The 428,167-nt window shown below is 45.2% G+C and overlaps 4 protein-coding genes, 1 long non-coding RNA gene and 3 pseudogenes across 11 annotated transcripts in view; 1 reads left to right on the plus strand and 7 right to left on the minus strand.

The window, feature by feature from the left end:
• Positions 1-3,907: 3,907 nt before the first annotated feature.
• LOC135057896 (unconventional myosin-XVB-like) lies at positions 3,908-96,150 on the minus strand. The gene is made up of 18 exons (XM_063963615.1): positions 96,012-96,150; positions 95,479-95,590; positions 93,012-93,169; positions 92,741-92,859; positions 90,395-90,458; positions 67,296-67,368; positions 66,998-67,071; positions 66,843-66,919; positions 65,298-65,416; positions 54,549-54,643; positions 54,355-54,432; positions 52,548-52,644; positions 52,276-52,424; positions 51,664-51,788; positions 41,924-42,057; positions 10,831-10,964; positions 9,273-9,413; positions 3,908-5,200 (listed from the first exon to the last, which is right to left on the minus strand). Exons 1-18 carry the CDS (start codon positions 96,126-96,128, stop codon positions 5,138-5,140), a joined length of 1,929 nt encoding a protein of 642 aa, XP_063819685.1. The 5' UTR covers positions 96,129-96,150; the 3' UTR covers positions 3,908-5,137.
• LOC134899774 (U2 spliceosomal RNA) lies at positions 76,246-76,418 on the minus strand (annotated as a pseudogene).
• A 66-nt stretch (positions 96,151-96,216) lies between the features above and the next one.
• On the minus strand, positions 96,217-163,213 carry LOC135057305 (unconventional myosin-XVB-like). Its single transcript, XM_063963195.1, has 26 exons — positions 163,044-163,213; positions 155,784-155,889; positions 154,919-154,954; positions 149,874-149,931; positions 148,191-148,321; positions 147,860-147,955; positions 147,533-147,768; positions 147,281-147,450; positions 142,616-142,688; positions 142,040-142,342; positions 135,965-136,065; positions 135,772-135,839; positions 135,564-135,651; positions 131,281-131,370; positions 128,263-128,423; positions 127,747-128,061; positions 127,212-127,296; positions 126,994-127,122; positions 126,547-126,748; positions 125,999-126,101; positions 125,739-125,877; positions 125,471-125,580; positions 123,173-123,232; positions 121,275-121,350; positions 120,155-120,273; positions 96,217-96,360 (listed from the first exon to the last, which is right to left on the minus strand). The coding sequence occupies exons 2-26, from the start codon at positions 155,814-155,816 to the stop codon at positions 96,217-96,219; spliced, it is 3,126 nt and encodes a 1,041-aa protein (XP_063819265.1). The 5' UTR covers positions 155,817-155,889; positions 163,044-163,213.
• Positions 163,214-164,824: 1,611 nt separating this feature from the next.
• LOC135057897 (uncharacterized) lies at positions 164,825-252,368 on the plus strand. Its single transcript, XR_010244444.1, has 3 exons — positions 164,825-164,976; positions 251,810-251,872; positions 252,164-252,368. It is a non-coding gene; the product is annotated as an uncharacterized LOC135057897 (long non-coding RNA).
• Positions 167,528-167,647, minus strand: LOC134897345 (5S ribosomal RNA; annotated as a pseudogene).
• On the minus strand, positions 167,837-167,957 carry LOC134898152 (5S ribosomal RNA; annotated as a pseudogene).
• Positions 252,369-322,355: 69,987 nt separating the features above from the next.
• Positions 322,356-327,277, minus strand: LOC135057898 (avidin-like). 2 transcript variants are annotated; one of them, XM_063963617.1, is made up of 4 exons: positions 327,166-327,277; positions 325,163-325,373; positions 323,345-323,462; positions 322,356-322,442 (listed from the first exon to the last, which is right to left on the minus strand). In XM_063963617.1, exons 1-4 carry the CDS (start codon positions 327,232-327,234, stop codon positions 322,385-322,387), a joined length of 456 nt encoding a protein of 151 aa, XP_063819687.1. In that variant the 5' UTR covers positions 327,235-327,277; the 3' UTR covers positions 322,356-322,384. The 2 variants fall into 2 exon arrangements, with proteins under 2 accessions (XP_063819687.1, XP_063819686.1); XM_063963616.1 differs by having other exon boundaries at positions 325,163-325,376; positions 327,166-327,276.
• A 77,925-nt stretch (positions 327,278-405,202) lies between these two features.
• LLGL2 (LLGL scribble cell polarity complex component 2) overlaps positions 405,203-428,167 on the minus strand; it is a 153,002-nt gene continuing 130,037 nt past the window's right edge. For 5 of the 6 annotated variants that reach the window (XM_063960613.1, XM_063960612.1, XM_063960609.1 and 2 more), the window contains exons 18-26: positions 427,653-427,769; positions 427,311-427,477; positions 426,973-427,237; positions 426,270-426,423; positions 426,145-426,176; positions 422,537-422,587; positions 420,729-420,771; positions 406,903-406,952; positions 405,203-405,707 (exon numbers count right to left, since the gene is read on the minus strand). In XM_063960613.1, coding sequence (XP_063816683.1) covers positions 405,700-405,707; positions 406,903-406,952; positions 420,729-420,771; positions 422,537-422,587; positions 426,145-426,176; positions 426,270-426,423; positions 426,973-427,237; positions 427,311-427,477; positions 427,653-427,769 — 887 coding nt within the window. In that variant the 3' untranslated portion in view covers positions 405,203-405,699. The remainder of the gene's footprint in view (positions 405,708-406,902; positions 406,953-420,728; positions 420,772-422,536; positions 422,588-426,144; positions 426,177-426,269; positions 426,424-426,972; positions 427,238-427,310; positions 427,478-427,652; positions 427,770-428,167) is intronic. The other variant, XM_063960610.1, reaches the window with a different exon arrangement.

A 428,167-nucleotide genomic window follows, 5' to 3' on the forward strand; every position in this document is an offset into this window, starting at 1 on the left:
TACATATAATTAAATGATATATTAAAAAAATATATATATTTTTCAGCTGAAAATAGCAAGAGATTTTGCACTTTAGCATAATAATTAGCAGCATTGTAAGTCACCAGAACTAATACTCACTAAGATTAATAATGCATTCCAAAAGGCAAAAATGCTCTAAAATACTAAAAGTACTAGGGCACTGGTCAGTGTGTTCTTCCAGTGTGTGGCTTAACGCGTTTCTCCGCCTCTGGTGTAGTCAACGGCTTCCTCAGAAGACAATCTGCTGGGAAACAAGCTGAGGTATAAGGGTGTGTGTGTGTGATTAATGCAGTGAATATGTGCTGGGGTATAAGGGGTGGGGAGGATTACTGTGTGGGGGGAGGGATGAATACTGCAGTGCACATGTGCTGGGGTATGGGGGGTGTGATTAATGCAGTGACTATATGCTGGGGTATAAGAGGAGGGGTGGGGGGGGGTGATTACTGTACGTCTGCCGGGGGGGGTGATTACTGCATATGTGCTGGGCTATAAGGGGAGGGGGGGTGTGTGGGGGGTGATTACTGTGTGTCTGCCGGGGGGAGGTGATATGTGCTGGGGCATAAGGGGAGGGGTGGGGGGGATGATTACTGTGTGTCTGCCGGGGGGGGGGGGTGATTACTGCATATGTGCTGGGGTATAAGTGTGTGTGTGGGGGTGTGATTATTGTGTGTCTGCCAGGGTATAAGGGGAGGGGGGGTATTACTGCATATGTGCTGGGGTATAAGTGTGTGTGTGGGGGTGTGATTACTGTGTGTCTGCCAGGGTATAAGGGGAGGGGGGGTATTACTGCATATGTGCTGGGGTATCAGGGGAAGGTGATTACTGCATCTGTGGTGGGGTATAAGGGCGAGGGGCGATTATTACCGCTGTCTCGATCAACCGGCCTGCAGCTGTAATCCCGCTTCCAGGTAGACCCTTCACTGCTCTCTTTAACCCCGGGCACCTCTGCTGCCCAGGCCCTGGCTGCTGTTACTCCCAAGACTTTGCGTGCATTGGTGGCGGTATCAGACGGGGAATTAGCTGTGGGGGCGGCGACTTTAGCAGGCACTGGCAGCTGGTATGGGCGGCAGTACAGTAGCGGCCATAGCGGCGGTGGTAACGGGCATGCCTCACCAGCCACTGACCTCACCGAACGCCACTGGCATATAGGGTTGGGTGCCCTCGCTATCCCAGGGGTAGCGAGCTGAAATTATTATACCATGCCCATCAGCAGAAACAGAGAGGGTGTGGAAGGGGTGAAAGGAATTGAATTCCGTCCATTGTGTGTAATTGTAATAAGGTTCTGTCATCCATGTGAGAGGTTAGCACATAGTTATTAGCACATTAGTTATTTTTTAATAAACCTTTTTATTAAAGTATCACATTTCATTACACACATCATGTACATTGGTTCGCCATAGAACAGTACATATATAAAAGCAAGTCTATGCCTACATTTGTCAACAGCATTACAACTGGAGATGGTATCAGGATCTTCGTGCTTGGGATGCTGGCAGGCAGAATACCGACAGCGGCATCCTGACGCTCAGGATCTCAATACCTAGGTGGTAAGTATACTACCCCTAATCCCTAACCCTCCTTTTCCCGCAGCCTGACTCTAACCCTTCCTCCCTGCTGCCTAACCCTAACCCTTCGGGATCCTGGCACCAGCATTTCAATCCATGTTGGGATTCCTGCATAGGTAATCCAAATGCCAGGATCATGACCGGATCCCTTACAAATGACCATGTATAATCAGTTGAAATTATGATAGGATCCAACCAATAATCATGCAACTTTCCTAAACTTAGGGGTGGCTCACTGATGTATTATCTTCCCCTGGATGCTGAAAATGATTGTATACTTTTCCTGTCATGCAGGAGTTTGGGGCACTGCAGAATGCAACAGAGCATATCAATAATGTACTGACTGTCTACTATGTCTTCAGAAGGTACAAACTCCCTGTGAGGGAACCTGTAGATGCCTGATCTGATCTGCAATCAGGGCCGGTGCTAGGGTGTTTGGCGCCCCCCTGCAAACTATAAATTTGCGCCCTCCTATACTTTACAATAGGACAGCACATATAACGCCACCCTGTAGCAGTGATGCTTATACACATAATACTCCCTGTAGTAGCGCCGCTTACACATGTAACGCCCCCCTGTACCAGTGACGCTTACACACGTAACGCCCCCTGTAATAGTGACGCTTACACACGTAATGCCCCCTTGACCACCCCCTTCCCCCCGTTCCGACACATCTGGACAGGCACAGCAGTCGGCGGTAGCAGGGACGTTTGCCCAGCACAGGGATACCGAGCAGGAAGAGCGCCTCTCCTTCCTGGCGCCTCCCTGCACTGCATCCCTTTGCAGAGCGGTGAGCGCCGGGTCTGTCTGCAATGGAAAGAAGTGAGCACTTTCAGTGTCTCTCTGACCTGTGAGTCTGTCACCTAGCTTTGTCACTCAGTCCTGACAGTGTTTCTGTCTGACTTGTAATCCTATCTTCTAGGACTCAGAGTTCAGACACAAGCAGGACTGGGAAACAGTCACACTGTCTTTCAGCACTCAGTGCTTTGACCATAACCATGTGCCTTAGCAACGAGAATGTGGAAAAAAACAATATGAACATGTGAACCCTTTGTGATTCCTGTCATATATTGGATTATATATAATCACCCTTTAAAAGGAGATCTTTTCACCACTAAGTTCCCATCAGGGCAGACTTTTGCACATTTCCAATGAAGAGTGTCCTATTCATATATCCACTGTTTGAGTTTTCATAGTTAAAAAAAAAAAAACATCATTCCAACTTCTAATGTATTTAAAGGGTAAATGTATTCTTCGTCATAATGAGGGAAAAGCGGTATCAGTGCATGTTATGTGCGCTCTATCACTTCTCCCCCATGTATGAATGTGCGAGTATGCTATAAGATAGCAGGCCGATATGCGTTGGCAATGTATGAATGGTCAGCAATGCTATAGATTACGACAGCCACAGGTGGCGATGCCCTATCTCCACAGCAGGAATAGAGCTGTCCCTGGTTGTGGTGGGCTCCGGACTGCACAGGAGAACTCACGTGAGTAGCGAGATCCGCACATGCGCATTGGAGTGCCGCTATAATACATTTACCCCTAAAAGAGAAGCCTGTGTCCCCTTTCTTCCTTGCTTAAAGCACTGGGATAGGGAGAATACAATGAGACACAACAATAGTGCAAAGACCTTTGGATAAAAGGATAATTTAATAACACAATGCACTCACATGGTTTAACAAATAACAAGTGTGTCATAAAAACTTCCCATATGTAGCTCAATCTGAGGATATTGTCAACAACGTCATACTCCTGGATGTGGCCACTGACAATATCTTTTGCAAGATTGCAAAGTGTGTACACACTATATCGTTTGTCTAGGAGTTCAAGGGAAATCGTTGGCGACATTGCATTTCTTGCTGGTAGTCGTATGTGTACCAAGCTTTACTGTATGTACACCAGTATCCTCTTTGCTTCAGAGCCCTGGATCTCACATGCTCAGCATATGCAAGGATAAATGAATTCTCATGTGTAGTATTGTCAATTTAATACATGAATTTTACAAAACACACATAGATGTACATAAACAATAACGAAAAGTTCCCACTATGGTTCCATTAAATGTCCCCAGAGGACTGAAACAATTACCAGATGTTGTAGAGAACTGATGAATAAACAGTTCTCAAACAAGCGTTGTTAAATATCCAAAGCGAGTCCACCCGGGTAGGCAACTTCGGAAGAAGTGTACAGGTACCGTTCAGTGCTCTCCAAACAGCTTCTGGAACCAAGGGTTCAGCAACACCATGCAGCCGGCAAATTGACAATACTACACATGAGAATTCATTTATCCTTGCATATGCTGAGCATGTGAGATCCAGGGCTCTGAAGCAAAGAGGATACTGGTGTACATATAAGGAACGTAAATATATTTCAAATATTTCCACCACAGAGTGATGGTTGCACAATTTTGAGGTGGCGCCTTGTCATAGTGTATTCATAACCACATTTTCCTAGATAAATCCACGAGTGTAACTGGAGGGACACTCATTATTTGAATCTGCTGGATAGGGCTGCCTGGTTGTTTTTGCGCAGACTATTTATCACCTTAAGTACTTTCTTTACACGAAGCTTTACTGTATGTCTATTGTTTGTCTCATGCAATTTTTTTTTGATTGCACACGCATGATAGGAGCAGCCACAATGGGTGGAGCTGGTTAATTACTGTACACTGAAGCTGGTTCAACCAAGACAACAGCCCTTTCTGCCCTGCCATATAACCAACCCAGTGTAACCATGTGCCTGACATGGAGTGCGTCAGCAGAATGGCAAGTTATAAAGTGTTTTTTTTACCTGTACATACTATGCAAAGTTGTGATTTGCATTTAATTCGCGTGAATGAGAGCAGATGCATTCCTAGTATAATGACAATAATCGGTAGTACATCTTCTTATTGTGTGGCTTTGTGTTATACTATGATTTCTGTGGCAGTGATATTCAGTAGACAGTGGGGGGGGGGGTTTACATTTAATGTAGTTTATTCATTTACATCATATTTGTGTTGGACGTGGTCAGGATCCTGGCGATTGAAATCCTAGAGGTATGTCGACAGCAGCTTCTCGACGGTAAGTACCAGGGTTAGGCACTAGGGGAGGTTTAGAGTTATGCTGCGGGAGGGGTGGGTTAGGGTTAAGATTCTCACTGGGATACGTCGGTACGCCACTTTCTGCATTCTGTCCGTCGGGATTTCAACCGCCGCAATATCAATGCTATCCCTTTGTATTATAGTGCTGAACTTAGCTTTTATCAAATAATTTTCCCAAACATATTGTCATTAGCAGATGTCATTGTAAGAAACAGTGCATATAACAAGAATCCCTACACATCTTATGGGAATAGCACCGTAGCCTTGTACAGTCTTAGAGTAAGCAGTAGGATTATAACCACAACTGATCCTAGTCCAGTGACCCACATTGAACACTTTCAGGACAACAAGGACATTCCCAGTTGTAGGGTAAATTATGCACACATTTTATAGAAGACTGATCTTTACAGGTAGGCTATTACGATGTAAATAAAGTGTTTATACATTAGATTAGAAGGTCTCAAGCTTATGCAGCTGTAGTCTCTTGATTTTCCATGATTAAGGCTAGTATGTGGTACAGCTCTTTAGCCTGCAAGAAAATAAAAAGCATATCATTTACATGGCAGAAAAATTGGAAGAATCGTTAAGTTTTGTTTATAAAAATCACTGTGTATATATTTTCAGCGTTAAAGGTGTGTACACTTGGCGAGATTCCTCCTTTCGATTTTGAAATATATAGTCAAAATCACAAGAAAAGTTAGTGGAAATCGCAAGGTGTTAGGCAGCTTGCGATCCCGATTCGATCCCGATTCGATCCCGATGCGCGCTCCCACAAGGCTAGATAGACTGTGCAGGTAAGTCAATCTTGACTATCTAGTACAGTGGTTCCCAACCTCTGTCCTCTAGTACCCCCAACAGTTCATGTTTTGCAGGTAACCTAGCAGGTGCACAGGTGTATTCATTTCTCACTAACACATTTTAAAAGACCCGCAGGTGGAGCAAATTATTTCACTTGCAATCCTGTGAGGAGACCTGAAAAATATGAACTGTTGGGGGTACTTGAGGACCGCGGTTGGGAACCACTGATTTAGTACAAAGTATAGTCAAAATTAGTGCTTCTGGGCTGTGGGGGAGTTCAAGGGAAATCGCATAGTCAAAATCGGGGATAGCAAGGATCTCACCGTGTGTATGCACCTTAAGATTCTAAACTCTGACTTCTGAGCTTTTCCTCCCTTCCTGTTTTCCTCTATCTGTGCATGTTTGTCACACTCAAAGACAACATGAGTAAATATAAAATATAGTTTTTTAAAAAATCATTTCACTTATTGAAGGAAAAAAGTTATCCCACACCAACTGGCCCTGTGTGAGAGAGTAGTTGCCTTCTTAGTTATCAATTACATTTTGTTAATTGGTTGAATGAGTGAGTTCAATTAAACTAGACCAGGCATGACCAAACTGCAGCCCTCCAGCTGTTGTGAAACTACATATCCCAGCATGCCCTGACACAGTTTTGCTGTCAGAGAATGCTAAAGCTGTGTCAGGGCATGCTGGGATGTGTAGTTTCTCAACAGCTGGAGAGCCGCAGTTTGGACATGCTTGGACTAGACACAATCAGGCTTGATTACTGCCAGCCATGTTGAATCTAAACAGCCGTCTGTGCCCAAGCATGGGTGTCCTTAAAACCTGGACTGGCTGCCTTGAGGACACAGTTTGGCAACTACTGACTTAAATAGAACCTTTCCAGCAATGTGAGGTTGGTTGAAAGGTCCCAACGATCGGCACAGTATGTCAATCAAAAGAAATTCAAGGAGAAATGAGAAAGAAAGCTGATGAAATATATTGGTCTGGAAAGTGTTATGAAGCCATTTATTTGACTCTGGGGATCCAGCAAACTACAGTGGTGGTCATTCCGAGTTGTTCGCTCGCTAGCTGCTTTTAGCAGCATTGCAAACGCTAGGCCGCCGCCCTCTGGGAGTGTATTTTAGCTTAGCAGAATAGCGAACGAAAGATTAGCAGAACTGCTAATAAATAATTCCTTGCAGTTTCTGCGTAGCTCCAGACCTACTCCTAGATTGCGATCACCTCAGTCCGTTTAGTTCCTGGTTTTATGTCACAAACGCGCCCTGCGTTCGGCCAGCCACTCCCCCGTTTCTCCAGCCACTCCTGCGTTTTTACCTGGCACGCCTGCGTTTTTTAGCACACTCCCTGAAAACGGCCAGTTTCCGCCCAGAAACACCCACTTCCTGTCAATCACACTACGATCACTTGAGCGATGAAAAAACGTCGCTCGAGCTTGTGCAAATCTCCAAAGTTTTGTGTTAAATTAGTGAACGCATGCACGCGCATTTTCCACCTAATCGCTCCGTTGCGAAAAACGGCAACGAGCGAACTCGGAATGACCACCAGTGAGAGCTATTATCTCCAAACGGAGAAACCTGGGAACAATGGTGAATCTTCAGGAGTGACTGGCCTGCCATAATTCTTCCAAAAGCATACTGACGACTCATCCAGGAAATCACAATAAAACCCAGACAATTACCTAAGTCATACTGCTTTCAGATTGCAATGCCAGGTCGCATCCAGAATTTGGAAAAGGGTCCTTCCTGGGTGCAACCCAGCATTGGACCCTTTCACACTGACTTCCCGACCCGGCAATATGCTAGGTCAGGTTGCCATCGCAGGTGGGGGGGCGGAGACGTCACTGATGACATCGGGGGCGGAGGTGTCAACTGGAGTTCAGATCATCTCCAAGTGCCGTCTCCTCTGTAGTGTGAACGGGTCTCGAGTCACATCAACCTGGGTAACCCGTTCACACCGCACCTGACACGGTAATAAGACATGTTAAACCCTTCTTTTAACCTGGGTTGAAATACCAGCTCAGGTGTCTTGAGAAATCGAACCTTACCCCTTTCACACAGCACTTCGACACGCCAATATTCTTGGTCGATACCGGGTTATTTGTGCGATGCGAAAGCGGTATCAGTGGTTCCCAATCTTGGTCCTTGAGACACTTTGACAGTCCAGGTTATAAGGATATACATGCTTAAGCACACGTGACTTAGTAAGTACCTCAGTTGGATTATAACATCTGTGCACAAGCATGGATATCCTTAAAACCTGGTCTATTAGGGTGCCTTTAGGACTGAGTTTGGGAAGGAACTGTAGGCCTCGCTCAACCTGTTGATGTCAGCATTCATGATTCCACCATAAGAAAGACCGGACAAAAATGGTATCCATTAGAGATTTGAAATGCAAAACCACTACTAACCAAGAGGAATACTGAGGTTAATCTCATGTTTAAAAAAAACCCCAAAATACACACATTTATAACCCCCAAGCATTTTGGGTAATGTTTGGTGGACTGTGTAGTCAAAAATGGAACCTTTTGGAAAACATGGCTGTCTTTAAACAACATTACATAATAAGAACATTATACCAGTCAAAAGTGGTGATAGTGTGATGGTGTGGGGATAACTTTGCTACTTCAGGATCTGGGTAACTTGCCATAATTGACAGAATCATGAATTCTCTCTACCAGGAAATTCTCAGGGAAAATGTCCAGTCATCGGTCCATAATTGAGTGCAATGAGGTTATCCAGCAAGACATGATCCGAAGCACAAGAGCAATTCCACCGCTGAATGGCTCACAAGAAACAAAATTATGTATTTGGATTAGCCTAGTCCTGACTTGAATCCAATTGAGATACCGTGGCAGGACCTTAAACAGGCAGTTCATGCTCAAAAACCCTCCAATGTGGCTGAATTAAAGCAATTCTGCAATTCCTCCATGACGATGTGAAATACTGAGCTATTGGAAGCATTTCGTTGCAGTTGTTGCTGCTAAAGTTGACACTCCCAGGTATTAACTTTAGTGGGCCAATCTGTTTTTCACATGGGTGATATAGGTCTTGGTTAACTTTTTCCTTCAATAAATGAAATGTTGATTTAAAAACTGTATTTTCTGTTACACACATTGTCTTTGTCTTATAGTCAATTTTGATTGGTATTTTTCACAATTGTTTTAGATCTTCAAACTAGAACAACAGGGGTACAGTTCTCAGGACATACTTGTCCTGAGACCCGCTTGTTCCTTATCTTATACTTCCTCCCTATATTTTCTAATGGCTGGGAAGGTAAATGTGTCCAGTGGCTGCCTGGGTAAGAAGTAGTGCAGTGCTTACTTAAAATGTCAGGCTATATATGCACGAACATAGGCCAGAACATCTGTTTAACATGTGAAGCAGCAGGCCTAAGCTGGCACTGACCCGTAGTTTCCCCTAGCACCGTAGCTGGGTCCATGGTGGAGCTCTTCAGACAACTAGCTGTTAATAGAGAACAGAGTAGTGACCTAACCTGTCCTGTTACATGGTGACCATCTGAACGGCCATGACTTTCAGGATGTTATAGGGAAAGCAGTGTTCAACACCCTGGCCAAAGCTCAGTCTCTTGTATAGGCTAAACCAATGAAGTTGCATATATGTTAACTTAAGGTATATGACGTTTTTATTATTTGAAGTAGTACACTTCAAAAGTCATAATACTAGTAGTGTAACATTTCTGAATATGCTCTACAAATGCATTTTTTACCTTTGATGGTACGTATTAGCAATTTTTATATTAGCATATTATCCATGTTGCCAGACAGCTGATCATCCGCTTACCTCCTTGAGGTCCATCCACAGAGTGCGAGGATTGGTTGCTGTGCCATAATGTAGCTCCACTCCCGGCAGTGTGTTGACATCCAGAGGACGCATTGTACGCATACCTTGGACTTCTTGTAGGTTAATGCTCATGCTTGGTTGCTATAGACAAAAGATCAAGTTAATCAAAAATATATATTCCTGAATCTATCTATTAACATTACACAAAATGATGGCACTAAGTCAGACCTGATCGCTGTTGTGCAAATTCACACAGCTGCCAATTAACGAATGACTGCGCATGCGTATGCACCGCAATGCGCAGGCGCGATGGCAAACCGTGACAGAATGGTACAAAAATTTTGATTGCTTGGCATATGCAAGGTGATTGACAGGAAGCGGACGTTTGTGGGTGGCAACTGGCCGTTTTCTGGGAGTGTCAGGAAAAAATGTAGGTGTTCCCAAACGTTTTCTGGGAGGGTGTGTGACGTCAGCTCCGGCCCCGAACAGCCTATTTCTATTGCACTGTAGGAGTAAGTCCTGGGCTGTGCAGAGACTGCACAGATTGGAAAAATCATTTGATGGTGAGTGAGTTGCGAATGGATTTGCAGCTGTCCAGTGTCTGGCGAAGTTTTCGCACAGCGTACACATGCATTTGCACACTTGCACAGGGTGGGTTTTCACTCTCTACGGGCAGCGACTATCTGATCTCAGCCCTCTGCAAATTTGCAGAGGAGTGATCAGGTCTGAATTAGGCCCTATATTTGCAGCAATTCACACGTGCACATTGCCTTATATAAGTGGGAACTGTTGAGGATGGGGAATACATCCAGTGTGGAACAGAAAAATCAGGGAATAATCAGGTGTCCTGTACACAGCTTGTGAAGTACAAATAGGATTCAGGATACCTATCATTTGTATTATTATATAGAGAGGCCACATAGCCATCACCTTCACTTTATGGGGTGCATTCAGTTAGCGACTGTGCAGATCACTACTATATAAGGTAACCCAACATCTCTGGTTTTCCTGAGGTGCAAGGCAAAATCTGTGTGCGTAGGTTGCCACAAGGTGCTGGAGAAACGGTCGGAATGCCAGCATCCTGTGACCTCCTAACAGCTTGTCTTCCATTTTGTTGAAGGTTTCTAATCTTACGGAAAAAGCACAGCATAAGAATTGTGTAACCTCTTATGCTTCCATTACTTTCTGTGTTTATATAATCCCTAACAAAGTAAGGGAACATTCCTTTTTGGTTTTAGCAGGCAAGTCTACCTATCATGCTTCAGTGATGTCACTGGTTACTAGGGATTTGATGGGCTGAATTTGCATATGTATAATGTCTTCATCTGCAATTGTCTACCTCCGCCGCATTTAAGTGACACATTCCCTATGCCTGTAGCATGTCCTAGTCAGAAAATAGTTGAAAGTTGACTTTATCGGTTTAATTCTGTAGTAATGTAGTTGCAATTTTGTTTTATCTATAAATGCAACATAGGTTGTGGTTACTAGACGTCTTCCCTTCTGAAAGGGTACCAAAGCGTTTTATATATAGTTGTAGACCATAAAGCAATTTACATACCTCACGGTTGTTTTCTATGATTAGAAGATGTTCATGGTTAACAGCCGCAAAGCACGGGGTGATAATTCCAGGCTCACTGATCCTCTTTACCGTGAATACGTTGTATGCAAACAGAGGTAGTTCAGATACAGTTTCTAAAGAGAACAAGAGGAGGTCATGTGTGCACCAGTAACCCAATTTAGACACATGTTAATCTAGTTTGTTGAATAAGTACAAGTTACATCAGTAATAACGTTTACAACTGTACTTATTTTGTTTTCTATATTTTTATATGACTACCAGTCCATCAGAATGACGGAACAGCATAACAGTACTGTCAGCACCGGCGGCTGTGCGTGCCTGAACAGAGCAACAAGTGAATTGCTCTGTCAGGTGACATCTAGTGGCCACCGGCGTGCAAAGCACTTGAATTCTTCCCATAGAGGTCATGAGCAGCGTTAGCCTTTTATTATATAATATTATAGTTTTCTCTTACGTCCTAGAGGATGCTGGGGTCCACATTAGTACCATGGGGTATAGACAGGTCCACCAGGAGCCATTGGCACAAGAGTTTGAGTGTGTGGGCTGGCTCCTCCCTCTATGCCCCTCCTACCAGACTCAGTTTAGAAAATGTGCCCAGAGGAGATGGTCACAGCTAGGGGAGCTCTCCAGAGTTTCTCTAGTAAAGTTTATTTTTAGAGTTTATTATTTTACAGGGAGGCTGCTGGCAACAGCCTCCCTGCTTTGTGGGACTAAGGGGGGGGAGTAGTGTCCGCCCTGCAGGGTCTGAGCCACCATCTCCGCTGACAGGACACTGAGCTCCTGAGGGGTTAGATCGTTCCTGGCCACAGGGGATCGCTCACCCCAGCAGCATTCACCACCCCATTACAGAGCTGAAGATCAGTGGCGAGTGAGTCACCGACCCCCCTAGCAAGCGGGGGCCGGTGTGAAGATGGCGGCATCAGGGTAGGAGCGCAGTATTAACTGCGCTCCGGAGGCTCAGCGGTACATAGTGTGGCGCTGTGAGGGGCGCCTTGAGCCAGCGCCTACATCCTACACTGGTCACACAGCCTGTCGGGGTCCCGGGATCTCAGCCAGCATAAATCCTCAAGCCAGTATAATCCTTGTGAAGAGCGGGAAGACAGCACTATTTTGGGGGCGGAGCTTCTCAGAGCGGACCCAGCAGCGTTTCAGTGCCATTTTCCTGTCTGCACAGTGCTGTCAAGGAAGAGCAAGCCCCTCCACAGCAACTCCAGCTATCTCTCACGGTACCAGGGGGTTGTAGAAGGGGGGGAGGGAGGCTGCATTATGACTGTGTAACTTATTAAGGTGTACAGTCAGCACTAGTAGGGGTCTTCCTTTACATTAAAAATGCTGTGTGTGGGTTGGCTCCAATCTCTGTCTCTCTCTTGCCATTCTTGGGGGTGAAACTCTGTCCTCCCCTGTGTGTGTGGAGTGTCTGTGGTCTCCATTAAGTAATGTCCAGGGACTCTGTGTCATATGCTGCAGAGGATATGTCCTCTCAGGATGATCCCATTCCATGTAATCAGGGTTGCACTGGTTTAGCACAGATTCCAGCAAGGGGGCCTGAGTGGTTATCCTCTATCAAATCTATGATTTCTGAGATTTCAAATAGGGTTGCACAAACTGAATCTGCAACTCAGGCTTTACAGAACTCTGGCAGTCTGGCCCAGTTCTGGTACCTCAGGGCTCCCCGCTGTATATTCACATAAACGTACTCTTGCTCAGATCATGCAGGATGATACGGATACCGATTCTGACACTGCAGATGGTGACGGGGATGTGTTGCAGAGGGCAGAATCTCTTGCTAAAGGGGTGCAGTTGATGATAGAGGCTATTAGATATGTGTTGTATATTGCTGAAACAACACCTGAGGAGGTTGAGGAGGCTTACTTCACTGTAAATAAAAAAGCCTTGCTAACCTTCCCTACGTCAAAGGAATTAAATGCTATTTTTGAAAAGGCTTGGGAAAACCCGGATAAAAAATTCCAGATACCTAAAAGGGTTCTGGTGGCATTTACTTTCCCGGTAGAGGATAGAAAAAAATAAGATTTTACTTACCGATAAATCTATTTCTCGTAGTCCGTAGTGGATGCTGGGGACTCCGTCAGGACCATGGGGAATAGCGGCTCCGCAGGAGACAGGGCACAAAAGCAAGCTTTTAGGATCACATGGTGTGTACTGGCTCCTCCCCCTATGACCCTCCTCCAAGCCTCAGTTAGGTACTGTGCCCGGACGAGCGTACACAATAAGGAAGGATCTTGAATCCCGGGTAAGACCCAAACCAGCCACACCAATCACACCGTACAACTTGTGATCTGAACCCAGTTAACAGTATGATAACAATGAAGTAGCCTCTAAAAAAGATGGCTCACAACAATAATAACCCGATTTTTGTAACAATAACTATGTACAAGTAATGCAGACAATCCGCACTTGGGATGGGCGCCCAGCATCCACTACGGACTACGAGAAATAGATTTATCGGTAAGTAAAATCTTATTTTCTCTAACGTCCTAGTGGATGCTGGGGACTCCGTCAGGACCATGGGGATTATACCAAAGCTCCCAAACGGGCGGGAGAGTGCGGATGACTCTGCAGCACCGAATGAGAGAACTCCAGGTCCTCCTCAGCCAGGGTATCAAATTTGTAGAATTTTACAAACGTGTTCCCCCCTGACCACGTAGCTGCTCGGCAAAATTTTAAAGCCGAGACCCCCTCGGGCATCCGCCCAAGATGAGCCCACCTTCCTTGTGGAATGGGCATTGACAGATTTTGGCTGTGGCAGGCCTGCCACAGACTGTGCAAGCTGAATTGTACTACAAATCCAACGAGCAATAGTCTGCTTAGAAGCAGGAGCACCCATCTTTTTGGGTGCATACAATATAAACAGCAAGTCAGACTTTCTGACTCCAGCCGTCCTGGAAATATATATATATATATATATATATATATTTTTAGGGCCCCGACAACGTCTAGCAACTTGGAGTCCTCCAAGTCCCTAGTAGCCGCAGGCACCACAATATGTTGTTTCAGGCGAAACGCTGACACCACCTTAGGAAGAAACTGGGGACGAGTCCGCAGTTCTGCCCTGTCCGAATGGAAAAACAAATATGAGCTTTTTTAAGACAAAGCCCCCAATTCTGACAATCGCCTGGCCGAGGCCAGGGCCACAACATGGTCCCTTTCCATGTGAGATATTTCAAATCCACAGATTTGATCGGTTCAAACCAATATGATTTGAGGAATCCCAACACTACGTTGAGATCCCACGGTGCCACTGGAGGCACACAAGGGCTGTATATGCAATACTCCCTTGACAAACGTCTGGACTTCAGGAATTGAAGCCAATTTTTTCTGGAAGAAAATCTACAGGGCCGAAACTTGAACCTTAATGGACCCCAATTTGAGGCACATAGACACTCCTGTTTTCAGGAAGTGCAGAAATCGACCTAGTTGAAATTTTTTCGTGGGGCCTTCCTGGCCTCACCCACGCAACATATTTTCACCACATGTGGTGATAACGTTGTGCGGTCACCTCCTTCCTGGCTTTGACCAGGGTAGGTATGACCTCTTCCGGAATGCCTTTTCCCTTAGGATCCGGCGTTCAACCGCCATGCCGTCAAACGCAGTCGCGGTAAGTCTTGGAACAGACAAGGTCCCTGCTGGAGCAGGTCCTTTCTTAGAGGCAGATGCCACGGTTCCTCTTGGAACAGACATGGTTCTTGCTGAAAGCAAATCCCATCTTAGCTCCCGAGGCCATTAGTCCTCTGTGAGCATCTCTTGAAGTTCCGGGTACCAAGTCCCTCTTGGCCAATCCGGAGCCACGAGTATAGTTCTTACTCCTCTACGTCTTATAATTCTCAATACCTTGGTTATGAGAAGCAGAAGAGGGAACACATACACCGACTGTTACACCCACGGTGTTACCAGGACGTCCACAGCTATCGCCTGAAGGTCTCGTGACCTGGCGCAATACCTGTCCCGTTTTTTGTTCGGGCGGGACGCCATCATTTCCACCTTTGGTCTTTCCCAACGGTTCACAATCATGCGGAACACTTCCCGATGAAGTTCCCACTCTCCCGGGTGGAGGTCGTGCCTGCTGAGGAAGTCTGCTTCCCAGTCGTCCACTCCCGGAATGAACACTGCTGACAGTGCTATCACATGATTTTCCGTCTAGCGAAAAATCCTTGCAGTTTTGACCACTGCCCTCCTGCTTCTTGTGCCGCCCTATCTGTTTACGTGGGCGACTGCCGTGATGTTATCCCACTGGATCAATACCGGCTGACCTTGAAGCAGAGGCCTTGCTAAGCTTATAGCATTACAAATTTGCTCTTAGCTCCAGTATATTTATGTGGAGAGAATTCTCCAGACTTGATCACACTCCCTGGAAATTTTTTCCCTGTGTGACTGCTCCCCAGCCTCTCAGGCTGGCCTCCGTGGTTACCAGCATCCAATCCTGAATGCCGAATCTGCGGCCCTCTAGAAGATGAGCACTCTGTAATCACCACAGGAGAGACACCCTTGTCCTTGGATATAGGGTTATCCGCTGATGCATCTGAAGATGCGATCCGGACCATTTGTCCAGCAGATCCCACTGAAGAGTTCTTGCGTGAAATCTGCCGAATGGAAGCGCTTCGTAATAAGCCACCATTTTTACCAGGACTCTTGTGCAATGATGCACTGACACTTTTCCTGGTTTTAGGAGGATCCCGATTAGCTCGGATAACTCCCTGGCTTTCTCCTCTGGGAGAAACACCCTTTTCCTGGACTGTGTCCAGAATCATCCCTAGGACCAGCAGACGTGTCGTCGGAACAACTGCGGTTTTGGAATATTTAGAATCCACCCGTGCTGTCGTAGAACTACTTGAGATAGTGCTACTCCGACCTCCAACTGTTCTCTGGACCTTGTTCTTATCAGGAGGTCGTCCATTTTCTTTGAAGACGAATCCTCATTTCGGTCATTACCTTGGTAAAGACCCGGGGTGCCTTGGACACTCCAACGGCATCGTCTGAAACTGATAGTGACAGTTCTGTACCACGAACCTGAGGTACCCTTGGTGAGAAAAGCAAATTTTTGGAACATGGAGGTAAGCATCCCTGATGTCCCGGGACACCATATAGTCCCCTTGTTCCCAGTTCGCTATCACTGCTCTGAGTGACTCCATCTGGATTTGAACCCTTGTAAGTGTTCAAATTTTTCAGATTTAGAATCGGTCTCACCTAGCCTTCTGGCTTCAGTACCACCCTATAGTGTGGAACAATACCCCTTTCCTTGTTGTAGGAGGGGTAATTTTATTATCACCTGCTGAGAATACAGCTTGTGAATTGTTTTCAATACTGCCTCCCTGTCGGAGGGAGACATTGGTACAGCAGACTACAGGAACCTGCGAGGGGGGAAACGCCTCGACATTCCAATCTGTGCCCCTTTGATACTACTTGTAGGATCCAGGGGTCCTGTACTGTCCCAGCGTCATGCTGAGAACTTAGTAGAAGCGGTGGAGGGCTTCTGTTACTGGGAATGGGCTGCCTGCTGCAGTCTTCTTCCCTTTCCTCTATCCCTGGGCAGATATCTTATAGGGACGAAAAAACTGAGGCTGAAAAGACGGTGTCTTTTTCTGCAGAGATGTGACTTAGGGTAAAAAACGGTGGATCTTCCAGCAGTTGCCGTGGCCACCAGGTCCCATGGACCGACCCCAAATAACTCCTCCCCTTTTATACGGCAATACATCTTTGTGCCGTTTGGAATCTGCATCCCCTGACCACTGTCGTGTCCATAAACATCTTCTTGCAGATATGGACATCGCATTTACTCTTGATGCCAGAGTGCAAATATCCCTCTGCGCATCTCGCATATATATAAATGCATCCTTTAAATGCTCTATAGTCAATAAAATACTGTCCCTGTCAAGGGTATCAATATTTTTAGTCAGGGAATCCGACCAAGCCACCTCAGCTCTGCACATCCAGGCTGAGGCGATCGCTGGTCACAGTATAACACCAGCATGTGTGTGTATACTTTTTAGGATATTTTTCAGCCTCTTATCAGCTGGCTCCTTAAGTACGGCCCTATCTGTAGATGGTACCGCCACTTGTTCTGATAAGCATGTGAGCGCCTTATCCACCCTGAGGGGTGTTTCCCAACGCGCCTTAACTTCTGGTGGGAAAGGGTATACCGCCAATAATTTTCTATCGGGGAAAACCCACGCATCATCACACACTTCATTTAATTTATCTGATTCAGGAAAAACTACAGGTAGTTTTTTCACCTCACACATAATACCCTCCTTTGTGGTACTTGGAGTATCAGAAATATGTAACACCTCCTTCATTGCCCTTAACGTGTGGCCCTAAAGGAAAATACGTTTGTTTCTTCACCGTCGACACTGAAATCAGTGTCCGTGTCTGGGTCTATGTCGACCGACTGAGGTAAATGGGCGTTTTTACAAGCCCCTGACGGTGTCTGAGACGCCTGGACCGGTACTAATTTGTTCGCCGGCCGTCTCATGTCGTCAACCCACTTGCAGCGTGTTGACATTATCACGTAATTCCATAAGTAAGCCATCCATTCCGGTGTCGACTCCCTAGAGAGTGACATCACCATTACAGGCAATTTGCTCCGCCTCCTCACCAACATTTTCCTCATACATGTCGACACACACGTACCGACATACAGCACACACATAGGGAATGCTCTGATAGAGGACAGGACCCACTAGCCCTTTGGGGAGACAGAGGGAGAGCTTGCCAGCACACACCAAAATGCTATAATTATACAGGGACAACCCTTATATAAGTGTTCCTCCCATATAGCATTTAATATATATGTATATCGCCAAATCAGTGCCCCCCCTCTCTGTTTTAACCCTGTTTCTGTAGTGCAGTGCAGGGGAGAGCCTGGGAGCCTTCCCCTCAGCCTTTCTGTGAGGGAAAATGGCGCTGTGTGCTGAGGAGAATAGGCCCCGCCCCCTTTTCGGCGGGCTTCTTCTCCGGAGATTGTGAAGTCTGGCAGGGGTTAAATACATCCATATAGCCTCAAGGGCTATATGTGATGTATTTTTCGCCATACAGGTATTCTACATTGCTGCCAGGGCGCCCCCCCCCGCGCCCTGCACCCTCCGTGATCGCTGTGTGAAGTGTGCTGACAGACAATGGCGCACAGCTGCAGTGCTGTGCGCTACCTGAGGAAGACTGAAAGTCTTCTGCCGCCTGGTTCCGGACCTCTTCAATCTTCAGCATCTGCAAGGGGGTCGGCGGCGCGGCTCCGGGACGAACCCCAGGGCGAGACCTGTGTTCCGACTCCCTCTGAAGCTAATGGTGTCCAGTAGCCTAAGAATCCAATCCATCCTGCACGCAGGTGAGTTGAAATTCTCTCCCCTAAGTCCCTCGATGCAGTGAGCCTGTTGCCAGCAGGACTCACTGAAAATAAAGAACCTAAAAACTTTTTCTAAGCAACTCTTTAAGAGAGCCACCTAGATTGCACCCTTCTCGGACGGGCACAAAAACCTAACTGAGGCTTGGAGGAGGGTCATAGGGGGAGGAGCCAGTACACACCATGTGATCCTAAAAGCTTGCTTTTGTGCCCTGTCTCCTGCGGAGCCGCTATTCCCCATGGTCCTGACGGAGTCCCCAGCATCCACTAGGACGTTAGAGAAAATGGGAAAACCCGCCTATTGTTGACGTGTCAGTATCCAGACTCTCAAAAAAGGTGGTTTTACCTGTTCCAGGATCTACCGCCTTGAAAGAGCCGGCTGATCGTAAGATTGATAATACACTCAAATCCATGTACACGGCTTCTGGGGCAATACTACGTCCCACTATTGCCAGTGCTTGTATTGCCAAAGCTATAGTAAAGTGGTCAGGCACGTTACTTGAAGACTTGGATACTATGGAGAAATGTGATGTTGAATTGTTTTTACACAACATTCAGGATTCGGCAGGATTTCAGGTAGAATCCATGAAAGACCTGGGTTCCATGGCTGCGGGAATTTCTCCATGTCTGTATCAGCTCGTCGAGCACTGTGGTTGCGCCAGTGGTCTGCCGACGCGGAATCCAAGAGAAGTGTGGAGACCCTACCCTACACGGGTCAGGCTCTCTTTGGGGAAGCATTAGATGCGTGAATCTCCACGGCTACGGCTGGTAAGTCACCTTTTCTTCCCTCAGCTACAACTGCCCCGAAGAAACCCTTTTCTTAAGCTACATCACAGCCCTTTCGGTCTACCAAGCCCAGAAAGGCCAAGCCGTCCAACACCTTCTTTCGGGGAGGTCGGCCCAAGTCCAAGAAACCTGCGGCTACAGGTTCCCAGGAACAGAAACCTGCTTCAGGTACACCAAAGTCCTCCGCATGACGGTGGACTGCACACCTTGGAGGTGGGAGTGAGACTCGGGCATTTCAGTCACGCCTGGGTGTCATTCGGCCTGGACCCCTGGGTGCAAGAGATTGTGTCTCAGGGGTACAAGCTGGAATTTCAAAATCTTCCTCATCGATTTTTCAAATCAGGCTTGCCAGCTCTGCTGGCAGACAGGACTGTCCTGCAAGAAGCCATCCAGAAGTTGGTGGAGTCACAGGTCATTGTGCCAGTACCACCTCATATGCAAAACAAAGGTTACTATTCAAACCTTTTTGTGGTACCGAAACCGGATGGTTCGGTCAGGCCCATTCTGAACTTAAAATCACTAAACCCCTTTCTGAGGGAGTTCAAGTTCAAAATGGAGTCTATAAGGGCAGTGATATCAGGTCTGGAGGAGGAGGAATTTGGTATCCTTGGATATCAAGGATGCGTACCTCCACATTCCGATTTGGCTGCCGCATCAAGCTTATCTTCGATTCGCACTGCTGGACTGTCATTTTCAGTTACAGGCCCTGCCATTCGGCATCTCCACAGCACCGAGGGTATTCACCAAGGTGATGGCGTAAATGATGATTCTCCGCAGACAGGGGGTGAACATAATTCCATATCTGTACGATCTGCTAATAAAAGCATCGTCCAAGGAGAAGCTATTACGGTCCATAGCTCTCATGACACAGCTTCTCAGGGAACATGGTTGGATCCTGAATCTTCCAAAATCACATTTGGAACCAACCAGGAGGTTGTCTTTTCTGGGAATTATTCTCGACACGGAAGTGAAGAGGGTGTTTCTTCCAGAGGAAAAAGCATTGGTGATACAAACAATGGTCCGGGATGTCCTGAAGCCAACCCGGGTGTCGGTTCATCAGTGCATTCGCCGTCTGGGAAAAATGGTGGCCTCTTACGAGGCCCTACAGTACGGGAGGTTTCACGCTCGGTCCTTCCAACTGGATCTCCTGGACAAGTGGAATGGGATCCCATCTACACATGCACCAGAGAATACGTCTGTCACCAAAGGCCAGGATTTCACTCCTCTGGTGGCTACAACTGCCTCACCTTCTGGAGGGCCACAGATTCGGGATTCAGGACTTGGATCCTTCTAACCACGGATGCAAGTCTCCGAGGCTGGGGCGCAGTCACTCAATGTGAAACCTTCCAAGGAAGGTGGTCAAGTCTGGAAGCTGGCCTGCCGATAAACATTCTGGAACTAAGAGCCGTCTACAACGGTCTTCTCCAAGCGGCCCATCTTCTGAGAAATCGGGCCGTTCAAGTGCAGTTGGACAAAGTGACAACAGTGGCTTACATAAACCGACAGGGCGGAACGAAGAGCAGAGCTGCAATGTCAGAGGTAACAAAAATCATCCTTTGGGCAGAAAAACACGCATTGGCACTGTCAGCAATCTTCATTCCGGGAGTAGACAACTGGGAAGCAGACTTCCTCGGCAGACACAATCTCCATCCAGGGGAGTAGGGTCTCCAACCGGAGGTGTTCAAGGAGGTAACAGATCTTTGGGGCGTACCCCAGATTGACATGATGGCCTCTCGTCTCAGCAAGAAGCTTCAGCAGTATTGTTCCAGGTCGAGGGACCCGCAAGCAGTGGCGGTGGACGCCCTAGTGACTCCGTGGGTGTTCCAGTCGGTGTACGTGTTTCCTCCACTTCCACTCACCACAAGAGTTCTAAAGCTCATAAGGAGAACAAGGGTGGTTAAGGAGGCACACCCCAATACCCAGGAGATCAGCACTTAGGAGTGTGGGAATCCGGATGCACTGCACCCCAGGTCTGTTTTTTCATAACTACCTCCCAGTATTTGGACGTGTTCCCCCATTTGTTTGCATGGTGGATTATGTTCTTAAGAAACCATTGTTTGTTTTAAATTGGTTTTAATAATAAATGGACACATCACCCTAAAAACTTCCTTCTTTGTGGGTTCTATACATCTGGTGGCCCCGGGGAAAGTGCAACAGAGAAGAGGCAGGAGAATCACCTTCTAAAGAAACCCTGATGTGTCTTCAGGAATCCTGTAGAACGTGAGTTTGGGGTACGCATCACCCCCATTTTTCTTGAATTGATGAAAGATACCTTTATAGGAGTATTATGTCTTTATCCATGTGAGTTGGGTATGCTCCCAATTACGAATAGGATTTAAAACGTCTTTGGCAGTTCTGTGTATCTGACTCATCACATTGAACGTATTACACTATTGGGGTTTCCCACCCCTTTTTTTCTCTTTCCTTGCTTTTGAGGGGAGTCCACGAAGGAGGAGGATCAAGTCACAGGGGGGAGAAAGATACCGTTATGGATACAGCACGCACATTGTACATGTGAGTATGGTGCGTACCTACACAGAATTTTCATTTATACATACAGATTAGACTTCTGTCAAGTATCGTTATTTGAAGATCCTCGCGCACCATTTACTTATAGTTACCCAGATTGTGGATGACTCCCCTTCATGGACTCTAGAATTTGAGACTGTTTTCTTTTGTCTAAATAATTGTTATCGAAACACCATTTAAGGACTTGCGGATAGCGCAGCGGAAGGTGGACTCTTGTTTTTGTTTAAGGGTTCAAGCGATCCTCATTGCTCCAGACTGGCCAAGAAGGGCTTGGTACATGGACCTTCTGGATCTACTGCAAGGAGAGCCAAGGCCTCTTCCTCTTCGGGAGGACCTGCTGCAGCAGGGGCCGTTCGCCTATCAAGACTTAACGTGGCTACGTTTGACGGCATGGAGGTTGAACTCCTAATACTGGCTCAAAAGGGTATCCCGAACAAGGTTATTCCTACCCTAATACAGGCTAGGAAAGGAGTAACGTCTAAACATTACCATCGAATTTGGAAAAAATATGTATCTTGGTGTGAGTCCAAGAAATTTCCTGCGGTGGAGTTTCAACTGGGACGGTTTCTCCTCTTCCTACAAGCCGGTGTGGATATGGGCCTGAGGTTGGGATCTGTGAAGGCCCATATTTCGGCACTATCCATTTTCTTCCAGAAACAATTGGCTGCCCTCCCTGAGGTTCAGACCTTTTTGAAGGGAGTTCTGCACATCCAACCTCCCTTTGTGCCGCCTACAGCGCCTTGGGACCTTAACGTGGTGTTGCAGTTTCTCCAATCGGACTGGTTCGAGCCTCTACAGGGGGTTGAGGTCAAATTTCTTACATGGAAGGCTGTCACGTTGTTGGCCTTAGCTTCTGCTAGACGTGTGTCGGAGCTGGGGGCTTTATCCTGTAAAAGCCCTTACTTGATCTTCCACGAAGATAGAGCTGAGCTCCGGACACGTCAGCAGTTTCTTCCGAAGGTTGTGTCGGCATTTCATATCAACCAACCTATTGTGGTGCCAGTGGCTACTGACTCCTTAATTTCATTAAAGTCCTTGGATGTTGTAAGGGCTCTGAAAATCTATGTGAAGAGGACTGCTTGTCACAGAAAATCGGACTCTCTGTTTGTCCTTTATGATCCCAAGAAGATTGGGTGTCCTGCTTCTAAGCAGACAATCTCTCGCTGTATCAGGTTCACTATCCAGCATGTGTATTCTGTGGCAGGATTGCCGTGTCCTACGTCTGTCAAGGCCCACTCTACTCGTAAGGTGGGGTCTACCTGGGCGGCTGCTCGGGGCGTCTCGGATTTACAACTTTGTCGAGCTGCAACTTGGTCTGGGTCGAACACGTTTGCAATGTTCTACAAATTCGATACTTTGGCCTCTGATGACCTGAAGTTCAGTCAATCAGTTCTGCAGGAGCCTCCGCGCTCTCCCTCCCGTTCTGGGAGCTTTAGTACATCCCCATGGTACTAATGTGGACCCCAGCATCCTCTAGGAAGTAAGAGAAAATAGGATTTTAGTTACCTACCGGTAAATCCTTTTCTCATAGTCCGTAGAGCAGGCCTGGCCAACCTGTGGCTCTCCAGCTGTTATAAAACTACAAGTCCCATCATGCCTTGCCACAGTTTTGCTATTAGGGAATGCTAAAACTGTGGCAGAGAATGCTGGGATGTGTAGTTTCACAACATCTGGAGAGCCACAGGTTGGCCAGGCCTGCCGTAGAGGATGCTGGGCGCCCGCCCAGCGCTTCGTTTTCCTGCTATCGTAATTTGGTTCAGTACAACTTCGTTTTAGTTGAGTACTGCATTGTTACATGGTAAGTAATGTTTCAGCAGTTGCTGAGTTTTCAAGCTCGGTTAGCTTGATGTGCCGTGTATGTGTGAGCTGGTATGAATCACGCCACTATCTGTGTTAAATCCTTCTCTCGAAGATGTCCGTCTCCTCGGGCACAGTTTCTAGACTGAGTCTGGTAGGAGGGGCATAGAGGGAGGAGCTAGACCACACTCTCAAACTCTTAAAGTGCCAATGGCTCCTGGTGGTCCCGTCTTTACCCCATGGTACTAATGTGGACCCCAGCATCTTCTACGAAAAGGATTTACCGGTAGGTAACCAAAATCCTATTTTCTTTTCCAAAATGTTATCAGTACTTCATTTAAAAAATTTTTTTTAAAAATAGGAAATTATCCTGTCTGAACAGGATAAAGGTTCTATATATCATACTTCCGGCTTGAGCAAACGTGCCGGGGACTCTCTCCCTTACTATCTCCTGGACCCCTATACTGTATTTTACTCAAAGAGACTCCCTGGCACCAGCCCCTGCTCCACTGACTGCCAGGGGTGAGTACCCCACTGAACCCTTCCACCTGGCTCCATACACAGCGCCATCTTGGTGTCCCAGCTGCTGGGTCTCGATCATAGACACGCCGCCACTCTGCTGAACCTGGCCGCAACTTCCATCGCCTAGCCTAGTACTCCCTACCATCTGTACTGCACCACCTGTTGCCACCTATCTGCTTGATCAACTGTGCTTGCGCCTGCTGCTGCAGCTCTGAGACTGAGCGGTCACACCGACTGAGCTCTCTGCAGGCACCCCCTGGAATCGTCTGAGATTGCATGAATGGCCACCCCTCGCTCACCGGCTGCCTGCTCATCCCCGCTGATGCTTTAAATGCCTATCCAGCCACGTTGCTCAGTGGTTCTCCTGTCGCCAGTGGTGATTTCAGCCCTGTGGAGAGCCTACAGTATATGGAGAGAACGCCCAGCAGCCAACCGTGCACCAGCCGGCTGCCCCAACACAGGACTCTACATCATGTCTCTGGGCCCCTCTACTTGGCCCGGACTGCTGGAGCGATGCACACTATCATCACCAACCTGGTATTCTGTCTGTGGCCTGCTGCCTGGCTACACCTTTCCAGTTTCATCGTGCCACTGACGCCTTTCAGGACTGTGCCTGCTTCTGAATCCCTGCGCCTGCCAGCTGCCCTGCGGATTCACTACTGGGTTAGCTCCTGCTGGACCCTCCCAGAGCATGCCGCACTGGTTCCTGGGCAAACACGTTTCCGCAACATCCACAACACAGTCTGGCTTGTATGCAATATTACATGTCTCATTATACATGTCTCAGTTACTCATCTATGCCTTAGTTCCTTGTATGGCTTATCTCACCGTAACCTATGTAACATGACCAAAATGTCTGCCTCACCTGGTACACCCATTGGTGGGATGAAAAATACATGGATCTGATGATTATGTAAGGGCGCTGGTGTCTAGCTTTAGTAAGCTGCAACTTCCCCATTTTGTGTCATCCCTTCTAAGGTTGTCTGTTCCACCAAGGGTAATTTAAGAAGCGCGCCCAAAATGGCTAACCTTGCACCTTGTACCTTTCACGGGTGGGATATGCAGCCTGTGAAAGTTACTACCCAAAATGGCTGCACCAACCCTGCATTGTTTATTGTGCCCATATACAGATGGGTCCTCCGTTATCTTGGCTCTTTCTGCGCCTAGATGGAGGTTTAGTCACGCCTAGGCGATAGCTTAGGTTGCTGAGTTTAATCACAGACAGGCGCGTTGAGGCGCGACTAGATACTCAACATGCAATACACATCTCCACCACTGGGTGGCTAATGCTCCACTAGTCCAGTACTTTAGATCGAAAAGCGGCGGATTAATCTACAAGCTCTGGCAAATGGTCAGTGATGACTGTAATGTTCATATACAGTCCTGTACTGCATACTGTATACACAGATGGTGACCAATGGTCAGACGGAGAGAGTTAAAAAAATAAACAGTTTATACAGATACAAATGAACATGTTAAAACACTTGTGTATGCAGACGCAACTAAAGATTGTGTATGCAGATGCAACTAATGTGTGAAAAGAATAATGTAGCTCATTGACTTTAAAGTATGTACAGTGCACTAAATACCGTGCTTTTGGAATATGAGCGTCCGAGTCCCCTAAGGCATAAACCAACACCAATGGGAAGGAATCGCTCCTTGCAGTACTTTTACACATGAACTTGTGAATCTTCCATGCAGCGTCATGGGCTAGCGATGAAGGCTCCCGCCTCCCAAGCTGAGAGTCCCGGGTTCGATTCCCAAAGTGTCAGTCTTTTTTTTTTTTTGTGTGTTCCCGTGACATTCACTTTATTGTGCACACAGGTTTCACATAAATCAGTAAATTTGCAGGTGTGACTCATTCTGCTATATATAATACACAGCGGTAATGAGCACCCGTAGACATACAGTACCAGTAAATATAAATTAGTGTATTCTGACGCAACTAACTGTTCGAGCAACACAGTACTGTAGATCTAATATGTTCTGTTAGTGTACTAATTAGCATGAACAGCTAATTAGTACCCTAATAGAACATACTGTACAGAGATACTAAGGATGGTGATTTGGCATCCAGGAACTTAGGTAACTTAGGTACAGTATGTTCTATTAGTGTACTAATTAGCACGAACAGCTTGTAACGTACAGCGGCAACTTTAATCTTTCTATTTATAATGGAAAGAGATAAAAGCTCCTCCCTAAGTGCCTAGATGCCAAATCACCATCCTTAGTATCTCTGTACAGTATGTTCTATTAGTGTACTAATTAGCACGAACAGCTTGTAACGTACAGCTGCAAGTTTAATCTTTCTATGTATAATGGAGAGAGAGAAAAGCTCCTCCCTAAGTTCCTGGATGCCAAATCACTGTCCTTAGTATCTCTGTACAGTATGTTCTATTAGTGTACTAATTAGCATGAACAGCTTGTAACGTACAACACAGATTCTCACAACACAAATTCTCTAACGGATATTGTGAGGGCTGCGCTAACACCTTATGTTCAAAGAAGCTGCTATGGAGGATAAGGGATTCCACTAGCCCTATTTGAGAGTGTGTATGTTTGGTACTCCCAGTGCTGTACTTTAAACAAGACAATTGTACACGGAAAGAGATAAAGTTTAAAAGAGTTTATTTTCTTATAAAAAAAGGTATATATGTGTATATATGTCACTGTAACCTACAGATAACCGTAAGAGATATGTGAAAATACAGAATAATTGTGTATTGTACGTACAAAGAATAAGGAATAAAAAGTTATAGAGTATATACTCTCAATATAAATAAAGTATGCTTATATTGGAAAAAAGAATTTCAGAAATTATACATTCCTAATACCGGTATACAACACAAAAAAGATAAAAGAGATAAACAACATATAAATGAAGGAAAAAGATTGAAAAATCTATAAAGAAATAAGATTTTTATAAAGACAAGTGCAGTAGAAACGCAAATGCGTTTTACTCTACTGACTGGTGCGAAGAGAATGCCTGGTAACTTTGTCTCCCTTTCGTAATGAGAAAGAAAGTCCTGTTTGTTAATGTATCAGATTCTGAAAATAAAGTCTTTCCGTTTTGTTATAAGGGAAAAGTTCTCTTTGTCAGATGTATCAGATTTTAGATACAAAGTATTATATCTCCAGCCAGGGTGTGCAGCAGTGTAAGGCAGTAGTAGTCGATAGAAGTGATCTCCACAGTGCACTCACCGCTATCAGAGTCCTGCTGGAAGACCGCTTATGATGTCTCTTGCTGGAGGTTAGAAGCGGGTGTCTGCCGGCAGACAAATGAACTAAGCGACGGTGGTCAGCGTTTAGAAGCGTATATCCCAGTCCGTGGCTCGGCGATCTACGCGTTTCGCCTGTATGCAACAGGCTTCGTCAGGATGCCAGATCGTCCATTTCCCAGTCTTCTTATTCCTGTCCTGTGCCCTTACTTGCGGTCCAAAATTCCACATCACTTCCGCCCTTAATGTGCGCTGCATCTATACAGGTTGAGTATCCCATATCCATATATTCCGAAATACGGAATATTCCGAAATACGGACTTTTTTGAGTGAGAGTGAGATAGTGAAATCTTTGTTTTTTGATGGCTCAGTTTACACAAACTTTGTTTAATACACAAAGTTATGAATAATATTGTATTAAATGACCTTCAGGCTGTGTATACAAGGTGTATATGAAACATAAATGAATTGTGTGTATGTACACACACTTTGTTTAATGCACAAAGTTATAAAAAATATTGGCAAAAATTACCTTCAGGCTGTGTGTATAAGGTGTATATGAAACATAAATGCATTCTGTGCTTAGATTTAGGTCCCATCACCATGATATCTCATTATTGTATCTAATTATTCCAAAATACGGAAAAATCCGTTATCCAAAATACCTCTGGTCCCAAGCATTTTGGATAAGGGATACTCAACCTGTAATATCCTTAAGAGACTTCCCTGTGTGCACCATATTACGGGGCAAGTCTATATGTTATAATGCAACTCTGTGTCATAGTAGAACTTGTTCTTTATATCTAAAGAGATTGCGCTCCGTGTTGTTAAGAATAAATAAATAATTGAATAAAAAGCTGAATAAAAAACTGATAAGACTGATTTTTTTCCCCTATGGTCCGTTTCAATGTAAACAGAAGACGTATCATAGAAGGGTATATAGAAAGAAGGATAGAAAGAACAAACACATTTAATGCTGTTCAAGAGTACATATACAGAGGGGGAGAGATATAGATAAAGAAATGGTGGGTAAATCAATAGATAGATACACACATATGCGTGTATGAGTGGTGTATATAGAATTTTAAACTGTGTTATAATATAGTTATTACGTAAAAAAAACAAAAAAACTATAAATAATATAATAATTCAATAGTTAAATGAATAGTTAAATAGTCAATTTGTAATTTACACCAATATGAGTAGTGTACACACATCTATATGTAGTGATGCGTCACTTCATGCGTAAATCTCAAGGGAGGTTCTATACTCATTGCGTAGATGTAAAATGTATTCCTAGTGTCTTTTTTTAAAAGATAGTTTTATGCAAGGGTAACTGTCAATCCCTAAATCTCTATGTGTATATGCACAATATACAAATCCACATATGCACGTATATTAACATACATGAATACAAAACGGCCTATACACATATATTAACTCATGTCGTATTGGGCGCCGCCAACTGTGGGGTGGTTTACATAAATATTGTTCCAATATGAATGAGGTGAGTATTTACTTAGGAGGACCTCAAAACACAGAGGGGTTTATCTTAATGAGACTCTGAGATGTAATAAGGGTTCACTATAGAATTACTGATTGAATAATTGCTTTTGCTTATATCTTAAGTGAATTATAAATACAGAATAGTAGGTGTTCATGTAATTGTAATTATCTGTGAGGTGATGTGAGGACTCTTCTCATTCAGCATGATTAGAAAGGGTGCAACTCGAAATCTACATTCAATCCTTTTGGAATGAGGGTACCTAATTCAAAAATTAGCCTTGTTTCTTCTCTCAGGAGGTTTGAGTCCCAATCCCCTCCTCTCCATGGTTTCTTGATATGCTTGAGACCTACAAATTCCACAGCTGATGGATCGCTACCGTGCATGAGGTTGAAGTGTCTTGGAACATTATGATTGTCTTTTTTGTTCTTTATATTAAGCAGATGTTCGTTTATTCTTATGCTGAGCTTCCGAATGGTCTTCCCTATATACTGTAGGCCACATGGACAAGTGAGGAGATAGATAACTCCTACTGAATTACATGTAATTCTTTCTTTTTTTTTTTTTTAACGTAGAACAATTTTTTATTAATGCATCACTTCACATTACAATAAAAGTTGTATAAACAGTACATGATTTAAGATGTACACATATAGCATAGGAAGTCTGATGTAAAAACAAGTGTATCAATTAGATATGAGCACACAATTCACAGTAGGTCATTTCAAGGACCAATGCTATACATAAATAATATTGTCGTCTACACATACTGTAGAGATTAGGTATAGTAAATTTTTTACTACAAGAAACCTGCATTTTAAGCGATACGGAGGAGTGGGGGAGGCCGAGGCCCGACGACACCGCCAGCATTCAGTTGTCAAGCACGATGGGAGGGTCCCCCTTCGCCACTCTTGTCTCATACCACTCAGTGGTTTTAAAGGAGTGATTAAGTCTAGCCTGAAAATCTACCGGAAGAGTGGCGATATAGCTCTCCCAGGAGTCGAAAAATCTCCCCACCAATTTGTCTTTCTGTAGTGTGGTTTCTAGCCATTGCATCTGAAACAAATGATGGAGCTTTCCCTTAAACAATGCTAGAGTAGGTGGATCCTTATATATCCAAGATTGCAAAATTGCTTTACGTGCAGCCGCACTAATCGCCAGTAACAATCTTTTATATCCCTTCGTTACCCTTTGTGCAGCCGGAATTATCCCAAAAATTGCCCATTCTGCCGTGAAGGGAATAAAATTTATCAGCTGCTCTGTGACATATTGCCTCACCTGAAGCCAAAAGCGACGGATCATTGGGCACAACCAAAAACAGTGCACGAGATCTGCTTTGGGTGTATGGCATTTCAGACATCTGTCCGAATCTACCATGCCCGCTTTGTATTGTTTATCAGGGGAAAAATATGCCCTATGGACAATATTGTAGAACATCTCATGATATTGTGCCGAGGGTAATAACTTGCAAGAAAGGAGCAGATTGTTTAGCAACATCTCACATGTAAGCTCAGGAAAATCTGTTAACCATTTTATCATTCCCGATTGCGACCTTGAGTGATTCATCGGAGTATTAAGTTTTCTGTAATGTATAGATAAGGCCTTTTTAGTGGCCTGTGGTGTTCTGAGAATGACATCTAGATCATTTACGTAGTCCGCCCTCGAGAGGGTATGAAGTGTCGAGCATGCGTAGTGTTGCATCTGTAAAAATGCTAGCGGGTATCTTAGAAGGAATGGATAGGTCTCCTGAGCTTGTGTAAATGTCAGTGGTTTCCCAGTCCCCACATCGATTATGTGTTTTATATGTTTCAGGCCTTCTTTGTGGAACATCGTAAACGGGAAGCCCGCCTCCCCACGCTGGAAATCGTTGTTACCGAGAAATGTTAAAAATAAATTCCTCGAACGTCTGAGAATGTGCCAGAGGCGATTGACTGACCACAGAAGGGGATTGTCCTTCAACTCTTGGTCAAATTCCGCTTCTACACCATGGAGGAAATTTATCAGATTTTTTGTTTTTACAAATTGTGCTTCCAAATGTGTATTAGCATAAGTATCCTGATCAGTTAACCAGTCTCTTAGAAATCTCATTAAAGAAGCCTGATTATAAAGTTGAGTGTTTGGAAAGTTTATTCCTCCATTAGCCTTTGACTGTTGAAGTTTATGCATAGCTATGCGGGGCCTCTTTCCTTTCCATATAAATTGTCTGAATAGCTTAGTTATATATGTTAGGTCAGATCTACTGATCAGTACTGGTACGGATTGCAAAATATATAAGAGTCTAGGGAATGTGCACATCTTAATCAAGTTGGCCCTCCCTAGATATGAGAGCGTTAAATGTTTCCAGCCTTCCAGTTCTTTTGCTATCGACTCTATCGCCTCCTTTACAATCAGTCTATATAACTCAGCGGGGTATTTTGGGAGTTTAATGCCCAGATAAGTTATATATTTATTTGCCCATGTTATTGGTATCCGTCTTTCCCATTCCGGACTCCTTTTACCCGATTTTAAATATAACCCCACCGATTTGGAAAGATTGACCTGGAAGCCAGATATTTTTCCATAATCGTGTAATAAATCCAAAATGCTTTGGAGTGATTCCCTGGGGTTCCCAATATAAACGAAAACGTCATCCGCGAATGCTGATAGTTTTATTTCTTTTTCTCCCACTAAAATACCACGATATGTGGTTGAGTCTTGCAGGATCCGGAATAGGGGATCTATAGACAAGTTAAAAAGAAGGGGCGACAAGGGACATCCTTGTCTTGTGCCCCTCTGCATAGTTATCTGCGACCCCCGTTTGCCATTAACTAATAGGGAGGTTTGTGGCTTCGTGTATAAATATTTGATGAGCCCCACGAATCTATCGTTAAAGCCTCTACATTCTAACACTTGAAATAGATGATGCCACGCTACTGTGTCAAAAGCCTTGTGGGTATCCAGGCTCAGTAACATATGTTCCGCAGTATGTAAATTTCTAGATGCCACCGTTGCTGCTATTGCTGTACGGATGGCCTTAACTGAGTGACGATCTTGAACGAAACCATATTGGTGATCAGTCAGCAAGTTGGGGAGAATTCATTGTAATCTATTGGCCATAATTTTTGTAAATAATTTAAAGTCAGAATTTAGGAGGGTAATAGGTCGATATGAGTCAGCCAGTAACAGATCTCTGTTTGGTTTAGGAATTAGAGTTGTATATGCTTGAGAAAATGATGGGTATGATGGAGTGTCTCTCTGTAAATTTTATTAAAAAGTTCTAATAGTGTTGGGGTCAGTTCCTGCTTCAATAATTTGTAGTAAGTCCCCGTGAACCCGTCAGGTCCCGGTGACTTATGTGGCTGTAAGGATGCCATAACCTCTGTCACCTCCTCTTCCGTAATGTCCCCATCTAGGAGTTCCCGTTGTGCAGCAGTAAGCTCAGGTAATTTGGCTACAGATAATAAGTCTCTCTGTAATTCTTCCTGTGGGGGAATGGGACAATAAAGATCCGTGTAAAATGTACTCAAGTGTGTTAAGATATCATCAGTTGTAGTGTATGTTTTGTTTTGAGTTTCGTCCCTCAAGGCCGCAATAAAGGAACATTTTGTTCTTGGTCTGGACATTGTGGCCAATAATTTGCCCGACCTATTCCCCCATTTATAGTAGTGAAATTTAGTGTAATCCAAACGCTGTTGCGCTTGAGCTGTCAGAAAGGCATCCAACAGTTTTTTATCTCGTAGGTAAATCTCCAAAAGGTTGTCAGATGGGTTGTTTTTATAAGCGTTGAAGCTATGGGACATTGCTGCATGTAATATATGATATTTCTTCGTACTTTCCTTCCGCAGTTTTGCTACATACCCAATTATGTGTCCTCGCATCACCGCCTTCGACGTCTCCCAGAACAGTATCGTATCATCCCAATGATTGATATTATCATCTACAAAATTATTCCAGGAATAAATCAGAAATTTTTTAAAGTCCTCCGAGTTGGAGAGGTAATCTGGGAAACGCCAAAGGCGATCCACGATTGTCTGGGCACCAGTATATAAGTCCAGTCTCACCGGAGCATGGTCCGAAATAATTATGTCATCTATAGCAGTCTTTTTAGTTTGGTCAAGGAGGTGGTTAGACAATAAAATATAATTTATTCTTTACATAGAGCCATGTACTCTGGAGAGATGACTATATGTCCTGTCAGTTTGATGTAACAGACGCCAAGGGTCACTGAGTTGCAATATGTCTTTCATCTCCTGTATATAACTCCAGCATGGGGAGGACGGTCTATTGACGGGAGACGACTTGTCCAAAGTGGGGTCGTCTACCGTATTAAAATCCCCACCCACCACCAGGGAGTAGTTTACCCTGCTCGCCAAGACTTGTGTGAGCTGGCGAAGAAATTCCCCCGTAGCCACATTAGGGGCATATAGATTCACAAAAGTAAATTTATTATCTTCAATGATTACATCTACTATCAGGTATCGTCCTTCTGGGTCTATTACAGAGTTCAAAATCTCATACCTCAGATGTCTGTGAAATATGATAGCAACCCCTCTAGCCTTGAAAGAGTGAGATGCCTGTAAACATTCCGCTATCCAGGGGGCACGCAGGGTAGACACATCACCCTTCTTCCAATGAGTTTCTTGGAGGAAGACTATCGACGGATGCTTTCGGCGGAGGTGGGTAAGAATTTTTTTCCGCTTAATTGGGGTATTTAAACCTCCCACATTCCATGACATTATGGAGTAATGGGAAATAACCTTAGCCGCAAGGTCGTTATTGTTGCCATCCGCCATCATTGATCTCAGATGCATAACACTCGGGTCGGTTTACGTCTCGACCGATGGTGGAAAGTGAAACCCACCCCCCCCCATCTCAAATGTGGAGTCCTTTTGGATCCCGAAAACAATACGGCATGAGCCCCAGCCCCCCCACCCCACCCCACATCTCCGCACAATCGCAACATAAAGAGAGCAGGTGAATATGTATTGAAACCGAAAGTGAAGCAATGCATTTACAATTTTTTTGTAAGAAAACAAACATGGGTCTTCTAACTGGCCCATGGCATTTAACTGAGGATCCCCATCTCCATTGGAGGGGATGCTCTGTTCATCCAATAACCAGAACATCGCAAACAAGATGTTCCATAATATGCAAAAATGTATGCAAAATAGCATCAATAGAAAACAAAAGAAAATTTAAACAGACAGGGACTAGATGTAGAGGTAATGTCTGTGAGAAAACATAACAAAGGGGCATGGTTGCACAGCAAACCCTCCCGTCAGAGCCATTCCATCCATCACGTCCCAGCGAGAGCAGTATACTAATTCTCACTGTTTAAAATTCTATATACACCACTCATACACGCATATGTGTGTATCTATCTATTGATTTACCCACCATTTCTTTACCTATATCTCTCCCCCTCTGTATATGTACTCTTGAACAGCATTAAATGTGTTTCTTCTTTCTATCCTTCTTTCTATATACCATTCTATGATACGTCTTCTGTTTACATTGAAATGGACCATAGGGGAAAAAAATCAGTCTTTTCAGTTTTTTATTCAGCTTTTTATTCAATTATTTATTTATTCTTAACAACACGGAGCGCAATCTCTTTAGATATAAAGGACAAGTTCTACTATGACACAGAGTTGCATTATAACATATAGACTTGCCCCGTAATATGGTGCACACAGGGAAGTCTCTTAAGGATATTATAGATGCAGCGCACATTAAGGGCGGAAGTGATGTAGAATCTTGGACCGCAAGTAAGGGCACAGGACAGGAATAAGAAGACAGGGAAATGGACGATCTGGCATCCTGACGAAGCCTGTTGCATACAGGCGAAACGCGTAGATCGCCGAGTCACAGACTGGGATATACGCTTCTAAACGCTGACCACCGTCGCTTAGTTCATTTGTCTGCCGGCAGACACCCGCTTCTAACCTCCAGCAAGAGACATCATTAGCGGTCTTCCAGCGGGACTCTGATAGCGGTGAGTGCACTGTGGAGATCACTTCTATCGACTACTACTGCCTTACACTGCTGCACACCCTGGCTGGAGATATAATACTTTGTATCTAAAATCTGAAACATCTGACAAAGAGAACTTTTCCCTTATAACAAAACGGAAAGACTTTATTTTCAGAATCTGATACATTAACAAACAGGACTTTCTTTCTCATTACGATCGGGAGACAAAGTTACCAGGCATTCTCTCCGCACCAGTCAGTAGAGTAAAACGCATTTGCGTTTCTACTGCACTTGTCTTTATAAAAAACTTTTTCTTTATATATTTTCCAATCTTTTTCCTTCATTTATATGTTGTTTATCTCTTTTATCTTTTTTGTGTTGTATACCGGTATTAGGAATGTATAATTTCTGAAATTCTTTTTTCCAATATAAGCATACTTTATTTATATTGAGAGTATATACTCTATAACTTTTTATTCCTTATTCTTTGTACGTACAATACACAATTATTCTGTATTTTTACATATTTCTTACGGTTATCTGTAGGTTACAGTGACATATATACACATATATACCTTTTTTATAAGAAAATAAACTCTTTTAAACTTTATCTCTTTCCGTGTACAATTGTCTTGTTTAAAGTACAGCGCTGGGAGTACCAAACATACACAGATTCTCTAACGCCAACGATCTACAGTACTGTGTTGCTTGAACAGTTAGTTGCGTCAGAATACACTAATTTATAATTACTGGTATGTCTACAGGTGCTCATTACCGCTGTGTATTTTAGATAGCGAATGAGTCGCTCCTGCAGATTTACCCCGATTTGTGTGAAACCTGTGTGCACCCTTCCATTGAATGTTTTACAATGGATTACAGAGAAAAAAATAAATAAGAATTTACTCACCGGTAATTCTATTTCTCGTAGTCCGTAGTGGATGCTGGGTACTCCGTAAGGACCATGGGGTATAGACGGGCTCCGCAGGAGACTGGGCACTCTTAAAAGAAAGATTAGGTACTATATCTGGTATGCACTGGCTCCTCCCTCTATGCCCCTCCTCCAGACCTCAGTTAGGGAAACTGTGCCCGGAAGAGCTGACATTACTAGGAAAGGATTTGGAATCCAGGGTAAGACTCATACCAGCCACACCAATCACACCGTACAACTCGTGATAACTATACCCAGTTAACAGTATGAACAATAACTGAGCCTCTCTCAACAGATGGCTCATACAATAACCCTTTAGTTAAGCAATAACTATATACATGTATTGCAGAGAGTCCGCACTTGGGACGGGCTCCCAGCATCCACTACGGACTACGAGAAATAGAATTACCGGTGAGTAAATTCTTATTTTCTCTGACGTCCTAGTGGATGCTGGGTACTCTGTAAGGACCATGGGGATTATACCAAAGCTCCCAAACGGGCGGGAGAGTGCGGATGACTCTGCAGCACCGAATGAGCAAACTCAAGGTCCTCCTCAGCCAGGGTATCAAACTTGTAGAATTTTGCAAAAGTGTTTGAACCCGACCAAGTAGCAGCTCGGCAAAGTTGTAAAGCCGAGACCCCTCGGGCAGCCGCCCAAGAAGAGCCCACCTTCCTCGTGGAATGGGCTTTTACTAATTTAGGATGCGGCAGTCCAGCCGCAGAATGTGCAAGCTGAATCGTGCTACAGATCCAGCGAGCAATAGTCTGCTTTGAAGCAGGAGCACCCAGCTTGTTGGGTGCATGCAGGATAAATAGCGAATCAGTTTTTCTGACTCTAGCCGTCCTGGAAACATAAAGTTTCAGGGCCCGGACTACGTCCAGCAACTTGGAATCCTCCAAGTCCCTAGTAGCCGCAGGCACCACAATAGGTTGGTTCAAATGAAACGACGATGCCACCTTAGGGAGAAATTGGGGACGAGTCCTCCATTCTGCCCTTTCCATATGGAAGATCAGATATGGGCTTTTACATGACAAAGCCGCCAATTCTGACACACGCCTAGTCCAAGCTAAGGCCAAAAGCATGACCACTTTCCACGTGAGATATTTTAGCTCCACGGTCTTAAGTGGCTCAAACCAGTGGGATTTTAGGAATCCAACACACGTTAAGATCCCAAGGTGCCACTGGAGGCACAAAAGGGGCTGAATATGCAGCACCCCTGTAACAACATCCGAACTTCAGGCAGTGAAGCCAGTTCTTTTTGAGAGAAAAAGGGATAGGGCCGAAATCTTGGCCTTTATGGATCCTAATTTTAGGCCCATAGTCACTCCTGACTGTAGGAAGTGCAGGAATCGACCCCCCTGGAATTCCTCTGTAGGGCCTTCCCGGCCACACACCAAGCAACCTATTTTCGCCATATACAGTGAAAAAGTCTTGCTGTCACGTCTTTCCTAGCCTTTATCAGCGTAGGAATAACTGCATCCGGAATGCCCTTTTCCGCTAGGATCCGGCATTCAACCGCCATGCCGTCCAACGCAGCCGCGGTAAGTCTTGGATCAGACAGGGTCCCTGTTGCAACATGTCCTGACTGAGAGGCAGAGGCCATGGGTCCTCTGAGAGCATTTCTTGCAGTTCCGGGTACCGAGTCCTTCTTGGCCAATCCAGAGCAAAGAATATTGTTCACACTCCTCCGTTTATTACAATTCTCAGCCCTTGGGTCTGAGAGGAAGAGGAGGGAATATATAGACCGACTGGAACACCCACGGTGTTACTAGTGCGACAACAGCTATCGCCTGAGAGTCCCTTGACCCCGCGTAAAACCTTTTTTATCTTTTTATTGAGGTGGGACGCCATGTAGTCCACCTGAGGCAGTTTCCATCAATTTGCAAAACTGCGTGAAGACTTCCTGATGAAGTCACCACTTTCCCGGGTGGAGGTCGTGTCCACTCCCGGAATGAACACTGCTGACAGTGCGCTTACTTGATTCTCCGCCCAGCGAAGAATTCTGGTGGCTTCTACCCTCGCCACCCTGCTCCTTGTGCCGCCCTGGCGGTTTACATGAGCCCCTGCGGTCTGACTGGATCAGAACCGGTTGGTCGCGAAGCAGGAACTCCACTTGACTTAGGGCGTTGTATATGGCCCTTAGTTCCAGGATATTGATGTGAAGGCAAGTCTGTTGGCTTGACCACAAACCTTGGAATTTTCTTCCCTGTGTAACTGCCCCCCACCCTCGGAGGCTTGCATCCGTGGTCACCAGGACCCAGTCCTGAATGCCGAATCTGCGGCCCTCGAGAAGGTGAGCACTCCGCAGCCACCACAGGAGAGACACCCTGGCCCTGGGGGATAGGGTGATTAACCGATGCATCTGAAGATGTGATCCGGACCACTTGTCCAGTAAGTTCCATTGTCCTTGCATGGAACCAGCCGAAGGGGATGGCCTTGTATGATGCCATCATCCTTCCCAGGACTCGAGTGCAGTGATGCACTGACACCTGTTTTGGTTTTCAATGGATTCCTGACCAGTGTCATGAGCTCCTGAGCTCTCTCTATCGGGAGATAAACCCTCTTCTGGTCTGTGTATAGGATCATGCCTAGGCGAGGCAGATGAGCTGTAGGAACCAACTGCGACTTCGGAATATATAGAATCCAGTCGTGTTGCCGTTTCACTTCCAGAGAAGGTGATACGCTGTCCAGCAACTGCTCTCTTGATCTCGCTTTTATGAGGAGATCATCCAAGTATGTGATAATAGTGACACCTTGCTTCCGCAGGAGCACCATCATATCCGCCATTACCTTGGTGAAATTGGTAATGACAATCCCGTACCGCAATTCTGAGGTACGCCTGATGAGGTGGATAAATGGGGACACGAAGGTATGCATCCCTTATGTCCCGATTCATTTCAGGCTTGCAATGACCGCTCTTAGCGATTCCATCTTGAACCTGAACCTTTTCAGGTATATGTTCAGGGATTTTAATACAATATGGGTCTAACCGAACCGTCTGGTTTCGGGATTATAACATGGTCGAATAATAACACCCTCTTGTTGAAGGAGGGGACCCTTGACCACCACCTGTTGAAGATACAATTTACGAATTGCAGTTAACACTGGCTCCCTCTCTTGGGGGGAAGCCCGCCGGGTCCTCGTGAGGGGGCATCTTCTCACAGTCCAGCCTGTATCCCTGCGATACAATTTCTATTGCCCAGGGATCTAACATGGAGTGAACCCACTTGTGGCTGAACTTACGAAGGCGTGTCCCCACCGGGCCTAGCTCCGCCTGTGGAGCCCCAGCGACATGCGGTGGATTTTTGTAGAGGCCGGGGAGGACTTCTGTTCCTGGGGACTAGCTGTGTTGTACAGCTTCTTTCCTCTGCCCCCGGCTCTGACAAGAAAGGACGCACCTCAGACTTTCTTGTTTCTTTATTCGAAAAGCTGCATTTAATAATGTCGTACTTTCCTAGGCTGTGCAGGAATATAAGGCAAAATATCAGAATTACCAGCTATAGCTGTGGAGACCAGGCCCGAGAACCTTTCTCCACACAATCCTCAGCCTTCCATATGCCTCTTAAGTCGGCATCATCTGTCCAATGTATATTCTACAGGACACGTGAAGCAGAAATCGACATAGCTTTTGTCTCTAGGACCCAGTATACTCATGTTCCTTTGGGCATGCTTTATAATTATATATCTATCACTTAAGACAGCATCTTAAAATATTTATATGCATACTAGGGTCTCAATCTCTGCTGATAAGGTACCTGTCCACGGTGCCACAGCGCTATAAACCCATGCCGACACAATCGCCGGTCTGGGTAGTATACTAGAATGTGCACACTATCTGCAGGATCCCTGAGAATAGCTAGTGCAAACAGGACACCCAAGGGGAAGATTCTCAACACATCCTGGCCCTAGTGGGGAAAGGATACAGCCTGAGAATTCTCTTGTGGGAAGCTGCCGTCTCTTGTCTGGAGATTCCCGCTCTTTTTCCTCATGAGGGGAGGGAAATTTACCTCAGCATTCTTCCCCTTAACATGTGTACTCTCGTGTCAGGGACAGATGAGTCATCAGTGATATGCAAATCATCTTTTATTCCAATAATCATATATTGAATATCTTTTAGCCCTCTTGGCTGTAACTTTGCATTATCGTAGTCGACAGTGGAGTTAAACTCCGTGTCGATACTTTGTTATTTTGGATAGTGAACATAGAGAGACTCTGAAGGACTCTGTGACATAGGGACAGACCTGGGTAGATTTCCTTTCTGTTCCCTAACCTTTTGTGCAATAATTTTACCTCAGCACTTACACATATCCAAACAGGTGTCGGCGTTGTCGACTGAGACACCCTCCTACACACATATCCGCTCTATCACCTCCTTAGAGGAGCCTTTTACCTCAGACATGTCGACACACACATACCGACACACCACACACACAGGGGATGCTCTATTTGAAGACAGTTCCCCCACCAGGCCCTTTGGAGAGACAGAGAGAGAGTATGCCAGCGCACACCACAGCGCTATATAATACAGGGATGTACACTATACTGAGTGATTTTTCCCCTATAGCAGCTTATATACACAGTTTTGCGCCTAAATTTATGTGCCCCCCCTCTCTTTTTTACCCTTTGTGCACCAGGATACTGCAGGGAAGAGCCTGGGGAGCTTCCTTCCAGCTGAGCTGTGAAGAGAAAATGGCGCCGGTGTGCTGAGGAAGAAGGCCCGGCCCCCTCAGCGGCGGGCTTCTGTCCTTTTATGTACTTTAATGGCGGGGGTTAATGCACATATACAGTTTATCAGACTGTACTATGTGCTTTTCGCCAAGTAAGGTAATCTAATTGCTGCCCAGGGCGCCCCCCCCCCCCAGCGCCATGCACCCATCAGTGACCGGAGTGTGTGGTGTGCTAAGGGAGCAATGGTGCACAGCTGCAGCTCTGTGCGCTACCTTAATGAAGACCGGAGTCTTCAGCCGCCGATTTTCAACTTCTCTTCGTTCTTCTGGCTCTGCAAGGGGGACGGCGGCGCGGCTCTGGTACCGGACGACCGAGGACTGGGCCTGTGTTCGATCCCTCTGGAGCTAATGGTGTCCAGTAGTCTTAGAAGCCCAAGCTAGCTGCAAGCAGGTAGGTTCGCTTCTCTCCCCTCAGTCCCACGTAGCAGTGAGTCTGTTGCCAGCAGATCTCACTGAAAATAAAAAACCTAACAAATACTTTCTTTTCTAGGAAGCTCAGGAGAGCCCCTAGGGTGCATCCAGCTCTGGCCGGGCACAGATACTAACTGAGGTCTGGAGGAGGGGCATAGAGGGAGGAGCCAGTGCACACCAGATATAGTACCTAATCTTTCTTTTAAGAGTGCCCAGTCTCCTGCGGAGCCCGTCTATACCCCATGGTCCTTACAGAGTACCCAGCATCCACTAGGACGTCAGAGAAATAATAATAAAGGGAATGTCACGGGAACACACACACAATAAAAAAAGGTTGGCACTTTGGGAATCGAACCCGGGACTATCAACGTGGCAGGCGGGAGCCTTCATCGCTAGCCCACGACACTGCATGGAAGATTCACAAGTTCATGTGTAAAAGTACTGCAAAGAGCGATTCCTTCCCATTGGTGATCGTTTATGCCGTTAGTGGACTCGGACGCTTATTTTGTGCACTGTACATACTGTAAAGTCAATGAGCTACATTATTCCTTTCACACATTAGTTGCGTCTACATACACAAGTGTTTTAAGATGTTCATTTGCATCTGTATAAACTATACACACAGTGATTTGGTATCCAGGAACTTAGGGAGGAGCTTTTATCTCTCCCCATTATACTTAATACTACGGGATTTGGACGCTCACATATCCCTAACATCAATAGGCCATACTGTATCTGTAACACGTACGTTTGCATCTGTATATGCTGTACTATTTGCATCTGTACTGTATATACTGTTATATACTGTATGACATACTGTAGCATAATGAGACGCACCAGTAAAGTAGTTCTTACGCTGTAGTTCAGTATTGTATTTTAATGGAGACCACACGCACATGCATTGGTGATTTTAAAAAGCGAAATCTGGTGGATGATCTTAAGTATTACACTCAAAGGTAACGCCAAACGCTCTGTGCGCCTCCCTTAGACTAGGCGCGCCTCCTTGCGCCCAGGCACGCTGCGTATGCCTGATCGCGACTAATGCCTCAGTCAGCCAAGATAACAGAGGATCCATCTGTATTTACTGTAATTTTGTTCTCTTCTTTTCTGTAACACTAAAACTATGTGCTATGTTTTTTTTATTTTAGCACAGACACATCATTTCACTCTTAGTTCCCAGAAAACTACCATTACGACTTTATATAGTATGAAATGTGAAAACTCTCCATAAAAAGCTAAATTAATGTGACATGAGGATTGTGTAGCACATAATTATGCCTGAATATTGGAAAACAGATTTATCACAGTACAATAAGAAAAAAAATATTCTTCTTTATTACACTCACCCAAGAAGCGGATTTTTGCCTGCGGAACATTCAGATTCTCCAAAGCCTTTAGCTCCTGTAGGACATGCTGTTGTACAGTCTGTAGATTCAGGCGATTCTGCACACAGGTAGGGATGTATTCCAACAGTTCCTGTCTGTAGAAGTGGAAATATGAGAGTGGTTCAATAAGTAAGGTAGCAAACCTCATGTGTGTAATGTTCTCTAATTCATTCTAATTTCCCGCCAGGCAAGATCAGGTAGACCACTGATTCCTCTAATGGCCATTAGACTGTGCCTCATATTATTCATACTGTCCCAACATCAGTTGTAAGACGGTGGGGCTGATGGAAACACGGTCAGACATTGAGGTGTATAGTGTCATCAGAGGGCACATCAGCAGCTGAAATTCATCACCAACTTGTCGAGATGTACAGTGATAACGTCATGTCAGGGAAACAGGTTTGGGTTTGGGGCACTGCCTTTGATAATGGCAGGATAGACCTGAGTTGTTACGGCACTACCATTGGGAGGCACCAGACCATCCTCCTTATAGTCCTGACTGGGTGATTTCCATCTCTTTGGACCATTGAAGAAGCACCTGGGAGGAAGGCGATTCGCAACTGACCGTAAGGTTCAGCAAGCCATCATGATCTAACGTCAGGCACGTGACACAGACTACTTCAATGCTGGGATAGATGCCTTGGTGTACAGCTGGTAAAAATGCTTACACAAGTATAGGGACTACTGTATGCGGGAAAATAATCCACTAAGGCCATACTATTGATTATACATATATGTACGAGTTGAATACATTTACACAAGCAGAGGTAATTTTAGCTTATTTCTGCTGCGGGGTACACTGGGCTCCACAAGGATAGACATTGGGGTGTAGAGTAGGATCTTGATCCGAAGCACCAACAGGCTCAAAAGCTTTGACCTTCTTCCCAAGATGCATAGCGCCGCCTCCTATATCACCCCGCCTCCGTGCACAGGAGCTCAGTTTGTAGTTGGTGATTGCAGTGCAAGCATGTAACAGGAAGAGCTGCTCACAGCAGCTCTATAAAAGCTTTTTCTGAGGAAAAAAGAAGACTACAAGGGCTGCAGCAGAGGCCCAGATTGTGCTGGATGTCAGTAGACATTGCCTGCTGCAGCTCCATCTCTCCTCCAGCGGCGCTGTACACTCCCGAGCCCTGGTTGCCGGGTACCTACAGCAGGAGGCTCCGGTGTTCTTCCAAATTAGTCACACACGGCTGGGGCTCTCCAGGATCGCGTGGCCACACTTCGGGAGGAAGTAAGTGGGTCCCGCTCGCGGGACCCGCACTTTATCGTGATCCGGCGCGGCCGGTGGGAGGCGGGCCACACGTGCTGGCGGTGGACACTGTGGCAGTACAGGCGATCCCACTAGATCACCAGGGCATGAGTGCAGGTCAGGTTTTCTCTCTAAACCTTTTTTACAAGTAGCCCGCAGTACCCGGTGGTTTTGCCAGCAGAGGGGATAAGGCTTAGACCTGGAGCCCCTCCCCCAGCCCCAGGGCACCATTTTCTGCAAATGTTCCCGCCCTGGAGCTGCATATCTGTCTCTCCCTCACTCCCTGGCAGTGTCTGCGGCACCATTATCCCTCAGCTCTCTGTTCCTGGGAATGCTTGGGCAAATCCTCCTATGTAAAGCCACCTGGTTGTCAGTGCTGTGACTTTACAAGACACTTACGTATTCTTCCTGCCTTTTTTAGTCAGTGTTAGTTAAGAAAGAGTGCACTTTGTACTAGGAAACCCTGACTATTACCCTGTGATATACATCCAGTTCTTACTGTGTACTGTTATATCTATTGTTATATAGCTGTGTAAGCTAGTCCAGTGCAGTATTATTGTAAGTAATAACCTCTGCATTGTACAGACTGTGGGGTAAATTTACTAAGATTCGTATTTTCCCGTTTCAGGTCAAAGTTCAATCACGAATGACATCGAAAGTGTAAAACTGCAACTTTTTGAATTGATTACGACTAATTTACTAAGCTGTCGTATTCGGGTTTTTCTTTTGTTCCGATGTCGATGTCATTCGTGGTTTTTTTTCTATTTTTACGGCAGTGATTAGCAAAACACTGCCGACTTTTTTTACAATCAATCTCGGCCGGATCTGTGTGATCCGTGCTGGGGTTTATTTTTTTTATTTTTTTTAATTAAACACTGTAAAATAATAAAAAAAAATGCGTGGGGTCCCCCCTCCTAAGCATAACCAGCCTCGGGCTCTTTGAGCCGATCCTGGTTGCAGAAATATGGGGGGAAAAATGACAGGGGTTCCCCCATATTTAAGCAACCAGCATCGGGCTCTGCGCCTGGTCCTGGTCCCAAAAATACGGGGGACAAAAAGAGTAGGGGTCCCCCGTATTTTTAAAACCAGCACCGGGCTCCACTAGCTGGACAGATAATGCCACAGCCGGGGGTCACTTTTATATAGTGCCCTGCGGCCGTGGCATCAAAAATCCAACTAGTCACCCCTGGCCGGGGTACCCTGGGGGAGTGGGGACCCCTTCAATCAAGGGGTCCCCCCCCCCAGCCACCCAAGGGCCAGGGGTGAAGCCCGAGGCTGTCCCCCCCCATCCAATGGGCTGCGGATGGGGAGGCTGATAGCCTTTGTTGTAAAAGAAAAGATATTGTTTTTAGTAGCAGTACTACAAGGCCCAGCAAGCCTCCCCCGCATGCTGGTACTTGGAAAACCACAAGTACCAGCATGCGACGGAAAAACGGGCCCGCTGGTACCTGTAGTACTACTACTAAAAAAATACCCAAAAAAAGACAAGACACACACACCATGAAAGTATAATTTTATTACATACATACACACATACATACATACTTACCTTAAGTTCCCACGCAGGTCGGTCCTCTTCTCCAGTAGAATCCAAGGGGTACCTGTTGAAGAAATTATACTCACGAGATCCAAGGGTCCAGGCTCCTCGGGAAATCCAGGGGTAATCCACGTACTTGCATAAAATAAGAAAACGGAAAGCCGAGCCACGAACTGAAAGGGGCCCCATGTTTTCACATGGGACTCCTTTCCACGAATGCCAGAAACCCACTCTGACTGATGTCTAAGTGGGTTTCTTCAGCCAATCAGGGAGTGCCACGTTGTAGCACTCTCCTGATCGGCTGTGTGCTCCTGTCCTCACTGACAGGCAGCACACGGCAGTGTTACAATGTAGCGCCTATGCGCTACATTGTAACCAATGATGGGAACTTTCTGCCCTGCGGTTGACCTAAAGTGACGTCACCGCTGAGCAGAAAGTTCCCAGCATTGGTTACAATGTAGCGCATAGGCGCTACATTGTAACACTGCCGTGTGCTGCCTGTCACTCAGTACAGGAGCACACAGCCGATCAGGAGAGTGCTACAACGTGGCACTCCCTGATTGGCTGAAGAAACCCACTTAGACATCAGTCAGAGTGGGTTTCTGGCATTCGTGGAAAGGAGTCCCATGTGAAAACATGGGGCCCCTTTCAGTTCGTGGCTCGGCTTTCCGTTTTCTTATTTTATGCAAGTACGTGGATTACCCCTGGATTTCCCGAGGAGCCTGGACCCCTGGATCTCGTGAGTATAATTTCTTCAACAGGTACCCCTTGAATTCTACTGGAGAAGAGGACCGACCTGCGTGGGAACTTAAGGTAAGTATGTATGTATGTGTGTATGTATGTAATAAAATTATACTTTCACGGTGTGTGTGTCTTGTCTTTTTTTGGGTATTTTTTTAGTAGTAGTACTACAGGTACCAGCGGGCCCGTTTTTCCGTCGCATGCTGGTACTTGTGGTTCTCCAAGTACCAGCATGCGGGGGAGGCTTGCTGGGCCTTGTAGTACTGCTACTAAAAACAATATCTTTTCTTTTACAACAAAGGCTATCAGCCTCCCCATCCGCAGCCCATTGGATGGGGGGGGACAGCCTCGGGCTTCACCCCTGGCCCTTGGGTGGCTGGGGGGGGGGGACCCCTTGATTGAAGGGGTCCCCACTCCCCCAGGGTACCCCGGCCAGGAGTGACTAGTTGGATTTTTGATGCCACGGCCGCAGGGCACTATATAAAAGTGACCCCCGGCTGTGGCATTATCTGTCCAGCTAGTGGAGCCCGGAGCTGGTTTTAAAAATACGGGGGACCCCTACTCTTTTTGTCCCCCGTATTTTTGGGACCAGGACCAGGCGCAGAGCCCGATGCTGGTTGCTTAAATATGGGGGAACCCCTGTCATTTTTTTTCCCATATTTCTGCAACCAGGATCGGCTCAAAGAGCCCGAGGCTGGTTATGCTTAGGAGGGGGGACCCCACGCAATTTTTTTTGAAAAAATAAGCACTTTCCCACCCCTTCCCACTGATATACATGCACGGATCTCATGGATCCGTGCATGCCTATCCAATCACGAATAAAAAAAAAAGGTCTGTTTTTTTTTAGCACTTTTTTACGAGTTGTAATTTTTCACGGCAGTGTTTGTTTGTTTTTTGCTTTGCACTTCTTAGTAAATGACCGAGATTCATACTTAAACAGCCGCGTTTTGACCGATGGTGTATTCATTCGTAATTTTTTACTTGGACTTGCAAAAAATTATGAATGCCCTCATCTCTGCCGTGATTAGTGTTTAGTAAATTACCGAGATGACACTTTGATGAAAAAACGGCATCTCGGTCAAAATCGGGAGCTTAGTAAATTTCCCCCTGTGACTATTTGTGTATGCATTTGATAGCTGAGTGGTGTCCATTTCGTGTCTTTCACTCAACCTGCTATCCCTATATTCTATAACCTGAGGGGGCTTGGTGCGTCAGGTTTTATCTAATATAGGATTTTCACAAAGATATACTGTATTACGTATTTTTCTCTGTGATTTAGTCACCATATCTCTCCTTTATCTCTGCGGTGCTGACTACACTGCGCAGGGGTTTGGGCAAGAGGTATTGTGCTGCTGACAAATTGTACTGTGTTACCTGATACTGCAAGTTATATCATGTCTGCTTCTGAGGGTAACGGTTCTGGGGCTGAACACACTCCGGTGTTGCTGAAGCCGCAGATACCTATGAGGAGAATATAGCAGCTTTGGGCTCTGGATCTGGGGGCTCCTTGCCCCCCAGTGGGACGGTGGCAAATAATGACCCGCCGTGGGCCGCTTTTTCCACGCTTCTGCATACGCTAGTTCATAAACTAACACCCCCTATGGGACCCCCAATGCCGGTGCAACCGTTTGTGGTCCCTGCAGCTAACCCGCCGCGGGCAGACGATTTATCTGCTCAAATAAAGAAGTTGAACCAGTCCCTGACTACTAAAAAGTCTGACCGTCGCTCGCCTACGTCCAAGGGGTCCTCTAAGCGAGCACTTGTCTCCTCACAATCCACTGCTGTCACTGACACCTCGTCGGATAAAGACGGTACTTACACTGACCCCACAGGTTCTGACTCAGATACGTCTGATGGGGAGGGTGGTTCACATGTGGATGTGCCTGATCTTTTGGAGGCTATTAAGTTAATTTTACAGATTATGGATGATCCCGAGCCATCCGTTCCTTCTAAGAAACCAGATAGGTTCAAGCGTCAGAAGGTGATTAAACAAGTTTTACCTCACTCTGACCACCTAATTGATATACGTCAGGAACCCTGGGAAAACCTGGGTACGAAGTTTGTGCCTCAAAAGAAGATGCTGGCTCGCTATCCCCTGGCGCCGGAGCTGTCTAAGAATTGGGAAACGCCTCCTCCAGTGGACTCACATGTGGCTAGGATGGTGGTTTCCTCAGCTCTACCGGTCACCACCGTCACGTCTCTAAAAGAGCCTACGGATAAACGTGTGGAGGGTTGCCTGAAAGCGATTTACACCCTCACGGGTGCTGCACAAAGGCCCACTATTGCAGCAACTTGGGCTGCAGAGGCCATTGAAGCATGGGCATTAGATCCTGAAATCTCATCTGACCATGCTAGACAATGCTTGTCTTATATTGGCACAGCTTCTCGTTATATTAAAGAGGCGGCTTCTGATGCCGGTATCCTGGCAGCCAAGGCCTCTACTACGTCAGTCCTGGCTCGCCGGATATTGTGGCTGAGATCCTGGTCTGTGGATCTGGACTCTAGAAAATCCCTGGAGGTACTCCCTTTTAAGTGAGATATTCTGTTTGGGTGGCTCATCAACTGGAAGAAGTCATCCCTGATCCCTGCTCAGAGCATGGTGCATCTGGGAGCACTATTGGACACTCACAACCAGCGGTTGTTCCTGTCTCAGGAGAAAGTCCTGAAACTTCAGGACAGGATTCGTTGCTTCCTATCTCGTCCGCAAGTGTCGATACATTTGGCGATGCAGGTGCTGGGCCTCTTCGTGTCAGCATTCGACATGGTGGAGTACGCTCAATTTCACTCTCGCCCTCTCCAGAGGCTGATTCTAGCCAAATGGGACGGCCTGCCTCACCGGATCAGGTCTCAAATGATCTCATTGACTCCGGAGGTCCGTCTGTTGCTGCTCTGGTGGCACCGGGACCAACAACTGTGCAGGGGCCGTCCGTTCTGGATATCCGACTGGGTCCTGTTGACGACAGATGCCAGTCTAAGAGGTTGGGGCGCGGTGCTGGAGCAACACTCCCTTCAGGGGCGGTGGACCAAGGAGTCCCTCCTCTCGATCAATATTCTGGAGTTGCGGGCGGTCTTCAATGCCTTGAACCTAGCCCAGCATTTAATTCAGAACCGTCCTGTTCAAGTACAGTCGGACAACGCCACTACAGTGGCTTACATAAATCATCAAGGCAGCACTCGAAGCCGCCTAGCAATGAAGAAAGTCTCACGGATTCTACAGTGGGCAGAACGCCATCTACCGGCCATATCGGCAATATTCATTCCGGGAGTCCTGAATTGGGAAGCGGACCTTCTCAGTCGTCAGGACGTGCATGCCGGCGAGTGGGGCCTCCATCCAGAAGTGTTTCAACTCCTAGTGGAAAGCTGGGGCCTTCCAGACGTAGATCTGATGGCGTCTCGACACAATCACAAGGATCCGGTCTTCGGAGCAAGGACAGGGGATCCTCAAGCAGCATTCGTGGATGCGCTGGCGGTACCATGGAGGTTTCGGCTGCCGTACGTGTTCCCTCCGGTGTCACTCCTGCCCAGGGTAATTCGGAAGTTCAAGCAAGAAAAAGGAATTCTGCTTCTCATAGCTCCAGCGTGGCCCAGACGGCACTGGTTCTCAGACCTGCAAGGCCTATCGTCAGAGCATCCAATTCTACTTCCACAACGCCCAGGCCTCCTCGTTCAGGGCCCCTGTGTCTACCAGGACCTAGCCCGGATGTCTTTGACGGCGTGGCTCTTGAAGCTTCCGTCTTAAGGGCTAAAGGGTTTTCTGAGGCGGTCATTCAAACTATGTTGCGGGCTCGGAAACCGGCTTCGGCTCGGATTTAGTATAGGGTCTGGCATTCTTACTTTGTTTGCTGTGCATCTAACGATTATGACGCTTCCAAGTTTAGTATAGCCAAGTTGTTGGCTATTCTTCAGCAGGGCCTGGACTTAGGCCTGCGTCAGGCCTCCCTCAAGGTTCAAATATCTACTTTGTCGGTGTGGTTTCAGAGAAAAATTGCGACCTTACCTGATGTGAATACCTTTACTCAGGGTATGTTGCGTATCCAACCTCCCTATGTCCCGCCTGTGGCTCCTTGGGATTTGCAGGTGGTTTTGGAGGCATTACAAGAGTCTCCGTTTGAAACTCTTTGTTCAGCTGATCTTAAGTGGCTGTTTCTGCTGGCTATTGCTTCAGCTAGAAGAGTGTCGGATTTGGGTGCCTTGTCTTGTAGTTCCCCATATCTGATATTTCACCGTGACCGGGCGGTTCTTAGGACCCGTCCCGTTTATTTGCCTAAGGTGGTTTCTTCGTTCCACCTTACCCAGGAGATTGTGGTTCCGGCACTTGTTTCTCCTGACCTGTCTCCCAAAGAGCGGTCTTTGGATGTGGTACGGGCTCTCCGTATCTATGTGAAGAGAACTGCTTCTGTTAGGAAATCTGATTCTCTCTTTATTCTGTTTGGATTTCACAAACGGGGCTGGCCTGCTCACAAGCAGACTTTGGCCAGATGGATTAGAATGGTGATTGCACATGCTTATGTGAGGGCTGGTCTGTCAGCTCCTGCTCACATAACGGCCCATTCTACTCGGTCTGTTGGACCTTCTTGGGCGGCCCGCCGTGGTGCGAACCCTTGAACAATTGTGCATGGTGGCTACGTGGTCCTCAGTGAACACGTTCATTAGGTTCTATGCCTTCGATACCGCCGCTTCCCAGGATGCTTCCTTTGGACGCCGGGTTCTTGTGCCCGCTACAGTGCATCCCCTCCCATAAGGAACTGCTTTAGGACATCCCCAATGTCTATCCTTGTGGAGCCCAGTGTACACCGCAGCAGAAAACGAGTTTTATGGTAAGAACTTACCTTTGTTAAATCTCTTTCTCCGAGGTACACTGGGCTCCACAAGGCGCCCACCCTGACGCACTTAGCTTCTTTAGGTTGGTATGGCATTAGCCGCTGACACTTCTCCTGTCGTGAGAGTGTGGTGTTTGTGGCAACTGGCAGTTGTCGTCTTTTTTACTTGCTACTGCATTGGGCTGGTTAACAAAACTGAGCTCCTGTGCACGGAGGCGGGGTGATATAGGAGGCGGCGCTATGCATCTTGGGAAGAAGGTCAAAGCTTTTGAGCCTGTTGGTGCTTCGGATCAAGATCCTACTCTACACCCCAATGTCTTTCCTTGTGGAGCCCAGTGTACCTCGCAGAAAGAGTTTTAACAAAGGTAAGTCCTTCCATAAAACTCGTTTTATTGAACCACCCTTGTATATAAGAGGATAATGGCTCACATGTAAGTGGTTAGGTTCAAAATGTAACAAAATATCTCTACTAGATATTTTTGTTCTTAATGCAATCGCTTTCCCATTATAGCAACTGTAGTGGTTATGTTCAGATTCCTAAAAATGACTTCTCTCATTATTATTGGTATCAGCAATATCCGTAAATACTGTATGATATTGTAGTTCAGATAAACTGCAAACCCTATACACCTAAACTACCATAATTACCACTACACTAAAATAATATCATATTGTAGTCTGCACTCTAGGCTATCACTGCCATACCTATACCTGAATGTGGACCCTTCCATTGCGTCATGTTGTGACATCATTCTGCAATTTCCAGCCTATCACTGCCATACCTAATTGGATGTGGTTAATTTACTGGCTCTCGGGATTTAATCTGTTAGGATACAGATGCCGGAATCCTGACTGCTGGGGAGATGCCGGCAGTCAGAATCCCAACCAAAGCCTGTATTCCCACTCGGGTGGTGGTCCACCACCCCTGAGCGGGATTATAATACCGGTCCTGAAGTGTGGCGAGCCAGCAAGGGGACTCGCTACCGGGATACTGGCATCGGTCTCCTGACTGCTGGTATTTCAGACTGAATCCTACCTAATACCAGATATAAGCATCAGCACAGCATTACACTTTATAGCATTATAATGCAGCCTCCAGCTTATAACTGCCATACGTAACACGGAATAAAGCATTAGCACAACATTACACACTATAACACTATACTGCAGCCTCCAGCGTAATTAAGATCAAGTGTAAAATTCAATACGGTTTTATGCTTTATTTTTCTGTACCTTCCACTGCCTATCACCGCCATACTTAGTTGATCCTCAGCTTAGTAGCATGCTTTGAAGTCACACAGCAGCATCCAGTATATCAATTGCAGGCTCACAGTAAGAGTTCAGTTTTACTCACTTGTTTGGGGGAGTGTTATTTCCTTTTATCCGATGCATAATAGCAGCCACTATTCCTGTGTACATCTCCAACTTTTCCCGTGGACTCACTGTCAGAGAGTTTCCCTGCATGTAATCATGACGTGCCTAAAGGATTACAAGTGTCAATTATTGCACATTACAGATTATGTACTTTATAGATCAATGGGGGTAATTCCAAGATGATCGCAGCAGGAATTTTGTTAGTGGTTGGGCAAAACCATGTGCACTGCAGGGGGGGCAGATATAACATGTGCAGAAAGAGTTAGATTTGGGTGGGTTATTTTATTTCTGTGCAGGGTAAATACTGGCTGCTTTATTTTTACACTGCAAATTAGATTGCAGATTGAACACACCACACCCAAATCTAACTCTCTCTGCACATGTTATATCTGCCTCCCCTGCAGTGCACATGGTTTTGCCCAACTGCTAACAAAATTCCTGCTGCGATCAACTTGGAATTACCCCCAATGTTAATTGGAGTAGTCTTGACAGGGTAACCTGTCTCACGTTATGTCCATTGTTGATCTCTGTCTGACTAAAAATGTTAATGTGTTCTGAATTACCAGATGGCAGGAAGGCTGCTTGTGCTAACCTGGTTGTAATGCACTTGCACATACACTTCGCAGCGTCCTCTGAAGGTAGCTTTCCATGTAACTCTTCTGAACTCAAAGGCCACAGAGTTGTCCTGGAGAAGGAAGTCATGAATATAGTCCCCATGGCGAAGGGGCCGCACCACTTCACCTGCAAGAAGCAAAACTATCACTAAATGACATGTTTTTGGTTGTGTATCTATAAAATATAAATCTGATGATTTTAGCTACTGCACCCCTTTATCTCTGCAATGTAAGAAAACCTAACAATTACCTTTGTTCTTGTTGGCAAATATAGCAAACTCTTCCATCTCACTAGGTTCAGAAACCAGCAGCTCTTCACATATCTGTGGAATGACATCAGCTGCCACCTGGTAGAAGGAGAAGTAGATGTTTTCAGTCATGCCTGTGTGTAGTAGTAGTAGTAGTAGTAGGAGACTTTAACATCCCAGCTGATGATCCCATGAACCCTGCTGCCTACAAAATTCTCTGTCTCTTCCTCGATTGGCCACTCTCAATGGACACTTTCCCCTCACTCAACCATGGCTACTCTCTCAACTTGCTTTTCTCTCTGTGCTGTCTCCGACCTTCCCTTTCTCTAACCATCATTTCCTCACCTTCAGCATCCCCTACTCTCCTAAGGGACTCTCACTAATGAAATCTTGATGCTCTTGATCCCTCTAGTTCCTCTTCTGTAGACTCTGTTCCCAGCAGTAATTGTAGTCTGGAATCAAATGTTTGAATATGGAGGAATACATGTCAATTTTGTTTGAACTTTGTAGACGAACGGTAATCGGATAAATTAGCTTAGGGGGGTTAAGTGGGTGGTGTGGGAAATTTAAGTCTGCCTGGAGAGATGAGTTTTGAGGAAATGCTTGAAGGATTGGGGGCTAGAGGAAAGTCGCTGTTTGAGGAAGGACATTACACAGAGTGGATGCAGCCTGGAAAACATCCTGTAGCCAGTAATATAAGCAGAGTGTGGATGAGAAACACAGATCATGTATTGAGCATCATGAGCGAGTTGGGAAATATTTTAAGATTAGAAAAGCTTTACTGTATGTTGTGTTGTTTATGGCACTGTATTTTAGAAGAAGTATTTTATATTGGATTTGATTAGATACAGTCAGCCAGCCAATGTAAAGACTAACATAGGAGAACAGCAGTAGAAATGGCCAGCATTTATATTATCCAGAGAAGCAGAGAGGAAGTCTCCAAAAGGATGGACCCAGGACACAATATTGTAATCACACAAAAGACAGTCCCTTTAGCTATCCAAATGCATTATGTGGGGCTAATGTGAAATGTAGAGCACATCTGGCAGCCTGACCAAACCACCCACCCAACTTCTTCCTCCACAGAGGCACATCATTACCTCATAGCAGATTGATTCTGCCTCCATATAAAAATAGTTACAAAAATCACAAAGTTAATAGGGTATAATTTTTTGGAGGTACTTAGATGAAGATTGTGTTCTTTTTGTTATTGTGCCACTTTTAGGAAACTCATGTACATTCTGGTGCTGGATTATAAGGGAACCAATGCTATTTTCTTTAAATAACCAAAAAACAAAACCCCCAAGGTATGATTTGTGTGCGTTCTGCGCAGAAACAAAATACTGATATTGAATTCAGAATGTGATGAGCTCAAAGGTGGCAAAATAGTTGATACAAGCATAAATTAATAAAATGCCTTAGTGCCAAAGGATTAACACACCTCATTTCTACTTTTTTAGATTTATGATTGTTATGACTTTGTTTATATATTACTTAATGTTGTTATCTATATATTAAACCACAATTTTAAATAAAACCTTTCGGAAGCCATCAGTACTACTAACCAAATTGCTAAATGCAATACTGACCCTCTGCATGTAGTTCATGATTTATGTAAAGGGCCTTTTGGAGAAAAGAGCTATATAGATAAATAATTACCATTAATCATGAATAATATAAAAGAGGTGTTCAAGAAACATTTCAAATGGATGATAGGTGTATCACCAGGCGTGGCACGGGCTTACATGGCTGGTATTGATCCCATAGCAATCTAATATTAATTGGGCATGCAGACCTTCTAATACTCACAGTAAAAGTTTTAATTTTGGTTGTAAATTCAGCACCCCCTGCTAACATTATCACAAGACGTCGAGATACTCTTCCACTCTGTTGAGAGAATAATATAATGTATGTAGCACATGCTGTACTTGCCATAAACACAATATGCTGTACTAGCCCAGTATGCAGCATTAACCCAGCACCCACCCATAAATGATAGTTACCAATAGCGCCTCCAGCTCTTTGCGTGGTGGGAGGTGCCTGCGTCCATGATACAACAAAGAATGACGGAGATGTTCCTGACAACTCATAGAGATTTCTGGATAGAGAAGCAGAAGCTACAAGTATTATAAAGATCAATAACTGTATACTCAAGTATATGAAGGGACTTTTTGTCATTTTTATGACTGTGTAAGTATGACAGTTTACACTCAACAAAATGCCTTATGGTAGTCTATTACAAACAAAGTTCTGGGTGTAGACAATAATGTACTATGTCAATATGTAGCTTGTATTTAAAAACTTTAAAAGCTAATGTTTTGCCTCGAATGCTGAATGCTAGATATATGCAGGACTGCCTTCAGAATTTGTGGGGCCCGGGATTGACAAAAGAGACAGGGCCCCTCTGCCCTCCCAATAAAAGATTCTGCAGCACCGCTCCACCCCTATGTGATGTCATACATTGTGATATTACATATACTGTAGGTGGAGTGTTGCGGACCTACAGAAATGGTTGGCAGAGCTGATGCGCAGTTGAAGGCTTGTTTTAAGAAGTCCTCCCTTTGCATCAGCCCTCTGTTTAACAACCTGGTACAGCTCTCCAGGTATTGGTGCTAGGAGCCAGGGGTGGTCCCCCCTCTCTGTAAGGGCCCGGGACACCACAATCCCCCCCTACCTTATGGCTGCCCTGGATACGTGTACTGAAGAGAAAAGGTTAAGATTTGCATATGTTATTGTAGACTTCTTACTGAGAGCTCTTAAGATAAAGGTTTATTTAGCACATGTGGGGGAAAGATAAAGCCAAACAAAATGTATCCAAAATAGATGAAGCTAAATATACTTTGTGAGGCAGTGACAGGGCGAGGGTCTCCAGATCTGGAAACTGCACTTTCACATAAACAACCCAATCACATCTTGCACAGCAGTATTTGCCTTTGAGCAGTTGATCCAGAAGTACTGAAGTACTTATATATTAAATGATGTACACTGACATTACAAACCATGAAACACATGCTGACTGCAGTTATGTATTTCATGTCATACATAAAGACTGACTGCACTTTTTTTTTTTTTACAGAAATAAAATAAAGTAACTAATTCATATTAGCAGAAGTGAACGTTCCACTGCAGTTTTGGAAATCGTTCATATGCGTCTAAAGAAAGATAAACTGCAGAGTCCTCAGTCCCAGGAAGAGTCCCTTATTAAATTCCATGAACTAAAGAACTGGTGGGTCATGTAATTATTGTCGTACGTAATGCTGCTGCTGTGGTGTCACATGGTCCCAGCTAGTTCATACCTTTTCTCAGTATGGCATAGTGCTACCTAGACTTTCCCAGAAGCAAGTGTTTTTTTTTTTAATTCTCCATTTACTGAGGAAGATCCTGGTGCTGGTCACAGTCCCACTGAGGTGTATAAAGAATTCAAGAGCTTCTTGGTTCCATAGTTGTTGGTATTAAATAATTTGAAAGACAGAGCTGAATTACCACATTAGATGTCAAATCTGGAATCTCATGAGTGCCCAATCTCCCTGTTGACCAGGCCAGAACAGAGCTCTATGCGACCCTGTTCCAGCTCCACCCCTAAACCAGTGATGTCATGACTAGGAGGCGATGCCGTCAACTCTACGAAGCATAGCACTGCGCAGAGTGTCCTTGCAGCAGTGACAATGCCACCACCAGGGCCCTGTGCATTGGGGGATGGCACCACTCGCACACCCCTAGTTATGGCCCTGCTATTGGCATGAGATGCTAACATTGTGGCTACATTTCTCACTATTAAACGCTGTGATCCTGCAATTGGTACACCTTCATCAGATAGGTTTGTGCCTGGAAAGTCAACGACTACTAATTTTAGGCATTTGTTAGGCAGGTTTGTTCTGCTGGGAAGGAGACAGAGGTGGTATTTGTGGCAGGTGCTTCAAAGATTTGGGCTTGTTACTAGTTTTATAAACTGGCTTCAGCTACTGTATTCCACCCGGTGGCTAAGTAGCATAGTGTTTAGCTCCGCTTCCTTCTCTCTTGGCAGGAACCCAAGACAGGGTTGCCCACTTTCACCCATTTTGTTTGCCCTTGCTATAGAACCTTAGCCTGCCTTATTTGCTCATGATCCAAGATCCATGGCCTTTCCATTGGGAGATAAAGCAAAAGCAAGCCCTTTTGGTAGCAAACCTCCTGTGTGGTCCGGCAAAAGGGCATTTAGCAGTTCAACAAATTAACTCCTGTATTCTACACATAAGACCACTTTTTAAGGATGGGCCACTGCTTTGCACGGGTGTGATATATGTGACCAGCAGTTGGGCTGCCGGCGGTCACATGACCGACACCGGCCTTCTGACCTTCAGAATGCGTAACCCCTTCCTCTAGGGCTTTAACCCTAACAGTTACCCCGATACCTTCAGGATGTCGGCAGTCGGTGTTCCGGCAATAGGATTCAGAGTAGTGTCAGGAATCCGGCATTGGTCACATGACCGCCGGCATCTCGACTGCCAGGATGCTAACTGCATCCCATCTGCACTAGTTACAAGGCTAAAATTTTCCAGCTATACCTGTTCCAAGAGTCTGTGGTGTGAAATCAACTACAAACAAGTGGCTTGGATAGCTTTCTAATGGGAGCAATGGAGAGGAAGGTGGCCCCTTAGAAAAAATAAGAATTTACTCACCGGTAATTCTATTTCTCGTAGTCCGTAGTGGATGCTGGGAACTCCGTAAGGACCATGGGGAATAGACAGGCTCCGCAGGAGACTGGGCACTCTAAAAGAAAGATTAGGTACTATCTGGTGTGCACTGGCTCCTCCCTCTATGCCCCTCCTCCAGACCTCAGTTAAGGAAACTGTGCCCGTAAGAGCTGACATTACAAGGAAAGGATTTTGGAATCCAGGGTAAGACTCATGCCAGCCACACCAATCACACCGTACAACTTGTGATAACCTTACCCAGTTAACAGTATGAACAACAACTGAGCCACACAAAACAGATGGCTCATAACAATAACCCTTATTTTTGCAATAACTATATACACGTATTGCAGAGAGTCCGCACTTGGGACGGGCGCCCAGCATCCACTACGGACTACGAGAAATAGAATTACCGGTGAGTAAATTCTTATTTTCTCTGACGTCCTAGTGGATGCTGGGAACTCCGTAAGGACCATGGGGATTGTACCAAAGCTCCCAAACGGGCGGGAAAGTGCGGATGACTCTGCAGCACGAATGAGCAAACTCAAGGTCCTCCTCAGCCAGGGTATCAAACTTGTAGAATTTTGCAAACGTGTTTGAACCCGACCAAGTAGCAGCTCGGCAAAGCTGTAATGCCGAGACCCCTCGGGCAGCCGCCCAAGAAGAACCCACCTTCCTTGTGGAGTGGGCTTTTACTGATTTTGGATGCGGCAATCCTGCCGCAAAATGAGCTTGCTGAATCGTGTTACAGATCCAGCGCGCAATAGTTTGCTTTGAAGCAGGAGCACACAGCTTGTTGGGTGCATGCAGGATAAACAGCGAGTCCGTTTTCCGGACTCCAGCCGTCCTGGCTACATAGATTTTCAAAGCCCTGACTACATCAAGGAACTTGGAGTCCTTCAAGTCCCGAGTAGCCGCAGGCACCACAATAGGTTGGTTCAAATGAAAAGCTGATACCACCTTCGGGAGAAATTGGGGATGAGTCCTCAATTCTGCCCTGTCCATATGGAAGATCAGATATGGGCTTTTACATGACAAAGCCGCCAATTCTGACACACGCCTAGCTGAAGCTAAGGCCAACAACATGACCACCTTCCATGTGAGATACTTTAGCTCCACGGTCTTAAGTGGCTCAAACCAGTGTGATTTCAGGAAATCCAACACAACGTTAAGATCCCAAGGTGCCACTGGAGGCACAAAAGGGGGCTGAATATGCAGCACTCCCTTAACAAACGTCTGAACTTCAGGCAGTGAAGCCAGTTCTTTTTGAAAGAAAATAGATAGGGCCGAAATCTGGACCTTTATGGACCCCAATTTTAGGCCCATAGTCACCCCTGACTGTAGGAAGTGCAGAAATCGACCCAGCTGGAATTCCTCTGTTGGGGCCTTCCTGGCCTCACACCAAGCAACATATTTCTAGCTTTTATCAGCGTAGGAATCACTTCATCTGGAATGCCCTTTTCAGTTAGGATCTGGCGTTCAACCGCCATGCCGTCAAACGCAGCCGCGGTAAGTCTTGGAACAGACAGGGCCCCTGCTGCAACAGGTCCTGTCTGAGAGGCAGAGGCCATGGGTCCTCTGAGATCATTTCTTGTAGTTCTGGGTACCAAGTTCTACTTGGCCAATCTGGAACGATGAGTATTGTTCTTACTCCTCTCTTTCTTACTATCCTCAGTACCTTGGGTATGAGAGGAAGAGGAGGAAACACATAAACCGACTGGTACACCCACGGTGTCACTAGTGCGTCCACAGCTATCGCCTGAGGGTCCCTTGACCTGGCGCAATATCTTTTTAGCTTTTTGTTGAGGCGGGACGCCATCATGTCCACCTGTGGCCGTTCCCAACGATTTGCAATCTGTGTGAAGACTTCTTGATGAAGTCCCCACTCTCCCGGGTGGAGGTCGTGTCTGCTGAGGAAGTCTGCTTCCCAGTTGTCCACTCCCGGAATGAACACTGCTGACAGTGCTAGCACGTGATTCTCCGCCCATCGAAGAATCCTTGTGGCTTCTGCCATTGCCATCCTGCTTCTTGTGCCGCCCTGGCGGTTTACATGGGCGACCGCCGTGATGTTGTCTGACTGAATCAGCACTGGTTGGTTTCGAAGCAGGGGCTCTGCTTGACTCAGGGCATTGTAAATGGCCCTTAGTTCCAGTATATTTATGTGTAGTGAAGTCTCCAGACTTGACCACTGCCCTTGGAAGTTTCTTCCCTGAGTGACTGCCCCCCATCCTCGGAGGCTTGCATCCGTGGTCACCAGGACCCAGTCCTGTATGCCGAACCTGCTTCCTTTGAGAAGATGAGCACTCTGCAGCCACCACAGCAGAGACACCCTGGCCCTCGGGGACAGGGTGATCAGCCGATGCATCTGAAGATGCGATCCGGACCACTTGTCCAACAGATCCCACTGAAAGATCCTTGCATGGAACCTGCCGAAGGGAATTGCTTCGTATGAAGCCACCATCTTTCCCAGGACTCGCGTGCAGTGATGCACCAACACCTGTTTTGGTTTCAGGAGGTCCCTGACCAGAGTCACGAGCTCCTGAGCCTTCTCCTCCGGGAGAAACACCTTCTTCTGGCCTGTATCCAGAATCATGCCCAGGAAGGGCAGACGCGTCGTAGGAATCAGCTGCGACTTTGGGATATTCAGAATCCAGCCGTGCTGTTGCAACACTTCCTGAGAGAGTGCTACGCTGACCAACAACTGCTCTCTGGACCTCGCCTTTATAAGGAGATCGTCCAAGTACGGGATAATTATAACTCCCTTCTTCCGAAGGAGTATCATCATTTCGGCCATTACCTTGGTAAATATCCGCGGTGCCGTGGACAGGCCAAACGGCAACGTCTGGAATTGGTAATGACAGTCCTGTACCACAAACCTGAGGTACTCCTGGTGAGGTGGGTAAATGGGGACATGCAAGTAAGCATCCTTGATGTCCAGCGACACCATAAAATCCCCCTCTTCCAGGCTTGCAATAACCGCTCTGAGCGATTCCATTTTGAACTTGAATTTCTTTATATAAGTGTTCAAGGATTTTAAATTCAGAATGGGTCTCACCGAACCGTCCGGTTTCGGTACCACAAACATTGTGGAATAGTAACCCCTTCCCTGTTGAAGAAGGGGGACCCTGATTATCACCTGCTGGAGGTACAGCTTGTGAATTGCCGCCATTACTACCTCCCTTTCCCTGGGGGAAGCTGGCAAGGCTGATTTGAGGTAACGGCGGGGGGGAGTCGCCTCGAACTTCAGCTTGTATCCCTGAGATACAACTTGTACAGCCCAGAGATCCACCTGTGAGCGAACCCACTGGTTGCTGAAGTCTCGGAGACGCGCCCCCACCGCACCTGGCTCCGCCTGTGGAGCCCCAACGTCATGCGGTGGACTTAGTGGAAGCAGGGGAGGATTTTTGTTCCTGGGAACTGGCTGTCTGGTGCAGCTTATTTCCTCTACCCCTGCCTCTGGCCAGAAAGGATGCGCCTCTGACCCGCTTGCCTTTCTGAGGCCGAAAGGACTGCATTTGATAATACGGTGCTTTCTTAGGCTGTGAGAAAACCTGAGGTAAAAAAGTTGACTTTCCAGCTGTTGCTGTGGATACTAGGTCCGAGAGACCGTCCCCAAACAATTCCTCACCCTTATAAGGCAAAACCTCCATGTGTTTTTTAGAATCAGCATCACCTGTCCACTGCCGAGTCCATAATACTCTCCTGGCAGAAATGGACATTGCATTAATTCTAGATGCCAGCAGGCAAATGTCCCTCTGGGCATCCCGCATATATAAGACAACGTCTTTTATATGTTCTAGGGTTAGCAAAATATTATCCCTGTTGAGGGAATCAATGTTGTCTGACAGAGAATCAGTCCATGCTGCTGCAGCACTACACATCCAGGCTGAAGCAATAGCAGGTCTCAGTAGAGTACCAGAGTGTGTATACACAGACTTCAGGATAGCTTCCTGCTTTCTATCCGCAGGCTCCTTTAGGGCGGCCGTATCCTGAGACGGCAGGGCCACCCTTTTAGATAAGCGTGTGAGCGCCTTGTCCACCCTAGGGGATGTTTCCCAACGTAACCTGTCCGTTGGCGGGAAAGGGTACACCATCAGTAACCTCTTAGAAATCACTAGTTTCTTATCAGGGGAACTCCATGCTTCTTCACACAAACCATTTAATTCATCAGATGGGGGAAAAGTCACTGGCTGCTTTTTCTCCCCAAACATATAAACCCTCTTGGTAGTAACCGGGTTAACATCAGAAATGTGTAGTACATCTTTCATTGCAGTAATCATGCATCGGATGGCCTTTTTAGACTGTACATTGGTCTCATCATCGTCTACACTGGAGTCAGACTCCGTGTCGACATCTGTGTCTACCATCTGAGCCAGAGGGCGTTTATGAGCCCCTGACGGCTACTCAGTCACCTGGGCAGGCGCTGGCTGAGACCCCGGCTGTCCCAAGGCTGCTGCGTCATCGAACCTTTTATGTAAGGAGTTGACACTGTCGGTTAAGACCTTCCACATATCCATCCAATCAGGTGTCGGCCCCCGACGGGGGCGACACCACTCTTATCTGCCCTTGCTCCGCCTCCACGTAACCCTCCTCATCAAACATGTCGACACAGCCGTACCGACACACCGCACACACACACACACAGGGAATGCTCTGACTGTGGACAGGACCCCACAAAGTCCTTTGGGGAGACAGAGAGAGAGTATGCCAGCACACACCACAGCGCTATATAACACAGGGATTTACACTAAAATAAGTGATTTACCCAATAGCTGCTTAATTATCTTATTTGCGCCTAAATTTATGTGCCCCCCCTCTCTTTTTTACCCTTCTTGTATCAGGATACTGCAGGGGAGAGCCTGGGGAGCTGCTTCCAGCGGAGCTGTGAAGGGAAAATGGCGCTGGTGTGCTAAGGAAGAAGGCCCCGCCCCCTCAGCGGCGGGCTTCTGTCCCGCGTTTTATGTAACTTACTGGCGGGGTTTTTTACACATATACAGTTGTCAGACTGTATTATGTGTATATTAAGTGCCAAAAGGTATTATAATTGCTGCCAGGGCGCCCCCCCCCCCAGCGCCCTGCACCCTACAGTGACCGGAGTGTGTGGTGTGCTGTGGGAGCAATGGCGCACAGCTGAGGTGCTGTGCGCTACCTTAATGAAGACAGGAGTCTTCTGCCGCCGATTTCATCGTTTCTCTTCTGGCTCTGCAAGGGGGACGGCGGCGCGGCTCCGGGAACGGACGATCGAGGTCAGGCCCTGTGTTCGAACCCTCTGGAGCTAATGGTGTCCAGTAGCCTAAGAAGCCCAAGCTAGCTGCAAGCAGGTAGGTTTGCTTCTCTCCCCTCTGTCCCACGTAGCAGAGAGTCTGTTGCCAGCAGATCTCACTGAAAATAAAAAACCTAACAAATACTTTCTTTCTAGCAAGCTCAGGAGAGCCCACTAGGAGCACCCAGCTCTGGCCGGGAACAGATTCTAACTGAGGTCTGGAGGAGGGGCATAGAGGGAGGAGCCAGTGCACACCAGATATAGTACCTAATCTTTCTTTTATACCCCTTTTCCACTAGCTCAAAAAACACGGGTAAATGCACGGGGGCGCGCATTTACCCGTGTTTTTGGCAAGTGGAAAAGGGTAAACCCGGATCAAGTGACCCGTGAATCCTACCCGGCTATTTACCTGGGTAGGACACGGGAATGATCCGGGTAGGGTGTAGTGTAAACGGGAGCCGTGTCGATGCGACACGGCTCCCGTTTACACTGTATGGATGGGCGGCGCTGGGAGATCATGTGATCTCCCTGCGCCGCCCCTGCCGTATAGCTAGAAGTGTCACCAACCCGGCATATGCCGGGTTGTGACTGCTAATGGGAAAGGGACCGAGCACGGGTCGCAGCAGGGGGCAGCTCCCGTGTCAGGCTCCCGGCTGCGACCCGTGCTCGTAGGTGTAAAAGGGGTATTAGAGTGCCCAGTCTCCTGCGGAGCCCGTCTATTCCCCATGGTCCTTACGGAGTTCCCAGCATCCACTAGGACGTCAGAGAAAAAAAGCGAACAGCAGGTCACTTTATCAGTTTGCACCTACTGTACTTAGACACTTTGTTTTTGTATGTAGAGATAAAGGACAATGGGCAACCTGTACATGTAACCAGGAAGTCACATTTGCTGTAGCTTTACACATCACAAAGCATAGATGTGGAGACTTTGTGAAACAAATATTAAAATGCTCAAAACAGGAGATGGATGAGAAAACACTGAGGCTTATCCTTTGTGATTTGCTATAGTGCTTTTCAGAGCACAATTAATCTGGATGTTAACACCAATTTACAATGTGCAAACAAAGGAAATAAAGGACAAAGGAAAACATCTAATGAAAACATTAAATAGGCCATCCTATACACACAACCTCAAAAGCAAAAAATCCTCAATAAAGAGGAATAAATCAAGCGCTGACAATTGTACACTGATCCTAAAATAAGCCTGTTAATTAACAATAGCTCCTCTCAAAAGGTGCTCTGAACACCCAATAAAACAAAGCTAATATTGTCTATAATATACAAACAATAAAGAGAGCGCATAAATAAAAGAGATGACAATTTATTATTACACAAACCTATTAAAAGGCAATATTGCTGATCATTAAAAGATGAATGAAACTGCAAAAATGGAGACTACTGAAATCAACAATTATTAACACTGATATTCCCAAATCAATATAGGAAAAGGAGGAAACAGTTCGCAATTAAGCTGAGGAATTAAATTGTTCGATGTCCCACCAAATAGGTGATAAGTGCTTAGTAAAACAATAGAACCGTAGCAGGTCCACTTGATCCTCTCAAAATACTGTTGCGGAGTTCCTTTGAATAATTAGAAAGAATGAAGATGATTCCTCCCACAGCCCGTGGTTAGGCTACAACCCCCCACTGCTATCCGACAGAATAGTTGCTCACCGCTGCAGATGTATATAACCGGCCGCTTCTAGAGCTCCTGGGCAGTGCGGTAATCGCCAATGCGGTGGTCGGATGCAGAAGACGTCCCAGCGGGGGAGAAGGGGGGGAACCACACACCACGGCTGTAAATACCAATCAGTGTATTAAGATAAGTGCTGCGGCTGTACGATGCAGTAGTCAGGGCTCACGATGGTGCGGTTAACGTCCCCTAGCCTTAACGCGTTTCTCCGACATAGGGCAAGTCGGTTTCATCAGCTATAGAGCTTTTCAGAGCACAATTAATCTGGATGTTTACACCTGCTAGGAGTGTGTAAAATACACACAGACTCCTATCAAAAACACCAATTTACAATGTGCAAACAAAGGAAATAAAGGACAAAGGAAAACACCTAATGAAAACATTAAATGGGCCAGCCTATACACACAACCTACTGTATGTGCTTACTCGTAAAAGTTGTACTGTATGAGATGCAATAAGCAGCGATATTGCAGTAACTTGGGTAAATTGCTGTAATGTAAGAGGATCATAGGAACAGATACTGGCTGGATTTTGGGAAAAGCCCAAACATTTGTAAACACTTAACTTCAGTCTCATTAAATAGGGGCAATATTATCAGGATGCAGCATAGCTCACAGCAATTTCCAATTGGAAACCCAACAAAGTAGGCTATGCCCTTGATATACGCTAATCAACCTACAGTATGCCAGGTCTTTTCCAAAGTGCCATGCATTTGTCCTCTAAATATTGGCATAACCTGCAAAAACATGACTTTTTAGGTGTTTGGATGCCATCAGTACTGACACCATGGAGATATACAACAGTGGGGTACAAGGGAAAATAAACATCACATATAAAGTATCATAGGAGAGTGAAACGTAAATCCAGGACCTGGGGAAATGGTGAGTAGTCCTGACTTTGCATCTAAAGACTATGGATAATGCGCAAGTAGGACTTATAAAGTGGTTGCAATCTCATCTTAGTTTCAGCTTTCATTAAGACAGAATTAAGATATTATAAGTATTTCACTATTGCACTAACGTTTCACAAGCCATAGTACAGCAAGGGGAGCATCTATGCAGCAGAACCCTATAGAGGGAAAAATTTGTTATATCTGTGTAAATCCTGAATATTAGTGACGCACCTTGGTAAGTGCCAGTGGCATCCTGAAGGTACTTAGTAACACATGGCAGTAATGTTGGGGTAGGAAGGAAGTATCCAGTCAGCAGGCTCAGGAGAATCCATCCCCGGTTACAACTCTCCCTGTGAGGGTATAGAGACCTGTGTTAGAACTTAGAAGCCAGCAGTATAACAAGTGATTGTGGAGTAAATCATTGTTTGTGATCAACCAGTTTTGTTCTGGAGATTAATACAACAACCTACTTAAAAACATCAGTTAATGGTTTACATACTAACATTTGTTTCTATAAAACAAAGCTGGGATCTGGCAGATGTGGGGGCCAAAGGCAAATGCTGTCTATACCCTACTCTAAATCTATAATGTTACTCTAAGAATTATATAAAAAGTGCAAGTAAATGAGTGCACTACTGACTACTGTATGTTAAGTGTTTCCCAATACTATATTTGTATACAGTATAATGTCCGTGCACTCTTTAGGAGAGAAGACTATAAAAATGGCGATTACCTTGGGCACATAATAGGCCTGATTTGACACCATCGCATCCGTGAGTGCGTATTTTACTGGTTGCACGTCTGCCACTATGTAAATATAAATGCCACTACAAAGCCCTTCCCTGATGTAAAGCCATGCATCTGAATGTTCAGATACTGAGATGCCCACTTTCAGCATCCATATGTGCTAAAATACCGCATGGTGTATTAGCCCGTTGGAGTTTATAAACAACCTGTACCTTTTAAATTGTTACATGTTGTATTGTATGTATTGTTTCTATATTTCGCCTTTTTAAATGAAGAGAGTATAATCTCCAAATAATTTTAATTTTGATCTTTAATAAAAGTTAAGTCTTAATATATTGTCTTTTTTTCTCCCCCCCCCCCCTATTTTTGGTCCTATACCGTTGCACACGCATTATAACACTCTGAGTGCCCCATTCTAGGAGAGTTCTTGTCTACCTTTCTTTGGTATATTTTTGTGAAATAGTTTAACTCAACTCTCAGGGAGCACCCCCCAGTGTCTCTAATTAACATAAAAGCACAAAAGTGCATGATATATGAAATTGGGGTATAAGTGTCATTTATTTAGTGATTGTCTTTTGATTTATAGTTATTTTTGCTTGGGTTCGTTTTTTAGGCTTGTGCGGACAACATCTTTTCTTTCTATAATGTTGTTTATGACAGACAAAAGAAAATGCAGAAGCATACTGCTTATCAGAACAATTATAATAAACTCTGCAACTTAACATGGAATAAAATTTCGGTATCTAGCATAATTTTGGCAAAAACTACGGGCCCACCTACCGAAACCAGGTGACCTCATCAGGTGGGTCCTTAACATTGCTAAGGTTCAGAACGCAGGACCTCCCAGGCCAGCACAACTCAACCGCCTCAAGGCATCACACTAGTAAGAAGTAGCAGTTTATGTTGTTTATATAAGAACTCGGCTCAAGTGATATTCTGTTTGAGGACCTAACATTACCCATAGCCAAGCATGGCTCTTGTATCTGTGATCATTTGTATAACCACAGTAAGAGTGATTGGGGTACTCACTGTTTGGGGTTTTCAGTAATCTGTTTTAGCACCTGACAGTAAACCTCATCTCTCAGAAGTGGCTTTTCCCTGCAGAGCTGCAGGATGAAATAAACATTTAATATATTTTTTAAACCTTTCACTCTCCCACATGATCTATTTGATCAGATTCTCACCAGTAGAATCTCATAGATACATTTCACATCATCCTGCTCTCTATATTGCTGGTCTCCCATGAATCTCATCAGAGCTGGGGGAAAACACAAACATTGAATGCATGAGACCATGAACTATATTCAGAACAAACATTAAATTGGGCTGAAATACACAGTTATATTTTGATAAAAGTATCAAAGATTACAAATATGAGTTTTAGTGATGATCCATGCTTATTTTTTCCACATGCCCACAATTTCTAACTAAAACAGTGGTCAAAACTTATCTGCACACTTGATATTGCAGTGAGGTACATACTCATGAAGTTATTAGTTGATTGATCATTCATCTCTTTGTCGGTGTAATAAATCAAAGACTCTGGAATTGGAATCTAGAACAAATGAAAGATGTGTGAGAATCATTATGAGGATTGAGAAAAGAGATGTGTGAGCTAGTGGTGTGTGCACAAAGGCAGGTCATGAAATCCGGTGTAATGTGTAGGGAGGCAGAATCGGCAAGATGGTGATGGTGTGTAAGAAGTAAAGGGGAGGGTGGTGGGTAGAAGAGGAGGTGTGTGTAAGGAGACTAGGTAGGGAGGATAATGATGTGTGTAAGGAGCCAGAGTGGGCAGGATAATGATGTCTATAAGGAGACGGTGGAGAGGATAATGGTGTGTGTGTGTGTGTGTGTGTGTGTGTGTGTGTGTGTGTGTGTGTGTGTGTGTGTGTGTGTAAGGAAACCGGATGGGGAGGATAATGGTGTGTGTGTGTGTGTAAGGAAACCGGATGGGGAGGATAATGATGTCAGTGGCGGTTTTAGGTGCGGAATAGCAGGGCGGCCACCCGGAGGCGCTGCTGCCTGAGGGTGTCGCTGCAGTCACCCCGACAGCACCTGCCCAAACCTCGCTGTCTGCCTCCCGCTGACTGCTTCCTGCTACTGACTTCTGCCCTGCTTCACGTTGGGCGAAAAGGTATGAAGGGGCTGCAGAGATGGTTGAGAGCCAGGGGACCTACTGCCGTAGCCGGACCTGATGAGTGACAGGACACAGACACACACACACTCACTCACTCACTCACTCACTCACTTTCTCTCTATAGAGGGGCTCTACCTGGCACAATGTGTATAAGGGGCTCTACCTGGTGCAACGTATATAAGGAGCTCTACCTGGCGCAACGTATGTGAGGGGCTCTACCTGGCATAACGTGTATAAGGGGCTCTACCTGATGCAACGTATGTAAAGGGCTATACGTGGCGTAACTTGTGTAAAGGGCTCTACCTGGCGTAACGTGTAAAAGGGACTCTGGAGGAAATTCAGACCTCATCGCTGCTGTGCATTTTCGCACAGTGTGAGATCAGATCTGAAATGCGCATGCGTATGGAATGCTGCTACAAGGATCGGCGCCCTACGGGATGGTGTGAAAAAAACGAACGCACGGGCGATCGCAAGATGATTGACAGGTAGTGGCCACTTGTGGGTGGCAACTGACCGTTTTACAGGAGTGTCTGGAAAAACGCAGGCGGGATCTGGCCTTTTTTAGGGAAGGTGTCTGACGTCAGTTCCGGCCCCGATCAGGTGGATACAATCGCAGCGGCAGAGTAAGTCCTGGGCTGAGCAGAGGCTGCACAAACTGATGTTTGTGCAGCTCTGCTAATGAAGCAAATGTACAACATTATCCCCTCACCCTGTAGGCGGCGACTATCTGATCGCAGGGCAGCTAAAAACAGGCCAGCGATCAGGTCTGAATTACCCCCTCTGTTCTACTGTGGTGTAATGCAAGCAAGGGGCTGTAATATGGCATAATGTGTGGTGTAATGTGACTGATAGACAATACTGTGTGTGGTGTGATGTGAGTTGGTACTATTTTGTGGCCCGTCCTTACCTATGAAGCCACGCCCCTATATTTTTGATGCGTGCCTCTGGCGCTCGCTGTCTGTTTCAAATATGGGGGGGGGGTCACCAAAAGAAATGTTCACCCTGGGCACCAAATGGTCTAGAACCGGCCTTGAATGATGTCTGTAAGGAGACTGGGTGAGGAGGATAATGATGTCTGTAAGGAGACTGGGTGGGGAGGATAATGGTGTGTGAGGAGACTGGGTGGGGAGGATAATGGTGTGTGTGAGGAAATTGTGGTGAGGATAATGGTGTGGGTAAGGAAACCGAGTAGGGAGGATAATGATGTCTGTAAGAAGACCCAATGGGAGGATAATGGTGTGTGTGAGGAGACTGGGTGGGGAGGATAATGGTGTGTGTGAGGAGACCGTGGTGAGAATAATGGTGTGGGTAAGGAAACCGAGTAGGGAGTATAATGATGTCTGTAAGGAATCCCGATGGGAGGATAATAGAAACATAGAAACATAGAATTTGACGGCAGATAAGAACCACTTGGCCCATCTAGTCTGCCCCTTTTTTTTTATCCTTTAGGTAATCTCAACCCTTTTTGAACCTTAATTTTTTGTAAGGATATTCATATGCCTATCCCAAGCATGTTTAAATTGCTCTACAGTCTTAGCCTCTACCACCTCTGATGGGAGGCTATTCCACTTATCCACTACCCTTTCTGTGAAGTAATTTTTCCTTAAATTTCCCCTGAACCTCCCCCTCTCAAGTCTCAGTGTATGTCCTCGAGTTCTAATACTTCTCTTCCTTTGAAGAATGTTTCCCTCCTGAACTTTGTTAAGACCCTTGATATTTTTGAAAGTTTCTATCATGTCCCCCTTTCCCTTCTCTCCTCCAAACTATACATGTTAAGATCTTTTGGCCTTTCCGGGTAAGTTTTGTGATGTAGGCCATGCACCATTTTAGTTGCCCTTCTTTGTACACTCTCTAATGTATTTATATCCTTCTGGAGATATGGTCTCCAGAACTGGACACAGTATTCCAGATGGGGCCGAACCAATGACCTCTACAGTGGCATTATCACTTCTTTTTCCTGCTACTGATTCCTCTCCCTATGCAACCAAGCATCTGACTTGCCTTTCTCATTCCTTTGTTGCATTGCTTTCCTGCCTTCAAGTCACTTGAAATAGTGACTCCTAAATCCATTTCCTCCTCAGTAGTTTCCATTATAGTACCCTTGATACTATATTTAGCCTTTGGGTTTTTGAGACCCAAGTGCATGATTTTGCATTTTTTAGCATTAAACTGTAGTTTCCACGTTCTTGACCATTTCTCAAGCCTACCTAGGTCATCAATCATTTGTTTTACCCCACCCGGTGTGTCTGCCCTGTTGCATATCTTTGTATCATCTGCAAAAAGGCATACCTTCCCTTCAATACCATCTGCAATGTCACCAACAAAGATATTAAAGATAACTGGACCAAGTACAGATCCCTGGTGTACTCCACTGGTAACATTTCCCTCCATAGATTACACTCCATTGACTACAACTGTCTGTTTCCTATCCTGCAACCAGGTTCTCATTCATTTAACTGTTTTATAATCCACCCCCACGCTTTCAAGTTTATTTAGCAGTCTGCGATGTGGGACAGTGTCAGATGCCTTACTAAAGTACTAGATATGCTACATCTACAGCTCCCCCTTGATCTATTATTTTCATAACAATCAAAAAGTAAATAAGATTTGTTTGGCATGATCTCCTACCAGTAAATCCATGCTGTTTTGGATCCTGTAAGTTGTTTGATTTAAGATATTGTACAACTCTTTTCTTTTAATACTTTTTCCATTACTTTCCCTACTACTGATGTAAGGCTTACTGGTCTGTAGTTACTTGCTTCTTCCTTGCTTCCACTTTTGTGCAGTGGAACTACATTTGCTCTTTTCCAGTCCTCTGGAATAGCACCTGTATTTAGTGACTGGTTAAATAATTCTGTTAAAGGTGTAACCAGCACATCTTTTAGCTCTTTGAGTATCCTTGGGTGTATCCCATCTGGTCCCATTGATTTATCCACTTTTAGTTTTGAAAGTTCTGTTAGGATCTTCTCCTCTGTAAATGTACTTTCATCTGACTTATTTTTATGAATGTCCTTGCAACTTAACTGTGGCCCCATCCCTTCTTATGTAGTAAATACTGAGCAAAAATAATTATTTAGGTGATCTGCTATTGCCTTGTCTCCCTCCACCAAATGCTCACTCTCTGTCTTAAGTCTTATTATTCCTCCACTTGATTTTCTCCTTTCACTTATATACTTAAAAAAAGTTTTGCCCCCTTTATCTACTGACTGGGCCATTTTCTCCTCAGCTTCTGCCTTTGCACGTCTGATCACTTTCTTAGCATCCTTCCGTCTGTCAAGATACACCTCTTTGTCGTTATTCTTTTGAGTCTGTTTGTATTTCCTTAAAGCCATCTTTTTTGCATTCACACTAGTTGATACTTCTTTTGTGAACCACACTAGCTTCCTTTTCTTGGTGCTTTTCCTAACCCTTTTGATACAAAGGTCTGTTGCACTTAGTATTGCACTTTTCAGTTTTCCTACCTCTCCTGCACTCCTTCCAAGTTCCTCCAGTCCACCAATTAATCACTTAAACATCTCCCCATTTTTGCAAAGTCAGCATTTCTAAAAGCCAACACCTTTGTTTGTGTGTGACAGGAGTTGGATCCTGTCTTTATACTAAACCATACTGCTTGATGATCACTGGATCCCAGGTGCTCACCCACATATGTGTCGGATATCCTATCAACATTTGTAAGAATTAAATCTAATATTGAGTCTTTGCGAGTGGGCTCCCTCACCAATTGCTTGAGAGATGCTCACTGTAAGGAATGGAGAAATTTGCCACTTGTAGCTGAACTTACAAATGACCCCTCCCAATTTACATCAGGTAAATTAAAGTCTCCCATGATTATGACTTCTCCCTTTAAAGCCATTTTAGTGATGTCCAACAATAGGTTCCTGTCCAAATCCTGCCCCTGGTGGTGTGTGTTTAAGGAGATGAGGATCGGGAGAATAATAGTGTATGTAAGGGGAAGGGGAGAATATTTGTGTGTGTAAGGAGGCCGAGTGTGGAAGATAATGGTTTGTGTAAGTAGAGGATGGGGAGGATAATGATCTGTGTAAGGAGGCCGAGTGTGGAAGATAATGGTTTGTGTAAGTAGAGGATGGGGAGGATAATGATCTGTGTAAGGAGGCCGAGTGTGGAAGATAATGGTTTGTGTAAGTAGAGGATGGGGAGGATAATGATCTGTGTAAGGAGGCCGAGTGTGGAAGATAATGGTTTGTGTAAGTAGAGGATGGGGAGGATAATGATCTGTGTAAGGAGGCCGAGTGTGGAAGATAATGGTGTGTGTAAGTAGAGGATGGGGAGGATAATGATCTGTGTAAGGAAACCGAGTGGGGAGGATAATAGTGTATATAAGGAGACCGATTGGGGAGGATAATGGTGTGTGTAAGGAGAGGGTGGGGAGGATAATGGTGTGTATAAGGAGAGAGTGGGGAGGATAATGCTGTGTATAAGGAGCACAAGGGGGGTGGATAATGATGTGTGTAAGGAGAGCGATTGGTGAGGATAATTGTGTGTGTGAGGAGACTGGGGAGGAAAATGGTTTCAAGGCACGCTGCAGTGATTGTGGGGTTACCTACACTTTGGTGCTGCAGTCAATCTGGGCAAATTCCATATCAGCAGGGAGGACTTAATAACCATCTGGCTCCTTGTATTATGACTTTTCCTAACTCTGGTAAAAGGTGCAATCTGTCTATATGTTTATAATACTTTTGATGTTTTTAAGTGTGATACCTGTATATTAAATAAGTATATACTTTGAGGAATAGATTTACACTAGATTTCTTTTTATTTTCATGGCAATTGCGAGAAAATTACTTTCATGAGTGGTAAAGAAAAAAAGAAGGACCATAAAGATATGCTAATATGCCCAAAATCTTAAAAGTAAAGTAAGGTTACTTAATCCTCATCTGAAAAGGTGCTGTGGGATTATTTTATCTGTGGATTTTATTTGCAAATATTTGGAATAAGGAAATCACTGTTTCTATTTATTTGGACAATAGGGTATTTATTTGCGTTATTTAGTGTAATGTATAATTATTTGTATATGTTTTTACAGTGATTAACATTTGGAAACACAGCGCTGAAACAAGCTAATCACTATATATCGCATTGTATTTTTGTGCAATTGGTGCTTCTTTTTTTGCTTTTTTAGCTGCAACGAGGAGGTGTGCTGATTATATAACTTTATATTTCTTTTACCATAGGGGTATGCATTGAAAATGGTATTACGTGGACAGTGGTGGTAGGTGTAAAAATAGGATTTTGGTTACCTACTGGTAAATCCATTTAACTGCTGGTAACAAAACAGCAACAGCTGAACAGGTAAACTTTTACAGAAGAAAAACCTGCAGAAAAGTCAATGCACTGAGGCATGCACCCAATATCCCTTATGGACTACGAGAAAAGGATTTAACGGTAGGTTACCAAAATCCTATTTTCTCTAGTATCCATAAGGGATACTGGGGTCACTTAGTAGGTGGGGACGTCCCAAAGCTTCCAGAACAGGCGGGAATGTGCGGAGACGTCTGCAGCACCGCATGCTCAAACTGGGTATCCTCTTTGGCCAGGGTATCAAACCTGTAAATTCACAAAGGTGTTCTTCCCCGACCAGGTAGCAGCTTGGTATAGTTGCAAGGCCGAGACTCCACGGGCAGCCACCCAGAAAGACCTGACCGATCTTTTAGAGTGGGCCTTCAGAGACTGAGGAACAGGTAAGGTTGCCGACACATAGTGGATAGTAAGCCTAAGCCAACGCGCAATGGACTGCTTACAAGCAGGGCAACCCTTTTTCTGTGCATCATATAGCACAAACAGGGAATCCGTCTTTCTGATCCGAGCCGTCCTCTTGACATAGATCTTCCAGACTCGCACAGCATCCAAATCCTCTGGAGGAGCAGAAGAGCCAGAACTAGATGGGACCACAATAGGTTGGTTCAAGTGGAATGCAGAGACAACTTTCGTCAGGAACTGCTGCCTAGTCTTGAGCTCTACTCTGTCTTCATAAAAGACCAAGTATGGACTTTTACATGATAAGGCCCCCAATTCTGAGACACGCCTAGCAGAAGCCAGGACCAGCAACATTACCATCTTCCACGTAAGGTACTTGTCTTCTACCGTCATTAAAGGTTCAAACCAGGAGGACTGTAGAAATTCCAAAACCACATTCAAATCCCAGGGTGCCATTGGCAGCACAAAGGGAGGTTGTATGTGAAGTACCCCTTGCAAGAAAGTCTGAACTTCTGCCAACATTGCCAACTTCTTCTGGAAGAAAATAGAGAGGGATGAAATCTGGACCTTGAGGGAGCCCAGACGTAGGCCCATATCCACTTCAGCCTGTAGGAAACGCAAGAAGTGTCCTAAGTGAAAATCCACAGAAGAAAACGTGCGCTCCTCGCACCAAAAGACACATCTCCACCAGATATGATAGTAATGCTTTGACGCTACAGGCTTCCTGGCCTGAACCATGGTTGCAATAACATTTTTGAAAGGCCTTTGAGAGCTAGGATGTTCCGCTCAACTGCCATGCCGCAAATTAAGCTGCTGTAAGTCCGGGTAGACGAACGGTCCTCGTTGAAGAAGTTTTCTTCTCAGTGGCAGGGGCCAAGGGTCTTCGACGGACATGTCCAGAAGATCCACGTACTACACCCTCTGAGGCCAGTCGGTGATCTGCCGAAACACCTGTGGGAGGAGGCCACACTCTCCCGGGTGGAGGTCGTGATGACTCAGGAAGTCAGCTTCCCAGTTGTCCACCCCCTCTTTGTTCCTCCCTGTCGATTGATGCCACTGCCATGTCGTTGTCCGACTGAACTTGAATGGCCCTATCCCGAAGCAGAGAAGAGGCCTGAAGCAGAGCGTTGTAGAGAGTTCCAGAATGTTGATTGGAAGTTGGGGTTTATGGGAGGACCACCTGCCCTGGAACTGAGCCCCTTGGGTGACAGCTCCCCATCCCCGCAGACTCGCATCCATTGTGAGGAGGATCCAATCCTGAAAGCCGAAACTTCGACATTCCAGCAGGTCTGAGGACTGTAGCCACCACGGGAGGGAAACCCTGGCCTGAGGTGAGAGGCATATGATCCGATGCATCTGAAGATGTGATGCGGACCACTTGCTCAGGAAATCCAATTGAAATGTTCTGGCATGGAACCTTCCATACTGTAAGAGGCTACCATCTTTCCCAACAACCGTATGCCTTGATGGATGGATATCCGATTCGGTCTTAGAACCGCTCGGACCATCTCCTGGAGCGTCCTTGCCTTGTCCTCTGGGAGGAATACCTTCTGAGCCACTGTATCCTGAAACATTCCCAGGAACAGGAGCCGCTGAGTTGGCTCCAGGTGAGACTTCTGTAAATTTAGAATCCACCCCTGATATGACAGAAGCTGAATAGTGCGATTGATATTGAGCAATAGAAGCTCCCTGGATCATGCCTTTATCAAGAGATCATCCAGGTAAGGGATGATGTTGACCCCTGGACTCGGAGCTGCAACATCATTTCTGCCATCACCTTCATGAAGACCCTTGGAGCCATGGACAGGCCGAAGGGCAGAGCCTGGAACTAGTAGTGGTCGTTCAACAGGGCAAACCGCAGGTAAGGCTGTTGGGGTGGCCAAATCGGGATATGTAGATAAGCATCCTTTTTACTCAGTGAAACCATGAACTCCTGTTCTTCCAGACCCGCAATCACTGCTCACAGGGATTCCATCTTGAACTTGAAGACCTTTAGGTAAGGGTTCAAGGATTTTAGATTCAAAGTGGGCCTTACCGAACCGTCTGGAGTCGGTACCGCAACAGGTTGGATTAGTATCCCCTGTTTTCTATATGAAGCGGAACAGGAACTATAGCTTCGGTCTGACCCAGTCTTAGTACAGCCTCTTGTACTATCTCCCGCGATTCTTCGGAATGTGGAGTGAATTTAAACACACTCTTCATGCCAGGGTAAACAGATCTTTTACCCATGGATCCTGGCAGGAGCTTTTTCTTAATATGCTGAAATATTTTAGACGGGCCCTTACCCTGGAATCCCTTAGGAGGGTAGGACCACCTTCATTCCGAAGTGTTTATGGAATAGACTTGGTGCTCTGTTTTTGTGTCCCTGTAAAACAGGTCTTTTTCTCCTCTGGTGCCTCTGTTGCATTGAGGCCCCACTGGCACTGCCCCCAACACTTGCAACCCTAAGAAGATGATCTCGGTTAAGCACATCTGGTGGGCATAGCCGCGATGGTAGGTACGTGGACCCACCGGTAGTGATCCGTGAGTTCCTGAACCCAGCGTTCACTAACCACTGACGTAATCATAAGTTCTGCGAGCAGAGAATGTCATAGTAGCACTGTAGTACCCGGTTAATGCGCACAGAGCAAGCTCTTTTCTCCCTGTTCTAAATTTTCATATAATATATGGCTTCCAGATAGGCGGCGCATCAGACATGAAACTAATAAGAACAGATACTACCCTTGATCTTGGCCAGAAGGCCGAGAGGCGATGCACAGGCATTTATAATGTCTAATTTTTTTTTTTAACCGCCTTGCATAGGAAGCTTTTAAACTCCTGCATATGCCGCTTAAGCATCATAAAGCCAGCTGGCGATGCTTTCTTGTTTTAACCCTGCTAAAGGTTACCTGCCTATGTACCAATGGCCTGCGTAATCCAGCAGCCTACAGAGATGGGTCTCTAACCTTGTGGTTATGTATTAGACATCAGTTTTCCATTTCGTGGGAAACCACAGCATACCTCCCAACTGTCCCAATTTTCGCGGGACAGTCCCCTTTTTTTGTGACTGGCCCACCCGCGGGCCACAGTGTCCCACAGTGGTGGTGGTGGTGTGTGTGTGTGTGTGTGAGGGGGGGGGGGGGGGCAGTTGGGAGGCTCCTGCACTCGCTGCTCTGCTTAGCAGATGGTGAATAGAGCGGTGAATAGACACTGTGCGCATGCACACAGCGTCTATTCAGTGGAGACAGAAGGAGAGAGGGCATGCCAGCAGCTCACAGAGTGCTGGGCATGCCCCCTCAGTGACGAAAACGGGGCATGACTCGCGATCGCGGGCTATCTCGTGAATCCATGCCCCCTTTTCCATAGGCCACACCCCCTTTTGGGGTGCCCGCACGCTACGCTCGCGCAGATGTTCCTCCTTGCTAGAGACAGAAGTTGGGAGGTATGGCACAGGGAGAACATACAAACTCCACACCGTCAGGGTCGTGATGGGCACAGAACCCCCCCGACCCCAGTGATGTGAGGCAGTAATGCCAATCTCTGATAGACAACCCACTTTGAACAGGTATTCCTGTTTATTTTTTGATATTGAGTTATCTATCCTCTGGAGGGAAGGTAAGGCTGTATATGAATTTCTTAGTCACATGAATTATCATTTTAGACAGACTCCATGGTCCCCTGAATGAGTTACCAGTTAACTCCTTAATGGAGACTTTTCTGTGTACATAAATATCTGGCATATTTACACAGATCTTAAAGCATAATAATTGTTCTACTCCTAAGGTAGAGAATTTCTATAACCTCTTAAGAAGCACTATCTTAAGTTTTCGCAGCAGATAGCGAGATTACACTTCAAACATAGTACAAAGACACAGGCACACTGTGGTCAATGTAATCATTCCCCTCCTCTGCCTATAGGCAACGTTGTATCCACATTAGGGTGTGGATGATGGCTGCTGAGAATCACGCCACACATAGAGGAAAACCAGTCTGAACTAGTTTTTACTCAGAATAGTATATGTAGGCGGACATACATGGGGGAAACAAGCATGTTTATACAGAGAGAAAGAACCAGCATACCAGCCTCCAGCTAAGTTCTGGGCTACATATAATATATATATTATATAATATATCTGTACTAGGACCTTTAGTTTTTTTAAAAGCTCCTGTAGTATCACTCCACCCTACAATAAAACCCACTGCCATTTGTGGCGTTGGAGTATCCCTGGAGGAGTTGATTTGTCCCCTGCAGCGTCTGTGTAATCAGTGTTGTCAAAGTCGAAAAATATTGTAATACATATGCCTTGTACTAACCCCATGCACATGCCCGCTGCTCGTGCACTCAGTCCTCCGTTCGTGCACATATCCGCAATTTGCGTAGGATCGCTCCGGCGATCATGCGCGTGATATGGGTATTTACGGTGGAGTTTGTGAGCGCGTAGAGGGTTATTAGAACATTACATATTTAACCCAAATAGTGCACATTGTACACATAGCCCCCTGCACCACATCAGAAAGAAATAGCTGTTTAAAATGATAACAGAACAAAGGGATTCACCTTTACAGGATAGGAGGGTACAGAACAAGGTTACAAGGTGGTGTTTGGTATCCAGCTGTAGGGTATTTTAAGGGAAACATTCTGGTGTTGGTTTGAGAAAGATCGCTTGTTCCTGCGTATAGTTATGTGCAAAAGTAGAATATGAACATTAACTGTGTTTACTGTATATTATGTATGCGGGGGGAATCCAGAGGAGACCACCCACAAGAGCAGTTGAGAAAGACATAGCCCACCTTTTCAAATCAACCTATGACCTCTCCCGTAATGAAAAGGTACATCTCTGTGTCCAATAGACAAAGGGATTACAGTGACCATTGTATTGTTTTGGATGAAGTGAATAAAGAGAGCTTGCAGCAGGCTTGGACACACAAGACTCTGAACGCTATCTGTATGACCAACGGAGGACCGGCTCGGGTTGCGCTTGCGAACATTCTCACGTATGTACATTCTCTGTAGCCATTATTCTGTTTAGATTTACTTGTTAGCCTGTAGTGTATGATTTGTACTGTTTTACCTTTTGGAACAAATCCACGGTGGCCTTAGAACCCTGTGGTTGCAACTACAAATCAGTGTTGTGTTTTCACTTTCCTGCATGAGCTTTAGAGTGTATTTATCTGTATAAGGTGTATAAGTATCGATAAGGTGTACGCACTGCGGTTACTTTATACTGTCAGTGCTACTTAAGGTTTAAGGTATAACATCATTGCAGTACTTTGCTATTAAGGGTTTAAAGTGTAAGCAAATCATTACATTGTATCATTAACAAGGTTTAAAGGTTATCAATTGTGTGTGCGTTCGCTGTGTGTACTCTGTACACTCAGCGCGGCGTGTGTCCGCCAAGTGCGTACCTCGTGCAGGACTCTGTACGCAAATAGCGTACAAAGTGCGTAGCACGTGTATTCAGTCTAGCGGCCATATCGGCTCCACGGTAAAAGTGTAATTAGAGGTATAGCTTTACGGTCTAAGATAATATCGACATTATTAATTGAGGGCTCGTCCAGTTTTTCCTCATACCCACAGCCTAGCAGCGTATAGCAGACTTTATCTATCATCAAAGGGCGGACAGGTATCCATGTAAGCCTTCTCCTGGTTGGTGGATACTCTGGTAAACTCTTTCTCAAGTGCTGATAAGATAAGCGTCTGCTCTGCATGGTTTGTTGGGATGCTGGTGGAATCCGGAAGGTAAGAACGCAAAGCTATTTTTAAAGTCTGTGAATTTCTGTTTGGCGCCAAATGCGCACACAATACAAGCATACACCAGTACTCTGCATATCTGATCATATTGTTGCAAAACAAGTTCAAATGAGTCATATTGTGTTTGATTCAGATTGGATTGCTTATCTGTTAAGTAGGGTAAAAGTACATTTAAAAGTTGCTGCAATAGCCTTGATATAGTGTTTTTTTTTAACTCAGGCCTAAAATAACTTCAGGGGCTTGCATGGTGTGTGATTTATTTGTGACAAAGGAAGCCGCATGGTCTGTCCTCCATTTTGTGTAACCCTCATGGATGTGGAAGGGGGAGGAGCAGCGGCCATGTTGGGAAGGTGATTTTCCTAAATGGCTGATTTTCACTGCCCGGAATAATCAGCCATCCTTGGTCAAAAAGAAATCACCATTTATGAGTTACCAATGCATTTATTTAACCCATGCCATAGTCAATTACAAAAAGTTTCAGATGGGGCTTAATGAAAGTTAATAGTAAGATGAATACTTGATGTAAGAAGTACACACAGATAAAAACAAAGTTTTTTTTTCTTCCTTCTACCTCTAGGATTCAGTTAACTCTGCTTGCTGTAAGATAGCCATTGAAATGCAAATTAACCTGTGTAACTGCTTTTTCCTAACAGTGAAAAAAAACCCCACCTTTACAGGCAACCAATAGCACATAGCATTCATATGCAAATTAGAAGCACTTAATGGGTAAATGAGTCTCAGGAGACCAGTGAATGGTACATATATATAATATTATAATTATGTGTATATTTATATCAGTGTATGTTCTGCAAGATAGCTATCCAATCTGAATCATACCATTTGAATTATGGAGGATTATTAGATTCATTTTGACCTGTACTGAAAAAATTTGTTGCTATTTAGTTTAAATATAGAGTTAATATTTAAGAAAAAAGTGTAAGACGCACATGCAGCCTGGCCTAGTTGTAAAGGTTTATACAGAAGAAACTGTGTGTGTGTTAAGTAAGTGATTATAGTTAAATATCGCTTACATTTATAGAAGTGTGAGTTTTGTAGCACTGCGGACGTACGGCCTTTGTACACGTGTCTCGAATAGCGTACGGGACTGCGTACGGGACTGCGTACGCAACGTAAAGGCATACACACGTGGCGCGATCACGCAACGTGCGTAAAAGTACGACCGCTAAATACAAAGCACACAATAGCATTGTTTTAGTTTAGGCACGAGACGGTAGCCACGCGATAATAGCACAAATTGATCAGTGTCCAATATTTAGTTTAAATACCTTTCTTACTGTATCACCTCTGGAATTATTCTGTTTTATCTGAATGAAAGTTAATTTTCTGTACAGAAAAACCAAAGTGTATATGAGTGAACGAGAGTGAGTGTGCAAACAATAAAGGTTTTGTGGACCCAGGGAATTCGGGATCCCGTAGGAGACCACACCAGGTGAGTGGACACTTGGTGGCGTGAGAGTGGCTTGCTCACGTTAACATTGATTAGAGTACAAAGGAGCAATTAGTATAACAGCAGACCAAGAGGTCAGCGAAGTCAGAAAACCGCTGACAAAGTCAAGCGAAGCTCTGAATACCTCGGCCTAAAAGGTCAGCGAGGTTTTGTGTAGAGAGCGCAGCCCAGGGGGTTGGCGTAGTACCCATATAGGCCCGTTCAGATACGCTCCGGCTGAGGTTTCGCAGCCTGAAAAACGATTCCATTGGTCGCACGGCGGATAAGTAAAAGTTACCTATACGCTGGGCGATTGTACTGCGCGTTTGTGAGTGCAATACTTAGCCCACCGCGATACCCTTTTACGAGTTGTGCGTAAAAATCGCGGGACCATTGGCGCTAGGTGTAGTACACGCAACGTGATTTGTGTAACAATTTTTTTTGTTTTAAGGGAGTTTCGCTGGTCACTCAGGAAATCTCCAACGACCAATATTTACTGGTTAGGGTAAGTCACTCCCACACATTTCCAGTAAATAGAGGTTACACAGGGGCCCGAGGTTGGGTACGACCGGCGCTGACGACAGTGTTTAGGTGTATTGGCCAACGTGGGCGTGAGTGGGTGAGAGCGCTCGGAGAACTTTCACCGTTGCCTTATCACTGAGTATTTTGGTTTTTTGTAGGAATTTGCTGAGAAGGCAATACCTGCAAAAGATGGGGGCCAGTTGCTCAAGTAAGGGACGATCAACCAGGGTTCAGGTTGATATTCCGCGGCCCAAAGGGTCGGCGAGGTACATAATGTGTGAGAAATATGGCTCACACACAGAGGTTTTATGCAATGAATGGGAATGTATGACTGCGGAACATAGGGAACCATTCCCTAAAGTAAGCAGTTTTAATCCAGAGGTGTTGCAGAATTTAAGGATTAGGATATGTCTGTTAAAATCCCAAAAAGAAAGGATCAGACACTCAAACTGTTTACATTTATGGCAACGAGCGAGTGATATGCAAAGGGATCTAGCTCACACAGCTGGTTCCAACCCTGGCAGGAAACTGATTGCAACTGCACCACCACCACCGTATATTACAGGGGAGAAAGCGGCTACAGACAATGACATACTGATATATGCTAAGAGTAAAATTGATAAATGTAGTAATGATAATAAGAATGAACTTAATAAATGTATTAATGCTAACCCGTGCAAGTTGTATCCCATCTTAAACTTCCCTCAGGAATACGAACAAGAAGATGAACCCAGCACGATATCGGCACTTTCTCCAGCAGCCACCGTACAGGACACCCAGGTGGGCACGGCCCAACCGGTAAGAGCAGTAGTAAAGCCCCCTAGCGGAGGGATAAGTGAGGTCGTGTCCACAGGTAAGTACGGTACAGTACATTATGCAGAGACAATTGCACCTCACATTGTAGAAGCAACCCAGAACAATGTAATTGAACTAAATCCTGCCAGGGTGATCGCAGTCCCCAATGGGAAGACTGACGCTCAGGGAATCACTCCCGTCAGGAACATTGCTATGCATTGTCCTTGGTCCCGGACAGAATTGAGGACAATTATGTCTGAATTTCCCGATCCCAGAAAAGATCTAGCCGCATGTCAGAGGTTTATTAGAGAACTAGGTAATGCCACCGAACCCACAAACAAAGATTGGCGGACAGTGCTACGGGCATGTTTGCCCTCCAATATTGACCCTGTGAAATTCATTGCTGATTGTAAATTAGATGCAGAGGTACCTCTCACTGATGAATACACTCAGGAGAATGTACGACAGATCAATCTGCAATTAGGAGTATATTTCCCAACTGTTGTCAAGTGGAATAAAATCTTCTCCATTAGACAAAAAGAAGGTGAAGCTGCTTCTGAATATTTCCATCGAGCACTGCAGGAAATGGCTAGATACACTGGGGTCGAGGACATTAAGGAAAATGTATACCATAGAGAGGTAGCTGTGTCCGTATTAATGGACGGCTTGAAAGAAACGTTGAGAACAAGGGTACAAACCACTCAACCTAACTGGAGAGGTATTTCGGTGGCTGCATTAAGAGAGTCCGCTATCGAGCACGATCGGAACATCATTAAACACAGGGAGTCACAGGGGGATAAGCTGATGACCGTACGTATCAATGCCCTGACAATGAAGCCACATCAGCCAAAACCCCAGACCCCTGATGGTAAGTCGTATGTAGTAAAATGTTATAACTGTCAAAGGGATGGACATTACGCACGAAACTGTAATTATAAAAGCAACGTATATAGACCCCCTAGACAAGAACACGAGCAAAGTTATGATACACGTAATTGGGATCAGGGATCACATAGGAAAAATTTTGGGCCACACCTGTAGTCTGCAGCCAGTGAAGTTGATTGCTAGCCTTGGTAGTGAACCTGAGGTCACAGTTGATGTAGTTGGTAGATCATTTTTTGTAGATACAGGGGCGGCCAGGTAAACTCTGTGATTTATCTTTAAAAGTTTCCTCTTCATCTCTGACGTTCACTGACAGATTTACAGCTCAAACGTCACATATCTACTCGGTCTTTTCAGAGGTCTGCCCAACCCCAGTATATCTCACCAGCATCATTGTGCCTGGCCATGCACAGAGGGTGGAGAGTGGAAATACTGGTGAAGGGAGACTGTGCAGAGATACCGATGGACATGTTGGTGTGACAGCCTGATGGTGAACGCAAATCTGACAAATTTTTTTTCTTTTTTTATTACTCTCTCTCTTTTTTTTTCCTCATTTTCCACGGATGGTTTATTTCACACAACAGTTAAACACATTGTAATGCAGGATTTATGTTCCATACAGAAAGGTCGCTGACTTGGAAAGAATATCGTATCACTGGAGCGTCTGTTCCGGGAAGACTGAGAGGCAGCACTGTTGAGACGGTATCTGAGCACGGAGAACTACAAGACCAGAGGCGGTTGTCGTACCAAATTTCTTTTTCCTTTTTATTATTTTCTCCATCTCCCATTACCCTCCTTTCCCCCCCTTCCTTGCTCCTTTTTCTCTCTCCTTAACAAGATGGACTTACCCCAAGAGACTGCATTCCGGGATTTCCTGTTGACCCTGTTGTTGACCAGAGCAGTCTGTTTCGGTGAGAGTACCAGAGAGGTCGAGAAAGGATCTGGAATGGGTTCTGATGACAAGGACGGATTTGTAGAATTCCAAGAGCAACACATCCACCGAGCAAAGGCGAGTATTAGAAAACGATCTGGTAGTCAAGAAACTAGGAGACACTGTGAAGGGTTATTGGCTGAAGAAAATTGTATCTGTAGAAATTGTGAAAACATAGTTGAGGGCGGGTGCATCCAGAGATGTCAGTCCAGCCTTAATATCAACATGGACCGTCATCCATTGAGTGATTATCACTCATTAGTGGGTAAGGTTTTAAACCAAACAGAATGCTGGGTGTGCTCACAAGTACCTCAAGGTCAGAGCAAGTCAGGACTAGTACCATATCCTTTAACAATAGATGAGGTACTTGAATTAAGGGGTGGGAGACCGGTGGACAAGAAATTTAATATTTCTAGGCCCCCTAGTTTGAAGCTCCACCAATATCATGTGGATAGGTCCTTAGTGTGTTTCAACATTTCCAATTCCCGAAAGCCGGGAAATTGGGAAGTGACATGGAATAACCAAACCATGGCATTTTCACACAGGGCTGACAGAATGCCTGTAGACCCTGAACTTATACGCCAAATAGCCGACGGTGGAAGGTATTTTCGGTATAGGTATACTCTAGGAAGTAAGGCCATGCGGGTTGGAGAAGTATCACCAGGGTACTGTGCGCATATCATACATCCTGATACGTGTACTGAACAGATGAGAGAGATAGGGATAGGATTTTTCACTTTGAAAGTTTGCAATATGATAATGTCATATTCTGTCCCATATGTTCTCCCCGATGATGCTTATTTCATATGCGGGAGGAAGGCTTATAAGTGGCTTGCCCCAAACTCAGAGGGATTGTGTTACATTGGAAGAGTGTTGCCAGAAGTAATGACCATAACCCATAATAAGATGAAAGACGTTCACCGCAATGCTCAAGCTCCTTACACTCATACTAACTATGAACACATCGTTAAGAGACACCTTATAGATAGGACAGAGCACGCAGCCTCTGATTTGATCCACGAATCCACCGGGATTCAATTCCTACTCGCGTTAGATATCACCCGTACCGCCAGAGGAATTATAAATTATAGGTATATTCATGCGCTAGCGAACCTGATAGATAATATCACCGAGATGTATGATGACACCTTCAGGTATACAGGGAGGGAGTTGCAAGGTTACAAAACGGAACTGATCCAGCACAGGATGGTTCTAAATTATATCACAGCGGTGACAGGCGGGTATTGTGTCACCTTGGCAACTCAGTATGGTGTGAAGTGTTGCACGTACATTACAAACAGCACTGACGACCCAACCGAGGTCATAGATCAAAAGATGGACGATATCTTGCAGTTGAAGTGGGAGTTCCGAAGGAGACACAACCTAACCCTTACTGCTGTGAGTAATGAACTGACCGGCTGGGTCTCATGGTTGAACCCACGCAATTGGTTCTCAGGTTTAGGAGAATGGGCTCAAAATGTTATCGTGAGTGTAGGAAAGTTTCTCCTTTGTATCCTGGGAGTTGTCATAATGATTGGTTTGATATTTAGATGTGTTCGACTTTTAATGCGGTGCAAGCGCGGTACCAAAGTGATGAGTTTGAGGAGCGGGGGCATTGTTACAACAACTGATTTAATTTATGACCCATCAATAGAGACAATGTTGTGATAAGACGTGATTCCACGGTCCATTTCTTTCACCCGTTTCTCCTTTGTTTTCCCTCAAGCAAAAATACATCCATTCGGAAAAGACTTTGATGAACAATACATCCATTCGGAAAAGACTTTTGATGAACAATACATCCATCCAGAAAAGACTTTGATTAACACTTTCAGCAAAGATACACCCACCCGGACAAGACTTCAACCAACACCCAAGAACGATTGCACAAATGTTATGTGAATGTATTTGTGATACGTGTCTTATCTTCATCTCTACAACCTTCAGGTAGTGTCACACATAGTCGATTAGTAATACCCATATATTAGCATTCACAGGTGTTCCCCCCCTCCATGTATCATCAACTAAATGTGCACCCCATTTGTTGGAACAAGAAGCCGAAAAGAGCTCGGTAGTGTTTGTTAGCCCACTTACAGACCCTTAATACGGGATGAGAAGGATTTAATGTATACTTCGCAATACCTTGAAGCTTATCTAGAACATATACGGCACGATGATACATGCCCCTCAGACATGGATTTCATACACACATGCTTTTACTATCCCACTAGGTCATACATTTCCCGCCTACTCCTCTCCTCCTACCATCCAATTATTTTATAGATATTGTATTGTATATATATTTTTCTGTTTAAGGTTTAGATAGTGGCAGTTGTTGTTGACTGCCAAAGGGTAGACTGTCAAAGTCGAAAAATATTGTAATACATATGCCTTGTACTAACCCCATACACATGCCCGCTGCTCGTGCACTTAGTCCTCCGTTCGTGCACATATCCGCAATTTGCGTAGGATCGCTCCGGCGATCATGCGCGTGATATGGGTATTTACGGCGGAGTTTGTGAGCGCGTAGAGGGTTATTAGAACATTACATATTTAACCCAAATAGTGCACATTGTACACATAGCCCCCTGCACCACATCAGAAAGAAATAGCTGTTTAAAATGATAACAGAACAAAGGGATTCACCTTTACAGGATAGGAGGGGACAGAACAAGGTTACAAGGTGGTGTTTGGTATCCAGCTGTAGGGTATTTTAAGGGAAACATTCTGGTGTTGGTTTGAGAAAGATCGCTTGTTCCTGCGTATAGTTATGTGCAAAAGTAGAATATAAACATTAACTGTGTTTACTGTATATTATGTATGCGGGGGGAATCCAGAGGAGACCACCCACAAGAGCAGTTGAGAAAGACATAGCCCACCTTTTCAAATCAACTTATGACCTCTCCCGTAATGAAAAGGTACATCTCTGTGTCCAATAGACAAAGAGATTACAGTGACCATTGTATTGTTTTGGATGAAGTGAATAAAGAGAGCTTGCAGCAGGCTTGGACACACAAGACTCTGAACGCTATCTGTATGACCAACGGAGGACCGGCTCGGGTTGCGCTTGCAAACATTCTCACGTATGTACATTCTCTGTAGCCATTATTCTGTTTAGATTTACTTGTTAGCCTGTAGTGTATGATTTGTACTGTTTTACCTTTTGGAACAAATCCACGGTGGCCTTAGAACCCTGTGGTTGCAACTACAAATCAGTGTTGTGTTTTCACTTTCCTGCATGAACTTTAGAGTGTATTTAGGTGTATAAGTATCGATAAGGTGTACGCACTGCGGTTACTTTATACCGTCAGTGCTACTTAAGGTTTAAGGTATAACATCATTGCAGTACTTTGCTATTAAGGGTTTAAAGTGTAAGCAAATCATTACATTGTATAATTAACAAGGTTTAAAGGTTATCAATTGTGTGTGCGCTCGCTGTGTGTACTCTGTACACTCAGCGCGGCGTGTGTACGCCAAGTGCGTACCTCGTGCAGGACTCTGTATGCAAATAGCGTACAAAGTGCGTAGCACGTGTATTCAGTCTAGCGGCCATAGCGGCTCCACGGTAAAAGTGTAATTAGAGGTATAGCTTTACGGTCTAAGATAATATCGACATTATTAGTGTGCAGTGAAATGGCGCCAGAAAACTGCTGGTCTCGCTCTGAGTTAGCTCCGCCCCCTATAATGGCGCCGAAGCTATGTACTTATTTATACTGACAATGTCTCCCATATGGTGCCAAACAGAGTATGAATACTTGTTTCCACCCAACCGCTGGCCAGATCACGCAGGGGGACTATGGGATCCACCCAGGGGGAATCCGGATGCCATCCCTGCGATCGCGGGGGCCCCGGTGTGTTCTCACCACTCTTCTCACCTTCAGGCATATGTTAGTGGTGTGCGGTGTGCTCGCTAAGGCACCTTGCCCGAGGTAACTCAACCTCTCAGGACAGTGGTCCTGCAGCGGGGAAGCGGCTCTGACACCTTACAGAGGCCAGTAACCGTCCCCCCTCTAACTCCCACGGTGCAGGTATGCTGTTGCCCAAACAGCTTACCTGAAAATAACAAACAAAAACTAAACTGAAGAAAAACTCTCTGGAGCTCCAGAGTGTGCATCCTCTCCTGAGGGCACATTTTTCTAAACTGGTTGTAGGAGGGGGCATAGAGGGGAGGAGCCAGCACACCCAGTTGAAGAAATGTAAAGTGCTCCAGCTCCTTTGGATCCCATCTATACCCCATTGTACTAAGTGACCCCAGTATCCCTTATGGATGCTAGAGAAATAACCATATAGGAAGGATAGGTGTTTGAGCTGGAGGTAGCATTCTGGGAGGAGATGCTGTGTGTTGGAACTGGAAGTGGTATTGTAATGGTATTTATAGTTCTTTATATAGCACATACAGTACATATAACGCAGTGCCTTACAGAGAACATTTAATCATTCTCTTCCCTGCCCCAGTACAACTTACAAACAATATTTCCTACTACATTTAACCCTACTTGGGTTAAATGGGTCAGAAGCCAAGTAATATACCCATTTGTCTTTGCCAAGGTATCCATGGGGAACTTAATCTTATAGGCCTACACACAGTAGCGGATCTTGCCACGGGCAAGCAGGACTTTTGCCCGGGGCGCCGCCTTCCGGAGGGCGCTGGCGCCATCCGGAGTGCGCCGCACCATGGCAAGATCCGCCACTGCTGTGCCCTCCGCTGCCTGCTGTGTCCCCCGGCTGTGAGCTGTGTCCCCTGTGAAGGGAACTAGACGCTACGCGTCTAGTTTCCCTTCGTGGAGAGGACCTTTGCTGAGCGGTGCGCGATGACGTCATCGCGCACCGCTCAGCATTTAAGCGGCGCTACTACTATACAGGGGGCGTAACTGACCACGCCCCCTGTATTAAGCCACACCCCCATTTCCTGCCCGGGGCGCAGAGGGCCCTCGAACCGGCCCTGCCTACACACATGCCGATATCACTGCACGATATGAACGATCTCGTTCATTAATGAACGAGATAACATTCATATCGTGCAGTGTGGAGCCACCAGCGATGAACGATGCGCGGCCCCGCGCTCGTTCATCGCTGGTGACATGTCGGCTGTGCATGCAGGCCAATATGGACGAGATCGTCCATATTTGCCTGCACGTCTATGGAGCCGGGTGACGGGGGGAGTGAAGAAACTTCACTCCCCCCGTCACTGCCCCCCCGCCGCCGGGTCGCCCGTCGGCCGTATCGGCCGTCGGGCACCTCGGCGGCACATCGCCTAATGTGTAGGGCGCCTTACACACAGAGAACATACAACCCCACCAAACCCATGGAGAGGGCATTGTGAGGTGAGTGGTGGTATGTGTTGGAGGCAGCAATGTGGACAGGGCGGTAGTGAGTATTGGAGAGGGCATTGTGAGGTGAGTGGTGGTATGTGTTGGAGGCGGCAATGTGGAAAGGGTGGTAGTGAGTATTGGAGAGGGCATTGTGAGGTGAGTGGTGGTATGTGTTGGAGGTGGCACTGTGGGAAGGGTTGTAGTGCGTATTGGAGAGGGCATTGGCCCTCATCCTGAGTTGATCACTCGCTAGCTGCTTTTAGCAGCAGTGCAAACGCTAAGCCGCTGCCCTCTGGGAGTGTATCTTAGCTTAGCAGAAGTGCGAACGAAAGGATCGCAGAACAGCACCAACATTTTTCAAGCAGTTTCTGAGTAGCTGCAGACCTACTCCTTCCTTGCAATCACTTCAGACTATTTAGTTCCTCTTTTGACGTCACGAACACGCCCTGCGTTCGGACAGCCCCCATTTCTCCAGGCACGTCTGCGTTTGTATCTGACACATCTGCGTTTTTCAGCACACTCCCGGAAAATGGTCAGTTACCTCCCAGAAACGCCCCATTCCTGTCAATCACTCACTGATCAGCAGTGTGACTGAAAAGCTTTGCTAGAGCTTGTGTGAAACTGCATCGGCTTTTGTGAAAGTACTTCACGCATGTGCAGAAGTGCCGATTATTTGCCTGATCGCTGCGCTGCGAACGGCAGCTAGCGATCAACTCGGAATGACCCCCCTTGTGAGGTGAGTGGTGGTATGTGTTGGAGGTGGCAATGTGGGAAGGGCGGTAGCAAGTATCGGAGAGGGAATTGTAAGGTGAGTGGTGGTATGTGTTGGAGGTGGCACTGTGTGAGGGGTGCAGCATGTGTTGGAGGTGGCACTGTAGAAAGCGTGGTAGCGAGTATTGGAGGTGGCATTATGGGGATGATTGTGGCATATGAAAGGCTGTGGCCTTGGGAATGCACTGACCTGTGTGTAATGATTAATGGTAGTTTTGGTAATGGTTGGTAGGACCATGGTGTCTGTTGGAGATAGCAGTATAAGTATTAAGAGTATAAAGTATAAAGAGTAGATATGCTACAACAGTGGAAGTCTTTTGTAGTATATAGTTTATTACCTTTGTGTGTTGCACCAACTCAATCGGTTTCTTTCCTTCTGCAGCCATTCCCTTCCAGCCAAGCCTGCAGAGTAAAAAGTTTACATGACTTAGTCCTTTAGGTCCGAATTTACAGCACAAATTACATATTTAACTAAAATATAAAAAAAAAATCTACATAATAGTCATTAGACTGCACATTTTGGTGTCGTGGGGTGTTTATAGCTTTGTCTAAGGGCATACATTGGTTTGAAACTATTTTTATACAGTACATCTGTTATTTTACCAGAAGGTATCATAAAATGAAAAACAAAAACAAAAAACAACAACAATAATTTGCATATAATCATGTAATCGTTGGAGGATATTGCGATTCTATGTTAAACTTGTTGAACACACACACACACACACACACACACACACACACACACACACACACACACACACTAACTCTACAGTACCATAACACACATAATAATAATAATATTAACAACAACATCACACAAACACATTATATTAATAACACCTACACACGTATTGTATTAATGCCATAACATAAATATTAGATAAACACCATCAAGCAAACACACACACAGGCATATACGAGAGTGTGTGTGTGTGTGTGTGTGTGTGTGTGTGTGTGTGTGTGTGTGTGTGTGTGTGTGTGTGTGTGTGTGTGTGTGTGTGTGTGTGTGTGTGTGTGTGTGTGTGCGTGCGTGTATATAATTTTTTTATTTTTTTTAATAGTATTACAAGCACACACATTGCGAGTTACCATGACACACACTCGCATTATATTAATATCACACATACCATATTAATACAGGGGAGTAGTATTGGTATAGCGGAGTGCCCTACATCCTACATAGTGGATAACAGCCCCTGCACTCACACTGAGACACTTATACCATACAAGTGTGGGAGTTAGCAGCTGAGAATGATGGGAGTAGTAGTACAGGTGTACATAATATGGGGAGTAGAGTTGTGTAACAGAGCAGCATGCTGAGGGTGGACAGTAATCTGTCTTGTCTCAGACCTCCACACCCAGCAGTAATCACTGACCTGACCCTGCTGCTATAGTCACTGTATAACCACCAACCTATCATATCCTCACCCCATATACACATTATCGGAGCCCTTACACTGCACTATACTGTTGGGCGGTGTTGTTTACCATGTATCTGACCCACCACTCCCATACCCTCCAATTGTACCTTTTTGGCAGGTACAGTACATTTTTTTTATGGTCTGTACCGATTTTTGGCTCTCCAAACTTCCATTGAAAGTATAGGAAAAGGGACATGGCCATGTCCCTTTACCTGTGGCCACGCCCCCTTTTAGAATTTGTACCGATTTTTGTGTGTAAAATGTTGGAGGGTATGCACTCCCAGTCTGTAGGCTACTATACAGCAACTGCAAAAGACTCCTCTCTGCCTCCAGGGCACAGAAGTGGAACCACTCCAGGTACAATGGACTATCAGGACACCCAGTGTCAACCGCCTCCACTGTCTCCCACAGTTCTGTAGCTGCCACTGATACAATGAGATTCTGTACATGCACTGAAGCTCCGAACGCTGCCCAATCAGGTCACAGCATACAGTTATGAATAGGCGGGGGCACAGGACCGGCCCAATGGGAACTGTCCCATACTACTGGTAGCCTAGTCTGTTCCTGGTCCCTAACCAAGATGTCCGCCATCTTTACTTTTGCGCATAAGTTGCGCCATCTTGTCACTATGTTAGAGCACCACATTGGGACACACATATTCCACTTAGCTCAATGAGACCCTGTTCTATACAGCATCTATAGTGTTGTTCAGCACTTGCATCCTGCACCGCTGTCCATATACAGTCATTGGCTTGTGTGCTCCGCTCCATGCTGAGAGCTTGTTACATGCATAACTAAGTACGGCTGTACAGTCAAGTGACTGCTAAATAAACCACTCCCCTGTACTGGGCTGTTCAGTGACTTCAGGACATTGCTGGTGTGTACGTTTAGTCTGTCATGCCCAGTGTTGGATTTCCCACTAGGGCCGGCACTTGCAGGGGGGGCGGAAAACCAGGCTGATGAGGCCAGGTGATTCTTTTTCTTTGTCATTACAACCAATTTTTTTTAAATACTTCATTTTGCAACTGACAGGAGTGGAGCAATGAGCAGCAAATTGTGGTCCTGGAGGTGGTAGTGGGGCGAGGTTCGATGCTACTTTAGTGATCTTGAGGCATCCAGGCTGGCCCCAAAAAGAAGAGGGCAATGATGTTATATGGGGGTGCCTGACCCCTAAATCTGCCTCTGGTCATGCCATCTGCAACACATATTCCAACAAAACCGCCTTTAATACTGTATTTTAAGATTTCAGTATATACTCACATTGCTTGTGCTTCCCGAAAATACTTCAGAGCAAACTCTATCATGGTGTAATGTGCTTCATTGCTGGGCTGCGGTGAAGGACTGCTTGTAGGGATGATCTCATCACTCAACTGACCACTCTGTAGGATTAGACACAATATTAGAGGACTAGTCACAAGCAATGAAGGCCGAGATAACGAGAGGGAATAAGCCATATAATATGTTGCATTTTAGCATACAAGCATGTAATCCAGTTATGCTCCAGTTTAACACTAGTTTGCCACACACTTACCTCCTTACTAACGGTTCTCATAACTCTTTGCGGTCGACTCCCATTTTCCCATTTGTCTCTCTTCTCACCCATGCTGTAATAGTCTGGAGCTGCAGCTGGTTGCACATACCGAGAGGGGAAAATACCTGAGCGCCCCCCAATAGAACCAAATTGCCAACCTGCAGAATATTAAATTATTAGCAGATGCAGCATAGATTGTCAGATCAGTGCAGCCTTTACTCCTGTATTCGCTGCACCTGCTATATGTATTGAATGCATGCAGTGCTGCCATCAGAAATTGTGGGGCCCGGGACTGACAAAATAGACAGGGCCCCTACACCCCCCCCCCCCCACCATATAAAAAAACAAACAAACATTCTGCGGCACCGCTCCACCCCTATATGATGTCATACATTGTGATGTTACATATAGGTTTCGCATTGCGGACCTACAGGAACAGTTCACAGAGAGCTGATGCACAGCGAAGACTTGATTTAAGAAGTCCTCCCTGCGCATCAGCATACTGTTGTTTTATAGCCTGGTGCAGCTCTCCAGGTATTGGCAGTAGGAGCCAGGGGTGGGCCCCCCTCTCTGTAAGGGCCCAGGACACCAGTTCCCACAATCCTCCCCCGATGGCTGCGCTGGATGTATGTATTTATGTATTGTTCTTCTGTGTGAGTCGGTATGTGTTCTTGTGCTGCTGAAGAAATACATACAAATATGCATAAAATTAATTTCAACTTAAGGTGTGTACACACGGTGAGATTTATCCTTGCGATTTTGACTATGTAGTCAAAATCGCAAGGAAAGTTAGTGCAAATCACAAGGTGTTAGCCACCTTGTGATCCCGATGCGCGGTCCCGTGGGGTCAGTATCGCAAGGTTAGATAGACTGTGCAGGCAAGTAAATTTTTACTATCTAGTACAAAGTATAGTCAAAATTGGCACTTAGTCAAAATCTCACATAGCCAATATCACAAGCACACATAGGCACTCATTCCGAGTTGTTCGCTCGCTAGCTGCTTTTAGCAGCATTGCACACGCTAAGCCGCCGCCTACTGGGAGTGTATCTTAGCATAGCAGAATTGCGAACGAAAGATTAGGAGAATTGCGAATAGAAAATTCTTAGCAGTTTCTGAGTAGCTCGAGACTTACTCAGCCATTGCGATCAGTTCAGTCAGTTTCGTTCCTGGTTTGACGTCACAAACACACCCAGCATTCGCCCAGGCACTCCCCCATTTCTTCAGACACTCCAGCGTTTTTCCCAGAAACGCCAGCGTTTTTTCGCACACTCCCAGAAAACGGCCAGTTTCCGCCCAGAAACACCCACTTCCTGTCAATCACAGTACGATCACCCGAACGATGAAAAATCCTCGTTATGCCGTGAGTAAAATACCTAACTTTTGTGTAAAATAACTAAGCGCATGCGCTCTGCGAACCTTGCGCATGCGCAGTAAGCGACTAATCGCAATATAGCGAAAATCGCCAACGAGCGAACAACTCGAAATGACCCCCATAGTCAATATCACATAGTCAATATCGCACAGTCAAAATTGAAGATAGCTAAAATCTCACCGTGTGTATGCACCTTTAGAGAAAATAGCTTATATTGTTAAAATGAACAGTTTAATCCATTGCCGCCTCTATTTATTTAGAAATGTTTATGTACAACAAAAATACAAAATAAAGCCACACAAATAATATACAAAAACCCCCCACAAAGAGTAAACCTATGCCTGAGGTAAATATAATGGTATAACTACTGTACATGTACACATGGAATAACACTTGATACAATGCTGTAACATACTGTAACTAATATAATTTCCCTCACTCATTTCTGTATCGCTATATAAAATCTAGATAGTGTAATTGGACAGATATACATTCGGAATGCGGTTATGTGACCGGCGCCGGAATCTTGAACCCTCAATAGCCCGCCAGTCAGCATGCTGAACAACAGAGACTATTCCCACTCCTGGGTGTCCACAACACCCATAGAGTGAGATTAGAACTTCGTTGCGCTCGCTCCCCCACCAGTCATCTCACAGCCGGGATCCCGGCGTCATTATGGCAACCACAACCCATACATTCATGTCCCACTGTTGTGATATTAAAGTGCGATGTGTATCTTAGCGAAGTCAACACCTACTTGATGGATAGGATGTTTGTACATTTCTGAATGCAACAAAAGAATAAAACCAAACATCCCTTGACGCTCCACTACTAGCAATCAGATAAGTACAACAAAGTCAAATGTAAATCATAGTCACGTTCCTTAACAAGTGCTGAAGTCTCGTTCAGATGGAATTGTTTTCATTAGATGGAATGGTATTTGTACTTTTCTATTCTGCATTCAAAGTGTGACTTCCACTGTGTGCAGACATTCCATGCTTTTCAAACATACTGCATATAGAGAAATTAACTATTCTAATGATATGTCCATCATACAAAAACTACCATGCCATTTCTGTGGCTTCTGTAAGTACCTGGTTCTAGTCCTTCCATTGGCAAAACTTTGATGATGTCACCCTTCTTGAAGTTAAGAAGACTCTTGTCATCAGTTATATGGCTACGGAGTGCAACCACATGATTTGAATCCTAAGAGAACAAACAGTTAAACAAGAAGGTATCTAATAAACCTTGAATATTATGCGACGGCAAAAAATGGTGGTTGGGGGGGGGGGGGCGGGGGTTGTGATTGTCAAAACTTTTTTGATAATTTTTTTTCTAAATATCCTCATGTTATGGGGAAAACCCCATGTTTTTGAGCAAAAAAACATAGGGTACACGGAAAGTCAAAGACCTATGTATTTTTGCGTCCGCTGAAAAAAAAAGGCACTTATCGCAGATTTGGTTAAACAAACCCATGATAAGCATCGGCATTGTGGCTAATAGGATTGCCCTTGGCGATGCAATTAGCAGTGGTAAATTACCGTGACTAATTGGATACCCCCCTAACACATGAGCACTGAGAAACAGAATTCCAAATTCAGGAGACCATCATTGTCCTCTTTCTCACCTTTATTAACTCCTGAAGGAAGATTTCCACCAAAGACTTGAGTGCCTTAGCTTTACTAGAGTGCAACAGAAGATCCTCATTACGAAGGAGAAAGCGCAGGTTTCGGGAACCAGACATTTCAATGGAGAGGATGTCTACAAAACTGCAGGATAAAAGGGAACTAGTTATATATTAAGATACCCATTATAAGAGATTTGTCTCCCAATTATTCCCTACATTCTTCACCCCACCTGTAACTGCAAAGTGTCTTCAAATGATTCTGCTGGATACCAGTTGCAGTCACTTCCTTCAAAAGCCGAAAACCTCTGTGAGAAACTCCCAGGAGCAGCGGTTCTACATTTTCATCCAGCTGCATGTAACAGGGATATTATTATTCCAGGCCTACATCATCGACAAAGGTATTCATAACAACAATACACAAATACATAGAAAGAGCAGCATCATATGACCTACATTCAGGTTCCCAATGCAAAGTCAGAGAAGTGGTGCAAGTAGGAAAAAATTCTTAGTGGTACTGTGTGCATGCACCAAAAATTGGGTGTGGCCAATAAAAATAGAAACGTGATACACATATGGGGCCATATGCAATTGCGGTCGAATTGCCACAAATGCCGAAAAACAGGGCATTTTCAACACAAAAAAATGATTCGACAACGCAATACAGTACTTTTCGACAAAAAAACAGCCGTTTCAAATTCAACTTTTTGCAATTCGACAGTTGTCAAATTCGACATGTCTGCAATGGTAAAAATGTGGCTTTTCGACAAAAGTATATTCAATTGAAGAATGTCGATTCGACAACAGTGCTTTTCGACAGTCATTTTGTCAATTTCAGTCCGCCTCATTTTGCTGGTGGGATCTAATAAATTTTTTTTAAAAACGTGGTTTTTTTGTGTTTTTTTTAATTGCTAATAGCATATCTATTTATATTAGAAGGGATTATCTACTTGGTTTGTCTATTAGGAGCCACAAGTATTATTTAATATATTTTTTAAAATATATATATATTTTTTTCCTGACTAAAATAATATGGAGAGATCAGAGCATGTTTTTCAGTGGGAAGGGGTGGGAATGGGTTAAAAATCAAGAAAAAAAATGCGTGGGGTCCCCCCTCCTAAGCATAACCAGCCTTGGGCTCTTTGAGCCGGTCCTGGTTGTAAAAATACGGGGGGAAAAATGACAGGGGATCCCCCATATTTTCACAACCAGCACCGGGCTCTGCATCTGGTCCTGGTGCAAAAAATATGGGGGACAAAAGACGTAGGGGTCACCCGAATTTTTCACACCAGCACCGGGCTCCACTAGCTGGAGAGATAATGCCATAGCCGGGGGACACTTTTATACCAGTCCCTGCGGCCGTGGCATTAAATACCCAACTAGTCACCCCTGGCCGGGGTACCCTGGAGGAGTGGGGACCCCTTAAATCAAGGGGTCCCCCACTCCAGCCACCCAAGGGCCAGGGGTGAAGCCCGAGGCTGTCCCCCCCATCCAAGGGCGGCGGATGGGAGACTGATAGCCAAGTGACAAAATAAAGAATATTGTTTTTGTAGCAGAGCTACAAGTCCCAGCAAGCCTCCCCCGCAAGCTGGTACTTGGAGAACCACAAGTACCAGCATACGGGGGGGGGGAATGGGCCCACTGGTACCTGTAGTACTACTGCAAAAAAATACCCAAATAAAAACAGTACACACACACACACCGTGATAGTAAAACTTTATTACACACATGCACACCGACACACACATACTTACCTATGTTGACACGCCGACTCGGTCCTCTTCTCCAGTAGAATCCATGGGGTACCTGTAAATAAAATTATACTCACAAAAATCCAGTGTAGATCTGTCCTCTTCTTGTTTGTAATTCACGTACTTGGAAAAATAATAAAACGCAAAACCCGATCCACGTACTGAAAGGGGTCCCATGTTTACACATAGGACCCCTTTCCCCGAATGCCGGGACCCCCCGTGACTCCTGTCACAGAGGGTCCCTTCAGCCAATCAGGGAGCGCCACGTCGTGGCACTCTCCTGATTGGCTGTGCGCGTCTTAGCTTTCAGGCGGCGCATAGCACTATGCCACTCCATTATTTTCAATGGTGGGAACTTTGCGGTCAGCGGTTGACCGTGTTGAAGTCGAAAAATATTGTAATGCATATGCCTTGTACTAACCCCATGCACATGCCCGCTGCTCGTGCACTCAGTCCTCCGTGCGTGCACATATCCGCAATTTGCGTAGGATCGCTCCGGCGATCATGCGCGTGATATGGGTATTTACGGCGGAGTTTGTGAGCGCGTAGAGGGTTATTAGAACATTACATATTTAACCCAAATAGTGTACATTTTAGATAAAACTCCCCCTACACCACATCAGCGAGTATTAATAGTTTAAACAGTTCCTGGACTAAGAGATTCGCCTTTGCATGATAGGAAGGGTCAGATAAAGGTTGGAAGGTGATGTCTAGTATCCAGCTGTAGGGTATTTTGAGGGTAACATTCCGGTGTTGGTTAGAGAAAGATCGCATGTTCCTGCATATAGTTATGTGCAAAAGTAGAATATAGATATTAACTGTATTTACTGTATATTATGTATGCGGCGGGAATCCAGAGGATACCACCCACAAGAGCAGTTGGGGAAAGACATCGCCCATCTATTCAAATCCACCTATAACCTCTTCTGTAATGTAAAGACACATCCCTGTGTCCAATGGACAATGAGATTACAGTTACCATTGTATTGTGTATGTAAGTTGTGTATAAAAAGCCCATTGTTGCCTGGCCGGTCAGAAGACTCTGAACGCTTTCTATCTGACTAGCGGAGGACCGGCCGGGTTGCGCTTGCGAACATTCTCACGTATGTACATTCTCTGTAGCCATTATTCTGTTTAGATTTATCTTGTTAGCCTGTAGTGTATGATTTGTACTGTTTTACCTTTTGGAATAATCCACTGTGGCTTTAGAACCCTGTGGTTTCAACTACAAATCAGTGTTGTGTCTTCACTTTCCTGCAAGGGCTTTAAAGTGTATTTATCTGTATAAGGTGTATAAGTATTGATAAGGTGTACGCACTGCGGGTGCTTTATACCGTCAGCGCTACTTAAGGTTTAAGGTATTACATCGTTGCAGTACTTTGCTGCTAAGGGTTAAAGTGTAATCAAATCATTACATTGTATCATTAACAAGGTTTAAAGGTTATCAATTATGTGTGCGCACGCTGTGTGTACTCTGTACACTCAGCGCGGTGTGTGTACGTCAAGTATGTACCACGTGCAGGACTCTGTACGCAAATAGCGTACAAAGTGCGTAGCACCTGTATTCAGTCTAGCGGCCATAGCGGCTCCACGGTAATAGTGTATCTAGAGGTATAGCTTTTCGGTCTAAGATAATATCGACATTATCAATTGGGAGCTCGTCCGGTTCTTCCTCATACCCGCAGCGTAGCAGGTTTACGCAGACTTTATCTATCAGCAAAGGGCGGAAAGGTATCCCCTGTAAGCCTTCTCTTGGTCGGTGGATACACTAGTGCTGATTAGATAAGCGTCTGCCCTGCATGGTTTGAAGGGATGCTGGAGGGATCCGAAAGGTAAGAACGCAAAAGCTATTTTAAAAATCTATGAAATTTCTGTTTGGCGCCAAATGCGCACACAACACACGCATACACCTGTATTTTGTACTTTGCATATCTGCTCGCATTATTGCCGTAAGCATTGATTACTAGATTCATTTTGACCTGTACTGAGAAAATTTGTTGCTATTTAGTTAAAATATAGAGTTAATAGTTAAAGAAGTAAGTGTAAGACGCACACGCAGCCTGGCCTAGTTGTAAAGGTTTATACAGTAGAAACTGTGTGTTGTGTTCAGTAAGCGATTATAGTTAAATATCGCTTACATTTATAGAAGTGTGGGTTTTGTAGTACTGCGGACGTACGGCCTTTGTACACGTGTCTCGGACAGCGTACGGGACTGCGTACGCAACGTAAAGGTATACACACGTGGCGTGTTCACGCAACGTGCGTAAAAGTACGACCGCTAAGTACAAATCACACAATAGCATTGTTTTAGTTTAGGCGCGATATGGTAGCCACGCGATAATAGCACAAATTGATCAGTTTTCCAATATTTAGTTTAAAAACCTTTTTTACTGTATTACCTCTGGAACTAAGACTGTTTTATCTGAATGAAAGTTAATTTTCTGTACAGAAAAAGCAAAGTGTATATGAGTGAACGAGCGTGAGTGTGCAAACAAAAAGGTTTTGTGGACCCAGGGAATTCGGGATCCAGTAGGAGACCACACCAGGTGAGTGGACACTTGGTGGCATGAGAGTGGCTTACTCACGTTAACATTGATTAGAGTACAAAGGAGCAAGTAGTAGATAACAGCAGACCAAGAGGTCAGCCAAGTTAGAAAACCGCTGACAAAGTCAAGCGAAGCTCTGAATACCGCGGCCTAAAAGGTCAGCGAGGTTTTTGTGTAGAGAGCGCAGCCCAGGTGGTTGGCGTAGAACCCATAAAGGCCCGTTCAGATACGCTCCGGCTGAGGTTACGCAGCCTGAAAAACTATTCCATTGGTCACACGGCGGATAAGTAACAGTTACCTATACGCTGGGCGATTGGGCCGCGCGTTCGTGGGTGCAATACTTAGCTCACCGCGATACCCTTTTACGAGTTTTGCGTAAAATCGCGGGATCATTGGCACTAGGTGTAGCACACGCAACGTGATTTGTGTAACAATTTTTTTTGTTTTAAGGGAGTTTCACTGGTCACTCAGGAAATATCCAACAACCAATATTTACTGGGAAGGGTAAGTCACTCCCACACATTTCCAGTAAATAGAGGTTACACAGGGGCCCAAGGTTGGGTACGTACCGGCGCTGACGACAGTGCTTAGGTGTATTGGCCAACGTGGGCGTGAGTGGGTGAGAGCACTCGTTGAACTTTCACCGTTGCCTTATAATTGAGTATTTTGTTTTTTTGTAGGAATTAGCTGAGAAGGCAATACCTGCAAAAGATGGGGGCCAGTTGCTCAAGTAAGGGACGATCAACCAGGGTTCAGGTTGATATTCCGCAGCCCAAGGGGTCGGCGAGGTACATAATGTGTGAGAAATATGGATCACACGCAGAGGTTTTATGCAATGAATGGGAACGTATGACTGCGGAAGATAGGGAACCATTCCCTAAGGTAGGCAGTTTTAATCCAGAGGTGTTGCAGAATTTAAGGATTAGGATATGTCTGTTAAAATCCCGAAAAGAAAGGATCAGACACTCAAACTGTTTACATTTATGGCAACGAGAGAGTGATATGCAAAGGGAACTAGCTCACGCAGCCGGTTCCAACCCTAGCAGGAAACTGATTGCAACTGCACCACCACCACCGTATATTACAGGGGAGAAAGTGGCTACAGACAATGGCATACTAATATATGATAAGAGTGAACTTGATAAATGTATTAATGCTAACCCGTGCAAGTTGTATCCCATCTTAAACTTCCCTCAGGACTGCGAGCAAGAAGATGAGCCCAGCACGATATCGGCACTCTCTCTAGCAGCCACCATACAAGACACACAAGTGGGCACGGCCCAACCAGTAAGAACAGTAGCAAAGGCCCCTAGCAGAGGGACAGGTGAGGTCGTGTCCACAGGTAAGTACGGTACAGTACATTATGCAGAGACAATTGCACCTCACATTGTAGAAGCAATCCAGAATGATGTAATTGAACTAAATCCTCTCAGGGTGATCGCAGTCCCCAATGGGAAGACTGACGCTCAGGGAATCACTCCCGTCAGGAACATTGCTATGCATTGTCCTTGGTCCCGGACAGAATTGAGGACAATTATGTCTGAATTTCCCGATCCCAGAAAGGATCTAGCCGCATGTCAGAGGTTTATTAGAGAACTAGGTAACGCCACCGAACCCACAAACAAAGATTGGCGGACAGTGCTACGGGCATGTTTGCCCTCCAATATTGACCCTGTGAAATTCATTGCTGATTGTAAATTAGACGCAGAAGTACCTCTCACTGATGAATACACTTAGGAGAATGTAAAACAGATCAATATGCAGTTAGGGGTATATTTCCCTACTGTTGTCAAGTGGAATAAAAACTTTTCCATAAGACAAAAAGAAGGTGAAACTGCTTCTGAATATTTCCATCGAGCACTGCAGGAAATGGCTAGATACACTGGGGTTGAGGACATTAAGGAAAATGTACATCATAGAGAGGTAGCTGTGTCCATATTAATGGACGGCTTGAAAGAAACGTTGAGAACAAGGGTACAAACCACTCAACCTAACTGGAGAGGTATTTTGGTGGCTGCATTAAGAGAGTCCGCTATCGAGCACGATCGGAACATCATTAAGCACAGGGAGTCACAGGGGGATAAGCTGATGACCGTAAGTATCAAAGCCCTGACAACGAAGCCACATCAGCCAAAACCCCAGACCCCTGATGGTAAGTCGTATGTAGTGAAATGTTATAATTGCAAGAGGGAAGGACATTACGCACGGAACTGTAATTATAAAAGCACACATAACGTATATCGACCCCCTAGACCAGAACATGACTCACAGCATAACACACGTAATTGGGATCAGGGATCGCACAGGAGGAATTATGAGCCACATGCAGGGGAAACAAGGAGGTACCCATCTAGGAGGGACTGGCAGACCTCTGGAAATTCTCAGCTACCCCCCTCACATATTGTAGCTGCCAGCGCGCTGCGGGAGGGTCACAACATACAATAGAGATTAGGCCACACCTGTAGTTTGCAGCCAGTGAAGTTGATTGCTAGCCTTGGAAATGAACCCGAGGTTACAGTTGATGTAGCTGGTAGATCACTACCTTTCCTTGTAGATACAGGTGCTGCCAGGTCAGTGTTAAATTCAACGGTAGGTATGAAAACCACGGGTAAAACAATTTCAGCAATGGGGGTAACAGGAGTAGTGCAACACTACCCTTTAAGTAGACCAGCGGAGATTACGATAGGGCCTTTGCAGACCAAGCACTCCTTTTTGCTAGCTGCATCGGCTCCGACTAATCTACTTGGGAGAGATTTATTGTGTAAGATGAGGTGTGCCATATATTGTACTCCTGAGGGTGTCTTCTTAGATATACCCGAGAACCACGTTCAAGAAGTGCAGGATATGTTAGACACCCCACAAAGGTTAATGTCACACTCTGCTGTTATAGACAGGTGTCCATCCAAGGTAGAGGAAATGATCTCCCAGATACCGGAATCCCTCTGGACCAAAGATGGACAAGACACTGGATTGATGGCAAATGTAGCTCCTGTAGTAGTGCAAGTAAAAGATGGTAGGATAGCTCCAAAAATCCCACAGTATCCTCTGAAGCCAGAGGTGGAATTAGGAGTGTACCCAGTCATAGAGCGCTTGCTACAACAGGGCATCCTAGTTAGGACGTCCAGCACTGCCAATAGTCCCATCTTCCCTGTGAAAAAGAGTGGGGGGAGGGGTTACAGGCTAGTGCAGGATCTAAGGGGGATAAACAAGATAGTTGAGAGCCAATTCCCCGTAGTGCCAAATCCAGCTGTCATCCTCATGCAAATTCCCCCTACTGCAAAATTTTTCACTGTCATTGACCTCTGTTCTGCTTTCTTTTCGGTCCCTCTGCACCCTGACAGCCAATATTTGTTTGCATTTACATACAGGGGAGTACAGTACACCTGGACTCGCCTACCCCAAGGTTTCATTGACAGCCCAAGTATTTTCTCCCAGGCTTTGCATGACTGTTTACAATCCTTTCAACCTGAGAGCAAATCAGTTTTAATACAGTATGTAGATGACTTACTGCTGTGTTCAGATTCACTTGAGTCGTCCTTGAAAGACACGAAACAACTTCTGTTTCACCGTTCTAATACGGGACACAAGGTTTCAAAGGATAAGTTACAGTTGTGCCAGACCAAGGTAAAATATTTGGGACATTGCTTGACACAAGGACTGAGACACCTCACCGCTGATAGAATACAGGCGATTCGTGACATGACTCTGCCACAAACCCAGCAGCAGATCCGCACTTTCCTTGGAATGTGTGGGTACTGCCGAAACTGGATCCCAGGGTTCTCCATACTGGCTTTACCTTTGCAGGAAATGGTCTCCTCGAACAAACCAGATCGGATCTCTCACACAGATGAGTCCGAACTGGCATTTGAGAGACTTAAAACAATGCCTATCACAGGCACCTGCATTAGGCATTCCAGATTATGGGAAACCTTTTGAGTTGTACGGTACGGAAAGTGCTGGGTGTGCGGCAGGTGTCCTAACCCAGAGACATGTTAATGCCAGCAGGCCAGTAGCTTACTACAGTGCACAGTTGGACACCGTAGCACGGTCTCTCCCCACATGCTTGCGAAGTGTTGCAGCGATAGCCTTGCTAGTGAGTAAAAGTGAAGATGTAGTGTTGGGACACAACCTGACCATCCATACACCTCATGCAGTATCAGCCTTACTGAACTCTGCCCAAACCAGACATGTCTCATCAGCACGGTTTACAAGGTGGGAATTAGCACTAATGGCACCTGTAAACATCACCATAAATAGATGCAGCGCACTAAATCCTGCAACTTATCTCCCAGGTGTGCCTGGACAGGCACAAAGGGTGGAGGATGAGACTGATGGTGAAGGAGGATTTAGTACAGACACTGACACACATGATTGTATGGAATATCTGAACCAAACTTTCACTGCAAGACCCGACATTAGTGACAACCCACTGGAAGGCGTAGATTTTACTTTTTACACTGACGGTAGTTGCCACAGACAGACGGACTCGGGAGACTTGTGTACTGGATACGCAGTCGTAGATGACAAAGGTATCATAGAAGCTGAACCCCTGGGCCCACCGCACTCAGCACAAGTTGCTGAGCTGGTCGCCCTAACCAGAGCGTGTGAATTGGCTAAGGGTAAGTCAGCCAATATATATACAGATTCTAGGTATGCCTTTGGAGTAGTGCATGATTTCGGGGCCCTATGGCGCCTCAGAAATTTCATGACGGCAGCTGGCACACCTGTAGCGCATGCATCCCATATAAAAAGGCTTCTAACAGCAATACAGGAACCTGACAGAGTGGCTGTTATCAAGTGCAAAGCCCACACTTACAGTCAAGACCCAGTGTCACTTGGTAACAGACGGGCAGACGAAGCTGCTAAATCAGCAGCCAGCACCCCCATACAGACAGATATAACACAACTGATGGTATTCAATGCCGTCAACACACAAAAATTAAGTGAAATGCAAAATTTGTGTTCTCCACAGGAAAGGGCAGTCTGGAGGTCAAAAGGATATGGCCAGGAGTCCTCAGGACTCTGGACAGATGGACAGGGTAAGCCAGTAGCCCCCAGAGCATATCTTCCAAGCTTAGCTGAGGCGGCACACGGTCTGACTCATCTGGGCAAAGAGGGTATGTGTAAGCTGGTGAGAGACTACTGGTGTGCGCCAGGATTCTCTTCTCATGCGGGTAAGAGAGCAATGACATGTCGTATCTGCTTGAGGAAAAATATTGGAAAGTCAATACCAACAGAACCATCCCATATCCCGCTGACAGACGGCCCTTTTCAGGTAATACAAATTGATTTCATACAGTTGCCACCCTGCAGAAATTTAAAATATGTGTTAGTTTGTATTGACGTGTTTTCAAATTGGGCAGAAGCGTTCCCCGCTGCCACAAATACTGCTACGTTCACTGCAAAGAAAATTGTGCAGGAATTTGTGTGCAGATATGGTATCCCTAGGATAATTGAAAGCGATAGGGGTACCCATTTTACAGGTGAAGTTTTTCAGGTTATGTGCAAACTGATGGGAATTAATAGTAAGCTGCATACTCCGTACCGCCCACAGGCAAGTGCGAAAGTGGAAAGAGTAAACAGCACTATTAAGAACAAGCTGAGCAAAGTGATGGCTGAAACTGGATTGTTATGGCCAGAAGCTTTGCCACTTGTATTGTACAGCATCAGAACCACTCCCAGGTCCCCCCTTAACCTATCACCCTTTGAGATTCTTTTTGGTCGACAACCCCATGTAATGATTGACCCCCGGGATGATTTGAAATGCAATAATGAGGTGACTGTAAAATATATGGTTAAGATGAGCCAGCAGTTGAGAAATCAAAACAGAAATCTAAAGCTGGTGATTCCTGACCTACCAAACAGTAATTGTCATGACATTAAACCTGGGGATTATGTAATGATTCAAAATTTTCTACGCTCAGGTTGCCTCATTGACAGGTGGGAAGGACCGTACCAAGTCTTACTAACCAGCATGACAGCATTAAAGGTTGCCGAGAGAGAGACTTGGGTCCACTCGTCCCACTGTAAGAAGGTCGCTGACCCAGAGAGAGCCCGTGACAAAGAGCAGAGTGTAGAGGAAATCGTATCACTGGAGTGCCTGTTCCGGGAAGGTTGAGAGGCAGGACTGTTGTCACGGCACCTGAGCACAGAGAACTACAAGACCAGAGGCGGTTGTCGCACCAAATTTCTTTTTCCTTTTTATTATTTTCTCCATCTCCCATTACCCTCCTTTCCCCCCCTTCCTTGCTCCTTTTTCTCTCCCCTTAACAAGATGGACTTACCCCAAGAGACTGCATTCCGGGTTTTCCTGTTGACCCTGTTGTTGACCAGAGCAGTCTGTTTTGGTGAGAGTACCAGAGAGGTCGAGAAAGGATCTGGAATGGGTTCTGATGACAAGGACGGATTGATAGAATTCCAAGAGCAACACATCCACCGAGCAAAGGCGAGTATCAGAAAATTATCTGGTAGTCAAGAAACTAGGAGGCGCTGTGAAGGGTTATTGGCTGAGGAAAATTGTATTTGTAGAAACTGTGAAAACATAGTTGAGGACGGGTGCATCCAGAGATGTCAGTCCAGCCTTAATATCAACATGGACCGTCATCCATTGAGTGATTATCACTCATTAGTGGGTAAGGTTTTAAACCAAACAGAATGCTGGGTGTGCTCACAAGTACCTCAAGGTCAGAGCAAGTCAGGACTAGTACCGTATCCTTTAACAATAGATGAGGTACTTGAATTAAGGGGTGGGAGACCGGTGGACAAGAAATTTAATATTTCTAGGCCCCCTAGTTTGAAGCTCCACCAATATCATGTGGATAGATCCTTAGTATGTTTCAACATTTCCAATTCCCGAAAGCCGGGAAATTGGGAAGTGACATGGAATAACCAAACCATGGCATTTTCACACAGAGCCGACAGAATGCCCGTAGACTCTGAACTTATACGCCAAATAGCCGACGGTGGAAGGTATTTTCGGTACAGGTATACTCTAGGAAGTAGGACCATGCGGGTTGGAGAAGTATCACCAGGGTACTGTGCGCATATCATACAGCCTGATACGTGTACTGAACAGATGAGAGAGTTAGGGATAGGATTTTTCACTTGGAAGGTTTGCAATATGGTAATTTCATATTCTGTCCCATATGTTCTCCCCGATGATGCATATTTCATATGCGGCAGGAAGGCGTATAAGTGGCTTGCCCCAAACTCAGAGGGATTGTGTTACATTGGAAGAGTGTTGCCAGAAGGTATGACCATAACCCATAATAAGATGAAAGACGTTCACCGCAATGCTCAAGCTCCTTACACTCACACTCACTATGAACACATCGTTAAGAGACACCTTATAGATAGGACAGAGCACGAAGCCTCTGATTTGATCCACGAATCCACCGGGATTCAATTCCTACTCGCGTTAGATCACCCGTACCGCCAGAGGAATTATAAATTATAGGTATATTCATGCGCTAGCGAACCTGATAGATAATATCACCGAGATGTATGATGACACCTTCAGGTATACAGGGAGGGAGTTGCAAGCTTACAAAACGGAACTGATCTAGCACAGGATGATTCTAAATTATATCACAGCGGTGACAGGCAGGTACTGTGTCACCTTAACAACTCAGTATGGTGTGAAGTGCTGCACGTACATCACAAACAGCACTGATGACCCAACCGAGGTCATAGATTTAAAGATGGACGATATCTTGCAATTGAAGTGGGAGTTCCGGAGGAGACACAACCTTACCCTTACGGCTGTGAGTAATGAACTGACCGGCTGGGTCTCATGGTTGAACCCACGCAATTGGTTCTCAGGTTTAGGAGAATGGGCTCAAAATGTTATCGTGAGTGTAGGAAAATTTCTCCTTTGTATCCTGGGAGTTGTCATAATGATTGGTTTGATATTTAGGTGTGTTCAAATTTTAACGCGGCGCAAGCGCGGTACCAAAGTGATGAGTTTGAGGAGCGGGGGCATTGTTACAGCAACTGATTTAATTTATGACCCATCAATAGAGACAATGTTGTGATAAAACGTGATTCCACGGTCCGTTTCTTTCACCCGTTATTCCTCTGTTTTTCTCTCAGCAAAAATACACCCATCCAGAAAAGACTTTGATGAACACTCTCAGCAAAAATACACCCATCCAGAAAAGACTCCGATCAACACCCAAGAACGATTGCACAAATGTTATGTGATTGTATTTGTGATACGTGTCTTATCTTCATCTCTACAACCTTCAGGTAGTGACACACATAGCCGACAGGGGATATATATATACATATATTAGCATTCACATGTGTTCCCCCTCCATGTATCATCAACTAAATGTGCACCCCATTTGTTGGAACGAGAAGCCGAAAAGAGCTCGGTAGTGTTTGTTGGCCCACTTACAGACCCTTAATACGGGATGAGAAGGATTTAATGTATACTTCGCAATACCTCGAAGCTTATCTAGAACATATACGGCACGATGATACATGCCTCTCAGACATGGATTTCATACATACATGCTTTTACTATCCCACTAGGTCATACATTTCCCGCCTACTCCTCTCCTCCTACCATCCAATCATTTTATGGATAATGTATTGTATATTTTTATCCAACTATCTGTAGATATTGTATTGTATATTTTTCTGTTTAATGTTTAGATAGTGGCAGTTATTGTTGACTGCCAAAGGGTGGACTGTTAAAGTCGAAAAATATTGTAATGCATATGCCTTGTACTAACCCCATGCACATGCCCGCTGCTCGTGCACTCAGTCCTCCGTGCGTGCACATATCCGCAATTTGCGTAGGATCGCTCCGGCGATCATGCGCGTGATATGGGTATTTACGGCGGAGTTTGTGAGCGCGTAGAGGGTTATTAGAACATTACATATTTAACCCAAATAGTGTACATTTTAGATACAACTCCCCTACACCACATCAGCAATTATTAATAGTTTAAACAGTTCCTGGACTAAGAGATTCGCCTTTGCATGATAGGAAGGGTCAGATAAAGGTTGGAAGGTGATGTCTAGTATCCAGCTGTAGGGTATTTTGAGGGTAACATTCCGGTGTTGGTTAGAGAAAGATTGCATGTTCCTGCGTATAGTTATGTGCAAAAGTAGAATATAGATATTAACTGTATTTACTGTATATTATGTATGCGGCGGGAATCCAGAGGATACCACCCACAAGAGCAGTTGGGGAAAGACATCGCCCATCTATTCAAATCCACCTATGACCTCTTCTGTAATGTATAGACACATCCCTGTGTCCAATGGACAATGAGATTACAGTTACCATTGTATTGTGTATGTAAGTTGCGTATAAAAAGTAGAGATGAGCGGGTTCGGTTTCTCTGAATCCGAACCCGCCAGAACTTCATGTTTTTTTTCACGGGTCCGAGCGACTCGGATCTTCCCGCCTTGCTCGGTTAACCCGAGCGCGCCCGAACGTCATCATGACGCTGTCGGATTCTCGCGAGGCTCGGATTCTATCGCGAGACTCGGATTCTATATAAGGAGCCGCGCCTCGCCGCCATTTTCACACGTGCATTGAGATTGATAGGGAGAGGACGTGGCTGGCGTCCTCTCCGTTTAGAATTAGAATAGATTAGAGAGACACTTGATTTACTAATTTTGGGGAGCATTAGGAGTACTCAGTAGTGTACAGTGCAGAGTTTTGCTGATAGTGACCAGTGACCACCACTTTTATTTATAATCCGTTCTCTGCCTGAAAAAAGCGATACACAGCACACAGTGACTCAGTCACATACCATATCTGTGTGCACTGCTCAGGCTCAGGCCAGTGTGCTGCATCATCTATTATCTATATATAATATTATATATATCTGTCTGACTGCTCAGCTCACACAGCTTATAATTGTGGGGGAGACTGGGGAGCACTACTGCCGTGCCAGTTATAGGTTATAGCAGGAGCCAGGAGTACATAATATATTATATAGTGAGTGACCACCAGACACACAGTGCAGTTTATTTAATATATCCGTTCTCTGCCTGAAAAAAGCGATACACACAGTGACTCAGTCAGTCACATACCATATCTGTGTGCACTGCTCAGGCTCAGGCCAGTGTGCTGCATCATCTATATATATTATATATCTGTCTGACTGCTCAGCTCACACAGCTTATAATTGTGGGGGAGACTGGGGAGCACTACTGCAGTGCCAGTTATAGGTTATAGCAGGAGCCAGGAGTACATAATATTATATTAAAATTAAACAGTGCACACTTTTGCTGCAGGAGTGCCACTGCCAGTGTGACTAGTGACCAGTGACCTGACCACCAGTATATAATATTAGTAGTATACTATCTCTTTATCAACCAGTCTATATTAGCAGCAGACACAGTACAGTGCGGTAGTTCACGGCTGTGGCTACCTCTGTGTCGGCACTCGGCAGCCCGTCCATAATTGTATATACCACCTAACCGTGGTTTTTTTTTCCTTTCTTTATACATACATACTAGTTACGAGTATACTATCTCTTTATCAACCAGTCTATATATTAGCAGCAGACACAGTACAGTGCGGTAGTTCACGGCTGTGGCTACCTCTGTGTCGGCACTCGGCAGCCCGTCCATAATTGTATATACCACCTAACCGTGGTTTTTTTTTCTTTCTTTATACATACATACTAGTTATGAGTATACTATCTCTTTATCAACCAGTCTATATATTAGCAGCAGACACAGTACAGTGCGGTAGTTCACGGCTGTGGCTACCTCTGTGTCGGCACTCGGCAGCCCGTCCATAATTGTATATACCACCTAACCGTGGTTTTTTTTTCTTTCTTTATACATACATACTAGTTACGAGTATACTATCTCTTTATCAACCAGTCTATATTAGCAGCAGACACAGTACAGTGCGGTAGTTCACGGCTGTGGCTACCTCTGTGTCGGCACTCGGCAGCCCGTCCATAATTGTATATACCACCTAACCGTGGTTTTTTTTTCTTTCTTTATACATACATACTAGTTACGAGTATACTATCTCTTTATCAACCAGTCTATATATTAGCAGCAGACACAGTACAGTGCGGTAGTTCACGGCTGTGGCTACCTCTGTGTCGGCACTCGGCAGCCCGTCCATAATTGTATATACCACCTAACCGTGGTTTTTTTTTCTTTCTTTATACATACATACTAGTTACGAGTATACTATCTCTTTATCAACCAGTCTATATATTAGCAGCAGACACAGTACAGTGCGGTAGTTCACGGCTGTGGCTACCTCTGTGTCGGCACTCGGCAGCCCGTCCATAATTGTATATACCACCTAACCGTGGTTTTTTTTTCTTTCTTTATACATACATACTAGTTACGAGTATACTATCTCTTTATCAACCAGTCTATATATTAGCAGCAGACACAGTACAGTGCGGTAGTTCACGGCTGTGGCTACCTCTGTGTCGGCACTCGGCAGCCCGTCCATAATTGTATATACCACCTAACCGTGGTTTTTTTTTCTTTCTTTATACATACATACTAGTTACGAGTATACTATCTCTTTATCAACCAGTCTATATATTAGCAGCAGACACAGTACAGTGCGGTAGTTCACGGCTGTGGCTACCTCTGTGTCGGCACTCGGCAGCCCGTCCATAATTGTATATACCACCTAACCGTGGTTTTTCTTTCTTTCTTTATACATACATACTAGTTACGAGTATACTATCTCTTTATCAACCAGTCTATATATTAGCAGCAGACACAGTACAGTGCGGTAGTTCACGGCTGTGGCTACCTCTGTGTCGGCACTCGGCAGCCCGTCCATAATTGTATATACCACCTAACCGTGGTTTTTTTTTCTTTCTTTATACATACATACTAGTTACGAGTATACTATCTCTTTATCAACCAGTCTATATTAGCAGCAGACACAGTACAGTGCGGTAGTTCACGGCTGTGGCTACCTCTGTGTCGGCACTCGGCAGCCCGTCCATAATTGTATATACCACCTAACCGTGGTTTTTTTTTCTTTCTTTATACATACATACTAGTTACGAGTATACTATCTCTTTATCAACCAGTCTATATATTAGCAGCAGACACAGTACAGTGCGGTAGTTCACGGCTGTGGCTACCTCTGTGTCGGCACTCGGCAGCCCGTCCATAATTGTATATACCACCTAACCGTGGTTTTTTTTTCTTTCTTTATACATACATACTAGTTACGAGTATACTATCTCTTTATCAACCAGTCTATATTAGCAGCAGACACAGTACAGTGCGGTAGTTCACGGCTGTGGCTACCTCTGTGTCGGCACTCGGCAGCCCGTCCATAATTGTATACTAGTATCCAATCCATCCATCTCCATTGTTTACCTGAGGTGCCTTTTAGTTGTGCCTATTAAAATATGGAGAACAAAAATGTTGAGGTTCCAAAATTAGGGAAAGATCAAGATCCACTTCCACCTCGTGCTGAAGCTGCTGCCACTAGTCATGGCCGAGACGATGAAATGCCAGCAACGTCGTCTGCCAAGGCCGATGCCCAATGGCATAGTACAGAGCATGTCAAAACCAAAACACCAAATATCAGTAAAAAAAGGACTCCAAAACCTAAAATAAAATTGTCGGAGGAGAAGCGTAAACTTGCCAATATGCCATTTACCACACGGAGTGGCAAGGAACGGCTGAGGCCCTGGCCTATGTTCATGGCTAGTGGTTCAGCTTCACATGAGGATGGAAGCACTCAGCCTCTCGCTAGAAAACTGAAAAGACTCAAGCTGGCAAAAGCACCGCAAAGAACTGTGCGTTCTTTGAAATCCCAAATCCACAAGGAGAGTCCAATTGTGTCGGTTGCGATGCCTGACCTTCCCAACACTGGACGTGAAGAGCATGCGCCTTCCACCATTTGCACGCCCCCTGCAAGTGCTGGAAGGAGCACCCGCAGTCCAGTTCCTGATAGTCAGATTGAAGATGTCAGTGTTGAAGTACACCAGGATGAGGAGGATATGGGTGTTGCTGGCGCTGGGGAGGAAATTGACCAGGAGGATTCTGATGGTGAGGTGGTTTGTTTAAGTCAGGCACCCGGGGAGACACCTGTTGTCCGTGGGAGGAATATGGCCGTTGACATGCCAGGTGAAAATACCAAAAAAATCAGCTCTTCGGTGTGGAGGTATTTCACCAGAAATGCGGACAACAGGTGTCAAGCCGTGTGTTCCCTTTGTCAAGCTGTAATAAGTAGGGGTAAGGACGTTAACCACCTCGGAACATCCTCCCTTATACGTCACCTGCAGCGCATTCATAATAAGTCAGTGACAAGTTCAAAAACTTTGGGTGACAGCGGAAGCAGTCCACTGACCAGTAAATCCCTTCCTCTTGTAACCAAGCTCACGCAAACCACCCCACCAACTCCCTCAGTGTCAATTTCCTCCTTCCCCAGGAATGCCAATAGTCCTGCAGGCCATGTCACTGGCAATTCTGACGAGTCCTCTCCTGCCTGGGATTCCTCCGATGCATCCTTGCGTGTAACGCCTACTGCTGCTGGCGCTGCTGTTGTTGCCGCTGGGAGTCGATGGTCATCCCAGAGGGGAAGTCGTAAGCCCACTTGTACTACTTCCAGTAAGCAATTGACTGTTCAACAGTCCTTTGCGAGGAAGATGAAATATCACAGCAGTCATCCTACTGCAAAGCGGATAACTGAGGCCTTGGCATCCTGGGTGGTGAGAAACGTGGTTCCGGTATCCATCATTACTGCAGAGCCAACTAGAGACTTGTTGGAGGTACTGTGTCCCCGGTACCAAATACCATCTAGGTTCCATTTCTCTAGGCAGGCGATACCGAAAATGTACACAGACCTCAGAAAAAGAGTCACCAGTGTCCTAAAAAATGCAGCTGTACCCAATGTCCACTTAACCACGGACATGTGGACAAGTGGAGCAGGGCAGGGTCAGGACTATATGACTGTGACAGCCCACTGGGTAGATGTATGGACTCCCGCCGCAAGAACAGCAGCGGCGGCACCAGTAGCAGCATCTCGCAAACGCCAACTCTTTCCTAGGCAGGCTACGCTTTGTATCACCGCTTTCCAGAATACGCACACAGCTGAAAACCTCTTACGGCAACTGAGGAAGATCATCGCGGAATGGCTTACCCCAATTGGACTCTCCTGTGGATTTGTGGCATCGGACAACGCCAGCAATATTGTGTGTGCATTAAATCTGGGCCAATTCCAGCACGTCCCATGTTTTGCACATACCTTGAATTTGGTGGTGCAGAATTTTTTAAAAAACGACAGGGGCGTGCAAGAGATGCTGTCGGTGGCCAGAAGAATTGCGGGACACTTTCGGCGTACAGGCACCACGTACAGAAAACTGGAGCACCACCAAAAACTACTGAACCTGCCCTGCCATCATCTGAAGCAAGAAGTGGTAACGAGGTGGAATTCAACCCTCTATATGCTTCAGAGGTTGGAGGAGCAGCAAAAGGCCATTCAAGCCTATACAATTGAGCACGATATAGTAGGTGGAATGCACCTGTCTCAAGTGCAGTGGAGAATGATTTCAACGTTGTGCAAGGTTCTGATGCCCTTTGAACTTGCCACACGTGAAGTCAGTTCAGACACTGCCAGCCTGAGTCAGGTCATTCCCCTCATCAGGCTTTTGCAGAAGAAGCTGGAGGCATTGAAGAAGGAGCTAAAAGGGAGCGATTCCGCTAGGCATGTGGGACTTGTGGATGCAGCCCTTAATTCGCTTAACAAGGATTCACGGGTGGTCAATCTGTTGAAATCAGAGCACTACATTTTGGCCACCGTGCTCGATCCTAGATTTAAAGCCTACCTTGGATCTCTCTTTCCGGCAGACACAGGTCTGCTGGGGTTGAAAGACCTGCTGGTGACAAAATTGTCAAGTCAAGCGGAACGCGACCTGTCAACATCTCCTCCTTCACATTCTCCCGCAACTGGGGGTGCGAGGAAAAGGCTCAGAATTCCGAGCCCACCCGCTGGCGGTGATGCAGGGCAGTCTGGAGCGACTGCTGATGCTGACATCTGGTCCGGACTGAAGGACCTGACAACGATTACGGACATGTCGTCTACTGTCACTGCATATGATTCTCTCAACATTGATAGAATGGTGGAGGATTATATGAGTGACCGCATCCAAGTAGGCACGTCACACAGTCCGTACTTATACTGGCAGGAAAAAGAGGCAATTTGGAGGCCCTTGCACAAACTGGCTTTATTCTACCTAAGTTGCCCTCCCACAAGTGTGTACTCCGAAAGAGTGTTTAGTGCCGCCGCTCACCTTGTCAGCAATCGGCGTACGAGGTTACATCCAGAAAATGTGGAGAAGATGATGTTCATTAAAATGAATTATAATCAATTCCTCCGCGGAGACATTGACCAGCAGCAATTGCCTCCACAAAGTACACAGGGAGCTGAGATGGTGGATTCCAGTGGGGACGAATTGATAATCTGTGAGGAGGGGGATGTACACGGTGATATATCGGAGGGTGAAGATGAGGTGGACATCTTGCCTCTGTAGAGCCAGTTTGTGCAAGGAGAGATTAATTGCTTCTTTTTTGGGGGGGGTCCAAACCAACCCGTCATATCAGTCACAGTCGTGTGGCAGACCCTGTCACTGAAATGATGGGTTGGTTAAAGTGTGCATGTCCTGTTTTGTTTATACAACATAAGGGTGGGTGGGAGGGCCCAAGGACAATTCCATCTTGCACCTCTTTTTTCTTTTCTTTTTCTTTGCATCATGTGCTGATTGGGGAGGGTTTTTTGGAAGGGACATCCTGCGTGACACTGCAGTGCCACTCCTAGATGGGCCCGGTGTTTGTGTCGGCCACTAGGGTCGCTAATCTTACTCACACAGTCAGCTACCTCATTGCGCCTCTTTTTTTCTTTGCGTCATGTGCTGTTTGGGGAGGGTTTTTTGGAAGGGACATCCTGCGTGACACTGCAGTGCCACTCCTAGATGGGCCCGGTGTTTGTGTCGGCCACTAGGGTCGCTAATCTTACTCACACAGCTACCTCATTGCGCCTCTTTTTTTCTTTGCGTCATGTGCTGTTTGGGGAGGGTTTTTTGGAAGGGCCATCCTGCGTGACACTGCAGTGCCACTCCTAGATGGGCCCGGTGTTTGTGTCGGCCACTAGGGTCGCTAATCTTACTCACACAGCTACCTCATTGCGCCTCTTTTTTTCTTTGCGTCATGTGCTGTTTGGGGAGGGTTTTTTGGAAGGGCCATCCTGCGTGACACTGCAGTGCCACTCCTAGATGGGCCCGGTGTTTGTGTCGGCCACTAGGGTCGCTAATCTTACTCACACAGCTACCTCATTGCGCCTCTTTTTTTCTTTGCGTCATGTGCTGTTTGGGGAGGGTTTTTTGGAAGGGACATCCTGCGTGACACTGCAGTGCCACTCCTAGATGGGCCCGGTGTTTGTGTCGGCCACTAGGGTCGCTTATCTTACTCACACAGCGACCTCGGTGCAAATTTTAGGACTAAAAATAATATTGTGAGGTGTGAGGTATTCAGAATAGACTGAAAATGAGTGTAAATTATGGTTTTTGAGGTTAATAATACTTTGGGATCAAAATGACCCCCAAATTCTATGATTTAAGCTGTTTTTTAGTGTTTTTTGAAAAAAACACCCGAATCCAAAACACACCCGAATCCGACAAAAAAAATTCAGTGAGGTTTTGCCAAAACGCGTTCGAACCCAAAACACGGCCGCGGAACCGAACCCAAAACCAAAACACAAAACCCGAAAAATTTCAGGCGCTCATCTCTAATAAAAAGCCCATTGTTGCCTGGCCGGTCAGAAGACTCTGAACGCTTTCTATCTGACTAGCGGAGGACCGGCCGGGTTGCGTTTGCGAACATTCTCACGTATGTACATTCTCTGTAGCCATTATTCTGTTTAGATTTATCTTGTTAGCCTGTAGTGTATGATTTTTACTGTTTTACCTTTTGGAATAATCCACTGTGGCTTTAGAACCCTGTGGTTTCAACTACAAATCAGTGTTGTGTCTTCACTTTCCTGCAAGGGCTTTAAAGTGTATTTATCTGTATAAGGTGTATAAGTATTGATAAGGTGTACGCACTGCGGGTGCTTTATACCGTCAGCGCTACTTAAGGTTTAAGGTATTACATCGTTGCAGTACTTTGCTGCTAAGGGTTAAAGTGTAATCAAATCATTACATTGTATCATTAACAAGGTTTAAAGGTTATCAATTGTGTGTGCGCATGCTGTGTGTACTCTGTACACTCAGCGCGGCGTGTGTACGTCAAGTACGTACCACGTGCAGGACTCTGTACGCAAATAGCGTACAAAGTGCGTAACACGTGTATTCAGTCTAGCGGCCATAGCGGCTCCACGGTAATAGTGTATCTAGAGGTATAGCTTTTCGGTCTAAGATAATATCGACATTATCAACCGCGAGTAACCTCGGCTGATTGGCTGAAGGGACCCTCTGTGACAGGAGTCACGGGGGGTCCCGGCATTCGGGGAAAGGGGTCCCATGTGTAAACATGGGACCCCTTTCAGTGCGTGGATCGGGTTTTGCGTTTTATTATTTTGCCAAGTACGTGGATTACAAACAAGAAGAAGACAGATCTACACTGGATTTTTGTGAGTATAATTTTATTTACAGGTACCCCATGGATTCTACTGGAGAAGAGAACCGAGTTGGCATGTCAACATAGGTATGTGTGTGTCGGTGTTCATGTATGTAATAAAGTTTTACTATCACGGTGTGTGTGTGTGTGCTGTTTTTATTTGGGTATTTTTTTTGCAGTAGAACTACAGGTACCAGCAGGCTTGTTTCCCCCCGCATTCTGGTACTTGTGGTTCTCCAAGTACCAGCTTGCGGGGAGGCTTGCTGGGACTTGAAGTTCTGCTACAAAAAACAATATTCTTTATTTTGTCACTTGGCTATCAGCCTCCCATCCGCCGCCCTTGGATGGGGTGGGACAGCCTCGGGCTTCACCCCTGGCCTTTGGGTGTCTGGTGGGGGGACCCCTTGATTTAAGGGGTCCCCACTCCTCCAGGGTACCCCGGCCAGGGGTGACTAGTTGGGGATTTAATGCCACGGCTGCAGGGACCGGTATAAATGTGTCCCCCGGTTGTGCCATTATCTCTCCAGCTAGTGGAGCCCGGTGCTGGTGTGAAAAATACGGGGGACCCCTACGTCTTTTGTCCCCCGTATTTTTTGCACCAGGACCGGATGCAGAGCCCGGTGCTGGTTGTGAAAATACGGAGGATCCCCTGTCATTCCCCCCCCCATATATTTTTACAACCAGGACGGCTCAAAGAGCCTGAGGCTGGTTATGCTTAGGAGGGGGGACCCCACGCATTTTTTTTCTTGATTTTTTAAACACTTTTGTGCCGTCCATGAAGTCGAATCCAGGACGCATACTATCGTCACTTGGTCCATTTTTCGAAAGCGGGACTGTCGAATCCGTTTTTTATTGAATATGTCGAATTCGGGTCCCAGCGGGAGGGTGTCTGACTGTCGAATTGTGTTGAATTTAAAAACGGTCGAATTCCAGCCGGAATTCGACCGTAATTGCATATTCCCCATGGGGGGGGCCAGATACACATATGCCCCCAATAGTGCCAGTTACACATATGCCCCCAGTAGTGCAGTGCCAGTTACAAATATGCCCCCACAGTGCCAGATACAAATATGCTCCCACAATGCCAGATGCCCATATGCCCCCACAGTGCCAGATATGTTCCCACAGTGCTAGATACACATATGCACCCACAGTGCCAGATATACATATGCTCCCACAGTGACAGATACACGTATGCCCCCACAGTGCCAGATACACATATGCCCCCACAGTGCCACAGTCTGGTCTCCGGTGGCATGTATCTCAAATCAGGTGCTGGTTTATGAGCCAATCAAAGCTTGCTAATCAGGAGCTAAACCGGCGCCTCATTTGAGATACACGCTGCCGGAGACTGCACTGAGCACTGAGGGGCAGGAGAGGCGCGCGCTGTGCGCTCCTCCCCTTAGACACAGCAGCGGCTGCAAGCAAGGTGGTCAGACAGGCGGTGCTGCGTAACTGCTGTCAATTTCTTTCTGGTATGCAGTACCGGCCCGTACTGCATACTTGCAGCACTGAGCAAGAGCAAAGTATGACCAAGGGGTATATAAGGAAAATAGACATATGTTCATGGTAGCACTGTTCACAGGAGTATAGAATTGGTATTATGCATTTCCATTATAGATTTTTCCTTAAATTTTTTGTTACTTTACAAATTACCTATTTGTTCTCAATATAACAGTGGAGATGGGGTATTGGATGGTAGAAGCCAATCATGTAGGTATTTACATTTAGGGCATCATCATCTCTATATACAGGATGCATTTAGCATCCCGGCAGTTGGGATGCTGGCGGTCATGTGACCGATGCCGGAATCCTGTCACTGACCGCCGATATACCGAGAGTAAGTATCAGGGTTACTGTTAGTGTTAGGGCCGGGGGGAGTTTAGGGTTAGGCACTGGGGTGGGAGGTTAGCCATGAAACTTAGCCCTACCCACCGCGCCCAGAGTCTTAGCCCTAGCTGCCACCCTAGATGGGTTGGGTTTAGGGTAGGGGTAAAATAATTACCCCCTCCCCTGTCGGCATTCTCAATGTCGGGATGCCATTGTCAGTCATGTGACTGCCGGCATCCCGACGGCCGGGATCCCATATTGATCCGTTTTATGTATCCCTAAGAATGACAAAAGGTACAAAAAATATGTAGAGAAGCCTAAGGCAACAATCACACAAGTAACCATAGCAATACCAATGTAAAGCAACAAACTATAACAGTATCACAGGAATAGCGCACCGTTCTAGATCTTCAGTGCTGAATGTATTTTTACTCACAGAGACAGGAAAGAGGCGAGAAAAGTAATTTTCCCAGTTATCCCGAGCAGCCATGACAATACGTTTCTTGATGGACTCCTCCATGATGGAGCTGGCATCACTCCCTACTTGGAAATCATCTGATAAAGAAATGTATCAATATGTACAATGTAGTTATTATGTGCTTCATTAATATGGTTTCTACAGAATTAGCTTAATTAATCTCAATGCTACAAACAGTATTTACTTGTTTCACAGACAAGTCCTGTACAAATTGTCAGGGCCTGCAACAGGAGGGGGTCAAAGGAGACACCTGTACCGAGCCCCAAGGATCAGAGGGGCCCCAAGGATACGCCACTTAGTGCCTGCCAGGGATGTGATCCATCTTGTCCAACTAGGGCAGGGAGCTGTAGGCGATGTGGGCGGAGCTTCAGAGTGACTGTTTGTCGCGAGTGTGCCCTGCACCAGCCTCTTCTTGTGGGGTGTGAGGGCCGCATGGTACCTGCTGTGCGGTGTTCGGGTCTGGATACTGGGGAGTGCAGCACAGGTGTGTTTCTCTCCAGGGTAAAAGTGGATTGGTGAGGGAACACAGGGCTTGGGATTGGGTGGGGGAGCCGGGAATGCAGAATGGAGAGACAGACTGTGGGGTGTGTGGGAGGAAGGAGAGAGGGAGCAACAGACTGGTGTGGAGAGATATACATATTTATATACGTGTATAGATAAAGGAATAAAAATCTATATTTATTTCTTAACAGTTTCTTGTATAGTGCAGTAAATTGTATTGTGCTTCAATATTATAAATATATATATATATATATATATATATATATACATACACATACAGAAATATCACTGTACCGGGCCCCACGATTTCAGCTGCCGGCCCTGCAAATTGTATATGGGGGATGTAGTTATGTGACTGGTACTATACCGCTGCCAGGATACCGCTCACTTAAAAGTCTGACACCCTGGCAGGGACTATTCTCACTTGTGGGTGTGCGTGGCGAGCCCGCAATGGGCTTTGTTGTGCTTGCCCCCCCCCCGTCAATCTAAAGCTCAGTATACCGGCGTCGGTATGGCGACCGGCGGGATCCCAAACGCCGGTCACACGAACCCAACACGTATATGGTACAATACTTACTTAAAAAATCTTTCATCTTCCGCCTCTCCTCCTGTGTCACTTTGATACCAGTCTCTGAGAATGTGTCGCGTATTATCTGGAGTAACCGCAGAGAAAAAAAAAACGTACAACATTCAAAGTATTCACCTACAAGTTATCACCAGTGGAGCATGGATTAGGTAGGTTGGTTGTTTGAGTGTGGTGTCAATCTTTAGTATTGAAAGGACAGCACTTTTGTATTTTAGATGACTTATGTGTACAGAGGTGTGTGCTGAGCGATCTAGCACAGAATGTTCAGCACACATATCTGTCCCGCTCTGCACACAGCGCGATGTGTACTGAGCGATTGGGGGGTGGAGGGGGAACGCTCACTTTACCCAACAGCCAATCTAGAGACAGTGACAGTGCCGCGCATCGCTACCGCTGTGAGGCATACACACGGAGAGATCCGTGCTTAATTTCTAAGCAATCTAGTCAGATTGCTCAGGAATTAAGCATACATCTCTCAGTGGGGATCCGGTCTGAAGATCGACACTGTCTAGGTTGACAATGTTTAGGTCGACAGTCACTAGGTCGACAGGGTTGGAAGGTCGACAGGGTTTCTAGGTCAACATGTGCTAGGTCAACAGGTCAAAAGGTCGACATGAGTTTTTCAAATTTTTTCTCTTTTTTGAACTTTTTCATACTTAACGATCCACGTGGACTACGATTGGAACGGTAATCTGTGCCGAGCAAAGCGGTAGTGGAGCGAAGGCACCATGCCCGAAGCATGGCGAGTGAAGCGAGCCATGCGAGGGGACACAGTGCACTAATTCGGCTTCCTTGTCACTGTACGCAGAAAACTACACCAAAAAAACAAAAAACACCCTCATGTCGACCTTTTGACCTGTCAACCTAGCACATGTCGACTTCCAACCCTGTTGACATAGTTACTGTCGACCTATAGTGGTCGACCTAAGCATTGTTGACCTACACACTGTCGATTTGATGATCCACACCCCTCTCAGTGTGTACCCCCTGCTAGAAAGTTTGCTGTAATTTGTAATCTAGCAATCATTGTCCACCATCATCTTTTTTGACCAGACAACATTATAATGTGAGAGCACCCATCCAATGATTGAAGCTTTGGTGAAAACCTATAACAGAATGAGTGAACAGTAACAAGGATTTGGAATGGAAACATCAAAGTTCAGACTGCAATTTCATTAAGATGTTGTGGTGAAACTTAAAAAAAGGACTTTATGTTTATGGGCCTAATTCAGACCTGATCGTTGTTGTACGAAATCGCAAAGCAGATGATAATCGATCGACTGCGCATGAGTACGGATTGTAATGTACAGGTGTGAAGCCAAACTGCAAAAAAATCCTGTGTCTTTTTTTAATGCTAGGCGTACGCAGATTGATTGACAGGAAGCAGGCATTTGGAGGTGGTAACTGCCCGTTTTCTGGGAGTGTCAGGAAAAACGCAGGCGTTCCCAAGTATTTTCTGGGAGGGTGTGTGACGTCAGCTCCGGCCCGATCAGCCTGTTTTTTTCACACTGTAGGAGTAAGTCCCGAGCTACGCACAGACTGGAAAAAACATTAGATGGTGAGTGAGTTGCAAATGGATTTGTAGCTGACCGGCGTTTGCAAATCTTTTTGCATGGCGTACGCACACTTCCACGGAGCGGATTTTCACTCTGGCTGGGCAGCGACTATCCGATGGCAAACCTCTGCAAATTCACAGAGGTGCGATCAGGTCTGAATTAGGCCCTATATTTCCATTTTTGTCCACAATAGATGTGTTGTCTGTGCAATGTATGTCTATACATTTTATTTAAATAAAGAATAGGTTTGGGGGTTGTTTGTGGTACGAAGGGAATAATGTTACATGCATATATCAAGTTTCAGTAAATTTCAAATCTGTCCGTATCCTTCACCTGTTCACACAGAAGGTTCAAGTAATATGGATGAGAGAATTTTTCCTTTGGATAGAAGATCTATAAAAAAAATAAAAATAAAATATGATATTGCTATAAATCTATGTAGGTATCATATCGGGATGCTGTCAATTTACCTACAATCAAAATCCCAACGGTCAAATACCGACAACCGTTGACAGACGGTCAAAATACAGACATTTAAAATGTCGACAGGTAAAAAAGTCGACATGAGTTTTTCATGATTTTTTCAATGAAACCGAGTTGTTCATACTTTACCATCCCAGTGGATCTGGAGGGGGAATATAATAGTGTGCTGAGTGCGCTCATGCGAGGGGATGTGGTGTCCATATCGACCTATGTCGACATACACACAAAAATAAATGAAAACTTGTGTCGACTGTTTGACCTGTCGACATTTAAATGTCGGTATTTTAATGTCGGTATTTTAAATGTTGGTATTTTGACCGTCGGTCAATTGATGTTGGTATTTTGACCATCAGTATTTTGATTGTAGGTATTTCATACTAAACCCATCATATCCACTGTATTTGTTATGTTGTAAGAGAGGATTATCTATCTCCAATTCCTCATATTCCTCTCCTCTTTTGAACTTTTTAATTCTGGTTTCCCCTCCACTCCACTGAAACTGCCCTCACCAATGTCCTTCTCACTGCCAAAGTAAATGGCCACTTCTTCTAACTCTCTTTAATCTGTCTCCTACATTGACACTTTTGAATACCCGCTTTTCCTTCAATCCCTACATTCCATTGGTCTTCATGAATCGTAGATTTGTGATTCACCTCTTGCCTCATTAACCATTCCTCTTCTGTCTTTACTTCTGACTTCATCTCCCATCTTCCTGTACCTGGGCTCTCTATCTCTTCACACCTCCTCCTTTGGAAATGTAATTGGCTCCATATTAAGCTTATAACACTCAGATATACCTTTCCTCCCCTGACTTTTCTCCCTCCATCTTCGATTATGTCTCTTCCTGCCTCTCCACCATCTCATGCTAGATGCTCCATAGCTTTTTAAAAATAAAGCAGGAACAAAACCGAATTCATTGTTTTTCCACTACTCATTTTCTCTAGATAACATCTACTTACTTGCTGTCTGATTGTCATCCTTCTTGTTTACCCCCACCTCCACAACACCTCTATGATAGGCCCTCTCTCACCCCTGATATCACCAAGACTCTCATCCACACACTCATCTTCCGAATCAACCACTCCTCTTTAGCCTCCCAAGAACTCGCCTTTCCCTCTTCAATCTACCATGAATGCTGCTGCTAGTATCATTTTCCTCTCTCACCGCTTGGCGCCAGCTTGGTTACTAGGTTATTTTCTCCCATTCCCGCCTCCAAGATTTCTCCCTTTCCACTTCCTCCTCAAGTTAGACTTTTTACAAATCTCGCGAGTTTATTAAAGAATTGTAGCACTACTCCTAAATCTTCACATACCTTTGATCCCTTGACCTGCTCTTCTTCTCAGTACACCCTCCAAATGCTCACCCCTACCCTAAGTATGTAAGCTCTCATAAGTAGGGCCCTCTTTCCTCTTGTTCTCCTCTTAGCACTTTCCGTACCACCTGTTCTGGATGCTTTTGTCTCCAAGTCCTGCTCATCTACTCTGAAACCATTGGCATTTCTATAATGGGTGCAATGTGTGTGGGCCCCTGGATCCAGGGGGGCCCACACAACACACGCTTCACCCATATTTTTATATGTACCTTTCTGTAGTCCAGCGTCGGGCGCTGCAGTCGCTGTGAAAATTGCAACCAAAATGGCCACCGCGCATGTGCAGTAGTCAAATTGGTCTCCGGAACATGGCGGTTGCCATGTTTCTGGAGACCTGCTCATGTGCAGTAGACTCTGGCACAATGCCAGAGACTACTGTGCCGTGCAGAGGAGGGGGCCCACCCCGAGGTGCACATAGTCCCCCTCTTCTTTAAAACGCCCCTGTCTGGAACTGCATGTTGGTTACAAGCTCATTGAGTGCTGAACTATCCCTACTTGTGACTCACCAATGCTTGTCCTACAACATAAACCGAGTAGCCCTACCCGTAACACTGTGTTCTCATCCTGCCTAGCCATTTTATTGTTCTGTGTTGTTCCTAGATATGTCAATTTATATTGTAATGCACCTGTATGTCATACTACACTGTTACTAAGTATATTCCTTGTGGATACTTTGTGTCTCCTTAAAAATACTTTGTATTGACTGTTGTTGCTTGTAGACTGAAAATGCTTACTACTTGAGGTACTTATTTAGTCATTAGAAAAGTTTCTTAAATTACCTCCTTCCGCACATAAAGTCTCCAGCTGACATCACTGTATGAGAAGAAGACACTAGCTGTATGCTTGCTGAGGGAAGACTTTGAATTGTGGTCACCTTCAAGAGATCGTCCTTTAAAGCAAGACAGAGCACTTTGGTTGTGAGAAAAACAGGCATGAAGAATGGAAATTGAGGATAACAGCAGATAATGATATCACAGTTTGTAGAAAATAAAAGCAAGGTGCACAAGCCAGACATAATGTAAAGAAACACTGCTTTTCATTTTTCACCTGGAGCCTTGTAAGCCTGTGTTGTTGGGGCAAGTGGGCCTGACTGAAATAACCCTAAAAGTGGCTTCTGCTTCTCTTGAATGGAATTTTTCATCTCATTTGCAGGAGGAGGTGGAGTTGGAGGTGGCTTCAGAGACCCCTTGGAGTAACAGAAGAGGTTATGGTTTTCTGCCTCACATTCTTTTGGATTCAATTTATACCTTGTATAACCCCCCAATTTTATATTAAGCTTATAGAATTAAAATAAAGTTGATGCTTACTGCATTGTTTCTTACTGAGGATGGAGGGGGCACAGTATTCTGGAGTCTCTCTAGCGCTTCTTCTTTGGGGTCTTTCTTCTTTGCAAAGGACTGCATTGTTCTCCTGCAGGGGGAAGAGTTAATAACTGACAATATAATGCCTACACTCAGAAGAACAAAATGTTATTCATCTTAATGACTGCTGCATACACCTGCTTCTCCATTCACCACTGTTTCCTCAAAGTTCCTTAACAATTGCTATTTCTCAGTTATCAGCCCTTGGATCACGTTTCTTGAGAGAAGATTTTGCATTCTTCTTCTGATTATCTCTTCTTTCATTAGTCATTTATTATTCTGTATATTACTAGCTGCTTTCTACGTCTCATAAGAACATATGCATATATAGTATCTGTGTCTATCGGTTCTCTTTCCACCTCTCATCTATATTATTGTACCCCTAAAGAATACTGACATTCTAAATAGTATACATTTTTTGTATTTACCCAAATTAGCTTTTTCATCATCATCTCTGGTTTCCATGTCTCTTGAGCTAATCTAAGATATCTCACCTAACTGGTTCAAATGGCTTGGGCTCTTGTGGAGGACGGTTTTGATACATCTTGACTATTTCTCTTATCTGTTGACTAGGTTCTGGTTTAGGGGCTGCTTTCACCGGTCCCCCTTTCCTTGGCTCTCTCTTTGGAATCTCTTGTTGCATGGGAGGAGAAGGAGGAGGCAGCACAAATTGTGGTGCTCTTGGAGATGATATTTCTGTAAATATGAAGCATACAATCATATGATTATTTGTCACTGTTATGACAAAACATTTTGCCTTGCGATCACAGTGGTCTATTAGTAATATGATGGAAAGTTAGTGTAGATCAATTAATCTAGGCATCTTATGTATCTGGGAGAGGTTTCTCAGCTGCCAATCCTTTTTGGCTTAAGGACTGCATTTTGTTAGAATTTGCAACATATTAGCACATTATTTAATTAGAAAGGGATGAAGACATCACCTGGCTGGGGCTCTGGGTCAGGAGGTTCCAGGGGCTCTTCATCACTGTCATCCTCCGGTGCTGCTGAAGGTGTTGGAAGTAGGATTTTAGTAGGAGGCTTCATCGATTGTGTTGGACTCTCTTGACTAGCTGAGAAATACAAAAACAAAAATGGTTAGTTCTCATCTAAATCTATGTTCATAAGTTCACTTGTAGCTAATCTGTGATCCATGACTAACCCATCCGCTGGAAGAATTGTCTCTTCTGCTGGAATGTTTTTTTTTGATAAGTATACTCAGAGTCGTTCTCTTCATCCCAATATACCTTGAAAAATAAACCGTAAAGTAAGAGTATGCCTTTCCTCTGCGATTTTTAAAATATAACTCTAAATGATGCATTCACATCTCTATCCAGGACTGAGCGGGGGGGGGGGGGGGGGGGGGTGTCAGTTGTGAAGTAACACTAGGGACGGAACATAAGGGCAGATGTACTAAGCTCGGAGAGAAGTGAAAAGGCAGTGATAAGTGCAAGGTGATAAAGCACCAGCCAGTCAGTTCCTATCATTTTTTTATTTCATAATTATTGGCTGGTGCGTTATCAGCTTGTGCTTATCACTGCTTTATCCCTTCTCCAGGTTAATATATCTGCCCCATAGTATTTTGAAATTGAGACAGTGTCTTAATGTAGATTGGTGATAAAAGGACAAATCAACGTGATCTTAATACAATTTTTTTTAAATCAGTTATTAGTCATCTATTTTTGCACAAATATTACCTCTGTTGCTCTTTGTGGCATCTGTGCCTGTGGCATGGGGTCTTGGGCTGATTTAGCAGGAGCAGGAGGCAGAACAGGGTTTGGAGGGGGAGCAGGTGCTGCACTTGGGGAAGGAAGAAAAGGTGGTGCAGAAACAGGGGCTGGTTTCGGTGCAGGGGCAGAGGCTGGTTTAGGTGCAGGGGCAGGAGCAGAGGCTGGTTTAGGTGCTGGGGTAGGAGCAGAGGTTGCTTTAGGTCCAGGCTTAGGAAAAGTTGGAGGAGGATGTGGTTGCTGCTGCTGAGAAAGCATTGTGGCCTGAAGTGTCATCTGTTGTGCCTATAAAAAGCATGATACAGGAGATTATAACTAGCAACATAGAATAACTGTACAGTATACACAATACCAAATGAAGTATACAGAGATCAAGATTATTGGTCTTGTCAGAAACAGGTGGCTGTGTACAATTATGTGATGAGAGAGAGATCAGAGTGCAATAAAAACAAAGAAAAAGGAATACACAGGGATAAGCACACATACCAAAAGCAGGGCCTGTTGCTGAATAAATGCTTGTTGCTGTGCTGCTAATTGTGCAGGGTCCACCGCAGGCACTACTGGCTGGGGCATGGGCATCATTTGTGGCATCATTTGTGGCATCATTTGAGGCATCATTTGTGGCATCATTGCCTGGGACATCATACCTTTAATGAAAGTAATAATTATTCAGAATTGTCTCTAGTCGAGTCTTAGTTTAGATATTAATATCTTAAATAGAAAAGTAGAATATATTTCTCTTTAAATGTATCCTTAATGTCACTTGCATACTTCCGTGCAGGGATAGTGGACTATTAGGCCGCTAACGCTGAAAATTACAGAGGGAAAAAAGAAAAGGTGATGATACCTGTGCACTTCTGGGAATGCTTTGCCATACCAGCTGAAGGCAGCAGCCTAGGTTGCTTGGTGGGTAATTCAGCTTTAGTATTCACACATCATTGTAAGAAATGATACACTCAGATTGTTTTAGTTTATTATTGTGACGTGCAGTGCTCTGTGGCCTTTAGTAGTAGGCTGTGTTCTTATTTAATTTCTGAAAGTCAAGAAAGTGCCTATAGCTGTCCTTATGTGCCTATATTAGTAACTGTAACACCAGTGAGAGCACTGTTACTGCCAGTCCCTCTTTAGGCATTTACATGTTTGGAGTCAAAGGCCTAGCTACAATAGGTGAAAGGGGTGCGGCTGCTATGGGGTCCGAGTTGCACACCTTGACCCTCCCCTCCCTCTGCACCCAGTGCTTACCTCACACACCGCAGAACAGAGGACGGCTCCGCACTGTCTCACGTTTACTACTGCGGATGCGAGGCACCAGGACCTGGAATGGCTGTTGCGGGAAGCGCAACATCTCACTCATGCTTTCCATGCATGCGCAGCTTCTAAGTTTCTCCTCTCTCCATCTGCAGCATCAGAAGTGCCCCTGAGTGTCCCCAGGGGGTGGGTGGGTCCATGAGACCCCATATTCCATTGTACTACCGCCGCGCGATGGGGGTCATTCTGAGTTGATCACATGTAGCAACTTTTTGCTGCCCGTGCGATCAACTCGATGCGGCCTATGGGGGAGGGCTTTTTTGCATAGCAAGGCTGTGAACACTTGTGCAGCCCTGCTGTGCAAAAGAAAAAAAAAAGTTTTGTGTAGAACTAGACCAGGGTAACAATTACTTACCCTGTGCGATCGATCCAGCGATGCAGGTCCCGGAAAGGACGTCAGACATCCGCCCTCCAAACGCATGGACACGCCTGCATTGGACTCACCACTCCCAGAAAACGGTGAGTTGCCGCCCCGGAACACCTTCCTGCTGTCAATCTTCTTGTGATCACTCTAGCAATCGCTTTCTCAATGACGCTCATGCGCATTGCGGCCACCGCGCAGGCGCAGAACCGACCCATTCGCACCACTGTGACAACCAGCGCAGAGTGTGAATGGGTCGGAATGACCCCCAATATATTAATATATTCTACTGCCACCACTACATCTAAGCAGTACAACAACCTAGTGCACCGTAACACCTAGCAAACCCTACAAACTCTAATGGCTGCAACTGAATCCAGATAGCCTGTACCTGGTTAATAAATCTTCACCTGGTAGTCATCTGCCATCTGGACTAAGCTCCATTGCACACCAATGCCACCTATCACTGTAGTGTCTGCCAGTACCCTGCCTGCTGGTAGGGACATTCATATCATACCTCCCAGTTTATGGCCATCTCTCCCTTCACCAAAAGCTGCTGAGCAGTGTTCCCTGCCTGCTGGGATGGATGATTATGTCACACCTCCCAGCGCACTATTGAAGTACTGTGGATGGAAGCTCTGGACTCGAGATTCAGCAAAGAAGTATAGAGAACAGACAGGCAGCTGACAAATGAGGGGGAGATTTAGCAAAGCTTGGAGACAGATAAAGTGGAGAGAGATAAAGTACCAACTAATCAACTCCTAACTGTCATTTTTCAAACACAGCTGTGACATGGCAGTTAGGAGTCGATTGGTTGGTACTTGATCTTTCTAAACTTTACCTGTCTCCAAGATTTTACTAAATCTCCCCCCCAAAGGTAACCTGTGCTTTAAGTCACAGTGCCTGAATAAAAAAAAAAAGCTAAAATGTAAATGAATAAAATGACTAGTAGCAGTAAGCACGCCCCTGGACAGCACGAGGCACGCACACTTTGGTGAAGCACAGCCGAGAGTGAGGTCTAAAGAAGGAGCTATGGGGGATGTCTTCAAAATGTTGCTATGGGGCACACAAAGTTCTAGCTATGCAGCTGTTTGGATCCTTGAATCAATGGAGACTAGTCATAATGTAAATTTATAATTGAATACTATAGAAAAGCAGCAGCCAAAGAAACACTGAATCGAAAGGTAATTATTATATGCATCGAATATAGTAGCCACTGCCAGTAATATACATGACTATTACTAGTTTCTATACAAACCAGTCAAATAGTAAAATTTGTAGATAAATCGCAATATTTCGATAATGGTGAAATGTACCTAGTTTTCAGGTACATCCCACATTTCTATCAAGATATGTCCATAGAAAAGATTTTCCCTAATTTTGTGATCCTTGCCATATGGAACACAATACTCAGCATTACTAAATAAAGAGGCAGATGTATTAAGCCTGGAGAAGTGATAAAGTGGAAGGTGGTAACACACCAGTCAGCTCCTAACTGTCATTTTTCAAACCCAGCCTGTAACATGGCAGGTAGGAGCTGACTGGCTGGTGCGTTATCACCTTCCACTTTATCACTTCTCCAGACTTAATACATCTGCCCCAAAGTGTGTAGAAGCTTTCGCTTTAGACCTAGTATGAGTTGTTGCTGCCAGCTTGGATATTGTAGTCATCCTAAGAACTTCAAACAAATAAAACTACGATGCAGCATTTTTTTTATCAAACAATAGTTTACATTTGTAAAAACAAGCCCTGTATATGTTATATACATATGTTCAGTATATTATACAAAACAGATTAAATCAGTCATGTCTAATAACCAGAGCTGTTAGTCTTACCTGGCATCATTGGCATGTTTCCCATGGCAGGCATCATTCCATTCATCATTGGCATAGAGTACGAGGGCATTGTACCAATTCCAGTAAAACCTAAAAGCAAATTTTAGAATGACTTTTTATATGTTATAAAACAATATAAAATGTACATTTACCTCCTGGAATCCTTAACCTTTTGAGTTCCCTACACACCATCCTACCTTCAATGCACCCAGGAACACCCATGGTAATGTCTGTGCCACAAGCGACTCCATATGCAACAGTGGTGTCTGCATACACTCTGTGTAACACACGCGCCATAGGGGTTACTGGAGTTTTCACACATGCATAGTAGAAAACACTCCCTCAACTATGCACACATCGACATTGCACCCACCTCTGAATTAGGCCCATAGTCACTGACACTAGGCAATCAGCTGGTAGCTTTTTCATTGGAGCATATTGCACTGTAATATATATGCTGAGAGACTCCCTGTAAGATGCATACTGTAAATATTCATTATTGAGGCACACGCTCTGCTTTAGTTTAAATATATATATTTTTTATAAATTAGTTTATTTTTTGCTTTGTGTAATTGTGGTTAAATAAAAGACCACACCAAAGAATAAATAATTGTTTTCCAGACTATGTATAATGTACTGTACTGTACTGTACGTCACCTGTTCTACATTGCCGAATGTTAATTTATAATGCTATGTTTTTTATTTCCTCTAAACATAGTTATTTTATGACAGGATAGAGAACAGGTCACGACGAGCTGGGTTTAAACAACATATTGTTATGAATTATGCTGTAGTGTAAGCCCATAACAGGGGTGGTGTAGTTACAGTTGCCTTATTGCAGTGTGTAACACCTGTTCTTATTTTTATATGACATGTCATTTACCAAAGGTCAGTTTATGTAACTAGTCAGCAGAGCATGCTGGATACAGTATGCTGTATTCTCTATCAAGAGCCCTACTAACTTTAGCCCAGACACTATTTATAAATGCAATATATATTTTGTTGGGGTTGATTTACAAAAAATATGATCTTTTTAAAATTTTAACAAAATTGTGTCAAAATCAATACATGGTATTATTGGTCTACTAGTTTCCAGCCTGTCCAAATGACTGAACTGCTGGTAGACGGGGCTGTCATGCTGAGGTGTGTAGGTGTGTGTGTGTGTTTGTGTAGGGGTGTGTGTGTGCATTAAGTGGTTAGTTTCAAAATGCCACCTAGTGGATGCCGGTGCACCATTGAGGTGAGGAGTAACCTTTTATTATATAGGATAGACAATTGTTCACCAGCAATTGCTATGGGTCAAATGACGGAGAACTGTTGTTTGAATACTTAAACAGGATAGTCAGTGGCGTATCTATAAAAGATGTATGGTATGCAGTGAACACGGGCCCCCACAACGCACACCCTGCACCCGTTATTTTATGCTTACCCTTCTGGTGTCCCACATCGGACGCAGAAGCGCTGCACAAATCACCGGGAAAAATGTTGTGTTGCCATTTTCCCAGTGGAGGGGAATTTGGCATAAGCAGAGAAATAAGAGACCAGATAAAACAATGGAGGGGTATTGGCAAAAAGCAGAGAAAGAAGAGCCCAGAAGAAAGAATAACAATCATTGGGAAGAATTGAGGCCAGGGGGGGACTGCAGATCAGGGACAAACAAGAGCTAGCAGCAGGGAGAACCTTCATGTGGGATATTGGGACAAACAGGTTAATGGTTGCGAGCAGAGCATTTCATGAATGGACATGTACCCTGGGTCTACCATTAGACTGGACAGAAGAGGCCATAAAAGAGCTTGTGCATTATAGGATTGATAGACCTCTCAGTGTAATGAGGGAATATTCTTTCAAATGAGTAGTTTGATCATATATATAAGTATACACATGCAAAAATATGATATATATATATGATATATCGTGTGTGTGTGTATATATATATATATATATATATATATATATATATATATATATACACAGATTAGAGGAAAGTGTTCCAGTTGAACGCTACAACTAGAACACTTTCCTCTAATCTGCTTTTTTAAAACTTGCTAACATTTCTGCTTAGTTAAGCATATGTATTTATATAGTGATATAGGTCCTCCATGCGTGATCAGTGTTGATTGGTCTGTTTCCCTTTGTCACTGTGTTCTATTCTACTTTATTTCACTTTACTTCATGTATGTCGATTCCCATTGTTGTACTTATCTTTGTGTGCATATTTGGGTAGATTCCATTATGGTTTCTTGTATGCAGCTTAGTAACAGCATGTATTATGTGTCTGTCTCCTTTAGCCGCTGTGGGAGGCCGGGGAGACTATGCAGCTGCGGGCGTCTGGTTGCTAGGCAACGCATGACATTTGCCCGGATCACCACCGGCACCAGCGGCTTGACGTCATTGGCAAGCGCCCATAGTGGATGGATGCCACGTGGGACGCTGCCGCAACCCGGCTTCCTACAGCGGCGGGGGGTATTTAGGTAAGCTACATTTGCTTTTTCTGTTTGTTTGTGTTGTTTCTTAGCCAGACAGCATGTGGCTTGAAAACAGTACCTGCGAGTACCGAAACGTTGCCTGATGTAGTGCTGCTATGACATTTTAATCAATACAACTTTTTGCATTTGGAGTGCCGCAGTCCTTTGTTCTTTACTATATATATATATATATATATATCTATCCTATGTAATAAAAGGCTAACGCCGCTCCTTACCTCTTTGGGGGGGGAATTAAAAATGTTTTGCACGCCGGCGGCCACTAAATGATACCCTACGGAGCATTTCAAGTGTTGTTTCATTCGGCCACGCACAGCCGCCAGTGCTGACATTACTGTTATGTTGTTCCATCATTTTGACGGTCTCGTATATTTATTTAAGAAGGTAGAGGTGGGCATTTCAGATGTTCAGATATTCTTTCAAGTACCAGAACAAACAGATGATATATGTGCAGGAAGGAATGGCACTCTGAAAACAATTCAATGCATAAAGCACTTAGTAACGGCATAGGACAGGAAGTGGGATTGGACGGAGAGGAGAGCGGGTGGAGAGCATATGGAGAGTGGGAGAGAGGGAACAGAGAGTAGGCTGGGAAGGGACAGGTGAGATGGGTGCTGTAGCTGGCTGAGGATGACCTGACAGATGCAGGATCCATAACTATAAGTATATATATATAGATAGAGAGAGAGAGAGAGAGAGAGAGAGAGAGAGAGAGAGAGAGTGATAGAAGTACTGGTAAAGTGGTAAACAAGAGGTATGTTTGTCCCAGGTATGTGGCCTATGTATTTTAAAACCATAATATGTATTAAAACCAGGAATAGAATTTTAAAACCAGGAAAATGTTTGTGGTTGCTCTGCTGAGAGCTTTTGGACTTTTGCTAAAAGTCATATAAGGGTTCCTTGGCTGTGGATGAGAGAGAAGGGAGGGCTCCATCTACAATGCCCATTTCAGGTCTTTAGGCCTTCAGCCTGTAGGCACTAATTAGTAGGATAATTAGTGACTGCACCTGTAAGAGGCAGATAAAAGCTGTGTCAGGGCAGGCCTGTTATGAGACACTGTGATTTACTGGCTGTAAGTACTGTGCATATAACTGTTTTGTGGTAGGGCATTAGGTCCTACCACTATTATGATTTGTTGGTGCCTAAATGGGTTGGGATTTATTTTATGTTTTATTTTATGCACTGCACAATAAAATCAGCCACAGTTAGATTGTACGAAAGCCCTGGACTAGTGTGCTGTGTTAATGGATGAACCCTGATCTCCGCACTATGTGTGTGTGTGTGTGTGTATATATATATATATATATATATATATATATATTCATTCACCTATATACCGTACAGAATATGGTCCTCAAAATTAACCTTATGTATAATTACAAATTAGCCCTGATCTTAGATAGAAGGGGACCAAGTCAAGGCTTAAGCTCATGCACAGGTAGCAGCTAAGCCTTCAATGTAAAATTATTGGAGCTCTGATCTTGCTTTCCCAACTTCAAAAAATATCAGAAAGCTTCACATATTTCAAACAACCGACTTTAGGAATACAGTTTTACCTTCTCCCAACCCAAACCACCCTTCTCCCTTTCCATTTTTGTGCTTTGGGCTCAGTAATGTGATCTTTACCCTACACCACTAACTTTTATGTAATTGCTTGGGAGAAAATTGTCTTGCTATTTGACCAGGAATTGTGAAATTTTGTCATGGTGCAGAAATCAAAGTGCAGAATTCTGCATAATCTTTCAGCAATCTGATGAAAGGAAACATAGATGCGAATTCCTGCTTCATCTCTGCACTCACCTGGGGAAGGATATGTATTCTGCTGCGTGGGTCCAATACCTCCACCACCTTTCATGCGCCGGTTAAGGTTTTCAGACGTTTCTAAATACTGCATGGAGCAGACAAGGGATGAGAAGATATACAGTATGCGAGATAGAACATTTTTCAGAATGGAGTTAAAAATTTAGGAAATATCATTGAAATCTGAAACTGAAGATTTACTACTCACTGATGAAGACACCACAGGTTGGAAGAGTTGATCCAAAAAGTTCACTGCACTATGGGAATCGCCACTGCCTGCAAACATAGCGGTTGTTAGTTTGTGTTTTATGGACATAGAAATTATATTCACGAGATGAGTTTAACATAAAAAATGGCTAAAATTCACAATAGCATACCAACTTCAAACATGTTTACATTACCTCTGTCACTGGGGTTGGAATACATTTCATCATGGTCTTGTGCTTGCGGTGGCAGAGAGGGTGCCTGCATGGGTGGGGCTGGCGGAATTGGAATATCTGTTCTGTAACCAGAATAATTCAGGATTAAATCCAACAGAAATTTAAAGCATTTTAAAAGCAGAACCATAAACACCATCCTGAACAGAAGCCACCAAAAACCTTTAGACTCATCCAAACCTCAAATATGCACTGACATCATATGGCATCATGTGCACAAATATACCTAAAAAGATTATCACTATCTTTTTTACATGGTTGCTTCCGTTGGAGCATAGCACCTATCTCATTTGTTCTTCACAACAAGAAACACATCATGTTAACAGAAGTGCAGAGGGAGCAGTGTCGGAATCCCACGCTGGAATCCCAACGCTGGCATCCCACCGCCAGGATCCTGAATGAATGTTTGGCTGCTTGAGAAGTAAGTCACGGTGGTGTTAGGTTTATGTTATGGGGGAGGGTTAGGGTTAGGTAGCCACGGGGAGGATTAGGTTTAGGCTGCAGAAAGGGGGGTTAGGTTTGGGCACCACCGGGGAGGTTTAGGGATAGGGGGGCATTGCGGAAAGGTAAGTATAGTTACCTTGCCCCTGTTGTGATTCTCACCATCGGGATGCTGCGGTCGGTATTCTGTTCCTGTGTCAGTATACATATTTGCCGACTTTGGAACGTATTTGCATGCATCTCAGCCGTAATTACACTCGCACTGTATGAATGAAACTAAATGTGACTGCATCTTCCCTATACATACACTTGGATTAGGGTGGCCAATCCAGGGCCATTTTTTCAGTCCCGGGGATCGGGATTGAAAAATGATCAATCCCGGGATTCCTGAAATACCCGGGATTGGATTCTCTTCAATGTACCCTGCCCTATCCAGTCCACAAAACTCACCATAACCTGGACGGGCAGGAGGGTGGGCCATTTGCTGGAGGAGGTGAGATGCGGGGCAGTGCAGGAGGTGAGGTCCGCCTAGCAGGTGGTGGGCAGCTGGCTGCGAAGCGTGACTTCTGACTTCATATCACGCTGCGCTGTGCACACAGCCGGGGGCAGGGGGAGCAGAGCAAGGTAAGCCGGGCAGCATCTGAGTCTCCTGAGGACGCTCAACGCTGCCCGGCATAGAAAAAGTAAAGTGGTGGCCAATCCCGAAATCCCCGGGATGCAAAACTCCAATCCCGGGATTAAATCCCGCCCAATTTTAGGCCGGAATCCCGGGATCCTGCTGATCCCGATCCTGGGATTGGCCACCATAACTTGGATTAAATAACCATCAGCCTTTTTGGTGCACACTTGTAACAGCCTACAAAAGGTGCAGATGGATCTCTGAGTAGGTACAACTCAGCATAGCACGAAATTATATCTATACATCCACTATATGCTTTAAATTAATAGCCCATGTGAACACCTATTTATCACCCTTGTAGGGCTATTCAGTCACAAGTGGAAAGTGGCTGATATGCATACTGTACACTAATTTGCAGAGCATGCACAGCATTAAAGAAGCAAGATCTTCTACAAAACACCCTTCCATGCTAATCTACTTTAGCCGTCATTGAGGGACTCCCAGGAGATCTTTTAGGAGAAGGTCCCAGGGACATCTGAGACCAGGGACTGTGGTGTCCACTTTGCTGCAGAAGTGGGTGGGATGTGGGAGTGCTGTCTAGTCTCCTGTAATATAGGGGAATACCAACATTTCTGGAAAGTAGCTAAGTATGGTAGCACGTAGCACAAGGAGATGTTTGGTACATAGGACCTAATTAATGTTTGTACGTAAATGCAATTGAGATTGCAATTTTCTAGGCTAAAAGACTGCTAATGTTAGCAAGTGAAGCTGCTGTCCAGCAGTGATAAGAGACGCCAACCGTAGCCATCGTACATGCAATCGCACACGCAAAAATGAGGAACATCGGTGATATGGGTTGCCCAATGGCTAAGCAGACTGGACACAGCAGTAGCGGCAAAGTGCCATATTTTTTTGTATCTACAAGCTCACAGCTGACACCTGAAAACGGGGCGTGTATCTTCATTTTTCCAACTACTTTCAAAAACTCCAAGTTACCACCTCCAAATGGTCACTTCCTGTCAATCACTCTGCGATGGAATCCTCAGTGTGAGCGAGATCACAGCTGCACCTTTGTACATGCGCAGTCTACCGATAATTGTTCTGTTGCATGATAAGCACCATTGCGTGCATGAATTAGGACCATAATGTCACATGTCAAATCTAGTCCTGAGTGGGCACACAACAACTGGTGCAGATCTGATTACTTTCTGCTGTATTTAAATATAAAAAGTCAGTGTAAGAACCCTAATAGAATGTAATGTAATATTTTACTGATCCTGAGTGGTACATTCAGATGGGATGTTGGAATACAGGCTAGGTTTTAAAGTACTCCACTCAGTTTGATTTTCTATTATTAGAAATGAACATCCAACAATTGGCAGAATTACAGTATTATTTTATGAAAACAACACTGGTATATAGCATTATCATAATAATCCCGAGCAGTGGCGGATCCAGGGGGGGGGGGGGGGGGGCACGCGGGCCCGTGCCCCCCCTGTCATGTCTGGCACTTTAAACAAACAATCACTTGTTCACATCTTGGACAGGTTAACGGAGTCCGCCGGCGAAGTTTCCGTACAAGCCGCTATTAGCGCTAAGCAGCACTGTTCGGGATCAATGAAATCTGTGATCTGGGGACGGTTAGGCTGTGATCACAGATCTCATTGATCCCGAACAGTGCCGCTTAGCGCTAATAGCGGCTTGTACAGGAGCTTCGCCGGCGGACTTCGTAAACCTATCCAAGACGTGAACAAGTGATTGTACCACCAGAGCCTGGCAACTGGACCACCTTCAAGGGAGTCAAAGGTACACACCACCACACTGTTGTTTGCGGACACTTTACCCTGAGGAGCAGCGGGGGTTAATATCACAAACTGGCAGGAAAATCCTGTTCACTTAGGATACCAACGGATTCTGGTTGATCTTGATATATACCAGTACTGCCCGGAGCTCAGCCTTAGACAGTGTGAGACTCCGACGTGGCTGCAGCAGCGGCCACCATCCATTTAGAGGCTGGCTGCTGGCAGAGGTAGCGGCTCCTCTCAGGATGTTCTTCTTGCGTGGTGGGGTTGCTTGAGAGGTAGCACATGGTGGTGACAGCGTTTTCACTCCTCAGCGGCATAATGTGAATTTTGGCTCATACCGTGTGCTATAATGTGAATTTCGTCTCATACTGTGTGCTATAATGTGAATTTCGGCTCAAACCGTGTGGTATAATGTGAATCTCGGCTCATATTGTGTGCTATAATGTGAATTTCAGCTCATACCGTATGGTATAATGTGAATTTAGGTTCATACTGTGTGGTATAATGTGAATTTAGGCTCATACTGTGTGGTATAATGTGAATTTCGGCTCATAACGTGTGGTATAATGTGAATTTTGGCTCATACTGTGTGCTATAATGTGAATTTTGTCTCATACTATGTGCTATAATGTGAATTTCGGCTCATACCGTGTGCTATAATGTGAATTTCATCTCATACCGTGTGCTATAATGTGAATTTCGTCTCATACCGTGTGCTATAATGTGAATTTCGGCTCATACCGTGTGCTATAATGTTTGGTTCCCCAGTGAATCTTTCCCTTCATGCCTCTGTAAACCTCACTACAAATGTCTCACTACTCCCTCTTACTCCTACAGAGACCTTAGGTACCCACTGCCTCTCCCTGTCCCCCTCTCCTTGTTACCCACTGCCACCTCCCCCTGGCATCACCCACTTTTTCCTCGTCACCCTTTCCCCGGTGTTACCCACTCTGCCTCTCACTGTCACCCTCTCTCTGTCACCCACTGCCTCTCCGTCTCCCACTATGTTTCCTTCATCCACTGCCTCTCCCCTGCATCACTATAAACCCATCACCCTCTCTCTCGTGTCACCCGCTGCCTCTCCAAAGAGTCACCCTCTTCCCGTCTTACGAATACGATGTTCCCTTTGAGGCTATGACCCTTGTTGCTAGGTCATGCCCTTGTTGTGAGGCCACGCACACCTTCATGGACCGCACGCCTTCGGCATGCACAAGGTGCCCCCCCTGTCATTTTTTCCTGGATCCGCCCCTGATCCCGAGCAAGCAAAATAAACTGCATTTTGATATCAATTTGTATTAATTACATTCAGTTTAGGAAATATAAAGTTTAAGGCCCTCTTACATTGCCGCAATTTCTCGACTGCGCACACAGTGAGATGATTGATAGGCAGAGGTGTTCGTGGGGTGTGTCGGCGACGTTGCATCATCGTCTTCGAGGCTTGGTGCGGACAGCGCAGGCAGAGAGCTACTCTGCAGGTGCGAAAGAATCGCAACTGCGCGATGCCTTCGCTTGTCTGTGTGGGGGGGGGGGAGGACTTGCCCTGTGTGGGGGGACACCCTGTGCTGGGTTTCCCCCCGTATGTCAAAGATTTTGATCTTAGATATGCGTTTTTTGCACATCTACGATCAGGTCTGAATTAGGCCCTATATTTTAAGGCCTGCTCACTATTCAATCCCCTCCCCCACTCCCATGAACTGTCATACAGCAAGTTAACTTAACCTTAAGTGGTGTTGTGCATCTCTTCAAGTCACTTCCTCCAGTCTCCACTGACTGCCACTGGCAGCATTATTGTATCATGTCTGCAACGCTGTGAGGTATTCAGACACTTTGGTGGTAGGTGTCAGTGGTGTGCAAATGGAGTTTAGTCCATAAGGCAGATGACTTAACCAGGGAATTGGATTATTAACCAGGTAGAAACATGTAGTAGGTAACACAGGATTAACAGTAATGCGACAGGTACAGGATGCAGAGATATTCAGGAAGCCGCCAGGGTGTTCTTGGCATTGGTTCGGCCAGTGTATGTGCACACTGTAAGCTGGCTGAAGCACATTGGAGGCAGGGGGTTTATATTATATGCTGTGGTAGTGGCACGGTGGAGTTTGGGGTCTTAGTAGGGCACCCAGACTTGTGGACACTCAGAGGCATGTCTGTATACTGAGGACACTGGAGAGGAAGAGGCACGGCATGGTGTAGCCATGCTTGTGCAGAAGCCACATGTTGTAGGTTGCACCTCTGTGTAGGGCTGCTAGGTCACAGTGCCGGATTGCTAAGGTGCCCTGGTAACAGAGGCAGTGGAAAGCGTGCCTTTAACACCAGGAGCTAGCTGGGTACCCAGTAGCACTGGTGGACTAGGAACATGATCCAGGCTGTGCACTACATTGTTGACCCCTACTCAGTGATTGGGAGCCGGGCACTGCAGTGTGATGTTATCGTGCAGTGCGCTCCTGGCTTCCATCATTTTGGTGTCACCCGATGTATTTTACATCCCCCTAGTGATTCCAATAATATACAGTAGGCTAACTCGTGGGTCAGTGAGTAGCACTACAGCCTCACAGCACTGTGGCTATGATTTTGATTCCAACCAGAGCACCATCTGTGTGCAGCGTTTTATGCTTTCCCCGTGTACGCATGGGTGTAACTCCGGGTATTCCGTATTTCAGAGAGTTTAATAGAACAGTGCCAACAACTGGCCAAGCAAGCTCAGAAAGTATTTTGCGAGGCTACAGCATTTCTAACCTTTCTAATAGCCAAACCTAGAATTGTCTTCTTTTCATATCATTTACCAACATTACCACTTAACAGCACATTACCAGTGTACAACATCAAGGACACACCTAATTGACGAAGGTGAAAAAAATAGAACAAAGGCACTATAGTCGTCATCTACTCATTACAACCTCCTCCTTCTATTGATCATTATTAAAACCCTGCAACCTTATCACCACTCATCAGTATTAATTCATTCATTTAGTATTAATTAATTTTCATCATTCAATCTTAAGCGTTGAGTCATTCTCATTGGGCCTCATAATCATCCTCAATTGTTACTGCTTTGGCCACTAAACTATAATGTACTCTAGATTTTATCCTTTAGACCTATAGCAAGCAGGTAAATTAGCACACAAATACTGTATGTTTCTGTAGCTCACCGTTCCCTCTGTAACAATTCCTCACCTTTCAAATGAAGGAGGAATGGGTGGAGGCGCAGGTGGGAATACTGGTGAGAGGTCCGGAGGGAGTCCAGGTGCAGGGAAAGAGGGATAATCAGTTGGGAGTTGTGGTGCAAAGTCAAATGGAGGTTGAGGGATCCCTCCGTTCTCTCCAAAGGGGAAATCATATGATTCAAAACGATCAGTAGGAGCTCCCTCTTCCACCACAGCAATCACATCCATTAAGAAATCCTCTCCTGAGAGATCATGCCACTGATCACCATCCAGAATGGAGATAGTCCAACCTCTGGTGCTATCCCCAATACCTCTTCATTTAGGAAGTTCGTGAAAGTAAAGAAAAGTAGAAACACAAAAAAAAATGTAATGAGTAATTTCAGAAACTGGACAAACATCACACGGTGATTGCAATTATCAATATAATTATCAGCAAGTCTGAATGTTTCTGGTGTGAGTTTAAGCCAGATACTGTAAATTGCAGAAGACATAACATCAACATTGTTTAGTATTCTGATATTATCTATTACGTACTGCATAAACTTGTACACCCTCACGTGTTGTCATTTGTAAAGCATATACTCACTTGGACTGCAGTAACCAGCCTGGTAATTGTTCTCCTGTTGTCCAAGAATCTACTTCTGCTGTGTATTTCTCCTCTATGATAGAAGAGTAGTAAAAGAATGAGTAAATCATCATCTGCATCCATGGATAGTTATAAGGACACGTATCGGTAGTACACAACAAACTCTAATGAAAATATTAAAGTTATTTCAAAACTCTGCTTATTTATAAAACTTGATGCATGATTTGTACTTTGCAGCTGTTTAATGACAGGGCTAACCTTGAAGCCGGTAGCTTGGGTGTGGATTATTAGATCTACATTATAAAGGTCTACAGTCAATAGGTCTACCACTAATGACAAGCATTGGGTTGACAGGGTCAAAAGGTTGACATAGAATATATAGCCAGTAGGAAAGGTTGACAGGGTCAAAAAGTTGCTGTAAATGGTCAAAACAAAAAAGGTAGACATTTTTTTTTGGGGGGGGGGGTTATCGCTTTTCTGCCACAAACAAGCCCCATTAGTGTACCACGTCCCCATGCATGGATTCGGGCAAGGTGCCTCACTCTGCTACCGCTGCGCTTAGCACAGATTACTATTCCCAATCATAGTCCACATCGATGGTACAGTATGAAAAAGTTGATAAAAAAAAGAGAAAAAAAACTTGTGTTTACCATATGTGTGTCGATGACTGTCATGTCGTGTTGGACTCCTGCACCATATCCAAAATTTGAAAGTACTGTTACACCTCCAAATGTATATTTATTAAGAAATGGAGCCAATGGAGTAGGAGGAGGGGAGTATTTTCGAGTGCTATGTCATTGCTTCAGAGACGGTGGTCTAGGTATCCCAAATTTCCACAAATATAATTTAGCAGCTTACCTTTCCCAAGTGGTCCTTGCTTATGCTAATTTCCACTGTATGAATGGCTAACATTGGCATCTGACTGTTTGTTTCGGTATTATCAGTCCAAAATTTACCAGTCGCTACATAATATTTCATTCTACTACTGCATACCATACACTACCTTGATTGAAGTGTAAATGGGTAGGACATGCACAGACTGCCCCTATAAGCTATCCTACTCAGTAGTTATGTATACATTATTGAAATAAAATTAGATATTATAGTTCATAGCTTTTTTATTATAATACATAATGAGGGCTTACTGTATAAAATGAAAATAATAAAATTGGGCAGAGCGGGGCGGCCATTACTGTTGTGCCTAGGGGCTCCTTGACTCCTAAATCTACCCTTGTGTCTGGGTGATCTGGCCCTGGCTGCTGGTAGCAGAGAGAGAGAGAGAGAGGTCAAGGCTATGAGAAAGCTCTACATAAAGATTGTCCATTCACTTTGCAGTCATTGGGCGTACCTTGGGTGGACAATAATTTAACTAAGGTCTATTAAAGAGTTGCCGTTTTAAAACTTGTGGCAGAATCTAATCAAGGACTAACCACATTCTTTGGGTAAATGTCCTTTAAAGTAGCTGTATACGTTTTACACTAACTCCCTGAACATTATTGTTTGCTGGTGGTATCTGTAATGCTCCATGGTTTTGCCTTGTAAGTGACTGCCCTTTTAAAAAAATGCACAAGTTCGGCCGGCATCCCGCACGGCTGCCGAACTCGGGCGGCATTACATGCCGCCATTGGTGCCAATTTAGGCAAAAAGACACATTGCCTGTAAAAACCACAATAAGGCTTTTAATCAATTGATTGACTTGTCAAGGGGAAACCTAATAACAAACATCCATCTATTCAACAAGCATACTGTGCAGATGTATTAAGGCTCGAGAAGTGATAAAGCAGTGATAAGTGCAAGGTGATAACACGCCAACCAATCAGCTCCAATATGTAAATTTACAGTTAGGAGCTGATTGGCTGGTGCGTTATCACCTTGCACCTATCACTGCTTTTTTACGGCTTTATCACTTCTCCAGGCTTAATACAGTACATCTGCCCCATTGTTTTCTAGATGGCAATAGCAGAAGCAAATCATTGTAAAAAAAAACAAATATCTTTCGAATAAAACATTTTTACAGTGTTTAAAGATTTAGATTTTTTTTTATTTATCTTAACCCTCCATCTAATTTTTAACTTAGCTTTTTTATTTGTATTTTTTTTTATTTAAACTGAAAGCCCAATTCTGAGTTATCATTTGCACTGCATGAGACAACATGTCAGCTCAAACATCGCATATGCCAAGATTGGCCTTGTGAAGTGAAAGTTCATTGTGGCGATAATAAAGAATTTTATCAATGAAGCATGCAGCATTACAGAAATCATCCTTGTTACCACTTTTTCATAAATAGTCCACAATGGTTTGTTACACCTTAAAAGCTAATAAAAACTGACAGATGGAATGTGAGCAATCATCTAATGTGTAATTAAGACAGGGATAGATGGTGCATGCAAGCAATAACAAGTGCCACAGTCTACCTTCTGTGCTGACGCCATCTTTCTGAAGACAACACCAGATATATGGAGCCTCCAGCAGCAGGTACATCAGGAAGATGCTATAAGTACATTCACTAACCCTTCTCATACCCAGGAAGAGCAACTGTATTCAACATGTCTGTCTAACTATGTAAGTACATATTGGTATTCCATAAGATACTGACATCAATTTGATGTGTGTTATTCCGTAGCTGTGACAGCCATTCTGTCTCACAATTCATGCCTCCTCAAGTAAATTATGTTCTCCAGGTTGTCTCCTCATGCCACGTTATGTAAGATTTCCCTGACTCAATTAAATACAGTTAAATACACTCTTTGCCTGAAGAAATAGACGGACTTCCTGAAATGCGTAACAGATTTTAGTAAGACTTAAAAATCTGATTTTTATTTATGCTTTTTTTTTTGCATTTTATGCCATTTATTATTTTCCTACTATCCAATACTGTGATTTTATTTCCATTTATTTGTTAACATTTCTTTTTAGAACTGTTTAGATGCAATATATTGTCTGAAATGGTGAAAAATGTGTATACGGCGATATTTGTACACTTATCTTTATGACACTAATTAATGGGGCAATAGATGTCTGTTTTATGAAATATATCATTCAATTATTTTACCATGCATCATACCACATATAACAATAGTTTAAACTAAAAAAAATATATAATTTTGATTAAAATGAGACATATAAAAAATGGAAATGAAAACCAGAGCAATTTATGAACTGAAAATTGTCCTCCCCACTGCAATCAGCTTATGGGAATAACAACTCAATTGTTTCACAGTAAAACATTGTATTACCAGTTGATATTGGTGTCCCAATAATAGTCTATTGCTTATTTACCACAAGGCTCAACAGGAAAAGCTCATTTAATCCCGGATGAAAATCCTGGTATTAATAGAATATTAAGCAATCGATGTTGGTAAATTCACTCCCATATAAACTGTAACATTGCAGTATTATTAAAGTGTTTGTAACAAACGCTCCATAAGAAGAATTTTGTTCCATCGCATACACTGCACTCATTTAAAATAATTAACACTCTGCTCTCTTTACTGAGGATGCTATAGGCAGTTCTGTGCTAACCAGCACTGGTGGCCCTGCCCCTTCCTCATGACATCATGTGCTTGGGGAGAGTGGCTGGCAGAGGGCACTAGTAAGCCTTGTTATGGTGCTGACCACTCCTATAGATGACTCACATGGGAACTAGGGGTATTAGTCCAAATAGAATTACAGTGTCAGACACGGTCTCTAGCGGATTTTTAAATACAGAGTTCCTATACAGACAACCCCAAGAGTCTAGTTGGGAGACACTATCTGAGATTTGAATACACTTTTGTGATGCTGATACCATTTCTATTTTGCTTATCATTTAAATACACATCAGATGATTTTTCACATTCCCTGAAGTAGAACATCATTGCAGTTCCACCACAGTCTGGAGTATCACAAACAAGCGGCACACATCAAAGGGGAGATTAAAGTTATGCCAAACAGGAGGAGGGTAAGAAAAACAGACAGACACCTGGACATTTAGATTTTGTGTGTCCAGCAAAATTATCTATTTTTAAAGGTTTAGGAGGCGATTCAATTGCGCCCCCTGTTGGGTGTCTATATGAATGGACATCTATCAGAGCTATTCAATTGTTACTCCAATCAGATGCCCATGAGTAGTTTATGCATCTGACAGCTCTAGGTTAAGCCGCGCAAAGCAGCTAGACCCGTCTAAAAATCTAGCACCCAAACTACAGACTTTTTCACACATTTTTTCTAGTACCTCCTGAGACTGCAAGAAAATATGTGACTGCCATGGCTAATGGGCGTCTGATTGGAGCAACAATTGAATAGCTCTGATAGACACCCATTCATATAGATGCCCAGCAGGGAGTGCTTGGCACAATTGCCCCCTTAAAATTTTAAATTCAATTTTAAAATGGATTGCTGATTATAGTGAAATATTTGCAGACAAGCTAAAAGTAATTCATTTCGTGAAACCAAAAATGTGTGCAAAAGCCAGAAACCCTAACTATGCACAAGTGAAAATGGTTATTAAGAAAAATGAGGCTAGCAGAGGAATTTGGAGGAATAGGTAGTGTATCAGCAAAGAGAATATTTAATGCAAGGGATCTGCAGGAGGAATTAAGAGTCATAGAAGGATCCTTATGATTAACAATGAGAAGCTGGTACAGTATGTGCACAGGGTGCATATAGGAGAACTTTCCATCGTACCACTGTATGTAAAGACATCCATGACCATCTTCCCTCTTCTCTCATTGGCTGTCCACTCGAGCAGAGTTAGGGCATGTGAGCGGAATTCATCAAAGTTGGTTTGTTTGGCTCGAAGCAGCTTGCTCTGGCATATAGCCTTGTATCCTTCAGAGGCTTGATCTGAGACATATCTGGACAAGAATGAGATAAAGAGGTATCTTACACAGTAGATGTTGATAAAATTACTGACTGTCAATTAATTGAATTACTTACTTGAGCAGAGGCTTCTCTAAAGTAGGTGAGGGGATGAGGCAGCTGAGTAGGGATGAAAGGAGTAGCCATGCCCGCTGGTTTTGCTCCTCATTGTTGTTCTGCACCGTCAGACTTGCCGCTTGACACAAGACCTCATCTCTAAGTGTTGGCTGGCGCAAGCAACGCTCCACAATGTAATTACCAATAATCCTCTGCTGCCAGGGGGGCATTGTTGTGTTCACCATAAAACGCAAAGCCTAGGATGTGCACAGGAGAGTCTCAGTGGCTAGTATGGCTTACCCAATGTGACATGACACAAAGCATTTCAGTTCAGTTTGTCTCTCTCACCAGTTTGTACAATTCCAGTGCAACTCCATGATCATTCTGTGATACCCGAGTTAATGGATCCTGTAGGGGCTGTCCCAAAGGTGGCAGAACAGCATCCTGAGAAACAACAAAATTGAAAACATGCATTTTTACGAATGATTATTGTATTGGAAATAGGAATCTGTGTATATGTGAATACTTTAACATGATCAACCCATTGTATATGCAGTCCTTCTGTTCCATAGACAATAGTAACTACGTAGCTATATTCAAATAAATGTATGTTGATAGAAATCTGCAAAAGTATAAATTAAAAGTGATTGATCAAGAAAAGGGAGACAAAGGCACGTACCTTAAAATACGAGCGAATGAAGACAGAGAATGGATAGTTGTTGATGTCAGGAGCAAGAGACAATATGCACTGCGCCTTTACTTGTGGTGGAGGCACCTCTGTGATCTGTGTACCTTCAGCATGGGTCTTTGCTATAGGGTAACAGCATATAGAAACTTATTGACCGTTGCTGATCTACACATAAAACCACTAACACAAAGATTATAAAACACATTTTTTAGCAGTGAAACTTTAGTTTAAATCTTTTAGTTTAGTAATTCAGACCTTAGGTCATTTCCAACTAAAACAAGATACTTGGGGTATAAAGTACCTAATTTAAAAAACCCCAAAACATTTAAGGAGGCCCCATATAGGGCTATCTAATGCATTTACGAGGCTGCCTAGTCTAATACTATGTGATTGTTAGGAATGTTGCATGGGATATCTACATCAGACTAACACTCATAGGTGTGCGCAGGGGGGGTGCCTGGTGCGCACAGGCACCCCCTAATGTCTGGCACCCCGATCTCACATGCCTGATGCAGGGATTGCAGGGATCGCCGAGCAGGCTGTGCTGCACCCTGTCAGGACTGCATTACAGACCGGATACCTGGGTTAATCAAGGGTGCCACTGCCACCGGCTTTCAAATTCCCAGCTCCACCACCATGTACAAAAACAGCGTGATGTGACGTGATTACGTCATGCTGCTCACATGCCCACCCGTCACACCCGCTACACGCCCACCTCAATCCTTCTATTCTATGCCAACGCCAGCCACTGATGAGGAGCAGCATGCAGCCAGCGTTCCTCTAAAGGTCCATACACACTTAACGATATAATGAGCGACGTCGCTCATTTTCCCCCTCCTTGAGCGACGTCGCTCATTTTATCGTTAAGTGTGTATGCCGCCAGCAACGACCGATGCGCGGCCCTGCGGGTCGGCAACGATCGTCGCTGTCAGTAGGGCATGCATGAAGGATGTGAACTGTCGTCCACGACCTTCATGCAGGGCTGGCGGGGGCGTGACGTCACTGAGCGATATGAGCGGTCATATCGCTCAGTGCGTAGAGGCGGCCGCCGACCGGCCGGCCCGGGAGGGGGAGACATTAGACGATGTCGCTCACAGAGCGACATTGTCTAATGTGTATGGGCCTTTAGGAAGACAAATTCAATACTGGCAGGCGGCCGGCAGCAGCATTGACAGGTCACTCGTTTTTCCAGCAGCAGCAGTACTAATCTGCGACTGTCAGTGAGTGACTGACTTGTAAGTAAGCTGCTGCAGCTTGCAGGGGAAAGAGAGGGGGAGCCAGACCAGGCTGAGGAGGAGCACTGTAATTGCAGTGAGTGCCATCAGGGGTGTTTGTTTGGTGCACACCACAACATCTGACAATGTATCTGCTTTATTAGGATTGGTACAAATACAAAGGTGGAAATTTTATATGCGTTGACCACCAATAGATGGTGCTAGACATGCCCAAAAGGCGGTGCTAGACACACCCCTCCGACGGTGCACCCCCTAATAAAATGTGCTGCGCACGCCAGTGCTAACACTACAGTAGTACAACTCTTCCATAGTTGCTCACTTGCAGATGTAGGGGGAATTTAGTCAAAGGAACTAAGTACTATTGAGATCTATAAATATATCACCATTTCATTTAAAATACCCCATAGCTACATTATAATTTTCTATATGTAGAGCTCACCTTGCACAGACTTCAACACGGCAGCTAGCTCAGCTGGCACATCCAGAGCTGACAGATCCTATGCCAGAAAAGGAATACAGTTATATAAACAATAGCAGTGAGGTTTCAACATAAAGCATATATACAGTAGATAGAGGTTACAACAACTACTGTATGTGCTCACTGACCAAATATCTAAAAAAACGTGAAATGATAGGTGGGTTCCGGATGGAACGTAAATGATAATGAGATTCCAGGTGGAATAGAAATTATAGGGGGATCCTGGGTGCAATAGAAATGATGAGCGGATCCCGAGTGAAACAGAAATGATAAGGGGATCCCGGGTGAAACACAAATGATAAGTGGATCCCAAGTGGACCAGAAATGATGGGGGAATCCCGGGTGGAACAGAAATGATAAGGTGATCCCGAGTGGAACAGAAATGAAAGGAATCCATGTGGAACAGAAATGAAAGAGGAATCCATGTGGAACAGAAATGAAAGAGGAATCCATGTGGAGCAGAAATGAAAGAGGAATCCATGTGGAACAGAAATGAAGGGGTGATCCTGGGTGGAACAGAAATGAAAGAGGAATCCATGTGGAACAGAAATGAAGGGGTGATCCCGGGTGGAACAGAAACGAGGGAGGGATCCCAAGTGGAAAAGTAATGAGGGGGGGGGGGGATCCCGGGTGGAACAGAATTGATGAGGGGATTCCGGGTGGAACAGAAATAAAGGGGGGATCCTGGGTGGCACGCAAATTTCTAGGCAATTTGCCAAGTACCTTGGATGAGCATAATTGGTAACAAGAACATTTGACACTGTTTGAAAGAAGATATTTAGTATCAGTTATTTATACCAATACAGTGATTCAAATAAGACAGACACAAAAAAGTCGCTCAGCTGTTTTTAAACATTTTTTCTTTTTTCTTCATTATTCACAGTGTTGTCAAATTTTCACATTACTTTCATATATTTTTTTATTATTTCACATAAAGTTTTTCTTCAATATTTGAGGCAATTAAAGTCATCAATAATCTTAATAAATAAAAGTTAAATTTTAAATCTTTAGTGCACCAGAAACAGATCCTTTTTCTATCTTCTTGTTCTTCCTGGAACAGAAATTATGGGGAATTCTGGGTCGAACAGAAATGATGGGATTCCATGTGGAACAGAGGGGGGCGGGGTCAGGGTGGGACAGAAAAGAGGGGGTGGGGGGTTCCGGGTGGAACAGAAATTATATGAGGGGGAATCCCCAGAACAGAAATAAAGGGGGGAGATCCTGGGTGGGACAGAAATGAGGGGGGATTCCGGGTGGAACAGAATTGATAGGAGATCCAGGGTGGAACAGAAATGATGGGGGATTCTGGGTGGAACAGAAAAAAGGTGAATCCATGTGGAACAGAAATGAAGGGGGGTTACTGGGTGGATCAGAAAACATAGGGGAATCCCGGGTGGCACAGAAAAGGTGAACCGTGTGGAACAGAAATGAAGGAGGGGGGGGGGGATCCTGGGTGGAACAGAAATGATAGGGGGATCCCGGGTGGAACAGAAATGATGGGGGGATTCCAGGCGGAACAGAAATGATGGAGGGGGGGGGATACCGGGTGGAACAGAAATGATGGGGGGGGGGATTCCAGGTGGAACAGAAATGATGGGGGGGGGGGGGGGATCCAGGTGGAACAGAAATGATGGGGGGATTCCGGGTGAAACAGAAATTATGGGAGGGATCAGTAGCAAATTTCCCACTAGTCACTTGAGGCACATGCCTAGGGGCGGCATTTGTTTTGGGGCGGCACTTGGATGCTTGTGGTGGTACTGTCAGCCTAAAAACGACCAGTAACTGCAACATATTTCCACTGTACTGTTCCATATGCCATCTTGAATGGAATGTAAATGGGTAGGACATGCACATACTGCCCCTATAAGCTGTCCTACTTAGTAACTATAAAATGTTATAGTTAGTGTTTTTTTATTATTTTTTATTAAATTGGCTATCATCAAATGAGGGTTTATTGCCAATAATTAAATATAATAAAATTAGGCTGGCGGGGGTGGCCTTTACTGTTGTGCCCCCCCCCCCCTCCCCCCCTGGGGAGGATTCCAGGTGGAACAGAAATGATAGGGGGATTCCGGGTTGAACAGAAATTATGGTGGGGGTGGGGGGGAATATAGAGTGGAACAAAAATGCTGGGGGGGGGGTGTATTCCAGGTGAAACAGAAATGATGGAGGGATTCCGAGAGGGACAGAAATGAGGGTGGGGGGATTCCGGGAGGGACAGAAATGAGGGTGGGGCGATTCCGTGTGGAACAGAAATAATGGGAGGGATTCTGGGTGGATCAGAAGTAATGGGGGTAGGGATACCGGGTGGAACAGAAGTGATGGGGGGGAATTCTGGGTGGAACAGAAATGATGGGGGGGGGGGAATTCTGGGTGGAACAGAAATGATGGGGGGGGGGGGATTCTGGGGTGAACAGAAATGATGGGGGGGATCCCCGGTGGAACAGAAATAAAGGGGGAGATCCTGGGTGGAACAAAAATGATAGGGGGATCCCAGGTGGAACAGAAATAATAGGGGGATCCCGGTTTGAACAGAAATTATATGGGGGTCCTGTGTGGAACAGAAATTATAGGGGGATCCCAGCAGTAATATTGAAATTCTGCATTGTACACTGTATGGCACATTGGGGGTAATTCCAAGTTGATCGCAGCAGGAATTTTGTTAGCAGTTGGACAAAACCATGTCCACTGCAGGGGAGGCAGATATAACATGTGCAGAGAGAGTTAGATTTGGGTGTGGTGTGTTCAATCTGCAATCCAATTTGCAGTGTAAAAATAAAGCAGCCAGTATTTACCCTGCACAGAAATAAAATAACCCACCCAAATCTAACTCTCTCTGCACATGTTGTATCTGCCCCCCCTGCAGTGCACATGGTTTTGCCCAACTGCTAACAAAATTCCTGCTGCGAACAACTTGGAATTACCCCCATTATGCCAAAGAAATGGGCAAAACTGTGTGACCAGATGTGGAATTAGAATATTCTGTGAAATACTTTTTACAATTTCGAATAGTAAATACACAGAAAATGATAACTTCTAAGAAAAAAAAAGTATATTTGTGGGGGGGAAAAACAACTTCGGCAAAAAAGTCTTTATTATCTATTGCCTGTTATCAGTTAAAAAGAATATAAATAAATTATTTGTCCATTAGTCTATATCAGGCATTCCCAACCACGGTCCTCAAGGCACACCAACAGTGCAGGTTTTAGTGATATCCAGGCTGCAGCAAAGATGGTTAACTCAAAATAACTGAGCAACTAATTAAGTCACCTGTGCTGAAGCTGGAAATCACTAAAACCTGCACTGTTAGTGTGCCTTGAGGACCGTGGTTGGGAATGCCTGGTCTATATGGTAACCACATCTCTGAAAATACTATTATATTCCAAAGAAATGCAACAAAGTGCAAAGTTCTGTAGATGCATTTTATGGAACCATTGGTTGTATAACAATGTCATAATACTATTACATACACATTGGATCTTATTAAGTGCAAGGAGTAGCAAAACAATCAGTATATAATCCACAGATAAAACATTCCCTGTTATCTCATGTCTGTGATCCTATGGGAAATGTGACATATACATCCACATTAATCTTAACTGTACGTGTTTGTGAAAGGGTGGTAGAGGCATACTTGCCTACCTGACCCTCTCCATGAGGGAGAAAATGCTCTGTTCCTGGACTTTCCTGGTAATGTATGCTTGCCATCACCTGTGGTGAAACACCTTTCTTATCAACTAACTAGCTCACCACAGGTGATGGCAATCATACATTACCAGGAAAGTCCAGGATTAGACCATTTTCTACCTCATGGAGAGGGTCAGGTAGGCAAGTATGGGTAGAGGCTTGAACTGCATACCCTAATTTTAAACCTAATAAGAGGTTCTACCATGCTGAGACTAGCAGTAGCAAGAAAATACAGGTGTAAGTATATATTTGTGGCAGCCATAAAAGTGGGATTGGTCAACAGATACCATAGGTTTCAGATTAGTTTTAAAGCAACCATTACTTTATGTGTCTGGTCTCAGGGGTATAACTAGACACTTCTAGTTATACCCCTAGCAAAAGGTTAAAAGGGTCTCAGTGTCCTGACCATAGGTGAACAAACAGATATATATACACATTGGGCTTTCAGTGGGAGGCTCATGCTACTAGGGTAGTTTTTTCTTTGACTATGTGATGCAGACAAAAATGAGTATAAATTCAATATACATAACAAAAATGTTCAGCTCTTCCTGCCCACTGCTCAACCACAAAATACCTGACTCCAGACTAAGCACTAGGGAGTGATGGAGAGCTGGTGAAGGTGGGAAGTATGGCCCTCATTCCGAGTTGTTCGCTCGCAAGCGGATTTTAGCAGATTTGCTCATGCTAAGCCGCCGCCTACTGGGAGTGAATCTTAGCATCTTAAAAATGCGAACGATGTATTCGCAATATTGCGATTACACACCTCGTAGCAGTTTCTGAGTAGCTCCAGACTTACTCGGCATCTGCGATCAGTTCAGTGCTTGTCGTTCCTGGTTTGACGTCACAAACACACCCAGCGTTCGCCCAGACACTCCTCCGTTTCTCCAGCCACTCCTGCGTTTTTTCCGGAAATGGTAGCGTTATTTCCCACACGCCCATAAAACGGCCTGTTTCCGCCCAGTAACACCCATTTCCTGTCAATCACATTACGATCGCCAGAACGATGAAAAAGCCGTGAGTAAAATTACTAAGTGCATAGCAAATTTACTTGGCGCAGTCGCAGTGCGAACATTGCGCATGTGCATTAAGCGGAAAATCGCTGCGATGCGAATATTTTTACCGAGCGAACAACTCGGAATGAGGGCCCATACACAGAAGACTGACCTAGAAGGAACAGAGCCTATAACCCCTGACATAGATTAATTAGAACACTTTGTTAGTTTTAAATGTTTTTAAATATAAAAAACTCCAAATCCATAACAGAATGTCCTTCCCTGTCAGGTAGCTCCCTACCCTAGCTCTACATTTGTCATACTTACCATACTTGGAAGGGACGCCTCACCTGTGGCTTTCAGCTGTAGGTGATATAAAACGTTCGATAAACCACTGACTGAAACACATACATCGAGAGGCGAACACACATAGATAAATGCAGAAAAGCAGACAAATTGATACAGAGACAGAAGCTAATTTATATGATTTAATAATCATATACTTCATTCACATAAAACATTAAGTAGAAAGACAGAATTACGAACATGTGCAACACACACACACACACACACACACACACACACACACACACACTGGGGTACAGTCTTATATGTACAAATATAAATAATGCCATACTGATAATACTATACAAACAATACTGGCAAACAACGCTCAGTGGCTCATCAACACCTATGTTACCAGACACATGCCATCCTTCAGTCTGCTTCACAAGCTGCATAACACTGAAGACACACAATATTGTTATTAATTTCCATACCCCCAGTATAACAAGGGAGCCCCTCCGAAAGAGTTCTCATGTAGTGCTTGTAGCTGTATGACAGTAAAGTGACAGAGACACACCCAGAGTAAGGAAGGACAAAGTCCAAAAAAAGGAGAGAAAAAAAGAGAGAGAGGGAGAGCGTTTACACAGAGGGATCCAAGAAAACTTCTATTGCTTCAAGACTGTCTCACCGAAACATATGGACTTTGACATTTCATAATCCCAAGGGAAGGGGCGAGAAAATAAAGGTTACAAAAGTAGGTGTATGAGAGAGATACAGAGGATGCAGAGAGAATACAAACTGCCATTATGCTGGAGAGAGAGGGCTATTTTTCTGTATGAGTATATAGGAGAGACTGTATTAGGACACAAGGAAGTTTAAGCACATAGAAATATAAGATGGTGCATACCTCTTGGCTCACCTGACCGATCCGCCTGTGCATGGAAGGAATTCTGGAGATCAGGAGGACAGCCCCAAATTGCACCCTGGTGTGTTTCAGTTTCCTGTAGCGTCTCCTGCATTTGTGGCATCCATACAAATATGCTAATCAACCCAATGGCATAGATTTGTCCTTTTAACTTATTTAAATGTAGAGAGTTTAAGGTTTAAAAATCCAAAGACATGGCTCTGTACCATATAACCAAGTTAAAAACATGCCTATGGTAGCATAGACAGCACAGATGGTGTAATGGCTAGCATTACTGGCTCACAGCACTGGGTTCGTTTCCCACAACAACTCTGTGTGGAGTTACCCCTATCAGAGCCGGCCATAGGCATAGGCAAACTAGGCAATTGCCTAGGGCATTTGATATGCCTAGGGGCATCATCAGCTTCTGCTGATTAAAATGATATGCGGCATGCCTGTATTCTGTATGTAGCATTTCATATGCAGATACAGCCACAGTCTCACACAGTATATTGGCATGCTGCATATCAGTTTAATCAGCAGAAGCTGCTTGTGCATCCTACCCACATAGCAATGCGAATAAGATGCATTTTCATTAAAAAAAGGTGCCCGACGTTAGTATTGATGCAAGATTTGTGAGGACACATCTGTATCCAAGCAGAGGCAGAGGTCACAGTGTTAGTGGCAGTGTGAGTGCTGTGTGCATGTGAGTGGGTTGGTTGTGCAGTAGTGTTCAGAATATGTGTAAGGAGCATTATGTGTGTCATGTAAAAATGCATTAATAATGTGCAACATATGTGTAAAGGGCCACTATGTGTGTCATTGTGTGTATAAGGGCATTAATAATGTGCGGCATATGTGTAACAGGGTACTACTGTATGTGTGTCATTATGTGTATAGGGGCACTAATAATGTGCAGCAAATGTGTAGGGGGCACTATGTGTGTCATTATGTGTATAAGGGCATTAATAATGTGCGGCATATGTGTAAGGGACATTATGTGTAAAAGGGCATTAATAAAGGTTGTCATAATGTGTAAGGTGCATTATGTTTATAAGGACATTAATGTGTCTCATATGTGTAAGGGGCATTACTGTGTGGAATTGTGTATAAATGCATTACTAATGTGTGGCATTATGTGTATAAGGTGCTCTACTATGTGGCGTTGCATATAGAAAGGGCACTACTGTGTCGTCTAATGTGAATAAAGAGCAATAAGGTGTGGTGTAATGTGAATAAGGAGCAATTCAGTGTGATGTAATGTGAATAAGGGGCTCTACTGTGAGGAGTAACGTTTATAAGGTTAAGTGATACTACTGTGGGATGTAATATGAATTATGGACACTATCGCAAGATAAAATGTGAATAAAGTTGCAGTACTGTGTGGCGTAATTGGAATTGGGGTTACTATTGTGTGGCCATGCCCCTTCCCAGCAAGAAGATGCCCCTTTTTGGGCTGTGCATCAAATGTGGTAACTGTTCCTATTTAAAATATAGGGGGTACAAGGACTGCTATGGGTGAGGGCTGATGGTGCTGGGAAAGAGGTGCAAGGTCAGAGGCAGAACCAGTGGTGGTGCTAGGGGGCACCAGCCAAAATCTTGCCTAGGGCATCATATTGGTTAGGGCCGGCTCTGCCCCCTATGTTTGCGTTGGTTTCCTTCGGGTACTCTCTCCCTCAATCCAGAAATATTCTGATTAGAGATGAGCGGGTTCGGTTCTCTGAAAACCGAACCCTACCGAACTTCACGTGTCAAACATGGGTCCGAGCCAGGCTCGGTTGTTCCCGCCTGACTCTGAAAACCCGAACAAGGCAAAACGCCATCATCCTGCTGTCGGATTCTCACGAGATTTGGATTCTATATAAAGAGCCGCGCGTCGCCGCCATTTTCACTCGTGCATTGTAGAGGGTATAGAGAGGATGTGGCTACGTTCTCTCAGTGTCAAATCTCAGTATTAGTGCTCAGTATCAGTGCTTATTACTGCTCAGTAATACTAGTACAGTGTCTCTCTTGTGCTGCATCTTGCTGCTGTAGGGTGCTCTGGTAGTAGTGTCCTGTGACTGCATCGGTCATCATCATTCCAGTCACAGTGGTATCTGGGGGGGGGGTGACAATTCCAGAGTGCTTTTGTGCTGCTCAGTGTCAGTTCTCCATAGTATCATCAGTGCTCAGTATCACTGCTCATTGTCTTGTGGTGCTCAGTAATACTACATTACTAATACTAGTACAGTGTCTTGTGCTAATCGTGCTGCTCAGTGTCAGTTCTCCGTAGTATCATCAGTGCTCAGTATCACTGCTCATTGTCTTGTGGTGCTCAGTAATACTACATTACTAATACTAGTACAGTATCTTGTGCTAATTGTACTGCTCAGTATCAGTTCTCCATAGTATCATCAGTGCTCAGTATCATCAGTGCTCAGTATCACTGCTCATTGCCTTGTGGTGCTCAGTAATACTACATTACTAGTACTAGTACAGTGTCTTGTGCTAATCGTGCTGCTCAGTGTCAGTTCTCCGTAGTATCATCAGTGCTCAGTATCACTGCTCATTGTCTTGTGGTGCTCAGTAATACTACATTACTAATACTAGTACAGTATCTTGTGCTAATCATGCTGCTCAGTGTCAGTTCTCCGTAGTTTCTTCAGTGCTCATTATCATTAGTGCTCAGTATCATCAGTGCTGAGTATCACTGCTCATTGTCTTGTGGTGCTCAGTAATACTACATTACTAATACTAGTACAGTGTCTTGTGCTAATCGTGCTGCTCAGTGTCAGTTCTCCGTAGTATCATCAGTGCTCAGTATCACTGGTCATTGTCTTGTGGTGCTCAGTAATACTACATTACTAATACTAGTACAGTGTCTTGTGCTAATCGTGCTGCTCAGTGTCAGTTCTCCGTAGTATCATCAGTGCTCAGTATCACTGGTCATTGTCTTGTGGTGCTCAGTAATACTACATTACTAATACTAGTACAGTGTCTTGTGCTAATCGTGCTGCTCAGTGTCAGTTCTTCGTAGTATCATCAGTGCTCCGTATCATCAGTGCTCAGTATCACTGCTCATTGTCTTGTGGTGCTCAGTAATACTACATTACTAATACTAGTACAGTGTCTTGTGCTGCATCTTGCTGCTGTAGGGTGCTGTGGTAGTGTCCTGTCACTGTGCATAGCTCATCATCATTCCAGTCACAGTGGTATCTGGTATCTATCTAGTGGTATCTAATTCCAGACATTACTGCCGTCTAATTCCAGATATATTACTGGCATATAATTCCACACATTAAAAAATGGAGAACAAAAATTTGGAGGGTAAAATAGGGAAAGATCAAGATCCACTTCCACCTAGTGCTGAAGCTGCTGCCACTAGCCATGGCCTGCCAACGATTACTGACATGTCTACTTCACTGCATATGATTCTGTCACCATTGAAAGAATGGTGGAGGATTATATGAGTGACAGCATCCAAGTAGGCATGTCAGACAGTCCGTACGTATACTGGCAAGAAAAGGAGGCAATTTGGAGGCCCTTGCACAAACTGGCTTTATTTTACCTAAGTTGCCCCCCCCCCCCATCCAGTGTGTACTCCGAAAGAGTGTTTAGTTCAGCCGGTCACCTTGTCACGGATCAACGTAGGAGGTTACTTCCACAAAATGTGGAGAAGGTGATGTTCATCAAAATGAATTATAAATTCCTCCGTGGAGACATTTAACAGCAATTGCCTCCAGAAAGTACACAGGGACCTGTGATGATGGATTCCAGTGGGGACGAATTAATACTCTGAGGAGGAGGATGTACACAGTGAAAGGGGTGAGGAATCGGAGGATGAGGATGAGGTGGACATCTTGCCTCTGTAGAGCCAGTTTGTGCAAGGAGAGATTGATTGCTTCTTTTTTGGTGGGGGCCCAAACCAACCAGTCATTTCAGCCACAGTCGTGTGGCAGACCCTGTCGCTGAAATGATTGGTTTGTTAAAGTGTGCATGTCCTGTTTATACAACATAAGGGTGGGTGTGAGGGCGCAAGGACAATTCCAACTTGCACCTCTTTTTTTATTTATCTTTGCATCATGTGCTGTTTGGGGACTATTTTTTTAAGTGCTATCCTGTCTGACACTGCAGTGCCACTCCTAGATGGGCCAGGTGTTTGTGCCGCCCACTTGGGTCGCTTAGCTTAGTCATCCAGCGACCTCGGTGCAAATTTTAGGACTAAAAATAATATTGTGAGGTGTTCAGAATAGACTGGAAATGAGTGGAAATTATGGTTATTGAGGTTAATAAAACTATAGGATCAAAATTAACCCCAAATTCTATGATTTTAGCACCCGAATCCAAAACGCATCCGAATCCGACAAAAATCCGAAAGGGTGGTTTTGCCAAAACGCGTCCGAATCCAAAACACGACCGCGGACCCGTATCCAAAACCAAAACACGAAAAATGCCCGCTGCACATCTCTAATTCTGATAGGTTAATTAGATCCAATCAAAAAATGGACCCTAGTGTGTAAGTGTGTGCATGTACATGTGTTTAGGGCAGACTAGATGGACCAAGTGGCTCTTATCTGCTGTCATATACTATGTTGCCGTTAGATATGCTTCCATTAGTTATATTGATGGCATTGATGGATGGAGCGAGACATGATGTCCCAGATGTGCTCAATTGGATTCAGGTCTGGGGAACGGGCGGGCCAGTCCATAGCATCAATGCCTTCGTCTTGCAGGAACTGCTGACACACTCCAGCCACATGAGGTCTAGCATTGTCTTGCATTAGGAGGAACCCAGGGCCAACCGCACCAGCATATGGTCTCACAAGGGGTCTGAGGATCTCATCTCAGTACCTAATGGCAGTCGGGATACCTCTGGTGAGCACATAAAGGGCTGTGCGGCCCCCTAAAGAAATGCCACCCCACACCATTACTGACCCACTGCCAAACCGGTCATGCCGGAGGATGTTGCAGGCAGCAGAACGTTCTCCTTGGCGTCTCCAGACTCTGTCACGTCTGTCACATGTGCTCAGTGAGAACCTGCTTTCATCTGTGAAGAGCACAGGGCGCCAGTGGCGAATTTGCTAATCTTGGTGTTCTCTGGCAAATGCCAAACGTCCTGCACGGTGTTGGGCTGTAAGCACAACCCCCACCTGTGGACGTTGGGCCCTCATACCACCCTCATGGAGTCTGTTTCTGATCATTTGAGTAGACACATGCACATTTGTGGCTTGCTGGAGGTCATTTTGCAGGGCTCTGGCAGTGCTCCTCCTGTTCCTCCTTGCACAAAGGCAGAGGAAGCGGTCCTGCTGCTGGGCTGTTGCCCTCCTACGGCCTCCTCCACGTCTCCTGATGTACTGGCCTGTCTCCTGGTAGCGCCTCCATGCTCTGGACACTACGCTGACACACACAGCAAACCTTCTTGCCACAGCTCGCATTGATGTGCCATCCTGGATGAGCTGCACTACCTGAGCCACTTGTGTGGGTTGTAGACTCCATCTTATGCTACCACTAGAGTGAAAGCACCGCCAGCTTTCAAAAGTGACCAAAACATCAGCCAGAAATCATAGGAGCTGAGAAGTGGTCTGTGGTCACCACCTGCAGAACAACTCCTTTATTGGGGTGTCTTGCTAATTGCCTATAATTCCCACCTGTTGTCTATTCCATTTGCACAACAGCATGTGAAATTGATTGTCAATCAGTGTTGCCTCCTAAGTTGACAGTTTGATTTCACAGAAGTGTGATTGACTTGGAGTTACATTGTGTTGTTTAAGTGTTCCCTTTATTTTTTTGAGCAGTGTATATATACATATATATATATATATATATATATATATATATATATATAGATATATATTACAGACCTAGTTTTTCACAGTAATCAATGTATTAGAGGAGTGTTTTATTGGAGGGGGATAGGCAGTGCCGTAACTAGGTGTGTGCTGAGGGGGCATTGCACACAGCGCAATCGCGCTGTGGGCGCACCATCAGCATCCACACTGATTAGCTGCTGCGCTGCCCGCTGTAGTGTACAGTATATTAGTAGCGCTGCGCCCGGCTCCTTCCCCGCCGGAGGCAGCGCTGCTAATATAGATCACAGGCAGAGCAGGCAGCGCTGGGCAATCTGTGTGTGAGAGTCTCTCCGTCCTCCGTGTGCTGCTGGGCTCTGCTCCGCCCCCCCTCCTCCTGCTCTCCTGCACTATACACTGACTTCCGGGTACAGGAGAGACGACGGCTGCAGCTGCTGCTTATCACAGCAAGTGAAGTCTCTCCCTCCATTCCCTCCCACCCCTCGTGCAAGTGCTCCTTATATTGTAGGTATGTGCTGCTAGTTACTACTTATTCCAGTAAAACAACATAAATACAACAACAAACTACTTTTCTTGTGTTTGGAAATTCTGGACTTTCTCTCAGTGACTTATTAGATAAACTACTGTGTAGTTTATCTATAATAAAGAAAAAAAGATAAACTGCATATACATTTATGTAATGTCCCCTGTAAATTGAATACATAAGATTGTGTGTAAATATTTTTCTGCTATGGTATAAAACTATATATATATATTTGGAGTATTACTGTCTGGTGTAATGTGACTAATGAACGCTGCCGTGCGGTGTAATGTAACTAATGGACGCTAATGTGCGTTGTAATGTGACTGCAGGTGCTACCGTGCTGTGTGATGTAACTGGCGGACGCTACCGTGCGGTGTAATGTAACTAATGGTCGCTAATGTGCGGTGTAATGTGACTGCAGGCGCTACCGTGCGGTGTAATGTAACTGGCGGACGCTACCGTGCGGTGTAATGTGACTGCAGGCGCTACCGTGCGGTGTAATGTAACTGGCGGATGCTACCGTGCGGTGTAATGTAACTGGTGGACGCTACCGTGCTGTGTAATGTAACTGGCGGACGCAACCGTGCTGTGTAATGTAACTGGCGGACGCTACCGTGCTGTGTAATGTGACCATGCAGTGTAATGTGGCTAACGGAGGGGGGGCAATTCTCTTTCTGGCAGAGGGCACCAAAATGTCTAGTTGCCGCTCTGGCAGTGGCGTAACTAGCGGTGTGTGAATTATAGGAAGGGATGGGGAGGGGGGAGAGGTAGCATTCATTTCAAAACATGACAGGGGGGGGGGGCGCAGTTGCGGTTACTTGCACACAGCGCTAAAAAGTCTAGTTACGGCACTGGGGATAGGTAAAGGTATTGGCTGTACACAGTTACTAATTTAAGGTGTAGTCACTCACACTGCATATACAGCATCAGCTATAATCTACTCACGGTACCCACCTGGCCTGGTGTCCTCTTACATGTGCTTGAATAACGGTGATCTTGTGACGGTATGCCTGGAAATTTTTACGGTTCAGGAACCCTCTAAGATTTCTTTGTAGAGTAATAGCTGCCACGCCCTGAACCTCCTCCCATTTTCTCTGCAGTATCTCTCTTCCACGTTCCTTTAGGAAGACCTAAATAATATACAGGTGTGGATCATTAGATCTACACTAAAAAGTCTACATGTCACCATTAGTGGTCGACCTATTGACTGTAGAACTTTTTAGTGTAGATCTATAGACCGGATACTAAAATATACACAATAATAAGATTAGCAAATATATACTGTATATAAGCAGTACTAATAATATACACTTAGATTCTGGCAAATCCTTCTGGTGACTAGTATAAACCTAGTAGTGCAGCATAATTCTGTAATATCTGAATGGTGATACAGTATAATACTAACAGAAGACAATGTCAATGTAGTTCTTTGTTTTTGGAATCCATAGTCTAAGAAATACAAAACATAAGACATATATATATATATATATATATATATATATATATTGTCAAAAATAAGGAGAGCGCACCAATGAATAATAATAAAAAGTAACACTTTACTTGTGTAAATATCCACGTACATGTAAGTTTAGAATAATGCACTTAGCCACTCTCTCCGATAACTGCCGCTACGTTGTGTTCCTTCAGTCAGCGGGGTATTTCTCACGGAGACCTTAGGAGAGACCACCTTAAGTGGTCTCTCCAGAGGCTTCAACGCGTTTCAAGGAGTACCCTCCTCTTTATCAAGAAGTGCTGCTGTGTTCTCTGTCCTGACTATTATTAAATAAGTAATATGCCAAAAATAATGGGAGAAACAGGTGTAACATCGCATCCAGTGACTGCAGCATGGGACATTGCACCACTTGCACTATCCAAGGACTGTGTGTTTCCCACTAACAAGTGGTATACCAGACTGGTATTTTTTTAAATTGACTGTGTGTTTTAAATAAATCTCTTTATAACCTTTACTGGGATGCAAGCCTTGTCTGAAGTGAGGCCGTTCAGCTTGGGTCAAAGATACCTTGATATGAACACGAAAAATAAATTTGCTGTACGTGTAATTTACATTTTTAGTAAAGAAAAGCCTTGTTTGATGTGTGTAAAGTAACTGCTACGTGAACTTGAGGCAGAATTTCAATGTAGGTTCTGGTGGTCATTCCAAGTTGATTGATAGCTGCATTCGTTCGCTGTGCAGTGATGAGGCAAAAAACTGCACTTCTGCGCATGCGGCGCAATGCACACATGCAACGTACTATTACAACGAACAATGTAGTTTCACACAGGGTCTAGTGAAGCTTTTCAGTCGCACTGCTGGCCGCAGAGTGATTAACATGAAGTGGGCGTTTCTGGGTGTCAACTGACCGTTTTCAGGGAGTGTTCAGAAAAATGCAGGCGTGGCTGGGCGAACGCAGGGCGTGTTTGTGACGTCAAAACAGGAACTGAACAGTCTTCGGTGATCGCAAGCGCTGAGTAGGTTTTGAGCTACTCTGAAACTGCACAAAAAAACTTTGTAGCCGCTCTGTGATCCTTTCGTTCGCACTTCTGCTAAGCTAAAATACACTCCCAGTGGGCGGTGGCATAGCGTTTGCTAGCTAAAAACTGCTAGCGAGCGATCAACTCGGAATGACTACCACTGTCCTTAAGAGAGACAGAAATTGTCCAGATTTGAGAATAGAATAATGCATCAGAGAAACATAGAACTGGTTCATCCTTTCTTTTTATTTAAAAGACAGAGCCCTGACTGCTACACTGGGCATTAAACCAGCCCCCTGCACCGCAAGTGACAAGACTACATGGACCGGAGCAGTAGCAGTGCACAGAGCTGCAGACAGCCAGCGGAGGTGAACAGAGATGGAGCCCACAATAGCTACAGTAGGTTGAGGATAGGGTGAGTTTTTTCTAACCTGTACAACTCAATCAGGCACCTGCTACAAATAGGCCTACTGTACATTCACTCTCCCTGAACTTGTTTATAATTTGTCACTCACTGCCTGTAAGTCACCAACTGCCTACCCCTGGCGTCACCCACTATCTCTCCCTGTCACCCACTGCCTCACCATCTCCCCATAATCCTCTCTCTCCTGTCAGCCTCTGCCTCTCCAAGGCATCACCCTCTCCCTATCATACGAATACGGCATTCCCTCTGATGACATAAAAAGAACAACATTTCTGGGCGCTGACAAGAAAAGTCCTGCAGTGTTTAATATACTCGATTTATGACTGCAGCTCTACTAAAAGGTCACTGTTAACCTCAATAAAATCCAAAAATAAATAAACATACATATATATATATATATATATATATATATATATATATATATATATATATAAGCATAGCAAAATGACAACACTCTATGTCCATAACATAAGATTTTGGTGCAGGGTCCTGGCAATTGATATAAACACTCACTTTTTCCCAAAAAGAAAAAAGAAACTGACCAGCACTCACGTTTAGTTGATGAAAGAAAAAAAGGGGTTTTATTCCTGACAAGCCATCTGGATATAACCCGGTACTACAGCCCGCCCGACAACCGTTTCAAAACACAATGGTTTTCATCAGGGGCAGTTGTCACCCTGCCCAGAGTCTCTTTAAATAGCAGAGAAGGCGCCAGAGAGTTTCAAACAGGAAGCCCGTCATCCGGAGGCAGCGCGTCACAGCCGCTGCCTGATTGGCTCTTTCCGACATGTGGGGTGTGTTGCTGCGATAAACAAACCTGGCTCTCTCCTTAGCAACCCGCTCCGGGTAATCCCACAGTGTGCTGCCAGCAGGGAAATTCAACAGCCCATACGTACACAAAACATGAAACATAAAAACCGAGTGAGCAACCTGCATTAACTTGCACTGCAATGGTATCAAACACTCAGGAAACAATAGTATCTTATTTAGAGATGAGCGGGTTCGGTTCCTCGGAATCCGAACCCCCCCGAATTTCACCCATTTTACACGGGTCCGAGGCAGACTCGGATTCTCCCGCCTTGCTCGGTTAACCCGAGCGCGCCCGAACGTCATCATCCCGCTGTCGTATTCTCGCGAGATTCGTATTCTATATAAGGAGCCGCGCGTCGCCGCCATTTTCACTCGTGCATTGGAGATGATAGGGAGAGGACGTGTGCAGCGTTTTCTCAGTTGTGTTCAGTGTGCTGCAAATATCTGTGCTCAGTGTGCTGCAAAAATATCTGTGCTCAGTGTGCTGAAAATATCTACGTTCTCTGCCTGAAAAACGCTCCATATCTGTGCTCAGTGTGCTGCAAATATCTGTGCTCAGTGTGCTTTATTGTGGGGACTGGGGACCACCAGTATTATATAGTAGGAGGACAATGCAGAGTTTTGCTGACCAGTGACCACCAGTATTATACGTTCTCTACCTGAAAAACGCTCCACATCTGTGCTGCATTGTAGTATATAGGAGGACAGTGCAGAATTTTGCTGACTAGTGACCACCAGTATTATATCAGTACGGTACAGTAGTCCACTGCTCTACCTACCTCTGTGTCGTCAAGTATACTATCCATCCATACCTGTGGTGCATTTTAGTTGTTGTGCGCAGTAGTAGGAGGACAGTGCATAATTTTGCTGACCACCAGTATATAATATATAGCAGTACGGTACAGTAGGCCATTGCTATTGATATATTACTGGCATATAATTCCACACATTAAAAAATGGAGAACAAAAATGTCGAGGGTAAAATAGGGAAAGATCAAGATCCACTTCCACCTCGTGCTGAAGCTGCTGCCACTAGTCATGGCCGAGACGATGAAATGCCATCAACATCGTCTGCCAAGGCCGATGCCCAATGTCACAGTAGAGAGCATGTAAAATCTCTTTAAATAGCAGAGAAGGCGCCAGAGAGTTTCAAACAGGAAGCCCGTCATCCGGAAGCAGCGCGTCACAGCCGCTGCCTGATTGGCTCCTTCCGACATGTGGGGTGTGTTGCTGCGATAAACAAACCCGGCTCTCTCCTTAGCAACCCGCTCCGGCAGCGTGACATCCGTGTAGCGCAGGCAGATCTGCATTTCCGTACAGCGTCAGACAGATGAAGTTGCTGCTGTCAGTATCCCCAGCCAGAGGCACACCTGTAGAGTGGTAATCCCACAGTGCCTGCCAGCAGGGAAATTCAACAGCCCATACGTACACAAAACATGAAACATAAAAACCGAGTGAGCAAACTGCATTAACTTGCACTGCAATGGTATCAAACACTCAGGAAACAATAGTATCTTATTACAGTGCACCAACGTTGCACTGATTAAAATAGAATGTAACCGTGGTTGTTAACATCATAAGTGATAAACCACCACACCACCAAAGCTATATATAAAAATATACACAAAAATGTCCAGAACTCAGGACAAGGGTAAGAGGCAAGTCAGAGCGCCGTATGATGTTAGGGACCAAAGGTATAATCAATCTTCACCTATAGGACAAGGCGTGTCCCTTGGTACAATACCCAGTATTCCCATGCCGTCTCCAAGCATGGTACTAGCTGGGCCCAACACTGCTTAATTGCCAAGATCAGACGGGATCGGATGGTTTCCCGTGTGGTATGATTGTATAAATCAGAGGTGTCCATATGATAATATCCCAATGTGTCATTGTCACCCGTCATCTCTCGTTTGCATCACGTCATAATCATATAGGCTTATAGTAATATTCAAGCACAAGAAAAAATAATAATAATAATAACGATAACGGATGAGAGACAAATCAGGGGAAAGAACCTCAAGTGGGGGACACACCGAGTCCCTTGATACAACACCCTAGTATTCCCACACCGTCTCCAAGTGTGGTACTAGCTGGGCCCATCACTGCTTAATTACCAAGATCAGACGGGATCGGATGGATTCCAGTGTGGTGTGGTAGTATCAATCTCCACAGTGACCATAGACTCAAAGTTATATGTGATATTCAAGGCAAGTATAGATACCAGTCTAGAGGCAAACTCAGACCAAAGGTCTAAAGTCACAATAAGGCAAATCGTTAAAGCATATCTAATAATCAAGCTTTTGGTACAAAAGGAGGTACCGTAAGCCAGAAATACATGCTTCTTGGAAAGACTTAAAACATAGTTAGTCATCACTGTGGTCTAAAACAGTCGAGCATCCTAGCATCAGGTGACAAGTGGTCAAACATATCGAGACACCATAATTAATAAGACATGACACACGGCGGTGTCTCAGAAAAGTAAACCAAAATGTTAGACTCTATACAACATTGTACAGGGTCAGAGAAAGCATCCCAAGCGGAATTCTTCATTGAGTCCATTTGGGGCCAATGTTTTTAATCTATCAATCCATTGATGTTCTCTTTGGAGTAAAATTTTGTTGCGATCACCACCCCTTTGTAGTGGTGGGATTTGGTCAAAAATGCAACACTTAAGTTGATTGATAGTATGTTTCGCCTCCCGGAAATGTCTTGCCACAAGTAAATTTGTGAAGTCACTTGAAGCCCCACTTTGGGTGATGCTCTTCTTAATTGTAGAACGATGCTGGCTTAAACGCTCCTTTAGCATCCTACTAGTCTTTCCAACATAAAGTAGATTACATGGACATTTTAGTACATAGACTACAAATTTACTGTTGCAGTCAAGTCTTTGTTTAATAGTATATGCCTTATTGTCCTGAGGGTTAATAAACCGATTGCCAAGTAGCAAGAATGGGCAGTTTGGGCAACCCGTACACTTATATACCCCTGTTTTAGTAGTCAACCAGTTAGAAGGTATGTTCTGTTTTCTCTTGGAAAAATCTGTCACAACAAGCATATCCTTCAAGTTGGGTCCTCGTCTGTAGGCGAATCGAGGTGGTTGCGGAATAGCTTTTGCCAGAATTGGATCTGTGTCAATAAGGTGCCCATGTTCGTAAATCTTATTGCGAATAAATCTAGAGGCAGTGGTATACATGCTGACAAAATTGAACCTATCATTGTCTTTATTAAGAGAAGCGTCTTTAGCATGTAGGAGTTCCTCTCTCCTTATTTGGCCAATTTTAGTGAGTGCCAAATCAATCTCTTCCTTTGAGTATCCACGATTGAGGAAGCGTTGACACATAGATTGTAAAGCAGATGGTATTGCAGAAGGGTTAGAGGTGATCCGTATCACTCTTAAGAGCTGTGAGAACGGTAATCCTCTTTTGAGGGGTGCTGGGTGGAAACTCGTTGAGAGCAAGAGCGTGTTCCTGTCAGAGTCTTTACAGTGAATCTTGGTGGTCAGTTTGTTGTTGGACAAAAGAATGGACACGTCCAGAAAATTGATTTCTGTTTTGCTTAACGTGAGGCTGAATCTAATGGTGCCAGGAAGTGAATTCAGATGGTCAATGAAGGTCAGGAGTGTTTTTTCTCCACCATGCCAGATAAAAAATAGGTCATCGATATACCGGACATATGCTGTCAAAAACCGGCCAAAAACGGGGTGACCTGTGATATGTTCCTGTTCATATGTTGACATAAAAATGTTAGCGTATGCTGGGGCCATGTTAGACCCCATGGCTGTCCCCTGTTTTTGTAGAAAAAAGCAATTTTTAAATAAAAAGTAATTTTTGTTCAGAATAAGGCTGATAAGTAATATCATGTACTCTGACGGAGGTCCAAAATACCCATCACTCTCTGTTATTAACCGTCTACACGACTCAATGCCATGTGCATGTGGAATGTTTGTATATAGACTCGAGACATCGAGTGTAACCAGTAATGCATCATCAGGAATGTGATTGATGCATTCAAGTTTCCTTAAAAAATCTGTTGTATCCTCAATATAACTGGCCGCGCTTTTAGCAAGAGGCTGTAGATAGAAGTCTACAAATTGTGAAAGTGGTTGACATAATGATCCACGTGCCTAAATGATCGGGCGCCCAGGGGGCTGTGTCAATGATTTGTGGATTTTGGGTAACGTATACAAGATTGGGGTTTTTGGATGAGGTGTAGTCAGAAAATCAGCAGCAGTTTGATTAATGTACCTATTATTGACTCCCAAACTGATTATTGAATCAATTTCCTTTTTGTATGTCCATGAGGGGTTGTAAAGGAGTTTCTGATAGCAAGTGGGGTATGACAATTGTCCATTAGCCTCTTGTGCATAATAATCATAGTCAAGGAGGACAATGCCTCCTCCATTGTCTGCAGACCTGATGACCAGGTGGTTGTCATTCTGTAAAGATTTAATGGCAGCTCTTTCTCCCTTCATAATATTAGAATGACTAATTCTTTGCTTCTCTATATAGGGCATCGTGTCCCTTTTAAGTACTCTCATGAAGGTGTGGATTGAAGGATTTAAAGTAGGTGGATCAAATTGACTAGATTTCTTCAAAGGACATTGAGGTATGGGTGGTGAAACCGTCGTGGAAGTGTCTGGTGGCTGGGAATTGGAGTAGTAGTCTTTTAAACTGAGTTGTCTTCCTAATTTATAGAGGTCCACCTGCCTATGATAGGCTCACCATCAACTCCATTTATCTGCCGCATGTTGAGCAAACAAAGAATGGCCTGGGATTTGTGTTCGTGGCAGATGACGCTTTCGCACTGCATGAACACATAATAAAGTCCTACCAGCAAAGAGTCCTGAACCATGATAGGCGCATTTTCAACTACCGCCTTTCTAGGGCCCGTCTGGCTGTTGAGAATGCATTTGGCATTCTCAGCAACCGGTTCAGGGTCTTCCACCCATCAACATGAGGCTGGACAAAATTGACTGTGTAGTAACAGCATCCTGTATACCAGGGACGTGCAGTCAGGGGAGGCAGGGGAGGCAGTGATTAAAATAATACAAAGAAGATACTTATGACACATATTTTGTGCTATAAGTATCAGCTTTATAGTATGGTAATCATTTTAGTACCTTAAATTGATTTGGGAGGCATCGATAGCAGTGCCTCCCGTTGGCAATTAGAATGGGATTAAGCGGGGGGTGGGGCCAAGCACTTGGGCTGTAAAAGCCCATTAAAAACTATGGTGAAAGCGGCACTTCTTTAAGTGCCTCGTTGACAGGGACACCATGCCCATGTCAGCGAGGCAGCTGTGATTGAACAGAGGATCCAGTGCTGGATCCGCTGTCCAATCACCCCTATATGCGGCGGGCGGAAGAGGCGGGACCCGGCGGTGAATGGCGGGTGGAATCGTCGGGATCCGGCAGCGACTGGCGGGCAGAAGCGGCGAGACCGGGCAGTGACTGGCAGTGGTCCTGAAAGCAGTGATGTTGTGCGTGCGGCGGCGACGGCGGACAGCACTCTTCCCTCTCCATGCCAGCCAGCAGCAGCGGCACAGTCCCAGACACCCAGGTGAGACAGGGGGCCGCTGGGCTGGGTATTGAACTGATTATATATATATATATATCAATATCATCAGTGCCTCCCAAGCCTATGACCTCACTGCATGTCACTGCTGTATATTGCACAACATGCACCAACACAAAGCCACGAGGCAAATGCCTTTGCTCCCAGCAGGACTGGAAGACTCCAACCAGCCATTGTTGAAAGTGCCGATTTCCTTGGTGGGACCATCTGCAGTAACCTTACGCGGCACTGCAAGGGCAAAAAAGGTCTGTGAAAAATATAATGCCTTTTCAATGGGGAAGGAGCTGTGGCATGGCAGGAGGAATATATTAGCTAAGAACAATTTAAAAGCAACTTACCCCTTTGGCCTCCTCCACATCCAGACTTCCCTTCTCAGACTCTGCCAACACCACTAGGGATTCTTTAGCTGACCGTTTCTCCAGGATTGATAAATTGATAAATTTAAAACATATTCACATTATTTATACTCCAAACATATATCATAAAACATATAAAAATACACTCGGTCTATATAGCCCCAACTCCGCGAGGGGGGGACAGGTATAACCGTCTATGTACAAGGGAGGCTTTTTGGATATTCTCACTGGGTAACCTTGTGCCTGAGGGTCTCAATGAGAATATCGAATTAAACAATATTGGAGATCGTTAAGGTTTACATATCCAATTATAGTTTTGGGTTGCCTTAGTTATTAGTGCTCCCAATCTATAGGACCTATTTTTCAAGTCCCATATACTAATAAACCTTATCCCCTCTCTTCCATTTGAACATCTTGATGTGGAATGTATTAGCCCACAATCTCGGCAATTTCATCCTAATCTGGATAGCCCCTCCTTCCTCCTGCTTCCCCTCCCCCCCTCCTCCTCCTCCCTTCCCCCTCCCCCTATTATTTAGACTTTGCAGTGGATACTCCTGTTCCTCTTTTCCTCTTATCTCTATTTTTATCATCATCCTTGTTCCACATGTAACATATTTTGCCCCGTAAATAGTCGGAATATTTATAGGATTAATGTTATTATTATAAACTATCCCCATATATATATATATATATATATATATATATATACAGTATATATTTTTTCATATATACCTTAGTACCTTACTGTCACGACCATTATTAGTGGTGTGTTATGAAATAATGGGGCAGATGTATTAACCTGGAGAAGGCATAAGGAAGTGATAAACCAGTGATATGTGCAAGGTGATAAAGGCACCAGCCAGTCAGAGCCTAACTGTTAATTTACATCTTAGAGCTGATTGGCTGGTGCCTTTATCACCTTGCACATATCACTGGTTTATCACTTCCTTATGCCTTCTCCAGGTTAATACATCTGCCCCAATGTTTGATATGTATTGATGCAGACTAATTTAAAAACCTTTACTTATAAGGAATTATATGGTAAAAACTATGTGTCTAATGCAATTTGTCTTAAATTTAAAATCATGTATATTAAAGAAACAAATTAGAAGATAATAGAAGTGGTAGGTGGGATCAGGTTGGTCTAGGGTTTGAACTCAGGACTCTGTGGATGGATGGCTGGCTGCATTTCCCCTGAGCCATCAGAGCCTCATTTGAAATCAATGTATGTTTTTGCTATGTTAAACCTGTAACCAAAATGTTTCAGTATATCTCCTGGTCAGTCTGTTTACACAATAATTTTTACTTTTATTCATTTATTTATATCTTCGATAGATCTTTTTAGTTATATGACGCTATTTTAATGCGTTTTAAAATTATACCACCAAAATTGTTTGAATTGGTTAATATCTTAATTGTTTAAAACTGTGATTTCCTACTCCTTATATGTGGATACAAGCGATGTAAATAACAGCTGTGTTAATTAATGTAATTAGTATTTTGATTGGTCCACTTCGCCTTAAAACCACATCAATGCTGCTGCTAAGAATATCCTCTGACGAAACCGCTTGCCAGTTTAGCGGAGAAACGCGTAAGCAAGGCACCAGCACCTGCAATTTGCTGCCCGTTGGATCTCCACCACTTTCTCTGCCTGCCGGTGTGCCACTCAAACAGGGTAAAGGCTATTACGAGACCTAGCCAAGGAGGTCCGCACCCTGTATATCGGAAACCGCTGTGGCCGTGAGTACTTAGTGACATCCTTTGCGGCTAGTAATCAGGGGTCGTAGTATACCGCTGAGGACACTGTTTAATGCAGCGCACTCCACCTGCCAGCAATAAAACTTCAAGTGGTTTAAATAACAATTGACATTTTCTATATTCTGGCCTAAGAGACACCTAATGCGGCAAGGCAAAACTGGGGTCGTAGCATACCGCTGTGGACATTGACAAACACAGCGCTCTCCCCCTGCCAGCAAAAAGCTTCTCAAGTGGCTTCAATTAGAGACTGTAACTCTATATCCCGGCTTAAAGAGATGTTTGTCCAAAAGTAACAACTTGTTACCAATTGCCCAAGAGTAGCCATATGGACATTTATTATTAGCAGATGTTAAGGGCAATTTACTAAGGAGATATTGCATGTGGATTTATAAAGACCGAGTGTATTTTTATATGTTTTATGATATATATTTGGAGTATAAATAAATTGAATATGTTTTAAATTTATCAAGGTTTCTAGCGCTCCCTTGATAGTATTTACTATCTCTGTGTACAAACTGTATTAGCAGCCTTTAGTAGCAGAGGTAAAGCACAGTATATACTTAACAGTCCAGCGTGGCCACGCTATAATATTCAACCCTGCGTGTCTTCAGACCTGGAGACTTTAGCAAATAAGGTGACGTCTCAACCTTTCATTCGCAGTCCGGTCCTCACACTGTGAACAATGCTGTTAAGAATATTTGAGTTCCCAGCCGCGGGCAGCACTCCTCTACACGTTTCTCCACCTGTGTGCAACTCGGCGGCTTCCTCAGAAAGATAGGCGTCATTTGTCTTTAAATACAGAAATTGTACAAATGGCACCTATCTTTCTGAGGGAGCCTGCAAGTTGCACACAGGCGGAAAAACGCGTAGAGGAGTGCTAACCGCGGCTGGGGAACTCAAATATTCTAAACAGCATTGTTCACAGCATGAGGACCGGACTGCGACTGAAAGGTTGAGACGTCACCTTAATTGCTAAAGTCTCCAGGTCTGGAGACACGCAAGGCTGAATATTATAGCGTGGCCACGCTGGACTGTTAAGTATATACTGTGCTTTATCTCTGTTACTAAAGGCTGCTAATACAGTTAATTGCATGAAAGGAACTGATTGATACTAACAAGCTTTGCATGCTATTAAGACTTATGAATTAAGCATTGAACATCATAAACCGCTTCAAGCTTATGCTGCTTTGCTTGAGTATCTGTGACTAACAACTGTGCACTAAAGAAAATATTTAACTCCGGAGTGGCTGTAAAAATCTGAATAGTCTCTCTAATAGTTTTTAATAGTATATACACCGGCCGTGTGGATTTGTATGTATATAATGTGTTGTTTAATAAATGTTTTGTGTTTTTTAATCATATTCTGATTTAGACAGCGCTTTATATATATATATATATATATAAATAATATTACCTCTGATGACATGCTCCTTGTTGTGAGGCTATGCCCGCTTTTCCAGGCGAGCGCGCGTACATGACTCCCCTCCCCCTCTTCCCCTTTCATGGTGTCCACTCTGTCTTGTTCTGGGTCCGTCCCTGACTCACTGTGTGTGCTGTATTTTGTTTCATTTTTTTTTACAAGTGGACTATAGAGAATGCTGACACTTTGGTTTTGACAAGAGCCAACATAATGCAGGCTTGCTGTACCTTGTAAAGTACTTTTAACAAACAATATTTAACTATTTAATTACTATTACACCCGCAATCGAAGCCCAAGTGCTGCAGAGAAGAGCCCTGTCCCCCTATAAGCATGGGAATGATAGACCTTGGGGAGGGTGGACCCATTTCTTTGGAAGGGGGGGGGGGGGGGGATGTCACCACATCCCTAGGGATTCCAGGTCTGGAGTAAATTGCTTGGGACTGGTTTCCATTATGACAGGGGGACCCCAAGCTGTGTTTCCCCCTGCTATAGTGTCAGTCCCAAGGCTTTTTCAGCCTGGTGCTTGTTAATTGATTATTTTCCAATACCAGCCTAGGCTGGAGACTCGGGGCTGGTTACAGATTGGAGGAAGGAGCGTGACCAGCAGATTTGTTTTTCTAATTTAACTATTTCCTGTATTGAAATTTTACACTAAATATGCGTGCACAGATCATAATGATCTATGCAGTGCTTCACCAAACTCTCCTGTGACAGGCAGGTCTATTGTTTGGACAGGTTTTCTGTAATTTTTGGGTCAGTTTCTGGTAATTTTTTGGGTCGGTTTTGCAACCCAAAAATTAGTAAATCTGTAGCAACTATAATTGTCTATGGAAAAACATTGATAGTTGGTCAATGTGCTAAATTATTCTAAAGCCGGGTTTGTACTTGTTTTGTGGTTGTTTTAAACTTTAGTAAATGGGTGATTTTCAAAACTGATGGAAAGTGTTTAATAAAGATTTTTCCTAATTAGTAAGTAACTTGTATCTAGAAGTCAGCCTCACTCTTGAAGTATTTTTTTCCCCAACCATAAAACATAAGGCCTGATTCAGAGATGTACATAAACCCCATGGCATACTGGAGGATAAATTACAAAGCTCAACAGAATTTGCTGTGCTATGTAAGAAACTGTTAATAGATTAATAATCTGTACTGCACCTATGCAGATATGTCTGTGGCAATGGTTGCATGAACAACCCCCCCCCCCCCCCCCTCCCATTTCAGGGGTGGGGAAGGGACAGCGACAGCCTGGATTTCAGTAAACAGGGGACCCAGATTCTGGGCATGCCGAAGCCAACTCATATGGTAGATATTCACTCAGATGATCCGATGCTGCATTTCCAGCTTGTGGTCATACTGTATTGTAGAATTACTCTACAGTGATTATTAGATTGGGGAAGCAGGGGTGGTGTTGTGTAGCCTTGTCTAGGTCAGCTGGAAACCTCACATCTGCCCTGCTTTCAGGCCCAATTAGTCTTCACCTTCACCCATACTACAAAATATACAGGAATAGAATATTATGCTAACCAGAAAATAGTTAAAGCATTCCACTTACAGTATATTATACTAAATTATATTACATTATTTTATTTTATTTATTAACAGTTATTTATGTAGCGCACACATACTCTGCAGAGCTTTGCAGAGAACATTTGGCTATTCGCATTAGTCCTGCCCAGTGGAGCTAACAATCTACATTCCATACCACATGTACACGTGCACACTTACAAACTAGAGTTAATATTTATGTAAAGCCAAGTAACCTACCAGTATATGTTTGAATTGGGAAGTAAACTGAATTACCCCGAGAAAACCCACGCAAGAGCACAAGAGAATATGAAAATGCCATACAATTAGCGCCCCAAGTGACATCGTTATGGTTTCCTTAAATAAAATCAACTTATGTAAAAACTATTATTTTCGTCATAATTTCAAATCAACCTTTTTTTGTTATCCCCTTTTCCTTAATAAAACGAAAGGAAGCCATTTCCTAATATTCCACAGCTAAATGCCCATTCCCAGATGGCATACACTATTTCTTACGATAAAACCTTTCAAGACAACTGGAGTCCCTCCTCCTTACAGTTTTCGATGAAATTCCTCATAACACCAACTTCTCGGCAATCTGTAGAGCTCCCGTCACTATCTTTCCTCATAAGAGAAGACCATTCCTAAAGCTCCAGTTCTAAACCATTTTATTCCTCAATATAGATTCAAAGCTATTTATGAAACTTGTCACCAATTGTCTTAAAGCTATATTGCCAACCTTAATTCACAGCAGTCGGGTAGGCTTTATGCCAGGCCAAGAGGTGAAGAATAATATCTCTAAAATAACAGACCTGATTCATCATGTATTGCACTGAATACATTACTGTATGTTACATTCTATCAACTGATGCTATGAAAGTCTTTCTGAGATTAGACTGGCACTTCATGGCTGAGTTGCTGACGTATCTGGGTGCCAGGTTACATGTTACCTTGGTTTATTCAGCAACCCTACAGCTAGGATCTAAATTAATGACTAGCTGTTAGAGGCCTGTAATATTAAAAATGGTCCTAAACAAGGCTATCCCATCTTCACTTACTCTTTGTACTATGAATGGAGGCAATGGCTAGCTTTATTAGTAAAATGTAGATGTTACAGGCATGGATGAGCAGCACTAGTTACATTTATTTGTAGATGACTTACAGTGATTACTAATGAAGTGATCTCCATAACCAAATCACAATCTAATTTCAAAACTGGATAAACCTACTTAGGTTTGGGTGTCTTTAAACTATTATTCCCTATTTAACTCCAATTTTGCAGGGGAAATCTTCTTGAAGGCAGGTGTGGGAGGAGATAATCAGGGTGAAGAGAAATCAGTGGAAGAGCGGAGGGGGCATGAGTGAATGTGGACAAAAATGAGGTTGGAGGTGAAGGAGGGGAGTGATTAAGTGTTTTGTATGTGTGAATGAGGAACTTGATTCTGAGGGAAATGGGGAGCTAGCGAAGCAGGCTGCAGAGGGAGAAAGCCAATGCATCGCTGCAGCAAAGGAAATAGACCAACAGCATCATTCAGGATAGACTGAAGAGGAGAAATGCAAGTTAAGGGAAGGCCAGAGATATGGATGTTACAGTAGTCGATATGGCAGATGATGTGTGTGTGGATAAGTTTTGGTGGCATCAGGGAAAAAAGGGTCAGATTCTAGAGATCTTTCAGAGGTGAAAATATCAAGAGCAAGAGATTTAAAATTGGAGGGATGAGGCAACAGGTCCCACAGTCATTAGTACCAACCAGCTTAGTACAGTAGTACACAAAACTTAGTGAATCATTCATTGATAAATGTCACAACAGGCATTTCTTCTAACTCAATTTGTATCAAGTCCAAATTTCCCATCAACACTCCTTCTCACGGATTCAAATGAGGGTTCTCAGAATTGTTCAGCTGGTGGGCTCAAATGGAATTCATTCCTTAGTGAAAATTCAAATTCAAGAGAAGTCTCCTTGCCTGCATCTGGGAATTAGTACTTGCTATTAGTAAGCATTAGTACTTGCTGATAGTATCTGCAAATCAGATTACAGGAAAATCTTAATATATTCATACTGTGGAAGAAGCTGGACCCTCCTCAATGAACACCGTTTATGTGTTGTGGCTCAAGAACCAAAGCTTTCTAATTCTGCAATTTACAAATTAAAAAATTGAGAACCTGAATGATATATTTCCAGGATATATAAGTCTGAGAGGGGTACTTAGATGGACAAATAAGAGGAATCACTTCATTAAGATCAAATTTACACATGCTAGCACTTATAGTAGAGTATGTCTTCTTTAAATACACAATTTTTGATACTTCTTTGATAGTGTAGATGCCCAAGGGAGAGATGCATCAAGCATCATCACACCACTGATCGCAAGCATAGCGGCATTTCATAATGCCGTATGCTTGAACGATTCCAAGTAAAATCTCAAAGGACAGCTCTCCCGCTAGAGCTATACTTTGCCATATAAGGACTTCCAGACTTCTATAGATGACGTTGCCTATTGAGTCCAAGCTCTGGAAAGATTTACCTTTCAAGAGATTCATGCATATGGGGAATGTGGTGAAACCTCAGAAATTTGCATTTTTTGAGGTCTGCTGGGATTTTGCCAGGTTTTGGATATCCAGCTTTCCCCCAACTCTTAAGGTGGGAATTCAATGAAAGCCCCCCTCCCCTTTCCCCGCACGCAAGGAGGGCCCAGTTGTTGTTGCAAGGACCTGTAAATGCTAGCAACAGCGTCAGAACTCACCCCCCTCACGGCTTGAACATGCACCGAATTGCACATTTTTGCTTGCTTCTATGGGGCTGCGAACAAGAATCTGATTCTAACGGCTCCGTAAGCCACACTTACTCGCAGGTGCAAGAACATTGCACCTAAAACAGATTTGCAGGGATTCATTTTTGTAGGTATAGTGAAAAGATCACATTCACAGCAGGAGATCACTAACCGTAATTCACTGCTACTTGGATTAGATGGTTTGAATTTAACTCCTACTTCAACCCATCAGCAAAGTGACTTGAGTACTCAAAGTGACACCTAGGGCAAGGTGGTCGCTCATACCCCTTTCACACCAAGCTTCTGACCGGGGAGATTGTTGGGGCAACTCCTAGCTTGGTGTGAAAGGGTCTACCCGGGTGGTGTGTCCCGAGACTTCGACCTTGGGTACCAGAATAGGCTGCAGTATGAATGGCACGACCCGGGCTATCCACGCTAAAAGGACCAGACAGGCGGATCAGCTGCACTTAGTCATCTCCAGGCACTGGCAGATCAAGCAGATTGCACACTGGTGCATTCTGAAAGGGGCGACCCGGCAATAAACCAGGGTCCAGCCTGCAGTGTGAACACGGTCCAGCAGTTGTGACACAGCTTGAAACAATGTTCAATAACCCAGGTTGAACCTGGATTTTCAGTGTGAAAGGGGTATGAATCCTCTGTTACAACTGTCAACCTGCGTAGCACGCATAGTCTGGTGAATTAACTAGTGAGAAATGTTTTAAGTATATAGTCCACATATATAGTTAAAATATTAAAGTGTATAGAGAATAACTCACATCCCTTTTGGTTTAATTTTCTTCTCTGGGATTTATATATACCTATAGCTGCATTTTGCTAATATATGTTGATGACAATAATGTCTTTCTGCTTGTAAACACAGGCACTTTTTTTTGTTATGTTCATATTCATATTCACTAAAGAAAATTTTTGTACTAAAAACACAAAGAAATACACGGTAGGCCCCTTTTGGAACCTAGGTGATATATACGCAGTCAAGTATTGATAACATGTTCAAGTACACTCTTTTCATATGATGAAATCTTAAGACTTTTTTAGAAAATAAAATGTATAATACACACAAATACATACAGTATATGATAGACTGATTCAGTTAGCAGCCAACACCCCATGTGTTAAGCCCCAGAGGGCATAGGCAAACGCAGAGGGGGTTTCCGGTTGGCTGGAAATCCCCTCCTCTTGGCAAGTGACTCAAATTATGACAACAATAGCAACGGTATATAATACAATTACTAGAGCTGCCACCACGTCATACAGTTTAAGGGACAAAGCAGAGCTGCTGCACATGCCCAGTGATAGCAGCTTCTTCTACCAAGTTTGCTGTGTGTGTGTGTAAATCTGAGTCCTTAATCAGTGCACTGGACCAGACAGTAGCTACCAGGAAGAAGAGACAGGAGCCCTACCATGTGGTGGGAGAATGTGTGCTTAGAAAGTGCAGTACTGGGGGCATGGCCTAGTGGTGGTCCAGAATGGATATGTCCCCTCTAGCCTCCCACATAGCCACCTGCTAAACTCCCCTTTCAGCGCTCACCGCCGCCCGGCTTTGTCCCTCCAGACACCTGAGGCTCCCTTCTGCGTCCAGGTTAGCACTGCAGAGCCGGGAGGCATTTCTTAAGGTGTCTGTGGGATGTGGCCTACCCACGATTGGAAGCTGCAGCCTAAAGTTGTGGCTGCTACCTGCCGGAGGGGCTGCGTGGGCGCGGTTGTGGAGAAAACGGCTTCAAACCACCTGACATGCTGCTAGCCACTCCTGTGATCTTTCCTGAGCCCTCCGCTCCCATGTCTCCTCTCATTCTGCCCTCAAGGAGAATTCTGGAGCAATCAGAGTGCTTCAGAAGTGAGGGCTGCTGGCTACACTCCTGCGCAGTGAGATTTCTAAGCCTGCCTTTTCTCAACCTCTTGCCTGCTTTCAGCCCCCTGGGAGACAAGGAGGGACTCCTGCATTATTATACCCCTCTCTTCAGACCTATTGTTGGGGTTGTTAAATGGCTGTGAGCACTCCATTTTAAGGGCTTCCCCACAGGCTTCAACCCCATAAAACTGTCCTGCATTATTGTGTGTGAGGTTGCTCACTCTTTATTTAGTTGTCCTTGGGAGGTCACATACCAGTACAGGAGTGCTCTACATTGCTCCACCTCCTTACCAGCTCTCTGAGCTTTTCCATTACTTCGGCTGTTATGTAACCAGAACCATTCACCTCCACCACCCATGACCTTTATGCTTACCTGATTGTTGTTATTTGATCTCAAGAGCCTTCTAATTTTCTGTGTTGGCTCATCCTGGGAACCGTGATATATCGAAATGCCTCTGAAAAAGGCTGAGGGTGTACTGCCTTCGAAAGTGACCTTCCCATCCCAGAAAGCTGCACCCCCTGCCAACCCTATGTAAAAGTCTCCCGCCCTTTTTCTCTCCTGCAAGAAAATCCCAGGGTCCTCCCTCTGTTCTTGGATATGACCCTGAGTCTGATGCCCCTCTTACAGTTAAGACTCTGTATCAAGCGCTGTCTGCGTTTAAAACTGAGTTAACGCAGGACCTCACGGCTGCTATATGGGAAGTTAAGACAAAACTTGGCGCTCTTGGAGAGCGCACAGACCATCTGGAAAGGAAAATGGGAGAACTATCACTGCCCATGATCAGCAGCAGAGTGACCTTGCAGCGATTAAAGACAAGATCTCGGAAATGGAGGATCGCTCGAGGCGCAATAATATTAAAATTAGAGGCATACCAGACTCGGTGTCCAACTCCGAGCTAGAGGAGTATGAGCTCTCCCTCTTTCAGAAGCGTCTGCCTGGAGCAGAGTCCAGGGAGCTGCTTATTGATAGAATCCACCGCTTGCCCAGACCACGTTCAGTTCCCTCTTCGCTGCCAAGAGATACACTTTTGAGGGAACATTTTTTTTACTATGAAGGAACATATCCTTAAAGCAGTTAGAATGGCCGGAGTCTCTGGTTCTGACATCCTGGGCGAGTTGCAGCTTTTCCCGGATTTCTCTGCGTTAACCATTGCCAAAAGGAGATTGTTAACCCCCATTACTTCTGGTTAAGTTAATCTCCTACGAAGGCGCTTAATACACAGTCTCTTCCCTCTATGCTGGAGTCAAGTTGCTATTGGAATGGGATATCTCTGTTGCTTTGCCTTCTGGTTCTCAGAAACAGCCTGCCATGCAAGCCGATTGGTCTGCCACCTGAAGGTTGTCTCTCTACATATTTGTTGGACTTTTGACTTTATAATCTGACAGACTCACGGTTGGTACTCAGTGTTGCCCGAACTCTATTGTAGGATCTCAGCACACGAGTACCCTACTGAGATTCTATTGGAAAGGTCCCACTTTCCAAGTTTCTATGTTAACTCAATTTGTTTATTTAGTTTCAGGTCAACATTTCTAACATTGTTATATTTTGTTCTACTGGGTGGTGGCACTAGGCCACATGTTCCCCCTCGATGTAATACTACTGCATTTTTTTCCTTTTCTCTGTAGTAGTTACGCCAGCCCGATATACTGGGCTGTTTTGAGACTCTCCTCTATTACTATCCCGTAGTGGTATATGATGTATAACTTTTTATGTGTTGTGCCTTTCTCTTTTATTTTCCATGGTTCAGGTCCTTTCTATTAATGTTAAGGGGTTAAATTCCCCAAATAAAAGATGGTTAATGCTGAGATACTTTGCCAAACACAATGTTGGTGTAGTGGCTTTATAGGAGACCCACTTCTCCTCCCTTGGCCCTCCCATCCTGAAAGATCATAGATTCCCCCTCGGATACTTTGCTAATGGTCCCTTTAAGAGGTATGGTGTGGCTATCCTGATTAGGAATACGATTTTCACTACATTCGCAAGTGGCTGATATAAATGGCTGTTACCTTATTTTAACTGGCCTCTTAGATGATAAACTAGTCACTTTGGTATCAGCATATGCCCCTAACTCGGATCATGTATCCTTCTCTCGTAAACTATGTCTAGCCGTACAGAAAGTCCATATGGGCTTTCTTCTCATCTTCGGAGACTTTAACCTGGTGTTGGACCCTAAACTAGATAAGTCCCCTCTGCCATTTATGTATCCTCCTCTAATAACCCATCTTTGTCATTCTGAAATCTCGTAGCTGAATTCGACCTTTATGACATATAGCGTGTGCAAAACCCTAGTAGTCGCGAACACACACATTATTCACCAGTACACAACTCATACTCCCACACTGGTTTTATATTTTCGAATAAATGGACCCTCCAATTTGCCAGATGTATAGATTTTATCCCTATAATGTGGTCAGACCATGCCCCAATAATTCTTAAATGGTATGTTACCCATCAGTTTACCCCTCCTCACTTATTAGTTGACCCTGTATCAAGAAAGTCCATTGCAGATTGCATTATATGACATATAAGGAATTTAACCATCCGACAGACACGTCCACTCTGAACTATTGATGTGCACTTAAGGCGGTTGCTAAAGGGGCGGCAATACAAGCTGGGTCAATACTTAAAAAATAAAATCATCAATGGGTAGCTGATCTTGAACTTAAATTAAAGCAGCTAGAAGACAAAAATAAAAGCCAACCTTCAAAAAAAGTTTGTGGAAAGAGTTAGCTGATACCCGATCTAAGCTGCAGAATTTACTTATGGCCGCCATCCAGGCTTCTTTAAATAGATTTCGTCAAAAGTTTTACCTAGCTGATAACAGATCGGGAAGAATGCTTGCTAGTAAACTCCATGCACAACAGGCTAGAAATAGGATCAGACATATCATGCTTCCTTCCGGCGACAAACTTTCTAATCCCCTAGATATGTCAAATAAATTTGCCATCTTTTATTCTCAACTGTACAACCTTTCTTCTGATTCTTCTGTCCCCGAACCAACTCTTTTGTCCATTACTTCATTTCTGGCAGACTTGAAGCTTCCCTCATTATCTGAGGACCAATTAGATTTATTGAATGCTCCTTGGACATCCGAGGAGATATCTAGAGCCATTAGGTCTCTCCCTAAGGGTAAAGCTCCATGCCCTGATGGCTTTATTAATGATTTTTATGTCACCTTTCAGGATCTTTTGGTTCCCTCTTTAGTCACAGTCTATAATGACATAACTGCCCATAGTAATCTTCCAACAGAGATGCTGGAGGCCCAAATTGTCACAATCCCTAAACCTGATAAGGACCCAGCTCTCTGTCAGAACTACCATCCTATTGCGCTATTGAATGGTGATATTAAAATATATGCTGAATTGATGGCAATGTGCTTAAATACTTTTCTCCCTACATTAGTCCATCCGGATCAGGTTGGGTTTGTACCTGGCAGGCAATCGTTCGATAATACACGCATGGTGTTTAATTTAGTAAAATTCTTTACCTCATGATAAGGGCCTTCTTTTGCTATCTTTAGACTCAGAGAAGGCGCTTGATCGTCTTAACTGGCTGTATATGCGTGAAGTCTTAACGAAATTCGGCTTTTGTGACCAAATATTATCATCCATTCTAGCTCTCTATAGCTCCCCGTTGGCTCGAGTTTTCAGTAATGGCTTCCTGTCTGACTCCTTCTCCATTTATAACGGTACTCATCAAGGCTGCCCTCTCTCTCCCCTCATTTTTGTTTTAGCAATCGAGCTACTAGAAGCTAAAATCCACGGCGACTCCTTTTTCCCAGGATTACAGGTTGGACCCATCTCTCACAAATTATGCTTATTTGCAGATGATGTCTTATTATTTGTAACTAATCCCTGCACCACTCTCCCCCATTTGCATAATATTCTAGATAAATTATCTGAAGCGCCTACTATAAATTAAATCCCACCAAAACAGATGCCCTCCCTATCAACCTCTCTCTTTCTATTGCTTCTCTTCGTGCCCTATACCCCTATAACTGCCAGACTGCTTTGATACGCTATTTGGGTGTTCACATTTCCTCATTATATTCTTCTGATTTTGAGGTTAATCTCCCTTCACTTCTTCAATCATTGTCATCATTAACTAAGTCTTCGCTTACATATGATATATCTTGTCTTGGACGCTTAGCTGCCTTTAAGATGTCCCTACTCCCTAAATTAATGTATCTCTTTAGGACTATACCTTACACTTTTCCCAAAAAGTATCTAGATAAATTAAAATCTATATTAACTCAATACGTGTGGTCGTCTCGTCCTCCCTAATTAGCTCCCTTACGAATGTGCCTGCACAAAAGTAAAGGTGGTCTGAACCTGCTTGACTTAATATTGTATCAGGAAGCTTACCTCCTAGCTCAAATTAAAGCTTGTTGCAATGTGCATCTGGGATTGGTGTGGATGTGTCTTGAGGACTTGGCCTGCCCACGTTTCCCCTTAAGAGATCTGTTTTGGTTTCCTAAATCTCTTCGCCCGAAGTCCTTAAATCTCCTCCCTTCCACTCTCGTGACCTTGCAGGCATGGAACGGATTGACCTCTAGATTGTCTCCTACATTTCATAACCTACCTCTGCTCTCCCTATGCACAGTGGCCAACCTGATTCCCAACCTTAATCTTACAAAATGGTACTCCAGGGGGATTTCTTCATTGGGGGACCTGCTAGATGGGTCTTGGATTAGCTCCTTCTCCAAGAGACTTTCTCCTTGCCTAGCTCAGAGAGACAACAGCACTGTCAAATTCAGCATTGGTGGAATAGCCTACACTGCACAACGACTACCTCTTCAAACCCTCTTATAGCCTCTGTTTTAAGGTGACTTTTCGCTAAAGATAGTAGAGGGGACATTTCTTTTTGGCTCAAAATATTTATGGAAATTACTCCTTCTTCCAAATCTAACGCTCAGAAGCGATGGGAATTAGACATTGGTTGTTATTTCAGACTCTCAATGGAAAAAAATATTTCAGTCCACTGTCTAAATGTTTAAATCACTCTGAGATGCATATTAAGTTATTGCACAGGTTATACCTTACACCTGAGAGATTGCACACAATATGGCCCTCTTACTCGAAGTTTTGTTGGCGCCTCTACGGGGAGATTGGACACTTATTCCATATGTGTTTTGTCTTGCCTCCTTCTAAAAGTGTTCTGGGAATCAGTATTTGGGCTAATTAGCAAAGTATTGAATCTGTCCCTAGCCCCTTCTCCCCTTATAGCCCTCCCCACAGTGGGTTCTCATCTACACTATGCCCTGGGCCACATCTGCTTTCCTGCCTGAGCTGCTCTTGCTCAATGTTGGAAGCAACCCTCACGTAAGCCTGAGCGTACCTGGTAAAGTGGTCTGTCATAATCAATATATTACATTTCTTCCCTTCTTCCACTTCAAGGGAAAGAAAGTCCATACAGACTAAATCCATGGGTCCTTTACTTTTAAAGGCTACCAAAGGAGCCACTTGAACTGGTAAGGTCTTCTGCAATACACAGTTTCCGCAATTATGGCAGTATTCTCTTATCTCTTTCCCCATACTCGGCCACTAAAATCTGTCGGCTATTAGGTTCAATGCTTTTTTCAAACCCTAAGTGGCCATGCTCATCGTATGAAGCATGCATTTATTACAGTACGGTGTTTCTTAGGCAATACTAGCTGAAACCTACCTGCCTAGCCTAAACCCACCAACCTGCCTAGTGCTTCGATACAATATTCCTGTTTTCTTTTCTGTACCTCCCCATTTTGATACGCAAAAACTTTCAATAAAAAAAATTGATGTTAAAAAATGAAAGTGCAGTACTGGTTGTATTATGTTTGTGTATTTATTTATTATGGTATGTTTAACCTTTTCCTCGCCACTTATTTATATTATTTCAATATGTTCGATACAGCCTATACTATAGACCATCTATAGTGTTAAACATTAATATTGTATTCCATACAGTATTCAGTGTATAAAAAGACTGTTCTTTACATTAATGTCCAGGGTTGTTACTGGGTTCTTCTACTGCTCCCCCAGACTCCAGCACTTGCTCCAATGTTCCGCAGAGTGGGAGATTGTGGAATGCATTTGGAAACCTCTCTAGAAATTCTGTATTTGCCACTGAGAGGGTGCACTTTTTCACACAGCCTCCGGAGCTGTGAGGAAAAGTCCACGTTAATATACACTCTAAATCCATAAATTCCCACATTTTACATGGAATTTATGGATTCATTTACAATACACTACCCCTGGATTTACCACACAGGGAAAGTGCAGAATAATTGAATAACTCCAGGCGTTAAACACAAAGCTTTTCCCCAAGTGATAAATCTTGTGCCTTACTGGATATGCCCCCCTGTCTCCTCTTCCTCCCAGTTTATTTCTTCTGTTTGTTTAGGAAGCCCTTACCTTTGAGATCCCAATCTGATATAATGCTGAAGAATCACCAAGTAGCTTGGTGAGAACAGCGGCACAGCTCTCTCTGTCATCGGAGAAAGAAATGCCTCTCCCTGCCAGGTGACCATATCTGTAAGATAAGGAAGCCATTAACATTCTCTTGCCTGCCGCTGTCATGTCATATGCTACATGTATGATTCTAAGTTCAAAGTTTACAGCACCTTATATTTACAGATCATATTTATTAATGATGCCTGGGATTCTCACCTGTTCACAAACTCTTCAATGGGGATGCGGATAGGGCATCCATCCCTCATCAGCTGCACAGCTTCCAATATCCCAGAATTCCTTAGCTGGGAGCTAACAAACTCCACATCAAATATTCCAGGGAGCTGTGACACAGCGACATGAAATATATTTGACAAACTGTTAGAATGTTGTTTCAGGCAATGTCAGGAAAAGGAAAAGGTAGAGTTTGTAGAAGATTTAGCTAAGGGGTCTATGTATGAAGCTGTGAAAAGAGTGGACAAGTGAATCAGTGGAGAAATTGCCTATGGCAACCAATCAGAGTTGAGGTAACATGTATAAAGTGCAGTCTATAGAATTATATGTAGCAGCTGATTGGTTGCCATGGATAACAGGGCCTGTTCTAGACCTTGTGGCGCCCAGGGCAAAAGTTTCCTTCGACGTCCCCCCCCAGATCAATCATAGTGCGCGCCGGAGGCGAGCGCCAAAAAATAGGGGCTTGGCTTCATAGGGAAGGGGCATGGCCACAGTTATGCCCCCTGTAGTTATGGCCTCAGTAGTTATGCCCCCTGTAGATGTGCCCTTGTAGATTTGCCCCCAGTAGTTGTGCGGTATCCGGACTCCAGGTCGACAACAAAAAGGTTGACACACCTTAGGTCGACGCCAATTGGTCGACACACCTTAGGTCGACATGGACAAAAGGTCAACAGTAACAAGGTCGACATGGAAAAAGGTCGACATGAGTCTTTCATGATTTTTTTCTTTTTTGGAACCTTTTCATACTTAACGATCCACGTGTACTACGATTGGAACGGTAATCTGTGCCGAGCGAAGCGCAGGCACCATGCCCGAATCATGGCGAGCGAAGCGAGCCATGCGAGGGGACGCGGTGCACTAATTGGGGTTCCCGGTAACTCTACAAAGAAAACGACACCCAAAAAAACATTAAAAACTCATGTCGACCTTTTTCCATGTCGACCTTGTTCCTGTCGACCTTTTGTCCACGTCGACCTTTTGTCCATGGCAACCTAAGGTGTGTCGACCAATTGACGTCGACCTAAGGTGTGTCAACCTTTTTGTTGTCGACCCAGAGTCCCAGACCCAGTTGTGCACCCTGTAGCTGTGCCCCCTGAAGATTTCCCCCCCAGTAGTTGTGCCCGGAGTAGTTGTGCACCCTGTAGCTGTGCCCCCTGTAGATTTGCCCCCAGTAGTTGTGCACCCGGGCTGTGCCCCCTGTAGATTTGCCCTCAGTAGTTATGCCTGGAATAGCTGTGCCCCCTGGTAGTGCCACTAACAAACATTAAAAAACAAAACACAAACAACAAAAAAACAATACTCACCAGCCCCACTCCTGCTTCCCAACTGCTGCTGCTCCATCTCTGCTGACGCTGCTGCTCCGCCCGCTCATCTCTATGGGAGATACGTCATGACGTCTCTCCCATAGCATCGCCGCACAGATACTAGAGGTCAATTATGACCTCTAGTGTCTGATGATGGAGCCGGCTGCAGCGGGAGCCCACTGAGCCCACAGTGCTTGATGCAGCCAGGAAGCGGAAGTGGGATGCAGGGTGCGGATGGCCGGCGGGCACCTGCGGGATGACTGCAGCCGTGCTCACAGGCCGCAGCGCCCTGGGCGCCCGCCCTGCTTGCCCATGCCTAGAACCACTCCTGATGGACAACTTCACCACTGGCTCATTTCTCCACACTTTCCACTGCTTCATGTATAGACCTTAGAAGCCTACTGGGGATAAGGTCAATGCAATTTAAAATGAAAGAAAGTAGAAAGTGAAATGGTAAGGAAAACATAAATGCAGATGAGTGATTAAAAAACAAAAAACAAATGATAAATAATACCAAATGAAAATACAACAGTTTTGGATTAAATACCACAAGTCTTAAAAGCATATTAAGCAGGTGATTGTATCTTATCACCTGGACAAGTCAACCAGCATTTTGGCATGGATTATAGAAAGGATGTAAAATGTAACTAGTGACAGATTTATAAATGCTGCAGTCAGAACACAAAAGGAGACTTGCCTCAGATTGTAAAGTAAATTTTATTTTAATCACATGCCCCAGAATGTAATGGTAAATAGAGATGTTACCATACATACAACTGATTATATACAATTACAAACTACTAAAAAAATGTAGTGATAATTTATGATGAGGATATTTTTTTAATATACCATTTTACTCCAAAACTCCTGCCTTCTCTACCTCAGATGGACTACTTCAGGACAAGTCCTCCCATTTAGTTTACACACGGCTCAGCAGGGACGGATCTAGACTTTTCTTTAAGGGGGGCGGTTTACTGTTTAATCTTGACTCCTCCCTCTACAGTCCCAACTCCTCCCATCTGCAATCCTAACTCTTCCTCTCTCAATCCTGACTGAACTTTTTGAGTGAGATAGATCTTTGTGATTGTTCTATGTACATGTGACTGTGCTATGGGGTAATTGTATTTATTAGCCCTAGTACCCACACACCAGCAAGTGAGTGCAAATGCTTTGTAACCCTTGCTCTCCTGGCTCCTCTGTGCTGCTGTGGTATAAGCTGCAGCACATCGTTCTGCCTCAGGCTCTCCCAGGAGAACTCTCTTCTGCTCAAAAGTGGGCGTGGCTATGACTGTGTTAGGGGGGAGCGGTCGCCCCCTTCGCCCCCCCCCCCCCCTAGATCCGGCCCTGCGGCTCAGGCTACTATCCAACATGGCATGGACAAGCTTTTGTGACCCCATAGTGCCTTCGCCTTGGCTTACTTCAATGATATTGTCATCTATACCCAAGATTGAGAATCTCATCACCCAAATGTCAAAGCTGTAATAGCAATTTTACATGCTAACAGGCTTAACCACTAACCCCATCACATGTACAATGGGTATGCAGGAAGTAAATACTTTGGGTATATAGTGGATCAAGATCAGGTAGAACCACAGCTGGACAAATATTGGCAGTGCAGAACTGGTCAAAGTCACTCAAAAAGTCATCCTGTGGACCTTCTTGGGGCTAATTTGGTATTACAGGCAATTTGTAAGACATTTCCCCACTTGTATGGCTCTATTAACAGAAATGTTTTAGAAGAATTGTCCCAGGAGGCGGAAGCAGCCTGGCTTGATTTACATTAACAGTAGCACTATGCTCCCCTCTTGTGCCCAAAGCACCTGACTTCAACCAAAGGTTCATCCTGCAGACAGATGCCTCTAGTGTAGATCTAAAGGCCATACTACCCCGAATGAGAGAAAAGGAGAAGATGAATCTGTTTTCTATCTCAGTAGAAAACTGTTGCCCAATGAACAAATGTACACCATGGTGGAAAAAGAATACTTGGCCATCAAATGGGCTATTGCACACCCTCCAACATTTTACACATAAAAATTGTTACAAATTAGTAAAGGGGGCGTGGCCACTGGTAAAGGGGGCATGGCCATGTCCCTTTTCCTATACTTTCAATGGAAGTTTGAAGAGCCAAAAATCGGTACAGACCTTAAAAAAAAGGTACTGTACCTGCTAAAAAGGTACAGTTGGAGTGTATGCTATTGAGGCCCCACGTTATTATCTACTTGACTGGATGCACACCAACAGGAAGAACAAAGCTAAATTGGCCCATTGGTTTTTGGCACTTCAGCAATTTTGGATCTCAGTAGAGCATAGACCATGGGTTCTATATAAAAATCTATACGCCCTATCTATAATGTACATGCCCTCCACAAAATCCACGCCTCCTACAGTGTATGGGAGGGGGGTATGCTCTGTTCCCTGTTTTTGGTTTCCTAGTGTTAACGGGCTGAGAACTGTGCATTATAAACACACAGGTGGAGGAATCAGCTGAGTGTTAAGTAATTAGTGCTTGGTGTAAGGTATTTCAGTGTGTGGCATTGTGGAGGTGGGGGTGGCTGGTGTCAGTTAGTGCACGGTGATAGCCAGCTGGTCTATATGTAGTAAGAGACAGGGTCACAGGATTTTGAAATGTTTTGCTGCTAGGAGCTGAACAAGCCATCCTGACTAATAACATAGAGGACTTGGTTCAGCATATTAGTGAGGGATCATCATCTAAAACTACCTTTATCACACATCATATATTATAAATACACAGTTTCATTGTTGCTAAATTTGTTCATTTATTGGTTTATTATATACAGCTTTTCATATGTGTTTACATGCCTTGGTATGTGGAACTAAGGAGGTGTACTACCACATACCCTCCAACATTTTACACATAAAAATCGATACGAATTAGGAAAGGGGCATGGCCATGGGTAACAGGGGTGTCACAAAGTCCCTTTTCCTATACTTTCGATGAAAAATGGAGAGTCAAAAATCGGTATAGACCACAGAAAAAAGGTACTGTACCTGCCAAAGAGGTACACTTGGAGGGTATGCTACCATAGGGATTACTGATCCTGATGCATTTCCTAATTTAAGTGTGCTGTGTAAAACCACAACACTGCATAGTGTATTTACCATCTAGACAGAATAAGGTTGACATGTAACATATAGGGGGCATGGAGTTATTACATATATATTCCAAATGAAGTCGGAAGCGGAAGGGAGGGTGAAAGGTGTTAGAAAAAGCAGAAAGAATAGGGGTGGTTTTGAAAGCAGGTGGGTACGCAATAAAGAGAAGGCATGACAATCTACTAGAAATAAGTTTATTTACAGTCTGACCCTTCTTTAATTCAACCTAATTCTTCTATAATTACTTCCTATTTAAACGACATTCACCTCCCCTGACTTCCGTCTGATGCTCTAGACGCTTTAAATTTAGAATGGACTGGTGAGGAATTAAAAGCAGTTATTGCTTCAGTGCCAATAGGTAAATCCCCGAGGCCTGACAGTTTTACCAATTCGTTTTACAAAAAATTTGCTTTCAACCGGACACCTTCTCTTACTACCCTTTATAGATATGCCACTGAACATGGGTCACTACCCACGGAAAAAATGGCCCGGATCATTACTATACACAAACACAGGAAGGACCCTTCACTGTGCCCAAACTACAGGCCCATAGCACTCCTTAACACGGATTTAAAAATCTTTGCTTATAGCGAATAGACCATCTCCTCTTATTCCCCAGCTTATGCATCCTGATCAAGTGGGTTTTGTAAGGGGCAGACAAGCTTCCGATAATACCAGAAGAGTATTTGGTTTGGCGGAATACCTCATAAAAGTAGGGTGGGAGGCTATTTTTCTCTCCTTAGATGCTGAGAAAGCGTTCGATCGCCTACATTGGGGATTTCTTAAAGAGGTATTATTGAAGGCTGGTTTACAAGGGCCGATTTTATCTTCAATATTAGTATAGTTAGTATAGTTCCCCGTCAGCCTCAGTATTTAGTAATGGTTTCATGTCCTCTCCCTTTTTAATTTCAAATGGTACCAGACAGGGATGCCCCTTATCCTCCCTTATGTATGTTCTTGCCATAGAACCTTTAGCGGACTCATTAAGACAATTTTCTCTCTTTCTGGGAGTTTATGTAGGCTCCACTAATCATAAATTAAGTATTTTTGCAGACAACGTTCTTGTCTTCATTACTGATCCTGAAACTTTCTTCCCTGTTCTTCAAGAGGTGCTTAAACGCTATAGTGAAGCCTCATATTATAAACTCAATACATCTAAAACTGAAGCTTTGCCATCTAATCTGAGCACTGATACACGACCAGATTTAAATCCCAATATAAATATAATTGGAAAAAAAGACTATATTCTTTACCTTGGTATCAATATCCCTGACACGTTGCCCATGACGGCAGATGTTAATTATACCCCTTCACTCTCTCAAATAGATGAGATTTTAAAAAGATGGGGAGGTCTGGAGGTATCGAGGCTCGGCAGGCTGGCAGCTTATAAAATTACTATCCTCCCAAAATTGATGTATCTCTTTCGTTCGATCCCTTATTTGGTTCTGCAGAAGTTTATCAGTCAAGTACATTCAGCGATACTCCGGTATGTCTGGAAGAATAAACCCCGCGTATAGCCTATAGACGCCTAACGAGGGCTAGGAAACTAGGTGGGCTGGAGGTACCTGATTTGAGGTCATACCAAATTGCATGCCTAGTAGCTCAAGTGAGCGATTGGTCATTTTCGGTGGGTATGACACAATGGGTAGATTTGGAGAAAGACTTATATCCCCATTTTTATCTTTTAGACCTTCTTTGGACTCCAGTTCAACAGAGACCCTCTCCACAAAATATTTCAAGTACTATCTTAGACTCTCTCAAAGCATGGGACGTTATGGTACCTTCTTCAAAAGCTCTCTCTGCCCTCCCGTAAATTATCCTTAGGAGCCATTTCCAGATTGATCCAAGATTTAAATGTCTCTAAATGGCTGATCTGTGGTATTACTATCGTTGCCGATCTAGTTGATGAATTTACCATTACCCCCTTTTCCACAATACAAAGCCAATTTAATTTGCCCCCTACTGAGCTATTTACATATAACCGCATTATACATTGGATTTCTAGTTCGATAAAATTCTCAGGACCGCTAATGCTTCCCACTCCTAATATATTGTTGAAAATCTCATCCGGTAACTGTAGAGGTTCCATTAAATTTTGGTATACTATAATTCAGGACGATCTGTCACAAGACAAAACCCAGGCTCAGTTATATTGGGAAAAAGATTTGGGTTGCACGTTTACGCGGCAACAATGGGAGTCAATTTACCTTTCTACACATGTTATGTCTAAATGCAATAACCACAAAGAAATGCATTTCCAACTCATTCATAGATTATATTTTACACCAGCCAAACTGTACAAAATCTGGCCTAGCCACTCAAAGTATTGTTGGAGAAGCTGTACAGAGATTGGAGATATTTTCCATGTATTTTGGACATGCCTTAAGATTTGTCAGCTCTGGAGCGATGTGTTTGCTTTTGCTTCTAACGTACTCAAAGTCACTCTACTAGAGTCTCCCTTATTGGCTCTTTTTCACGTCTTCCCAAAAGACCTCACCCATGCCGATTGCTATGTGTTGGGTCATATACTCATAGCCACTAGGGCTGCAATAGCCCAAAACTGGAAATCCCCATACCCCCATCGCTCCTTAAAATTATCCGTAAAACCCACCAGGCTTTTGTGATGGAGACTCAAGGTTTACTCTACACGTTTAATGCAAAATCCCCCTTTAGTTAAGTGGTATAGCTGGCATAAATACTCAAGTATTCTTTGCTTGAAATAGACGATTAATTTGCTATTAGTAGTCGAGATGTTGGTACCTAATCTTTACCTTTAGTACTGTCTATTATACTATTGTGTAAATTGTTTTATATATTGTAGTTGATCTTTATGTTTGTGTATTTTTTATTGTATGCTATGTGATTACTGCGAATGACTAATTGTTCCCCCCCCCCCCCCCTCCCCCCCCACACACACACACACACACACACACACACACACACACACACACACACACACCCTCTCCCCATTTTTATTTTTGTACCCTTACCCTTTCCGTATACACGGAACAAAATCTTAATGAAAATTATTTATGGAAAAAAAAGAAATAGGTGAAGTTAGGTCGATCCACTCGTTTTGGAAATGTAATCAATATAGGCAGTTGAGCTTTTTTATTCAAGCCAGGGAAGCCAGGTGGCTGTAAACTCAGACAATTTGTCAGTTGATGTTAAAAGAATCTCCTCCATAGTCATATAGTAATCAATTCTAGAAAACCAAAATTTACGTGTAGGTGGGGAAGTCGATCTTCAAAGGATAGGTACTGTCACGCATGCAGCGTTGCTCAGATGACGTACATGACTATTTTACTTTTACATGCTTCTGTTCTGCCTATAGAACATTTCGGGGGATATTCAATTGTTTGAAAAGTCAGTTGGGTGTCTGTTTTTTCCTATCTAATAGACAGGAAAAAAACACACCCAACCGACTTTTCAAACATTTGAATTCCCCCCTTAGAATTTTAGTACTAGAATTCTGCAGTGTATATATTTTTTGTTCGGAGGCCCCCATTATGGACGGCATGCAAGTATATGGGTTTCTCTTCATGTTTTGCCCTGAGAGGGATCCAATAGGATCCCTCCCAACAGCCTCCCACAGCACGTGCGTCACTCAACGCATGTGCAGAAGGACTTCTACCGCAAAGAGCGGCTTTTAGCGGGAGAGCTGTCCTTTGTGATTTTCTTCAAGCATACAGTGTTAAATGAGATACTTGATGCATCCCACCCTACAGCTTATCTGTTCCTGTTCTCTTATTGGTACTCACATCATTTTCCACTGGTTAAATTACCTGTATTTCCGCTGAGGTGCTTTTTCTGTTTTAAGTAGGTGTTTTAATTTAGGTTTTTGTTCAATTTGTTCTTTTCACCTTCATTTCTCTACATATTTGAAATGTTATACATTCGACACAGGGGCTTTTTGTAGGCTCAACAATGGAGATCACCTCTCAAATACCTAAAGAACTACTACTCCGTCCATACCTCAACTACCAACCTGAACACTCCCAAATAATTAATCTACTTATCTTGCTACTGTTCCCCAGGTCAATACTCCCCACATGTAAAATGTATTTTACTCATCTAACAGACCCCTTATGTTGGCAAACATACTTTATCCCAGGTTCGAGGTAGCCAGTAGCCCTAATACTCAAAGCTGCAGTCTCAGTTATTGCACATTTACACCAGGAGAAGGGCTGATACTAGTATTAGTATATAGTCAGACGCCACCATTGCAGATGCTATAGCAGTCGCAGCTGTGTGTAATTCATAATCAGACCCATATTTGTGCTAAAGACGTAGTTCTAGGTGTGGAGAACAAGTTGGATATATGTATGCAGAATTAGGGTCATAACTAGGATAGTACAGCTGGTGCCTTGCACACCACACAGTTTTCATGCGGGCACACTGTCTGCATTTCCCCGAATAACCATCACTGTATATGTTGCGGGTGACAGCTGCTGTCCTCTGTGTATATTACAGCAAGCAGTGCTAGGCAGTTATCTACCATGTGGTGCACTCCCTCAGCCTGCAGAGTGATCAGAAGACTTCTGGGGCCTGGAGCAGATAGTAGAGTACGGAAGCGCTGTGGAGGATTCTGTCAGTGAAATAAATGTGGTGTGGGAAGTGTGTAAGGGGCTCTACCGTGGCTCATTGTGTATAAGGGGCTCTACCATGGGGTAAAATGTATAAGGGGTACTACTGTAATGTGACTAATAGACACTACTCTGTGGTGTAATATAAATTGGTACTATTCCATGGCCACTCCCCTTCCCCATTAAGCCACACCCCCATATTTTTGCCACGCGCTCTGCATGCACTGTCCATATTTTCGGGCACAGGGCAACAAAATGTCTACTTACAGCTCTGTGCTGAATTAAGAGCTATTCTGTAGGTTTTATCCCGAGAAACAGTGCTGTATGTGAGTTTTGCTTACTATTATAGCAGTTCTCACAATGGGGAACATGTATCATACCTTCGAGAGAGTAAGTAGAGAAGTTACCCAAAGCAGTCAATCAAATTCTGTCATTTATTTAGCACAGTCTTTGAAATGATAGACCCTGATTGGTTGATTTGGGCAACTACTCCATTTTATCTCCCTCCAAAGCTTGATACATAGCCTCTAATAAAATATTGAACTTAATTTTTCACCATGTTATTCTCTAGTCTAGAAGGAAGCCTGTATAATGAGATTGAAACTTCAGCAACTAAAACATTATGTGTAAAACATCAGGTCATCGAAGATAGCTGAAAAGCTCACATTTTCAATGCCATATAAAGATAAGTTATACAGGGGTGGTCTTCAGGTTGCCGGCTGTCGGGATCCCGGCGCACAGTATACTGGTGCCGGAATCCCGACAGCCGGCATATCAACACTTTTTCTCCCTCGTGGAGGGAGAATAAACAGCGTGGCGCGCCACCGTGTCCGCAGCGTGGCGAGCACAGCGAGCCCGCAAGGGGCTCATTTGCGTTTGCCACACTGTCGGTATGCCGGCGGTCGGGCTTCCGGCGCCGGTATGCTGGTCGCCGGGAGCCTGGCCGCCGACATACCATACTACACCCCTATACAGTATGTGCCAAACACTTGTAGATAATTGAGAGGCCAGTGCTCTATAGGTCTTCTGAATTCTGTGAATCAAATTATAATAATGATGATCTGGTGGTCAAAAATGTAATAAAACGTAGTGAAAAAATAAACACATGGTGATGTTTTGTAATTCTAATATATACATATTCATATGTGTTTTTCTTCAATAAAAAAAACAGGTACCGATACTACCAAACTTCAGTTACAAGCGGATACAATATTTATAGTAGCTTCTATACTCTGGGCAAGTGTTCAGATGTTTTTCTTTATTTCTAAAATTATTTAACTGTCTAGTTATTACTATTAAGCATTACGGAGATAAAGTATCAAGCAACCAGCTCCTAACTGCCATGTTACAGGCTGTGTTTGAAAAATGATAGGATCTGGTTGGCTGGTACTTTATCTCCGTGCAATTTAGTCACGTGAATGTGGTAAGCTTTACAATCTAAATCCTGACTTGAAGGACGTCTCTGGCTTCCGCTGAGAGATGGTAAGTAGATCAGGTATGATTTTTCTCTGAACATTTCACTGCTATTGACTAATTATACACCCTGACTTTGTGCCAAACAGTAATAAAAAAGAGCAGTCCAATTTAATAATCAGTAAAGTAAAATATATGTCAATTATTAAAAAATGGTCAGTAAAAAATTATTTTATGGACAACCCTGCCATAGAAAGATACATTACTTTATCTTGTTAACATCTTTCTCATGAATCTTTAGCTTGTCAAGTGCAAGAAAGAAATGTAATTTGGTAAGAATCAAAATCATACATATTATAAAATCAACAAAAAGTTACCTTTTTTGAGTTGGGAGATATGCAGCGAACAAATAATGTGTGACTCCTATGAAGAGAGAGATTTGTTACAGTTTACGCTAATATTTTCATTAGGGACAAGAGTTGTGAGATAGGTGTGGTGATCGGAGGCGTTACCTTGCCCCCAAATGGCATGGATGTGCTTCTTTCTTAACATACCAATCACTCATATAATTGGCCACTCATTCTAGTACACAGGCCTGACAAATCACTTAGCTGCCCCGGTTAGGCAAATATACAACCATATATAGTGTACAATTTTTTTCATGTAGGGAAAATACTGGCTGCTTTTGCTTGCAGCCCACAAATTCCGGACAGCTATATTTTCACACTTCAACATAGACTTCAGCTTGGACAAGTCCCTCTCAAGAGTAGATCACTCTGCATGTTACTGTACATCTGCCCCAACCTGCAGTATAACATGGTTTCCCCAAGGTGCAAAGTTACTGGCTCTATTTTGATTTGCTCCTAACTCAGAATCAGCGCTAATATCTGCAAATTAATTACTGTCCCATAAATATGGCTGCTGAGACAGGTCCTAAAGACACAAAAACATAGTTACTGTCCTACGGAGGTAGATTTAGGGGTCAGGCCACCCCTTGGCACAACATTATTGCCCCTACCCCTCCCTCAAAAAATTTCCCCATCCCATAGTATAGAATATAATGTGCCCCCCTCCCTATAGTATTTAATATAATGTGTCTCCCATACCTATAGAGAATAATTTGCCTACCCCTCCCAATAGTATAGAATATAATATGCCCCTCCCCCTACTGCTGAGCCATCCCCAGCAAGTGACACCCCTAGGCACATGCCTAGTGGGAAATTTGACACCGCAAGGATCATAAAAACTTGAAATCATAAAAACACAAAAATATGACAAAAAAGCCATTTGTTATGCTGTAAAAACCCAGTGGTTGGGTCACTGAGTCATGTAAAAGGCATTTCTGTTCTATTTGGAGAAGTTTATTTCAATATTTTTCATAGGTAATGATACCAGAAAATCTCTTTATTGTGACTCAATGCTTTAGGGAGGTCATTGGTGGACCCACATTTTTGGGGCCCTGAAGCTTGAACTGTTATCGGGGCCCCTACTCAAACAGCAGCAATAGGAGGGCAACATCTAGCAAGGCCCAAAGCTGCCCTTGCAAGGACAGTACACACCGTTCACCACCAGCAAAATCACTTTATTAGCCACCTCCTTGTCCCTGGCTACTTCTCACCTTTCATTGCTCCCAGCCACCTTCTTACCTTCCAGCCCTCTCAGGCTCCACCATTCCTGGGAATGTCACAAAGACAAGTTCTGCAGGCTGATGGGAATTGTAGTTTCAAACGGATACACATTTTATGCTATTTACAGAGCACAAATCACAACGCTAGACTACAACTCTCAGCAGCTCGGGCGGTACTAAGCGACGCGCATCCAAGCTGTAATAGCAGCTATGCTGTACTAGAAGCCTGGTTGTCATGGTGTTATCCATTTTGTGTAAAAATTAACGCATTAAAAAAAGTTGCTTGAGGACTCCTCCGAGATTAGGGGCGCTGAATTTAAGTTTTATTAGTTTCACAGTAATCCACCCCTGAGGGAGGCTCACAGAGAGCAAATGTTAGTTTTAAATTAAGTGACACCAGAAAGAGCAGACAATGCGAGAGTCTACAGCAGGGGTGGGCAATTAGGAGGCAACTTCACATGCCTATGCATACTGTTGAGGGCTGCACAGTGGGCTGGTTTGGAAGAATCAAAGTAGTGATGGTATCTTGTGAGCAGGACTGTGCATGCAGCAAATGCTTACCTCTGCTCCTTATCATAATCCCAGCGAAGGAGGTACTCTCCCAAGCCAATCATGTCACATTGAAGGGAGATCCTGGGAAAGGCGGGCCAATAGAGGAAGCCAGGAGGTGGGTCCACACATATGGCTGTAAACTAAATGACCACACAGTGCTACACTATAGCAACAGGCAATATGTGGCCCATGCCCTTTGGCTCCTGCTTATTCAGCCAGATATAACCCGTGGAGGGTCCAAAAGAAAGAATCTGGTAAACAAAGTATCTGTGGGCCAATGTCCTCTTATTCTGGTCTATCATACCTCTTTAAGCGATTGGTCAATTCCTGCAGAGACATCTGAAATTTCCCCAGTAACGTAGACCCTTGGCATGTGCCCTGAGACCTTCCTTCCTCAGGCTGATTTAAGTGGTTAGATGACTTGAAAATGTCAGAGAGTAGCTGGGGGGAAAAAACAGAGGAAGACATGACCAGAGATAGCATGTTCCAGCACTATACTGGATGGCGTGATATGAAGGTGAAGGTATTAGGGAGGCCAGCGATTAAAGGGATAGAAAGAAAATCATGGAAGAAATGATTGAGGGGAAAATGTATCAAGAATTTGAAAGAGCTAAAGTATCAACCAGCATCATTTATCTGGCAAGGTCTAAGCAATCACAGAAGCTGGTTGCTTTGGGCAACTTCTCCACTTTAACTCTCTCCAAGGTATGATAAAGCGGGATCCGGTCTCTAGGTCGACAAGACTTAGGTAGACACTGTCTAGGTCGACCACTATTGGTTGACAGTAAGTAGGTCGACATGTACTAGGTCGACATGACAAATGGTCGACATGAGTTTTTCATATATTTTTTAACGTTTTCATCCTTTCCGATCCAAGTGGACTACAACTGGAAATGGTAACCTGCCCGAAGCATGGCAAGCAAAGCGAGCCATGTGAGCGGACATGGTGCACTAATTGGGGTTCCCGGTCACTCTACGAAGAAAATGAAACAAAAAAAATGTAAAAAACTCATGTCGACCTTTTTTCATGTTGACCTAGAGCCCTGTCGACCTTGAAACCATGTCGACCTACTTACTGTCGACCAATAGTGGTCGACCTAAGTCTATTCTATCTGACATACCACACCCAATACAGCTCCCCTACAATAAGATATAAAAGGGAACAGGCTATGTGAAGGCAATAATTAGGACTATTGCAGAAATGTGGCAACGAGTTGGTGAGAGAAAATAAAAAAAGGTTTTCTTACTTTTAACCGACTCTGGATCAAGACATCTTTGACAACAGTGGGAAGTCTATCTCTATTCTTGCTTAAGAAGTTATGAACCTACAGAATATAGGAATACAGAATATAGTTTGGCTCAGGTTTATTTGACATCCAATAATTCACACACAGCAAAGACACAGGATGGGACAGATCACCTGATACGTGACAGGTCCAGAATAATGATGCAGGGTGAACACAGGTAAAGGCAGTTTGGGCTTGATGTAGCAGCTTTTGTCACCATGGTGATAGTGGCACTTCTGCAAAAAAGTGTGATCTGTAGCCTGTATAAGAAGAGAGCTCATGTAACCAAAGCATATACACATAACCTACTAATAGCTGAGACATCAACATAGGAAGATGGAAATCAGAAAGACTTTTGTGTAAAGTGGGCATGGCTGATCGGGTGTATTTTGACTGATGTGTGAAATATCTAAAATTATTAACAAAAAAAGAAAAGTACAAAAGCAAAAAAAAAACCCAACCTATAAACTCTAAACCAATTTGGTCAGTCCTATTAACCCAGATTTACTCACGGGTGCAAGTACCTGCGACTATATGCTGCACTTACAGTACCCCCGGAGCTGCAAATTTTTGTTCACAGCCTTTTAGGGCTGCATGCAAAAAATCATTAATCTGGGGTGAGATAGGGTTGTAGGAGGACGAGTTCTGAACCCATTTCTGGTGTATACAAACTGTTGCTACAGCAACTGTTTCCCTTCGCATGTGGGGGGATTAACTGGATTGACCCTAAATGTGATATCATAACCCAGCACCACATCCCATCCCGGGTTGGTTCTAAATCGGAGTGGGAGATGGGACCTTCTGACATCACTAGGGGAGAAGACACTTCACCAGGAGGAGGAGCTACGGCCGAACAGGGTACCCAAAAAGTAAGCTCGCCACGCTTTGGGCTCGGTGGCTTGCTCTGCTCCACTTCGCTCGCCACCTGATTACTAAAGGTAATAGTTGGTGGCGTGGATAGTAGAGGAACTACCCCGCTGGCTTAGCTCCTCCCTCTTGTGTCGTGGCTCCTCCCCTGACGTAAAAGGTTCCTTAGGCCACTTAACTCTAGCATCTACCATCCCAGGACCCAGACCCTTATAAACACGGAGAAGCAGCAGCTTTCAGCTCAGCAGCTAACATGCATTTCAGTGACCGATGCCCATAGCGAGAAGCGGAGGTGCTAGAGAAAAGGGTTGGTCTCCATTTCATAAATAAACTTTGTGTTACTCAAACTGTTTTAGGTATGCCAAACACCTTAGTCAACCAAGGCTAATTCAGAATACTTACAGTACTCCTAGGTTTTCTGTGCAGAATAATTCAAGATCACATGTCAATTACAGAGTGCTCAGCACATGCAGTAACATTGTTCATGAGAATGCAGCTTATTGATTCACTAGGGCCCAGTGCCTCTTGAATTTTGGTCATGCCCCATGGAGTACCTCAGTGAGGTCATTGAATTCCAGTTATTGACTCTCAAATATTGTTTTACCACACAAAATGGCTGCTTCCACTTTATTTAACTGACAGAAACTCTAAAAGTTACCATTTAACGAAAGACAAAATTAACCAAAAAATTTTGTTCAAAACAAAACATCATTTTCTTATTTCCTGAACATTATCGCTTCATTTTCATTTGAACATTTATTGAAACACATGACTTTCACTGTACATACATTTGACTATTTTTAGGGAAAAAGAAAACAACTCATTTATATGTATAGATTATGTATTGTAAAGACATTATACATTATAGTATATTTCCGTTTTATGGCATATAGACTGTAGAGAATGTGCATTCTCTGCATATTTTATGCCTTAATGCTTATGACTTATACATTCCTTTTAAACTGACTTCAGTGTCTTAGGGCTTGGGGAGGCAATAAAAAATGTTTTCAAACATTATAAACTAGTTACATTATCACAGGATCAGTACAATAGTTACAAGGCAGCTACCAATAGGAGAATTCCCCTAAGGACAGTTTTTGGTGTTCAAGATAGATTATGGCCCTAAACAGATTTTGTATAATGATTTATGATAGAGAATTTTCAGGAAATAAAGCTTGAGCCCTACTGAAAGAAATTAAGGTCTGTCCTTTAACCTGGGACCTGGTAGTCAGTCTACTTTGAGATTCTCTTGAAATTACATTATTTTCAAAGTAACGTACAAGGTAAAAAGGTGTCCTTTTATGTTTGACTGTATCGCTCTTCTACTCTTTGGTATAGGCTGTATATGTGTATTTGCTGGTTCTTCATACAATTGGCTGTCTTCACTTAAAGGTCTTCTGGACTTACATGTGCATATCTGGATGCAAGCATATTATTAAGGAAGATATAAGTGTGAAGAGATGATGAGGAGGATGACTAGATGCAGGACTAGATTAAGGTTTGTGGACGTCCTAGGGCCACCACAGGGCGTAGCTATAGTTGGTGCGGGGGGTACCACTGCTATGGGTCCTAAAAGTTTAGGGGGCTCCAGAACAGGTCATATAGTTGTCTACCAAGTTCAGAGAACTGCCCAGCCTAAATGGGATGACATTTAAATTTCAGTGAAAGATGAGCATAGTGGTTAGGGGCCTGTAAGGTGGCATAATCTGAACTAGGCACTGTAACGTGGCATAATATGAACTGGATATCATGTTGTATACAGTAGTATAAACGGGGGCACTGTAATATGGCACAGTATGAACTGGAATCACTATAATATTGCATACTATAAATTGGGCACTGTAATGTTGTATAATATGAACTGGGGGCACTATGATGTGGCATAATATAAATTGGGGGCACTGAAATGTTACACTGTATAAACTATGGGCAGAACAGTGTTGCATAATATGAAATAGCACCACAACAATGTGTCCTAATATGAAATGGAGGTAATACACTGTGGCATTATTTACTGAGGACACTTCAATGTGGCATAATATGTACTCTGAACATTGTATAACATAATGTCAATTGTAGGCACTGTGTGGGATAATGTGCACTGGCAGCACTACAATGTGGCATATTGTGAGCTAGGGCACTACTAGTGAGCATACAATAACTAGGGGACTACTAATGGACATAAAATGAGCTAGGGTGCTACCATGGTGCATACAATGAACTAGGACACTACTATGGGGCATAACATTAATTAGCATACTACTATGGGGAATACCATTAACTAGGGCATTACTGTGGGGCATAAAATGAACAACTGCTTCAGGAAAAGGCCTCTCTCTGGAAGCATTACTGTGAAGGCCCTTTCAAAATGTTACTATGGGGTCCGCAAAGTTCTAGCTATGTCCCTGCCCAGGGCAACTAAAAGAAATTGTGAAAGTCTATAAAAATGTCTAACTGATATATTTGCAATGTTATTAAAAAGTGTAATGAGTAAATACACCCAGTACCACAAATGTGTTGAACACACTGTAATGCTCCCAGTTAACATTATACCACATACTGTAGATCCCTCAGCTCACATTATGTACAATTCTACATACAGGCTAAGGGGTATATTCAATAAGAGTCGGATCCATTCCCACATGCAGTTGTCGGAATGCATCCGACAACCCCTATTCAGTGGACGGCCAAATCCGACTGTCGGATTTGGCCATACACAGGGTCCTGTCCTGCCGCTGCTGTCAGAGGCTGCGCTGACAACAGCGGCCAGGGATGCAGATGGCAGCGGGTGTGAGCGGGATGGCGGCGTCTGAGATGGGGGGAGCAGAGATTGGCGGCCAGCGGGAGGAGCTGGCTGCGGGGGGACATGTCTGGGGCGGCGGGGGGAGGCACTGCAAGGAGAGAGGTGCCTGCGGGTGGCGGGGGGGGGGGGGGGAGTAGAGATCGGTGCCCGCCGGAGGAGCTGGCTGCGCGGGGACATGTCTGCGGTGGCGGGGGCAGGCACCGCAGGGAGAGAGGTGTCTGGCCGGGGGGACAGGCAGGCACCTCTCTCCCTGCAGCGCCTCCCCCCACCGCCACAGACATGTCCCCCAGCAGCCAGCTCTCCCCGCCGGCCGTTGATCTCAGCTCCCCCAGCCGCCTGCAGCACCGCTTGTCTCCTCACCTCAATCTGACTTGTTTTCAAGTCGGATTGAGTTTGTCGGAAAGGGGGCCAAAACCTCTCGGATTTGGTGACATTTCCGACAGAAGCACGTGGATCGGCGGCTATTCCGCCGATTCACGTGTTTTCCGACAAGTCGGGAATTCCAGATTTGTCGGAAAAATTCTGCCCCTATTGAATAGGTAGGAACCCCTTCCGACCTATTTCTGTCGGAAGCTGCTGTCTTTCCGACAAGACGGCAGCTTCCGACAGTTATTGAATACACCCCTAAATGTACATCTTTTTCCTGTACACAGTATGGTATCACATGCTTGTTTTACATCCAATTCTACACCAGACTCGTATTGTTTGTTTTATTATAATGTTACAATGCTACTTTCTGATTCTGGTAATAATGAGGATGGGGCTTAAGAAAATTTGAATTTATTTAAATGTGGTAAACCTTAATAAATTTTGGCCTACATATAAAAATTCATCTTTTTCAACAATTTAATGCACCAAGGAAAACTGTCTAGAGAACAAAATAGCATTCCACGTGACTCCAGTTATAAGTGTTCTAGATCAATAACATTTTATTGCAAGTTACAAAGCTAATATAAAAGTATAATTTTCATTGCAACGGTCTGATTAGTTGTGTATAGGTCTCACTGATTTAGAACAAAATCATATGTATCAGAAGTGTAAACCACATACTCCACCTGTGCCAGCTTGCTCTGTTCCTCCAGAATGTGAAGAATGCCATGTGGGCGATCAGTAAGGAGTGCTAAGCAGGAGGCACTGCCCTCCGTAGAGAGCGGAACCCAGCACAGCCCTTCTCTGGCATATTCAGCCTAGAAAGTAGGAATAAAAATATCAGATCAGTATATAAATGAATGCATCAGGTACGCTCTCTATTTCTGGCTGCTCTTGGTAAAGTACCTGCTCCTGAGACACAAGTTTATCTGTGCTGTGATGCTGGATTTGCTCATTGGCAAAGTTCCTACATAGTTGCTCCAAGCTGTTAATCCCAAGGTTCTGTGACACAAGCACAAATCATCAGAAAATAAAGACTTGCACTTCTTAGGAGACCAGAAATAATTTTCCACGTATGTGGGAATGTTAGGAAGATAGATTTCTGCCTATATGGACACACACGGACAGAGCCATCTTAATGTACAGGCACACTGGGCAGCTGCCCAGGTCCCCACAATTCTAAAGTCCTACGAGGATGGGCAGGTGGTGGTGGCCATACAATCAGAGCGACTAACATTAACGTGCGGTGAAGTAAATGGCTAAGGAGGCACTGCCTAGTACCAGAGCCTGATTTACACACAATATATGAGCCAAAGAGTTCATGTGGGCATTATACACAGGTGCAGCAGTATATACGGCTGGAAATTTGATGATTTATGAGCTGAGATGTGTGGAAAAGATAGGCAGAGGAGGCACTGCCTCACCTGCCATAGACTTTTTACTCCAGAGTTTTGACTATAAAAATGACTAGAATAATACAAAGAAGATATTTCTAATAAATTCTTTGTATTTTTCATATACTTTATATAGTCAAAACTCTGGAGTATACATTAGTATGACAGGAAAGGCTTTACCTCACCCCACCGCCAGTGCCGTAACTAGGCATTTTAGCGCTGTGTGCAAGAAACGTCATTGGCGCCCGCCCTAAGCAAGATAGGGGCAGTGTGCGCCACAGGCACGTGAAAAATACATAGGGGTGTGGCTTCATGGGGAAGGGGCGTGACCACAAAATAATACCAATTCATACTAGCACAGCAGTCTCCATTATTCAAATTACGCTGCACAGTAGCGCCACTACACCAGGTAGAGCCCCTGCCAGTCCCCCTTTTTACACATTGCGGCAGACAGCGTCCTCCTTTTTACACATTACGGCAAACAGCGTCCCCCTTTTTACACAGTTCGGCAGACAGCGTCCCCTTTTTACACATTACAGCAGGCAGCGTCCCCTTTTTACACATTACCACAGACAGCGTCCCCCTTTTTACACATTACGGCAGACAGCGTCCCCCTTTTTACACATTACAGCAGGCAGCGCCCCCTTTTTACACATTACGGCAGACAGCGTCCCCCTTATTACACATTACGGCAGACAGCGCCCCCCTTATTACACATTACGGCAGACAGCGTCCCCCTTTTTACACATTATGGCAGACAGCGTCCCCTTTTTACACATTACGGCAGACAGCGTCCCCTTTTTACACATTACAGCAGACAGTCCCCCTTTTTACACATTACAGCAGGCAGCGTCCCCTTTTTACACATTATCACAGACAGCGTCCCCCTTATTACACATTACGGCAGACAGCGTCCCCCTTTTTACACATTACAGCAGGCAGCGTCCCCTTTTTACACATTACGGCAGACAGCATCCCCCTTATTACACATTACGGCAGACAGCGTCCCCCTTATTACACATTACGGCAGACAGCGTCCCCCTTTTTACACATTACGGCAGACAGCATCCCCTATTTACACATTACGGCAGACAGCGTCCCCCTTATTACACATTACGGCAGACAGCGTCCCCCTTTTTACACATTACGGCAGACAGCGTCCCCCTTTTTACACATTACGGCAGACAGCGTCCCCCTTTTTACACATTACGGCAGACATGAGAAGCACGCTCCTTTCACAATTGGTGATAAAATATACATATGTGGCACTGCAGTGCTGCTACTCACAAGTCAAAGGGGATGGAAAACTGCAGCCTGCCCGAGTGCTACTCCTCCTCTCAAAGCTACTGTAGCAGGCCAGTTCCTCGAAGCGCTTGGCGGGGCGCAGGGAGACTGAGTAAGCCGGGACAGGCTCCCGAGTTGCTGGAGGTAGTGATCCGGCATCCAGGGCAGAGAGAGGTGGTTCAGTGTGAAGGGAGAGACCCGGGAGCTGGCCGCTGCGGCTGCACTCCCGAGTCCCCTGCAGAGGCGGCGGCGCAGGCGGGAGACAGGCGCCGGCGGTAATCAGAGACCTGACAGCGTGTTACGCGGGGGGGGGGGGGGGGAGGAGGACAGGGAGATGTGGCGCTCAGGGTTTTCTTCTTGCCTCCCGGCCTGCAGCCAGACAGTGAATGGTTGTCAGCATGCAGATTGTTGGATTGTTATCCACCAATCAGAGTGCTTATAGCCATTCATTGTATGGAAGCATGTGGAAAGATGGCATGGGACTGCCAGAAAGGCATATTATGTTGTTGTTGTTTTTTAATTGGTCCCTGTGAATGGGTGGGTAGGGGTGCCAGTGCATTGCTTTGTCCAGGGCCTACTATGCTGTTAAGATGGCCCTGCACACAAACAGTGTTGATAAGTGCGAGTGCTGGCTTGCATCACAATTATAACAAAATATGATAATAACAGTGTGAAACACACTATTTGCATAAATGCAACCTTAAAATGGTAATGTAATGAAAATGTACTAAAGAGAATGTGTAAAAATTTGACTTCACCATGAAATATCATTTCTCTATCGTCCTAGTGGATGCTGGGGTTCCTGAAAGGACCATGGGGAATAGCGGCTCCGCAGGAGACAGGGCACAAAAAGTAAAGCTTTTCCGATCAGGTGGTGTGCACTGGCTCCTCCCCCTATGACCCTCCTCCAGACTCCAGTTAGATTTTTGTGCCCGGCCGAGAAGGGTGCAATCTAGGTGGCTCTCCTAAAGAGCTGCTTAGAGAAAGTTTAGCTAGGTTTTTTATGTTACAGTGATTCCTGCTGGCAACAGGATCACTGCAGCGAGGGACTGAGGGGAGAAGGAGTCAACTCACCTGCGTGCAGGATGGATTGGCTTCTTGGCTACTGGACATCAAGCTCCAGAGGGACGATCACAGGTACAGCCTGGATGGTCACCGGAGCCGCGCCGCCGGCCCCCTTGCAGATGCTGAAGACAGAAGAGGTCCAGAATCGGCGGCTGAAGACTCCTGCAGTCTTCTAAAGGTAGCGCACAGCACTGCAGCTGTGCGCCATTTTCCTCTCAGCACACTTCACACGGCAGTCACTGAGGGTGCAGGGCGCTGGGAGGGGGGCGCCCTGGGAGGCAAAATGAGTACCTATAAAGGCTAAAAATACCTCACATATAGCCCTAGAGGCTATATGGAGATATTTAACCCCTGCCTGATTTCTCAAAATAGCGGGAGACGAGCCCGCCGGAAAAGGGGCGGGGCCTATCTCCTCAGCACACGGCGCCATTTCCTCTCACAGCTCCGCTGGTCAGGACGGCTCCCAGGTCTCTCCCCTGCACTGCACTACAGAAACAGGGTAAAACAGAGAGGGGGGGCAAATTTATGGCGATATTTTTATATAACAAAGCAGCTATAGGGGAGCACTTATTATAAGGCTATCCCTGATATATATATATAGCGCTTTTGGTGTGTGCTGGCAAACTCTCCCTCTGTCTCCCCAAAGGGCTAGTGGGTCCTGTCTTCATTAGGAGCATTCCCTGTGTGTCTGCTGTGTGTCGGTACGTGTGTGTCGACATGTATGAGGACGATATTGGTGTGGAGGCGGAGCAATTGCCAAATATGGGGATGTCACCTCCTAGGGGGTCGACACCAGAATGGATGCCTTTATTTATGGAACTACGGGATAGTGTCAACACGCTAAAGCAGTCGTTTGACGACATGAGACGGCCGGACAATCAATTAGTGCCTGTCCAGGCGACTCAAACACCGTCAGGGGCTGTGAAACGCCCTTTGCCTCAGTCGGTCAACACAGACCCAGACACAGGCGATGACTCCAGTGGTGACGGTGACGAATCAACCGTATTTTCCAGTAGGGCCACACGTTATATGATTTTGGCAATGAAGGAGGCGTTACATTTAGCTGATACTACAGGTACCACTAAACAGGGTATTATGTGGGGTATGAAAAAACTACCTATAGTTTTTCCTGAATCAGAAGAACTAAATGACGTGTGTAATGAAGCGTGGGTTGCCCCTGATAAAAAGCTGATAATTTCAAAGAAATTATTGGCATTATACCCTTTCCCGCCAGAGGTTAGGGAGCGCTGGGAAACACCTCCTAGGGTGGACAAGGCGCTAACACGCTTATCTAAACAAGTGGCGTTACCCTCTCCTGAGACGGCCGCACTTAAAGATCCATCAGATAGGAGGATGGAAAATATCCAAAAAAGTATATACACACATGCAGGTGTTATACTACGACCAGCTGTAGCAACTGCCTGGATGGGCAGTGCGGGGGTAGTTTGGTCAGAATCCCTGATTGAAAATATTGATACCCTGGACAGGGACAATATTTTACTGTCGTTAGAACAAATAAAGGATGCATTTCTTTATATGCGTGATGCACAGAGGGATATATGCACACTGGCATCACGGGTAAGTGCTATGTCCATTTCGGCCAGAAGAGCTTTATGGACGCGACAGTGGACAGGCGATGCGGATTCAAAACGGCATATGGAAGTTTTGCCGTATAAGGGGGAGGAGTTATTTGGAGTCGGTCTATCAGATTTGGTGGCCACGGCTACAGCCGGGAAATCCACCTTTCTACCTCAAGTCACTCCCCAACAGAAAAAGGCACCGACTTTTCAACCGCAGCCCTTTCGTTCCTTTAAAAATAAGAGAGCAAAGGGCTATTCATATTTGCCACGAGGCAAAGGTCGAGGGAAGAGACAGCAACACGCAGCTCCTTCCCAGGATCAGAAGCCCTCCCCGGCTTCTACAAAAGCCTCAGCATGACGCTGGGGCTTCTCAAGCGGACTCGGGGACGGTGGGCGGTCGTCTCAAAAATTACAGCGCGCAGTGGGCTCACTCGCAAGTAGATCCCTGGATCCTGCAGATAATATCTCAGGGATACAGGTTGGAATTAGAGACAGATCCACCTCGCCGTTTCCTGAGGTCTGCTTTACCAACGTCCCCCTCCGAAAGGGAGACGGTGTTGGAAGCCATTCACAAGCTGTACTCTCAGCAGGTGATAGTCAAGGTACCTCTTCTGCAACAAGGGAAGGGGTATTATTCCACTCTTTTTGTGGTACCGAAGCCGGATGGCTCGGTAAGGCCTATTCTAAATCTGAAGTCCTTGAACCTGTACATAAAGAAGTTCAAGTTCAAAATGGAGTCACTCAGAGCAGTGATAGCGAACCTGGAAGAGGGGGACTTTATGGTATCCTTGGACATCAAGGATGCGTATCTCCACGTTCCAATTTACCCCTCACACCAGGGGTACCTCAGGTTCGTTGTACAAAACTGTCACTATCAGTTTCAGACGCTGCCGTTCGGATTGTCCACGGCACCTCGGATCTTTACAAAGGTAATGGCCGAGATGATGATTCTTCTTCGAAGAAAAGGCGTATTAATTATCCCATACTTGGACGATCTCCTAATAAGGGCGAGGTCCAGAGAACAGCTAGAGATGGGATTAGCACTGTCTCAAGAAGTGCTAAAACAACACGGGTGGATTCTGAATATTCCAAAATCCCAGTTAATGCCGACAACTCGTCTGCTGTTCCTAGGGATGATTCTGGACACGGTTCAGAAAAAGGTTTTTCTCCCGGAGGAAAAAGCCAAGGAGTTATCCGAGCTTGTCAGGAACCTCCTAAAACCAGGAAAGGTGTCTGTACATCAATGCACAAGAGTCCTGGGAAAAATGGTGGCTTCTTACGAAGCGATTCCATTCGGCAGATTCCACGCAAGAATTTTCCAAAGGGATCTGTTGGACAAATGGTCAGGGTCGCATCTTCAGATGCACCTACGGATAACCCTGTCTCCAAGGACAAGGGTGTCTCTTCTGTGGTGGTTGCAGAGTGCTCATCTATTGGAGGGCCGCAGATTCGGCATACAGGATTGGATCCTGGTGACCACGGACGCCAGCCTGAGAGGCTGGGGAGCAGTCACACAAGGAAGAAACTTCCAGGGAGTATGGACGAGCCTGGAAACGTCTCTTCACATAAACATTCTGGAACTAAGAGCAATATACAATGCTCTAAACCAGGCAGAACCTCTGCTTCAGGGAAAACCGGTATTGATCCAGTCGGACAACATCACGGCAGTCGCCCATGTGAACAGACAGGGCGGCACAAGAAGCAGGAGGGCAATGGCAGAAGCTGCAAGGATTCTTCGCTGGGCAGAGAATCATGTGATAGCACTGTCAGCAGTGTTCATCCCGGGAGTGGACAACTGGGAAGCAGACTTCCTCAGCAGACACGATCTTCACCCGGGAGAGTGGGGACTTCATCCAGAAGTCTTCCACATGCTGGTAACCCGTTGGGAAAGACCAATGGTGGACATGATGGCGTCTCGCCTCAACAAAAAACTGGACAGGTATTGCGCCAGGTCAAGAGATCCGCAGGCAATAGCTGTGGACGCGCTGGTAACGCCTTGGGTGTACCAGTCGGTGTATGTGTTTCCTCCTCTGCCTCTCATACCAAAAGTATTGAGAATTATACGGCAAAGAGGCGTAAGAACGATACTAGTGGTTCCGGATTGGCCAAGGAGGACTTGGTACCCGGAACTTCAAGAGATGATCACGGAAGATCCGTGGCCTCTACCTCTAAGGAGGGACTTGCTTCAGCAGGGTCCCTGTCTGTTTCAAGACTTACCGCGGCTGCGTTTGACGGCATGGCGGTTGAACGCCGGATCCTAAAGGAAAGAGGCATGCCGGAAGAAGTCATTCCTACTTTGATTAAAGCAAGGAAGGAAGTAACCGTGCAACATTATCACCGAATTTGGCGAAAATATGTTGCGTGGTGCGAAGATCGGAGTGCTCCGACGGAGGAATTTCAACTGGGTCGATTCCTACATTTCCTGCAATCAGGATTGTCAATGGGTCTCAAATTGGGATCTATTAAGGTTCAAATTTCGGCCCTGTCGATTTTCTTTCAAAAAGAATTGGCTTCAGTCCCTGAAGTCCAGACCTTTGTTAAGGGAGTGCTGCATATACAGCCTCCTGTGGTGCCTCCAGTGGCACCGTGGGATCTAAATGTGGTTTTGGACTTCCTAAAATCTCATTGGTTTGAACCACTAAAAAAGGTGGATTTGAAATATCTCACATGGAAAGTGACCATGCTTCTAGCCCTGGCTTCTGCCAGGAGAGTGTCAGAATTGGCAGCTTTATCTTACAAAAGCCCATATCTGATTTTCCATTCGGACAGGGCAGAACTGCGGACTCGTCCGCATTTTCTCCCTAAGGTGGTGTCAGCATTTCATCTGAACCAGCCTATTGTAGTGCCTGCGGCTACAAGTGACTTGGAGGACTCCAAGTTACTGGACGTTGTCAGAGCATTAAAAATATATATTGCAAGGACAGCTGGAGTCAGAAAATCTGACTCGTTGTTTATATTGTATGCACCCAACAAGATGGGTGCTCCTGCGTCTAAGCAGACGATTGCTCGTTGGATCTGTAGCACAATCCAACTTGCACATTCTGTGGCAGGCTTGCCACAGCCTAAATCTGTAAAGGCCCACTCCACAAGGAAGGTGGGCTCATCTTGGGCGGCTGCCCGAGGGGTCTCGGCATTACAACTTTGCCGAGCAGCTACGTGGTCAGGGGAGAACACGTTTGTAAAATTTTACAAATTTGATACTCTGGCTAAGGAGGACCTGGAGTTCTCTCATTCGGTGCTGCAGAGTCATCCGCACTCTCCCGCCCGTTTGGGAGCTTTGGTATAATCCCCATGGTCCTTTCAGGAACCCCAGCATCCACTAGGACGATAGAGAAAATAAGATTTTACTTACCGATAAATCTATTTCTCGGAGTCCGTAGTGGATGCTGGGCGCCCATCCCAAGTGCGGATTATCTGCATAAGTTGTACATAGTTATTGTTAACTAATTCGGGTTATTGTTGAAGGAAGCCATCTTTCAGAGGCTCCGCTGTTATCATACTGTTAACTGGGTTTAGATCACAAGTTGTACGGTGTGATTGGTGTGGCTGGTATGAGTCTTACCCGGGATTCAAAATCCTCCCTTATTGTGTATGCTCGTCCGGGCACAGTACCTAACTGGAGTCTGGAGGAGGGTCATAGGGGGAGGAGCCAGTGCACACCACCTGATCGGAAAAGCTTTACTTTTTGTGCCCTGTCTCCTGCGGAGCCGCTATTCCCCATGGTCCTTTCAGGAACCCCAGCATCCACTACGGACTCCGAGAAATAGATTTATCGGTAAGTAAAATCTTATTTTTATATACAGCCATACATCATAAACAAACTACATCATACTAACCAATTATTCAAGAATGACCGTATTTAAAAAAATATTTTTATTCGGTTCAGATCTTTTCTTTGCAGATAGAAACTATTTTAGGTCATTACGGCATTACAGAGAATGAGGAGAAGAACACAGCAGGCCTTCCTATTGTGTTAAAACAGAGATAGTTGTTTCCGCTCTGATTTGTGGGCAAAGGTCCATTTGGGTTTAAATGCACCAATGTAAAGGACTCTTGGGCATGCTTTTTTAATGACATGAATAAGTTTTTATATGTTGAAAACAATAAAACATATTCCTTAAACGTAACACAATGGTATACCTCAAATCCACAGATGTCTATAATGCCTAAAGAACAATCTGTGTTCCGGGCACAGAGCCAATCATTGCCCTTGACCACAATCCATTCAAAGAGCAGGCCATAGAGTGACTGGGAGATTGCATCCCTAGGTTGATAGACAAAACAACAAATTAAACATCTTTCTCTCTCTATGGCAGACAATGAGCCATCAAACATACCACTGACCATGATGATATCTAGCTACCTTACAGTGTTTTGCAGAGTTAACAATTAATATATTTACCGAACATCTATGGAGGCCTCCACCGGGAGAGGGGAAAGAACCTGGTCATAGGAAGTCATCTGGGAAGAGAAATAATAAATGCTTTCATGTTAAATTCAGATGTTGTATGCAACCACCTCGAGTCAGATGTTCCCGGTGTCAAAGGGGGTATCCCAAAACTTCTGTTCTATCTGTTGTTTGGTTGAAACTCTGTTGCATGATCATGACACTCAGGGGTGGGGGGCAACGAGGTGGAACCGAGTTCCACAACCTGTAATTGTAGGTGGAACTAGTTCCACCTCCTCCACAGACTTGCACAGTAATTCTTAAAATGTATAAGTGGTATGACTGTGTAGCGAAACATGAATAAAGGGCACTGCTGAGTGACATAACATGAATAAGGGGCATACTATGTGGTGTGATATGAATCAGGGGCACTCCATGTGGTGTAATAGGAATAAGACTGTGCAGTGGCATAACTAGAAATTTTCTCCCCCAAGCCAAAAAATTCTCTGCCGCCACCCCCCCCCCTCCCACAATTGGCACTAGCAAAGCCATGAATCTGCGCACCACAAAAAAGGGGGCGTGACCGTGTGGCTTTGCATAAAGGGGCGTGGTTTTGCAGGATAAGACTACCTTATACCCCAGTTTTGCAACCTGCACGCCCAGACATTGGCCACCACAGGAAAAAAAAAAATCCTGATTCATGCCCCTTACATTATTTGTCATTTTTCCTCCATATAGTAATGCCCAGTATACATTATGCCACATACTGTAATGGCCCTTAGACATTATGCCACACACAATAATGCCCATGACACAATATGCCACACACCATAATGCCCCCGACACATTATGTCACACACCGTAATGCCTGTGACACATTATGACAGGCATCGCAATGCCCGTTATTCATTATGCTACACACTGCAATGCCCTTGATACATTATAGCACATACAATGCCTGTGACACATTATGACACACACCGCAATGTCTGTGATACATTATGCCACACACTGCAATGTCCGGGATACATTATGCCACACACTGCAATGACCCTGAGATATTATACCACATACCACAATGCCAGTGATATAGTATACCACACACCGTAATGCCTGTGACACATACCACAATGCCCGTTATAACCCTATGCCACACACCGCAATGCCCGTTAAACATTATGCCACACACTGCAATGCCCCTGAGACATTATACCACATACCACAATGCCCGTGATATAGTATGCCACATACCATAATACCTGTGACACATTATGACACATACCACAATGTCCGTGATCAGTGCCAGATTAAGGACCACATGGGCCTGGAGCTGAAATTTATGAAGGGCCTATTGTGTACCGCCGCAGGGGTTGTGACCAGCAACAGTGGGTTTGTGACTCATGCAGGGCCCGCCACACATTGGCCCTCATTCCGAGTTGTTAGCTCGCTAGCAGTTTTTAGCAGCCGTGCAAATGCTAAGCCGCCGCCCTCTGGGAGTGTATATTAGCTTAGCAGACGTGCGAACGAAAGGATCGCAGAGCGGCAACAAAAAAAGATTGTGCAGTTTCTGAGCAGCTCCAGACCTACTCAGCGCTTGCGATCACTTCAGACTATTTAGTTCCTGTTTTGACGTCACGAACACGCCCTGCGTATGCCCAGGCACGCCTACGTTTGTATCTGACACGCCTGCGTTTTTCCACACACTCCCCGAAAACAGTCAGTTACCACCCAGAAACACCCACTTCCTGTCAATTACTCTGCGGCCAGCAGTGCGACTGAAAAGCGTCGCTAGACCTTGTGTGAAACTACATCGGCTGTTGTGAAAGTACGTCGCACATGCGCATTGCGGCACTTACACATGAGCAGAAGTGCCGCTTTTTTGACTAAACGCTGCGCTGCGACCGAAAATAGCTAGCAAACAACTCGGAATGACCACCATTGTTCTTTGCCTGAGTCAAAGCCATCCTGGGTCCTAGTGGTTCATTTACTAAAGGTTCTAAAAATGAAAATTGGTGATGTTGCCCATAGTAACCATTCAAATTCTGTCTATCGTTTCTCTAATGCATCCCAGATAAATGATAGTCAGAATCTGATTGGTTGCTATGGGCAACATCACCACTTTTCATTGTTAGAACCTTTAGTAAATGCCCCTAGTGTCTGCGTGCTGTAGCAGGTAAGCAGAGGCGCGGAATCACATTTGCTGATTACAGAGTATGGCACGTTTTAATTTTAAAGGCAACATTTTGGTTGCGACGCATCACTGCAGCTGTGCTGTGTATAATGATTTGTGCACTAAAGTGTGGTATTGTATTTATGGGATGCAGTCAGCATGTCAACAATTCCAATGTCAGAAGTTATGATGTCAACATTTTTGAAATGTCAGCATGGACTATGTCAGCTTCTGCAGAATATTGACATGTTCACAATGTCGGCATCAATGTTTCAGTCCCCTTCCGGACCATTTTCAAGACTGCCGATAATTAGTGCAGCCGATCTCAAGCCGACAAGTAAATGCCGGTACTTTCTGCTTTGTGAGCGGCTTGTGTGATTGTTGGTGGTCTTGAAATTGTTCCAGAACGGCATCAAAGCATTGACACTTTAGGTGAATATATAATTCATAGCCTTCGGTATCCGGTCTGTACGTCAGCCACACTTAGGTTGACAGTAATTAGGTCGACGTGCATTCGGTCGACATGGTCACTAGGTCGACATGGATAAAGGTCGACATGAGGTGTTTTTTTATTATTTTTTAAACTTTTTCATATGTTACGATCCACGTGGACTACAACTGGGAATAGTAACCCGTGCGGTAGCTGAGCGAGGCACCTTGTCAGCCATGCGAGGGGACACGGTGCACTAACTGGGGTTCCCGGTCACTTTACGAAGAAAACGATAGCAATTTGTTAATTAAAACTCATGTCGACCTTTTTCCATGTCGACCTAATGACCGCGTCTACCTATTTCGGGTGTCGACCTAGTCGCTGTCTACTAATAGTGGTCAACCTAAGTGTGGTCGACCCTATGATCCACACCCTAGCCCATGGGTCTTCAACCTGCGGCCCTCCAGCTGCTGTGGAACTATACATCCCAGCATGCCCTGCCTCAGTTTTAGCTTGCCTTAATAGCAAAACTGTGGCAGGGCATGCTGGGATGTGTAGTTTCACAGCACCCGGAGGGCCGCAGGTTGAAAACCCATGCCCTAGCCTTTACTACAGCATGTGATGCAGGTTATGCATTTTTCTGGTGGTAGTACACTTCCATTCTTTCTTCTCTCTCTCTCACTCTATATCTATCTATATCTATCTATAGGGGTCATTCCGAGTTGTTCGCTCGGTACAAATCTTCGCATCGCAGCGATTTTCCGCTTAATGCGCAATGTCCGCACTGCGACTGCGCCAAGTAAATTTGCTATGCAGTTAGGATTTTTACTCACGGCATTTTCATCGTTCTGGCGATCGTAATGTGATTGACAGGAAATGGGTGTTACTGGGCGGAAACAGGCCGTTTTATGGGCGTGTGGGGAAAAACGCTACCGTTTCCGGAAAAAACGCAGGAGTGGCCGGAGAAACGGGGGAGTGTCTGGGCGAACGCTGGGTGTGTTTGTGACGTCAAACCAGGAACGACAAGCAGTGAAATGATCGCAGATGCCGAGTAAGTCTGGAGCTACTCAGAAACTGCTACGAGGTGTGTAATCGCAATATTGCGAATACATCGTTCGCAAATTTAAGATGCTAAGATTCACTCCCAGTAGGCGGCGGCTTAGCATGAGCAAATCTGCTAAAATCCGCTTGCGAGCGAACAACTCGAAATGACCCCCTATATATACACGCTGTCACGCCTGCAGCAAGCCGCTCAGCAGGGTCTGCAAAAGCAGGGAGGCGCCGGATGGGAGAGGCGCTCTCCTTGCTCTGTTTCTGTCGGCTGCCGCTGCGCCTATCACACTATGACAAACAGCAGCGCCAGCACCTTGAAGCGTGGCATCCAACACCCGGCAAAATCAACCCCCCCCCCTCTTCGGCTGAGTGTGAGGGCAGTGACGATGAGGGGGAGTTAGAGGGAGGCTGAGTGCAGGGGCTCTGAATGGGGACTTACAGGGAGGGTGAAGGCAGGAACGCTGAGAGAGAGTTACAAGAGGGTGAGGGCAGGGACGCTGAGGATGAGTTGGAGGGAGGGTGAGTGCAGGGACGCTGAGGGGGAGTTGGAGGGAGGGTGAGGGCAGGGACGCTGAGGGGGAGTTGGAGGGAGGGTGAGGGCAGGGATGCTGAGGGGGAGTTAGAGGGAGGCTGAGGGCAGGGGCTCTGAAGGGGGACTTACAGGGAAGGTGAGGGCAGGGACGCTGAGGGAGAGTTATAGGAAGGGTGAGGGCAGGGACGCTGAGGGGGAGTTGGAGGGAGGGTGAGGGCAGGGACGCTAAGAGGGAGGGACGCTTAGAGGGAGGGTAAATTGAAATGAAAAATTAAACAAGAACAACTATGGGTCTCACATATGCCTTGCAACAAAAGACTGTACACATTAATAACAAAACCCCATATTTGTATAAACATAGTCAACATGGCACCCCACAACTGCTTACACAGTACCAAGTAAACGACTGAGACATACCCCCAGAAGATTTACAGGATTTTCCTCCAGTTTCCCATCCCATAGCAGGAGGTGCAGAGCCGACGGCAGGTAGTAAATGTCCATCTAACGAGAGTGATCAAACAGGGGGACGGGGCCAAATGCCAAAATCTTCCCAGTGAGGAGCCTTGGCCAATCCGCACCTAGGATGTTAACTGGTCCGTGCCTATTCTCCGTCACCTTTGCTCCAGGGCAGTGGGGATTGGGAGCCACATCCGGGAATACAGGCAGCTCCCAGGGCTGTAGTGTGCTGCTGCCGCTGTGCAGTCCGTGCGGTACGGTGCCCTGGGCCTGCAGCCCTGAGCGCCGGCACTGGATGCTCATCATTTTCCGTGGGTGCTACCGGGCCCGAGCATCCACGGAATCGGCACCTATGCCCTACACACACACACACACACACACACACACACACACACACACACACAGCCTGTCCCCCCCCCCCAGTCCCTACACACACACACACACACAGCCTGCCTCCCCCCCAGTCCCTACACACACACACACACAGCCTGCCCGCCCCCCAGTCCCTACACACACACACATACACAGCCTGTTTCCCCCCCATCCCTACATACACAGCCTGTCGTCCCTACACACACATACACAGCCTGTTCCCCCCAGTCCCTACACACACACATACACTGCCTGTTCCTCCCCCCCAGTCCCTACACACACACACACACACACACACACACACACACACACACAGCCTGTTCCCCCAGTCCCTATACACACACAGTCCCCCCCAGTCCCTACACACACACATACACTGCCTGTTCCTCCCCCCCAGTCCCCACACACACACAGCCTGTTCCCCCAGTCCCTACACACACACACACACACACACACACACACACACACACACACACACACACAGCCTGTTCCCCCAGTCCCTACACACACACACACAGCCTGTTCCCCCAGTCCCTACACACACACACACACACACACACACACACACACACACAGTCTGTTCCCCCCCCCCCAGTCCCTACACATACACAGCTTGCCCCCCCCCCCCGTCCCTACACACACACAGCCTGTTCCCCCAGTCCCTACACACACACGCAGCCTGTTCCCCCAGTCCCTACACACACACAGTCTGTTCCCCCCAGTCCCTACACACACTCTGTTCACCCCCCCTCCCAGTCCCTACACATACACAGCCTGTCCTCCTCCCCAGTCCCTACACAGACACATACACAGCTTTCCTCCTCCCTCCTTCTCCCCCCCCCCAGCCTACCCCCTCCAGGCACCATACTACGTATGCTCACACCCACCCCGGCCGTTACTGAGCAAGCGGGACACAGAAGAGGAAAGCAGGGGTGCATAAAGACAGACCAGGCACAGTCGGGGGCGTGGCCTAATCACGGGTCCGTGACCACGCCCCTTTGAGAGGAAAAATCCTAACATTCAGCAAGCAGCAGGAGCCGGCCTCGGCAGAGAAAGTCACCCGACTTCCAGGCAGGCAAGTCCGCTGCTGGCTGCTGCTATCTTGCACGCTGGCCGGCGCTTGTGCCTTATCTCAAGGGGGCGGGACATCAGACGGCTACTTAACAGGAAAACATTTTTTTCCTGTTTCCATCTGCAGGGGATCCTGTGGGCCTATTTTGAAGAGGGGGCCTGGAGCTGCAGCTCCATCCGCCCCATTGTTAATCCGGCCCTGTCCGTGATACATTATGCCACACACCGCAATGCCCATTACACATTAAGTCCTACAGTAAGGCTTCTAATTACTTTAAAATTACCTGCTCGTTGCCAGAGGTTTCATGCTCTTGGTTCCATGCACGGTGCCAGAGGTTTTCATGCTCAGGGTGTCATGCTCGTTGTCAGGGGTTTCATGCGGTAGGTGTTATGCTTGTTAGAGGTATCATGTGCTGGGTTTAAAGCTTGTTGCCAGGTGGTAATATTAATTGCCAGGGGTTTCATGCAGTGGGTGTCATGCTCATTGCTAGGAGGTAATGCTTGTTGCCAGGGATTTCATGTGTTGTGCTTGTAACCAGGGGGTAATGCTTGTTGCGAGGGCTGTGCTCCCAGTGCCACATATGCCCCCAGTGCCAGATATTCCCCCACAGTGCCAGGTACACATATGTCCCCAGTGCCAAATATGCCCCCCCCCCCCCCAGTGCCAAATATGCTCCCCCCAGGACCAAATATGCTCCCCGAGGGCCAAATATGCCCACCCCCAAGTGCCAAATATGCTCCCCCAGTGACAAACATGCCCCCCAAGTGCCAAGTATATTCCCCCAGTGCCAGATATGCTCCCCCCAAGTGCCAAATATGTTCCCCCAGTGCCAAATATGCACCCCCAAGTGCCAAATATGTTTCCCCAGTGCCAAATATGCCCCCTCCAGTGACAAATATTCTCCCCCAGTGCCAGGTACCCCCCCCCCCCGGGCTCCCCCACTGCTTTGTTGTTTTGGGAAGGAGGACACGGAGGGCACAGCGCGCGCCTCTCCTGTGTGTCCCTCCTGGGTCTCCGGCGGCAGCGGCGTATCTGTCAAATGAAGTGCCTGTTCGTGAGCCAATCAGAGCTCACGAACGGGCACTTCATTTAACAGACACGCCGATGCCGCCGGAGACCCAGGAGGGACACACAGGAGAGGCGCGCGCTGTGCCCTCCGTGTCCCTCCTTCCCAAAACATTCAGTGGCGGCGGCTAGGGTGCCCCACAGTCCTGCGCGCCTCCAAGCGATCGCAGGGGCTGCAGGGCCCTAGTTACGCCACTGAGACTGTGCTACTCTGTGGTGTAATTTGAATTGGCGGTACTATTGTGTGGCCACGCCCCTTCCTTTTGAGTCCACTGTCCCTTTATAAAGAATGGGAGGTAATCAGAGGTGTATCTAGGGTTTTTGGCACCCAGGACAATAATGGCGTTCCCCCTCCCCCCCAAAAAATAACCTACAAATGAAAAGTATGTGCGCACGCCACTGGAGCACACTGAAAAAAATGGCCATGGCCACACACCAGAAGGGGGCGTGGACACTGAAAATGGGATGTGCCAACATGACACGCCAGCTGTTTCATGTCATACTGGGAACATTTTTTTCAATTCCACATGCACCTTACCATCATCATCTCCTGCACAAATAGGTGTCACTGTATATAAAGATGTCAGGGTGTGTATGTATAGATGCAGGTGCAGTGGTCGAAGTGGAATTTTTGAAGTGGGGGTATGGAAAAGTGAAGGGTGTAGTTATGTGTTCGTCGAAGGGGCTCACGCTCCGGAAAAGGGGGTGTGGCCACTCAAAAGGGGGGGGGGTGTCCTTCAGTGTAGTAGGACCCCTTATACTATCTAGTACTGGTGCCGCTTTCACATTTTAGCACATAGTATGAGCCGAAATTCACATTATAGCACACGGTATGAGCCGAAATTCACATTATACCACACAGAATGAGCCGAAATTCACATTATAGCACACAGAATGAGCCGAAATTCACATTATACCACAGAGAATGAGCCAAAATTCATATTATAGCACACAGAATGAGCCAAAATTCATATTATAGCACACAGAATGAGCCGAAATTCACATTATAGCACACAGAATGAGCCGAAATTCACATTATAGCATACAGGGGTGTGGTATAAAAGATAGATAGTGTCTAGTTAGACAGTCAATAGATAGACACCATATGTTAGACAGACAGTAGGTCGACATGGTCAAAAGGTCGACAGGGTCAAAGATCGACATGAAAAAGGTAGACAGTACAAAAGGTCGACAGGGTCAAAAGGTCGACAGGGTCAAAAGGTCGACATAAAAAAAGGTAGACACCATGTTTTTTGCATTTTTGTGGTTTGTGTGCATAGTTTTGTCATCTGGGACCCCTAATTGTAGAAAGGCATACCCTCACGGGGCTCGCTTCGCTCGCCACGCTTCGGGGTCGGTGGCTCGCTGCACTTGCCACAAGGTTTATAACCAACTCTGTGCTGACATGAATAGAGAAGGTATGAAATAGTCCAAAAACATGTTAAATTTAAAAAAAAACATTTGTCTATCTTTTTTCTCTTCGGTAAGGTGAAACTTTGACACCAGATAACCAGATCTAGTTCTGAGAACTGCTTTATGTGGAAAAAACTTAGGAAAGGAGACTTACATGACAGAGCTCCTAAATCTGACACTCTTCTAGCTGACGCCATTGCCAGTAGAAAGAGCACTTTAGCCGTTAACCATTTAAGATCTGCTCTCTTAAGTGGTTCAAACGGAGGTCCCTGAAGGAATTTAAGAACCAGATTCAAATCCCAGGGAGCTGCAGGAGGAACAAATGGAGGTTGAATATGTACAACTCCCTGAAAGAAAGTACGCACATCCTGTAAGTCAGCAATCTTTCTCTGAAACCATACAGTTAATGCTGATACTTGAACTCTCAAGGAAGCTACTTTCAATCTCTTATCCAATCCTGCTTGAAGGAAATCCAAAATCCTGGATACTTTAAAATATCTTGGATTCAAACCTTTTTCACTATACAAATGAATATAGGCTTGCCATATTCGATGATAAATACAAGCTGAAGAAGGCTTTCTTGCTCTAAGCATAGTTTGAATTACTTGTTTTGAAAATCCTCTAGCTTCCAGGATAGAGGTTTCAACAGCCACGCCGTCAAAAGACAGACGATCCAGATGGCTGTGACAACAAGGACCCTGCATTAGCAGATCTGGACGTTGAGGGAGCAGTATTGGAGCTTCCACAGACATCCTTAGTAGATCTGTGTACCAATGCCTTCTGGGACAAGCTGGAGCTATTAGAATTATGGCTCCCTTTGCTTGCTTTATTTTTCTCACTACCCTGGGTAACAGGGAGATTGGAGGGAACAGATATGCCAGATGAAATTTCCATTTTACTGACAGTGCGTCTACAAGGACCGCTCCGGGATCCTTTGTTCTTGATCCGTACCTCGGAACTTTGTTGTTTAAACGAGACGCCATGAGGTCTATCTCTGGTAGACCCCATCTGTTCACTGTAGTCTGAAACACTTCTCGGTGTAATGCCCATTTGGTTTCCTGAATGGTGTGTCGACTGAGAAAATCCGCTTCCCAGTTCAGTACACCTGGAACAAACACTGCTGACAATGCTGGAATATGGAGTTCTGCCCACCTTAGTATGGGAGTTACTTCCTCCATCAATCTTCTGCTGTGAGTTCCTCCCTGATGATTGAGGTACGCTACCGCTGCTGCATTGTCTGAGCGGATCTGGACTGGTCTTCCTTGCAGACTGTCCTTTGCGTGAACTAGAGCCATATAAATGGCCCTTATTTCCAACAGATTTATTGGCAGGCGACTTTCCCTTATTGTCCATTTTCCCTGGAACCAAAGGCTTTCAAGTACCGCGCCCCAGCCTTGAAGACTGGCATCTGTTGTCAGGACTTGCCATTCTTTTATCCAAAAGGGTCTCCCCTTGTTTAAATGGTCCCTCTGTAGCCACCAGGCTAGAGACCTTTTTACGTTTACCGGAAACTTGATCATCTGTTTTTTTATTGTCTGATGATTTCCGTTCCATTTGGTCAGAATAAGGTGCTGTAATGGTCTGGAGTGGAATTGTGCATATTCCACCATGTCGAAGGTTGACACCATCAGACCCAACAGTCGCATTGCTGCATGGACTGACATTGTCTGAGTGTGCAACGCCTCCTGAGTCATGACCTGCACCTTGGCTATCTTTTTCTCTGGTAAGAAAATTCTCTGTAGACCTGAATCCAATATGGCCCCCAAATGAACCATCCGCTGTGACGGATTCAGAGACTACTTTTCCCAGTTTATGAGCCACCCGTGTCTCTGAAGACAAACCACTGTCGAAGATGGCTCAAAAGTAATTCCTGTGAATGTGCTAGGATTAACAGGTCATCGAGGTATGGAAATATTCTTATCCCCTGCTTGCGGAGATAAGCTGCCATAACCACCATCATTTTGGTAAATACCCTGGGTGCTGTTGCTAGCCCGAAGGGCAAGGCTTGGATCTGAAAATGTTGCTGGAGGATGGCAAACCTGAGGTAACTTTGATGAGACCTTGCTATAGGCACATGTAGGTAAGCATCCTGTATATCCAGAGATACCATGTAATCTCCCGGTTCCATATCCAACACTATGGAGCGTAACATCTACATGTGGAACCTTGGAATCAAAATGTATTTGTTTAACATTTTGAGATTGAGAATTGGTCGGAATGACCCATTTGGCTTCTGAATCAAAAATAGATTGGAGTAAAAACCTTGTCCCCGTTGTGGTGGGGGTACCGGGATAATCACACCCGACTGAAGCAATTTCTAAACTGCTTCTTGCAGGGCATTGGCCTTCGACTCTATACGAGACGGGCTGGTGCAAAAAAACCTTTGAGGAGGCTGCCTCCTGAATGGGTACCCATAACCGCGAGATACCACCTTCTGCACCCAAGCATCTGTCGTCAACTGTTGCCATATGTGTGCAAAATTAAGGAGTCGGCCCCCAACCCTGGAATCCTCCAGGCGGAGGCCCGTCTCTTCAGGCTGAGGGTTTCTGTTCAGGCTTGGAAGCTGGCTTTCTACTTGCCCATTGCTTCCTACCCCTAGCTGATCTATTGGACTGGGGTTGCTTAGACTCCTCTTTAGCTTTTGCTTTGCCTTGCCATCGAAATGGCCGAAACTTTGAACCCCTAGTCTTAGGGTTATAGCTAGCCGGAAATCTGACCTTTTTGGATTCAGCTTCCGATTCTAGAATATCTGACAATTGTTTCCCAAACAATATATTACCAATGAAAGGCAATGCTTCCAATTCTTTCTTGGATTCTGCATCTGCTTTCCAAGTGCGTAGCCAAACTGCTCTACGAGCGGCTACTGTCAAGGCTGATGCTTTAGAAGCAATCATACCCATATCAATTGCTGCTTCTTCAAAATATTGGGCAGCTTGTCTTAAACGGCCCAGATGATACTCCTGCTCCCTATTAGGAGGGGAGAGACCATTCTCTAGTTCCTCCATCCATTCTACCATTGCCCTTGTCATCCAGGCTGAAGCCATAGCAGGCCTTACCACTGCTCCTGAGAAAGAAAATATATTTTTCAAGAAGCTATCTAGCCTTCTGTCTGTGACATCATTTAGTGAGGTAGATGACGATGGCATACGTGCACGCAGGGGGGGTTTCAGAGTACCTAGAAACCCCCCCTGGCCTCCGATCCATCGTCGCTGCCATCCGATTTTTTTTTTTAACGAGAAGAAGCTTATAAAGCAGCTGTCCGAGTGACAGTGAGAACCAGGCTGCTGCTGCCGCTGCTGGCTGCCTGTAGGGGGAGCTGCAGCGGAAGCACGCAGCTCCTCTCAGGCAGTTCAAGGGGCCATGAGACAGAGCTACGTGAGGCAGTGGCTGCTGTCTTCGGCTCCCACTGTAGTTTGTGAGTAGTATAAGGTGAGGAGGGGGTTCTGTTTACTGTTAATGAGTGTGTGTATTGCTATGTAAATGTATAGTGTGTGTGTAATAATGTATGTGTGCTAAGTACATGTATATTGTGTGTGTGTGTAACTATGTATATATGCTGTATGCATGTGTACTATGTGTGTGTGCATGTATAGTGTGTGTGTGTGTGTGTGTGTATGTATGTACAGTATGCTGTGTGCATGTATAGTGTGTGTGTGTGTGTGTGTGTGTGTATGTATGCTGTGTGCATATATACTATGTATATGTATGTACAGTGTGTGTATGTATAGTATGCTGTGTGCATGTATAGTGTGTGTGTGTGTGTGTGTGTGTGTGTGTGTGCATGCTGTGTGCATATATACTATGTATATGTATGTACAGTGTGTGTATGTATAGTATGATGTGTGCATGCATACTATGTATGTATGTTTGCATGTATACCGTGTTAGTATGTATGTATACTGTGTGCATGTATACTGTGTGTGTATGATGTGTGCATGTAAACTGTGTACGCATGTATGCTGTGTACAGTATGTGTGTGTATGTCTATGTACAGATGTTATGTGTGTGTGTATATGTATGTGTGTATATATATATATACACACACACACACAGCTTGTGCAGTGTGCTGGCTGCTCAATTACAAACACACACACGTACGGAAACCCCCCCATGAAAATCCTGCATTTGCCACTGAATAGTAAAGCAGATTTATGCACGAGTCGCAGTACATGTGCATCTACTTTAGGAGGAACTTCTCTTTTTGAACAATCCGCAGCTGGAAATGGATAATAAGAATCCCATTTGTTCGGAATCTTATATATTTTACTGGGCGTCACCCAGGATTCTTCCATCATTTCCGTCAGATCCTCTGACGCTGGGAATTCAGACTTAATTGTTTTTGTTCGTTTAAACACAGGTGCTTTAGATTTTGACACTGTTTTGGCTGTTTCCTCCAAAGAGAGAATAGCCTTCATTGCATCAATAAGTTTATCTACATCCTCTGAGCTGAAGAAAATCAAACAAAGAATAAGACAGCGCTTCTCACTTTGTATAAGAATATTTTCACTTTATAACATAAAAATATATATACACACACAAATATCACAATAAGATACCGGCCAGTACCAATTAACTAAAATATACAACAATAAAACAATTCCACATTAAGAAATCTAAAAGGAGCACATAATAACTTATAGATAATTAATTATACTTTCAATATCTCATATTTAGCATAGTGCAGTATTAGGTTGTTAGTAAGTCCACAAGCAGGCAACTTTAGATGTTAGTCCAGCAAATTAACCCTGTTTTACAAGATAAACATGTTAAGGATGTAGGAGTGCCTGATAAATTATCCTCGTCACTTTTGCCGCTCACAGACATGGTAATATTTTGTTTATGACTACACAATTTGTAACTGAAAATCACCTATATATAAATACCACAACCGTGCACCTGAATTGAGGTTCAGAACAGGACTGACAACATATAAAAGTCAGCACACATACTAGCAGTCCGTCACATGTTAAAATATTAGACATTGTCATATGAGAATACAATCACCATCATAATAACTTACAAGTAAGTGGGACAATTGTATTTCTGTTTTTAACCAGTTTTTGCAAACATATCATGCAGAAAACAACAGTAATATACAGGTCTCATATGCAATATGTACCAAAAATTAACAATTCAAACTAACAAGTAGAGAAAATTTTTAGTACTGTATAACCCATTCTCCATAGAGTGGGATACAGGGAGACTCATCACACTTCCATATCCATCAATACACTCGCAAGACGCTGAGTGGATTCAGACGCTACTAGTGTACCCAGCTGCTGTTGATGACTGATGAGAGACACAGACGCTCTTTTGGACACAGACGCTCATTGAACGATAAGTGTATGCAGATGCTCCTGTCTGCGACCGGGTCTAAGCGGAAAGTCTAGTGTACACCATCGCAGCGTCTAAGCTGCGACCAAGTACCCTCGTGGTAGCGTCTGAGCCGGAAGTGAGGTCATTTAGTTCATGGACAGGAGATGCGCGGAAACTGGTCATGAACTTGGGGGAGGGGAGTCCCCCTGTTGACTTAAACTCTAAGGATCGCTGCCTGAATGAATTCCACCACCTCTCCAGGAGCACTTTAAACCCTAATGACAATGAGTTTATTCCTACGCAAACAGATGGCTTCCGGTCCATGTGCTACATGAATAGTGAATATTGGGGGTGATTCCGACTTGATTGTAGCTGTGCTAAATTTAGCACTGCTACGATCAGGAACACAGACATGCGGGGGGATGCCCAGCACAGGGCTAGCCCGCCCCGCATGTCAGTCCCTGCCCCGTCGCAGAAGTGCAAAAGCATCGCAGAGCGGCAATGGTTTTGCACTTTCGGCGTAGCTCCCGGACAGCGCAGCTTTTGCGTGCTGCCCGGGTCACACCGGCTTTGTTTCACACAGCCATGTCAGCCATGCACCAGCGTACTGCGCAGTTCTGACCTGATCGCTGCGCTGCGAAGAACTGCAGCGAGCAATCAGGTCAGAATGACCACCATTGTCTTAAGACACGGCGGGCGGGGTGTAATGGAGTCTGATTTCGCACAGCATGTGGGATGCCAGCCGAACTCGGCCAATTTTTATAAAGGGCAATCATTTACAAAGCATGGTTATTCCTTGATAATAACTGCCCCTATTAAAAAAAAAAATAACTGTCAGAGTTCACCTGGCATCCCACATGTTGGGTGAACTTGGACTCCATTACATCCCGCCCTGCCTGTCCAGGAAGGATCAATTCCCCAGAGGTTCCCCGTTGCAGAGATATGTAAGAAAATACTCATTCACATGCTTGCAACGTCTATTCACTGGACAGAGGACTGGGGGCATGCCCATTAGCTCCAGGAACACAGGACATGCCCCAACATGAGGACAATGGGGGAGTGGCTCGCGGTCACATAATTTCACGCAAGGCCCCTTGTCTACACTCCATCACTAAAGTTAGCCTATGTCCAAACGCCCCATTACACCCATTCAGCTGCCTGGAGATGCGTGTGAGATGTAATAGCTCAGCTACAGAGCACAGGCAGCAATAAAAGCTGCAAGATCCGTCTACAGAAGTGACTTGGTTACAATTTTGCATCAGCCTCACAATGCTTCATATATGTAGCAGAGCTGCACAATATGCCATATATACTAGAGATGTGCAGGTTCAGATTTACCCAGATCTCAAAACGGCATCTTACTAGCTATACGGCTGTCACATGTTTTGGATAGTCAATAAAATCCAGATAAATTCAAACTTGTGCTAAATTGGACTTTTTTAACCAAATAAATTCAAACCTGCACATCTCCTACATAATTGCCCAGATCTATCACTCTGTGACTGTGTGGATAATGCTGGGAGTGGCTAGGAGCTCTCATTGGGTTAGCAGCAGGTCTATCACACCCAGTCCACAGCTGATTGGACGAGAAACGCCCTCCCACACAGGTTGCATCCAATGGGAGGATCTGCCCTTTGGCTGCTGTGTGTTCCCAGAGCAGGATTAACAATGGAGCTGATGGAGCTGCAGTTCCAGCTCCACACCCCAAAATAGGCCCACTGCATCTGCAGCAACATACCCTCCAACAATTTACACATAAAAATAGGGACAAATTCGAAAAGGGGGCGTGGCCATGGGCACTGCTAAATTTAGCACAGCTACGATCAGGTCGGAATGACCCCCTATGTCCTGCTGCCAGTCCGCCTGCCCCCTCCGGCATCAACAATCCCCACTCCCTAACCACGGCGCAGGTGGAACAAAAGCTGCTGCGGCCACCGGCATAGATGTGTATGAAAGTGGCGCAGCGGAAAGCTTTCATAGCCCTCCCTCCGCCGCTTACTCTCTGAGACCCAGAGCCTCCTCTGCGCGTGATGTCACAGAAGTGCCTCCCCGTCACAGCCGCGCACAGATCTCCAGAGGCCCTGACTCCGTAACACAGCACCTGGGCTGCCGGCCTGGAAGCCCCGAGATGGCTAATGTAACGGATAGAGTGGGTGATATCGCGGAGGGTAATGTCTGGACGCTGAATCAATGTAAACGGTGACAGTGCTGTGCAGTGCAATGGGTGTGCAGTGTCACTGACAATACACAGCACTCTCACCTTTTACATTGATTCAGCGAGTCAGTCAGTCAGTTCTGCCAGCCAGTCAGTATTGTTAGCGGCGGTGTCCCAACGCATCGGATTACAGGGAAGTAGACGCACTAAATAAACTACAGCTCCCAGCAGCCTTTAGCGCCGAAGGTCTCCGGGAGAGCCACTGCCAAAGGGAGGACAGCAGCTTAGCTGCTTCCAGGAGAAGAAGCAGGAGAAGCATTACCCGCCACCAGCGGTGCAAGTATGCGGGTACGGGTCGGTACGGCGTACCCTTAAGAATTTCGCCGTGGATACGCCGTACCCACACCGACGGGCCGCCGCTTGCTACCACTGATGTGAGGGGAGGAGAGCGCAGCCTGCGCCTCTCCTGCCCCTCAATGTCTTCTTTCAAATCAGCGCTGCCCGTGAGCCAATCAGAGCTCGCTGAGCTTTGATTGGCTCACCGATCGGCGCTGAAGATTGAACTCACCCGCCGGAGACTGAGGGTAAGGAGAGGCGCAGGCTGCGCTCTCCTCCCCTCACACAAGTCAGCAGCAGCGGTGAGCAGGGGAAGGGGAGGGCGGGGGGATTCTGCTGCTTCAGGAATACCTGGCACTGTGGGGGGCAATGTATATCTGGCACTGTGGCGGGCAATGTATATCTGGCACTGTGGCGGGCAATGTATATCTGGCACTGTTGTGGGCAATGTATATCTGGCACTGTGGGGGGGCAATGTTTATCTGGCACTGTGGGGGGCAATGTATATCTGGCACTGTGGCGGGCAATGTATATCTGGCACTGTGGCGGGCAATGTATATCTAGCACTGTGGCGGGCAATGTTTATCTGGCACTGTTGTGGGCAATGTATATCTGGCACTGTTGTGGGCAATGTATACCTGGCACTGTGGGGGGCAATGTATACCTGGCACTGTGGGGGGCAATGTATATCTGGCACTGTTGTGGGCAATGTATATCTGGCACTGTGGGGGCAATGTTTATCCGGCACTGTGGGGCATTCATGTATCTGGCACTGTGGGGCATTCATGTATCTGGCACTGTGGGGCATTCGTGTATCTGGCACTGTGGGGCATTCGTGTATCTGGCACTGTGGGGCATTCGTGTATCTGGCACTGTGGGGCAACGTGTATCTGGCACTGTGGGGGTCATATGTGTATCTGCCCCTCCCCCATATGTGTACCACGCCCACATTTCAATTGGCCACGCCCATATGGAATTTGGTCACGCCCATTTTTTGACGCGCGCGCCTTAGGCGCGCACACACAGTACCTGTAAGACATTTTTTCTACTTGCACCACTGCCCGCCGCTCCCCCACTCGTAGTACTTCCAGGCCCCATCCGCGGCACCCGCTCACCCCCCCCTCCACTACCCACGGTGGCTCCCGACCCCCTCCCCACCTGCAGCACCCACGCACCTGCCCCTCCCCCACCCGACGCACCACTGCACCTGCCCCTCCCCCACCCGTAGCACCCGCGGTGGCTTCGGACCCCTACCTGCGGCACCCGCCCCTCCCCTACCCACACCACCCCCGCAACCACCCCTCCCCCACCCGCGGCACCCCCGGACCCGCCACTCCCCCAACCACAGCACCTACTAGGTGATTTATCAGGCCCTGCTTGTGCTGTTCACGCCATTGCAAGGGGCTACGACCCCTTAATCATTGCATGCCCTTTGTCCGTGCAATATTTAACCACTCACACAATTATTATTGGAGGTAATACTCCATATAATACAAATATTGCACACCACAAGGGCGTGCAAATGTTAAGGGGGCATAGCCCATTACGACGGTGTGAAGAGTGCCCGTAGGGCGTGATGAATCACCTAGTCTCTAATATATTCTGCCTAGAAATGGAGTCAAGCACAATCAGTCAGCTGCACAGAGGTAGCAGAACCAGTGGTGCAAGCAGAAATATTTTCTTAGTGGTACTGAGTGCCAAAAATGGGTGTGGTCATGTGTTGTGAGGGGGCATGGCCATATGGCACAAGTGGGAGTGGCTACATGACACTAGTGGTGTGGCGACACAACAAAGACCCTTTTCTTTGCACTCTGGAGGCAAGGCTAGAAATATATAGAACTACCTCCAGTATAATAGAAATAATACGATTTTAAACCTACCGGTAAATCTTTTTCTCGTAGTCCGTAGAAGATGCTGGGGACTCCGTAAGGACAATGGGGATAAACGGGCTCCGCAGGAGACATGGGCACTCCAAGAAAGACTTTAGGTATGGGTGTGCACTAGAGATGAGCGGGTTCGGTTCCTCGGAATCCGAACCCGCCCGAACTTCATGTTTTTTTTCACGGGTCCGAGCGACTCGGATCTTCCCGCCTTGCTCGGTTAACCCGAGCGCGCCCGAACGTCATCATGACGCTGTCGGATTCTCGCGAGGCTCGGATTCTATCGCGAGACTCGGATTCTATATAAGGAGCCGCGCGTCGCCGCCATTTTCACACGTGCATTGAGATTGATAGGGAGAGGACGTGGCTGGCGTCCTCTCCATATAGATTAGTAGAGAGAGAGTGAGATTGATTTGAGACAGAGACACTTGATTTACTGGAGCTTAGGATTACTGTAGAGAGTGCAGAGTTTAGTAGTGACTGACCACAGTGACCACCAGACAGTGCAGTTTTATTTAATATAATCCGTTCTCTGCCTGAAAAAAACGATACACAGTGACTCAGTCACATACCATATCTGTGTGCACTGCTCAGCCCAGTGTGCTGCATCATCTATGTATATATCTGACTGTGCTCACACAGCTTATAATTGTGGGGGAGACTGGGGAGCAGTGCCAGTTATAGGTTATAGCAGGAGCCAGGAGTACATATTATTAAAATTAAACAGTGCACACTTTTGCTGCAGGAGTGCCACTGCCAGTGTGACTGACCAGTGACCTGACCACACTGACCACCAGTATAGTTAGTAGTATACTATATTGTGATTGCCTGAAAAAGTTAAACACTCGTCGTGTGACTTGTGTGGTGTTTTTTTTTTTATTCTATAAAAAACTAATTCTGCTGACAGACAGTGTCCAGCAGGTCCGTCATTATATAATATATACCTGTCCGGCTGCAGTAGTGATATATATATATTTTTTATATCATTATTTATCATCCAGTCGCAGCAGACACAGTACGGTAGTTCACGGCTGTAGCTACCTCTGTGTCGGCACTCGGCAGTCCATCCATAATTGTATACCACCTACCCGTGGTTTTTTTTTCTTTCTTCTTTATACATACATACTACATCTCATTATCAACCAGTCTATATTAGCAGCAGACACAGTACAGTAGTCCACGGCTGTAGCTACCTCTGTGTCGGCACTCGGCAGTCCGTCCATAATTGTATACCACCTACCCGTGTTTTTTTTTTCTTTCTTCTTTATACATACATACTACATCTCTTTATCAACCAGTCTATATTAGCAGCAGACACAGTACAGTAGTCCACAGCTGTAGCTACCTCTGTGTCGGCACTCGGCAGTCCATCCATAATTGTATACCACCTACCCGTGGTTTTTTTTTCTTTCTTCTTTATACATACATACTACATCTCATTATCAACCAGTCTATATTAGCAGCAGACACAGTACAGTACGGTAGTCCACGGCTGTAGCTACCTCTGTGTCGGCACTCGGCAGTCCGTCCATAATTGTATACCACCTACCCGTGGTTTTTTTTTCTTTCTTCTTTATACATACATACTACATCTCTTTATCAACCAGTCTATATTAGCAGCAGACACAGTACAGTAGTCCACGGCTGTAGCTACCTCTGTGTCGGCACTCGGCAGTCCATCCATAATTGTATACCACCTACCCGTGGTTTTTTTTTCTTTCTTCTTTATACATACATACTACATCTCTTTATCAACCAGTCTATATTAGCAGCAGACACAGTACAGTAGTCCACGGCTGTAGCTACCTCTGTGTCGGCACTTGGCAGTCCATCCATAATTGTATACCACCTACCCGTGGTTTTTTTTTCTTTCTTCTTTATACATACATACTACATCTCTTTATCAACCAGTCTATATTAGCAGCAGACACAGTACAGTAGTCCACGGCTGTAGCTACCTCTGTGTCGGCACTCGGCAGTCCATCCATAATTGTATACCACCTACCCGTGGTTTTTTTTTCTTTCTTCTTTATACATACATACTACATCTCTTTATCAACCAGTCTATATTAGCAGTAGACACAGTACAGTACGGTAGTCCACGGCTGTAGCTACCTCTGTGTCGGCACTCGGCAGTCCGTCCATAATTGTATACCACCTACCCGTGGTTTTTTTTTCTTTCTTCTTTATACATACATACTACATCTCTTTATCAACCAGTCTATATTAGCAGCAGACACAGTACAGTAGTCCACGGCTGTAGCTACCTCTGTGTCGGCACTCGGCAGTCCATCCATAATTGTATACCACCTACCCGTGGTTTTTTTTTTCTTTCTTCTTTATACATACATACTACATCTCTTTATTAACCAGTCTATATTAGCAGCAGACACAGTACAGTAGTCCACGGCTGTAGCTACCTCTGTGTCGGCACTCGGCAGTCCATCCATAATTGTATACTAGTATCCATCCATCTCCATTGTTTACCTGAGGTGCCTTTTAGTTGTGCCTATTAAAATATGGAGAACAAAAATGTTGAGGTTCCAAAATTAGGGAAAGATCAAGATCCACTTCCACCTCGTGCTGAAGCTGCTGCCACTAGTCATGGCCGAGACGATGAAATGCCAGCAACGTCGTCTGCCAAGGCCGATGCCCAATGTCATAGTACAGAGCATGTCAAATCCAAAACACCAAATATCAGTAAAAAAAGGACTCCAAAACCTAAAATAAAATTGTCGGAGGAGAAGCGTAAACTTGCCAATATGCCATTTACCACACGGAGTGGCAAGGAACGGCTGAGGCCCTGGCCTATGTTCATGGCTAGTGGTTCAGCTTCACATGAGGATGGAAGCACTCAGCCTCTCGCTAGAAAAATGAAAAGACTCAAGCTGGCAAAAGCAGTAGCACCGCAAAGAACTGTGCGTTCTTCGAAATCCCAAATCCACAAGGAGAGTCCGACTCCAATTGTGTCGGTTGCGATGCCTGACCTTCCCAACACTGGACGTGAAGAGCATGCGCCTTCCACCATTTGCACGCCCCCTGCAAGTGATGGAAGGAGCACCCGCAGTCCAGTTCCTGATAGTCAGATTGAAGATGTCAGTGTTGAAGTACACCAGGATGAGGAGGATATGGGTGTTGCTGGCGCTGGGGAGGAAATTGACCAGGAGGATTCTGATGGTGAGGTGGTTTGTTTAAGTCAGGCACCCGGGGAGACACCTGTTGTCCGTGGGAGGAATATGGCCGTTGACATGCCTGGTGAAAATACCAAAAAAATCAGCTCTTCGGTGTGGAAGTATTTCACCAGAAATGCGGACAACAGGTGTCAAGCCGTGTGTTCCCTTTGTCAAGCTGTAATAAGTAGGGGTAAGGACGTTAACCACCTCGGAACATCCTCCCTTATACGTCACCTGCAGCGCATTCATAATAAGTCAGTGACAAGTTCAAAAACTTGGGCCGACAGCGGAAGCAGTCCACTGACCAGTAAATCCCTTCCTCTTGTAACCAAGCTCACGCAAACCACCCCACCAACTCCCTCAGTGTCAATTTCCTCCTTCCCCAGGAATGCCAATAGTCCTGCAGGCCATGTCACTGGCAATTCTGATGATTCCTCTCCTGCCTGGGATTCCTCCGATGCATCCTTGCGTGTAACGCCTACTGCTGCTGGCGCTGCTGTTGTTGCTGCTGGGAGTCGATGGTCATCCCAGAGGGGAAGTCGTAAGACCACTTGTACTACTTCCACCAAGCAATTGACTGTCCAACAGTCCTTTGCGAGGAAGATGAAATATCACAGCAGTCATCCTACTGCAAAGCGGATAACTGAGGCCTTGACATCCTGGGTGGTGAGAAACGTGGTTCCGGTATCCATCATTACTGCAGAGCCAACTAGAGACTTGTTGGAGGTACTGTGTCCCCGGTACCAAATACCATCTAGGTTCCATTTCTCTAGGCAGGCGATACCGAAAATGTACACAGACCTCAGAAAAAGAGTCACCAGTGTCCTAAAAAATGCAGCTGTACCCAATGTCCACTTAACCACGGACATGTGGACAAGTGGAGCAGGGCAGGGTCAGGACTATATGACTGTGACAGCCCACTGGGTAGATGTATGGACTCCCGCCGCAACAACAGCAGCGGCGGCACCAGTAGCAGCATCTCGCAAACGCCAACTCTTTCCTAGGCAGGCTACGCTTTGTATCACCGGTTTCCAGAATACGCACACAGCTGAAAACCTCTTACGGCAACTGAGGAAGATCATCGCGGAATGGCTTACCCCAATTGGACTCTCCTGTGGATTTGTGGCATCGGACAACGCCAGCAATATTGTGTGTGCATTAAATCTGGGCAAATTCCAGCACGTCCCATGTTTTGCACATACCTTGAATTTGGTGGTGCAGAATTTTTTAAAAAACGACAGGGGCGTGCAAGAGATGCTGTCGGTGGCCAGAAGAATTGCGGGACACTTTCGGCGTACAGGCACCACGTACAGAAAACTGGAGCACCACCAAAAACTACTGAACCTGCCCTGCCATCATCTGAAGCAAGAAGTGGTAACGAGGTGGAATTCAACCCTCTATATGCTTCAGAGGTTGGAGGAGCAGCAAAAGGCCATTCAAGCCTATACAATTGAGCACGATATAGGAGGTGGAATGCACCTGTCTCAAGCGCAGTGGAGAATGATTTCAACGTTGTGCAAGGTTCTGATGCCCTTTGAACTTGCCACACGTGAAGTCAGTTCAGACACTGCCAGCCTGAGTCAGGTCATTCCCCTCATCAGGCTTTTGCAGAAGAAGCTGGAGACATTGAAGGAGGAGCTAACACTGAGCGATTCCGCTAGGCATGTGGGACTTGTGGATGGAGCCCTTAATTCGCTTAACAAGGATTCACGGGTGGTCAATCTGTTGAAATCAGAGCACTACATTTTGGCCACCGTGCTCGATCCTAGATTTAAAGCCTACCTTGGATCTCTCTTTCCGGCAGACACAAGTCTGCTGGGGTTGAAAGACCTGCTGGTGAGAAAATTGTCAAGTCAAGCGGAACGCGACCTGTCAACAACATCTCCTCCTTCACATTCTCCCGCAACTGGGGGTGCGAGGAAAAGGCTCAGAATTCCGAGCCCACCCGCTGGCGGTGATGCAGGGCAGTCTGGAGCGACTGCTGATGCTGACATCTGGTCCGGACTGAAGGACCTGACAACGATTACGGACATGTCGTCTACTGTCACTGCATATGATTCTCTCACCATTGAAAGAATGGTGGAGGATTATATGAGTGACCGCATCCAAGTAGGCACGTCACACAGTCCGTACTTATACTGGCAGGAAAAAGAGGCAATTTGGAGGCCCTTGCACAAACTGGCTTTATTCTACCTAAGTTGCCCTCCCACAAGTGTGTACTCCGAAAGAGTGTTTAGTGCCGCCGCTCACCTTGTCAGCAATCGGCGTACGAGGTTACATCCAGAAAATGTGGAGAAGATGATGTTCATTAAAATGAATTATAATCAATTCCTCCGTGGAGACATTCACCAGCAGCAATTGCCTCCACAAAGTACACAGGGTGCTGAGATGGTGGATTCCAGTGGGGACGAATTGATAATCTGTGAGGAGGGGGATGTACACGGTGATATATCGGAGGATGATGATGAGGTGGACATCTTGCCTCTGTAGAGCCAGTTTGTGCAAGGAGAGATTAATTGCTTCTTTTTTGGGGGGGGTCCAAACCAACCCGTCATATCAGTCACAGTCGTGTGGCAGACCCTGTCACTGAAATGATGGGTTGGTTAAAGTGTGCATGTCCTGTTTATACAACATAAGGGTGGGTGGGAGGGCCCAAGGACAATTCCATCTTGCACCTCTTTTTTCTTTTCTTTTTCTTTGCGTCATGTGCTGTTTGGGGAGGGTTTTTTGGAAGGGCCATCCTGCGTGACACTGCAGTGCCACTCCTAGATGGGCCCGGTGTTTGTGTCGGCCACTAGGGTCGCTTATCTTACTCACACAGTCAGCTACCTCATTGCGCCTCTTTTTTTCTTTGCGTCATGTGCTGTTTGGGGAGGGTTTTTTGGAAGGGACATCCTGCGTGACACTGCAGTGCCACTCCTAGATGGGCCCGGTGTTTGTGTCGGCCACTAGGGTCGCTTATCTTACTCACACAGTCAGCTACCTCATTGTGCCTCTTTTTTTCTTTGCGTCATGTGCTGTTTGGGGAGGGTTTTTTGGAAGGGACATCCTGCGTGACACTGCAGTGCCACTCCTAGATGGGCCCGGTGTTTGTGTCGGCCACTAGGGTCGCTTATCTTACTCACACAGTCAGCTACCTCATTGCGCCTCTTTTTTTCTTTGCGTCATGTGCTGTTTGGGGAGGGTTTTTTGGAAGGGACATCCTGCGTGACACTGCAGTGCCACTCCTAGATGGGCCCGGTGTTTGTGTCGGCCACTAGGGTCGCTTATCTTACTCACACAGCGACCTCGGTGCAAATTTTAGGACTAAAAATAATATTGTGAGGTGTGAGGTATTCAGAATAGACTGAAAATGAGTGTAAATTATGGTTTTTGAGGTTAATAATACTTTGGGATCAAAATGACCCCCAAATTCTATGATTTAAGCTGTTTTTTAGGGTTTTTTGAAAAAAAAACACCCGAATCCAAAACACACCCGAATCCGACAAAAAAAATTTGGTGAGGTTTTGCCAAAACGCGGTCGAACCCAAAACACGGCCGCGGAACCGAACCCAAAACCAAAACACAAAGCCCGAAAAATTTCAGGCGCTCATCTCTAGTGTGCACTGGCTCCTCCCTCTATGCCCCTCCTCCAGACCTCAGTTAGAGAAACTGTGCCCAGAGGAGACGGACAGTACGAGGAAAGGATTTTGTTAATCCAAGGGCAAGATTCATACCAGCCACACCAATCACACCATATAACTTGGGATATACTAACCAGTTAACAGTATGAAAACAATATAGCATCAGTCCAAGACCGATGAAAACTATAACATAACCCTTATGTAAGCAAAACTATATACAAGTCTTGCAGAAGTAGTCCGCACTTGGGACGGGCGCCCAGCATCCTCTACGGACTACGAGAAAAAGATTTACCGGTAGGTTTAAAATCTTATTTTCTCTTACGTCCTAGAGGATGCTGGGACTCCGTAAGGACCATGGGGATTATACCAAAGCTCCCAAACGGGCGAGAGAGTGCGGATGACTCTGCAGCACCAATTGAGCAAACAGGAGGTCCTCCTCAGCCAGGGTATCAAACTTATAGAACTTTGCAAAGGTGTTTGAACCCGACCAAGTAGCAGCTCAGAACAGCTGTAGTGCCGAGACCCCTCGGGCAGCCGCCCAAGAAGAGCCCACCTTCCTTGTGGAATGGGCCTTGACCGATTTTGGTAACGGCAATCCAGCCGTGGAATGAGCCTGCTGAATTGTGTTACAGATCCAGCGAGCAATAGTCTGCTTTGAAGCAGGGGCGCCAACCTTTTTGGCCGCATATAGGACAAACAGTGCTTCTTTTTTCCTGACTCTAGCCGTTCTGGCCACATAAATTTTCAAACCCCTGACTACATCAAGGGACTCGGAATCCTCCAAGTCGCGCGTAGCCACAGGCACCACAATAGGTTGGTTCATATGAAAAGATGACACCACCAGGGGTTAAAGTGAGCCGGAACGGGGCGGAACTGCGTTCCGTCAGTTCCACCAGGAGACGGAACGCAGTTCCGCCTCCCCCGGCTCACCTAACCCGATGTCCCGGGCGGCGCTGCAGGGAGATGCCGGGCGCCCGCTGAGATCGCGTTACCAGCGGGCGCCCGTCTCCCTCTCCGCAGCGGCAGCCGGAGCTCAGTACTGAGCTCCGGCTTCCGGCTCTGTCAGTGCGCGCTATGGGAGAGACGTCATGACGTCTCTCCCATAGTGCCGAGGAGCGGGCGGCGAGAGAGGACTGCGGCGGGAGCGGGGCTTGGTAAGTATGGTGCTCCCCCCCCCCCTCCCTCCTATATGTGTACCACTAGCGGCGTTTCTACTGGGGGCTAGTTACTGGGGGGCTTTTACTACTGGGGGGCTTTACTACTGGGGCAAACTACAGAGGGGAAAAACTACTGGGGGGCTTTACTACTGGGGTAAAACTACTGGGGGGGCTTTACTACTGGGGCAAACTACTGGGGGGCTTTACTACTGGGGCAAACTACAGAGGGGCAAACTACTGGGGGGCTTTAGTACTGGGGGCAAACTACTGGGGGGCTTTACTGCTGGGGCAAACTACAAGGGGCAAACTACTGGGGGCATTACTACAAGGGGGCAAGCTACAAAGGGGCAAACTACTGGCAGCATTACTACTGGGGGCTAAACTACAAGGGGGCATAATTACAGGAGCTAAACTACTGGGAGTATAACTACAAGGGGGCAAACTACTGGGGACATTACTAACTTTGGCAAACTACATGGGGGCTAAACTACAGGGGCTAAACAACTGGGGGCACAACTGCAGGGGGCATTACCACTGGGGGATAAACTACATGGGGCAAACTACATGAGGGCAAAACTACTGGGGGCATTACCGCTCAGAGGCTAAACTAAAGGGGGGGGGGGGGGAGTAAATTGCTGGGGTCATAACTGCAGGGGCATTACCAGTATGGGCATGACTACTGGGGCTAAACTACAGGGGCTAAACGACTAGGGGCAATACTACACAGGGGCATTACCATTAAGGGCATTACTGATGGGGTGCACAGCTAATGAGGGCATTGTAAAGGGGGCACTTCATAAGGGGCACTACTGTTGGGGGCATTGCATAAGGGGCACTACTACTGTGGGCATTGTATAAGGGGTGCTACTGCTGGGGGCATTACTGTATGGGCCGACAAAGAAGCTGCGTTCCCGGTCTGCCCTCCGTCGCTCCACCCCTACCATCGTCGCCGCACTGGAAGCCCAGGTTCCAGACTCCCAGCTGCAGCGGATCTGGGACCAGGCCGGCTTTATTATCCCTGCCGCTGCATCGAGCTCCTGTGACCGCGGCGCTACTAGTTCAAATCTGTCGCTGATTGGCTGCCGGTCCGCAGCAGTTTTGAAATATTAGCGCCGTGGTCACAGGAGCTCGATGCGGCGGCAGGAATAAAGCCAGCCTGGTTCCAGATCCACTGCAACCGCCCTCAGCCTCTTCTGCCGCCCCGCCCTCGGACCTCTGCGCACCCACAGCCTCCTCCTCCGCACTATCTCCGAGGCCCACAGCCTCCTCCACGTCACGTCTACCACAGCCTACTCATCCACAGCACCGCAGACCACCGCCGCTGCTAAACAGGTAATCTAACCTGCTGCCTTTCTCTCTCCCTAGTCCCTACTGTATTCCCTTGCTGTCACTTTCCATGTCCCTGCTGTCACTTTCCATGTCCCTGCTGTCACTCTCCCTGTCACTCTGTCACTCTATAATGTGAATTTCGGCTCATACCGTGTGCTATAATGTGAATTTCGGCTCATACCGTGTGCTATAATGTGAATTTCGGCTCATACTGTGTGGTGTAATGTGAATTTCGGCTCATACCGTGTGCTATAATGTGAATTTCGGCTCATACTGTGTGGTGTAATGTGAATTTCGGCTCATACCGTGTGGTGTAATGTGAATTTGGCTCATACTGTGTGGTGTAATGTGAATTTGGCTCATACTGTGTGGTGTAATATGAATGTGGCTCATACTGTGTGGTATAAATGTGAATTTCGGCTCATACTGTGAGGTATAATGTGAAAGGGGTCCTACTATTGTGGTGCATAATGTGTATAAGGGGTATATGGTGTGGTAAACTACACTGAAGGGCACGCCCCCTTTTGCGCGGCCACGCCCCCTTGTCAGGAGTGCGCGCGCCTTCGGCGCGCACATAATTGCACCCTTCACTTTTCCATACCCCCACTTCAAAATTTCCACTTGGGTACTACTACTGTGGGCATTATTACTATTGTGTGACCACGCCCCTTTCTTTTTGAGGTCACACCCCCATTTTGCTGCGCGCGCCGTAGGCGCGCGCAATACCTTTATTACATGGGCACCGTGGGGAGGGGGGTGAGTTCCACCACCTCTCTAGGACCACTTTAAGCACTGGACACCACCTTAGGCAAGAATTGAGGGTGAGTCCACAATTCCGCTCTATCCATATGGAAAACTAGATAGGGGCTTTTATGAGACAAAGCCGCCAATTCCAATACTCGCCTAGCCGAAGCCAAGGCTAACAACATGACCACTTTCCAAGTGAGATATTTCAACTCCACCGTTTTAAGTGGTTCAAACCAGTGTGACTTAAGGAAACTCAACACCACGTTAAGGTCCCAAGGTGCCACCGGAGGTACAAAAGGAGGCTGAATATGCAGCACTCCCTTTACACAAGTCTGTACTTCTGGGAGAGAAGCCAATTCCTTTTGAAAGAAAATGGATAAGGCCGAAATCTGAACCTTAATGGAGCCTAATTTTAGGCCCAAATTCACTCCAGTTTGTAGGAAGTGAAGGAAACGGCCCAGATGGAATTCTTCCGTAGGAGCATTCCTGGCCTTACACCAAGCAACATATTTTCGCCATATACGGTGATAATGTTTAGCTGTCACGTCCTTCCTAGCCTTTATCAGAGTAGGAATGACCTCATCTGGAATGCCCTTTTCCGCTAGGATTCAGCGTTCAACCGCCATGCCGTCAAACGCAGTCGCGGTAAGTCTTGGAACAGACAGGGCCCCTGTTGCACAGGTCCTGTCGTAGAGGAAGAGGCCATGGATCTTCTGTGAGCATTTCCAGTAGATCCGGATACCAGGTCCTTCGTGGCCAATCTGGAACAATGAGAATTGTCTGTACTCCTCTTTTCCTTATTATTCTCAACACCTTTGGGATGAGAGGAAGAGGAGGAAACACATAGACCGACTGGAACACCCACGGTGTCACTAGGGCGTCTACAGCTACCGCCTGAGGGTCTTTTGATCTGGCGCAATACCTCTGCAGCTTTTTGTTGAGGCGGGATGCCATCATGTCTATCTGGGGCAGTCTCCACTGACTTGCAATCTGTGTGAAGACTTCCTGATGAAGTCCCCACTCTCCTGGATGCAGGTCGTGTCTGCTGAGAAAGTCTGCTTCCCAGTTGTCCACTCCCGGAATGAACACTGCTGACAGTGCGCTTACATGATTTTCCGCCCAGCGAAGAGTCCTGGCTGCTTCCGCCATTGCCACTCTGCTCCCTGTGCCGCCCTGGCGGTTTACATGAGCCACTGCGGTGATGTTGTCTGACTGGATCAGAACTGGTCGGCCGCGCAGTAAGGTCTCCGCTTGACGTAGGGCGTTGTATATGGCCCTCAGTTCCAGGATGTTGATGTGAAGACAAGTCGCTTGACTTGACCAAAGACCTTGGAAGTTTCTTCCCTGCGTGACTGCTCCCCAACCTCGGAGGCTCGCATCCGTGGTCACCAGGATCCAGTCCTGAATGCCGAACCTGCGGCCATCTAGAAGGTGAGCACTCTGCAGCCACCACATGAGAGATACCCTGGCTCTGGGGGACAGGGTGATCAACCGATGCATATGTAGATGTGACCCGGACCACTTGTCCAATAGGTCCCATTGGAAAGTCCTCGCATGGAACCTGCCGAAGGGAATGGCTTCGTATGATGCCACCATCTTTCCCAGGACTCGAGTGCAGTGGTGCACTGACACCTGTTTTGGCTTCAATAAGTTCCTGACTAGAGTCATTAGTTCCTGAGCTTTTTCTATCGGAAGATAAACCTTTTTCTGGTCTGTATCCAGAATCAAGCCCAAGAAAGTCAGACGAGTCGTAGGAACCAACTGCGACTTCGGGATATTGAGAATCCAGCCGTGTTGCTGTAACACCTTCAATGAAAGTGACACGCTGTTCAGTAACTGCTCTCTTGATCTCGCTTTTATGAGGAGATTGTCCAAGTACGGGATAATTGTGACACCTTGCTTGCGCAGGAGCACCATCATTTCCGCCATTACCTTGGTGAAAATCCTCGGGGCCGTGGAAAGCCCAAACGGCAACATCTGAAATTGGTAATGACAATCCTGTACCGCAAATCTCAGGTACGCCTGATGAGGTGGATAAATGGGAACATGAAGGTATGCATGCTTTATGTCCAGAGATACCATAAAATCCCCCCCTTCCAGACTGGCGATGACCGCTCTGAGCGATTCCATCTTGAACTTGAACCTCTTCAGGTATAGGTTCAGGGATTTTAAATTTAAAATGGGTCTGACCGAACCGTCCAGTTTCGGGACCACAAATAGGGTTGAGTAATATCTCCTCCCTTGTTGAAGCAGGGGAACCTTGACCACCACCTGTTGAAGATACAATTTGTGAATTGCATTTAACACTATCTCCCTTTCCGGGGGAGAAGCTGGTAGGGCCGATTTGACAAAACGGCGAGGAGGCACCTCTTCGAATTCCAGCTTTTACCCCTGGGAAACAATTTCTATTGCCCAGGGATCCACCTGTGAGTGAACCCAGATGTGGCTGAAAACTCGAAGACGTGCCCCCACTGGGGCGGACTCCTGTAGCGGAGCCCCAGCGTCATGCGGTGGATTTTGTAGAGGCCGGGGAGGACTTCTGTTCCTGGGAACTAGCTGTGTTGTGCAGCTTTTTTCCTCTGCCCTTACCTCTGGTAAGAAAGGACGCACCTCGTACTTTCTTGTTTCTTTGTGATCGAAAGGACTGCATTTGATAATGTGGCGCTTTCTTAGGCTGTGAGGGAATATAAGGTAGAAAATTTGATTTACCAGCTGTAGCTGTGGAGATCAGGTCCGAGAGACCTTCCCCAAACAATTCCTCACCCTTGTAAGGTAAAACCTCCATATGCCTCTTTGAGTCGGCATCACCTGTCCATTGCCGGGTCCATAGGACTCGTCTAGCAGAAATGGACATCGCGTTGATTCTAGAACCCAGTAGACTAATGTCTCTTTGAGCATCTCTCATATATAAGACCGCATCTTTTATATGCCCCAGGGTCAATAAAATGGTATCCTTATCTAGGGTCTCAATATCCGCTGATAAGGTATCTGTTCATGCTGCTACCGCGCTACAAACCCAGGCCGACGCAATCGCCGGTCTGAGTAAAGTACCAGAATGTGTGTAAATGGACTTCAAGATAACCTCCTGCTTGCGGTCAGCAGGGTCCTTGAGGGTAGCCGTCTCTTGGGATGGCAGCGCTACCTTTTTGGATAAGCGTGTTAATGCCTTATCCACCTTAGGGGAGGATTCCCACCGTATCCTGTCCGTTGGCGGGAAAGGATACGCCATAAGAATCCTTTTGGGAATCTGCAGTTTTTTGTCTGGAGATTCCCAAGCTTTTTCACATAATTCGTTCAACTCATGTGAGGGGGGAAAAGTTACCTCAGGTTTCTTACCCTTATACATGTGAACCCTCGTGTCAGGGACAGGGGGTTCCTCTGTGATATGCAAAACATATTTTATTGCAATGATCATATATCGAATACATTTAGCCACTTTTGGCTGTAATTTTGCATCATCGTAGTCGACACTGGAGTCAGAATCCGTGTCGGAATCTGTGTCTACAATTTGGGATAGTGGGCGCTTTTGAGACCCCGAAGGTCCCTGCGACATGGGGACAGACATGGGTTGACTCCCTGGCTGTTCCCTAGCTTCAGCTTTGTCTAATCTTTTGTGCAATAAATTTACATTAGCACTTAAAACCTTCCACATATCCATCCAGTCAGGTGTCGGCGTTGTCGATGGAGACACCACACTCATTCTCTCCTCCTCCCCCTGAAAGCCTTCTACCTCAGACATGTCGATACACGCGTACCGACACACCACACACTCAGGGAATCCTCTTATCTGAAGACAGTTCCCCCACAAGGCCCTTTGGAGAGACAGAGAGAGAGTATGCCAGCACACACCCAGCGCTATATGACCCAGGAAAAAACACTATATAAATATGTTTACCCAGTAGCGCTGTTTGTATATGTATAAATGCGCCAAATTATGTGCCCCCCCCCCTTCTTCAAAACCCTCTTTCACCGTGATTAAGCAGGGGAGAGTCCGGGGAGCTTCCTCTCAGCGCTGTGCTGTGGAGAAAATGGCGCTGGTGAGCAGTGGCGGTTCTTGCCACGGGCAAGCAGGACTTTTGCCCGGGGCGCCGCCTTCCGGAGGGCGCTGGCGCCATCCGGAGGGCGCTGGCGCCATCCGGAGGGCGCCGCACCGTGGCAAGATCCGCCACTGCTGCCCGCTGTGTCCCCCGTCCGCCTCCGCTGCCGTCCCCGTCCTCGGCGCCTCCTGTGAAGGGAACTAGACGCTATGCGTCTAGTTTCCCTTCGTGGAGAGTAACTGCTGAGCGGTGCGCGATGACGTCATCGCGCACCGCACAGCAAAGGTCCTCTCCACGAAGGGAACTAGACGCATAGCGTCTAGTTTCTCTTCGTGGAGAGGACCTTTTGCTGTGCGGTGCGCGATGACGTCATCGCGCACCGCTCAGCATTCAAGCGGCGCTTTCAATGTACAGGGGGCGTGACTCACCACGCCCCCTGTATTAGGCCACGCCCCTTTCCTGCCCGGGGCGCTCTGCGCCCTTGAACCGGCCCTGCTGGTGAGTGCTGAGGGAGAAGCCCCGCCCCCTCGGCGGCGGGCTTCTGTCCCGCTCAAATATACTGAAACTGGCGGGGGCTCATTATATATACAGTGCCCAACTGTATATATGTCTATTTTTGCCAGTAAGAGGTTTATATGCTACCCAGGGCGCCCCCCCCCTGCACCCTTACAGTGACTGCCATGTGTGAGGTGTATGGGAGCAATGGCGCACAGCTTCACCGCTGTGCGTTACCTCAGTGAAGATCATGAAGTCTTCTGTCGCCTTTGAAGTCTTCTTTTCTTCTCATACTCACCCGGCTTCTATCTTCCGGCTCTGTGAGATGGACGGCGGCGCGGCTCTGGGACGGACGGCGAGGGTGAGACCTGTGTACCGATCCCTCTGGATCTAATGGTGTCCAGTAGCCTAAGAAGCAGAGCCTTGAAACTCACAGAAGTAGGTCTGCTTCTCTCCCATCAGTCCCTCGATGCAGGGAGTCTGTTGCCAGCAGGCTCCCTGAAAATAAAAAACCTCACAAAATACTTTCTGACAGGAAACTCAGGAGAGCTCCCTGTAATGCACCCAGTCTCCTCTGGGCACCGTACTAAACTGAGGTCTGGAGGAGGGGCATAGAGGGAGGAGCCAGTGCACACCCATACCTAAAGTCTTTCTTGGAGTGCCCATATCTCCTGCGGAGCCCGTCTATCCCCATGGTCCTTACGGAGTCCCCAGCATCCTCTAGGACGTAAGAGAAATATAGTGATACCCTTAGTGTAATAGAAATATATAGTAATGCCCTCCAGTATAATAAATATATATAATAATGCCCCCAATGTAATAACAATATATAATAATGCCTCAATTATAACAGGAATATATAGTGTACTAGTGCCCCTGGTATAATAGAAATATATAGTAGTGTCCACATTACAATAGAAATATGTAGTAATACCCCCATAATGATAGACATATATAGTAGTCTCAACATTATATTAGAAATGAATGCTCCCAGCAAGAGACGCTGCTGGAAAGTGCAATCAGTCTCCTCTCTTCACGCCAGCCACAGCCACCAGAGGAGGAAGTGTGATGTGGCGTCATGACATCACCGTAGCGCTCCCAGTAACCCTGACAAACTGGGAGGCGCTGTCATGCTGCCAAGCACCATGGTCTCGTTACTTTGTGGTGCATTATAATTGTGGTAATGGCGGTCACGGGTGCAAAGTGTGTGGCAGGTGGTACTGAGTACCCGCTGCCATATTCTTAAGGGTACTCCGTACCCGAGCGTACCCGCATACTTGCACCACTGAGCAGAACATATGCAACAAGGTACTAGTGATTAATCTCACAAGCTCTGCTCTGACTCTTGCAGACACAAAGTGACCAAGAGAAGACAAATATGGAGGAAAGAGGGGGAAATGCACCGTTCTTTGTCCCATATTTGCTATTAGTACACAGATTATACAGAATTTAGGGGTCTATTTGCTAAGCTTTGGAGGGTGACAAAGTGGAGAAAGATAAAGTACTGAACCAACCAACCAACCAACCAACCAACCAACCAACCAACCAACCAACCAACCAACCAACTCCTAACTGTTATTTTTCAAACACATTCTGTAAAATGGCAGTTAGTTGCTAATTGGTTGGTACTTTATCTTTCTCCACTTAATCACTTTCCAAGGCTTAGTAAATACATACCTCCCAACTTCTGTGTATCCGAGGTAGGGACACCTGCGCGCACCCAAAAACGGGGCATGGCCTATTGAAAAGGGGGCGTGGCTTCGCGGGAGTACCAGCGATCACGAGCCACGCCCCATTTTCATCACTGAGTGGGCATGCCCAGTGATCTGTGAGCTGCTGGCATGCCCCCTCTCCTCCTGCCTCCACTGAATAGAAGCTGTGCGCATGCGCACAGTGTCTGTTCTCCGCTGTTCTCCAGCGAGTGCAGGAGCCTCCAAACTGCCCCCCCCCACCGCGGGACACCGCGGGTGGGAGAGCAGGACAGTCCCAAAAAGACGGGACTGTTCTGCGAAAATCGGGACAGTTGGGAGGTATGGTAAAAAGACCCCTAAATGTAAACTCTCATGAGCAGGGCCCTCTCCCCTCATGTGCTTTTCCTTCACTTACTTGGACTATCTTCTACTCTATACTACCTACAGCGACACCTAACCCTCAGTTTCTGCCACTCTGATGCTTATGCTAAGCTGGGTAGTCGAGACGATGTGTACCCAGCGTGCCATCGTTAGCGAAGGGACCCAGCGGGGTGATTGCATCGACAAGTGCATACACACTTGCCGATGCCAGCAGCATTGAGCGATGGTGGGGGAGCTGGGCCATGCTGCATTCGGTAGCATGGCATCGCTAGTGACAGCCCCAGATCATCTTGCATGTACAAAAAGATTGAAGGCTGGCTCTAGCAACCCGTGGGTGTGCGCATTGGCATTGTGATAATGTGTACACACGGCAAACAATTTGTTGCTCAGATACTGTAGGTTGAAAACTTGCAAATTGTTTAATATCTCATCCCGTGTGTATGCACCTTTGTGTCATGTCCCCTGATTCAGGAATGTTTATATACTACGGGGTGTATTCTATAAGTGTCGGAAGCTGCCATCTTGTCAGAAAGACGGCAGCTTCCGACAGAGTTAGGTCTGAAGGGGTTCCGACCTATTCATTAGGGCCCCATTTTTTCCAACAAGTCGGGAAATCCGACTTGTCGGAAGCCTGTCGGAATACATGTAGATCGGTGTCTTCAGCCGTCGAGCCAAGTTTACTGTCAGAAGCACGACCAACCCTGACAAGTTTTAGCCCCGTTTCCAACAATGTCAATTCGACTTTAAAAAAAGTCGGATTGGTGGTGTCGGGAACAGGCCAAACCTATCAGGTCTGGCCGCGGCACTGAATACCGACCTATCAGATGCATTCCGTTGGAAAGGATCTGACAGGTATTGATTATACCCCTATGTACTTGTCCTACGTTGTCTTGTTTGTAGATTGCTGTTTTCTTGTTTTGCTCATTTGTTTATGTACTGCACTTTGCGGAACCTTTGTGGCACCATATACATAAATGTAATAATAATAATAATAATAGTAAAAATAATAAATATCAGACAAAAACTGCCATAATAGAACATAGTGTTTTTGTTTGTATGTCAAACAATGCCTTAGGTTGGGTCCCATGGATTTTTAAATGATTCAACTGTTCAAGCCTTCAACGCACCTGTAGAGGAATTAGTCCATGCTGCAGCCCAAAACCCCCCATTATGATCTGCCACCAGCGGACTCCAGGGGACCCCCAGGTCTGGGTCTGCTGTACCTGCCACATTCCCCTCTCAGCACACTTGCCACGGCTACATCCTAAGACTGGTATTGGTGTTCTCTGTTGTATAGTCATTTACTTTGGCGGCATGAATATTACTCACAGTCACCCGCTGAGTTATTGCTTTCTGAAGTCCCTCAGGGGATATCTGTAGAAGACCGGCAATAATTCTGATCTCCGTCATCCTGAAACCAGCTGCTGAGCCAGAGGCATCTCTCTAAAATCACATACAAAACATAATTCCTGACCCCCTCACACAAAAAAGTAATCCAGGCAGCCTATAATCATTCTCTCAAGACTCTTACATGAAATGACGTAAAGCAAATGTTTCCCAATTGCAGGATGGCGCTCAGGATAGCCCAGATGGAAGACAGCAGATTGTCTGCAAGGCCAATCCCACGGAGGTATTTTTGAAGTAGTATGAAGTCCATCTTGTCCTTTTTCAGTGGGAGATCACATGCCCGACCCTCAAAATTCACCAAAGTATCACATGACAATAATACAATTGAAACAGTGGATTCAGTTCAGCTGCACACAACACAAGTCTACACATTCTTAGATACCTCCAATTTTTATTTCCCTCAAAAATGAAAGGTAGTTAGGAAACGTGAAAAGAAAAATGTTCCACCTCACCTGATTAAGATAATAATATGTTTCTGGCTCCTGTAAATACAACCCTTGCTTCTCATTCTCAGGAAGTCCCTCAAGCAGCTCATAAAATACGTGGAAGCCCCTTTCACCTGGAGCCTGAAATAAGAATACGGTAAGAAGAATCGGGTATCAGCTCACTCTCTTCTATGGAGACATTATTAAATGCTTATTGAATTTACACACCTGGAATACAACTCGTGATTTCTCCAGAAGGTAGTGAGACACAGAGCAGCCTACTACAACACCCCTAAAAAACACAGCACCATTAAAAAAAAATACATTTAATTCAAATAACAAAATGCTTGTCTTATGTGTGTACACAGGGGCTGTCCGTACCATCTGTTTCCTAGCTTCTGTTGTGACTTTAGGTTTTGCATTTATGACGTATGAAATGTGAGTAAAGTTGAGAACACGCGGCTACTTCAAATGTCGGGGGCAATTAGTACTAGAAAAGGAGGACATGTATGCAGGGGTGTAGCGAGGGTGGAACGCCAGCTCCAGGCGCCAGCAAAGTAAGAGACACAGAGCAGGAGGATGATACATCGACTCGGCCTCTGAGACTAGGTAGGGAACAGGGCAGGCCCAAGGTGACATCAGGAGATACTGAAAGCAGGCACATGCTGCTGCCCTGCCCGTCGTCTTTATATGGCTCACTGTGTGCTTACAGCTGTGCAGCAGGGTTACATCTGTCCTGCAGCACCACTCCCTGCCTCTGCTGCTGCTGCAACACCTCTCTCTGTCTAGCCCAGCTGTTGCAGCACCTCTCTCTGCTGCTGCATAATTTCTCTCTGCCCCAGCTTTTGAAACATCTCTCTCTTTCCTGGAAGCTGCAGCACATGTCTCTACTTCAGATGCCGCAGCACCTTTCTCTGCCCTAGTTACTGCAGCACCTCTTTCTGACCCAGCAGCTGCAGCACCTCTTCTACATTGATGCTGCAGCACCTCTGTCTGCCCCAGCTGCTTCTGCAGCACCTCAGTCTGCATCTCAGGCAGCTGCAGCACCTGTCTCTACCCCTCAGGCAATTCTGGGACATTAGTTCATTGAGGCATTGGGGGTCATTTCGAGTTGATCGCTAGCTAAAAATGTTCGCTGCACAGCGATGATGAAAAAAATTGCACTTCTGCGCATGTGTATGCGGCGCAGTGCGCATGCGTGACATACTTTCACAACGGGCTAAGTATTTTTACACAAGGTCTAGCGAAGCTTTTAAGTCGCAATGGCAGCCTCAGAGTGATTGACAGGAAAGGGGCGTTTCTGGGTGTCAACTGACCATTTTCAGGGAGTGCTTGAAAAAACGCAGGCGTGCCAGGAAAAACGCAGGCGTGGATGGATGAACGCAGGGCGTGTTTGTTACGTCAAATCCGGAACTGAACAGTCTGAAGTGATCACAAGCTAGGAGTAGGTCTGGAGCTACTCTAAAACTGCACAATTTTTTTTGTAGTCGCTCTGCGATCCTTTCGTTCGCACTTCTGCTAAGCTAAAATACGCTCCCAGAGGGCAGCGGCTTAGCGTTTGCACGACTGCTAAAAACTGCTAGCGAGTGATCAACTTGGAATGACCCCCATAGTCAGGTTTCGGATGGCAGTTTTAGGGAACTATTTTGATTAAGTCAGGGGTGTAGTTTTGGTGCATTATTTTCATTGAGAGTTTGAAGGGAGTGTTCAGGTCTGTGGGGGGTGGTCACATTTGAGGCATTATTTTTATTGAGGCATTGGCAGGTTGTGAGGTTAGGTCAGTTGGGGCATACAAAGCATTTGTAATTTATTTTAATAACAAGCAAATAGTTAAATACAGCTACTTCAATAATGATTCTACTGTGGTGTAACATGTATAGGGGTTCTATCATGGCATAACATGTATAAGGGGTCTACCATGGTGTAACGTGTATAAGGGGCTCTACTGTGGCATAATATGTATAAGGAGTTCTACTGTGTGGAGTAACGTGTATAAGCAGCTCTACTGTGTGGCATAACATGTCTAAAGGGTACTACTCTTTTGGTGTAGTGTGAATAACGGACAATGGGGGTCATTCCGAGTTGTTCGCTCGTTGCCGATTTTCGCAACGGAGCGATTAAGGCAAAAATGCGCATGCGCATGGTACACAGTGCGCATGCGGTTAGTATTTTAGCTCAAAACTTAGTAGATTTACTCACGTCCGAACAAAGATTTTTCATCGTTGAAGTGATCGGAGTGTTATTGACAGGAAGTGGGTGTTCTGGGCGGAAACTGGCCGTTTTCTGGGAGTGTGCGGAAAAACGCAGGCGTGACAGGGAAAAACGCGGGAGTGTCTGGAGAAACGGGGGAGTGGCTGGCCGAACGCAGGGCGTGTTTGTGACGTCAAACCAGGAACGAAACAGCCTGAGCTGATCGCAATCTGTGAGTAGGTCTGGAGCTACTCAGAAACTGCTAAGAAATTTCTATTCGCAATTCTGCTAATCTTTCGTTCGCAATTCTGCTAAGCTAAGATACACTCCCAGAGGGCGGCGGCTTAGCGTGTGCAATGCTGATAAAATCTGCTAGCGAGCGAACAACTCGGAATGACCCCCATTACTGTACGGTGTAATGTGAATTGGTACTATTCTGTGACCACGCCCCTTCCCCATGAAGCCCAATATTTTAGTTACGTGCCTTCGGCGCCCACTCTTCATATTTTAAACCTTGGGGACACCCAAAGGAAACTTTCGCCCTGAGCTCCTCAGGGTCTACAACTGGCTCTGTCACCAATTTAAGATTTTTAAATATTTTTTCTTTTCAATGCCACCACATGTTAGCCAGGACCCCAATTCAGTACAGGGGAGTGGGGCACCCGGGTACCATGGCACCTAGCTACTCCTCTGCATGTATGCATGCCTCGGAGCTTACTGGGAGGTGGAAGCATTTAAACACAGAATGTACGTAAGAAAAGATGCCCTTGTATAAATATATGAGTTCAGTATGATTTACCGGTGGATGGGATGCCGGCCATCAGTACACCAACAGCCGCATCCCTGCCGCCAGTATGCTGGCAGCGGGGCAAGCGCTTGCCTCGCCACAGGTTCTATTCCCACTCTATGGGTGTCGTGGACACCCACGAGTGGGAATAGTCCTGTTGCGCCGGTATACAGGCTGCCGGCATACAGTTGTTGGGATTCCGGCATCGGTATCCTGAACGCCAGGATCCCGACAACCGCCAAATTAAACATATACCAAATATATATTTAGTTATTAGATGTACATTCGACATACAAATGCGTATAGTTACACCCTATGACAGCATTAAGATGTGGAGTGACAGTTTACTGTAGAAAATACTTAAGTTACGTATCTGCATTATCATTTTTGTGAAACTAATATATGAAGCAAATCATGATAATAATCATAATATCATAAAGTGCAGTAAACGAAATAGAAAATAGTGCCTTGGCTTATTAATAAATGTTAATGCTGCATCTTCTATACAAAATCAAACACCCCCACATATGAAGATCTTCACTTTAATATCATATGGGACCTTCTGTTCTGCAGTAGTCCAAATGCATATGTGCTGGACTCTATGCCTGCCAGATCTATTGCGCTGGTGCCGGTACAACAAATGGCAGTGGCTAGCGGTCTCCTCTTCGGGCACGGGTAGCGGCAGTGGCAGCCCCTTTCCTGCAAGAAGGTAGGAGCTGCCGAGGTTGATGACTAATACACATGATGGCTGTCTTCTCAAGCGCATTACACTTCAACCCAGCAGGGCCTCAGTGAAGGCTGGGAAGGCTTATGATGGGTCTCTGTTGCCAGCAATGGCAATCACACCACTAATGCCATCTATAGATGCCATAAGTGGTGTAGTCACAAATAGCAATAAAACAGTTCATAACTCCGAGTGCTAAAGAGGTTGTGGCTCATTCTTAAATAGAGCCCTCAGGGATCTATTCATGATGCAATTATGGCCCTTTCTCTGGCTTTTATGTTGGCAAAAGGGATTTTCATCCTCTCATACAGCATTGCCATCTGTCTATTTCTAATTTTTCTGTATTCCAATTGCTTGCCTTGGGGGCTGCAGTGTCTGTTAAGTTTATCTTGAGATGACAATACCTATACTCAGGGGCACAAGAACAAAACATTTCATGAGGGGGCAAAAGCCAAGGACTACTATAGGGCCTGGAGACCCTTTTTCTTGTGTTTGGTATCTTGTTTTACAACAGTTGTACAGTGACTATAGATATGCAAAGACCACCAATCCTATGTTACTTTTTGTCTGTGTTTCTGGGGTTGGTCAACCCCAGTTTCAGTGTTTATTTTATTATAAAATGCAGAGTCGAACTGGACCACAGGGGACCAGGGGAAACCCCTGGTGGGCCCCACTGCCCACATAGTCTCTGCCCACCCAACAGATATCATGGGGGCACAACTGCTCCCCCGGTTCCTACAACCCTGACTATACTCGCTAATACAAGACTAACAAAGCCAGAGGGGTTTCTTTATGCAATTGGGCTATTACTTTTCAGGATAATTGATGATCTATTGAAACATAACTACATTAATTCTGAGCATACTGACAGTTGTTATGCCTGTACAGTATATCAGCCTTTTATAACACAATACAAAGTATCTGTAAGACCGGAGATATTTCTATGATCTTTACCTTAGAAAGAACACCTGAAGAATCAGGCCAAAACGAGTGGAATTACTGTTCAACACAGTTTTGGCATTTCCAAAACTTTCTAAGACCGTGAGAAAGTCAAGAAGCTGGGAAAAAGATAAAGTTAAAAAAAAAAATTAACCAAACAGCATGATTAAGATAACAGCTAATGTACAGTATGTCTAAGGGACATTCAAACATACTAAATATCTTAAATTGACTTAACAGTTTTCAAACATATTTTTCTCTATTGAAGAATCTATCTTACCTGTAACATCCTGTCCCCTTGTCTCCTTTGGGGTGTTGTTAGGTACTGTGAGATAACTTTAACAGCCTCTGTCTTACCAGAACCTGTATGTCCACTGCAGAAAAATTAACACTTCAATAATAAAATAGAATAATGGTGATAATCAAAAATATAATAATAATAATAATAATAATAAATATTATTATTATTATTATTATTATTATTATTATACAAATAACCTGTAGTACAAGATGACAACAAACACTCTTCTGTCTCTACTGTACGTGTTTTACTTTCATGTATTCAACAACACATTTGCATACCTTCCAAATTCTCTGGTCTTCGCGGGACAGTCAAGTTTTTTGGGGTATCCGGACTCCAGGTCGACTTCAAAAAGGTCAACACACCTTAGGTTGACACCAATTGGTCGACACACCTTAGGTCGACATGAACAAAGTCGACGTGGAAAAAGGTCAACGTGAGTTTTTCCATTTCCCCCCCATTTTTTTAACTTTTTCATACTTTACGATCAACGTGGACTATGATTGGGAATGGTACCCTGTGCCGAGCGAAGCGAGCCATGCGAGGAGACGCAGTGCACTGATTGGGGTTCCAGGTCACTCTACGAAGAAAACGACACCAAAAAAACATTAAAAAACTCATGTCGACCTTTTGTCCATGTCGACCTAAGGTGTGTCGACCAATTGGTGTCGACCTAAGGTGTGTCGACCTTTTTGTCTCGACCTGGAGTCCCAGACCCGTTTTTTGGGCACTGCCCCACTGTCCCACCCGTGGGCAGAAGTGTCCCGCGGTGGTGGTGAGGGGGGAGTTGGGAGGATCCCTATCACTCACTGCTCTGAGCAGTGAATAGATGTATTCATGGAAGACAGAGGGACTGGGGACATTGCCAGCAGCTCACAGAATGCTGGTCATGCCCCCACAGTGACAAAATGGGAGGCGAGGCTCGCGATAATGGTAGCCCACAAAGACACCCACCCTTTTTTTGAGGTCACGCCCCCTTTGTAGGCACGTGCGACTCTGCTGCATGCAGGAGTCCCAATTTAGGAGTCTATTCATGAAGCAGTGAAAAGAGTGGAGAAGTGAGCCTGTGGAGAAGTTGCCCATGGCAACCAATCAGCTGCTCCATACAATTGTATAGTATGCAAATTATAAATGTTACTTCAGTGCTGATTGGTTGCCATTAGCAACTTCTTCACTGGCTCACTTCTCCACACTTTTCACTGCTTCATGAACAGACTTCTTAATCATCATCTTGACTGTTGGGAGGTATGCATTTGTAGTTATATCCCTAGTTGAAATGTTCCATAAAATTTTCAAAAGGCACATTTTTACTTCTTTTAGGAACGCAACAAACATATTACAAAACATACATACAAACAAATGAAACAGAAAAAGTAAATGGAAAAATGAAAAGTACAAAAGATACTAGTAGTAATATCCTCGTACCAACAAGAGGGCGTATATACTTGAAAATCATTCCAGGGGATAAGTAATAGCTAATACCATAGGAGCTGTATACCAGAAGCAAAGTATATAAGCAAAAACCATAAAGCAGATAGGTAAATATGAATGGAATGTACAGTGTAGTGCATGCAGCTACCTCCCCCATGGGTATTCACGTCTCCTCCACTGACACAACCCCATCTCCTCTCCCATACTGGGAGGTTACCACATAGTTTTTCTACTAGTGAACATATTTACAGTATCTTTCATATCATTGACCAGGAATGTTCATCTAGTGAGGTCAGATGGATCCGCTGCAAGCTTTGTCCTTAGCCAATATCATAAATTAAATACATGCGATACATTGGTGCCCCATTTGAAATAAGCCCACATGTATAATAAACCCTGAATATATTCCACATAAAAATGTCTTTGTTGGTAGCAAAGACAAGCCGTGACATTATGAGTGTTACCAATCATCAATGACCAGTGTTCATTTGTGAGAGAACCCAAGTCAGTTTACCTCTTAGCACGTAAGGCAGAAACACATCTGGAGGGGATCAGGATGATATCCCGGCTGTCGGGATCCTGGCGATCAGGAGACATATGTCAGGATCCTGACAGTCGGGATACAGGCGGCGAGCGCATGGCCCCACGCGGGCTCGCTAAGAGAAGCCTTGAAGCTGTTTGGTGACTTTAACATATCTTTGCAAATATATGCCACTAAGATCTTTGCATTTTCTATTATCATGAACAGTAGTGTTAAAGTCTTATTGCTGTAAACTTCTTGGTGTGCTATGGGAAAACTTCTCTTATTCTTATTTATCTACCTTACCATGTGATACTGATTTTATGTGTTGCTCGATCTTCATTGCTATTTGCACTGTACTTCCTATTTTATTTTCCATTTTTCCTCCTGTGTCTCATTCCCTCCTCTCTACATCTTAAGCTGGGTACACACTGGCAGATATTATCTGCTGTTCAATCGATCTGCAGATATATCTGCAGATAGTGGTTGTTCATACACACAGAAAGATGCACCAATATATCTTAAAGATACATCTGCTGTTCAATCGATCTGCAGCTATATATGCAGATGGAGATTGTTCATACACACTGAAAGATGCACTAATATATCTGCAGATATATTGGTCATCTGCTGTGTCGCACAGCAGCTGCAATATATCTGTGAAAGATCAGCAAAAGATATATTGGACAACCAACTGATTGGCCAATATATCTGCCAGTGTGTACCCAGCATTAGGTAGCCATTCAACTTCAACCTCGCTACTATTTTTGTTGCTTTTATAATCTTGCTTTGTTAATTCTCACACTGCTTTCTTATCCCTGCATCCTTGATTCCTTACCTGGCTAATTCATTTATTTGCACCACTGTAAGACATAGAGGGAGTGGGCAGGAAGGAGGCCACCCAGGTACACAGAGGAACCCACGTCAATTGAGTGAAAAGCATCTCTTTCTACATGGAAGCACTTCCTGCATGCCGCTACCCAGAAGACTTCAGCAACATCTAGGCATTGAACCAACATTATACAGTCATCCAGGTAGCCACAGTTAAACCAGAGAGCAAAAAGAGTGGCCATCCCCTCAAGGTAACCACTCATGCATAAGGTGCAAGAATACACTAGACATATCACATCAGAGTCACAAACCCACACACCCTCCCACCCCCCAACCCATCCCGATCTCTCCAACTTCTGCTACCCCCCTAATCCCTATGAAATTGCTCAGGGGAACTACACTGTGCTCCAAGAAGGATTCAGGGTTCATTATGTGACTATTTATTCATGGGCACCTAATGTGGGTGATATCAGTTTGCCAGCATGCTGAGAGATAGCTAGCCTACTAAGACCAGAGTAGAAGCAGCATACGTAAAATAGAACTTTCACTTTGCAGTGGCTACTGATGCAGCATAACTGGATATGGAAAGAGCATAGGGAGGTGGACCCTAACAGGTAAAGGCAATGGGGGTTATTCAGTGATGGACGCAGATCTTGCTTCCATAGCCGGGCGATCCAGCATTTGTGGGGCGCCGAGTCCGGAATTTAATTGTGAACACATTGATTTGAGGTCAACCCCTGAATGCGCAGCCTGGCTGCGCTGGCAGATGGCCGGCGCCATGTGACATCAGGCAGCCACCCAAAAACAGTCTGGACACGTCTGCATTGTCAGGACCACGCCCAGTAAACGCCGAAACTGCATACCCCCCCCCCCCCCTCGACACCCACGGCTGTCAATCATTATGCGTTCACATCCTTCCGGGATGCGATTGCATGGTGTGCGTTGTGCATGCACACTATTGCCAACTCAAGAAAATGTACGAGGAGAATAGCCCACACTACATCAAACTGCAATCCCATACCTTTTCTCACCCCCCGGGTAATGAAGTTACCTCCTGTTTTACCTCAGTAGTGAGGTTAAGTCAGCACAATACAAACTCCTCATGGCGCAAACCCAGGACGGCACATTCGCCATAAAACAAATCTCTTTTATGCCTTTACTCCAAAGCAATATATGATGTAAAAAAAAAAAAATGTGCATAGCATAATACTGTATAATGCTTTATTAAATACATGTACAACACACAAACACTGGTCCCAGTGGGTTGATATGCCTACCAGATGGCTAGTTGGCCTGACAAAACCAGACATGCCAATATATGAGTTCTGGTTACTCCATATGTCCAAGCCTGAAAATGCTCACCAAAGTTAGGGCAGGGTTTATCTGTCTGTGAGTGCTGTAAATTACTTAGGGCCTAATTCAGACCTGATCGCTGCTGTGCATTTTTGCACAACGGGTGATCAGGTCTGAACTGTACATGCACCGGCGCCGCAGTGCGCCGGCGCATGCCAGAGATGTGATCAGCATCTCTGCCCAGCGATCGCCTCTGCCTGATTGACAGGCTGAGGCGGTCGCTGGGCGGGATGGGGCAGGCCGGCGGCCTTGGGCTGCAGTTTTGGGGGCACGATCCAGGCAACGCAGGCGTGCCCGGACCGTGCTGCGTGATGTCACGTGCAGCCGCTGCGACCCGGAGAGTGATGGGTAGCTCCCTGCTATTCTTCAGGTACAAAAGCATCACTGGCGTGCGATGCTTTTGTACCTGTGCGGCAGGGGGGAGGGCCAGACATGCGGGGCGGACTAGTCCTGTGCTGGGCGTCCCCCCGCATGTCAGGGTGGCTGATCGTAGCCATGCAAAATTTGGTCTGAATTAGGCCCTTAGTTCAGAATACGGAAATTGATGCAACAGACTAGTGCTACATTGGTTCTGACTGAGAAGCATATGGTAAAGTCAATTGATCCAAATGATCCTGGAACTGGCAAACATTCACAAAGGTACAAGATACTTGGATGTGACAGTTATGTATATGAGGGATAATGACACTGGGCAAATAACATTTATAGGGTTGTTGCTGAATATATGTACAGATGACCCTAAGTGATAGATGGGTACATGGTGGTTTAGTTCAAAATGGTACATTGCCTAGCCCATTAGCACTACTACATAGAGTGAAAGCCTAAAAAAATTAGCAAAATGATTTCTGAAAAGAGCCCATCATGCCAATATGGACAGTCAGGCACAGGGAACTGGAAAACTACACACTTAGGCCATATGGGGTGGCTTGGGTGCGTTTCTCTCTCAGATATGAGCTTGTATCTGTTCTATAGGGTTGGGAATTAAATCCCAGCAGTTGGGATCCCAAAGATGAGAATACAGATGGTTTCTAGGTAAATATTTTACCCCTAACCAACCTCTCTCGCAGCCTAACCCTCCCCTAGTGCCTAACCGAAACCCTCATACTAACTTTGGAGATCCACCAGCATTCTCAGCTTTAGGATTCCAGTGTCAGGACTTTGACTGACTGCCGGGATCCTGACCGCATCCCCTTCTATATAAACATATGGGAAGCAGTGGAAAAGTCCAATCTACAGAGTGGATTTGCCTCTTTGTGGTGGTTCTAGGGGGGAAGGTAAGGACACTAATGTTTGGCCCTCTTATAAGGTTGCATGGTTACTTTTTCGGGGAACTAGAGGTATTGTCTAAGTTGCATTCCTAAAGGGCTTCCATCAGATGGAAAAATTCCACTGGCAACATTTTGCCGGAGACATTGGGCATGTGCAATAGAGATTTCAGAGAGTGGGCAGGTGCGATATCTTCAAAGAGGGGTGGGAGACTTGGTGATTCCACACAGGTCCCCGCCTCTGCTAAAACACCCCTGACATAGAGTTGAGTAATGGGGAAGGGGGAACGACGACTAAACACATGCGAACCCTGCAGAGGAAACACCAGGAAGGCGGACTCTGCAGAGAAAGCACTAGGAAAGCAGACCCTGCTTAGGAAGCACTAGGAGGGCGGACCCTCCAGAGGAAGCACTAGGAAGGCGGACCCTCCAGAGGAAGCACTATGAAGGCGGACCCTCCAGAGGAAAAACTAGGAAGGCAGATCCTGCAAAGGAAGCACCAGGAAGGCGGACCCTCCAGAGGAAGCACTAAGAAGGCAGATCCTGCAAAAGAAGCACTAGGAAGGCAGATCCGGCAAAAGAAGCACTAGGAAGGCAGATCCTGCAGAGGAAGCACTAGGAAGGCAGACCCTGCAGAGGAAGCACTAGAAAGACAGACCTTGCTTAGGAAACTCTAGGAAAGCAGACCCTGCTTAGGAAGCACTAGGAAGGCGGACCCTGCTTAGGAAGCCCTAGGAAGGCGGACCCTCCAGAGGAAGCACTAGAAAGATGGATTCTCCAGAGGAAGCACTGGGAAGGCAGATCCTGCAGAGGAAGCACTAGGAAGGCAAACCCTGCTTACGAAGCACTAGGAAGACAGACCCTCCAAAGGAAGCACTAGGAAGGTGGACCCTCCAGAGGAAGCACTAGCAAGGCAGACCCTGCAGAGGAAACACTGAGAAAGCAGAGCCTGCAGAGGAAGCACTGGGAAGGCAGAGCCTGCAGAGGAAGCACTAAGAAGGCAGATCCTGCAGAGGAAGCACTGGGAAGGCGGACCCTCCAGAGGAAGCACTAGGAAGACGGATCCTCCAGAGGAAGCGCTAGGAAGATGGACCCTCCAGAGGAAGGACTAGGAAGTCAGATCCTGCAGAGGAAGCACTAGGAAGGCAGACCCTGCAGAGGAAGGACTAGGAAGGCAGACCCTGCAGAGGAAGCACTAGGAAGGCAGACCATGCAGATGAAGCACTAGGAAGGCAGACCCTGCAGACGAAACACCTGGAAGTAGGCTGTCTCTCTTAAGCTGGGTACACACTAGACCAGGGCTGGCCAAACCGGTCCTCGAGATCTACCAACAGTTCATATTTTCTAGGCCTCCTGGAGATCTGTAGAATTGTCAGTTAGGAATGAATGCAGCACATCTTAATTAGTAATGACTACACCTGTGCACCAGCTAGGTGGTCTGGAAAATGTGAACTGTTGGTAGATCTCGAGGACTGGTTTGGCCAGCTCTGCACTAGACGATACAGTCCATGAGCGACATCGTCAGTGTTTCCCCTTGACATCCCGATCAAACAAGGTAGTGCATACACATTGAACGATATTGCTAATGATATCGCTCAGTGACATCATCCTGCCTCCATGCTGTACATGCATTGTCAAAGACATAGTCATAATTGACCTCCATGTACAGACGACATAACAACCTGTGGGAGCGCGCATCATTCATTGCATAGTGCATACAACTGGGCGATATCACAGACGATATCGATCAGAAAAGTGAAAATGAGCGGTATTGTTTAAAATATTGCCTAGTGTGTACCTAGCTTTAGCAATGGTGTATGGGTCCGTGAATTATGGCTGTCCTGCCTAATTGGGGACAGTTAGGAAGTATACAACACTAGGAGAGAAATAATAATACAATATTTAGGGGTCTATGTAGGAAGCCTTTTAGATAGATACATTGACTGGTGATAAAGTACCAGCCAATCAGCTCCTAACTGCCACGTTACAGGCTGTGTTTGAAAAATTACAGGAGCTGATTGGCTGGTACTTTATCACCAGCCAATTTATCTCTCTACAAGGCTTCGTACATAGACCCCTTAGCCCCACTAATATGTAGGGAAAATAGAATGACACCAACATACAGAGATGCTCTCACCTGAGAAGAATGTTCGGTGGGTATTCAGAGATCTTGGAGAGAGTATATGCTTCCTCTACCACGGCAAAAATATGACTGAGGGAAAGTACAAGAACACTCATTTCTTAATTTAGTGCTTATACAGAAATGCCTCATAGTCTTCCTGCAATAGCTGAAATCAGTCCAGTCTATTAGCCAATATCAAGTCAGAGAAATGCATCATGAGGTGCGCTGTAAACCGTTCTGATATCTCCTCACTAACAAACAAGAAGAACTGTATGTAAACAGCTAGGATGCTGCACTTCCATGTAAGTTTTAGAATGACACATACTGTACAATGTAATTCCTAATGACTTTTCTGCTTCTCAATGTTACTTTGAAGAGGAGACAATGGGGTATATGCAATTCTGGACGAATTTTTAAATTCGACACAATTCGACCGTCGAATCCTGGCCGGCGGGTGCCGGAATTCGACATATTCAATTAAATCGGATTCGACAGCCCCGGCATGGATTCTACTTGGAGAAGTGGACAGAGGTCGGCGTGTGAACATAGGTAAGTATGTGTGTGTCAGCATGTATGTAATAAAGTTTTACTTTCACGGTGTGCGTGTCCTGTTTTTATTTGGTTATTTTTGTTGCAGTAGAACTACAGGTACCAGCGGGCCCGTTTTACCCCCGCATGCTGGTACTTGTGGTTCTCCAAGTACCAGCTTGCGGGGGAGGCTTGCTGGGACTTGTAGTTCTGCTGCAAAAAACAATATTCTTTTATTTGTCACAAGGCTATCAGCCCCCCATCCGCAGCCCATGGATGAGGGGGACAGCCTCGGGCTTCACCCCTGGCCCTTGGGTGGCTGGAGGGGGGGGGACCCCTTGATTTAAGGGGTCCCACTCCTCCAGGGTACCCCGGACAGGGGTGACTAGTTGGGGATTTAATGCCACGGCCGCAGGGACCGATATAAAAGTGTCCCCCGGCTGTGGCATTATCTCTCCAGCTAGTGGAGCCCGGTGCTGGTGTTAAAAATCCGGGGGACCCCTACGTCTTTTGTCCCCCGTATTTTTTGCACCAGGACCGGACGCAGAGCCCAGTGCTGGTTCTAAAAATACGGGGGAGCCCCTGTCAATTTCCCCCCTGTATTTTTACAACCAGGACCGTCCCAAAGAGCCCGAGGCTGGTTATGCTAAGGAGGGGGGACCCCACGCATTTTTTTTTCAGGATTTTAACCCATTCCCACTGAAAACCATGCTCTATTAGTCAGTTAAAAAAAAAAAATTTAAAAAAATATATAAATAATACTTGTGTCTCCTAATAGACAAACCAAGTAGATAATCCCTTCTAATATAAATAGATATGCTGTTAGCAATAAAAAAAAACACAAAAAAAACATGTTTTTACATTTTTTTTTATTAGATTCCGCCAGCAAAGTGAGGCGGAATGAAATTGACGAAATTACTGTCGATAAGCACTGTTGTCGAATCGACATTCTTCAATTGAATATACTTTTGCCGAAAAGCCGCATTTTTACCACTGCAGACATGTCGAATTTTAAAAATGTCGAATTGCAAAAAGTCGAATCTGAAACGTCCGTTTTTTTGTCGAAAAGTACTGTATTGCATTGTCGAATCCAATTCGACATGTTTTTTTGTCGAAAATGCCCCGTTTTTCGACTTTTGCGGCAATTCGACCGCAATTGCATATACCCCTATAGAGGGGTGGTATTCATTATGCCAGCTGTTGGGATCCCGGCGCTCAGTAATCCCGACACCCGGCATACCGACAACTATTCTCCCTCTAAGAGGTCCACGACTTTCCCCCCCCCCCTCCCCCCCTGGAGGGAGAATTAATAGCGTGGCGCATGTAGCGTGCCATCGTGCCCGCAGCAAGCCCGCAAGGGGCTCATTTGCGCTCACCCAGCTGTCGGTATGCTGGCGGTCGGGATTCCCTACCCTACTACACCCCTATAGAGTACAAGAGGAGGAGTACACTGGGAAAAAAATTATAATGAAGGTGAACCTATTTGATATGCACTGTGTACTACACACTTCACAATAACATGCAAAGATTATCAAAGGTACAGTACAGTAGGTTTAGATTGTTCTCTTGGCAATAAAGTTGCAAATGAAAATCAATCCATAACTATGCATTTGCTCTCTCTCTCTCTAATGTATATATATATATATATATATATATATATATAGTTACACACACATATATATATATATATATATATATATACAGTATACATATATAAATAAATTGTACTTGCAAAATTAAATGACATTAGGGAATTAATTATTGGGAAAAAAATGCTGGTGTGATATTACAGATTAACATAAATACTGAATTGAAACAAAGGGCCTGACTCACTATTGCCCTTATAGCTGCGATCCCGTACGCATGGTAATATATGCTAATGTCTGGAAATAGATTGAGGCGCCCGACGGCGACCTCGCGAATCTCAGCATCTGTTCACACATACACAGTGTTGGTCATATATGTTTCGATAATTCACTCAGTTTCCAAATGTTTAACTCAAATGTAGGTTTCATACCAATGTATAGAAAGCTCAAGGCAGAAGTTTTCATATCTACTGCTCTAATGCCCGCATTGTAGTCCACCAGTCCCCTAATGCCAGAGGGTACTACTAATGCCATCTTCCAATGCCGTTAGCCCGCTGAGCCTCACTACATCCTATGGGAAGAGTGTACAGATTGTGAAAATAACTCCCTTTGTATTCCTCCTCCAGTCCTTACAGTGTGCATGTTTAACCTAAGCTTGCTCATGTACAGTAACACAGCCAGGATGGAACCTAAAAGCACAAAAGGGCTCATTTGAAAAATTACAGGAGCTGATTGGATGGAGCACCATTTATCATACGGAACGAGTTTTATCATTCACAATGAGTTTATCACTCTTTGATACAGTAAATGGTCCCCAAAGTATTTTGCAAATGCGAAAGTAAATGGCCCTTTTCTTTTTCACAGGTACACCATGTTCTTGCAAGCACCTTCCCTGCTAAACCTGTTTCAAACATAGAAAAGATCAATAAATAAACAACACTAATAAAGGCGCCGACTTGGATGAAAACTAATTGCAGTACCACTGCAATTATAAATGCATAAACCCCTAAATTATAAAAAATTTAAAAATAAAATAAAAAATTAGACAACATAAATACAGAATATCTTTTAGAGCATAAATACCTAAATAAATGTGATTATGAAGCTAGGTTGTTTGTACGTAATGATGCTCTGCGTCTAACATTAACAGACTATAATGTGGCAGGTACTAATATACAATATGATGGAAAAATATCTACAGTATTACGAATATTTTACACTTGGGAACACTCATACTCACGGTGGTCTCTCAACACTTTTGTTATCTTGGTAAATTTTAGCCATTTCTAAGCTGTAAATATTCAGAGGTTTAAAAGGATTCACAGACAGCAGCATGTGACGAATCGATGTCTGGAACATAAAGAAATTAATATAATCATGCTATATAAATAAGTAAATAAGGCAGAAATGAGGCCATATATAGCGGCATTTATCCCGAGTTTATAAATTCTTTTTTTCCAGAACATAGACCATGTACAGTGGATTTTACACATATCATTTCCAAAAGCAGAGATTAAATATACTGCATAAGTGTGTGTAATTAACCCATATACACAGTAAACTGATATCTCAGAAAAATCAGTAATAACTGAACCATATCAAGGGATAGCAAACAAGAACATGTTCATAAAAGATGAGAAAGTGAGATAACATAAGAGTAGAAAAGAGAAGAATAGGAAGAACAAGCTAAACAGAATCCTATGTCGTTGGAGTTAGAGGCACCAGGGCCAAATAAGACGGAGACATCTTAAACTCCAACCAACTATGCCATAGAGTTACATATATACCGGGGGGTAAATTTACTAAGTTGGGAGTCCTATTTAAGATGGGATGTTGCCCATAGCAACCATACCTCCCAACATGACCCTCTCCAGGAGGGACAAAATGCTCTGCTCCTGGACTTTTCTCTTAATGTATGATTGCCAGCACCTGTTTTGAACAGGTAAATGGATAAGAAAGGTGTTTCAGCACAGGTGAGGGCATTCATACATTAAGAGGGAAGTACAGGAACAGAACATTCTGTCCCTCCTGGAGAGGGTCATGTTGGGAGGTATGTAGCAACCAATCAGATTCCAGGTATTATCTTCTAGAAGGTGCTAGATCAGAGGTTCCCAAACGCGGTCCTCAAGGCACCCCAACGGTCCTGGTTTTAAATGTATCCATGGCTTGGCCACGGGGTACTTAATTAGCACCTTAGTCAATTTGATTTAACCATCTGTGCTGAGCCATGGATATACCTAAAACCTGGACTGTTGGGGAGCCTTGAGGATCACATTTGGGAACCTCTGTGCTAGATAAATGAGAAGTAGAATCTGATTGGTTGCTACAGGCAACATCCCATCTTAGAAAAAATTACCCCTGTGTTTCCCAGGTATAGAATAATATATTTTGTCCATACTCCTATAAAAATCCATGCGTTGACACCAGTCCCACAAAGTAGGCGGAGAACAAAGGAAAAATGTGATAACATCTATTACAATTATTATAAACAGCGACCATTAATATCCATGTTTCTGTGTGAACCCCATTAAACATCAAGCCATTAGCCCTCTTTTTGTCCCCCCTTCTTAGGAGGATATATATGGTTTATTTTATGTGTTGTTAGGGTCTAGAATCTTTTAAAGCATTTGACCCCAGTAAGGAGAGAAAGAGAAAAAAAAATATTTCTGTAGTGTACAAAAAAATTTTTTTCCTCCTTATATATTTTATACTAATAATAAATAAAGGTTACGTTTTAATCATATACACCATATCTTTACATTATATTTTCTTACATTTATTAAAAAGAGTGCTCCAAAAAGGAATTCTCTATGGGGCTAGTCCCCAAAAAAGCATATTCATGTGAATTTTTTTCATAATTCCAGGAGCACCTCCAGCCCAAATAAATTATATACAGGATCTTCCTGTAGAACCCTTTTCTAGCTGGTTATAACTTGATATTCTCAATACTCATAGTCTGGTGCAGGAATCAACCTTAGCCTTAGGAGATGGTGAACGCCAGCGTACTGGGAGCAGTGCTCTAGCAGCATTGTTTATATGTCGCAAAAGGGATTTCTTATACTTAGAAATTGGGATATTTGAGTGAGCGAGCAACCAAGTACAGGGAAACTCAGTGGGTGGAATTCAATTGTTTGAAAACTCTATTGGGTGTCTGTTTTTTTTCCTGTCTATTAGATAGGAAAAAACCTACACACAACCGACTTTTCAAACCATTGAATACCCCCTAATATCTCTGCAGCTAGCTTTTGCACTCCATCCAAAAACTGCATAATTGGCAAGCAATCCCACCATATATTTACCCCGACTTTACAAAGACTAGCAGTCCACATTATTATTATTTCACATAATGGGGTCTGGATTGGAGAGGCCCTATGACCTTTTATCTCTGCACCTGGTGGCGATTCAGGTGCGGTGGTAGAAAGCATAGCTGCTGTTTCTTTGGAAATGGTTTTGTGAACCTGAGCACTTCGCTGCCCCCTCCCCGCTCCCAACAGATGCAGATTGTGAAACTATTTATGTCTGCAGGCTTACTGCGTCTGAGGTTGCACGACCCATACTTCACATGCGCAATGTACCCCATCATCAGTAACTGGCAACTTTAACCTTGCAGAGATGGGACCTGAATCTGGCCCCTGGTGTACTATAAAGAAGTCCCCTCTCACAACTGAAGTGGAAGTTCTAAGCTTATAATTATAACACCAAACCTTGCGTTGCTCTATGAGTTTGTGATATATTTTGTCAACATGAGAATGTTGGCATGGTTGTAATGTGCATGGTATAGACCACAGGTTCTCAAACTCTGTCCTCAGGACCCCACACGGTGCATGTTTTGCAGGTCTCCTCACAGAATCACAAGTGACATAATTAGCTCCACCTGCAGACCTTTTAAAATGTGTCAGTGAGTAATTAATACATCTGTGCACTAGCTGGGTTACCTGCAAAACATGCACTGTGTGGGGTCCTGAGGACCGAGTTTGAGAACCACTGGTATAGACATTAACAGTGTCAACACTGATGTAATGTCGACATTGTGTTTAGTCAAATTCTAATCAGGGGCCGGATGTAATGACGCCCGAGATCGCTAGAGGTGTGAGATGCCAGCCGATCTCTGACGTTTTTTTTTTAAAGGTGCAAACACTTACAAAACACGGTTTTGCCTTGTAAGTGATTGCCCCTATAAAAACAAACATCTGAGATCGCCTGGCATCTTGCACCTCATTACATCCGGACCTATATGTCTATTCCTAGCCCTAATGGAAATGTCAATATTATGACAATGTTGACATTTCCAATGTCGACATTCTGTCAATGTTGACATTTTGTAGGTGTTGACATAAATGATGCTGATACTATCAATGTCGACAATATGATGTCAGCATTGACAATGTTCACATTCAGGCTGCATGCCCTCTGTCACATTCGCTATTAGCCCATGTCCTGCTGTAAATACATTGTAGACCTAGGGGGTCTATTTATTAATGGCTGCTATATTGCCTCATTATTTGTGAAAACCTAGAATTGTTATTGTCTGACCCTTGCTAATCTGCTTACACCATGTACTAGACCACAGAACATAATATAACTAAGCCCTATTCAACTCCCTCTGATATTGACCTTTCTGGATGCCAGACCCAGGAAATGGACTTCACTGCTATAGTATCTTATCTATATGTACAGTATAGTTTATGTGATTATCAAGCAGCAGTAATACATAATTACTTAGTTTGCTGCGCCCTCCTCTGGGAGGGGGCAGCGTGATAGGCGCATAGGGGGCGTGGCTGGAGGGAAGGTGGGCTGTCTGGGAGCATCCAGGCCATTCCGGGAGGGTAGTCAAGTATGCAGTAATATGAGGTAATGTAACTTTAAGAATCCATCAGCATAGAAGGACATGTGACTGGCAGGGCTGGCTCCAGGCCTACTAGCAGCGTGAGCGAGAAAATTTAGAAGCCCCCCCATGTGCGCGCCGAAGGTGCACGCTCTCCTGGAAATGTGGGCGAGGCCTTACAACTTTATATTATCAAACTAAAAATAAATACATTTTCACACCCCCTCTATACACACAATTATCAGCCTTACGCATAACGCACACAGTAGCGTTCCTTACAGATATTGTCTCCAGTATAGTGTCAGATACACATACGCCTCCAATAGTGCCAGATACACATACGAGTATGCCTCCAATAGTGCCAGATACGCATACGCCTCCAATAGTGCTAAATACACATACGCCCCCAATAGTGCAGGATACACATATGCCCCCAGCAGTGCAGTGCCAGATACATATTATATGCCCTCTGCAGTGCCAGATACACATTATATGCCCCCAGCAGTGCCAGATACACATTATATGCCCCCCAGCATTGCCAGATACACATTATACGCCTCAGCAGTGCCAGATACACATTATATGCCCCCACAGTGTCAGATACATGTGTTCCCCCACAGTGACAGATACACATAATATGCCCCCACAGTGCCAGATACACGTGCCCCCACAGTGCCAGATACACATACAACCCCTGTAGTGGTGCTCAACACCGCCAGCCTCTCCTGCTGCTGCTGTGTGAGGGGAGGAGAGCAGTCTCCAGTCCAATCTCCAGTGGCCCCCTGCCCTGCATCTGAAATCAGATGCCGGTTCATCAGTCAAAGCTCGCGATACGGTAGCTAATCAAGAGTCGCCGCTGCCAGTCTGTGAGCACTGATTGGCTGATGGACCACTAGCTGATATAAAATTGCGGCCGGCTACCGGCCGCCCTTAGGAGTCGGCTCCCACTACAACACCCAGACACGCCCTGCCCACTACAACGCCCAGACCCCCAATACACTACAATGCCCAGACACATCCCCTCATACACTACAACACCCAGACCCCCCCATTCACTACAATGCCCAAACCCCACTACAACACCCAAACACCCTCCTGATGCACTACAACACCCCCCTCCCTTCATACACTACAACACCTCCCTCCATACACTACAACACACACACCCCTCATACACTACAACACCCAGGCCATCCCCTTCACTACAAGTCACCAGTTGTTGCTGAATATGGAGCAGGCATTCTCTGGCTGCAGTCTGCAGCTCCATACAGTTGGTGCACACCCTGCTCCCGCCATCCAGAGCAGAAAGCACAGGTCCCGCCTTGTGTGTGAGAGGGTTGGTGGGAGGAGGAGCAGATAGAGAAGCTACAACAGGGGGTGTGCTGCAGTCAGTGACAAGTTACCTGCCTCTTTTGAGCATTAGCTCTGCCTGGCACTGGCAGCATGGACCAGGAGGGGAGGAGGAGCTGCAGGATGGGACAGGGTCTGGGTCAGATGGAGCGAGACAGACAGCCCCTGCTGCAGGATCAAACTTAGGAGGGGAGGTGGAGCATGGGATGAACTGGGGGTGGAGTAGTGGAGGGGAGGAAGCTGCATGGCCACAGAGCACACAGCACAGCCACAGACAGAACAGAGTCCTAGCAGTGGCTGTGCCGACGAGGGGGGTGTAGTGTGTGGGCCAAAGCTAAACTATGTGCGCGTCCACAGCACTCCCCTCATCGTCACACAGCCACTGCTAGGAGGCCAGGAGGCTGGCCGCAGGATGGACGCTGCTGCTGTAGGAACCTGGCTCCAGGCTCCAATATGGCGGCGAGAGCTAGTGGTGCCCAATAAGTGTGGCGCCCTGTTCGGCTGCTCTCTTGGAATGTGCTTGGAGCCGGCCCTGGTGACTGGGTAGGAGAGAGAAAGACTCTGGGGTCTATTCATGAAGCAGTGAAAAGAGTGGAGAAAAGGACCAGTGGAGAAGTTGTCCACAGCAACCAATCAGCTTTGAAAGAAGCCTTTATCAAGTACATTCTATAAAATGTAAGGGAGATGCTGATTGGTTGCCATGGGCAACTTCTCCACTGATCTGTTTCTCCACTCTTTTCACTGCTTCATGAATAGACGAGAGAGAGAGAGAGTGAGAGAGAGGGGGGGGGGGGGGAGGGACAGTAATGGAGATATGATGGTGTCTGTATCTACAGTACCTGTAATAATGCAAGTATTGCCACATAGAAATCTAGATATAAAAAACATAATAATCAACATACTAGATGCTTCATTGCTATAAGATAAGATAACAACTATAATATTGCTTAGACCTTGTCTGCCATTACCTAAGCCTGTATGCGTACCAAATCTAGGACTGTATAGACCTCGAGCTAGCTGAGCTCTCTCTCCTGATGAAAATGTCCCTGACGTATACATTCTCATCAGGTAAAGTAACATACTGTATTTTTTAGGTATATAAGTAATTTAAAAAAATTACATCATAGAGCCCGATTCAGACCTGATCGCTGCTGTGTGTTTTCGCACAGCGGGCGATTATCGAACTACTGCGTATGCAACACAATGCGCACACACGTCGCCAAACAGCAACAGGAGGGTGCAAATATTTTGATCGCATGGCTGTTTGCAAGGTGATTGACAGGAAGAGGACATTTATGGGTGGTAACTGGTCATTTTCAGGGAGTGTCTGGAAAAACGCAGGCATTCCCAAACGTTTTCAAGGCGGGTATGTGACATCAGCTGCGGCTCCGACCAGCCTGATTTCTTTGCACTGGAGGAGTAAGTATTGAGCTACAGACAGACTGCACACACTGCGAAAAACATTCAATGGTAAGTGTGTTATGAACGGTTTTGCAGCTGCCCACTGACTGAGGGGAATTTTCGCACAGCGTACACATGCAATCGCACACTTGCACAGGGCGAGTTTTCACACACCCTGGGCAGCGACTATCTGATCGCAGGAGAGTGTAATTTGCGGCACAGCAATCAGGTCTGAATTAGGCTCATAGTCACATAGGTGGTGTACGCATTACTCACATAAATAGCATCACGATGAAACCTCTTCTTCAGACACAATAGGACAGCGCTTTCACAAACGTCTCTAGGAGTAGTATAATTACATATTATACATTCTGGTTTTTTAGCTCACATTTTTTATTACAGTATATACAACAAGACAGATATAAGGGTAGACTTTGACTATCAAGACAGGTTACATTATAGATAAATTGTTGCACTGATCACCCAGCATGCTACATTTTACACATCAACACATTTCATTACTTAAATATTCCATTTCTTTACTACGTATTTGCTGGTTATTTTGCCAACAGGTAGTAATGGCATATTTGACAACTATGTGGGTAATTCCAAGTTGATCGCAGCAGGAATTTTGTTAGCAGTTGGGCAAAACCATGTGCACTGCAGGGGAGGCAGTTATAACATGTGCAGAAAGAGTTAGATTTGGGTGGGTTATTTTATTTCTGTTCAGGGTAATACTGGCTGCTTTATTTTTACACTGCAAATTAGATTGCAGATTGAACACACCACACCCAAATCTAACTCTCTCTGCACATGTTATATCTGCCTCCCCTGCAGTGCACATGGTTTTGCCCAACTGCTAACAAAATTCCTGCTGCGATCAGCTTGGAATTACCCCCTATAGGTGCCCATATAAACCCTTATTCAGCTCAAATCAAGTTACTTAAAGCTTGCTCACATACTTACTCTAATAAGCTTAAGTCAGACAATTCCTCCACCTCTGTGCTCGCCTCCCCATCCCGAATCTGAACCACACAAAGAAAGGTCATAACCAGATTGTACTCTCTGTAAATTACACTTCCATATTGGTGAATGTTGAAATATATGCATTTTATAATGGCTAGACAATGTACATTACAGTATGCACAGTGCTCATTAGAAGCAATAAGTTTCCATCCTTGGTATATGACATGTACTTTTGTGAGTTTGTGAGTTCTCATTGCATCTTTGCACTTCCCACCTCTCTCCTCCTCTTTGTTTTTGTATATATTTTATATTTATTTTCCCTCCCATTCCTTTCACATCAAATATGACATTTCATTATATGACTACGAGTTTACATTTTCTACTCTGCCTGAATTTTATTCCAAACTGTTCTTGTTTCTGTTTTTTTCATATGTACCCCTTTTTATTTCCTGATCCATATTTGCCCTTTTTATTTCCTGATCCATATTTGACAATGTCATGGCATTGTACTCATTTCAAATGTCTTGATAAAACATTATTTTAAAATAAATAAATAAATGAACAAAAAGAGGTGAATCCGCATAAGACAATGGGGTTTATTTGTGAAGCAGTGAAAAGAGTGGAGAAGTGAGCCAATAGAGAAGTTGCCCACAGCAACCAAAACATTTATCAAGTGCATTCTATAAATGTGTATATAGCAGCTGATTGGTTGTCATGGGCAACTTCTCCACTGACACACTTCTCCACTCTTTTCACTGCTTCATGAATAGACCCCATTGTCATAAAAGCAAATCTGCCACCGTGAATTTTAAAACCCCTCTAGATTGATATAGCTAGGCATTTGTTCCCATGTTTTAACTCTGCTTAATTATCTATGAGCAAAATAATGAAAGATAAAAAAAAAAGAAAATCTGTTTGTGACATACCTGAGCTACCAACATTAAGCAAATTTGCAGTAAACTGTAGCAACTAATTACCAGTGTTATACTTAATATATTGTATTACAGTAGCTGTTTTAGTTACTGCACATTTGCGCCTTCTTGGTAAATCTTAAGGTGGGTACACACTAGTAGATATATATCTGCAGATCAATTGATCTGCAGATATATCTATGGACGGATCGGGCAGTGTGCTGTGCATACACACTGCCCGATCCGTCGGGGACTGACGTCATGAACTTGGCGGGCGTGTGTACACGCCCGCCCAGTTCAGCTGTGAATCACCGCCGGCCGCCGCAGCATGTGTACGGGCGGTCGGCCGACCGCCCCGTACACACACAGCGAAGCGCCAATATATCGGTAGATATATTGGCTGTCGGCTGTGCTGCGCGGCCGACGCGATACGTCTGTGAACGACGAAGTTCACAGACGTATCGGCCGTACACACTGGCCGACAGTCCCGTGATATATCGGCCGTTCAAGAGAACGGTCGATATATCAACCAGTGTGTACAGGCCTTTAGTCTTCTCAAATATCCCCAATGAGACGTATTCATATTTATGCCACATAGGAGAACATGTTACACATTGTTCTAAATAAGTACTGAAACCGTTATTTACAATAAATGTTATGACCAACCTCCCTTATTATCAACACCCACTCCGTTAACGGCAGTATCTTTGTTTTGTAAACCCGTAGATCTAGTGGTGGTTGAATAAAGAACAATGATCAGATATTGAAGTTGAGTCTGCAAACTGCTTATTTCCCTGCGGAGTAATGGATGCACCGTATGATGCAGGGTAATGGATGCACCGTATGATGCGGGGTAATGGATGCACCGTATGATGCGGGGTAATGGATGCACCGTATGATGCGGGGTAATGGATGCACCGTATGATGCGGGGTAATGGATGCACCGTATGATGCGGGGTAATGGATGCACCGTATGATGCGGGGTAATGGATGCACTGTATGATGCGAAGTTGGCAGGAGAGCTCCATGGTAACTGTATGCAGTCTACAGACTCTTCACACTCATTACCATACGGTCATGACTGCAGGAAGAGGATGGTGTGAGGTGAAAGTCCCAGGAATAGGTGGGCGCCACCAGCTGAAAGAAAAGGAGGAGCTAGAGGTGTATTATGGTCTTGACCGAGGATTACATGCTTGCATTGCCTTGAGCAGGGATATCTATCTATCTATCTATCTATCTATCTATCTATCTACATATATAGATCAATGCAAAAGTCCTCACTCACTCACTGACTCACTCATCACTAAGGGGGGAGATGTACTAAGCAGTGAAAAGAGTGGAGAAGTGAGCCAGTGGAGAAGTTCCCCATGGTAACCAATCAGCTTCTCTGTATAATGTTATAGTATGCAAATTATAAATGTTACTTCAATGCTGATTGGTTGCCATGGGCAACTTCTCCACTGGCTCACTTCTCCCCTCTTATCACTGCTTAGTACAGCTCCCCCTAATTCTCTTACTTCCCGATATGTTAGGAAGATTAAATTTAACATAGGTATTTTTCAGGTGGGAAATAGGGAAACTACGTAATTAGAGTAAAAAAAAAACTCCCATAAGGGGATGAAAAGGGTGTTGACATAATTACGTCTACACCGATGCGTGGCTTGTGTTGTGGGATCGATAATGCCCATACGGACAATCAGATCTGCACCTCCAGTGTGTAGAATTTAATAAACTACAAAAATATGAAAGCCCTCCTTCACTCTTGGCTTGCGTTGCTGGAACGATAACGCCCAAATGGACATCAGATCAAAATTTGGATTGTACCTCCAGTGTGTAGAATTTATAAACTGCAAAAATGGTTCTGTCACTTTTTACCACATCTGCTACGTGTGCTCCTAATGCCAAGAACCATGGATTAATATTTACTTACATTATGACATCTCAAATTTACAGCTCTATAGATTTACTACATTTTTAACACTCAAATTTATATTTACGTGAAAATCAGAAACTCCCATGCGAATAATGGTTAGAACAGCTAGTTAGTGTGTTTGTAGCATGCAGGTCAATCAGAGTTGGATTACAGAACAGAAATGTTTAAAAATAAAATGCCATAGATAGGGCTAGCACTACTATTATACAAGCCTAGGTGGTTACTGGAGAGCTAATGTCCAAACAATACGATTCCACTTCAGATTTCGTTAGAAATTGAGTTGATGAAAGATAATATATAACATGAGATTATGGCAAGGATTCTTAGGCCAAATGCTTTGAAGCAGGGTAATTAGAGGTTTTTTTCTTATTGTGTACAACTATCTATAATTTTAATGATACCTGTATTATGTTTAACAATCTAATTTACAGTCATTAAAAGAAAATAATGACAGTATATATGCAAATTTTAGTGAACAGTAGAGTTGTTTAAAGTAAACACATTATTTATTCACAGCCATTCAACCATAGATCCTAAAGGCCATAAGTAATCTGGGTTCAATATGAAATAAATGATACACGTCCCTGTGATTGAAAAGAATATAGCCCATTCTCGTATTTAAATACAATTATGTAACAAAAAATACCTGCTTCTTGTTCATTGCCATTTGCAGAAGGTCTTCTGTGGAATCTTCAGCCTCCCACCTGTCCTTGAGGGGTTGGATGGATTGTGAAGCTTTGGTATGAGGTAATGCCTGGTAAATTGTCCATTTACTGAGGTTTTCTATTGTAAGGTGTGGTAGTAGTGTCTCTGAGCTCAACCAACTGATGGGATCACCCCTACCAGATACACTTTGTGCCCAGTGTACCTGTGTTGTAGCTGCATAAGAAGAACTGTGCTCCCCCACATCCTCAACATCTGGTGTAGAATTCAAATAGGAAGAGCCTTCATCACTGTTAGTAAGTGATGTTCCATTCAATGATGGAATTTGAATTTGGTTGCTGCACTGTTCCTGACCTTGATTGCTAGGTTTGACTTCTGAAGAAGCACCTGAACCCCGTGATTCTTCATTAGATTCTAATACCTGTTCAGTGTTGGCTCTACACTCCACCACCTGTAAGGGTCGGTGTCTGTGTGTGTTTTCTGAATGCTTCTGAGTGTCATTCACTACTCCTTCTGAGCTCCTATTGGTTGTGGCAGGTTGTACAGATACAATTAGTCTCTGCCCAGTGCTGACTGAAGACCTCTGGACTGTAGGAGTAATCTTTATAGTCTTTGCAAGGTTGTGTATCCTTGGAAAAACAATAGCATACTTTGCATCTACTATACTATTGGTTTCTTCAGCTTCATGGGCTTCCTTAATACCTACTGGTGAGTCAAGATTTTTATCAACCTTGCTATGTTTCCTATTAATTTTTTTTAGTGTACCTTCATCTACATTTTCTTGTGTAGTATTATCAATACTGGGCCTTCTTACGGGGTATTGATTGAATTGATTCACAAGTCTAGATTTACTCAGTAACCCCATGGCTGTTCTTCTTTTCAGTTCACACTGTCTTCGCTTTTTACAATTTCTGAATGTCTTGAACAGCCAGTCTGTAATGCCAATAGCTCGTGCAACACTAGCCAGACGCTCTTTCAAGTTTGACTTCTTGGGTGGAATTCTTTTTAGCCACTTAGTAACTCTGCGAAAAGCTGTCAGAGAACAGGCTGTTTTGGCATCTTTGCTTATTCCAGGAGATGTCTCTGTTTCCTGATCAACATCTTCATTTTCCTCAGTACTCAAGTCTTTATTTGCAGATGATTCTTGGACATTTTGATACTTTTTCTGTACTAATGTGCCCATAGCTTGCGCTATTTTATGCTCTCCCTGACTTGTGTTACCTTGAGCCTTGGCTCTTGAATTACTAGACAGCGGCTCCTCCAATATATGATCCTCATCTGGGAAACTCTTAACATTAAACTTATCATCTGATGTCAGATGCTGGGCCTCCTTCCCCCTACTCAGTATCTTTTCCTTGGCCTCTCTTTGTCTCCTCCTGAGATTTGTAATTATGTGATACTGTGCAGTTAAATTGTGATTTGCCCTCGTAGATAACTCTGTTTTCAATTCTTCTCTAACGTTCAAATATGAAGGGGACTGCAGACCTTTTTTCCTTACACTTATCTGCTCCTTTACAAATACTGTTTTCTTGGATTCTGCTTTCATTTGGTTGGAATGCTTAATTAGGCTCATAAATCCTCGATCACATTTAGGATTATGTTCCACCTCCTCCAATGGTGTCCCTAGTTTGATGTGTAGAAGTTTGGCTTTCACACCACTTGGAAGTGGTTTTCTCTTGGGCAATGACACCTTTGTGTTTACTATCGTTTCTTCTTCAGACTCTTTGTCTGATTCAGAATCTGGGTAGGTTGCTTCTTTAAGAATTTCTTCTGTTAAATGTTGCTTTGTCTCATGTTCACCTAATCCATTTTCTTGATTTTTTAACGAACTTACATCCTTCAACTCATCATCATCATCACTATCACTGTTTTCTCTTCCCTCCATTCCCATTTCTTCATTTCCTTCAACTTCCTGAGTAAGTACAGCTTCTTTCTCATCATCCACATTTTGCTTCATATCTTCCTCTTCACTTACTAGGTCATTATTTTCTTCATTTGCAGACTGATCCTTAATGCCATCTTTCTTAGATTCATCACTGTCTGAGTCTTCACTGGAAGTCTCACTCTCATCTTCATCACTCCCACCACAAGACATCTGTTCTCTACTGCTTGTACTTTTAATACTCTTCTTCTCCTCAGTTCCACCTGATGCTTTAGAGGAGTCAGATGAGCTGTCCTCCTCTTCACTCTCAAGTCCATCACTTGTTGTGCTCTCACTCTGTACCTGAGGTATAGCTGAGATTTGTCCTTTTATGCTCACTATTTCATCTTCTGAGCTACTTTCTGAAGATGTTTTTTTCTCACTTACAAACTTTACTTGTTGAGTTTCTTCAGTTGAGTCATAATTACTTCTTTGGTTGGAAATATTTTTTCCATTCTCTCTGTCCTGGGTAGTGAACTTGCTTTTTTGTTTTAATATACTACAATTTGTTTTTTCTTTGTATTTGCTTGTTTTTGTACCTCCCACATTTTGTTGATACACAACAGATGACTGCACATTGTTTACTGTATCTTTAATGACTTTTGTTTTTGACAATAAAGTTGGAGCATCTTCTCTTTTGCTGGTGGGTGACCGGGGTTCCATTTTTGTTTTTTTGCTGCATGCAGTAATTGGCTCCACTCTGCCAGAAACATAATATTTTCTCTCATTCTGTAAAGCAGCTGATACTACTTTTACTGTTGTAGATGATGTTTTCTTCCCTGTTTTGGTGGTACACTGGACTTCCTCTCCATCCTTATTATTCAGTGGAGTATCTATTGGAGTGCTGATGGATTGAACTCTGTTATCCCTAATTTTTGGTGATTTTTCTTTTTTTCTCTCCATATTGGCTATTGTTTTCTTTTTATTTGTTGAAACATCTTGATTTATATTCATGCCAATTTCAGTTTCCTCAAAAATCTTGACATTATATGGTTTTCCTTCTTCTGTCTTAAGTATGGATGACGATTTATTGCTGTTTTCTGAAGCAAGTACCATGTCTTTATTTCTGTTGGCATCACATACAATCTCATTAGATAATGAGGTAGATTGCATTTCTCTTTGAGCATTGTAGTTTGATGTTCCTTCCTTAGCCTCAGATCTGTGTGGTGATATCTTTTTTAGTTTGTTAACTTCAGCCTTTGTTTTTGGTTCATTTGACACTTGTGTCCTTACAATTAGATTTGCTGATGTTTCTACCTTTTCTTTCTTTAATTTAGTATTTGATAAAACTTCCACCACTACTTTGGGATTGAGGTGGTTTACTTTCAATGTTTTGCTGTGGGATAGAGAGTCCCGAACAGCTATGGTTCTGAGTTCAGCTTCTCTTTCTATTTTGGTTTTAGATTGATAATAATTTTCTGTACTCATGTTATGTGATATTTCTTGCTCTTCTTTGACATTTTGAGTTTTTATACTTAATTTGATGTTGGATGACTTGCTTCTCTGGGTGCTTGAAGATGATGTTTTGGAAGTGGATGTAATTTTACTATCTGTTTTTAAAATAGGTGACTCTTTATCTGATTTTTTGGCCAATGGAGTTTTACTTTCTGATTTTTTGATTGTTGCAGATTGTTTATTAGATTTGGCAAGTTGGGGTTCTATGTCTATTTTTACATCTATTGGATCTCGTTTTTTTACTTTGGGACTTGATGGAATTACCATGCTAGCTTCACAGTTTATTTTAGCTGGTTCTTCTTTATCAACTGAGGGTGTATCCAAACCACCATTCTTTGAATTCAGTGGCGTCTTAGAGGACTCTTCTTTTCTACTCTTGCTGTTGACTTGAGGGCTTTGATCTCTTTTCTTATGTTTGTTTATGAGTCTATCCCTCTTGTGTCCAGTACTTGGTCCAGGTTGCTCCACATCACAGGTGTTTCGTTTTCTACCAGTGGAATACAATGTATTATCTCTGCCAAGACTTTCTCTGTCCTCGGAGCTTTCACCACATTTCTTTAATGATCTTCCTCTCATCTCCCTATTTCTCTTATTTAAATCTCTCTCAGGTATTTTATCCTCCTGTCCCAATTGCTCATCACTGCTTTGTTCTAGTAGGCTTCCTCTTCTACTGGTGTTGCTATCATTTAGTCTAATTTTTGACTCGTATCTTCTACTTTTCCCATGCGATTGAGGGTGTCTCTTATCTTTCTTAAGATTATTCTCATTAGTTCTGTTCTTCCCTCGATTCTTGGTTTTCTTTTTAAGTCCAGTTTGTGAACGATGCATCGAAACTAAATTTTGGGCTTTTATTATGAATTAACCTGGAAAAGAATTGAAAAATACACTGTAGGGCAGTTTATACTGTAGTCTTAACATTTTTTTAATTCTCTAAGTATTCTCTTTTCCAAACTCCAAAATGTTTAAAAATCAAATGTTTCCCAGCAGTAAAAGTAACTGAGGTTACTAGTTAAATGTTTTTCTGTTAAATTTATTTGTTTGATAGTATAATTATATATATATATATATATATATATACACACACACACACACACACACACACACACACACAGAAAGAGAGAGAGTGTACCAGTCAAAAGTTTGGACACACCTTCTCATTCAATGGTTTTTATTTATTTTTATTATTTTCTATATTGTAGATTAATACTGAAGACATCAAAACTATGAAAGAACACATATGGAGTTATGTTGTAAACAAAAAAAGTGTTAAACAAATCAAAATATGTTTTATATTTTAAATTCCTCTAAGCAGCCCCCTTTTGCTTTTGTGACAGCTTTGCACACTCTTGGCATTCTCTCAGCTTCATGAGGTAGTCTCCTGGAGTGGTTTTGAATTAACAGGTGTGCCTTGTCAGGAGTCAATCTGTGGAATTACTTGCCTTCTTAATGTTTTTGAGACCATCAGTTGTGTTGTGCAGAGGTTGGGCTAGTACATAGTGGACACCCCTATTTGTCTACTGTTGTAATCCATATTATGTGGCACAAATCACTCAACTCAGCAAAGAGAAACGACAGTCCATCATTACTTTAATACATGAAGGTCAAAATTTCAAAAACTTTGAATGTATCCTCAAGTGCAGTTGCAAAAACCATCAAACACTATGATGACACTGGCTCTCATGAGAACCGCCCCAGGAACGGAAGACCAAGAGTAACCTCTGCTGCAGAGGATAAGTTCATTAGAATTACCAGCCTCAGAAACCGCTACTTAACAGCACCTCAGATTAGAGTCCACATAAATTCTTCACAGAGTTCAAGTAGCAGACAAATCTCAACATCAACTGTTCAGAGGAGACTGCGTGAATCAGGCCTTCATGGTGGAATTGCTGCGAAGAAGCCACTAGTGAGGATGAACAACAAGAAGAAGATAATTGTTTGGGCCAAAGAAGAATTGATCTTCAATCTCTCAAGCCATTTGTTTAACATCAGCAGAGATTTCATTGTTGAGCAAAGGCTTAAGTTATGTACCCACTTGTGGCCTTGACCCCTTTGGTTGGTCGGTTGATCACTACAAGTTGGCTAGAAAACAGAGATTGAAAGAATTCTTTGATAATACAGAGAATAATAATACCAAACAGACTGCAGAGGTCTTTAAAGAGACCTGGGAAATTTGACCCTACTTCAAATAACCCAAGTATAAAAACATTCCTGAGGAAGTTTTGAAGGAAAATAATATAGTTGGTTCCAAGTTTGATAACTTGAGTGGTCCAGAAAGACAAGCCTTAAAAGCCCTTCATGAGAATCAATCAATTGTGATAAGAAAAAAAAACAAGGGTGGAGCGGTGGTTCTGCAGGATAAAGAAAAGTATGATCGTGAGGTCAGACACCAGCTCAGTGATGATCTAACCTATAAAAAGATCCCTTTTAGCCCAGTTGTTAGAATAAAGAGGAAAGTTGATCCGTTGATTGACTTAGCAACTGGAAGTGATTGGATTGATGAAATACTGGCTAGATTCCTCAGAGTTGAACATCCACTGTGCCCAACACTATACACACTACCAAAGGTGCAGAAATCTGTCATTATTTCGGCTAAGGGTTCACAGTTGGTGAATTATTACCGGCAACTGTGTGTTAAAAGTATCGACAGCTATGTTAGAGATACTGGAGACTTTCTTGATGGTATAAGAACACTGAGTGATTTGCCAGATGACTATTATCTGGCAACCATGGATGTTAGCTCGCTTTATACTGTGATTCCATACCAAGGAGGTATAGAGTCTATAAGAGTGTCCCTTATTAAGGGCCCCTATGATGGCCCACCTATCAAATTTGTTGTGGCTTTTCTTGAGAAGGTGTTGTTACTGAACCACTTTATGTATCAGGATGATTATTATATGCAGGTGTCAGGGAGAGCTATGTGCTCTAACCTGGCACCTGCATATGCTAATATCTATATGGATCATTATGAAAAGCATCATATCATGGCAAACTATGGGCAGGACATTGCCTACTATCGACGTTTTATTGATGATATATTTATTGTTTGGTAAACAGGTGCTAATACATTTTTGGAGATGGTTGATTCATTAAACACCCTGGATACCCCTATCCATTTTACAGCTTTCATTGACAATGCACAAATTAACTTTTTGGATGTTAGGATCTTTAAAAAGGATGGTAGGCTGGCATATAATCTCTACTGGAAAGATACAGACCGCAATAAATTATTACAGACAACTAGTCATCACCCTTCAAAACAGAAATTGATAACAGCCTTGCGCTTGTTAATTGCTGCTAGTTCTCAGGTAATGGAGGAAACACCCAATACCTCCTGTTTTACACGGATTTGCACAAAAAGAAAAATACCCAGAACTAGCGCTCTATACACATGGAATAAAAGTGACAGGTATTGACACGTAGAAATCCCCTGTGTGGTCTCTCTCCTGGAAAAACACTTACAGATTGTTTCTTTCACGTGTGTCCATAAAGGTATCTTTAAACAGCTTACGGATTTCACCCACTTGGACCACAGTGCTCTTTCACTACTAGCTGACAGTTAAACAACTTACATTGAATTTCTGTCCCGCGTTCCCACAAAGGTATCTTTATCCTCTCTGTGTGTTGATATCCAATAGGAATTCCTGGTAGGACACACTTGCTTCCAAAAGGATTTTATTAAAATACAAAAAGTCATAAAAACAGGTCCGCATACATCAATTGGAACTGGGTATCGGCAGTTGATGGAAAACCCCGTGGAAGAACGCACCGGCTGCAGACAGGTAAGCGCACCACACGGAGTCCGAGTCACCGATCTCCAGGACCTTCCGAATACAGACACAGGACGGCTTCAACGCGTTTCAGGGAGTCCACTCCCCTTTTTCAAGAAGTGCCGTCCCCTTCCTCTAATCCGATATTTATACTCTTAATACTCATACAGCTGACTACAATCATTGACAATTCAAGTAATCATTAAAAAAAAAAAAAAAAAACAGTTTAAAACATTAATAATACATTTAAACATTTTATCTCCTGGGTATTAATATTATTCGCTGTCTGCTGAATTATTGAAATAGGCTGTCCTGTCTCAGTGAGGTCATAGAGCACTTTCAGTTAAACCGGCCCGGTGCCGGTCAATTGATCGGGTCAGAAAGAAAGGCATTTTAAACAGCTTTATAAATCAATTTTTTGGTTGTTGCGTCACCTATGGGGGAGGAATATCTATATCTCCATTTTATATAACTGTAAATAGGTAATGCGGGGAAGCCCGTTTGTGGGATGCCTCCGTATGCATCGTATCTGTTTTAGGCTCCACTGGGTTTTTTCCGTCCGGGCATACACCGATCACGGGGTCGGATGTAATAATTTATGCTGGTCTGCATACGGAGTTAGCTCACATATCAGGGATGTCCTCCCGTTTTTGTGTTTCATTGTGTCTTTTGTTATGCATGTATATTGTATTAAAGAGGGACGTTTTGGTTAGGCCATGGAGTAATTTTACAATACGGGAAAGCCTATTTCAATAATGATTAATCATTTGGATAATGAGTACTTTGGGATGAAGTTTATATAATCACAGTATTTAGCGCTAATACATGTGTAAATTTGGATTCAGCAGACAGCGAATAATATTAATACCCAGGAGATAAAATGTTTAAATGTATTATTAATGTTTTAAACTGTTTTTTTTTTTGTTTTTTTTTTAATGATTACTTGAATTGTTAATGATTGTAGTCAGCTGTATGAGTATTAAGAGTATAAATATCGGATTAGAGGAAGGGGACGGCACTTCTTGAAAAAGGGGAGTGGACTCCCTGAAACGCGTTGAAGCCGTCCTGTGTCTGTATTCGGAAGGTCCTGGAGATCGGTGACTCGGACTCCGTGTGGTGCGCTTACCTGTCTGCAGCCGGTGCGTTCTTCCACGGGGTTTTCCATCAACTGCCGATACCCAGTTCCAATTGATGTATGCGGACCTGTTTTTATGACTTTTTGTATTTTAATAAAATCCTTTTGGAAGCAAGTGTGTCCTACCGGGAATTCCTATTGGATATCAACACACAGAGAGGATAAAGATACCTTTGTGGGAACGCGGGACAGAAATTCAATGTAAGTTGTTTAACTGTCAGCTAGTAGTGAAAGAGCACTGTGGTCCAAGTGGGTGAAATCCGTAAGCTGTTTAAAGATACTTTTATGGACACACGTGAAAGAAACAACCTGTAAGTGTTTTTCCAGGAGAGAGACCACACAGGGGATTTCTACGTGTCAATACCTATCACTTTTATTCCATGTGTATAGAGCGCTAGTTCTGGGTATTTTTCTTTTTGTGCAAGTCATCACCCTTATGAATTAAAAAATGGACTTCCAGTACCTCAGTTTATGCGTGTACTACGAAATAATTCAGAAATCGATCTGAGTCTCAACTGTTGGAGGTCAAGCAAAGATTTTTAGATCGCGGTTATAAAGCTGTCTGTTAATAAGTGCCTCACCAGGGCAAGAAGACTCTTTGAAAAAAGGTAAAAATCTTGCAGGAGCAACTAAGAATGAATGAATGGTGATTAGTGTGAAATGTGACACTAGATTGCGTACAGTGAAAAAATCCATTAAGAAACATTGGCTGCTGTTACATACAGATCCAAAGATGAGTGCTGTGAACTCTAAACCTCTATTTGGGGTCCGGAGAGGGCGGAATCTGAAAGATCTGCTCTACTGCACAAATTCAAGTCTGTCAAGACCAGAAGCAGGTGGCTGGCTGTCAACTCAGAAGGGTTGCTACCGTTGCTTGGGTTGTACGACTTGTACATCAATTATTACGGGACTAACATTCCTACACCCACACAGTGGGGAGAGAATCATCCTAGCATGTACATTAACACATACAATGGACCATGTGGTTTATTTTCTGCAATGCCCTTACGGCCTGACCTATGTAGGCAAAACCACAAGGACTTTCCGTGAATGAATGTCTCAACATCGGTCAGATATCCGGCTAGCTTATGCCAAACAAAGCACAGACAAACCAGTGGCGGCCCACGTTTTGAAAATGGGACATCAAATAGCTTCATTGAAATATATGATGATTGATAAGGTACCACCTTTAAAAAGAGGAGGCAATCGGGGATTGATCCTCCTTAAAAAAGAATCAAGGTGGATCCACAGGTTGGATATGGTGGCCCATAGGGGGTTAAATTAATACAACCATCTCTGTATTTTTTTTATAAAAAGTTTTTTCACTGTGCTTTAAAAGATCATATTTGGTTTTTCTTGTATTAATCTCTGATGCCTCTTTTATGGAAATTGTAAATGTTATTTGTATGTTTGTCTTAGTATTGTATATATGTATTTTATTGTGTACCAGCTCCTCTGGATATACCTGGTGATCTAGTATGACCACTTGGTATCTATTATTGTTAGCTATGTGTAGCGTGGATTATGGACGGACTGAGAATAATATTGATAATGTTCTCGTATAATAAATATTTGTAAACAGGGAGCCAAATAGCGCCGATATCGGTCATTCAGCCGCGTTGAAATGCAATAGGCTGAACTTCTGGCTGCGGTGGAACACAGACCGGAAGTCCGGTCAACAGGGATATTGAAACGTGGCTTTATATGTTGTTTTTGTGGCCTCACTGTTAGCGATATTAACAGCAGTAATGAGGCTGATGTCTTGGTGTCCATGTCTATGTTTCTATTGTAATTGTAAAGCCGTTTTTGATACAGTTTGGTACATTTCCAGCCACAATGAATTGATGTGGAAAGAAATATGTGACCAGAATTTTTTAAATAAGTATATAATCATCCTAAATTATACTAAATCTTCCAAGGATGATATTAGAGTAATATTGTTATGTCTGGTGGTGCTCCCCAAGAGTCATAATATGTCAGAGATAGAGAAAAAGGGAAAGAAGACTTTTTTGTTTGGGGGGCACTCTTAAATTCATATAAAATTTTACTGTTATTAAATCCTTTCATAAAAACCATAATTCATAATACAGTAAATGTACGTTAAAACACAATTCATAAATATTGAGAACTATGGGATAATTCCAAGTGACAAAGATGAGTCCAAATAATGTTTATGACATTTCCAAGTACAAAAATTGAGCTCCTCAGTGCAAAACAGCTGAAAAGGATTTGTAATATATGCTGTTCAGATGTCTCTTAGCACCACATCACTACCCAATAGTCAATAACATATATCAAAGGTAGACAAAATATGTATATCCAAATATAAGCTGTACAGTTCTCTCTTAGCACCACATTACTACCCCATAATCAAAAACAAATATCAAAGGTAGACAGAATATGTAGATCCAAAGAGGCAGCGATTAAACACAGGCTGACAGGGGTTGGTGAAAGATACACAAACAATCCGTGATTCCATGCCCCTTTAAACTGTCAATGTCAAGAGCATGAAATCATGGACAGTAATAACAAGTTGACACTGATGTGCAAAAAATTCATGATAAATATAGGTGTCAATTATTGTACACTCCCATAACTTTCAACATCCGAAACATGAAGTCATAAACAGTTGAACATAAACTGTAACACAAAAACAGCAATTTCTTTAGATGTTGTATAATGAATTGGAAAGAAAGAAAGAAAGAAAGAAAGAAAGAAAGAAAGAAAGAAAGAAAGAAAGAAAGAAAGAAAGAAAGAAAGAAAGAAATCGCTGCCAAAAGGCTAGTAGTAGTGCAGAAAAGCACATGCATTTGAGTCAGAATACAGATCTGCTTTTGACCATGTGCTCGTCAGCAGAGAATGGCCAATGAGAGTCAGTTAAAACCGATGCACCTGATTACAAAGTATCCCCTGCATCTGATGTCAGCCCTAAGAAATAGGGCTGATGAGAGTACAGAAAGCTAGGATAGATAGGAACGTAATACTCTATAGGACTCTAGTATAAAACAAAATATTTTGTATGTCCCTGGTTTAGGGTGATCATTTAATGATAATATATTAGCGTGTAAACAAGTGTATACACACAAAGTAGCAGTTGCTTTTGTCCCTTTATGTAACAGTCTATTTATTATGGTATTAGTATTTTTAATATTCTGCAGCGTTTCTGACCCCTGTAGATAGAAGGTGAAAAGGAAATGGTCTCTGTTCCCAAACATTAATTGCACTTAAAGGGCATGTGCCAAATGCTCTTATGATTGCAAAAATGCTGTATTTAGAGACACTAGATATATACCCCTAAGTGGAGGTAGGGTACAAAGATACCAAATGAGGAAATCCTCACTACCCCTTTGGGGATATAGTGAAGGAAGGAAAAGAGAGTTGTTACCTTTGTGTATGAATGCTGCAAATAGGGCTGCTGCCAAGTATGAGGTAGGGACCCGGTGTCTGCACAACCGGAGTCCCTGACTTCCTACACGTGATTTACACTGTGGGCTTGGTCACGGTCAGTGGGGATATTGAAACGTGGCTTTATATGTTGTTTTTGTTGCCTCACAGTTAGCGATATGAACAGCAGTAATGAGGCTGATGTCTTGGTGTCCATGTCTATGTTTCTATTGTAATTGTAAAGCCGTTTTTGATACAGTTTGGTACATTTCCGGCCATGTTAGGCAGAAATGGGTGGAGCCAAGGGATCACTGATTTCTACGGGTATTTAAGGAGGAACTGGGTGCTTGGTCTTGAGGAAGGTCACGTTTAGTGACCAAAACGTTGACTGCTGCTATGGATTCCACTTTGTGAGTAATAAATTGTTGGTTATTATGCAGCAAAGTCCCTTGTGAGTGTCTTTATTTTTGAAAAATAAAAGAATGGATTCAATTGGAATACACTGAAGATGCGCCCCAGGCAGATGTACTGAGGATTTAGAGAGTGCCAACCTACCAGAAACACACACACATATACAATTATATATATATATATATATATATATATATATATATATACACATATACATATACAGTTGTGCTCATTAATTTACATACCCTAGCAGAATTTGTGATTTTCTGGCCATTTGTCAGAGAATATGAATGATACCTCACAAACTTTTCTTTCACTCATGGTTAGTGGTTGGGTGAAGCCATTTATTGTCAAACAACTGTGTTTACTCTTTTTAAATCATACTGACAACAGAAACTACCCAAATGACCCTGATCAAAAGTTTACATACCCTGGAGATTTTGGCCTGATAACATGCACACAAGTTGACACAAACGGGTTTGAATGGCTACTAAAGGTAACCATCCTCACCTGTGATCTGTTTGCTTGTAATCAGTGTGTGTGTATAAAAGGTCAGTGAGTTTCTGGACTCCTGAAAGACCCTTGCATCTTTCATCCAGTGCTGCACTGACGTGTCTGGATTCTGAGTCATGGGGAAAGCCAAAGAATTGTCAAAGGATCTGTGGGAAAAGGTAATTGAACTGTATAAAACAGGAAAGGGATATAAAAAGATATCCAAGCAATTGAGCATGCCAATCAGCAGTGTTCAAACGCTAATTAAGAAGTGGAAAAATAGGGATTCTGTGGAAACCAAATCACGGTCAGGTAGACCAACAAAAATTTGTGACTATATCATATAGCCTACCGAGAAACTCTGCAATCTGGCTGGACCATTATGTAATAGATAGCGCCTAACCTTGTGTATCAAAATCAATGCCTGTTTTATCACTGTTGTTTCCAATTGTGAAGCGCAATGGAATATTCTGCGCTATATAAGAAACTGTTAATAACAGTAACCACACTATTTTTTTACCAAGTGAACTTGTGTAATAAGCATAGAATTTACTTTTTCTTTCTGAATGCAGCTGTGATATGAGAATAGTAGTAGACTGACAGGGGTGTGGGTTGATAGATAGACAGTGTCTAGTTAGACAGTCAATAGATAGACACCATATGTTAGACAGACATTAGGTCAACAGGGTCAAAAGGTCGACATGAAGATGGTTGACACAAAAAAAGGTAGACATCTTGTTTTTTGCATTTTTGCGATTTGTGTGGATAGTTTTGTCATCTGGGACCCTCAATTGTAGAAAGGCATACCCTCGCGGGGCACGCTTCAGGCTCGGTGTGCTCGCTGCGCTCACCACAAGGTTTTTATCCAATTCTATGCTGACATGGATAGAGATGGTATGAAACATGTAAAAAAAAAGTGTCTATCTTTTATATGTCGACCATTTTCATGTCGACCTTTTGACCCTGTCGACCCAATGTCTGTCTAACATATTGTGTCTATCTATTGAATATCTAGACACTGTCTATCTATCAACCGTATACCACTCAGATGTTCAACCATTACGGCAGGGAATAAGATTATGCTGTTAGAAATATTAGCAAGGATCATCTGCAAATAATAATGCAAGTTTGCGATCTATCTCCCCAACTTAGATTCCATAGATATAATTGTTGACTCTCATTGCTCTTCTTTGGTCCTCCATAGAGAGAACCAAGATAAATGGTAAGAGTGGGCACCGTGCCTGGTTCCATTATAAATGGGGAAAGACTAGTGTGATTATTCATGCGGCAGTGAAAAGAGCATTATCAGTGACAAAAAGACTTTTCACAGCTGCACTCCTTTGAGAGGAGGGGTTACAGTGGAGAATTCTTAGATTCTTCAGCGGTGCCCCTGATTGGTGTAGCTATAAATTCCCCATACACTAGTATGGGGAGAGTGATTCAGAGAAGCATGAAAAGCACTTTCCATTTGCATCTCCCAAAAAAAGAAAATGTTGCCTTCTTGCCGTCTCATAGCCTACAAACATGATGAAGTAAATACATTACTATAATAGCATTTCCTTCACTTATCTACTAAGTACAAAGCCACCTCATCTAGATGACTCAAATCCAGGAGAAAATCATTTTAAAAGTAATTTCAAACTATAAATCTGTGGCTAATTCTTTTGTAGTAATTGTTGACGATACAAAGCATGACTCCAATCATTACACAAGTCAATGCAGATATTAAAGCAGGTCATTGTAAACAGTCAGATCAATATAATAATGTACTGATAAATGGACCCATCTATTCTGATGTGCCAGAGTTAAAAAGTTTACCAAGTTCTATGGCAGATAATATATAATTTATAGGGTAAGCTTAGAATGCTTCCTTAATAAAATAGAAACATCTTCTCCTGTAATATCACTAACATAATGGGGAGTGACTAGTGTTTTGTATTTCTGTACACAAATCACTATAGTGGCTATATAACAATAGTTTGAATAGTGGAATAATAATACACACATGTAATTTGCCAAATGATTAAAACAGTATACTGTGCAGAAGCAAAACTGCCATTGGGGCAGCAGGTGCATTGCACCGGGGCCCCTGAAGTCAAAGGGACCCACTGCCGTCCAGACCAGCAATGAGTTATCTTCCTCACCTTCCCGCAGACCATTTTGAGCAGTGTCCGATCAGGGCCGATTCTAAACCTTGTGGCGCCCAGGGTGAAAGTTTACTTTGGCGCCCCCCCCCCGACAGGTAAAACACAGTTTTAGGGGCATGGCTTCATGGGGAAGGGGCATGGCCACAGTTATGGCCCCAGTAGTTGTGCTATCTGTAGCTGTGCCTCCAGTAGATTTGCCCCCTGTAGATGTGCCCCCAGTAGATTTGCCCCCTGTAGCGCTGCTTACAAACACACAAAAAAAAAAACCAAATACTTACCAGCCCCGCTCCTGCTTCCCGACCGCTGTTGCCGCTGCCCTCCATCTCTGGCCGCCCGCTCTTCTCTATGGTAGAGACGTCATGACATCTCTTTTATTCAATTATGACCTCTAGCATCTGAACGTGGCGCCGGCTGCAGTGCCCACACAGCCCATGGTGCCCGATGCAGCCAGGGAGCGGGATGTGGGTGGGCACCTGCGGGGTGAGTGCGGCCACACCCGCGGGCCACAGCACCCTGGGCGCCCGCCCTGCTTGCCCATGCCTAGAACCGCTCCTGTGTCCGATGAATGGCCCAGTGCAGAAAGTAGGATGGGCCTGCCCCTAACCTTAGGGATGCAGGGCTGAACTTGTGTGTGCCAGACTGATAGAGGAGTCCTGCCACTTATCAACGCTGATGATCACAGCCAGTTACTGTCTCTAATTAACAGACAGCTGTACATTATTTCTCATTCACTGCTGTCTGTGAATTAAAGGCGGACACAACTGGTGTAACTGGCACTGTCAGAGCCTGCCTGGCCAAGTGAGGAAAGCATAAGGGGTGGAGCTCCCCATCACAGACACAGCAAAGGCCGCTGTGTTCCTGCCCCCACCAAGCTACATGCCCCTGATCTCAACTCCGCACAGGACATTATGCTTGTACCCTTGTCTCTGTCACACACTGCTTTCTCTGTCACCCACTGCCTTACCCTGCCCTTCAGGAGGGGGGGGGGGGGGGGGGGGGATTGTGTTGTCTCTACCATCGATGGTGGAGAACCATTGGTTCTCTGCCATTGATGACAAAACTATTTGACATTGGCCATTAACCATTGATGATTTGTAATCATCGATAGTCGATGGCCATCCCTAGTCACTGCAGTGCTGGATGGATCCCAGTGAAGCAGTGGGAATGGAGATGGCGGGTGGAAGAACATACTCCGGAGGCTACCTCCTATTCCATCTATGTTGAAGCCCTGAAGGACAGTCACAGTGCTGCAGGTTGGCTCCTGTCCTGTTGCAATCTGGACTCCTCATGCTGGCTGCGGGACCAGAAGGATAAATCCCCCCACTCTGCCGCTCTCGATATGACAGAAAGGGGTCCTGAATCTGCCACTACTCTGATTGGCTGGGTGGGACTGGGCTGGGGTGACAGACAAATATATGCTGGGCAGCACCAACAAGCCCCCCCCCCCCTCTTTCCGTGCAGTCATGGCCAACATAGCTCCGCCCCATCGCAGAAAGGTGGCCCAGTCCGAGCCTGCCTGGAAGTGATTCATAATTGATAAATGGGCTCCATACAAACAGAACAATGTATTTTATATAAGTGTCTTATCACAGAATTGCTGACAGATATGCTTAAAATAAGACTACACACTTAAAAAATACATTTGTGTTTGTCCCTGCTATCATTTGCTTCTTAAGGGGGTGTGATACTAAATGCCAGTGGCCGGGATGTCGGCAGTCACATGACCGACAGCGGTATCCCGACTTTTAGAATGTCGACAGGAGACGGGGTAATTAATTTACCCTGCACGCCAGGGGTGGCAACTAGGGCTAAGGACACAGGGGGTGTCGGCTACGGATAATCACAGGGAGTAGCAGCTAGGGCTAAGGGCACGGGGTGGCGGCTTGGGCTAACTCCCCCCATGGTGCTTAACCCTAACCCCCTTCCCCAGGCCCTGACCTCACCTCAATACTCACCATCAGGATGCCATCGATCGAGAGTTCCCAGTGCCGGGATTCTGTATGGTGTCAGGATTCTGGGGTCGGTCACTTGACCGCCGCCATCCACCACGCCGGATGCTACCTGCTTCCCTCTTAGGGGTCTATTAACTGACCCTTAAGAGATATGGGGGGAGATGTACTATACTAATAAGTGATAAAAGTGGAGAAGTGAGCCAGTAGACAAGTTGCCCATGGCAACCAATCAGCATTGACGTAACATTTATAATTTGCATACTATAAAAGTATACAGAGCAGCTGATTGGTTGCCATGGGCAACTTCTCCACTGGCCCACTTCTCTACTTTTATCACTGTATAGTACATCTCCTCCAAAGTGAAGAGAGAAAACGTGCCAACCAACCAGCTCCTATCTGTCATTTTTCAAACAACCTATATAACATGGCATTTAGGAACTGACTGTCTGGTACTTTATCTCCCTTTACTTTATCTCCCAATACTTAGTAACGTGAGAAAAACACCCACTCAGTCCTCTGTCCAAGTTGTAAAGTACGGATGTTTCGCCAGAAGGGATTTTCATATTCATAGCAAATAGATTGCACTCACAAATGTTTCTGCATCTCCCACAGTGGATTAGTACTGAAAGCAGTATGATTAATATGCACATGCAATATGAATAAGAAATAAGTTGCAAGTTTACAGTATGTATATACTGTTCATCTGACTTCTGTTACTGTATGAACTATGCAGTCTACTCCATTGAGAACAATTTGGAACCAGCAATTATAGTCAGAATAAAATTAATCTACACACGATATCACATGGACATATTTATGAAAATTAGGCAATAAGAAATATTATCTCAGCAATAGAAATTTTTCTTCCCTCTCCTGGTGATGCTGTCTGTCAGCATAGCAGTAAGATTACTTTACTACTTCACCAGTAAGTCAGGGTCCCCGACCCTCTATATGTGTGACCCAGCTTTGCCAAGTCATACAAGTGTACTACTCTGAAAGCCTGGATGTTGGCTTTACGGTGGTAGAAATTATGCTTTTTTTGGTATGCATTCACAGTATGAGAATACACTAATAAACAGGACATTAGAAATTAATAGCACACACACACACACACACACACACACACACACACACACACACACACACACACACACACACACACACATTAAAACAAGCATTGATAAAGCATATTAAATCAAACACTAATATTGGGCATTCACTCAAGAAAGGATAGTCAATACAATATGCCTTGCAGTTTGCACATAGTAAAATAAGCATTGATAACCAGCTTAAGACCAGTATTAGAACTGCACAGTAACAGTATAGGCTCACATTAATCCTTTCATTTTCAGTGTTCAAAATATATATCAGCAGACACTTTTCACTATCAATCACCTTGCCTACTGTACATTTCTCCTTTTTTCTAAACCACTACATTAATAACCCCTGTGTTTACCATGGCCAGGGCTGCCATCAGAAATTGTGGGGCACAGGACTGACAAAATAGACAGCCCCCCCCCCCCCCCCCCGAAAAAAAAGATTCTGCCGCACTGCTCCACCCCTATGTGATGTCACACATCATGACGTTACATATAGGTGGAACATTGCAGACCTGCAGGAACGATTCACAGAGCTGATGCACAGAAAAGGCTTGTTTTAAGTCCTCCAGCCCACTGTTGTTGTGCAGTTCTCCAGGTTTTGGCAGAAGAAGCCAGGGGTGGGCCCCTCTCTCTATAAGGGCCCGGGACTCCAGTCCCCGCAGTCCCCCCCTGATGGCTGCCCTGAGCATGGCTTTGACATTACCTGCAGTGGAGTAACTCCCAGAGACAACGGAGTCATTTGCCGCTGGGCTCCAGCTGTCAGAGGGGTCCTAAGAAGGAAAGAAAGAAAGAAAGAAAGAAAGACCGAGGGGGCTTCTGAACTAGAAAATCTCTCTCTCCACTCATTTCATAGTGACTTGCTGCAGTCACTGCTGACTGCTGTCCAAGCTCAGAAACATCCTTCGAAGAACCCTTCAGCTGAAAAGGCTGGAATGTGGCTGATAACAGATCAAAGTATGTACAGTGATCTACAGCTCTGCTGCTGTGTCTTATGTGAGGAAAGAAAGGAAAGCAGAAGTTGGTTTTAAGAAAATGCACTAATTATTATAATAAAACTTTTAAGGGTGGTATTTATCAAAGCTTGGAGAGAAATAAAATTGTGAGAGATAAAGTACCAACCAATCAGCTCCTGTTATTTTTTAAACACAGCCTGTAAAATGTAAGGCAGAAGCTGATTGCCTGTTACTTTATCTTTCACAATTTTATCTCTCTCCGAGCTTTGGTAAAATCTCCCATCAGGGCTCTATTATCATTTGCAGGCAGTACATGAAAATAAAGATTCCTTATAACCACAATTAGCTTTAAATAAGGAATCTTTAGTCTCCCAGATGTACCACTGGCAAATCACTGGACGTTAGCACATGTGCAAGCTGGAACCACTGGGAGGACACAACCTTCTATTTCGCCTCCGGGCACCTGGCATGAACTTACACCCCTGAGTACCTGCCACAGGAAGGTGGCACATACCTGTGCAGCAGGCCTCAAGCCTGACTGGCAAAGTGGCAAAGGTCCTTTTACAGATGCCAGCCAGTACAGATGCTCTGCTGTCCTGACAAACTTTTTTTGGTAAATTGGACAGAAAATATTATCTAGAAAATATTTCCTATTGGCCAATATTGATAAATAGGCTAGTTAATGTGGCCATCATTACAGTTCGGCAGAAAGTCTACCGGCAGCAGGCCCGCCGCAGCTTATCCCTCTTTTCTTACAATTTCACTGTAGTAACTATTGTTATTTTATGACATGTGGAACTTTTACTGTTTGACTTAAATAAAGGACACAAAAATGGTCTGTACTTATGAATAAAGTGCCTGAGTCAGAGATGTACACAAAAGCTGTCAATTGTGATTCTGGGGGTCATTCTGACCCGTTCGCACACAGCGGTTCATCGATGCGGTGCGAATGGGTTGAAAATGCGCATGTGCGGTGCTCGCAATGCGCACGCGCATCATTGCCCAGGGACAGCAGTCGCTGGGCAACGACCAGAAGAAAGAAGAAAGTGATCGCTAGTGCGATCGCAAGAAGATTGACAGCGGGGATGCATTCCGGGCGGATACTCACCGTTTTCCGGGCTTGGAGATCTGAACGCAGGCATGTCCAGGGACCTTCATCGCTGGATCCATCGCACAGGGTAACTGCAGGGCTGGTCTTGTTCTGCATAAATCTTTTTTAGCATAGCAGGGCTGCACAAGCGATCGCAGCCCTGCTATGCTAAAGTACACTCCCCCATAGGCGGCGTCTAGTTGATCGAACGAGCAGCAAAAAGTTGCTACGTGCGATCAACTCGGAATAACCCCCTTAGTATATAGTGGTTGTGCAAATATATGCAAATGTCGCAGCTGACAGGTTCTGTATTGAGAAGCCCACTGGAGGTGTCGGAGATGTGCTGCTTGTGTACAAATACGCAGACATCGGATGCCTATTGGTCCATAATAGACAGTCTATGTAGCCCTATGGTCAGGCAGCATGGCTGCTGGAGACATTGTAACTACATACAGGATCGTGCATTTTCTTGAAACTGTCGCAATATGCCCGCGTTTGGGTCTCCACTCCCTCAGTTACCTTCCACAAATACTCTCTGCCTTGTGAATAAATCCTCACTAAGGGGGTAATTCCAAGTTGATCGCAGCAGGAATTCTGTTAGCAATTGGGCAAAACCATGTGCACTGCAGGGGAGGCAGATATAACATGTGCAGAGAGAGTTAGATTTGGGTGTGGTGTGTTCAATCTGCAATCTAATTTGCAGTGTAAAAATAAAGCAGCCAGTATTTACCCTGCACAGAAACAAAATAACCCACCCAAATCTAACTCTCTCTGCAAATGTTATATCTGCCACACCTGCAGTGCACATGGTTTTGCCCAACTGCTAAAAAAAATTCTGCTGCGATCAATTTGGAATTACCCCCTAAGAGCGCAATCGCAAGACCATCGTAGCAGAAGCGAAGTGCGACTTATATGCATACACAGTGGCAATAATAATTTGCTCCACAACATACACCATCGATATTGTGTCCATCTCTAAATCAGACCCACAGTATTCACAACAGACACCATAGGCCAAATGTAATGACGCCCGAGTTCAGCAGCCGTGCAGGATGCCGTCCGAACTCAGACATTTTTTTAAAGCTGCAATCACTTACGATGCAAAACCATGTCTTGAAAGTGAGTGTCCCTTTAAAAAAGTCCGAGTTCACCAGCATCCCGCACGGCCGCCGAGTGAATAATTTCAAATTATGCTGAAAATCCATTATCTGTATTATGTACATTAGCTTTATTCTATAAACACTTTCCTAATATACAAAATAACTGGACGTCAGAATTCAGTTACTTACCATAAAAGCAGCAAAGTCTGCCTTAGATCTGCAAAGGATCGGAGTGATCTGCAATACAGTCATTCCCAGGTCCACAGTCCACCTTGGTGTAGTGATTACCACATACAGGCGCATGCATCGCCCCCCCTTTCCGCAATAAATGGCTCTGAACTAGACTACAAATAAACATACAAATTGGCATATTTATCAACATTTTTACTGAAATAATGTGAAAAGGTGTTTAAATACCCCTTTCACATTTGTTTAGTGTCACCTGAATGTATGGGCAATTGGAGGAGAAATTCTCTTCCAATGCCTTAAATTTGCATTTTTCTTTAGTAACCAGTCGCAATTCCCAAATCTGTAATGGGAAATGTGATCTGTTTGAATTTACTAAAATTAAATTGAAAAAACAAAAAACAATACCCAAGGGAGCCCTGTGATAATAACGTGAGGGGGGAGGGGTAGCCAGCAGAGCATATGCAGTCACGTGATCAGAGTATTTTTCACGGAAATTACCCTGAGAAGTGCGGGGAGAGAATTCACAGGGACAGAGCTTTTTCACAAGCACTGTCCCTGCATGTGATATTTGATACATCCTTGCGATGAATTCAAATATCGCATTGTGGAGTTGAGCGAATTTCTGTGGACTGTGATAAACATGCCCAAAGAGAGACATCTGCCCCATATAGTGCATTAAACAACCTACTTATTGCAGCAATGTAAATGCAATTGTGAACATTTATAAACTATTACTTAGATCATCTTGTAAAATAGAAACTCATCTTTGTAGCCTAAATAGTATTTTTTCCCCTAATCCCTACACACATTCCTCAGCTAGAGTTACTACAGGAAACATCAAATTCTTTTTGCCTCATTATTGGCATTCTCTGTATGCAAGAAAGATTACAGCCCCCCAAATCAGGGCTGGTCTGGCATTCAAGTTTTACTTTCTATTTAGATGAACCCAGCCACATAATAAAGTCAAAGTGCCCAAATCCAGTGACCCACGCACAGGAACTCACCTGCAGCCGCATCCAGCAATTGTTCCCAGCTGAATCCTCTCCTGTTCTACTCCAAACATGGAGCACATTAATAATTTACTTTCCTATGGCAGCTGAAACAGAGGCAAAGACCTGTGGTCAGAAAGGAAAGCCATGCACAAATCAAATATCAATACATTAATAATGCCGCTTTCAGACATGTGGCCAGGGAATCTAATATCAATACATTAATAATGCCGCTTTCAATTCAGACATGTGGCTAGGGAATTTGCTGAGTCTCTGCTCCTTGACCCTGGTTGGGAGCAGGGTCGTGGACCCGGAATTTAGTCCCGGATTGTTTCCTTTCACACGTTGAGAATTCCTGTGGAACAGAAAAACTATGTAAAATAAGGGGCAAAAATGCCCAACATCTCTAAAAACTATAGTGACATTTTTTAAAATGTTCCCTAAATGGCTTTATGCCTTTATACTATGCCAGCTTAGCCATGACTTAAGAAAAAAAGTAAGTTTTTTGTTGCGTGTCACATTTTTACAAATATAGTGGCGGAAATTGATCTGAAAACTCAGGCCCTCTAACGAGCAGGGGTGGATTGGCCATAGGGCTCAACAGGATGATTCCCGGTAGGCCGACGTGTCGGTTGAGCCTGTTTTGTATGTTGTCATGTAGCTCCACCCCCCACATGACAGGCAGCCCACTGTACTCAGTACACTGCATTGTCCCCATTCATTCTGTTATTCCATCTCTGCAGTACAGCAACTCTGCCATCCAGTGATGCTGCCATGGCTACACGGAATGTTATACCTCTTGTGCTGCCCATGTCGGGCCTCTTCTACAGAATTTTACAGGGTCACTTTTAGTTCCCAATCCGCCCCTGCTACAGAGCACCTTGATTGACAATTATTTGAATACTGACATAATTGTCATGTCTTACATATTATGTAACAGAAGGGCAAACAGTGGTCTAGAAATCCCGAAAAACAAGATTTATAGAACATGAACAGCAGTCCAGTTCATTCAGAATCTCCAGGCTGTCTCCTTACATTGGGGGTCATTCCGAGTTGATCGCTCGCTGCCCTTTTTTGCAGCACAGCGAACAGGTTACTACTGCGCATGCGTATGCACCGCAATGCGCAGGCGCGTCGTACGGCTACAAAGCAGATCATTGCTGAGCGATGGATTTAACAAAGAATCCATTCGCACAGCCGATTGCAAGGAGATTGACAGGAAGAGGGCACTTGTGGGTGTCAACTGACCATTTTCTGGGAGTGGATAATTAAATTAAAAGTGGATAAATCAATGGGACCAGATGGGATACACCCAAGGATACTCAAAGAGCTAAAAGATGTGCTGGTTACACCTTTAAAAGAATTATTTAACCAGTCACTAAATACAGGTGCTATTCCAGACGACTGGAAAAGAGCAAATGTAGTTCCACTGCACAAAAGTGGAAGCAAGGAAGAAGCAAGTAACTACAGACCAGTAAGCCTTACATCAGTAGTAGGGAAAGTAATGAAAAAACTATTAAAAGAAAGAGTTGTGGAATATCTTAAATCAAACAACTTACAGGATCCAAAACAGCATGGATTTACTGGTGGGAAATCATGCCAAAAAAATCTTATTGACTTTTTTGACTCTGTGACAAAAATAATAGATCAAGGGGGAGCTGTAGATGTAGAATATCTAGACTTTAGTAAGGCATTTGACACTGTCCCACATCGCAGACTGCTAAATAAACTTGAAAGCATGAGGGTGGATTATAAAACAGTTAAATGGATAAGAACCTGGTTGCAGGATAGGAAACAGACAGTTGTAGTTAATGGAGTGCAATCTATGGAGGGAAATATTACCAGTGGAGTACCCCAGGGATCTGTACTTGGTCCAGTTCTCTTTAATATCTTTGTTGGTGACATTGCAGATGGTATTGAAGGGAAGGTATGCCTTTCTGCAGATGATACAAAGATATGCAACAGGGCAGACACACCGGGTGGGGTAAAACAAATGATTGATGACCTAGGTAGGCTTGAGAAATGGTCAAGAACATGGCAACTACAGTTTAATGCTAAAAAATGCAAAATCATGCACTTGGGTCTCAAAAACCCAAAGGCTAAATATAGTATCAAGGGTACTATAATGGAAACTACTGAGGAGGAAAGGGATTTAGGAGTCACTATTTCAAGTGACTTGAAGGCAGGAAAGCAATGCAACAAAGCAATGAGAAAGGCAAGTCAGATGCTTGGTTGCATAGGGAGAGGAATCAGTAGCAGGAAAAAAGAAGTGATAATGCCACTGTATAGGTTATTGGTCTGGTCCCATCTGGAATACTGTGTCCAGTTCTGGAGACCATATCTCCAGAAGGATATAAATACATTAGAGAGTGTACAAAGACGGGCAACTAAAATGGTGCATGGCCTACATCACAAAACTTACCCGTAAAGGCTAAAAGATCTTAACATGAATAGTTTGGAGGAGAGAAGGGAAAGGGGGGACATGACAGAAACTTTCAAATATATCAAGGGTCTTAACAAAGTTCAGGAGGGAAAAATTCTTCAAAGAAAGAGAAGTATTAGAACTCGAGGACATACAACTGAGACTGGAGGGGGGGGGGAGGTTCAGGGGAAATGTAAGGAAAATTTACTTCACAGAAAGGGTAGTGGATAAGTGGAATAGCCTCCCATCAGAGGTGGTAGAGGCTCAAACTGTAGAGCAATTTAAACATGCTTGGGATAGGCATATGAATATCCTTACAAAGAATTAAGGTTCAAAAAGGGTTGAGATTGCCTAAAGGATAAAAAAAAGGGGCAGACTAGATGGGCCAAGTGCTTCTTATCTGCCGTCAAATTCTATGTTTCTAGGCTTAAAAATACAACATTTTGGGATAAACGTAATATTTTAGCGCTAAACTCTCATATGTAATAGGATGCGGAAACATGCACGTCTTCTTGCATTCCAGCAACTTGCACCCAGATATTTTCCTATGGAAAACATACAACTTGGTCAATATGATAGGTTGAGAGTTCTAAACCTGCACACAAAACCTTACTAAGAACTCGTCAAAAACAAAATAGATCAGCTTCTGAAAGGAGAGTTTGACAGAAGCATGCACAGATTAGTGAGAGCCGTGCATGCTGCTATATGTAAAAGATAAGAAATAGTAAAAAAAAAAAAACATGGCGTGGGGCTCCCCCCATCCCCTCTAAATCATAACCAGGCGAGGCTTCTCTGAGAAATTAGGGACCCCCTTCCGGGGAACCCAAGGCCCAAGGTGAAGCCTGCGGCTATCCCCAGGCTGTGGGTGCCAAGTCGATAGCATTCAGTTTGAGTTTTGGAAAATATAATTTTTACATGAGGACTACAGGTCCCAGCAAGCCTACCCTGCATGCCGGTACTTGGAGAACCACAAGTACCAGCATAAGAAGTCACCCTGTAAAAAAAATAATAATAATGTCAGGACATACACATACACACACACACACACACACACACACACACCGCAAAAGTACATTTTGTATTTGAGACTGAATAACAAACATTCACCTACAGACAGAACAAGCAATTTTTTTGCGCAATGGGTTCTGCCATGGCACTGGCGTATGCAAATACATATATGTTTGCCGTAGAGGATGAGATCTTCTTTAAAAAAACTGAAATCATGTCTAAAGTTTTCTTTTACACCCGCTTTATAGATGATTTGCTAATTTTTTGGAGTGGTAGTAGACAAGAATTTATGGATTTAATTGAGGAACAGAATAATTCAGACTCTCCTGTTAAATTCACATTTTACATGAGTAAATCCTCTATTAATTTCCTTGATGTCTGTATTATGAATGAGGATGGTAAGATTTCCACCACTGTCCATGTTAAAGACACTGACCGTAATTCAATCCTTCATTACAGTAGCTGTCATCCAAAGCCACTTAAAATGGGATTACCTTATTCCCAAATGATTAGGATATACAGAATTAATTCTAATAAAGAAGCAGCCATCATTCAGATGGACCAACTAATTGAGAAGTTTTTAGCGCGGGGGTATACACGCAAATTACTTTTAGACACAAAAAGAAAAATTCTCACATTAAATCGTGATGATCTCTTAAAAAAGAAAGAGAACAAAGATAAATCTAATAAAGTAATTTGGGTCAATAAGTATAATGTAACATCTTCAGATATTAACCACACTGCTAAAAAATTATGGCCGATAGTAAGGAGTGATGGCGAAGTGGGGATCCCTGATCACTCGTTATTGAGCTGTTATTCTCGGGGCCTAAACCTTAGGGATTTGTTAGTTAAAACTGATCTCCCAAATGTGAAATCAACTACATTACACACCTTCTGGCCCCAATCCAAAAGAGGCTGTTTTAAATGTCCCTGCACCACATGCGGCTTTATGCTACCAGGTGACTCCTTTTTCCATCCATATTCCGGGAAAAAGTTTTCCATTAGATATCACTTAGCTTGTGATAGCACATATGTAATCTACCAATTAATCTGCCCATGTGGGCTATCATATGTGGGGAAAACAATTAGGAAATTTAAGGAGCGTATGACTTTACACCGTTTGGTTATCAGGGCAGCAGGGAACAACCAGTGGCAAGGCATTTTGCGGAGGCAAAACATAGCCTTGCCAGTTTAAAATATTGCATGATTGATCATGTCCCACCTCTGCGTAGAGGTGGTGATCGGGGCAAATTACTCCTTAGAAAATAATCTTTTTGGATCAATAAGTTGGATGTTCTAGCTCCCAGGGGGCTCAACGAAATGCTCCCGCTCTCTTGTTTCAATTGATTGGGTATGTTATTAATCAATGGGTGTTTTAGGTTCATATACATTAGCTATTGTAACCATGTATATATACTTATTGTTGATGCAGGGATCTACTGTTAATGTTCTGTGATTATATGTGCTTCTGCACATTGATTACTGAATATTCTTTATGCCATGTGCTGATATTTAGTATTATATATTCACACTGAGTATCACTTTTGAAAGTTGTACATTGTGACCATAATTTTTGAAGCTGCTGCTCATTGCTCTGTGTACATCTTTTTCCCAGCTTGTATTGTCACTATGGTGTTTCTGTTGCCCTGGTAACGTCCACACGCTGGTGTGATGACGTCATCGACGGGCGCCGAGCTCCGGAAGCTGCATGCAGCGCCAACGAGCGGGCTCTCTCCTCGTGTGTGGTGGCGGGTATATAGGTAAGTCACTTGATTGTTTGTTTATGTCTCTGTATCCTGATGACAAACCAATAAAGGTTTGAAACGTTGATCTACATCCCGTTGTCACTGTGCATGTGCCGCTTTCAAGTTTTGCCTACATACTGCTGCCATGCAGTTTTGAGGGCACCGGACCACGTTATTATTATTCCTGGGAGTGCCGAGTCCTGTGCATTTATATATATATATATATATATATATATATATATATAACTAAAACAAACTAAAAGAGACCCTTAATGCCCTATGCATCCCCTATATATACTGATCCCTCCCCTACCTATAATTGGCTGTAACCTGTCATGCCATTTTGGTCCACACCCATAACAGGAGGTTTAACTCTCTCCATTCCCATGTCTGTCATTCTGTTCTCCTGACAGTTTTCATGGTATTTTACATTTGGGTGGGTCCCTCATTAGTCTTTGTCCTGGGCTGAATTTCATGTACACTGCTCAAAAAAATAAATAAAGGGAACACTAAAATAACACATCCTAGATCTGAATGAATTAAATATTCTTATTAAATACTTTGTTCTTTACATAGTTGAATGTGCTGACAACAAAATCACACAAAAATTATCAATGGAAATCAATTTTATTAACCCATGGAGGTCTGGATTTGGAGTCACCCTCAAAATTAAAGTGGCACTTTAATTTTGAGGGTGACTCCAAATCCAGACCTCCATGGGTTAATAAATTTGATTTCCATTGATAATTTTTGTGTGATTTTGTTGTCAGCACATTCAACTATGTAAAGAACAAAGTATTTAATAAGAATATTTCATTCATTCAGATCTAGGATGTGTTATTTAAGTGTTCCCTTTATTTTTTTGAGCAGTGTATAATCAGTCTAAGTAAATCCAACCAACCTGTAGTATGCTGGACACATTCTGGTTAGAACAGTAATCTATCTTGGAACCTGTGCGCATTCTAATCCAGTGGACCCCTCAGAATCTGTGATATAATCATTTACTAGGATACCATGCTTAGGCAGGGGCATATTAAGATTTCCCGCAAAGAAAGGTGAGCTGTGCAGATAATTCATCGTAACAAAATGACAAGAGTTGCTAACAGCAGTCATGAATTAATTAGGGGCTTTTAGTCCTGTAAATGGCCAGATCCATCTTGGATTACCTCACTAATTAACCAAGTAAGTGTGAGAGCTCAGTAACCCTTTTACAACAAATTCCCTGGAGGCCAAGTTGAACAAGAGTCCTCAATGTCTTTCATGGATAATGTTACATAAGAGATAGGTCATACTCACATAGATACATACACTGTATATTGGCACATTCTCATTTATTTTTTGTGTGTGTGTGATATGTATATAATATGTATATACATACATACACACACTCACCATATAAATGAGATTGTACCGATTATGATAAGGTTTTTCTCACCCTTGTGTAGGTAATTTCCCCATGCCGGCTTTAGGCTAAGTATCACCACGATTGCGGGTGGGGCTCAGGGTCATACTGGCCCACAGGGGTACAGGAGAAACACCCAGCGGGCCCCAAGGGCTCACCTCCTTTCATTATATTGCACAAGACTATGGTATATATTCTACACTGCATACCTGTTATTAACCTGGTAGTTTATCATGCATACACTAGCAGTTTTTTATATATCAATTTATATTTATTTAGCAAGCGGCCCAGATCTATGCACTCTTTAATAGTTAGCCAGACCCCTCTGGAGACGCCCCTAAGCATGGGCCCCTACAATGGCATTCCTCCGGTGGGCCCCTCATGCCCCAGTCCGACACTGGCAGGGCTTCATGGGAAGGTGTCCCCTGCACTTCTCTCAGCAAGTTGACAGTAACAGGCGTATGTGCCTCAATAGCGACAGATCAGATCATCGTGGCACGTACTGACTTATACCTGAAAACCCTAAGTATCAGAGTTCAGTTATCACAGACTTCCACCTGAGTGGATCTGGGTACTGCAGCTCAGTGATGTGCGGTGGGGTGAGCCAGGTGAGGCAGAGCCTTTCCTGTCATACTAACATACACGCCAGAGTTTTGACTGTGTAAAGTATATAAAAAATACAGAGAATAAATTAGAAGTATCTGAAATATCCTCTATTATTTGAATCATGTTTATAGTCAAAACTCTGGAGTACCATGCCTCCCCTGCCTACCTTTTCCAAACATCTCTGATCATAACTCCCAAATTTCCAGCAATATATACTGCTGCACCTTTGTGTAACGCCCACATGTACCCTTGGGCAGTACGGATGGTGTAATGGTTAGCATTACTGCCTCACAGCACTGAGGTCATGGGTTCAATTCCCACCATGGCTCTACCTGTGCGGAGCTTGTATATTCTTCCCGTACTTGCGTGGGTTTCCTCCAGGTACTCCGGTTTCCTTCACAATCCAAAAATATACCAGTAGATCAATTGGATCCCAACACAAATTAACCCTAGTATGAATGTGTACATGTGGTAGGGAATATAGATTGTAAGCTCCACTGGGGCAGGGACCAATGTGTATGGCCAAAATATTCTCTGAAAATCGCTGCGGAATGTGTGTACACTATATAAATAAATAATATATTGTGTGTAGCGCTGGTATTAGCCAGTGCCTCCTGAACCACTTACCTCACCACACGTCCCTGCACAGCTAGTAATATATATATATATATATATATATATATATATCATACATGTTCCACAATCAGAACTGTTCTCCATTTAAACATAGGTAATGTTTGTTTCACTTAACACTTTTAAGCATGCCCAATGCGTCAAAGTCTTCCACCTGGCTAGTCCTATACAGTAGACAAATACACAGAAAGTGCCTGAAGAGCATGGCACTAGACTCTCATAGGGGGAGCACTTAAACTGATCTTTGTTATATTGAGAACAAGGGTCAGTTCAGAGAGAATTAGTAAAACTTTACTTTTAATGTTAAATCATAAAAGTGAGATAGGGATACTCACAAGAATTTAAAAGGTGAAATATTTGACACACAACATTTAACACACAATGTAAAAGAATCACAGGTTCCAAAAAAGTGTAATATAATAATGCTCTATCACAGGTGCACCTTATTTTTAGCATAATAATGTTATACAGTATCACAAGTATCTATCTGTGCACCTTATATATGGAGAACAGAATGACAGACATGGGAATGGAGAGAGTTAAACCTCCTGTGATGGGTGTGGACCAAAATGACATGACAGGTTACAGCCAATTATAGGTAGGGGAGGGACCAGTATATATAGGGGATGTATAGGTCATTAGGTTAGGGGTCTCTTTTAGTTTTCCTTGCGGTGAGTGTATGCTGTCCTGATTAGGACAGTTTTATTTCTCTTGCTTAGTGCTTTGAGTTTAGAATAGTTTAGCAGGTTCAATCCCAACTAAGGGATGCAATTATATTTATTTAAAATAGCTTAGCTTTTAGGGGATTTATTGATCTGTTCACCTCCCCCTCCTTGTCCCTTCTCTTGTCATGGCTGCCGCAGCCCGACCCCAGCGTACCCCCCGGGCCCCTGCTCGCTACCACTCAGAGGGTGGTGGAGAGGGAGCCATTGTGGGGCCTGTAGTCTCGCCCGCCCGATCGGCCTCCTCGCCCGCCGGCGCGCGGGCGCGTGTGGTGGTGGTAGGTCGGGATCTGTCTCCGCAGTTGGCAGAACTGTTTTTCCGGTCCAGTATCAGGCGGCAGGGGGGACGCCAGTATGAGGAGAGCGAGGGAGTTGTGGCTGGGGCTCGGCCTGCGGCTCCCTCCGTCGCTGGACTTTTTTTGTGGGCCCGCGGGCGCGCACGCCGGGGAGGGCCTACGCGCCTTCCTTTAGTGGGATTCGTGCCACCTCCGCCGCCCATAGCTAGGCCGCAGTCATCTGCCGGCCGTAGGCGGCAGGGTGCGCGGCGGGCGCCGGAAAGGTGGAGAGAGGCTGTAGCCGGACCTCGGTCGGCGGCTCTCTCCCCTGCAGGCCTGGATTCCACTCGGCGCGGGGGGAAGCACGCTCAGCAAGGGACACGCGCGTCCGTCCCTGCTGCTGGCCCCGCTCGCGCACGTGTGTGCGCAGCAGTGGCTTTTGATTGTCAGTCACTCACCCCTGCTGCCTCCCTCAGTGCCGGAGTCCGGCCGGGGATGGCGGAGGGGGCGGGGGGTGGACACCATTAGGTATTATGTTAATTATGCAGTTACTGATGGTAACTTGGCTGTGGGGACTGCCTTCCCTTTAGCTGAGGGGAGCTCCAGGCTTCAGGAACCTGGAGCCTCCTGGCTGGGGACAGGTGAGGAAACGCAGGGCAGGGCTGGCAGTGGTGGCCGGACACTGCTGGACGGGAGGAGTGAGTGGGGCGGGGTACAGAGGGTAGGGCAGGGGGTCAGAGGGGGGACCAGCAGGTCACCCAGGCAATCTGACCATTTAGTGGCAGGGCCCTCCTCGGCAACCTCTGTGGGCCAGGGTAGGGGACAGAGTGGGGCACTGGATGCCCCGGAAGTCTCGCCTGGTGGGGCCGGGAGGATAGGGGTGAGCAGGAGGCAACTGGGGCCCTGGCATCTGCGCTGTCATCAGTGGCGTCGGCTTTGGCCCCATTGGTGGCAGCTGCCTCCCTGGGTTCGGTGAGTCATGCGGGCACGCGGGAGGGTCAGGGGGGCTTCTGCCGCGCCGGCGGGAACGGCGGTGCGGCAGATAGCGCGCGCTTGCCAGGAGTTGGAAGAGGCCGCGGCGCAGTTGGGCAATCCTCCAACAGGGGTGAGGCGCTCGCGTGTTGAGCAGGCGGGAGCATCTCGGATCGGACTGCCGGTCCCGGCAGGGGTTTCCGGGTCCTGTGCTTTGTTTTCTTTTTCAGGAGGGCTTGGCGAGATGGAGGATGATGGGGACGAGGATTTTGAGATTCACACAGCAGTGGCGTCTGAGTCTGAGCGGTCGTCAACGTCAGGTGAGGTGGAAGTTTCGGCATCGGGCTCCTCCGCGCGCACTAGTTCTGTCAGTTTCTCCTCTTCTTCATCCTTATCGTCACAAGCGTCCGAGGTTAGTAGCACGTCTAGAGCGAAGAAGCGGGCTGCCAGGTACGGCAAAAAGGGCGGCAGGGCAGCGGGAGAAGCAGAAGAGGCGCAAGCGGCTTAGCGAGAGCGATCGCAGGGCCAAGAAGCGCCATAATTTGCCGGGATTAGTTTGCTGCGATCGTACGGCAGTGTTAAGGGGGCTGCGGGATAGCTACTGGAAGAAAATCGGTAGAGGCGATTATGTGGATTTGTTCGTGCTTATACTAAGGATGCTAAGAAAGAGTATAAGGCAGCTAAGGCTAAGAAGGGCATAGGAGCTGAGGCGTTCCGGTCGTTTGAAAATTGGTTGGCTGGATTCTGCGTCTTTGCGGCGTGTTATTTGGAGGATAGGCCGGACGAGCACATGAACATCATCCGGTACTTGCAACTGATACACGATATGCAGCGAACGTCAACAGGGGTGGAATGGCGCGCGTATGACGAGAAGTTCCGGGAGAAGCAGGATTGCTTGCATATAATTGATTTTGGGTGCAAAGACGTGTAGGTATGGCTTCAGGTCACTCGAACTTCTCACGCTGCGAAGGAGCCCCAGAATCCGGGGACGGATGGACAGCACGCTGGGTCATCCACCCAGGGAGCTAGTGCAGAGGCGGGGTCAAGCAGAAAAGGAAGGGCTGCTAATCGCGGGGGCGGGCAGGTGCCCACGAAGGGTAAATGCTTTGCATATAATAACGCAATCTGTTCCTTTGGCAGGCAGTGTCGTTTTTGACACTCCTGCTTGCAATGCAGCGGTTTTCACCAGGCCTCCAACTGTTTTAAGGGGAATCGGCAGGGCCCTAGAGGGGATAAGCATGGCTATGATAAAGCCCCTGGGAGCGGGAGCGCTCAGCGGGGCTCCAACGCCAATTAAGTTGGATGCCATGTCCAAGTGGCTTGGCTGGTATCCAAATAGGCAAGTCGCTAATTTTTTGCTTCAAGGGTTCAAGTTTGGTTTCCGCCTGCCGGTTGCGGGCGACGTGAGAGTCAGGGCTCTCAAGAATCTTCAATCCGCTCGCACTTTCCCTGTCAGTTTTGCGCGAAGAAGTGGAGAAAGAAGTGCGACTGGGTAGGATGGTAGGCCCATTTCACCTGCCCCCATTGGATGAATTGGTTATTTCTCCAGTGGGGGTGGTCCCTAAGATGACTCCTGGTACCTTTAGGCTCATTCAGCATCTTTCTTACCCGTCGGGGTCGTCAGTCATCGACGCGATACCGCCGGAACAGTGTTCAGTGGTGTACGAGTCATTTGACGAGGCAATGGGGATCGTTCGGGCTTATGGCCCAGGAGCTCTGATGGCTAAGATTGATGTTTAATCCGCATTTAGGTTGCTTCCGCTGCATCCGGACTCATTCAGTTTTATGGGTTTTCGGATCGGAGCGGAATATTTCGTTGACAAATGTTTGCCAATGGGGTGTTCCGTTTCCTGCTCATTCTTCGAAAAGTTTAGCACGTTTTTGCACTGGTGTGTGGAGTCTTCTACAGGAGGTCATGGGGTAGCACATTACCTTGATGATTTCCTCTGCGTGGGACTGGCGGATTCATCGCGCTGCACCGATTTGTTGTTTAGTATCCGAGCCCTTTTTATCACTCTGGCGTTCCTGTGGCCAAAGATAAAACAGAGGGGCCAGTCTCCTGTCTGTCGTTTTTGGGTATTGAAATCGACACGGTGGTAGGCTCATGCCGCCTCCCTCAAGCCAAGGTTGCCAAGCTTCGCGAGGTTATCGGGCAGTTCTTGGCGTCGCACAAGGTTACGCTGCGGCAGGCGCAGTCTTTGTTGGGCCTCTTGAACTTTGCTTGTCGGGTCATCCTGATGGGCAGGGTTTTTTGCCGAAAGTTGGAAAGGTCGACGGTGGGGTGTGCCAGACCGCATCATTTAATTCGCTTGTCCTCTGAGATTAAGAGGGATTTGGCCGTTTGGGCCTCGTTCCTGGAGGACTTCAATGGGGTGCGTATCTGGTTGCCCCTATGGTCGACAATGCTGGATTACAGCTATTTACCAATGCTGTGGGTTCCTCTGGGTTTGGATGCTACCTAGAGGGCTCTTGGTGTGTGGCCCCTTGGCCAGAAGAATGGTCTTGCGAAGTTTTCACTAAGGACCTTTTGCTGCTTGAGCTTTTCCCCATTATGATGGCCTTGGAGGTTTGGGGTGAGCGTCTGGCCGATCGCAGCATTTCGTTCAGATGCGACAATCTGGGCGTGGTGCATGCCATTAATAATCAGAGGTATTGAGAGTGCTTGCGTAGCTGTTGCTGACTTGCTTGCGTCGGAATGTATGGTTTCATGCGCAGCATGTTCCGGGAATTGAGAACGGAATTGCCGACGCGTTGTCCCGCGGGCAGTGGGACAGATTTCGGCTGTTAGCACCTGAGGCCGATGCGCGGGGGTTTCAATGTCCTGATTATGTCTGGCAGGTGATCGGTCCGGACTGGAGAGCTTAGCGATGCGATCTGTAGCTCCGAACATGCACAAGTCAAGCTTGGAGTGAGTGGGAAGAGTTTGTCCAAGGGCGGGGGCAAGAAGGTAAGAGCAGGCATCGGTTGATGTTTTCTTTCATTTGGCAGCTTTTTGTCACGGGTAGGTCTAGAGCCGTGGTGTCCCGGTATCTAGCAGGGATTTCATTTTTTAATAAACTGAAGGGCTTTCCTGACGTGACAAAGAGCGGCCTCCTTGCAAAGGCGATGAAAGGGTGGGCGCGTGTGGCGCCAGATAGGCGGCGCCCGATCGATGCGGCCCTGCTGCCAGCTGTCATCAATGCGGTAGCCAGGGTCGCGTCTTCACATTTTGAGCCGCTGTTGTTTGAGTTGGCGTTCTCCATGGCTTATCATGGAGCCTTTCGGGTTTCGGAATTGGTGGCGCCATCTAAATGGACAGATTCGCACATGCTCCGAGATGATGTGGTGGTGGGTGAGAGGTCTTTGCTGTGTAGACTTCAGGTGGTGGGGCGCTGGAAGTCTTTCAGTTACAAGCGATATATTCGCCCGGTTTTATGAGTTACTGTTTTAGCAAATGTTAAGAGGTTTACTGTTGGTTTTGTTAAGTCCGTCATTGTACAGTTTGTGTCCGTTTGCCTCCCCTGTTCATCCTACTCAGGGATTAGCTACTCGCCGCTGTTGGCAGTGGGGGTCTGGAGTTCTTTTGCACTTTTTGCCTGACCTGATGGACTGAATTTCAATTTTACCACAATTCAGCTGATTGGTTCCAATTAAAAGTCCCTCAGCAAGTTTTTTAAGCTTTCACCTCCAGCTGAGTTCTTCTATGTTTTCCCATTTCCTCCCCCCCTTTTACTTTTGCTTTGTTTTATTTTGATCTTTCCCTTTGTGCCTTTATGTTATGCTTCGATTGGCTTGAAGCATGTTTAGCACGGCTAGGCCGTGACTCAATAAGAAATGAACACCTTTTTTCTTTTGGCAGATCCTTCAGGTTAATTCATGTTTTAAGCTCATGTTAGGACATTTACTAACCTACTTTTTATTCCTTTCCTTCACTTTTGGTTGGGTGGAAGACGAGTTGTCAGTATGGGTAGTCGGTCACTCTTTTGTTTACTTGGCAGCCAGGTTTTTGGCCTCGGAAGGGGCGCAGTTTTTCCCCCAGTCTCATAGTGTTCGTTGGCTTGGAATGATGTGGCAGGATTTGAAGGGTAGGTTGGTCAGTCAAGTCAGGGAGCATGGAGTCTCTAGGCTCCTGGTTGTACATTTGGGTGGTAACGATCTGGGTAAGAGGACATCTTTAGATTTGAGATGGTACATGGTAGAAGATTTGTCAAGTATTGCCACAGCTTGGCCTAGCTGTGTTTTAGTGTTCTCAATGATTGTGCCAAGGTTGCATTGGCAAGGAGTTGCCTATTGATGAGGCCAGGCAAAAGGTGAATGCAGCGGCAGCAAAGCGGGTATCGGCTCACGGAGGGACAGTGGTACACCACGATAGGATTCTGTTCCATGACACTCCTCTTTTTCGGCCAGATGGTGTACAATTTTCCAAGGAAGGGATTATGTTTTTCCTGGTGGATCTGTTTGAGGGGGTGCAGGAGTTAGGTTGAGGGTATGGTGGTGGTGTGAAGCCTCTGTAGAAGAGTATTTCACTGTTGGCGGAAAAGAATGGCAAGTTCTGGTTTGGCTTGTTAGTCACAGTTTTTACGGTGTTGGTGTGGTTTAGGTGCACTCGCCTCCATTGACTTTTAAGGCCGCTAGATCACCCGACAGGGGGCAGCGTCATCACCCATCAGGGTGGGTAGTCAGCGTGGAGGTCTGAGTTGGTTACCTATGTATGGTTTTTGTGGTCGTTTAGGATTGTTTTAGTTTTAATGTCTTTGAAGTTATCTTCAGTGGGTTTTTAGCCGTTTTTTTTTTTCTGCCACCATATTCAGTTAATATTATATTCTAATTTAATATTTCCTTTTACAGGTTTTTCTAGTGATTAGGGTCACAATAAATAACTAACAATTTTCTGCCAAATTCAAGTCTCTGTGTCTTTATTCTTAGTAGAAGGGTATAGAATGTTTTACTGTTAGAATGGAGGCACACATCAGCCATTAGGAGGTTTATAGACATTTAATATGGAAAAAGAGCAGGCATGGCTTTGAGAAAGTGGCTTCCAGATTCTATACAGTCCCTCAAATTACACAGTCCTATACAGTCACTGTTTCCTACCACATAGGATCACATAGATTTTAAACAAACTATGCTCTTTTTTTCTGGGTTATCATCCATAGGCTCAAAGCACTAGCAGATCTGGGGAGGCAGTGTGGCAGTTAGAGCAATTGCACCCTGAACACACAACTGTTTCCCAGAGGTTACAGCAGAGGTGATGGAGCCATTGCCTTGGGGCAATTACTCTGATCACCCCCTTCCCCTCCTGTATCAACCACTGGTGGAATTGGCTGACAAAAATAAACTGCAACACACCAATTAGATTTCAGTAATAAAAAGATTACATGAAACATTGATGAGTTACATATTTGCTAATCTTAGCAGAGGTGGAACTAGCGGTGATGCAGCTGGTGCATTGCCATTGTGCAGCTCAGTGAAGGGGCCTACAGCATTATGGGTGTGGTACAGACGATAGACATTAAAAAGATAGACAGTCATTAGGTCTACACTATAAGGTCGATAGTCAAGAGTTAGACAGGGTCAAAATGTATTGACCATATGTTTATCAGCCTTTTTCATGTTGACCTTTTGGCACTGTCTATTGGCGGTCAACCTATTGACTGTCTATCTATACATTGGAACCCCAGCATTACAATGAGTCAGACTGACTACTGCCAGTCTGTCCTTGCTCTGAGGGCCGCAAGTTCCATAATAACAGATTGAGTAGCTGTGGAGTATGCTGCAGCCGCCAAATGAGGGGGGTGCTCGAGGATCTGACCTCATGAACACGTGACCAACGTTAAAAACCCAAGGAGGAACCGCCCTCCACAAACTACAGTTCTGGGCCTAGGCAAATGAATAGTATATTGGTCACCCACTGCCTATCAACCTATGCCCCTGTTCATCACTCACTACCCATCACCTACTCCCTGTAATCCACTGCCCGTCACCCACCACCTCTCTCCGTCAGCCTGACTCTCCCCATCACCCGCTACCCGTCACCTTTTCCCTGTGACCCACTGTCTCACCCTATAACTCTCCCTGGCAGCACCCACTGCCTCTCTGTCATCCACCCCTCTGCCTCTCCCTGGCATCACCACTGCCAAACTCGACCCATCATGAACTGAAAGTGCAGTGTAATGCAGTGTGGGGTGTTAGTGCTGCTATATGCACGTGTGTGTGTGTGTGTGTGTGTGTGTGTGTGTGTGTGTGTGTGTGTGTGTGTGTGTGTGTGTGTGTGTGTGTGTGTGTGTGTGTGTGTGAGAGGTGGGGGTGGGTCAGTGTAGGGATATTGTATGGGTAGGTAGTCAGTAGCGTAACTAGAAATTTTTCTCCCCCAAGCCAAAACATTCTCTGGCACCCCCCCAGCCTTAATTGCCACTAGTAAAGTGATAAATCTGCACGCGCCTCAAAAATGGGGCATGGTCTTACTGGAATGGGTGTGGCTTTGCTTAAAGGGGCGTGGTATTGCAAGAAAAGACTACCTTATACCCCAGTTTTGCAACCCGCACGCCCAGACGTTGGCCACCACAGGAAAAAAAATTATCCTGATTCATGCCCCTTGCATTATTTGTCATTTTTCTCCTTATAGTAATGCCCAGTATACATTATGCCACATACTGCAATGGCCCTTAGACATTATGCCACACACTGTAATGCCCCTGACACATGATGCCACACACCGTACTGCCTGTGACACTTAATGCCACGCATCGCAATGCCCGTTATACATTATGCTACACATTGCAATGCCCATTGAGACATTATAGCACATACAATGCCTGTGATACAGTACACACCGTCATGCCTGTGACACATTATGACACACACCGCAATGCCCCTGATACATTATGCCACACACTTCAATACCCCTGAGACATTATATCACATACCACAATGCCCGATATATAGTATACCACACACTAAAATGCCTGTGACACATTATGACACACACCGCAATGTCCGTGATACATTATGCCACACACCGCAATGTCCGTGATACATTATGCCACACACTGCAATGTCCGTGATACTTTGCCACACACCGCAATGTCCGTGATACTTTATGCCACACACCGCAATGTCCGTGATACTTTATGCCACACACCACAATGCCCATTACACATTAAGCCCTACAGTAAGGCTTCTAATTACTTTGAAATGACCTGCTCGTTGCCAGGGGTTTCATGCTCTTGGTTCCATGCATGGTGCCAGGGGTTTTCATGCTTAGGGTGTCATGCTCATTGCCAGGGGTTTCATGCACCAGGTGTTATGCTTGTTGCCAGGGGTATCATGTGCTGGGTGTCAAGCTTGTTGCCAGGGGGTAATATTAGTTGCCAGGGATTTCATGCACTGGGTGTCATGCTTGTTGCTAGGGGGTAATGCTTGTTGCCAGAGATTTCATTAGCTGGGTGTCGTGCTTGTTACCAAGGGGTAATGTTTGTTGCTAGGGCTGTGCCACATATGTCCCCACAGTACCAGATACACATATGCCCCCAGTGCAAAATATACCCCCCATGCCAGATACACATATGGCCCCATATCCCCCCAGTGCCAGCTACACATGCCCCCAGTGCCAAATATGCCCCCCCAGTACCAGCTACACACCCTCCCCACGCTGCTGTGCGGGAAGGAGGGTAGAGGTACAGTCCGGGAAGGAGACGGAGGGCACAGCATGCACCTCTCCTGTGTCTCTGGCGGCGTGTCTGTCAAATGAAGTGCCGGTTCGTGAGCCAATAAGAGCTCACGGATCGGCAGCTGCGGCTCCTGATTTGCTGCCGGTTCGCAAGCTCTGATTGGCTTACGAACCGGCACTCCATTTGACAGACACGCCGCTGCCTCCGGAGACCCAAGAGGGACACAGGAGAGGCGGGCGCTGCGCCCTCCAGCTCCTTCCCGGACTCACAGCATAGCAGCAATCAGTCGTGGCAGCCATGCGCCTCAAAGCCTCCGCAGTGGCTGCAGGGGTGGTAGTTACGCCACTGTAGGTAGTGTTGGGTCAGTGTAGTGATGTTCTGTGGGGAGGCAGTAAAGTAGTATGGGGATGTAATGATAGTGTGTGGAGAGGTAGTGCAGTAATGTGTTGGGGCGTAGCCTAGTAACATGGTATGGGAAGGTAGCGCAGTACACTGGGGTGGGCAGGTAGATGTAGTGCGGGAATGTAGTCTGGAGAGGTAGTGAAATAGTGTAGCGATGTAGTGTGGATAAGTAGCAGGGTGACATATGGAAGTGATGCAGTATGGATAAGGATCATAGGGCCTAATTCAGATCTGATTGCAGCAGCAAATTTATTAGCTAATGGTCAAAACCATGTGCACTGCAAGGATTTGGGGGGGGGGGGGCGACAAATAGAACATGTGAAGAGAGTTAGATTTGGGTGGGGAGAGTTTCAACTGAAATCTAAATTGCAGTGTAAAAATAAAGCAGCCAGTATTTAGCCTGCACAAACACACAAAAACCACCCAGATCTAACTCTGCACATGTTATATCTGTCCATTAGCTAACAATTTTGCTGCTGCAATCAGACCTGAATTAGGCCCATAGTAATGTAGTGTGGGGAAGTAGTTCAGTAATGTAGTGTGGGGAAGTAGTTCAGTAATGTAATGTAGAAAGGTATCTTTGTGATATAGTATGTCACCTTTACCCACTAGGGAGAACTTCTCTACGGGGCTGAACACTCCCAGTGACAGCACATAATAGGCCCTTCCAAAATCTCAGCTCCAGACCCATGTGGACTGTGAGGAAATGAGAGGTCTGTGATAACTATATTAAATTATGCCTTATTTCCCCATGTCAAATATGTACTTTTTATACCCATATCGATTCAATTCTTCTGTTTGTTCTTTCTCCATAACATGTCCATTACTGCTCACACAATAGTGTTTAAATTAACATTATTAATCTATGCAATTGTGTTGTTTTCCGTTAGATAATGTAGTCATGTTAACCTTAGTTTCCTATTGCTTTCTTACACCACAGTGGACACTCAAAGGGTGAGTCCATTGTCCCTTTTTGTTTACTCCCTATTGTCCAACAGTGATTCTCTGCTCCTTGCCTAAGAAGTAAAGTTCTGTCAGGAGTTTGTGATAGGAACGGTCATGTGGAATTGGATTACAGAGGTGTGCTGAACTGTTTATAACCCATTCTGTTCAATATACCACTGTTGGTTTTTCATCTACCACTGTGCTTGAGTGATTTGGAACCCAGTAGCTTCACATGGACCTTAATCTGGTACTGTCTCTCTCTCTCCAATGCCTAGTACATATGCCTTGTAGGAAGAGACACACAATATTACGTAATCATTTGTAAGTTATTTTGCTCAAAGTCTTTATTTAGACACATAGATTCCTGCGCTAATTAACTCTACAGAATGATATGGCTCAGAGTTTGCTTGACTCAATAAAAACAAAAAGGATAATTAAATATACTTTATATGATTCTTTTTTTTTTTTATCACACATACATACATGTATGTATGTGTGATAAAAATAAAAAAGAATCATATAAAGTATATTTAATTATCCTTTTTGTTTTGTTTTTATTGAGTCAAGCAAACTCTGAGCCATATCATTCTGTAGAGTTAATTAGCGCAGGAATCTATGTGTCTGTTGTTTCCAAGTTACCAGGGACTTTAAAGTGCCGGTTTCTCTCTGTTTGACTTGATTTACCCCAAGTCAATTTTTTCTTGCAGCTTGAACATATATTGTATTGGTTTAAATATTGATATTAAACATTGTATTAACACAACCATTTTAGTTGGGTTGTGGTATATTAGCGCCTGGTTAATTTTTGCATGGTAGTTCAAAGTCTTTATTTATTGTTCTTTATTAATACATTTACTACACAAGGATTATCATCTAATTTTTGTGTTAGCAGTAGAAATGTTGGTACTCCATGCAGAAACCTCTGATACACCCTTCTTAACTGACAATTTCTCTTCAAAACCATTTATAACATTGTTGGGCTTTTGTTTTTGTTTGTTTTTACTTTCAGGAAGATTTTTTTTTTTTTTTTATATTATACTATGCATATCTAGAGCAGACCTTCTTGAGAAACCGGAGGACACAGTTGGGTGCGTGGTCGCCTATAATCTGACCATGCCAGTTAAGTAGTAAATAAACAATCATTCACTCGGATGCATTTAATTAGCAGAATTCGGCCAATAAATACATGCTATTTTTTTTTTATGTGACAATGGGGCATATGCAGACACTTGTAAAGAGAAAGTAGATAAAAATTACAGTACCTGCCAATAAGTTCCTGTCATTATTTAAACATGGCCAACAACACGCATTTAGGAGCCAGTTGGTTGGTACTTTATCTTTCTCCTAGTGTTGATGCATATTCTCCTATGGCAGAGGTTCTCAAACTCTGTCCTCGGGGGCACACACAGTGCATGTTTTGCAGGTCTCCTCACAGAATCTCAAGTGAAATAATTAGCTCCACCTGTGGACCTTTTAAAATGTGTCTGAGTAATTAATACACCTGTGCACCTGCTGGGTTACCTGCAAAACATGCACTGTGTGTGCCCCCGAGGACAGAGTTTGAGAACCTCTGTCCTACGGGGTCCGTGTACTAAGCCTTGGAGAACAAGAAATTGGATGGAGCCATAAATTCCTAACTGTAATTCCTCAAACAGTCTGTAACATGGTAGTCAGGAGGTGATTGGTTTGTACTTTATCTCCCACCAAGGCTTAGTACATAGGGGGTCATTCCAAGTTGATTGTAGCTGTGCTAGCCTTTGACCAATCTCCCCTTTTCCACCAGACTTCCAGGTCCAACTCAGGATTTGGAAGGAAGTTCCAATCCTGGTCAGATCCTGTTACCACTGCGACTCCAACCCAGGTTATTCCTGTCTCAGCACTGCTTATACTGCACATGGGTACAGTCTCTGTTCTGCCACCACTTGGAGGTAACGTTACCTCCAAGTTCTGGGAAATCCATCTCTCCACACAATGTAAATGGAACCTGGATTGGATGACCCAGATTACACCGTTACATTACCCCAGTCATGCCAGGTCCAACCCTGGAATGAAGAGAGACTACTACCAAAGTCATTGCAAACCCACATACATATTACCAGACTATATCAAAAACAGGGAACATCGAGGCTATGGGTAGGCTTATAGTTATGCAACCTGGACACAGCAATAGACAATAACGCCATGTTTTTCTTTGCACATACAAGCTCGCAGCTGATGGCCGTTTCCTGGGCATGCATTTGCCATGGCACACCTGCATTTAATTGGGATGACTGAACACATGTGCACTTAAATCTTTGCTCAAAAGATCAGCATGGCATTTCCATGCTGTGTATGCACCGCTATTAATCACAGATGTGAAACCCAACAGGCAACAGAAGCTTCTCAAACCACTACCCGAGCCCATACATAGCCACTGAGCACCCCTCCATGTCTGTATGTCTGTGGCAGCGGGAGCATCCTCTTCCCACTGCCTGCGGCCACTTTCTGGCTGTGTGTATTGGGAGCCACAGTGTGACAGAATTTTATTCGCTTACGATGCATTCACATCACAGGCAAAGATGTATAAGGACACATCTGTAGCTCATTCACATTTTCAGCTCTTCCGATATTCAGTGGCAGAAAACCTTCCTATGTTCTTTCCTTTGGGGTCTTTATCTCAGGAGGTTAATTACTTACTGTATAATTTAAAGGGGAATAAATCAGATATGAAAATATCACTATAGACTGTTTCCTTAATGAAAAATAAGCCAATCCTGTACCACCATAGTAAAAATAAAGACATTGTCTCATTCAGTTTGGTTTTGTTTTTATTTCAGTCTTATACAAGTTTATGTTCATGGCATGTCTTCTGTGGGTAAAAGAGGTCTTCCCCGATCCTGAAACAAGGCAAATTGTGTTATGAAAAGGTATACATTGCAATGAACAGAGTTTACAGTCTCTAACACACATACAACTCAAATACTTAAAGTGGGTTAATACTGGTATTAAGCATTGCCAGTAACAGTTTCCCATGCTTTTGCCCATTTCCAAACAGATTGATGGCATCAACCGGAGGAAGGAAAAACTAGGTACGATGTTCGGCAAGTGCTCTGCATCTGTTGCATGTTCAGGGGCACTAGGCAGAAGTTTTGCCTAGGGTGCAGAGTAATCTTGCACTGGCCCTGGAAGCAGCTATGGAGTGCAGGGGTTTGACGACACTAGCTTTTAAACAAACACAACATACTAAAGTGATGAGGAGGGGGTGGGGGAATAGGCAATAATCAAAAAAACATTCCAATAATCAGAAGTCATCCTACACCAAAGATAACATTTGATGCCATTAGATATTTACATACTCAAAATCCACCCATGTAATAACAAATAGGATGTGTATTAAGTTTGTGTACCCACATTTATTCTATGAGGCTTCATTCAATGAGTAGTACTGTACAGCAAAGTGTAATTGGAGGAGGTGTTCAGTAGATGGGAAGTGATCAGACATTTCCACCATTTGCTTGGACAACCACAGAAGGTGCATCCCAATTACTTTTGGCCATTCCTAGAAGTGGATGTTGCTTGGCAGCTACATGTGTATTAGTCAAACAAATAAACCTATTGTGCATAAAGTCGTTAAACATTCCATTGTAGCATAGTATTAACGTAATACTGATGATCCTTCGAATGCAATGATTTTGAACAAAATAGATTAACTGCTAGTAATGCCTATAAGAGGATAGGAGGCATGGCTGCATGTCACTATTATTACTCAAAGAGGATGAGATGGGCAAATTCCTTTTACCTGGTGGCTTTCCAGTTATCTTCTTCTACTGTAGCCTCAGATCTCAACAACCACATGGTTCTCAGGACAGGGCACTTCCATGTCTGGAAACACTGGCCAACCCAAGCAGTGACAGAACCTGTAATGAGCAGACTAGAGTTACTACAAAACATTCTGCAGCATCAAAGGAGGGTTCTGTCATAAGTTTAGTGCAAGACTTGCCATTAAGGCACAGCTTATCCCAACCCACATTGGACGTTGAACTCAGATGTCAGACCATCTAACCAATTCTGCATGGTCATCTGACAAAACATCTCCTGTCATATCTTGCCAACTGACCAGAGTGCCAATACTATCCTCTCAGGTTTGCCACATATGTAGTTATGTTGACATTCAACTTCTTGGACCAACTTAATATCAGGATACACACCCTTAACACTGCAACATGTAGGGCCTGTTGACAGCTACCTATCTAGACTTATACCAAGACACTCATGTCATTATGCCAATACTTGCCTGGACATTGTATGGCAGACTGATCTGCAGTTATCAGTATTTTACTTATGTTGTACACACCTTAGATTAGGTTCTCATAGCTTGTATCTAGTATTTGTATTACTGCTCATCTCCATTTTCCTTAGGACAGCAATTTCAAATGCGTCTCCACTAATACCTATACAAGGCCTGTGGACATCTGAACACCAGTGAACATGTTCATGTTAACTGCCTCTTGGGGTATCAAAATACTTTCAGAATATTAAGTCCTCCCCCACAACTAGATTAAACTGAAATGGAAGATCCCAAAGACTTTAAGCACTGTGTCTATTCAACATCTTATGCAGGTGCTCAGATGTAATGGTCACTCAGTTTCCCCACTGAATTGCTCCACTGCATGGTAAGTTAACCTAAAATTGCAATATCAGGTTACAATAAGTACCATATTTTGGCATTTATGAACACTGCATGTAGCCCAACTGGTTACCATAATTAGTCTAGAGGTGGTCACTTTGTTATGGTGTATTGAGAGAAGTCTTTATAAACAGTATTCTTTCAATTTACTGCAGTCAAGTTTGAGTACATATTGTACTAGATGCGCTTTATGGCAGGTAAACCAGATGTTTTTACGGGGAAGTTTTGATACAGTTTGTTTTGTTTTAAAACAAGCTACAGCATACATTGTTCTGTAGAAGCTATGACAAGTCATTGGGGGAAGTTTATTAAGCCTTGCAGAGATACAGGGGGTACATTTACTAAGCAGTGATAAAAGTGGAGAAGTTGCCCATGGCAACCAATCAGCATTGACGCAACATTTATAGTTTGCATACTATAAACATATACAGAGCATCCGATTGGTTGCCATGGGCAACTTCTTCACTTTTATCACTGCTTAGTACATGTCCCAAACAGGGTTCTATTTGCCAAGTCTTTACTCTTTATGGAGCTAAAGACAGTACCGGACAATCAACTCCTAACTGTCCTTGTTCAAATGCAGCCTGTAACATAGCAGTTAGGAGATGATTGGCTGGTACTTTTTCTCCATTCAATGCTTAGTAAACAGACCCCAAAGTGGAGAAGTTGACCAAAGCAACAAGAATCGGTTTATTTCAAAGACTGCTACATAATGTACAGTTGCTTTGGGCAACTTCTCCACTCTGAGGCTTTATACCTCTCCCACAAGGTGGGGGGGGGGGAATCCACACAGCAACATCGAGCTACATAAACATTTGTTGATAGATGTCTGAACATAGCAGCACCCAAAATACACATTAGAATTTCAGTGGAACAGTTGGACTGCAGCCAAATCATGACAAACTTCCCTTCTCACATTCAGCATCTCACCTCCACTCCATCTCACAGACATGGTGAAGGTTGCTTGGGTCCCTCGTCCTAGAACTCCCACCAACTGCCCAGTCATCTCATCGCCTGCACCTCCATGGGATACCTCCACAGATGTGCGCAGAGAGCCACTGAGGTGAAGACCTTCTGCATGAAGGGAGAGAATGGATCCCAGGGTATTTACCCACACACCAGTCACATTGCAGTGTGCCCCCTGCTGGTATAAAAACTACATTGTTAAGCCTGCAGGCAAGCCAGTATCCAGCATGTTGCACGTAGATAACAGACAGATTTATTGTATAATGCAAGGCTTTGGAATTACAGACTACTATAGCTCTGCATCCTATTCACAGTCCAGAAAGCCGTTTATATTACACAGAATATTTACGTGAACACTCCAAGACCATTAATACTATGAGGATTGTATAAACCAAATCATAAATACGGGTCAGATCGTATTTGCCATTAATAATGGGAGCAGATCTGCATGGCCACAACTTGGTGTGTGAGCCGCCCCACGCCACTGCACAGGGTTCTGCAGGTAGCCCAGTCACTGCCCCATGGTCCCTGTATCAGACTAGCATGGTGCCTAGAATGGCACTCTGTAGCTGGTGTCCTTTATATACTCCAAGCAGCCTGTCCAGCCCCCTCTGTCATCATTGAGTGGGAGGGATGGCCACCAAAATGACAGCACTCACATTCCAGGTAAAAACCAGGATTTAGGGAGTTCTATGTGAAAGTGGTATAAGTTAGAATACTAATTTTTCTCAAGGGAGCAGTACAACACTGACTGCAATAAGTGGTGTTGACAACCATCAGCTCTTTTCTAATATACATATAGGAGGTACTATGTAGCTTGCCTATGCCATAAAATACAGAAAGGAGAATCACTTGTTAAATTAGGACTATGGAAAGGTTCAAACAGCAATTCAGTATACAATATCCACATCCCAACCCCAGCTAATGAGAGGCTTTACAGTTGGTTGGTAGAAGTTCTGTTGCTTCTGATAAGGAAAAGTCATTTTGTTGTGTTACCCATTACATACAATGAGAAGCAGCACAATCTTCTACGTAACAATAGTACCATATGAAAAATATAGTTTTGTATCTGCCTGCACTCCTATTCAGTATATTAGAGTTTGGCAGGGATTTACAACTACATTACAGATTAGGACTAGATACATACAGTGTGTGTTCAGCACACACTTACTGTATGTCAGTTTGCATTTCATGGGATGGCCTGTTAACCCAAGACAGCTGTGGTGATAACAGTGTGGCTTGGGACAGCCTGGTAATACGGGTGTAGTATGGTATGCCGGCAGCCGGGCTCCTGGCAACCAGCATACCGGCGCCGGGAGCCCGATCGCCGGCATACCAACAGCGTGGTGAGCGCAAATGAGCCCCTTGCGGACTACGCTATTTATTCTCCCTCCAGGGAGAATATCTGTCAGTATGCCGGGTGTCAGGATTCCGGCGCCGGTATACTGTGCGCCGAGATCCAGACATTCGGCAACCTGAAGACCACCCGGTAATATACGTGCCATATTCCACCAGCACAATGTGAGAGTTATTGAGACAGTTAAAGTGCTTAAATCCACAAGCATGTTGTGCTCATTCATTTAGAGTGACCATATTATCCCTTTTACCTGGGATGCTCATGGATTACACAGGTTCTGTGGCCGATTGAAACCAGCTGAAATGTAGGCTTGAAGTCAGCCAGCCACAGAACCTGTGTAAGCCACGAGCATCCCAGGTAAAAGGGAAAATATGGTCACTCTACTGATTCATTCACATAATCATCTGCATTAATATGGTCCAGGCAGTAAGTAGGTGTATGTACCAGCAACCAGTGGGCCACAGATATGCATTTTATCATCCCCAGTACAAGCACAGTATTATAAACAATCATATTCCAGAAGAACCTTTTTTCAAAACAAAGTTCACTAGAGCAAAGTACATTTTTGACTATGAGTGAAAGGAGAGGATTGTATAAGGAAACCACTTACCACAGCACTGCAGTAACTACTCAGCACAAACATAACTAAAACAGCCCCTTGACCTCCTACCAAAAACATTCTTAATTTAGTTGTAGATCTCCTCCTCAGCAGGACACCTGGTGGCTTATAAATGATGCAGGGGTGCAGCTGTCTATAAGTTTAATTATTTCTTTAATTGAATAATTGTTAGTTTTGAAAAACATCAGAACAAGAAAAATAACAACCTTGTAGCAGTTTTTAAAAACTATGCCTAGAATCTGCTTATCTTATAGGGGATGCATGTATATTCTTTAGCTCAGAAAAAAGGTAAATTACTTCCATAATATATGGGCCAGGGAACATAAACAAATAAATTTAACCGAGACACTCCTGAATTACACAGGTTCTATGGCTGATTAAACCCTGATGAAATTCAGGTGTGAATTCAGCCAGCCACCGAACCTATCATACTTGCCTACCTGACCCTCTCCATGAGGGAGAAAATGCTCTGTTCCTGGACTTTCCTGGTAATGTATGATTGCCATCACCTGTGGTGAGCTAGTTAATTGATAAGAAAGTTGTTTCACCACAGGTGATGGCAATCTTACATTACCAGGAAAGTCCAGTAACAGAGCATTTTCTCCCTCATGGAGAGGGTCAGATAGGCAAGTATGAATATATATATATAAATATATATATATATATAGATAGATAGATAGATACAGGTTGAGCATCCCTTGTTCAAAATCATACATTCTTTTGGTTCTCCTACTGAGATAATGACACATATACATATATATTATATATCTATATAATGTGTCTATATATATATATATATATATATATATATATATAATAGACAGCGTGGGCCGCACAACACTAAAAAACTCCAAAAAAGGGGTGCTCGGTCAAAGACTTTTCAATATGGATACAACCACATCATGAGGCTCCAGCTGGGGCTATGTTGTAGATGAGACCAGCACTCCAAATATAATCCAACGTTTTTATGCCATTTTGAAACACATCACAAACGGGTTCTCTGTGCAAATTCAGCAATTTGTAACATCACAAACTGGTTCTCTGTGCAAATTCAACAATTTGTAAACATGACTTTTGTAATATCAAGTATCTCACACGTCCTGTGTATACTGGGGATATGCATCCTACCCAGAGAGTCTCCCAACAGCTGTTTCGGCTACCGCCGTCGTCAGGGGAGCTGTTACTATCAGTCAGCTAATCTTGTCACATTTATAACCCACAAAATATTCAAAACCGTGCTCACCTGTCACCTCGTTCTTAATTATCCCCGCCAGCTGGAGTTGAAAGGCGTGCTCGCCCGGCCGCACGGACACCGCGGCGCCCAGCTGTGACGTCATCCGGCTCGGTCCCATGCTAGCGGGCCACTCCCAGCTTTTCCTCCGTCGCCTAGGTAACGGGGATACCACCTCCCCGCGTCACATGATCGTGACGCGAGTCCAGCACCCCCCGCCCTGTCATCGAATGGAGGTAGGCTAATTGGTCCACTCCCGCAAGGGATCCGCCTGTCATGACGTCTATCACTGACCTCCTCGTCTCCCAGCAACCGGGCCGCATCGCCTCCCCACACCTGCAGCAGGGAATCAAAAAGAATATAGTGTATCTACATATGAAAGACCTAATCTATCACTAAACTGTACACCCCCCAAGAGACTGTCTATCTATAACGTATAACGGGTATTAGTAAATGATTCAACCATATTATGCGTTATAGTCAGAATTACATAAAATCCTATATAGGATTTTATGTAATTCTGACTATAACGCATAATATGGTTGAATCATTTACTAATACCCGTTATACGTTATAGATAGACAGTCTCTTGGGGGGTGTACAGTTTAGTGATAGATTAGGTCTTTCATATGTAGATACACTATATTCTTTTTGATTCCCTGCTGCAGGTGTGGGGAGGCGATGCGGCCCGGTTGCTGGGAGACGAGGAGGTCAGTGATAGACGTCATGACAGGCGGATCCCTTGCGGGAGTGGACCAATTAGCCTACCTCCATTCGATGACAGGGCGGGGGGTGCTGGACTCGCGTCACGATCATGTGACGCGGGGAGGTGGTATCCCCGTTACCTAGGCGACGGAGGAAACGCTGGGAGTGGCCCGCTAGTATGGGACCGAGCCGGATGACGTCACAGCTGGGCGCCGCGGTGTCCGTGCGGCCGGGCGAGCACGCCTTTCAACTCCAGCTGGCGGGGATAATTAAGAACGAGGTGACAGGTGAGCACGGTTTTGAATATTTTGTGGGTTATAAATGTGACAAGATTAGCTGACTGATGGTAACAGCTCCCCTGACGACGGCGGTAGCCGAAACAGCTGTTGGGAGACTCTCTGGGTAGGATGCATATCCCCAGTATACACAGGACGTGTGAGATACTTGATATTACAAATGTCATGTTTACAAATTGCTGAATTTGCACAGAGAACCCATTTGTGATGTTACAAATTGCTGAATTTGCACAGAGAACCCGTTTGTGATGTGTTTCAAAATGGCATAAAAACGTTGGATTATATTTGGAGTGCTGGTCTCATCTACAACATAGCCCCAGCTGGAGCCTCATGATGTGGTTGTATCCATATATATATATATATATATATACACATAATATATAATATATATGTCATCTTCTGCAGCGGGGTACACTGGGGTTCCACAGGGAATAAAATCGGGGTGTAGAATAGGATCTTGATCCGAGGCACCAACAGGCTAATAGCTTTGACTGTTCCCAAGATGATCAGCGCCGCCTCCTCTATAACCCCGCCTCCGTGCACAGGAGCTCAGTTTGTAAGTTGGTGCCCTGCAGGCAGGACACTAACAGCCCTGAAAAGAGCTTTTTTAAAAGAAGATAGAAGACTTCAAGGGCTGCAGCAAAGGCACTCTTAGTGCTAGATGTCATTCTGACATCTCCTGCTGCAGCTCCATAACCTCCCCCGGCGGCGCCAGAGCCTTCTTAACAGCAGTGCAGGCCCCTGGGCACAGCAATGCACTGGGGTCCCTACCCATCCTCCAGCGGTAGGGGCGGGGGGTGCTACCAGCGGTAGCTTTGATGTCCCGCGGGCGGTAGGGGGTGTTCTATCTTACGCTCAGCATGTATGACCTGGAGCAGTAATTTCTGCTAATTACTCCTTTACTGCACAGATGGGGCGGGAAGGAGAACCTAAACTGTAGAAGGGGGCATCGGTCTGAATGAAGGGGCCCCAGTACATGACTTCCAGGGTGGTAGGGGGTGTTTAATACACAGGGGAGGGGTGGATAGTGGAGTGGGCTCAATATTCATCATTTTCCGGGGGTCAGGGCAGCTTGCTTGACTGCAAATATCTCCAGTTCCTGGATATAGATTTCTTAGCTTTAATGGGATAAAAAAAGCTAGAAAGTCCCACCTTTCAGGGGGTACTGGGGACACCTTTCAGGAGGTACTGGGGACATTTTTCAGGAGATACTGGGGACACCTTTCAGGAGGTGCTGGGGACTTGGGGATCAGAGATCAGGAGCCAGAGCAATCTACCAACAAAAATATAAAAATGCACACTAGGCGTGTGGAGCTGGAGCAGAGACCATCTGCTTGAAGGCTGATATCTCAGGTTCTGGGCACAGTAGAGACAAGCTACCAGTGTCCACCAGAAGGGGAGAGTCACAGCTTTTGGAGAATAGTCTTAGAAAAACTCTAAGTCATACAGAACCCAAGATATCTGTCTGGGAAGAACAAGTAACAGGCTTGGATGGGTACCACTGCTTTGAAGTCGGATATCTCCGGTTCCCCAAGGCCGATTTTCAAAAATCTGGTACCCCTGGAAAGAGGGGACACTCAGCTATCAGCCTAGGGCCTCTTTACTCCTGGGGCCCTTGGGCAAGAGCCCATTGAGCCTATACGAAAAGATGGCCCTGGGCGGCGCTGTATACTCCCGTGTCCCTGGTTGCCGGGTACTTACAGCGGAGGCTCCGGTTCTTCACCTAGGGCACGCACACTTGCCGCAGCTCTCCAGGATCGCGTGGCCGCATCAAGGGAGGTGGTAAGAGGGTCCCCCAGGCCGGACCTGCCGAAAATGGCAATCCGGCGCTATCCATTAGGAGGTGGGCCGCGCGTGCTGGCATGGACACTGTGTTGGTACAGGGACCCCACTAGACCACCAGGGCAGGGGCACAGGTCGGTTATATATATAACAGTTTTATTATGGCCCACAGTACCCGGTGGTGAAGTCTAGCAAGGGGATAAGGCAAGGGGATAAGGGGAAGTAGAGCAATTTAAAAATGCATGGGATAGACATAAGGATATCCTTACAAAGAAATAAGGATCAAATAAGGTTAGAGATAAAAAATAATGTAAAAAAAAAAAAGGCCAAGTGGTTCTTATCTGCTGACAAATTCTACGTTTCTATGTTAAGGCTCTGACCTGTAGCCCCTCCCCCAGCCCCTGGGCGCCATTTAGAGTAAATGTTCCCACCCTGGAGCTGCATCTCTCTGTCTCCCTCACTCCCTGTCAGCGTTTGGGCGCCATTACACACATGCTACGCTGACTTTGGGACTGGTGAGCAATGCCTCCTCTGTAATGCCGCCTGCTTCATCAGTGCTGTGCATTTACAGGACACTTAAGTATTCTACATGTCGTCTAGACAGTGTTAGTTAAGAACAAGTGCATACATTCAGGGTTATTTAGTACAAGTGCCCTGTGATATACATCCAGTACTTACTGTGTATTGTTATATATATATATATATATATATATAGATCTATCTATCTGTCTATCTATCTATCTATATATATATATATATATATATATACACTGCTCAAAACAATAAAGGGAGCACTAAAACAACACATCCTAGATCTGAATGAATGAAATATTCTTATTAAATACTTTGTTCTTTACATAGTTGAATGTGCTGACAACAAAATCACACAAATATTATCAATGGAAATTAAATTTATTAACCCATGGAGGTCTGGATTTGGAGTCGCACTCAAAATTAAAGTGGAAAAACACAGTACAGGCTGATCCAACTTTGATGTAATGTCCTTAAAACAAGTCAAAATGAGGCTCAGTAATGTGTGTGGCCTCCACGTGCCTGTATGACCTCCCTACAACGCCTGGGCATGCTCCTGATGAGGTGGCGGATGGTCTCCTGAGGGATCTCCTCCCAGACCTGGACTAAAGCATCCGCTAACTCCTGGACAGTCTGTGGTGCAATATGGCATTGGTGGATGGAGCGAGACATGATGTCCCAGATGTGCTCAATTGGATTCAGGTCTGGGGAACGGGAGGGCCAGTCCATAGCATCAATGCCTTCGTCTTGCAGGAACTGCTGACACACTCCAGCCACATGAGGTCTAGCATTGTCTTGCATTAGGAGGAACCCAGGGCCAACCGCACCAGCATATGGTCTCACAGGGGGTCTGAGGATCTCATCTCGGTACCTTCCAATATATATTTTATTGAGGTTCACAACGTACAATAAGTATTAGCAGGAGAAAACATATGCCCCTGCCATTATACAAAACAGATTGAGTCATATAGCAATGAATCATATGAGTGGTGGGGCATGAAGAGGGACCTCATATTTTCCATTTTTTAACATAAAACATCATAATTATTAAAAACAATGGATTTACATAAGTTAAGCGAAAACTCTTCTTACAGTAATATCAAACGTAAATCCGGTATACAAAGAGACCAAAAACCTAAACAGTGTAACATACTAATGTGTTCATCCCGTCGGGGAACACAGAAACCAAAACAATAAACTAATATATAAAAAGAAAAAAAAATCTAATAGTACCTGCCTAGACTAGGGGACCACCAACCCATCCATGGAGACATCATCAGAGCTGAAGGAATTACATAGTAGACAGAGAGCCATAGAAATGAGATAGAACAGATAGAAGAGATAGAAGAGGGAGGCACGGAAAGCTAAGGCGGGCTTCAGAGATTAGTGCAATAAGGAGGAGAGGGAGGGAGAAGATACAGAAGAAATGAGGGGAGAAGGATCAGGCGGTAGTAGGAGAGAGAGGAATTGGAGGATTGTCAGCTAGGAGCTGTTGGATGTACCATGTGGTGCAAGAAAAACTCTGTTGAATGGCAAGTTTTGTTATATTGGGCAATCTGTGGATAAATCGTCCTCAACATTGAAACAACGCAGGGGTGAGTATTTCCTTAGTGAGAGATGTTTCCAGCCAGTCCATTGTGAATAGAAAGAGTAACCTGGAGGTCACCAGTGGCAATGTGGGGGGAGTATCAGAGATCCACTGCTGGAGTATGGCTTTCCTGCCTACCGCCGATAGGATCATCACTATTTTCGTGTCTTGTGAGGGAATATCGGGTTGATCAAGGATATGGCCGAAGAGAGCCCAAGAGGCAGTGCATTGAAAGTGCAAACCGAACTCGGAGATACCATAGTCCCTCACCTCAGCCCAAAAAGTTTGAACGGAGGGGCAATGCCAAAAGCAATGCAAAAGATCAGCTAAAGGTGCAGAGCACTTTTTACAATCAGCCGAGTCAGATAAGGCCATCAAGGAGCTAATCTTTGGAGAGATATAGGCTCTATGTAGAATTTCCTGATATAGGCTAGCCGGAATAAGTTTCAATGAGGCATGGAAACTGTTCATTACGGCCTCAGGGAACATTGAGGGAATTTGAGAGGACCATGTCTGAACTTGAGCAAGATCAGTAGTGGGTATATGTTCTGTGCGTATGCGGGCATAAATGGTCGAAATAGAATACGTCCCAGAACGCAGGAGCGTATCTAGAGAGTTAATAAAATCTGATGGATGAAGATGAGAGAGGACCGATTGTACATAGTGTGAGGCTTGAAAGAATTGAAATGTGTGGTGGGGATTAATGTTATATTTGGTTAGCAGTTCAGCAAAGGAGAGTATTTTTTTCCTAGAATCAATAAGATCACCAACTTGTCTAATCCCTGCCGTATGCCAATCAATGAAAGGAAAGGAGGCCTGACCTCTCTGGAATTGCAGGTTACCAACCAGAGGGAGAAAAAAAGAATATGTGTGTTGTAGATTTAGAGACTTTCTAGATAATCGCCACGCCGCAATGGTAGAGGTTAAAAGTAAATTGTCAAGATGAGGGGGCAACAATTCGGATCTATTTGCATGGAGGAGAAAGCTGAGGGATAAGGGGGCACAAAGCTGGGAATCAATCAACGAGTCGGTAAAGACTGACGTGCCTCTAAGCCAGTCCATGGCAAAGCGGAGAAGACATGCTCTATTGTATTGCTCTATGCCTGGCAGATTCATTCCCCCATTCTGTATCATCTGGGATAACTTGAAGCTTATTCTGAGTCGTTTATCGGCCCAGATAAATTTAGAAATAGATGAGTTAAGGGAGGATAAATCAGATTTTGAGAGCAGGACTGGAACCATCTGAAGGACATAGAGCAATTTGGGGAAACTAGCCATCTTAACTAGGTTGCAACGTCCCATTAAATTAAGGGCCAATTTTTGCCAGAGCGCTAATTCAGTCTGAATTTTAGCGAGGATAGGGCGTATATTATCTGAATAAATATGAGTAGGGTCGGAGGGGAGAAGGACTCCAAGATAAGTGATATGAGTGGGGGCCCATCGAAACGGGAAAGGGGTATCCCAACCTGCGGTGACCTGAGCAGATAAGGCCAAATCCTCCGATTTGTCATAATTAATGGAAAAACCGGCAAAGGAGGAGAAATTTTCAATAATGCTCTGTAGCGCAGGAATAGATTGTCTCGGGTTAGAAGTAAAAAGGAGAACATCGTCAGCAAATGCCATCAGTTTCACCTCCCTGTTGCCTATCCCAATACCCCGGAAGATGGATACATTAAGGATATATCGTAAGAAGGGTTCCAGAGCCAAATTGAAAAGAAGGGGGGAGAGAGGGCAGCCCTGCCTAGTGCCTCTTTCAAGAATAAAAGGGGACGAGGGAATATTATTGACTACTACCTGTGCAGAGGGATTGTTATAAAGGGAGTTGACAAGACCGCAGAAGTTCTCACCAAAGTGCTGATGATTCAAAACCCTTGTTAAGTGAGGCCAAGCGATCTTGTCAAAGGCCTTTTCCGCATCAAGGTTTATCAGGACGTTATCCGTGACGTTGTGAGAGCGTGAGTGAATGATGGCCGCTAAGGCGGTTCTAATACCCTGTACAGATTGACGGTTGTAATCTGTTGGCCATCAATTTCGTGAGAATTTTGAAGTCCCGATTAAGCAGGGAAATCGGCCTGTAAGAGCTGGGCAGGGAAGGGTCTTTGCCAGGTTTCGCCAGAACTATTATAGTTGCTTCATTGAATCTAAGTGGCGTGGTCTTGCAGATGAGAATGTGGTTGTAAAGAGATGTAAGAGTGGGAGCTAATTCGTCTTGGAGCATCTTATAAAATTCCGTGCCAAAGCCATCAGGACCCGGGCTTTTATTATTAGGTAAAGTCTTGATGATTTCAACAACCTCTTCAACCGTGACCGGACACTCCAGAAAGTCTCTCTCCTCCCGGGTCAGGGCTGGGAGGGCAGCCGCTTCCAGAAAGGAGCGATTAGCTTACGGGTCGTCAGGGCCCCTGGCGTATAGAGATTGATAAAAGCTCCTGAATTCGGTACATATAGTTTCAGGGTCAGTAGTCAATGTGCCCGAGCTATTAATGGTATTAACCCATGTGCGGGATTTAGGGCCTTTAGTGAGATTAGCTAGCAGTTTGCCTGACTTATTACCCCACCTGTGAAATCTGTTACGTTGATAGTCGTAGGACAATTGGGCTCGTTCCGTGAGGAATGTGTCATATATAAGTTTAGCAGGAAGATAAGCTTCTTTATGTGCGGGGGTGTCATGTTGGGTGTATCGTCTGTATGCGGAGGTGAGAGTAGTGCTTAAAATGTGTAATTGGGAAAAAAAACTTCTTCCGTTTAGAATGAGTGTAGGACATGATATGGCCTCGAAGAACGGCCTTTGCCTCCTAAAAAATTGGCGAATCTAGGGTCTGATCGCCATTATCCAGAACGTAATTGAGCCAGGACTGTTTAAGGTGGAGAAGAAAGTCCGCAGACTGGCGTAGATATGCAGGGAAATGCCATCTAGGCACACTACGGGGGGTAGGGTTAGACAGATGTGGAGAGAAACCGGGGCATGGTCAGATATAATAATATTCTCAATGGAGGTGTGAGAAACCTTGGGGAGGAGGTCAGTGATCGTAAAAATATAGTCTATTCGAGAGTGAGAAGAGTGAGGGTGGGAAAAGAAAGAGAAATCTTTCTGGGTAGGGTGAAGGATATGCCAGGGATCTAAAGGTCCAGTTGAGTGCAGAAGGAGGAAAGTAGCTGAGCAGAGGATGTATGAGTAGTGGAGCTTACCCCGGATCTGTCCATGGATGGGTCAGTTACCAAATTCAAATCCCCACCGACAACCAGGTTTTGGCTATCCCAATTAAGAAGAGTCGTTAAAAGATCTGCAAAGAAGGAGTCAGGTGAAACATTAGGAGTATAAACATTAAGAAGGGTATAGACGAGGGGCGTGGCCTAGCTACTATCCAGGGTGGACGTGCTTCTCTGTAGCTCCCGGCCGGCGCTGAATTATCCCCTTTTCCCTGCCCCCACCTGGAGACTTTAAGGGCACATTACCACCCCTGGAGGTCTGCGCTAGTCCCCTGATATGTGCTGCGGAGCCAGCGGACACTCTGTGTGTCCGTGCAGGTTGCGGCCTATGCGGGGAGCAAAGCCGGGACCTCGAGCCCAGACGGAGCCCGGACCGGAAGTCGCACGCGGCCGGCCCACGCTGCACTTGGTGCCCTTCTGACATCCTCCCCATCAGCCACCTGGCCCTACCCGCTTCCCCACGTCTCCCCGCCTACCCCCCTTGCTGCCGACGGAGTTGGGCCGCGAAGTCGGGGAGCGACGTGGAGGCTCCCGCGGATTGCGGCCTGCTCCCCCTGCTGAGACCGGGACCTCGCCGGACCTCCGGGCGCATAGCGGCGGCGACGCTCCCGTCCGGACTGGAACGCTCCCATCTACACAGCTAGACCTTGGCCTCACACAGCCCGCGGGCGGCCAGATAGTGGCGGGATCGCGGTGAAGAGCAGGCTAAAGTAGGCTGGAGACTGCTGAGGAGCTGCACAATCTGGCGGCCATCTTTGATTTCATACGGGGGGCTCCGGTGTGAAACGTTGAGCCCTGGAGAGAAGGCGTCGGCACTAAACACCATAAGGCCTTCTGGCAGTCTGGTAGGTCATCTCCTCCCTTATTACACAACATCCCCATCACTGGGCCTGACATTCGAAGGCCGCTGATACCTATTTCCTGACACTTAGTTCCACGGCTGTTATTATCGGGAAGCTCCTCACTACATATCTCTCGCTGATGCAAAGACCTGGAGATGCCCACATTATAAGTTACAGACCACCCACCCTGGCCTGAAAGCTCAGCTATGCCCTCCATCGGCTTTCAGATCTAGGCCCTCACTTCCGGTGGGCACACCGAACGATCCGGCTGCTCCCCCTGAGAGCTATCCCTCCGGGCATCCCTATAAGCCCAGACCAACGGCTCTCTCTGGACCAGTGACCCTGCAAACACACCGGCGGGTCCCGGGGATACCCCGGAGCAAAGTGGCATAGACCCCGGTTCGCTCCCCCCCCCCATCACACCCACCGGAATTTGAGAGGACCATGTCTGAACTTGAGCAAGATCAGTAGTGGGTATATGTTCTGTGCGTATGCGGGCATAAATGGTCGAAATAGAATACGTCCCAGAGCGCAGGAGCGTATCTAGAGAGTTAATAAAATCTGATGGATGAAGATGAGAGAGGAACGATTGTACATAGTGTGAGGCTTGAAAGAATTGAAATGTGTGGTGGGGATTAATGTTATATTTGGTTAGCACTTCAGCAAAGGAGAGTATTTTTTTCCTAGAATCAATAAGATCACCAACTTGTCTAATCCCTGCCGTATGCCAATCAATGAAAGGAAAGGAGGCCTGACCTCTCTGGAATTGCAGGTTACCAACCAGAGGGAGAAATAAAGAGTATGTGTGTTGTAGCTTTAGAGACTTTCTAGATCACAGGTTCTCAAACTCGGTCCTCAGGACCCCACACAGTGCATGTTTTGTAGGTCTCCTCACAGAATTACAAGTGAAATCATTTGCTCCACCTGTGGACCTTTTAAAATGTGTCAGTGAATAATGAATACATCTGTGCACCTGCTGGGTTACCTGCAAAACATGCACTGTGTGGGGTCCTGAGGACCGAGTTTGAGAACCACTGTTCTAGATAATCGCCACGCCGCAATGGTAGAGGTTAAAAGTAAATTGTCAAGATGAGGGGGCAACAATTCGGATCTATTTGCATGGAGGAGAAAGCTGAGGGATAAGGGGGCACAAAGCTGGGAATCAATCAACGAGTCGGTAAAGACTGACGTGCCTCTAAGCCAGTCCATGGCAAAGCGGAGAAGACATGCTCTATTGTATTGCTCTATGCCTGGCAGATTCATTCCCCCATTCTGTATCATCTGGGATAACTTGAAGCTTATTCTGGGTCGTTTATCGGCCCAGATAAATTTAGAAATAGATGAGTTAAGGGAGGATAAATTAGATTTTGAGAGCAGGACTGGAACCATCTGAAGGACATAGAGCAATTTGGGGAAACTAGCCATCTTAACTAGGTTGCAACGTCCCATTAAATTAAGGGCCAATTTTTGCCAGAGCGCTAATTCAGTCTGAATTTTAGCGAGGATAGGGCGTATATTATCTGAATTAATACGAGTAGGGTCGGAGGGGAGAAGGACTCCAAGATAAGTGATATGAGTGGGGGCCCATCGAAACGGGAAAGGGGTATCCCAACCTGCGGTGACCTGAGCAGATAAGGCCAAATCCTCCGATTTGTCATAATTGATGGAAAAACCGGCAAAGGAGGAGAAATTTTCAATAATGCTCTGTAGCGCAGGAATAGATTGTCTCGGGTTAGAAGTAAAAAGGAGAACATCGTCAGCAAATGCCATCAGTTTCACCTCCCTGTTGCCTATCCCAATACCCCGGAAGATGGATACATTAAGGATATATCGTAAGAAGGGTTCCAGAGCCAAATTGAAAAGAAGGGGGGAGAGAGGGCAGCCCTGCCTAGTGCCTCTTTCAAGAATAAAAGGGGACGAGGGAATATTATTGACTACTACCTGTGCAGAGGGATTGTTATAAAGGGAGTTGACAAGACCGCAGAAGTTCTCACCAAAGTGCTGATGATTCAAAACCCTTGTTAAGTGAGGCCAAGCGATCTTGTCAAAGGCCTTTTCCGCATCAAGGTTTATCAGGACGTTATCCGTGACGTTGTGAGAGCGTGAGTGAATGATGGCCGCTAAGGCGGTTCTAATACCCTGTACAGATTGACGGTTGTAATCTGTTGGCCACCAATTTCATGAGAATTTTGAAGTCCTGATTAAGCAGGGAAATCGGCCTGTAAGAGCTGGGCAGGGAAGGGTCTTTGCCAGGTTTCGCCAGAACTATTATAGTTGCTTCATTGAATCTAAGTGGCGTGGTCTTGCAGATGAGAATGTGGTTGTAAAGAGATGTAAGAGTGGGAGCTAATTCGTCTCGGAGCATCTTGTAAAATTCCACGCCAAAGCCATCAGGACCCGGGCTTTTATTATTAGGTAAAGTCTTTATGATTTCAACAACCTCTTCAACCGTGACCGGACACTCCAGAAAGTCTCTCTCCTCCCGGGTTAGGGCTGGGAGGGCAGCCGCTTCCAGAAAGGAGCGATTAGCTTCCGGGTCATCAGGGCCCCTGGCGTATAGAGATTGATAAAAGCTCCTGAATTCGGTACATTAGGTTTCAGGGTCAGTAGTCAATGTGCCCGAGCTATTAATGGTATTAACCCATGTGCGGGATTTAGGGCCTTTGGTGAGATTAGCTAGCAGTTTGCCTGACTTATTACCCCACCTGTGAAATCTGTTACGTTGATAGTCGTAGGACAATTGGGCTCGTTCCGTGAGGAATGTGTCATATATAAGTTTAGCAGAAAGATAAGCTTCTTTATGTGCGGGGGTGTCATGTTGGGTGTATCGTCTGTATGCGGAGGTGAGAGTAGTGCTTAAAATGTGTAATTGGGAAGAAAACTTCTTCCGTTTAGAATGAGTGTAGGACATGATATGGCCTCGAAGAACGGCCTTTGCCTCCTAAAAAATTGGCGAATCTAGGGTCTGATCGCCATTATCCAGAACGTAATTGAGCCAGGACTGTTTAAGGTGGAGAAGAAAGTCCGCAGACTGGCGTAGATATGCAGGGAAATGCCATCTAGGCACACTACGGGGGGGTAGGGTTAGACAGATGTGGAGAGAAACCGGGGCATGGTCAGATATAATAATATTCTCAATGGAGGTGTGAGAAACCTTGGGGAGGAGGTCAGTGATCGTAAAAATATAGTCTATTCGAGAGTGAGAGGAGTGAGGGTGGGAAAAGAAAGAGAAATCTTTCTGGGTAGGGTGAAGGATATGCCAGGTATCTAAAGGTCCAATTGAGTGCAGAAGGAGGAAAGTAGCTGAGCAGAGGATGTATGAGTAGTGGAGCTTACCCCGGATCTGTCCATGGATGGGTCGATTACCAAATTCAAATCCCCACCGACAACCAGGTTTTGGCTATCCCAATTAAGAAGAGTCGTTAAAAGATCTGCAAAGAAGGAGTCAGGTGAAACATTAGGTGTATACCTATTTCCTGACACTTAGTTCCACGGCTGTTATTATCGGGAAGCTCCTCACTACATATCTCTCGCTGATGCAAAGACCTGGAGATGCCCACATTATAAGTTACAGACCACCCACCCTGGCCTGAAAGCTCAGCTATCCCCTCCATCGGCTTTCAGATCTAGGCCCTCACTTCCGGTGGGCACACCGAACGATCCGGCTGCTCCCCCTGAGAGCTATCCCTCCGTTCATCCCTATTAGCCCAGACCAACGGCTCTCTCTGGACCAGTGACCCTGAAAACACACCGGCGGGTCCCGGGGATACCCCGGAGCAAAGTGGCATAGACCCCGGTTCGCTCCCCCCCCCCCATCACACCCACCGGAACTCACACAAGCAGTGTGCACCAGATGATGGCGGCCATCTTGGGTCTCGTGGAAGACGCTGACCCGGCTGCCTGAGGGATCCTTGGCCGCTCACAGCACCCCGATGTGCTCCCCTGCCAGCCCCTTGGATCCCATACCGCTGGCTGACAGTTCCCCTCAATACAGATATGTGAAGCCGAGCCCCACCTCGCCGCCGCAACGGCCGCGATTCCTTGCTCCCCTGACTGAAATCCTGGACTGTCTGGAGCCTCTTGCCCCCTTAGAGGATACGCAGGACTCAGACCTCATCTCCACTGCTCTACTGATCAGGACCATCACTCAGCTAATGCTGGTGGCGACGCTGCTGACCTGTCACCCTCCACCTGTGCCTCCATAAGCAACGATTTTACATCAACAGACCAAATTTAAAAAATCAAAACAAAAAAACAAACAGGAGATCTTCCGGGTACCGCGCTGGTCGCTGCCTGGGCCCAGACCTTGCTGTTATCACAGGTGGATCCTCCTCCCCCACCTCCCTCCACTTCTTACTGTACGTGTGCCTCCTTGAACTGCACCCTGATTGGACAAGCCTATACATATTCCTCATAGTGCTTTTCCCCCGGTCCCTTCCCCACTCCTCCGGGACCTACCTGCCATACTCCCGAGGGACTTGTAATCTCCCGCGATACATCTGCGCTCATTGTACCCCTTGAGTGACGCTATGATTGGACCAGATTCCCCACTATGGAAAAATACGTGGCCAAAACGCTCCGTGCGAATAAGAATTCTCAAAACAAAAATAAATCAACGGCCAAAGATAGGGAACAGAGCCCTATTCTGCAGGGGTCTCCATCCTCTCCAGGCAGACGAGTCACTGGCGACATGGTGCCTACTGACGTCCATACTAGTCCATCCTCAGTACAGAGGGCCAGAGAAATATCAGACATCATATCGCCTTTACTGGACGCAAAATTGGCGCTTCTGATGGAGGCAATTACATCAGCAGCAGCTCAACTGACCCAACACACTCAACGTCTGGCTGAGGCTGAGGACCGAATATCTACCTTGGAAGATGATTATCAAACGATTCAATCACAACAACAAACGCACGACAATACCCTAGTGGCCATGACCGATAAGATCGAAGATTTAGAAAATCGGAATCGCCGGAACAACTTACGCCTGATTGGTCTTCCAGAATCCGTCAGACAGACAGATCTGCTGGACTTGGTTACTCGCTGGCTCCCCACAACCCTTGATTTGCCCCCCTCCCCCACCTCTTACCTGGTAGAACGGGCCCACCGCATCGGCCCAGACAGGCAGTCTTCACAGTCCTCTCAGTCACGTCCTAGACCAGTAATTTTTAAGTTACTAAATTATTTTGACAAAGAGAAGATCATGGAAGCCTACCGCAAGCGCTCTGACCTACGCTACGAGGAATCCAAACTTCTTCTTTTTCAGGACTTTTCCTTTCAAGTTTCGACACAACGACGGGAGTTCTCCCCTGTATGCAAGGAGCTCTATGCTAAAAACATCAGATTTGCTCTCCTATACCCGGCAAAACTGAGAATCTACCATGCCGGCAAACCGCATTTCTTCGACACACCAGATTCTGCTCGGAACTTTCTCAAGTCTCTGTCATCATCACAGTCTGACTCTCGAATGGACGATGCTGATTGACTCTTCTAGACTTAAGTATCTCTCTATGTTATTTTCTCTCTCCTTCTTTCCTAATGGATAGCACACTGTTGATTGTTTCTATATGGTTATTGCATATAGGATTAAATGGGAATTCTCCACACCTGCCGCAGATGCAGGGATGGTGGGAATCCTTTATTCAATTTCTTCTGTCAACCTTTCCCTCCCCTTTTTCTAATCAAACTAGAGTTTCTGTTACAGATGGACGGTTATTATTAATGTCTTCTTGGGTTCAAAATTTTTAAAAATTTTATTACTGGTGGCCTATGATGCATTGGTTACTGTTTTCTACCTGCATTACATTGTTTTGTTACTGTATGTTTATTCTAACTCCGTTCGTTTGCCCGACACATAATTTTTGTCCTCCCCTTGCGTGCTGGGACGGGGGATTGGACTTTCGCTTGTGGCTTCTCTGCGTTCTACTAGACTGGGTATTGGATAATGCCAGCCCCTAGGGATGCTGGGGCCTCTACTGATGGCTCAAAGACGTCTCTTAAATTGGTCTCGTGGAACGTAGAGGGCCTGAACACGCCAGTCAAGAGGAAAACATTTTTGACCCACCTCAAAAAATTTCATCCTGATATAGTATTTCTGCAGGAGACGCACTGGCGTCTCAATGACCCCAATACACTTAGAGATACCTGGGTTGGAGACTTCAGAAGTGCCTCCTATACTACTAAAGCAAGGGGAGTACTTCTTCTGTTTCGTAGATCTTTGCACTATAAGATTAAGGATGATTGGGTGGACCCTGAGGGCAGGTTTTTGTTTCTAAAGGTAGAGGTCGAAGGAGAGCTTTTTACTTTAGCATGTATTTATGTCCCTACAGTACCGAATGCTTCCTTTTTCTCAGACATCTTTGTTAAATTACAGGGCTGAATGGAGGGAGTTTTGATTTTAGGGGGAGACCTTAATATTGTTCTAGACCCGCTATTAGATGTTTCTGGTGGCCCCAGACAGTTGAATTACAATAGATCCATGCCACCCTCCCTGTCCCTAAATGCAGGACTCTTTACAGCTTCTGGACCCATGGAGATTTCTCCACCCTGACTCTAGGGAGTATTCCTTCTTCTCACACCCCCACAAAATATTCTCCAGATTGGATTACTGGCTAATACCTGCCTCTTTGATTCATAGAATAGTGGACTCCACCATAGCTAATATTCTCATATCCGACCATGCCCCCATCACCCTGACAATAGCGTTAACCACACCCCGACAATACTCCTATGTCTGGCGGTTCCCTGAATACCGTGCCCATTCTGAGGACTTTAAACTCTTTTTGTCACAATCATATCTCAATTATACACACGATAACGCAGCACATGTCAATGACATAAATCTTTTCTGGCAGGCTTCTAAACCCATTCTTAGAGGACAGATTATTTCATATGTTGCCGCCAGAAAAAGGCAACTTCGAGAAAGGATGGCAGAGGCATTCCTCCAGGTTGCCTCGGCCTATTCTCAACTGTTGGCTGACCCGTCTGAGACTAACAGGAAATTATATAAAGACACCAAACTGATACACGATACCCTCTGTGCTGAACAGGCCAAGTTATTCCTCTCCTTCCAATCTAACAAATATTTTCGTTGGGGCAATCGCCCAGGAAAATTATTGGCAAACATGGTAAAAACTCATGCAACACCAAAACATATCTCCTCAATTAGAGACACATGTGGACCCCCCTCAGTGACACAGGAACAGATTAGCGACACCTTTCTGGCTTTCTTTGAGAAATTATACACCGCACCACCTGACCACCCTACTGCTGGCATGGACTTTTTGACACAGGCTAATCTCCTTACACTTTCTGAGGGCGATAGAGAATTTCTTACCAACCCCGTTACTGCAGCGGAATTGGAATCGACCATCAAATCCCTAGCAAATGAGAAATCCCCGGTGTTATGCACACCAGTGCCTGCAGGAATATACTGGTGTTTGAACTGTTATGCACACCAGTGCCTGCAGGAATGTACTGGTGTCTGAACAGAGAGGGATGCAAAACAAATGAACTCACAGACAGACTGGGAAATATGACATAACGTACACAGAAGGTGATAGGGTAACAAAACCAACACAGAGTGAACAGAGAAGCCCAGAGGCTAAGAAACTGGGTGTCTCCCTAGTATTAGAAATGCTCAGATGGGACTTCCGGTGGGCGGGCCGAACGGATCGGCTGCTTTTAGCAGAGAGCTCTCCGTGCACCTCGCCAATATAGCCCTTATCATCAGCTATATTTGGTCCAGGGGCCCCATTTTCACGACTACGGGGCGCGGAGATAATAGGGAGCAAAGAGGTGCTCTCCCCGGCTCGCTCCCCTCCTCCTTTGAGCCCACCGAAAGAGGCACACGTTTAGTGCCCGGCACACGTTTAGTGCCCGGCACAGCGGCGGCCATCTTGGGACTCGCGACCATCCGAGTCCGGCCCGCCTGACACGCGGAGCAGCCAGCAAGTGCCCCGGAGAGACAGACTGGTGACGTCTCCCCTCACCACCCCTCGCGGCAGCCGCTGCTTGAGCTCCGGTCTCACTCATCGCACCGCGGACCTCGGCCGAGGCCCGCGATCCCCCTCCTGGGAACACCCCACCTGCGTCACTCCTGGGACAGCTGAAGGAAACTACACAGCCAGCCAGCGTTACAGAGTCACAGGAGGGCCTAATTGACGGCACTTCCCTCCGTATCCCCGCTGTGTCCGCAGCACCCTGGCTGACTGAGGCCTACAACACCACACTCCCGGCAACTCCTGGCAAACTACAGGTGAGCGGTGCAGTCATACCTCCCCCCAACCCGAAACCACAAGGAAGTGAACCACCACCCCACGCTGTGGGTCCCACAGGTACCGCGCTGGTCGCTGCCTGTAACCCACGACACAGACAGGCGAGCCCTCAGTTTTGAGCCCAGACAAGTCTGACAAATCAACCTACATACAGGGCCCAGCTGATCCCCTTGCCCCCTCTTGGTATCCTGGGGTTTCCCTGACCGTTCTGTACCTTCTGCAACGCCTGAGTCACGCTCACACGGCATTACAACCTATAACTTTTGTTACACCTAGCCTGAAGACAAACTTATCATCATGGAAAAATACGTGGCTAAAACGCTCCGGGCAAATAAAAACTCTCAAAATAAAAACAAGCCGGCACCCAAAGAGCAAAGCCCACTTCAACAGAGGTCACCTTCCTCGCCGGGCGAAAGAGATGCAGACGACTCATCGTCGACTGACCTCAGGGCCAGCCCGTCCGCCGTACAGAGGGCCAGGGAGATTACGGAAATCATATCACCCTTGTTTGACGCGAAACTGGCACCCTTATTAGAGGCCATCAACTCAGCTGCGGCCCAAATATCACAACACACTCAACGATTAACAGAGGCTGAGGATCGTATCTCCACATTGGAAGACGACCAACACGCGATCCAATCACAATTAAAAACTCACGATAACACGCTAACAGCCATGAACGATAAAATTGAAGATTTGGAAAATCGCAACCGTCGAAACAATTTGCGCCTCGTTGGGCTTCCAGAGACGGTCAGGCAAAAGGATTTGATGGACTTAGTCACCCGCTGGCTGCCCTCAACTTTAGATCTCCCTTCCTCACCGACCTCATATCTAGTGGAACGAGTTCACCGCATCGGCCCCGAAAGACAACCCTCCCAATCTGCTCAATCACGCCCCAGACCGGTAATTTTCAAACTGCTAAATTACCTGGACAAGGTAAAAATTATGGAACAATACCGCAAGAGTTCCGGTCTTTGCTATGAGGGCTCCAAGATCCTCCTCTTCCAGGACTTCTCCTTCCAGGTCTCCTCGCAACGAAGGGAATTCTCCCCAATATGCAAGGAACTATTCTCTTGGAACATTAGATTCGCACTCTTATACCCCGCTAAATTGAGAATCTTCCACGCAGGAAAACCAAATTATTTTGATTCCCCAGAACCGGCACGGAACTTTCTCAAATCACTTGACACCCATGGATCAAACTCCTGTATGGATGACGCGGACTGAGTGCCCTGGAGTAGCAAGTATCCCTTTGTTATAAATAATCTTCTATATTTTTCTAATGGCTAACACACTACTAAATTCAGACAGTCGATTAGTCTGGTTGCAGATAAATCTGTTGTTTTCATGTATGATGTTGGGACAGGGAAGGGGGGAGACTGCTTACCCACCCTCTCTGTCTATGCCTACCTTTTCCCCTTTGTCTAATCTTTTCACAGTTTCAGTTAAACACAAATGGTTCCTAGAACCATTCTCTTGGGTTCAGATATTTCAAAAATGTTTTGACCGATGGCTCATATTGTTTTTGTTATCACAGTTTACATGTATTACAGTGCATCATGGTTATCTAAGTACTCCCCTACATGCTGCCATATTACACTCCTCTTGCCCTACCTCCGCTCGCTGGGACGGGGGGCCGGGCCTTTGCTTGTGGCTTCTTTCCCCAAGTTCCGTTAGACTGGGTATTGGATAATGATAGACCCACGAGCAGCTGAGACATCTGTAGATGGCTCAAAGACATCACTCAAATTAGTCTCATGGAACGTGGAGGGCTTGAACACACCGATTAAGAGGAAGAAAATCCTAAATCATCTTAAAAAATTTCACCCAGATGTGGTGTTTCTACAGGAGACACACTGGCGTAGTTCAGATCCAAATAAATTGAGAGATGCTTGGGTGGGTGATTTTAGAAGCGTCTCATATAGCACCAAGACACGAGGGGTCTTAATACTCTTTCGTAAATCATTACACTATGAAATAAGGGAGGAGTGGATAGACCCGGAAGGTCGATTCTTATTATTGAAGATGGATATTGAAGGTGAACGATTTACCTTAGCATGTATCTATGCCCCTACAGGTTCAAACACATGCTTCTTCTCAAGCATATTTGTTAACCTGCAGGGCTGGATTGAGGGCTCATTAATTTTGGGAGGTGACCTTAATGTAGTCCTGGACCCTCAGTTAGATGCATCAGGAAGTCCTAAACAATCAGGTTCCAATAGGCCAATACCACCCACACTTTCCTTGATGCTAGACTCCCTACAACTTCTTGATCCCTGGAGGTTTACACACCCCGACGCCAGGGAATACTCCTTCTTCTCTCACCCGCACAAAACATTCTCTAGATTGGATTATTGGCTGGTATCGGCCTCTCTAATACACAGTAGAAGATTCAACCATAGCTAGTATCCTACTATCTGACCACGCTCCTATCTCATTAACAATCACGTTGGCCACACCTCGCACAATCTCTTACAATTGGCGCTTCCCAGAATACTTAGCCACCTCAGAAGACTTTAAACTCTACCTGTCTCAGTCCTTCCTAAACTACGCACAAGATAATGCAACACACACAAATGACATGAACCTTTTCTGGCAAGCTTCCAAACCTGTTCTCAGAGGCCAAATACTATCTTATGTTGCCACAAAGAAAAAACGCTTTAAGGAAAGGATGTCCACAGCTTCCCAACAGGTGACCACCACATACTCAAGGTTACTGGCCGACCCCACTGAAAACAATAGGCTACAATACAAGGACGCCAAATTAGTTCATGACACTTTATGCACAGAACAGGCCAAGCTATTCCTCTCTTTCCAAACTAATAAATACTTCCGCTGGGGCAACAGGCCAGGAAAATTATTAGCTAACATGGTAAGGACCCAGAACACTCCCAAACATATCTCCTCAATTCGAGACAGTCACACTAAGCCTTCACTGACCAAGGAGGCAATTAGTAATACCTACCTGAAATTCTTTGAAAATCTTTACACAGCACCCCCTGACCAGCGTGAGATAGGAGAGGACTTCTTACTACAAGCTGACCTCCCTACTCTTAGTGACACTGATAAAGGGTGTCTCACCGCCCCCATTACAGACGAGGAACTGGAATTAACCATAAAATCCCTTCCCAATGGGAAATCTCCAGGCCCAGACGGTCTGTCAGCAGCCTATTACAAAACACTCCTTCCACACATCAAGAAACATCTAGGGGCCCTTTATAACTCAATTCTGACTGGAGGTCCGGCTCCGCCTGACTTCAACACAGCCAGAATCATTGTTCTACCCAAACCAAACAAAGACCATACTTTGGTATCGTCCTACAGACCCATCTCGCTACTAAACCAAGACTTCAAAATTTTTACAAAAATCCTCGCCTCCCGCCTCCAATTGATACTGCCCACACTACTACACCCTGCACAGACAGGATTTCTACGCAATAAACACTCTGTGATCAATGTCAGATCTTTAATAGCGGCCATGATCAAATCCCACGAATCACGGGAGATGGGAAACACAATCCTCAGTTGTGACGCAGACAAGGCCTTTGACAGAGTGTCTTGGTCTCATATCAAAAGGATACTTAGACACCAGAACTTTGATCCCGCCTTTACACATGTTTTTCAAACACTATACCATAACCCCCAAGCCTTCTTGACAATCAACGCCCATAACTCAAAACGTTTCATACTACAACGCGGGACCAGACAAGGTTGTCCTTTATCCCCTCTCTTATTTAACCTAGCAATGGACCCCCTCCTCAGACACTTCTTAAAAGAAAAAAAATGGAGAGGTATTAAACTAGCCAACCAGGAACTTAAATTTTCAGCATTTGCGGATGACATACTACTCTATGTTAGCAATCCTCATGAGGCCATGCCGCATTTACTTAATATACTTAACTCTTTTGAAGCAGTATCAGGATTCAAAATTAATTACTCAAAGACAGAAGCATTAGCCTTCTTCCCTGCAGCCAAATTGGGGTGGGGTGACACCTTTCCATTCCAATGGGCAAGGAATAACCGTCTCACCTACCTGGGCATCATAATCCCGGATCACCCTTCCAAATTATACTCCCTTAACTTTCTCCCACTCCTCGCCAAAACTCAAGCAGATTTCACCAGATGGGCTCACCTTCCGCTAACATACACAGGCAGAGGTCACTTGTATAAGATGATCAGCTTCCCACGCCTCTTATATGTGTTACAAATGCTTCCGATGATCCCAAATAAAAGCACATTTGTTCAACTAGACAAAGCGCTGACTAAATTTATCTGGGCGGGTAAACGCCCACGATTTTCCCTATTCAAATTGCGACAACCGAGATCACTCGGTGGTTTGAACTTGCCATGCCTTCGTGCATACGCATTAGCAGCAAATTACAGGATCGCCCTAGACTGGGTGGGTGGACAAAACAAATACACCAACGCACAATTAGAACAATCTTTCATACCCACCTGGAACCTGACGTCCCTACTGCACACCTCCCCGAATAACATGCCTAACCATATAAGAGACAATGTGCTTATCTCTTCTACTTGTGCTGCTTGGCAACAGATCCGCTCTCAATTAAAACTCTCGAACCAGACGTCACTCTTTACACCTCTCTGGGGCAACCCTGATTTTAAGCCACATGTCACCTCTCCGATATTCCGTAATTGGCACGACGGGGGACTGAAATATGTACATCACTTTTTAGACACCCAAAATTTAACACTACTCACACACTCGCAGATCATAGAGCGTTTCCCGAATCTATCCATACCGCTATTTCCCTTCCTTCAAGCGAGCAGCTTTGTAAGAAAATTATTATCCCTTTTATCCTCCCAAGATATTTCTAATGCTTTAGATAGATCTGCTCGACTTAACCCAAAAGGTCATTTCTCAATAGCATTCATACACACACACTCTCGCCCATTACTAAATATAGATTCTGGCACAGTGGGCTTACTGAAATGGACAAGAGATTTCCCGGACCTTACACTAAGAGCTATTCTAGACGCCAACAGCTACCTAGATAAGACACTGGGCTCAGTCACATACACAGAGATGCACCAGAAAATACTACACAGAGCATACGTCACCCCTAGATTGAGATTTCTCATAGGAGCTGCCCCTTCATCCCGCTGTTACAAGTGCACCGCTTTAGAGGCAGGTATAGTTCATTGCCTCTGGTCATGCCCTAAAGTACAGGTCTTATGGCAGGCACTACAATTATATATAACTGCAGAGCTGAAAATACAATTCACCATAACTGAAACTTGGGCGTTTTGGGGCATTTACCCATCTTCCCCACCCAACACACTAACCAAAGGTAATCGCATCATATTAATCAAACTGGCCGCCGCAACAAAGAAAACAATCCTCTCTCAATGGGTCTCCACCGACCCAATCCCCATTACATTGCTACATCCTAGAATCTCCCATCTCTTCCACTTGGATTGGACCAACACTACACTACAAAAAGACAAGCTAACGGAAAAACACTTCCAAACTTGGTTGCCGTATGTTATAACTCTTCCCCCACTGGTAAGGGCCGCTCTGCGACAATGTTTTCAAGATACCAGATGGTATTTACTGGAGACACTTAACTCCACTGCCCCTTTCTGACTTTGATCTTCATCTACATACCTGTCTTTACATAACCTCTACAAGACCCGATGTGGCTTTATAATATCTTGTTTATTTTTACATAATTGATTGTTCTAAATACATGTCTAATGATGTTAAAATATGGCGGAGTACCAAAATTTATATGTATCGCCAAGCTGTTCTGCACTGAATACATTTGTTACTTGTTATCTGTTATTATATTCTGTGACCATCTGTCAATAAAAATTTTGGGAAAAAAAGAAATGCTCAGATGGAAAAAGCAAGATGTTGTGTTTTAATACGTAGAGAACCCGAAATGCTGTTGCTAAGGGCAACAGCAAAACCCTAAAGGGTTACCAACGGGTGTGGCAGTAAACTCCTTGGTCAGAGATGGAATAATAGACACAAGGAAAGTCTCCACAATCCTAATTCTCACTTGCAGGGCCCAGGTTCAGTTTACTGCCACTAAACTGACACATGAATGCCCTGCACAGTGAGACAGGATTATGCAGGCAGGTCTGAAAGTACAGCCACAAATCTGCTGGGTTCACAGAATAGCAAAAGAACCTCAGCAGGCTAAACGACTGACTCCAGTCTTACTGCTAGGTCTGGATTGGCAGAGTGTAGTACCAAATCCCCAGGCCTATTTGCAGTAAGCAACAACAAATACAAAGCTACACAGTACTGGCTAACTTTCAGGAACTGACTAACCAACAAAGATTCAGCAGCATCTGCTTAACCTGAGAAGGGGCCTTATAAAGCAGGTGCTGTCCACGCCCCCCTCAGACCTCACAGACTGTGAGCACAAAAACCAGCACCGGATCCCCTGCCTGTAACCACTGCACAGCAAAAGACCCGAACCGGAGTATCAGCTGTGCTCAGGTTACTCCGCTAGCACTTGTCTCCCGGTTGCCATGACGACGTGGCAGCACAGGGCAGGAGACCCTAACAGTACCCCCCCTCTGACGAGGGGTCAAAGAACCCCTACCACCGGGTTTATCGGGGAACTGCGAGAAGAAAGAGCGTATCAGTCTGGGGGCATGAAGATCACAACTGCGCACCCACGACCGCTCCTCCGGGCCATATTCCTTCCAGTGCACCAAAAATGACAGCCGACCCCGAACCATCTTGGAGTCAAGAATCCTTTCAACAACAAACTCCCTCTGGCCACGTATCAGAAGAGGGGAAGGTCTTCCTCTGGAAGAAGGATTACTAATCGCCCGTTTTAAAAGGGAACAATGAAATGTTTTATTGATACCCAAAGAACGGGGCAGATCTAACTGAAATGCCACCGGATTGATAACCCTGGTGATCTTATAAGGGCCGATGAACCGGGGGCCTAACTTATGAGATGGCTGTCTCAACTTCAAATTCTTGGTAGACAACCAGACGAAGTCTCCTAATTTGAAGCTGCAGGGTCTTTTCCGCTTATCAAAAACCCTTTTGGTCACTAATGACACAGACACAAGGGCTTTCTTCACTTTCCTCCAAATACCTCTAAGGACCGAAACGACAGAGGAACCACCAGGCGTGGAGTCCAGGGGGTCAAAAGAATTGGCCTTAGGATGATGCCCATACACACAAAGGAAGGGAGAGATCCCTGTAGCAGAGTGAGCCGCGTTGTTATAGGCAAACTCCGCCATTGACAGATGAGCAACCCAGTCAGTCTGACACTTGGAGACATAACACCTGAGGAACTGCTCCAAGGACTGGTTCACCCTTTCAGTCTGCCCATTAGACTGCGGATGGTAGCCTGACGACAAGCTGACAGAAATCTGGAGATCGGAACAAAATGCCCTCCAGAATTTGGCCACAAACTGGGATCCGCGGTCAGAGACCACATCAAGTGGCAACCCGTGGAGACGCACAACATGCAGCATAAATAATTCAGACAGGCGTCTGGCCGATGGCAGCCCAACCAGTGGAACGAAGTGCGCCATCTTCGAAAACCTGTCAACGACAACCCAGATGGCTGTCATCCCCGAGGATTTGGGCAAGTCCACAACAAAATCCATTGAAATGTGGGTCCATGGCTTAGATGGAATAGAGAGTGGATGTAATGGGCCAACAGGAACCCCTCTAGGAGTCTTATTTCGGGCACAGATGTCACATGCCCGAACCCACTGATCCATATCCTTAGCCACCGAGGGCCACCACACCGCCCTAGATAGCAACTCCCGAGTTCTGGCAATACCCGGGTGACCTGCCGACTTCTTGGCATGGAATTCCAGGAACACTCGCTGTCTTAACCTAGGAGGCACAAACAAAAGACCTACCGGAAGGTCTGGAGGAGCCTGCTCCTGTGCTCTAAGGACTAATGACAAGAGGTCCTGGGTAATGCCCACTTTAATACATGATGGGGACACAATGGGCAACGGCTCCTCGGTGGTCTCCTGGATTGGAGCAAAACTCCGCGAGAGCGCATCAGCCTTGATGTTTTTTGACCCAGGGCGATATGTTATCAAAAAATTAAAGCGAGCAAAAAACAAAGCCCATCGTGCCTGCCTGGCATTGAGACGCTTCGCTGACTCTAAATATGCCAAATTCTTATGGTCGGTGAGAATTGAGACCACAAACTTAGCCCCCTCAAGCCAGTGTCTCCACTCCTCGAGTGCATCCTTAATAGCCAACAATTCCCGGTTACCCACGTCATAATTCATCTCGGCAGGAGAAAATTTACGGGAAAAGTAAGCACAGGGATGAAGGCGATTATCAGACACTCCCATCTGAGAGAGCACTGCCCCAATACCCATCTCAGAGGCATCCACCTCCACCACAAAAGGACGCTCTGGATCTGGGTGTCGCAGCACCTTGGCCGAGACAAATGCCCTTTTGAGACGGGCAAAAGCCGCTTTGGCCTCACGAGACCAGTGAGCAACATCCGCCCCTTTCTTAGTGAGTGCCACCAAGGGCGCCACTATAGACGAAAATCCAACGATAAATCGTCTATAAAAATTTGCAAAGCCCAGGAAACGCTGAAACGCCTTCAAACTAGTGGGCTGCACCCAATCCAGGACTGCCTGTACCTTGGAACCCTCCATTTGGAAACCTTCTGGGGAGATAATATATCCTAGAAATGCGATTTGCTGAACTTAAAATTCGCACTTCTCCAGCTTCGCCCCAAGCCGGTGGTCTCTGAGTTTCTGGAGGACTAAGCGTACATGCTTCCGATGTTCCTCCAGGGAATGGGAGAAGATTAGGATGTCATCTAAGTATACAACTAAGAATCTATCCAAATATTCCCTGAGCACATCGTTCATGAAATCCTGGAAGACTGCCGGGGCATTACAGAGCCCAAAAGGCATCACCAAATATTCATAATGCCCTGAGTGGGTATTAAAGGCAGTCTTCCATTCATCCCCCTCTCTTATTCGGATTAGATTGTACGCACCGCGTAGGTCAATCTTAGAAAAAATGGTGGCAGTACGAAGCTGGTCAAACAAGACCGAAATGAGAGGCAGTGGGTATGAGTTTTTAATCGTGATACGGTTCAATTCCCTGAAGTCGATGCAGGGTCGCAATGAACCGTCCTTTTTACCCACGAAGAAGAACCCCGACCCAACTGGAGACTGTGAAGGTCTGATAAATCCTTTAGCCAAGTTCTCCTGAATGTACTCTGCCATAGCCTGAGTCTCAGGACGTGACAGGGAGTACAACCTGCTCTTGGGAAGCTTAGCATTCGGCAACAAATCAATGGCACAGTCATAGGGGCGATGGGGAGGTAGTACCTCTGCAACTTTTTTGGAGAACACGTCCGCAAAATCTGCATAACACCCTGGCAATCCTGGCAAACTTAGCTGCGAGAGCCTGACTGGAAGGCTCAAGCAACTCCTGAAACAATCAGTACCCCAACTAAGAATCTCCCCAGAGACCCAGTCAAATTGAGGATTGTGGGCCCTTAACCAGGGTAACCCCAACACCAATGGGGCAAAAGTACAGACAGTCACATAAAAGGACAATTTTTCAGAGTGTGTGGCTCCAATAAACAAAGAAATCTGGCTAGTGCAAGAGGTAATTTTACCCTGGGATAATGGTTCCCCGTTTAACCCACAAATCTCAATTTCCGACGCCAAGGGTACTAAGGGAACAGAGTGTTTCAGGGCGAATTGGCGGTCCATAAAAACCCCGTCGGCCCCACTGTCCACAAAGGCCTCAGTCTTGACAGTTTGACCGAGGATCTTCAAGGTCACCGGAATGATAAAAGTCTTCTTGGGAAATTCTGACTTCTGGCCTGACAGGATATTTCCCATCACCCTCAGGCCCTGAAGTTTTCCGGCTTTTCTGGGCATGATACTACCACATGACCCTTATTCCCACAGTACAAACACAACCCCTGCTGTCTCCTCCGCGTCTTCTCACGCGAGGAGAGGCGGGTAGCCCCAATCTGCATAGGCTCCTCGGAAAATTCCTCAGAGTCTGAGGTTCCCTTGGGAAAGAAGGAAACCTCGGTCTCCCTTTCAAGCCTACGCTCTCTCAGCCGTCTATCCACCCGGATGGATAACTGCATGAGCTGATCCAAGCTATCAGGCAAGGGATATTGTACCAGTTGGTCTTTTATCTGGTTAGAAAGACCTCTTCGGTACTGGTGTCTCAGGGCTGGGTCATTCCACTGGGTATCATGGGCCAACCTCCGAAACTCCGTACAGTAAACCTCAACTGGCCTTCGCCCTTGCTTAAGGATCGAAATCTGAGCTTCGGCTGAGGCCGTCTTGTCAGGGTCATCATACAACATGCCCAGTGCCGTAAAAAAAGCATCAACACTTTTAAGCGACGGACAGTCAGGCTGCAACCCAAATGCCCAGACCTGTGGGTCTCCTTGTAGCAAGGAAATCACTATGCCCACCCGCTGAATCTCTGACCCAGAAGACTGAGGCCTAAGCTGGAAATATAACTTGCAGCTCTCCTTGAAACAAAAGAACTGCGAGCGATCTCCAGAAAAACGATCCGGAAGATTTACTTTCGGCTCCTTAACCCCTGAAGGTGTTGCTGCTGCGGGAGCTCCGCCAGCGGCCTGGGAGGTGTGCATTTTAATGGACAAATCATTAAATTGACGAGTCAGGACCTGCACCTGATCGACCACCTGTTGCAACGTATTTTGAGGGGTATGCTCCATATTCCCACAAAATTTCAACAGGAGTATTGGGCTGCTGAATATGTTATGCACACCAGTGCCTGCAGGAATGTACTGGTGTTTGAACTGTTATGCACACCAGTGCCTGCAGGAATGTACTGGTGTCTGAACAGAGAGGGATGCAAAACAAATGAACTCACAGACAGACTGGGAAATATGACATAACGTACACAGAAGGTGATAGGGTAACAAAACCAACACAGAGTGAACAGAGAAGCCCAGAGGCTAAGAAACTGGGTGTCTCCCTAGTATTAGAAATGCTCAGATGGAAAAAGCAAGATGTTGTGTTTTAATACGTAGAGAACCCGAAATGCTGTTGCTAAGGGCAACAGCAAAACCCTAAAGGGTTACCAACGGGTGTGGCAGTAAACTCCTTGGTCAGAGATGGAATAATAGACACAAGGAAAGTCTCCACAATCCTAATTCTCACTTGCAGGGCCCAGGTTCAGCTTACTGCCACTAAACTGACACATGAATGCCCTGCACAGTGAGACAGGATTATGCAGGCAGGTCTGAAAGTACAGCCACAAATCTGCTGGGTTCACAGAATAGCAAAAGAACCTCAGCAGGCTAAACGACTGACTCCAGTCTTACTGCTAGGTCTGGATTGGCAGAGTGTAGTACCAAATCCCCAGGCCTATTTGCAGTAAGCAACAACAAATACAAAGCTACACAGTACTGGCTAACTTTCAGGAACTGACTAACCAACAAAGATTCAGCAGCATCTGCTTAACCTGAGAAGGGGCCTTATAAAGCAGGTGCTGTCCACGCCCCCCTCAGACCTCACAGACTGTGAGCACAAAAACCAGCACCGGATCCCCTGCCTGTAACCACTGCACAGCAAAAGACCCGAACCGGAGTATCAGCTGTGCTCAGGTTACTCCGCTAGCACTTGTCTCCCGGTTGCCATGACGACGTGGCAGCACAGGGCAGGAGACCCTAACAGTACCCCCCCTCTGACGAGGGGTCAAAGAACCCCTACCACCGGGTTTATCGGGGAACTGCGAGAAGAAAGAGCGTATCAGTCTGGGGGCATGAAGATCACAACTGCGCACCCACGACCGCTCCTCCGGGCCATATTCCTTCCAGTGCACCAAAAATGACAGCCGACCCCGAACCATCTTGGAGTCAAGAATCCTTTCAACAACAAACTCCCTCTGGCCACGTATCAGAAGAGGGGAAGGTCTTCCTCTGGAAGAAGGATTACTAATCGCCCGTTTTAAAAGGGAACAATGAAATGTTTTATTGATACCCAAAGAACGGGGCAGATCTAACTGAAATGCCACCGGATTGATAACCCTGGTGATCTTATAAGGGCCGATGAACCGGGGGCCTAACTTATGAGATGGCTGTCTCAACTTCAAATTCTTGGTAGACAACCAGACGAAGTCTCCTAATTTGAAGCTGCAGGGTCTTTTCCGCTTATCAAAAACCCTTTTGGTCACTAATGACACAGACACAAGGGCTTTCTTCACTTTCCTCCAAATACCTCTAAGGACCGAAACGACAGAGGAACCACCAGGCGTGGAGTCCAGGGGGTCAAAAGAATTGGCCTTAGGATGATGCCCATACACACAAAGGAAGGGAGAGATCCCTGTAGCAGAGTGAGCCGCGTTGTTATAGGCAAACTCCGCCATTGACAGATGAGCAACCCAGTCAGTCTGACACTTGGAGACATAACACCTGAGGAACTGCTCCAAGGACTGGTTCACCCTTTCAGTCTGCCCATTAGACTGCGGATGGTAGCCTGACGACAAGCTGACAGAAATCTGGAGATCGGAACAAAATGCCCTCCAGAATTTGGCCACAAACTGGGATCCGCGGTCAGAGACCACATCAAGTGGCAACCCGTGGAGACGCACAACATGCAGCATAAATAATTCAGACAGGCGTCTGGCCGATGGCAGCCCAACCAGTGGAACGAAGTGCGCCATCTTCGAAAACCTGTCAACGACAACCCAGATGGCTGTCATCCCCGAGGATTTGGGCAAGTCCACAACAAAATCCATTGAAATGTGGGTCCATGGCTTAGATGGAATAGAGAGTGGATGTAATGGGCCAACAGGAACCCCTCTAGGAGTCTTATTTCGGGCACAGATGTCACATGCCCGAACCCACTGATCCATATCCTTAGCCACCGAGGGCCACCACACCGCCCTAGATAGCAACTCCCGAGTTCTGGCAATACCCGGGTGACCTGCCGACTTCTTGGCATGGAATTCCAGGAACACTCGCTGTCTTAACCTAGGAGGCACAAACAAAAGACCTACCGGAAGGTCTGGAGGAGCCTGCTCCTGTGCTCTAAGGACTAATGACAAGAGGTCCTGGGTAATGCCCACTTTAATACATGATGGGGACACAATGGGCAACGGCTCCTCGGTGGTCTCCTGGATTGGAGCAAAACTCCGCGAGAGCGCATCAGCCTTGATGTTTTTTGACCCAGGGCGATATGTTATCAAAAAATTAAAGCGAGCAAAAAACAAAGCCCATCGTGCCTGCCTGGCATTGAGACGCTTCGCTGACTCTAAATATGCCAAATTCTTATGGTCGGTGAGAATTGAGACCACAAACTTAGCCCCCTCAAGCCAGTGTCTCCACTCCTCGAGTGCATCCTTAATAGCCAACAATTCCCGGTTACCCACGTCATAATTCATCTCGGCAGGAGAAAATTTACGGGAAAAGTAAGCACAGGGATGAAGGCGATTATCAGACACTCCCATCTGAGAGAGCACTGCCCCAATACCCATCTCAGAGGCATCCACCTCCACCACAAAAGGACGCTCTGGATCTGGGTGTCGCAGCACCTTGGCCGAGACAAATGCCCTTTTGAGACGGGCAAAAGCCGCTTTGGCCTCACGAGACCAGTGAGCAACATCCGCCCCTTTCTTAGTGAGTGCCACCAAGGGCGCCACTATAGACGAAAATCCAACGATAAATCGTCTATAAAAATTTGCAAAGCCCAGGAAACGCTGAAACGCCTTCAAACTAGTGGGCTGCACCCAATCCAGGACTGCCTGTACCTTGGAACCCTCCATTTGGAAACCTTCTGGGGAGATAATATATCCTAGAAATGCGATTTGCTGAACTTAAAATTCGCACTTCTCCAGCTTCGCCCCAAGCCGGTGGTCTCTGAGTTTCTGGAGGACTAAGCGTACATGCTTCCGATGTTCCTCCAGGGAATGGGAGAAGATTAGGATGTCATCTAAGTATACAACTAAGAATCTATCCAAATATTCCCTGAGCACATCGTTCATGAAATCCTGGAAGACTGCCGGGGCATTACAGAGCCCAAAAGGCATCACCAAATATTCATAATGCCCTGAGTGGGTATTAAAGGCAGTCTTCCATTCATCCCCCTCTCTTATTCGGATTAGATTGTACGCACCGCGTAGGTCAATCTTAGAAAAAATGGTGGCAGTACGAAGCTGGTCAAACAAGACCGAAATGAGAGGCAGTGGGTATGAGTTTTTAATCGTGATACGGTTCAATTCCCTGAAGTCGATGCAGGGTCGCAATGAACCGTCCTTTTTACCCACGAAGAAGAACCCCGACCCAACTGGAGACTGTGAAGGTCTGATAAATCCTTTAGCCAAGTTCTCCTGAATGTACTCTGCCATAGCCTGAGTCTCAGGACGTGACAGGGAGTACAACCTGCTCTTGGGAAGCTTAGCATTCGGCAACAAATCAATGGCACAGTCATAGGGGCGATGGGGAGGTAGTACCTCTGCAACTTTTTTGGAGAACACGTCCGCAAAATCTGCATAACACCCTGGCAATCCTGGCAAACTTAGCTGCGAGAGCCTGACTGGAAGGCTCAAGCAACTCCTGAAACAATCAGTACCCCAACTAAGAATCTCCCCAGAGACCCAGTCAAATTGAGGATTGTGGGCCCTTAACCAGGGTAACCCCAACACCAATGGGGCAAAAGTACAGACAGTCACATAAAAGGACAATTTTTCAGAGTGTGTGGCTCCAATAAACAAAGAAATCTGGCTAGTGCAAGAGGTAATTTTACCCTGGGATAATGGTTCCCCGTTTAACCCACAAATCTCAATTTCCGACGCCAAGGGTACTAAGGGAACAGAGTGTTTCAGGGCGAATTGGCGGTCCATAAAAACCCCGTCGGCCCCACTGTCCACAAAGGCCTCAGTCTTGACAGTTTGACCGAGGATCTTCAAGGTCACCGGAATGATAAAAGTCTTCTTGGGAAATTCTGACTTCTGGCCTGACAGGATATTTCCCATCACCCTCAGGCCCTGAAGTTTTCCGGCTTTTCTGGGCATGATACTACCACATGACCCTTATTCCCACAGTACAAACACAACCCCTGCTGTCTCCTCCGCGTCTTCTCACGCGAGGAGAGGCGGGTAGCCCCAATCTGCATAGGCTCCTCGGAAAATTCCTCAGAGTCTGAGGTTCCCTTGGGAAAGAAGGAAACCTCGGTCTCCCTTTCAAGCCTACGCTCTCTCAGCCGTCTATCCACCCGGATGGATAACTGCATGAGCTGATCCAAGCTATCAGGCAAGGGATATTGTACCAGTTGGTCTTTTATCTGGTTAGAAAGACCTCTTCGGTACTGGTGTCTCAGGGCTGGGTCATTCCACTGGGTATCATGGGCCAACCTCCGAAACTCCGTACAGTAAACCTCAACTGGCCTTCGCCCTTGCTTAAGGATCGAAATCTGAGCTTCGGCTGAGGCCGTCTTGTCAGGGTCATCATACAACATGCCCAGTGCCGTAAAAAAAGCATCAACACTTTTAAGCGACGGACAGTCAGGCTGCAACCCAAATGCCCAGACCTGTGGGTCTCCTTGTAGCAAGGAAATCACTATGCCCACCCGCTGAATCTCTGACCCAGAAGACTGAGGCCTAAGCTGGAAATATAACTTGCAGCTCTCCTTGAAACAAAAGAACTGCGAGCGATCTCCAGAAAAACGATCCGGAAGATTTACTTTCGGCTCCTTAACCCCTGAAGGTGTTGCTGCTGCGGGAGCTCCGCCAGCGGCCTGGGAGGTGTGCATTTTAATGGACAAATCATTAAATTGACGAGTCAGGACCTGCACCTGATCGACCACCTGTTGCAACGTATTTTGAGGGGTATGCTCCATATTCCCACAAAATTTCAACAGGAGTATTGGGCTGCTGAATATGTTATGCACACCAGTGCCTGCAGGAATGTACTGGTGTTTGAACTGTTATGCACACCAGTGCCTGCAGGAATGTACTGGTGTCTGAACAGAGAGGGATGCAAAACAAATGAACTCACAGACAGACTGGGAAATATGACATAACGTACACAGAAGGTGATAGGGTAACAAAACCAACACAGAGTGAACAGAGAAGCCCAGAGGCTAAGAAACTGGGTGTCTCCCTAGTATTAGAAATGCTCAGATGGAAAAAGCAAGATGTTGTGTTTTAATACGTAGAGAACCCGAAATGCTGTTGCTAAGGGCAACAGCAAAACCCTAAAGGGTTACCAACGGGTGTGGCAGTAAACTCCTTGGTCAGAGATGGAATAATAGACACAAGGAAAGTCTCCACAATCCTAATTCTCACTTGCAGGGCCCAGGTTCAGCTTACTGCCACTAAACTGACACATGAATGCCCTGCACAGTGAGACAGGATTATGCAGGCAGGTCTGAAAGTACAGCCACAAATCTGCTGGGTTCACAGAATAGCAAAAGAACCTCAGCAGGCTAAACGACTGACTCCAGTCTTACTGCTAGGTCTGGATTGGCAGAGTGTAGTACCAAATCCCCAGGCCTATTTGCAGTAAGCAACAACAAATACAAAGCTACACAGTACTGGCTAACTTTCAGGAACTGACTAACCAACAAAGATTCAGCAGCATCTGCTTAACCTGAGAAGGGGCCTTATAAAGCAGGTGCTGTCCACGCCCCCCTCAGACCTCACAGACTGTGAGCACAAAAACCAGCACCGGATCCCCTGCCTGTAACCACTGCACAGCAAAAGACTCGAACCGGAGTATCAGCTGCGCTCAGGTTACTCCGCTAGCACTTGTCTCCCGGTTGCCATGACGACGTGGCAGCACAGGGCAGGAGACCCTAACACCCGGGCCCTGACGGTATGTCGGCAGCCTATTACAAATTACTTCTCCCACATATAAGTGACCACCGTAGGCAATTATACAATGCGCTCTTGACGGGCCACCCTGCCCCGACAGGCTTTAATACGGCCCGAGTCATAGTCCTCCCTAAACCTAATAAAGATCATACTTTGGTTTCATCCTACCGGCCAATCTCATTGTTAAACCAGGATTTTAAAATATTCACGAAGATTCTTGCCACCCGTCTCCAAGTGATTCTACCTAAATTGCTACATCCTGCCCAGACAGGATTCATGCGTAATAGGCACTCAGTACATAATGTTCGCTCATTGCTGGCGGCCATGTATAAAACGCACGATTCATTGGAGAAGGAAAATATGGTCTTGAGCTGTGATGCAGACAAAGCCTTTGACCGAGTATCTTGGGCTCACATAGACAGATTACTTAGACTCCAAAATTTTGGTCCTGATTTTATTAAGGTATTTCACATCATCTACCAAACTCCCCAAGCCTTTTTGACGGTTAATGGTCACAACTCGAGACTATTCTCCCTATATCGAGGTACCAGACAGGGCTGCCCCTTATCCCCCCTCTTATTTAACTTGGCCTTAGACCCCCTCCTTCGCCATTTCTATAGAGAACACAGATGGCACGGCATAAAACTGGCTGATCATGAACTTAAATTCTCAGCATTTGCAGATGACATTTTACTTAACTTTAGCAACCCTCGAAAGGCCATACCACACTTACGTGACATTCTAGACTCATTTGATATAAGTCTCTGGCTTTAAAATGAATCACTCCAAAACAGAAGCCTTGGCTTTCTTTCCCTCAATAAAAGCAGGCTGGGGCGACACGTTCCCGTTTCACTGGGCCACAAACAATTGTATTACTTATTTAAGGATTTTATTCCCTGATCACCCATCCAAGCTATACTCTCTTAATTTCCCCCCACTATTTACTAGGACATATGCAGACTTTGCCAGATGGACCCACCTTCCTCTCACGTATACTGGCAGGAGTCACTTGTATAAAATGATAAGCTTTCCCCGCTTCCTTTATGTATTACAGATGCTCCCGCTGATTCCGCCCAAACACATGCTAGCTCAACTAGACAAAGCACTGTCTAAATTTATTTGGGCGGGTAAGCACCCTAGATTCTCACTATTCAAATTACGCCAACCCCGTTCCATTGGGGGCTTAAATTTACCATGCCTTCACTCAGATGCCTTGGCAGCCAACTACAGGATCGCTTTGGACTGGATTGGCGGTCGGGGCGTATATGCCAACACACATCTGGAACAATCTTTTACTCCCTCTCGGTCTTTGGTGTCCCTGTTACATACCACCCCCACTTCCATACCACCCTGTGTGGCAGACAATATACTTGTTTCCTCTACCTGTGTTGCCTGGTAACAGATTCGCTCGCAACTAAAAATATCACGATATATATCACTGTTCCTACCTCTCTGGGGTAACCCAGACTTCAAGCCTCACACTACCTCTCCCATATTTCAGACTTGGTATGATGGAGGTCTAAAATACATCCATCATTTTCTGCATACCGAAACTCTGACCTCACTTACACATTCCCAAATTATGGCACGTTTTCCATCTTTACGAATCCCATTCTTCCCCTTTCTTCAAGCATGCAGCTATGTACAGAAGGTCACATCTTTGTTATCTATGCAAGATACCTCCCATACCCTGGACAAAACATTACGACTCACCCCAAATAGCAATTTTCCCACGGCGCTCATATACACACACTCCCGTGCCCTACTAAACGTGGAATCCGGCTCAGTGGGCCTCCTGAAATGGAAACTGGAATTCCCAGATCTCACTATGAAACTGATTCTGGAGGCTAACACCTATTTAGATAAAACACTAGGCTCAGTTTCATACTCAGAAATGCACCAGAAAATTCTACATAGAGCATATGTCACTCCCAAGCTACGATACCTCATCGGAGCAGCCCCCTCATCTCACTGTTTCAAGTGCACTGCTCCAGAAGCAGACCTTGTACACTGTTTGTGGTCATGTCCCAAGGTGCGTACACTTTGGCAGGCACTCCAATCATACATCACGACCGACTTACAGTTACAATTTACCATCACTAAGACGTGGGCATTCTGGGGTATATTCCCGAAACCATTCACTACCGGTCTGTCCAAGGGGCAACGTATTTTATTAATTAAATTGGCGGCTGCTACCAAAAAGACGATCCTTTCACAATGGATCTCCACTGACCCTATTCCTATCCCACTATTACACCCTAGGGTCTCTCATCTATTTCTATTTCACCTAGACTGGACCAATACGGCTTTACAGAAGGACAAACTGACTGAAAAATACTTTCAGATTTGGTTACCCTACGTCCAGACCCTCCCCCTGGTTACAAAGGAGGCCCTACGGAAATGTTTCAAAGATACTAAATGGTACTTGCTAGAGACCCTGGATTCCGTAGCCCCCTTTTGAGCTTAAGGTTCTATGCTGTTTCCATATACCAGTTATGTCTCTTGCTGTTCTGATATTTGTATATCTCCTCTACTGTTCAATTCTGTTATTGTCTAGGGCTCACACGGAGTATAATTACTGTTATTATATGTCTATGCTACAATGGTTATGTAATGCATGCTGATCTCATTTTGTTCTATTGTTACCTCACTGGTCAATAAAAACTTTTGAAAAAAAAAAAAAAGAAGGGTATAGACACTGTTGTTAATATTTACGTCCAGTAGCAGAAATCTACCCTCGGGGTCACAAAGTTTCCTGATTACAGAATATTGGAGATTGGCGTGAAATAGTACCGCTACCCCCCTAGATTTAGAGTGATATGGGGATGAGATAAATTCTCCAATCCAAGGGGCACGCAAGGTGTGTTTAGGGTCATCTAGCCAATGCATCTCTTGGAGAAAGACAATATGTGGAGACATACGTTTCATGTGGGATATCACCTTTTTCCTATTGACCGGGTGATTAATACCCTCCACATTCCAAGAGATAATGTGGAGTGACGGAATATTTGGGTTACCGCCTACATGAGATGGAGGGTGGGCGTCAGAAGACATATCAACCCACCCCTACTGGGAAAAATATAGACGACAAAATGTAGAGAATAAGATAGGGTCCCAACCCGTCCCAGCGAGCGGGGGGTGGGGGTACTCCCCCAATGGAGGGAAGGGGTCCCAGCTCAGGCTGACACAACCAACAAAATACAAAAACTGTAACAAAAACATCAAGAAAACACAAAAAAAGCGATAGCCACACTCAGGGCAATTTGTATGTGAGACCCAAGCGTAGGCTTGGATGGCAAAGAGTCACCAGCTGGTAAAGTCAAATCGCGCTCAAATGTTGGCTAGAGTGAAATGCCGTCGGGCCTCCTCGGGATCATCAAAAAAACGCGGCCTGCCATCTTCAAAGACTCTAAGACGAGCTGGGTAGAGTAAGGAGAATCTGATCTTTGCCTCAAAGAGATGCTTGCAGACGGGGGCAAACTCCCTGCGCTTCGCGGCCACCAGAGCGGAGAAGTCCTGGAAAATGAGGAGACGGTCACCATTGACTGAGAGACTAGCAGACTTGCGGTAATGATCAAGGAGTCTTGACTTATCAGCATAGTTCAGGATTCTCATTATGACTGGGTGCCCAGAGGAAGTTTTGCGTTCAGGCCCTAGCCTATGGGCTCTTTCAATGACAACAGGGACTCCTTTCAAATCCATGGATAGTTGTTCCAGAATGCCTGTCGAAAGGAGATCTAGGAGCTCATGGCCTTTTATCGACTCTGGTATGCCTATGACCCTCAGATTATTACGCTGCGATTACTGTGATTTTCGAGGTCATCTAGCTTCTCCGAGAGGCTCTAGTTGCTTGGCTTGTAAGGAACGTTGTGCTTCCTCTAAGTTGTCTTCCAGAGTCGATATCCTTTGCTCCGCTTCATCAAGGCGGGTGGAGTGTTGGTTGAGCAGGGTCGAGGAGGACTCTATGGCTTCTATGATGCCCGCATACTTCTCATCGAGAAGTGGAACCAAGACCGCTAGCAAATCCTTATGTTTCATTTTAGGTTGCTTCACAAGTGGTCGTGATTTGCGGGAACGCTGAGATAGTGAGCCTGTATTCGAGTGATCAGAATCAGAGGAGTTGCCACAGGGAGTGTCCTCTCGAGATTGCTGAGTAGTGCCTGTGGACATTACGGGCAGGGGTATCAGGAACTTTTCCATGCAGGGGTATCTTACAGAAAGGGGCGGCCCCAAAGCGCAGAGAGCCCGAGTAGTAAAGGGTGTAGCGGGTCTCACATACTAGATACTGAGAATTAGAACAGCCACATTTCGGTCACAGCACTCAGAGAATGGAGGAAGTGCGGAAGTCCCTCAGCCAGGGCCAGAGACAATATCCGAAGCAGGGACGTGGTCCAGGGTAGGGATGCGTACCAGGCCTCCGTACTATCTCTCCGGAATCACCAATGCGGACAGCCGTTTAGAGGAAGGCAGTGATTAAAACGTGTAGCCGGGGGCCAGCGGGAGCCGGGGGCCACCCCTAGGCCAAACTGGTGTGGAGTAGATGGAGCACAATCCGGGGGGCCAGTAATACAGATGTGTTGGTATCCCACTGTGTAACAGGCAGGCCCAGTCGTATAAAACAGCGGTTTCTTCTCTTTCCCCTGTGCTACTGTGCAGATCAGTAATAAAATGGCTGCCAGGCTGGGCAGCATGTGAGGTGAATGAACTGTGAGAGGCAACAGCAGCAGGGCTCCAACTCCAAACAGGGCTTGAGATAGGCTGGATGGAGCAATCTCTCTAAGGGGGTGAAAGGAGCACTGATCCCTGTGTCCCAATCCGCCCAGCGGCTTAGCGTCTCGGCACCCGCGATCCAGCTCCGGCAGCAGCGCACGTGATCCGGCCGTCTCCGCGCCGCTCCCCGGCCAGACCGCCGCACGGCTCCAGGTGGTGAGAGGGAGTTAGGTAAGAGGAGGCAGTGTGGGGTCACTCACGGGGGGTGTCCGGAGATGGAGGGATGGCCCGCTATATGTATTCGCGGCACGTCCGGAAGTCCTGGGCCGCTTCCAAATCGAGGTCCCGGCTTCAGTAGGAGGACCAGGCCGCAATCCGCGGGAGCCTCCACGGCGCTCCCCGATTCCGCGGACCCGGTCAGGCTGCAGCAGGGGGATGCAGAGGGGACTTGGGGGAAGTATATGCGGCGGATGAGCGGGCCCAAGCAGGCCAGGAGGGCAGGAATTGCGATGTTAAAGCAGGAGCTCAGGATAGCTGCAACTGCTCTCCTCCCGTGCCAGGCCACGACCCCTCTCATCTCGGTACCTAATGGCAGTCAGGCTGCCTCTGGCGAGCACATGGAGGGCTGTGCGGCCCCCCAAAGAAATGCCACCCCACACCATTACTGACCCACTGCCAAACTGGTCATGCTGGAGGATGTTGCAGGCAGCAAAACATTCTCCTTGGCGTCTCCAGACTGTCACGTCTGTCACATGTGCTCAGTGAGAACCTGCTTTCATCTGTGAAGAGCACAGGGCGCCAGTGGCGAATTTGCCAATCTTGGTGTTCTCTGGCAAATGCCAAACGTCCTGCACAGTGTTGGGCTGTAAGCACAACCCCCACCTGTGGACGTCAGGCCCTCATACCACCCTCATGGAGTCTGTTTCTGATTGTTTGAGTAGACACATGCACATTTGTGGCTTGCTGGAGGTCATTTTGCAGGGCTCTGGCAGTGCTCCTCCTGTTCCTCCTTGCACAAAGGCGGAGGTAGCGGCCCTGCTGCTGGGTTGTTGCCCTCCTATGGCCTCCTCCACATCTCCTGATGTACTGGCCTGTCTCCTGGTAGCGCCTCCATGCTCTGGACACTACGCTGACAGACACAGCAAACCTTTTTGCCACAGCTCGCATTGATGTGCCATCCTGGATGAGCTGCACTACCTGAGCCACTTGTGTGGGTTGTAGACTCCGTCTCATGCTACCACTAGAGTGAAAGCACCGCCAGCTTCCAAAAGTGACCAAATCATCAGCCAGAAAGCATAGGAGCTGAGAAGTGGTCTGTGGTCACCACCTGCAGAACAACTCCTTTATTGGGGGTGTCTTGCTAATTGCCTATAATTTCCACCTGTTGTCTATTCCATTTGCACAACAGCATGTGAAATTGATTGTCAATCAGTGTTGCTTCCTAAGTGGACAGTTTGATTTCCCTTTATTTTTTTGAGCAGTGTATATATCTACATAGGTTTACTCAGTGGTATAGTTACTTAGTATTGCTGGTCCAGTGCAGTTTATTGTTGGTAATAATCTCTGCATTGTATACGTGACTGAGTGTGTGCCAATGGCTGTTGTGTGGTCTCTATTTCGTGTATCTCACACATATGTCTATCCCTATATTCTGTACCCTGAGGGGGCTCCGTGCGTCAGGGTTATTAGATAATATAAGTATTTCACAGGATATACGTATTTTTCTCTTTGTTTTTCAGTCACATTTTACCCAGGGGTTAAGGTGAGCCGGAACGGGGCAGTTCCACTTGGAGACGGAACGCGGTTCCGCCTCCTCCGGCTTACCTCACCCGATGTGTCAGGGAGATGCTGGGCGCCCGCTGAGATTGTGTTATCAGCGGCGCCCGGCTCTCCCTGCATAGTGAAAGCCGGCGGCAGGAGCTCAGTACTGAGCTCCGGCTCATGGCTTAGTGCACGCTATGAGAGATATGTCATGACGTCTCTCTCAGAGTGTTACGATTCCTGTACTCCAGACTGGAGAAGATCTTATGGCAGAGATCTGAGTACAGGAATGAAATACAGGTTGTGGGAGCTGGAGAGCCTAGTAACCCCTGGCGCCCTAACTCCGTTGTCTCGCCCGTGTTATCAGAAATCCCCTGCGAGACTATGGTTGCTTGAGCCCATGGCAGCCGCGTTCGAAGGGCGGATTATGTCTGCCCAACCCCGATGCCCCCGCAGGTCTTAATGGGAGACAAGGGGAAGTCCGAGACAGGGAGATAACAAGGGGCCCTCTGACTAAGCAACCAAGCCAGGGGTTACAAGCTAACTTAACTAAATCAAAAGGTATGTGCGGACTAGCCGCCAGGGAAAAGGACAACCAAGGATCCACGGATCCGACACTCCTATCCGGCACCGCTGGACACCAGAGTGGATCTTGTGGAAGCGGAATCCTCCGCAAAGCACCAGAACTCAAAATAAACACAATAATAAATAGTAGCGGACAAGCCGCAACACACGGCTGCGCCGCGACTCACGAACACCACCAGATGTTAAAGGTGCTCGGTCAGACTCCAGGAACAGATGGTAACTTCCGAGTACTGGATCACTGAGAACAGGAACAAACGAACAGACCGGGACTGGGAACTCTCTCTGCAGCAGAATCAGGCAAACAGGAAGCTATCACCGGCGTCTGTGAGGAGTCCTGGGAGTGCTTTTAACAGAGAGTCTTCCAATCAGCTGTTTGGAGGCTGATTGGATTAAATGCCATGCAGCTGACAAGCTGCATGGCCAGGGAAACAGATGAGTGATAATTACAACATGCCGTGCAGCTGCATGCTACACAGCCAGGAAACCAGTGATGATATAAACTTAGACCCAGCAACGGGGAACACGATCCGACAGTGGCGTCCCCGTTGCTAGGCGCCGGCCGCACTGACGAGCGGACCCTCGGCGCCTAACAGTACCCCCCCCTTGAGGAGGGGTCAAGGAACCCCTAAATCCGGGTTTCTGAGGAAATTCTTGAAAAAATGCCCTTTTGAGCCTTGGGGCATGAAGGTCCTCATCTAGGACCCACGACCTTTCCTCAGGACCATAACCTCTCCAATGCACCAAAAAATAAAGCCGACCCCGGGACAGCTTGGAATCGAGAACCTTCTCAACCACGAACTCCTGCTGACCCTGTACATTAACTGGTGATCTCCCCTGAGGTTTTTTACGAGGAAATCTGCTAGATGAAACATATGGTTTGAGCAAAGAGCAATGGAAGGTATTTCCGATTCGTAACGTTTTTGGTAGCTGTAACCGGAAAGCAACTGGATTGACTTTTTTGATAATGAGAAATGGTCCAATAAATCTAGGACCCAATCTGGCTGAGGTTTGTCGAAGTTTGATATTGCGAGTCGACAGCCACACCCTGTCTCCTACTCTAAAAGTGCACGGCCGCCGGAACCTGTCCGAAAAATCTTTTTCCTTGAAAGCTGCTTTTCTGAGAGCTATGTGCACTTTTTTCCAAATAAGTTTAAGATGAGAGGTCAGGGCCAGAGAGGAGACAGAGGAATGTTGGAAAAAAGAATTAGCTCTGGGGTGGAAACCAAAAACTGCAAAAAATGAAGACACATTGGTAGAGGAATGACAGGCATTATTATAAGCAAACTCTGCCAATGGAAGAAACTCAGACCAGTCATTTTGGAGTTTGGCCGAGTACAAACGCAAATATTGTTTTAAGGATTGGTTCACTCGCTCAGTCTGTCCATTTGATTGTGGATGATAACCGGAGGTTAATGATAATTTCATTTTTAACGAAGCACAAAAAGACTTCCAAAACTGTGCATTGAATTGTGGACCCCTGTCAGAAACAATATCAGTGGGTAACCCATGGAGTCTGAAAACATGACGGAGGAACAAGACTGCCAATCCCTGGGCAGATGGCAATCGGGGAAGACCAATAAAATGAGCCATCTTACTAAAACGGTCCACTACCACCCATATGACTGTGCATCCAGCTGACAGAGGGAGATCCACCACAAAATCCATGGAGATATGCGACCATGGTCTAAGAGGAACATTCAATGGCATAAGTTGACCAATAGGCAAAGAACGGGGAACTTTATGCTGTGCACAGACCTGACACGAAAAAACAAACTCTTTAATGTCTTTAGAAAGACCAGGCCACCACACTGCGCGGGATACCAATTCAAAAGTTTTAGCGACTCCCAGATGCCCTGCAACTTTGCTATCATGAAATTCCTCCAAAACAGTTGCTCTCAAAAACTCAGGAACAAAAAGACGACCAGCAGGAGTATTTCCCGGAGCTTGATGTTGAAGCAGCTTCAATTGAGAAAAAAACATCCTGTGTGAGACCTGCCTGAATGACTGAAGGCGGAAGTATGAGAGTAACAGGACTGTTGTCTTGAGCTGGAAGAAAACTGCGTGAGAGGGCATCTGCCTTGGTATTCTTGGAACCAGGTCTGAAGGTGATAATGAATTTGAAACGAGTGAAAAATAAAGCCCAACGAGCCTGTCGGGCATTCAGTCGCTTAGCTGATTCAATGTATTGAAGATTTTTGTGATCTGTCAAAACAGAAATGGTATGGGTCGCTCCTTCAAGCCAATGTCTCCACTCCTCAAAAGCCCATTTAATAGCCAGCAACTCCCGATTACCAACATCGTAGTTGGATTCAGCAGATGAGAATTTCCTGGACATAAAGGCACAAGGATGTAACTCAAGGGAATCTGGATCCTTCTGAGAAAGGATAGCCCCTACACCAACCTCCGAGGCATCTACCTCAACGATGAAAGGCAATTCTGGGTTGGGATGTCTAAGGACAGGGGCTGAGACAAAGGCTTGTTTCAAGGCCTGAAAAGATACTTTAGCTTCACATGACCAATTGGTAGGATCTGCTCCCTTCTTAGTGAGTGCCACAATGGGAGCAACTATGTCAGAGAAAGAGTGAATAAACCTTCTGTAGTAGTTCGCAAACCCTAAAAAGCGCTGAATTGCTTTTAAGTTGGTGGGTTGCGCCCAACTCAGGATGGCTTGGAGCTTCTTAGGTTCCATTCGGAATCCCCGAGGGGAAATAATGTACCCTAAAAAGGATACCTCCGTGACGTGAAATTCACACTTCTCCGGTTTGGCATACAAGTGATTTTCACGTAATTTCTTAAGTACCTGACGCACCTGGGTAACATGTTGTTCTATAGAGTCAGAAAAAATCAAAATGTCGTCTAAATAGACCACAACGAATCTTCCCAGAAACTCACGGAGCACATCATTAATGAGATCCTGAAAGACTGCCGGAGCGTTAGATAGGCCGAAAGGCATGACCAGATACTCATAGTGACCTGATTGAGTACTGAATGCCGTTTTCCACTCATCCCCCGATCTGATTCTAATGAGATTATATGCTCCTCTCAGGTCAATCTTGGAAAAAATAACAGCCGAACGTAGCTGATCAAAGAGGACAGAGATCAGAGGCAGAGGGTAAGTATTCTTTACTGAGATTTTATTCAGGGCTCGAAAGTCAATGCAGGGTCTGAGGGAACCATCCTTCTTCTCTACGAAGAAAAAACCTGCACTTAAAGGGGATTTAGATGGCCTGATAAACCCTTTCTCAAGACTTTCTTTCACATACTCATTCATGGCCACAGTTTCAGGACCAGACAATGCATATAACCTTCCTTTAGGCAACGTGGCACCAGGAATTAACTCAATGGTACAATCATAAGGCCTATGGGGAGGCAAAATATCCGCATTGCCCTTGGAAAACACATCCAAAAAATCTTGGTACTCTCCAGGAATATGTGCGGGCCTGGCAGCAGCTACTCGGATAGGAAGTGTAATACATTCTTTATCACAGATGGTACTCCATTGTAGAATCTCCCCAGACTGCCAATCTATGATGGGATTATGAAAGGCCAGCCAAGGGTGACCCAGAACCACAGGAACTGCTGGACAATGGGTAAGAAAAAACTCAATCTTTTCAGAATGTAGAGCTCCCACCGAGAGCAAAACAGGAGGTGTACATAGAGAAATAACCCCATTGGATAAGGGACTCCCATCTAAACCATGCATGGTGATACACCTACTTAAGGTTAACTGAGGAATACCTAAGGCCTTGGCCCATGTTAAGTCCATAAAGTTTCCTGCAGCTCCACTGTCCACAAAAGCAGAGACCGAGGAACCGAGGCTGTCATAAGAAACTTTAGCAGGAACCAATAGTGAATTATTTGAGGAGATGAGCTGTAGACCAAAGTGAACCCCCTCACTATTCACTTGGTCAGGAAGTTTCCCGACTTGTTTGGGCAACTACGGGCAAAATGTCCCTTACCTCCGCAGTACAAACACAGACCAGAATTTTGCCTCCTGGTTCTTTCTTCCGGAGACAATTTGGAGAGACCAATCTGCATAGGCTCCTCCATGTCTATCGGAACGGAAGAAACACAGGGAAAAGAAACTACAGATGCCCCTTTCTCAGTCCTCCGCTCTCTGAGCCGACGATCTATTTTAATAGAGAGCTCCATGAGTTTATCAAGGTTCTCAGGAGCGGGATACTGAAGGAGGCTGTCTTTTATAGATTCAGATAAGCCGAGGCGAAACTGACTGCGCAGGGCAGGATCATTCCAGCCACAGTCGTTCGACCAACGGCGAAACTCCGTACAATAATTCTCTGCAGGATTCCTACCCTGTCTTAGAGCACGCAACTGACTTTCTGCGGATGCCTCTCTATCAGGGTCGTCATACAATAGCCCTAAAGATTTCAAAAAAGCGTCTACAGACGATAAGGCCGGATCGTCTGTCTTTAAACCAAAAGCCCAGGTCTGAGGATCCCCCTGAAGCAGAGAAATTATAATTCCAACCCGCTGAGCCTCCGTACCTGAGGAAACTGGTCTTAAACGAAAATACAGTTTACAAGACTCTTTAAAATTAAAAAACTGTTTTCTATCCCCAGAAAAACGGTCAGGCAGATGCATTTTTGGTTCAGGGATGACCCTCGGGGAAGTCCGTAACAGATCTTCCTGTGAGCTCACCCGGAGGGACAGATCCTGAACCATCTGGGTAAGTTCCTGAATCTGACTAACCAAAAACTGGCCAGGATTTGGCCCAACACCGGTGGGATTCATGAGGCCGACAAAATTCTCCCTACTGGATAAGTGAAAAAATTAACTCCTGTTGAAATTTTTTCTTTTGTCTGGCCGGTGATAATGTTACGATTCCTGTACTCCAGACTGGAGAAGATCTTATGGCAGAGATCTGAGTACAGGAATGAAATACAGGTTGTGGGAGCTGGAGAGCCTAGTAACCCCTGGCGCCCTAACTCCGTTGTCTCGCCCGTGTTATCAGAAATCCCCTGCGAGACTATGGTTGCTTGAGCCCATGGCAGCCGCGTTCGAAGGGCGGATTATGTCTGCCCAACCCCGATGCCCCCGCAGGTCTTAATGGGAGACAAGGGGAAGTCCGAGACAGGGAGATAACAAGGGGCCCTCTGACTAAGCAACCAAGCCAGGGGTTACAAGCTAACTTAACTAAATCAAAAGGTATGTGCGGACTAGCCGCCAGGGAAAAGGACAACCAAGGATCCACGGATCCGACACTCCTATCCGGCACCGCTGGACACCAGAGTGGATCTTGTGGAAGCGGAATCCTCCGCAAAGCACCAGAACTCAAAATAAACACAATAATAAATAGTAGCAGACAAGCCGCAACACACGGCTGCGCCGCGACTCACGAACACCACCAGATGTTAAAGGTGCTCGGTCAGACTCCAGGAACAGATGGTAACTTCCGAGTACTGGATCACTGAGAACAGGAACAAACGAACAGACCGGGACTGGGAACTCTCTCTGCAATGTTACGATTCCTGTACTCCAGACTGGAGAAGATCTTATGGCAGAGATCTGAGTACAGGAATGAAATACAGGTTGTGGGAGCTGGAGAGCCTAGTAACCCCTGGCGCCCTAACTCCGTTGTCTCGCCCGTGTTATCAGAAATCCCCTGCGAGACTATGGTTGCTTGAGCCCATGGCAGCCGCGTTCGAAGGGCGGATTATGTCTGCCCAACCCCGATGCCCCCGCAGGTCTTAATGGGAGACAAGGGGAAGTCCGAGACAGGGAGATAACAATGGGCCCTCTGACTAAGCAACCAAGCCAGGGGTTACAAGCTAACTTAACTAAATCAAAAGGTATGTGCGGACTAGCCGCCAGGGAAAAGGACAACCAAGGATCCACGGATCCGACACTCCTATCCGGCACCGCTGGACACCAGAGTGGATCTTGTGGAAGCGGAATCCTCCGCAAAGCACCAGAACTCAAAATAAACACAATAATAAATAGTAGCGGACAAGCCGCAACACACGGCTGCGCCGCGACTCACGAACACCACCAGATGTTAAAGGTGCTCGGTCAGACTCCAGGAACAGATGGTAACTTCCGAGTACTGGATCACTGAGAACAGGAACAAACGAACAGACCGGGACTGGGAACTCTCTCTGCAGCAGAATCAGGCAAACAGGAAGCTATCACCGGCGTCTGTGAGGAGTCCTGGGAGTGCTTTTAACAGAGAGTCTTCCAATCAGCTGTTTGGAGGCTGATTGGATTAAATGCCATGCAGCTGACAAGCTGCATGGCCAGGGAAACAGATGAGTGATAATTACAACATGCCGTGCAGCTGCATGCTACACAGCCAGGAAACCAGTGATGATATAAACTTAGACCCAGCAACGGGGAACACGATCCGACAGTGGCGTCCCCGTTGCTAGGCGCCGGCCGCACTGACGAGCGGACCCTCGGCGCCTAACACAGAGTGCTGGGGAGCTGGACACCAGGAAATTACAGCGGTCGGACGGGAGCGGGGCTTGGTAAGTATGGTGGCTTTTTTTTATTTTTAAACATGTGTGACTGTACAGCGCATCTACTGGGGCAAGATACAGGAGGCCAAACCACTGGGGGCTAACCACTGGGGGCAAGCTACAGGGGGGCCAAACTACTGGGGCAAGCTACAGGGAGCCAAACTACTGGGGCAAGCTACAGGAGGCCAAACTACTGGGGCAAGCTCAAGGAGGCCAAACTACTGGGGCAAGCTACAGGGGGCTAACTACTGGGGGCAAACTACATGGGGCTAACTACTACTGGGGGCATAACTACAGGGGCACATTACTACAGGGCGCATTACTACTGGGGGCATAACTACAGGGGCTAAACTACAGGGGGGCATTGCTACAGGGGGGCTAAACTACAAGGGGGCATTACTACTGGGGGCATAACTACAGGGGCGCATTACTACTGGTGCATAAATACAGGGGAGCATTACTACTGGGGGCATAACTACAGGGGCACATTACCACTGTGCGCATTACTACAGGGGCGCATTACTACTGGGGGCATAACTACAGGGGCTAAACTACTGGGGACATTACTACTGGGGGCATTACTACAGGGGGGCATCACTACTGGGGGCATTACTACTGGGGGCATTACTACTGGAAGCATAACTACAGGGGCGCATTACTACTGGGGGCATAACTACAGGAGTGCATTACTACTGGGGGCATTACTACAGGGGCGCATTACTACTGGGGGAATAACTACTGGGGGCATTATTACAGGGGGGCTAAACTACAAGGGGGCCTTACTACTAGGGGCATAACTACAGGGGACATTACTACTTGGGGCAAACTACATGCGGCTAAACTACAGGGGCTAAACTACTGGGGGTATTACCACTGGGAGGCTAAACTAAAGTGGGGGTAAACTACTGGGGTCATAACTGCAGGGGCATTACCACTGGGGGCTAAACTACTGGGGGCATAACTACTGGGGCTAAACTACAGGTGCTAAAAATGACTGGGGGCATTACTACAGGCGACATTACTAATGGGGGCACTACTAATGAGGGCATTGTAAAGAGGGCACTTCATAAGGGGCATCACTCCTGGGGACATAAAGAGCACTACTACTGGGGGCATTGCATAAGGGGCACCACTAATATGGGCTCTATATAAGGGGCACTACCAGTACAGTGGACAATGCATAAGGGGCACTACAACTGTGGTCATTATAAAAGGGGTGCTACTGCTGCGGGCATTGTGTATTAGGGGTGCTACAACTGTGGGCATTATAAAAGGGGTGCTACTGCTGCGGGCATTGTGTATTAGGGGTGCTACAACTGTGGGCATTATTACTGTTATTACTATTGTGTGACCATTCTTTTTGAGACCATGCCCCTTTTTCGGGGCGCGCAATACCTTTATTGCATGGGCACCGGGGGGACGGGGGGACCCAGGAGAGGTAAGTATTAAATGCTGTGTCTCACTCAGAGAGGAGGGGGCCCCTGAAGCAGAAGGCTGCACACGGCCTCCTCCTCTCTTAAAACGCCCCTGAGCCCAGCCCCCTCATTGCGGATACGCAAATATTTTCCTGTGTTGCGGATGGGCCCTAATGATGTGACAGCCCAGCCCCCTGAAGTGGCCTGCAGCATCTCCTCTCTAGGCTTTTTCCTGAGAGAGTAGTAAATATGCTATTACCTACTTAGGGGTATATTCAATTGAAGTCGAAAGCTGCCGTCTATTGGAAAGACAGCAGTTTTCGAAGTTTTTAGGTCGGAAGGGGTTCCGACCTATTCAGTATACCCCAAAATTATCTGTCAAGGTGGGGAATTCGACTTGTCGGAAAGCAGAACGTCAGTGGTGGAAATCTCAGAATCCAAGTGACTTTCTCACATATAAGACTACCTACCACTCCTATTGTCAGGCCCTGGACACTGCCAAACAAACATATTTCCAATCTCTCATCTCTTATCATGCCAACAACCCCAAGCGACTTTTTAATACATTTAAATCACTTCTTTACCCTCCCTCACCTCCCCCACTAGCTACTATCCGTGCACAAGAACTTGCTTCCTACTTCAAGGATAAGATTGATAAAATCCGAGATGAAATGGTATGCTCTAACTCAGCCAGTGACCTGCTCAATTCCCTACCTGAACCCTCTGGCACTTTCTCTTCATTTGATCCCACAAGTGAAGATGAAGTATCAACACTCTTTTCATCCTGCTACTCCACTACCTCTCCTCTTGATCCTATACCCTCACGGGTCAGTAAAACTTTATCTCCTGTGCTTATCCCAACCTTAACTAAAATCTGTAATCTCTCTCTCTCTCTACTGGTATCTTTCCCTCTCTGTTTAAACATGCAGTCATTACTCCCATTCTAAAAAAACACAACTCTGACCCAAACACACTCTCTAACTACCGTCCCATTTCTCAGCTACCCAGTCCCTCCAAGCTACTTGAGAGGCTTGCCTACACTCGCCTTACACACTTTCTTAACTCGCACAACTTATTGGACCCACTTCAGTCAGGCTTTCGTGCCCAACACTCCACAGAGACGGCACTGACCAAAGTAGTGAATGATCTAGTCACTGCTAGATCAAAAGGCCATTACACACTACTAATTCTTCTAGATCGCTCTGCTGCTTTTGACACTGTTGACCACTCTCTTCTCATACAAACACTACAATCCCTAGGTCTTCAGGACACAGCCCTTTCTTGGTTCTCATCCTACCTATCTAATCGCTCTTTCAGTGTTCACTTCTCTGATTCTACCTCCTCTTCTCTACCTCTATCAGTTGGAGTACCGCAAGGCTCAGCCTTAGGTCCTCTGCTTTTCTCAATCTATACCTCCTCTCTTGGTAAACTAATCAGCTCCTTTGGATTTCAGTATCATTTGTACGCTGATGATACTCAAATCTACCTATCCTCCCCAGATTTGTCACCACCAGTATTGGCTCGTGTCACTGGATGCCTGTCTGCCATTTCATCTTGGATGTCATCTCGCCACCTCAAACTCAACATTTCCAAAACCGAATTAATTATTTTCCCACCAGCTAAGAGTAGTTACCAACCTGATATCTCTATAACTGTTGACAATGCAACTATCCACCCCACCCCACAAGCTCGTTGCCTAGGTGTCACCCTTGACTCTGAACTGTCCTTTGTTCCACACATTCAATCTGTCTTTAAATCATGTTACATGCACCTTAAAAACATATCCAAAATACGCCCTTATCTTACACAAGACACTGCAAAAACTCTAATCCATGCACTCATCATCTCCCGCATTGATTATTGTAATAGTCTCCTTACTGGTATTCCCAAACATAGGCTATCACCACTTCAATCCATTTTAAATGCAGCTGCGAGGCTAATCTTCCTCGCCAGACGTTCTTCATCTGCTGATCCGCTCTGTCAGTCCCTCCATTGGTTACCGGTTTTCTACCGTGTCAAATATAAAATACTTTTACTTACATACAAGGCTATTAACCAAACTGCACCATCATACATCTCCTCACTCATCTCAAAATATCTCCCTACCAGACCTCTCCGCTCTGCACAAGATCTGCGTCTCTCATCCACATGTATTACCTGTTCCCACTCAAAATTACAGGACTTTACCCGGGCTTCACCCACTCTGTGGAATGCACTCCCACGCACAATAAGACTCTCCTTTAGTCTCCAAACCTTTAAACGTTCTCTGAAAACTCATCACTTCAGACAAGCCTACCAAATTTCAGACCCACACACATAACCTTCAATACTTCCCTATCAAGTTACATCCCCTCTGTACAGTCCACATAAACTCACATTTTGTCTTCCAACATTGCTGGGTGATCATATCATATACAACCCATTAAGAACCTAGCAACCTGGGGAACCATTATGTAACAGGTAGCATCTATCCTTGTGTATCAATGCCTATTTCCCTATAGATTGTAAGCTTGCGAGCAGGGCCTTCCTACCTCTGTCTGTCTGTCTGTCTGTCTGTCTTTGCCCAGTTTTGTTCTATAATTGTTGTTCTAATTGTAAAGCGCAACGGAATATGCTGCGCTATATAAGAAACTGCTAATAAATAATAAATAAATAAATAAATAAAGCACGTGGATCGGCGGAATAGCTGCCAATCCGCGTGCTTCTGTTGGACACGGGGGGGTTTTGGTCCCCTATCCGATCATCTCAATCCGGCTTTAAAAAAAAGTTGGATTGAGATGAGGGACATGAGAGAGCTGAGAGGAGGAGACGGGGGGGGGGGGGGGGGCGAGCAGCGGCTGCAGCACAGCATATGCAGCACAGCATATGCAGGAGGATGTGTCACAGCCCTGCTCACGGCAGCGTCCACCCGACTCCAGCAAGCGACGCTGCCGTGAGGTCTGGCGGCAGTGCCACGTCCTCCTACAACACTGCTCTAGCCGCTGTGCTCCCCCATCTCCTTGCGGCTCTCCCCCATCTACCCTCTGAAAAGCCCTGGTCGGATCCATTCCGACAAATACATGTCGGAATGGATTCGACTTCAATTGAATATACCCCTTAATGTGATATAATCAAGCATTAACTATTGCTGGTATTTGCTTTCTTTTTTTAAATGATTGTTTACACGTTATCTGTTTTTATATTATTTGCACAATATATGCCCAGATTTATTAAGCCCGGGAGAGTGATAAATTGCGCAGCCAATCAGCTCCTAACTAGCCAATCAGCTCCTAACTGCCATGTTACAGGCTGGGTTTGAAAAATGAGTTAGGAGCCGATTGGTTGGTACGTTAACACCATGCAAATCACCCTCCAAAGCTTGATAAATCTGGCCCATATTCTGCCATAATTGTGTCAGTTGCAGTCATGTGCAGTTCAGTATTGTATCTAGACACAAGGGCGTAGCCAGAACATTGGGGGCCCCATAGCAATGATTTGAAGGGACCCCACCCTAATGTTTCTAGAAGACACCTCTCTTTACAGCACTTGTTCAGTTTATACCCCCACTGAAGTACCCTGGTTAATTTTCATTTTTCATATTATTTACAGATAGTGACACTTCAAGTGCTCCATCCTTATTGGCCAACTGGCTCCAACCTAAGGGGGATACTTCCTGATGCAGGAAATTCTGCTTTGATTGAAGATCTACTTAATTTCAGCACACTGGCCCTCATTCCGAGTTGTTCGCTCGCTAGCTGCTTTTAGCAGCATTGCACACGCTAGGCCGCCGCCCTCTGGGAGTGTATCTTAGCTTAGCAGAATAGCGAACGAAAGATTAGCAGAACTGCTACTAAATAATTCTTTGCAGTTTCTGAGTAGCTCCAGACCTACTCCTAGATTGCGATCAGCTCAGTCCGTTTAGTTCCTGGTTTGACGTTCGGCCAGCCACTCCTCCGTTTCTCCAGCCACTCCCGCGTTTTTCCCTGACACGCCTGCGTTTTTTAGCACACTCCCGGAAAACGCTCAGTTTCCTCCCAGAAACGCCCCTTTCCTGTCAATCATTCGCCGATCAGCAGAGCGACTGAAAAGCGCCGCAGGATCCACAGCAAAACTGCTAAGTTTTCAGTTAAATAACTAAGCGCATGCGCCCTGCGTGCCTTGCGCATGCGCAATTAGCAACAAATCGCAGCATAGCGAAAATCGGCAACGAGCGAACAACTCGGAATGGCCCCCTCTGTCACTTTCTGGGACAGTCCTCATCCCTCATCTCAGAGCTCAATCCCTGCCCCTCAGCTCACTTCACAAAGGGGGTAATTCAGCGTTGATCGTAGCAGTACATTTGTTAGCAGTTGGGCAAGACCATGGGGGTCAATCTGACCTGATCGCTCGCTGCAGTTTATCGCAGCGCAGCGATCAGGTCAGAACTGCGCATCGCTGTGCGATGCTTTTGTACTTGTGCGGTGGGGGCCGACCTGACATGCAGGGCGGACTAGCCCTGTGCTGGGCGTCCCCCCGCATGTCAGTGTAAGTGATCATAGCTGTGCTAAATTTAGCACAGCTATGATCAGGTCGGAATGACCCCCCTTGTGCATTGCAGGGGAGGCAGATATAACATGTGCAGAGAGAGTTAGATTTGGGTGGGGTGTGTTCAGCGGCGTTTCTAGAGAGGAGGGGACCCGTGTGCAGATTCCGTGTGTGGGCCCCCTCCTTCCCTGCAGCCGTCACCGCCGCTGCTAGCGCTCTCAGCGCTCTCAGCGCTGAGACTCTGGCACAGTGCCAGAGTCTACAGCGCATGAGCAGGACTCCGAAAAATGGCCGCAGCGCCACTTTTCCGGAGTCCTGCACATGAGCTGTAGAGTCTCTAGTGTTCAGTGCGCTAGCAGCGGCGGTGACGGCTACGGGAGAGGAAGGGGACCACACACAGTCACCGATGGATGCCGCAAAGGTAAGTATAGAAGAAATGGGTGCAACGCACACACTGCACCCATTACAGATACGCCAGTGGGTGTGTTCAATTTGAAATCTAAATTGCAGTGTAAAAATAAAGCAGCCAGTATTTACCCTGCACAGAAACAATATAACCCACCCAAATCTAACTCTCTCTGCAAATGTTATATCTGCTCCCCCTGCAGTCAGTAGCGGATCTTGCCACGGGAAAGCAGGACTTTTGCCCGGGGCGCCGTCCTTCCGGAGGGCGCCGGCGCCATCCGGAGGGTGCCGCACCATGGCAAGATCCGCTACTGCTGTGTCCCCCGCCGCCCCGCTGTGAAGGGAACTAGACGCTACGCGTCTAATTTCCCTTCGTGGAGAGGACCTTTGCTGTGCGGTGCGCGATGATGTCATCGTGCACCGCACAGCATTGTGGGACTGACACAGACGCTAGGGGTCATAATTGACCTCTAGTGTCTGTCTATGCCAGATCCGAGGAGAGGAGCGGCGCCGGCGGAGGTCTGCAGCGGTCGGGAGCGGGGATAGTAAGTATTTTTTTTTCAGCGGCGCTACTCTACTGTACAGGGGGCGTAACTGACCACGCCCCCTGTATGAAGCCATGCCCATATTTCCCGCCTGGGGCACCAAAAGGGCAAGAACCAGCCCTGCCTGCAGTGCAACATGGTTTTGCCCAACTGTTAGCAAATTTGCTGCTGCGAACAACTCTGAATTACCCTCCAAACTCTGATAGAGCCTACTCTCTGACAGTGCCAGGCTCACTGATTGGTTCAGCTGTATCTATGAGGGTGAAATGGGAGATGGATCATCTTTACTGCGAGACAGAGACCACCACCTAAATTAGCACTGACGAGTAACCCTTTTCAGGCCAGGACCCATTTGCTTAGCAGCCAATTCTGTGCCTTGGTAGACACCTGTTTGCTGACTGTCTTCTTGTGTAGACGACAAACATTTGTATACGTTTTTTAAACTGCCACCCTGTCTGCCACTACAGTGCTATTCTGATTCCTAGATGTACCATGTTGGAAGTTTAAGTGCCACATGTTTGTGTCACCCACTGCTGTCGCTTAGCTTAAGATGCATACACACGGTGAGATCCTTGCTATGCCCGATTTTAACTATGCGATTTCCCTTGAACTTCCCCAGAGCCCAGATAGCACAGATTGTACAGATTTTGACTATCTGTACTTTCGATTTGGTCTATGTATGATTTTGACTAAGTGCCAATTTTGACTATACTTTGGCCCTCATTCCGAGTTGATCGGTCGCAAGGCGAATTTAGCAGAGTTACACACGCTAAGCCGCCGCCTACTGGGAGTGTATCTTAGCATCTTAAAATTGCGACCGATGTATTCGCAATATTGCGATCACAAACTACTTAGCAGTTTTAGAGTAGCTCCACACTTACTCTGCCTGTGCGATCAGTTCAGTGCTTGTCGTTCCTGGTTTGACGTCACAAACACACCCAGCGTTCGCTCAGACACTCCCCCGTTTCTCCAGCCACTCCTGCGTTTGTTCCGGAAACGGTAGCGTTTTCAGCCACACGCCCATAAAACGCCGTGTTTCCGCCCAGTAACACCCATTTCCTGTCAATCACATTACGATCGCCGGAGCGATGAAAAAGCCGTGAGTAAAAATACTTTCTCCATAGCAAAGATACTTGGCGCAGTCGCAGTGCGAATATTGCGCATGCGCACTAAGCGGAATTTCACTGCGATGCGATGAAAAATACTGAGCGAACGACTCGGAATGAGGGCCTTTGTACTAGATTGTACACTAGATAGTCAAGAATGACTTGCCTGCACAGTCTATCTAGCCTTGCGATACCGACCACGTGGGAATGCGCATCGGGATTGAATCGGTATTGCAAGCTGCCTAACACTTTGAGATGTGAACTAACTTTCCTTAAGATTTTGACTATACAGTCAAAATCATACAGATTTATTTCACCGTGTGTACACACCTTTAGGTCTGGACCCCCCAAGCCTCTGGGTCCTATAGCAATGGCACTCCCTGCACCCACTATAGCTACATATTACATACAGATGATAGGAGGGAATTTGAATATCACTGTGCACTGTGGTGTATCTAAGAGGGGTGGGGAGTGCTGCTTATAATAAGCAAGATTGCGCACCTTGCTGAGCTGAATAAATGTACACTGTATATAGCGCTCAACCCCTATTGGTAGTGAAACGTTGGTGTGGTGATGTGCTGCGGTATTCACAGAAATAATGCAATATGGTGCTTTCAACAACGTGATTTTTACTTTGCTTTCAGTAAATGGTACAACATAAATATGAGCAAATGGAATACATACAACCAATACAGGTTAATTTCCACTGTAGTGCAGTACATTACATTTAATACAGGTTGTTTGGACTGTAGTTCAGTTTAATGGGTGTTAGTCTCTGGGGTCTATTTACTAAGCCTTGGATGGAGAGGAAGTCACCGGAGATAAAGTACCAGCCAATCGGCTCCTAACTACCATGCCACAGGTTGTGTTTGAAAAATGACAGTTAGGAGCTGATTGGCTGATGTTATCTCCAGCGACTTGATCTCCGTCCAAGGTTTAGTAAATAGACCCCTGTCTCCTAAGTTTGAGGATCCTGATAGGCTGAATCCGCCTGTTTATGTTATTGATGTTGTCAAATTAAACTGATGTTACAGACAGCGGCGTCCCGCTTGTCTGTTCATGGTACTGTGCACCTTTAGTTGTGGCAAGTGTTGTGACGGTGGTACCAGATGTTGTTCTTCTGGTGGAAGGATTCAGGTTTGACTGTTAAGGTCATACCAGGGGCTCCGGACTGACGCTGCCTGCTGCAGTGCGGTAGCCTATGGTGCGTCCTGTTGGGGGCATCCACTGGCGCCGTTTGTCGCTGTAGGTGGGTTGTAGTGCGGGAGGTGGGATACTCCTGACAGAGCCGATTGCCGTATCCCTCCACCCTTATAGAGACTCACCTCGATCCTCTGTGCCTCAGTGTTCCATCCTCCTCCGCTGGTTGTAACTAGCAAGTGTGTTGATTGCCGAGTACTAGCGTGGCCCAACGCGTTTCAGCCCTTCGGGGCCTTCTTCTGGGAGGGTGATATGCGGGTTGGTGTTCCCGGATGGGGATAAATGACTATTCAAGTGCCCACCTCCCTTCTGATTGGCTGCGGAGGTTCGTGGATCTAATTAGATGCTAAAGATGTCAATCAATTCTTGAGTCCATGTTTATTGGTCATCATTGTTCTATGCAGGGCTGGTTCATCCTAATTGTGGGTATATGTTCGCGTGTGGTTAATGAACCAAATACAGAGTGAGACATTGTTGCAAACAATTCGTACCCATGTGTTTTATGTCACATACATGTGTTACCATATAAGGGGCTGTTACGTTGAGCTGCTTATTCTTGTTGCTTACTAAAGATCTAATGTTAACATATGCACTTGGATTATGTTCAAGAATACACAGTCACAATCTAATATGTCCTACTAAGGTTACATAAAGCATCAGATGGGTTGTGGTGTCTATGGGTCAAGGTAGCTAATGAATTAGATTCAGCCTATGGTGCTGTCGCTAGTATATAGCAAATTCATGGTCCCAAATGGTGTTGTCTGGCTCTACGACTAGTCCATTCAATTGTTATGTGCTAACTTAGGCCCCCATTTATCAAGCCTTGGAGAGTGATAAAGTACCAGTCGATCAGCTCCTACTTGCCATGTTAAAAGCGGTGTTTGAAAAATGACAGTTAGGAGCTGATTGGTTGGTACTCTATCACCATGCTAGCCAAGGCTTGATAAATCTGGGCATAGTGTGGTAAATGTGTCCTGTGAGTTGGAATTGTCCTTTCTGTCAGGATACTTTGTGATTTGTGTTTATTTGCATATTATCAATCTGACCTCGTTGTCAATTGGGAGGAAGAATACATCTGGTCCAAAAGGGAGCGGCGTTTGATTGCCTTATAAATATAGATATTTTTTTTTCACACAAATTACAGTATATCATATAATTTTAACATCTATGGCACTTTATGCAGGAATAAGGGTGCACAATGTTGGCACAACAAATCATCTGCAGCTTGCATTGTTTACATACTATTGCGTGCCCCCATGTGTTGAATGTAACATTTTCCTGTCGGCCCTGCTGCACAGCCAACTGGATGATATCACATGCAACCCAGTGCAGTGTAATGAAGGACGGAACGAGATTCTTTCTGGTCGTCATTACGTCGGGCTAGTGTGTATCGGCAATCTGGCATGGTGTGAGGCAAAGAGAATCGCCCCACCCATCGGCCCGATTGACAGTCACCCTAATGTGTACCCACACTAAGGTCCTTTTAATGTAGGCGAGTCAATTAATTTCTCACTTCCTGTTACCCATTTTCAATTGTATAACTAGCTACAATAGGTCAAGCTATTTATTTTGCTAATCCATGGTCAACACACATACCCTCTTATAGGATACACTTGATTTCATTACAAGTGTAAATTGTATGTTACTATTATTTTTTAATATTTTGCTGTATGTCTTGACTTTGTTTACACCCGGACCCCCCTTTTTATTTGTTGAGTCAAAATAGTCCTTGTATTTGTCTTACACTTGTTCCTAATAAAAGTTGTTTTATATATGTATATAGTTTAAATCATGAACGTCCCTGCAATAGAGTATTAGTTTGCTCCCTGTGTCCAATTCATATTTCCATACTCCAAAGGTGCACCACCAGTTTATATGATCATTTACCAGAGATGTTGCAGGTTGATTTCTTAGACTTGCATTTATATTACTAGCACTGTACTATTATTGCTACCCTTACAATATGTGCAAACCCAGTGGAAGAAGCTGAGACTCTCCCTGTTTATTTTCCACTAATTCAAAATATAAATGTGAATTCAGTCCTATGTAATGGTTATTTTCAGTAAGTTTGGGTAGGGCCAACTCATCAGAGGCAACTTGTAACCAACTTATGTAAACACTGCTTATTGACAGCACAAATTGTAAGAATACCTGAAAACAGCTCTTTACAAGTCAGTGAAAAGTTGCTGCTTGTTGACAGCTTTAGGCAACTTTTTCATGGCTGCCTTTACCAGGGATGTAGAGGCCCATGCCAGGACCCGATAATAAAATGGGGGCGGCGTGATGTGGGTGCCCCCATGGGCGTGTCTAAGGCCCCTAACAATGATGACATTTAAAAAAGTAAAAAGCAGTACGGCGCGTTTCACAGTGGGGCACCCTTCTAAAACGGGACACAGGGAAGGGTACCCGGTTACTACATTGTTTGCTGCTGGACGGGGGGTCCCTCTTCCATGGCTGGTGCAATCTTTCCAATGATATTGGGGAAGACGGCACATGTGTATTAGAGAGCAGAGACTCTGCTACAGTGCCAGAGTCTTTGCTTTTAATGTGCGGCAGCCATCTTCCCCAAGTTGTCACTGGGAAGATGGCACCAGCCATAAGTATACGTATACTCTGGGGGGCAGCGTACCCAGGCCCATCTAACAGCCCAGGTAATTAGTACCTGCCCCCCACCTCCTCCTCTCGATGCCACTGGCCTTTACCAAGTGGATGCCTACAGCACCTATCGTGTGCTTCTTCATGCATAAGTGGGATGTCACCCAGGTCCATTGACTGGAGGGACACAGTGCCTCTGCAATGGATAGTTCCAGTGAGGACGAGAAGAGGGCCCTCAATTCCCAGTATGTGTATGGTCACCTACATCACCTGCCTTGAGTCCAATCCCTTTATTTACAAGGCGTTAATGTACTATGTGGTAGCTGTATTATTAGGGGTATCCTGTTTCTAGGTTGACCACTATTGGTCGACAGTAAGTAGGTCGACATGGTTTCTAGGTCAATATGGTCTCTAGGTCGACATGACAGAAGGTCATCATGAGTTTTTCATTTTTTTTTAAACTTTTTCATGCTTTACGATCCACATGGAAAACAATTGGGAATGGTAACCTGTGGCAAGTGCAGCGAGGCACCTTGCCCAAAGCATAGCGAGCCATTCGACGGGACGTGGTGCACTAATTGGGGTTCCCGGTCACTCTACGTAGAAAACAAATTGAAACTCCCTCCCCCCCCCCCCCCCACACACACACCCCTCATGTCGATCTTTTGTCCGGTCGACCTTGTACATGTTGACCTAGAGACCATATCGACATAGAAACCATGTTGACCAATAGTGGTCGACCCTATGATCCCCACCCAGTCAGGGCAGATAACATTCCGCTAAAGCAAAAACGCTGAGATGTATTAATATCTCAGCTGTCAAGAGTGTGAGGAGAGGAAATTCTCCCGTCGGCGATCTCTGCAAGTACTGTAGTGCAACAGCCTAGAGTCAGGAAAGAGCATATAGTATGTCCTGACTCCTGGGTCCATTCTGACACGGCAACCGTTGGACCCAGTACATGTAAACCTGCCGATATATGCAGCATGTCAGTTTTTAATAGGAGCTGCCAGAATAACATCCCCCATACAACAGTATGGAAAAGACATTTATGCAGAGACTGTAAAGAAATCCATTTCTGTCATGCATCTAGAGAAATGGTACAAGTGAAAACGTGAAAAATTGCAGTAGATTGAGCACATTTCACACTCATCACTTAACAATACTTTGAAGTGTGACAATAGGGGCAGTGTGCTACAAAGGAGGCGTTTATCTGTTAAGCCCAGGAAACCATGCTTTTAGAGGATAGGAAATGTGCGCCTTAAGCTGGGTCGTAGCTCTTCTGTGTGATCAGACCAGACGGGCTAGCATTTGCTTCCTAAGTCAGATTGCCAGTTCACCATCATATTCACCAGCATCGTAGCTTGCTGTGTAGCCACAGACCAGTCATAGTAATGCCCATGCTTCATCCTGTCCACCACCAATAGAGCTTACAATGGGTACGTGAGCATCAGAACTGGACCATGTAACAGTGGAAGAGGGTGGCTTTGGCTGGTGAATCACATTTTCTCTTGCATCATGTGGACACGTGTATGTTACATTTACCTGGGGAAAAGCTAGAATCAGGATGTGGTATGGGAAGCAGTCAAGCCAGGTGAGGCAGTGTGATGCTCAGGGCAAAATTCTGCTGAGAAACCTTGGGTCCTGACATTCATGTAGATATTACTTTGACATACTACTTAAACATTGTTGTAGACCAAGTCCACCCCTTCTCAGAAACCATATTCCTTGATGACAGAGGCCTCTTTCAGCAGGATGAGTCCTGACACACTGCAAAAATTGTTTAGGAATAGTTTGATGAATATGACAAAGAGTTCAAGGTGTTGACTCGGCCTCCAAATTCCCCAGATCTCAATCCAATTGAGCATCTGTGTGATGTGCTGGAAAAACAAGTCCGAGCCATGGAGGCTCCACCTCACAACTTACAGGTCTTAAAGGATCTGCTGCTAATGTTTTGGTGCCAGATACCATAGGACACATTCTGTGGAGTCCATGCCTTGATGCGTCAGAGCTGCGTTAGCCGCATGAAGGGGACCTACAGTACACAGAGTTAGGGAGGAGTTTTAATGTTATGGCTGATCGGTGTTTCTATCTATATGGCAAAATGGTTTGTCTGTCTAAATCTATCCCTATATGTCTATTGATGTATACCAACATGCCTATTGCACTTTGTGTGTGTGTGTGTGTGTGTGTGTGTGTGTGTATATGTATGTGTGTGTGTATGTGTATATATATATATATATATATATATATATATATATATATATATCTCTCTAATAGCACACCATCTATTTATATCTACCAACACCTAGAACGATTGATAAGTGTGTGTATATGTCTATTAACTAAATTATTGAAAATAATTTGAGTGAGTAGCTTGGTGTAAGGACACTGTCATTTTAGCCAATTCTCAGTAATCAGAGTAATATTACACTACGTCCCCATTTGTGTAACAATGTATTGCATTATGTTGTTTTTGTTTTACCCATTTGTTACATTATCAGTAGAGCATGCTTGCAAAAATCCCATATATCAGAAATCAGAGTGATTTTATCCACACACTATTGGTTGTATTCTAATAGTGACAGTAAATTACCATTGCTAAACGTCTCATTTGGGGCTATCTTATTAGCCCTGACAAACTAGCGTGAGGTGTGGCTTATTGGTAATTTTGCTTCACCTGCCTCAGGCTGTCGAACCCAAATCCCCAGAAACAGCCCCGCTTTTCGCTTCTGTTTCTCACGGAAACACACAGGTTTCACTAAACCCGTGTGTTTTCAAGAGAAAAGGATTTTTTTTTTTTTATTCGGGCGATCTAATAGGATAAGCCTGTAAAAGATGTTTTTAAATAAATAAATCCGTGGAACATCGGGAAAAATTGCAAAAAAATAGGAATACCTACCGATAATTCCTTTTTTCTTAGTCGGCAGGGGATACTAGGAAGTATTAGTACCATGGGGTATAGATCGGGTCCATTGGAACCTGGCACTTTAAGAAGTCTTCAGTGTGTGCTGGCTCCACCCCTCTATGCCCTTCCTGCAGACTCAGTCTAGGAAAACTGTGCCTGAGGAGACAGACATACCTTGAGAGAAGGAAAACCTACAAGAATAGCGGTGAGGCAAAGGATAGCAACGCTAACCAGAACAAAAAGATAGCAACACTAACTAGAACCAAGGAAAGCAACGCTAATCAAAACAGGGACAGGGACAGCAATAGCAAACCCAACAAAAACTTACAACCAAGTAAGCAGGAAAAACAAAGCACTGAGGCGGGCGCCCAATATCGTCTACGGACTATGAGAAAAATAAGAATTTACTCACCGGTAATTCTATTTCTCGTAGTCCGTAGTGGATGCTGGGAACTCCGTAAGGACCATGGGGAATAGCGGGCTCCGAAGGAGACTGGGCACTCTAAGAAAGAATTAGGACTACCTGGTGTGCACTGGCTCCTCCCTCTATGCCCCTCCTCCAGACCTCAGTTAGGGAAACTGTGCCCGGAAGAGCTGACACAATAAGGAAAGGATTTGGAATCCCGGGTAAGACTCATACCAGCCACACCGTACAACTCGTGATACTATACCCAGTGAACAGTATGAACAACAACTGAGCCTCTCGAATAGATGGCTCCAAACAATAACTATATACAAGTATTGCAGACAATCCGCACTTGGGATGGGCGCCCAGCATCTACTACGGACTACGAGAAATAGAATTACCGGTGAGTAAATTCTTATTTTCTCTGACGTCCTAGTGGATGCTGGGAACTCCGTAAGGACCATGGGGATTATACCAAAGCTCCCAAACGGGCGGGAGAGTGCGGATGACTCTGCAGCACCGAATGAGCAAACTCAAGGTCCTCCTCAGCCAGGGTATCAAACTTGTAGAATTTAGCAAATGTGTTTGAACCCGACCAAGTAGCAGCTCGGCAAAGTTGTAAAGCCGAGACCCCTCGGGCAGCCGCCCAAGAAGAGCCCACCTTCCTTGTGGAATGGGCTTTTACAGATTTAGGATGCGGCAGTCCAGCTGCCGAATGTGCAAGTTGAGTCGTGCTACAGATCCAGCGAGCAATAGTCTGCTTTGAAGCAGGAGCACCCAGCTTGTTGGGTGCATACAGGATAAATAGCGAGTCAATTTTTTCTGACTCTAGACGTCCTGGAAACATATATTTTCAGGGCCCTGACTACGTCCAGCAACTTGGAATCCTCCAAGTCCAGAGTAGCCGCAGGCACCACAATAGGTTGGTTCACATGAAAAGCTGATACCACCTTAGGAAGGAATTGGGAACGAGTCCTCAATTCCGCCCTATCCATATGAAAAATCAGATAAGGGCTTATACATGACAAAGCCGCCAATTCTGATACACGCCTGGCCGACGCCAACAGCATGACCACCTTCCACGTGAGGAACTTTATCTCCACGGTTTTAAGTGGCTCAAACCAATGCGACTTTAGGAAATCCAACACCACGTTGAGATCCCAAGGTGCCACTGGGGGCACAAAAGGGGGCTGAATATGCAGCACTCCCTTCACAAAAGTCTGAACTTCAGGCAGTGAAGCCAGTTCTTTTTGGAAGAAAATCGACAGAGCCGAAATCTGGACCTTAATGGAACCCAATTTTAGGCCCATAGTCACCCCTGACTGTAGGAAGTGCAGAAATCGACCTAGCTGAAATTCCTCCGTTGGGGCCTTCCTGGCCTCACACCAAGCAACATATATCCGCCATATGCGGTGATAATGTTTTGCGGTCACATCTTTCCTAGCTTTAATCAGTGTAGGAATGACTTCCTCCGGAATGCCCTTTTCTTTTAGGATCCGGTGTTCAACCGCCATGCCGTCAAACGCAGCCGCGGTAAGTCTTGGAACAGACAGGGCCCCTGCTGCAGCAGGTCCTGTCTGAGCGGCAGAGGCCATGGGTCCTCTGAGATCATTTCTTGAAGTTCTGGGTACCAAGCTCTTCTTGGCCAATCCGGAACCACGAGTATAGTTCTTACTCCTCTCCTTCTTATTATTCTCAGTACCTTGGGTATGAGAGGCAGAGGAGGGAACACATAAACTGACTGGTACACCCACTGTGTCATTAGAGCGTCCACAGCTATCGCCTGAGGGTCCCTTGACCTGGCGCAATATCTTTTTAGTTTTTTGTTGAGGCGGGACGCCATCATGTCCACCTGTGGTCTTTCCCAACGGTTTACAATCATTTTGAAGACTTCTGGATGAAGTCCCCACTCTCCCCTGTGGAGGTCGTGTCTGCTGAGGAAGTCTGCTTCCCAGTTGTCCACTCCCGGAATGAACACTGCTGACAGCGCTATCACGTGATTTTCCGCCCATTGGAGAATCCTTGTGGCTTCTGCCATCGCCAACCTGCTTCTTGTGCCGCCCTGTCGGTTTACATGGGCTACCGCCGTGATGTTGTCTGACTGGATCAGCACCGGCTGGTGTTGAAGCAGGGGTCTTGCCTGACTTAGGGCATTGTAAATGGCCCTTAGTTCCAGAATATTTATGTGTAGGGAAGTCTCCTGGCTTGACCATAGTCCTTGGAAGTTTCTTCCCTGTGTGACTGCCCCCCAGCCTCGAAGGCTGGCATCCGTGGTCACCAGGACCCAGTCCTGTATGCCAAATCTGTGGCCCTCTAGAAGATGAGCACTCTGCAGCCACCACAGCAGAGACACCCTGGTCCTTGGAGACAGGGTTATCAGCCGATGCATCTGAAGATGCGATCCGGACCACTTGTCCAACAGATCCCACTGAAAGATCCTTGCCTGGAACCTGCCAAATGGAATTGCTTCGTAGGAAGCTACCATCTTTCCCAGGACTCGCGTGCAGTGATGCACCGATACCTGTTTTGGTTTCAGGAGGTCTCTGACTAGAGATGACAACTCCTTGGCTTTCTCCTCCGGGAGAAACTTTTTTCTGGTCTGTGTCCAGAACCATCCCCAGGAATAGTAGGCGCGTTGTAGGAACCAGCTGCGACTTTGGAATATTCAGAATCCAGCCGTGCTGTTGTAGCACTTCCCGAGATAGTGCTACGCCGACCAACACCTGCTCCCTGGACCTCGCCTTTATAAGGAGATCTTCCAAGTATGGGATAATTAAAACTCCCTTTTTCCGAAGGAGTATCATCATTTCGGCCATTACCTTAGTAAATACCCTCGGTGCCGTGGACAGACCAAACGGCAACGTCTGGAATTGGTAATGACAGTCCTGTACCACAAATCTGAGGTACTCCTGGTGAGGAGGGTAAATGGGGACATGCAGGTAAGCATCCTTGATGTCCAGTGATACCATGTAATCCCCTTCGTCCAGGCTTGCAATAACCGCCCTGAGCGATTCCATTTTGAACTTGAACCTTCTTATATAAGTGTTCAAGGATTTCAAATTTAAAATGGGTCTCACCGAACAGTCCGGTTTCAGTACCACAAACATTGTGGAATAGTAACCCCGTCCTTGTTGAAGGAGGGGTACCTTGATTATCACCTGCTGAGAATACAGCTTGTGAATCGCCTCCAGCACTGCCTCCCTGTCTGGGGGAGCTGTTGGCAAGGCTGATTTGAGGAAACGGCAAGGGGGAGACGTCTCGAATTCCAGCTTGTACCCCTGAGATACCACTTGTAGAATCCAGGGATCCACCCGTGAGCGAGCCCACTGGTCGCTGAAGTTCCAGAGACGGGCCCCCACCGCACCTGGCTCCGCCTGTGGAGCCCCAGCATCATGCGGTGGACTTAGAGGAAGCGGGAGAGGACTTTTGTTCTTGGGAAGTGGCTGTATGGTGCAGCTTTTTCCCTCTACCTCTGCCTCTGGGCAGAAAGGACGCGCCTTTAACTCGCTTGCCTTTCTGGGGCCGAAAGGACTGTACCTGATAATACGGTGCTTTCTTTGGCTGTGAGGGAACATGGGGTAAAAATGTCGACTTCCCAGCTGTTGCTGTGGAAACGAGGTCCGAGAGACCGTCCCCAAACAATTCCTCACCTTTGTAAGGCAAAACCTCCATGTGCCTTTTAGAATCTGCATCACCTGTCCACTGCCGAGTCCACAATCCTCTCCTGGCAGAAATGGACATTGCATTAATTCTAGATGCCAGCCGGCAAATATCCCTCTGTGCATCTCTCATGTAGAAGACTGCGTCTTTAATATGCTCTATGGTTAGCAATATAGTGTCCCTGTCGAGGGTATCAATGTTATCAGACAGGGAATCTGACCACGCAGCAGCAGCACTGCACATCCATGCTGAAGCAATAGCCGGTCTCCGTATAATACCCGAGTGTGTATATACAGACTTCAGGATAGCCTCCTGCTTTCTATCCGCAGGCTCCTTTAAGGCGGCTGTATCCTGAGACGGTAGTGCCACCTTCTTTGACAAGCGTGTGAGCGCTTTATCCACCCTAGGGGATGTCTCCCAACGTATCCTGTCCTCTGGCGGGAAAGGGTACGCCATTAGCAACTTTTTAGTAATCACTAATTTCTTATCGGGGGAAGCCCACGCTTCTTCACACACTTCATTCAACTCATCAAATGGGGGAAAAACCACTGGTTGCTTTTTCTCCCCAAACATAATACCCTTTTTTGTGGTACCTGGGTTAATGTCAGAAATGTGCAACACATTTTTCATTGCCGTAATCATGTAACGGGTGGCTCTGTTGGAATGTACACTAGTCTCATCGTCGTCGACACTAGAGTCAGTATCCGTGTCGACATCTGTGTCAGCCATCTGAGGTAGTGGGCGTTTTTGAGCCCCTGATGGCTTTTGAGACGCCTGGGCAGGCACGGGCTGAGAAGCCGGCTGTCCCACATCTGCTATGTCGTCAAACCTTTTATGTAAGGAGTTGACACTGTCGCGTAATTCCTTCCACATATCCATCCACTCAGGTGTCGACCCCACAGGGGGTGACATCACATTTATCGGCACCTGCTCCACCTCCACATAAGCCTCCTCATCAAACATGTCGACACAGCCGTACCGACACACCGCACACACACAGGGAATGCTCTGACTGAGGACAGGACCCCACAAAGTCCTTTGGGGAGACAGAGAGAGAGTATGCCAGCACACACCACAGCGCTATATAATGCAGGGAGTTACACTACACAAGTGGTTTACCCTATAGCCGCTATATATATATATATATATATATATATATATATATATATATATAGTATTTGCGCCTAAATTTAGTGCCCCCCTCTCTTTTTTACCCTATTGAGCCTGGAAACTGCAGGGGAGAGCCTGGGGAGCGTCCTTCCAGCGGAGCTGTGAGAGGAAATGGCGCCAGTGTGCTGAGGGAGATAGCCCTGCCCCTTTTTCGGCGGACTTCTCCCGCTTTTATAATAATAATGTGGCAGGGGTATTTTACACATATATAGCTTCTTAGGCTATATTATGTGTGATTAGCCACTTTAAGGTACTCTAATTGCTGCCCAGGGCACCCCCCCAGCGCCCTGCACCCATCAGTGACCGGAGTATGTGGTGTGCACAGGGAGCAATGGCGCACAGCTGCAGTGCTGTGCGCTACCTTAATGAAGACCGGAGTCTTCAGCCGCCGATTTCCGTGAAGATCTTCATGCTTCTGGCTCTGCAAGGGGGACGGCAGCGCGGCTCCGGGACCGGACGACCAAGGCTGGGCCTGTGTTAGATCCCTCTGGAGCTAATGGTGTCCAGTAGCCTAGAAGCCCAAGCTAGCTGCAAGCAGGTAGGTTCGCTTCTCTCCCCTAAGTCCCTCGTTGCAGTGAGTCTGTTGCCAGCAGATCTCACTGAAAATAAAAAACCTAATAAAAACTTTTACTAGAAGCTCAGGAGAGCCCCTAGTGTGCAACCAGCTCGAGCCGGGCACAGATTCTAACTGAGGTCTGGAGGAGGGGCATTGAGGGAGGAGCCAGTGCACACCAGGCAGTCCTAATTCTTTCTTAGAGTGCCCAGTCTCCTTCGGAGCCCGCTATTCCCCATGGTCCTTACGGAGTTCCCAGCATCCACTAGGACGTCAGAGAAAGCAGGTATTAATTTCCTATTTTCTCTAACGTCCTAGGGGATACTGGGGAAGTATTAGTATCATGGGGGAAGTCCCAAAGCTCCCATAACGGGTGGGAGTGTGCCGAGATCCCCGCAAACCTGCCTGACCAAACTGAAGGTCTTCACCGTCCAAGGCATCAAACTTATAAAACTTAACAAACGTGTTCGAACCCGACCAAGTAGCAGCTCGGCACAACTGTAAGGTCGAGACGCCGCGGACAGCCGCCCAGGAGGAACCCACCGACCTAGTGGAGTGGGCCTGAATAGAACTCGGCAGAGGCAATGCTGCCGAAGAATAAGCCTGTTGGATAGTAAGCCAGGATCCAACGGGCAATGAACTGCTTAGAAGCAGGACATCCAATCTTGGTAGCGCCGTAAAAAGATAAAAAGCGAGTCAGACTTCCTGTGATGAGATGTCCTCTTGACGCAAATCCTCCAAGCCCCGAACCACATCCAAGGACTTTGGAGCAACGGAAGTGTCAGACAATACCGAAACTATTGGTTGATTAATGTGAAAAGCCGATACCACTTTCGTCAAAAACTGCGGGCGAGTCCTGAGCTCCGCCCTATCCTCGTGAAATATCAATTAAGGCTCCAAATTTCAACACACACCTAGCAGAGGCCAAAGCCAGCAACATGACTGTCTTCCAAGTAAGATATGTAAAGTCCACCCTGTGTAAAGGCTCAAGCCAGTCTGATTGGAGAAAGGTCAGGACCACCGTGAGATCCCACGGAGCCATGGGAGGGACAAAGGGTGGCTGAATGCGAAGGACACCCTTCAGGAACGTTTGTACCTCCAGAATGACAGCCAGCTTATCTGGACGAAAACAAACAGATAGGGCCAAAATCTGAAACTTGATGGAGCCTAACCTTTAGGCCCATATCCACACCTGCTTGCAGGAAGAGCATAAAACGGCCAAGTTGAAAACCCACCGTAGAATATTTTCTACTCTCGCACCAAGAAACATACTTCTTCCAGATACTGTGGTAACGCCTCGACGTGACCACCTTTCGGGCTTGGACCATGGTCAAGATGACCCTGGAAGGAAGACCTTTTCTGGCTAGAATCTCCCTCTCAACTTCCAAGCCGTCAAACGTAGCCGCAGTAAGTCTGGATAGACGAACGGCCCTTGCTGAAGAAGATCCTTTAGAAGCGGTAGAGGCCAAGGCTCCTCAAGAAACATGGTCAGGAGGTCTGCATAGCAGGCCCGGCAAGGCCAATCCAGGGCAATTAGAATTGCTTGAACTCTTTCCCTTTTGAATCTTTTTAGAACTCTGGGAATGAGAGGAATCGGAGGGAACAGATAAACAAACTGGTAGGTCCACGGCACAATCAGAGCGTCCACCGCTGCAGCCTGTGGATCCCTCGTCCTGGAACAGTAGCGACGGAGCTTCTTGTTGTGACGAGAAACCATCATGTCTATCAGCGGGCAGCCCCACTGTTGAACCAGCTGTTAAAACACCTGAGGGTGAAGGCCCCATTCCACCGGATGAAGGTTGTGCCTGCTGAGGAAGTCTGCTTCCCAGTTGTCCACCCCCGGAATGCATATGGCCCTTGCGTTGGCTTCTGCCCAGAGTATCCTTGAGACTTCTCGCATTGCTGCCCTGCTTTTTGTTCGACCCTGTCGGTTTATGTATGCCACTGCCGTTATGTTGTCTGACTGTACCTATATGGCTTGATGTTGGAGGAGAGGATGCCTTTAGAAGGGCATAGTAAATCGGTCGACAGGGACTGTAGGTCAACATGAGAAAAGATCGACAAGGGGGTTATATTTACTAAGCTTCCGATTTTGACCGAGATGGTGTTTTTTCTTCAAAGTGTCATTTCGGGAATTTACTAAAACGCAAATCTCTGCAGTGATGAGGGCATTCGTATTTTTTTTTTAAGTCAAAGAAAAAAAATACGAATGAATACACCATCGGTCAAATACGCCTGTTTTTTCATACAACTCGGTAATTAAAGAAGAATTGTATTTCACAAACACTGCCGGCAATAGCCAAACACTGCCGTGAAAAAATACAAATCGAAAAAAAAAAGCAGTTTTAAAACAGACCTGCTTTTTTTTTACCGTGTTCTGATAGTCATGCACGGATCCATGATATCCGTGCATGGTAATCAGTGGGAATGGGTGGGAAGTGATGTAAAATTCGGGAAAAAAAATGCGTGGGGTCCCCCCTCCTAAGCAAAACCAGCCTCAGGCTCTTTGAGCCGGTCCTGGTTGAAAAAATGTGGGAAAAAATGACTGGGGTTCCCCTATATTTAAATCAACCAGCACCGGGCTCTGCGCCTGGTCCAAAAAATATGGGGGACAAAAAGCGTAGAGGTCCCCCGTATTTTTTACACCAGCACCGGGCTCCACTAGTCAGAGAGATAATGCCACAGCCGGGGGACACTTTTATATAGGTCCCTGCGGCCCTGGCATTAAATTACTAACTAGTCACCCCTGGCCGGGGTACCCTGGAGGAGTGGGGACCCCTTAAAGCAAGGGGTCCGCCCCTCTCCAGCCACCCAAGGGCCAGGGGTGAAGCCCGAGGCTGTCCCCCCCATCCATGGGCTGCGGATGGGGGGCTGATAGCCAAGTGTAAAATAAAAGAATATTGTTTTTTGCACAAGAACTACAAGTCCCTGCAAGCCTCCCCCGCAAGCTGGTACTTGGAGAACCAAAAGTACCAGCATGCGGGGGTTAAACGGGCCCGCTGGTACCTATTGTTCTTCTGCAAAAAAAAATACCCAAATAAAAACAGGACACACACACACCTTGAAAGTACAACTTTATTACATACATTCCGACACACACATACTTACCTATGTTCAGATGCCGACTCGGCCCACGTCTCGACGTCGATTCCAGGGTACCTGAAAATAAAATTATACTCACCTAAATCCAGTGTGTCGTGTCCTTTTTTAATAATCCACGTACTTGGCAAAAAAACAAACCGCATACCCGATCCACGCACTGAAAGGGGTCCCATGTTTACACATGGGACCCCCCCTGACTCCTGTCAAAGAGGGTCCCTTCAGCCAATCAGGGAGCGCCACGTCGTGGCACCCTCCTGATTGGCTGTGACCTCCTGTAGTGTCAGTGAGGCTGTGCAGTGAAGATACAATGTAGCGCATAGGCGCACCATTGTATCCAATGATGGGAACTTTGCGGTCAGCAGTTGACCGCGAGTAACCTCACCGCTGACCGCAAAGTTCCCACCATTGGATACAATGGAGCGCATAGGTGCTACATTGCATCTCTGCCGTGTGCTGCCTCACAGACACTACAGGAGCACACAGCCAATCAGGAGGGTGCCACGACGTGGCGCTCTCTGATTGGCAGAAGGGACCCTCTTTGACAGTAGTCAGGGGGGGTCCTGGCAGTCGGGGAAAGGGGTACCATGTGAAAACATGGGACCCCTTTCAGTGCGTGGTCGGGTTTCCGTTTTTTTATTTTGCAAAGTACATGGATTATACAAAGGAAAGAAGATACCCTGGATTATGAGAGTATAATTTTTTTCACAGGTACCCCTAGGATTCTACATGGAGAAGAGGACCGAGCCACGTGTGAACATAGGTAAGTATGTATGTTTGGAGGTGTGCATGTATGTAATAAACTTATACTATCACTGTGTGTGTGTTCTGTTTTTTGTTGGGTATTTTTACTACTACTACTACTACTACCAGCGGGCCCGGTTTTCCACCGCATGCTGGTACTTGTGGTTCTCCAAGTACCAGCTTGCGGGGGAGGCTTGCTGGGATTTGTAGTACTGCTACTAAAAACAATATTCTCTTTTTTTAAACAATGCTATCAGCCCCCCATCCGCCGCCCTTGGATTTAAGGGGTTCCCACTCCTCCAGGGTACCCCGGCCAGGGGTGACTAGTTGGGTATGTAATGCCAGGGCCGCAGGGACCAGTATAAAAGTGTCCCCCGGCTGTGGCATTATATACCTGGCTAGTGGAGCCCGGTGCTGGTTTTAAAAATACAGGGGACCCCTACGCTTTGTCCCCCGTATTTTTGGAACCAGGACCAGGCGCAGAGCCCGGTGCTGGTTGTTGAAATATGGGGAACCCCTGACATTTTTCCCCCCATATTTTTTCAACCAGGACCGGCTCAAAGAGCCCGAGGCTGGTTTTGCTTAGGAGGGGGTACCCCACGCATTTTTTCCCCCCGAATTTAAACTTTTTTTTTTTTTTTAAGGATGCACAATGAAACCCTGCACGGATCTCACAGATCCGGCCGAGTTTCATTGCTGTAATGTCGGCAGTGTTTTACTATTCACTCCCGTAAAACACTGCCAAAAAATACGAATGACATCGACATTGGAAAATACGAAAATGTAAAATACGGCAGCTTAGTAAATGAGGCGTAATAAATTCAAAAAGTTGCACAATCACACATTCGATGTCATTCGTGATGAATCTCCCTCCAAATCGGCACAAATACGAATTTTAGTAAATATACCCCATGGAGTTTTTTAAACTTTTTTTGGTGTTGTTTTCTCCGTACAGTGACCGGGAACCCCAAGTAGTGCACCAATGTCCCCTAGCATGGCTTGCTACGATTGCCATGCTTTGGGTAAGGTGCCTCATTCCGCTACCGCTGCGCACAGGTTACCGTTCTCAATTGTAGTCCATGTGGATCGTAAAGTATGAAAAAGTAAAAAAAAAAAAAAATACAAAAACTTATGTCGACCTGTTGTCATGTCGGCCTAGAACATGTTGACTTACTGCCGATCAACAGTGGTCGACCTAGACAGTGTCACTCTAAAGACCGGATCCCAGTAAATCGACCTGAGTTCCAGAATATTTAATCAGAAGAGAAGACTCCTGACTCGACCACCTCCCTTGGAGCTGTACCCCCAGGCCACCTACGGAGGCTTGCATCCGTCGTCAGCAAAGTCCAAGACTGTGTTCCGAAACTCTGACCCTCCACAAGGTGAGAGACATGTAGCCACCATAACAGGGAGATCCTTGCTTTTGGCGATATGGATATCCACTGGTGCATGTGCAGGTGAGACCCCGACCACTTGTCCAAAAGATCCAGCTGGAACGGATGGGCAGGGAATCGGCCATATTGGATTGCTTCGTAGGAGGTCACCATTTTGACCAGTAGTCGGATGCAAAAGGTGCGCTGAGATCCTACAGAGTCTGAGCATAGAGCGGACCATAGCCTGAATTGTCGAAGCTTTGTCCATAGGGATGAAAACTTTCTGAGACACAGTGTCCAGTATCCTCCCCAGGAACTTCCAGGTGTGATTTTTGGAATTTAGGATCCACCCATGGTCCTTAAGAAGATGTCTAGTCAAGTTGATGCTTTGTAACAGACGCTCCCTGGACACCGCCTTTATGAGGAGATCGTCCAAGTAAGGGACTATGTTCACACCCATCATGCGTAGCTGCAGCATCATTTCCGCCATAACTTTTGCGAACACCCTTGTTGCCATGTATAGGCCAAAGGGCAAGGCCTGGAACTGGAAGTGGCGGTCCTGTATTGCGAATCTGAGATAAGCTTGATGCAGGGTTCATATCGGAATGTGCAGATACGCATCCTTGATATCCAGGTATACCAGAAATTCACCTTCCTCCAGCCCGGAAACCACAAGCTTTGAGAGATTCCATCTTGAACTTGAACACCTGTAGATACGGGTTCAGAGATTTGAGGTTTAACATTGGCCATACCGAACCATCCGGTTTTGGTACCACAAATAGGCTTGAATAAAAGCCCTTGCTTCTGAGCAGAGGAGGGACAAGAACAATCACTTGTGTGTAGAATTTTTTGAATTGTGTCCTGCAAGGTAACTTTTGCTACAAGTGAAGCTGGTAAGCCTGACCTGAAGAATCTGTGATGGAGTGCTTGAAATTCCAACCAGTACCCTTGGGATAGGAGATCCCTCAACCAAGGGTCCTGGCAGGACTCCACCCATACATGATCGAAATATTGCAGTCGAGCACCCAATTGAAAAGTTCCCCTGCAGCTGGGGCCAACAGTCACGCGGAAGGCTTTGTGGAGGAAGAACCTGAGGTCTGGTCCAGTGATCCAGCAGCCGCTGGTCTGAGAGATTTACCTCTATTTCCTCTGGCCGTATTTGAGGCACCCCTGGCCCTGCCTCTAAACCTGGCCACATGAAAGGACTATAGAGAGGGACCAGGGTAAGGACTTCTAGCTGGTGGTATGGCAGGCAGCAGATGGGTGGACTTAACTGCCGTTGCTTGAGAAATCTCCTTATTTAATTCCGCCCCAAACAGGGCATCCCCCGTGAAGGGAATATTTTCCATACCTTTCTTTGGAATCAGCATCGACTGTCCATTGTCACAGCCACAGAGTCCTGCGGGCTGAGACCACCATAGCCGTGGATCGGGTATTAATGAGGCATATCTCCGTGATTGCCGAACTCATGAAGTTAGCAGCATCCTGGATATGTTGCAGTAGGGTCAGGATCTCATCCTGAGGCAAAGTGTCAAACCCCTCAATGATATTACCAAACCACTTAACCATGGCCCTCGTGATCCACCCACAAGCAATGGTGGGCCTCTGTGCAACTCCCACTGCGGTGTAAATGGATTTGAGTGTAGTCTCAATTTTAGTCAGCAAGGTCTTTTAGAGAGATAGCACCAGGTACAGGCAGCACAATCTTACATGACAGCCTGGACACGGAGGTATCCACAATCGGTGGGTTATCCCATACCTTCCTATCCTCAGGGGGGGCAAGGGAAGGAATTTGCATGTTTAATTTCTTGGAGATGGCGAATGTGGCAGTAAATTTTGGTTTTACATTAGTAAACAACTCTTCATCAGATTCTGTCTATCTGGTATATTGAGGACTTCTCTAATAGAATATATAAGGGCTTCCACACCCTGAGACAGAGTATTATCACCTTCTACTTCCACTTCAATCTGCCAAGTCATTTTCAGAGTCAGATTGGAGTAGATGTTGGAGTGTGCATTTATGCGAGACCAGCAGGGGGGGCTGTGAAGCCGGTCTGTGGTCAGCAGCATTGACTAAAAAAATCATCCACAGATTTCTTTAGCATTTGCCTTTCCAGTCCAATTCAGAATTAATATTAGATATCATTCCTTTAAATGATTCTAACCACTCTGGTTGCTGTATACTGCTTCCCTGAGAAGGGAGAGAGCATTGATTACAGAGTAGAGAACCCCCTGGAGAAGGGGAAAACTTTGTGTTGCAGGATGGACACACAGTCTTTTTAGCAGACATGCTGATAAACACACACAGTAAGTGAAATAATACAGAAATAGTGAAAAACACTTTAATATGAACACAGAACTCCAGACAGCCTGTATGGAGTGATATAGAGAGGGATGAGACCAGCACACAATGCCTCACAGCTAAAGCAGCGCTTTGCTGTGCATATACCAGAGCCTTAGATAATGTAACTGGTTTTCTGATACTAGAAAAGCTCCCCCCTTTCTATAAATCCCCCTGGTACCGTACAAAGTGACTCTGGAGGATCTGTGTAGGAGCAGCGCTTCCCTGCATGCAGTCAGTGGGCTAAAGCAGCAGGAATTGGCGCCTCTTCACCGCTGGTGCCGCTCTCCGGGAAGCCCCGCCCCCGTAATGGCGCGCAGTCCCCTCACATGTATTATACTGGCATTTGTGTCCAAATTGCAGGAAACGGGGTTAAAAACTGTTCCTATATTAGCGCCAGTGTGGGTGTCCGCAGCGGACACCACAGCCAAGTGCCCGCCGCGCCCTTATGCCGCCACTGTCACCGGGAACCCGGTGTCTGTACTCGCTGCACTGCGTCTTCAGCATCTGTTAGGGGTGGCGGCATGCTGTTGGCGTGCGTGCACACCCTGGGGGTATGCGAAACAGCATCTCAGGAGCTTTGTCCCGTCAGCGGGGATACGGACTATTAACCCTATAAGAGGTTGGTTCAGTCCCCCCTAAGTCCCACGACGCAGGCATATTGGTGCCAGCCACTGCTGCATGAAAATAAACTTAAACAAATTTCTGAAGAAAACACTCTGGAGCTCCAGAGAATGCACCCGGCTCCTTGGGCACTTTTTTCTAAACTGAGTCTGCAGGAAGGGCATAGAGGGGAGGAGCCAGCACACACTGAAGATTTCTGAAAGTGCCAGGCTCCAATAGACTCGATCTATACTCCATGGTACTAATACTTCCCAATATTCCGTAGGACATTAGAGAAACAAAAGGTTTTTCGTGCCCAATGTTTTACTGTGGCTTAGTAGGATACCACCCTAAATAGGAGTGTGTGTACACTTATGACAAATTGAAGAACTCTACTCATTCAGTTTATCATTTTTGGAACATACCTAATAACATGGTGCAATGAGTAATGTTCTATAACCCACAGCAACTAGATGATAATTAGCTTTTAGCAGTCTAGTGTAGGAAGACTAATATGAAATGAACATTGATTGCTATATCTTATTACCATTTTATTAAATAATCCCCAGCATGTTATATAAGTCAAGGACACAATACATCCACAATTAGCTGGAACATATAATTTATTTGTGTGCAAGTCGACCAAAATGGTTATTTCCTACAAAAATAGATTGCATGGCAGCCCAATCACTGGGAAGCACAATACCCAATAAATTCAAGGCACCCAAACATCAGGGCGGCTTGCACCACTTTTTACAGTATAAAAACATTAATCCTAAATAATTCAATAAAATGCAAAATATCTTTAAAACAAATAAAAACATTAAAAAAAAACAACATAAAATAGTTTGGCCACAAGCCTCCAAGGAACTTCCTCACACGCACAGAAGAGCGGATGGTGGATACTAGAAAAACATATAACTTAGAAAACTATTTCCTGTAGAAATGGCTTAAGATGTGCGTGTATGGCCACAAATGGAGTCCAAACCCTGGAGATAAAGCATCTGATGTTGTAACTTGCTCAGTTCCACAGGCTTAAATCAGTAGTGTATTTACGTTGGGTCTTCTGGAACCCAGATTGTTAGCATGTCGTCGGAAGGTCTCATTCTGCTTCAGAAAGAAGAGAGAAATAAACAGCCAATATTACACTTGCTCAAATAAGATCTGCGCAATTGAATCCATTTTGTGTTATTTCATACTCTATCTACATAATAATAAATTAGATACAATGCAATGGCTATATCCTATATGTTTCATGCAAAACCCCAATCTTTACATATTTGTATTCTTTAGGAGGAAGGTGGAGGTCATATGTAGAAAACATTCTTAATTTATGTTTTAATTTATGGGACATTAGCTAAAACGGTAAAAAAAGAAAAAGAAAAAGAAAGTATCTGGCGGGCTGCCACACTGTCTCTGCAGTATAATATATTAACCATATAGAGGGAACTTAATTACTAGCAATGTGCCACAGAGTCTCTCCATATCTTTGCGCATTGGGGGTAATTCAGAGTTGATCGCAGCAGCAAATTTGTTAGCAGTTCTGAAAAACCATGAGCACTGCAGGGTGGGCAAATATAACATGAGCAGAGAGAGTTAGATTTGGGCGAGTTATTTTGTTTCTGTGCAGGGTAAATACGGGCTGCTTTATTTTCACACTGCAATTTAGATTTCAGTTTGAACATACCCCACACAAATCTAACTCTCTCTGTACATGTTATATCTGCCTCCCCTGCTGTGCACATGGTTTTGCCCAACTGCTAACAAATTTGCTGCTGCAAATAACTCTGAATTACCCCCATTATTCCTTACACCTCATAGGAAGTGTGCAGAAAATATAAGCAAAGAATATCTACTGTATTAAGCAGTAATGAAAGCAGCTGAATATCACAGTGATGTCCAGCGGCCCACCCTAGGAACTGAAGTTCCCCCAAAGGTCTATATCGCAACTGTACAATGCAACAGTAACTCAACTAACAGGCCTATTTATTGATTACAAATACTTGATTCCAAGAATTATAATTTCTTATTGTGGCAAAAACAAATGAAGTATCACCAGCATTTAACAAAAATTACACACAGGAATAAGAGAGCTCCAGTAGGAGTCAGTCTCTGTGACGTCGTAAGATGATCGCTAATGCGAGAACCATACTTGTAGGTATTCCCTGAAAATGCCATTCTCAGGGTATTTTCCCCAAGTAGGGGAAAAAAACAGCAGTAAAGCAATAATAAAACTTTTTTTAAAACGCAAGACTGATGGATAAACCCATTTTGCATATTGACATTCAGATATAAAATACTGTACCTGCTCCATTACTGAGTCTGATCTGTTGGGAGTTTCTTTCCCCAAAACTTCTGCAGGACAGAAAAGAACAAAAAAAAAATGAAACTTGGCACACCATTTACTGTATAGTCTTCTTAATTTAGAAATTTTTTATTTGCCTATGGACTTTTGTACTTTTCTTTTTGCAAGCAACTTCTATATCGCACCTATCTCCCAAAAAATCTGCTTTTCGCAGCCTTTGCGCTCCTGTTTATCGCACCTATCCTATTCCAAAATGGCGACAACAGGATTCACGTCATAATTCTAGCAGGCAAGAACAGAAATAAGTATAGGAGAAAATGGTGAAATCTGCCTGTACCAGAAGCTGATTGGTTGGTACTTTATGTCTTCACCATGGATCACATGACATGTTATCTCCACGAGAGGCTGCTGTGTGCACATGTACAACTGCTTACTGCACATACACTAGTGGCCAAAATTGTGGAGACCTTTTGTAAAATGTGCATTTTTGAAGTTTAACAGCTTATAGCACTAATATGTATTACTATTATGCCAAAAAGCATACATCATTACAATGTCAATTCCATTTAGAACATAATACAACATAATACAATTAACTTTATAACAATTTTACATTTTAAAAATAAGATTTTAAACCTACTGGTAAATATTTTTCTCCTAGTCCGTAGAGGATGCTGGGGACTCCGTAAGGACCATGGGGTATAGACGGGCTCCGCAGGAGACATGGGCACTATAAAGAACTTTTAGTATGGGTGTGCACTGGCTCCTCCCTCTATGCCCCTCCTCCAGACGTCAGTTAGAGAACTGTGCCCAGAGGAGATGGACAATGGGGGTCATTCCGAGTTGTTCGCTCGCAAGCTGCTTTTAGCAGCTTTGCACACGCTAAGCCGCCGCCTACTGGGAGTGAATCTTAGCTTAGCAAAATTGCGAACAAAAGATTAGCAGAATTGCGAATAGACACTTCTTAGCAGTTTCTGAGTAGCTCCAGACTTACTCGGCATCTGCGATCAGTTCAGTCAGTGTCGTTCCTGGTTTGACGTCATAAACACACCCAGCGTTCGCCCGGACACTCCTCCGTTTCTCCAGCCACTCCCGCGTTTTTCCCAGAAACTGTAGCGTTTTTTCACACACTCCCATAAAACGGCCAGTTTCCGCCCAGAAACACCCACTTCCTGTCAATCACACTCCGATCACCAGAACGAAGAAAAATCCTCGTAATGCCGTGAGTAAAATACCTAACTGCATAGCAAATTTACTTGGCGCAGTCGCACTGCGGACATTGCGCATGCGCATTAGCGACTAATCGCTCCGTTGCGAGAAAAATATAACGAGCGAACAACTCGGAATGACCCCCAATATGAGGAAAGTATTTTGTTAATCTAAGGGCAAGATTCATACCAGCCCACACCAATCATACCATCTAACCTGGAATATATGCAACCAGTTAACAGTATGAACAAAGTCCGATTCTAACTGTAACATAACCCTTATGAAAGCAACAACTATATACAAGTCTTGCAGATGTAGTCCGCACTGGGACGGGCGCCCAGCATCCTCTACGGCAGGCATGTCCAAACTGCGGCCCTCCAGCTGTTGAGAAACTACACATCCCAGCATGCCCTGACACAGCTTTAGCATTCTCTGACAACAAAACTGTGTCAGGGCATGCTGGGATATGTAGTTTCACAACAGCTGGAGGGCCGCAGTTTGGACATGCCTGCTCTACGGACTAGGAGAAAAAGATTTACTGGTAGGTTTAAAATCTTATTTTCTCTTACGTCCTAGGGGATGCTGGGGACTCCGTAAGGACCATGGGGTTTATACCAAAGCTCCCAGCCGGGCTGGAAAGTGCGGATGACTCTGCAGCACCGACTGAGCAAACGCAAGGTCCTCATCAGCCAGGGTATCAAACTTGTAGAATTTTGCAAAAGTGTTTGAACCCGACCAAGTAGCTGCTCGGCAAAGCTGTAATGCCGAGACGCCTCGGGCAGCCGCCCAAGAAGAGCCCACCTTCCTAGTGGAATGAGCCTTTACCGAATTTGGTAACGGCAATCCAGCCGTAGAATGAGCCTGCTGAATCGTGTTACAGATCCAGCGAGCAATAGTCTGCTTAGAAGCAGGAGCGCCAACCTTGTTGGCTGCATACAGGACAAACAGAGCCTCCGTTTTCCTAACCCTAGCCGTCCTGGCTACATAAATCTTTAAGGCCCTGACTACATCCAGGGACTTGGAGTCCTCCCAGTCCCCCGTAGCCACAGGCACCACAATAGGTTGGTTCATATGAAATGAAGAAACCACCTTAGGCAAAAATTGAGGACGCGTCATCAACTCTGCTCTATCCACATGGAAAATCAAATAGGGGCTCTTGTGGGACAAGGCCGCCAATTCGGACCCCCACCTTGCAGATGCCAAGGCCAATAACATGACCACCTTCCACGTGAGAAATTTTAATTCAACTGTTAAGAGGTTCAAACCAGTGAGATTTCAGGAAACTTAACACCACGTTAAGGTCCCACGGTGCCACCGGGGGCACAAAGGGGGGCTGGACTTCTGGGAGAGAAGCCAATTCCCTCTGAAAGAATATAGATAGGGCCGAAATTTGTACCTTAATGGAGCCTAACATCAGGCACATATTATTATTATTATTATTATTTATTACCAGTTATTTATATAGCGCACACATATTCCGCAGCGCTTTACAGAGAATATTTGGCCATTCACCTCAGTCCCTGCCCCAGTGGAGCTTACAATCTATATTCCCTACCACATGTACACGCACACACATTCACACTAGGGTTAATTTTGTTGGGAGCCAATTAACCTACCAGTATATTTTTGGATTGTGGGAGGAAACCGGAGTACCCGGAGAAAACCCACGCAAGCACGGGGAGAATATACAAACTCCACACAGTTAGGGCCATAGTGGGAATCGAACCCATGACCTCAGTGCTGTGAGGCAGTAATGCTAACCATTACACCGTCGTGCTGCCCATATCCACTCCTGTCTGTAGAAAGTGGAGAAACCGGCCCAGATGAAAATCTTCCGTAGGAGCATTCTTGGCTTCACACCAAGATATATACTTCCTCCAGATACGGTGATAATGCTTTGCCGTCACTTCCTTCCTAGCCTTTATCAGAGTAGGGATGACTTCCTCCGGAATACCTTTCCCAGCGAGGATTCGGTGTTCAACCGCCATGCCGTCAAACGCAACCGCGGTAAGTCTTGGAACACACATGGCCCCTGCTGTAACAGGTCCTCCCTGAGAGGAAGAGGCCACGGATCTTCTGTGAGCATTTCCTGAAGATCTGAGTACCAGGCCCTTCGAGGCCAATCTGGAACAATGAGTATTGTCTGCACTCTTCTTTGTCTTATGATTCTCAATATTTTTGAGATGAGAGGAAGAGGAGGAAATACATAGACCGACTGAAACACCCATGGTGTCACTAGGGCGTCTACTGCTACTGCCTGAGGGTCCCATGACCTGGCACAATACTTCCGAAGCTTCTTGTTGAGCCGTGACGCCATCATGTCTATTTGAGGAATTCCCCAAAGACTTGTTATCTCTGCGAAAACTTCTTGATGAAGTCCCCACTCTCCTGGATGGAGATCGTGTCTGCTGAGGAAGTCTGCTTCCCAGTTGTCCACTCCCGGAATGAAGACAGCCCCAGCGTCATGCGGTGGATTTTGTAGAAGCCGGGGAGGACTTCTGCTCCTGGGAACTAGCCGAAGCAGGTGTTCTCTTTCCTCTACCCTTACCTCTGGCAAGGAAGGAGGAGCCCCGACCTCTTCTGGACTTATGCGACCGAAAGGACTGCATCTGATACTGTGGAGTTTTCTTTTGCTGTTGGGGAACAAAAGGTAAAAAGGTAGATTTACCTGCGGTAGCTGTGGCAACCAGGTCCGCGAGCCCCTCCCCAAACAACACTTTACCCTTGTAAGGTAAAACCTCCATATGCTTCTTTGAGTCTGCATCACCCGTCCATTGGCGGGTCCATAGAGCTCGTCTCGCAGAAATAGCCATGGCATTGGCTCTGGAACCCAGCAGCCCAACGTCTCTTTGAGCGTTCCTCATATATAATACTGCATCTTTAATGTGGGCTAAGGTTAATAAAATGGTATCAAGGTCAGCTGACAAGGTATCTGTCCATGCTGCAACTGCGCTACATACCCATGCCGATGCTATTGCCGGTTTGAGCAAAGCACCTGTATGCGCATAAATAGACTTTAGAGTAGTCTCCTGTCTGCGATCAGCAGGATCCTTGAGGGCTGCCGTGTCCGGAGACGGTAGCGCCACCTTCTTGGACAGGTGTGTTAAAGCCTTGTCCACCCTGGGAGAGGATTCCCAATGTACCCTGTCCTGTGCCGGGAAAGGATACGCCATAAGAACCCTTTTGGGAATCTGCAGTTTTTTATCTGGAGTTTCCCAAGCTTTTTCAAATAACTCGTTAAGCTCATGAGATGGGGGAAAGGTTACCTCAGGTTTCTTTTCCTTATACATGCGCACCCTCGTGTCAGGGACAGAGGCGTCATCTGCGATATGCAAAACATCTTTTATTGCAATAATCATACACTGAATACTTTTTGCCACCCTTGGGTGCAATTTTGCATCATCGTAGTCGACACTGGAATCAGAATCCGTGTCGGTACCAGTGTCTACTATTTGGGATAGGGGACGTTTTTGAGACCCAGAAGGGCCCTGTGATCCAGTCCAATCCGTGGATTGACTCCCTGCTTTCTCCCTGGACTCTGCTTTGTCCAGTCTCTTATGTAATGAGGCCACACTTGCATTTAACATATGCCACATGTCCATCCAATCATGAGTCGGCGTTGCCGACGGAGACACCACTCATCTGCTCCACCTCCTCCTTGGACGAGCCTTCCGCTTCAGACATGCCGACACGCACGTACCGACACCCCCACACACACAGGGATATATCTATAAGGGGACAATTCCCCAACAAGGCCCTTTGGAGAGACAGAGAGAGAGAGAGTATGCCAGCACACACCCAGCGCCAATTGACACTGGAATAAAACCCAGATAGCGCTTTGATATTATATATATATATATATATATATATATATATATATATATATATATATATATTCACAGGAACAATCCACACTCTGGCCTTATCCACAAATGCTGGGGTGACTTCCATATAATAATGAATCCTCAAGATCCATTAGTACAAATATATCCAATGAAAAATAGGAGCACTCACCAGTCTTCTTAGTATTCTCATTATTTATTAGCAGCAAGACATCAATAGAGGGGTGTAATCGACGTTTCGGTTCCCAAATGGAACCTTTGTCAAGATCATAGAGTACAATGAAATGTCCCCTTATAAACACCAGAGTGACCCTCCCCCTAATTAATACAATTATCTCTTATCCAATAATGCACCTACATCAAACATAAGTAAAATACATATACAGACAGTACAACTACAGACAAAACATGTACATAAAAGCTGAAATCCATAGATACCGAATAGACACATAGTTCACGAATACTTGCTATATTCAGTGTTGGTTTGCGGCGTGCGTTCCACTGCATCTTAGACTTCCGGTGTTTGGACGCAAGTTCCGGGCACCTGACCGGAAGTACTCAATATCGTCATACGATCCCACGTTGATTACTGGCTCACAGTGCTCCGGTCTCCATGGAGACCAGACAGCATGTCAAACATACCTATAACTCACACAACATCATAAATAATGTGTGCTGGTCTAATGTAATCAGCTGGTGAGATATTGAGACAGGGAATATTATAAAAGAAGAAAAAGAAAAAGTAGTGAACTTAATGTGTCGATTCGGAGGGGTCACATGGAGTCAGTAATACGTGAACCTTAGGGGGAGGGTCACTCTGGGGTTTATAAGGGGACATTTCATTGTACTCTATGATCTTGACAAAGGTTCCATTTGGGAACCGAAACGTCGATTACACCCCTCTATTGATGTCTTGCTGCTAATAAATAATGAGAATACTAAGAAGACTGGTGAGTGCTCCTATTTTTCATTGGATATATTTGTACTAATGGATCTTGAGGATTCATTATTATATGGAAGTCACCCCAGCATTTGTGGATAAGGCCAGAGTGTGGATTGTTCCTGTGAATATTTATGTTTCAACTTTCAAGTTGTAACTTTATGTCCGGCACCAGGCAAACAGGATTGCTTATCTTAAAGGATTTTTATCAACATTATCAGATGTGAAGATATGATATGCCTTAATGGAATGGCTTTAATGCAGACGTGAACTTCGGATATGGACTAATGATTTCATATATATATTTTTTTCTGGATATTTTCTCTGGACTTTTTTTCTGTTTTTCTTTTTTCTGTTTTTGGATATATTTTTTTAATTTTACTCATTTTTTCATTTTTTTGTTTAATTTGTTGATTTGACTCTGTGGCATAGACGGCCTTACTGTTTTAAATATTTGCTCACTTAGGTGATTTTCCATTTGCTTGGCATATGGATAACATTGTGTCTACTGAGCTTTTATTCTCAGCTGAACATGACCTCTTAGCTCTAACTGATGAAGATGCAGAAAGGGTACTATCAGGTTTTAGTGATTTTGAGCGATTACCTGCAGAGAGTGCATTAGATTTGTATCACAAATTACTTAATTTACAGAAAAAGGAAGTGGACCTTCTGCTACATGGGCAATTTTTGTCCGATTATTACAGAAAGAAACAACTGCCAAGGGGTTTCCGTATTAAAAACATCCCCACGATTGGGAGGAACAACCCAGCCTTTTGTAGCAGATGGTGCTCGGTCCTGAACAAATGTTCCTTTGATTTACTTTTGCTTGTGATAGAAGAGGTAGGGGTTGATTTGAAGAAAGTGAGGACGGAGTTAACTGATTCACGCTCGGTAGCAATTGAGGTTCTGCAGGCAGATACCTCACAACAGTGGTTGAGTAAACTTAAAGACCAGACTGATAAATATCATAAAGACTTGGTAACATTTAAAAGGGCCAAACTCACTAAAGTAGAACGTGATTATAAGGACCATAGAGTCTATAGATGGCTCACAGGTAGTGATAATTCACTAACATTTAGATCAAGAAATAATAGACGCTATCAGAATCAGTCCCAATTTGATAGCTTATCATCCTCAGACAGGGACTCCTCTGATTCCCAGATATCTGGCAAACCTCCCCTACCCAGGGCTAATACCCGTTCTAAAATCAATAACGCGGCTTTAAACGCAGAAGGCTCCACCTTCGGCGGGGCAAACACAAAAGAGAAAAAGAAGACCACAAAAGCGCAGAAGAATTAGTAATTAACCTATCTTCGCATAAATTATCAGAACCTGAGACTAGCTTATTATCAAGGGGACTAGGTTTCATTCCGACACCTAAGTTTGATAACTTTAGATGGTCAGTTGATAAATATAAACTGGGTAGGAAGCTCAGATTAACAGAGAAATTTCAAAATACACGAAAAATGGATTGTGCTAAGACACAATTTAAGAAAAAGAGTAGATATGATCCACCCTCACTAAATCCTAGCATAAAAACGTTTACTAGATTACTGGATCGAAACATACAGGAATCACTCACCACACAGAAACATGTTAGATACAATTTGAGTTCACTTGAAAGGAATGCACTTAGAGACCTTAAGGATAATCCTTTGATAACCATACGCCCCGCCGACAAGGGGGGTGCGGTGGTAATATTAGATACTAAGGACTATGATAATGAGGCAATGAGGCAGCTATCGGACAGGGATACTTACAGGATCTTGGGGGGAGACCCCACAATTCCCTTTAAGAATCGCCTGGATAGCAGCCTAGATTTTGCTTTTTCCAATGGGTGGATTGACTCTGATGTACTAGATTTTCTTAAAACTGATTACCCTATTTGTCCTATGCTCTACCTGTTACCTAAGATACACAAGACTTTGATGGGACCTCCGGGTCGACCAATCATTTCGGCCCGGAACCCTCTATTTTCATCTGTGGCTCAATTTGATAGTTTTCTTCAGATATATGTCAAAAAGACTAAGAGCTATATACAGGATACGAGTGATTTTTTGGGTTTGATCAGTACACTTCCAGCTTCACTAAGGGGGATCCTGGTTACGATGGATGTGGTGTCTCTATACACCGTCATACCACACAATGAAGGTTTGATGGCTGTACGTAGAGCCTTATCTAGTACACAGATGATCTCTCCACCGATTGAATTTTTGGTGAACTTGTTAGAATTGACTCTTACGTGCAATTATTTTCAGTATGGCGGCCGATACTATCTCCAAACGGCGGGGACCGCGATGGGCAGTAATATAGCGCCATCGTATGCAAATATATATATGGATGCTTATGAGAATACACATTTTCCCGCTGTTTGGGGATAGTATCGGCTTCTATTGTCGCTTTATTGATGACGTATTTTTGATTTGGTTGGACAGTGAGACGGCACTCCAGAAGATGCTGGAACACCTTAATGGCCTAGACTCTCCTATTAGATTCACTATGGAGTATAGTGGGAGTGAGATTAATTTTCTTGATGTGACCGTCTATGCCACAGAGACCGGGTATGGGCACAGACTGTTCAGGAAGTCCACAGATCGCAATGCTCTATTACATTTTGATAGCCACCATCCAGGCTCACTTAAACAGAATATGCCTATTTCACAATTTTTGCGGGTGCTTCGAAATAACTCAGAACCCGACACAGCAGTGATACAAATGGAAGAGATGAAGTTGAAATTCTCCTCTATGGGCTATAGTCAACGGACTATTGATCATTGTATACAAAAAGCTCTTAAGATTTTTTCGACAGGAAACACTAAGAAACAATGCAGGCCGCAAAATCCTTTTGTGGTCACAACAACGTTTGATACTGCGGGTCCTGTGGTTCGACGAGCAGTAAAAAACCTCTGGCCAGTGGTTAAAAGTGATCCAGCCCTCTGCAAATATTTACCAGCAAAGCCTCTTATCAGCTTTAGAAGAGGACGAAATCTAAAGGATATTCTCATGCAGCCGGATAGACCATTAAGATCAGAATCTGATTCTTGGCTATCGGTACAAAAGAAGGGGTGTTTTCGGTGTGTGAATTGTACAACTTGCAGGAGCATGACCTCCGGGGAATACTTCCACCATCCACATACAGGTCAAAAGATTAAGATCAGCCAGCGAGTGAGTTGTACTTCTGACTTTATCATCTATACACTCACATGCCCATGTTCCCTGATGTATGTGGGTAAAACGGTGCGCCCATTCCGTGAAAGGATGGCGAACCACCGTTTATCCATTAGGACAGCACTAAAAGAGGGACATTCGGATAAGCCTGTTGCGAGGCACTTCTTTGAGGCAAAACACAGTCTGGCTTCATTGAAATGTATGATTATTGACCGTATAGCTCCTTTGAAGAGAGGTGGAGATAGAGCAAAACTATTGCTCAAACGTGAGGCATCATGGATTTTTCGACTGGATACTATACGCCCCAAGGGCCTGAATGAGGGCATCCAATATGGCATTTTTCTGGAATAATTCTTCAAATATACATGGAGTAAAAAAAAATTTTCCACATATATTTTAGATTTTTCATTTTTTCTTTTTTTTCAATTTTTTCTTTTTTATATTTTTTTGCTTTCTGTGGTTCCTACTGATGGACGGTCTGTGTCCGTGCCCGGGTTTTTATTTTTTTTTCATTTTATTTCATTATATTCTTACTTTTGATGGATGAATAATAATTCAGAGATTATACAGTATATATAGCTAGACTGTTCATACAGTTAGACTTTTTTCTAAGGTTCACGTATTACTGACTCCATGTGACCCCTCTGAATCGACACATTAAGTTCACTACTTTTTCTTTTTTTATAATATTCCCTGTCTCAATATCTCACCAGCTGATTACATTAGACCAGCACACATTATTTATGATGTTGTGTGAGTTATAGGTATGTTTGACATGCTGTCTGGTCTCCATGGAGACCGGAGCACTGTGAGCCAGTAATCAACGTGGGATCGTATGACGATATTGAGTACTTCCGGTCAGGTGCCCGGAACTTGCGTTCCAAACACCGGAAGTCTAAGACGCAGTGGAACGCACGCCGCAAACCAACACTGAATATAGCAAGTATTAGTGAACTATGTGTCCATTCGGTATCTATGGATTTCAGCTTTTATGTACATGTTTTGTCTGTAGTTGTACTGTCTGTATATGTATTTTACTTATGTTTGATGTAGGTGTATTATTGGATAAGAGATAATTGTATTAATTAGGGGGAGGGTCACTCTGGGGTTTATAAGGGGACATTTCATTGTACTCTATGATCTTGACAAAGGTTCCATTTGGGAACCGAAACGTCGATTACACCCCTCTATTGATGTCTTGCTGCTAATAAATAATGAGAATACTAAGAAGACTGGTGAGTGCTCCTATTTTTCATTGTATATATATATATATATATATATATATATATATATATATATATATATATATATATATATATATATAATGTGTATACACCCACTGCGCCTTAAAAATGCGCCCCCCCCCCCTCTTTTCAGCCCTCGGTCACCGAGTTCAGCAGGGGAGAGTCCGGGGAGCCAGCTTCTCTGCAGCGTTCTGTGGAGAAAATGGCGCTGTTAGTGCTGAGGGATCAAGCGCCGCCCCCTTCAGCGTCGGGCTTCGGTCCCGCTTAAATATACAAAAAATGGCGGGGGATCTCTGCATTTACTGCCTCCGCAGCCTAATGTACCCTTATATGCCAGTCCAGAGGTGTATTGCTGCCCAGGGCGCCCCCCCTGCGCCCATCAGTGCCTGTTCAGTGTGTGTAGTGTGTGGGAGCAATGGCTCGCAGCGTTACCGCTGCGCGCTTACCTCAGTGAAGATCTGAAGTCTTCTGCCGCCTTGAAGTCTTCTTTTCTTCTTATACTCACCCGGCTTTTATCTTCCGGCTCTGCGAGGAGGACGGTGGCGCGGTTCTGGGACGAACGGCGGGGTGAGACCTACATTCCGACTCCCTCTGGTGCTAATGGTGTCCAGTAGCCTAAGAAGCAGAGCCTATCACTTAAGTAGGTCTGCTTCTCTCTCCTCAGTCCCACGATAATAAAAAACCTAACAAAATTATTTTTCAGAGAAGCTCTGGAGAGCTCCCCTGTAATGCACCCTATCTCCTCTGGGCACAAAATCTAACTGAGGTCTGGAGGAGGGGCATATAGGGAGGAGCCAGTGCACACCCATACTAAAAGTTCTTTATAGTGCCCATGTCTCCTGCGGAGCCCGTCTATACCCCATGGTCCTTACGGAGTCCCCAGCATCCTCTAGGACGTAAGAGAAAACAGTTATACGTATTGAAGTATGAGAAAGTACATTTCTTAGTTTCGCACAATATTCATTAGTACCTAGTTGGGAAGCCTTTTGCTGCAATTACATAACTTTCAACATTGGTGGCCATTGAGTTAGGACCTTTGGCGTGCCGAAAGCATGCCTGCGTCAGAAAAGGGGTGTGGCCTAGAGAAAAGGGTTGGAGCCTGGTGTCACTCCAGTGTCAGTCACTGTGGGGACGTGCCCAGCACTCTCCGATATGCTGTGCTGCCCCCAGGCTCTCTATGCACTGGGAATAGACAATGTGCACATTGTCTATTCACCCGCTGCTTACCTACTGTTCCCTCCTCCCCACTTCGGGACAATGATGCATTTGCTGCTATTTAAAGTGCCATTGACCACAAATTCGTTCCACACCTTTTGCTGCAATACATCCCCACAGTATAACACTAACTGGATGCTTCATAGTAGAGTAGGTGTTGTGCACTCATGTAGCAAATCTTCGTTAATTCTTCTGCGGACATATTTTATGCCATCACTACCAAATATGGATATTCTGTTTTTGTCACTCCAGATGACAGTTCCATTGTTCTTCGGACCAATTAATATGCTTTTTAGCACATTTTAATCTTTTCTGTCTTTGTGTGAGAGATAAAAGCATCTTTTCCCTTGGAATTCAGACAATTTTCTTCTATCACTCAAGCACAGTTTTTTCATTCTTCTATCACAGCATGGTGTTGTGGATCTTCTCATACCTTTACAAGCTTGGTTTTGAATAGACAGTCTGTTGAGACATATTCCACAGTTTCGAAATTCCTCCTTTGGTTATGTTGCCACCTACTTTAATTATAATTTTGCTGTAAGTGTTATCTTCTTCACGTAAAGGAATTATTTTGTATCTCTTTCTAGGTGTCAAGTAGGGAGGCCAATCCCGGGATCGGGATCGGCGGGACCCGGGATTGGCGGGATCCCGGGATTTAGGCCCAAAAACATCCGGGATTGGAAGCTCCAATCCCGGGGATCGAGGGATCAGCGTTGAGCGTCCTCAGGACGCTCAGACGCTGCCCGGCTCCCTCCTCCTGTCTCCCCCTGCGCAGCGTGACCTGTGACTGTGAGGTCACGCTGCGCTTTCAGCAGCCGCCGAGCTGGAAAGTACGGCAGTCTTCACCCGCCGCCTCCTCCCGGCTCACCCTGTACTCACCCGCTGCCTCCTCCCAGCTCCCCTACACTCACCCGCCGGCTCCTCATCACCCACTACCTAGCTGTGCAGGTACGTTTTTTTTTTATGTCTGCAGGGCGGGAGGGGCGGGGCGTGGGGGGCGGCCGGACACAGTCTAAAGCCAATCCCGGGTATCCCGGGATTGACCATTTTTCAATCCAGATACCCGGGATTGAAAAAATGGCCCGGGATTGGCTTCCCTAGTGTCAAGTCCACTCTTTTTACTTTGCTTGTCACACTAAATAAGTTACACACCATGCTTCAGGAAATGAAAGCAAAAACCACCCATTAAACAGCGGCCAACTTAGTGATAAGCAAACAACTAAATAAGATGTTTTACTATCAATACTGGCAGCAACAAATGTGAGCTTACTCATGCTGACACCTTCTTGGATTCATTTTGTGGCATCGCAACACCCGACTGGCTCTCAGAACAATCACTCCTATTGGTCAGTTTTGAGTTGAAGAAATTCCCTTTCTTTACAGATAAAGTCTCCCTATCTTTATTTAGCTATAACTTTTTATGTAATAAAGACAATTCATTGTGGTGAACTGCATTATATTGTGCATAAAATTATCTTTCCAGTGATATATACCTTCATAAGATTGCTCTGGTGGCTTCAAACACAGAGCAACCTAGAAAGGTTGATACATGGGACAAGACCGATACAAATGAGGCACATGTAACCATATGAATACATGGCTCTCTAGAAGTCAGTACAGGTTGAGAATCCCATATCCAAATATTCCAAAACACGGAATATTCCGAAATACGGATTTTTTTGAGTGAGATAGTGAAACCTTTGTTTTCTGATGGCTCAATGTACACAAACTTTGTTGAATACAAAAAGTTATTAAAAATATTGTATTAAATGACCTTCAGGCTGTGTGTATAAGGTGTATATGAAACAAATGATTTGTGTGACTGTACACACTTTGCTTAATGCACAAAATTAGAAAAAATATTGGCTAAAACTACCTCAGGCTGTGTGTATAAGGTGTATATGTAACATAAATGCATTCTGTGCTTAGACTTAGGTCCCAACACCATGATATCTCATTATTGTATGCAATTATTCCAAAATACGGAAAAATCCGATATCCAAAATACTTCCGGTCCCAAGCATTTTGGATAAGGGATACTCAACCTGTATTACACAACTCCCAGTTTATGTTAAAGGGAAAATAGATCAATAATTAAACAAACATTAAAGACAGCAAACATTACCATTAAATATTTAGAATCGCAGAGGACATAACTTGTTATATTAACAGTATGGCACAAGTAATCTAATAGCAGGAATTACTTACATTCTAGATCCTTCTAGAGTATTCTGGATCTCCTTCAGCATCACTGTAAATATAAACAGTGCAGATATTGGTTATGACATAATTATTTTTGCTTTATTCTGGATAACTCAAAAAGAGCATTGTCTGCAACAAATTGTTAGTGTGCCTTGAGGACCAAGGTTTGTAATGACTGTTGTAGACACTGGAAACTCGTCTAGGCAACTAGGGAAAGGTGAGCTTCCAAGAACACTTGGATGGAAAAGCAGTACAAGAGCAGATACAGGTCTCTCATGGACCTCTAGTTATCACCACCAAATAGTAAACAAGAGTCACTGACTGGAAAGGATTACTATCTTACCCAAATCAATGAAACAGTGGGGATGAAGACTATTCTTCCCTACAGAAGTGCTACATCTCCCATTAGTGTCCACACATGGCTGATAAAAAGAAATTCCATATACTCCTAAATATTGTGCAGTATGATCAATGTAACAGTATGATAAGCTACAGTGCTGTGTAAAGGAGGACTAGCAAAACTAAAAATTCAGTGTAAGTGGATTGCAAAGAATTAAAATAATGAAGTCATACTTCTCTTGTAAACATAAATCATTGGCCTGATGCCTCTATTCTGTACTGCACTTCAACTGCTCGCCAGACAGATGTTAATGCCCCTCAGCCATGTATCTATTAATAGGATCACTTTGGAACAGGTTAATAGTACAGAGCATAAGGCAGTGGCGGCACTAGCGAGTGGGGGACGTAATGCTTTGGTGCTGCTGCTGGGCCATCAACTCAATCCCAGGATTGAGTTTTTATCAATCCGAAATACCGGGATTGAAAAAATGAGACAGGAGACAGGATTGACTTTCCTAAAGCACAACCCACTCTGGATAAAAAAATGTGGTCATTTTAGACATAAGCCCCAACCTTACGTGTGTTTAGTTGGCAATCTGGATCAAAATCTGGAAACAAACACCAATTAAAACTGCAGTAAACTCACACTGGCAAGGCTGTGCAATTATCAGCCAACCCTACTGGGCCCCAGGCTACTGCATATCATTGGTTCCCAATATGCATGTGTATAAAAATTGCATACAGAAAGAGCAGTTTATCAGATTATGTTATCTGATGTACGGCTGTATTGGACATCAATCATAAGGGGGGTACACATGGAGAGATCCGTGCTTAAATTCCAAGCAATCTGACTAGACTGCTTAGAAGTTAAGCACGGATCTCTTGTGTGTATGACCCCCAGCGATAGCAATGCGCGGCCCCACGTGTCGCTATCGCTGGTGCTAGATTGGCCTGCATGCAAGCACAATCTAGCACATCGCTCATTTCACCCGCTGGTGAAATGAGCGCCCCCTCGCTCAGCACACATCGCACTGAGTGGGGGGTGGGGGGGTGGAGAGAGATGTGTGCTGAGCGGTCTGTGATAGATCGCTCTCCACACATCTCTGCCAGTGTCACGTAGCCGCTGCGGCCCTCCCCCCGTTCGGTCCGGCCGCGCCTGCATTGGCCGAACTGCCCCAACGAAACGGCGGCCAAACGCCGCCGTTATGCCCCCCCGCCCAGCGACCGCCTCTGCCCGTCAATGGTGAACGTAGCGGTCCGACGGCCTTCAGCCGTCTGGCATGCGCCGGCACACTGCGGCGCCGGCGCATGCGCAATTCTGACCCGATCACACCGCTGCGATAAACTGCAGCGTGCTATCGGGTCAGAATGACCTCCAATGTTCTTTTATTTTACAGATACCACTTCTCTCTGACACACACATACGTTCTGTGTCTAAATGGGAGACCACGGCGTAAAGTAAGGAAGGTACTTACTCTCATCATTCAGCAATGCATGCTCCATCAATGGTCCTCTGGCCCTGTGTGCTGACATAGAAAGAAATGGCTATTGCTAACATATGGCTAATCGAGGTCAAATTACTAATTACTTAAAAAGAATAGTATAAGATGAAGTACAATTATTGCTCTATTTATCCAAGATCACAATCAAGTGTTTATACATATTTGATAGTATTTGCAATATGCAGGTTTCCTTTTGTTACGTACAAGTTATAGTGCTCAATTACCAATTATAAAACGTTTTTTTCTCAGATTTTCATTATCCTATTATTTTACAACAAATGCTCTGTTACGCCAAATTCTTATCAGCTACTAACGGAACACACCACAGTATGTGGCTAAATACACATCGGATACCTCTTATATGGTCAATAACAATACTGTATTTTTCAGGTTACCATTTCTCTCCCTACAACAAAAGGGACGAACAGCACCAGAGCAGTAGATGAAGGTATGAAATTACCATATACATATGAAATCAACATGTAATTTCATGGGTGTATTTTATTACCCACATTTCATCTGAACTTTTTTTGTAGTTTACATGTATAGTATTAGCAATGGCTTACTTGGCAAACTACACGTAGAAGCATTGTGTGCTACTATTGGGTGATCAGATAATGGACACATTTAGTCTATCTTATACCAGGTACATGGTATAAACCTCTTTATATGTTGTCCATCACTGGAGTAAACAAACTTCTGGGGAAAATTCAACTAGCAGTAGAACCTTGTTCAAGATAACCTTGTTTGTACAGTATATGCTCGCACTGGATAGAGATGCACAGATTTTCGCTCCTATAACCAATGGAACCTCACGTTTAAATGAATCTGAACGTAAGAGCTAATATAATTCTGCAATATACAAGCAGCCTATTTGGACTTCTTACAATAAAACTCAGGTACTGTATGTACTACATGTGCAGAGCATATCACAATGGTTACAACCTGTTTGAGAGTCACTAATAAAATGATGTTAAAATCTAATGTCTTAACAGTATGAAGGTAACCGAATATAAAGATGTTATTGTAGAGGAATGAGGCAGACTTCTGTCTCCTTTACAAAGCAGAAAGGCGTCAAAAGTCTGATCCTGCTCAAATGGGCGCCACCTAATACAGTGCTAACATCACACGAGAAATGAATAAAAATATATACATTCCTTAAGGTTGTTCCATAAATATTTTCATCCACATCGAGTTATTGCAGATTATCCACTCCACATGTGGGAAAAAAACAAACTTTCATGTGTAGCACAGTAAAATTTAATAACAATTCACACAAATAAAAACATGAAATCTAATGTTCCACGGTGATGTCCCTAGGGGACTGAACAATTACCAGATACGATGGAGAACTGGTAGTTAACAGTTCTCAAATACAGCTCTTATATTTAATCCGAAGAGAGTCCACCCGGGTCGGCAAAACTCCGGAAAAAAGAAATCGATATTGGTCTATTGTGTCAGAGGATTCAGATTTCCGGAGCTGACCCTGAGGTGCTGGGCGGAGGCCAGATCGATTTCTTTAAGTTTTGCCTACCCGGGTGGACTCGCTTCGGATTAAATATAAGAGCTTTATTTGAGAACTGTTAACTACCAGTTCTCCATCGTATCTGGTAATTGTTCAGTCCCCTAGGGACATCACCGTGGAACATTAGATTTCATGTTGTTTTTATTTGTGTGAATTGTTATTAAATTTTACTGTGCTACACATGAAAGTTTATGTTTTTTTCCCACATGTGGAGTGGATAATCTGCAATAACTCGATGTGGATGAAAATATTCATGGAACAACCTTAAGGAATGTATATATTTTTATTCATTTCTCTTGTGTGATGTTAGCACTGTATTAGGTGGCGCCCATTTGAGCAGGATCAGACTTTCACGCCTTTCTGTATCTTTTAAAGCGTTTGAAGAGTCACTTTTTTCAGATTTTTGCTCTATTAGGCTGCCTGTACTTGCTTGCGTAGGGATTCATTGCCTAAATACTTCTTCCTTTACAAAGCAGCCTTCAGTACTGTCATTGCTACAGCTAGTCCTACTTATTTTGTGTGTGTGAAAAGTTAATCTTTTACATAAGGCCAGGATAAAATTTTGGTTGGCCCCCTACTTTGGAGCTCTGCTCACTACAGGGGAGGGGCATGTACAGCAGTTCATCAATAAAGTGCCACACTGTCACAGCTGGTGCCTGGCTGGAGATGGCATTGGAAGAAGCAGCAGAAAAGAACCCAGAAGGAATGGGCCAGGCACGGGTAGGAGCCAGCTGATCAAGAGAAGCTGGCCAACATTTAACAGCATACTGACTGTGGAAAGAAGTGGGGCCCTAATGCAAAATAGAATTCTGTGGGGGTTCTAGAGAATGGTGGGAGGGGGGTTGTTGGGAATCACTAAACTACTAAAAATATGGGGTCAGGGTATGATTATAGTAATAAAGCTGGCAATACTAAAACATAAAAAAAGTGGCACAGATTATCTCTTCGATATATACTAAAGGGGACATAATATTCTTTCAGGTGTGAGATACCGCTGGCGTATAGGATTACTAGTCTAATTAGGGGGCCCATCATACTATTGTACTAAAGGGGGCACAAATCATAATAAAATTTAAGGGTGCACCGATTATTATTAGACTAAAGGGGGCACTAATTATTAAAACATCTACAGATTATTATTTTGTAGACTAAACTGGGTACAGATAAAATGTATTAGAGGGGGAACAGTGCTTTGGTTGCATAATATTATGCCTTTACACACCCCTCCATTTGATGACCACACATACCCTATGGCTCATAATACTCCTACATTAGGCACCTGTCACTACATTTCCATGGTGGGCATTCATGCCCCAGTCCAACACTGCATACGTCTTGTACTTTAGGCTTGGTTGTGTATTATGTGAGGGTCTTCTCTAGGAATAATTGGTATGTCCCATAAGAATCATTCACTAGAGAACATGGGAATCCTAAAACACTAGTGAAATGTGCGGCCCAGTAAACAGACTTATCCTCATACATATAGCCTCCGTATGCCACGCAGCGCGGGGTGTGATACAGAAGATAGGCAGTCATTAGGTCTGCACCATAGGGTCGACAGGGTCAAAAGGTTGACCCAAATTATTCTAATGTTTGGATGTTATTTTGCGTTTTTAAACATTTTTTACCCAAGAAAAGTGTTTGCTCGCCACAAGGTTACTAAAGGTAAGTTGGTGACATGGATAGTAAATACAGCAAAAGTTGTAAATAAATGAAAAAATCCTAAAAATCAACCATATGCGTGTCAAACTTTTTCATGTCGACCTTTTGACCATGTCGACCTATTTGCAACCTTTTAACTGTCCATCTATCAACCACCTCCGGCACAGCGAGATGACTGGTGAAAGTGAGCTGCTAGGTCTCGTACAACGGTAGTGTTGGGTGTCTTTTTTCGCTGAAAATGTGTATTTGGTGCATACTTCATATACAGATTCAGAGACTCAGTGGCAAACAGATATGCAAGTGTCTCATATCAAATTAATCAGCACAGTCTGTTGGTTACGACTAAGACATCTGTATGCTGCAACAGAATAGCATTCAGCGATTTCCTACTTACCATCTGTATCTCCATCACCCCTGCCGGACACCCTGCAGGAAGAAACACTAGATTACTTTCACAAGAACAGGCAAAGCCTCCTCCTGTGATCATACTCATACTGCCTCCTCACTTTGGTTACTTGCCTGGATCTTTCATTTTTCTTTTCTGTGCTGTTCCCTCTTTGCGGCCTTCCACTGAATGAGGGCTCAGGGGTATCAACCCTGCATCGAGGTGCAATAAGCCAGCATGTGGACAGAGAGAAACGCTCCATTTCAGAAGGGGAGATGAGGTAGAAACCTAAAGTGAAAACAGACATGTCAGATTTACCATTGCTAGGTTCTGACCATGGCATTCTACAGCAATGATTTCCTTGGTCAGCATAATATGGAATGTCATTTTCCTAATCAAGGGTAGCAAAATGTTGGATGCAACAGAATCTTTGACATTGTAGGAGCTTTTCTCATTCGTTTTTATGAAACACTGATCATGCATAATATTGATTTAGAACGCTTCTATGATACACTGATCATGCATATTATTGCTTTAGAACGCTTCTATGAAACACTGACCATGCATATTATAGCTTTAGACTGACTCAAATTCCTGGTTAGGAAAGCATAACATTTTATATCCCCATAAATTAAACAATACTAAATGAATGACAGCAGCAGCACTAGCTGGAGAACGATACAAAGCAAACATGATATCCACCAGCACATCAGTGGAACAAAACATACATCTATTTCTATAGATAAAACGCCTGTAGTACCTGCACTTTGTAATAAACCTCTATCAAAGTAGCTGTCAATGGGGCAGGTGCCCACCAGTATGAAACTTTGTACTCACCTTGTCCATACTTTGTAAACACACAGGATGCAATTCCACTCACATCCTCCTTTCGGATACAGTCGTACCGCACTTGTGGCTTAAGTTGAGGCAAGGACACCACCTGGATGTCTCCAAGATTCGTAAGAACAGTGAGGTGGTTCTCATTGTGGTCCTCTGCCCGGCAGCTACCAAACGTGCACACTGCCGCCTTGCGTACCCGGCACCCTTCTGTGGCTGTCAGTTTCAGCTTGAGCTTACTGCTCACTTTTGGCAGGGTGAACACCTGCAAAGGTTATATGTGAGCCCAATCTCCGTACAAACGCAAAACACAACCCACTCACACAGACTACTCCTACCTTAAACTGTTCCTCAGATATCACTAGCAATTGATGGCTGCCTTGCATATCCGGGCTTTTGGAAAGATCATGAGCAGCTTCAAGAGGCTCTGGAAGGGGAACACTGTGACCATCCAAAACTAGAATCCCCACTACTGGAGCTCGATGCATAAGCTGAATTTCCTTGGCTGAGATAAAACAATAAAAAATAGGACATTAAAATAAAGCCAAAAATCAACATTACAAGCACATCCCAAGCACGTGACCAGGGTAGCACAGTGATCTCTCTCTAAGAAGATAAAATAGATAAAATGCACATTATAGGCAGAAAGATCTTAACAGCAATCACCACGTACATCTTACCCTGTGTTGCAGACACTGCCTCCTCCATCCGTCGCTCTGTTGGAGGTACTCGCAAGGAAAAAGCATAGACCGTACCGCCATTAGTACCAGCCCATAATGATGGACAATGTCGGGAGCCTGGCAAAATACATTTGTAAATAACCAAACTTAACACAAGGAGAACTGATAATTGAAGAAAACAATATAGATATGAAAATTACAGAATATTTTAAGCTCCAGTATAGCTGGTGAATTTGGACTTTTGGTGAAAGCATTATCTGCACATTGTGTAGCTTTTTAGTTCATTCTAACATACAGGTATAACGTGCACCAGTAATGTTTCCGTAGCTCACAAACACTTTAAAAAATGGGAGTACCATCTTAGATTAGAAATTATAGCTCTTCTGTTGCAGTAATACATAGGAACTCTTTACATGTTGGTATTATCTTGCAATTCATCATGTGTGCCAGGTTTTACAGGTCAGTCCTAATTAATCACTGGCCCTTTTCTGTCTTCGCCTTTGTACTTGTATGGA

This window comes from Pseudophryne corroboree, chromosome 3, assembly GCF_028390025.1.
Source record: "Pseudophryne corroboree isolate aPseCor3 chromosome 3, aPseCor3.hap2, whole genome shotgun sequence".
NCBI lineage: Eukaryota > Metazoa > Chordata > Amphibia > Anura > Myobatrachidae > Pseudophryne > Pseudophryne corroboree.

Coding starts and splice junctions, on each gene's coding strand:
- LOC135057896 (XM_063963615.1), bottom strand. CDS start 96,128: ATGTCTGGTTCCCGAAACCTGCGCTTTCTCCTTCGTAATGAGGATCTT. Junction 67,369..90,394: donor AGTTGGTGCAACACACAAAG/GTAATAAACTAT, acceptor CATTTGTTCTAG/ATTCCAATTCCAGAGTCTTT. Junction 54,433..54,548: donor AAGAGCTGGAGGCGCTATTG/GTAACTATCATT, acceptor TTCTCTCAACAG/AGTGGAAGAGTATCTCGACG.
- LOC135057305 (XM_063963195.1), bottom strand. CDS start 155,816: ATGCACAGGCGGATCGGTCAGGTGAGCCAAGAG. Junction 149,932..154,918: donor AGGCGTCCCTTCCAAGTATG/GTAAGTATGACA, acceptor TTTCTGGCATAG/GATCTGTCAGCTCTGGATGT. Junction 128,062..128,262: donor AGCAACAGGCCCTGCTTTTG/GTATGTGTGCTT, acceptor TGCTTTTTATAG/GCACAACAGATGACACTTCA.
- LOC135057898 (XM_063963616.1), bottom strand. CDS start 327,234: ATGTTTTTGGTAGGAGGTCAAGGGGCTGTTTTAGTTATGTTTGTGCTG. Junction 323,463..325,162: donor GTCTGTGAGATGGAGTGGAG/GTGAGATGCTGA, acceptor TGCTCATTACAG/GTTCTGTCACTGCTTGGGTT. Junction 322,443..323,344: donor GATAACTGGAAAGCCACCAG/GTAAAAGGAATT, acceptor GCCTTGTTTCAG/GATCGGGGAAGACCTCTTTT.